Source organism: Lepisma saccharinum, chromosome 20 (genome assembly GCF_977018435.1).
Source record: "Lepisma saccharinum chromosome 20, izLepSacc3.1, whole genome shotgun sequence".
Lineage (NCBI taxonomy): Eukaryota > Metazoa > Arthropoda > Insecta > Zygentoma > Lepismatidae > Lepisma > Lepisma saccharinum.
Genome location: NC_139248.1, coordinates 28,243,152 through 28,779,478, shown reverse-complemented (window position 1 = coordinate 28,779,478; position 536,327 = coordinate 28,243,152). Strand labels below are relative to the sequence as shown.

Here is a 536,327-nt window from a genome sequence, read left to right as displayed (position 1 = left end):
TGACAAATTTTAAAAATCTGAGAATTAAGAATTGTGTTTAAAACCTTTCTGCCTGCTGTAGTACAGTTTCATCACAATCGGACGACAACACGTTTTTGATTTATAGAATTTCAAAGAGAGCGATCGTTTTCAAAACTTTAAAAAAAACGGCCCTTTTTTTGTTCTAACGACAATAAAAAATGTAAGGATGCTTAAAAACATTTTTTTTTTTGGTTAGTGAAGATTAACGCAGGATTGAATGAACTAAATTTTGATGTAACTCGTTTTTATGTAGGTCTATTGGTTAATTTTTAATTGGAGTCTAAACTCGAGTATCTAAAATTTTTAATTTGATAAGAGAGAGTAATTTTCTTTTAGACAACCAGCGAATGTTGGTGTGAAGGAGGGGTGCCCACAGGAGGGGTTCATGACGAGCCTGCGTCATGGTAATTTTTTGGGGGGACAAAATTTTATACCAATTCTATATATATCTTCACACAAAAATGGGGAGGATCGTACCGTTTGATTGACTTGTTATTGATTTTTAGTTTTGATTATTATGTACAGTTTTTCTACCTACCTGTAGGTAATCGCGGCGATAGGATTAAAATGAAACACCACCACTTATGTCTTTAGAATCGGTTTCGATGGTTAGTTAGTCGAGCAGACAAACTGTGCAGAATAAGGTTGACTAACAATGGCAGTGAGCCTAAAGTATCTAAAGTAAACATTTATTGCTGAAATAAGTCTGTACTATACAGTGACGCAACCACACGGAGAAGGGAGTCATTGCCCCCCCTACCCAACATTCGGCGGAAGTCAATTCTAGGGTAGCAAGGGGGGACACACCTGCAGGGGGGGCACAGAGGAGCAATTACCCCTTCGATTTCAAATTTTATGCAAATATAAATTCATTTTGAAAAAAAATTTTTTTTTGCTTCGCTAGCATTGTCTGCTTTCCTCGTTTTCGTCAAGTTCAGAGCTGTAGCTAGGGGCGGCGGGAGTTGGCCATGGGCGCCGAATGATCTAAATGAAAAAAAGTTGTGAGAGAGAGAATGCCTTGGCGCCGTGTGATATTATTTGCGTAGGGGCAAATAGGGGGCAAACATTGACGGCCTAGAGCACCTGCAGGGGGTTACAGAGGAGCAATTACCCCCTTCGATTTCAAATTTTATGCAAATAAAAATACATTTTGTAAAATTTTCTTGCTTGCTTCGCTCGCATTATCTGCTTTTTTCGTTAAGTTCAGAGCTGTAGCTAAGGTCCGCGAGAGTCGGCTATGGGCGCCGAATGATCTAAAAAAAGTTGTAAAAGAGAGAATGCCATTGCGTCCAGCGAAATTATTTACGCCGTATTATATCAATATTGTTTTCAATTGCAAAAATTGGATGTAAAAAATTTATTGATCGCTTCGCTCGCATTTTACTTCTTTTCTGTAATGTAATGTATTTAAATAATATGTGTTGTATGTTTGTATTGAATAAGCTTTCAATACATATTCAATTTAGTGTTGGCTTGTTGCATATGCATTTTCGATTTTATGTTGCTCCATGTTGCATATGTGTAAAACATATGTTGTACATGGAAGTTACACATGTATCTTCGGATTGCACTTATCATTCATTTTCGGCCATTCCAAAATACAGTTTGTGTGCTTGATTTCCATCATTAGCTAATGTGAAATTCACGGTGTTGAAAAAATATTTCAAATCGTTTGTTACAAACAAATGCTTTAGCCCAGACTTCAACCCCTCCCCCCTTTTGCGTAATTTACGAGGATAATAACGTATTTGATACTACTACTGCTACTACTGGTAGCAGTAGTAATAGTAATAATAATAATAATAATAATAAAGCTATTATTAATGTTATTATTATTAATGTTATTGGTACGTTTTTCCTGGTACTTGCCCCCCCCCCAGCCAAAAATTTTTGGTTGCACCTCTGGTATTATATTTTTCCGCAAATTTAGGTGACAAAATAATTTGAGTAATTAATTCGGCATAAACGGAGGGTGGGGGGATATTCTACCTTTTGGGGGGGAGTGCGTCATGGGCCTTGGGGCGATGGGCACCCATGGTGTGAAGGAACAGAGTTTCATGAAGAACACCTGCTTCGTGACACGACTTTAAGACGTCTACAATAGTTTTTACTGCTTTACTTTTAGTGTACAGGGTGGTCCAAAAGTCGCAGTACAGCCTAATTCAGAAGTTGTAAGGAAAGTGAAACATTTGAATACACCAATGTAATTTGGATATGAGGGCTCACCTTACCAGCACCCAAGCGTCGTTGAAAGAGTTTTGTGACACCCTGTATATGGGTAGATAGCTGACTCTCCGCGGACGAGGCAGGAGGGCTCCGTGTACGGCAGGAACCCGTTGGCTGTATGCGCGGTAGCAGTAATAATGGTTATTTCTTGAAGTGCATATCACTGCAAAAGCCTGGAAAAGCCAGGGTCAGATGTTTCCTTTCATAGATATGTATTTATTAATTGTGTACCTACATTTCTACTGTAAAATACGTAACTATTCTATGTATATGTTACTACAAATGTGATAATGCGTGAAAGGAAACCAGTTCGTCTTTCGCTCTAGATAGTATTTGTATACTTTTATATTGTGGAACAAGAATAGGCGCTAACTTTCTGCCCCCTCAATTCCTCAAGAAGAATATACATTATGCGTAAAGAAATATTGTCAGTAGTATAATCAGATACGTTCAAAGTAACACTTGGTAAGAGGCCTATTATTTTTATTAATTTAAGCACAGTGGAAAACCTATTTTGACGATGTTTTTGTTGATTTTATACTATTGCAAATCTGTGTTTTTTCACCTCACACTTCGTACGAGTGTCATAATTGAACAACTGCTGCATTGGGTGGAGAGATACTTATTTGAATCTTCCCTGTCACAGGGATTTTATATGATGGATGGTTGATCTTAAAAACATATAGTTGCTTTCAGGTATTCTCATCAAACTTCGTACCATATACTATTAAGTTGAATAATGACCAACCCTCTCAATTTACGATGAAGATCGGAAATCACTTGCATGCTGCTGTCTGAACTTCTCGCTATTTGGGGAATATGTTGCTTCTTATAGCCATTGGCATTTTTTCCTTTTGGGATATTTTTATCATTTTAATATATTATATTTTTTACAAATTCTTAAAATATAAAATATTTTTTATGATAAGCTATGTCGACTTTGGTCTCATTTTAAAGAGTACGTTGAGACGAAGCGAATAAAAAAACCGCACCATTCTACGTTGTAGTGTTTTCGAGATATGAGTATTTTAATAATTTGCAAGTGAAGACTAGGTCAATAAAACTATAAGACAAAATCTATTACTTATTGTCTTTCTTTATTACACGCAAAGAAACAGATACCAATCTTTATTCCAAGTTGAATCTGTTTAGCGTGTCATGTCACGAACTGTCATCGATCCCCTCTTCGCACGCCACATATGTCAGTGTTACACGCTAATATTGATTTCTCTTCGCACAATGTGACCTCGCCATTTATGCAAAGTTTTTTGTATCTGATTTTTTAAGAGAAGAAAAGCGAGGGAGAGGAAGGGTTTAACATTCCCCCCAAGACAATATTTATTAACATAACTTTCCCTAACTAGCCAATATCTTCGCCTTGCAATAAATCATGTAACCTTAAGCAACCTGTACAAACAAAAACATGTTTCCCAAGGTACCTTTAGCTTTTCGGAACAACACTGTTTTGCAAATCAATAATATTTCTAACAAAACATTGCCTGTTCCTGCATATTACAGAGCCTCCGAAGAGAAAAAGGTTATTTTTTACACAGTATTGCCATCTAGTAGCAAATAATTGTACTTGGAGAAACATGAAAATAAAATAGAAGCATGCGTGTGTGTATATATGTAAGCGCTCGCCATCCAGTTGCAATAGCTTTCATAACTGAGCATGCGTAACTTTCTCCGAGCTAGTAACATTTAGCAATGCCTCAATGTTTGTACATACACTTGCATATTACACTTTTGGAGAAGAGGGAGAGAAGAAAAGAAGGGGGGTTACTAACAAATAGAAGTATGTATGTGTAAGTGCTCGCCATCTAGTTGCAAAAAAAGTACTTGTCAGATACAAGTTTCATTACCTAATGTTTTATAACATGATCAAGCAGTAACGGAATTTAGCTGAAGACCATAACAGAGCGCTCTTAAGTTGACGTAGCTAAGTGTGTACCCCCCACCCAATACTAGAATATCTTAAACTTGTATATTTCTTGTACCGCCATGATGTTACTGATTAGTTATAAGCACAGTGTGAATAACAATGCCATAACACTTGGAGGATATGAGAATATGCAAGTACGGTATCTTCGGTTCAGATATAAATGGACCGAATGTATACTGGGGTATTTTGCAAAAAAAGTTAAAATTGACTCATGGGAGTCAATTATTTTTTACAGTTAAAAAGTAATAGATTTCGCTTTAGTTATTTGAAAAAAAGTGAAAGTTTAAAAAATTGGATGTCATAGGGGAAATTATCTAAATCTTAGAATTTTTATACAATAAAATAGAAATTTAAGCTCTTGCGTAAAACAAATTTTCAGTTTTTTACACTTGGAAAATCAGCTAGAATCATGATTTTCAGTTAAATTACACTAAGAGAGATCACTACAAAATTGTTAGATTTTTTTGCGGGGGGGTGGCCGCTCGTGCCCCCTCTATAACTACTATCTGAAATTCTTTGAAATCGCAGGCCTCTCCGATGGCGCAGTTGTAGCGTTGTTGCCTTGTATTCAAGGGGTTCCGGGTTCGATACCCGGTGGAGGCACATGGCACAGTGGTTCGGATCCCACTTTAAACTGTAGGTCCAGTCCCGATTAGCCTTACTGTGCATAAAGTGGACTTAAAACAACAATAATTCAACAACAGTTCTTTGAAATCGCACAAAACCCATGTTAATTGGACATGTTCCAAAGAAAATAACCTCCCTTGCCTTTTCTAAAGAAGTTTTAACTGCGCAGCAGCTTTGAAAAATGTTGCCACATTTATTCCTCTTAAAAAATAAATAATTACCTAAGTTGCATTTATTTTACAAGTTAACCGACTAATCCAGGAGCTATTAAACTGCGTAGCAGTTAGTTACAAAAAAAATGTCGCCATTAAAAATGCCATGCCACGAATTAAAAAGAAATACTTGTCTTCCTTGCTTTTTTTCTATAAGAAGTTTTCAAACAGTGATCATTCAGTCTACACGCAAAAAAAAAAAAAAAAAAAAACATTCGATCTCAAGTGTAGTGTGTTGGGAAATATTAATACCTCCATAACATAAAGATATATTATTATTATATACGTGGTTTGTCCCCAGAAGCCGTAACTTCATATAAATATTTGCTGGGGGGAGGTCAAGATTGACAATAGTAGTATAATCAGTTACGTTCAAAGTAACACTTGGTACGAGGCCTATTATTTTTATTAATTTAAGTACAGTGGAAAACCTATTTTGACGATGTTTTTCTTGATTTTATACTATTGCAAATCTGTGATTTTTTCACCTCACACTTCGTACGAGTGTCATAATTTCTTACGAGTTAAAGTACGTAACACCTACACCCACCTACACCTACGCACACCTACGCACACCCACGCACACCCACGCACACCCATGCACACCTACGCACACCTACACCTACACCCACGCACACCCACGCACACCTATTGCAACTTTGTGATTTTTACCTCATACATGGTACGAGGCCTATTGTTTTTATTAATTTAAGTAGTAGTATAATTGGGTTTCTTCAAAATAACACTTGGTACGAGGCCTATTATTTTTATTAATTTAAGCACAATGGTAAACCCTATTTTGATGATGTTTTTGTCGATTTTATACTATTGCAAATCTGTGATTTTTTCACCTCGTACTTGATACGAGTGTCATAATTTCTTACGAGTTAAATTACGTAACATTACATAATATTGTGATGCTCTCATATTAAGCTTCCTTTTATTGTATTTTTATAAGGGTAAACTATTGCTTGCATCATGCTTATGCAACAGGTTATTACATAACATTACGCAACATTAAAATGGTACAGATGGTAACTTTTTGCATCATGTTTATGCAAACAGGTTATTGTAATGTTGACTTGTATCTGACGTGGTGTTTTCTGTTTTTCAACATGGTTTTGCTCTTAGGCTACTTAAAGAGTTTTCGCATTACAGATTAGTCAGTATCGTGAGAGTGTTTGAAGAGTACGGAGGTGTTGTTGCAGTGCTCCTCATTTTTTGATAAAAGCTAAGTTTTTAAACTTATTTTAAAACAACATACCATTTATTATTTCAAGTTTAAAGGTGTTTCAAGTGGGTTTTTTATAGTAATTTTGATCAGATTTAGTTTTGATGTGATTGGATGTTATTTGTTGTCTTCGGAAAAATTCTATATAAATAACGTAGCTAAAAATTTTATCGTAATTATTAATTATTTTTTATATACTTGGTACAAATATTTATTTTTTTTGAACGTGATTTAAGTGGTTTTTTCACATAGATTGAATTTTGACTTAATTGTGCGTTTTTTTTATTTTCCCGAGAAAATTTATATATAAATACCTGAGCTGAAAAATTCTATTATAGATATAATTATTGTTTTTTTAAAGTTACATTCTATCAATTATTGTAATTATCTCATTGAATTTTGAGTCGATTGTGCGTCTTATTTTTATTTACTTAAAGCATATTTAAAAAAATGCCATCTACCAATTTCATCGAATGTGCTATTTGTGGGAGATCAATCTCCAAAACTAATATTAGCAAGCATAGGGCCAGATGTAGCGAAACAGGTTCGAAAATAAATTGTTTGTAACCTACTAAGCCTTGTCCTCAATGCGAAAAAATAATTAGCATTGCACATTTAAGTAAACACCTGAAAATTTGCAAGGCATCAACCGGGCATGGAACGTTGAAAAGAAAAATTGATCATCCTGAAACTGAAGCTTTACTTCCAAACAAATTAAGATGTCTAATGACCAAAATCCGATTAGATCTGCATTCAACAACCAACTTCTGGATTTTCTTTTTACTTCGAAACCAGGCTGTGATATTTCTAGTTTCTTGAATGAAATTAAAACATCTATCATAAATATTTTGAAAAATAAACTGGAAAACAACTCCATAAAAGTATATGTTGATCTAATCTGAAAATATGAGAAAACCAATGGTACAAGAAATATTTTTTTCCCACAAAACGAAAAACCAAGTTCTTTATTTGGCAGACATTGATAATTTGAACGTTTTTTATTCTAATCTTACTAGTGAATTGATTAGAAAACGCGACGAGTTCAAGGGTGAGGGTTCGGGTTGGTCTTTATGCGGAATTCCTCACAGATTAATCGCTTATGTAAACAAATTTACACCTTTTTCTGCTTCCAGCTACGTTCCACTTCCAGTAGAAATTCAGCATAAGAGAGCCGTGCTGAATATTCATAACACTGACAATAAGTGTTTTATGTGGTGCATTTTAGCGGCGCTTCACCCGGTTCATTGTTAAAATAATTCGGAACAGGTTAGTCGCTATAAGAAATATATCGATGAGATTGAATATGCTATGACAGGCATCGAATACCCTGTTACTATTTCTGACATAACAAAGTTTGAAAACAGGGCACGAAATGGAGAAGGAAAACGATTAGCTATAAATGTATATTCGTATACTTCAGTTAAGCATTTTGTGCATCCCGTTAGGATAACTAATATTGTTGATGACGAAGCCGTGGAAATCAATCTGCTTCTTATTGCTGACGATGATGTCCATCATTACACGCTAATTCGTTCACTCTCCAGCTTGGTCAGAAGCCAAACAACCAACTTTCATGCACACATCGAAGTTTGTCCAAGGTGTTTAACCGTATTCGACGATCGTGACCAACGTAATTACCAAGATTTTAAAAATCAAGAAATTGCCAAACAAAAACTTGCTGAACATAAAATCCACTGTGGAGTCAACAGACCGGCTCGTATGTTGATGCCCAAAGCAAATGCATTCGAAGAATTTAAAATGCACAAGGCATTGTTGGAACATCCGGCCATTATCATTGCAGACTTTGAGGCTTTTCTCAAACCATTGTCTTATTGCGATCCGGATCCCGAATTTTCTTCTACAACAGCGTACCAGCTTCATGATCCAAATAGTTTTGGATATGTTGTTGTTTGGCAGGATAGGATAGATAAACCATATATATATCGCGGACCGAATGTTATTGAACTCTTTTTTAAAAAGATGGTGGAGGAGGTTGAGAACATTGGCAGCTTCTTATGCCAATCGAAATCAATGCTTCCATTATCTAGTGATGAACTTCAATCTTACAATAACATTGAAACGTGTCCGGTGTGTGATCAACATTTTACGGATGAAAATCGGAAAATATTTCACCATAATCATTTCACCGGAAACTACATTAGTGGAATCTGTAACACCTGCAACCTTCAGATCCAGAAACCTAAATTCGTACCAATATTTTTTCACAATGGATCCAATTACGACTTCCACTTTTCAATTAGGAATCTTGGATACGATACGCAAAAAATAGATATTCTTGCTCAAAACGAAGAACGTTATATTTCTATAAGTAAGAAAGTTAAAATTCCAGGAACGAATGAAATCATAGAGATGAGTTTTCTAGATTATTTTAGATTCCTATCGGCAGGTCGCGATGCTTTAGCGAGTAAACTTACTGACGAACAATTTAAAATTACAAAAGCTAGTTTTCCCAACATACACATAGAACTGATTAAACGTAAAGGTATTTATCCTTATGAATATGTAACCGATTAATCTAAATTTGATGATGACACTCTCCCACCTCAAAAAGACCCACCAAAATTACGAATGAAGAATACGAACATGCGAAATTAATATGGAAGGAATTTAGATGCAATACTCTCGGAGATTATCACGATGCATATCTCAAATTAGACATAACAATACTTGCAGATGTCTTTTAGGTATTCAGAAAAACAGCAATAAATATTTATAAATTAGATTTAGCATACTTCTACAGTCTTCCTGGTTTGGCGTGGTCTGCTATGTTGCTCCAGACCAGGATCAAGTTGGAATTGATATCGGATGTGGACATGTTACTTTTTATAGAAAGAGGGATACATGGGGGATGGTGCAATGCTCGCAGAGACATGCAAAAGCAAACAAGATTCACATGTCTGGGAATCAATACGATGCAAATCGACGATCGAATTACATATTTTACGCTGACGTAAATAATCTCTACGGGTTCGCAATGATACAAAAACTTCCATACGGAGGATTCGAGTGAATAGATCCTATTTCAATTGATATGAATCATTTCGACGATCGTGAATTTGGTTTGTTCATTGAGGTAGACATTGAATTCCCAAATAATTTGCATGATATTTTTTTCCGATTTACCTCCGGCTCCCGAAATTAAATGTCCACCTGATTTTAATCAAAGCAAGCTTATGTTAACTCTGGAGAGAAAAGAGAGATATGTCGTCCACTACAAGAATCTCCAGTTTTTGATTGGGAAGGGTTTTCAGGTAGTAAATGTGAGAAGAATTCTCAAGTTCAAACACTCTCCATGGTTAAGAGGGAGGTGGAGTTTGGCGAAGGTCGCCGTGAAAAGTGCTTAAATTTAACATGGGCTTTTTTGCATTTTGTTGAATATAACGTTTTAGGACAAAAATTTGCCGGAAAACACACAGTAGATGTGAACTTACTTTATGAAACTTTGAGTACATGACACATTTATGCAATTTCAGTTCGATAAATGTGCACAAATTCCATTATTTTTTTTTCAATTTCCCATAAGGAAATACGTAAATAAGCACAGAATGGTTATACGATTTGTGGGTAGCACCAACGAAAATGGCCATTATGATGCGTACTAACGTAATGCTCAATCCTTTTATGACTAAGCTAGGGAGGGCTTTTCTTTCAACAGTCACTTGCACAGCCCAAAATGATTGTTTAAAAATGTCATGTATTATCGACGGCGAAAGATACGGCCGCTTCAGCCGAATTTCATTCATGATAGTTCGCCACTTGGCCACTAGATGTATCTGTTCGAAAATTGCCCCAGGCTGACGGGAGGGCTAGTTCGCGCGGGTGTTTGAATCCTCTGCACAGCTGGGTTCCGTCCCCTCGTCAGAAGGTGCCGTAGCTGTCACAGCTTGATTTATTGCCTCTTTCCCAGGCAAGAAACCAAGAAAGCAGAAAGGCCATGAGTTTGTGTATGTTTGAGTGTAGAGAAGCAGAGCATATTTACCGTGAATTGCAACCAGTGACACAGTAACTTTATCTCGACCCCTACCGCAAAGGACGTATTTAGGGGGTCCAGGTGTCCCAACCTCCCCCCGAAAGACTTACCAAGTACAAAAATTAAATAATGAAAATAATGAGATTATAAAATAACTTCAATTAAGTAATGAAAATAAGGTTGTTGTTTAATCGCAAATTGTTTATTTCCGCAAGAATATTGGAAAGCAATACGATTTTGAATGACAGTACCAAAGAAGATTTATGCAAGAATTATTACTACTTATAATAATATGCAAACAAAATATTACCAGGAATTTTACTTTCGTCAACTGGATCTAACATCATTTTTTCATACTCAATAAATATTATATTCTTTATCTATTTGACATTAATTTCCTTGCCAGGGCAGTTTCTATTTTTTACAAATTTTGCCGACCTTAACTACACGTAAGCTAGATAATGAATACGTGATGTTATACTGCACTGTTGTTATACCGCCTTCTTACCTATTCATGTAATAAAAATATATTAATTAATTTAATATAATTATACTTATTTTAATTTAACATTATTAATATTATTATTTTGAGACATTACGTTAGGACACCCCTCCGAAATATATATATCTAGATACGTGCCTCGTGTTCGATTTGAATAAAATGTAGAAAAGGCGGGGAGGGTGGTAGCGCTTCCTCTTTTTACATTTCGATAGTTTTACCTCACATGTAGTACTTTGTGCAGATAGGAAATACGTGAACACACACACACACAATTGATGATTCGGAACTTCGTTAAATTCCCATGCTTGTTCCGCTCACAAATCACATCCTCTCCAAATTACAATAACCTACTATTGTTGTTGCTTACATATATGTGTGTGTGTGTGTGTGGTTCCTAGAACTTCACTACTTCCAATCATAAACTTGATGTGACTCTTACAAAATATTTGTTTTTGGAGTGGAAAGATCATGAAAAGGTCTACTGTTTCTTTGCAAATCTTCAATTAATGTAAAATTTAGTATAAAAAGATAATTTTGGCTGACTTTCTAACTTGAGATTTAAAGAAATTATTAATTTGAATTCTTCATTAACAATAACAAAAGCGACATAAAATGTAGAAGGACAAGATTCTTGGCTTGGTTGAGAATTACATTAGAGATGTACAGGTTAGGAAAGGGGAGGGAGAATTCCCTGTCTTCTTCCTCTTCAGCGCGAACCCTGCCTCCTACATTCTACATGTCCATTCAAAATGTCTTCTTAGTTTCGGATATATTTTGCCTCCCCTATAGCGTAATGGTAAAGATGAACCTCATAATGTCAAAAGGTCCCGAGTTTGGTACCTGGGACTCCAGCTACGGGACGCGCGCAGGTTTGAGTCTCGTGGATGAAGCGTAACAACTTTTCTCCTGATATTTCGGCCAGCCAAACTCGCGGCCCGCGGGCCGCATGTAGGCCCCAGCATACGTTAATGCGGCCCGCCTTGGCCCCACTTAACACTTCATGCTTGAAATTATCTATACATTTGTAGTTATCCCGTTTTCTCTTTTCTCGTGATACAAGACCAGACTCATCCAAACTTCAACACATTGACCAATTTTCCCTACACAGGTATACATTCCATTATAGAGTAGGTGTTGTGTCAACTAAGCAAGGTGATTGACAGGTTACTTCTGAAGTACGAAAATATCTTGCCAGCTGGGGGAGGGCAGCGTGCATACTTTCTGTCGCCTATGAGTCTGTTTCTTGATTTTCAAGGATTTACCTGGAAGAAAAGCCAGTTTCTGTAAAAGTTTCAGAGAACCATATCGCTGCCCAAACTTCGTTGGAGTAAGAAAAGGACTATAGAAGAGGAATGTAGATTTTTCAAGTGAAATGCTTACTTTTGTTGCGAAGTGAATACTGAAAAGCGTAGAACTTTTGTACGCTGATAAAATAAATCCATTCAGAAGTATTTCTTTATCACGAAATAAATTTGCCATAATCTGTGGCGGAGTGGTTATCACAACCCGTTGCGACACCAGAGGTTGCGGGTTCGAATCCTGGCCTGAGCATGGGTTTTCTTTGTATGTGTCCCTTCATCAATTTCATCGTATCATTACTCATCCTCATCGTCGCCATTAGGCAAACGTGGCAGAAAAGCAACGCTAATAAAAACATCAGAAATACAGCTGAGGAGAGGATTTATGACTTAGTCAATGAACAATTGAAAGCGAAAATTGTTCGTGTTGTTGCCTTTTCCCTCACAATATGCGAAATTACGCACGTCTGTGAGCTAGCTCGGTTAGCTCCCTTCATTCGTGGATGCGATTCTTATCTCGATATGACAGTAAAACTACTTGAATGATTCCTCCCCGTGACACAAGAGTTGATATTTTGAAGGAAGTGGAGGTCATTTTGCAAAGTTACAGTCTTCCGTTATATGAAAACTTTTTAATAAAGTTATAATTTGTCCTTCCCAACTTCTCAGGAATACTAGGAATGACAGGAATATTTGTTCACAGTAAAAATACTACGTGATGAAGTTGGAAACAGGTTTCGAGACTTCAGAGTGTGCGAAGGACAATAATCTTATTCTGCTCTGCTCCCTTTTCTTTTGATGATGCGTGTGCAAGTCCTGACTTCGAATGGAACTTATTTAATTGCAGTGCAACTCGTATAGGTGGGCTATCCTTGATTTTTCTTATATCTCCCATAGCAGTATCCTCGAATAAGCTATTTTGCTGTAGAAATTTTTTTTAATTTTGGTTGCACTTGCCTTGGTGAAAAGTTGTTTTCCATAATGAACATTAATGAAACAGCCGAATGATCAAGAATGACTGACAAAACATTTGTTGTCTGCATTAAGAGTTTCATGCTAACAAAAAACTTATTGCACACTTTTGAGAAGCTTGTTAAAAAAAACAGTGAAATCTGTGCGAAACGAAACTATAATTGCAAACAAACAGTTACAATTGTAACCAATTTATACTCGAAAGTAACATGTAAAATACTATAACCATGAAAAAATATGGGGGGAGGTCTATATAATTTACATATCGATGCTGCAATAATAATCACTGGAATCCCCCCCCCCCCTCGGCCCCATTGGGTCGAACCACTTAGTTCTGGATTTTAAGGTGTTGGGGTTCTACGGTAGATGCGTGGCCCGGATAGTTTTGACATTATCGTTATGCGGCCCTACTCACGAATTGAGTTTGACATTGCTGGTCTATAGGACCTGTTGAGGATATGTATGTGTGTGTGTGTGTGTGTGTGTGTGTGTGTGTGTCATAGAACATCACTACTTCCAAACAAACATGATGTGGCTCTTACAGAAACATCTGTTTTTGGAGTGGAACGATTACGAAAAGGTTTACACTGGCCTCCCCGATGGCGCAGTGGTAGCGTCATCGCCTTGTAATCAAGGGGTTCAAGGTTCGATACGCGGTGGAGGCACATAGTGGTTCGGATTCAACTTTAAACTGTAGGTCCAGTCCCTCTTAGCCTTACTGTGCATAAAGTGGACTTAAAACATTAAATCAATCAACCAACAAATAGGTTTACTGTTTCTTTGCAAATCTTCAATTAATGTAAAATTTAAAAACATAATTTTTGCTGACTTTCTAACTTGACAAATTATTACTTCGAATTCTTCATAACACGTATAGTGCTGACCTTGAAGATCATACTATAATTAGTTGGACTGAAATTTCACTTGGGAAGCAATCAATTAACATTGGGAAAAATCACAATAGGAGAAAGCAACTAATGTGATGCAGGAACTGGTCATATGTTTCCACAGGGGATTCCCATCACCACTGAGAGTTTGTCCCCACCCTTGGCCGATTAGCCGGCCCCGTGGCGGAGTATTTATCTCATTTCGCTACGACGCCAGTGGTCCCGGGTTCGAATCCAGTCTGGGCATACGTGTCCTTCGTGAGCGTCTCTTCATCGATTACATCATATCATCATTAGCCAAGAGTGGCAGAAAGGCGAAGTAAAATAAACAAAATCAATCAATCTTGGCCGATTAAAGCTGCTGTGAACTCCAACGATGAGAACTGTGCAAAGGGACTTAATTCAGATCATAACAAAGAAAACTACTTCATCAAAGTGTATGTTCAATATTATACTATTGTTTCCTGACATCTTTGTTACTACTGTACATTTTGTTACATTGTTTTGTCCGTCTTTCTCCTTTAATTGTTACTAATTCTTGCCTTATTATTATCATTATTATTATATATCGATTTTGTATAAAAGAACACCCCCTTAAAAAAATACTTTCTTTCAACTGATATTCTCTACCTCCTTCTTTCCTTCTTTACTCTCAATTGATAACTCTAACCTCAACAAGAAAATTGAACATAATTAAAGTAGCCACTGTAATCAACCAAATTTATTCAATCAAAACTTCAGCGATGAAGGTTCTGTCTCAGGAGCCTGCCACTCTTCTCGTTCCATGCAAGAGTCAGCCAGCAAGCAGTGAAATGCGAATTGCTTTGCCAGTGGAGAAATTTTAGCCTCCGAAACCAGAATGAAAAGAAACAGGTGGGTGTCCTTTTCCTGGAAACCTCACTGCGGGAGTCACGCGGAGGGGAGGGGGTGGTGAAGGGAGGAAGGTTCTCTTCCTAATCCTCTGATATGTCGCTAGGTGTCTCTGTATCGCATCGGGCCAGGAAACTACTTTCATGCCAACCTCCAGGCCACTCTTAAAATCTTATATTGAGACCAACACCAGATACAGAACAGCTGCCATTTCAGAATTAGATAAAGATTTTTATAAACTAATGAATAATGCCGTTTATGGAAAAACGATGGAGAACGTCAGAAAGCATGTAGACATAAAATTGGTTTCAGATAACAATAAATGTAGAAAATTGGTATCTAATTTTAGATTCAAATCGCGAAAAATTTACGAGAATTTAACAATTTTTAATCTAGATATAAAATTAATAAAATTCAGAAAACCTATTTACGTTGGTGCAACAGTTCTCGATTTGTCAAAACTGTACATGTTCGAATTTCACTATAATATTATGAAACCTTTCTATAATGATAAGCTGTCAATTTTGTACATAGACACTGATAGTTTTATTTATGACATACAAACACCCAACCTCTACGAAGATCTTAAACATCCTTCCATATTTTTGGGTCTTTCGACACATCTTCCTATCCTCAACCTAACAGATTTGGAATTTCTTCCCGCAACAAGAAGGTTCTCGGTAAATTGAAACATGAGTGTAACGGTGATATTATTGTTGAGTTTGCTGGTTTGCCTTCGAAGATGTATACATTCAGAACAGAAAGCAGCGTCACGAAGAAAGCAAAAGGAACGTGCAAAGATACCGTGGAAAACAAACTAATATTCCAGGATTATATTGATTGCCTTTCTTCACAGTCGAGAATACTTCAAGAGGATAATAGAATGCAAAGCTCAAACCATGAGATTACAACAAATAAAATAAAAAAAGTAGCCCTGATCCACACGACGACAAGAGGTGTATTCTCGAGTGTGGAATCCATACTTTGCCTTGGGGGCACTTTAGTTTAGAAGTTAATAATAATTGCACTCAACACATGTGAAAAAGAAATAAACCTAACATCAAACCAAAATTTTGAAAATAACAAAAAAAATCCACACGTAGTCTAATTTTTTATATATTATTCTCTCCTATTAAAATTGTTCTATCACTCTCTCATTCTTTACATCATATACATATGACTTATGAAAAAATATAAATATGCTGACCAAGGCAGTAATTTATTTTATTAAAAACATAAACTAAACGTAACGTTTCAACCTTCTAGCAAGGTCTTCATCAGACTCTGTATCAAGTACAAAAGTAACAAGATACCAAAAACAGGGCATTATATACACAAAACATTACTCCCTCCAGACTAATAGAAAGTTGTTTTGGAACTTTCTCGCAGGTGGCTTCCACTATACTTTCACCTAAAAGGCTAAAAATATATACTTTCATATCGAATGTGAATTGGGCTTTATATATCACGCTCTTTTTCCTTCATTTTCTTCCTTCTCCTCTCCTCTTTCTCTCTTGCACTCTCTGATTTGGACAGTTTCAATGTCCCCACCGTAGTGGATGTAATTCCAGGACAATCAATCCTGTCAATTACTGTACCATGCTTCCTGACTCCAATTTGAGAAAATAAGAATGGAACAAAATTATCTATAAGTTTTAAATTAGCAGTAGCTGGATATTCTTCACCATTACTTTGTTTTACAATATCAAATTTTATATACAGATCAGATCTATGTGGATGAATGAACCCGTCCCCCACCGTGATGTCATACTGTATCTCTTTATTGGGCTGATTCAAATTTGCAAATGTCCTCCTGTTTGGAGGGAAAGACTGTAATTCATAACTCTCGATATTTTCCATCTTGGTATTTATTTATATATTTTAAATATTAATTTCTATTATCGCAGTTCTATTAGCACCGGCAAAATCGATGATCTTATTTTTCTCATTCGTAATTGTTATCTCAATGTAATTAATTTTATCAATAGAAACAGGGAAATAGACTGGTGGGATTGGGGAATAGAAGATAGGTTCCATAAATTCGGAATTCGGTTTAAAAGTAGCAATAATACCTGTCTCCTTGTGACTGCAAATCGAATTTTCTTCTGCTTTGATAATCATACCTTTGGCAATGTTGCAGTGAATATTCAATGTCTCAATAGCTAATAATTTTGGTATAAATTTACCTATGTGCCTAACACCTGGTTCTAATTTGCTATTGTTCTCGAATCCTAAAAGTTCTCCCATGGTAGATAAGTCCACTGTTTCATTGGTAGTTACAATCTCTACTCCGTGTGGTACAGAATTTTGAGAAAGCAAGACAGTGGTTGGAAGTTCAAATTGTAAAGTAGATAAGTTATACTGTCCAGGAGGAATAATTATTTTTTCATTACCTACTAATATAGTATTGTTGTAGGTAGTTACATTCGGAATCAGATACGTACTGTAGAATGATCTCAGAGCTATGGATTTTGGATAGATAATATCATCATTAAGATGTAGTTTCAAAACCGAAGTCTCGCTGGAGAGATGAAAAATTCCCATATTTAATCATAATACAGCTTTTTGAAAAAATTTAATTTGATGTTTGGTATTTTATTTATAATTCTGAGCATCGTAATGCAAACATGACGACACATAATTTGATCGAAATCTTGAATACGATAGTCGTTGTAATAAATTTTAACATGTTTCAAGTAACGAATTAATTCTGTAGGGGGTATCCCTCCGAAAGAATCGAAAAAAAAGCATTGTCATTTTGTTTATAATAGCATATCCAGTGAGTACCAACGTTTTCGGACTTGTCCATCTTCACCACGCCACATTCTCGAGAGTGAGGACTACCTTTAGGGAGAGAATCAGACATGAAAACCCCCCTGAGTGTTTAATTTTAAATATTTTATTAAAGATTCAATATCTTGGTTGGAAAGAGCTTCTTCTCTTTTTTTTAATTTTCTGAGTGCTCTCGACTTCACAACTTTGCCTATTTTTTTTTCCATGGCAAGATTATGACGCTTTTGCTCTTCTAGTCCTGCCTTATTTTTTTTCGAATCAATTACAGATTTGGCAATAGCAGCACTACCCCCAGCCAAGCTCCCAACTGCCCCCAATGCAGCCAAGATAGCTGGAATGCTGAATATAAATCCTCCACTTTGTGTTTTTTCTTGTATTTTGCAATCGTTTTAATTGTGGTGTACTGAGTAATAGTTTCATTCCGTTTCCTTTGGCTATACATTGCCTCTTCTTTTCTTGTAGTTTTTTAGTTAAAATCGAATTAAGTTTAAATTTTTAAGAAGGTGATATGGTATTTGGTATACAACTCCTTTTGGTTTCATGTTGTTGTTGTTGTTATTATTATTTTTCAGGGTATTTATATTACAAACCCCACCCTAATTTTTGTTTTGTATTCATAGCAATAGTTGTACCCAACGCTGTTATTTTTTCACCCAATGATGCATCTCTGCTTGTTAATCTTCCAAAAGCTGCCTCTCCAGTTTTTGATCAGCCACATGACGATCATTCAGATCTTTCTGTGTGTTGTATGCAATATCATGTCCTTTGCAAGCTGCATCCAGAGGATTAATACCCCTATCCCCTCTTTCTATTTGTTTCTCAAGTTTTGTACCAGGACCACAATATTGGTAACCAGGTACGTGTAACTCGAATGGAAGTTTATTAATAATATCATTCACCAAACCTCGACCCTCTGATATATTCCAGAATTTAGGAGGTAAAGTATTGATAATTTTAATTAAGTATCCTATACCTTTGGGATCGTTTACAATGAAATTAGCTAGTTTGTCACTGATCATGTTTACAATACCAATTTTCTCATTATGGAAGTTGTTGTTCCCAGCATTCTCTTCCCATGCTATAACCAGCAACCTATCTATAAGTTATCTCACATCGTTTACCTATACAAACTCTTTACGTAGAGTATTGTATTGTTTTATACCACTACCAGTTTTTAGTTGATTCCAGATAGGTTTAATCAGATTTTTGTATTTATCCCCGCTGCTCGATTTTATACGCTTTTGACTGGCATCGTTATTTTGGTACAAAGCATTAGAGAGTGTCAAAATTTCAGAGTAACTTTGATAATCATCTTCTGTAAATTTTTTTGGTAATGAGCTCCCATAGCCCTACTGTACCCGGATATCTGGACCAGCTGTTTCTCCCACCCAAATTAATTTTTATGTTGTGCCCTTCGAATGTAACTTTAGATTTGCCAATTTTCCATACTACACCTTCTATTTCCCTCCATAGTTGGATACAAACCAAATACTTCATCTTTTTCGAATTTTCCAGTACTCAAATAATCCCTTGCCAGGGGACCCAACTCGATTTTCTCTGATTCTTCTATAGCTGCTTTAGCAGGTGGTTCTTTAAGTACCAGGGGTGTAGATCATCTAGATAATGGCGTAGGAGGGAAATCTGCATAATTTTTAGCAATAAGAGGTACCAATTCATTGCTGAGATCTTTATTTTATTCTGTAGCACTTTTAATCTCTTTACAGAGACCACTGATTGCATCGATAATAGGTTGGTCTTGACGCTTGTGTTGTTCGTAAAAACCTCGATTCTCTGATTTCGAACCTTTGAAACGTTTGAACAAGTACTCTCGTAATTTCGAATTATCTTCTATTTTATGTTTCGTCATATTTCTTTTTTGATTAATGGTTATTTTATATCGTTTCAACGTTTAAAAAGTCGTTGATTTTCTTTCAACAGAATTTTTCAAACATTGGTCGAGAGGTTTTATTGTTGATGCAAATGTAGCTATGCCCAGTCCCTCGTACAGCTTCATGAGTTGTTGGTATTTCGGTTGTTCTAAACTTTTAGAGAATACATACAAGTGTATATTTTTCCAATCTAGCCCATTGAAAGCAAGCAAAAAATTATGAACCAGCAAAGTGGTTTTTCCACAACCTGATGGGCCTGCAATGAGGCATCTTATGTTATTAGGTAACAACTCTCCTTTTTTTTTATTAGTTTCCACTACATCTGGTAAACGCTATACCACATTCCATGTTGGTGTCAAAGAATCACCTGGTTTGCTTCTATCCAACTTTTGTCTGCCAGACCTAACCATTTCACATACAATTTATTATCTTTCTTCTATATTTTTCTCCATTAGATATGTATCTCGATATTTTGTTTTACTAAGTTCCTCTTCATAGAATCTCCCTTTCAATATTTTGTTATGATTATCTTTTATTATATATGTATTTATATTCCCTGGTAAAACTTGAACCACTGAGAATAACTCCGTACTCCAATTTTTAATAAAACCTTTTTCGAATAATTGTTTATATTTACTGACCCTTACCTGATCCTCTATTTTAAACTTTGGCTTTTTGGAAGTATATTTATACTTTTTACAATAAGCAGTAGAAATCAATCGTTGCTTATCGGATTTGGTTACCTCAGCAGGTTTCATGTGAATAGTACTGTGTACTGTATTGTTGTAATCATGAACTAGCTCGGGTAAAATTTGCACCCACTTATAATTGCCTTGTAGAGTGAATTGACTCCACATGCGATTTTTTAATGTTCTGTTGAATCGTTCCACTATACTAGCTTTCAGATCACTGTATGTAGAATAATGTTTAATATTATGTTGTTGCATTAACTTAGCAAATGTAGAATTGTAAAATTCTTTCCCTCTATCTGTCTGTAAATATATTGGTATCCTTCCCTCACTAAATATCAACTTAAAAGCCTCGGTAACGCAAGTACCAGTCTTGGATTTTAAGGGAACAGCCCATGCATATTTGCTGTAAGCATATATTTGTAACCATGATTTACCTTATCCAAATTTTTTAAAGTCCCCCTTGAGGGGGCCATCTCAATCAGATCAGCCTGGAAGATTTCATTTATACCTTTTGTTACTACACTTAATCGCTTGTAATTGTGACGGGCTGGTTTGTGTAATTCATGAACTATATCTTGTCTTGACATCGAGTTCGAAGTGAGAGTATCGCATAAAATGGATTGTCCTCAGGGTATAACCGCTTTATGTCAAATACTAGCTTGTCACCAATTTCAATATCAAAAACTGATAATTGTTCGTCGTCATGTACTTTATATTTAATGGTAGACTCATCCCAGTAATCAATAGGTATTTGAACTGCCTTGAGTATACCATCTTTTCGCACTATAATAAACTGAGGAACTTCAATATGTTTTCCATGTTTTAGAAAACTAAACTTCAGAAATCGTAAACTACAATCAACCCAAAATTCATGTATCTGAGTGTACAGATATAATTTGTAAACATTGCCAGCATTGACGTACGTCCAGTGTCCTCGAGCATTTGGAACACTTTGTAACCTAACAATTTCCATAGAATAAAATTGACGAGTATCTACGTCATCAAGTCTGCTTAATACCGGTTCCAAGTGTTCGTTGATAGTACGAACCAACTCGTCGTAGCTAGGTTTAATTTTTACATCAACATACAGTTGTTTATATTCCTTTTTGAGATCGTGAAGTGTAGTAGCAACAACTGATAAAGCAGATTCTTGACTTGCTTCAAGAGTGGTAATTTATAACATAATATTTAAAATAATCTCCTGTAAATTTTCTACAAGTTTCAATTTAGAACTCTGGGTACCAAGATCGTGTACTTGACTTCTGATTTCTGTAAATAATGCATGTAATTCGTTAATTATTTGATTGTTGGGGAGACTAGCAATAGTTTCTCTGATTTCCGCAATTTCTGCTTGAATGTTTTTGATATCCTCAGATTTTAAAATTCGATGTACTGCTCTTCTCATAGCTCTGATTTCCTGAGAAGTAGGCAAAGCAGCTACAGTATTCTGAAGTGTGGTAAGAGTTAATTTTATAGCATCGAGTTCTGTTGCATCAGCTGCATTTTTCAAAATTTCTTGCAGTTGCGTTATGTCATCCTGCGTAGGTGTAGACTGTTGCAGTGTCTCTAATTTACTCTGAATGTCGTCAATAAGATGATGGAAATGCGATAATTCTGATTCAGTATTCAAGCTTTCAAGCTTAGTAACTTGCTGTTGAACTCTAGCTAGAAAATCAGTAATGCCAGGCAGTTTCGATTCCTTGTTTCCTGTACACTTGTTACCTCATTTCTCATAGTTGCCATAGTATTTTCTATGTGAGCTATGGTACCTTGTATCTTCCAAAAATCTTCATAAGTCTCCAACTGTAATTTTATGTCAGCAACGCTCCGAGAAATAGCATTTAATTCAAAAGATGAAGGTAAATTATTGATAAAATCTTCCAATGTCTGTAGTTTCGATTGAAGTTCTGTTATAGCTGTATGCAGTTCATCTGTCTGTAATTCAGATTTGATACTTTGCAATGTAGGAACTTCAAACGATTGAAACTGTTCTTGCAATTTAGCAATACTATCATTTACCTGCTCATATTCTTCTTGAGTTTTGATATTTTGGATGATGGTTTGTAGTTCGGTACCAATACTATTTGCCTTGGTCATTTAATTGCTGTATCAGCTGTTCGGTATTCGTTCTCTGGATTTGTCTAAATTTATCAAGTTCGTTTTTCAAGTTGGCAATATTCTCTTCTAAGTTCTGAAGACTTTAAGCTAAATTAGTATATTTCTCAAGCAAAGATTTCAGTTCTCCATCAATTTTTAATATAGGATCAATCAGTTGAGTTTGAAGATTTGTAATCTCTGCTTGAATATTTAGATTTAGCGAATTCTGTAATATGAGTAAATCTGATTTCAGTTTCTTTAGACGTACATCTAAACTAGCAATCTCGCTGGAATTATCTGGAATCTCCTGTCGCCTTCTATTACCAAATATATCCATGTTTTTTTGTTTTTTTTTTGTTTTTTTTTGTTTTAGGTATGTTATATATTAATAAGAGGATAGATTATTCTTATTTCGATAAACAAAGGAATCAATTTATCATACTCTCCAATTATCTCAGCATACAAAAATTCACCAGCTTCCACATCATAAGACGTATCAGGAAGTAATGTACTATATTTAATTCTATACAAATTTCGACCTATGTACAAAACTGCCGCATTGGGTGGAGAAATGTTTATTTGAATTTTCCCACTAACAGGTAACTTATATGATGATAAGTTATTATTAAATACAAATAAGAGCTTTCCAGTATCCTCGTCAACATGAGACCAAATACTATTCAAGTGAACAAGAAGTAACCCTTTCAATTGATGATAAATTTCTCTAAATACATCCATGTTTACTGGAATTCTCTATACAGGCTGATTATGTTGTTGCTTTTTAAACCCAAAATATTCATGACATTTTAATTTATATTAGCTATTTTTATTATATATAACGTATATATTTGTACTAAGTATAAAAAAAATTAATAATCACATATAGTAAAAAAATCCCCCTGTGCTTAGCACATGAAAAAATGTATAGAGGAGCACTGCAACAACACGTCCGTACTCTTCAACTGATCTCGCAAAACTGACAAATCTGTCACGTCACATCTTATGACAGATTACTATTTTATTGAATTTCAGTTTTTTTTTGTAAGACTATTCCTCGGTATGTTTGGTCTTTAGTGTTATTTCTCATGTTGGTATATATTGTAAAATATCAAGAAAATGTCAGACTCTGCAACTATCGCAGAGTATTTTGGTGTGGTATTTAGATAGGTTGCATAAATTCAAATCATGTAATGCATAAAAACTTTTTAAGTAGCCTAAAAACATCTGAGACAAAAAGCTAATCAGAAAACACCACGTCAGATACAAGTCATCATGACATTACGTAATAATCTGTTTGCATAAACATGATGCAAAAAGTTACCATCTGTACGATTGTAATGTTGCGTAATGTTATGTAATAGCCTGTTGCATAAGCATGATGCAAGCAATAGTTTACCCTTATAAAAATACAATAAAAGGAAGCTTAATATGAGAGCATCACAATATTATGTAATGTTACGTAATTTAACTCGTAAAAAATGATGACACTCGTATCAAGTACGAGGTGAAAAAATCACAGATTTGCAATAGTATAAAATCGACAAAAACATCGTAAAAATACGTTTTCCACTGTGGTTAAATTAATAAAAAGCAATAGACCTCGACACTCGTACCAAGTGTGAGGTAAAAAATCACAGATTTGCAATAGTATAAAATCGACAAAAACATCATCAAAATAGGGTTTACCATTGTGCTTAAATTAATAAAAATAATAGGCCTCGTACCAAGTGTTATTATGAAGAAACCCAATTATACTACTACTTAAATTAATAAAAACAATAGGCCTCGTACCATGTATGAGGTAAAAATCACAAAGTTGCAACAGGTGTGCGTGGGTGTAGGTGTAGGTGTAGGTGTGCGTAGGTGTGCATGGGTGTGCGTGGGTGTGCGTGGGTGTGCGTAGGTGTGCGTAGGTGTAGGTGGGTGTAGGTGTTACGTAATTTAACTCGTAAGAAATTATGACACTCGTACGATGTGTAAGGTAAAAAAACACAGATTTGCAATAGTATAAAATCAACAAAAACATCGTCAAAATAGGTTTTCCACTGTACTTAAATTAATAAAAATAATAGGCCTCGTACCAAGTGTTACTTTGAACGTAACTGATTATACTACTATTGTCAATCTTGACCTCCCCCCAGCAAATATTTATATGAAGTTACGGCTTCTGGGGACAAACCACGTATATAATAATAATATATCTTTATGTTATAGAGGTATTAATATTTCCCAACACACTACACTTGAGATCGAATGTTTTTTGTTTTTTTTTGCGTGTAGACTGAATGAACACTGTTTGAAAACTTCTTATAGAAAAAAAGCAAGGAAGACAAGTATTTCTTTTTAATTCGTGGCATGGCATTTTTAATGGCGACATTTTTTTTGTAACTAACTGCTACGCAGTTTAATAGCTCCTGGATTAGTCGGTTAACTTGTAAAATAAATGCAACTTAGGTAATTATTTATTTTTTAAGAGGAATAAATGTGGCAACATTTTTCAAAGCTGCTGCGCAGTTAAAACTTCTTTAGAAAAGGCAAGGGAGGTTATTTTCTTTGGAACATGTCCAATTAACATGGGTTTTGTGCGATTTCAAAGAATTGTTGTTGAATTGTTGTTTTAAGTCCACTGTATGCACAGTAAGGCTAATCGGGACTGGACCTACAGTTTAAAGTGGGATCCGAACCACTGTGCCATGTGCCTCCACCGGGTATCGAACCCGGAACCCCTTGAATACAAGGCAACAACGCTACAACTGCGCCATCGGAGAGGCCTGCGATTTCAAAGAATTTCAGATAGTAGTTATAGAGGGGGCACGAGCGGCCACCCCCCCCAAAAAAAATCTAACAATTTTGTAGTGATCTCTCTTAGTGTAATTTAACTGAAAATCATGATTCTAGCTGATTTTCCAAGTGTAAAAAACTGAAAATTTGTTTTACGCAAGAGCTTAAATTTCTATTTTATTGTATAAAAATTCTAAGATTTAGATAATTTCCCCTATGACATCCAATAATAGCCCTCGTACCAAGTGTTATTTTGAAGAAACTTTCACTTTTTTCAAATATCTAAAGCGAAATCTATTACTTTTTAACTGTAAAAAATAATTGACTATCATGAGTCAATTTTAACTTTTTTTGCAAAATAACCCAGTATACTTCGGTCCATTTATATCTGAACCGAAGATACCGTACTTGCACATTCTCATATCCTCCAAGTGTTATGACATTGTTATTCACACTGTTTGTGCTTATAACTAATCAGTAACATCCCCGGCCGATTCAAATCCGGGAACTTTTCTAACGTTGGAAGCGGCCCCGGCGCCCACCCAGCGTCGAATAACATGGGTACCTGGGGGAAACCCTGCGGGGTAAAGACGGTCAGGGGCGTGGTGCTGATCACATCACCCCCACTCACGACCGGATCAAGAAAATGTGGGGCGTTACCCCCACACCCCCTATACGCCTTCATGGCGTGGTGCTAAGCACAGGGGAACACTTTACTACTTTTTTTTTACTCTTACAGTCATTCTCATGAATTTTTCCTTGATGGCGAAATTACATTTTTAAAATTTGGCTATGTGAAGAAGGGAAAGCATGTGGAAGTTCCAAATTTCACCATACAGAGAAAAGATGGCATCTACAGAGCACTACAGATACCTGTTGCACATTGGGACGAATCTGGAAAGAAATATCAAATAAATATGGATCAAGAATTATCTGTTTTCCCTGTGCAAGCTAATGACAAATTATTATTTTGAGGGAAACAATTATACCCCGAGGATAATCCATTTTATGTCATATTTTCTTATAGAATCCGATGTCAAGACAAGATAGAGTTAATGAATTACACAAACCAGCTCGTCGTAACTACAAACGACTGAGCGTGGTAACGAAAGGTGTGAATGATTTGTTTCAGGCTGATCTGATTGAGATGGCCCACCCAAGGGGGACTTTAAAAAATTTGGATAAGATAAATCATGGTTACAAATATATGCTTACAGTTATTGATACCTTTAGGAAATATGCATGGGCTGTTCCCTTAAAATCCAAGACTGGTACTTGCGTTACCGAGGCTTTTAAGTTGATATTTAGTAAGGAAGGATACCAAAATATTTACAGACAGACAGAGGGAAAGAATTTTACAATTCTACATTTGCTAAGTTAATACAACAACATAATATTAAACATTATTCTACATACAGTGATCTGAAAGCTAGTATAGTGGAACGATTCAACAGAACATTAAAAAATCGCATGTGGAGACAATTTACTCTACAAGGCAATTATAAGTGGGTGCAAATTTTACCCGAGCTAGTTCATGATTACAACAATACAGTACACAGTACTATTCACATGAAACCTGCTGAGGTAACCAAATCTGATGAGCAACGATTGATTTCTACTGTTTATTGTCAAAAACATACATACACTACCAAGAAGCCAAAGTTTAAAATAGGGGATCAGGTAAGGGTCAGTAAATATAAACAGTTATTCGAGAAGGGTTTTACTAAAAATTGGAGTACGGAGTTATTCTCAGTGGTTCAAGTTCTACCAGGGAATATAAATACATATATAATAAAAGATAATCATAACAAAATATTGAAAGGGAGATTCTATGAAGAGGAACTTAGTAAAACAAAATATCGAGATACATATCTAATGGAGAAAATATAGAAGAAAGATAATAAATTGTATGTGAAATGGTTAGGTCTGGCAGACAAAAGTTGGATAGAAGCAAACCAGGTGATTCTTTGACACCAACATGGAATGTGGTACAGCGTTTACCAGATGTAGTGGAAACTAATAAAAAAAGGAGAGTTGTTACCTAATAACATAAGATGCCTCATTGCAGGCCCTTCCGGTTGTGGAAAAACCACTTTGCTGGTTGATAATTTCTTGCTTGCCCCCCAATTGGCTAGATTGGAAAAATAGACACTTGTATGTATTCTCAAAGAGTTTAGAACAACCGAAATACCAACAACTCATGAAGCTGTACGAGAGACTGGGCATATCTACATTTGCATCAACAATAAAACCTCTCGACCAATGTTTGAAAAATTCTGTTGTGGTGTTCGATGATGTTATTCTGGAAAACCAGAATGAAATTAGAATTTTTTTTACACAGGGTCGTCACAAAGAAATAGACTGCTTTTATTTAGCTCAAATTTATTCAAAAATTCCCAAACAATTACTACGAGATAATACAAACCTAATCTGTTTGTTTCGTCAAGATCATACTAATTTGAAACATATATACGATGATTATGTGGGAGGAGACTTAAATTACAACCAATTTTCAAAATTTTGTTCATCTTGTTGGAGCAGCGACGATTTTGGATTTGTTACTATAGACATGACTCGTAAACCTAACAATGTTAAATTCAGAAATAAAATCAACGATTTTTTTAAACGTTGAAATGATATAAAATAACCATTATTCAAAATATAAATATCACAAAACACAAAATAGAATGATAATTCGAAATTACGAGAGTACTTGTCCAAACGTTTCAAAGGTTGGAAATCAGAGAATCGAGGACTTGGTAAAGAGATTAAGGGTGTGACAGAACAAAATAAAAACCTCAACAATGAATTGGTACCTCTTACTGCTAAAAATTATGCAGATTTCCCTCCTACGCCATTATCCAGCATCCACACTCCTCTGGTACTTAAGGAACCACCTGCTAAAGCAGCTATAGAAGAATCAGAAAAAATCGAGTTGGGTCCCCTGGCAAGGGATTATTTGAGTACTGGAAAACTCAAAAAAGATGAAGTATTTGGATTGTATGAAGGCGTAGTATGGAAAATTTTCAAATCTAAAGTTACATTTGAAGGGGACAACATAAAAATTCATTTGGGTGGGAGAAACAGCTGGTCCAGATATCCTGGTACTGTTGCGCTATGGGAGCTCATCACTAAGAAACAACCAAAAAATTTTACAGAAGATGATTATCAAAGTTACTCTGAAATTTTGACACTCTCTGATGCTCTGTACCAAAATAATGATGCCAGTCAAAAGCGAGTGAAATCGAGCAGTGGTGATAAATACAAAAATCTGATCAAACCCATCTGGAACCAACTCAAAACCGGTAGTGGTATCAAGCAATACAATACTCTACCTAAAGAATTTGTGTGGGTAAACGATGTTAGAAAACTCATAGATAGATTGCTGGTTATAGCAGGGGAAGAAAATGCTGGGAACAACAACTTCCATAATGAGAAAATGGGTATTGTAAACATGATTAGTGACAAACTAGCTTATTTTATTGTAAACGATCCCAAAGGTATAGGATACTTAATTAAAATTATCAATAATTTACCTCCTAAATTCTGGAATATATCAGAGGGTCGAGGTTTAGTGAATGATATTATTAATAAACTTCCATTCGAATTACACGTACATGGTTACCAATACTGTGGTCCGGGGACAAAACTTGAAAAAGGTTAGAAAGAGGAGACAGGGGTATTAATCCTCTGGATGCAGCTTGTAAAGAACATGACATTGCATACAACACACACAAAGATCTGGATGATCGTCATGTGGCTGATCAAAAATTAGAAGAGACTGCATTTGGAAGATTAACCAGCAAGGATGCAACATTAGGTGAACGAATAACAGCATTGGGTACAACTATTGCTATGAATACAAAACAAAAATTAGGGTGGGGTTTGTAATATAAATAAATATATAATATAAATACACTGGAAAATAAAAATAATAAATAATAACAACAACATGAAACCAAAAGGAGTTGTGTACCAAATACCATATCACGATTTTAAAAAAAATTAAAACTTAATTCAATTTTAACTAAAAAACAACAAGAAACGAAGAGACAATGTATAGCTAAAGGAAATGGAATGAAATTATTACTCAGTACACCACAATTGAAAAGATTGCAAAATACAAGAAATAAAACACATAGTGGTGGATTCATATTCAGCATTCCAGCTATCCTGGCTGCATTGAGGACAGTTGGGAGCTTAGCTGGGGGTAGTGCTGCTATTGCCAAAACTGTAATTAATTCGAAAAAAATAAGGCAGAACTAGAAGAGCAAATGCGTCATAATCTTACTATGGAGAAAAAAATAGTCAGTGGTGTGAGGTCTAGAGCACTCAGAAAATTAAAAGAAAAGAAGCTCTTACGAACAAAGACATTGAAACTTTAATGAAAATATTTAAAATTAAACACTTCAGGGGGTTTTCATGTCTGATTCTCTCCCTAAAGGTAGTCCTCACTCTCGAGAATGTTGCATGGTGAATTTGGACAAGTCCGAAAACGTTGGTACTCACTGGATATGCTATTACAAACAAAATGACAATCCTTTTATTTTCGATTCTTTCGGAGGGGAACCCTCTACAGAATTAATTCGTTACTTGAAACATGTTAAAATTTATTACAACGATGATCGTATTCAAGATTTCGATCAATTTATATGTGGCCATGTTTGCATTAGGATGCTCAGAATTTTAAATAAAATACCAAACATCAAATTAAAAGATTTTCAAAATGCTGTATTATATATTAAATATGGGAATTTTTCATCTCTCCAGCGAGACTTCGGTTTTTAAACTACATCTTAATGATGATATTATCTATCCAAAATCCATAGCTCTGAGAGCATTATACAGTATGTATCTGATTCCGAATGTAACTACCTACAACAATACTATATTAGTAGGTAATGAAAAATTAATTATTCCTCCTGGACAGTATAACTTATCTACTTTACAATTTGAACTTCCAACCACTGTCTTGCTTTCTCAAAATTCTGTTACACACAGAGTGGAGATTGTAACTACCAATGAAACAGTGGACTTATCTACCATGGGAGAATTTTTAGGATTCGAGAACAATAGCAAATTAGAACCAGGTGTTAGGCACATAGGTAAATTTATACCAAAATTATTAGCTATTGAGACATTGAATATTCACTGCAATAATGCCAAAGGTATGATTATCAAAACAGAAGAAAATTCGATTTGTAGTCACAAGGAGACAGGTATCATTGCTACTTTTAAACCGAATTCCGAATTTATGGAACCTATCTTCTATTCCCCAATCCCACCAGTCTATTTTCCTTGTTTCTATTGATAAAATTAATTACATAGAGATAACAATTACGAATGAGAAAAATAAGATCATCGATTTTGCCGGTGCTAATAGCACTGCGATAATAGTAATTAATATTTAAAATATATAAATAAATACCAAGGTGGAAAATATCGTGAGTTATGAATTACAGTCTTTCCCTCCAAACAGGAGGACATTTGCAAATTTGAATCAGCCCAATAAAGAGATACAGTATGACATCACGGTGGGGGACGGGTTCATTCATCCACATAGATCTGATCTGTATATAAAATTTGATATTGTAAAACAAAGTAATGGTGAAGAATATCCAGCTACTGCTAATTTAAAACTTATAGATAATTTTGTTCCATTCTTATTTTCTCAAATTGGAGTCAGGAAGCATGGTACAGTAATTGACAGGATTGATTGTCCTGGAATTACATCCACTACGGTGGGGACATTGAAACTGTCCAAATCAGAGAGTGCATATTATAAAGTTGGTGGATTCGAAGCTGGAACAAAAATTCAAGCAACAAGTCACACAGTACTGTTCCCTATGAGATTGCTATTTGGATTTTTCTCTGATTATAAAGAAATTATGTGGAAAGGTGGTTTGAGTGTCATATTTCGCAGAGCACCCAATGATCATAATGCCATCATGAGATACAAAACCTTGAATGCAGGTGGAACAGCTAATGGGGCTAGTTCACCCGAAGCTGCGAAATGTGTGATCCAGTCTATGGAGTTACGAATGCCTATAGTTGAATATGAGTCCAATTATGCTCTCAAATACAAAGCCAACATTTTGAAAAATCCTCAAATTCCGATTCAATTGTATACTGATCAATGCATTCAGAAGCCTGTGGAGGGTAATTTTTTTTAATTTGAAATTACTAATGAGTTCCAATCTCTACAATACGACATGCCAGAGTTTGTAGCTGTGTTGTTTCAAACAGGGAGGGATGACAATCAGGAAAAAGATAGCAGCCAGTTTGATAATTGTAAAGTTAAAAATGTGTATCTGAAGAATGGCAGAAATGAGGTGTTCCCTCGTGAAAATTATAATTTAAACATTGCAGAACAAGATTATTTGAAGTTATATGAAGCTTATAGTGCTTTTAAACGAGTAACTGAAGGAAACATAGGCATGTATTATAATCCAGATGAGTTCATAATTCAGTGACCTATGTTTTTAATAGATGCGTCAAAAATAAAATTGGTAGTTATAAATGATCGACCTAATATAAAATTGATATGTGAATTTCATGAAACTCTACCAGAAAAGGTAAATTTCTCGTAAGGGACAAACGGATTTCATCAAATTTACAGGAGAAATTACTTACCGAATGCAGTTTCTTTATACTTCTGGAAGTTCGGGGAAGTGTTTTCTCGCATCGTTCATTGAATTTTGACAGTAAATCATCTATTTTTCGATATAAATGTGTGACCGATGCATGGAAGTACTTGCATCCATTTACTTCCAGGTGGATGTAGCCTGTGTGTGATGACGTAATCCTGGTCAGTGTTTCCAAACACGTGTGTTTGTAACTGAAGAAGATACGTTTCCACAAATGGTTTGTGGGGCTGTGTGTCAATGGTTCGTGGGGCTATGCGTCAATGGTTCGTGGGGCTATGCGTCAATGGTTCGTGGGGCTATGCGAGAATGGTGTGTGGGGCTACGCATATTTTTTTCGAAATCAATTTTTAACTATTGTAACCTATAGTGACCCTACCTAACCTAACCTTACCGGAAATGGTTCGTGGGGCTATGTATGAATGGTTTGTGGGGCTATGCGTCAATGGTTTGTGGGCTACGTAGGTATTTTTGGGTGCGGTGGGGTGGAAACACTGCATGCTGAGTACGGTAGTGAAACTGTGATCGCCATTTTGCGTGTTACCGAAGGCAAAAAGAAATGAAGAAAACTTACTCAATATGTCGCAAATAGAGCTTATTTCCGTGAAATAAGCGAAATGCCACCTTCAGCAATGTTTCTCAATGCAGAATACGTAAGTATGAATATTCAAATTAAATAAACTAGCAAATTTCAGCTGTTTGTCCCATACGAGAAATTTACCCCAGAAAATACTACATGTAGTGCTATATTAATAGTAGACAAGTCATATGTATATGATGTAAAGAATGAGAGAGTGATAAAACAATTTTAAATAGAATAGAATAGAATTTAGAATTTTATTATTTTATTATTTACTTCAGAGCCTTAGGCTCGATAAAAATATATGAATAATTATATATAACATTAAAAAATTAAATATAAATATTTTTTATCAACTTTTAATTTACATTTATTACAATGTTTTGTCTTAACATTTTCATAGTGTCCATATTCTCTAGTATGGATGTTACAATCTAATATTTCTAATTTATTGTCATGGCCATCGAGGGCTATTTTTTTTATTGTAGTATAAATAGTATAACTTTTGTTGGTAAGATAATATGCAGACATTATTTTTTCATTTTTATTTTCAATTAAACAATGTTTAAAATCATCCATTGTTCGTTTTATACCCTTAGCTTTTTTAATTTATTCTTCTTTTTCATCTATTTTGATACAATACATTTTTGCTCCGAGTCCAGCAAATTCTGATATTATAGATCCTGTTACTTCATCTTTCATTTTCCCAGGGATCATCTTGTTATCAACACTGTATAATAAATTATATAATGAACAATCTTTTGGATAGTTATTAAAATCAAAATGTTCTTTCATATCTAGTAAATCTTTGTACAAATCCTCTGTTTCTATTCATATATAAAACTATCAGTATCCATGTATGCTACTTTTATGTTTTCGTATCTAGCTTGCATCACATCATAATGAAATTTATACATTTCTAATTTAGATAATTCAAGAATTGTAACACCCACAGCTATTGGCACATCACACACTACATCGGTGTTACTTCTTTCAATAAGAGTCATATTTTCAGTAATTTCTCTAAAACTTTTATATGTAGGATCAGCAATAAGTTTCAAAAGGTTTTTTTTCCAATTGGTCGCCAAACTACACCTTAATCGATTTTTTTTTGTTCTATAAAAATTTGCCATATATAGCATTAATTATTAATTTATAAAGATCTTTCAAAACTTTAGAATTTGTTTGTATTCGATTGTTTGTATTTTTCCAATATATTGAGCTAACCATTTTGTTTGATCAAATTATAAACCCCTATGGATTTTTGTTATTAACATACCTTGCTTTTCGTAATATTGTAACATTCGATAATGAAGTACATAATTATTTTTGTTTTCGAATGTTAACATTAATTTTGTTTCTTCTGTACCTGGAACCTTTTGAGATACTGGTGCCATAGCTAATCCGTGGTGTTTCTCATGACACCATGGTGGGTATAGCATATCAACTTCCAATCGACAACCTTTAGAATAATCTTCAGACCAATTTAAGAAATACTTCTTATCAAGTTCTTCCTGGGTCATCCATTCGTAATTACCAATTGGGAGTGATTGAGTCATAACATACCCATATAGATTGTTCATATTAATATAGTGAATATATTTAGATTTTATTAGCATCATAATCAGATAAATATTTATTGTTTGCTTTTATATATCTCAAAGGACACTGTAATATACCACCACGTATAGCAGATTCAACAAATGTAAACTGTTTACTATCTTCGAGAAGACCAAATTCAAATCCAGTATTTAAAAGCATATCTTGCCAAGATAAACCAGGTGTTGTATACATAAAAACAGGATCCAAATTATATTTTTCAAAACATTTTTTTCGAAAAGTGTCGAACACATCAGCCAACAAGAGAACATCTAATTTCAAATAATAATCATGATAATCTTCCATTGTTTCGCAACCTAGCATGTCCCAAATTTTGTGTGCAAGTTGATAATCCTCCTCGCTATATTCTTTATCTTGAAGATGGTTATAAAATGATTCTCTCGGTAGTAACTGTCTCTCTTTAAATTTTTCAAAATCATCCATGTATTGATAGGGGTAGACTCCTTTTCTCATTAGCAAATTTATATCATATTGCCCAAATTCTTTTTTTGTATAAATAAATTTGTCTTTGGTTAATTGTTTGACCAGAGTAGCTAAACTACTGGAAAGAAACATATATGAATCCAAAAATTTAAGAACAACTGTTCTTTTATTTTCTAATCTGATAGTTTTCTCTACAATAATATATTTTTCTTTAGTCTGTGATATAATATTAATATTCTCTGCATCACAATCTAATTCTTTAATCAATAAATGTGTATCAAAATTTTTTGAATTGTGAATAATTACTGGAATAAAAAATGTTTTTTGTATTTTCAAGTTACATGAATTACAAATCGTATGGATATATTCTGCATTAAAATGGTTGTGATAGAATTTTTCGATTATCTAAATCAAAATTACTTTTACAGTATTTACAACGTATAGCATTATTATATTCCTGTTCTTGTTCTGGTGTAAGTTTCTTCATTGTTTTTTCTGTATGTAAGAATGAAGCATGAATTTTTACCCACTCTCGAAGTGTTTCAATAAATTTTTTGGCTGCATCTTCACCTCGATATATAAACGGTTCTCTTATCTGCTATCTGTATCCCATAAGTATTTATTAATTTTAGTCCAGAACTACAAGCTTCATACTTAGCTATATATCTTGTATATGATGTACTTGAATCTTGGTTAAAGTTGTTTGCTATTAGCTTTTGTATTGTTTCCAAATCAGCAGAGATTATAAATGGATGTTTTAGCAGTGCCCTAAACTTAGAAAATTTTATACTTTTCTTTGGAAATTTGTAAGTTACATGAGGATGAGTATTACAATTTCTAATATGTTGCTCTAATTGTTGTTCGCTTGATATTTTACCCCTTCTACAAAATGTTTTTAGACATCTATCACATATAGTAATTTTACCATGATGTAGTGTTACTTGACTTTTTGTCAATTTTTGGAGATCCTGTATGAGACAGAAGTGTTTTTTGTTATTTTTTAACATATAATAAATTTATAGTGTGTATATCATGTGGTGATGAATAATTCTGTTTGAGTACATAAATGTCATAATTTTTTCATTATAACCATAAACATGAACAGCTATCGGTCCATTATTGTGTTCTTTGTATTGTTTTTCAAATTGGTCGATAGCTAAGATGTCTACTGGATATTTTATTCCTTTCATAGCTTTTTCAAATTCTATTTCATATTTTTTATATTGGGAAACACGATATTTATGATCTTTAGCTGGATGAAAATGTGCTATGATGCACCAAAGAAAACATTTATTGTCGTCATTTTGAATATTCAATACACCTTTTTTGTTTCTGATCTGTTCTGTTAAACTAAAATAACTAGATCCACTTCCCCCTCCAAGAGGGTGATATTTTGCTATTTTCAATTCAAGTTTATGGTCTGTATCACAAAGTGACCATCCTGAATTTCTTTTTCCAAAATTTTCATGTTTTAACTTAAGTTCTTCACAAAAGCTATCATAAATATCATCTAATTGATGTTTGTGACTATAGTGTAGAATTTTTGTAAGAGTATAATGATAAAAAATGTCTTCTTGATTATTAGAAGAATTTCTATAGTTTGATGATAAAATAAAATTTATTTTGAGAGAACATATTGTAAGTTGACTATTTTATTTATAATTTGGGTTTTAAGTTTAGTTAGGAAATGGGGAATATCTAATGCTTCATTATTTATATCAGTTGTATCATATATAATATGATCTAAAAAATGTTGATTATTCATTTTTTTATAATTAAGTTTTGGAATTAGTTTTAAATATACATTTTTTCTTTTGGTTTCTTAAATTAATTTTAAAAATTTATAAAATTTGAGATTGGTTTTATATATACAAAAACATTTTTTAAGATTACATAATTTTAATTAAAATAATTTAAAAATATATGTTATTTATAAAACAAAAAATATAAAAATATACTATATACTGTAATAAATATTTGTTTTTATATGTTAGTATACAAAACTATATATTGTTTGGTAAATAAACAAACCTCTTCTCTGTTTACTTTGATCAAAGATCTGTTTTTAAAGTTTTAACACTTGGAGGATATGAGAATATGCAAGTACGGTATCTTCGGTTCAGATATAAATGGACCGAAGTATACTGGGGTATTTTGCAAAAAAAAATTAAAATTGACTCATAAGAGTCAATTTTTTTTACAGTTAAAAAGTAATAGATTTCGCTTTAGTTATTTGAAAAAAAGTGAAATTTTAAAAAATTGGATGTCATAGGGGAAATGGACATTTACACTTTGACATGAAAAACGTAATGACACAAACATGAGATGTGCAAAATATCTCGGCGATATTTGTTTCGGTTCTCGAGAAACACGCCTTCAAACACCTCTGAAATTCACCTACTACGTCGCGGATTTGAAAACATCCTCTCCACAGACAGGAGGTTCTCGGACGTCATCACTTAGAAATGCGTGCAGGCGGGGCTCCTGCTCGTCCCGTAAACTTAGCATGAGCCGCGGAAGCGACAGAAAATTCACTTGTTATTGTGTAACATATAACTTCCAACTTACAACTTCCAGTGCAAAAATCTGTGCTCCATTTCTTGGAGATGAATTATGCCCTAGCAGTATAGTAGTATTTACTATAATTCAGCCAGTCGGTAGAGGGTTTTCCAATTAGGGTGACAAAGCAAACCTTGTAACAGTCAATGCCTGAACACGTGAACAGCCTTGCTGATTGCGAATACATAGGTTAGTTCTCACTGGCAAGAACTTAATATTATAGGAAGGCCTTTTCTGGAATTACAGTTATTTTCGTCATAATATTTTCTTCACAAATTTTAAGATAATACTTTTAGAACACACTGGTTTACACGCCAATTTCTGCAATATAAGAGGTGATACGGTATAAAAAGGTACGGTGAGTTTTTCAATTTCCTGCAGTAAATGACAGTTTTCTTCAGTTAATATATATATTGCAAATTTTTGTATTTATCCTACTTTTACGTCGCTTTTCCGTTCACTTTGTTTAACCGCAACGATGAGAACGCATGGTTAATTTATTATAATTTATTTATTAATTATCATCTCTAACATCACATTTTGGCTAATCGCTACAATGATGATGATTAACTACAAGCTGTATTCGAAGTCGGGGTGCAGGAGTACACCCCCCCACACACACTACCACCAACTGCACAATCTATGTATCACCCAACCTGCCATGATAAGAGACGAACTTTTTCTTCTGTCCCATCTCATTTCGAAAACATTCACTTGTCCCATCTCCTTTTATGAGACAAGACGGAACATACCTCGTCTGGTGAGCAACACTAACATTAACAATAGAAGCATCCCCCTGGCTGTCCCCAAAGTCTCGAGCAAACATCCTCCCATGTAACAATTTCCAGTTCAATGAAATGTCACTCACAAGGAAAGAGTCATGCCCACGTAGAGAGTCAAACCTGGAACATGCGACTTCCTCCAACGCCAGTTCATTCCTGGTAATTCTGAATCTGCAGTTTGGTTTGCATATATAAGCAGGATAATATTTAGTTTTCGAGGGCTGTACCGTCGAAACGAGGAGTCAAAAAAATAATAATAATTAATAATAAAAAAATATTAAGAAAGGTTTTCTTTGTATTTATAATGATAAGCCTCTGCATACGTTGTTAATTCTATATTTTTCTAGACTTGAGACGAGAACGAGAATTGTCCTCTCAAACCGAGACGGATGTTTATAAATTGAGACGAGACTGTCAATGAGACATTTACAAATAAACACGAGACAGACATTTACAACTCTAAACGAGAACGAGACCAAGGCTGCCATGTCTCGTCTCGATAGGATCCTTCAAGGGTCCCGGGTTCGAATCCCGGTCGGGCTTGGTTGTTTGTGAATGTCCATTCAGCCATTTCATCATTTCATCACTCATCCCCATCTTCGCAAATTAGCCAAGAGGCACAAAACGCGAAGTAAAATAAACTAAATCAATCAATCAATCATTCAATCGATAGGATGCTTAGTGGTGAAGTTGTGAACCAACCAATTAATGCGTTCGGGGTAACGAGATGAGGCGGCTTTTTTCGCAGTACAAAATTCAAAATAATTATATCGTACCATTTCAGTATGGGATATTGTTATACACATGGGCGTATATATAGTTCACGGGGGGGGGGGAGGGATGGATCAACTTTTGGTATGATTAGGGTTGCTTTATTTCGTAAGTGAAAATCCAGGACACTGCTGGCAGGAAACTTGTTGGGAAGCAGGGGCTGCTGGACCCGACAAAGTTGTGTGTTTGTAGTCACCAAGTCTTGCTACTTAGTATTGATACTTTTCTGTTCATCTTGTGTCACTACGTTTTTAAGAACCAATTTTCTTTAATATGATTCGAGGGGGGTGGGGGGGAATAACTGATTTGATAGTCTCAATGCAGTTTCTTATCGCAGAAATTCCGAAACTATCAGGAAATTGCAGATATTGGTCTGCAGTCCCATCTGGTGAGTGGAATTACGAAATTTCCTTCCCATCCGTATCCCGTCCTATACGTCTCTAATTTAAGAGAATGAAATAAGTCCGAAGGAATTTTTTATGATCAAGCGGATAGAACAAGGAAACTGGTAATTTTAGTGAACCAAAAAGGAGAGGGGTTGGACCCGTTGAATCCCCCTTAAATACGTCCATGGTTATACACATTATTTCCTTGTAATAATTATACATAAACTAAGTATAGATATGTACTGTGCAACTAATGTAATCTTCTCAGTGTATTTTCTCTTACCTGCACAAAAACGTTTGATCATAATTTGCGCAAATGAAATGGAACACAAACTGAAATTGCTTTAGGGAAAAGAAAGTTAAATAGGCTTTATAAATAAAGTGAAGAATGTGAAAATTCCTATTTTGCACTACATAGGTTACGGTAAATATCGATAAATATAAGTTTAAAAAATATTTTTGAGTGTCTGGTCAGCAACCAATTTTATAAGCAATATTTTTCGCATGGCCTGAGAACACACACGCAGCTGAACCTTTTCATTCATCTTGCACGTGAGCAGCACGGACATTTTATACAAGAATGATCATTACAAAGCAGAGCTTTCCTTTCTGCTATCGCTCCTTCTTCCATTATTTAAATCGGTACAGATTTGTAAAACTGCTGCACGTGTTCGCTCACCGTGGGCTACCCATCCGGAACTGGACGCTCAAAGCAGACGACATACGAGCTCTCCCTAAGGAGTGACGTAGTAACATGGCGGCGGCGTGTTTTCAGCGCAACGCTAGCTTTCCAACTTTGGAAGTCTCGTTTCTGCCTTAAACTGGACGCAGAGAAACGCGAGAACTTGCAGGGGTCATTTTTCCAGGGTGTAGTTTTTAAAATTGTTGTAAAAAAATTGAGTGGAAATGTCCATTATGTAAATCTTAGAATTTTTATACAATAAAATTGAAATTTAAGCTCTTGCGTAAAACAAATTTTCAGTTTTTTACACTTGGAAAATCAGCTAAAATCATGATTTTCAGTTAAATTACACTAAGAGAGCTCACTATAAAATTGTTAGATTTTGGGGGGGTGGCCGCTCGTGCCCCCTCTATAACTACTTCAGATGTACAAAACCTGTTAACGTTTCTATAATTATTTAATAATAATAAATTAAGCGAACTGAATGGAATATTTTATGTTCAGGCACGTATCCACAAATATATTTCAGAGGCTGAGGAACCAAATAATAACAATAATGTTTAAAATTATACATTAATATAATTTATAGGTTTATTCATACCAGGAGCGGCTCGTGCATTATTTTCCTGGGGGTTCACCGAAGTCATATGACACATATTCAGTTTCCGCAAATAGACTTTCTTCGGGAAACAAAGGGATGGGGGGGGGGTAAAAGATTGGTACATATTTTTTTTCATAGAATGAGGGTTCATAGTAGAGGTGTACGTATAAATTTAGGGCTAAAACTAAGTACAATAAATTGTGCATCTATGAAAGAAAAACGAGGCACATTTTTCCTTCTAATAGTGCTGTTCTCTCAAAAACACTCCTTCAGTCCCTGCAACGTCTTTAATAATCACCATAAATTACTGTGACTGAAATGAAATTATATGTGTGTAATACATAGTTTTAGGTTGACATTAATTTTCCAGGCGGGTGTGGCCCCTTTTCCCCTTCCGGAATTCCATAAATTATAAAACTACTAATCACAATGGTCCTACAATTATTAAAAGGAAATGGCAACCAATGGCATGTACGTACTAGAAACCCGAGACCATTTCATTGGAACGCTACAGCTTTTTTTTCTATCTTCAAATTTGGAGTTGGTCGACCAGCACACGCTTTATCTCTAATTTTCTTTCAACAGACGAGAAGGTATGTTTCCGTTAATTGTATTCATTTTAGCTAGCGGTCATTTCTTACCTGCGCAGACGGCAACACCTACACTGCATCAAATGACGTAACATAGTCCATCCTTCGGAGCATCAATACTTTGCAACAACTATGAAAGCACTTCGAAAACTTACAAACTTGAAATATTGACACCGACAGGGTTTGTCACGTCTTCCTTTCTTGTCTAAGATCGCGGCATTCTTTTACTTTCACATATCCGAAGTGTTTCCATCTTTAAGGAAAAAGTCTGAATGCATGCACGAGTTATTTTAGTAATGCATTTCTTTTATTTTAATTCATCGTGTCTAATTCCAGCTTTCATTCATTTCTACTCATCCTTCTCTGCCACAATTTTGCATTTATGCCAAGAAGTTCGGCACAAAAATTATTCAACAGAGAATATAGAATATGTAACGAATGCGCTTCAAACTTGAACCTCACAGGGCAACACTGGAAGGGAGGAACCAGCTGGGTCTCGCTTGCAGCGAGGACGGTGCCTTCTGGCTTCTGCTGTGGCTTCTGAGAGAGCACGAACTGCGCATGACCGTTGGTTGGAGATCGAGGTTGCTCAGTATCCCTTGCCATATATTTTGCCCATATAGCTACCCCGAGCTTCTGCCCGCTGCCCAAACCTTCACTATGACAGGAGCTCTCCTGTGGGGGTTCAGCTGAGAGTCTGCACGAGGGCGGCCGATTCGCGGTTTCTCTTTCTCAGCAAAAGAATTTGCCGTGTTACGGACACAAATACATAACTTCTTGTGCAGAAATTTTACCAAAAAATTGTCAAAAGGTAAAGACATTGTTTATTGTCCATTCTCGAGGTAAATGCCGTATATTACTGGGGGTTCACTGATCCTGTGCGCTATAAGGCCAGCCGCGCCTGATTCATACTTATGTGTAAATAAATTAATATTGTATTGTTACTATTACATGAATAGATAAAAATAATAGATTTAAAAGTACAGATATAATAGTTTGTATTCATTATCTAGCTTGTGCATAGTTAAGATCGACAAAATTTATGCCAATTTTTCTGGTAAGGAACAAAAGAATAAAGAATGGAATATTTGTAAAAAAGATGCAGAATGGAATATTTGTTGAAAAGCAAAAAACTATGTTACATACAATTAACGAAAAGTAAAGTTCGTGAATAATATCTTATGCACATTATTATTATAAATAGTAGTGTGCATAAATCTTCTTCGGCACTGCCATACAAAGCCGTATGTTCGCAACGCAATATAAACCTTGCCTTCCAGTAAGTTCGGTGGAAATAAATAAACAAGTGGTAAACCAGCAGATTTTCATTATTTTTAGTACTTGCTAAGTCTTTCGCGGGGTCCGGACCCCCTGGATGACCTTAAATACGTCCTTGTTTATGTTGCATTAAGGCAGTGGTTCGTTTTGCCCGCTAATTATAATCTTTCCGATTACTTTCTGTAAAAAAAAAAATAGACACTTTACATGGTACGCGAATATTTTTGCCTGACTTTCCATTAATTTAGTAGCAGTGAATGAATTTTATTGCATAGAAGTAACTCACAAAGTGTTACGAATTCATTTTCCATCGTTACAACATTGTTCCCAACACAAAATCTGTAGGAAAAAACTTGAAATTAACATTCGTAAGCATAGCTGCTAATGGAGAGTTCTGCCATTTCCTGATGTACGTACATGTCTGTGCGCATGAGTGGCTTCACCCGCGATCGTTGCGGAGAAGCGGAGTCAGCTATCTACCTTATATATATCATTGGGCATAACACAACAATGACTTCCATTTTGAAATTCACCATTTTGAATTCCCGTCCATTTTTTTTAAAATGGGAAGGGAGTCATGTGGGGTATCAAAACAAATTAAAATTTCGCCATGGCTTATGGGGGCTGGGTTATCCTCACATATCGTCGATGTTTTCACGAACTGGCGAATGTTTCAACTCTCCTGCATCACGAACCGGCGAATGTGCAAAATATTGATTTTGAGAAAAACGAAGTTGAAAGTAGCCAATTTTGCGTTACTTGCGAATCATTGAAAAACATATTCGAGCTAAACTATATTTTGAGATAATAATAAATGCTGTGTGAGAAGGTAGTTCACATGAGAAAGAACACCGTAGAAAGAATTTTAATGAACAATAAATGAACAAAGGATTTCATTGAATCTATTCGTCAGTTCGTGAAAACAAAAACAAAAAAAATGGAATATTTTTAGCTTGATTCGTCATTGTAATTTTCACTAAAACTGCGAATTTTACAGTTCAAGGCTAAAACTTTCAACTTATTTATTAGATATTTATACAGAGTTAAATATTAGGCCAATCCTTAATACACTAATCATAACATACGCCATAACAGTTTAATACGTAACAGTGAGAAACAGAGAAATTCACACAACACTAGACGTACCCGCAAATAAATTTCAAGAATAATAAAATTCAGGAAATAAAATGTAAGGAACAAAATGGTAATACATAGACCAACACTACTCTGTTATCAAATACAAAGTTAATAGACGCAAAATTGTTGTACAATTAGTGAGGTAATCTGACATAGAAGTCTTTATAATCAGGATGAGAAATTACTGGCATTACTCCTTGACATAATGACAGCAAGTCCTGGTATTTTTTCATAGGCAGTTTTGGCTTTGAAGTAAAAGCCCTTGGTGGTAAATTGTCCTCTTTAGCACTGCGTGAATTAGGAAGTGATATACTTGAGTGTGTGTTTAGGTTATGCGATGTTTTTATAAATATATTGGGACAACCCTTGCGCACTTGAATTTGCATGACTTTTGTCCAGTCCACGGGTTGACCCTAATTTGTTGTTCTAACTTTTAGGATACGCAGGTACTGGGAATATTGTTTCCAATCTAAGACGTCTTTAGTATGTAACTCATGAACAGCATATGGTTGTTTCTTTCTTGCCATCCTGATTACCGGGATGAGTTGGGCAGGGATGAAGATATCTTCACTCCGTCGAAGTGCGTTTTCTATTGTACTATGAATAGCATCACCTTCACTTTGTCCGTGACTCGTTTCGAAGAAGAAAACATGTATGGTGTTGATGTTTTGTGCTTCATTGTTTAAAAAATAAACGAACATAGAAGGCAGGATACTGTTTTTGTTCTGAGATGCACATCCATCGGCGAAGAACGCTACCTGTTTTACACCTTGTTCATCTTTCATCAGCAGAAACTTCCTTAAGTTTGTTGCAACTTCATTCGGACCTCTTTTCGCTAATCCTTCGTGCCAAACGTAGCAATGACCGTTTTTACTAGCTAATTCATAAATTGTAAAATTATAGGCTGATAATTTTCTTTTGTAATGCAGTTGAGTTCGTTTGCTCTGTGGTAGATTTATGACTTGCTCCATGTCAAAGCAAGCAGCCACGAACTCCTGTGGATTTTGTACAGCTGTATCTTTCATCGCACCTTTAATTTCCCTCACCTTCTGTTTTTCCTGTATGTGCCTGTTATATTTTTCAATCAAGTCAGAATGATTAGATAAACAATTAGCTGATTTCAATGAGTTGTACGTCTCACACAAACCACAAAGATCTTTTTTTGGAGAACGAAATTTTAACTTCATACATTTAAAAACTGATCTGTATAAGGAGTAACATGCCGACCTGTTTGGAAATTCTTTCTTGAATAGTTCATACATCTTTGCAATACTCAAGTTGGACGACAAGTACTGTTGGCTAGAACTTCTGCGGCAAAAATGAGATTCCATCCTAGGGAACATATTTATGTGCTTTTTAATATCTGTACGCATTTTTTCGTCTCTTTCTTTTAACGTTGTCTGACGTCCACCTCTATTTTCTTCTTCTACCATGCACTGGTTCTTTAACTTCATTAGCATTGTCCTTACTTGTCTCTCAGCAATTGCAATTGTGTTAAGAAACATTTTACGACATACTCTTTGTCTTACGTTATGGTCATCTGGTAAAAAATAATGAAGCGTTCTTTCCTTCCTCTTTTTGTCTTCTGACTTCGTTTACCTTACAAGAGCATTGGAAGCGATGAACTTACTCAACCATTCTCGTTGTCGGGAAACACTTCCTAAATTATAATACGCATTATTAACTTTCATTCTTGTGTTGTCATCAAAATCGTTGCACTTCAATCCTCTTGTTTGGCATGTTTGTGACTCACAACGTGGACGAAGCAATCTGCGAGAAGGAATAACTTGAAGACTTTTCACTTACTTACTCATAACCCAAAGAACGACAGGCTTTTACATTTTTTCTTACTTTTTCCTTTTCGGAAACCCTTCGCTTTACTGGAGTAACATCCTCCTTTTGAGAACCATCTACTTTAAAATCTGTGTGGCTTGATCCCGGAGGGTTGTTTTTCTCTTGTACACTAACACGTCTGTTGTGCTCGGCGCAATCCAATATGAAGTGATTGTAACAAACCAAATCCTTACACGTTACGCATGCAGCAAATATTTCTTCTTCACAATGCAAGGAACTACATACAGCGTGAACATTCCTCGGTGAGGAATGTACGGACGATTCATTATCACTGGAAGATATAAGAAAATCAGGATCCTTGTCCTCATCATCCGCTAACGTTTCTGAAGAACTGTCAACGTCACTAACTACTGCACTCGAGTCATTGATCACACCACCTGAGCTCTTCTTTGGCACTGACAGAGGAAGTTCATCACCTGTATCACCACTTTCAGAACCTTCTTCTATCCCGATCACAACACCTTCATAATAAATTTTCTCAGGATCCCACCACATTTTTACTTGCGGTCCATATTGCAACTTCTTCATTCCATGGGGGACTGTAAGTTCTTGTCTTCTGACGATATTAGTACTGCCATCAGTCCACTTCACAAGCACGTCCTTATTCATATCTTCTGAATAATTACACAACGAACCACACCACTAGAAGGCTATTCTTCAAAATAATATCAAAGAAATATGGCATTTCTTTTATAAACCATTCGAAATAATTTAGTTGCGAGAAGTAAACCAGATGATTGCCAATTTCATTGAAAGTCTCAAAATATAGAGTGTACATTGTTCCAATAGAAACACGAACAACTGTGCCCTACATGTTTTCTGATATCTTACAAATGGGTTATATTTCTTATGAAAAAATTTAAATATAAAACCTTTTATTACAGCGGCATCTGTTAGGCAAAAAGTAGTCGAACTGACACATCCTGAATGGATTGTAAAATTATATCATATTTTTCTCCACGAAGCGGCGAATTTCATATTCGCCGGTTCGAGAAATTATCACAATACTAGTTTTCATATTCGTCAAAACGTTGTCCATCTTTATCTCCTAAGCAATATTTAATAGAAACTTGAAACTTTGTGAGAACAAAGTACAAGTTGTTCCAACATATACAGCGTCAAAAACTCAAAATGTCAAATTTTGCACATTCGCCGGTTCGTGATGCAGGGGAGTTGACATATTCGCCAGTTCGTGAAAACATCGACGATATATAATCCTTGGTACTGCTATTCTATGGTACTGCTTTGTCAGTTTACTGAAAAAACACTCTCTGCAGAGTTGTACGTACAATAAATACTTCCATCTGCAAGAAATGGATCACACGTTTATGGTTTATGCACTGCAAGTAGGGGTGTGCGGGACAGATTTTTGCGTCGGGACGGGAAATTTTTAAAATCCCGACATTCGGGAAGGAAAATATTAGAAATTTCCAGAAGCTCTGAAAATCTCGAATTCTACACGTCATTTTCACTTTGAGTGATTGTTTTTTGCATTTCTGGAAAAAAAAACCTAACAATTTCCTATATTTTCCATACCTTACAATGCAGAAAACGTCGAGAATTGAGGACTAAAAGTGGTAAACGTTGTAAGTGCCAAAAGCGAAAGTGTTGGGAAATCGCATCGTTCCGCACATCAGCCCGTAAGAACGTGCACACTAGTGACCTCTTTACACGCCCTTTGACCTGCATAGAGGGCTACCAGCCACATTTCAAGTTTACCACATTATAAAGCATACACATTTCACAGTTTAACGTGGAAACGGTGTTTGAATTATTGTGGCACTTACAGCGTTTGCCAATTTTAGTCTTCAATTAACGACTTTTTAAAATGGCAAATTTGGTACTGCTCGGGATCCCAAAAAGTCGGGAAGTCATTTCTCGAAGTCGGGATCCCGCACACCGCACTACAAGTGATGATAGTTGTGTCTGGCCAGTGATGTGCCGTACACTATAAGTTTACGTCTACATGCGTTGTCTACACGTAATCTACGCGTAGATTACATTGGGTTGTAGTTTACATAGACTACGTAGACAATCTAAAGTGCATTAAAATTAATTTTCAAGGGTTTCATGAAAGTAAAGTGACATTTTCAACTATATTGGTTCCTAACGAAATCAAAAGAACCCTATTTACAACAAAATTTCTCGTCTCTTCTATTACCAACTATGGATGAAGATAAATAGTATGCAAAAAACAACAACAGATGGCAATCTTGAGGCAAAAGTTGTCTTTTCCTCATAAAACACTAGAATATTTTCTATATTAGGTTTCTCCTAGGTGAAGAATTGTTCGAATTTGGAAGAAAGAGTATGAAAAATTCTCCTCACACATCAGCAACTGATACGCAGTCCTAATTTTCTTTTAGTTCGCCCTTTGCTAAGTAATGACCTTTCGCCATGTTGTTTACATAGTTTACGTAATCTACGTGTATAAAATAGTCTACAGGCCGCATCCGAATCGGCAGCAGATGTCACCTAGAGCACCGTTCCATCCGGGGACTCAGCCAACCTCCGTTGTCCGAATTCGCGGCAGACGTGGAGTCGGAGGGGAGAGCAGAGAGGCGCGACAGATGCACGCTTGAACTCGCTGTGACGTTGCGCTTGGCAGCCATATTCTAACTTTCACTTTGTACAGACAACATTTACTGATTAGAGGATGTAAAACTAAGTTATACTTTAATATTTTGTCGATAATACTGAATGCAGAAAAATTGTAAATGATGAAATAGAGTGTTACATTTTTAATATGAGCAGTAAATAGGTGGAAATCATTGTCATGTTTGTTTGGCGCCTGCCTTCTGCTTCCGTGCGATGCGCCTGCGCCCCAGAGCGCGGTGGGTGAAGTTCGATCTGACACCTGGCGGGAAAAGTGACAACCGTACTACAAGGGGACATGCAGTGCAGATTCGGACGACTTGGACGGCCTTGAACTCGCAGTGACGCTGCGCTTGGCAGCCATATTCTAACTTTCACTTTGTACAGACAACATTTACTGATTAGAGGATGTAAAACTCAGTTATACTTTAACATTTTATCGATAATACTGAATGCAAAAAAAATTGTAAATGATGAAAGAGCGTGTTACATTTTTAATATGAGTAGTAAATAGGTGTAAATCATTGTCATGTTTGTTTGGCGTCTGCCTTCTGCTTCGGCGCGATACGCCTGCGCCCCAGAGCGCGGTGGGTGAAGTTCGAGCTGACACCTGGCGGGAAAAGTGACAACCGTACTACAAGGGGACATGCAGATTCGGACGACTTGGACGTGACTTCGACGGCACGCGAGAGCAACGGGAGAGAACTGGCTTGCCAATCCGGACACGGCCTAAGTGTAGAATGTAGACTATCGTTGTTTACGCGTAGACGCACATCACTGTGTCTGGCACAGGCCGTGTCCGGATTGGCAAGCGCTCCGTACCGTTCTCTCCCGTTGTTCTCGCGTGCCGTCGAAGTCACGTCCAAGTCGTCCGAATCTGCATGTCCCCTTGTAGTATGGTTGTCACTTTTCCCGCCAGGTGTCAGCCCGAACTTCACCCACCTCGCTCTGGGGCGCAGGCGCACCGCACGGAAGCAGAAGGCAGACGCCAAACAAACATCACAATGATTTCCACCTATTTACTACTCATATTAAAAATGTAATATGATATTTCAACATTTATAATTTTTCTACATCCAGTATTATCGATAAAATGTTAAAGTATCACTGAGTTTTACATCGTCTAATCAGTAAATGTTGTCTGTACAAAGTGAAAGTTAGAATATGGCTGCCAAGCGTAGGGTCACAGCGAGTTCAAGCGTGCATCTGTCGCGCCTCTCAGCTCTCCTCTCCGACTCCACGTCTGCCGCGAATTCGGACAACGGAGGTTGGCTGAGTCCCTGGATGGAACGGTGCTCTAGGTGACATCTACTGCCGATTCGGACGCGGCCACAGTAACTAATAACACTTAAATTTTACTGTCTCTTTTACAGCCCATGAAAAATTTACGTAGCTAGAAGAAGGCTCTGCCTGCACGCTTGCCTAATACATAATAACATAACCATAGAATACATAACGTTAGGCCAATCACAGTCAGTACGTTTTCACTTCAGTGATGTAGCCGTAGGACGTGAATTTCAGTAGTGTTTGAAACGTGTTTCTCCGAGATATTGTGCAAATCTTATTTTTGTGTAATTATCCGTAAAATGAATGGATTTAATCATTTAAACATATTTCATGCTATACTAGAAATGTCAATTTCCTCTATTTTCCAGCATTTCGGAATCTCGAAGAAGCAAAAGTCGAGGCGTCGATGCAGAAGAACGCTGTACAAAAAGTTCTGTACGATTGGTCGGAAATGGTCAATAGTCTGTGATCTCGTGGTTTGCACAAAAAAAGTGAGATAAAATTCATTGGATGAAAATGAGTTTCTACTCATGCAGTGTGAATTAACATATACATATAGTGCATACATATTGCATATACAATTATTAGTTATTTACTTAACAGTGCAAAATGCCTTTTATGAAAGGACCTGCACCTGTACGTAGGACTTTACAGTACCTGGAAGCTGGTAAATTGGTTTTCAAGGATCGAGTGCAGATATTTTCAGTAAATTATAACAACTCTGGAGATCATCATCAAGGGGCAAGGTAATGCACCATGAACTACAAAGTGTGTAAATATATTCTAAGTCAGTGTTTGATAACCGCCGGGCGGCAGCCCGGTACTGGGTTCTGGCATTAATTATACCGGGCTACGACACATGTTTGAAATTTGTCGTTTTAGTTTGTGCATTAATTTTCATTATATTTTGTAGTTGAAACAGACCTATCCATAGGCGCCGACTCCATGGGGCTTGGGGGCTCGAGCCCCCCCCCCCCCTCCAATGTTAACGATGTGGGTGCAGAGCCCCTCTTGTAAAGTTTACGCTGAAATGTGCCACATGAACTTAACTTTAAATACACATTTGAAATGTTCTAGACCATCAACTTTGGGGGCTGAGACCGCTAAACCATCAATTTTGTGGGGGGGGGCTATGACCAGAGACAGAAAACACATGACTTATTACTATATACTAACGTACATAGGCGCCGACTCCATGGAGCTTGGGGGGGGGGGGCAGCCCCTCAAATAATTTGGTACTATTATCGTATAAGGGAAACACCTACGAATCATATATTTCGGACTTCTTTACATTGCTAACGTGTTATTTTCGAATGCGGAACATTTCTTAAGGTGAAATAATGCATTTCTAACTAAGATAATGTCTATTTCTTCTATTTACGAGTACTTACTGTTACTTGTTGTTTCGAATCTGTAACACATTATGGCCGTGATAACGTACTGGTTTAGGGGGCGTTCTGAGAGTGTTTTGTCGATTTATGCAGTGTTGCAACCCCGTTCACCTGAAAATATCTACTTTCGTGCCCAGATTTGAAATTATGCTAATACATTGCAAACCATTGACGTTAACCTCACAAACCATTGGGAGCGATTTTACAATACAGGGAATTTCTCCATTTTGTTTGAAATTCGGCATACTCACTAATTTTGGCCCCCTAATCACGAATCTGCAGTCAAAATTTGGCGCTCACGCGTGGAAATAGCAAAATAATCGAAATTAAGTTCTTATTTCCACACCCTCGATTTCCGAATTTCCCGCCGGTTCCGGGCTCCGCCCCCAACCGCTATCGCGGCCCCGCCTCCGCTCCGCTCCGGCTTCCCGCCTATATCTATAGACTCCCTGTTAAGGGCATGTTAGAAAGTGGCCGGATTCACCTGCCCCAAATAAGCGCCAAATTTATACGTGAGCGCCAAATTTTAAGTGCAGATTCGTGATTAGGAGACCCAAATTAGTAAGTAACCGAAAATTCAAACAAATTGGAGAAATTCCCTGTATTGTTAAATTATACCCTTTTCTATACCAGAGACGGATTTCTTCAAATTTACAGGAGAAAGTACTTACGCAAATCATTTTCTGTAGCGTTGTGTTCGGGAATGTAGTTTTGATCCATTTTAATGCGAATGCATGTGGTTTTCTACGAAAATCTATTTCCGACATGCTATTGCCGCTGCCGCCATTTGCTTTCTGCACGAGAGCACAATACGTATTGTCCGTATATGCCAAATTGAACGAAAGGAGTGCTAATGGAACCTAACCTAACAGGCCTAACCTAACCTAGTAGGCATACCTCGTCCCTGTGATGGTTCGTGGGGCTATCGTGAATTTTTGGGCTAATGTCAATAGTTTTTGGGGCTACCCGTGGATGGTTTGTGGGAAATAAGGAACAACAGTAAGTACTCGTTAATGTAAGAAATATACATTATTTTCGTTAGAAAAATAATTATTTCATCTAAAGAAATGTTCCGCAATGCAGAATAGTACGTTACCAATGTAAAAAATTGTGAAATAAATCATTGATAGGTGTCTCCGGTATAGTAAAGTAGTACCACCATTTTCCGTAAGGTTAGGTTAGGTTAAGTTAGGTTAGGCAAGCATAGTTAAAAAAAAATTAAAAATACTCCACACATCATGTTCTAGTGAAAACACGGCGAGGCTGAAGCACTGGCTACGGGGTTGCATCATCTTAACACACGGAACATTGCACTCTCGTGCAAAAAGCAAATGGCAGGAGCAGAAACAGCATGTCGGACAGAGATTTTCGCAGAAAACAACACGCATTCACATTAAAATGGATCAAATCTACATTCAGGAACTTCCACAACGCTAAAGAAAATGATTTCCGTAAGTTCTTTCTCCTTTAAATTTGAAGGAATCCGTTTCCCTCATACGATCATATGATAATGTTACCATAATTTTGCTTAAGAGGATCTAATGTATTATTTTGCTTCTCTTGTAAAGTTTACTCTGAATTGTGCAAAATGAACTTAACTTTAAATGCACATTTGAAATGTTCTAGACCATCAAATTTGGGGGCTGAGACCGCTAAACCGTCAACTTTGGAGGGGGGGGGGGGTTGCTATGAACCGAGACAGCAAAACACATGACTTATTAGTATATACTAAGTATATAATTATGAGTATTGTTAACATTTTTACTAAAAAGAGTTTAAAAATAACGAGGTGATGACAATTATACCAGTATGTTGTTTAGTGAATTCTGAACAATTTGAGGTCGTAAACACGACTTTCAGACAATATTGATATGTACGATATTTACTTATCCTCGAAATCTCTTCCTCTAGTCCAAACAATAAGGGGAAGCTAATTCTAAAGTCTTTGAGTTTATTTAACACTGGCTTGCAGTAAAGTACGCAAGGAAAGCTTATGAAAAGTGTATTGCGAAAGCGGGAACGGCTATGATCAAAGGCATTATTGCAAAGGCACGGCGTGCTATGTGTTTATTTATTATTGCAAAATTAAATTTAAAAAGTAAAATACTGTAGCAAGAACAAGAAAGTAAATCTATTTTCCTGCGATTTGTGTTAGCATTCATGTAAATAATTAAATAAAACTGTTATAATTGTAAATATTCGCTATTGTTATGGGTACGTCAACACTAATGTTCTTTGCACCCGTCACATGTCCTTTCTTTACAAGTCTGTTGCGGACATTAAAACACACCCATGACCTCCCCAGGACTCGAACCCGAGACCTCTGGATCAAAGCGCTCGGCTACAGAGGCCGGCAAAAAAATGTTATGTTGGCCTCTTAATGTAAATACATAGCCTACTTTTAAATAAAAATGTTAATTGTTATCTAAAAAACAAATGAGCAGACACACATTTTTCATGTTACATTTCATTTGCATGAGGAATATAATAGCTCCTTAAAAACTGCTATACAAAGACGTAAGTTTTATTTTTTAAAAATGGAGGGAGTGAGTCATTCATTCATTTATTTCAGTGATCAGAGGCCCCTCCAATAATTTTGACAAGTCGGCGCCCCTGGACCTATCCAAGGGGGTGGGGGCATAGTCATGAAATGTAATGTAAACCTAAAAAAACTAGCAAAAACTTTTGACAATTTCTCAAGATTTTGTAAAAAAATCGATTTTGTTCTTGTATAAATGATTGACCATTTACACGAGGTCAATTGTGAAGACATTTCACTAAGCCAGTCCAACTGGTTATTGGCGCCGAAAACTTTGAAACCATTCTAATTGAGTGGAGAGGCTTGAGACAATGACTGTGGAGACATTCCATTCACATGGATTCCCTCTATACACACGATGCCAATGTTGGATTGGCTTAGTGCAATGTCTTGGCCTCGTGTAAATGATCCATGAATGTGTTGTATGTGAGGAGAGGCCAGCTCCAAAGGCTGGAGTCTGCAATATTTCATAATTTTATATTTATGACCATTGAGGAAGGCGACCAGACAATCCACTCTGTCTCCGGTACCCCTTTCTACACCCTCGATTTCAGGCACATTTCAAATATTTAGTTCCTCATAACAAACAGTGTTTGCAAATAGCGCGGAAGTTAATTTTTTAGATCTATGTGCTACAAATCTTACGTTTATTATAAAATTAAAATTCCTTGCGTAACGTCTAAAATGTTTTTCAGAACTTCTATGATGGCGGATGATGGATTCATGTCACAGGCGCAAGTCTGAAGATTTCAGATCATGTATTCATGTCACAGGCGCACATCTGATTTTTTATTTTTCTTCTTATGATTGACTTGTGCAATGGGAACATTTGTGATTGCAATATGTTGTTTGTGTGATATATTGGCGGATTGGACATTTCATTGATGCAACTTCAGAAATTGGAATTATTTCTTTTTGGCAACTGCAGGCTGTAAAGGGGAGGTTGTTTTTTCTAAATGACTTGTGGTGTGGGATAATTTGAGACTTCTTATTTTTATGATGGGAATTTATTCTGTGGAAAAGGACAACAAGGACTTTCAACGTAGGATTGACTTCATTTTTGGACCTGAAATTCAGTGCTTGGCCTTGGTTAAAAGAGGTAAGTTACCTTCTTAGGTTTAATTTTAGCCTTCATTTTTGGTATCTTCATGTGTCAATGCTGAAAACAGTGAGACATAGTGTTGGGGCAGGTGACTCCGGCCAATTTCTAACATGCCTTTAAAAGGGACTCTTTAGATAAAGGCGGGTAGCCATAGTGGAGGCGGGCCTGGTAGGGCGCGGTAAGTCAATTACCCCAGGGGCAGAGCCTGTAATCGGTGGGAAATTTGGACTCAACAATTTCAAAGGACAAAATGTCAACTTTAAACGGCTGTACAATCTTAAATACTTCTTTCCGCACTCCATTTTTTTTTTTATTCACAATTAGGATCACATATTCTTCATAAAGAAAATTTGAAAAGTCGAGGGTGTAGAATATGTTACCCTACCCTCCACTCTTTTTAATCCGTATCCCAATTTTTTTTTTAATTACAGTCTCGATGCAAAATATCCTGGTTATTTATTTATTATTAGTTTAATTCACATTCAAACATGTTTTTCATTCTAAGAATTATTGCTAATACATATAATTTAATTTATAAATATATTATTGGCCCAAGTTCCTTTTGTTTTATTGCAATTTCATCATGCTACAAATGCAATTTTTACATGGTTCGATTTCGATGTACATCTGTTAACACATACTGCAGAGTTTTAGCGCTTACTTAACCTTTAGTACGCCGCGCCGTCTAACGAAAGTAAGCCCAGTGTTGCCGAGGCTTTGTGCCCGAATTTGAATTCGTATACATAATGGAGAAAAATCGTAATAACTCTGGCACTATGGGACCAATCTACTTCGGATAACTTTTGTTTTGCAGGTAATACATCGGTGCATGCAACCATGTAAAATTTGGATGCCCCAACCGTGGGGGGTTACGGGCGGGGGCTGCATCCCCCGAATTTGAATGAAAAAAACATAAAAATGAGGAGTTTGCCCCCTCTTCTCCTACTACTGTGTGGAGAAAACCGGAACTTTTGCTTTTTTTTTCAAAGAATTGACCTTCCGCAACAGAATGAAACTTGATTTCATGTTCGTGGGTGCAATACAATTTGAATAATAAGGCAAAAGGTAAAACTCTAGCGAATTTTAGCCAATTTGCATTAGGAAACGATTGTGCGTTAGGGAAATTGATGAGCTGTTATATGATATGAACTGTTTTTCCTAACAGAGGAGTGAAGGGAGCCTTTGCAATCGTTTGTTTTGTCTCTACTTCTGTCTACTTTGTCTCTTAGACTCACGCTTCTGGTGCCTCTGGCATTCGTCAAGCTTCATTGCATTCATAACATAGAGGCGACAGAAAACTGACACTGCCAAACCTCTTCCAATACACCTTCTCCTTGACCCCCCCCCCCCCCTTGCCACTACTTTCGGCTGGATCACCAGGTCTAAACACAAAGAAGAATGTGTGTCTTATCAGTACTAAATCACAGCATTGGAAGCTTGAAGGAAAACAGCATCGTATATACCAAGCATTCATTGTGTCTGTCAAGAGCCAACACGTGTTTGGGCAAACACGTGACATATTCCGAGAAAGGAGGGGGAGGATTTGGAATTTTCGTAAACACATGTTCCCGAACCGAACTGTCAGTGTTTCAACCTCAATATTCAAATATAAGTGTGGCAAACCCTCGATTATTGTATCTAAAGCTGTTTGTTGCACCTATGCAACCGCAGCTGACAGGGACATACTTTTTTTGTTGCACAGGTACCCCGGCGGCGGACTAAAGGTTAAGGTTTTGTTCAATATATGCTTTCGTGGTTAGGTTCCCTTAGCATTAAAATAAAGTCCCTAAATGCATTCTACTAAGGTTCCGATTCACTTCTACATTCATTCCCGCGCTTCTACGATATTTACTGTCGCTTGTGGACGGAGAATATCTTGTCCATGAGAAGTGAATAAGGTAATTTTCAAGTTGTTTTGTTTCAACATAAATAACTTTTTTCAAGTCCAAACAGTGCTCATTACTTTAAGAAAGGTTCAAATTTCGTGTGACAATGATTTCCAAAATTCTACGATAATTAGTCTTTGTGCTAGGAGAAATCATAAAACAATCGGAACCTTTACCTTTTGCCTGGTCAGGGGTCTGTGGGTGAGTTGAATTGTTTCGTCACGTTGATCATTAATACTGCTACTGTATGATTGTATGTCGAGCTCTAGCTACAATACTACCATAACTTTTGTGGTCACATCTAATACTCCAACAGCATTTACCTCCCGATGGGATAGTGGCAACATCGTCACCTTGTAATCAAGGAGTTCATGGTTCGATACCCAGTGGAGGCACATAGTGGTTCGGATCCCACTTTGAACTGTAGGTACAGTCCTGATTAGCCTACCTGTGCATAAAGTGGACTTAAAGATTGGATTCCAAGTATTTAGGATCATCTCTTTGCTTTATGCTGACATCCGTAGCAGAGCACGATATACGGTGTGTTCTTTTTTATAAGAGCAAACATAAGCAGTTAGTTTTGAATTCAAATATACCCCAATTTTTTTCAAATTTTTCTTTCATTAACGAAAAAATAAAAAAAAACAGCTAGTTTGAGTAACCTGAATGTGCCCATGGCTGTCCGGAAGGTGGGGCCATGCCCTAGAAAATGAAAGTCAACCAAAAAATATATGTTTCACACATATAATTTCATTTTAGCCACAATAATATGTGTTAATTATTGCATGAACACCATAAATTCAAATTTAAGCAATGTTTTTTAGGGAACAACACTATTTTGGGGGAAAATTTGCCTTCGTTTGCCCCCCACCAGAAAAAAAATACCTTCCTTGCCCCTCCCTGGAAAAAATCCTGTGGATGTCCATGAATGTGCCTCTTGTAAATGTTATGTTAATAACTGAAAAAGGGAATGAGCAAAAGCACCTATGAAAGTTTAAAGGTCATTTCCCATGATTTTTCACTTTGTAATATAATGTTCTGCGACACCAAGAAAAGCAGTCCATTCTAGTGGAATTCGAGCATGCACCTCCCGTCACATGGGTTGCATATGAGCGGTATTTGTTGGGTGAGAAATAATAGAAAATAACTTCCTGAGCACTTTAAATCCATAATATAATTTTGACCTCGCTTTTGACTATTATAGAATAATTACGGTGGTTAAAGAGTGAAAGCTTTGGGATGCTAAACATTGGAGGTAGGGGGGAAGGAGGTGGCATTGGTTGGTGACTTATTGTTTACACAAGAGGATATTCTCCTCTTGACCCAATAGCATTCAATAGGTTGATGTCATTCACTTTTGACTGGCATAGCAAAAGCTTTACAACCTACAACTAAGAAAGCCAATTTTGAACCTGGACTATTCTGCGCATTATATAGGAGATGTAATTTTTTGTCACCTTTGCCCATTAAAAGCCAGGGTGTGCATTATACAAAGGCTGTCGCAGAGAAGGTGAGACAGATTTTTTCCTGGCTTGGCAACACTGCCTTTGGTTTCGGCACTAGTTGTGTCGTGTAGGATGACTCATTCTGTTTCCGTAGCAAGTTGTCACATGTTGCGAAACCACGTTAATGAGCAGCTGTGTTGATTTACGTGGAACATGTTTTGTTTACCCCTCCAGGTTTTTCTGTATAACATTGCTTTTTGCGATGAGTATTCAAGATGAACAGCGACATGCAATTAAATTTTGTTGGCGTTTAGGGAAAAGTGCTGCGGAAACATATGCAATGTTTCAACATGCATATGCTGATCACGACAGACTGAGTAGAGCCACAGTATTACCAAGGAGTCATTGAGACTCTACGCCAGCACGTAGCAAAAAGGAGGCCGCATTTGAAGAACCCCTTCAAATTGCACCACGATAACGCATGCCCACATACCGCGCGGGCTTTTCAGGATTACGTAACGAAGAAAAAAATAGAAATTTTCCAGCATACAACCCGGACCCGGCTATTTTCACTTTTAAAGGCCGCTTTGCGTAGTCATCATTTCATGACGAACGAAGAAGTGATCACCCCAGCGCAAGTATTCTTCAGTTTGCTACCTGATGAATTTTCAAAGACATTCACAAAGTGACATGAGTGTATGGATGCTTGCTTAGCTGTCAATGGTGCCTATTTTGAAAAAGATGTACGTCTACTCGATATGGCTGATTCTGAATAAAAAATTTGTGGTTTGTAATTTTTTTTTTTGTTTAATTTTCATGATTCTTGGAGTGGTCCATGTACTGTGTTTCAACCTTCTTGACAGAAAAATTCCCACATAGCCCCAAAAACCATTTGGGATAGTATGACCATCCACGAATAGCCCCAAAAACCGTTCTGGATCGTATAACCATCCACGAATAGCCCTAAAAACAATTCACGATAGCCCTATGCACCATCACGGTAAGGTTAGGTTAGGTTGCTTTAGGTTGGGCAATATAGTGAAAAACTGTGCGTTTGGAACACTTACCGGGGATTACGTCATCAGATGCTCCCAACATCCAGTTCATGTACATGGATGGAAATGCAAGCAACAGCTTTCGTGCATCGGACGGACATTATTATAGAAAAATACATGAATTAGCGGCCAAATACATTGAAAAATGTGAGAAAACACTTCTACGACCTTCCGAAATTACACAGAAACTCAATTCCGTAAGTACATTCTCCTGTAAATTTTAAAAAAAACGATTCCCGGCTTTGGCAGTTTTACCAAAAAAAATCAACCATTTGCAGCCTATTTATATCAGTTGATGCTGAGTTTTTTTGAAAATATACAGTGCAACTTATATTCAAGTAAGATTTTTTTTATCTTGCAATATGAAGAATCGGGTTATTAGTTTTTACTTCACACTCTTTGCACACCCACCTGACAGTTTGACTTTCACACGTGTATTAACTTTTTAATTTTCCGTAACTCTGTTGTCTCTGCTTATAACAGATTTATTGATGAGTTGTTTTCATCTGCTGTATTTTGTCTTTTACAGAGATTTTGTCTTCTGGTATTTGCCTCAAGTCCAGTATAAAAATCCAAGTGTCCAGGTTGTCACATTCAAGAATATGACTCCATCACCTTTCATCAGATGCTATTTTGGTAAGCTTTGAACGTTTCAAGTGACATTATGAAAATGATTGTTATATTCAGGGTGACTACTCTAGGATAATATTCAGTTATTTTTCCCGGTTTTGAAGGCAAACTTTCCAAAAATTCAAGGGTGTTTTCTCTATTTCAACCTTATGTATTACCGTCTCTCACCGCCCACACACACACATACTCACACAAATATATGAACAACATAAAAGGTCTGTGCGATTCCAATGTTTACAAAAATTCGGTATGACTTGAGATGACCGGACCCCTCTCCGATTTTCTTCATATTTGACATAGTCACTAATTGAGGCCTCCTAATCACGAATCTGAAGTTAAAATTTGTCGGAAACTTCTAGAAATTTCGAACAATTGGCATGTGGTTAGGTTAGGCAAACATAGTTAAAATTTCGTGTAGTGGTAGTATCAGGATCTAGAAATTGCAAATAATTGCGAACCATTGACACTAGCCCCACGATCCATTGGCGAATGGTTAGGTTAGTTTCGGTTAGGTTAGGCAAACGTACACTGCTGTTTGTCAAAATTGCAACACCAAGAAGGATACGTATGATTGAAATGAACTTTATACCACAGATTAGGCACATGCCAATACACAAATGATTAGGGTTACAGACCTGTATATGATCTCTGACCTTGAGAATTCAGTATGGTGTGAAGCCCCCATGTGCTGCAAACAGAGCCTCTACACGTCATGGCATGGAATCAAGGAGCGCCTGGATATGTTCCTGGGAAATCTCCCTCCACGCGGTTTGTATGCGAGTCCACAAAGCATCAACAGTGGTTTCTGGAGGACCATGACGAACAAGTTGCCGACCAACCATATCCAGGACATGTTCGATGGGCGACATGTCAGGCGAACGTGCAGGCCAGTGAAGCAGTGGTAACTGTCGTTCTTCGAAGACGGCTTACACATTCCTTGCTACATGTGGCAGGCCATTGACCTGCTGAAATATGGCATGTGGAGTTGCCTGAATGAGGGGCAGTGCCTCGGGCTCTTAAAACCTCCCTGATGTAGCGGTTGCTATTCAGATTGCCTTCAATACGTAGGAGGGGAGATGGCATGTTGTGTCCAATGGTGCCCCAAACCATCACACTTGGTGTTTGCCCGCTATGCCGCTCAACAATGCAGATTGCCGGATTGCGTTCACCACGGTAGCGTCTTATGCGGCTATCACTGTAGGACAAGTTTAAGCGGGACTCGTCCGAAAACACTACATTTTGCTACTTAGCATGCCAGCGACGGCATTCACGTGCCCATTGCAGTCTGAGGCATTTGTGGTTTCTGGACAATGGAAGCCGGCGCAATGGCGTGCGTGCCACCAGCCCAACCCACAGCAGACATCGTCGTACCGTCGACGCAGGCAGGTCCACAACCGTTGTAGTGCTCCAGCGTCGAGCCAACACTGTGGACGAAGCTGTACGGTCCGTTACAGCCAATCGGACAAGATGGCGGTCATTCCGTGCTGTGGTCACATTCCGTGGTCCAATACCTGCTCGTCGCTGTGTACGACCCTCTTCTATGCACTGGCTCCACACACGCATAACTGTCGTAGCAACATGCCCTGTACGAGCCGAAATGTCACGGTATGACAAACCCGCTTCCCGGAGACCGCTCATTCTGCCCCGTTCGAACATACTCACATGCTGATATTGCACCCTTTGACGTCGACAAGGGATACCAGCACTTGCTTTCACGTTTCCACTTCGTTTGACGGGTCTACTGAGCTTGGCGTAACACTGACCTTTCCGGTCACACAAGAGAGGGTGCTGCTGGGCCTACATGCACGCCATCTCTGTGCAATCCTAATCACTTATTGCTGGTACACTGTTCTACACATCCTCAGAGTTTGGATTCATTTGGGCCATTATTTCTGGGTGTTGCAATTTTCACAAACAGCAGTGTAGTTAAAATTTGGTGTCATGGTAGTATCAGGAATTTATATATCTGCTTGTGAAACAAAAAATTTCGCGAAAATCGACGGTTTCCATTCCAAAAACTTATGCCTTATTTTTGCTTATTTTGCAATTTTAGACGTTTCCGACAAATTTTAACTTCAGATTTGTGATTAGGAGGCCTCAATTAGTGAGTATGCCAAATATGAAGAAAATTGGAGAGGGGCCCGGTCATCTCAAGTCGTTCCAAAAATTCTAATTCAATTCAATTATACGGTATATGTATATTTAAAATATTTAATTTAAGGTGCTGAGTTCGCATTGCCATACTCAGAGTAGAAATAAATCTACAAAAACAAGCCACAAATGTTATGCGATGAAAAGAAAGGTAATTGTGGAAGAATTTCAAATTTGTTTATGGAGAAAAATTCACGCGTAACTCTCGGAACCAATAATTCACGCATAATTCCCAGAATTCAAGGAATTCCCAGTGAGTAGCCACCCTGTGCAGCAAATGATACATACATAATTCATTCTTCATATCAACAAAGTTACTTTTGCTAACAGCACAAGTATAGTATTACAAAAATGTGTGAATAACTTGGAAAATGATGCATGCAAATGAAAATTTGATTAGAAAATTAATACTTGGTTGTTATACGAGGGTTGCTGGAAAAGTTTCTGCAAACTACCACCAACAGTGGCGCTAGTGTTCCGCTATTATACAAATTGGAAGAATAGACCTTTTTTATGTCTAAATTATCTTTTATTGTTTGTTTAAGCCTATTCGTTTATTTTTCACAGCAGTTTGAAGTAGTAGTTTCGTGTGAGAAATGGGAATTTCTCTTTAAAACTTTCGGGCAATGATTTTTTATGATTTCAAATGTCGTTTAACACCGAAACAATGCATCGAGCAACTTCATTTGGCTTTTGGAGATGAAGCACAATCTAATAGGACTGTGTACAATTGGTTTTCCGAATTCCAGCGTGGTTGCACATTTCTCAGTGCTGAATTTCGTGAAGGTCGTCCATCCACGTCTGTTGCCAGAAATGTTAATGCTGTGCGTGAAATGATTGAGAGAGATCGACATATGACATACCGTGAGGTTCAGGCATCCTTGAACATTGACATGAAAGCAATACATACAATTTGCCATGGTCATCTGAACGCACGGAAACTTTCAAGCCGTTGGATCCCACACAACTTGACTGAAGCTCAAGAACAGGCTCGTGTAAATTGGTGAAAAGAAATGCTAAAAAAATTCAACAGAGGCAAGTCAAATTTGGTGTACTACGTCGTTACCAGGTACGAAACTTGGATCTATTCATACGAACACGAAACTAAACTGCAATCCACTCTTTGGGTGTTTCAAAGTGAGCCGATACCAACAAAAGTTGTTCGTTCAAGGAGTGCTGCCAAGCATATGATTGCCTGTTTCTTCGGTTATACCGGACATGTGGCAACAATAGGTTTAGAAGATCGAAGGACTGTAAATGCTGAGTCGTATACAACAATTTTTTTGCCAGATGTCATCAATGAATTGCATAAAACAAAGCCAAATCGTCGTCGCATTATTCTTCACCACGACAACGCCCATCACACCAAACTGTTGATTTTTTGTCCAGTAAAAATGTCGCATTAATGACTCATTGTCCTTGCCCACCTGATTTATCACCTAACGACTTCTTTTTGTTCCCACACATGAAAAATAAGGTGCGTGGTGAACTATTTGTGTCGCCTGAAGCAGCTGTCCGAACAGCAGTTTCTGAGGTATCAGCTTCAGAGTGGAAAAAATGCTTTCAAAATTGGTTTGAGCGTATGTAAAAGTGTATTGATCTTAAGGGTGAATACTTTGAAAAACAAGAAAGCCATTCCCAGAATTTCATGTCTTTTTTCATATTGATTGCAGAAACTTTTCCAGCAGCCCTCGTATGTACCTTCCTTACAGTTCTGTCGAACAGTTTTAGAATTTTTTTGGAACCTACTGCAGGATTTGTCGGGCCTAATTTAAGATTTTTAAAACCTATTTTAGGATTTTCATAACCTACTGAAAGTTTTTAGAACCTATTTTTTTTATTTTTAGAGCCTATTTTAGGAACCGAAAAGCACACTATTTAGAATCTAAAAATCCGAGGTCTAGTTATAACGGTTTTTCTTGTATGTACGCATTGCTTGCATTGTAGAATTATTTTCTTGTAGTTTACGGTAATTATTGATGGGAAACCTAGAGTTGAATGTCTGGGAAGCTTCGTTCATTGCAGAAGAACACTGGAATAAATTAAATAATGAAAATGGTAACATAAATCCAGTATAGAGTTTTCTTTTTCTTTTTCACCATCTTTAAAATTTAATGTATTGGAAAACATCAAGAAACTTTGTGAAATTAATGATGACTTTGAATTACCTGATGATATTTGGTATTCATAACTTTAATAAGAAATAATGTGATCAAAAATTGTTATCTGAAATAAAAATAACACAGACTGCTTCTTTTCACAGTTAGGTTGCTATATATCAACAACGTAACATTGACAACATCCATTATATAAGGGATTCTTTTTGTTTAAAAAATTGCTAACTATTGTTATAACTGTATCTTTAGTTAAGATATAAATAAATGTCTGATGAAGGGAGCGTGTGTTCTCCTGAAACTTCACAATGAAAACTGTTTTCTTATGCTTGTAATAACCGTAAACTACAAAAAAATAATTCTAGTTATGACGGTTGTCACCAACTTCTGTTTATATTTGTTTTCATTTCAGTGCTTCAGATTCTAGCCTCACAACGTTTTGTAAAGTTAGATCTTAGAGCTTGGAAGTGGTCGGAAAAAACTGCTTTTTTTGAAGAAGAAAGAAACGAGTTTTTTTCCCCGTGGCTTTTTTGGTTGGGCTTTTTTCGCTTTTTTTCACAAAAGCATATCGTTCCCTCAGGAACCTGGGATCGATCTGGGTTTATGTAGCTCGCCGAGTCATTCATCCACAAGGGTAGAGCAACTCTCTGCTCTAGGCGAGCTTGGTGGTAAGGTGCGAGAGGTACTAAACTAAACACACTTGAATGGCAAACATGACACTTGAGTATAAACCCCTACAGATTGGATCAGCTTGGCTATTGGCAGTAAACTACCACTAAATGTTTGCCACACTGCACTTGTGTAGAATGTACTAATGAAATTCAGCCTATCAGGATTGTGCATTTCCTTCTGACTGTCTCTGTATGCACACAGAATGTAAATTTTCCCTGTTGAGTTTTGCTTTTTGCGGTTCTCGTACTTTCACTTTGGGGAAGGGATAATTTGTTGAAGTTCAAACTTAAGTTCTTGCAATGAGAACTGTTCTGCACTGGAACATTGATAAATGCACTTTTGCTGCTGAGTGTATCACCTAACGACCAATGGTCGTATGTGTCCTCGGAATGGGAAAACTATGTTCCTGGAGGGATAATCACTATATGTACTGCTTGTTTAAGTGACGAACTTCGTGGGGTGGAACGATAATTTTACCCCTTTCGTGAAGAACTGGAACATTTTGGTGAAGGAAACTTCTTGGACTTGTAGCCATTCCTTAGATGATTCTTCTCTTGAGGCTTTGTAAAGATGAATAGATGTAAGTTTGTAGAGTTGTACGTAACATGGAAGAGTGTCATGTAATATGTTTATTAGAAATGTAGCATGACACTTTACTTGACAATCCGTATTAACAAGGGAGGGAAGATTTCCTTGATGCCTTGTAGAGGAAAACTTAAACATGTTGCAGCATTCTGGCTACAAGCTGGCACATGCTGTCAGGATACTGGGTACTCTGCTCGTGGTTCCTGGTTCGATGTCCTCCCTTCGGGTTTGGGAATGCTGAATTGTTTCCCTTGCAGCTGACTCGCTGGTTCTCTCCTGTCGATGGCTGACGAACTTCGAATTTCAGACAGGTGTAAGGTAATAGGAATGTTAACATAGTTTTGAGATAGGGAGCATTATAGGAAAGGATTATTTTGATCCAACCATTTTGGTACAACACTCAAGAATAATATGCCATTATAAAATGCCATTATGAATTGAAAATATACAGCGGAGGTGTAGCTCAGATGGTAGAGCAACTCTCTGCTCTATGCAAGCTTGGTGGTAAGGTGCGAGAGGTACTAAACTAAACACACTTGAATGGCAAACATGGCACATGAGTATAAAACCCTACAGATTGAATCAGAATGGCTATTGGAATAGGTATACCTGTCTCTGTGCTACGGCTGTAGATCTGCAATGAGTGCTTACGCTCGCGACTGTACGGAGAGTCTGCCTTGTGACTTGCGACAACAGTCTTGCCCAAAGCATTTCCTCTCTCTCTCTCTCTGTAACTCGCTCCTTCAATGACTGAATTAGACTGCCCTGACCTCCCTGCTCTCAGGACATTTATCCCAATCGAATTTACTAAGCGAATGCTGAGTCAGGCCTGTAGCCTCTTCCTGGATTTTGCCTGTTTACATGTTTATGCTGCTGATGACCAGGAAGAGCTTCAGTACTGCCTGACACTGAATTCCTCTGATGTTACTGAATATTTCCTGATTGGAAAACGATGGTTGAATGACTGGGAGTTGGAGTTCATTGTACATTATAATTAAAAGATACTGCAGAATGTTAACAAAGTGTCTCAAATCAATGAAAATACAGGAGTTGGCAGTATTTTACCTGTTCCATGTTTTTCGTTTATCTCCCTGCTGTAAAATAGACACTCATTTCTTCAGCCTCAACTTTGAGACCCCTTTTATGCACAACACAACCACGGCACCAGAAACCAGTGATGGCAGGAGGAGAGAGAGAAATTTCTGGAGGATCAGAAAAATGTGTTCAGCCTCTAAATATTACGTGGAAAATGCATTGAATTATCATTTTTTCTTGTCCGTATGGGAGTAGTAAGGGGACAGAACTGTCGATAGTTGTCGGACGTCGTAGTAAGGAATTTTGTTGGACAAACTGAAGGAACATAGAAACAAATAGGCTCCATTAATACATACGATTTTTGTCGAATATCGCCACCCGACAAAGTGTCTCACTACAACATGCAACATAAATTACATGCATGGCACTCGTATGGAATTGATTTTTGTTGAATGTCTTCGAGCTGCAACATCCAACAAAAGTCGCATGCATAAACAAGAAGAGCTTTAGACTACAAATATGCTGCTGGAGTTTGTCTCACTTCACCTTATTTAATGTAGCAGTGCTTCTGAAGGTTTTCTTTCATCATCCTGACGTATTACTGGTTTCACACAAGTTAACATACATTTACAATGACATTGCACTATTCTTAGATATCAAGAAGAATCCAACAAAACAAGATATATATTGAATACTATCACAAAAAAGTGAAACATAAATCTGCATTGGTGAACGTTAGGGGTGTGCGGGATCCCGAGCAGTAAGGAAATACCGAATGGTCATTTTAAAAAGTCGTTAATTCTCTACGTTTTCTGCATTGTATAAATCTGGAAAATGGTTAGTTTTTGTACCAGAAATGCAAAAACAATCTCTTAAAGTGAAAATTTACGTGTAGAATTCGAGATTTCCAGAGCTTGAGAAATTTTGAACATTTCCCATCAGTCCCGAATGTCGGGATTTTAAAAAATTCCCATCCCAACCTCAAATTTACTGCAACACTAGTATTGCAATGAAATTAACGCAACTCTCTGTCCTGTCTGTTTAAACTCGTGAGAGATGGTCATTAATCTCTCACTGAGTGAAGTTAATGTCCAATATTATGAAATAAAATACTAATAATAAATACGTAAATATTTTAATATCATATTTACTTGAATCATTCAATCATAAAAGCAAATCACTTTCTTCAAGAATTGACTTTTCTCAGCCAGCCCTGCTAAATTTTCACTTTCCATCTACTGATTTATACGAGGGGTGGCCAGAAAGTAATTTCCAATTAGTAGGGACATTGATGTTTCGCAAACGCGAAAACCATGAAAAATGGTAATTGCTGAGAAGTTGTGTTTATGAATGTATGTCTGGACACATTTTTCGCCCGTTCGAAATATCGAAGTAATACGAATTTGGCATAAAATGCAAATTGTCATTTTTAGCGATTTTTTTTAAAAAAAAATCCTAGAACAACGAAAAATTCAATGAAACGCAACATTCTTGTATTTTCTAGGCCATGTTTGTGTACATAGAATGTGCAAGTTTTCCAACATTTTATTCAAGAGTAAACTATAATGCTTGTTATACATGGAATAATTCCGACAGCCACATTAAATCATGTATTTCCCACGATTTTTTCAACTTCTATCAAAACCATTTGCATCACAGAGCAAAGTGGCAGGGTTCTAACAGGAGATCGAGTGTGTATCTACCGTCATATGGGAGCCGCATCTTCAGTATTTGTCGCGCGAGATGTGTTTTGAATTACCAAGCTAAGTGCACACCATTGGCATTTGTCAAGCGAGAAATAATGGACCTCAGTCATTAGGGCATCTGACTCCATGCGAGAGACCCGGGGTCGATCCCCTGTGGGGGAGAACCGGGATCTTTTCCACCTATTCAAACTGCTCCGGCGCCCACCCAGCGTGGGTACCTGGAGGAAACTTTAAGGGATAAAGGTAGCCAGGAGCATGGTGCTGATCACATCACCCACACCTTCAGCCGTGATCAAGAAAGTGTGGGGCTGCACAACCTTATACACATTCATGGCAAAGTGCAGGGAAGCACTTTACTTTTACTTCCTCAAAAATCTGTTCCAACATATCAAACTGTCATGAAAAGACATAGACCATGTGACCTAGAAGTTAAAATAATAATTTAAAAAGCACAATGAAAGTATTAAGTTTTGGTATATTTGGCAGAAAAATGTTCTAAAAGAAAAACGCAGATTTTGGGTAACATAACACTAACAATTCAAAAAAGGATAATGCCAATTTTTGGTGCCATAATATATCGGTATCTGTCACGTGAGATTGATTGATTTCAAATTTTTGGGTGCATCACCACTTATGGTCATTATGCACCCTTCAGTATATATGGGGAAAATTCCGTTATCTAAAACCCTTACCTTAAAATTAGAAAGGGGTATGAAAAATAACTTTCCCAAAGTAACTTTCAAGATATCAAACTCTCATGAAGAGGCGTAGGCCATGTGACTTACAATTTGAAACTAGTTTAAAAACACCATGAAGGTATAATTTCAGATATTTGCCAGAAAATGTGCTAAAATGAGAATGTGAATTTTGGGAAAAATATCACCGAATAGCTAGTAAAAAATAAAAAATACACTAATTTGAAAAAAATAACAAAAAAAAAGGTCCCTACCGATTAGGCATAAATATAGAACAAGGATATCAGTTGTAATTTGTTGCATTATTAACCACTTGCCTGATTAATCCGAGTTAACTCTGAATTTGTTTTTGCTTTACATATTATTTACCTGAGTTATCTCGTTAAAATTGTACAACTGCAGTGCACTTTTCTGCCTACCCGGACAGTCTCGTTTGAGCTTTAAAAGGTGTTAATTCCCATTTTGGCCACTAGATGGAAGGTGTAGATAGATTGTTAAGGTACTCCTGTCATCTACAGGATTCCCTTGACACTATGTAGTTGTCGCCTTTCCAGTGGTACTTGTGGTCGTTGTGTGAGTGTAGTGCCAAAACTTATTGACCGTTTTTGTGTTGCAAATACATTCCGTTCATGTTTTAGTGTTTTCCATCATGTGAAGAATGACAAGATGAGTGACGATGAGCCTACAGACAACAGCATAGAGGAGGAGGAGAAAATTAATGAGTGGAAGTGATACAACAGTGGACAGTGTGTGTACTGACGAGACAGATACAGATAGTTGTGCTGGTGTACAATCGCCTTCCAAAATCTTTGCTTTGGTATATGATTTGTTGGGGACAAATTGACAATGGACAATTATTATAACGCACTACAACTTGCAGATCTGTTCATTTCGAAAAAGACTGATGTATTTGGAACACTGAAGCGCAGTACAAAAGATCTACCATAGGCTCTAAGAACAGCCAAATTGAAGAAAGGTGAAGTAGTAGGGTTGCAATGCTTGACAGTCATGAAATGGAGAGATAAGAAGGATGTGACATTGTTGTCAACCATCCATTCTGTTGAAATGATGACTGTAACACAACGCTACAAAGAAAAAATTAAACCACGAGTGGTAGTCGATTACAACGACAAAATGGGTGGTGTTGATCAGCATCTTGCTTCGTATGCCACACCAAGGAAGCTTGGCAAAAAGTATCATAAGAAGATTTTCTTTCATCTGTTGGGTCTGTCTCTTTGGAATTCATACGTGGTTTACACCAAGACAGGTGGAACAAAATCGCATCTTCAGTTCCAAATGGGAATTGTGAGTGACATTATCAAGCAGTACCATTCAGATGGTATGCTTCCATCAAGTGGCAGACCTCCCAACACGCCACCGCCTGTCTGGACGACACTTCCCTGAATACCTTCCCCCGATCAATAAGAAGCAAAACCCAATGAAACAGTGCACCGTGTGTTGCAGAGTTCGGGATGCGACAGGAAAAAAGATTCATCGTGAGTCAAGATGCTATTGCCCAGATTGCACTCTGTGTTAGCCCATGCTTTCGGGTTTATCACACTGTGGCTAGCATTTGATGTGAGACAGTATGTGTGATAGTCTGTAAACTGGGACAACCTTAAAATGAGAAGACATCTTTATTTTCCACAGTTTATAAACTCAGGTTAATAATTATGGATGTTTTTTGAATAGTTTTGTAACCTTATTTGACCCCAAAAATAGAATTTTGTTACTGTTATTTAATTGCCAATATTGGTACATTACAAACACACAATAAAAAAAATGTGTAAAATATGGACCATTTTTGGGAAAATAATGTGTCAGGCAAGTGGTTAACAGTGAGTCCTAACCTAATTTTCGACATAATCACCACTGTTGTTCTGGCATTTGTCGTAACATGGCAATAAATTTTGTATGCCCATGGCATATGAGTCTGACAGTAAAGACTGGAACTATCTCTACCATAGTGTAGCTGTCAAATCCTTGTCCTGCCAGAAACCTCTTCAGTTAAACAAAGAAACATGCAAGACCAGGGCTGTACAGGGAGTGGTGATCTAAGATATCTCACCTGAAGTGATGCAAAGGGCCCACGTGTATGGGGTTGTGCACATTCAATTGGCCTTCTGTGAATTGTCTGCACCATTGTTTGACCATACTATCACTCACGACGTCCGGTCTGCACACCTCACACGATTGCTAGTGGCTCTGTACCAAATGCTGAGCATGCAAAAATCTGATTACTACACGTAGGCTCTGATTACTACATGTAGGCTACATCAGTCGGTGGGAGACTGTATGAGAGCTGCAATCTTTAACCTAGAACTGTCATAAAACGGCTGCATTGCAACTGTACCAGATTACAGCTACATGCCACTTCTTCCTGCCTGCATGTGTGTGTGTTGCTCTCCGACCACTAGTGCTGCGTATAGGCACCATTGGAGTTTTTTTTTTTTCATGAAGCCCCTTGTACATGAACTTTCAGAAGCTGTGTTCCTGTTTTAATGTGTGGTTAGCTAAATCAGGTACCTATACAATGCAATTCTATAAATTCCTTGCGTTAAATTTCTAATACCTACATGCCCTTATCATCAGCAATAATGGTATAACTGCATGTTGTCAGTTTCAGAGTACTACACTTGAATATACACCGTCTCCATAAATATACTGTCATACTTTAAAGTGGTATTACGTCGCTTTGGATAATCGTATTTAAATGAAATTGGTGACATTTGAAAGAAAAACTCAAATATTTTTGTGCATGTCAACAATGGACACCAATATCAGCAATGGACAACAATGAACGAGATCAAACATAGAAACTGAAATAAATTCACTCCTGACAACAATGGGCGATGCAGGTTCATTGTTGGATATTTAGCAGGCAGGCAGGTTGGATATTTAGCAGGCAGGCAGGTTACATGTGAATGTTTTCCTTTAAAATTGTGTTGTTATTACAGAAGATTTAAGAACGTAGTTGGTGTGTTTTAGAATATAATTACATGCAGAGTTTGGTGAACGTGTTGGTGTTTTATCATTCCACGCAGATAATGATGATAATGTCTTCTACAATTGGCCGCCGAGGTCATCTGACTTGACGGTCTGTGACTTTTTTTATGGAGTTACATAAAAGATTGTGTCTATGTACCCCCATTGCCTCAAAACCTGCAAGAACAGCAAATTCGCATCACTTCTGCAATCCAGTCCATCCCTGTGGATATGTTGGAGCGTGTGTGGCATGAATGGGAATATCGCCTTGATGTCTGCAGGGCCACTCGTGGGGGCCACATTCAATGTCTATGAGTTGTAAAATAAAATATTTGAGTTTTTCTTTCAAATGTCACCAATTTCCTTTAAATACGATTATCCAAAGCGACATAGTACCACTTTAAAGTATGACAGTATATTTATGGACACGCTGTACTGTACTGAAGCAGAAATCCCATTGATAATGTAAGGAAATATGACACTTCCTTTGTACAATTCAATTGTTTCACTTATATGCAAGAGTTAAGTTGTTTGCTTTACAGAGAAGAGAGAATTAGCTTTATGCATCGAAAAATGAGTCCGCACTCATGGTTCTTGCAAGCAGAGGGTTCCAAACCTGAGTGGAAATGGCAACATACAATACCGAGAATGTATAAGGAGACTGCTAAATTACAAGTTGTATTTGTTAATCAATCACTCTTATCTCATCAAGTATTTTATTTTAAACTTACTGCCTATAATAAAATTCCGTAATCCTTCCCTAGCTTGTGAATTGTAATAATTTTCCAAATTCACTATTTTGCTGTTTGAATTCAAATCATAGAGAATAGAGAAATTAAGTCAATTTCATAGAAAATAGTATCGGTATTTAACAAATCGATACCTGGATCTGTAAGAGTTTATTATTTCCATTTGCAACCACTAAAATCACAATGCATGTCTTTATTTATTGTGTATATGTGGTCACTTAAATATAACTGTAATTGGAATAAAATGCAAATAGAAATGATATTGAGCTCATAAGTGCATCATTGTGATGTTTCCTTTTTTTTTATCCATATTTAGATAATGGTGACCAGATGCTTGTGGATATTGACAGCAAAGCTAAGGAGGAGATTCATGACCATCTGAAGAGGGTGATTTGCAAAACAGAGTAAGTGAGCTAGACTATGTTTAAGTACATATGAGCTATCAAACTGGTGCAAAATAATTGCAGTTTTAACCATAAATTGTAAACCATATGTTGTAGCTGGGTCATTCCACGCGAAATCACCCAGAGCAGGTTGCTTCATAGTCATGGATTTGTTTCATATTTTTTTTACTGATAGATACTTGCCCTAATATGACAAATATGTAATATTAAACTTGTCCAATAAATATTTTGAAAGTTACGAATTTTTGAAAATTTCAAGATTTTTAGAAATTGGGTAGACGAACGAATGCACCATGTGACACAAAACTTGTCGTATCTCAGAAACTATGTGTATTTTAATGATTTCAGTATTGTTGGAGAGGAGAAGGACATTCCTAACAGAAAATTACTATATTACCACTCTTATCTACTTGGAAAATAGAAAAATCTTTAAATAAAATATTATATTGTGATGAAAAAAACACTCCACTTCAGATAATTGTTTGATACGGAGTCCCAGGTTTTACCACAATGAAAATTGTTACACAGCATAATCAATACATGTCAAACATAATATTAAAAAATCAGAAAGGTAATATTTTTCATAGTAAAAATACCACAGGTTTCAGTACAGAGTGTATGAACCAATTTTCCACTGGCATACAGCAATATTTTTGACAAATGGCCCTAAAACACTCACAAATTACTACTAATATGAGTACATATAATATTGTTAGAAATGTTGAATAAGTGGGAGAAGCATTACTATAATGTTCATCCACTTTTAGTTCATAGAAATTGTACTAAGACCAGAATTTTTGTCCAGAATTCATATGGGTCAGACCATACCGAATGTTCCAGCACTGGTTGCTTGACCACTTTTAAAATTGTACATAACGACTTCGGGTATTTTTGGCCTTTGCAGACAGTTGCGATAATTATGATAGCTCAGCTAAGAAAAATGATAGAAAGCTATGGTAAACAACATTGTTTTCAGTACATTTCAAGCATTATTTTATGTTCTGTGCATTTTTACACCATCTCTAATGAAAATTGCTGAAATTTAAGTCCAAAATTAATATTCAGTTTTGAACAAAAGTCGAAGTTTAGGAATTTTTTTTAGTAGGGAAGTAACATAATATAAGAGCTATATATATTTTTTTTTAGATAAAACATATGCATCCAAAGTTTTGGCAGAAAATATTTGAGCTCTGCTACTGGTTCCTTCTTCTAGTTACAGCTCTCTGAAAATACTCGATTTTCATTTATTTTTTTTTAAATTTCAGCCCCTGTATCTCTGGTGGAGAAACTAAAAGAAATTATATTTGCAGCATAAAGTGTACTCTGAGAAGTACCTGTAAAAAAATCGAGATTGATATTAATTGGGTAACAAAATTACAACAGGGGGAAAATTCATCAAACTCCTTCAAATTTATGTTATTAGTAACATAGAAATATTTACTTTTTAATAAACTAGCATATAATTATAATTATTGTATTTATTAATTACGTAATGTGAATGGCATAGTAAGTCTGTTAGTAGCTATTATAAATGAAAAGATGTGTAAGGCAGAGGTTTGTCTGAGGAGACCATTAGTGGAAAGCTGCAACTACTACAGTAGCCAATCTTGATCCCTTGATTGATCTGAATTGTTCTAAGTGCAGTGAATTTCCGAATTAATGTGTTTGGCAGGACTAAAGTTGGAATCATAGAACTTAAGACCTTCTGTAAACAGAAGCACGTGTACCTTAACATTGTTGCCAACTTATGAAAATAAAATGCTCCACATGGTCACAAGACTTTCGGACTCACCACCGAAGTTCCCTGGTTTGAATTCTGGCATGGGTGTTATTTGTGAGTGTCCCTTAATCAATTTCATCTGACGATCACTCATCCTCATCGTCGGGATTAGCCAGAATTGGAAGAAAAGCGACGCTTAATAACAAAAATCAAATACAAAATACAAATGATGACAAATATGCATGCCACAACGTGGTCGATCTACATCTCAATGCCACCTGTTCACATGGTTTGATTGTAAAGTGTTTCTGAAGCTTTGCAATGGAAAACATTATTAATATTGAGTTATTTAACGTTGCTTTTTTACCTTGTGGTTAATTGCGATGTGGAAGATGAGATTGAAAGTTCAGGTACACACGACATGACAGGTTCTGAATAAGTTATGGATCTACAGAAATGGGTTAAGAATGGATTTCTTAAACCATACTATGTTGTTGTCCAGTTTTCGACTTTTCCAAATTGCAGGTATTATACAATAAAATAAGTTGACAAATTGCTTTGCAGAATGTACAATGAGTGTAATTAGAGCCATTAAAACCGACTACGCTCATGTATGGCTGGTAAGTGGTTAATGTCTACTACCTTAATTCCATCCTGTGAGTCCAATATTTTAAAAGTGCAGCCAATTGAGCAAATTATCAATAAGCTTGCTGCAACAACGTCAGAAATTATTACTATTTGTGTAAAATGTTATTTCAATCAATGTCAAATAATATACAATATACATACATGCAATTGTCTACATTGTAAACAATACCTAAAGTAAACACATATTGCTTAAATATGTCTGTGTTACACTGTTCCGCAAATTTTGTCTGAAGAAAATTATTTGAGCAAATAATTTGGCATAAAAGGTGATATGTTCTACCCATTTTGGGGGGTAGTGCATCATAGGCCTTGAGGGGGGGGGGATGGACACCTCTGCTGACCCATATGCATTCTGAACATAAATTCTGGTCTTAGTACAATTTCTATGAACTAAAAGTGGATGAACATCATAGTAATGCTTCTCCCACTTATTCAACATTTCTAACAATATTATATGTACTCATATTAGTAGTAATTTGTGAGTGTTTTAGGGCCATTTGTCAAAAATATTGCTGTATGCCAGTGGAAAATTGGTTCATACACCCTGTACTGAAACCTGTGATATTTTTACTATGAAAAATATTACCTTTCTGATTTTTTAATATTATGTTTGACATGTGTAAGAATTTTCATTGTGGTAAATCCTGAAACAAACTACCCGAAGTGGAGTGTTTTTTTCATCACAATATATTATTTTATTTAATGATTTTTCTACTTTCTGAGTAGGTAAAAGTGGTAATATAGTCTTTTTCTGTTAGGACTGTCCTTCTCCTCCCCAACAATACCTAAATCATCAAAATACCCCACATAGTTTCCGAGATATGACATGTTTTTGTGTCACATGGTGCATTCGTGTCCACTCAATTTCTAAAAATCTTGAAATTTTCAAAAAATTCGTAACTTTCAAAATATTTGTTGGACAAGTTTAATATTACAAATTTTCGTCCCTACCGATACAAAGAGGCGTATCTCAGTTTTCTTGATTTTTCAGGAGAGCATTGTAAAGTTTGTGATCATGCATTATGATTGATTGTACTTTTGTTTTCAGGGGTATTGAAATGTGTCAAAGCATACAGTAGCTAAAGGGCCGTGCTTTTTGATGAGTGTGTTTGCATTATTGCAAATCAGTAATAATGGCTTTGTTGGCTGTTGGAAACTTTTTTTGAGATACACCCCTTTGTCTCGGTAGGGACGAATTGTAAGACAGTAATTGTACTGTATTCTTACAAAATAGAGAACATAAAACATTTTCTTTAAAAAGTGCATTAAACTTTTCAAAACTCTCAACAGTTTTATTTATTATATTAAAAATAAAAAAATATATACAAAAGAAAGAAGGAAACAATAAAATACAAGAACTAATTTTGAAATATGATGGAACAAACCCAACAGACCTAAATATTCAAGCACGGTCATTTCTATTATCTTAAATATAAGTTTCAGTTTTAGTGTAATAATTAAAAGTTTAAAATATTGATAATTATACCGCGTTTGTTAGAAGCTGTCCCGTTTCCCACGTTAGCGATCGCTCGACAGTTTCGGTGCCAATAAGAAACAAGGAAAAAGTCGTCTGCTAGGCAGCGAAGAGCGAATGGAAACCAGAAGAGAGGTGCTTACGTAGACACTGTTGAGACGTTGCGTATTTTAATTGGCTGCCTGGCTTTGACTTTCCCCAGCACGGAGAAAGTTAGCGCGGGAACCGGGACAGGTTGTAACAAACGCGGTATACAGTGGAACCGCGATTTTACATTTTTCCGCATTATACATTCAATATTGGACCTCTTCTTTTCTCCATTTACGTAATTTACTTGCATAAAAGTCTCTCACATGCTCAGTATCACCAATATGCTGATGACACTCAGATTTACATACACACAGGGGTAAGAGAATACACAAGTATGATATATCAGCTACAAAAAGACCTTGACGCCATGAGTAACTGGGCACCATATCTAATAAACTACAAAAACTACAGAATGCATGCATGAGATTCATTTAGAAGCTCAAGAAAAGGGACCACATTTCAAAATACTTACACCGTTTGAATTGGCTTAACACAAATAATTTCGCTAAATATCAGTTACTAACTTTAAGACATAAAGTACTAAGCAGCAAACAACCTGGATATCTTTTTGAGAAACTGAATATAAATTCGAACAGGCATCAACATGTAACACGACGGAAAAATTTATTGTCAGTACCAGTTCATAATACAACCACCTACGGAAGATCGTACACCATATCTGCCACCAAAGAATGGAATTCCCTTCCAACCTCTCCGACATCCATCCAGTGTCATAAGCATTTTAAAAAAAACAACTAAAAAATCATCTACTAGCAAGGCAGCTAAGCACATAATCACAAGCAACTTTTCTGTTATAAATATATATATCCATTGTAATAATTGGCAACTCTGTTCATATAACTTGTTATATTTATTTTAAATTTCATAATTTTTGTTTTGTCTTTTCAATTTTTTATTATTACTATTATTATCAGTGCTCGAAAAATTTTCTTCAAAGCTAGGTGCCAGCTCTGAAAATCTGGCACCAGGAAACTACCTACTAGCAATTGTGCATACTACAGAGTGTTTCAAAAGTCGCACAACCCAAACTTTTAAAATGTATATCATGAAAACCGTAAGAGGTATTTACACCAGGTTTTCTGCACTAAACTAATCATGTACACTATCACTGGGTTAATAAATTTATGTTAGCATGTATCCAAATAAAAGCAATTACATTATTTTAAAAAATATTGTTAATTTGCTGAAAACATCAGAATTGATTTTCAACAATATATACCAACGTAGAAATTTTCAGCGAAAAATGCAGGTTCGACCAGGACTCAAACATGGGGGTCTGATATACCGTGCCATTGCTCTAACCACTGAGCTACTGAGCCGGCCTGGCCTAGCCTGATTTTTCGCTGTCGCTGTTTTACCTGCGTGGAATCTTCTATGCCAGTGCTCCCGCAACGGGATCTGTTGCCTTGAAACTTTGAAATACAGTAGACTTCGACGTTGCCTGGTTCCTCCCAGCATAGAAATGTTAATTATTGAAGATCAGGCACACACAGGAAATGTACTGCGTAGAAATTTTCAGTGATAATATCAACTCTTAACAATTTGAGGGATCATTTGTTGGTGTTTGACTAGTCGTAAAACAGTTGCTTTGCGAGGTACAGCAGAAGCAGGGGATTTTTCTTGGAAAACCTCTTGCGGATGAGTGTAAGAATGAGTAGTAAAATACTCTTCAGCAATGCACACGCACTGCTCCAAAGAATACGCCATGCTGAATCAATTGAAGAAACAGGCATAGTAGCGTCGAAAGTGAGCGAAGAGAATTCAGTGTAACCAGAGGCAGACTAGGATTCTCTCAAGAGTCCAATTTCGGCACAAAATCTTTGTTTATGATTTTTCACGTAAATGTATAGCCAATACTTAGGAACATGTGGCATGCGTCTGTTGACAGTATTTCGACCTGCTAGCATTGCCATATATGTCCCAAAAATGGCACTTTTTCACTCAACCCATAAAATCGCCAATAAAAAATCCATCAAATGTTGCACGTGAGCAATATTGGTCGCAAATGACAAATTGACATGGCATCAGTAGACGTCGGATTTTAGGTTTTTAACCTATTTTATCCTTTGCAGGTAAATAAAAAATAACAAGTTATGTCAGCATTTCATTAAAAAACAAAACAACTGACTAAGTTTTATAGTGCCTAAAATAACCTATTTTGCTTGTTAGAACCTATTTTAAGTTTATGTGCCTAAATTAAACCTTTTTTTAGGTTTTACAGGATTTGTATATCTGACAGAGGTATTTACTAGGTTTGGTGGCGATATAATTCAATGACTGGCGTGTTTGAAACATGTTTTCTGTCGATTTCCCTCCCTCCAAGTATAAAAAGCGTTAAACAAAACAAAAAATGTCGTGACGTCACTGTTACCTGCTGACAGTGGCGGCGAAAGGGGACAGTTCCCCCGACTTTTTACCCCTGCACTATAGACTTTTAATGCTAAGCCTTGCCTACTAAGATAAAGTAAAGTAATTTGTATGATTCCAATGTACCAAAAAATATACCTAATCAACTTCAAGATATATTATTTTATAATAATCTACCATCTGTCAGATAGATTGTTCTGCAAAAGACACTAACAAAGTTAACGGTAGAGATAATTTTGTCTTATTTTCCATTTTATTCCTAAAAAAAAAAATAAAAAAATAAAAGCTAAACTGAGAGAAACTTGCCTCAGAGCATTTATAAACCTGTATAAATTTAATGGGATTTGTATTAATAAAAGTTGCAATTTTTCACGTCTACGGAGAAACAATTGTAATAAAGAAAATATCCAGTTGTACCTTTTTTTCATGTTTTGCTAAAATTCATGAATAATTCATGCCAGTAATTCACGCATAATTTCCGGAGTCAATAATTCACGTGTAATTCCTGGAATTCGAGGAATTCCAAGTGAGTAGGCACCCTGATATTGTGCAGCAAATTATACATACGTAATTCATTTTTCATATCTACAAGTAACTTTTTCTAACAGCACAAGTGCAGTATTATAATCGTAATTTGTAATTTGCCTCCTGTACTGCGCGTCAAGCAAATTAGAAAAAGTAATTGCAAATATTGAGGAAAATATGCCCGAAGTTCTTGAGTGTTATCAATCTAACATGTTGAAAGTGAACGAGTCTAAGACGCAAGTATTAATACTATCCAGTGAAAATAATAACAATACGCTAATTGACAACATTAAAATAGGAAATTTCAATATAAAACCATGTGAATCTCTAAAATATCTCGGTATGCACCTAGATAAAAGTTTATCCTTTTCACAACATGTAAAAAGAATGTGTCCACGCGCAGCACCTAAAATCAAGCAGTTTCAATTTGTCTGCAAATATGTACACCTTGCCCACAAATTAGCGTTCTACAAAGCATTTATTAGGCCGTTACTTGAATACTGTTCCTCTGTACTTTATGGGATTAATAGAAATAACACCACGAAACTAGAGAAAATGCAAATTTGGGCTATTCGTAGCATAAGAAATACAGCGCACACGACCTCACGTGCAAGCAGAGAAGAACTCCAATTACCCACGCTGGAATCCAGACGAAAATATGCATTTCTACTAAAAATTCACCAGGCAATTAACAAGCACCACCAGTTATTAAAGGACAAAGTAATGATATCTAGTAATAGAAATTATCCCAATCTGCGATCCAACAACACCAACAGTATCCGAGTACCAAAATGTAACAAGGCAAGATACGGATCAAAATCCCTGTCATCACTGGCAAGTAAAGCGTGGAATCAACTGCCTGTAAATTGCAGAAAGGAGAGAAATTTGGCCACATTTAAACAACAGATTAGGACATTAATTTATGAATACTGACACTGTGCCTATTCTACCTCATTTCTTCCTTCATAAAACGTAGCTGCAAAAAATGTTTATTTTAGTCTATTTCTTATATTTTTCAATTATATAAATTTATAATATTCCATTGTATGTATACTTATAAACAAATAGCATAACTGTATATTAATTCATGTAGGGCAAAAAGCTGTTTTTGTTGTTCGGAATCAATGTAAAAAAATGTAAGCTTAATTGTAACCCTACTTTAATAATAATAAATAATAATTTTGAAAATGATATAAAGAAATGAAAATTTGTTTAGAAAATTAATATTTGGTTATTACGGTTCTTGTGAAATTTTGTTTTTAACAATTGTATTTAATCAGTATTTTTCAGGAATTTTGTACCAAATTAAGTCTTTTTGCAACGTATTTCAGGATTTTTCGAGCCTAATTTAAGGTTTTTGGAACCTATTTTAGGATTTTTAGAACCTATTTTAGGAACCTAAAAGCACATTTTTTTAGAACCTAAAAATCCGAGGTCTATAGTGGAACCACGAGCAAAACAACCTGCACAGACCCGTGACTCCTGTGCACCGTACCCCCACGAGTAGGGGGGGGAGAGTGGACTATGCTTCCTTATGGCCCGAGGTGGAGGGAAGAAGGGAAAGCTGCGCGGGGACTTTTCTTCCCAAAGTTTTTTTTCCTTGTGGTCGATCTATAGCCATCAGACATCTAATTATGACCCTTCAATAATTTCTTACATATTTTTCTTTCAAAAGTGCATTTCTGGAAAAATTTTAACGCTGCCTTCCGCCAGTTATTAATTTATCTAAATTTTCTGTGTGGAGAAAACTGATAATTTTAAGCATTGAAAAATATCTCAATGGATGAGACTTTATAAAGCAGAAAACCCGGTATAAATATCTCTTAACGGTTTTCATGATATACATTTTCAAAATTTGGGTTGTGCAACTTTTGAAAGAAGAAGCTGATCATCACGGTATTCAAGACATCGCTAAATCATTCGAGAAAACAGGAAATGGGGTGTTGGGGGACAAAGAGTAAGAAATTATTACTGACACTCTGGAATGTTCACAACGTTAATTTTTTTAAAAAATCATTTGCTAACTTACGCTGTACTGCAATTTGAACTTAGTATCATCAAAATTTCGTGCATATTACAGCATAAGATCGCAGTCGCCAGGCTGAAATTTTTAGTCGACCTGGTGACTGGGATTTTTCGAGCCCTGATTATTATTATTGCTATTGCTATTTCATTCATTGTTCCAGCTGACTTTATACATGTATATGTAAAGATGAAAGTGACAAACATTAGTTTATACATATAATCCTTTTTTCTTTCTTATTTTTATTCAATTTTGGTATTCAATGTTCATCCATCATACATGTAATCAGGATATGCTCATGTATTCCATTTTATTCCATTTGTACTTTACTTTTACTTTACTTTGTATTAATCACCCAGACAAGGCCGAAACACGCCCGCTATAATAAAGACGATTTTATTATTATTATTATTATTTGTGGTCTCAATAGAGCAAAATGCTATAAAATTTCCCCCGATTTTACATTTTCCTGTATTTTAATCTTTTTCAGCTAAAAAACGTAAAATCGAGGTTCCACTGTATTAGCATGTAAGCATTCCACTATTAATTATATGCATCAATTTACAAAGATTTTTGCTTCAAAATATTCAATAATTACATGTTACACTATCACAAAACTCAGTTATGACACAAATCTGTTGCAAAATACCAGGGAGATTCAAATGAAAACCTTCTTTTGTTTTTTATCTAGTAGATTTCTGTATGCAGGGTTGCACAAGTTTGCTTCATTTCAGCAGACACCTATTGCTGATTTACATATATTTTCAACATTGAGTTAGTGCCTGAAGAAGAATAAGTCTTTGGGGTCCACGTGCAGTCATTATGAGCCTTTCCATCCATCTGCCTGCAAACTGAGGGCATTGTCGAACTTTCTCTTTCATTAGTAAACTTGCTGGTGTGGTAAGCATGCACAGATATATTGAATTTCCATTTGCTGAGAAATTTCTGTAAGTTTTAGGCTGACAGAGGGCAAGAAACCACTTCTCTTTACTGGTGCGAGTGTGTACAGGAGGTGCTTTCTTTAAAATAACAAAAACGACATTATTTTGAAGCTTACTTGATTATTGTTGCAGCCTTGAGGTCGTGTTGTAACAGTTGATACCTCCTGTAAATTTGAGCTGTATGCCTTACATTTTTGATTAGACTTTTAAGGGCTTTTGTGACTCTTGACCATATCTATAAAGCCCCAATCCCATCACTCACTCACTCACATAAATGTTCTCCATGAAGGAAGCCCCAGAGCCAAAAAAAATACCTGATTACGACCCCCCATAAAATTGTCCCAAAAGGCCAAGAAAATTAAGAAATCACTCACTTTACCCTTTTTTAAGGGTGAAAATGCCCTTTTTTTTTCATGTCCTTAGCAACAGTTTCCACGGGCATTTTTTGCAGCACACGTTGTTTCCTTCAATTCTTAATTGTCTAGCTACATTATATTTCTCACACATGAATTAACTCCTGCTTTTGAAAATGTGCCTCAAACAAGGGTGACATCTACATAAAAAGAAGATTCAGTCCAGATACAATTACGTATATATTGGTAAACTCAATGCAAAAATATTTACATCGTAGTTGTTTTAATTGAATGTTTAGAGGTATAATAACGAACAATTATTTTGAGAGTTTGCCATGCTTGTTGTTCACCATGGAAACGGACGTTGCTAGGGAACTTAAAGAAAGTTTATTTTCACCCCGAAAAGTACTGTAAGTATATTATACTAGACATTTCGTATTTCAAAATATAAACGTCAGAATTTATTACAGAGGCAAGATAGGAATTTGAGGGGAATGACGGAAAGCAATTATTTTCCAATTACGTTAAAAAATGTGAAAATGACAAAAGATGTAAATATTGCATTTCCAATTTAGTGTCGCTATTGAATTCATTTATGCAAACTATCCAACTAATTATCATGAAACGGTTATTACTTACTCAGTTTATTATTAAGAAATTAGACAATACTATTTTGAGTATTTGTACCTTATTAGAGCCCATACACACACAAAGTTACGTTCTAACCTTTTCAAATTAGGGAACTTGTACACTTGTTCCCCTTCATCCAAAACAACATGCAGACATTTTACCCCATCTATAATATGATTATGCCCACAACTTGGCCGAAGGTCACGTCGAAAGTACGCAAATAATAAAAATAAACTTCAAGTTTTGCATAACTTCCAGGATAATTAGAGAGAGAAAAGAGGGAGAGAAAGGTATTGGTCTTTCTTTCTTTTGGTTTTTCATCTGTCTTTTTATTTCTTTCTCTTTGTCTCTCAGGAAAGAGAGAGGAAGAAAAGGAGAGAGAGAAAGAAAGAGAGAGACAGACAGACTCGACGAAAGTGTCGTGGGTGATTTTTGTGGAACCCATGAAAGGCTAAAATGCTGGAATAGTATTATTGGTCAACAAAATCCTACCCCTAATAATGACTCCTATTAGGTAACAGGTGCAGGCAAAATTGTTGCAACTAAACAAAATATACAAAGAATCACACACTGTTTGCACCATATCTGAATATTAACAGTACAGGATAATATAATGGTGCGAACAGAAGAATTTATAAATATATGTATATATATATATATTTTCTTTACAGTGAATCTTTGACGGCAGAGGCAGTTGCTAGGGAGAAGAAAGATAACCCAGCGAACTTCGGATATGGCTGTGACCGATTCTGTATGTGTGAAATCCCTGGACAGGTTCCTTGCCCGTCACTTGTTAAGTTACCAGATAACATGCGAGGGAAATTTAGATTCAAAAAGGCAGATTAGAAGGGTCATCGTTGAAGTGTGTGTGGCAGTGCTTCATATCATGTGTGTATGCTAACGTATCAGAACTTTTGACTGATATGAGTGGCTCTGTCTTTGGCAAGTACAGTTTGTTGTTTATGTGAAGAGGTATAGGTGCTGTTCTCTGCATTTCTATCCTGCAGTATACTTAAAAGCCAAAGAAATACAACATTGTCGAATGCTAGGTGAAAATATGAACTTTTGAAATTGTGTAGCATGCCATCTTCTTGTTAGAATCATGTGTAGTTATATTGTATGAGAGCTAGCAAATGAGTAAATTAAAATGTTAACATGAGATGTAATTTTTTGTATTTTTTCAATACAGAAGATTTAGGTACATATTTCAGCGAAAAATGTATGCTTGACCAGGCCTAGAGCCCAGGCTTCTGGCATACAATGTGGCCAATTCAATTCCTTTAAGAAGGTCATCAGAGATCACAGACGGGCCTGCTGCACCTGTGCTCATCATAAATATCTGTCCTGTCTCCCATGAAGGCAAGTTTTTGATCATTCATAATGTTCCCATAAACTACCACAATTTGACGAATGTCCGTTAGCCTGTAGAAAACGCATCACAGCTCACACGTCGCAGGATTCTTTATGACCGCATCAATTTCTAACAGTTGAGACTCAGACAAGACTCAGCGCAGCACTGCGAATGAATGCTACTGGAAAGACTAAAGATCACAGTTACTGTCCATCTTGTCAACTCGTGCCTTACATATTTTCCCTAAGATATGTATCAGTCGTATCTTCCCGACATGCCTTATATATGTTTAACTCGTTTTTTTGTTTTTTTTAATTATATCAAGGAAAAAATACAAAATATCGTATGCTAAATCATGAAGCCTCCTTGCAACATGAAAGAATCCTGGCTGCACTATGGTATTGAAGTAAAGATAATATTTACCATTTCCTCTTCCAGTTATTTATAAATCCTGATATAGTTTCCAGAAACTGCTTCCTTGATATGGGAGAGAGAGTCAGATGAAAACTTAATTTGTTTTCTTTTTTATTTAGTATATTTCTGCTCACGTTCGTTACATTTTAGCATAGACCCATTGCTAATATACATAAATTTTCAAGTCTGAGTTAGTGCCACTTCAAGAAGAGTAATATTTGTGATGCACGTGAAGATATTTCCACTCGTAAACTTGCTGGTGTGGTGAGCATGCATAAAGATCATGAATTTTCATATTCCCGAGAGTTTCTGTAAGTTTTAGGCTTCCAGAGGTAAGAAACTACAGAAAACTGCCAATGGGTTATTCAAATAGAAATTGACACTTTGAAATGATTGCATCTTGTATTGTTTTTGAGATGTGATAATATGTACTGGAAGAGTAACGCAAATATTTTTATTCAGCGACAGCCTGCAACCGCAGTACCTGCCAGTAATGCCATGTGACCACTTTTTCCAAAATGGCTGCTACCCCTGATGGAGAAGGCCTTTTGTGTAATGGAGTTTTGCAAGTCTGAGTCTGCTACTGCAGGATGTCACATAAAAAGGCTGGAATGAGATGCTTGCTGGATCTCTTCCACTCATTCCCCCGATGTTGATGGCCTCCCACTGCTTCTTTTGCCTTTTCAAATTTCCTTTACCAATCATAGATGGATTGCCTGCTAGGTGGAGCATTTTTAAGTTCAGTCCTGAATTTTGCGATGCAAGAGCAGACAAAAACTCCTCTGTCAGGGGTAGCAGCCATTTTGGGAAAAGTGGTCACAGACAGGTGCTATGGTTGCAGGCAGTTAATGAAATAAAAAATTTTGAGTTACTCTTTCCATACATACATAACATATTAGCACATCTCAATAACAATACGCGATACAATCATTTCAAAGTGTCAATTTCAATTTAGTAACCCTGTAGAAGTATACTTTTTGACTTCATGTTAGAAGTCAGAATGGTGTTCGAAAGCTATGTTGCCACATTAATGTTTTCTGGACTCAGTAAATTTCAGGGTAATCAGAAAACATAATAAATTGCTACTTCTAATACACAAAGTTGAGGAGATTATGTCCAATCACAGTGAAATGAGTTTGAAAACAATCTAGTTATTGATTTAGCTACAGTTAGTTCCAATAAACCACAATTTCATGGATGACATACTGCCAGTGGTGTGCAGTCATGAAAAAAACTTCCTCCCCATAAAGCCTTAATACCAGTAGACTTTTGGGGGAAGTATTTGTTTCCATGACTGTACAATAGGTATTCAAAATGAGAACATCAGGCATTCTTAGGTTTAACTATTTATGGGAATGAGGTTAAGAACAAACTGGAGATAAAGTTAAAACACTTGATACGAACAGCGATAAAATATTAATGTACAAACTATTAATACATACATACAAAACTTGGCCTTATTTTCTCTTATCAGAAATGACAACTTCATTCTATATGCCCAGAAATATGAAGATTTCATAAAAATCCATTAACATTTTGATATGAACAACATGATTACTTTTTACAACAGATTAATGCACACATTATCTTTAACAATTGGTCTATTTTATCTAGACAATATTTTAGAGCATAGAGATCTCTTGTAATTATTATTTAAACAATCAAAAATTAACCATTATATACAAAAATTATTTTAAAAATTATTCACATTCTATATCACAGAATACATTAACATAAATATTCACACTTCCACGCACACACACTCATTTAACTACGTATGTTGATTGTTTATCTTTAAGAGCCCTTGCTTGCCTTTCTTGGAACAGTTTGGCACAAGAAAATAACATCACTTTGCACATGCCACTTACAACTGCACACCCTAAGTAGTCATGCCTGTTCTATGACACATCCATGCTGGCAAGATAGTGAAAATCCAAAACAACACTTAAGGAGCTGAACGTTATTTCTCATGTATTCACTAATTAACCTTTTCTTCATAACCAATTATAGCATTCTCCAAGGAATTCTTCTAAGGAGTGATACAGGTGTGGTCTTACACCAGCCAGGCCATGTTCTTCATCAGGATAACTCTGAAAATGATAAAAGAAAAGTTACATTATGCAAGAAAAATTTCTGCACACTGTGACATATCTTTTTAGACTTTACCACTCTTACGGCAGCCAGTCCTAGTTCTGGCAAGGAAGTGGGGAGCGGGGATTATGCCGCAGACCAACCAGGCAACAGCAGTGGTGCCGAGAGACACGACGTGGCAGAAAAAGAGTAGTACGTGAACATAGTTCTACTGGCTGCTGCTTTTCTTATCACACTGGATTGGTCGCTTCCCTGCTCCCCTTGCCAGCTTATAGGGTGCCCGCCGTAAAACTGAGAAAGAGCTATAATATTACAGAAACTATATCTTGGAGAAGGAGAGTTTTTTTTTCATACCAAAGTGATATTCTGCACATGACATGTTTCTTGAATATGGACCTATCAAATGCAGCATTTGTTACACAATTCTAGTGTGATATGTTACATTTATTTCTTAAGGTTTGTTTTTCAAGAGACTATTGTGTGCCAAATATCTTTTTTGTGTGAAAATCTCATAAAATAAACACTACCTACACAATGTAAATTGTAACCTGATATACACACACTGTTCCCTATTCTCTCACTATTAGTCTGATGATATCCAGGGGGTGTTTGTGAAGTACTTCCAGTTTTTGGTGCATCCTATTTGTGCTTCAATTAATAATAATAATGTATTTTGTAGAAGTTACGATCGCAAACTTCATTGCAACGATGAAGGAAAAAGAACAGTGAAGCATCCAATTTTTACCCAGGATTCAAAATTAGGACCCCTTGCTTATACCATAAGTATTTAAAAAAAAAAAAATGCTGATAATCACATTGTCATGGAGGTTGGGATATATGTTTCATACATAAACATTAGTTCCACTATCAATTAGAGAAACATTCTGTGGTGTACAGTCATGTTTGGTTACTGCGTGCTAGAATTTACATCTGAACGGTTAAAAAGGAAATTACTAGCAACACCAAATGAATGATTTAACAAACTGTGGGGCATTAGTGTAAAACAATTGAAACTGAGGTCACCCGTATCCATTAATATGTTTTTTTTGTGCTATTTAGTTTAGATTATTATATGATGAGTATCAGTGAGGTGTTTTGTTTTGTGCCTTTCCCCACACACCTCAATGAATGATCATTCAGGCAGTGACTTTGTGGCACATTTCAGCTATTGGAAGGTTGTCTTGTTCACAGATGAGTCAACTGCCTGACGTGTTGTGATACAAGCCTAGTGAATGTTTCTTGCAATGGTGTTGGGTGGTATTCATGTTGACAACTGAATGCACCTCATTGTGCCAGTCCACCATGCAATGTCTTTGCCACATTGGAGGAGCATGTGGTGTCTGCTGCATTCAGTGTAGGACCATAATACCAACAATGAGAAGCCAGATCAGCATCAGGGACATTCTGCGTAAGCATCAAATTGAACTTTTCCGGATGCAACTTAGAATATCAAGTTTTCCCCAGGAGATTGGGGGATTTGCTCTTATTCAAAAAAATCATTGTAAATATGTTGTGGTGTTATTATTTAACATTTTTAAAAAAATCTACAACACTTCCTCTTTCCACAGATATATAATATGCTACATATTACATAAATTTTCTCACGTTCATGAATTCTTTTCTCTAACGATTTTTTGAAAGTACTGGGTCGGTGCATAAGTTCGTAGCATTTTGTTATGGGTTGGCAGGTTGTCTGTTATTCCATTGCTATTGCTTAGTTTGTAGTTTTGTGTTCGTGAAAACACAGTGTATTCTAATTCTGAGCATATTTTGTCTATTTTGCAAACGAAACAAGGTGGAGTGTCAAGCGGAAAAAGTTAAACATTTCCGGTACATTCTGTTAGAGTTGAACCGAGGATCAAGTGCAGCAGTAGGAAGTCTTTCCTAATGAAGCTGCTCTTGAAACTTGGCTGATTCCTTCAACTCAAAAACAATGTGTGCTGTGTATGGGCCTAATGCCATATACTGAAAAAACAGTAGTTCCACAGGCGAGGCATCGAACTCCTCCCCAAAGTTGGCAGATGGTTATTGACAATGGAGGTGACTACATTACTGACTGAGTGAGTGTTGTTGTGGCTGGCTGTGTATTTGTGTTAATTAATTACATATTATATTCCTGTTAACGCATGTTATAAAACGCTACGAACTTATGCAGCGAACAAAAAAAAATAAAAAAATATAGCATTGCAAAAAAAAAAAGGTAAAGTGTTCCCCTGTGCTTAGCACCACGCCATGAAGGCGTATAGGGGGTGTGGGGGTAACGCCCCACACTTTCTTGATCCGGTCGTGAGTGGGGGTGATATGATCAGCATCACGCCCCTGACCACCTTTACCCCCCAGGGTTTCCCCCAGGTACCCATGTTATCCGACGCTGGGTGGGTGCCGGGGCCGCTTTCACCGTTAGAAAAGTTCCCGGATTTGAACCGGCCGGGGATCGAACCCGGGACCTTTAGCATGGTAGTCAGACGCGTTACCGACTGAGCCACCGCTGCATAAACAGTTACTGAAAACATATTTGGAAGGTAATATAAAGTTAATTAATTGAAAATAACGTAAATAAAACTTTCTATTAGGTTGAAAATCATCACTAACTGCGAAATCTATAGCAGAATCACCATAAGTAGGGTTAGGATTTTCATGACTTAGCATATTTTTTTTGGTAAGGGTGATTTGTTCCCCAAACATATAGAAATTCATATTATGAAGAAACTAATTAAGTTAAGGGCATATTTTGGCATATTTGGCCATTTTTGCATGATATACAAGGGTCGTTCAAGGTTGACCGGGATTTTCGTACGTAAAAAATCGATGAATAGCCGGACCATGATGAAACGTGCGGGTGACATAATGTATTCCTTCGTGAGTAACTAGCGCCCGGCATGACGTATTTCGTGCATGCGCAGCAGTTGCAGCGAACATGGCGGCAAGCAGTGTGTCTGTGGAGCAGCGGTGTGTAATCAAATTTCTCGTGAAGGAGAAAGTGAAACCAGCTGAGATTTTCAGACGATTGCAAGCACAGTATGGTGAACAAACGATGTCGCGGACAAGAGTGTACGAATGGTGTGAGCAGTTTCGCGAAGGACGGGAGTTGGTGACAAATGAAGCGCATGGACACATTCGCCCGACTGCAGTCACACCAGTGAATATCGCACGTGTTGAGCAAATGATTCTTGAGAACCGGCGAGTAACAGTGCGGGATATTGCTGCCGAGGTGAATATCAGTGTCAGGAGTGTTGAGACAATCATTCACGACCACTTACGCTTCCGCAAAATCTGTGCAAGGTGGGTTCCCCGCCAGCTGACATTCGATCAGAAGTGGACACGCAGGACAGTCTGTGAACAGCTTCTGAATCGGTTTCGAGCAGAAGGTGATGGATTGTTGCAATCCATCATCATGTGTGATGAAACATGGTTGCACAATTCAACCCCAGAGACCAAAAGACGCAGCATGGAGTGGCGGCATAAAGGTTCCCCGCCCCCCAAGAAAAGCAAAACGCAGCCATCCGCTGGAAAGATCATGGCAAGTGTCTTCTGGGACATGAAGGGCGTTATCCATGTGGATTTTTTAGACAAAGGGAGCACGATTAATGCCCAGTATTACTCCACATTGTTGAGTGGTGCTGTACGAAAGTCCATTTGCAAGAAAAGACCTGGGATGTTGTCTGGAAATGTGATTCTTCTCTATGACAATGCCCACCCTCACACGGCCAATGTGACAACAACAACTCTGGCCGACATGCGCTGGGAAGTTCTGCCCCATCCCCCCTACAGTCCAGATTTAGCCCCCAGTGATTATCATTTGTTTGCACCCCTTAAAGACCATCTGGAAGGGAAGAAATTCACGACAGACGAAGCACTGCGGACCGATGTCCTCCAGAGGCTACGACAACAACCAAGTTTTTTCTACGCCAAAGGAATTCGGGAGCTGCCAGAACGATGGCAACGGTGCCTTGGCGCGCACGGAGAATACTTTGTAAAACTGACATAGTTTGGTGTTTCTTCTGCTACCTATTTCCTCTGCAGAAATAAAAGTCCCGGTCAACCTTGAACGACCCTTGTAGCATATTTTGATGGATTTTCAGTCATATTCAGCATATTTTTGAATTTCCTAGAAATATACAGTCATTTTTGAAGTGGATTTGTTCTTACTCCCATGTTTAGTAGAGTTTTTTTTTTTTTTTTTGGACTGTAGCAAAATGTTTTTCATTTTTATTTGAAAATTTAGAGGAAGTATTCATTGTGGATTGCAACTCAGGGCCCATAAAGTGAACTAAAAATAGTACGAATTTGAAAATATCTCGGCATTTAGATATTGATGTTTGAACAGTCCAGTTATAAGGGCATGTTTTTCAAATTATAGTGCATATTTTTTTACAATTTTAGGTCATAAGAGCATATTTTATTTTGCATATTTTTGTGATTTTTAGGTCATAAAAATCCTAGCCCTAACCATAAGAAATATCCACAATATGGATATAAATTATTAAATGCTATTCTCAAGTGCAACTTAATTGAACACAAGCAACGGAGAAATGGGACATGTAGCATTTGGAATTTGAAACAGATTGTTACAACACACGTGCACAAGAGACGCGGTGAGATTATAGCCCATCATTCATTCACAAATAAATTTTATGGTGAACAATGGGCTATGTCCAGTGCTCGCTCGGAAAGGGTTTAGTCACAGAATGCTGTGGCAATTGTCCTACTGACAGATGGGTTCTCAGTTATTCAGACAAGAGACTTGTGTGGAGCATGCCACTTTGGTGCCAGGTGTCATTGATGCTCACAGAGAGAATGTTCACTAGTAGAGCCCTCTTGATCAACATGACGACCAACATTTCTCATATTCTTTTCTGTGGTTCTGTTATGTTTGATGCTTTGTAGGAAAAATATCATGATTCTCTTCTATCTGTATTCTGTGGACAAACAATTTTGCAGTTATATTTCTGTCATTTTACATATCTAATTATTGCGTATAATAGATATTTTTCTTCTTCTCAGAATTGAAATAAGTGATTTGATTTTTGTAGTTTAGCATCGCTTTCTGCTACTTTTGGCTTATCACAATAATGAAGATGAGTGATGATATATTATAAAATTGATGAAGGTACACTCGCAAACACCCATGCTGGGATTTGAATCTGAGACCCCTGGTGTTGCAGCCCTCTGTCATAGAGGTTGGCAGAATTGAAATAAGATATCGTAAAACATGTAAAAGTCTAAGCTATACACACGCACACATTTTCTCTTCCTCACACATAAAATGATCAGCGCAAAAACTTAATGGTGTTACCTTCATCCTCTATCTTTCTGTGACTTCCTGATTCAGTGCTCAGTGATAATGTTGGGTTGATGCAATAGTTCCTAGCGTTTGTGTTTGGTATGGCAACACTGCGGTGTTAAGAGTTTATTTATCATTTGACGTTCGTCAATTGGAGTGGCATTGATGTGCTTATGAATGCTCATTGAATTTTGCTGATTTAAAGGAAGACAGTGTTATTTGTAGGCTAAAGAACAACAAGTGCGAAGTGGAAAAAACTAACACTTCTGAAATATCCTTCTGCCTGAGTTTAACAGAGGAACAAAGGCAGCAGAGGTGGGTCGAAACATTTGTCCCGTGTACGGGGAGAATGCCAACAGGGAAAGCAGGGCAAGGAAATGGTTTTGTCATTTCAAAGAGGGCAATTTTGTCTTGAGCAATTTCCCACATTCAGGAAGACCATCAGGATTTAATGAAGACTGTTTAAATGGTTTAATCTATGGTGATCCATGTCAGTTGATCCTAGAATTAGCAAATGTGACAATTAAACCATAGTCCGACATTTCCATTCCATGGGTAAGGTTCAGGATACAGCATGCTTTAAGTGAAAACAACACAAATCAGTGAGTAGGCCAGGAAGGCTGCAGCAAGTGTTGCTGCAACATGATAATGCACTCCCACACTGCTAACATGACAAAAGCTGCTATCAAGGCAGGCCCATGGGTAGAGGGGGGCAGGGGGACAATCCCCCCCCTGAGAGCCTGCTTCCCCCCCTGTGAAAAATACAGAACACATTCCTACCTGGTATTCTCACTAATCTATACAATACTAGGATTGGGGGGGGGGATCCCTTTCAGATTCAGTCTTCCGGAAATGATTTCGTAATTTTCAGTATCTAGAACAGTTGTGACATTTTGAGAAGTCTTGTATTTAGGGTGCCTAATGTGTTTGGATGTTTTTCTTGGATGTGTTGCTATGAAGTTTGAACTACTTAATTTTTTGTTTCCCAAGTCTACCATTTGGTAATAGTGTTTCATGCAGTAGAGAGAGGGAATGGATATTTAATTTTTGTTACTTAGCTTTGCTTTTCTGCCACTTCTAGCTAATCGTGACAATGAGTGATGACGTGAAATTGATGAAGAGGCACTCACAAACAGTGCCGCAACCACAGGGGGCAGGGTGCATTGTACCCCCAATCTTGAACGGAAGTCCATTCTAGGAGGGGAGCAAACATTTAAGTAAAAAACAAGACTAGCAGAATCTAAGAATAGCAGGACAAATGGATACTCAAGATGGAATTAGTTTTTTCTTCCAGACAGTCAAGGGAACTTGCAAAAGGGGGGGGGGGGGGCACAGAGGGTCAATTTCCCCACATTGATTTAAAATTTTCGTAACTTTTCTTGCTCGCTTCGCTCGCAATGTCTGCTGTTCTTATAGTCCAAGTTCAGAAGGGCCAAAATGGTCTAAATGAAATATAAAATGTATTAAAGAAAATGCCATGGCACCCTATGAAATTATTTTCACCCTATTAAGTCAATATGTGTTCAGTTTGCAAAATTTGGATCTAAAAATTTTCTTGCTCGCATTGATCCCAATATGATTGTTTTGTGTAATGCATTCTAAATTACCCGAGAGAGAAGTAAGACCAAATATGTAGCTACTTCAGACTGTTGCTGCTAAAAAGTTTTGTCTCAAAAGCACGAACAATTCTTTTGAGGAAAAGGAGACAAAATTTGTATTAATTTTACTGTTGATTTGTTATGAGGCAGATGAATTGATTATGTAATGTATTCTCATAAATAATATATATATATTAAAGAAACTTTGAATGCATACACAATTTAGCGTTAACATGTTGCATATGTATTTTCTTATTTTACTTCGCTCCATGTTGCATAAATAAAATATATGTTGTACATGAAAGTAATACATGTCATATGTACAAATAGAATTATGTTCGTCATGCATTGTGTGTCTTTCAAAAATACAGTTTGTGTGCTTGTTTTCCAGTATTAGCTAATGTGAAATTGAAATTGTTGGAAAAATATTTTCAAATCATTTGTTCCAACACAAATGCTTTAGCACCGACTTTTAACACCTTCTTGTGTGATTTTTAATAACGTCTTTGATGCTACTATTATTACTACTACCACTATATTACAATTATTATTATTCGTATGTTTGTCCTGGTACTGCCCCCCTCCAGACAGGTTGCGTCCACTGGCATATGCAGGATTTTTTTTCTGAAGGGGCTGGAATTGTATAGGTGGATGCTTTCAGTGGCCAAACCTATAAGGCCCCATGGAAACATAGTGCACCTAAGAATTTGTTGTGTTATTATTATTATTATATTTGTTATTGTAATATATTTTCGTATTAAAATCAATAAATAATATTTTTAAAATAGCGAGTATGGTGCGTATTAATATCATAATACATGGAAGGGAGAATTATTTTCCTGTAGTTTACGGTTATTACAAGCATAAGAAAACAGTTTTTTCTTTGTGACGTTTCAGGAGAACACACGCTCCTTTCATCAGACATTTATTTTCATTTTGACTAAAGATACAGTTATAACAATGGTTAGTAATTTTTAAACAAAAAGAATCTGTTATATAATGGATGTTGTCAATGTTACATTGTTGTAATATAGCAACTTAACTGTGAAAAAAAGCAGTCTATTTAATTTTTTTTTTTTTTTTTTTTTTTTTTTAATTATGAATCCCAAATATCATCAGGTAATTCAAATTCATCATTGTTTTCACAAAGTCTCTTGATGTTTTCTGTTACATTAAATTTTAAAGATGGTGGCTTACTCCATTTGTGAAAAAGAAAACTCCACACTGGATCTATGTTACCATTTTCATTATTTAATTTATTCCAGTGTTCTTCTGCAATGAACGAGGCTTCCCAGACATTCAACTCTGTGTTTCCCGTTAATCTTTTTAAAACCCTTCTCTTTTTAATCAAATGCTTCTCTTCGATGATATGAGTTGACAAACCTGTTCTTGGGTTTAGATTTATAATGTCCAAATCATGTTCGTGCCATCTTATTGCCATTTTCCTTGCTGTTTGTCCCACATAATCTTTTGAACATGAACAACTTATATTATATATTCCTGTGGTTTCCACATCTGGTAGCGAGTTTCTCATTTTGAATTCATTAAATGTACATTCCAAATTTCTTGGTGATAATAATAACCGTAAACTACAGGAAAATAATTCTATCATGCAAGCAATGCGTACATACAAGAAAAACTATGGAAGGGAGAATTTGAGATTTTTTAAACTTATAAGAACCCAATGCTTTTCAAAATTTGGCATCCCTGACTGCTTTCTAGTGGGTGGCATAAACAAGGATATATCGTATATTTAGAACTTTCCACTCTCAAAAATGTCAACTGGGGATAATTTTATAGGGCTTGAATTTACCACTCTGGTTTTTCCCGAGTTTATGGTGCTTTTACTTGAAAATGTCGATTTTTCCAAATTTATGAGGGGGCTGTAGCGTGCACCAGTGGTTGCGCCCATAGGCGTAGCTACGGGGTGTACCGGGTGTGCCTAGGCACACCCTAATGGGCTGCTTTATCAAAGAGAATTAAAGACAGATATTTCAATAAGAGAGAAAATAAGCGGCAGTTTGTAAGAAGTTGAAAATGTCATTACTTGGTACAAACATGTGCATTATCGCTGATGAAACGGGTGTCTATAGGTTTTCGATTTTTTGATGTCATTGGAGAAAGAAGATATTTACTGCATTGTACTCTGTACTGCAGTGCTTTTCTTCTATACCTGTCACAAGCTGCATGTGTGAGAGAGCTTTCTCCAAGCTTACCCAAGTTAAAACTAAATTAAGAGCAATTCGGAAGCAGGATAGATTGGAAGCCCTGCTCTTGCTATTTGTGGAACAGGAAAAAGCTGAGTCTATTGATGTAAATGAAGTTATTGATGAGTTTAAGAACATTATACCTTTTGACAGACGTCTCTTGTTATAGATGACGTGTATTTTGATGTATTTGTTTGTAACATTTATGAACATTTTGTGTGTCTGTAATTTCTATGCAATTTGATTTTTTCTACTACATATATTCAGAAATTTTCAACACTGTCAATTAGTGAATTTATATTCCTTTACAAACATCAATGCAGTTAAAGAGCCAAGTCATTGTGTTGCAAAATATGCTATTAAAAAGGTACAAGACCATTTTTTTCTTTGTGCACACCCAAATATAAAGTTCTAGCTACGCCTATGGTTGCGCCTCTGCTCACAAAGAACACTCATGCCCAGGCTCGAAACTGGGACCCTTGGCTTTGTAGTGTGTTGTGTAACCATCCCACCCTAGAGATCAGCTGGTGAAAGATGTAGGACAGCTTAGTGGGTCAACTTGTTATCAAACATGATGAAAATGTGATAGTGTTTCACATTTATTATTTTGGTTAAAAAGCGACAAAATTTGTAGCTGAATTCTCATTAGATTCCTTTGTGTGTAAAAATCTTGCATACTAGAAACTAGAGGGAAACATTATGAAGCACGATTTATAAAGGGCTCCCTTAATCAGCTCTGTAGAGAGGCTCAAAGCTGTTGGTACATATTAATAGTCTATTAACATTATCGACCTGTAAATATCAAGTAGATACAGTCCCAATTAGACTTTGTCTTTATATTCTTTGGCAGTCCGGAAAGGTCATTATCGAAATATTGTTATTTGATGTTGCTTGAACTTTTTTTGTTCGTTGGAGTTTCAAGATATCATCCCTTTCCTGTTACTTATAGCTTTTGGGAGAGGGGGGCAAGTGCACCCTGCTATATCTGCCAATGCGACACAATATATTAAAAACTTGCCCCCTCTGGGATTGACTTTGCCCCCTACTAAGAATTCCTGGCTACAGGCCTGTATCAAGGAGCTTGGTTGGGAGGTTACTCCACATCCTCCTTACTGTCCCGATCTTGCACCCACGGATTCCCACCTTTTCAGCTCTCAATCCAAACTTCAATAAAACTTCTTTGGTAATGAATATGCTCTTCAAAATTGGCTTGACGACTTCTTTAACTCTAAAGCAGCTTATTTCTTCAGGCATGGAATCGAAAAACTACCCCAGCGTTGGTAAACGTTCATAGACAATGAAGGAAAATATATTACTGACTAATTTATGTCTTTTGTTCATCTCAAATAAGTATCAAATTTTAAAAAAAATGCTACGAACTTATGCATCAACTTAATAGTTGCATAATAGTTTTTCTTGTATGTACGCATTGCTTGCATTATAGAATTATTTTCCTGTAGTTTACGGTTATTACAATCATAAGAAAACATTTTTTCTTTGTGACGTTTCATTGACATTGGCAAAGTTGCTATATTACAACAATTTAACATTGACAACATCTATTATATAACGGATTCTTTTTGTTTAAAAAATTACTAACCATTGTTATAACTGTATCTTGAGTCAAAATGAAAATAAATGTCTGACGAAAGGAGCGTGTGTTCTCCTGAAACGTCACAAAGAAGAACTGTTTTCTTATGCTTGTAATAACCGTAAACTACAGGAAAATAATTGATAGTTGCACTACATCCAAAAATAATTCATATCTCTCTGCATATGTGTAATGGAAGTGTATTATGTTTTCCCATCAGTGCAAAATTTTTACATTATTTATTGTTAATGTAAAGAGTACAAAGGTATAGGTTTCGAATGGTATATACTGTCTGACTTTATGCCATTTGAATGTTGTAATCTTCACTATTTAAAAAGCATTGAATGTTATTTTTGCTAATATTAACCAATTTTAATGAAAGTGTCTTTAAAGCAAATCTTTTTTCTTAACCCTTTCAGACCAAATGCCCATAATTTTGGACACTATTTTCTTTGGTCTGAAAAATTACATAGCAATACAACTCTTTGATCCTTTTCTCTTATTTTTCTTCTTCTTCTGGTGCTGCATATGTGCACTGCACCTATTGTCCATCTAAGTTATTACTGTCATCTGGTGTTAATCTGTTTATCACTGAGCAATTTTCAAAAATTGGTCTGAAAGGATTGTTTTAAAAAATGTTAAATTTTTAGTTATTTGCATAACTGCATTAGACTAAAGCAAACCTTCATGAATAATTTTTAATAAAAGCTTAGTGTAATTTAACTTATTTGTTAGCAATGAAATCTGATGGTGACATTCTGTGAACCCTATGTCCAAACCTTTTTGTGTGTGAGTATCTGTTTGTGTGCGTGAATGCACAAATCATCCATATCACACCACTTCCATCAATGCTCAAAATTATATTCACTAGGTTGTAGAACTTAGCCTAATCAAGTTCTTACATTAGTAATATAGAAAGATAATGGTTAAAAAATATGTATATTAGTTACCTGCTGTCTAAAGAGGATATCTTTCACTTCCAAAACTCGCGACAGCATCATTGACTGTTGATAATGAACATTATCATCCTCTGTTCCATGGATCAGAAGGAACATCTTATTCCTGAGATTTTCCACTTTGGTATTTACTTCGGCTGTTTTGTAACCTTCCATGTTATCAATTTTTGTTGGAAGACCCATATATCGTTCTGTATATATTGTGTCTGAAAAAGAGAATAATGAAGAGATTCAAATCAAAACTAAATAAAACAATAATACACTCTTTGCATTATTTAGCATGTAAAGTTGCTTTATGCTAAAGTTGATTTGATATTAATATCATGGTATTAGCTGGTAACAGTGATATCAGGCCATCCAGGGTGTTTTTTTTTTTTTTAATTTCTTTTCTTTTTGAAAAACTGGTATGATATTCCAAATTCTGAAAATTTACTTCGGCTTATAATTCTTTCTACAGCATTCATGTGAATCTTCATGTGGGTTGCTTTTGCAATAGTATAGTAGGGTTACGAAGCCACAAAGCTATTCTGAAAATTTGGACAACAGCAAAGCAAGCCACACAAAGATTCATGTGAATGCTCTAGAATGGATGTAATTTTTTTCAGAATTTGAACCGACCTCCATGACAGAGTGCCTAGCACAGCATGCTACAATGCCAGGGGTCCTGGGCATGGGTTTTCTTTTTGAGTGTTCCTTCATCAATTTCATTATATCATCACTCATCCTCATCTTTGCGATTAGCCAAAAGTGGCAAAAGAGCGAAATAAAATAAAGCAAATTAATCAGTCATTTTGAGAGCTTGGAATACCATAGCTGTTTTTCCAAAAGAGAGTCAATCATATATTTCAATCCTGATACTTTTCCCAAAGTCTGAGTATTTGATGAGATCTGCAAAATGCCTTTCAGAGTCTAAATAACATGGAAATTATGTGCATGTGCCATCTTCCTTCATTTTACACCAACATTGTGTGCGAAAAGTGGATTTCTTGATTAACCCTTTCGAGGTGGAGCCTCCAGATGACAAAAGTAACTGAAGGACGGTTGACGAATATTTCGGCAAACACATATCTTCATAATAAATGTTCAATAAACAGGAAACCGAATAAAAAAAAACCACTGAATCTTTTTGGCTTTAATCTCCAAGCATCCACGTCACATCTGCCGTCATCGCCAGGTAGACTCTGACGTCATGGTCGTGTCACCAGGCAGATTGTTAAAAAAGACGTGAGTGCTTTCGAAACCTTGTCGTGAGAAGAAAGAGTCTTTTGTGATGGCATCTCTTCAGTCAGGAGAAATTCGTGACTTGTTGGAGGAGGGGGGGATGAAACAGAAGTTGAAGATATACAGGGTGGTTCAGAAGATGATATACAGGGTGTGCCAGATGATCGAGAAGAACCAGAAGAGGGAGGGGGAAGATGAAGAATTAGAGGAGAATGAAGGCAGTGGTGATGCGAGTGCAGTGCAGTGGGAAGAAGTGAAGAGGGGGGGCTTGAGGGGGGGGGCAAATGTTCTTCCTTTCTCTGGACAGTGTAAGAGTTCGTGCCCTTGCGAACAATCCTACTCCTATTCAAGCTTTCAGTTCGGATCGATGGGCAAATTTCTGATGGAGTTTCCAGTCAGTTGTGATAAACATTCTCCTTGACCTTGAGTTTTCTTCTTTTTTTTAAAAAAAAAAAATTACTAATTGAAATTCCTCTGTCTGTTGCTTCCAAATATGAGTACACATCAACATGTTTACTTTACCGAATGAAAGCCTTGGAAATTCTGAATAAAACGAGCCCTCATTGGAATTTATCGCGTTATTACAATTTTTTTTTATTATTATTATTATTATTATTATTATTAAATAAAAACATTTTCCAACATGCTACATTTTGCTTAAAATGAGCCCCGTCCTTGGGGAATTTCCATGCTTGACGAATATTTAGTCATCCGCCTTGAAAGGGTTAAAGGAATTAATATTCTGATTATCTCGCGTAAACTTGTGAATATGTTTTAGAGGAAAATTCTGGTAGATCAACATGGTATATGTTCAGCCACAGGCTGAACCTCGCCCTTCAACAAAGGAAAATTGAATTGAATATGTGCAATGGATACTCATTAGGTCTGTCAGATGAGAGAGGAGGAAAGGTGCAGGTGGACACAATCTCCTAGTTAGGAAAATTTACGTAAAACATCCTCCACCCTAACAATTTCCATGTCAAGCTCTGGGAATTATCAATGTTCTGTTCTGTTCTGTTCAGAAAACTTATAGCTGCAATGGAATAGTCACATATTAACATTTATATCATATTGATGTATCACATAAAATATTATTAACATTAATTTATTTAATTAAAAATCCACTTTTATTGCACAATCTTGTTACAAAATCTTCATTCCATTAAATTAGGCACACACAGGAGATGTACTATGTAGATTTTCAGCGAAAAGTGCAGGCTCGACCAGGACTCGAACCCGGGTCTCTGGCAATCCGTGCCATTGTTCATTGTTGGTGAAAGCATTGGCTGCTATCAGGGGGTCCTTATTTGCATATCAACATGTGTAAATATTCTAACACTTTTAAACTCTTAGTGTTCAGATATCACCACCTCAAATCACGGAAACACAGGATAAATCCATAACCCATGGGAACTCTATGTATTTAGTTTAATACAGGGTAATTCAAAATGAATGGAACAACTTTACACAGTTATTATGACGTTACTATTTATGATAGAAAATCAGACAAGGCATCAATATAAAGAAAAACTCTCGAAGTTTTATTCCCACTTAGCGGGCTTATTCTGCTAAGCCGATGCTCCACCAGGATCGCCAGTGTCGCAAAATGGCTAATGGCCAGTAGAAGGCGTATTGTGTGTTGGAGCTATCGAGAACTGATTCAATCACAATGGTGCAAAAACATTTCCGCATGCTTTTCGGTAATAATGCATATGTTTCACCATTCCAAAAGATTTGCCAAAGTTACAACTGCAAATTGTTAGTGCCTTTGAAACCGTTGACAACGACTTGCTGTCTCGTGCATAGCAAGTACTTGATTATAGTTTTGACCTTTTCCGTGTTACACGTGGTTCCCATGTTGAATCTTTACAATGTGAGTCATGTGAGTAAAACTTCCAGAGTTCTTCTTTATATTGATGCCTTGTCTGATTTTCTTTCATAAATTGTAACGTCATAATAACTGTGTAAAGTTGTAACATTCATTTTGAATTACCCTGTATATCTATTTTAGCAATACTCCTAACTGAAGTTGGACTGAAATGACAAAGTTTTTAACTCCGGTTGAGCTGATACGACTTTGAACTGATACCAATGCATGAAAATTGTAACTATTAAAAGTTGTTCAAAATATTGATTAATATTAGTGGGTGAGTACTCCAATCTAATTATAAGCATCAATTAACCTGAGTTTTGCTTCAAAATATTGAAAAATTACATCAGGATATTAAAATACCTATTATGGAATCACTAAATACAGTTAAGTTCATGTAATATTAGTGGAAAATCAATTGAAAGTTCGAATTTTGCATAACTTCCAGGACAATTAGATTTTATAGCACAGCATTTTTTTGGATCCAGTGAATGATCAAAACACCAGAAAAATATTGTCCGGTATCAGTAAATAAAATCCAACTGATACAGGTATATGGACATCAATATCAGCTCAGCCCTAGTTTTAACTAAAACCAATTAAGTAGAGATACACAATCTGCCAATACTCATAACTGATATCATACTGATCTGATATTATTAATGGTTCACACATATCTTTCACTTGCATGTAATGAGGTTGCTGCAAGTTTCCATGTTGTCAAATGGATAGCACTCTCGCCTTTGGTGTTTGATTCACGATGAAAGCTTCCAAAAGTTTAGTTTTGACCCAGCATTTTGAGGGCAACTAGGTCTAGATAATGCACTATTCCAGTTTTTATTTTCAACTCAACATCAAGGTAAAATATTTAAAAAATATGTTATTTTACACAACATGTCATCAACACATTAAAAATAAGATAAAATCACATGTACCTTCATGGTGGATGCAGTAAATGCAGTTTTAGTATTTCATACATGAAGACTGGTGTTTCCTTGCTGCAAATTTATATGATTTCAGATTAATTTCGAAGGCCCACTACCTTCATTAATTGTACCTTGTTTTGCCCTCAGAATTTTCAGACTGTTGTTGGACCTTCTTCAGGGATGGAAGAAAAGAATGAGTTGTGAAAGCCATACAGAAATGTCGGCTAAGCTTTCAAAAATTCGTCTTCAACATGAAAGCAAACATTTCTCAACACATGGCAGGAAGAGTGGGAACAAGCTTTGTGCTGTCAAGTCCACCATTTGTGCATGGCGTTATTCGTACTGTCCCTCCCATCAAGAAAAGGTAATTTTAACTGCTCTTCGGATTGGACATAGCCATCTTTAACCAATGTTTAACTCCTCTTTGGATTGGACATAGCCGTCTTTAACCAATGTTTAACTCCTCTTTGGATTGGACATATCCATCTTTAACCAATGTTTAACTCCTCTTCTGATTGGACATATCCATCTTTAACCAATGTTTAACTCCTCTTTGGATTGGACATAGCCATATCTAACCAATGTTTAACTCCTCTTTGGATTGAACATAGCCATATCTAACCAATGTTTAACTCCTCTTCGGATTGGACATAGCCATCTTTAACCAATGTTTAACTCCTCTTCGGATTGGACATAGCCATATCTAGCCAATGTTTAACTCCTCTTCGGATTGGACATAGCCATATCTAGCCAATGTTTAACTCCTCTTCGGATTGGACATAGCCATATCTAGCCAATGTTTAACTCCTCTTCGGATTGGACATAGCCGTCTTTAACCAATGTTTAACTCCTCTTTGGATTGAACATAGCCATCTTTAACCAATATCCATTTGCTGCAAGTGATGGACCTTCCAATGTGTCATGTATATATTTAAAGTGTTCGGCATATTTTCATCGATTGTTGGGAGGAGACAACAGTGTTTTAAGAAATGTTTTGATCTTTTTGTGAAAAGCAGGCCTGTTACACTGCATCCAAGGAAGTTTCTGTACCTTTTTAACATGTTGCGTATGTCCTGTGCAGCTACCTTTACAACCTTGTATTTTAAATTTTTCTCAAGGGTTAAACCCCTTTTTAAACTTCAAATTAAAGGTTTTTAGATATACTTTGAAGGGTGAAAATGGGCATGTGTGCCATTCAAAAAAATATAAAAAGATGATACCACCTGATGGGTGAAGCTGATGTCTTTCTGAAATATATACCTGCAAAGAATGCATGTTGTTTCAATGACGATGATTAGGATCAAGCTCTTGTACATTTTAATCCCTGATAATTATCTTAACCATGTTTTAACCCTTCCATGACATTCTTTTCTCCCATCTCTGAAGAAGGTCCAAAAATTGGGAGACAAAACAAGGTATGTGTTGTGATTTTATTTTGTTTTTAATGTCGATGTAAAATGTCTAACCATAAAATCAACAAAAAACTTACCATAATAAATCCAATCTGTGACAGGTGCTACTGAAATTCCACATTTGAAAACACCATCTGTGTCTTTAGCTAATGCCATTGCTGTGCTGTACCCTCCATAACTCCAGCCCCATATAGCAGATCTCTTCTTGTCAATGAATTTAAATTTGTTTTGCAAATACCTATAAGAAAATCACTGCATCAAGTTCTTTTACAATTTCTGCAGTCAAATCAATGAGTAAACATTTACAATCTGATTATTTACATTTGGTACTTTTTAAAAATTCTCACCATTTCAATATACACAAGCTGGTGTGGCATGCAAACACAACAGTGATGAAAACAGGTATGTGAAACCTCTTTTTTAATGCACAGAATGTTTTTAGCCTTGAACTTCTAGACTTCTGAAGAATGCCTGCACCTGAAGTTTTGAAATTATGAGAACATTCTTATAGATTCTTAATATGAAAAATACCCTACCATTATGTAAAAATCTATGCAAGTAAATGAGGTACAGTATATGTTTTCACATGATTGGGGAATAAAATACACGTAAACAAGTTACTATGTTTTTCTGCGAGACTCACTTTTAAAGGTTCTGCATGAACTAAACATTGACAGCTGTCAGGTGCATAATATTTGGCTCCCACTTCTTCAACAACTGAAACCAAGTGTGCACATCAAATGTAAAATCGTAGCAGATGAACTGGCTACACCAGCATTCCTAGCGGCATGCAGGGAAATGACAACCGGAAGCTAGCTCAGCAGTGAAGCAACAATTCCCAAGTGGATGGTCACGGGCCACCAAAATTAAGACAACCTTTAAAAGTAAGTCTCTCGTGGGAAAGTGGTAACATGTTTACGTGTATTTATGTGTGTGTTTTTAATGAGAAATTGCAAGTGTGCATGCATGTGTATGTGCTTGTGTGTGTGTGTGTGTGTGTGTGTACGTGCATTTGTTACACATGTATGTGTAACAGACGTAATGTATATTTTTTATGTTTAATAAGCATGTTACATGACCCATGGTTACATAACATCTTTAAAGTTACTAAACCTGATATAATGGATCCAAATCCATGCAGGCACACCGATGTACATATTTTCTTTGCCACTGATAGACGCATGATAAGAGGAAGAAGAATAATTTGTATTCTATAGCATGTTATTGATTGGTTGTTAGAGTAACCGTGTGTAAGATGTACGTGAATGGCTTCTATGTATTAAAGTTATATTGTTTAATTTGAACCTACGTGTTTGTATGTCTTGTAAATGTATAGATAAGAAAATCACACACAACAAACAACAAGGCTTACATCTATGGCGCAGTCGTACAGGATGTTCTTGGTGATTCTTCGTAAGAAGAAGTATGGATGAAGACGTCACGAAGAGTACGCGACGATCATCATTCCAGCATAGGTTTATGCAAGGAGAAATTGTGTCGGCTTGATCAATTTCTACGGTAAGAACCAAGATTACACGGTTTGTGTACTATTTACAATAATTGCACAACGGTAAGGTTCAATCAATGCGATACAAATTGTGTCTACGGCGTAGATTACAATAATTGTACAAGAACAAAGTTTAAATCAGTGTGATACGGATTGTGTTTAAGATATTGTGATATTTAATTGACCACAATTATGAATATGTTCGGTTTGAATTTATTCTCTGAGTTCCGGTCAGATTCAGAAGAAATAGAAGATTATTTAACGAGGTTCGAACAGTCTTGCTTGGCTCATGATGTTAATGAAGCCAGGAAGGTACCCATACTGATTGCAGTTATAGGGTCTGAAGCTTTCAAAGTGCTGAAGAACATCCTTGCACCTGAACCAGTCGATCGTCAAACGTATTCGATCCTCAAGGACAATCTGCTCAAACATTATGGCCAGAGAACAAACAAATATGTGGAACGTTTTAAGTTCAGGCAATGCATTCAGGAAAGCGGCGAGGATGCAACACGATTTATGGTACGTGTTAAACAACAAGCACTAAAATGTAGTTTTGGCCAGTACTTACAGGAAGCCATTGTAGAGCAAATAATTGTAGGCGTTCGGTCTGACGCCATTAGAAAGAAATTACTTTCTGAACCTACATTGACTACAGCAAAATGTCAAGATATTGTGCTTCAAATGGAATTAATTGAGCGGGAAACACAAATGTTCACACATCGTGAAAAGAAATATAGTTCTAATGTAGTTGCATTTGCTGGGACACAGAAATTTAAACCATGTTTCCAGTCCTCGCAAGCGCACAAAAATAACTTTGTCAATCCTCAGAATAGAAGTTATAAAAGCACCGAAGAATGTGATAGATGTTCCAGAAGACATGATCTTGGACATTGTCCAGCAAAATATTCGATATGTTCATTTTGCAAAAAGAAAGGTCATTGGCATGTAAAATGCAAGTTTAGGAAAAATAATGGTGGAGTTGCGACTAAGACAATTACAAGTGATCAAATGCCCACGTCTAATATTAAATCTTTAGACGCTATTGTTGAACAAAACATACATAACGAATTTCATGGTTTGTCTTTATTGCACGTCGAAGTTAGTGATTCTCATCCGCCAGAAGATAATACTTGCACTATTTCATCAAACACAGAAAATATACAAGTGGAAGATGCAACACTCACTCGTTCAAAAGCAAGGAGTGTTAGTTTCAAGCCAAGAGCACAAGCTATAGATGGCACTAATGTTCTTGTGTCGGCAGGACCGTGCGTAGTTGATTTGTGTATTGATAAGCGAATTGTACAATGTGAACTAGATACTGGATCTACAGTTACTTTGTTTAATAACAAGTATTTCAAACAATTGTTTCCACATAGGCGAACACAATTTACTTCACTAACGTTACGAGATGTGAATAATAATACTTTGAAGTTGAAAGGTCAAGCTTTCATTGATTTATCATTGAATGATGTACTGTATAAATTACCGGTTATATTGTGTGAAGAAGAACTGCGTTATCCGTTGATTGGACGTTCATGGCTCGACAGTATTCATCCAGGTTGGAGGAACTTGTTAGCACAACGTAACACAATGTTCACAAATACGGGGTCCGGACGAAATTACAACGCAGATATTAATACAAAAATACCGGAAAGTGAAGGTTTGAGAGCGCAGCTGGAGAAGAAACTTACCCAGAAAGATAAGGAATCAAGGGAACGTGACCAACTGCGATATGACGGACATAAAAGACCGAAGCTCCGGAGAGACAGGGAGAGGGACATTAGTAAACAGATTGCCATTGGAATGCCAGCTAAGAGCATGGCCAGTGACGACACTCAGTTTGACCAGAAGCTGTTCAACCAATCAAAGAGGATGGCCAGTGGGTACGGAGATGACGAAGCGTACAACGTGTATGATAAACCTTGGTGGCATGCACGAACTCTGGGCCAACATATTTACAGACCATCAAGATATCTGGACAACGCTGTGTATGGAGAAGATTTCGAGAAAATAATGAAAACAAACAGATTTGTCCCAGACAAGGAATTTGGTGGCACGGACCGTGGAGCACCACGCAGCACACCTGTTCAGTTTGAGAAAGATGAAGATGATCCTTTCGGTCTGGACCAGTTTTTGACTCTAGATAGAAGAGCTAGCAAGAGACCTAAGGATGCAGAGGGAAGAGATAACGAAAACCAACCAAACACAGACGCTAGGCATGCACCACTCAGAAGATCGAATAGACTTAGGAGACTTCCTGATAGATATGGTGAGACCAGCACTAAAAAAAAAAAAAAGAGACTCCAGGAGGAGATGATAGACGCATGATAAGAGGAAGAAGAATAATTTGTATTCTATAGCATGTTATTGATTGGTTGTTAGAGTAACCGTGTGTAAGATGTACGTGAATGGCTTCTATGTATTAAAGTTATATTGTTTAATTTGAACCTACGTGTTTGTATGTCTTGTAAATGTATAGATAAGAAAATCACACACAAAAACAAGGCTTACAGCCACAATATTGTGCTAAGCCTGTTTATATAATTAATTTCATTTTGGACAAGTTTTCTTAGTGCACTTGAGAAAAAAAAACACAATCTGCTTTGAAAATGGTAAAATAAAGGTGCCAAACATGGCTTTTTATGGATGCAGGTGACAACAATATGTTTCTTTTAGCTACTTTCACAGCTTTTCGAGGGATTCAACTAATTATGCAAAATGGTAGGATAGGAGAAAATGCAGGTGTAGCATCAGAAATGCATGTAAAAAGATAGAAAGAGATCTGATGCCCTCTTGAAATTGCAAAATCACCACAGTGTTGTGTGATGGATTTTGGCTCTCACCAAAATTTAAGCTTGCTTACTTATTTACTTTTGTGTACTTATTGATATACTTAATGCAGTTTTAATGGGCGTATAACACGGTCTGGTTTTGATAAGGACAATTGTCACAATAATATCTCGTATATAACCTGCAATACAATTTATGTTTAAAAAATTATGCTTTACTTATTCTTTGGTAGCTGTTGTTATGCGGACAAAGATGGAATATCGCTGTGCATTATTTTCCATTAAATCTCACGAGACAAATAGCGTTTGTTCGACTCCCATGTTACCTCAGATTCATAGTGCAGAAGGTTTACTGCCAGAGTTAAATATCTGTCTATAATGCATTTGTCTCTGTGCGAACTCTATCGCCACCAGAACTGCACGTTAAATGTAGCAATGCAGCATTGCTTCCTTTGAATTGACGGTTAAGGTGATGAATTCATAGTGTTTGCAGGTTGAATCACCGCACTAGACCATCCAGACCATTGTGGTATGTCTGTAGTTGTACCATGTGCAATTTAGGATTGTGTTGTTAATTTGAATCAAAATGCAGTTAATCAGAATCTTAAATGAAGTATTAAAAATATGGTAAAATTTCGTTGATAGTTTTGAACGTACAAAGATGTTTTTCTTCCTTTGTCCATTCAATCTCTTTCCGATATTGCTAAAAAAAAACAGTACCAGGAGAAGTTGAGAAAGTTGAATTGGAGAAGCAATAGCTTCCAGAAACCCAGGTTTGCAGTTCCTGCGATGGGTGAATTCGGTGTTGCAGGGGAACCTGTACAGGATTTGCCTGGGTATTCCACAACTGAAATTTATTTTTTTGAAAATGCTGAATACAGAAAAATCTATTTTACATCAGGATATCAACACAAGAAATGAAATGAACAAATACTGTCCAGTAGCATTTTGTGAAATGGAAAGAACATTTTCAAAATGCAAAGACTGACTTTCTGACAATCACAAGAGTCTGCTACCTGAAAGATCGATAAATAACGTCTAGTGTATTGAAATGCTAATGTAAAAGAATAAGATATTGATTAGTGCAATGAAAAGAGCATATATAGTGTTTGCAACTAGATACGTATATTATTATAATTGCAATATTGCAGTTCTTAGAGCAAGCCTTCAAAGGAATGCCTGTAATACGTGAAACTAAAAATATTTGTAAATTAGTATTTTTTTATGATCCTAAAAAGCACAATTTTATCTCACTTTGATTTCTATAATTGCGTTCAGAGAGTTACTGATACATTTACTTTGTATGTAAGAAGTTCAGAACCTTAAATTAGGTTGTTTTTAAAATTTTAACTTCATATTTTGGCTTTTTTTTTAATGCATATAAATCCGCCCCCTAGTAATTACACATAAATTCCCTACACATTTTTAAAAAGTTAATCAAGAGAATGGTGACAGATGATGATTAGGCAAAACAAAGCATGGTAGAACATGCATATCCTGCATGCCAAATCTGCAAAATCACAGAACCTGGAGTATTCTCAAGTCAGACGCCATTATAGCAGACTGCAATCACCCACAATTCCTAATATCCATCACCATCTGTGTGCGATGAAAGCGGTGAACTGTGATCAATCCATCACTGATTCATTGGTGAAATAATGAATGGAGTTGCACTTGCAGTGAAGTCATCAGCGAAATAACAAATGTGCAGAATGCCATCATATTCATCTTATAATAATATCAAAATTATTCATCATACATCATCGTACATACATTATCATACAGACAGACAGTCATCTCTGGAGATTCTGAAGTATAGTAATGCCCGGAGTTAAATCATGGAAAATATGTGAACTATAGGCTTCTCCATGACAAACTAGCATCACTGCTCTCATGCGAGGGTTCAATACCGGGTGTCATAATGAATGAGGGGTTACAAAAAATATATTTCAAGTCAAGTATTGAACTTATGTTAATGAAACCAGTCCAGAACAAACGAGGAAATCAAACAGTTTATTTGTACACATAGAAATGTTCAATGTGTGCACCACAGGTGACACGGCACACATTGACACGATGGTCTATTTCTTGCCACACTCGCATCAACACGGGCCTGTCGATAGTGTCCATCGCTGTGATGATACACTCCCTTAGGGCTGCGACATCAGTGAGACTCCACAAGAAGAAATCACACGGTGCAAGGTCCGGTGATCTTGGGGACCATAACATTGCACAAAACTCTGCGAGTGTTGTGGGTGATTTGAGTGCCACCTAGTGGCAGGGATATGAACTCTCAGCTTAACGAAACATACATGCACAAACTATTTGCATTCCTCGATCGTTCTGGACTGGTTTCATCAGTGTACGTTTACTCGCAATAACCCCTCAATTATTTATGAAACACCCGGTAGATGATGATTTCTGGCCTGGGCGTTCCATCCATCTAATCACAATTATCCTAAAGAAGCAGAAAGTCATGTAAAACAAAACAAAAACAAAAAATACAAAAGTGGATGTGAATCAATTTGTAATTTCATGTAACATGAAAGAAAAAATGCTCACCTTGTAACATTGATCTGATCTTCTATTTCAACCGTTCCAAGCCTTCTGTACCCTGCATACAGCATTTTGTTCCCCTTCAAACCAGAACCTCTTCCATCAATGGAGGCATAAATCACACTTTTGTTTGTTGTGAGGTAAATGCTCCAATCGCCTACAAACTTGTCTGTTACCTGGAAGGAATCAGGTCCACCATACCTGGAAATATGACACTCAAAATGAGGCAAGCAATGTGAAGAGAAAGAAACAATCGTACCATAAATACGAGGGTCATCCAGAAAAGAAAGACCGTTTGGTTATACAAAATGAAAAACACAATATTTATTGGAAAAAACAATTCTGTTACATACCTGAAGCTTCCTTCACTTCTCTACATAATCACCTCCTACATTCAAACATTTGTCGTATCTGGGCACGAGCTTCAGAATTCCCGCCAGTTCATTAAGCTAGGTGGTCACTGCGTTCTCCAACTCTTCATCACTTCCAAAACGTTTACTGCCCAGAAACTCTTTCAGCTTAGGGGAAAGGTGGAAATCGCTAGGAGCAAGGTCCAGACTAAATTTCCCATCCACATTGATCCAGCAATTCTTGAGTTGCACCAGCAGTGTGAGGGCAGGCATTGTCGTGCAGAAGCACAATTCCTCCAGAAAGCATTCCTCGCCTCCTGTTTTGGATGGCTTGCCGTAGTTTTCTTAAAGTCTCACAATAACGATTTGCATTGATCATAGTGCCTTTTGGCATGAAATCCACCAAAAGAACACCTTTACGATCCCAAAAGACGGTTGCCATGACCTTAATGAACCGGTGGCAGAAGAGTATAACATGAGAATTCTGAAGCTCGTGCCCAGATACGACAAATGTTTAAATGTAGGAGTGATTATGTAGAGAAGTGAAGGAAGCTTCAGGTATGTAACAGAATTGTTTTCTTCCAATAAATATTGTGTTTTTCATTTTGTATAACCAAACTGTCTTTATTTTCTGGATGACCCTCGTATATCACAGCATTATAAAAATAATGTATATACAGGGTGATTATAAAGTCTATACATTTAAGTGATATTGTGACAAAATATATTTCTTTTTCCATGTTATGTGAAGCAATGTTAACAGTAGAAGAAAGAACAGCCGTTCTTTGTGCTCATCTGGGTGGAATGACGTATGAACAGGAGCAGACAGACTTTGCCTGGAAATTCAGAAAACCAGGCCCCACCAGCCTGGCTATCAGTAACATGGTCAACAAATTTAAGCGAACTGGTAGTATTGTGGATGAAAAACATCCTGGTAGGCCAGCCATAACACCACAAATTGTGCAAAGTGTACAGGACGCGATCACACGTAGCCCCACTGCATCGACCAGGAGAGACTGTATCCATTATCCCATCAGCTACCAACTGTGGCTCATAGCACGGTGGATTGGGGAACATCAAGCTCCTTACTGTGCACCAACAGGATGGGACATCATCCCCTTTTGCCATCATCGTTCGTGATCACCTAAACGATCACCTCGGTAGATGGATTGGTTGTGCCTCACAATGAGAAGTTGCCTCCCCCTCGACCTAACCCCCTTAGACTTTTTTTCATTTGGGGGTTTATTAAGTCTAAGGTGTATGAGGTGAAGATCCACAGCATTGCCCAGTTGAAACAACGCATTATGGCCGCAGTTGCCGAGATTACAATGTGGGAGAAGGTGTTTCGGGCTGTGGTGGATCCTTGGCATCAGTGCCTAGACTTGAGGGGTGGTCACATTGAGTTGTACTGATTTTGTGCCCTATTGTGATATATGTTTCAGTGCATATTGTATTTTGTGCAATAAATCCTATTTATGCAGAAATGTATAGTGACTTTATAATCACTCTGTATTTTTTTATCTTGACATGCAAATCAATTAAAATGCAAACATGATATTAGGGAAACAAAGAGGAGAGCAAAATGATTAAGCCCATGTTCAATTGTTCACTCAAAGCTGAGATGGCCACTGCCCCCTTCAGAAGTGTTGGCAGTCTATAGGGGCTATCCATGAGTTAACAAAAGTAAATCTAGTGGCACAACGAATTGTGGAACTTTAGCACAGCAACTTCCGGTCTAAATGCTACAGTGGGTGTGCAATTCAAGCACATACTTAAAGGTTTTTTCAAAATCTTTTTGTGTTCAGATAAAATGTATCACATAAAAGCACCTAATGCTGAAAAAAGAAGAGATATCTACAGAAAGTAGAGGATTTTCCAGATCTATTGGATGAGCAACTACGAAGTAATGCAGGATTATTTCAGAATGACACCAGTTTACTGCCCGTTGTTGCATTTGGCCACATTTATACATATTTAATTGAAAGTATTGGCATCTACACAATACAGGTGCTTACAAGATATAAATCTTTGGATGCCTAAAATTTTGTTTCAGATCAGAATGAGAATTTTTTGAAGCGGAAAAAGAAATGTCATTTCCTGACACACTAAGAATCTCAAATTCTACACACTGTTCCCCACCGAAGTGATTGTTTTTGCATTTCTGGAATAAAAGCTGATAATTTCAAGAACTTTCAGACACTTTTAGTGGAGAAAACATTGAGAATGGCCATTTTTTAACACTATCATTTGGAATTTCTCAACTGTTCGGGTCCCCAAAATGAAAAATCATTTTCTGAAGTCAGGATCAGTATGACATTCTGCTACCATTCCAAACTTTCTGAGATTCCACACATCTGTAGTGATTACTGCAGATTCTACTGCTGTTTGTTGGCTTCCAATTCCCATGCATGGCAACTTGAAACCAATAATTTCAGTACCCTAAAGGAAATTAATTAAGGAATAACTCTGAAACATTATTTAGCCCTACCGTCCTACTGCAACACACCTTTCTTTCCTATATGACACTGTGAACTCCGTTTAGCTACATGTTGTTGGCCTACAGACCAGAAGTTGTCATGCTAAAACTATGGCATCTACACAGACACTTCCTTCCGGTGGATAGCCCCTATAGCACAAAATTGGTCACGCGTTATAATCCATGTGCAGTTAGGACATTCAAAATCATACAGCTCTTGCAGTTTGACTCTTACCATTACTGTACCTGATTTTTCTGTCTGCCAAAAGAATGTACAGTGGTGCCTCTCATAACAAATGCAATCAATTCCAGGATGACATTCATTATGTAAATTGTTGGTTATGCAGGATGATGTTTCCCATAGATTACTACAGGAATAATTTTAATTCGTGCCTGAGCCTAGTCCAACGTTGTGAAACCATAAAATAATCCACCTTTACAGGTCACTCGTTAGTTCCATGTGTAAGAGTTCTGACTGTGATAACAACGGCATACATCAAACTAATTTCATGCACCAGTTATTAGTTTATTGTTATTTTGGTTTTTGACACTTTGGTCAGTCATTCTTTTAGTACATTTATAAAATCGTTTTTTACATAAATTGTAGCCAGGTGTATAAGAACAGTATTCCACATGCCTGCTCATGTAAGATAATGAAGCATTCCTGCTAAGGGGTTAATCGTGAGTGGCTATATTCGCTTCCAGGGGACTGAGTTCGTTATATGTGGCATTTTCTGGCCCATGTGAACATATGTTACGTGAGGCACCAATCTAATTGTAGAATTTTAGGGCATGATTAAGAATTGCATTCCGTGAAAGATTATCTCGCATTGCACTTGTTTAGTTTAGTTTAGTTTATTTGCGTCCAAGGACTACCGGTGTGTACAAATTACAGTACATGGTAATATAGGACATGTCAATACTTACATTACAATACAGGTACATTAATAGATTTTACAAATACAAAATATATAGCCAAAAATTGTAAAAAATTGGGTCTTACTCTGCTATTATATCAAAATCACAAAAAAGTATAACATGAGAAGATATACTAATTACCCACTTTCATTTGACATTTAATTTTACAAGAATAATATGTGATTATACTACATTATGTACATTTGTCTTATGTAAAAGTCGCTTCCATGTATTCAGCTATAGAATAAAAAACATGCTTCAGAAGCATTGATTTTATCTTGTGCTTGAATATCATCAATTTTGGTTCTTTCCTCACATCTTGTGGTAGTTTATTGTAGAGATCTATGGAAGACTTTAAAGGACCTTTCTTACATAAGTTAAGGCGGCACTGTTTTATGTGAAGTTTGTCTTTATTTCTTGTGTTTAGGCCATGTATTTCCTCATTTGTGGCAAAGTTGGAAATATTTTGCTTAACATAAATTAAGCATTCATAAATGTATATGCAGGGGAGAGTTAACACATTAAGTTTACGGAAAAGAGTTCTACATGAATAAGTTTTCTTTACTCCAGCTATGATTCTTATAGCTCTTTTTTGAAGCATAAAAAGGACATTGGAGTGGCCCTTGTTACCCCAAACCATAATACCGTATCTTAGTAAAGCATCAAAGTTTGCCATATAAAGGCACTTTACAGTTTGGGTGCTTGAGATGTCTACCATTTCTCGAAGGGCATAGCACACACTACTTAATTTTGATTGTAGCGTGTTTATGTGTTCTGTATAGCTAAGGTGTTCATCCAGAATGATACCCAGAAATTTTGAAATTTTTAGGCTCTAGTTGTGTATTCCCAGATATTAGATTGAGGTTTATTTGGTTTCTGGTTTGGATTGTAGAAAATGTAATGTAATTTGTTTTTTTTTTTTTGCTGTTGAGGAGTAGATTATTATTTAAAAACCAGTCATCTAATTTGTTTAATACGTTATTAGCCTTAGATTGTAGAGCATCTTTGGAAGTGTCTGTTACTATAATATTTGTATCATCAGCATATAATATTGCATTTGCCTCAGGTATAACATTTGGTAAATCATTTATGTACATAAGAAACAAAAGAGGGCCAAGAATACTTCCCTGAGGCACCCCACATGTTACACTTTTCATGGTGGAGTGATACGAGTGATAATTTGTTCTGCTTTTGAAGCATCCGTGATAGAATATAAATATTCAAACTTATGGCATGATTAAACACATTCTCACATTCACATTGTAGCTTTGTAGCAACACCTACATTTTCCTTACACAAAAAATGTTCTTTAGTTTAGAAAAGACACTGTTCCATAATATTAATTACAATTATACATTTTAGTTTGAATTCATAGCCCAAAAATCAATGTCAGCAACTCACTGTCACCATTCACAGAATTAGATATGCAAATGATGTGATTATTCACAGAAGACGTATATTTGCGTAGCCAGTATGCATTTTAGTTTTCCCTGGTTGTTATAAGTTTCCAATTAGTTTTATAAATTGCCACGTGCTTTGCAGTTTTGTGAACCCCAGTCTTCTATTAAATGACTAGCAAGAAACAGAACCAGAGCGCTGCATGCGAACTAGTTTCGCTTACTAAGCCTGCTTAGTCACCGGTCCGAGTTTTCCTCCTTCTTCCACCTGGCGAGTCAGCGAGTAAGAATTGCCCACCTGGATTTTGAAGCTTCAAGCATCAAAAGCCCACGGGTAACTGGCAAGCCTTCCATGTTTCCAAAGACCCACCTTGCTGAAGTCTCATTCCGGCTCCAGATACACGAGTCATGCAGTCACTGTTGCCAACTTTAAGATTGTAAATTGCTCAAGGAGCACGTGAAATGTTTGTCACGTGTAATCAATTTGAAATTGCAGATATTTATTCTGTGGTGGAAAACATTTGTGTTACTCACACCAGTATAATTGAGTACGAAGCAAGTTACACAAAATGAGCCATGGTAAATACATTCTTGGAACATTGTGTGGCTAGTGGTAGTTCTACATTAAACTATTTTACGAAAAACTTTTTAAAACTTTTGCTACAGGTTTTCTCTCTGGTGCAATTTTGCTAATATCCGAATTATTGCTTAAGCTATACCAGAGTTCTTTACTGCTTTCATTTGAAAGTTTAGATTTAGAGAGCAGGTGTAGCCCCATCAGTAGGGTTACCAGATCGCTATGAGAGAAATGTAGGACATCCTGTCCCAAAATGTAGGACTCAGTCAAAATATAGGACACGAAGGATTCGCAATAAAAAATACATATTTCGATAGAAAACTTTAGAAAGTAATTTAAAAATGACACTTTTCAGTTAAAAAATAATAATTCTTAAATGGAAAATTTCAAAACTTGTAATCATATTAAACAATGCACCTCTTACTATATGTTTTAACTGGTAGTTCTCAGAAGAGCCAATTTTTCTTAAAATTTCAGGTTTAGTCAAAATATATTTAAGGGAGATGCAGTCAAATTCTTTGAAATTATAGGAACCAGTACCAGACTTCTACTGAATTTATATAAAAAATATATTTCTCTCGTGAGTCTGTTGTACTTGTGGTAATGAAAGTAGTCTATCAACATGTGCATTATGATCTGTAATGGCAAACAAATAGTCAGCAATTACCACAATTTGAAATGGTTCCAGTCACGGACGTCTGCAGGATTTTTCCAGGGAGGGGCAAGCAAGGTAATTTTTCCAGGGGGGGCAGAGGATATATTTTTCCCCACAATAGTGATGTCCCCTAAAAAAACACTATTTCAGTCTGAAATTATTATGTTCCTTCAACTTGTGTGTAATAATTAACATAAATTACTGTGACTGAAATGAAATTATGTTTGAAATACGTATATAATTTGTAGGTGGACAATCATTTCCAGGGGACGGCCTCCTTGCCCCCCCCCCCCCCTTTCCGGACGTCCATGGTTTCCAGAAGTTTCACCGTGGGTCATTTTTAGTTCAATAACAGGGTTTCTACCAAAACAACAAATCCAAAATGATTGACTTTTTCAGCACTTTTCTTGTCCTTTTTTAAAATTTTGCTTAACCTTTACTTATCTGACCCTGGAAATTAACAATTAAGAAAAGAAATATCAATATAATGAAAATCCCTTACCAAAAGGCCAGTTAAGGTGAAAACTGAAGCTGTATTTAATAAGAAAATTAAACCTGCTTTATCTATTATAATCTCATGTTGGACTTGTGTTGGAGGGGGAGGGGTTGTCCATATGTTTGTGATTGTTCCTTCATCCATCTCATCCCACAACCATTCATCCTCATCTTCACGATTTGCCAATGGGCAGAAAAGTGAAGTAAAGAAAACAAACTAAATAAACCAATCAGTCATTGTGATAGCAAAAATTCGTGGCCACAAGTATAATTTCTTGACTTTTACTAGCTTCTTCACCTACTTGTTGATATCTTTATTTTTTTGACTGGTAGACACCCTGAATAACTGTATTCTCTATACCCCTGCTTTACAATCAAAATTTTTAATAATAATGGGAAACACCTTGTTCCATCAGTATATGAAACTCCAAAGCAAGAAATTCCGCTCATGCATTGAACAGTAACATCATCAGAATGTGGCTCCAAAACTTCGTTCATTTATTGCTTCTGTTTTCCCGTTTGTTCTCTAGTAGGAAAAACTTTTTATTTTCTTTTTGGTCAATAACTGAATCAAAATAAATTCACTATTGAGTTTGGGAGCTCAGTCCATATACTTGTAACTTGCATGATTCCTCTTTGTTCAACTGAAACATGAATTTTCCTAATTAATGTAGGACATCTATGATATTTGTAAAAATTCCCCCCGGATGCCGGACATAAGGCTAAAATGTAGGACATGTCCGGGAAAAACCGGACGTCTGGTAACCCTACCCATCAGCTCCCCCCATCCCTGTTCCAGTGCATGGAACAGTAAAGTGCAAGTGATCCTTCACAATGACTGCATTTTTCAGTTAAAAATCTAAAGCCAGTTGGAACAACACACGTTTGTAAAGCTATCCATGCTTACGTCAGAAGATGATGGGCAGGGAAACAAAAAAATGTGTTTGGGAATTGTGCGATAAGTGAGACCTCACCTTTTGTTTTGTCCTAGCGACTGAAGCACTATTAGGGAATAGATTTCTAGCATTTAAAAATGATGAATTAGATCAAATATCAATATTTGGAGAATATGTGGTCATCGATTTGACATCATAATGAAACATTCTTTTTGCGAAGTTATAAAATCTAATAAGGTCCCTGCGACTAACATAAATTCAAATGTCTCCATAAAAAAAAAAGGTAAAGTGTTCCCCTGTGCATAGCACCACGCCATGAAGGCGTATAGGGGGTGTGGGGGTAACGCCCCACACTTTCTTGATCCGGTCGTGAGTGGGGGTGATGTGATCAGCATCACGCCCCTGACCGCCTTTACCCCCCAGGGTTTCCCCCAGGTACCCATGTTATTCGACGCTGGGTAGGCGCCGGGGCCGCTTCCACCGTTAGAAAAGTTCCCAGATTTGAACCGGCCGGGGATCGAACCCGGGACCTTGAGCATGGTAGTCAGACGCGTTACCGACTGAGCCACCGCGGTAAATTAAATTTCACTATGTCTCCATGCATAGTGAAATTTAATTGCAGTTGGCATCACTGACAGTAGTGCTCGCATCGGACCTGAAGCAACTACATTGGGTATCAAGTATCTCCTAGGTCCCGGGTAAAGAGAAAAACCTGGCAGGTCTAGAGGTCTGTGAATTCTTGCTCAGGCAAGCTCGCTTATGCAATCATCCAACACCTGGCTTAACGTACGTGATGCATATTATTTTTGGTGTGCCTCTTTGTGGACAGATTTTTTCCGGGTCTCATGCAGTCCTCTGAACAGAACACATACATTTCATTTGTTTGCAAAATATGAAATGTTATACTTACACATTAACAAGCAATGGGTATTTGGTCTTGCCTGAATCGTCAAACTCTGAGGGCAGCCATATTTTGACTAGCGCTTTGAAACCACCTGGAACATCAACCTCCAGCATTTTAGACGTTGGCTTTGCCTTTCCATGGAGATAATCTCTAACATTTTCATTATTTTCCCATACTATTAGCTCTTTTCCATCCTGAAGTAAAAAGAAGAGATAAATTACATTCCAATTTAAATACTTCTGGCAAATTTGAAAAAGTTACATGAAAGTTAAAAACTAAAAATATGAAAAAGCAGGAAATTTACCAAATTTGATGTACTACTCAATGATAACTCTGATTCAATTTTGCCATAGTGCATAATATTGGAATATTTGAAAGCATTACAAAAAGAAAAAACCTTTGAAATTTCATGTTAGGATTTTCTTTACAGAACAATAAAACATTCGACACTGGAGTACTGCAATGAGCATTTTTTGCTAGAGCGGAAAATAGTTCGCATGGGCAGAGCTTGATGGCATACAGAATTGATAGGTCTCGAACTCTCGAACCCTATTAGTACACGTATTTCCGTCATTTGTCTACGACAGTGCACCCTCAAATATGGATCATGAAGTAAAAGACAAAGTAAAATTGAAATAAAAGTGAAAATAGTCATCATTTCCATGTTAAAATGCAGTTTTGTATATCTTACCGAGATATGAGGAAATGAAATAGAAGATTATGGGCTGAAACTGCCTAGGCTGACATTTTATGTTTCTACGATTATTGTCACATTAAAATGATGTTTGATTGAATGTAATAACGGCATTTTATTATTTCGCAGAATATGATTATCCTTTTTGGTAAGTGAACAATGTTCTACACATACTTGTTGCACTGTGATATGATATTTGTAATTACTTAGGCAGCTGTCAGCATGTATATCCATTTTACGTTTCGGTCTGTAGATATGGCATACTTTCATATGTGCTGTATTTGAGTCTTACGTAATAATATATGGAATTATGATTTAGAATTGTAATTGCATAGAGTGGTTTCCTTCCATGTATGGGTTTTGGGTTGACTGCTGCTTATTAGGCTCTGAAATACAGGATGTTGTCAATCATTCCACTACAAGTGCAGTATGCTCGAGCATGGAAGACTTAAACAAGTTTGAGCATGCAAAAGTGGTCCCATGCACCCTATTCAACACATAAAACTACTTTTAATGAAAATGTATGAAATAATCCAATATCAAGGGAATTCAATATTGATATACTCTACTTACTCAATAGTATAAGTAGGTATAAATTTTGAATGCATGTAGCAATACACCCCCACCCCAATGGAGTAGTGAAAAGAACGCAGTTGCTTAGTAATCAAGGGGTCCAAGGTTCAGTATGCAGTGGAGACACGTAGCAGTTCGGATCCCACTTTAAGTTGTAGGTCCAGTCCCGATTAGCATATCTGTGCATAAACTTGACTTCAAACCAGTAACGACTGCTGCCTATTTGCACACTCGCACGTACACACCCAAAGAAATGTGCAATGTAATTGATTTTTATTATATTTATTCATTAAAATCCATATCTTCAAAGCAGCAAATGTTTCCGGGCCACATCACCTTCCATTTACTTCCTTACGTCAGCTTTTCTATCAGAGTAACTCTCATCGAATGGGCATGAACACAATTGGGAAGTGCACACAGCTGCACACCGAAGTGGAGCTGTGTTCAACGGTGGGTAGAGGAAGCAAAAAGGCTCTTATGGCTTGGATCAAGGGCTTTCGGGCTCACTTCGCACAAATAATTGTGACACAGTAGCTACGGACATGTGCTGTTCCCTCTTCGTCATGTAGTGTTGCAATCTTTCCACACTCCTTGCTGTGTGACGGAGTCGAGAACAACCCATGCATCATTGCAAATTGAGGGAATCTTTTCTCAGCAAGGGAAATGATGTTCTCTCTTTTCTCACAAGGTTCTGAGCAAAGAATTGAAATCAAAATGAGGGGAGAGGGCATGGTGTGTAGTGACGAGGGTATTCAACCATGCAAGGCCAGATGTGATGAGTGGAATGCGTTGATACAGGTGCTGGAAAAAATAGTTTTATAAAATGTCAGCGGTTTGAATTAAAAACATTCACAATGTTGTAGGAATTGGTGCATTTAGATGCTCTGACTTGTATTTGGAAGTTCAACGAAAATTTCAAATAATCAGAGTTTAATCTTGTATTTTTGTCACTGACCAGTCAATCAAATTCTTCATTCAGTGCATAAGAGAATATGTAACTTGTACTATTATGTCACTGATTTGAGATAATTTTTGTAATGGTGCTGGAAAGAACTAGTTGCATTTGATTAGGGTTTCGAGGATCCTCATTACAATGACTAAAGTGAATGTGTAATTACATTAAAAATAGTAATTAACTTAAGTGTACGATGAAATGTTTATGTGGCATTAAATTTCGGTTTCTGATTTGACATATTTACATTGAAGAAAGATAATATACATTATTAAAATACGACAATTACACTTATTATCCTTTACAAACCATAGCAGTTTATCGGTATAGGGTTGCAAGTGATTTTGTCAGGTTGTCGAATGCTGAATTTTCTACAGGCCATGAAAGAGAGACATCTTCTCTCGTAATCCATTAAAAAAATCACTAGGGTATTTCAATTTTGTAACAAACCTTATTTTTTAAAAAAAAATCATAAAATATAACTCTGCTATCGTCTCATTATCAGGAAAAGGTGCGTCATAACTTGGATTGCAAATGCGATTAGCAGAAACGGGCAGAAATATTTGTGTGGGAATAACAACACTTCTTCTCGATGCGAGTCCAAGGTGCACACCCATAGACCCAGACCACGAGCCGCCACTGCTTCAAACATACTTTGAAGGTTTATGTATATTGACAGTAGGATTATTACAGACTCTAGTATCACTTCAAATACATATCAATATATAATTGTGGTTCCACTGTAACTACGTATTAGGTATTCCCAATTGTCAATGACAAATTACCAAAAAAAAGTATTAACATGTACATGGTTCATATTATAGAACATCGGCCCTGTATATATATATTTTTATAGGAAGGCTTTTTTCTGGTAAATAGCCATGTAAAATATTTGATCAGTTTGATTAAAGCAAATAACAAATTATTTATAAATACTGAGTAAATATGCATTTTTCTGTTTCTGAGACTGTGTATGAGATATGAGCCTACTATGGAAAAGTTTGTTGAGTGTGTTAGTGAAACTATAGTAAACTATAGTAATTTCAGTAACTTTTTTTCCAATGAAAATAAAACATTCAGGATGGACTGTATAATTGTAACTTAAAATATCTGTATGGTCTTTAATAACCCATGGCGCAACAACCCTCGAAGGGCCTTGGTGTATCTCGCAACTGCTGCCAGTCTCCCTCCCACAATCCTACCTAGAGGTGTGGAGATCTTCAACCAGTAATGGGGTGATGTGTGGTCAGCACGTCGAGCCCCCAGCCATTATAGGAGATATCCGTGACCAGGTTACGCTACTTACTCATAGTTCCCCAATTTCCTCACAGTGGTGGGTTTCCACCGGTCCTATACACAGTTCAAGAACCCAGAGGCTGAACTCAGGTGGACTCGAACTTTTATAGTCTTTGTAGTTGAATTTTGGCGATTTTTAATGATAGTTTGCAAAATATCAGCTGCCATGTTTATTTACAGCTTAATGATAATGACACTATTTTAGGTTTAACATGATTAGTATTTTGCATATTTGATTTGTTGTTGTTGTTTTAAGTCCACTTTATGCACAGGAAGGCTAATTGGGACTGGACCTACAGTTTAAAGTGGGATCCGAACCACTTGTGCCTCCACCGGGTATCGAACCCGGGACCCCTTGATTACAAGGCATATTTTGCATATTATTCTACACATTTATTATTTTTGCCTATAAAAATTATTGAATTTCAAATCAAGAGAAATTTAAATGCGTTTACAATTTATATACAGTAGAACATTGTTTATCCGCATTAATTGGGACCGAAGGTTATGTGAATAACGATTTTTGCAAATAATCAAATATTATTTATGCAGAAAAATAATCAGATTTTTTTTTTGGAACAGATTTGATCGTCTTTTTTTTTTTTTTTTTTTTTTTGCTGCTAAAACACATCTAGATCCAATGTTCAATTGAAGAAATTGCTTAAATTTGTCCAAAACTGAATTTTGCTTTTTTGAGTGTGCGAATAACTGACACTGCGGATAATTGATGTGCGTATTACATTTCATTTCATATGACCTTCACCATATCAGTATATATATTTTGTTCCCTTTATTTTTGTTAAAGTATCTTAGAACCTAATAAACACCATTAAATGATTATGAGATTAATGTACTTTCACCAAAAGTGATTCAGATATCTACAAATTCCTTATGTCGATTGTTCTATAAATTATTTCACTAAAGTGATTAAATTCTGTGATTTTTTTTTTAAATCACCCAATTTAAATGAAACCACCTTGTCTGAAAATCACATGATTTACTCTGAAATTACTCCCAATTCCTTTCACTTGTTTGCAGTTTTAAGTACCTGGTTATGGATGGAAACTTGTGGCACGTCTGGTCCATTGCACAAAAGAATGAAGTTAGAACTGTCATTGCTGAACTCAGCCCTGTTGTAAGTACAGTTTTTGTGGCCTCCAGCTGTTTTCACTGCACAGGACAAGCATTCCGGCTTGTGGGGCGCTCCCTCAACACTTGAGCTGATGCGGTAGATGTGCTGCTTGTTGGGAGCATTTTCCTCCGTTGCACTGAAGTAGCTGCATGGAAAATAAACAACTATATTAACAGCTATATTTCAGGGCCCAATGCAAAATATGAAAACAGCTAAACAATCCTGACAACAGGAATTGTAGCTTTCCTGGTGACATATTTTGAACAAGTGTTTTTGTTCTTTGAACAAGTAGCCATAGCAGGGTGCTACTCAGAGGGAATTCTTTGAAGTCTGCGTGAATTTTTCTCAGACATGAATTTCTTAAAGTCTGCATGAATTTTTCTCAGATGTGAATTCCTTGAAGTCTGCGTGAATTTTTCTCAGACGTGAATTCCTTGAAGTCTGAGTGAATTTTTCTCAGACGTGAATTCCTTGATGTCTGCGTGAATTTTTCTCAGACGTGAATTCCTTGAAGTCCGCATGAATTTTTCTCAGACGTGAATTCCTTGAAATCTGCATGAATATTTCACAGACGTGAAAAATTTCAACTTTTATTTATCTAAATCTCAATGAAAAACAATTAAATTTATGCATATTGATAAATGTCCTAGAGTTAGTGTCTTTTGCAGAACAATCTATCTGCCAGACGGAAGATTATTCCAAGATAAGATATCTTGAAGTTGATTATGTAAATTTGAGTTAAATTCTTATACTAGTATGTCCCGTAAAATTTGTGACTTGTGTTTGTAAATGTATTTCGAGTCTGAATATGTGGAATGGCAAATGTAAACTCCGCACCTTAAATTAAATGTTTCAAATATGCATACTGTTTAATTGAATTGAGTTAGAATTTTTGGGTTCATTGGAATCACATAGACCCTTTGTGTTTGTGTATGTATGTATGAGTGTGGGTGGTGAGAGGCTATAATATGTAAGGTTGAAATAAAGAAAAAGGTGCTTGTAGTGTACCCTTGAATTTTAGGAAAGTTCACCTTGAAAACTGGGAATTATACTTGAATTATAGCATGGCCCTAGAGTGGCCACCCTGTATAACCATTTCACAGGAAAGCAAGGATCTCAACAGAGAAATTGGACTCCAGCTTAGTCACTTCTCCGCAAAAGCGCGACATCATAAAACACCAGGATTCAGAACAAGCCAATCACAAGACAGAACCTAAGCTCTGCCCCCTCCACACTCACATGTATAACTTTGCACTGGTCTCCAAATCAACATACCCTGATGATGAGAGCAATGTATGCGCTTGAAACATTAGACTCTAACATCGAGTTAACCTGGCTGATAAACCAAGAACACTTGTTTGAATATTGACAACATTTAAAAATTATGTCTGGCATTTATAAATTTTAATTATACGTAATACATAATATGCGACTTATGTAAGACTTTTTTTTATTTGAAAAGTGTGATTTCAGTTTGTTTCATATATTTTTCATACTTTTATAGTTTATATCAGAGTAAATACTGCTGCATGATGTTTCATTCATAAAATAATACTGTGTAAATAATATACATATATACATACATGTAATAAATAATAAATATTGCAGTTTCTTGCTAAGTTACACTTAAGCAATTAAAAATTTGACTTACATAAAGGTTTACGGAACACATTACTTACATAACTTGGGGGGGAAGGGTTACTGTACTCTAATAGGCTTCTACAAACTATGAAATAACAGTAAAAGTTCCATTGCATTAAACAGGAATTGCCAATACATTTTAAACAGCATAACGCAAGTGCACAAATGTGATTGTTTTGAGTCCTCTAGCATCGTAGTATGCTGTGCTAACCACTCTGCCATGGAGGCTGGTATAATCATCTCAATTTTTATGTATTACACCTGCATTAAATGGAAACCTGGCTTTTAATGGAAAAATATCCTGGTCCCTTGCAATTGTGTTTAAGGTATGTTTTACTGTAAATAAAAATAATTGAGAGAGAGAGAACAAAATGGAGGGAAAGGAATAACGAAAGAGAAACATGGAAAAGAATAAGGGAGGAAAAAGATGAAGAGCAGTGGTAAAAGAAAAGAGAAACAAGAAGAAATATATTCTAAACATAGGAAGGAAAGCAAAAATGTAGAAAGACACACAAAAAAATAACAGAAAGAAAAACAGAAAGATTGAAAGGTAATACAAATTTGATATATTTTTTTTCCATATTACAGAAGGGCAACTGAACCCGTAACCCTCCCTGGAGGTGCCTATGCTGGGTAAATATAGAACTGTAGGCTAATAGATAGTGCTGTTGCCTGTAGTTCATGTAGTGTTTGGTTCAATTCCTGCAGGTTATTAACTGTGACGACAGTCTGGGGAACATACTTGACATGCAGGCATCAATTTCTTTGCTCTAACACAACCATACACTTCAGAGTACTTCTACTAATACTACCAATACCACTATTAATAAAACAACATCCCTTACATTTTATTATTGGTTGTATCCCATGTGAGAAGTTCCGTTACCACAAACTTTCCAGACGTCAGAGCTGTTGGAGTACTCCCCATGTTGTCAGCTAGAGTAACATGTCGATAGTCTCCATCCTCTCCTTGTCTGTGTGGCAAGATAAGTGCCATTTTCGACCCATCTGAAGAAAAGAGTGGCGGAACAAATAGATCAACCCATCCATATTCTTCTTTGATTTCCAGAACCTGTGACAAAAGATAAAAAGGAAAATTAGCATGTTTTTTTTTGTTTAATTTGTGAGACCTGTGAGTGGCCATCTTCATTGGAATACGATAGATGCAAAATGGAGAGTAACATACACACACTACAAAACTCCCCAACCTTTTTAGAATTATAGTTTTTCTTGTATGTACGGATTGCTTGCATTGTAGAATTATTTTTGTGTAGTTTACGGTTATTACAAGCAAGAAAACAATTTTTCATTGTGACGTTTCAGGAGAACACACGCTCCCTTCATCAGACATTTATTTTCATTTTGACTAAATATACAGTTATAACAATGGTTAGCAATTTTTTAAACAAAAACAATCCCTTATATAATGGATGTTGTCAATGTTAGATTGTTGTAATATACCAACCTAACTGTGGAAAGAACCAGTCTGCTTTATTTTTATTTCAGATAAAAATTTTTGATCACATTATTTCATATTTAAAATTATGAATCCGAAATATCATCAGGTAATTCAAAGTCATCATTGTTTTCACAAAGTTTCTTGATGTTTTCTGTTACATTAAATTTTAAAGATGGTGGCTTACTCCTTTTGTGAAAAAGAAAACTCCATACTGGATCTATGTTACCATTTTCATTATTTAATTTATTCCAGTATTCTTCTGCAATGAACGAAGCTTCCCAGACATTCAACTCTATGTTTCCCGTCAATCTCTTTAAAACCCTTCTCTTTTTAATCAAATGTTTCTCTTCGATGATGTGAGCTGACATCCATTATATAACGGGTTCTTTTTATTTAAAAAATTGCCAACCATTGTTATAACTGTATCTTTAATCAAAATATAAATAAATGTCTGATGAAGTGAGCTTGTGTTCTCCTGAAATGTCACAACGAAAAACTGTTTTCTTATGCTTGTAATAACCTTAAACTACAAGAAAATAATTAACCTAGAAAAACTAAGCTTGTCTTAACTTCCAGTTCAGTAAACTACTCTTCCTGTGAAGCGGAGAAGTGAATCCCTTAAGTGTGGTAATTACATATGAAAAACCTAAACCATCCCGCAATATTTTTACATGGCCTGTATAAAAGTATCAGACTTTACTCTGGGAAAAGAAAGTCACTTGTCTGGCATGTTCACATCCTAATGCCCTTCAAAGTAACCCCGTGGGATTCCACATGCTTAGTCCAGCGAGCTGCCATTGCTGAAAGCAACTCTGCCATCGTGTTGCGCATAATGTCCTCTCGGCTATCAAAACGAGAGCCTTTCAGTGGAGATTTTAGCTTCGGGAACAACAAGAAGTCACATGGAGCCATGTCCATCATGATTGTCTCCAGTTATCTGGGTGATGAGAAACTCTGCAACCCTGTTGACAGTCTCCAGCATGTCTTGTGCGACGTTACATCGAAGTTCTTGCTATTCCTGCAAAACCAGCTTGGGCACAAGTCTTGCTTGTGCATACCTAAATCCTCCTGTGAAATTGAATGCATGGAATCTTTTCTAATGCCAGTGTCATCAGTGACTGTCAAACGATGATATTCCATTATCAAGGACCTCACTTTCGCAATGTTTTCTGCACTCCAACTTGTTGATGACCTCCCAGAATGTTGATCACTCTCCACCGATGTGCGGCCATTTCTGATGCGGTTGTACCAGTCCTTTATTTGAGTAACTCTCATGGTATCATCTCCAAACGCATGTTGAATCTTGCGAATTGTTCCAGTTTTTGTGTCTCCAAGCTTCTAGCAAAACTTGATGCACTGCTTCATGCATTGTCATCCTAGCGAACAAGGAAATGCAACGTTACACAGAAACACTACACTACTGAAGGCTGCCTCTCATCAACTGACAGGTCTGACACCCCCAGCAACATGTGTGCACGTGCATGAAAGTTACCTTCACCTCTGCACAGAGTGTAGCCAACACACCATAGAGATTTCCCATGGGGAAAATGAAGGTCAGATACTTTTTAGACAGGCCACGTGTACATACAGTGTGTTTCAAAAGTAATGCAACCCTAATTTTGATTTCTCATAACATGAAAACTAGGAAATATATTCACACCAGGTTTTCTGCATTATGAAGCCTCATATATGGAGATATTTTTAAATACTTTTAATTGCGGGCTCATTTCAAACAGGACATTTGCAACGAAACAGCAAAAAGGCAATCTTTTGCCAGTCGTCAAGCACACGACACACCGGCTCGGTCCTATCGAAAGACCAAGACTGGGCGTCACTGCCTACCATTTCTCTTTTTGTTATATGCCTCGACTATGCTCAGTACCTGAGAGTCTGCATCCCAGAGTTCGGGTAAGGGTCTGCCTTTGAATAATAAAATAAAAAAGATTTTAAGCTTACTTACAAGGTAACCATTCTTATGCTTGAATTCTCATCGTGACCGCACCCGCATCCCACTGACCAGTGAGGATACGCATGCAAGTCGCGAGCGAAATCAACATAATTGAAACTGACATCTTGTGGGTCGATAAAGCCTCTGCCCCACTGACCAGTGACGGCGGGACACCTCATCGAACCAAAAGGATGCCAGTTAATATGTACTTATAATCCTAATTTACCCTCAAAGAAATACCCATTAACAATTACAGAATTTATTTACTCCTCAGATCTCAAATAAGCATTCCAAGATTGACATAAGAGAAAGTTCTCTTCTTTAAATCTTAATCAAAATTTTCAGTTCTCAACATTGTTAGCATAAAAGAAAATATACAAACTTCTGATCAAACAAACAAAAAAAAAAACTACGGCAATGTCCAAAATAAATTTATAACATAACGACTTCGGTAATATAGTCAGAAAACTAGCTATTGAACAAACATAAAACCAAGAGCGCACTCTTCTATTACATATCCAAATCCCATCAAAGATCTAATTCAGCTGTAACTTTATTTCAATAAACGGGTGACAATTTATTCACTGACTAATAGTCGACAAAAGTACTTATAACCAAATCCAAAGAAAAATTTGCATAACATCCATCGCAAATTCCTATTTATGCTTTCGTCATCTTTTCACATCTACATTATGTTCTATAGAATTCATGAGGTATACTACCATCTTCAGGTCAACCTCTAAGCACATTCATAATAAAATATATGGGGAGCCTTTCTCTACCCTTTATCAAAGCCATATTTCGGCCACAAATGTCCACGTGGAATTCCATAACAAAATTATGTCTACCCTTTATCAACGCCGCTGGCTACTCACATCACAAAAGCAATACAATAGAACCTTACGTAAATAATTTCTAGAAAAACCTATATTCGACCTGTCACCTATTATGGCTGTTTCAATATTACATCTAACATAAACCCAAATAAAAGAAACCATAAACTTTCCTCAACGTTCCGGATACTCAGACTTTGAATGGATATGTAAACTATATATATATGCTATGAGATTAAAATGCACCCTCTGACCAGAGGTATGCTCTCGGATTAATGTCATAAAGAAACAAATTTGATTTAATTGAACCTCCTGACCAGGAGAATTCAGAATGATTTAGAATAAAAAAAAACCACGACGAGAAGGTTGTATATCTTTGATGAGACTAATTATTTATCTTGAATTTACATCGGAGTCACACTGACCAGTGCTAACTCCAACAGAATTTACAATTTATGAATCAATTTTTTTAAATTATTAAGATTAAATATTTATATAAGAATAATTTCTTTGTAAGCCCGCTAAATCCCCTTTAAGGACCATGCTGACCAGCGCTAATCCTCAAAGGTGGCTTTCGGAAAACATCGGACATTGTGGAAGGGAGAGCTGACCAGCCACTTCACACACAAAGCCCGTATTCTCCCAGCCCTGGGCCTCGACACCTAAAAATTCCAGAATATACTGTACTTCTGCCAGCGAAACGGCTGGTATTTATAGTCGCGGGATTACGCGATTTGGACAACGGAAAGTTATTTTTAGCCTACAACAATTACTCCTTCCAAAAGGGCATAGCAAGAAACACAATGCAGCAAAATTTACTGATAAACCCGCGAGCAGTGCTGACTGAAAAATAATGCATTGTTGATGAGAAAGAAAAGAATGCAAGCTTCAACTTGCTCTGCGTTCTTTTTCGCCTGGCAGAAACTGCATTACAATTTAACTAAGAAAGAAATATACGTACATTCAAGAAAATTAGAACTCTTAAAAGTACTTACACGAGGCCTGTCGAAAAGTAAATAGAAAACCATGAAAATTTACCAAAATTTCTCAATCGTAACACATTCTAGAAATGAATTAATGGCTCAAGTTGAAGTAAATGTTTTTCCAGAATGCTAGATCTGGGAGAGAATAATTATAAGAAATTAGCAGTCTTATGATTCAATCTGTACTTTGCCACTAATATAGGTTATTATGCTTTGAGGAAAGAGAGAAACAGTTGCAAAGTATTAAATGAGGTACTCTTTTATCCCTGAAACTGGTTTTAAGTTGGTTACTTCCTCTTGGAAACTTGTAAGTGTTGCTTGGTAATCTTCTGTTGTTTTTAGAATAAAGGGAGTGCATCTGAAATATTGTCTCAGATTGAAGGAAATGCAATAATTTTATTAGATTACTTTTTTATTACCTAATTACGTACCTTCTCTGAAAGTAAAATCACAATTTTGTAACAGAAAACTATGAAACACAAATATTTTAGAAATAGACTTATTTTTTGTACTTCACAGATCAAATGAAACATTATGGTCAAAATGGCAGCTGTTTGTAATTCTGGGTGCTATCAAGTGTTTGTAATCTGAGTGTTAAGAACATATATTGCAAAGACTATGTAACTGCCAGTTTTACTTACAGTTCCACAGTTTCCATTATTTGCATTACAACGGGCCACAACAGCAACATTTTGTACACGATTCATCCAAATTGCAACCAGTTCTACATCATTTGCCCAGGCAACAGATGTTAGGATATGATCCCTACAAGAAATTTAAACCCATGTAAATAATGCATGTATTAAAAAAATTCTATACACAGTTTTTTAACCCTATACATGAAATCACCACACACTATTTCAGTAAACCATGGTTTTAAAAAAAATAGAAATTTACAAATTTGCACGAGTGGCATCACGAAACATTTCTCAGGTCGGTCATTTTCTCGTCTTGTATTCACAGTCAGTCATATGGTTGCTGTCACATGTGTGCATGTGTGTAAGTTTAAAACATATTATATATTGACTTATATTATCAATAATTTCATGCCTATGCCTCCAGGCTTTTAACCAAATGATTATGGGTGGACTGCTGTATGTACATAAAAGTACCATTGACAAAATTACTTTTATTTTCTTGTTCGAGTTTATTTAGAGTCCAAGCAGGACTGAACCTACAGTTTAAAATGAAATCCGTACATTTTGCATCGTGTCTCTACTGGGTATCAAACCCAGAAGCCTTGATTACAGGGTGACTGTCGATATTGGGTATTGACATTGGGTATTGACACAGCTTGTAGAGACAATACTGGAAAGCTATGCATGAATTTTGAGTATTAGTGCTTTGTTGATCTTTATCTTGTTGTTATTATTAGATCCGATTTGATTTGATTTTAAAATTATTATGAGTACCTCACTGAGGCCATTTAATACCTGAAAATTTAAAAGAATGTAGCAAATCTTATCTTATCTAAAATCACTATGCCAGGGCTTTGCTGAGGCTTTGTTGGGGTTATTAACATGCATAAGAATAAGACACACGAACACACACAAACACAAAGTAGTGGACTATGCGAGTTTTTCGTATACGTTTTCCATTAAACGTGTGAAATTTAAAAGAAGTTTTCACTAGTTTTTTGTGGCGATATGGATGAGGAATGTAAATATCTAATATTTCCTTGAGAAATTATTAAATTTTAATCAAATAAATTAAGAAAGGGATACTCGAACAAATTTTGGTATTTTCTACATGTACACTAATAAATTACAAAGTGATTTATTCTTAAAACCATAATACAAACCTTGTAACAACTTGAATTGGGGCAGGAATTGTAATTGTAAGTTTGTGTTCCTTTGTGAGGTTCTTCAGATCAACTATATGCAGAGAAACCAGAGGGTTAGGAGTTCCTGGCTAAAATTAGAGAAAAAAAAGTTAATATTAGAAACTGATTTAATTTGCTAAGATAAACTCAACCATACATAACCGAGACAATACTGTCAGTATAACAGAAGGTATTAAGGACCGAGGCCACATAAGGAAACAGGATAATGAGAGTGGATTGCATAAGTATTACCAAGCAAATTGTCCATCACCATGTTTATTCTCTTTGCATACACAATGAGAGCTTCAAGAATTGAAACAAAATGACAAACAAGCTGCTGACAAATGTAACAGTTCATTCCTTAAAAACACACAGGATTGAGGGAAAATTTAATGAAAATAGTTGTGGACAATTTGCATCTCAGTGTAGTTACTGTGCAAAAATGTTTGTATGAATGTCAATATATAATGCCATTAGGAAGCTGGGATTGGTTATAACCCACCAAAGTATTAGTTTTTATCATCTCGTGATACTGAGTGTACAACTTAAGGTCACACTGACTTTGAAAAGCAAACTTGTTTCACAAATTCCTCTCTCTCCATCACCATGTTTATTCTCTTTGCATACACAATGAGAGCTTCAAGAATTGAAACAAAATGACAAACAAGCTGCTGACAAATGTAACAGTTCATTCCTTAAAAACACACAGGATTGAGGGAAAATTTAATGAAAATAGTTGTGGACAATTTGCATCTCAGTGTAGTTACTGTGCAAAAATGTTTGTATGAATGTCAATATATAATGCCATTAGGAAGCTGGGATTGGTTATAACCCACCACAGTATTAGTTTTTATCATCTCGTGATACTGAGTGTACAACTTAAGGTCACACTGACTTTGAAAAGCAAACTTGTTTCACAAATTCCTCTCTCTCCTTTTGAAAAACCAACATGTTATTCCATCTGTTTAGATTTCCTTCTACAGTATTCAAGTGAATCTTCATGTGGTTTGTTTCACTGTTCTCTAGTTATTGATAACAGAAAATAGTTACACTGTCATGAAACTATCACAAATACTGTGCAAAATGTATATCCCAACTGTCCCAGGTTTGATAAAAGGTAGAGGTATATAGTGGTTCTAATTCCACTCTGAACTGTAGATTGAATTTAAAATAAACCAAATCAGAATCGTGAATGAATGGCTTTATGTAATTGAATTTCATTGGCATCTGTGGCAGAGTAATCAGCATAATTTACTACAAAGAAAGAGGCACCAGCTCAAACCCATCAACTTCAGTAATATCCACCACTCAAATGTGCTAAGCCACTGAGGTGGTACCAAACATTCGAAGCCCCCTTACTGCACCTTGGGGTCTGCTGAGCCCTTATCAGTCACACATTGCATGGAAATCATATCCTCTCAACTTATCTAACAGTCATTTTCTGAGTACAATATTCTGAAATTTGTATAATTGTTACTAAAAACCTGAGATTAGCATTTTTATGGCCACTGTTAGTTCAGAATTAAATTGTGTTACTTCCCATTACTGTTGAAACTATTTAATGTTATGGAAATGTCAGCCTTCGTAGTGATATTCAGGACGATATGTGACACCTCCTTATCACACGAATGTGGAAAAGGATTGTTGTACACGGTGGTCCAATGTCTTGTTACCCCCTACAGAACGGTTAACAAATTACCAATGCAGAAGGTCAGTACATACGACTTCCACCATTTTCTTGACACTAATAATTTGTCTGCATGTACTATGTGAGATTATTTATTGCCTGTTCTGGTTGGGTCTCTGTGTTAAATCTTATAGTGAAGTCATATTCCACATCCCATATTATTTTACTGGTCTGTGGACATCCATGTGCCCAAACACCTGCTGCTCAACACTCATCCACACTATAGTTACTTGTGTCCAGGGTTGTTAAAGGTTTCGCAACAGGATCGGAACCTTTTTTGTAGCACAAATTAAATTCGGTCCAAGTTGTGCATTGTTTCATTTCACTACAGACCGTATTTAATTTTATCCAGAAAAAAGGTTCCTGGACCGTAATTAAATTCATCTGGAAAAAAGGTTTCTGGACCGAATTGAAATACTTTATAAACATAAAAAGGTTCTTTTTGGTCTAGAACTCATTTACACTTGTTGATTTTCTCTCCTGGACGGGAATTGAATTTATTTACAATTCCTGGACCTATAACAACCATGCTTGTGTTAGCCACCTGAAGGCAGAGAACAAATTTAATTAGATCCACTGTGATAACAGGCCATTCAGACCGCCCTGTATGTATAAATTCGTTCTAGTGGTCTAGTGTAAATTAAATTTATAATTCAATTGAAAATTAGCATGTCGACAAATCCAGTGTTACCTTATATACATGAGTAAGAGCCCTGTCTTTCATCCAAGTAATTCAACTTCACAATAAATTAAGCATTAGATATATTTACGAACACTTACTTTGAGAAACACAAAAGTTTACCAATTTCATGTAAGCTTTTCCTCTATAATCCATACCTTTGGATAACGAATATTTATTGATTTTGAGTACTGATATTCCAAGCTTCCAGGAACGCCATAAATCGGAACTGCAACTTGTTTAACTTCCGTATCATTAAAAGTTGCATAAGCCAATTTCCTCCCATCTGGAGAGAACCACATTGCCTGGTTTGAGCTAAGAACTTCCTCTGAAAAGGAAATGGAGATGGAAATGTCAGATATAAAGCTTAGTCATGGTTGTTTAAAGCACTTAAATGTAGGCATATCTGAATTCAGATAATTATAAGTTAAATACGGTCTAAAGCTCTCTAGGCTATCACTGTGCGATCTTCAATTTGAATTTTAAAAATATCGGTGAATATCAACCCTAATCTACAGATAACGACATAATTGATGTAGATTTGTCAATATCAATATTGTGGGTATAGGTATTTAACTCTTTCGCTGCGGAATTCTCTGGCACAACACAATATCCCTTGGCTGCGTAATTAAATTTGAAAAAAAAATTTTTTTTATAAACAAATAATTTCCACAATTACATTGCGTTATATATGAGAGAGAACTTACAAAATTCATTCCTTGCACTGGAAAACCATTCTGTAGTCCCTGGTGCTATGATATTTTGAAAAATTTTGAAAAAAAAAAAAAAATTTAGAAAGAATAATTTTAAAAAATTACATTGCAAAATATGTTATAGAGAAATTACAAAAGTCATTCCTTGCACTGGCAAACCATTCTGTAGTCCCTGATGGTATGGTATTTCTCAAAACACGGGATGACGCAGAGTGGTGGAGCGGCATGGAAATTCGTAAGTAGTATCAAGATACTGGGTGGCAAAAACTTCAGTTTGTTCTGCTGTGTGTTCAAATACTGAGCGAGGGAAATATTTGATAAAACAAGAAAATGGTGTGCTAAATACTGTACTGTCACCAAGTAACTTAGCACTTGCCTGTGTCAAACTTCCCGCACCTAGATCAATGCTGCTTTGCACTCTGCTCCATGATGTTACGGACGGCGGTACAAATTCTTCATCAGACACTACACAATCACTGTCACCACTTGAAGTCTCATAAAAACTGTCGCTATTATCGTCACAACTTAATTCACCTTCTGATTCAACAGTTGAGTAACATCATTATCAGACAAGTGTTGACGACTTGACGAAGCCATGTTGTTTACATTCGAACATGCATTTGAAACTGACATGTCAGAGCACTCAACGCTCATATTTTAAACAATTAGCGACATCATACGGATATAAACAAAACTACAAGTTCAAATAGTTCCAAATAGTATCAACAGATGTCTGAAGGCTACTAAAAGCGACGTACTGCGGAAATGCGACACCCGCAGCGAGTGGAAGTATGAACTCGCAATAATACGACTTCCGCAGAGCAAGGCACCTGGCGTGGTGTGCATAAATGTGACGAGCGCAGCGAAAGAGTTAACATAACAAATATCTTTCTCACAGATGTTGTCTCTGTAGGGACTAAACATTCTATTACTTTCATTTATCCCATCAAAATTAATGTTTCCCACTTGAATAAGCAAGTAAGCATTCTAATACGTGCTACTGAGTGCATACAGGTTTAAATAGCAGTGAGTTGTAATTTCTCCTTTATTTTGTGTTGCTTTCTATCCAACTAGGTTAAACCCAATGATGAAAATAAAGTGATGAAATAGACAAGGGAACAAGAGCAATGGATTATCCATATCTTATCTAGAATTCAAACCTAGGACCCCTGAATCAGTGGATTTAGCTAACCACACTGTCACAAAGGTTGACCATCAATGTATGCAATGATTTTAGTTTAAAAATCTGTTAAGGGGTGCAACAGAGTGCAGCAATGTGGATTGATTTAAATCAGATTGATTTAAATCACGATTTAAATCAGGTGATTTAAAAAAAAAATCACTGATTTAAACCATTGTAAATAAATAATTTACAGAATAATGTACATAAGAGATTTGTAGATATCAGAATCACTTTTGGTGAAAGTAGATTAATCTCATAATCATTTAATGGTGTTTATTAGGCTCTAAGAAAGAAAAAGAAAGGAAACAAAATATATGTACTGATGAGGTGAAGTTCATGTAAAAGGAAATTTAAACTGTAAACACACATAAATTTCTCTTGAAATAAATTTCAATAATTTTTACGAGCAAAAAGAGCAAACATTTTGTGTAGAAAAATATACAAAATACTAATCATGTTAAACCGTAAATAATGTCATTATCATTAAACTATAAACAAAGCAGCTGATATTTTGCAAACTATCATTAAAGAAATTGCCAAAATTCAGCTACAAAGACACTAAAAATATTTTAAATTACAATTGTAGAGTACATCCAGAATGCTTTATTTTCATTAGAAGAAAAGTTACTGAAATTATTATAATTTCACTAACACACTCAACGAACATTTCCAAAGTAGGTTCATATATACAGTATGAGAAACAGAAAAATGTATGTTTACATATATTTTTTATTTACTTTAATCAAACTGTTCAAATATTTTACGGGGTCTTTCTATTAAAAAACATATATCCATAAATATGGTGCCAAAAACCATGCAAGCAATTTTAAGCGTGGTTTTAAAAAAATTAAAAAATAGATTTAAATTAAAAGAAATCATCAAAAATGATTTTTTTAAAATAAAAATCATGATTTTTATTCACCCTGCTCTGCAGTAATACTGATTTCAGGAAAGAATTGCTACATGACTCTTGTGACAGTGTTGGATATCCAAAGATTATGGATGGGGAATTAAGAAAAAGATAAATGTATCAATGAAAACACTAAAATACAGATGCAGAAGAAGACTTCATTTTGAAGGAATCAGAAAGAAGGTTGATTCATTGATTTAATGCCACCCATTTGATTGCATACAGGGCCTCCCTGATGGCATAGTAGTAATGCTGTCTTGTAATCAAAGACCCCTGTGCATAGTGGAGGCATATAGTGGTTCGGATCCCACTAAAAGTGCATAAAGTGGACTTAAGAAGTAACTCAAGACTTAAACATTATATATATGCACGTTGCATCATGATATGAGCTTGAGTATAAATATACATGTGTACAATTTATGACATTATTTCACTGGAAAAAATGGAAAACAGAAATAAGAATTTTTAGGAAACTATATGTGGTTTAAAGATGTGTATGGCTAAATTTTCATTAGCCTTGCTGCAGTTCTAAATTTAGTTTTATTACGGTTTCTGTTGAACCGTGATTTTAAGTTTTACAGGTTCCTGATATGAGAAAACTAACATTGCAGGAAAATGTAAAACATGGGGGGAAAATTATAGGCTATATTGGAACCCTGTAGATTGAGTGTATAAAGGGGAGAATTGCAAAATCTAGGAACGTAAATGGAGAAAAATATGTTACCATGCCATTTCATCCAAGGGTTCTCTATACAGGGTTGATGACCACAGTTAGTCTAGAAGGGAACACGTACTTAGACAAACTGTTGTAATTGGTACAAAATGGGGGTGGCACAATATGTTTCTTTTCAGACGAGGCTGGAATTGTAAAACTCAATATTGCATATCTGCGTTCTAGGGAGGAGGATGGGATACACAAATATTTCATAATTACCCATTTAAACTGTTGTTTTAAAAGTTGTTCGAAGATAAAAATGGTAATCTGGGTTCATTTTAAGGGGAGGGGGGATTGCATTTACCACTTTGGTTTCTCCAAATATTTTTACTGCTTTCATTAGAAAATTTTAATTTTCAAAAAAATTTCAAGAGGAGCTGTAGCCCCATCAGATCTCCCCCGCATACGCCAGTGGTGGCACATAATGTAAAGTGCTTACAGAATTAATGTCATCTACAATAAAGGCTATACACAAGTTAAACATTAAGGAAAATGGATACATGATGTAATGAGCATTATAAAAGCATGTTTGAATCTGATCTCCCCCATCTATGGCAGGGAGAGGATTAAGAAAATCAACGAAATGGTAATTTTTGGAAATATTTAAAATGTTTATTGTCCACTGTGTAACATTTGAAAGCTGTGTTGCTTTTAGAGTTAAATGCATGCACTAACCTTCATACACCCAATCTGGAACTCCGTTGTATATGGCACTTACTACTCCTGTGTCAGTGACTGCATATTGTGAACTTCCATCAGCAGAAGGCTTGTAGTAGATGTTATTCTTGTAAACATATGCAAGACCATTGTCTGTTGGTGACCAGACAACCAATTGCATGTTTCTTCCACTATCTTCAGCCATCAATGGAGTTAGCAATCTAAAAGCAAACAAATTATAAACTGCAATTACAATTTCGATATCATAAAAAAAATGCTCTTTTGTGACACGTTTCTCTAAACCTTAGTTAACTGGAAATTTCAGAAGTGCTTTAAAAAGTTGTCTGCTAAGTTGCGCATTTAAAGACTGGCTTTTCAAATAAAAATGGTGGAATTACTGACTGCAGATTATGATTTTCATACTTTCATTTTAACAGAAAGATGGTGTCTGGTTTTGCTTACTTGATTGGATTCTGACTACAGATTACAATTTTACATTTGTTGCATTTCCGAAGGAATGCAGAAACCCATGGATCTCCACATGACTGTTTCGAAAGAGATGTAAGCAAGCAAGGACGTATTTAGGGGGGGGGGGGGCTAAAGATATTTTATTTCAGGGGGAGGGGCAAACTAGGCATATTTTCCCTCACATATAAGCATTAACCACTCAAAAACATGGTGACATTAATTTTCGAGAGGGGGGCGAGGTCCCCTTCTTGCCCCCTCCAAGTCTTCAATGCATAAACCTTGCTTAAATTTCCATGCATGTTCATTTAAGTACCTTTATTTTTATACAATGGTAATAATTTTTATTTTCAGTTTGTATTTTACTCATTATTTTTTTAATGAAAAACGATAACTTGGTACCATTAGCCAGGGTGAAATTCAAAAGATAACATTAATTATAAAATACTTGATATTGAGACATTTACATTCTCATCACCTCATTTTCACTCCTTTTATCTTGTAATATTGTTTTAAAATGTGGGCGTCTTTGTATTATTTCATTCAAGACATTGGTGTAGCCAAATACGGGCTCCCTTGACTTGACCCCTTCGAAAATTTTACCAAATTAACTACAAATATTAATAAATAAACTGAGCGAATTTGCTGGTGACACATACAGTGTTGATTTTCAAAAATCAAGCTACCATTATTTAGGTTGAAATTTCAGTAGAAAAAATCCAGTGAAATAATTTTTGACCAAATGTCTACACACTTCTGCAACTCTTTCTATCACCACTCAGAGAAATCACACTCTACTCTACTGATTGAAGCTGTGCAAAGAATGCCTTAAGTGGGTTAACGATTATGACTGTCCAGCCATATACAGACCACACCAGAGAAAGTGTTAAATATATTTTTCACAAAGCCAAGGTACAAACCGTTCCCAAGGGACTGAAAATATCCAATTGTATTAAATATGCTTGAGGACTATATTCCCATACAGCATAAATCTCCAAGGGATATCCAGAATGTCCAGACTGGGTCCATAAATATTATGGATATCCAATATATATAATTGGGACATTGAGTTCTGGATATCCATTGGGGGTCCACAGGATATCCAGTCCTGGATATCTGTGGAATCTCCAATCCTGAATATCTTTGGGTTTTCTCCAATTCTGGATATATTTGAGATCCAAATATTGAATATCTGTGGGATGTCCTTTTGTGGATATCCATGGGATCCAAAATATATATCAAAAAATGATCCACAGAATGTCCAAAACATATACAGAAAATGATCAGAGAATATTCATGAAGCATCCTTCCAGGATATCGTATGGATATCCCCTGGATGGATATATGGAAGTCTCAAGTAAATACATTGAGCTTGCATTTATTTTATTTTATCTCTTGTATTTTATATTATATTATAATGTCTGTAGTTTTATAGATGTATACTATTTGTACATGTACAACATAACAATTCCAAACTTTTGTAGAAGTTGAACTGATGCTAATCAATCAATCAATGGATGTCTACTGGATATCTACCAGATATCCACAACTTTAGCATGAACATCCAAAATATATCCATTTGTTATTGTCACTTGATGTACATGGTGACAGGAGCACTGAAAGTTATTTTAGTACTATGTTCCCTAAAAAATTTCCAACGCACTTCTTTCTATTGACCGTTGGGCCCCAGATAAAAAGTCCTGGCTACACTCCTGATTCAAGGTGACATGCTTCTTTGCAATAAATAAGAATATGTAAAATTGGCGTGTTTATTAAAATGAGCCTCTTAACACTGAATATGTGCATTAAGTGTCCATCCTTCACGATCATTAAACAACAGAAATTCCTTCTTATTAACTACATAAGGCAATACAAACAGCATCACGTAACATAAAATATAGATATAGCCAGTGCTCAGTCCTCCAGCTAGCAAAGCATCCTCCCAGCTGTCTCATTGTTACCATGTTAAACCACAGGAGCATCCCCCAGCTAAACCCAAGGCTCAACTAAACATTCCCCAGCTAATACACTATATTGTCAAAAGTCACCGAACACCCAGTGCTGTTAATTCCAGAGACATCAGCCAGGTAACTAATAAGATGTCGGACCTCCCTTCGCTATTATTACAGCATTTACTCTTTGCGGCAGGCTTTCCACTAAGTTCTGGTACAATTGCTGGTGATTTTTTCCCCATTTGTCTCGTGAATAGTTCATGGGTCTGGTTCACGACTGACGCTCCAGTTCATCCCAATGGTGTTCTATGCAGTTCAAGTCGGGGCTTTGAGCGGGTCAGCTAAGCACACCCACCTTAATTGTCCTTAAACCACAATACAATGGACCCTGCTTTATGGGCAGGGGCATTATCATGCTGATGCAGAAAAGGGCCCATTCCAAACTGTTGCCACAGTGTGGGTGGCATTCTATTGTCTAAAATGTCCTCATAAACACCACTGTTCATGTTGCCATTGAACAAAACTAATGGCCCGATCCCAAACCAGGTAAAACAGCCCCAGACCATGACACTGCTGCCACGTTTACTTGGGTGTCCGCTGTCCGGTGACTTTTGGCTATATGTGTATTTTCCACTTCAAGCGTTGGATATAGCTACACAAAATAGTTTTTCAATCTTAACAAGATGAAGCAATTTGGAGATAGTTACAGGAGAAATGCAAACCAAAATATAAGAAACGTGAAACATTACATACTTAAAGAGTTAAATCTTAAAATACATATAAACATTAACAAAACAACTTACTCCATGTTTAAGTCATAAATATCATATTCTGCCAGGAAGCTGTGCCTGAAGAGCTGAAATTCAAAAATACAGAAAACATTAATATCTGTCTAATAAAGTGAAAAGGGAAATAAAATAAATCTTTAGAAACAAGTAAAATGATAATTTGTAACACGGTTGCAAGTGATGTGATATTTTGAATAATTCATTACCAGAGCTAGGAATTTTAGGTGCTGCACCTTAAAATTTTTTGTGTGAAAATGGGTAAAAAAGTGATTCATCCCTAAAATAAGCACTTATTGAACTCTACTCATGGTGTTTCGGTTGCACCTTTTTGCACCTTTTTCACAATCTCAGAACCTTTTCCACCTTTTTCACAATCTCAGAACCTTTTGCACCTTTTCGCCCTTTTTGCATCTTTATCATTTTTTTAATACAACTTGCGCACTGTTTAACCCCACCCACATTCGAGACACCGCTTCTTGTTTACCGCACAACAATGAATCGGCTTTCTTCAGTTCTTGGACGTTAATGTAGTAAGCGCTCGGACTTTAAACAGTGCCAACAATGATGCGTTACAATTGCTAGAAGTTGTGCTCTTTTTGACCTATACTGTATTGTTTACGGATTGTTGTAGGAAAGCTGTTTTGCTTTTGTTTCCTTCTCCCGTCTCAGCGAGCAAGGTAACTGCAGTCTGTGATCGACGCATCAGATTGGCTTGTTCACCATGCCAAAACATAAAGTAAATGTTGGGAAACTGCAGGACATTGTTAAACAGTTTAGCGGTGACAGCATCCTGTGTGATGGATCTGTTCTGAGGTGTGATGTGTGTGATATTTCTATTGCTGTTGATGGCAAACACCAACGCACTCGGGTTGTGCAGCATCTACAAAGTGGGAAGCACGTCTGGAATAAAGAACTACGAGATGGTAAAGGTGGGAAGCGACAGTAATTCATTGGTGAGGCGCTTGCATCTTCGAGTTCCAGAAATACAAGGACATTTATAGCGTGTAGAATACCTCTTTCGAAAGTTAACAATCCTGTCATGAAATCATATTTGCAAAAATATACTGGGAAGTCTGTTCCAGATGATAGCACTCCTTAAGGAAATCTTTACCTTCAACCTCTTTATGAAGCTAAAATCTCGCAGATCAGGCAAGTAGTAGCTGACCATCCAGTCTATTTCATACTAGATGAAACCACAGATAGGTAAAACAGGTACGTTTCGAACATCTTAGTAGCACCTCTCAATGGGCATCAAGTGAAACCCATGCTTTTAAAAACTTATTTTCTTTGCAAAACAGATAATGCAAGTGTAATGCAAAGTTTCAATGATGTATGTTTTGTATTGTGGCCGGAGGGCGTAAAATATGATAGTGTGTGGTTAGTTCTTACAGACCAAGCATCTTACATGTTAGCTGCATTTTCTAATCTGAAGAATATGTATCCTAACTTAAAACATGTGGCCTGCATTGTTCATGCTTTGCATCGAGTTTGTGAAGCTCTTAAAGATGAATATACATATGTGAACGAATTTGTTTCTGGCATTAAGAAAAAAGTGAAAAAGGCTCCTAGAATACAGAAGTATGTAGAAATTACGAAACTTTCATTACCACCCTCTCCCATCCTCACTAAATGGGGTACATGGTTAAAAGCTGCAGTGTTTATTTGCAATCATTTCCATACAATATCGAAATTTTTAGATGCTTTGCCTAGTGATTCCTAAGCTTTAGAAAAAGCCAAAAAACTTGCACTTAAACAGGAATTTCAAGATGAACTCTATATTGTACATGGCTTCTCTTTCCTTACTACTGCAATCACAAAACTGGAGGAGCAGTGTTCTGAAAAGGAAGCACAGTGGGCTGTTTTGATGGATGTGCAACGAGAGCTGCAAGGGGTCGGGAAAGAGAAGTTAGAACAAAGTTTAGCCAAGAACCCTGATGTTCAAAAAGTCACAACCAACAAGGATGTGGATTACTGGTTGAAAACAAAATACGCATCACTTGTGTCTGTTGACGTTGAACGTTCTTTTTCAACTTACAAGTATCTGCTTGGTGACCGCAGATGTAGCCTCACTCAGAAGAACATAGAAATTTTGAATGTAATCTATTTTAACAGTTTTCTAGATGACTAATTCTAAGCAAGTAAGAAGAAGCATGTTTTCCTTTATGTCCCTTTCTAATGTATCAGAGAATTTTCTTTCCTTAGTTATATTAAACGATTTAAAACCAGTGAATACTCTGTGTTTATCCAGACAAATTGAATCATATATGTATGCACTGCTCACAATAAATTTTACATCTGAAAATTAGCACCTATTTTAGCACCTTTTTTGTACAAAAATTGGCATCTTTTTTGCACCTTTATTGGCAAATTTTTGCACCTAAAATTCCTAGCTCTGTATTACCGTGCAATTACTTTTGGAGGAAAACTCTAATGTTGTTACTTTTTGGAACAGCTGATAATGAAATTTATGATATTATTTTACTGTTTTTAATACATATACACTTTACGTTAGAAATAATTAAATAACATCTATCATGGAACCCCGATTTTATGTTCCCCAGTTTTACATTTTCCCACATTATACATTAAATCTTCATAGTCCCAATAAAGCAAAATTTTACAAAATTTTCTCTGATTTTACACCTTGGTCCCTTGAAAAACATAAAATCGATGTTCCACTGTATTTATGGCACAGTAAGTTAGGGGGTTGAATGACTGTTTTGACCCCTTTGGAAAGCTTGTTAATTTCAAATTAGAAAAAAAAATAAAAATCAGAAAAAAATTCAAATTAGATTTTCTCTGAATATCAGATAATTTTTACGATTTCTCAATAACAGATGCAGAAAATTAAAACTGACAAAACTATATTACTAGTTCTATTGTTATTTATTACAACAAAACATGTTTCCAACAAACTTGGAATAAAAAAAGAAAGACTTACCTTCTGATAGTCATGAGCAAGAAGCAAAAATTTCCTGTCTGCTGATATGTCATGCTTAAATGCTGCTGTCATTGCCTGGAAAATTGAAAAGGGTAAGAATCACATATTGCTCAAATGCAAATATATTTCTTTTCTGATTTCGAACGAAGGAAACCCTTATAAAATAACAATGTCAATTGTCCTGTTGCGGAAAATCTTTATATTTATATTTTATATTTATAATTGCGTGTGTTGCAAATCAAACTTATGTCCATATTGAAATTATTTTGATTTATTTTATTTTCTTGTTGATATTGCAGCAGACATAAACAAAGCCACAAAATATTGCTTTCTTGAAAACAAATTATAGACAGTGTCAAGTACCGAATAGGCTTCTGAGATTTCAAGATTTAGTGTCACTCTTATCTTCAGAGACTGGCATATGGAGGAATGAATGCACTTATATGTATATTGTCAATTGTGTGTGAGGATTCTTTTGTGGGTGTCTGTTCAATCAGGTGTCATGTATTCTATGTTCATCCTCATGGTTGACCATCACCACCCAGTCCAGGTAGAGTTTAAGCCACATGTGCCCATTGAGGTTCTGCTTTTCCGTGTGGGTAGCTATTGCCTCCTTGATGATGTGGTCCTAGTAACATGATCCTTCGCTGGAACTCTACCACACAAAATATAGAAACTGGGTTGATTCATGCCACTTTACTTAAATTACTCAGGATGAGAGTGACCTTTGCTCTCAACAATTCAGAAGTCTATCCAGTTCTGACCTGATTGATATTCTAATATAATCTCCAAGGTGTATTGTAAAAATACTGAAAACAAAAAATACAATAATGTTTCTGCAATAGCAGTTTTCACACACCTTAAGTTCAAATTTGAACTGAAACAGCAGCGTAACTTGAGGCCTAACCTTGGAGGGACAGAACATGAACCTCAGGTTCCAGAATGTAAAACCTCCAACATGCAAATTTTGAGAGGGCTAGAACCCCCTTTGTCCCTGCCAAGTTATGTCTATCGGCTGAAATATGTAGTAAAATTTTGTAGGGTTGAGCCGAAACCTATGCATCGGAAAGTATCGATTGGAATTCATCTACCGATACCAGCCGATACTTTCCCGGTATATTGGTCTTTCACGGGGTCTGCAAGAATGCCACGCGCGACACTTTCGCAGAGTGTAACTATCCTGGAAATTATGAAAAATTAAAACTTTCTTTTTATTTTGCGCCAATTTTGCACGAAAAGTTGCAATTTTTGATTACATAAAATCTATTTTGATATTCTGATGTAATTCTTGAATATTCTAAATCACATTTCTTGGTAAATTGATGCATATAATAGGAGAAGAATATTTAAACACCAATAGAGATCAATATTTTGAACAAATTTTAATTATTGCAATTTTCAAGTATCGGTATAGGTGGGAATCTGTAAGAGTACTGGTATCAGCTCAGCTCTAAAATTTTGACATTTCTATTTCTTACCATTTAATATTTTTTGTTATTCTGCTTCACTTTTCCATCAGATTTTGGATTACCAGTGATGATGAAAATGAATGATCGATTAATGAATTGGAAGCAGCAACAGTGAAACAGAAACAACACTGCTGTATGTGGATTTTGAGATTCAGGACCTCTGGCACTCATGTTACACAAACACTAACCACTACAATGTAGAGGCTGTTCCTGTTGTAACCCTCTACATCTTTCCCATATAAATTCTTCACTTAAGTAATTATTCTAGATTCCTGTTCAATGCTCACAGTGCTTAGATCTGCAAAACAATAAATAATTGATTGCATAATTATTACAAACTTACCATTATGTGGCTCTCCGCAACGACTTCGTGGGATTTTGTATCAACATTATACACCAGTACATTGCCGCTTTCACCTCTGAAAGTTATTTCATTACCTAAAAATAGAATATAAAAATGTGATACCAAAATATAAATATACTCAATAAAATGTATGGAATATTGATGAGATATTCCAGAGTATAAGTGGGCATAATTTTCAATCAAGAATATATTCTATAGTTTTCACTAATTTTAAGAAATATGAAGTAACATTTTTGAACTGCTTTTGATGCTATTTTTACCATACTGAGACTTATCACATTAGCCGTGGCTGAGTGGTTAGCACAGCATGCTATGACGTCAGGGATCCCAGGTTCGAATCACAGCATGATTTGTGAGTGTCCCTTCATAACTTTCATCATATCACTCATACTGGCAGGAAAGTGAAGTAAAATAAACCATATCAATCAACGTCAGCATAGTTGCCATTTCCACCTATGTCCATGCTGCCATCACCAAGGTATAAAGACAGTATATGCATGAGTGCAGCAGGAACTCAGTTCAGTTGACCCTACTATGTCGATCAGTGCATATTCATGGTGAACAGCCTGGATGCCTAAAGCCAACCCTAGAAGAGGAGGAAGACTACTGCCTACCTACCTGGATTGCCTGTAACAGCTGGGAGATTTCCCTCAGGAGATTTCCCTTCCTATCTGCTTAGTCTCATCCCACGCTATGTCATGCCCTGTTTCTCTCGTGTGTTTAAATATCGCATTTCTCTCTCTCTTAACCTTTTGGAACCCAAGGCCATTTTCACATGTAACCCCCTTGGTGCCCAAGCCGATTTTGAGCAAAATGCAGAGTTTCAATTAAATGAGTGTAGATCGGAGACTAATTGCCCTAGAGAGATGAGTGATATACCGTTGTACGCGGAATGAACCAGAGATTCAGACTATATGAAATTTATGCAAATTCAGCGTATATGTGGCGGTAGGGAGGGGGGATAACTCTCAAAATTCCAAAATTTCTGGAAAAAAATTTGGTTCCCCACCCTCCCCTCAAGAAAAAAGTACATGACAGTGTCGACATGCACATGGAAATGATCGCTGACATGTAAGGAACACAAAAATATTTGCATTATTATCATATGACCAATGTAACTTGAGTTGTACCCGCAAAAGGAATGGTCGGCACGCCACTGATTCAAGCTTCAAAATGCAGCGGTACCTTGAAATGACTTTAGCTCAGAGACTATTTGACCTGGAGATATGAACGATATACCGTTGTACGCAGAATGAATCACAGATTCAGAAGATATATAATTTATGCACATTCGGCGTACATATGGAGGGGGAAAGGGGGAAATCCCCTGAAAATACTTTTTTTTAAAAATTGGGTTTCTCCCTCCCGCCCCCCCCCCCCGAAAAAAAGGATATGAAAAGTTCAAAATGCACATAGAAATTATCGTTGACATGTAAGGAACACAAAAATATTTGCATTATTATCATATGACCAATGTAACTTGAGTTGTACCCCAAAAAGGAATGGTCGGCACGCCACTGATTCAAGCTTCAAAATGCAGAGTTACATTGAAATGACTATAGCTCAGAAACTAAATGCCCTAGAGATATGAAAGATATACCGTTGTACGCAGAATGAATCACAGATTCAGACGATATATAATTTATGCACATTCGGCGTACATATGGAGGGGGGAAAGGGGGGAAATCCCCTCAAAAATACTTTTCTTAAAAAAATGGTGTTCCCCCCCCCCCGAAAAAATGTCAAAATGCAAAATTTATGCAAATTTGGCCTATATATGGAGGGGGAAGGGAGAAAACCCCCAAAAATTATTTTAAAAAATTGTCACTTCACCCAAAAAATGTCCTCGCACTTGGGCACAAAACGACACCTACGCACAACATTCACGGACGAAAAGCTAGAACGCAGTGAAAAATGATCGCCAATTCTTGCAGCTGCTTGAAATTCTATTTTTAGACAATGCAGGGTAACCTCTGTTGCAACTTGTGGACACTTGTGCTAAAAAAACAAAGGTTTCCTTCAGCGCGCTTCGAAATTCCATTCTCACAACGCAGATTCAACAACCAGTCTTCCCCCTCCCCCTCCCCCATCCCCTGCTTGCGCCCTCACGGAAAACTTTCATTTTGACATCGGATACTGATAAACAAGCTTCCTTCGAATGCAGTTCACAGGAGGGAGTGAAAAGCATTGCTTTAGAACAACAAAGCCGGTCTTCCTTTGTCGGCAAAACTTTGACCTTGAAAAGAGACGCAAAAGAGAAGGCCCTTTTCCCGCCTTTCCCCACTCCATTTTCATGAAAACAAAAAAAATGAAAATACATTTCTATTAAATACATGTGTTAGGAACAATATTAAAAAAAAATCGAAATTCTAGCCAAAAATAGAAAAGTTATAACGTAAAAACTACGACCTTGACACAGCGTCTCGATCGAGACGCTTGGGACCGTGAGGGTTACATTTGGGTATCTCGATCGAGACGCTTGGGACACAAGAGGAAGACTTACATCATCCCTATGTTGTTTCAACCTGTCTTTCAGCCTCTTTTTCGTTTCTCCTATGTACACACTGACATTCTTTACATTTCACTTCGTAGATAATCCCTTCCTCTTCTCTGTTTTCCTTTTTCTTGTTTGCATTCTACGCTATTCCTAAGATGCTTCTCCCTCCCTTCCTGTAAGTTTTAATGCCCGCTTTCCTAAGCACTTTGCATATCTTTTCTGTGGTCTTCCCCATACTCCATATTCCAAAACTCCTCTCTTTTTCTTTCTCTTCCAATTCTCCCCTGCCACTTTTCTTCCTTCTTCTATTTATGTCAAGTCTATCCTCCTTCTCATAGCCATTCTTTTCCAGCCGTTTCCATAGGCTATTTATTTTGCCTTCTTTTTCACATTCTTTCTTGCATATTTTCTTCATTCTGTCCTCCATATTCTTTATAAAATTTCTTTTTGTCATCTCACTTACATCACTTCTTTTGTGGCAGAATATCCCTGCTGCACACTTCTTCTGATGCCAAGCGGTTTCAATTTCTTGTCCTCTCTTCCTTTTCATCAATATATCTAGGTAGCTTATCTTGTCTTCTTCTTCTATTTCGAGTTCCAATAATATCCCTCTTTCTTAACTGCAGATTCTTGATTACGAGGCCGAAATTAGTGAGTATGCGTAATTTCAAAACAATCGGAGATACTTCCGGTATTGTAAATTTATACCCAAAAACTGGAATATTATATTACCTTCTTTTACTTGAACTTCCTCTGTAATTACAAGCCATTCATCATAAATATTTCCTCATTGGCCGCCAGCCCGCCATCCTCACGCTCACACAGTTTCTCTCTTCTTACTCTTTGCCTCACGAGATCGAAACACAAATGGCTATATTCTGTGGCTCAAACCTATGGTGAGCAAGGTTCAAATTCGATCAGCGATCAAATGAGCAACGATCGCCAAGCAACGCTTATTTGGCCCTCAAGTAGCTGAGCGATCACGTTTGTGCGCTGAGCGCTCAGATACTGGCCGCGCCCCGGGAGCCCCTGTCCAGAAATGCCTCGTTCAGAAGTTATAAGACAAAACCATAGAGATAAGAAGGTATGCCAGCACGTTCGCCTGATCTGTTCTCACATGGATTTTTTTTGGGGGGGTCACGTAAAAAGTATGTGTACTGTAGGGGTGTGCGGGACAGAATTTTTTGGGTCGGGATGAGATCGCGACGGGACATTTTTTAAATCTCGACATTCGGAACGGGAAAAATTCGCAACTTCCCGACAAAGTCGGAAAATTTTCGGGACGGCAAACGTTCAAAATTTCCCGAAGCTCTGGAAATCTCGAATTCTACACGTCATTTTCACTTTAAGTTATTGTTCTTGCATTTCTGGTACAAAAACTAACAATTTTCGATAAGTTCCAGACATTTACAATGCAGAAAACGTCGAGAATTAACGACTTTTTAAAATGACCATTCGGTATTTCCCACTGCTCGGGATCCCGAAAAGTCGGGAATTCATTTCCCAAAGTCGGGGTCGGGACAGGAGTTTATTTTTCCCGATCCCGGTACCGACGTCTCGGGATCCCGTACACCCCTAGTGTACGGACACTTGTGGATAATGAAGCATCCCTGGCAAGAAAATTTGCTGCCTGTGATATCGTCAGAATAACTCCAGAGATGTTAAGAGCATGTGAGACAGAGATTATTTCGATGATGTCATGCCTGCATCAAAGCTGGAGGATGCAATTTTGAACAACTGCTACAAATGCATTAATCTTGGCTAGGTATGGATGATGTAGTGATGGTAGAAAATAGTAATTGACATAATAAAGCTACAAACGGAGATCATTCATTTTTCCCACTTTCACAACCATCAACAATTTTGGTTAAACTTTGGTTTTGTTGGGACTATTTTACGCTCAGATAGGGGCTCATCGGCAATAGGCGTACGGCAGAGGCGGCGAATTGACATTTTGTGTGTGTGTGTATAATGTACGCAGGGTCGGCGCCAGGGATCGCGAAAGGGTGCGCCCCTTATGCAAATCAAAACCAGCGCCCGAAAGTAAATTTCCAGAGAGAGAAGTAAGACCATCTATGCATTTCAGACTGTTACTACCAAGGAGTTTGGCCTTAAATGCATGAACAATTGTTTGGATGAATAGGAGCGCGAAAATTTGAGAGATTTATATCATTTTTGCTGTACAATACAATACAATACAATATATTTATTCATCGTTAGACATTGTACAATGCAATAGATGTCGTCAGTATTTGGTTACATATTTGTTATTGTATATATGTAAATATATAATTATATATAGAGAGAGGGATTACATGGAACTCCAATATGTTATAGATACTAATATGAGAGTATATGCATATATAAAGTAAGAGTACATAGACATAAGACAATTATAATATTAGTGACGATGAAATAATATAAATATGGCAGTGGCAATATACATAACAATAATTCATAAAACAGGAAATAAACAATACAATACATTCTAGAATATTAAATCATTTTTGGGATGGATTTCGAATTCTTCTAGATTGTAGAAGACCTTTTCTTTTAACCAGGATTGAAGTACACTTTTAAATTTTTTAAGAGAGACACTGTGAGCAGCTTCTGGTAACATGTTGTATAACTTAATTCCTAAATACTTGTAACTATTTTGTGTTTTACTTAATCTGATTGATGGTGTGTCGAGCTTGTAACAGAATCTTGTATTGTGTCTGTGCACAGTGTGTCTTGCGTTATAATTATGTACATTTTCTTTTGTATACACTAGACAGGTAAATATATATGAGCTTGGCACAGTCATTATCTTTAGTTCTTTAAAGAGATTTTTACAGGAAACAGACTGATCAAAGACTCCTGCCATGCTTCGTAAAGCTTTTTTCTGCCAGATAAATACATCCCCAGCACCAGATGAGTTTCCCCACAAGAGAATTCCATAAGTCAGAAGGCTATGAAAATATGCATAATGCATATGCATATGTTATGAGGCGGATGAGAAACTAAATGCGTACACAAATTAGTGTTAACATGTTGCATATGTATTTTCTACATTATCTTACGTCGCTCCATGTTGCATATGTAAAACATATGTTATACGTACAAAATAATTATATTCGTCATGTATTTTCTGTCTTTCAAAAATACAGTTTGTGTGCTTGTTTTCAATTATTAGCTAATGTGAAATTCAACGTCTTGATAAAATATTTAAAATAGTTTGTTCAAAGCAAGTGCTTTAGCACCGACTTCTTCCCTTTTTCTGTGATTTACGACGATAATAACGTCTTTGATACTACTACTACTACTACTACTGACAATAATAAATGTCATTATTATTATTGGCACGTTTATCATGGTACTTGCCCCCCCCCCCCCACCCAGACAAAAATGTCGTGGTTGCGCCTCTGCTAAAACATGCATTCATATTTTATGCTTTTTTTTCAACATCGCACCCCCTAAATTTTATTCCACACCCCCTCAGTACCCCCAGATGATTAATCCTGGCGCCGCCACTGAATATATGCACATCTTGAGAAATTTTGGGGACGCAGGTAGTCCCTTGCTCCCCACCCTACAAGTTGGCGCCTATGCCTACAGAAAAAGAAGGTTCAGCGCCACTGTGCTAGTTTCGCATCCCAGAAGAAGGGATTGCCTAGAACCTTCTACCAACCAACAACGGTTTTGATTTATAACTCCTGACTTGGGTGCCTTCGGACTGAGGTTCCTTATCTCATATTGATGCTTTTGTCCCTCTCCATCAGCCTTGAAAGTTTGTGACATGGTCACGGAAACACCCTATATATTTAATAACAATTTTTTAAAAAAATATTAATTTACTTTTTATATAACGTAGTAAATATATAATAATAATAATAATAATTCATATATATGTTTGGGGATTATGTAAATTTAGGAACTCCTCCCGCATCAGTCTTACCCTATTTATAACTATGGAGCCATTATTTCCAATCCACCCACACTTTATACCTGCAGTACATGTTATGACATCACAGCATTGTCAAAAAATTAACTAAGGGGTGTCTCAGAAATATTTTCGTTTTTAAAAGTATTAAAATAAATACTTAAATTTTTTGTATAAAGATAAATTTATTACCAAAAGAAAGCTTAAACATTAAATTTTTATTTGTGGAAATGCGTATTGGACAAATGGTGACCGTTCATGTTTTCACATTCAATTATTCTTGAACTAAAGTCTTCGATCACTCGCCGAAGCGAGGATCCTCACTGACAGACTGGCGCACACGGTCAAGTCAACGTTTCTGTTCAATCTTGATGATCGAAACCTGGCGGTTTACTCGTCATAGGGCTACCAGTGTTTTCAAACTTCTCACCCAATATTTAATTAAATTTGCGCTTATGACGTCTCTCATTCCTGCCAGGTTATAATGATGCCGGTACAAACGACGCACAACAACATAATCATTATTTTTATAAAACGCACGAACACAAAAAGCACGCTGCTGCCTCGTAAAGCGCTCCATGGCAACTAAATATTAACAATGTTGCCAAGCGTTAGCGATCTATCTCATTTCTCCGTAATGTGCGAATTGGCCCAGAGGGCTGATTCAAAAACGAAAATGTTTCTGAGACACCCATTATATATTTTTCCACATCAAATTCTGAAACAAACTGAAACTACATAGTTGGTCACATAACTAGTTACAGAAGGACCTACCCGATATCCAAGATCCATTAAACTTCGTTGCGGACATCTTGCCAGCTACAAAATCTTCTAGAGTTACTGTCGGTATAGTGCTAGGCCTCGGCGTACTCTTCAATGCATCGTATTCACCATCTTCAGCACCTTTTTCAGGGCCAGAGCTCAACATAACTGATCCAACCACAATCAGTGCAATTACTAATATAACAACTCCAGCTGTAACTAGCACTGATTTCCATGTCCAACGTTTGTTATGTTTTGCAATCAGGTCCTGTAAATAAAGAAAGGGGATAATTATTTTCTGCTGGTTTTCTCATAACATTAAATAATGTTGTAATATACGTAAGTAGAATTCTAGCATAATGCCAAATGATATTGGGTGGCCAAAATTAAAGTTACCAAACTCAGAGCCCTCTGTAGCCTGTTTGAGGCATCGTAGAAGTCTGAAATTTGGTGAATCCAGTATGCAGACCATGGGAAAGAGGATGGCGATAAAAAATAGTTCAATTTTCCGCCACCAGGTTGAAATGTGGCGCTGTATTAATGAAGTCCTTTCGCATGACAATAACCTCGCAGTGCAGCTGCACTATTACTACCGTTCTGATAAAAAAAAAAAAAAACTTCACCAGCAATACACGTTCATTCTTATTTAATGGCATGGTGATCACTTCCGAACTTTTGTTCAGCACTCACGTTAAGTGATTTAGCCAAGTTATTAATTAGAAAGACATTTGTTAGTGGCTGGAAGTTGCGAGAAAATAATCTCTCGTTTATTGCAAGATTGCAAGGTCAAGGCACATCCATAACCAATTGGAGCAGTTCACGTCATTATTACAACCCATCATGGAAGTACAGCGCCACATTTCAACCTGGTGGCGGAAATTGAACATTTTTTTATCGCCATCCTGTTCCCCATGGTCTGCATAATGGATTCACCAAATTTCAGAGTTCTACGATGCCTCAAACAGGCTCTGAGTTGGGTAACTTTAATTCTGACCACCCGGTACATAGAAATTGAAAACAATGTTGACACTGTTACAAATATTAGTTTCTGCATACATGAGCAACAAATAAGAATCTGCAATTGCTGTAGTTACTAGAACTGAGACAAGTTTTGGTCTCCCTCAAATATATTAATGTTCCTTCAAGACAATTCAACTGAATAAGAAATCGTAGTCTATCTTTTCTCTATCATTGGCTTGATCATAGAAAAGATAACCATTATAATTAAACATGTATAAATAAATAAATTTGGTACATTTATAAACTAGCAAATTAATGCCTTTAACAACTGGTTCAAAATGTCGAGAAATTAGACAATAGGTGAAATGTTTCTAATACGTGTTAGATTTTATTTAATTATTGCTTTCTATAAATAATGGTCAATAAAATTTCATACTTTTATTGTGGTATGTTTCTATAAAGGCGTAAATCTGTTAATGGTCTCTCGAAAGGAAGAATTTCCATATCAGAGCTGTAGCTAGAGATTTCAGCGCCCAGGACGAGAATAGATTTTCACACTCCCTGAACCGAATTTGCAACCCCCCCCCTGCCTAGATAAGGCTCACATACTTAGACAATGAAGAAAGTTTATGTACCTAATCTTTTCAGTTGAATCCGACGAAAATAAAACTTAGCATTCAAGAAATGTGACTAATAAAAGGACAGTCGGTTGTGCATCCCACCTCATCTTCATTCAAGCAGTGTGAAGTATTGTTCACCTCTGCAAATTCGATTGCAAATTAAAGATCTGATATACGTAACTAGGCGGAGGGGCTAAAAATAAGAGACTTTGAGAACACATTAGTTTCCTATTAAATTAACATGTAAGTGCTAGGTTTAATTCCGACAAGAGGAGGTGAGAAATGGAAGAGAAATAGCAGGTCGGTCTAATGTCTGTGTTCCGGGGGGCTAGGGTAACTATAATGACAACCCCCTTCGCAGCTACGGCTCCGTTCCTCACTAGTCCATTTTGATATAATTATAAAATCTTATCTATGACAAGTGGCGGCGATTGGGTTCCAAAAATAGGGGGGCATGGTGCGAGAACTGGGGGAGGGGGTCATGGACAGTTATCAGTTCAGTTTATCTTGGTAACGGGAAAAGATCAACTCAGTGATAACCCACCCCCCCTCTCTCTCCCTGTCCCGACAATCAAAAATACAGTTGCTTACAGAGAAAGACTGTCACCTGGCGTACAGCATAGCCCCCTTGGCCCCCCATTTGGGTACGGGCCTGGTGAGCGCGGATCACTACGACGCCAGGGGTTCCAGGTTCGAATCCCGGTTAAGATATGGTTCTTTGTGTTTGTCTGTCCCGATTGAAAAAGTAGAGAGTTGATGTGTGGGGAAAACTGGCGCTTAGGAGTTTTCTGTTAAAAGAAAGAGAAAAAAGTACGTTGAGTGGTCGGACTTGCCACCGACGTTCCCGGGTTCAAATCTCAGCCTGGGCATACTGCCTCTTCATCAATTTCATCTAATCACCAGAAATCATCCTCATCATCGCGATTGGCCAAAAGAGACAGGAATGCGGCGTAAATTAGAAAAATTATAAATGCAAAAATCCCTAAAATTTTGCCGAACGAAACTTCCACGGCACCACTTTCCAATTAATGCGCAGTTACTTCTTAACTTTCTGAACACTTCTGACACCAATAGTACTAACAATTAAGCCCCAAGGGAACCCCCAAACCCACTACTGCAATGTATTAAATGTCATTTGTTTGTGAGTTATGAGGGAACGCGTTCTTATCTCTCCTTTGCTTACACATTTGGAAGAAAATTATTCAGTTCGGTAGGAAGGTCAGAGTCCACAATATAAACAAACAAATGACTGTCAGAGGTTACCCAATAAATTGAAAGATACGATTGAGTAAGTACTTAACTACGACACTGATAAGGCAACATCTGACCTTACATTCCCAGTGCCAAAAGAGGCGGGAAAATACGTGTCTTCAGGATAAGACGGTTTTAAGAAGAGGAAAAAATGGAGTGCGTGTAGAAAAGATATGCAAAACAATGTAAAGATGAAATTTTTGCTAAGTCACTTTTAAGAGCTGTTTAAGAGACAACAATTCAGCTGGGAATAGCGGACCAATATCTGTTTCATAATATTTCTGTAATTGCTCTGCTTTTGCTATCAGCAATGGAGGTTAGGTAAGGAAATCAGGTTGGAAGGCCCCCAAAGTTAATAGTAAATTTGTTCTATCTACAGGATTTTCATCCCTGAACTTCTAGTAAGACCGGCTTATCTCATATGCACCTACAGTACGATATCAACTAGTAGTCCCACACGCCACACCACAGAGCTATGGAAGAAAATCTCACGGTTAGAATGAAATTAATGATTAGTTTGTGGTATAGAGCATTAAACACAAGTTTTTTTAACCGAAAACCACCTCATGCAAGCCAATAACAAATCCTTTCATCTTTGGTGGTCTTTTCTCCGATGCGGTTCTAGGCAAATTACTGCGTTTATTGTTTTACACACACATATTTCAGCATGTAAAGGACATAGCAAGGGCCCCTAAAGTCTTGTTCAGCTCCCCCCCCCCCCTTCCCACACACACACTACGGGGTTTTGCGGTTTATATAGCAGATCCGATACTAGAAAAGTCATTGTTACTTGTAGGGCCTCCCCGATGGCGCAGTGGGGGAGGCACATTTTGGTTAGGATCCCACTTTAAACTGTAGGTCCAGTCCAGATTTGCCTTACTGTGCATAAAGTGGACTTAAAACACTAAATGAATCAATCAATCATTGTTACTTGTAACTGTTTTAAGTGTTACTTCAAAACAAAGAAATGCAGCGGTGGCGTTCTGGAAATTTTAATTTCTTTTTACTATTGAAAAGCTGATATTGAGGTTCGCTAATCGCAATAATGTTAGGCAACACACATAACGCATTACACGAAGTGAGCATTTCAGGATATAGGTGTCCCATTTTTATTGCGGGTGACTATACGTATCTTCATAAACTTTTATCTTCGCGTATAATGTTTAAGAAATTAAAGTTAAAATATACAAAACAGTAATTTTACTTGTAGTATGTGATGGATGAGAAACTTGGTCCATTACATTAAAAAGAGGAACATAAATTAACGGCAGTTGAAAATAAAATCATTAGGAAAATATTCAGACCTAAAAGGGATGAGGAGGTGAGCGGAGAATGTTACATTAATGTAGAACTGCACAATTTGTATTCCTGTCCAGATATTATTAGAATAATTAAATCAAGAAGGCTTAGGTGGGCAGGCCATGCGGCACGAATGGGAGAGGAAAGGAGAGTTTACAGGATTCTTGTTGGGAAACCTGATGGTAAGATACCAGTAGGAAGGCCAAGACGAAAATGGAGGGAAAAGTTGAGATGAACGTAAAGGAAATCGGTAAGGATGTAAAAGATTGGATTGATCTTACCCAGGATAGGAACAGATGGAAGACTTGTGTTGCTGCAGCCATAAACCTTCGGGTTTAAGAAGGCTAGAGAGTTACTTAGTTAGCTAGACTGTACGTATCTGTAGTTTCTTTTAGGAACCAGTTGCGAAAAGAGTTTTTTTTTTAAAAAAAAAAAAAAAGCTCAAACAGCATATAATCAGTCATCCTAATGGTTGCGATTAACCAAAAGTGGGGGAAAAGTAACGCTAAATGACAAAAATTCAAGTACCACAATAGCTTCATGGTGGTTTTTATAATGCAGGCAAAATAAACATTTTTACGTTAAGCTACCTTGTATCTATGGACGTCCGGAAAGGGGGCAAAGGCTTTTCCCTGGAAAATGAATGTCCACCTAAAAGGTATACATTTCACACAATTTCATTTCAGTTACAAATGTTAATTATTATAAGAGCGTCGAAGGAACGTGATAATTTCAGACTGAAGCAGTGTTTTTTTTTTTTTGAGGGGCTTCACTGGAAAAAATTACCTTGCTTGCCCCCTCCCTGGAAAAAAATCCTGCTGACATCCATGCTTGCAGCGCCGTCCCTGCGCAACTGACTGTACCAAATAGTAGTTGAAGGAAAAGTAAATTAACTCAGATACAACAGTAGAATTATTAAACATGAAGATATTTCTAAAGTTAAATATTTTGACATGGAAGCTTAAGGCGACATAATTTTTGTATTTTCCCGTCCGTCTAAACGAATAAGCTCATTACATCCTAAAGTTTTCATGAATCAAGTAATTATCATTAAAATTCAATCTACGCCCCTCCCCTTTTATTTGTGAACACGGCTCGTTTTAAGTTAGTACGTCATCCTACATGTCAAAAGTCCATGTTCATTTTGGCTTTAGTGAATAACACATTGCACTATCTTAAATGTTTAAAAGTAAATGACGAAACTGGCGCCTCCAAGCGATAATTTCAAAACCTTTACTACGATTTTTAATCAATTGTTCAGCACATTTAGGTGATGCAATTATTTTATGACCGTCCAGAGCAGACACCATCGTGACAAAAGTTTATCGCCGTCTAGCTAGTTTTATGGCGCTGTTTTCTTACTCGATACAGCCGGAGGAACAAACAAAAACGGAAGCTGGAGTGGGGTGATCTTGAACTGTGACGACATGAACGAATATTCATGTTTCAGTCCAATTTTTCTCTCTTTTGCTGGAGGCACATAGTGGCTCGATCCCACTTTAAATTGTAGGTCCAGTCCCATTTAGCCTTACTGTGAATAAAGTGGACATTCAACAAAACCCTCTCTCTCTCTTGCTTCACAGCTGTTTATGCACGCAGGTTGATACAGTGAAATCTCAGTTAAACGTTTTTTCCTGTCCACAACCATTCCCACATGAATTTGCCAAAAATTTGGACAACATTATTAACATTATGTTTCTAGAGCCACACCATAGTTCCAGTTAGTTATTCACTCAAATTATACATTGCTGTGAAACAACGTTTCTTTACTAATTAACCTATTATACACCTCAACTTCCAAATTGGTTCCGGAAGATCCCTTTAGCCGATCTTCCCGTGAGCTGACCCGAAAGCCAACTGAGTAAAATCTGATCTGCAATTTTTAATCTGTATAGATGCGCCTCTAGCGACGACTTACGCGTACTGCGTGGCGTCGAATGAAGCAGGTAACGGCATCTTTACGGAATTCAGAGTAACCAAGTGCAGCAGGTACATGTAACGTTCACGACGGACTCAAAATAGTGCTCCATATTACGAGTATGTGGTTATGCGCTAATCTTATTATGACGAATGATTAAGATTAGTAAAATAAATAATACAGGGTGTCCCAGAAGTCTTTCCCTGATTACAAACTTTATTCATATCCGCTATATGCAAGGTAGAGGTGTGAAAGTGGTGCCAAAATGTTGGAAAACTAACCAAGTTTTTTTGTTTTTTTTTTTGTTGCAGGTTTGAAGTAACGTGGCTGTAGTGTAGCAGTGTCAGTGCCCAGAAAGCCGGAAATGTTCACAAATCAGGAAAAAGCTCAGCATGTCCTCTGATATCACGAGACTCGCAATAAAAGTGCAGAGGAACTTTCAAATATACAGAATTCTTTCGTCTAGAATATCTGCCATCAATAAGTTGGTATTTTAAAAATGGAATTTATCTTCATTCCCAAATCCTGTCAAGTCCAAGAAACATTGTATGGAAAGATGCCACCCGATGTCAAGAGCATTAATTCCGGATTCCTTTGCACTGACACTGCTACACCACAGCCACATTACTGAAACCTGCAACAAATAAACTTGGTTAGTTTTCCCAACATTTTGGCACCACTTTCGCATCTCTACATTGCATATAGCGGATATGAATAAAGTTTGTAATCAGGGAAAGACTTCTGGGACACCCGGTACATTGAATATTGATCGCGTAAATCGGTAAGAGACGTAAATATTCAAGAACAGAATTAAGAAACATGCTACACAGTATATTTTGGCAATTTGAGAAACAGAAATAACCTGCTTACCATGCAGGATTGCTGGATGTGTTTTTATTCTATTGAGATATCACTGGTCACACATGGCTAAACAACACACTCACATATCACATATTCATTGTATCATGAAGGATCAAGGCCCGGAATAGGAATAGAAATCCTTCTGTAATATTCTTAATTTGAATCTTTGATTGCAAAAATGACTTCAATTCTTTCTGCACTCATCAATACAAATACATTGTTTTAAACTCTAATAAAATTGTAAAACATATTAGGATTTTTAATTCTTCGTGTGTTTATTTAATTTACGCCCTGCATAGCCATTGATATGCTGGGATGTGTCTGAATAGAGATTGATATCTACAGTGCCACAGAAGGTATACAAGACGAATATTTATAAAGTGGGTTTAGAAAATTCATCTTTCGCTCCTGAATAGACCGTAGCCATGGAATGACTTAAGTTCGTTTTTTACAAGATTCACTGTGAACAACCCTGTACATAGCACTCATGCTAAAGAATGCATTTGCATAGGTTTTTCTGCTGGCTATTTAAATATCAATTACCAAGTTTCGTAGATAAACAGTAATTTATATGATCGAGATCCGCAGCTTACCTCGCCTAATTCTGCATTCATAGTGACTGAAAGTTTGCAAAAGAAACTATCCGAGGTACGGTCTCCTCGGGTTTTCCGGATCAAAGTTTCCGAAAGTTAATAAAACAACTCTTTCGACTAAAGACAGGCATCAGCGTGGCAGAAGGGCGATCGATCCTACAGGGCGGCCGTTGGAAATCCTCTTCACTTTTTTTCTTTCCTTTTGTTTTCCCAATAGTCTCGAAGTTTTCGGGGAAAAAAGACTCGTTTGGTTGGAGAACAGCGACCCGTGGTTATAAGCGGGTTCTTAGTTGCGAACGTGGAATAGAGAAGGGATTTACCAACTTTAAAAGTGGTCAAAAAAGTATTTCGGGAAAGTTGACAGCACTGGAGGATGAGGCTTGGTTCAAAACATGGCTTACAAAGATTCCTGAATGTAATGTTGAGGGACACTCACAAAGAACACCCACGTCCAGGCAGCAGAGATTCGAACACGGGACACCTGGCGTCGTAGTGCGTTGTGCTAACCACTCCGCCACAGAGGTCGGCATGTGTTCTTCCATCTAAAGCTTTACGCCCACTGAGACGCAGCAAGAGATCCGTTTACGGCGTCTCAGTGGATGATAATCGTTAAGATAACCTGCAGACTTCTGGCACGGAAATTCCTGCTTCGGTCCCGCGCGTTTTCCTGTAGCGGGCGTTACACTATTTGATTTAAATAGAAGCACAGAGTCGCCAGAACTACCGCGAAAGGGATTAAGCGCGAAAGTGAAAGTTTCGCGCTTGTTCCTTTCGCGCATAATCCGTTTCGCGGTTGTTCCTTTCGCGCATAATCCATTTCGCGGTTGTTCCTTTCGCGCATAATCCGTTTCGCGGTTGTTCCTTTCGCGCATAATCCGTTTCGCGGTTGTTCCTTTCGCGAATAATCCGTTTCGCGGTTGTTCCTTTCGCGCATAATCCGTTTCGCGGTTGTTCCTTTCGTGAATAATCCGTTTCGCGGTTGTTCCTTTCGCGAATAATCCGTTTTGCGGTTGTTCCTCTTGCGCTTAATCCAGTTTTCAATTTTGGTTTCGCGATTAATCCATTTCGCGGTTGTTCCTTTCTCGCTGATTCCGGTGTTACATTTTTGTTTCGCGATTAATCCCTTTTTGCGGCTGTTCCTTTCGCGGTTATTCCGGTGTTCAATTTTGGTTTCGCGCTTAATCAGTTTCGCGGTTGTTCCTTTCGGGTTTATTAAAGTTTTCAATTTTGGTTTCGCGATTAATCCATTTCGCGGTTGTTCCTTTCGCGCTGATTCCGGTGTTACATTTTTGTTTCGCGATTAATCCCTTTTTGCGACTGTTCCTTTCGCGGTTATTCCGGTGTTCAATTTTGGTTTCGCGCTTAATCAGTTTCGCGGTTGTTCCTTTCGGGTTTATTAAAGTTTTCAATTTTGGTTTCGCGATTAATCCATTTCGCGGTTGTTCCTTTCGCGCTGATTCCGGTGTTACATTTTTGTTTCGCGATTAATCCCTTTTTGCGACTGTTCCTTTCGCGGTTATTCCGGTGTTCAATTTTGGTTTCGCGCTTAATCAGTTTCGCGGTTGTTCCTTTCGGGTTTATTCCAGTGTTCAATTTTTGTTTCGCTCTTAATCCATTTCGCGGTTGTTCCTTTCGCGCTTATTCTGGTTTTGAATTTTGGTTTCGCGGTTGTTCCTTTCGCTCTTATTCCATTTCGCGCTTGTTCCGTTTCGCTCATATTCCTCTCGCGTTTAATCATGTGTTACGTTTCACGGTTGTGCTCTTTCTCGCTTAATCCCTTTCGCGGTTATTCCACCGCCCCGTTCTGTTGCTTTCCGGTGACGCGTTTCTCCGCTTCTCAGTGGGCTTAAGCTGCTCGCATTTCCAACTGGCGGCTGGGAAACAACGAATCAGCGACCAGTTGAATTCTCTTCGACTGACATCGGGCATTTTCGTGTCACAAGGCACCGAATGTCTCTGGCGGGACGAAACGAATGAGCGTCGGGTACACAGCATGTTGCCAAACGTACTGTAAAACGGGGGAGGGAGAGAGTTGGTCAGCTCCGTTACTAAATAAAAGTTACACAATAGTACACAAAGCACGGAAAATTAGCACACACAATACCAAAACATGTACAAACAAGCTAATAAAAACAACCGACAAAAGCAGACGTAAGCTTGGCAACGTTGTGACGGGAGAGCAATGTTACCCCTGCAGCTTTTACTTCGCAACTGAGGTTGTTGTCACTCATCGAGGCAGACACCCCATAAGACGATTGGTGGAGAGATCTAAATAGCAAAAAACAGATCAGCCGCCAGTTGGGTCCACGATCAGTTTAGTACCACAATAGAAAACTTCTTCAAGGTTCCTTCATCAATTTGATCCTCTCACCAATTAAAGTTTGTGAAAATGAGTGCAAGACGACGAAAAAGATAATTTAAAGAGGCGGCAAGTTTATATCAGACATCCAGTAATTCTTCCATTTTCAAAATATGGTTGTGAATTATGCTCTCTATCACTGGCGTAATTTTATTTCTGAGAGGGGCTGAAATTGTAAAGGTGGATATTACATAGCTGCATTCTGGAGGGGGGAGGAGGGATAGACAATAAAATATTTCATAATTACTAGGGTTGAGTCGAGATTCTTGCAGCTCCTCACCAACAGTGTTGCCACAATCTGAGGGCACAATTTCCCTTTCCAAAGAGGAAAAGTTCCCGATTGGCACTCAGTTTTCCCCTTCACTAAAAATCGCATAATAATAATAGTAATAATAAATCGTACATAATCTGTACTTATATTGAGTTTGATGTATTAAAATTCCCATGGAATTTTGGTGTTTTTAATTCAATTTCGCTTAAAGACTGAATTCTTTCTGCCACACTCTCCGAGCATATCATTTGTTAACTTATCTATTACATTGTTAGAATCCTTCTACACAGCCACGTCTGAAAACACCAGGAATGTCATGTATCCCTAATTGTTGCAGGGAATACTTTGTTCTCGGCTCCCAATATAATTAGGGTGAATCAAATGTCCGGATTCGCAAAGGCAACTGAGAAACTACAAGTAAAGCATGGATAATTTAAAAATAAAGAGTAAATTAAGGAAAGGTTGATAAATTCTAAAATTGTCCGAGCGGAATTTAAGATAACTTGAGACTGACGAAGACAGATGAGTCCAGACTCTCAAATATTTTCTTGAGCTAGAAACAGATTATTATTTCATTCTTCCATCCTGGGACAAAACGCATCACGTTAATGTCCCCCCCCCCTGTTCGCGAGCTCATTACGATTGCAAAGAAGGAAAGCAGGGGCTTACCAGGAATTATACACCGCCACTCCCTCTTGTTACAGCTTAAGAAGAAATTCTAAGCTAAGAAGAATTACCCTTTCCGATACAACATCCAATGCTATTGAATACGAAAAAAGCACGTGACAACATTGTTTGGTCTCAATCTTACTCAGTGACGTCACACTAATATTAGTAGAGGAAACAAACGGGAAAAAAGGCCTAACCCAGAAATAATTCCAACGCAAATGTTTTTATGCCAGATTGTGCGGAATGGTATAGTGAATAATATATAAAAATCCGCCATCCAAATGTTCGGAGAAAATCCGCCATCTTGGAAAATGGCGGCAAAAATTCAACTTAAAAATTTAAAAAAAAAATATCTCAAAAACGGTTCATTGCACACAAAAAGTGAAGATAAGCAAAATGAAAGAACTGAAAATTTGCTAAATGATGGTCTTTGTTTGATAGAGCTGCCATAAATCTTAATTGAATTAGAAAGATTCAAATATTTTCTATAATTTTTAGAATTAGCGCAAAAGACAGCAAATATATAAGAAACTATGTAATTTATGCCCTAAAGTCACTGAACCAAATTCATAGCCTATGATTTTCCTCTAGAGATTGAAACGTTCTTTAGTCAAAAGAACATGATTTAACTAAAAGAACAAATAATAAGTTCACATGAAAGACTCGAAAGCATACACGTGATGCCTCTCAGGGTATGGGGTAATATCTCTCTTCGTTCGTTGGTCAAAACAAATCAAAGTCAAGTTTTCGCTAAGAGAAAAGAATTATATTTTACGTCTTAGCAAAATAAATACTTATGTGCATAAAATCCACTTCAGTCAAAGAAATAACAACTTCTTACAATTCAACTTAACCACTCTTTAAAACTCGAAGCCCGAACTCCCAAGTCAAGACAAAAGACACTCGTAATTCCCATGGCAACAGCTCTTAACAAGATAATTAGGCTATATACAGGTTAGTTACTATCCTGACATTATCAGTGATAGGTAAATTACAGTAATTGATATTACAAAAACAATAAACATTTGTACAAGAAAAGATAATTAATAACAATAGATATTAACAATAAATATTTGTGCAATGGGAAAGGACGTGTCAATTGCCCCCTCCGAAGAAAAATCAAAATCGACGACGAACTGGAAAACTTTCAACAGTCTAGGAGATTTTGGTTTCAATCTCTGGAAAACAGTTTACAATTCTTCATGTATTTAGTTCACAAGTTCTGAGTTAAAACTGGACTTTGAATAAAGATTCATTTTTTTTGTACAGCATGGGACTTCTGATACATTTTATATAGACGATGACACTCCATACAAATAAGAAGACCAGATCATGTAAACATTCAGCAGCCTATTCAAATATGCTCTCGTTCTACAACATGTCGTAACCACAAACTCATAGAAAACGTTTCCAGTGCCAGGCCTTTCCAAAGACACCTTCCTATGGACAGTCAAGATTTCAACTTAAATCGGTTCTTCGTTCCATTTTCAGTAATTTTACTAGAATCAATCTTCTTTTTCATATGTTCTGGTGAAGGAATCCATTTCTAATGGCTAGCTTTAAATTTCCGGATGCTTAACTGCTTGTCTACGGAAATATCCTCGTCTAGCTTCTTTTAAATCGACACTCCGTCCACCATTAAATATAATATTCTATGTATAAGACTGATTTCAGTTTTATACTTTCGCAGAAACGATTAACCAACAGCTGATCTTATGTTAAATCTTAACAATTAATTAAGATTTCCATTAGAATGGTGCTTTCAGTAGTTTCGAACACTGAGTTACGCTTGCCTACAAATTCAAGTTCTGAGTTCTAGTTCTAGCTCACTGAATTTTTATACTGAACGATCTGCCTTAAAGTACAGGTAAATTCTGATTTGTTATGAATATCAGCATAATATCATTGTCAGCAGACTGTAAAATCTCTCTTCTTGCCACCAGTTTCCTCCGAGACTGCCTAACATAAAGAATAGTTCTATGCTAGGCGAGGGGTAAAATCCCGCACCTGGTCAAGATTAGATCCGGTATCCCAACAGAAGTTCCTCGTTACTGCCACACTTCGCTGTTGCTCAACGCTGGGATATGGTTCAACAATGTATGTCTGCACGCCACTGCTCGTCATTTGAGTTCCGGGAGCATTATTGCTATCTCTCGGTGGAGATAAACGTTGTTGACTTGGCGAAGAAAACCCGCTGTTAGGATACGGTCTATCGTAAGGATTACCTCTGGAAGCTGGATATTCTCGTCGTGATCTAAACTGACGCTGTTGACGGTAATTATTTCCATTTCTAGGGTATGGACTCTCAGCTGGGTTACTCCTATTTTGTTGCTGAACTAAGCGAATTCTAGACGTTCTTTGAACATCTCTGCTGTTTTGTTGAGAGCCAGTTTCTCGTCTCCATGTAGACCGCCAAGCATCTTGTTCCTCTGCTTGCTCATATCTCTTAACAAAATCCGCTAAGAGATCCACGGTGTTCGGAGCATGAGCTAAGCACAATTGCTTTACTCTAAAAGGTAGCTGTCCGATGATTAGGTTAACTACTTCCTGCTCGGTGTAATGATTACTCAGATTCCTATAGGCAGAGTACACAGACCAAACATATTCCTCCACATTGTTATCACTCTGCTTATTGTACCGCCTAGTCCTCACAGACGCCAATTCTCTCTCTTTCGCTTCTGTTGAAGCGAAACGCTTCTTGAACTCTCTGCAGAAATCAGAGTAAGTGCGGAAATCGTTCTTATGCGAATAAAACCAGTGATAGGCCTTTCCAGTTAACAAACGTGGAATGATTTCAAGCCTATAATGTTGAGGAATCTGTAGAATTTCCAGGTTTGTATTCAATTCCTTTAAATATATTTCAGCTGAAGTAGCGATAATATTGCCGTCGAACTTTCTCATAGAATTTATGTCTGCCATTCTAGGAGTTACCCCAGTGTGTAACATGCGTGAAGCAGGCTCTCTTCTGTTTCTTCTGCTGCGAGCAGTTGATTCACTGTCTGAGGAGCTGGATTCGTTCATCTTCTTGTACCTCTTTTTCCGTGAGGTTTTTCCTTGTAGGTTTGAAGCTTCATCTGAACAGATGGGATAAAATGTCGATCTTCCAGAACCTTCATCAGCACGGTGGATTTTAGGATGATCAGAGTTCGTCTGGATCTGTAACCTATTCAGCTGATCAGAAATATGAACAATTTCACTACAGATATGACCAACATCTGAGGAAAATTTGTCTTGTTTAGTTTCAACTGTTTTCCTCCATTCTACGTCAGCTTTTCGGTATCCCTCGGTTTCATTTATATTCTCAGCAAGTTTCTCTGCCACTTTGTGATTAATGGTATCTTCTAACTTATCTGTGATAACAGTTACCTCGTGATTCACATTTTCAAACACTTCCTTTCTGAAACTGCTCTGTTCTTCAGCGATTTCCTTACGAAAGTTACCCTGAGATTGTTCAACCTCTTCTCTCAACAGGGCAATTTCTTTTTGCACATTTGATTCCACTTGTAGAGAGTTTGCTTCACATGTCTGACGTAAGTTAACGATCTCTATTTGAATGCTTTCTTTTATCGTGTGTTGATTTTCTTCCATTTTTACAGTCAAATTGTCCAGTCTCTGTCCCATCTCCAAAGCAGATTCTGTGAGTTTCGAATAACCCTGTGAAAACTTCTCTTCTAAGCGCCTTTCTGACTCCACCAGATTTCTACCACTTTCCTCTAACTTTAAGTTCAAACTGCATTCCAACATGGCTACATTCTCCTGAAACTTAGCTTCCAAATTGCTGGAACTTTCTCTAATCTTTTCCTTAATTTTTGATTCCAGAGAATCCAAAGCAATGGCGTTTTCTTGGATCTTTGCTTCCAGATTGCTGGAACTTTCTCTAATCTTTTCCTTAATTTTTGATTCCAGAGAATCCAAAGCAATGGCGTTTTCTTGGATCTTTGCTTCCAGATTGCTGGAACTTTCTCTAATCTTTTCCTTAATTTTTGATTCCAGAGAATCCAAAGCAATGGCGTTTTCTTGGATCTTTGCTTCCAGATTGCTGGAACTTTCTCTAATGTTTCCCTGAATTTTAGTTTCCATAGCCCTTGTACTTTCCTCCAACATAATCCGTATTGAAGAAAGCAGGTCTGCTGTAACTGGAACTGACTGCACTGGAGATTCATTTTCCTCAGCCGACGATTTACTTGCACTTCTCAACATCTTCTTATCCATATTCTTCTAGCACAGAATTTCCATCACAATCACAAATCAATTACTCTTCACGAACACACAAAAATGAACACCACTAACGAAACAACAGATTTCGGGCCCCGCGTTGTTGCGCCAAAATATTGACACGTTCTTTAGTCAAAAGAACATGATTTAACTAAAAGAACAAATAATAAGTTCACATGAAAGACTCGAAAGCATACACGTGATGCCTCTCAGGGTATGGGGTAATATCTCTCTTCGTTCGTTGGTCAAAACAAATCAAAGTCAAGTTTTCGCTAAGAGAAAAGAATTATATTTTACGTCTTAGCAAAATAAATACTTATGTGCATAAAATCCACTTCAGTCAAAGAAATAACAACTTCTTACAATTCAACTTAACCACTCTTTAAAACTCGAAGCCCGAACTCCCAAGTCAAGACAAAAGACACTCGTAATTCCCATGGCAACAGCTCTTAACAAGATAATTAGGCTATATACAGGTTAGTTACTATCCTGACATTATCAGTGATAGGTAAATTACAGTAATTGATATTACAAAAACAATAAACATTTGTACAAGAAAAGATAATTAATAACAATAGATATTAACAATAAATATTTGTGCAATGGGAAAGGACGTGTCAAGATTGATTTTTGTTTCGTGCCTTTAGAGTCAGAGGTTGAGGAGATATGGAGTTTAATGCAGAGTCATGTGTTCCCCTAAATTTACATGTTCCATAATGTTTTCTGCAGTGTTTCGTTCACGTGGCGTTTCTTACTTACATGTTGTTTTTGTTGTTTAAAAACGTATGAATACAGTAGCGGCGATTAGGTGTCTTAACTGAGCAGGGGGTGGGGTGAGGATAGCTTACTTTCTACTGACAAAGAATCGTATTGAAATTGGAATTCGGGCAGATGATTTTGGGTCAAATCCACTGATAGACAAGGCTTAAAATTAAGAGACCATAGTGCGGGTACAAAAAGTGTGTTTAGGGGGGAGGGGGAACTGCTCCCCATGCCCCCATCCCTAATCGCCTCCACTGTCAATACATTGAACTAGTATGATACAGTAAAATAAGGTTCTAAATCGGTCACATTGCCTTCAGTCCATTGCAGAATTTTTCGTAGATACCTGAGTCTAATGGCATGAAACAAAAACCAATCTCTAGAGGAAATCATAGGCTATGAATTTGGTTCAGTGACTTTAGGGCATAAATCACATAGTTTCTTATATATTTGCTGTTCTTTGTGTCAGAAACCACCTTTTGCGCTAATTCTAAAAACTAAAGCAAATATTTGAATCCTTCTAATTCAATTAAGATTTATGGCAGCTCTATCAAACAAAAACCATGATTTAGCAAATTTTCTGTTCTTTCATTTTGGTTATCTTCACTTTTTGTATACAATGCACCGTTTTCGAGATATTATTTCTTTTTAAATTTTTAAGTTGAATTTTCCAAGAGGCGGATTTTCCCCAAACATTTGGATGGCGGATTTTTAATATATTATTCACTATATATTATTATATACAATCTGGCAGAAAAAAGATTTGTGTTGAAATTATTTCCGGGTGAAATTGTTGGGAATATGTGGAAACGGTAGAGAAGGGGAGAAAGCGAGTGGGCGGAGCAAAGGTGCGCGCTGTTGCGAACTGCTGGCAGCTGCAGCCGTGTTTTCCCCTCCATGCACTCACTTTCCCTCCCACGCGTTTATTATTCGAGCAGTATCGAATGACTACTTGCGCAGAGGACTCGTTCACTTGCTCCAGTGCTTCCCGGGACGAAGTGTAGTGTGCGAAATTAAGAAACCAGGATCTTTTTCTGCTGAGAAAGGAACTGTCACTAACGTTTTCAAAAGAATAATTATACAGATATGCATATTATTTAGAACGATTTTTAACCAATAATTACACGGGAACAAATTTTTTAACAATATCGGTGTTGAACTGAAAGCACGAATATGGTTAGATGGTCACTTTTCTTAAACAAACCTTTGTTGAATTTTCAATTTTAATTTAGAGTACTCTTAGAACAACAGTAACCTACCTTCCTTAAGCCTCGTGTAGTTCGAAAAATACATACAATGTATGTACCGTGGCTTAAAATTCTATGTATACAAAAGTTGTTTACATGTAATCAATATGTTGTTTACATTTGCATATGGCTTTCATAAACAACATGCAGAATACACATATTTTAAATTAAATTCTGAGTTACGTGTGCTCAATTATAAATATTTGTAGCATGTGGATGCTTCCAGAATATTTTCTCCCATTTCTACGATGGATCATTTGTAAACAAGAGCGAAATCATTGCGGTAGATGATTCCGAACTGAAATTAATTGATTTTAATGTTGGGCGAAATTCAGTTAGCACTGGTTCAACACCAAGAAGCAGTGTTGCCTACCGTATGAGCATGTACCTGAACGTAGGGATTTTTTCAGTGTTTTATTAATGCTAAGAAACGTTCGTTGCAAGTTAAGTTCATTGCCACACATAAAAAAATTAAATGTATCAAATCTATTGGATGCGGTTGGGGAACGCATCGATTGATGTAATAAAGTTTGTTGTTTAGCCTTTGACAAGAACCAGCTTTACAGTTTGATACATTTTTGTATATACTTTGTAAAGGTAACGTCAAAAATGAAAATGCGTCATATTAATATCAATATAATACAAGTCAGTATTTCTTTCTATGCCGAGCTGTACCTTAACGCAACAATGAGTTTTTCTATGCACCTCCCTGAATCTTTTTCGATGATGCACTTAAATATTTGATCTGAGATGCAGACTGTATGCCCTTTTTCTTGTTTTAGCTGATGCATTTATTTTCTGTGTGTAGGCAAATCGGGACTGGACCTACATATTAAACTGGGACCTGTTAAAAAGAGGGTAAAATTTGTTCTTAATTAAAAATGGAAAATAAAAAGATTAAGAAAAATTTAGTGAGCATAAACGGCTTTACCAGCTAAGCGCTGTCGTATGATTTCGGAAATTTTCGTGAAGTTCCGGCACGTCCTATAATTTCACAACACACGGCTGTTCGGAGCGGCGCGGCTGGCTGTATGGGCTCCGAAAAACGCATGATATGTTTCACACGGCTGTTCGTATACAAATTCCCTTGGCGTAGGCCAATTTTGTTGGACCAGCATTACTAAACCTTTTTACACCTCTGTGTATGGTTGGGTTATTCTTATTACTTATCAACCAATGCTGTGTTCTTGTGGCGTTGCCTTGTCCTGCGTTTGTCCTTACATGTGATGAGTGCTCCTGTACAACTCCACCTTTAAACTAATGGCGTAGGGACTTTATCCTCGAGGAGAATATATTGATGGATTGATTTAATTTATTTTACTTCGCTTTTCTGTCACTTATGGCTAATCTCGAAGTCGAAGATGAGAAAGAATGGTAACGAGATTATATGGATGAAGGGACAATCGCAAACATATATGGATAACATAATACAAGCCCCACACAAACGCCAGAGCCTCGTTAGTGTGCACAATGCACTTCAAGGTGTGCTAACGTGGAGGTTGACATTTGGGTGTACGCACAAAAGGTCACCCCTTACACTCCTCGGGGACAGTAGAAGTTTAAGTTGATGGTAAAGAGTCTATGACAGTCTATTAGTATTAGAAACTTGAGAAAGTTGTCAACAAACGTATTTCATTTTCTTCTTAGGATCCTGTCCTCAATTTTATTTTAGTTAAGCGGCTTATCGTCGTACTGTTTCATTTTGTTATTAAATTTTAGCGTCGCTTTTCCGCCACTTTTTCTGTGAAGGGCTTTTTCGGCTGACGTGCCCGTAAATTAAAAACCAATGTATACTAAATGCATATTAGTTATTTGGCGCTAAAAGCAGAGAAATAAAATGGAAAAAAGTTTGTTTATTATTTATTACGACATTGTTTATATGGCGAAGGTAAGGCATTTATGCCTTCTCTTCCACTTAACCATGAATTACAGTGGTCATTGTTTTTCTTTACAATTAATTATATACAATTAAAAATGGAAAAGATAAATGAAAAATAAAGTAATAAAAATAAAATAAAAATAGAATGGAAGTAATACAGTTTGTATACGAGGAGTCATACCACTAATTACAGTGATCATTATTTTTTACTTATGAAAGGGTCCCGGGTTCGATACCCGGTGGAGGCACACATAGTGGTTCGGATCCCACTTTAAACTGTAGGTCCAGTCCCGATTAGCCTTACTGTGCATAAAGTGGACTTAAAACACTAAATCAATCAATCAATTTTTTACTTATACAATGAAAAAGATAACTGAAGAGTCAAATTAAGAACAGAAACAATGCAGTTTCTATATGGAGACACACACGTATACAGGGTGGTGCAAAATTCCGTTTACAACGCGGAGGAGGTGAATCGCCAAGTCAAATGAAGACCAAAATGTAAATGGTAGTTTGTCGAATGACGCACCGTGTCAGAGCTAGAGGATGCCGAAATCGTGTGAAAATGGACGTCACACCTCCATATGCCGACAAATAGTACTCATAAAGAAGATGCGGCACGATATCCCCAAAGAACACACACCTGGTCTAGCGAATGATGCACAAATCGCGTGTCGAAAATGAATGCGGCAGGGATTCCCCACAAGAAGTGAGGGATTCCCGGGAATACGTATGTCCGACATGGAACGCAGGTATCGAATGGGGGTACAAAGGGAAATGACGGAGGTCACAGCACATGAAGAACATTTCGCCAGGAAGTGTCCGAAAAGCAGGCTGCAGAAGGGGATTCCCCAGAGAAGAGGGGACACAGACAACATGTGCAAGAGATGTATGATGACACACACGTACACAAGTAGTATGCTTTATTGGCTGTGGAAATGACATACGATACATATCACAGACGTTGTTGAAAATGTCCGCCAGCCACATCTACACACAGACGGCATTGGTGCAGCAGGGACGCTCTGATATGTTCAAATACGTTGGGCATGTCAGTGATCATCCCAGCAGCGATGGTAACTCGAGCAACGAGGTCCTCCACACTTTCCACCTGGGTTTCGTAGACCAGCCTCTTCATTTCGCCCCACAAGAAGAAATCTAGCATTGTGAGGTCGGGTGACCGAGGTGGCCACAGAACAGGTCCACGCCTACCAATCCATCTATCACCGTATGTATTGATGAGTACAGCTCTGGCTCGGCGGTCAAAATGTGCAGGGGCACCGTCATGTTGATACCATACATATTGCCTAATTGCAAGGGGTACATTTTCCAACAGTTCAGGTAGAACATCCCGTAGGAACATACAATAGTTCCCACCGGACAAAGTAGTGGGCAACACGTACGGAACTATCAGGTTGTCCCCGACAATGCCACACCACACATTCACTGCGAACCGTCGCTGAAAATGACGCTCAATGATTGCATGCGGGTTTTGCACATCCCACACGTGACTATTATGGGTATTGAAGACGCCTTCTCTGGTGAATAGTGCCTCGTCGGTCCACAACACTGCATTTGGAAAATTGGGGTTTGCAAGGGTTTGTTGCAAATACCACTGGCAAAAATCAAGGCGTAGGGGAAAGTCCGTCGGCTGCAGGTGTTGCACCCTCAGCACTTTGTATGGGTGCATACCCTCATCGTGCAGCACGAATAACACATTGGTATGGTGCGTGTGTCGCACATGGGCAATGGCACGGGTGCTGGTGTCTGACGTCTCCCGTATCCTGTCCAACACTTCCTCCTCAAATTAGACACTGCGCACACTGCGCACACTGCGCGGTCTGCCACGATCCCGCACCCTAGGTCGTACAGATCCAGTTTCACGTAAACGAGCATCCATCTGTTGAAACAGGACATGTGATGCTAGGCGCCGATTTGGAAATCGTTCGCGATACACACGCCTTGCCTGATGGCTGTTTTGGTGTGTCTCGCCGTAAACGAGATGCATATCGGCAAGCTCGTTGGTGGTGTATGTCGCCATAGGTTCACAAAGGAGCACACGAATACGTACGAAACTCACTTGTGATGTACAGTTCACGACTACAGCACTGAACACTCCACACAGCTGTCCACCCCGTACAGACAACACAGATGGTACGCACTACGTACTTCCTAACGGTCACTCTAGCAATGTGCTCAATTTCACCACACGCCTCAGGATGAACACCTTGCGACAACACGCGTCACTGATAGGCAGATCGCTAGTCGCGTACACTGACGCGTTGTTTGTACGTACGTATACCAGCGATAGCGGGCCATGACAGGTAGCATCCCGCTGAGCGCCTCCAGCGGAGCTTTATGTACTACTACGTTTTCAGTACACCTCTTGCACATGTTGTCAGTGTCCCCTCTTCTCTGGGGAATCCCCTTCTGCAGCCTGCTTTTCGGACACTTCCTGGCGAAATGTTCTTCATGTGCTGTGACCTCCGTCATTTCCCTTTGTACCCCCATTCGATACCTGCGTTCCATGTCGGACATACGTATTCCCGGGAATCCCTCACTTCTTGTGGGGAATCCCTGCCGCATTCATTTTCGACACGCGATTTGTGCATCATTCGCTAGACCAGGTGTGTTTTCTTTGGGGATATCGTGCCGCATCTTCTTTATGAGTACTATTTGTCGGCATATGGAGGTGTGAAGTCCATTTTCACACGATTTCGGCATCCTCTAGCTCTGACACGGTGCGTCATTCGACAAACTACCATTTACATTTTGGTCTTCATTTGACTTGGCGATTCACCTCCTCTGCGTTGTAAACGGAATTTTGCACCACCCTGTATACACATACACAAACAAATGTCTACAGATAAAGCAAATTTTGTGAGTTAAAAATCTTATGCATTGTTTTCTGGGAATTCAATCTAGGTCCAATTTTTTAACATGTGTGATTTTAATTGTCTTTCGAATGTTACAATTGAGGAGGAGGCTTGGATTTCGGGGGGCAGTCTGTTCCAGTGTCCTGCGGAGTTATTTGCCAACTGTGAAAGTCCGCCCTGTCACAACCAAAGAACGATTGTGCAAGATAGAACCTCATTTGTACGACGTTGTACAAGAGAAACATGGTGATTAGAAGATGGATTTATAAGCACTACAGTTTTGCCGGCCGATTACCGACGAAAGGGGAGGAAAAACGTTGATGTATGTGAGAAAGGAGATTACAGTGTTGTCTGCGACTTGAGGGGAAGGGAAGGGGGGCAGACCCAAGTTGCAGTCGCGCAGTAAAACGTCCAGAGCAGAAAGGAGAAGCTGAAATAACGCAGGGAATTGGTGACATAAATCTCTTTACGGGAAATGATATCGGAAGCAATAAATAAACCTCCGGAAAAGACCAAAATGGACGAAAGAAAAGGAAGGGGTTAGACGCTATGAAATAGCAACCTGCCAGCACTAAAATCTCGAGAAACAGAAGGCAATAAAAATGAAGGAACACGATATTTATTCGAATTGGGTAACGTCAAAGCAGAACGGCCGATGCATGGGCGAAGCTATTCTAGATGCACGTTTCTTTACGATTGCACGCTTCTTTCTCTCAGCCTTTCTGCCACGTAGTAGAAATTGTGCTCTTGCAAGCTAACGTGTCTCTGGCGCCAGGGGCGGCAAAGGCAAAAATCTTATATTTGTTGGTCTGGGTTTATTTTTAACTCCACTTTATGCAGAGAGGCTAATTTGGACTGTTTAAAGTGGGATCGAAACCACTATGCCTCCACCGGTGCGTAGCTGTTTGTTTAGATAAGCGTTGGATCTATTGTTGACAAGAATTAATTGAAGTTGCTGCTGCATCACATAATAAACAAAATCAGGTATCAGTTTAAGCTAAGAGATTACTGATATTTTGATGTCATTATGTACGTACTGTACATACTTACAACAAACATGCTCTCTAAGGGTAACACCTGAAGTATTTTAAATATAAGGGTATTATATTTCGTCATTAAAACCGTAACTGTATGATATGTAGACCTCGGATTTATAGGTTCTAAAAAGTGTGCTTTTAAGTTACTAAAATAGGCTCTAAAAATTAAAAAATAGGTTCGAAAAACCTTAAAATAGGTTCTAAAAATCCTAAAATAGTTCCTAAAAATCTGAAGTTAGGCTCGAAAAATCTTGAAGTAGGTTCAAGAAACTTAAAATAGTTCAAAATTCCTGCAAAATGCTGATTGGGTATAATCACCGGCAATGAAAATGGGACACCTATATCCCGAAATATACACTATCTTCCATAACGTTATGTGTGTTGCCTAACCCTACGGCGATGGCAGAACTTACCATTCTTCGCCGTATAGTTAGGCAAAAATACATTTTCGTGTTTACCCACAGCCAAACTCCGCAATTTTGTCTATGAGGATCATCTTATATGCTGAAAATAATCTTTCAACAAAAACAGTCAGTGGTACAAACTTCAATGCTGAAATGTTAGTTTGCAAGGCGTGAATGCTACAAAGCACCGAAGTGACTCGAAAGTAAGCAAGACCACACGGATCAGACACTTTGGATTGTACAGGTAACATTGACATCAGACATTTTGCTTTGTTTAGAGCTTTGAAACGTCACAAAGGACTTGGAGGAAGGGAAATCGACACGTTTCAAACTCCTTCGTCAATGAATTTTTTCGTGACCAAACAAAGAAAATGCCTCTGTGTAATATAAAAATCCTGTAAAACCTTTAAAAATATATAAGTACCTAAAGAAAGGCTTGATTTAGGCGCATAAACCTAAAATAGGTTCTAACAAGCAAAAAGCAAAATAGGTATTTTAAGGCACTATAAAACTTCATCAGTTGTTGCGTTTTTTAACGAAACGCTGACGTAACTTATTGTTTCTTACATACCTGTAAAGGAACAAAATAGGTTAAAAACTTAAAATCCGAGGTCTACTGATATGGTCCTCTTTTGTTTTTATTAGAGGAAGGTGAAAAGTTGTAGGGTAGAAAGACAGGGGACAGTGTGGAGAAGTAGAGAGGCGCCAATCCACCTCGCTCGGGTGAACATTTTGTATTAAGCCGCCCCTGTCTGGCGCCTGGCCTCACAACCACTATGTATAATCCTCTGTAGTGTTTGTGCTGTGCCTTTTCTGTGCGCCAAATAATATTTCATCCTAATCGTCACGATTGCCCGAAAGTGACAGAAAAGCGACCAAATTTCTACACCGTACATCTGTGTGTGTCAAACAGGTGAACAGAAGTTTCTTTTCGAGTGTAGTCTTATCAATTTCATATCACCATTCCTCATCATCGTTGCGATTAGCCTAAATACACACGAAAGCGACGTCAATACTACGATTCTTCTCTTACTCTCCCTCTCTCTTCTCCTTCTGTTCTCTATCCCTTTACGATAGAGTAGTGACTACCTCTGTTGCCTTTTAATGAAATGTCCCAGGTTCAGGGGCGCCGACTTGTCAAAATTATTGGGGGGGTCTCTGATCACTGAAATAAATGAATGAATGACTCACTCCCTCCCTTTTTAAAAAATAAAAATTATGTCTTCGTATAGCAGTTTTTAAGCAGCTATTATATTCCTCATGCAAATGAAATGTAACATGAAAGACGTGTGTGTGCTCATTTGTTTTTTAGTTAACAATTAACATTTTTATTTAAAAGTAGGCTATGCACATTAAGAGGCCAACATAACAGTTTTATGCCGGCCTCGGTAGCCGAGCGTGTTGGGTGGTCGGCTCAACTAGCTTTGATCCGGAGGTCTCGGGTTCGAGTCCCGGCGAGGGCATGGGTGTGTTTTAATGTCGGCAACAGACTTGTAAAGATAGGACATGTGACGGGTGCAAAGAACCTTAGTGTTGACGTACCCATAAAAATAGCGAATATTTACAATATTTAACAGTTTTATTTAATTATTTACATAAATGCTAACACAAATCGCAAGCAAATAGTTTTACTTTTTTGTTCTTGCTACAATATTTTACTTTTTAAATTTAATTTTGCAATAATAAATAAACACATAGCACGCCGTGCTTTAGCAATAATGCCTTTGATCATAGCCGTTCCCGCTTTCGAAATACAGACTTTTCATAAGCTTTCCTTGAGTATTTTACTGCAAGCCAGTGTTAAATAAACTCAAAGACTTTAGAATTATTTTCCCCTTATTCTTTGGACTAGAGGAAGAGATTTCGAGGATAACTAATTATCGTACATATCAATATTGCCTGCAAGTCGTGTTTACGACCTCAAATTGTTCAGAATTCACTAAAACAACATACTGGTATAATTGTCATATCACCTCGTTATTTTGAAACACTTTTTAGTAAAAATGTTAACAATACTCATCATTATATACTTAGTATATAGTAATAAGTCATGTGTTTTGCTGTCTCCGTTCATAGCCCCCCCCCCCCAAAGTTGATGGTTTAGCGGTCTCAGCCCTCCAAATTTAATGGTCTAGAACATTTCAAATGTGTATTTAAAGTTAAGTTCATGTTGCACAATTCAGAGTAAACTTTACAAGAGAAGCAAAATAATACATTAGATCCTCTTAAGCAAAATTATTTGAGGGGCTCTGCCCCCACATCATTAACATTGGAGGGGCTTGAGCTCCCCCAAGCCCCATGGAGTCGGCGCCTATGCCGGGTTGGATTTCAGATGGGAACCCAGCGCACCGGGTCGGATTCATTTGAGTTTCAAATCCAATCCAGATTAGCCTATCCGTGGACAAAAATGAAGTTAAACTTGTGAAACAAATTTATCTCGCTGTGGCAACCAGTAGCCTCAGTTTCAATGACCAGTTACAAATATAAGCGTATATATTCGAATGCTAACTAAATTGTTAAGAAATAATGTAATATCTAGAAACCAGGGTTGTTAAAGGTCGAGGAATTTTAAATAAATTCAATTCCGGTCCAGGAGAGAAAATCGTGGACCGTAAATAACGCTTTCATCTCTAAAGTATTTCAATTCGGTCCAGGAACCTTTTTTCTATAAAACAATACGCAACGTGGACCGAATTTAAATTGTGCGAGAAAGAAGATTCCGGTCCTGCAACGGAACCCATTAGAATTTATAGGTCCCTGGACCTTTAACAACCCTGCTCGAAACACTTCTAGAACGCAATTAAAATATTTTATCAATTTAGCATGCAAATGCACGTCTGTTCATTTGGTGTTTACATCATCTTTAGGAAAGCCTGGTGTGCACGTTGCAGGTGGCAGGCTAGTCGTGTGCAATGTCCTCTGTGCAGTCCGCGTTCTTCAATACACTTTAGTCCCTGAAATCGTCATGACAACACATCTCATCTGTTTGTGTTGTGGATTACCTCTCGCAGCGAGATTGAACTCGCCATATGACGTCCTGATATATTTCCTGAGTTTGAAGAAGCCTTTGATAAAGTACACTGATAAAGTGTGGATGTGGACCTAAGTTCCGGAAGAATTGATGAGACGTCTGGAATCTTACCTGCACGGCAGCACATTCTGTGTGAATCACCATTGGTGTTAACATGGTTAATACTACCGGTATTTTTAGATAAAAGTCTCTCTTGTTTCCTAATATGAAAATCTCAAGGTTCATAGTATTTAGCACAATCCTATATCCACTGTATACAACTGCTGTATAGCATTCGCAAATAGTTGTCTACGGGCACTATACGCCGACGACCGGTATCTTTTTTGTCGCAGAAAAGCGTCTCAAAACGTGCTGCCTCTGTGTTCAAAGGCAGCTGTTGCATATCAAGAATTGGTGCCGGAGATTGAGCATAAAAGTCAATGTGGTAAAAACTATTGCAGTCATTTGCTCTAGAAGACCCAGAAAGAACTAAAACATGGATAATAAATATTTTACGTCGCTTTTCTTCTCTTTTGGCTAATCGCGACGATGAAGAGGAGTGATGACATGATGCAATTGATAAAGGGACACTCATAAAGAATGCCCAGGCCAGGATTCGAACCCGGGATCCCGGCGCGTAGAGCGCTGTTGTATCCACTCAGCCACGGAGGTCGATAATGGATCTTCGACTCTTCAATCACAAGACGAGATACCTAGGAGCAGTTCTTTCTTTCCTCTGGTGGTACGCAACGGTACACTGTACGTTCACCTTTTTTTTTTAGGTGAGATTAAAACTAATGATAATTTTATTGTTACGTAAGAAATGTGCTTGTAAACTACATTGATGCACGATGATCATTTACGAACTTACGGGGGCAAATCGAAAAGTCTTTGGCCCTATTTTTTCCAGCCGAATATTGAGAAACCGAGATATACATTCAATGCAATAGGTTATTCTTGGAACGGCCCAGATATAACTCTCGGCTGCTCCGCGGCATGGCTCTGTTGTCAGTTTGCAAAGATGGCTGCAGTACTCAACACGTCCACGTTGTATGAGCAGTGAAGTGTTATTCGTTTTCTATAGAACAAGCACTGGCGTACGTGGGATTTTTCTTCTGGAGGGGCTGGAATTGTAAAGGTGAATTGTCCATAGCTGCTTTCTAGCGGCGCAGCAAACACAATAAGATATTTCGTATAGGTCGACACACATATCTCTGCCGCGATCGGCGCAGCAAAACGCGAGAACCAGTGTTGCTAATCTGTTCGATAGAAAAATCGCTACAGTGCGCCGAGGCACAGCTGTTCGTAGAACAAGGAAACTAGAGAACTCAGCTCTATCTAAACGTTGAGTTTTAAACGCCATGCATTATAACGAGCGCTGGGATTAATATGTGCTAACAAGTGGTTTTATATGTACATATGTATGTACTAAAACTTCGCTAAATATGGACTAACACATGCGTAAAATTACCCAAAATGATGCAAAGAAGACTTCTTTATAGTGATTAATTATTTGTGTGATTTCAAATAATGTAAATAATGTATTATTTTTCCATTGCATTAAAGGACCTGGTGCCATTTTAACTGTTCACTCCCAATAAGGCCGTCCACACTGATACTGGAACTGCAACGACATGTGATACACGACTGACACTACCACTTGTTTGAGAACTAATAACCTGCGCTGCGAACGTGTTAAACCTCGAGAACTGGACCACAAAACTCCTCCTTAAGCAGTATTATTGCCTCTCTGTGATGGGCGATCATCGGCTGCCTTTGTTGTACATTTACAAACCATGCCAGCTTCCGCGACAATAACAAGAATAACAAGTACATATATTGCCACCAGGCGATAAGCCGAGCGGATTTTTTCTTTTGTTATGAACTTGACACCCATCAAAGTATGCCAACTTGAACACAAAACAATATGCATCGCATTAAGCAGCAAAAATAACAGCTACATTCCTTCCTACAATTCCTACAAGAACACGTGACGCAGCCGAGAGTTGAAATGCTCATGAATCCACATAATTTATTTATTTTGAGCAATTCTAAAGTGATGAAATATGAACAATAGTACCGGAGACATTATGGAATTTAACGTTCACTAACGAAATACATGCACTTTAACATACACACACGCAATACACACACACAACGTCAAACCGGTCAAGTATTAAAATAATATTATGGTGCTTCCGATCCAGCAAAACTCACAGTCACTTTGTCTTTGTCCTTCCGTGATATAAATAGTGCTTCATTAAGACAGTTGGCCACACTAGTTACAAACTAGCCAATGAAAATGCACTGCATAAAAGAAGCAACCATTACGTCATTCTATATTGCCGCATAACGTCCCTGTCGAAAGGTGTGAGCCGTGAGCTGGAGCGCTATTCAATTATTTTCAATTATGTTTGCGCGAGTGTGTGCAGGAATGGAATGACAATTGGCAACAATGGCGAAGGTTGGCGAGCAGGGTAGATCATGTGATACTAAGAGGCAGGGAGATGAAACGAAAATTGGGATCTGCGCAGCGGCAGAGATTAGTGTGTTGGCCTTTATGTTAAAAGCTTTCCACTCTCAAAAATGGCAATCGGCGGTTATTGTAAGGCGATTTTGCATTTAGCACTCTGGCTTTTCCCAAGTTCTTCACTGCTTTTATTTGAAAATGTTGATTTTCTCAACATTTCGGAGTACGCCAGTGGGAGCAAGGGACGAACGCCCATCGAGATTCATAGGGAAATGCAGCCGACGTACGGGGACAAGTGTCTCGCTTTGAGAAGTGTGCGGTGGTGGTGTTGTGAGTTAGAAAATGGCCGAGAAGACCTTCATGACAATGTGCGGTCCGGGTGTCCTCGCTCACAACTGAAAACGTTGCCACGGCGATGCTCACTGTCTTCTGGGATCGCCGAGGACCACTCCTGCTGGATTTCATGCCACGAGGTGACACCATCAATGCCGACAGCTATTGTGGCACACGCTCACGTCTGCGAGCTGCCATCAGGAAAAAGCGCCAAGGGATTCTCGATGTGGACAATGTTGTTATCCTCCACGATAACGCCAGGCCTCATGTGGCAAACAGAACCATCGACATACTTCAGTCATTCGAATGGGAGATTCTGGAGCACCGTATACTCCAGACATCTCCTCCAGTGATTTCCACGTGTTCGGTGCACTGAAGAAGTTACTGGCAGGACAGATATCCATTTGACGAAGCGAAGACCGCTGTCCCGCAGTCCTTCCATGATCATCCGGTCGAAGTCTAAAGTAGTGGTGCGACGGGACAAGTGCCTGAACCGTGGTGGTGACTATGTGGAAATATAGTGGAAAGTACATAGAACAATTGAAGACAAAAATTGGTAAACGCTGTGTGCCATGCTTTATAATGTGGTAAACGTGAAATGTGGCTGGTAGTCGTCTAAGTAGTTCAATGTGCGTGTAAAGAGATCACTAGTGTGCACGTTCTTACGGGCTGAAGTGCGGAACGATGCGATTTCCCAACACTTTCGCTTTTGGCACTTACAACGTTTACCACTTTTAGTCCTAAATTCCCATATTTTGATTTCCCTGCATGTTTAATATTTCGTCTGAAAAAAAATGGGGCAAAGACTTTTCGATTTGTCCTCGTATAACACAATATTTTGAGCAATTTTTATAATTAACGGACTAACAATAATATACCAAATTGAAGACTGCCGGAAACTTTCTTCCCAGAAGAAATAAAAACTGCCTAGGAGTGTTTCTACATACTGAAGCCTTTACTTTTATCCATAAGTACCAGAAACAGTACCCGCTTCTTTCCAAGTAGCTCCTCAATTGTCCTCGCTTCTTTCCAAGTAGCTCCCCAATTGTCCTCGCTTCTTTCCAAGTAGCTCCCCGATTGTCCTCACTTGTCTTCAAGCATAGCTCCCCGATTGTCCTCGCTTGTCTTCAAGCATAGCTCCCCGATTGTCCTCACTTGTCTTCAAGCATAGCTCCCCGATTGTCTTCACTTGTCTTCAAGCATAGCTCCCCAATTGTCCTCGCTTGTCTTCAAGCATAGCTCCCCGATTGTCCTCACTTGTCTTCAAGCATAGCTCCCCGATTGTCCTCACTTGTCTTCAAGCATAGCTCCCCGATTGTCTTCACTTGTCTTCAAGCATAGCTCCCCGATTGTCCTCGCTTGTCTTCAAGCATAGCTCCCCGATTGTCCTCACTTGTCTTCAAGCATAGCTCCCCAATTGTCTTCACTTGTCTTCAAGCATAGCTCCCCGATTGTCCTCGCTTGTCTTCAAGCATAGCTCCCCGATTGTCCTCACTTGTCTTCAAGCATAGCTCCCCGATTGTCTTCACTTGTCTTCAAGCATAGCTCCCCAATTGTCTTCACTTGTCTTCAAGCATAGCTCCCCGATTGTCCTCGCTTGTCTTCAAGCATAGCTCCCCGATTGTCCTCACTTGTCTTCAAGCATAGCTCCCCGATTGTCTTCACTTGTCTTCAAGCATAGCTCCCCAATTGTCTTCACTTGTCTTCAAGCATAGCTCCCCAATTGTCCTCGCTTGTCTTCAAGCATAGCTCCCCAATTGTCCTCGCTTGTCTTCAAGCATAGCTCCCCAATTGTCCTCGCTTGTCTTCAAGCATAGCTCCCCAATTGTCCTCGCTTGTCTTCAAGCATAGCTCCCCAATTGTCTTCACTTGTCTTCAAGCATAGCTCCCCGATTGTCCTCGCTTGTCTTCAAGCATAGCTCCCCGATTGTCCTCACTTGTCTTCAAGCATAGCTCCCCGATTGTCTTCACTTGTCTTCAAGCATAGCTCCCCAATTGTCTTCACTTGTCTTCAAGCATAGCTCCCCAATTGTCCTCGCTTGTCTTCAAGCATAGCTCCCCAATTGTCCTCGCTTGTCTTCAAGCATAGCTCCCCAATTGTCCTCGCTTGTCTTCAAGCATAGCTCCCCAATTGTTCTCGCTTGTCTTCAAGCAGCTCCCCGATTGTCCTCACTTCTCTTCAAGTAGCTCCCCAATTGTCCTCACTTCTCTTCAAGTAGCTCCCCAATTGTCCTCACTTCTCTTCAAGTAGCTCCCCAATTGTCCTCACTTCTCTTCAAGTAGCTCCCCAATTGTTATTACGGTGGTAGACCGAGATTTGGCTTCAGAAAAGTTTCAAGCAGTCATTTCTTTGCCCGTTCTTTCTTCTGACACGTTTCCTTTACTCCGCTTAGGAAATTGCAAACGTTCTTCTCGTGTTCAAAAAAATTGTCGTGTGTAAATCATAAATTGAGGAGGAACTAAAACAATTCGAGGCAGGGGAACACGTGAGCGCACGGCGGTTTTTCAAGGCCTGCTTCATTTTACGACTCGTGTCGGAGCTGAACGGAGACGCAATTAAGCCGGAATTGAAAACGACGAGACGGATTCACGTTTTTGCAAAAACGACACGCGTAACAATTCCAACCTGTCACGAAGTGGAGAACAAAATGATGTATGGCTCCCGAAGTGGATTTTGCTAATGGATTGGATACTCCCCCTCTCCCCCACCTTCCAGTCTTGGACTGCCAAAAACTGTTGCATGGCCGGAAATAAGGTGTTGCTCAAGGTTTACGATTTAGCCATGGCAGCACGTTCAGTCTTTTTATTTTTAGGGAGACGAATGTGCTGAAAGACCTTTAGAAGTATGACCAATCCTGCAAATTGCAAACTTCCCCGTTTAACGAGTGTGGGTTAAACGATAAACTTAACTTATTTTAATTTTTTTCTCGTAGATTTCTGTATATAGGGTTGCTGTATTTTATCATAGCATTACTATGTCCGTACAGTTGTGATTGGGTTTAAGTGTCCTACAGTATCCGAAAAAAAACGCAACAAATCAATGAGATTTACCCTGCACTGTAGAACATCAATAGTTTCTGAAGTGTGGAGAAGACTGGGGATGCACGCTCAGGTAGCCACATGACGTGACGGTAACGAGAACATCATGTCTGGCCACCACGATCGTCAGACCTCACGCCTTTACAATTTTACGTGTAATTAAAGCAAAATGAGCATTTGAAGGCGAGAATGATAAAAGCTGTTTAATCCATCGCTTCTGATGTGCTTAGTCGTGTGTGGCAACAAGTGAAGTGTAGGTCAACAAACGCAAGCCACATTGACTTGCATTAAATATGTAAGATCATATGAGTTGGTGTTTCATTTCGCATGTATTTGGAATGTTTTCTGTTTATGGCTTTTCAAAAAATAGTTTGAAATTCCTCCATGATATTACGGACACGCTGTATTTCAAAGTTTGTGTTGGTTCCTGTACATCTCAAGAACAATAATATTTGGTTGATTTATTGATTTAAAATTGTTGGCCCGCATCAGCACGTGTGGCCATTTTGCGCCCTTCAATACATACGGGGTAGAACCCCTTATCTAAAACCCTTACCTCAAAATTTTAAAAAAGGTTGTAAAATACTCCTTGAGAAAGTTTAAAAATGCAAGTTGTAAATGGACTTGCATAGGAAAAACACAACACATTAGGAAGGTAAGGATAGTTTAAAAACTACCTCAGAAATAGTGGAAGAGGCCCGCTCTTCTAAAAAACCTAAAAACGTTGGTTAAAACACTGACATTGTCACCCAACATGGATGACAAGTCCTTGGAAAGGTTAAAACTGTGTCTGAGGTGCTTAATGTGCCAAAAACTTAAAACAACGTCACAACTGCTGCACAACGGAGGGTCCAGTCCTTGCAGCAAATGCGATGCGTTAGACGGCTATGTCCGATTCGGAGCAGCCTTAACATACTTCTTCTCGGCGGAAGGGACGGGACGAAGAACGCCAAGCACCAGGTTGGTAGCTCGAAGCTTGTTCCCCCTTATCTCATCCCTCTCTGCCTGCCACGTGTTAAGAATGGAACAACGAAAAACATTCTGGAGGTCCTTAGATGGCAGAAGGTGGACAAGAACGTCGCCGTCTTCATCAGCAGACTTGGCGGCAGCATCGGCTGCTTCGCTTCCTTGTATGCCCACGTGACAAGGGATCCAACAGAAGCGAACTTCGGCGCTCTCGCACAAGAATACTAGCCGTCCGTCGACAGATGTGCTGCAATACAAGTTGTCTGGAATTCGGCAGTGGGGTGGTTTATTGCCAAACTCTTCCGCTAGACGCGCCACCCCTGTTGTGTCCCTAAAGAATTTCGTTCGTCATCTGGTTGTCCTAAGCTTTACATTGGAGCGCGATAGGATGGCTATTCAAACGTCATTTCCACCAAAGGTAAGAATTTCTCGTGTAAATCGATAACAAAAATGTGTTATGGAGCAAGTCATAAGTTTCCGAAAATTACATTCTCCTGAACCTAAGAATTAATATCTTAAAGCGTAACGGCAGGGCAGCTCGAACGGGCTAACTATAGTATGTTTATGCACAAAGAGCACTAAACTTGACGTAATTTTGGTCGTCCCTAGCTGCCATGGGTCTATAATACAATAAAATAGATTTTTACAGTACGCTTTTATGTTTCCTCTTGTTGCCACTTGCGATAATGTGTAATTCAAGGGCGGGAGTAGGAATCGTACAAACTTCCTAAATTACAAAGTAAAATGTATTAAGTGAGTAAGCGCATGATATTAATTATTATACACTATGCCGTATCCAATAACTTAATATTAACATATGTTTTCTTTGTATTAAGCACACCCCCCCCCCCATATTTTCGTCCATTTTGTTTTGGGTTACAACAATTTTGGAATTATAATACCTGTAAATAAGAAAGCCCTAGAGGTTGCGAGACATGAAACAGAATATTTTTTTTTTGCTATAACTATTCTTCTGGATAAATGTGTAGGGGAGACCGGGGCACATTGTCACAAGGGGCACGTTGTCACAGTAGCAATTCTGAGAAAAGTCTAAACGTCAGCGAGCTGGTGCTGCTTTCTCTTTTACCTACTAGATATCACTTCCAACTGTACTCGTTTAGAGGTGTGCGGGAAACACGTGGCTGAGTCAGTTGAGCTTTGTCTGTTTTCAGTGCTTCAGTGTAAATTTTTTGAGTCCTGGAATTTTCCTACTGCGTGTTCGTGAAAGCGTGAGCGGTAAGTATTTTCTTATGTGTTATGTAGGTTAGAAATAGAGCTTCATAATGTGGTACTCTGAATGCGCTTAATCTTATTGTTTGGTACAGTTATTTTTAAAAAAGAGGAACTACGAAGAGTGGGGCAAGTTGTCACAAATAAGACGGGGCATGTTGTCACTGTATCAATACGTAAAGCTGCCAAAGAATTTCATGTCCACTACAGAACATCGGCGAGATTTTGTGCACGTGTTACAGATAGTGAACTACAGTCCGGGCAATGCTCATTCACATTGGGTTACTCAACATGTAACAGAGTATTTGCGGAACATGAGGAAGACTTACTAGTATCATACCTAAAACAAGCTTCGGACATATATATATATATAGTAATATTTTTGCAATTTATTAACTCTAAAATCACAAGAAAGTTGAATGCCACTGGCAAATTTCGTGTGTTGGAAGTGTAGGCCCTATTTTTTGCAAATGTTCTTACTGAAACAGTTTTCTGTAACCTTTAAGTTTGTAGTTTTGATTCATTAGCTACTCTGTAAGCTAGTGTTCTTTTCATGAAAGTTCTGGTTTACCTACAAAGATTGATGTGACAATATATGTATCTTTTGGGATGAAGAAAATATACAGGCCCCACCGACTTTATTTCCTGTTTAACTAACATAATTTACCTTACCTATTTAATGAAACTGCCACTAGAATAGCATGTGACAACTTGCCCCAGATATTGTGACGACTTGCCCCGCATATGGGGTAAATTGTCACAACTGTATTGATCATAAAGAAGAGTTAATAAGTCCAGTTCAGGATGAGTTACATTATACAGAGGAACATATGTTGTGCACAAGATAACTAAGTATTTGCATGTAAAAAATTATAATTTTCGGCCTTACGTGAGAGCCACAAAAAAATAAAATGTGAAAATTGTGACAAAGTGCCCCGGTCTCCCCTATGTATAAAATGAAGAACCATATTTACTAGCCATGAGGAGAAGTATGAATTCAAGTAAAAAAGGAGGCAGTTATTAATAACAACTATAAAAATAAAAGTACAGTCGCGTCGAATTATTATGTATTATTCTTTACCAGATTCACAAGAATAAAGCACTTAAATTGTGAAAATTTCAAGTGACGTAAACAAGTGCAGTACAAATTTTAAGGCTTTCTTGAGTTCGGATATCTTTTCTGTTGTTGACGATCGTCTTATTAAAATTTTTAGTTTCACAGCATTGATTATTTATCTATCATGTTCCGACATAATTTCTGAAGTTAAGATGGAATTAAACTTGCAATTTAATGTAATAGCAGCACGTTCGGCATCAAATTCCCCATGTATTTAAATGGGAGAACAACTGCCCATCAAAAGAGTGGGGACACAACAGGGGTGCTGCCACCTAGAATAGTTTGCTTTGACCAGGCCCATTCCAGACATTGGAACACACTGGTGTAATATGTGCAGACAAGGATTTTCTTCATGGCGTGACTGACTATCAGCAAAATCATATGCCTTGAAAACTGCATACAGTTCTGCCGTGTAGTTAAAACAGGCAGGGTGTAGAGTAGGATGGAACGGTAAAAAAAATCAAATAGTATGGAAAAGTTGCCTTTTGATGTAAAAACGACAAAAATAAAATTTGATGGTAATCGGAGCATGTCTTGAGGTGCCGCAAGTACGATGAAGTTTCAAAAAATTGAATATTTTTTTTTGCTCTATTTCAACCTTTTAATCTAGTTTCTTATTTGCGCCATAAAATCCCAAATCAAAAAGTTCGTAGTTTTTATACATTTTTATTAATAGAACAAACGTTTTTTGGGGGAGTTAAATTTATAGTGAGGATAAAAAAATATTAAATTTAACCCCTCCTTAAACGTTTGTTCTATTAATAAAAAGACATAAAAAGTACGAACTTTTTGATTTGGGCTTTAGTAACGCAAATAAGAAACTAGAGAAAAAGGTTGAAATAGAGCAAAATTCAAATTTATGAAACTTCATCGTACGAGGGTGGTTTGAAAAGTTCTCGGAATCACCAACAGATGTCAGTGCTAGGACAACGAGGTTCCCGCATAGTAATAGGCCATCCTTTATTAATAAACACGTGGCGCGTCAGTGTTCTGGGTAGAGATCTGTGGTGCGGACGTCACTTTGTAGTTGTTCCCGTGCAGTGCTTTGTGAAGATGGAAAAAAATCGAGATTCGAGCGGTGATTAAGTACTTCGTAAAGAAAGGTATGAAAGCAAAGGAAATTCATGCCGATTTTCTGAACACACTGGGGGACTCTGCTCCTTCATATTCAACTGTTGCAAAGTGGACAAACGAGTTTAAATTTGGTCGGGACAGCTTAGATGATGATCCACGTAGTGGTCGCCCAAAATGTGCTACTACCCCAGAAATTATTGAAAAAGTGCATAAATTGGTCATGGAGGATCGCCGACTGAAAGTGCGTGAAATTGCTGAAGCTATAGGAATGTCATCCAAACGGGCGTATCACATTTTAACAGTTGAATTGGATATGAGAAAATTATCTGCAAGATGGGTGCCGCGACTTTTAACACAGGACCATAAACGCATCAGAGTGGACATTTCCGAACAATGTTTGACTCGTTTTAAGAGAAACCAAACAGATTTTTTGCGCTGGTTTGTGACGACAGATGAAACGTGGGTCTACTACTATACCCCAGAGACAAAACAACAGTCAAAACAGTGGAAACATGTTGATTCACCACCACCAAAGAAAGCAAAGGCAATACGGTCGGCCGGAAAGGTAATGGCGTCAGTGTTTTGGGATGCGAAAGGGATTCTGTTGATCGATTATCTTCCCACTGGTGAAACAATTACGGGACAATACTACGCTAATCTCCTCGACCAACTAAAGCATAAGATACGGGAAAAGAAGCCAGGCTTGGCAAGAAAGAAAATCATCTTGCGTCAGGACAATGCGCACCCTCACACAAGTGTCGTTGCCATGGCAAAAATTCATGAACTTGGTTACGAATTGTTGCCACATCCGCCTTATTCGCCTGATTTGGCTCCCTCAGACTTTCATCTTTTCCCCAAACTCAAAAGTTTCCTCGGTGGACGGAGATTCTCTTCAAAGGAAGAACTAATAGCCGAAGTTGACACGTATTTCACAGGCCTGGAGGAATCTAATTTTCGAGATGGGATCAAGGCATTGGAACATCGCTGGACCAAGTGCATTAGTGTACAGGGAGACTACATTGAAAAATCAAAAGAAATCACTGTTGTAAGTCGTTTCTTTCTATTCCATTCCGAGAACTTTTCAAACCACCCTCAAGACATGCTCCGATTATCATCAAATTTTATTTTTGTTGTTTTTACATCTAAAGGCAACTTTTCCGCACTATTAGATTTTTTTTAAAAAATTTCGTTTCACCCTAGTAGATCCAGTGTGCGAATTAACGAGGGGATGCCGGGGATCCCGCCCCCACAAGAATTTTTATCCCTGGCAGGAAAAAAATGTAATCTCTGTCAGGGATGTTTTTATCCCCGCCAAGGAAAATAGAATTGAAAACATATTAAACCCTTTTTATTAACTATAGAACAAACATAACTGAAAAATCAATCGGGGAAAAAGTTAATTAACTTTTAAAACAATTGCTTCGCGTCTGAAGTTCTATTTTTAAATAGCTCCTTGATTATTTGTCTATTGTCGTCGGGTGCAGAGGATTCACAAAAAGCTTCAAGAGTTAAGCCGTTGCTCTGTCCATTTTCAAATAAACTACGAAAGCCTACCGGCATGGCAAGAGCTGGTTTCAAGTATCCTCGGTGTTACTACTTCAATAGCTCTTTTTGTGTGGGGGTTTGGTTTGGTTTATTTTAATACTCTTTTTGTCACTTTTGGCAAATTTGCGAAAATGGGGATGAGTGATGAATGATGAATAGACATCGGATTTTAGGTTTATAACCTATTTTTTTCCTTTACAGGTATGTAAGAAATAATAAGTTATGTCAGCGTTTGATTAAAAAACGTAACAACTGATGAAGTTTTATAGTGACTAAAAAACCCTATTTCGTTTCTTATAACCTATTTTAGGTTTTTGCGCCTAAATCAAGCCTTTCTTCAGGTTTTTATAAACTTCTAAAGGCTTTACAGACTTTTTATGTCACACAGAGGCATTTCCTTTGTTTAGTCACGAAAAAATTCAATGACGAACGTGTTTGAACGTACTCTCTGTCGATTTCCCTTCCTCCAAGTCCTTGGTGAGTTTTCAAAGTTCTGAACAAAGCAAAATGTCTGGTGCCACTGTTATCTGTACAATCCAAAGTGGTCTGATCTGTGTGGTCTTGCTCACTTTCGCGTCACTTCGATGCTTTGTGGCAAACTAATATTTCAGCATTCAAGTTTACACCACTGACTATGTTTTTGTTTAAATATTATTTTCAGCATGTAAGATGATTCTCACAGACAAAATTGCGGAGTTTGACTGTGGAAATCATGAAAAAAGATTCTTGCCTAACTATACGGCGAACAGTGGATTTTAATAACAACATTTCCAATGGTAAGTTCTGCCATCGCCGTAGGGTTAGGCAACACACATAACGTTATGCAAGATTGTGCGTACTTCAGGATTTTTCGGGCCTAACGTATTATTATTAGGACCTATTTTAGGATTTTTAGAACTTATTTTAAGGTTTTTCGAACCTGTTTTAGGATTTTTAGAGCCTATTTTAGGAACCTAAAAGCACACTTTTTAGAACCTAAAAATCCGAAGTCTAATGATGATATATGTGTGTGGGTTTGGGTTTTCTTAGAATGTGAAAATACTGTTTATACAGTGGCGGCGATTAGGTTCCAAAACTAGGAGGATGTAAGGTCAGTGTGCGAATTAACTGGGGGATGCCGGGGATTTCCTCCCTCAAATAATTTTATCCTCTGCAAAAGATCGGGGAGAGTTGCCGAAATTAGACCGTTGCCTAAGTTGGACCGCCTTTGTTTTTGCCTATAGACGAGTATTTGAAACAGGTGAGTTGGCACTACTGGTTGGCGTCAGTGCCATGTACAAATGACTGAATGGCCAGTCAACTAGAGACGTTCGACGAAGTAGAAGTGCTGTTATTGTGTTTCCATTGTTCGTGTTGCAATTATTGTGCTTCGGATCTTAAGCTCTTGTGTAAATTAGGGGTAACTAATCAAATGTCCTGTAGTATATTATAAAAGTGCCATTCAATAACCACTAACAACATGTGGTAAAACTATTGTTTAGTTGCGTACGTTCGTGTAGCGGCATATTTTTATTAACGGGGTATAATTGCCTAAGTTGGACCACCACGTTTTCCCCAATTTGGACCGGGGAAAGTACGAGTTGTGGATAGAGATGGAATTGCAATTGGCTATAGCAATATACAATAATGGGGACTATGGCTTGAACGAGTGTAGTAGAAGGTATGGTTTGTTTGGTTTTACAGCTGACCGAATATTCAACGTGGATGAGTCAGGTTTGACCACAGTCCAGAAACGTTCACAGAAAATGGTAGTAAAGAAATGAAAATCACAGGTAGGTGCTGTTACAAGCGGCGAACGTGGAGTAAATACCACAATGGTGTGTGCAGTGAGTGCTGCAGGCGTCTAGATACCGTAGACATACATACGTACATGCCTTTTGTGAAGGTCCAACCTAAGCAACCTGTGGTCCAAGTTAGGAAACCAGTTGTCTATAATGGACCGATGTCACTACTTTCGTTTATGCACCCTATTATATTTGTTCCTGCATTTTTATGAAGTGAAAGCTAATAGTTTGTTCTTCTCATACCTACAATTTCGTTCTTTTTCTGTGTCTTGTTTTTGATGCAGAAGCAAAATAGTACCAACTGGTCCAATTTCGGCAACTCTCCCCTACTTATCTTTATCCCTGCCAGGGATGTTTTTATCCCACCAAGTGCTGATAGGATCTCGTCTGCACTAACACCAAACGGACTAGTAACACGAGGGTGTAGCCGGTCTCTCGTCGGAGACGGTGTGAAATGACGGATGAGCGGGCATCGAGCGAAGATGGAGGAAGTAGTTCAGTATAAGCCGCTGTCATCGCAGAGACAGCGACGGTTCAGATGCCTCGACCCACAAAGTGGTTACTGGACTGGTACGGAAAGAACCGGAACACACACGAATACCAGGGTGATGGACGGTGTCTATGGTTCGAAGGGTTGGGCGGACGAATACACAACGCAGCCATAATCGAGCTTCGACCTGATGAGTGAATAAAACATTAAGATGCTAACCAAGGCAAAATTTATTGTGAATCTTCGTCTGAAGAAGACACTGTTAGAGGGTGGAAACGTTACGTTTTTAGTGTATAATTTGTATACAATAAATTCTGCCTTGGTCAGCATTTTAAAGTTTTATTAGCATGGAAACAAGGCTTAACAGTGTTATTGATGAGTGAACGGTACAGGCGGAACAATACCGTCCTATCAGCACCCCAAGACGTATCATCTAAAATGCGTAGAAGAAGACAAGAGAACTTTAACTGGCGAAGGTGATTGATTGATTTGCTTTAATTTACTTCGCGTCTTGTGCTAATTTTGGCTAATTTGCGAAGATGTGATGAAATTGATGAATGGACACTCACAAACATCCAATCCCGGGATTCGAACCCGGAACTCCTGATGCCGTAGCGCGCTCTGCTAACCAGTCCGCCACGGAGGCCGGATGGTGAAGGTGAGATTGCCAGAAATCGAACCTATTGGAATGCAGGAGCAATCACTTATGAGCCACTGCGACGGCCTTTCCACCCATCTGCCTGTGAACTGAGGCCATTGTCGAACTTCCTCCACCATTTGTGAACTTGCTCGTGTGTTAAGCATTTGAATTTCCATTCGCCGTATCAGTTATGTAAGTTTTAGATTTCCAGAGGGCAAGATACCACTGCTCTTCACTGATGCAAGTGTGTGGAGGAGGCGCCATCTTTGAAAAGGACGAAAATTGCTTCTTTGGAGCTGCAGCCTCGAAGTGGTTTTGCAATTGACCGTTGATACCTCATGTAAATTTCAGCTGTATACAGTTCGTCCTATGGTTTCTCAGGTTTTAACTCTCCTTGTATAAGAAGAAGAGTTACCATTGAACAGGCCTGAATCAGCTCTGATTTTATCCCGACATTATATTCACAATTAGTCATAATGCACTGTTATTTAAAGGAAACACTTCCTCAACTACATCAGTTTGAAAATAAAAGAAAAGCTGAAAGGAACACAGACGTTTACTAGTACAAGAGCGTGACGTCCCCCAAATCACTCAACTTCTTCATCGGTAGTGTCCGTTAGGCCTTAAAGCAGAGTTGTTAAAGGTTCAGGAATTTTAAATAAATTCAATTCCGGTCCAGGAACCTTTTCTCCGAATGAATTTAAATACGGTTCAGGAACATTTTTTCAATGAAACAATACGCAACTTGGACCGAATTTAAATTATTCGAGAAAAAAATTCCGGTCCTATTGCGGAACTCAATAGAATTTATGGGTTTCTGGATCTTTAAGAACCCTGCCTTAAAGTGGAATTCTGCACTTTGTTGGGAATCGAATCAGAGACCTCTTGATTAAAAGGCAACAGCTTTAATACTCGCAGCGGAGAGGTTGCCGAATGATTTCCGTTTCGAGGCCCGTTGACGAAGGGTGGTGAAAATTGCCCACGGACGAGGGCCCACAGTTCCAAACCAATAACAACAAGTGTCTTGCCTTTCAATTTCGCAGTGCTGTCTCCGTGCCAACCCACCCTACTCGCTCGATCTGTTTTCATTTCGCTGAGAGCCAGTTTCGTAAAGTCTTTAATTAACTTAAAATGAAGTACGTCGCTGCGACACAAAGGGAAAACAATGCACCTCGGGAGACGCTCTCGATCAATGACACAGCATCCTTCCGGCGAAAAGACGTGGAGCTGGAAAAACACCGCTGGTCTCATCCGGCAGTCCGTTTGTAAATGCATTAAGGGTTAGCTGACGGGAGAGATGAAAAGGCAGGGACGATAAATGGGAAAAAAAGACATCCCGGAAATTCTTGTCCTTTCTCTGTCGTGCTTCCAGCAGGAAATGTACAGGAAATCAAGATTAGAGGAAGAAGGAAATTGGAGAAGGAAGCACAGGAACATGGATGAAAGATGAGAGACTGATGATTGGTTTACAATGTGTTTACTTTTGCTACCGGGAAAAAGCTGGGCGGGATGGACAACTGGCCTTACAGAGACGTTCAAAACTAATATCATATCGTCAAATAATACAGGGTGATTCTTACAGAACCGGCCCGACAAAAAAATGAGCTGTATTATAAAATATACCACATAGATATTAACGTAATTTATACATGACGTACCTTGGATAGTGTGCCGTTGATTGTGATCAGAGCATGTGTTGAAAGTGTCCGCAGTTTTCAAGAAGGCACGCCTCCACCTGCGTTTGCATATTCGCCTTGACTCGCCTCAGCGTTTCTCAGGTGATGTTCCTGATTCAGCCGAAATGTTGTCCTTTAAAGCTTGCAACGTACGCGGTTTGTTTGCATACACCCTGTCCTTCATTAAACCAGACACGAAAAATTCCAGGCTGGTAAGGTCGGGGGATCTTGGAGGCCTGGCGCATGGGCACTGCAAACACGTTCGTAGCTGTACCGCTGCGTGTCCCTGAATCTTGCAGCATAAGTGCTGCGACCTGTCGGACAATCCGCACACCATTCGACTCATCACGGCCCACGAATTATTATATGGTAATTGTGAGCGGTTGTATGCATCATCTGCAGCATTATTAGCAAAATTCATCAGGCCGATTCTATAAGAATCACCCTCTATAAGAGTGATTGGTTATTAAAAATTATGATGAGTGCGTCATCTGTGCGGCTATTTCCACCATTCTAGGAGCTCAAGTCCCTTAAAAACAGGAGCCGTGGTAGGGTGTCTGACTCCCGGGCTGGGTGACCTAAGGTCGGAATTTTTCCGGCCTTGTCCCCGCATAAAGAAGCTCTGGGGCTCACCCAGAATCAAAACCAATGGGTACTTGGGGGCAACCCTGGCTGGTAAAGGCACCCAAAGAGTGGTACTGATCACATCACCTTCAAGTGACCTAGATCGAGAATATGTGGGGCCCTACCCCCCACATCCCCTAAATGTGCCTTTATGGCACAGCGTTATATGCACGGGAAACTTTACCTTACCTTTACCAAGACCCTTAAATACACGAACAAAAAGAATAGTAACGAAATATGAAAAAAAAACAATGTGGACGACGTGTTGGAATATGGAGGAATTTTACCAATACAATAACAATTTTTATACCAAGTTCCATGCTTGTCCGTTTATTTTACATATTTTAAAATTTTGCGCTGCAGTAGCTGGAGCGCAGTTTACTTTCTGTTGGTAGACAGTGCAAGGGAAAAAGATGGAGGGGGCGACTCCCCCCCCACTGCCGAGTTGTATGCCTTGAACAGCCCTTGTTTAATAAAGCGCGGTAATGCAGGGGCCTACCGCGGCTGCAGATGGCCCTTCTGGAAAATATAATGAGTTGAATCTGGGCGTGGTGGTCAGAACATAGTTATCAACAATAGTTGGCTTGAGGTAAGTGAATGTTTTTGCTGGGAGGGCCATAGAATATGATGCTAAGATGTAACACTGGAAATAATCACTCGTCATCATCGTCGCGATTAGACAAACGTTGCAGCAAAGTGAATTAAAATAAATTAAACAGTTTCCGGGTTCGAGTCCCGGCCTGGTCATGGGTGTCCGTTTGCGATAGTCCCTTCATCACCTTCATCTAATCATTACTCATCCTCACGCACACTAACCAGTAACCCTACGCACACGTAATAAGCTGTGGAGTTACCCGTGCTAAAACTTGCAGCAATTTCTATCCGGACCAACTAATGGCGTCCTGATAGTAATGTGGAGTGACGTCGAGCAGCGAACTCTGCCAGACGTCTTGTGCAGTTAAAGTCCCAGCCCTCGTCCCAACGCCACTTTACTTCAAAGAAAGTTCCGAAAGATCAGTTTCCACCTGACAACCACATGTCAAGTCCACATGGAGCCCAGTAAATCCTCCCCTTAAACCTTTCCCACCAATAGCGTCCGTTTTAGAAACTGACAGCACTTGTCACGCCCACGTGGAGTAAGTGAGATGTTGCCAAGTCAGTTTCTTTAGAGATTTCTTAACATGAGGTTGCGGTTACCATTGCTCCTTATGTTACTGTGTTGTGCTATTTTTTTATATATACAGGGTGTGGCACGAACAGTTGACACATTTAATCTTTGAACAGCACCTTTATTGTAGAAGGGAAATCAATAAGACCTGATGCACAGGTAACTTTAGCCTTGCAAAATGCACTGCACTTCATCACATGTTCAATGTGTCCTTCATGGCGGCGTACAACCTCTTCCAGGCGAGTAAACATGTTCCTGACAACTTTCCTGCACAAATCTTCATGAATTTCATCACACAAGTGCACAATCCGGGCACGCATGTCAATAAGAGTTTGAGGCCGTAAAGGGAACAGTCTCTCTTTCAAATAGCTCCACAGAAAAAATCGCAAGGATTTAAATCTGGGCTTAAGTGTGGCCAAAGGAATCCATCATGATGGCGCTATGGGTACCTATGGGACATCACGCGACCATCGAATATTCCCCGCAGATAATCCAGTACATTGTTCACGGTATGAGGTGTGGCTCCGTCTTGCATAAACCACTGGGTGTTCATTGACAGATTAGTGGCAACAAGATGAAGCACAATCATTCTCAAACATACCCATCGCGCCATCATGATGTATTCCTTTGGCCACCCTTAAGCCCAGATTTAAATCCTTTCCATTTTTTTTCTGTGGGGCTATTTGAGAGATCTGTTCCCTTTAGGGAGAATTCACACCGAAGAAACACGCGACACGCAACACGGACATGCAACACGAAACACGTGTCGCTTGGAAGCCAACACTCAGTAATCAATGCAACCTTTCGAACCGAAGAGACACGGCAAGATGCACGTGTCGCGTGTCGCTTACGTGCCTCTCGGACTGTGCCGTTTTCTCAATACCGTGCATCGTGTTGCTTCAGTTTCTTGTTCGCGCATGCGCAGCGAATGCTTCATTCTAACGAGCTGTATTTAGACTCTAGAAGAGAGCCCAACCTGCATTATGTTTGATCCTCTAATTTGTTGATATAATAAAGTATCGATATGTACAATGTTTTAACAATGTTTTAAGATTTAAACACAACGTTTATTTCGCTTTATCAAGTTTTTTGATGCAGTTATCTATCGGCTGTAATTTGCCTTCAACATAGTGAAAGGAGGCCGTGTTTTGGCTATTTACCTGACTGCTTTTATTTGAAAAAGTCAGCTTATGGAGGCACTTTAGTCCAAACTATATTAGTCAATATGGTAAAGTACTCTAGTGCATTGTTTTTCAACCACGGGCCGCGACCCGATACCGTGCCCTCGTATCAACTATACTGAGCTGTGAAATGTCCTGCTGAAACTGGTTGACAACTATCACAATCCCAATATCATATTTGAGTTGTGAGTTTTCGTTTTTTAAGTCCATTTTATGCACAAATAGACTAATCAGAACTAGATCTGCCCGGTGCCTCCCCGGTTATCGAACCCGGGATCACTTAATTACAAGGACACGACGTTACCACTTTGTCTTCCATATTTTTATATTTGTCAACAATCCTACACACGTAATCAAACTATTATGACTCTTATGATTATGCTAGAATTTATTTATCAATATTTAATTTCATAGGTACATGTTAATTCATGCATAAAATCTTCAATGCTGTAAAGATTTACGAGGAAAATTCTTCGGCTAAGGGCATTGACTTAAAAAAAATACCGTGGCATGGTTTCACGAAGGTTGAGAACCATTTCTCTAGTGTTTAGGCATTCGCTTTATTCAGGCTGAAAAGTTTAGCGTATACAGTTTGATTTCAGTGCATATTATTTCTCAGTTTTCTCGTGCACAACATGCCTCTCCCAAGTTTCAATAACTTGCACAAATTTTACAACGCAGTTTACATGTAACAATGTCTCGTTACATTATTTTCGGGTGACTAATAAACTGATTAATGCAATTATATCGGTACCATCATAAAAACTGAGCAAAAAAAAACAAGTGTCGCTTGCCGCGTGCATCTTGTCTCTTCGGTGTGAAATACTCGTTTCGCGTGTTGCATGTTGCGTGTCGCGTGTTTCTTCGGTGTGAATTCTCCCTTACGGCCTCAAACTACTATGGACATGCATGCCCGGATTGTGCACTTGTGTGGTGAAATTCATGAAGATCTGTGCAGGAAAGATGTCAGGAACATGTTTACTCGCCTGAAAAAGGTTGTACGTCGAACATGTAGCACATTGAACATGTGATGTAGTGCAGTGTATTTTGCGAGGACCAAGTTACCTGTGTATCAGTTCTTATTCATTTCCTTTCTACAATAAAGGTGCTGTTCAAAGATTAAATGTGTCAACTGTTCGTGTCTCACCCTGTACAATGTGGAGACCTTGGGAGTGTAACGTTGTCGCAGTTCGTGTTGGATGTCTAAACACTGCAGGTAAAAGTTACAACAGCGCTTCTCAGAGAAACATGTACCGGCTGGAAACCAGATACGCGTCCGGTCGGCTTCTTCTCGAGTTACGTCAGAGAAACCGAACTGGCGTTGCAGTGAGGACTTAAACCATACATGGAGAGGTGGTGTGGTCGGGTTACGATCAAGCAGCTCGGCAAATGGGTAGCAATACGGTTGTCACGTAGTGGCGAAAAGGTATCAACGTGTATGGGCGTGCCGATGGACACAAACTGAATGAAGTGGTCCAATTTGTAGGCGTGTCACGACGGGACCATCCATGAGTACAGAGGAACTTGCTAACAACGTTGCCTCGCAGTCCTAACAGTGTGCGAAAGGAGAATGCTCGCCGACATGGACCCACCACGGTTTCGCACGCCTAGTCGGTGCAAATCGGTTTCAAATCCGGCAGAAATTACTCCAGACAGTCAACGAACGTCCTTCCCAACCGATTTCGTACATTGAGAAGGTAACAATATGCGATGGACATCTGCAGCAGAGTACTGCGGAACAGACCCCCTGTGTGTCTTTAGGGGCGATTTCCAGTCTACAGATATACAGAGGGCTGGAATGGAACCACGCCCCAATTTCTTTCTCCTATTATTCTCAAAATACTGGGCAAGAAGAGCATGAAAGCCACTGAATTTTAATGTTCGTGTAAAATATATTCCAAAATATGCAAATTGTGTGCGTGAAAACAGCATATATACATTCGATAGTGCTTTGTTAATGTAATCTAGATATACTGAAGTGGACTTACATTCTTCAAGTATATGGAAAACATTAAGTTAAAGAAACGTACATTTACGCAATAGCCTATTCCGTCCCTTTAGTTATCAGTAGGAACGGATTTTAAGGTGCAGCACGTTTTAAAAATATAGCTGTTTTCATAGCGATTGTTTGAGATATGTATTTTAGGATAGCAAAATGAAGTAAGATGAACTCACTTTGTTGGACCTTTTCATGAGATTCGTATCATTCTACAGAATGATGGGGATCAGAACCAGTCACTCCCACAATTAATTAATGGGTGATGTAACTTATTCTTCCTTCATGCGGACACCCTTGGATCCGAACCACTGTGTATGTGTATCCACCGGTTATCGAACCCGGGACCCCTTGCTTACAAGGCGATATCACGTAACCACTACGCCACCAGGGAGGCACGAAACAATACCGAAACCTGGCTCGGTGACACGAAAACTTCGCTCTGGAGAACTGGAAACGTGTAATATGATCCGATTAATGTTATTTTGTTTCTATTTCAATGATGCGAGGCGAAGAGTGCACCCGTAGCTTTTCATGCAGACTGTGTTGTAGATGTCGTACAAGTCACAGGATTCTGTAATATTCCGGGCTGATTTTCCACCCTCAACGGGAACCTCTCTTACAAGTGACTGAGGTCGTGTCCGAAATGTGCAAGACCGTACTTGAAGCGAGCATCCTCCGAGAACAGTCTAGCAGTGAAGTCTTCAAGTCGTAAGTCGTGAACTGGAAGTGAAAGTATTTCGAACTGCACTTCGACTGCAGCGCCAAATACGATCAGTAGATAAAACTGATGACACGTTGTTTTCACCGCGTTTTAAACACTTGTTTCTCACCACAGAAATCACATAGGATTTTCAAATGTTCTTACACATAAATTCCCACGCGTTAGTAAAATTTCAACCAGCAACTTGGTGGCCTATAATGTATATCTAACCTGTGTTGCTGGCTTTCTACCTCCTTGATTTCAAACAAATTAACAACGAATGTAGAAATCACGTGATCAAGTCTGCAATGTCCCGTGCTCCGAGCTGTGGTCTCGATTGCTTGTGTACTTGGCGCTACTAAGTGACGTCACTTCCGTGAAGACCATACTTCAAGTATGTATTTTGTACCTTTCGGACATAGCCTGAGATCTTGAACCAGAACGCCCGCCAGTCTGATTGAGCAAGTGCTGTCTTTTAGCTAATATGGTGATGTACACTACACGGATGCTCCTGTCTTCCAGGACGACAACTGCCGCGTGCACCGGGCTCGCAATGTGCCAGAGTGCCAAGAAAGGATTCCGCAACACTCGTCTCGACTGACCTGCTAATTCTCCAGATTTCAACCCCATGTAAAATGTGTAGGGCTATTTGGAACAGTGGTTGAAACGTCACGAACAGTCATATACGTACTATGACGGAACTTCGGGACCTCCTGAAGCGTAAGTGGCTGATGTGGCATAGCGCACAACCTCCTAGTGGGCCTATCATACAGGATTCCTGCCGTTCTCGGGACATGCTGCATCACACGTTTTTTTTTAATAAGTTCTCTTTGGAATGACTTTTTTTGTCCAGGAAGCTTATACACTCCTCACAAAAAGTTTGGAATATTGTAATACTAGGCACAACAGGCTTGGAATGATGTTATATTGGGCAATAGGTGATGAAAACACAAGAACGTCTAGCAGACAGATACCATGCGTTGTTGGAGGAGTATATATACACACAGAGTGATTCAAAATTTCGGTCCCATTAGACAACTCCGTTATTAGTACACATAGCGAAAAATGGCGAAAAAGAGGGATTGCGTGTTGGAAATATGTGGGTTTCAATCTAAAGTGTTCGAATTTTCAACGTAGAATTCACCGTTGAGGCTGTACACTGGTACGAGCCTCGTGTGTGTGTGTGTGTGTTGACGCTGTCGAAACATTTTATTACAACCGTTCACTAAAATCACCCAACACTCCCCCAGGACCCACAAATACACTCATTCTACAAGAGAGAAATTAGAACCAGAAACGACAATATTTATTCTGATGTATGCAATCGAAATACGCATACGCCGCCGGCAAACAGATATTACATAAATTCCAAAATAGAATGACAACATTCAGCGTGTTTGCTGAAAACACGAATCCTGTTAATGTATTCCGAGAGTCGAGAACTTAAAAACCACTGTATATGGGTCTTCTCTCCAAGCACACATTATCTCGAACAGCATTAAACAAGATTTTTTTATGTTTTAATTTCTTGTTGGATTCACAGGAAAGCTACAGTATCCGTACTTGACTTCTTCCTCCTCTTGAGGTAACCAAATCCTTTTCTGCGACTACAAAAATTTATCATTCCATCGCCGATATGGTTTTCCTAATTTTTTTTTTTCCTTTCGGCCCGATAAATTTAATAATTTTCGAGGCAAACGGCTTCCTCATCATGTTGATTCCACTTTTACTGATATTTTTGAATCTCTTGCACCACTGTTTCGACCTTCCATTTATTTCAGATTTCTTCACTTCTAATTTTGTCTCGCAAGGTTAAAGGCCGCAAATATCGCACTTGTGAATAATGTATTTTTCTTTTATGTTGTAGAAGAGTTAAACATTCGCTTATTACGAGGCGTATTCGGAAAGTAAGTACCGAAATGGTGTAAAAAATAAAGTAAAATAGTTTCGTACCTTTTTTTATTTGCATTGCATTCTACAGACCATAAACTACTTTTCTACGTAGTTTCCACCATTGTTCAAGCATTTGTCGTAGCGTGGCACTAGTTTTTGTATCCCATCATCATAGAATGTTCCCGCCTGTGACGAAAGCCATCCATGCACTGCTGCTTCGTCGTCGTCATTCTCGTCGAAACGCTGACCAGCAAGAAACTTCTTCTTCAGATGAAGAAAGAGATGGTAGTCACTTGGTGCCAAGTCAGGTCTGTTTGCGGATGAACAAATTATTCCCAGCCGAATGGCGTGATTAAATTTTGAGTTTCTTGGGCCGTATGCGGACGAACATTGTCGTGAAGCAACACAATGTCTTCGCTAAGCATTCCGCGTCTTTTGTTTTGAATTGCACGACGCAGCCGTATTAATGTGTCACCGCAGGCATCTTTGTTGGGGGTCTGTCCTCTAGGCAACAATTCAACCATTCTTGCCTTGAGGAAACAAATCACAGACCGGACTTCACAGTCGGCGGGCCGATTGATTTTCTTGAACATTTCAAACCTTCAGAAAACTAGGAAGAAAAAGCATGACCTGCTCCCACGCGTGCCTGAGGCGAACTAACGGATGAAGGACGTCAGCGAGAACTCACACGGTCGCGGCTGCATCGCTACAGAGGCAATACTTGCAAACGGTACTTACTTTACGAATACGCCGATATTTTACTTTCTGCTAAAAATAAAAACACACATTCCTCCCCTTGCTGCCAGATAACCCAAAGAAATTCCTGGGGCCTGTTATTGTGAAAAATCTCTTTTCAGACTAGAAGACATTTATACAAAAACATTGTGCAAGAATATTTCTCATTGCAAATTAAGTAAGTGCTCAGAATACATTGTGTTACAAAACGTCCCTGCTACTGAGGCACTACCAATGCGCAATTTCGTTGCGTTTCTCGGGTTGCCTACCTATTAGGATCCTGTAAATCAGTCCATTCCAATGAGTTGTGTATTGTCTTCCATTTAAATTCCAATGCACTTTTACTCCTGACTGTACAACGTGAGAACGCAAAATGCAATAGCAATTCTTTATAAATGAAAATTCACTATGGTCGGGATAACACTTATGAGCATATAGTGTAGTATGGCTCATGTAATGACGTTAAGTAGACTTGTATTCACGTGACTAAAGCAAGCTCTGCCATTGGCTAGACCACGAAGCTGAATGAGCTAAGAGTTTGGCGTGGCAGAACCTTGCCGACTTGGAGACTGCGAATAGCCCCCTACATCAGCTGACTATATTGTAATTCCGTGTATTTCTTTTTCGGCCAGCAAGGCCTGGTGGTGATTGGCCTTAAATTTACTCAGAGTTCTTTAATAGATATTTCACTTGTTCGAATTGTTGAAATTCATTTGTTTAGTAAGGGTAGATTACACCAGGTCATGTTGGTCGTATGCTGGGTTGCAGTAGATGTTGTACTTTTGTTACATAAATTTGCGATGGGTCTTGTTGTTAAAGAATTTTGGTATTTATTGTTAAACAAAAGACTTGTTAATAAAGTTTGGCAGTGAAATTATGATTTTACTATTACCATCTAAAGGCTTAGTCTTAAAGTTGAATAACTTTCACTGCGAGGATAATTTAATCCCCTTCTCTCCCTTGTTTTAAAATTGTGAGAGGAAATAAGAGGTGTGAAGCATTATACACTGAACGCTCGAAACAACAGGGTGGACATAAAATCTGGAAGCAATGGAAGAACTATGAAAGCAGCATATTTCCTCGTAGCAAAACGTTTTAGAATTGTCCGCCATCAGTCTCATTCTCGAACGTTTCTACATGCCTCCTGGAATTCTCTTCAAATTACGAAGATCCAGAGTGATCGTTGCAGCGGTTATACTTTCCCAGATATGATTCAGATCTCGGATTTTCAACTCACATTTCGAAACTCCCCATATGGCAAAGTTCGTGGGGTTGAGATCAGGTGACCGTGGTGTCCGTTGCAATCTCCAGATCCAGCATCCGGAAAACATATCGCCCAGCCATTGGTTCCGAACTTTTAGACCACCCTGTAGTTTTGGAGAAACTAATAATGTTGTTAATAATAAAAACAACATACGTTTATCTCGTACCAAATAGGATTCATTTTGGGTTAACCTTGAATAGAACATCGGATATAAGTCCCCAAAAAGACAAGATTTATTAATTAACTAGCTGATAACCCGGCGTTTTCCAGGTATTCATTTATCCCAATCTTCTATTAGACATGAAAATAATGTGTAAAATGAACTTGGAGTTGAACGGCATTGGGAGTGTCGCTATTCATCTTAGCGACCCCGAAAACTATGGATTCCACACTAATATCGGTCGATTTCGATTATTTTTACATGTCACCTCCTCCCCCCCGCCCTAGGTGTGCCAGGGGTTTCTTGGAGTTAAATGACATTGGGAGTGACACTATTCATCTTAGCGACTCCGAAAACAGTGGATTCCACACTAATATCAGTCGTTTTCGATTATTTTTACATGTTACCCCTTTCCCACCCCTAGGTGTGTGCCAGGGGTGTCTTACCTCCACAGTATTTCTTTCCAGATAGCAAATGATATGTGTACCAACAGTCGAAAACGTCGGTGACCTTCGATAATTGCACGATTGTAGCACTCTCTATAGTCGTAACTGACTAAAATATGGGGAAATGTCATTCAGAAAGGTTGATTGAAGGATATGAATCTTCGACCTCCAGAAGAATACGAGTACCTTACTTTAACCACTCATGCAAACATTTCCGTTAAGATATATTTGTTACATATGATATTGCACTACACCCTGTACATTGAAATATACCTTAAAGGAATATGGAGGGATGCGGAGGTAATATTCAAAATATCGGCCATTTATAAAGGTGATGTGCTCAGCACCACGCTGTGGCAGCCTGTATCCCCAAAGGTTGATTTAGGCGCCATTTATTAGACTGGGTGAACCCCAGGGCCTCTCCATGCAGGGAAATTGCTTGAAAACTTTCCCATCTGAAATCAGCCACGCCGAGAATCGAACCCGGGTCTCTCGCGTGGCAGTCAGACACCTTGCATACTTCACCACCTCCAATATAGATGCTTACGTGGAGACGTGCAGTGATTTATCTATCCACACCCCTCAACACCCACCTCCAAATCTCGTCAACGCCCCGACAAACATTTCACAAAAGCCAATTCATGGTCATTTTTTAAATCTAAATTTACATTTACACTCCCCCTAAATACTAACTTTGCACATCCCAAGATGAAAGATTCTCGATAAACCCCTGGATTGATTTTACATAGCTTTTGTGCAACCTTTGGCTAGTCGCGAAGATGAGGATGAGCGATGATGAATTTGATGAACGGGTAGTCACAATGAACACCCATGTCTAGGCCGGGATTCGAACCCGGAACCCCTGGCGTCGTAGCGCACAGAGGTTGGTGATGAATAGGGAGCGGAAGTTGATGACCTAAAAAATATAGGTATATGACCTATAGAATGTCCTAAAAAATGGAAAAAAATGAGGTAAAAAATGCAAAAAATGACCATTAAATTTTAAGTTTCGGGTTAAAAATTTAAATGAAAAGAAAATTAAACAAAATGCAATCTCCTTATCTGATCTTAAATTTGAGTTTGCCCCAGACGGACACCTGGTGGTTTCACCCGACACAACAAAGACTGTCACCAGTTCAGCATTTCTTTTGCACTTAAATTGCAATCCTGCGAGATATATATTTCACCTTGGTGAATAGAGTCAAGAATATCACCAAAATGAAAGAAGTGACAAAAGATGACGAACAATACACCAAATATTGCGAAAAATGACAGAAAAATGCCGAAAATCGGGGGAAATGACCTAAAACCTGAAAATTGGCAAAAAAAAATGCACTTTAAAATTACCTTTTTTGGGTTCTAGACGAAGTGTAATATTGTGTATATTTAATGTTCATCGTGTCCGAGATGTCAGAAAAAAAGATGACATTTCATCAACTTCCGCTTTATGAACCTTTGGAACCGTGTATTTTCTGGCATATAGTGTATGCCTGGCCCAAAGTATTTACGAGTGTGAAGCTAAAACTCTTCTTTTGGGAGGGGGAGCCCTTGTTTCATGGATGCGACTTTCGAATATTTTTGCTCGCCATGCATTGACGGAGAGAATAGAAGCGAAACGAAGCGTTAAAAAAAAAAAAAGTGAATGAAGTTTGCAAACGTGGACTCAATGGACAGAGACGGCAAAAAAATTGGCAAAGCGCAACATTAATGCAAAATAAATGGCAATCGCTCCACTGAAACACAAGTGAAAAGAAGAAAAAAAAACTGTATTGAAGTTTAGTCGGCCGAATTTATTACCGCTCTCTCCCTTTCACGAATGAGTTGCGTCTGTGGAAATGCACTTCCGTATTCAAGCATTGGCAGAAAGCACTCCGGCCCTCCTGCGCACGCCAAGTGTTGCCAACCACGAAGAACGAAATGTATCTAGGTGTTGCTAGAGATTCCACTACACTGCTAAACTCTATTGTGGTGGTTCCTATTGTTCATTCAGTTTGAAACAATAACAAAGACGTCACTGTGTGTGAGAAGATGCCGCAGTTGTCCAAGCGGCAGGAAAACCGAGTGCCATTCGATTCCCATGATCCCGAGTGGGAATTCTTCCCGTCTTCTGTGGATGAGTCAAGGTTGCCATGCATCCCGGATTATAAGGGACAGTCCCATATTTAATAAAGATGTCCTTACAATCTTTCCCAGCTGTGTACATCATTCTGAAAGCTTATATTAGCTTTTCTTTCACCGATGTTGGTGCATTATGGGACAAATATTAATTCCAGTCGCGCTTTTCCACCTCTTCAATTTGGTTCCTTTTTTTCAACTGCCATTGAGATTTTACCCCTTTTCATCTTGACCATCTGTCAATCCTGGGTGGAGTGGTCAGCGTAACGCGTTGCGAAGCCAGAGGTTCTGGGCTCGAACCCGGGTCAGCCATGCATGTAAAATGTGCGTTTCGAAGTGTGCAGCAATTCGTAGGAATTGCATTTAGAAAAGCGGCTGGGATACTGGCGAACAGAAGACGTAGGAAATGAAATCATTCATGAAGCTTTTATGTCGACGAATGATGGTGATTTTTCTCATCTTCAGTGAGAGCTAACGTCGTTCTCATCTTCAGGGAGGGCCTCCCGATGGCGCAGTGGTAGCGTCTTTGTCTTGTAATCAAGGGCTCCCGGGTTCGATACCCGGAGGAGGCACATTGTGGTTCGGACCCCACTTTAAACTGTAGGTCCAGTCCCGATTAGCCTTACTGTGCATAAAGTGGACTTAAAACACCAAATTAATCAATAAATCATCTTCAGGGAGGGCTAACGTCGTTCTCATCTTAAGGGAGATGAATCACAAATCTCCAAAGAATAGTCATAGGATATTCACAATTTTTAGATCAGATTAATGGATATCCGTAAGACATCCATTGGATATCACGTCCTGTCCTGTTTGCAGATGACCTGAAATTTTACAGGAAAATAAGCAAACAAGATGACAGTGTGCAACTTCAAAATGATGTTACAAAGTTAGAAACGTGGACAAAAATCAATGATTTAACACTCAATATCAGCAAATGTCATTATGTAATATACTCGAAAGAAAAACCCAGTTGAATTTCAGTATCAAATATACAACAATACTCTAGCAAGAAATTTTACAGTCAAGGATTTAGGGGTTATTTTTTATTCAAATCTTACTTTTAATAAACACGTAGAACAAATAATTAGTCAAGCGTTCAAGAACCTTGGGTTTATTCTTAGAATGGGGAGGGATTTCAAGAGTATAGAGACACTGAAAGTTTTGTATTATTCATATGTAAGACCAAAAGTCATATATGCATCTGTTATATGGAATACAGACACAGCAAAGTACAGTGTAGCAATTGAAAGAGTCCAATCGAGATTCCTTAGATTTTTAAAATACAAATTTCAGAAAGGTTAGCCCACATTTGAACACTACGACAACCTAATATATGAATGTCGGTTTACAAAGCTGTGTCACAGAAGAACGTTACATGAAATAGTATTCTTGTGGAAATTGTTAAATCACGAAATAGATGCTGAATATCTACTCTGCCAGATTAATTTTCGAATCCCGTCGTCGGAAACTAGACTAAAGAATGAAGTTTTTCTTATAAAGAAGGGTAGATCCGAAATTAAAAAGAAATCTCCATTGTGGAGAATGTGCACCAGTTACAATAAATTGTTAATCAAGAATAACACCATTGACATCTTTTCTATGAACCTAAGGGACTTCAGTAAAGCCACTATTAACACAATGGCCTAAGCTTAAACACATAAGTTCGTACTGAAATTGTGTGATAAAGTGTATATATATATATAAAATAAATATTTTTAATATATTTTTATATATATATAATTTATATCTCTATATTACAGAAATATATGACTATGTATCATTCATATGGGCTCTGTAATTAGGTATGTACCTGTTGAGTTCAATAAATAAATAAATAAATAAATATCCCAAGGATCTCCTCTGCTGAATATCCAGCTATGGATATCCCGTTATGAATATTCAGATAATCTTCTAGGACGGGTTATCTGTCATATCGAGAGATGGTTACATGGCCAGAACATGTTTGGTTCTACAGTACCACATTCTTGAATATTGAATTATTCTCTTCTGTAGTTCCTTTCTCCATTAAATGTGTTCTATACTCAACATTATGTCCCCTCGCAATAAAAATACATTTTTTCTATCTAATTCTGTGTGAAATGTTCCCGCGTAAATTAGTGTTTGGTATAGAAATTGTTCGACATTTCTGTTAATATGCTAAGGAAGTGTTTCCATCTAGAACCAACCTTCGCTTTGGGTGAGCGCAACGCTTCCTCAACAGATTCTCAAATCCTGCCGAGATTGGCAACACTACCTTGCACAGCTCCCAAACAAATCACGCTCGCAGCGACTGAATAGCCCCCTGCAGGCGAGAGGTCGAAACAAACGGGAGGACGCGTGAGTGACGTTTCCTTCCTGCCGAGTGACCAACTGCGGGGTGTGACGTGCTTCTCTCGCCTCCTTCGCAAGAAAAATCGTCCACGAAAATGGTCTCGTTAATAGTATCCTCGACACTTTTAAAACCCTTCGCTTCCCCTTTACTGAACTCCCCCACACTCCAAATGCTAGATCTGTGTTTCTCCACTTTTAGGTAGTTCACCAGATCCTTCCAATCGGGCGATTGAACAGAGCTCAACCGTTTAATTAATTGAAGGGCTCAGGCAGGGTTGGAATATTTAAAACAAAAGTGTTTTAAACAACTTGTTTTAAACTTTAAAACACATGGCTTTGTTTTTTCACAAATGTTTAAAACGTTTAAAACAAAGTGTTTAAACATTTTTTAAAGATTTGTTTAAAACACATTTTAATACTTGATGTTTGATAATTTGTGGTTATTTGCGTGTTTTGTAACTATGCCTTTCATTCAATGAGTGTTATTCTGTTTATTGTGCATAGAAATCTGTTCAGTGACTCAAAATGTATATTGAATTAACAAAAAAACATATAGTGATGAATACCCGTGGGTCACGTTTAAAACACCTGGCTGATTTTTTTTACAGGTGTTTAAAATATTTTAAAAATTGAATACTACAGGTACATGAATGAAACAGTTTTGTTCCTTCACACACTACAAAATGTGCACATTGTTGTTAATGTCAATATCTAACTACATTCACGATAAAATGTATTAAAACAAAACAAAAAAAAAAACAGAGTAGATACCATGTGGACTCAGTGGGGTCTGGCAACTATGGATTAGCTGAATTTCTCGAACAGCCTACATGCGAGATTTAAGTAGGGGTGTGCGGGATCCCGAGCAGTAGGAAATGATCATTTTAAAATGTCGTCAATTCTCGACGTTTTCTGCATTGTAAGTATCTGAAACTTATCGAAAATGTTAGTTTCTATTCCAGGAATGCAAGAACAACCACTTAAAGATGAAAATGACGTGTAGAATTCGAGATTTCCAGAGCTTCGGGAAATTTCGATCAAATCGCGTCCTCAAAATTTCCCGATTTAGTCGGGAAATTGCGAACTTTTCCCGTCCCAAATGTCGGAATTTCAAAAATTTCTCTTCTCGATCAAAAAAATTCTGTCCCCCTAGATTTAAGACTAAAATAAATGTGTATTTTAGGAAGTTACTCAAGCATTTACTTTATAATAGGAACACAGTCCATCCTTGGATGATTAACAAATTCCTTATTAATCATTAGTCTATTCTTAGAAAATGTCTTCTTGGCATTATGTTTTAAACATTTTATTTGTTTAAAACATGTTTTTTTCTGTCCTTGTTTAAAACACTGTTTAAAACCAAAAAAAACTGTTTTTGTTTCTTTAAAAAAAAAAAATTGCCAAACCTGGGCTCAGGTGTAAAACTACGGTGACATTTTGGTCATTTCTGAGGTCATTAAGAAAAAGGTTATCAGAAGCTATACTGTAGGTAAATTGTTTTCGTGTTGTGTTTATCAATTTCAGAAGGGTTCACTGAGTATAATGCAAATTTTATGACATAACAAATGCACTCGAAAATTGAAGGATGGCACATTTTACTTTGTAATTTAAAAATGACCAAAATGACACTTACCATGTTTTTACGCCTGAACCCTTAAATGTATTTTTACAGCCATAATTATACACAAGCAGTGGCTAAAGAAAGGGGGAGGGGGAAGCGTATGAAATCATTGAAAACTGGTTGGGGAGGCAGATCTTAATTTACACACACACAATCATATACGTATGTATGTATATAATATATATATATATATATATAAAATGTGCATATTTATAGTGTTATTAATATGAAAGTAATTTACTAAATATTTAAACAGGTATTATTGTTAAATACATATAAAGGGATTACTAATTTGTTACTTTTATATACAGAAATATAAAAAGTAGCAAACCAATTCTTTTACTAATTGGTTGAAGATGTCAATAAATTACAAAATAGTTGGAATAGCTTTATTATGTATACATTATTGTTTACTTTTGGCTTTCTATTAATATAAATCAATTACATTTATAGTTATATTCGTCTGTAAAATATCTCTTCAAAGACAGGGAGGGCGAGAGAAAAATCATGCAATACTCACAACCACACTGCTATGTCTGTGTTTTCGATAGTAATATTTGAAGTCAAACTTCATTGCTTAACTTTTGTTGTTATAACACGAACTCTCTTCCATGAAATTGTATGGGGAGAGGCGGATTTTTAGGACAAGATTGTTCGTGGGGGAAATTCGCCTCTGGATGGAGGTGCTGTAGAATGGTTTCTGCACTGACATGGAATTCTCGGAAGTTGCTACATGTTAAGACCATTATTCGCCCCAATAGCCATCATCGTCTACCTACGGCTATTGGTCTTCCAGCATGTGGTGCATCTTCCCACGGATTCATCACCGTCATGACTAGAGGTCATGTTCTCTATTCATTTGTCTTTTCCAGTTCTTTGGCTTTCAAAAGAGCTTAGAAGTGTTCTCTAGCTTCAAGTTTTTTCGGAAATTAAGATCAATTAAAAAATCTTACACAAATATCACTATATTGAAAATATATATCAGTTTTTTTTAAAAGCTAGAAACATGTCCGGAAGGGAATAGTTTGCTTTTGAAGATGGTCTAAGTGAAAAGAAAAGAACAAACTTGTTTTCATAACTAATAAAAACTAACATATACATTTATCAAATTTCCAAAGGCTACAATGTTGATTGAATACTTTGGAGATACTGTACCCTGCTACTAAAAATCTGAGGGGCAATAATGTTCCAGTGGCGTGCCCAAGCGGGGATTGGTGTGTACAGCCCCCCCTTAGCCCAGTATTCCTAAAAAAAAAAAAAAACTCCAAAGGCGGGAAAAGATTCAAAATGAGGGCTGACTACTAAATTAAAGTATACGTAATTCCCCCGCCCCCGTTTCGAAAATCCTGTGACGCCACTGCAATGTTCCCCTGTAAACCTACCCTCCCCGCTGTTCCTGCGCCACTGTAAACCATTATACTATACAACCCAGTAAAACATTATGAAAGAGACAAATAAAGCAGAACACTCACTTCGAACAACCCTTTGTCACAGTACTATTTTTTTCTTATTATGTGAACTCTGCCAGCAGTTACCATACAAGAGTTTTGTTTTAGAGGAACGCGTACGTTGAAGACAAAACTGACACAATTCAGGGGTATCTATTTGCGAGCGAATATTAAAAAGGAAAGCGTGTTGTATTTGATTTGATATAGCTTTTTCTTTTTTATTTAGCGTCGCTTTTCTACCACTTTTTGGTAATCGTGACGACGAGGATGAGTGATGATGTGATTGAAGAGACACTCATAAAGAAGACCCATGACCAGGTCTGGACTCTTGGCGTCGCAGTGTGCTGTGCTATAATGCAGAAGGTCTTAGAAAGATCGCTTCGCGGGCTTACAGCAGACAACAATATGGGGGTGTGTCTGCGAGAACCAATCAGGTCCGCGAATGAGCGAGCCCGGTTGCCACAGCTAACTCGCTGCACCCTTCTGGAAGGGTGAATGACCTCTACCTCTTGCTACCTCGGCCTGTTTGTTCGGCTGAGGAGCAGACGACACGAGAGTATCGGCAATAGTGTGCGAGCGACGTCTGCTGTTAGCCCGCGAAACGCTCTTTCTAAGGCCTTCTGCACTATAACAACTCCGCCACGAAGGTCGGCTTTATCAAGAACAGAGTAACTATAAAAGGAACAGATCAAGTTTAAAGTAGAGGTAAGGCAGATTATTTTCGGAACATCTCCAGCTGGCTGCGCGAAAACAGTTAGCGAGCCTACTAACAGAACAAGAGGCTTAGGGATTGGTGCTCGGTTGAGATGACGTCAGCCGCTCACTTGCTGCTTGGATGACTCGGGAGTTGTGACTCGCTTCCAAGCTACAAATGTACATGTTACGGAAATAATCTCGCTCGAATGTCAGCCACCAACTGCAAACATTTTTGTCCTTTTACTTACACCTGCAAGGACAAGGTCACTCGTCTCTCCTCTTCCTACATGAAATGTGTAGTCATTGAAGCCACAAGATCATAAAGTTTCGGTAACTGATAAGGCTTTATTGGAGGTAATATAGTAGAGCGCAAGGTCTTAAACAGTGTACAATGAGCAAGTTGGGAATTCACACTGGATCCGGTTTCTAGAAAACATTGTTTTCCAACTTTGCTACTCGTTTGTGAAAGACTCGTTATCACTGACGTGCCACATTGTTCATTTAGAACAAGGCTGCGGGTTGTTTGACACACAAACGTCACTCGAAAGCAGTCTACATGGAAAAACACGCTTTAATAAACTAACAAAAGAAATTTTAGTTGTTTAAAATGAACTTCTGGTGTGTTCAGCTGAAACAGCATGGAATCAACTTCCTCCTCTAAATCATACCTTTAAAAACAAGCCCAAAATTTCTATGTTCATGCACTCGCGAAGAGCAGCTATCGTAATTTTCTCACCTCAGGTCTAACTTAATAATAATAACTATTCTTATTCCACCGAGGGATGTTAAAGGTCCAGGAATTGTAAATAAATTTAAATCCGGTCCTAGAGATAATTGAAAGCGTAAATGGCTTCTGAACCGTAAAGAAGATTTTTATCATTAAAGTACAGCGCGTCCACATACACATTCCGTGATTATAAACGACCACAAAATTTTAATTATGTATATTACGAAATTTATACCGATACCATACTAAAGAACAGCACAAAGAATTTTAGCGGATGTGTAATTGTTGGCGTTAACTACAACAATAGATGGCATAACAATAAAAGAATGAAAAACAGGAAAAAAATAGCCAAGAGTAGTAGAAAAACACATTTTAGGATGTAAGAGAAAATTAATGAAATAGTCATGGTACTAGTCATGGATCCCACTGTACAAACCTAAAGATCCAGTAAACATCAACAGTAACACAATTTGCTTCTGACAACAATGTCATTTACAATAACACATTAACAATCGAAAGATCATGTTGTGTGTGCTCTCTTGTCCACCATTACGTTTCTGTGTATTATTATTATTTGAACTTTCTTTGCAACACTCATTCATACAGCATTATACAGTGGGATTCATGAGTATTACCGTGCAAATTGTCCATGACTATTTTCATTAGTTTTCCTCTTACATCCTAAAATGTGTTTTTCTGCTACTTTTGGCTAATTTTCCCCCTTTTTTTCATTCTTTTATTGTTATGCCATCTATGGTTGTAGTTAACGCCAACAATTACACATCCGCTAAAATTCTTTGAGCTGTTCTTTCGAATGGTATCGGTATAAATTTCGTAATATAAATAATTAAAATTTTGAGGTCGTTTAAAATCACGGAAGGTTTTTGTGGACACGTGGTATTACAATTCGGTCCGGAAACTTATTTTCCGGATCATTTTAAATAGGGTCCAAGTTCCATATTGAAATGAAACAATACGCAACTTGGACAGAATTTGAATTGTGCGAGAAAAGGGTTCTGATCCTGTTACACAACCCAAAAGAACCTATTTATGTTTTCCTGGAGCTTTAACAACCCTGATTCAAACCAGGGAGTCGTAACGTAACGAAATGGAACGGTATTTTCAATTACGGTTTCCGTTACGTTACAACCAGAAACTGAATAACTTTTTTCGTGAACAGAAACGTTACCTCAGGTATATGAACATTACGTTACAGGTGTGCATAACGGTACCGAACCATAACTGATCTGTAAATCAGTAGGTCGTTAGGTGACGCTTTAACGTTCCATCCATTGCCGGCAACCAGTAACGTTACAGGGTAAGAAACAAGTTCGTCACGATTGACTAGTAACTTTAGTGTGTGTGGAAAGTGATAGTAACGTTACAATTAACCAGTAACTTAATTGAGGTCACGACTGTAAAAACGTTACACTCTTTGCTTCAAAGCAACAACGTTATTTATAGCTGGTATCATACAGACGTTCCGATGTGCAATAACGTGTCCGATGCCGTGTTCCGGAGAGAATAACATAGGTCTCTCGTATAATTGTGCTCGTTACTTTTGTAACGTTACAGTTCTTTCCCTTCACAAAAGTCTGTTTCAAAAAAGTGATACACATATCCGTTACGAATAGTAAATACCGTTATCGAAGGCGTTTTCGAAGAAGCCTCACAATTATGATCGGCAGCATACTAACATTACAGCATTTGACATTTTGAAAGTCATTAAATTATAATACGTATTTTCGTTTTGGATGTCAGTGAAAAAATGAAATTGTAAAACAAAACGTTTGAAAACATCCGTAAACAAGATTCAGCGTGACAGAAGTTCTGGTTATTGGAATTTACTGATTAACTATGTATTTATCACAAATATATTTATTTTCTGCATACTAAATCACTTTACGTGGATTTGTTCTAATTTGATTATGTATGCAAGATGAATTTTAACATGTGCGTTCACTTTATACGATAGAAAACAAACGTTTGTTGTAAGAAAACGTTTATGTATATCTTTCTCTCTCTCTCTCTCTCTCTCTCTCTCTCTCTCTCTCTGTCTCTCTCTTTCAGTTTACATGTGTTACATCAATTAAAAAATACAGTATGTTTGGCGATGAGAATGATTCATGCTTAGATTAAATTGCTGAAGGACGAAACATAAAGGACCAACCAAGGAATCATCTGTGCTACGCGTTCATCCACGTAAGCGAGAGGCAAGCTTTTTCCTATCGGAAGACGAAAAATAATTATTTGCTGCACGACCTTGATAAGACGAACTGAACCACAAGGAAAGAAACCTGTGCAGACCCGCAACTCCTGTGCACTGTACTACCACGTGGAGGGGAGGGGGAGAGTTGACCGTTCTTCCTTATGGGCCGAGCTGAAGAGTAGTAGAGCTGTGCGCGGACTTTTCGTCCAAGGTTTTTTCACTTGTGTTCGCTCGTAGCAGCAGCAGCACCACGCAAAATCGGAAAATGTGAATCCTCAAACTTTGTACACGTGACCTTCGGTCACGAAGCAGCCGAGTAGACAACGCCCTGGGGCGATATGAAAGGCACTTTTAGCAAGTAGAAACTACGTAGAAACGAAACGTTAGATGGAATTGTTGTACGAAACAAACGAAACCGCGTTTGTGCAACTGGTTTGTGGCTAGACAGGGCCATTGGACTCTCAAGAAGGCAAGAATTGTATGGGAAGTGATTCTCAAAACTAAGCGAATAAAAGGACAGTATATTTTATCATTTACAAGGGCCCTCATCCGCTTACAATTTTGAAAATTACTTTCAGTAATTCTTGTCTTCTTGGACAGGAGGTTCATTAAACTTTTTTGGTGTAGAAACAGACAGAGCGCCCACCTACCACGTTTGAAAGAAGAGCATAGGCAGACATGAAAGTAATTTTCAAGTACGTAAGGACGACAGTCGACGTGAACATTGAGCAACGTGTGACTGAGAAATACAATCGTAACAAAGGACAGGATTCTTCAAGAAACAGTAATTTCATAAAACTTCCTATCATTAACTCAGTTCATCCTTTTATCCTCTTTTGTTTGTTATACTTTTGTATTATTCTTGTTTTATATCGCTTTTCTGCCACTTGTAGATAATCGCGACGATGAAGATGAATGATGATCATATTAAATCTATGAAGGGATGCTTACAAAAAAAAAAACAGCCATGCCCAGGTGTCTACTCGAACTTGGAATGTTTGGTACCGAGTGTATGAGTGGACCACTCAACGACTTCGGTCTTCGAGGCTACGGTTTCAGTTGCAACATGCAGTATAATTAAGTTTCTACTACTACTACTTATAAAGCCCCCTTGACACATGAGATACTACAAATAATTTCAGGCATACCCTCGAATTTTGATTGCCTGGCACTTTTTTAAACTAAGTAATGAAGTCACGTTTATATTCATATTAGGCCTACGACTAGCTCGAACTAAAAACGCTTGTGAAATACTGTGTATATGTTATCCATCTGAAGTGAGAAACTTCATATTCTGCTAAGAAAATATGCATGAAAAATTATATTTGTAGCTACTACTTGAAGAATTCAAATTATTATGATGGAATTTCAACTTACGTATACTCTGCATATAATGTGTTATCGGAGAGGAGTTTTTGTCTCGCAGTCAATTTATTTTTAGTTGAGGAACTCGAGAGTAAGTTGGAAATATTTAATGACCCACGTTGTGGTGTGCTGTTCGATTAATCAGAATTGGAGTGAGAGAAATCTGTAGTTAAGGTCATTCAACACGTCAATTTGTAACTGTGAATGCAAGTTTTCTTTGATTTAGCGGGAAATCAGTTTGCTATTGTTGTAAGTAATAAATTGAAACATATATATTTTCTGCTCGAGTAGGAATCCACAGCCCTTATCCAATCAATCACTTTCTGTGTTTGAAACTTCTGTCTAGGAAAGCTACACACAATTTGCTTTTAATAACAGAAGCTTCAAAATAACCTATCCATTCTTGTCTTGCAAGTAATGTTTGATTTGATTTGTTATATTTAACTTTGGTTTTCTGCCACTTTTGGCTAATCGCGAAGACGAGGATGGGTGATGAAATTACAAAATTGACGAAAGGACATCACAAAGAAAAATGAAAATGATGCATAGGCTGGGATACGAACTCGGGACCTGTGGCGTCGTATTGCGATGTGCTAACCGCTCCGCCACGGAGGTCTGCAAAGTTGTATTTGACCATTGTACATTGTTAATGAAATAAAAACATTACATATACAGTGGCTCACATTAGTAACCGAAACGTAGCATTTTGTTTCATTTCTTCACAATATTTCACAATTAACAACATGTACATAAATATAATCCATTGTGAAATATTTATACGCATTTATTAAAGCTATATTCCCTGTTACGTTTTTCTTTTTTTTTTTAATTTTGGGTGTTTCAGCACTTAGGCTATTTTGCACCCGCCACGTTATACTGGGTCCAGCCCCTTACCACAACAAATAACATAACTGTAAGGTCGCATAACTGAAATATGAAAATATTCTGACTTAGGTTAAAAGCTGAGGCTGTAAAGGGGCACTCAGCACACATGACAAAAAGCAGGAGAACATACAGAATTATACTGGCCAGTCGCCAGAGACTTGTTAGTCAGCAAAAGGCAGCCCAGGGTGTACTACGTGGAACTGATTTTGACGATTGGGTGTATGTACTGCGTGGAAGGTCACCCCTTACACCCCTGTTACGTTTTCAAATCTGAAATTAGTTATTTATATTTGGGTGTGAAAAAAAAGATCACTTTAATATTCAGACAAATCTTGAAAGCCTTCTGTTACTGTTACATAGTTTTTTACCGGTCAACTACAATGCGGGGAAAGAACAATTCATGCTACTTCCTGACTACATCTGTTATGAGTAACTGCATTGATCCCTGACTGAAGTACGAGAAAAATGGGTAACAAAACAAAAAAACAACATTTGACGAACGACAGCTATTTATATTTGCCGTATCTAACCAAAGGGTGTCGGTACGTGCAAGGAAATTGAAAATGTTAAGTACATGTAAGCGTACCGTGGGTAACGCAATAAAACGTAATGAAAAGCAAAATGAGGTAAATTCCGTATCTCAGAAAATTCAACCAAGATAAATGGGAGAAAGAAATGAAGGAGCTTCGGTATGAAAAATCAAGACCCTTTCCTCACCCCCACCCCCTTCTCAAACCAAGGGCTCTGAAAGCAGCTGTGCAACTTGGAGCAGACATTGGGACTGCTTTACAGACGGGATAAAATGAAATGTACTTCCGTTTTCCTACCAACTCAGAAGCGAGTTGGAAACTCTTCATTGCTCCTGTATAGATAAGAAAGTGGGGGAGGGCAGTAGCAGACAAGGCCACCACGGAAACTTGTTTCCAGCAAGCTTTATGTTGGAGTCTTGGCAGTTTGTGGAAGGATTTTGTGTTCTGCCTTCCCCCCCTCCTCTCTCTCTTTGGATTGAAAAACAGGGTGCGACGATTATGCGATGAAATACGGTAATATATAACGATAAAGCTTTATTTGATTGAAGATGATGATAATAATAATAATAATAATAATAATAATAATAATAATAATAACCCGTGACGCAACGGTCCGTGAGGGCCACGTCCTACCTACCGACTGCCGAGGTTGGAATTATGGGGTGACGCGTGGTTAACAAGACAAGTCTTCAGCTAATCTGTGGTCTTCAGTCTTTGCAGGTTTCCATGGCCGCGTCACGCTACTAATTTGTAGCTCCTCAATTTCCTCACGACGGTGGATGGCCACCAACCCCATACACAGGCCGAAATCTCAGAACCAGGGGTTCCGGGTTCGAATCCTGGCCTGGCCATGAATGTTTGATCTTTGCAAATTAGCCAAAAGTGGCACAAAAAGCGAAGTATAATAAAAGAAAATCAATCAATAAATTGTTTATTGTTGGTTGACGTGAATTGTTAATATGCCTAAACTATTAAAATACTCTAATATCAGGTTTTCTGTTGCAAATTATTATTTGAATTTTGAGGGCATCCATGACGAAGTGCTTTGCATACTGCTCTATGAAACCGGAGACCCTATGATCGATTGATTGATTGATTTGCTTTATTTTAATTCGCTTCTTGTGCCACTTTTGGCTAAACGCGACGATGAGGATGGTCGATGAAATGATGAAATTAATGAAGGGACACTCACAATGAACACCGAATGAACACAATGCCAAAGCCGGTGTTTAAGCAAGCTGTGCTAACCACTCTACCACGGAGGCCGGAATCCTTCTTAATGTATAGGAGAAATCGTTCTTTGACATCGAACTAAGAACAGTTAATATGCGTCACCTCGGAGTTATTATATTTTAAATTTCGAACAATCAATTGAGATTTATTCTTCACCATTATTTTGTCCACATCAAAACTTCCACACAATAAGATCAATTACACTAAGGACAACAGCATTAGAGTCTATGCTTTAAGGAATGATTAAGCACACAACGATGACGGAAAATAATTCACATGATTAAAGTGATGCATTACATCAGTGAAACATAAATTTTCGGTCATGAAGAAAGATTGAAAAACGCAGGGACACAATAATCGATGTGTTTATTTATTTTATTTCCCTTTTCTTCCACTTTTGGGTAATCACAAAGATAAGTATGAAAGGTGTGTTAAGATGAAATTTGTGAAAGGACAACTACAAACGTAAATGGATAGGACACAGTCCAAACCCCACAGACCATTATACTGACCTTATGTCATGACGCCAGATCCTCGTTAGTGTGCAAAATGCACTCCATGGTCACAATGACGTAAGCATTCGTAGAATTGATTTGTATATCATTCTTTCTTTTTTTCAGAAAAACGCGAGCTAAACTATTGCGCGTTCTGTGATATGTTCATTACTTCTCAGGAACACTCGCGGCCTTCAACCAGTTTTATCCTTAAACAAAATTGCGGGTTAGGATGTTAACAGATACTTCAAAGACAATATCCAAAAAATTACTTGTCACATACGCAGAATGTAAAACATTTTTATTTTCTCGTTTCTTCTACATCCTTGGGGAGTAAAGACGGCTGGAGCGTGGTGCTGGTCATATGACCTCCAAAATGTCCGAACTCGAGAATATGCGACACCCTACTGCCACAAACCCTTAAATGTGCCTTCATGGCACGGTTCTATACGCACGACGAACTTTACCTTACCTTTACTACTACTAAGTACTCATGCCCGGAATTTTTGTATTTTTGATCCCTCATTATGTCTCCATTGCTAACCTGTTTCATTTCCAGTCATGACAGCAATTAGTCGATGCAATAAAAATACGTCAAACTTAAAATGAAACAGGTGTCGGCGCGCGCACACACACACACACACACACAAACACAAACTCAAGGAGAGAGAGAAAGGCGGGGTTGGGGTGGGGGAGGAACACAAAATCCTTCCACAAACTGCCAAGACTCCAACAAGACGCTTTGCCGGAAACAAGTTTGCGTGCTGGCCTTGTCTGCTATTGCCCTCCCCCACTTTCTTATCTATACAGGAGCAATGAAGAGTTTCCAACTCGCTTCTGAGTTGGTAGGAAAACGGAAGTACATTTCATTTGATCCCGTCTGTACATCCGAAATGGTAATCTGGCGGTTAAGAAAGCAACGATGAGTATGAGCGACGAAATGGTGAAACTGATGAAGGGACAATCACAAAGAACACTCCTGCACAGGTCGGGATTCGAAACCGGAACCCCTGGCGTCGTAGCGTGCTGTGCCACTCTACCACGTAATATTTTTTATGTACTCATTTTTAGCTACTTCCTTTGTTCCTTATTTTATTAAGTGTATCCGAATATTAATGTTGCTGCTATGTAAAGTCCAACGTTCATAATTTAATATCTGACTAAATTGTATTTTTTCAAAATTGTTCCACTTTGTATCACACATCTACGATACCGAAGATATTTTTTTAAAAAAAATTCTAACGTTCCTTCATTTAAAATGTGTCTGACATGCCTTAAAATGAAAATGAAAACTTATTTAAATACCTTAAACATAAAAAGGCTCTTTACGGTCCAGATCCATTTATGCTTGCTAATATTCCCTGCTGAACCTGAATTGAATTGATTTAAAATTCCTGATCCTTTAACAACCCTGGTGGAAATTCATTAATTTACAAACAACCATATTTTTAACGAAACATTAATCCCACACAATATACTGAGTTATTTTTCGCAATGTTCCAATGAATGGCAAGAGATTTGGGCTATTCCTTTTTCTTCCTTGATGTTTAATAGATTATATTTGTCACGCACCTATAACGTTACTAGCAAACATTTGTGAATTGTTCTTTCCTTGTAACGTTAACATCTACCATACTGAATTTATTTACGTTCCTTATGCAGATGGTATGTACCCAACTGCATTTTGTTCCGTTCCGCTACAGTGGTTTACATTTTGTTACATTCCTATGTAACGTTAATTAACCATATTGCCTTTCACTTCGTTCCGTTACGGAGGATTGCATTCATTACGTTCCTATGTACCGTTATTTACTACCATGTTGCATTTCGTTACGTTTTTTTGTAACGCTAGTATATACCACAATGCATTTCGTTACTACGTTCCTTGTATCCTTGTAACGGTAGTATATACCATATTGCATATTACGTTATGTTCCAATGTGCTCATTTCGTTCCGTTCCTTTATAACGTTAATATCTACCATAATACATTTTGTTACGTTCCTTGTAACGTCACTCTATAAGATATTGCATTTCGTTACGTTACATGGGTACCAGCAGTTGAACCATACTCTTCCTCCTACAAAATGGAACGTACCGTGTAACGCAAATTGGGTACGTTACGACTCCCTGATTCAAACCCCAACTCACTGACTTTTTTTTTTCCTCAATAATGTTCGATTTAGTTTTTATTTACTTCTGCCACATTTGGCTAATCGCAAAGATAAGGATGAGTGATGAAATTGAAAAAGGGACACTCATGCACAGGGGCGGGATTCGAACCGGGAGCCCTGGAGTCGTAGCGCGCTGTGCCAACCACTCCGACTAATGTATTAATACATATTTAAATACTATCATCATAATTTGCATTAATCTTATCTAAATGCCACAATCGCATCTACGCCTTGTAATCGAGGAGTCCCAAATTCGATACCCGGTGAAGCATATTACACAATGGTTCAGATTCCAGAGTCTAAAAAAAAAATTTCGCAATGTATATATTTTTCCACAACTGAGTTTGTTGTAGTCTGTTTACGTAATTTTATTTTAGGAAAAAACACGAAGCTATTCCTTTTATGTTTACATTTCTTTCCAATCATAACTGCAATTATCCAAAATAAAAAAAATAGGCTTGTTTCAATTAACAAAACACGTTTGATTAGCTTTTCGGTAACTATAAACAAATGAGAACAATTTGGTTGTGGTGAAGAATGATTTTTTTTGTCGCTTATTTAAATATATTTGATACGAGAAACAATTTTTTGGTTATTCCAAATACGATGAATAATAATTCATAAATCAAATTATAAAAACACTCCAGATTGGTTGGTTTGTGCAAAAACATATGACGTCCAATCAGGTTACATGAAAATTCCCGAAGATAGAAACATATCTAATGCGCCTACATGTATATTTCAACCTTGTAATCGGGCAAGCGTGGAATTTGTAAGTGTTATGTTCATGTAATTACCAGTAATATTTGTGCGCACGTTTTAGAGATCTGTAATTGGTCTACATTCTATAGACAAACCCTTTGGTATATCATGCAAGAATTCCTTTTACATTTGAATATGTAGACCTACAACGTTTAAATATGGAACAATCCCTTTCATCAAACATATCTAAACGAACTAGAGGTGATATTGCCTCTACATATTCGCTAATTAATGGCTTATATTTCAACAGAACCAGAAGTCGAAATCAAGCTATTTATCCAAAGCTAATCGCACATGACGCATCGACCAAGCGTCCTTTCGTCGCCGATAATCAAGTGCTTTGTAACCGCGATGCATGGCTTTTCAGAGTTACGAGCTGCTAATTATTTACTTTGATCCAAACGTAAATGTGGAATTAATAGCCAAATTAGTGTAGGGTTTCAATAACTGATGCATAGTCATTTTAATAATGGCACCAAATGAGACAACGCCCTGTCATTCCATGATTTCTGTTAATGGGGCAAAATGTCCACTAGAATTTTCTTTTTTGGGACAATTTTCCTTTGTCAATATAACTCTAGTTGCATAGTACAAAAAGTTCCGTAGTTATTAACATGAAAACCGACTCCCGTAACACTTCATGGTTTGTAAGCACGATGGTACCGATTATTAGGAATAATTTAAATGCAGTGAGAGGAAAAAAAGCATAAAAGTCTTTAATATACAAGTTACTTTTATAAAAATATAGAAAGTATTACTTTGTCTATTTGGAAATGGAATGGAACAGTTTGAATTCAATTTCAATTTCATTACACAATATTTTATCTCTGTTTCTCAGTCAAATCGAAATATTTGTTTCATCGAATTGTAGTTACCAATTTACTTCATTTTTTTATTATTATTATCTCTTGTGTGTAGGTCGCTGAAATTCTAATGGTTACTGTCATTGTGTTTACTTCAATTTGCAGATAAACAGATTGATCGAGATATTAAATAACCTATTATACTACGACTTGATATTGTAAAGGGTGTCTCAGAAATATTGCTTCAATTCTCTCAAATTTTGTGGCATTGGGATGTATACCTTACTCTTAAGGTAACCCCATCAAAAACAAAATCTGCTGGTGGCAAATCAGGACTTCCCGGTGGCCAGTTAATGTCTCCTCTGCGACTGATGACCCTTTCTGTCATCTGTCATCTGATGAAGAGCATTCAGTAAATCATTGGTGACGTGAGAAGTGGAAAAACGTGTTTCTGTTGTAGCCATCATGGTTCTGAATTGCAGGAGTTCAAAAAAGTCCTAGTCATTTGGCAGTAGCGCTCAGTAGTTACAGTTTGAGCATTACCATGATCATCTTCAACAAAATAAGGGTCAACGGCGCACACGGTCAACGTTTCTGTTCGATCTTCATGACCTTGGACGTCCCGGTAGTTTACTCGTCATAGTGCTTCCAGTGTTTTCAAACTTTCTCACCCAATATTTAATGAAATTTGCGCTTGGGACGTCTCTCATTCCTGCCAGGTTATAATGATGCCGGTACAAACGACGCATAACAACATAAGAATCATTACTTTTATAAAACCCACGAACACAAAAAGCACGTTGCTGCCCCGTGAAGCGCTCCATGGCAAGTAAATATTAACAATGTTGCCAAGCGTTTGCGATCTATCTCATTTCTCCGTAATGTGCGAATTGCCCCAGAGGGCGTATTCAAAAACTAAAACATTTCTGAGACACCCTTTATTTCTTACTAATCAATGTCGGCTTGAACGCACAAATGGATATTTTGTCAAATAAAATTGGCGTGTTAGTAAATTGGTACACAAAATTACATGTTTGTATTTCTAGTTGGTACTGAGAAATGGAACGTTACATAGTTTATCGACTGTTGACGGCTTGGTGGAAGATTTTCGATCTTGCCAGCTAAGTACTCGGGTTCGAATCCCCACCTGGGCATAGGTGTTCTTTGTGAGTGGTAATTCTCTCGCATTCATCTAGTCATCACATCACTCATCCTCCTCGTCGCGATCGCCAAAAGTGACTGAAATACTCTGTGAAACGTTTTGGTACTACAACAATGGTGGATGGAGAATAATTGTCCTCACGATGCTTGATCAGCACCGAAATTTTGTAGTTACCGCCGCAATCCAAATCACCACCGCTCTCATCAATAGCAAGACAAGCGCTTTGACCAGAAGAAATGGTTGACCGATTTATTTAGTTTATTTTACTTCTCTTTTCTTCCACTTTAGGCTAATCGAGACGATGAGGATGAGTGGTGAAATTAATGAACAAGCCCTCACAAATAACACCCGTGCACAGATAGCGATTCTAATCTTAGAACCCCTGACACCGTAGCGCGCTGTGCTAACCACTCCGCCCCGGAGGCCGGTTTAACAAGTACAAAGCACGGTACTCAATTCGACTTTAAAATTCTTGCAACGACCTAGAAAATGCGTCAGCCACCTCACGATAACTTCTTATAATAGTGCCAAAGCACGTTTTGTGCATTTTTTGCATGACTCACAGTTGTTTGCACGCCGAAATACAACGCACATTCAAGCCACCGGATTCTTAACGAACATTTGTTCCTTTCCTGCCACGTAATTGACGATTCGGTTAACGAGCAACTAAAGAAGGCTAATCATAAAACGCCTTTCCGTGCGAACCAGACTGCCGAAACTACGCATGAAGGCTTGCAACATGTACGATGCAGAATGTGCGGTATTTATAGTAAATGTTATATGCACCGTGTTTTTAGTAAATATTAAAAATATATACTAACATCAGGCATCATTCAGTTGGTGCATAAATAAAAATACAGGCTGGCTGGAAAGTAACTCTCTACTGAAAATACATAACTTTTGTAAATAACACCGCATATGCGAAACAAAATGTGTTTTGGTCCTTGAAATGGTAGCATTTAATTGCTAACTTGTGCCTTCTCCTCACGGTAACAAGAGCAGCCAGGGTCGGATTATCCTATGGGCAACTGAGGCAATTGGACCGGGGTCCCCACCAAAAGGAAGCTGTGAAGGGCCTCCACCAAAAAAATATTTTAACCAGCTGGCTATGCTTGTGAAAAATTACATAAGAAATTGTATTTGAAAAATAAAAAAAACTTCAATATTGTCGTATGTCTACACTCTTCTGGATCCAATTGTTGCACAGCTCTCGGTCGATCTGTTTGTAGATATCTGAAGCTCAGTATACTTTATACCATGGATTGATTTGGCTGTGGTGTGGAAATAAGGCACACTTATTCAAACAATCAATTCTCAGATACGATTAAGATAATAAATAATCCTACGAAGTACATAACTTTCTTTCGTTAATAACATCGTATTAGAACTGTGAGTTTTTCTAGGGAAAAAATTGTGGAGATACTAGCGCTCTCTCTCAGTGCATCAGTGAACTGCGGGACACCTAACTTTAAACAACTCTTTTGTGAACCGCACTAACGGACGGCGGAATGAGTTGATTGTTTCCTTTCGGCTTTCGGCCATTGAGTACTTTTCTTAACAGTGTGTCACTTATGTGTTATTGTTGAGTACTGACGTGTTCGTAAATCAGGTCTACCATTTCAACTGATGAAAATTGGTGGTTAACATATTGAGTTAATAAAGTTCCTAGTAAGAAATAATAAGAAAAAAGGGGGGGGCACAAAACATTTTGCCCAGAGGCCTCCACAAACCTTGATACGGCCCTGAGATCAGCCCATAATTAAATAAGGGATCTGTTGTAGAATGTAGATACTTGCAGAAGAGGTCGTCTCCCAACATCCAGATTGGAGGAATTGTACTGCAGAATACCAGTATGTTCGTTCGAAGTCCCATAGCCATCAGCTTGGAATGGCAGTTTCTCATGGTCTTTGCATCCACTGAAGCACGAGATCCGTTAACAGGCCGTCATCATCTCTGTACCTGTAGCACGGACTACCACACTTCATATCGGGATTGAATCCTCCCCGATGGTGCAGTGGTAGCGTCGTCGCCTTGTAATAAAGGGATCCCGGGTTCCATACCCGGTGGAGGCACATAGTGGTTCGGATCCTACTTTAAACTGTAGGTCCAGTGCCGATTAGCCTTACTGTGCATAAAGTGGACTTTAAAAACCAAATCAATTCGTATCGGGATACCACAGCTGGGAATGCTCACGCAGTGTCAGGCGTCAGCAATTAAATTTTATCATTTCAAAGATCACAATACATTTTGTTTCATGCAAATGCGGTGTTATTTACAAAAGTTATAAGTAGGGAAATGATTTTTAGGTGCAAAATTATGGTCGGAAAAGGGAAAAAAAGGTTCTGAAAATGTTTTAAAAAAGGTGTAAGAAAAAGTACTAATGAAATGACTTGATTCAATGCTCTCTTTTTCTGCGCCTTCCGTATATAATGCGCGCGGACCGCGTAGAGAACTGTGGTTTTGCCGAATTGAAGTTTGTGATCTCTGTCGCGGGTTTTGCTACATTATCTTGGGAACTATTGGGGGCTGCAATGATTATATTACACCATTTTATAGCTCTCGTTCTGCTCTACAAAATGAGACTATAGGATATTATGTAGCTGCTCAAGAAGAGTGAGAGTAATTTATTTTTCTGTCCAATTCTTTGACAAAACATGAAAGAAATGGAAGGGAAAGGGTGCTGAAGCATCAAAGAAGTGGTAAAAAGGGGATAAATGTGATATTCTATTTTTAAAAAAAAGTGCAACAAAGTGTGTTCATTTTACTTGATTTCATGTCCTAAAATACATATCTCAAACGATCGTTATGAAAACAGCTATATTTTTCGAAATGTTCCCTAGTTATATGTATTTTTCAATACAGAGTTATTTCCACTTTACCTGTATACTTGGAAAATACATATTGTAGGAGAAGTATTGTGGTGTGTATGGCCTACCAAGGTTCCGTCGAGTCGTTTCCTGCCTAGGGACAACTCAGCCTGTCCCCCGACTTCCACGAACAGGATATTGGTAAGAAATATATAGTGCGGTCGGGGGAGAGAAAAGGCAGTTTTGCGGAACAGTTATGATTAGAGCTCAGAAGTTGAGGAAAAATCCTTTCTTTCCCTAGTGTCCGAAGACGAGGCCCAACATAATATATGTTCATTTTGGGTCATTGTAGGCCAGAAAAGGGTGGGTTTTATTTGTCATTTTTTGCCTTTTTCGGCGTTTTTTAGGCTTATTGGTCCTTTTTTTTAGCCTTTTTAGGTCTTAACTGTTTTTTTTGCAACTTCACCTTCTTTCGACTACGTTTTAACTGCCCATTCTCAATTCGAATCATCATCAGTTCATCAACTCTTGAACATCCTTTCTATAGTAAAGAAATAAAAGAAAAAGATATAAATATATTTGAACCATCCCTGAAACGAGAGAAAAACATTTTTGGACGACTGAAGCAGGTACGGTACAAGGTTCTTTAACCGTAACTTGTCTGGAAGGTTGCGCTGTAAGTGGCAACTTTCTCTTGTTTTGAAGCTTTCAGCACGGTGTATACGACCAGGCAGCACGCACCTGCAAAGATCTGAAGTCAGGTAAGAAGGTGTCGCGCATATTCATTAAATATGTAATTAAAACTGAAGTTATTAATTAATTTGGATCACATTTATACTTCCGTTTTTAGGTCCTTTTTTTGTTATTTTTAGGTCTTTTTATAGGCCTTTTTTGGCAATTTATAGGTCTTCAACGTCCGAGCTCTAGTTATGATAGACGGTTGATAGAGAGTTCCGAGAGGTTTTGCGATAGTTGCGACGAACAGTTTTGTGCTTGCGATAGACAGCTTAGTGGATGAACAAGGCAGACATTGAAGTTCAGTAAACACGTGTGTGTGTGTGTGTGTGAGTGCCAACAGCCCTAGGCAGGACACCATCACAGGCCATTACACCAGCCAGGTAGGTGTTTCCAGGGATTACATAACATAGTCCAATAAATAAATTAAAAGGGTTTCGGCGTAGTGTTCTTTGGCGGTGCTAATTAAGATGGTCATTCAACAAGGGTTGTCCTAAGTAGCGTCGTACATGGTGGAGGCGCCGGGCATATTTTCTATGGGTATGCAAGCTTTATACAAGGCAACAACATTATCTCCATAAGCTAATGAATGGGTCTCCCCGATAGCGTATTGCTTACGCCGTCGCCTTTCAATCAAGGGATCGACAAGTTCGATACTCGGTCGAGGTACATAGTGATTGATTGTTGTTTTAAGTCCACTTTATGTACAGATAGGCTTATCGGGACTGGACCTACATCTATAACACCATTAAGCCTTGTTTGCATGATATGAAAAACTCAATACGCTGACCAAGGCAGAAATTTATTTTATTATAAAACATAAACGTAACGTTTCAACCGTCTAGCAAGGTCTTCTTCAGACTCTGTACCAAGTACAAATGTAACAAGGTACAAAACAGGACGATATATATACACAAAAATACTCCCCTTCAGACTATTAGAAAGTAGTTCTGGAACAATCTAGCAGGTGGCTTTCCCTTGTCAACTGTACTTTCACCTGAAAGAGAATGTGGTTGGACTGACTCTTTATCTCACGCTCCTTTTCCTTCATTCTTTTTCCTTCTTCTCTCCTCTTTCTCTCTTGTTCTTTCCACTCTTTCTAACACCTTCTTCCATTCTTTGTTTAACTTCAGTCCCCCACTCCAGTTCATTGTGTCTTCTTTACCTTTCAATCTATTTTCTTGGACTCCTTCCATTTTCTCACTAGTATTCTCTTCTCCTATCCTATCTGCTTAGCCTCATTCCACTCTATGTCATGTCCTGTTTCTCTCGTGTGTTTAAATATCGCATTTCTCTCTCTCTTAAGTCGTACATCATCCCTATGTTGTTTCAACCTGCGTTTCAGCCTCTTTTTCGTTTCTCCTTAGTGTTGCCCACGAGACGAGACTTTGGCCTGTCTCGTCTCGTGGAAATGCTGTGAAATGCTGTCTCGTCTCGAAAATATTCGTTTGTCTCGGGACACATGATCAATCTCGTCTCGTCTCGAATTTTTAAAAGCCTGCCCCGTCTCGTCCCGTGGGCAACACTATTTCTCCTATGTACACACTCTGACATTCTTTACATTTCACTTCGTAGATAATTCCTTCCTCTTCCTCTTCTCTGTTTTCCTTCTTCTTGTTTGCATTCTTCACTATTCTTAAGACGTTTCTCCCTCCCTTCCTGTAAGTTTTAATTCCCGCTTTTCTAAGCACTTTGCATATCTTTTCTGTGGTCTTCCCAATACTCCTTATTCCAAACCTCCTCTCTTTTTCTTTCTCTTCCAATTCTCCCCTGCCACTTTTCTTGGACCTACAGTTTAAAGTGGGATCCGAACCACTGTGCAATGTGACTCCACCGGGTGACGAATCCGGGATCCCTTGATTACACTACGCCATCGGACAGGCCTCACATAGTGATTGACTGAGTGATTCATTTAGTTTAGTTTACTTAGCATATCTGCCACTTTGGGCTAATCGCGAAATTGAGGATGAATGGTGAAGATGAGATGGATGAAGGGACGATCACAAGCATATATGGACGACACAAGACAAGTCCCATACTGGCTGTGAGTCCAGACGTCCGACCCTCGCTTGTCTGCAAAATGCAGTCGAGGGTGTACTACGTGAAAGGAAGGTTGGCCTTTGGATGCTTAAGGCTCTATTGGACCTTTGGTAGCCGAATGGGCGAATTTTTAAAAATTTTCCTCTGCAATCGAAAAACCTCTTGGATATTTCAAAATATGAAAAATTACATACGCTTAGAACAGTGGCGTATTCTTAGTCCAAGATCTGGGCTATCTTACTGCCACGTGGTCCTAAGCTATGAATAAAAATAAGTTTTACCAACTCATAGGAAATCAGGTTGCCAACTCATAGGAAATCAGATTGCCAACTCATAGGAAATCAGGTTGCCAGCTCATAGGAAATCAGGTTGCCAGCTCATAGGAAATCAGGTTGCCAACTCATAGGAAATCAGGTTGCCAACTCATAGGAAATCAGGTTGCCAACTCATAGGAAATCAGGTTGCCAACTCATAGGAAATCAGGTTGCTAACTCCAGAATCATCTTCATCTCACTGATATGAATAATTTTGTTTACAATTTCTGATCAATTCTTCTCCTGTATTTTATTCTCTAGACTCCAGGCTTCGCAGATAGCCTAGCTGGCCTAGAATATAAGCTCCTGGCTTAGAATTCCTTCTAGGGCATCGACGTGAAGTTTTCTTTCACTGTTGTCTAGATATTATTTATTTATTTATTTATTGCAATTTCCAGTACAGCAGAAGCCATTTTAAACCGGAAAGACACAACAGTAAAAACAGTACCCTAGTGTTAAAAAGAACACACGAAACAAGATAAAATAAAATAAACAAAATATAAACATAAGCAAGCCAAGACAGTACCAAGGTAAACAGATTACTTTCACAATGCATTACTTATGTACATTTTTTTTCTATATAAGTTGGTGATAAAAGACTAATATGAACTGAAAATATCTACTTGGTTTGAGATGATATTGAATTGGTTCGGTAGCCTATGGAATAATGAACGTTGTATGAGTGATAGACTGGGAGTTGCAGTGTGGAAAGTTTCCTTGCTTCGTGTTTTATGTCTGGGCACTCTGAGGGAGAGTTCGTGGAGTGGGATGCTATATCTTAAGTTTCCATGAATGATCTTGTGTAGTAATTTCATATCTGCAACGTATCTACGTGATTCTGGAGTATTTATGTTTAAGTTTAGAAGCAGATCTTTCTTAGGTAGGTGTCTCAGGGCCGGCACTCTATATCGAAAGATGGAGAGGAAAAAGCTGAGAACACTGTCGATCTTGGAGGTATGAGAAGGGGCAGCCATGTTCCAGATGGGTGAACAGTATTCTAGAATGGGGGACACAAAAGTAAATGGAAAGTGCTTTCGGGTTATGGATTTCGGTGAATCTGTAAAGTAAGCCTAGCATACTCATTGCCTTTTTTGTGATGGTTGATATGTGATTATCACTTCGTGATTACGTAAGTCTATTAAACTTTTGATAATATCTAGATAACAGTGAAAGAAAACTACGAAAATTCACGTCAATGCTCTAGAAGAAATTCTAAGCGTATGCAATTTTTCATATTTTGAAATATCACAGCGGTTTTTCGAATAGAGAGGAAAATTTGACAAAATTCTCCCATTCGTCTGCCAAAGGACCAGCCGAGCCTTAAGGAAAGGTCACCCCTTATCATGCACATGGTGGTTTGGATTCCACTTTAAACTATAGGTCCAGTCCCGGTTAGACCATATGAGTATAAAGTGGACTAAAAACAAAGTCTGGCATCCCATAATACAAGCAATATTTTCACTAAAGCACTACAATAAGTGGAAGCTAAAGAATAAAGTTCTCAGTGAACAATGATCTAGATTTTTCTTTGTTATCTCACTGCTCTGAAATGTTTTAAATCTCCAAGGTATTTCAATATTCTGTTACTTAATCATTTCTAAATATCTCGATGGTTTTTAATTTATCGTAACAACGAATGTAGAAGGGATAGAGCGGCGGAAATATTGAAACCGACAGTCTTTTGTTGATGCAAACCGGACGCTAAATCTAGTCCTACTATTTCATCCAGTGTGAAAGGCAACTTCCAACTTGTAGCCGGGAAAACAGATCACGTGATTCCTTCCCCGCCAATAGCACCGTCGAAATAACAATTAACAATTTGTCATTCAAATGGCTTCAGACACGAAAGCGCTTTGCATAATATTATTGTGATCTGATGTGGGTGTCATCATCATATGTGCATATATTTCGATATTTCAGTACACAGATATTTTCCCATCTTGTATGAAAAAAAAGCAGGAAGAGAAAATACCAGACAGCCCTGCGAACAGCTTGGCAATTGCAATTTGTATCATTCATATTCTTTACGAAAACGCACGTTTTTAAACATCGGGATATTACTATAGTGCACATTACTCTCAGAAAGGGGTTAGCGTGAATAGCCGCCTCGATTTTTAGTGACAAAAAGTATTTTTCTATGGATATATTGTAAGTGGGGATCACCCTTCAGGCTGACCCCTCCCACTGTTCTAGGGGTATACCATGAAATTTCACATAAATAAATTATATTTTGTAGATTTCAATATACAGTAAAACCTCGTTCATCCGGACTAATGGGGGGAGGATATGTTGACCGGTTTAACGAAAGTCCGGATTAACTGAAATAACCTAAAAGAACAGTAGAAAGTGCATTAAAGCTCCATTTATAGCAAAAAAACACGTTTATTATGGTGTATTAAAGGGCATAGGCCTAACACTATATACAGTACAGTACAAAGTCTGCGGGAAACAGAATTTCATCAGTGGTTGACTGCCTTTTCCTTGGGAAGTTCTCTTGTTGACTTCTAGCCATAAATAAAACCTTGCATTCTGCTTTGGGGGGGGGGGTCTTTTGCCTGTCCGGATTAACGAGGTTTTACTGTACCATCTTAAAAACGACAAAGAATTATGAAACGTCGCAAACATTTCGATGAGGAAATAAGAAATAACGGGATAGTTATTAAAAAAAACAGTGAAGGTAGGGGGTCATTTTGACCCCTCCCGCCATTCTAGTGTTAAAAAGGAAAATAAATGATCTGCCAATAATATTCAATGATCACCTAAACGCACGTCAATGAAAATAGGCGGCTGGGCAGAATTGCGCTGGTGCCACATGTGGGAAAAGCAAAGCGAGAGCGGGACAAAAGTCGCTGGTTCCCGCGCACTGTGTGGCACCGGGCTGCGTTGCCTAGTTCGAGCGTCAGACCTAACTCTCTCCGGAGTATTTCGAGCAAATACTGTCAGTTTGTATCACATGGATTACAGAGACCAACTCTACAACGAGATCTAACACACAGGGTTGTACTCCGACGTGGCAACAGCGCAAACTTCTGTCACCCGCCTGATTTCATGGCCGTGCGTTTAGTCTTGAATGAGAATCACCCGATCTTTTCGTGACGTGGCAGGCCAGCCATCATCTGTGAAGTGGGGCTCTGGAGTCCTGACCACCGGGCCCGGTGTGGAATTTCCCAGGAATTCAATGGTGGTCGACACGCACCTGGGAGGGCCAACAGACGGTTCTTTGGGTCGTTAGCTGTTTCGTAACAGTCATTAGCAGGCTCATTCTTCTCCAGATGTGCCCGTCTCTCTCGCTCTTTCACTGTTCCTCTCCTTCCGTTTTAATTTAGGACTTTCGTGGGGAAGATCTCTGCCAGGCTGTGTCCGTTAGGGGAGATTCATTTGCTGTTGTTTCCTTTTTACTGTTGTTTCTCTCTCTCTCTCCTTTCTATCTAATGCAAGAATTATAGCTGCTTTCCATTTTGATATTTTTGACAGTGAATCTTGGCCAAGTCAGTCTCACAAGCAGTGCGCAGTGTTGCCACATTGAGAAATTTCCCTTAGTGAAGGGAAATTCATGTAAAATTTCAAGTCAAAATTGTACGGATATTTCAAGATATCAATGAATTAATGGTCCTGCACCGTGCATGCATTCTAGCTTTTTGGCTCCGCTGGTTCGAGTCTTCTGGGGGAAGCGTAACAACTATCCTCCTGAGATTTCGGCCAGTGTATAGGACCGGTGGCCACCCACCATGGTGAGGGACCCGGTCATGGGAACCAACAATAACGACTGGGGATTCGTCGTGCTGACCACACCTCACCCCGATCACCACCTCTGTTGAGGCATGTGGTAGTGAGGCCGGCAGTCGTGTGATAGGCCCTGGTACTCACGAGCTGTTGCACCACGGTTAAAGTACAATGAATGAATGAATGAGTTAATGTTTTTGGTGCGTCGCCATTTTGCACCCTTCAAAGTAGGTGAAGAACCTTAAAGTTACAAAAGGGGTGTAACGAGCCCCTTGAGGAAGGTACAAAAGGACATACACAACACATTAAAAGTTAAGAAGACTAAACACTTCCTCAGAAACAGTAAGAGACCTGCTCTCATGGACGTCCGAAAGGGAGGGGGCAATGGGGGCGACGCCCCCCTGGAAAATGAATATCCACCTAAAAGATATATTTCAGACATAATTTCATTTCAGTCACAGTAATTTATGTTAATTATTATAAGGGCGTTGAAGGAACACGATAATTTCAGACTTTTGTTTTAGAGGGGCACCACTATGAGGAAAAATATGCCTCCTTTGCCCCCCCTGGAAAAAAATATTGTGTGCCCCTCCTTGGAAAAAAATCCTGCAGACGTCCATACCTGCTCTTCTCATAAAGCTAAAAACATTTGTTAAAACACTGTCATCATTACACAACATGAATGATAGACAGTTGGGCAGATTAAAAGTTTGTCTGTGGAAATAAAATCGGCACATTCAATAAGAGTATGCCAAGCCAAACACATAAAATAACAGCTTCATATATTAGATGCAAGCTTTTACAAGCATGGAATATATTTTCCTCTTCATGCTCCTTTGTCCATGCATTTTCGATGCAGTTGACTTCCGGTGAATAGCCGGACATGGAATGCAATGGATTCTACAGGACAGGAGCACAGAATCGTTATCAGGAATACGTACTACATGTATCATGTTTTCAAAATATGCTACAATTGTTTTGAGTACTGTATTTCTTACGGCTGAGCCGATGCCGATGTATCGATATCGGCCGATACCAGTGGTTTTCATTTTGCACGAAAAACTGTATTTTGTTATTACATAACATCTATTTTGATATTCTGATGTAATTCTTGAATATTCTGAAGCAAATTTCTTGGTAAATTGATGCATATAATTGGAGATGATTTTTTACAATATGTGATCAATATTTTTGAACAAATTTTAATTATTGCAATTTTCAAGTATCGGTGGGTATCGGTAAGAGTATCGGTTCAAAGCGGTATCGGCTCAGAACTAGTATTTTTACATTCCCACCCAATGAGTGCTACACTATATCCCATAACATAATTTATTAATTAGAAATTTATATCTTCAGCGCAAATTTATTCAAATTTTAGGTTATAAGTGTACTTTCATGTTGCATATTTGGTGATTTTAGGTCATGAACCCCCTTATCTATTAACCAGGGTTGTTAAAGGTTCAGGAATTTGCGTTTGCACTTTTGCATTTGCTTATACTCTTCCTCCTTAAGTAAGTAAGAATTTTAAATAAATTCAATTCCGGTCCAGGAGAGAAAATCAGCAAGCGTAAATGTGTTCTGGACCGTAAAGAACCTTTTTATCTGTAAAATATTTCAATTAGATCCAGGAACCTTTTCTATGGATGAATTTAAATTCGGTCCAGGAACCTTTTTTCCAGGATCTATCTAAATTCGATCCAGGAACCTTTCTTTCTCTCTAAGAATTTAAATTCGTTATATGTGTTATTAAATAAATTCTTACAAAAGATGTTTCCATGGTACCCTCATCGAAAATATCCGGGTGGCACTGCTAAACAAAACTTAATTAACAACGAAGCCGTTAATAGGTCATCAGTGGCGGCGATTGGGTTCCAAAACTAGAGGGGCAAGGCGCCAAAATTGGGGGTGGGGGGTCAAGGACAGTTCACTTTCCCTTGGTAGATAAAGTTTAGCATAGTGCCCCCTAATCGTCGCCGCTGTACGTCATCTAGAAAATGATACCAAACTGTGAAATGTGCTTCAGCCGTCATATACGAAGAGAAAGTTACGTTACAAAGCTCTTCCAGAATTGTTGGAATGTGTTACACGACGGGTTGACATGGCCTTCGTTGTAATCTCTCTCTCTCTCCAAAGGGTTATGAAATACGACGCATTTGGCACAAGGGATGCGTGGAGGTTTCCCGTGGTGAGGAAAGAAAAAGAGAAATTTCACGTCAACCGCGATTAGGCAAGCCAAACACAAGACAGAACTGTGAGACAATATTCCATTTGTTTCCATTTGGAAAGACTTTTTTTCACACAGCTGCAACGTGTCCTGGTCTTGCTGCACAGTATTGGCTTTTGGATTAAAAGGTTAGGCATACTGGTAAAGAAATACCAAAGGCAGCGTCATGTAATAGTCTACTTTTAAATTACCAGCTGAAGATCGCGTGCCTCAGTTCCCCATTACGACACCGTCTCCTATAGTTACTTTACTAACAACCTAGTCAAAATGGAACATATTTGTACAGTAATTTCATGCAGAGTTGAATTCAGGGAGTGGGCCTGGGGGAAATCGCCCCCGAAATTTTTTTTAAAAAAAGTCCCTCTCGAAATAGACTTACCATATGTCCAACCAAGGTGGCCGCGGTGGCTCAGTCGGTAACGCGTCTGACTACCATGCTCAAGGTCCCGGGTTCGATCCCCGGCCGGTTCAAATCCGGGAACTTTTCTAACGGTGGAAGCGGCCCCGGCGCCTACCCAGCGTCGAATAACATGGGTACCTGGGGGAAACCCTGGGGGGTAAAGGCGGTCAGGGGCGTGATGCTGATCACATCACCCCCATTCACGACCGGATCAAGAAAGTGTGGGGCGTTACCCCCACACCCCCTATACGCCTTCATGGCGTGGTGCTATGCACAGGGGAATACTTTACCTTTACCTTTTTTTACCAACCTAGGACATATTCGCGATCAACTTGTTACTGCTGAATTTCAGATTTTTTTACAAACCAAAATTGAAATTAATTAAAAGCATTAACATTTTATTGGAACATTAAACTTTAAATTGTACAAGAAAAAATATTAACATTATTTTCTAATATCAATAAATTAATTTTCAAATGTTTAATTGAATAATACATTTTCTGATGTTTAGGAAACCTCTCTGTTCTAGGTAGCATTATCTGTTAGTTGACTCAGTTGAACTTTTCACTAGACATGACTTTATTTTTTCGAAATGGCTTGTTTGTTTTAATAAGATCATAAAATTCACAACATCAAAGTTTTGAATTAATTTTAACATTCAGCAGATGTTTAATAGTGGATACTCGAAGTCTATCTCTTTCTACAGACCAAACATTCCCCATAATTGAAAATACTCTCTCAACTGGAGCAGATGTTCCAGGCAAAGACATAGCAAACTCAACCATTTTAGAAATGTTGGTACGTACATGAAATATCAGTCTTTTGAAACACCTTAAAAATTGGTCGTGAATATTCAATACCTGTAGCTATTTTCATGTTCAGATTCCCAAATCCCCGGACATTTTGCAATCCCGGACATCACCCCGGACAGCACTAAAAAACCAGGGCTGTCCTGGCTAATCCCGGACGTATGGTAATCCTATCTCGAAAATTTCAGGAACCTGGCCGAGCATTCGGACAATAAGTAAGAAATATGAACCGTGTTCACTTTGTCTATCTTTCATTCACCTTAGTTTAATGTAGAACGTACTTTTTCTTATTTCTTCCTTTGTTGTAGTAATAAACGCTGATTCAGTCCTCTTTATAATTAAAATTGGAAATAATGAAGGAATTTAAATTATCGTCCGTTTTGATAACTGCTAAATTAATAAACAGGATGGACCAGGATACGCTTGAAATCTTGTGAGAAGGGGTCAACTGAAGGGGGCGAGGAACCCACAGAACGTTCCTTTGATGATGTCATCCACAGATATACTGTAGAAAGCCTAAATCATAAGCGCCGACTTGGGAGGGGGCAAGAAACATTCTGCCCCCAATTCACGTAGAGGGACAAATTTTAAATATTTTAACACACATAAAATATTGTTAATGACAACTTTGCCCCCCCCCAAATCATCTTAAGTTGGTGCCTGTGGCCTAAACTCTTTAGTTTGATGTAGATGTAAATTATTGCATGCTATGATGTTATTTTATTCTCATAATCTCATTCTTAAAGTGATAGTTAATTAAATCTAATTACACTTAATTTAATTACATATCAGAATTAAGTAACAATATAAAAATATTAGTATTGTTTTATTAATATAACAAGTTGATGCCTAAAATATAATTGAGGTGGCCGCTCAATGTATCAGTTTTGAACTATTCAAACATAGTTTCATTATCCGGGACAGTCTCTTTTGCAGCTTTGCCTATGCTATTCAAGAATTATTAAGTCTTTATGGAATTTCAAATTCTGAAGATGCACCAACATATGATGTGTGGTGTGAGTTTCCTGATAATATTAAGCACATAATGGTCCCATTTTTAACTTCAAGATACCGAGCACACCCGACAGAAGAAAAAGTATTGAATGTACATCCTGTGTTCAGGTTTGTTCAAGTGTTACTTGTGTTTAAGAACCATCTTTATATATTTGTTGGTAATTACTCTTGTATTGAAGTAGGTTGGATATCTGTAAAGAGTGATCTGATATAAAGTGATAAATGTTTTATGCAGAATATGAATGATATATTTATCCCTTATGGACCAGGACGAATGTGTCTTGCTTTTACTTATATAAGGAACACGAATACAACAACAAAAATTACACAAGATTATTTCACTTTCTAATTGAGTGTGTACTGTGCTTTCTTCTGTTGCCTTCCCTCCCTTTGACGTCAAACTTTACAACTCCATCCATTTCCAAAAAGGGGCTTCAGAAACGGGTGCTAAAACTGGGGGTGGGGGTCAAGGACTGTTTATTTCCCTTTGCCGATAAGGTATAGTGCGGGAGCAAAAGTGGGGCAGATGAAATGGAAGTAAAGATCTGGAGATATGAGTACTTTATTTTTATCGCCTCTCAAACCCTGCCAGAGAAGGAACGTTTCCAGATTTTGCCTGAATTTACAACCATGCCGAAGTGTCAACAAATTTCAAGTCATTCATGTTTGACACTTTATTCATGTTGACATTCATGTTTTAAAATCTCCACTAAGGAGCACATGCTGAGGACCACAGAATATAGGGTAGACGTGACGGCAGTTGGGTATAACGGCCAATACATAAAAGACCTACTGGTGTACAAATTAACAAATAAAATTACCCTAGTGTATATCTGCTGGTAGTTGTGCGTTTATGTTTTTTCTTGTGTAGAGATTGTTATGTGTTTGGGTGTATTGTGCAGTAGTTGTGCTGTGTAGTGTGTTTGGGTTTGTCTTGTGTAGTAGTTGTGGTGTCTAGTGTGTTTGTGTTTATCTTGTGTAGTAGTTGTGATGTGCTTGTATGTGGGTTTGTCTTGTGTAGTAGTTATGCTGTCTAATGTGTTTCTATTTGTCTTGTGTAGTATCGGTGGTGTGTATGTATGTGTCTTGTGTTGTAGTTGTGCTGTATAGTATGTTTGTGTAGTAGTTGTGCTGTCTAGTATGTTCGTTTTGCATACTAGTTGTGCTGTCTAATTTGTTTGTTTGTGTTTGTCTTGTGTAGTAGTTGTGGTGTGTTTGTGTTTATATTGTGTTATAGTTGTGATGTGTTTGTGTGTGTCTTGTGTAGTAGTTGTGCTGTCTAATGTGTTTGTGTTCGTCTTCTGTAGTAGTTCCTCCATTCATATTGGGGGTTAGGCGTAGAGCTGACAACTCTGCACTGTAAAAAATAATGTCAAGAAACAGCAATATAAGGCCATGGATGTTCCCAAGGTAAAATATTCCGGAGGTAAAATAGTCCCCCGTTCGGATCTCCGGGTGGGGACTACTTTGGGAGGTCCCTGGACTAAGGATAAAATCTACATTAGGAATAAGGATATTAAATTAGGCACCTGGAATGTTCTAAGCCTTTACCGGCCTGGGGCATTTCAGTGTACAGTTAATGAGATAGTTAAATATAAATTAGATGTAGTAGCTGTCCAGGAAGTTAGGTGGACAGGAGAAGGGAATTGTAAAACTAAAAATTATACTTTTTTCTATGGTGGTACTGAAAATGATAATTTTGGAACAGGCTTTTTCATAAATAATAGAATTATTTCGGCTCTTAAAACGGTAGAATTTATTAATGATAGGATATCATATGCAGTTTTACAGGGTAGGTGGTGTAAAATTATTTTAATAAACATACATGCACCAACGGAAGATAAAGATGATAATACTAAAGATGATTTTTATACAGAGTTAGAACAGGTCTTTGATAAATTTTCTCAGTATGATATGAAAATTCTGTTAGGTGACTGTAATGCACAGATTGGCAAAGAAGAGACATTTAAACCCACGATTGGTAAAGAAAGTCTTCATGAATTAAGTAATGATAATGGTATAAGATTGATTACTTTTGCAACCTCAAAGAATTTAGTTGTGAAAAGTACCACTTTTAAACATAAAGATATCCATAAATATACCTGGTCTTCTCCAGATGGTAAAACTCATAATCAGATAGATCATATTCTCATTGATAAGAGAAGGCATACTAGTATAATTGACGTTCGTACACATAGAGGTGCTGACTGTGCCAGTGACCATTATTTAGTAATTGCTAAATTAAGAGAAAGACTCTCAGTGATAAATCATAAGCAACAAAATCTAAAAGTTCTAAAATTTGATACAGGAAAGTTTGCTGATGAAAGAATTAACAAAGATTAACAAATTAAACTGTCAAATAGATTTGATGTTTTGCAGGATTTAAATGATGATGAAAATATAAATGAAACAGACGTAAATAAGAATTGGGAGCACATACGTAATGCAATAGAATCAGCAGCTAAAGAAAGTATAGGATACCATAAACCGAGAAAAAGTAAGCCATGGTTTGATAATGAATGTCATAATCTAATAGAAATAAGAAATCAGGCTAGACTTAGGTGGTTAAATAACTCTGATGATACAAATCTAAACAATTATAATAGAATAAAGCGAGAAGTTAACCGCACGTTTACAAGTAAAAAAAGAGATTACTTGAAAAGCAAAATTAACGAAATTGAAACAAACTGCAAAAATAAAAATATCAGAGATTTATATAAAGGTGTAAATGAGTTTAGAAAGGGGTGGCAACCTAAAGTAAACTTGATAAAAGATAAAGACGGTGATTTCTAGCTGACCCAAACGATATTCTAAATAGATGGAAGAACTACTTTAATGACCTTTTAAATGTCCATGTAGGAGATAAATCAGAAGTGAATGAAGTACACACAGCAGAACCTTTAGTTCCAGAACCTAACTTGACTGAAGTTAAAGATGCTATTAAAAGGCTAAAGAATAACAAAGCACCTGGCATTGATTTAATACCAGCTGAGTTAATTAAATATGGTGGAAAATCATTAATATGTCAAATTCATATTTTTTTTAATATGGAATAAAGAAGAAATCCCTCAACAGTGGAAAGAATCCATAATTGTTCCTGTGTTTAAAAAAGGTGATAAAATGAACTGCAATAATTACCGTGGAATTTCTCTACTCTCAACAACATATAAAATATTATCTAACATTCTTTTAACAAGACTAACCCCATATGCTAATGAAATTATAGGTGATTATCAATGTGGATTTAAACGCAACAGATCAACTACAGATCAAATTTTTCACATCAGACAGACACTTGAAAAAAAGTGGGAATATAATCAAAATGTCCATCAGCTATTCATTGATTTCAAAAAATCATATGATTCGGTCAAAAGAGATAAATTACATAATATATTAGTAGAGTTTGGAATACCTAAGAAGCTTGTTAGTATGATAAAAGTATGCACCAGTGAAACAGAAAGTAAAATTCGTGTGGGTATTAATGTGTCTGACAAATTTACAATTCATGATGGGTTAAAACAAGGAGATGCATTATCTCCATTGCTCTTTAATTTTGCCTTAGAATATGCTGTTAGGAAGGTAAAAGAAACTAAAGAAGGACTAAAATTAAATGGTGTGACTCAGTTGTTAGCATATGCAGATGATGTAGACTTACTGGGGGATGATGTGAATACAATTAAGAATAATGCTAAAATATTTTTCAAAACTGCTAAAGAGATAGGTTTGGAAGTTAACAAAGAGAAAACTAAATATATGCTTACAGGCCGAAACCAAGTGTTAGGTAATAATCAAAATCTAATTATTGAAACAACTCGTTTGAACCAGTTTCCAAATTCAAATACTTAGGAGTAATATTAATAAATGAAAATTATATTAAAGAGGAAATCAAAAGTAGGCTTAATTCAGGAAATGCATGTTACTTCTCTCTTCATAAACTTTTGTCATCTCGTTTAATATCTAAGAAACTAAAAGTTAAAATATACAAAACCGTAATTTTGCCTGTAGTATTATATGGGTGTGAAACTTGGTCCCTTACATTGAAAGAGGAACATAAATTGAGAGTATTTGAAAATAGGATCCTTAGGAAAATATTTGGACCTAAAAGGGATGAGGAGACAGGTGAGTGGAGAAGGTTACATAATTTAGAACTACATAATTTGTATTCATGTCCAGACATTATTAGAATAATTAAATCACGTAGACTTAGGTGGGCAGGCCATGTGGCACGAATGGGAGAGGAAAGAGGAGTTTACAGGATTCTTGTTGGGAAACCTGATGGTAAGAGACCAGTAGGAAGGCCAAGACGAAGATGGAGGGACAACGTCGAGATGGACCTAAGGGAAATCGGTAGGGATGGAAAAGAGTATATAGATCTTGCTCAAGATAGGGAAAGATGGAAGGCCTGTGTTGCTGCAGCCATGAACCTTCGGGTTTAAGAAGGCTAGAGAGTTAGTTAGGGACAGTCTCTTTTTTTAAAATCTCTGTCCCGAATTTTTTTAAACGGAATGCCAGCAAACAATTACTGCAATAATACACCTTATCTACTATTACGATGTAATTGTTGGGTAGAAACTATTTCACATTTCAATGTCAACAATGTGGCATGTTTCAATTTTCTTGAAGTATTGGAGTTTCCTATCTGTTTACCTGGAACTAATGTCCCCACTGAACGAGTATTTTCGTACATGAATGGTTTGCGGACATGTGACAAAAACGCCCTTTCAGTACAAACTATGAAAGTTATGTTCACTAATAAGGTGAATCACACGTGTGAAAACTTTTACAAGTTCTTATTTGAAAAGAGGAATGTACTGAAAAAGATCAATTCAACGGCAAAATATGAATGCATGATTTCTAATTCTAAATGACTGCTCGATTGGAGTACTGTGCATATCACCATTATTAGCCTAAGTAAGTTATTTATTCAGTATTTTGTTACGTTCCCCGGAATATTCTCAAAGGATCAACTTACGTTTATTCCTCCACGGCGATCATGAGACTTATCAGCCTACTTTGAAGCCCTCAGCTTGTGGGAAATCAGATAAGGATATGTTAACGTAAACCTTGCTAACTCTCGCACACCAAAAATATATTTAGATGTCAGATAATGTTAATATATAACACTTTCACTCACAATTAAACTTCTTATTACAAACAAAATTGTATTAAGATCATAATACTTCTTCACTACACAAATTAACGTATTCACATTTCCAAAATCGCTTCCATTATCCAGCAACATTCATAATAATATATCTCACCTCACAACCCACAATCACATGTTTTAAGGTTAGTCCATAACCATAACAGACTACCCAATTGAACAAAACAAATTACGTCATAATAGACTATTAACATAATAAACATATCAAACAATTAAAATGATACAATAAGTGGGTGCGTATCAATTTATTTCATTAGTTTTCAAGCAGTTTTTATATTAAAATGGGTATTCCTACCGGCAATAAAAATGGCACACCTAGATCCTGAAATACTCGCTTCCCTGCAAAGCGTTGTGCTGTGTGTGTTGCCTAACTCTACAGGGATAAGGGGATTATAATAGCAAATTCTCAATGGAAACTCTTGTCACCAGCACCTTAGCCTGCTGTGTTCAGAAAAATGCCCTCTGGGGCAGATACTGGTAGCAGTAGTCATTTACGTGGTCCCCTCCACGTTTCATGATGGATTCCTTTGGCCACACTTAAGCCCAGATTTAAATCCTTGCGATTTTTTTTCTGTGGGGCTATTTGAAAGAGAGACTGCTCCCTTTACGGCCTCAAACTCTTATGGACATGCGTGCCAGGATTGTGCAGTTGTGCGGTGAAATTCATGAAGATCTCTGCAGGAAATATGTCAGGAACATACTCGCCTGAAAGAGGTTGTATGCCTCCATGGAGGACACATTGAACATGTGATGTAGTGCAGTGTATTTTGCAAGGACCAAGTTACCTGTGTATCAGGCCTTATTCATTTCCCTTCTACAATAAAGGTGCTGTTCAAAGATTAAATGTGCCAATTGTTCTTGCTCCACCCTGCATAAGAATTAATGAAAGTCGTTTCGGAGACCTTGGCCCAACAAAGGATGTTGCTCCAACTTTTAAAAGTACTTGTCCCCACACACACACATAAAACCGGAGGTAGCAGAGGAGAGCAGGAACTGGGCAGAACTTTTCACGGAGGAGACAAACGAGGTTGTTTTCCCGTGTCTATTTCGCACTACAACAACCAGAGCTCAACCATGCGTAAGCACGGAAGAGTCTGTCCAGCGGAAGAACTAACAGGATCGCATGAACAATTGTCTCCCATTTGCGCCGCAGATAGTGTTGCCAAATCCGGGGATAAAATTTCCCTAGCCAAGTAGCAAAAATTTTCCCTTCACCGAAAAAATCAAATAATAATACTAATGACAATAGATCTAATAGGTATGTCGTCTGACTGCCACGCAGGAGACCCGGGTTCGATTGCCGAGATGGATGATCTGAGTTCGGAATTTTTCCGGCCCTGTCCCCGCATAAAGCGACTCTGGAGCTCACCCAGCCTCAAATCAATGAGTGTCTGGATGCAAATCTGGGAGGGGGGAAGGCGGCCGGAGCGTGTTCCAAAATAGCAGAGATCGAGAATGTGTGGTGCCCTACCGCCAGATCCCCTAAATATGCATTCATAGCACGGTGATATATATATACACGGGGAACTTTACCTTTAGCTTACCAGTAGTAGTAGTAATAATAATTCTGTTGGTCCATGTTCGTATGAATGAAAATATGTTCAACTAATTAATCACGTATAATGTCAGCCTCGTCGCTTCCTGGCCAGATGCCTCAGGTTTGGACCCTGGTCAGGTATCCACTCAAGGCCGCCCGCAGGAGTTTTTCTCGGCGGGCAGGGGGGGTTAGTGGGCAAAGTGGGAGAAGGGTGATGATATCCGCCCGTTAAAAAAATCTCATAAAACATACCTCGCTAGGATAAATTGCACAGCAATTTTCTACACGTTAATACATACAAAACGATCTTCCCAGAAGCTGTTTTTTCCAGATATTCAGGAGTGACAAGTGCCCCCGGCCCTCTCTGTGGAAGCCTTTGCATACACTAATCGTTTATCCTCATCGCTGCTATTGTACGGAAATGCGGAAAAGTGGCGTAAAATAAACAAAACGTAAGTGTAAATATATATGTATGTCCAAAGGAGTAGAAATAATAAAGTAACAAAAAAAAAATGTCGATATGAAACTGGAACTTATATCTGTACTAATATTGAGTCTGATCTCCTCAAATTTGCCCGAAATTTTGATATTTTTCATTAAATTTCACTTTTCCCATTTGCCTTAAAATTGTCAAAATTTCCCTGCAAATAGGGACATTTCCCCTCATGTGGCAACACTGCTACATAATGCTGGACCGTGCCTTCCGCACATGAATTCTAGCTCTGATTTAGGAGCCGGTGGTTAATTTTCAGCGGTATCCGCGAGATGCCACCAGCGTCGCTCCCCTGCCTGCCCGTGTGTCTGTCACACCTTGCACTGCGGCCAAGATTAAACATTACAAGACCTCCGACACAGAAACACGTCATGGCCATTTGTGCGCCCCACACCGATGCTGTTGTCAGCATATATCCTCTGCAGAAGTGGGAAACATCCTCAAAACATGGAAATACTCTCCATCCACGTTGAAATGAAGTGAGTGTGTAAAGGTAGTTTGTTTCACATGGACGTCTGCAGGATTCTTCTTTTCAGGGTAGGGCAAGCAAGGTATTTTTTCACAAAGTTGCGTATCCATAAAAAATACCCAAATTTGAATAGCTTTTCTGCGAGGAACTGACCTCCGTGGCTAAGTGGTTAGCACATAACTACGTCGCCAGGGATCCGGGGTTGGAATTCCGGCCTGGGCATGGATGTTCTTTGCGAGTGTCCCTTCATCAATTGGGTACCAATTTACTATTCCCCGAACAGATTTCTTCATTTTTACAGAAGAAACTACTTACGGTAATAAGTTCCTGTAGCATTGTCTAACATTTGGAAGGTGTTTTCTGTGATGTGGGAATGTATCATAGCGGAAATTCATGTTTTTTGTTGAAAATTAATTCTCCAACGGACAATAGCCTTTGGCGCGTATACCTTGGTAGATCATCATGCGTCGTGCTTGTGTTTTGTTGATGTTCACTGGGATGCAGTGTTGAAATCTTCTGTGTTTCCAACCAAAAATACAAACATGACGTGTCGTGGATGCGTGGTGCCACAAACCATTGACGCATAGCTCCAAAAACCATTCACGGATAGCCCCACGAACCATTTCCGGCAAGGTTAGGTTAGGTTAGGTTAGGCAAGCATAGTAAAAATTTTGTTCGTAAAACAATGCGAAAAAGTTTTTTAAAAAAATCAACTTAGTATTTTTTCGGTTACGAAGTTTGAAACACTGCATAGCGGATGAAAATCGACAAAACACAAGCACGACGCGCGATGAGGCACGAAGGTGTACGCGCGATAATGTGTTTTAAGCAAGCGAAAACTAAAAGAAAGAAGTACTCGTAATGTGAAAAATTGTAATTACTTTCATCAAAAAAACGTGAATACACCTTAAACAATGTTCCGCGAAGCAGATAGGTAAGTACGAATGTGAAAAATGACGAAACGAAGAAGTTACAGGTGTTCGGGGAATAGTAAATTTTTACCATAAATTGCATCGTGCCACTCATCTTCATCTTCGCGATTGGCCAGAAGTGGCAGAAAAGCGAAGTAAAATAAACCAAATGAACGATCAATTTTCTGCGGGGAATCTAGTCCTCAACTGTTCTCACGAAACTCTGTTAACCATGGAGGAGGGGCTGTCGGGTCCACCACTTGTTATTCAATTTCTCAACTGTGAACGTGATAATAAAAAAATGAAAATAAATTACATTGTTCTCTATGGTGTTCTCAAAGTTGCTGTATAACTTTTGTGCATAAAATCGTAAAGGTAACATACATAGGGCCAAAATCCATGTGGTGGGTTCTGATGCCAGAGCCTCATTAGTGCGCAAAATGCGAGTAGCCAATCGAGAATATACGTTTCGTCGTAGATGCGTATGGAGAGACGGAGGGGTGGCGGGCAAATTTTCATGGTATCTTGCAGACGAACTTCTTAAAGGTATTCTGAAGGTAATTTTCGATTTCAATCTTTTCAGAAATATAATAATAGAATCCTGATTGATTGATTTGGCTTATTTTACTTCGCTTTTCTGCCACTTTTTGGCTAATCGCGAAGGATGACTGATGATATGATGAAATTGATGAAGGGACTCGCAAAACAGGACTGATAAAGTTCCAGGAATTTTTAATAAATTCAATTCCGGTCAAGGAGAGAAAATCAGCAATCGTAAATAGGTTCTGGACCGTAAATAACCTTTTGTATCTGTAAAGTATTTCAATTCGGTCCAGGAACCTTTTTCCGGACCTATTTAAATACGGTCCAGGAATTTTTTTTCCATGAAACAATACGCAACTTGGACCGAATTTAAATTGTGCGAGAGAAAAATGGTTCCGGTCCTGTTGCAGAACCCAATAGAACCAATTAGAATTTATGGATTCCTGGACCATTAACAATCTGTCGAACACTGGACCCCGCAATTATCAAATCCTAAATTACCACTTATTGTAATTTATTTCATTCTCATAACTTGGATGGGAGCATTTGCCCTCATTTGCCACTCTCAAATTCCGCCTATGAGTGTAAATTAACCCTTTCTTTCTTTTCAAGTTTGCATACTCATGTAAACAACAGGATAGAGCTTGTCTATTATACTGCTGGTCCTGAACGTATCACCAGTTCGGCATCTTTGACCCAACCCCAGAGGAAGCCGACCGGACCCGTATCTGGTTTCGAGCCACCACCTGTTTTCCGGCAAAGCGCTGTTGTCACTTTTGCCTGCTGTGTTTAGACATCCATGCATTCACTGGGACGTTTTACTCCCAAGGTCTTTACATTGCATAAAAAAATAGCAAAACACAAGAACACAACCTAGCAAAGATAGAGAACCGCAAGCTCGCGTTTAGGAATCTCTAAAGAAACTGAATTAGCAACATCTCATTTAGTCCACGTGAAGTTGACGAGAGCTGTCATTTCTTGGACAGACGCTATTGGTGGGAAAGGTTTCAGGGGACGATTTATTGCATTGCACGTGGACCTGGCATGTGGTTGTAAGGAGGAAAACTGATCTTTCGGAACTTTCTTTGAAGTAAAGTGAGGTTTCTCTGGGGACGACAACTATGCATGTTAGTTCGTGTCTTAGCATTGATATTATCGCTATCAGTGAACACGTTCGAGTACCTAATTAAGATAAACAGCAGGATAGTGATAAACAAATGAGTCAATGCCACATACAGTCATCCACAACATTCCCGAACTACATAGTAAATAATGGACGTGAATTCCAACATATTTCCAAAATGTAGACTAGTTTACCAAGAGTGAAACTTTCCTTAACAAAACAACAATAGTTGGCAACACATAAAAATATTGCAACACTGACAGGGCAGATATTTAAAGGAGACTAAATCAGGACATCTGCACCTTACACGAACAACGTAAGAAAAATGGTACTACTACCATTCGATAAGGAAAGAGCTGTCAAGGTCAGAGCCGGACCCTGGAAGGAGCAAATCAGACATTATCCCGAAGCCCCGCTTTTTAGGAGGGCCTCCCAGATAAAAGTAATCGCTTGTGTACTATTTATTACAAGTTTATAGGACGCTGGTGCTTCCAAGTAAGCAAATAAACGAGTTTTCCCGACGTCATGGATTGTTTTAACATACTTAAAATTCTTCAAAATTACTGAAAAAATATTCTAAACAAAGTACCGTGTTGAAATATTTCATTCATATACAGTAAAACCTCGTTAATCCAGACCCCGATAATCCGGACAGGCAAAAGGAAAAAAAACAGAATACAAGGTTTTAATTGTGGCTAGAAGTCAACAAGAGAACTTCCCAAAGAAAAGGCAGTCAACCACTGATGAAATTCTATTTCCCGCAGACTTTATAGCTAGTGTACTGTATAGTGTATTTAGGCCTACGTCCTTTAAATACACCATAATAAACGTGTTTTGTTGCTATAGGCGGAGCTTTAATGCACTTTCTACTGTTCTTTTAGGTTATTTAAGTTAATCCGGACTTTCGTTAAACCGGTCAACTTATCCCTCCCAATAGTCCGGATTAACGAGGTTTTACTGTAGTTAATATGCACTATGCGTTAAATTATAGAATGATATAAAAATATTATTTTATATAAATCAGCGTCAAAATTATGAGAACAATAAACAAAAGAGAATGGTGATGGAGAATGATGTTGGGCATGATTAAAAATGGAAACTTTGATAGGTAAAAATAATAGTTTGATATTGAACACGGTTTGTACGTCGTACCAGTGGCACATCGGAAATGAAAAGAAATACAAACTGAGAAACTTTTATTAGCCTCTTGAGACCGCCGACCTCGGTGGCGGAGTGGTTATAACAGCGCGGTACGACACCAGGGGTCTCGGGTTCGAATTCCCGCCTTGGCGTGGGTGTTCTTTGTGAGTGTCCCTCAACCTTCGCGATATCCAAAATGGCAAAAAAATGAAGAAAAATAACAAAAATTAAATCAAATTATTGTTTTAAACTTCATAATGTTCTGTTTACTGCTCTTAGCTAATACGAAATATATATTAATTGATTGTATATTAAGTGCAATAATGTTTGGCCTACGGTATAGTTTTATTGTATAGATTTGTTTCACCTACGTCACAAACTGTTGAATTGTGGCTTCGAGCAGCCATGATTGAGGCCAGTTCTTGTAAGCATACGAATTCAAGGGGGTGGGCGGGAGATACAAACACACATATTTGTGATTTATAAGAAACGTGCAGTTGGTGCAGATGTAACGAACGCTATGTGGTGGATATTACCTTGCAAATGGCAAATAAAATTGGCCGCAAACAAGGCGGCTGTGTGCATCCTGACGTCACATGTACAACTTCTTCGAGTAAAAATGAAAATACATCAAGAATGGGACGAATGGTGTGCACACGAAGTCCAAAACACAAGCACCTACAAGGGGAACGCACAAATCGGCAAAAAACAACCTTGGTATCAATCTATGAAACTACCTCACGCAGTGATTGTGTTCGCCTTGAGACTGCGTACGGGTCACGTTCCCGTGAATCAACATTTGGCAAGAATACACTCGGTAACTACAAGTTCCTGTCAATGCGGAGAACCCAGGAAAAACAACAACGCATCCGTTTCTCCAATGCCCCTTACGACAAGTTCATCGGGAAACATTATATAACACCCTATTGCGACTAGATGTTCCATTTCCGGTGTTGATCCCAACCCTGATAAGTCAGCCTCGAACACCCATCATGTGGACGCTATATAGCTTCGCACGAAAACACAACATCCGCATGTAAACAAAAACAACAAGGAAATCCAAAGAGTAACATACCCACCAGGATATCCTCCCATAGTGCAAATCACGAGTGAAAGTGTATCGTGGAAGTGTCATAACGAACAACGAGAAAGAAGACACGGAGAAGTAGGATCAAATAAAGCAGTACCGATGGCTAGAAGCCGCAAAGGATAGGCGGTGTGAGCCACTATAAAGCAACAACAAACACATGCACACCCACCTGCGAAAGAAATAGTAAGCAAATTGTACATCGCCATTTTCATTCAGTCCGTTTTCCACAATGTGATGATCAGGAATTGAAGTAAGCACGACAATAGACAGAGGACAACATCTATTATGTATCAACAGAAATGCATTCCTTAAAACAACACAGGGTGTGGAATGAAGAGTAATGAAAATAGTGATCGACAATTTGCCTACTATTATCTTTGCCGTTGACTGTACAATGAACAAAATTGATTTTTTTAGACTTCCGAAAAAAGTATTTCGTTATAGGCCCCGTATATTGTATGCCCCAGGACCCACACCCAAATGTAGACAGATGAAGTTATCAATCCGAAATGCACATGATTGAAGTACCAGTGTTTACAGATACACTTGAAAGAATTTATGTTCATATAATGCGGAAATAATTTTATTGTTGCGCACTTTAAGATAACAATGTCATGAACACAATAGCAATAAAGACGAAAACAAAGCTATCATAAAACTTTATACTGCGTAAGTAACTCATTAATGTACGGTTTAAGAAATATCTTATTAAACCTAATATATTACACCAACGACAAAGACAGTATTACTTTATGAGCTATTTATGTTGTTTTCAATGATTTCCACAGAATTTCAAGGTTTGGCTGGATCAACACTGTTATTACATTGGCCGAAACTAACTATTACGAGCGATTATATGCCATAAATTGAACAATGCAATAAAATTCAAACGACAGGAAGTACATAGGTCTATGCGACGGCGGCTTCCTTAAAAAATTATCAACCAATTTAGTAGCAGTGACTCTTTTCGTGCCATAAAGTTAGCTTTTATTGCAACAAACTACAGTCGGGAAGTCAGATATGAGCACGATTCATTCTGCGAAGCATAGCGCACTTTGTATTTTCTGTTAATGAAACTAATTATTTTGTTGAAGCTCGTACAGTGGGATCGATGAGTATTACCCTGCAAATTGTCCATGTCTATTTTCATTAATTTTTAACTTACATCCTGTGTGTTTTTAAGCGATGGATTTTTATGTATGCTAGTGCATAAATTGTCAAGAGCTTGTTTTGAGTTTTCTTTTAATTCTTGAAGATGGGTCAAATAAAGTGTACGAACATGATGATGGACAATTTGCACGGTAATACTCATGGGTCCCACTGTACATGATCAGCAAATCCCGTTGTGACGTTTAAGAATCTGAGAGATGGACATTTTCAAAGAATATTAATAAAACTTTGTGCTTATTCTGATTGAAGCAAAATAAGAGATAGGTTTGGACGTTAGCAAACAAAGAAAAAACTAAATGTATGCTTAGAAGCCGAAACCAGTGTTAAGTAATAATCAAAACGTAATTATTGATAACAACTCGTTTGTATTAGTTTTCAAATTCAAGCATATTAAAGAGGAAATAAAGACTTAATTCAGGAAATGCATGTTACTTTTCTCTTCATAAACTTTTATCCTCGCGTATAATATCTAAGAAACTAAAAGTTAAAATATACAAAACAGTAATTTTGCCTGTAGACTATATGTGTGTGAAACTTGGTTCCTTACATTCAAAGAGGAACATAAATTAAGAGTATCTGAAAATAAAATCCTTAGGATAATATTTGGACCTAAAAGAGATGAGGAGACAGGTGCATAGAGAAAGTTACATAATTTAGAACTGCAAAATTTTTATCCATGTCCAGATATTATTAGAATAATTAAATCAAGAAGACTTAGGTGGACAGGTCATGTGGCACTAATGGGAGAGGAAAGAAGAGCTTACAGAATTCTTGTTGGGAAACCTAATGGTAAGAGACCTGTAGGAATGCAAAGATTGGATTGATCTTGCCCAGGTTTTGGACAGATGGAGAACTTGTGTCGCTGCAGCTTCGGGTTTAAGAAGGCTAGAGAGTTAGTTAGTTATTCTGCTTGGCCTATATCCGTTTTGATCTTCTTTCTAAATTGGATTTTGGTGACTTCGTGAAGTTTCATCTTCACAATTCGTGCTTGTTACTGCGTAGTGCTTTGTTTTCTTTGTATTCTGTTGCGATAGTGTTCTTCTTGTGATTATCCTGGTGACAAGAAATGGCCACCGTTTAAAATGCAATGCCAGACACTTAGGCAGAGTGCACAATGCTCCCAGCGCGGCTCAAAGTGGCGGACGCGGGGAATTAAGTACATGCAATCACTCACTAAGGCCAAAGCAGGGTGAAGTCTACATAGTACTACATAGTGCTTTACAAACACTAAAAAATAACAGTTTTCCGAATTGTTAATGATCTATAAGCATTAAGCTAGAAATTATATTTTAATCGTGAATCAAACATTACAGACGCTTGCTGTGCTACAGATAACGAGTTATCCATATGCTTCTCCACGGTTTCGCCATGGGGAAGCAGCGTGTATAACGACAAAACTGACGTGGGGAAGTCTTTGTCAGTTTTCAGAAAGATATCAACTCTGATATGATATGATCGGGAAGATCACGTGGAAGAAGAACGCCTCTAGCCCAACTGGCGGCTGATCTCTATCTGTCCACCTATCTTCTTCGGGGGGGGGGGGGCTCGATGAGTGTCAACAACCTCAGTTACGAAGTAAGAGCTGTGGGGGTAACATCGTTCACCCGTTACAATGTAGCCAAGAGTAGTTCTGTTGTTGTTAGCTTCTTTGTACAGTGTTTAAGTGTTTTGTGCACTAATTTTCCGTTCTTTGTGTACTAATGTACAACTATTATCCAGTAACGGCGCTGAACAACACACTTCCCCCTTCCCTCCCCCCGTTTTAGAGTACGTTTGACAACATCCGGTGCATCGGACGCTCATTTGTCTCGTCCCGCCAGAAGAGAATTCAACTGATCGCTGATTCTTTGTTTCCCATTCGCCAGTTGGAAATGCGAACAGTATAATAATTCTGACGTTTTCCCGCACTGCGCATGCGCGAACTGTAAACCCAACCTGAATACAGGACTCCTGCTCTCCCAACCAGAGGGCAATGATGGATAAAGTGATTCGTGTGACAAATTACATGGGGAAGAAGTCATGTGTAATACCCTCTTAACTCGTGTTGTGAACATTGTTGCGTTGTTTACTCGACTAGTCTTTATTGCGCAGTAATATTTTTAAAAAAAATAATGGAAAAAACAGGAAGATGGTGAAGGACAAACGTATCACCATAAGTCTTTTTTTTTTTAGAAAAAAGAAGAAAAAGAAATTACCTCTACTGCAATACCACTCTACCCAAGTTTGTTCGTAGAATGGGTAATGAGCTTTAAATTAATTTTGTGCTTAGAAGAGCACACTGTATCAAGATACATGATAATTTTTTCAGGAGCGCGTATGCAATTCTTCCTTTCTTTGTTCGTGGCTAAATGATTTTCTCTCTTCAACATTTAATAACATCCACATTTGTGAAGTGATATGATATACTATCTTATGCACTCGTCATATAATTTAGGCTCGCGAGAAATAGCAAAACGAACCGGGGGTGAAAATAATACCCCTGACGACCGTACGTTACGCTAACCATTCCACTACTTAAGCGAAACTTCGAATTATGCGTCACTGCCACATTTGCATTTTTGTTGGAAATAGCATTACATGCCTCCCCCTTCTCTGCGTCACACACACAGGGTGTTCAAAATTTCAGTTATTTGGGGAAAGTTAAGGATTTCATTTACCGGACCTCTGTCAAAATGTTTAACGAATGTCTTTTCATATACTTTACTACCCCAAAGCTGTTTAAAACAACTTCTAGTAGCTAATAGTGACTTTGGGCATTTCTTGATGCCACGAGTTGGCGGGACCCGGTGAAACATCTGCCTCATGCATTTCAACTATATCCTGTACCAGCTAACTGTAGACCAGGCGAACGAGAACAAGTCTCTGCGCAAGTAGTGACGCGAGACGGCTCCACCAATTAACAGTGAGAGATACTAGCTTGCGTAATGGACGACTGGAGTTACCCGCTTTCCCTTCTTCGCTCTGGAAGCGTTGCAAACTTTTGAAAGTGACAGTACCGTACGCACATGGCAAACAGACCAGACCATATTTTTGTCTCCAGGTCCGTACTCTTGGTTTAAGAATTTCTTAGGGAAATATTAGGGATAAAAAAGCAAGTCTAAATTTTGATAGGCCGTACATTTAGCGTACGGACTAAGGTCTGGACCGTACGTACGTACATGCCATGAAATTTCTGTACATTTACAGTCAAAACCGTAGGGTTGGCAACGCTGCACTTTCACCACTCGATTTCCCCCCCTCCTCCTCCGCCGCTATGCGTGGCCCTGCTCCACAGTTAGCTGGAACAGGGTTTAGAGTGATGCAGGGAGAGGATTTCGTTCGTGCGCCAAATAGTTCGCACGGCCGACGCTAGATAGCGTATGTAATTGAGAGTTTCTTCGCTCGAGCGAATAACGCTCGGACCTGCAAAACGAGCGGTATACGCTCGAAGCCCAGTAGTACACGTATAACCGTAACTTGTCTGTGGTAGTGGGGCCTCATATATAAATCGTGAAATGAAAGACGGAGTGAAATTGAAACATAAGTGAACATAGTTATCATCTCCATGTTAAAATGTAGTTTAGTCTAACTCACCAATACACAGTGATAAGTTTCTTATGAAAATGAAATAGATGTTTGTGAGCTGAAACTACGAAGGTGGATATTTTGCATATAGCCTATGTGTCCGATTATTGTCACATTAAAATTATATGCCACTAGCTGATTACCCGGCGTTGCCCGGATATTTATTTATCCCAATCTTGTATTAGATAGGAAAATAATGAATTCTAACTATAGTGTAAAATGAAACTAATTTTAAATGTGATCGTGAATGTCACCAATTAGCTTAGCGACTCCAAAAACTATGGATTCGACACTAATCTAGGTCATTTGTGGCATTTTATTTTTCACCCCCTCTGACCCTCAACTTGGAGTTGAACCGCATTGGGAGTGTCACGAAAACTATGGATTCCATTCGCAACACAGCCTGAATGTTAGACAACCCGAGAAACACTATCGTTGTGTGAATTGCATAGAGTCACGGATGTCTGTTTGTGCGGAATTTAATATCTGTGGATCTCGATTATTTTTGCATGTCACCCCTAGCGGTGCCAGGGGTGTCTTACCCCCACAGTACTTATTTCCAGATATAAAGTGATACGTGTACAAAGTTTGGTTGAAACCACTCCAGGCGTTCGAGAGTTATGCCGGAACAAACAAATATACACACCCACATCCAGACTCGAACGAGATGAGCGAGCGAAAGTGGTCCCATGAAGTACTCTTAATTTGAACAATAGATTCGAACTCGATGGCGTAGTCAGGGACAGCCAATAAAAAATCATGACCATGTTGTATATTTATTGTTTTAATGACGAAAAATAATACACTTATTTTTAAAAAAATACTTTAAGCGTTACTGTTAAAAGAACCCGTTTATTTGAAAGTATGTATTTTTTTATACCTACAAAATGACATCAAAAGAACAGTAATCTGTTGGTTTAAATTGCTACAGATCTTGCAATGACTTATTATGTTATGCAGTAGTAACTGTCAACAATAAATCCAACTCTTTTTAACACAAATAGCCACGCGCCTGGTAGACGCACATAGTGATTCAATCCAACATTAAACTGTAGATCCAGTCCCGATCAGAATTTCTGTGCATTTATGTGGACTTAAAAATAAATTCAAACAAATAGCCACGCTTATGTAATCAGAAATAAGGTTTTAGGCCTAATCAAGAGGGACGCACAGGTTTAGCGCCCCGGACAATTTGTCCGGCCCTCAAGCCTCCCGGGTATCGTGGTAAGGCCCTGTGTTCGATGCCAGGTGCAGGCACATAGTAGTTCGGATCCCACTTTAAAATATTGAGCCAGTCCCGATTATCATATTTGTGCATAATGTGGATTTAAAACAAACAAACATCAGGGTACTTTTCAGTGATTGGTGCTCGAAGTGGAGGCCCGCATTAGATACGTCGTGCTGTTAACAGTCTTTGGAGCATTTTCATTCAACCTTCCTGGCTGTACAGAAGTTTTAAATAGGACCAAATTTGAAAGATTTACCGTGTACATTAGATGCAGAGATACGGGTCTGACCTAATTTCTTACGTAAAACTAAATGATATACGGGTACTTAATCATTTCGCAAAATATCGAATGTGACAGTTTCGGAACTTTTAGTTAAGTAACTCGATTTGTGACACAAATCAACTGGCTTGTTAAGCATTATTGTCTACAGCAATTTAAGTAAGAAACTAACTCATCAGAGACTGTAATACACAATGTAAACAGGTTTTATATATTCCACCTTGAAGATAAACACTCAAAAATTGACCAGTGACACATATATATATAACATACTACATACCTATATCAACAGATACACAAAGGAGTGCCTATATATTTCTCGGTAATTAATTTAATTTGACAAAATGTTTTGTTTCTCTTCGAGAAGTTATTAGATTGCGAACCACGCGACAGGAAATGAGAATGGAGCACGTGCTCATGAGCACCTACTTATTTTTATTAATGTGGCCCGTTGTCTTATTTGGGAACCTCTCTTCTGCACAGTACAGCCTGCAAGAATTATTACAGGGGTTTCTTCCATCTCAGCTTTTCTACAATCTCAGATATTACCACAGGTGTGGAGCAGTAGTGTATGAGTCATTCCATGCCAAATCAACACAGATATGTGCAATTTCTAACCTGACCATCTCCGATTTTCATGAAATTTGGGGAGTTGAAACTATGCATGGAACTTAGTAACTATGGAAATTTTGAATTATCGTTTGTCTTGTAATTGTTAAATTATTCAAGGTCAAAGTTCGCATACATTGCTTTTTTGAGCCAGCTTAGCTGTACTAAATGTGCTGTAACTCCGCCCCTATTTTGCCTAGAAAAATCAAATAAAGCTTATTGTACAGGGAATAAAACAAGCTTTCCAGTGATATATAACAAGCCTACCTTTGGATAAAAATATAATTGTCACGTGACCTTGGCCTTTGACGTTAAATATCTCAAAACATGTTATCACCAAAAATCGTGAAAAAAATATATTTGGTCCCTCATGCCATACTCTAAAACATATCAAAATATGATTCTGGGACTGCAATGGGATCAGAAGATACAAAATAATATGTGTAACTATGTGACTGATAAAAGCCTCATTACATGAACTATGACGAGTCAAATTTCCCTTAACACCTCCCTACAAAATGTAAAGCAGTTATCCTGGGTATAATTGATCATGAAAGAAATAGGTTAGGCAAAGGGAGATCCCTAGCCATGTGTGTCAAGCGCAGGTCCGGCATATTGTTGACCGCCATATTGAATTCAACGAAAAATTTCTAAGGAAAGGAGGTAATGTGATATATCAAATCAGGCTAGAATTTCACGAGAAATGAAGCGTCGAAGATTTTTCCAACGTATCTTTAGCCAGCAAAAAAGTTATACGCATATCTTTGACTTACGATATATGCACATTATAATGTTGTCAATATTCCTGTGAGCACACTCGTTGACACGTCTCACACTCACATAGAACATTTGGCAATGTAGCAGGTGCAACATCATCGCAAGCAGCAACTATGCCTTCTCCCAGATGGTCAACATCACGGACTTTTAGTGCATGCACCATTCTCTTCAAATGTTTCTGAACGTAAATGTCCTCCTAAGATGTTAGATCTGGGGAATATGCAGGCCTTTTAATATACCTATCAATCTACCTAGAAATTTACAATGAAGGAATTACCACAATGTCGACATAGTGTGGTCACACTCTGTCCTGTTTCAAAACTCTGGAAAAGTGCCATATCCCGTAAGCAAGGATGAAAAACCTGTTCACTTAACAAATCCAAGAAGCCCTCACCATTTAAGGTTCCGATGTTGAATATGGACCAACCATTCCCGTTCTCCATACACTATACCACATCATTAGCTTACCAGCAAAAACCATTCGACTGGGATCTGTCTACTGTAGATTATCAAATCACAGGTATTGCGTATAATTTTTATTAACTTTGCCGTGAACATAAAAATTTGCCTCGTCACTGAAGATTTTTCATTCCAAAGGAAGTGTTTATTTGAGATACTTTTCCCAATATTCTTCACTATTCAACTATTTGGTGAATGTCGCTGATTAAAATCATATGCAATGGTGCGTACCTAGGTATACTTCTTTCTCTCCTGAGATGTCAGCGTGATCTCGATGAGTTCCTAACACGTTAGGAGCATTTTAATGCTTTGTTTTTAACATCTGGAAAAGGAGAAAATGGTTACAAGCATGCAGTAATAACTTCTTGCTGGTTAAATATATGTTGGAAAAATCTTCGTCACTTCATTTCTCGTGAAATTCTAGCCTGATTTGATATTTCACATCATTCCTTCCCTTTGAAATTTTTCGTTGAATTCAATATGGCGGTCAACAATATGCCGGACCTGCGCTTGACACACATTTCTAGGGATCTCCCTGTGCCTAACCTATTTCTTTCATGACCAATTATACCCAGGATAACTCCTTTACATTTTATAGGGGGGGTGTTAAGGGACATTTGATTCGTCATAGTTCATGTAATGAGGCTTTTATCAGTCACATAGTTACACATATTATTTTGTATCTTCTGATCCCATTGCAGTCCCAGAATCATATTTTGATATGTTTTAGAGTATGGCATGAGGGACCAAATATATTTTTTTCACGATTTTTGGTGATAACATGTCTTGAGATATTTAACGTCAAAGGCCAAGGTCACGTGACAAAATTATATTTTTATCCAAAGGTAGGCTTGTTATATATCACTGGAAAGCTTGTTTCATTCCCTGTACAATACGCTTTATTTGATTTTTCTAGGCAAAATAGGGGCGGAGTTACAGAACATTTAGTACAGCTAAGCAGGCTCAAAAAGAGCAATATATGCGATCTTTGACCTTGAATAATTTAACAATTACAAGACAAACGAAACTCAAAATTTTCATAGTTACTAAGTTCCATGCATAGTTTCAACTCCCCAAATTTCATGAAAATCGGAGATGGTCAGGTTGGGGGCTGTGTTGATTTCGCATGGAATGACTCGTATGCTGATTACAAGATTTGGTCTATCTCTCTATGACACGTGGTCCTAGGCTACGGTTCGCATCAACTCCGTGTATGAGTGGTTAGACACATCAATTTTGATCGTTCTCTGCTTCTTCAAGGAAGACACGTTGCCATGCCAACGACAGGCAGGTTGCAAACTCCTAAGAAATCAGGTTGCCAACTCAATAATCACCATCATCACCCCAATTGAATTGAACAATTTAAATCGTAATTACAAAACTATTATTACTTTTTGTTGTAGTCTGTGGGCTTTAGGCTTCCAGATAGCGTAGAGTATACGCTCCTGGTGTGCAGATTTTAACTAATTTACGTCATGAGAGGAATTTGAATCAAAATAATCCTTCTTTTAATTTGAAAGATATGACATATATTTTGTACTTGAAGTACTGCCTTTGCACCACATTGAAAGGAGCAAGTAGCATAAGCGTTGACGTAACAATACTTTTTGTTCCAATCAATCAGTCTAATTTGAAGACTTAATGCAATATTGCAATTACGTAACTTGACCCCAAAAAAGAGACAGAAATGTATGTAAATAGTGTAAACAGTGCCTATAGATGGATGCATACCTTTCGAAATGTTGAACATTTGATTATTTCTCTCTCTCTATGAACATTATGGTTCTGGCATTCTTAACAACATACCTGTAAGAGAAAGAATTTGTTTGAATTTCTATTTGAATGTGTTTAACCTATTTACATACAGAAATCAAAACTTGTTAAATTGTGTAATATAAATGGCAAGTAATTAATTTTGCAAATATACACACTGACTATTAGAATTCATAAGATATGATTCAACTAATTCAAGTAATAGGATAAGTTTGTTGAGTCACTAATAAGACACGAAATCTTTGTTTTGAGGAAATTCAAATTCACGTGCAAGTTTCCCTTATATGTACACAAATATAGAGTGCTAAGCAAAGTATAGAACAGAATACTTCACTTACAATCACAACATACTGAGATGTACAGTCACCAACAATAAAAATGGTCACCTAGTACCTGAAATACTCGCTTCCCTGCAAGGCGTTGTGTGTTGCCTAGCTATAGGGCGATAAGTGAATTTTAATAGCAAATTTTCAATGGCAACTTCCACCACTGCCGTAGAGTTAGGCAACACACATAACACCTCGCAGGGAAGCGATTTATTTCAGGTACTAGGTGACCCATTTTTATTGCCGGTGACTGTACAATAGAAAATTGTACAAGAATATCTATGAATAGAAAAGATAAGATTACATCACTTTGTATATTAGATATAATACGTACCGGGTGGCCAGAATTAAAGTTACTCAACTCAGAGCCATCTGTAGCCTGTTTGAGGCATCGTAGAACTCTGAAATTTGGTGAATCCACTATGCAGACCATGGGGAAGAGGATTACGATAATGTTACTAGCCCCCCCCCCGACACACACACACTTTACCTCCGCACTCAAGGTTCTGTGCACTTCGTACTCGGCTCTGATTTGTCTAGGGGTATCTTTCTTTGTACGACAATGCACGTGGGTTGCTACAAGTCAACATAATTATCTAATTAACTACAAGAGACAACGGATAACCTTTGCGAAACCTTATTGCTATAGGGGATAAATTACCTTGTCCAGCATTTGTGAAATTATAAACGGAAATTTTGGTTATTTTCTATAAGTTTAATTAACGTAAAATTTGAAGTATATACATGTCGTATCCGAACGTTCATTTCTCTAATTATCGGGCCAAAACTCTAATTTTGATGTTGGAATCTCTATTGTTTGTACCTGGATGCTTTACATTTCATGAATTACATCTGAAGTACGCTTGTCACAAGGTAGACTCGCGTTACTCCAAGAAACGTCTTAACAGGCGCGAGGTCGCCGGACGTGTACATTTCTCAACCTCCACGGTGACAAGGCACTAGGCTGCCCGGCGCACCGTAATTACTTCAAAATAACATCCAGTACAAACTACCTTTTTACCTGTAAACTGGATACCAAGGCACTAGCTTGCCCGGCAATCCAATCTCTTACAACATCCGTTTTGGGAGACCTGTCCTCCGGTCCTAGCTGACCGAAGCAAAAACAGCCTCTCCCTTCCAAGTCTCAGTTCCAACAGCCGACCTCCCCCACTTTCATCTGGAAGTTTATATACGTTTTGTTGGCTTCTGTTGCCAACGGCCCTTCTTTCAAAATTTTTAAGCCCGCCTTTCTTTTGAACGTTCGAAACACGAAGAAAGAACAGAGAGCTACGTGGTATTAATACATGAAATAATATTCGAACCTAAAAATGCATAATAAATTGAGATACACTTATCACATATATATGTTTATACACTTGATTACCCAATTAATTAACATATTAATAAAATATTTAAATAAGGAAAAAAACACTGTTGCCCTGACACGGGGGCAGGGTAACAATATATAAAAAAAAGTTTAATTTTCCGCCACCAGGTTGAAATGTAGCGCTGTACTTCCATCATGGTGTTGTAATGATGACGTAAACTGCTTCAATTGGTTATGGATCTGCCTTTACCTTGCAATCTTGTCATAAACGAGAGATTATTTTCTCGCAACTTCCAGCCACTAACAAATGTCTTTCTAATTAAAAACTCAGTTAAATCACTTAACGTGATTATTTGTACAACCCATCATGGAAGTACAGGGACACATTTCAACCTGGTGGCGCAAAATGGAACTATTTTTTATCGCCATCCTCTTCCCCATGGTCTGCATAGTAGCTTCACCAAATTTCAGAGTTCTGCAATGCCTCAAACAGGCTACAGAGGGCTCTGAGGTGGGTAACTTTAATTCTGGCCACCCGGTATAATAGATTAATTTTCTCATTATATCTATCAAATTCTTTGCAATAATGTATTTATGAGACAGTCCTGATAGAATACAGTTTCAAATGTATGTACTTTTGTTATTTTACGTCTCATTTCTTTCACCTTTGGTTAATTGCGACGATGAGGATGAATGGTTTAGTTGAATTGATGAAGCATTCACAAAGAACACCCATACCAAGGTTAGGTTATAACAGGGATCTCAAAGTGGACGATATCGCATTCATTACTACATGCTTGAATTTCGCTTTTGTCAATTCCCAGGAAAACAAACTCCAATTAATATTTTTCAACGTAGAAGAAAGGATCCTGCAAGATTCTCCTTTTTAGCTATTGTTCAAAATTTATGACCTTTCACGTGTGTGTGTGTGTTGACCGACAGAGAAAATATTGTTGTTCTGAGCAGACCACTATTGATTTCCCCCTTAGGGAGAAAGGATTGACTTCGACACGGCCTTCAATCTATATCACATTGATGGTACAATGATAAATATTTATAAACAGAAACATTTAGAAAAATATATATGTACATGTATAAATGGCAATATGCCACTCTTCTAATATTTGAAATTGCTCACTATCACTACCTTCACAACTATGCACTTCACTCTCAGCCTATGCCTGACCATACCCTTCACTTCACTTACACCTTGCAGAATTTTTCTGCGCTCCCCATACTGCATGTGTAAATAGAAACCCAGGGCTTTGATGTTCTCATCCGTTCTATCTCCCCTCTCTCGTTGCGTAGGGAACAGAAGGAAATCCATCACTATACTTCAACATAATCATGAATGCTGTAAAATTATATAAACTTTAGGAAAATTCTACTTTCGGGTCATTTTGTCACATCCTTCTTTGAATACAAATATATAAATTATAATATTCCCCTACCGATTGAAAGCGACTCAATTTCTATTTTTTTTTAAAAAAGAATGATGATTGGATTAAAATTTTTAGATGCTTCGGCACGGTATCCTTTAAAGAATACGAGGAAAAATCTAAAACCCCTACCTTAAAATTTAAAAAGGTAGTGTAAAGTTCAAGTTGTAAAGGGTCGTGCACAGGACAACCACAACACATTAAAAAAAGGTAAGAACAGTCTAAAAGGAACTACCTCACAAATAGTATAAAAGGCCTGCTCTTCTCAAAACTCTAAATACATTTGCTAAAACAGTCATCTCCTAACATGGATGACAAATCGTCGGGAAGGTTAAAACTCTGCCTAAATCAAACATTTCCAAATTTTTAAACTTTAAGCTACCCTTTTCCTCTTCTGTTGCAGCTGTGAGATGACTATCATCATTTTTCTATTTCTACTCAACATAACGAATAGATTTAACCAAATCCTATACTCGATAACAAATCTGCACACCACCACACATAAGAAAACGTCCTTGGAGAACTCGCTAATAGACTATTCTGTGAATCGCAAATTGAAATACAGTAAGAGTACCTGATCGACCAAAAATCAGGCATTTCTACATATCGGACTACAGGACAGTTACTCACAATGTTGTTCGTACAGGGCAAACGTATCGACAGAGTTTGCCAAAGAGCATTTACATAAGGATCAGGGGTTTTGGGACAACGTGATCTTGTCCGATTAAACCAAACTAAACCTGCACGGATCAGATGGTGTGACCAGAGTGTGGAGGAAGGCAAGTACGCAGGACAACGCTGGCAATACAACGCCTACGGTAAAAAACATGGTGGAGGATCCATTATGATCTGGGCCTGTATGTCGACTAAAGGAGTTGGAAAAATGCAAGTCATTGGTTGAATCATGGACAAACATGTCTGTAATAATATCCTGAAAAAATAACGTGAAAAAAGTCCCCAGCAAATGGGGTTGCCACGTGTGTTCACGTTCCAGTAGGATAACGAGAGCAAACAACTGCTCAACTCAACAGGGACTGGTTGATTTCGAATGTACCAAAGCAGTTGAAAACATTAGTTCAAAGTTCAGATCTGAATCCGATTGAGCATTTATGGACATTTTTGAGGAAATGTGTTCATAAACATGAGTGCAAGTCAAGAGAAGATCTGAAGAAGGCCGTTGCTTTAGAGTTCGAGGGAAATCAGCATTGGTCGCTTCTATGCACAGTAGATGCAAGCAGTTTTAAGGGTTATGCATATGACTACTAAACTGTCTCATTTTGTAACATTTTTATGTTTATTTTTCGGTTTTCATTGCAACTGTACGAGCAGAAATGTGACATCAAAGTAGCGTTTGTGTTAAAATGTATGATTTTTCGTTATTAATAAAGTTTATGGGGGAACATACTGCTGTAAATAAATCACCATGTGTGTTATAACTACATGTAGGGGGAATATATAATGTACTAAGGCTTATTCTAACTTTTGCTTTCGTTTACTTCTCACACCTCACCTGCACGAACAATATTGTGAGTAACTGTATTTGTTTTTCCTCTTGGTTTCTAAATCATTAGAATATATGCTCTTGTACCTGCACAAAAATCAAGAAGCATGACAACGTAAAAAAAAAAAACCTCGCGGAAATATAATTCATATCCAAAGTTTCTCATCATAAATTCGTGGGCAGGCGCGCGTACACATAACAAAAGACATCATCCATTGTTGTTAAAGAGTTTCCTCGACACCACCTCTGTTTTCTAATTCCCCCACAAACCTCCACGAGTGGAAACGCGCCTGTTCCTTCCCCAGGTTGAAATGACATAACACAAGGTCAGACAGTCAGGAAGAAGACCGGTTTTGGAAGAAGAATTAACCTGTTAAACTCGCCTCATGCCGACCTACTTTTGATCATGAAAAGCTCTCTGTACGACATACAAAGAAAGCAACCGTTAAAAATGCGATCGAAATGTGGCACAAATCATTCTAAATAGATATCTCTCATAACTCGTTGTGTTTGGACTACTAACGTCCTTTTAAAGTCAAGTGGATTGCTATTGGTGTATTACAGGGGCGTACTACCCCTTAGGGAAAGGGGTCTGAACTTGCTATAATAGTGTGGGCTTCCTTGAATTTGGATTTGGAATTTAAAATTTTGGGTGCGTCACCACTTAGGCTATTTTGCACCCGTCAAATTATTCGGGGTCCAGCCCCTTATCTGAACTAAAATGTGACTAAATAACAGAACCGTAATGTCGGACGACTAAAATATTCTGCCTTTTTTTTTTAAATTAAAACTTTTTGGGTGCTCCAGCGTTGAGGCTATTTTGCATCCGTCACACTATACGGGGTCCAGCCCCTTATCATAACAAAAATAAAAGCATGTCTGAAAACTAAAACCTCCTTACCTTGGTTAAAAGCTGAGGCTAAAATGGGCGCTCAGCACAAATAAGGACAAACACAGGACAACACAGAATTATACTGGCCATGGGGCCAGTCGCCAGAGCCTCGTTAGTCTGCAGTCCAGGGTGTACTACGTGGAAGTGAGGTTGACATTTGGGTGTACTACGTGGAAGGAGCACCCCTTACAACCCTGCCTTGGGTTAAAATGTGAGCTTGAAAAGGGGCACTAAGGATACAACACAGGACAATACACACACAGCACTACAGAGCATTATACTGGCCGAAGGTCCAGAAGCATAGCCTCAAATGCAGTCCAGGGTATACTACGTGGAAGTGAGGTTGACAATTGAGTGTACTACGTAGAAGGATCACCCCTTATAATACACCCCGGGTTTCCTTGAAGTTGATACTATTCAAAATATACATGCATTTTAAATACCATTGCGAAATTTTCTTGCAAGTACAAAATGCAAAAAATGTTGACCAAAAATTCGTAATGAAGCTGTAAAGATACATTGTCATCGTAGCAAAGCATGGTTTAATCAAAATAATTTCTAATAAGAACGGATAGGAAGAAAAGTGCTTGTAATATGAATTAAAATACTCAAAAATGTAGAATTAGAAATCTTTGAAGAGTAACATTTTTCCATGAAAGTAATGAAAAATACAACACTGACGACCTAAGAAATCAAAAACCTGTCCCTAAATGATGGTTTCCTGGCGTGTAGTTAAATATATGTCAGCTAGGTGGCAGACTTCCGGTCTCGCCACTGAAATTCCCGGGTTCGAGTCCAAAATGGGGATTTATTGGCCGACCTCCGTGGCGGAATGGCTAGCACAGCACGATACGATGCCGGGGGTACTGGATCCGATTCTCGATCTTGGCATGGGTGTTCTTTGTGAGTGTCGCTTCATCGATTTCATCATATCATCACTCATCCTCATCTTGGTGATTAACCAAAAGTGTCAGAAAAACGAAGTAAAATAAACCAAATCAATCTATCATCATCGACCTCGTCGTAGCAATTAGCCAAATGTGGCAGAAATGTGACGCTAAGTAACAAAATACAAGAAGTATGCATTTAGAGTGCCGCCTCCTTGTCGTTGTTGATCCTATGTTTTGCCAATAGGAAACTTCATTTTTATTGGCTAACTAATCGATTTCAAGACTTCCTCCCTGGAATATCTGTTTACTTCTTTCTTTGTTGCGAACATTTATATTCTTTAATATTTTATAAATTATACTAGCTGATTAGCCGGCGTTGCCCGGGTATTTATTTATCCCAATCTTCTATTAGGAAAATAATGAATTCTAACTATAGTGTAAAATGTAACTAATTTTATTTACAGGTATTTAAAAGTATAAGTATCTGTAAAAGAATAAAGATATTTGGGATTAAATTTCATCGTGAATGTCACCAATTAGCTTAGCGACTCCGAAAACTATGGATTCGATACTGATGAACTTGGAGTTGAACGGCATTCGGAGTGTCACTATTCATCTTAGCGACCCAGAAAACTATGGATTCCACACTAATATCGGTCGTTTTCGATTATTTTTACATGTCAGCCCCTACCCAGCCCCTCCTAGGTGTGCCAGGCGTGCCTTACCCTCACAATATTTCTTTCCAGATTGTAAGTCATATGTGTACCAAGTTTGGTTGAAATTTTTCCAGGCGTTCGATAGTTATGCCGGAACAAACATATATACATACATTCATTTATATATATATATATAATATATAGATAGATTATCTGTTGCTTTAAAGTTGGTGGTAAAAGGACGACGAAACAGCCTCTCGCGGCATGACAACGTAGCATCTTGCCAAGTGAACCGGGTTTTCTTTACCCCTTGCATTCTAAAGAGTTGCTGATACGTACAGTCACCGGTAATACAATTGGGACACCTAGATTCTGAAATACTCATTTCCCTGCATGTCTCTTGCCTAGTTGTGTGAGCTCTTGCCTAGCCATGAGTTGATTTTAGTAGGAAATATTCAATGGCAAGATCTGCCACCGCCGTTGAGTTAGACAACACACATAACGACATGCAGGGAAGCCAGGATTTCAGGCTCTAGGTGTCCCATTTTTATTGCCGGTGAGTGTACAAAGAGATAAACAAAAATAATTTGCTTCGAAGTGACAGTTCCAAAACCTTAATCCAATTTTTGATTTATTCAGCTCTTTTGGTAATGTTAGAACAAAACTAAAAAAAACATTAATTTAATAATTTTAACATATTTGCTGGTCTAGCAAACAAATGGATGATATTCAGTTTAGAATTTCCCCCCACAATTCATTGCGCGAAATCAAGCCTGCTGTCATGTTTCCGGCAAACATTTCGGAACGTACTCTAAACATTTGATCAGCACTGCGCTTATAGCCTTTGTGGCAAGGTACAAATATAACGATTATTTGCTTAGTCCTTCTGAATTTTGCTTAGTCTCTTAACAATGATCAGAGTATCTAAACATATATATTATTTGCCATAAAAAACGTTGTGTATATATTGAACTGAAATTGAAATGTATTTATTTAAGTGTTGTTAACAGATTAACCTTTATAAAACACTGTGTGTTTAACATATATGCATAAAACTATTTTACAAAATAAGGTTAACGTACATAGAAGAGGGTTGCAATAATATACGTTCAATATACACATCAGAAATTAAAAAAGAAGATGTATAAAAGTTAAAACATAATTGTTCTTAAAATAGCTTACATTTTTGTCGAATTTAATTTCCACAGATTGGGACATTCACCTGTACTAATGATAATGATATATATATATATATATATATATATATATATATATATATATATATATATAATCCGTCGCGCAACAGCCCATGAAGGGCCTAGGCATACCTACCGACTGCCGGTCTCCCTCCCACGCTTTCCTTCGTCACCTCTAAGCGTGGAGATCTTCAACCAGTAGTGGAATAGTCGGGGGGTCAGCCCGACGTATCCCCAGCCGTTATAGTAGGTCTCCGTGACCGGATTACGCTCACTCACTCGGAGCTCCCCAATTTCCTCACGATGGTGGGTTGCCACCGGCCCTATACGTAGGCCGAATAAATTCCCACCAGAGCCGGATTCGAACCTACGCCGTCCCGTAGCAAACGATCTCAAGACGAGTGAACGCCTTAACACGCGCAACAGCCCATGAAGGGCCTAGGCATACCTACCGACTGCCGGTCTCCCTCCCACGCTTTCCTTCGTCACCTCTAAGCGTGGAGATCTTCAACCAGTAGTGGAATAGTCGGGGGGTCAGCCCGACGTATCCCCAGCCGTTATAGTAGGTCTCCGTGACCGGATTACGCTCACTCACTCGGAGCTCCCCAATTTCCTCACGATGGTGGGTTGCCACCGGCCCTATACGTAGGCCGAATAAATTCCCACCAGAGCCGGATTCGAACCTACGCCGTCCCGTAGCAAACGATCTCAAGACGAGTGAACGCCTTAACACGCTCGGCTACGGAGGAGGACATATATATATATATATATATATATATATATATATATATATATATATATATATATATATATATATATATATATAAAAGGTAGGTAATATCCGAAAGAAATACTAGGGAGCCTCTTAGTTTCTCGTGGGAATGGGGGCTCCCGGTAGCGTAGTGGCAAATGCTACCGCCTTGTAATCGAGGGGTCCTGAATGCGATTCCCGGTGGAGGCATATTTTTAACTGTAGTCCTGGTACCAATTTGTCCATTTGAACACGAAGTAAATTAAAAACAAAGTTTGTCTCGTGAAAATGACAAGCCAGAAATGTGTGTGTGTACTTTTTTAATGCAGTAACATAACATGGTCACTTTTTATATGTGCATTGTGATAGTCTATAGATGCTGAAAACTGTATACGAATATATGCATAAAGCGAACTCATGCGCTGATTGATAAGCATAAAACTTTAACTTTTTTTGTGAACATTATTTGAGATCGTACAGCAACCACTCGCGTTACAAAGTATCAGAATGTAAAGAGAAGGATTAAATTCATATAACGCTAGTCACAAAAACAGTATACCTATGCTTCAAAATACGATTTATATTTCACCCGGATTGGGGAAAATCACACACTCCTAACCACGGAACTGTATGAGGGTATATGATCTCTCACAATGCTTGAACAATGGCAAACCTACACCACACGCACACATACACAACGCATTAACTGACCAAAAGGACGCTTCATTTTATAATCTCCGCTTCAATAAAGTCACCTGAAGTGTTAAACAATGGGTCTATTTTCATGCACTCGGCGTTTGTTTTGCTATACGCTTGCTGTCGCTTGTCGGGCATAGTGTTGTTTCGGCCAGATTTCCCTACGCCTCTGAAGTCAAATTGAATATCATAAAATTCAAGCATAAATTCTGAAATATCAGGTGAAACTCCTACGTTTTATTCTCGTATAAACCTAGTATGTTTCCTTGCGTTTGTTCCTTGAATGTTTCAACCTTATACTTCGCTTATTATAGCGATTAAGCTATAGAAATAGAAAAATCATTACTAAAGTGCGGATCAATATGCACTAAAAAAGTGAAAAATATGCATGCATCTATGCACTTAAAACAAGTAAAATATGCACTCAAATATGCAAATTATGCATTAAAGGAAAAATATAGGCACAAAAAAATTCCTCGAAATACATTTATTTTTTAAAGTACTACACACACATAGTGACCATTGAAGGTAAAGACGAAGTAACAACAGCTTCCATGTCAAGTAAGGTTGCAAAATCTTGTATTAAATTGACTTTACTATTTCCAGTTCTTAAACACAATATAACGAAAACCGTTAAGTAGTATTCAATTTACGTAAATTGCAGTGCACTACAACATATCTCTCTAAATTGGTTAGAATGAATTTTTTCCGTTTATCAGTTAGTACATCCTTGTATGAAGAAAAGGTGCGCTCCACACTACAATTTGTCACTGGACAATATTTCAATGCAGCTATGCATGTGTTCTCTGTGTCATTGCCAGGTATGCGCGAGGGAGGGGGGACCGTCTGCCATGCAGTGCATAAACAGAGGTTTTCGAACACCTGTGCTTGAGAACTTTACTCTCAGAAACACTCCACAGACGAAACATTAACCAAGTAAACAAATATATTTTAAAAAAAACTATCAATTTAATGATTTTTTCACGTAATATGCATTTATATGCGCTTACGCAGTAAATATGCACGAACACCTTAAATATGCATTTATATGCACTTTAAAACCCCCCTACTTCGGTTCGGAATGTTCTGAAATAACTTTAGAACCCGGTTGCATATTAATTAGAGGACCGGAATAAAATATGCAAATATGCAAAATCCGCACTCTAATCATTACAATGCAAAAAAATCTATATTAAAGGCATTCCATGTCAAAATGTCCCTGAATCTAAATTTTTAAAATTAAATACAATGCAGTAACTTGATCCTATATTGTGAGTGAACAACCTAAAATTGCCACCCGCATAAGAATTCAAGCATTAGGCCTACATGTAATTCAGTTAGAAGGTAAAAGGTATATTATATATTGTTTGTTTATTCTAACTTTTCGATTAACTTTTGTTTTCTTTTGTGTCCCACCCGTGACACCAAAAAAACAATTAATTTCTCATTAAGTGTTACATTTCCTCCTCAACTCCACTAGAATACTGCAGGGTCAATTACGTTCTCTGTTTGTCTTAAACAATTTATTTTTCCTTCTTTGATAATTTACAGAAATTAAGTGCAGAGGCAGTGTTTCGTCTGTCCCTTCTTCTTCTTCTTCTTCTTCTTTTTTGTCCCTGTCAGCATTATCTTGTCGACTTTGGACATCGTTATTGTTTTTTTTTTTCTTTTAATGTTTTCTTCTAAAGTTGGCAGTTAGTCTCACAAATTAATCGGAATCACAAATATATAACAATTATTATAAATAATTCACTTTTTTTGTCCATTTTGCTGTTTCTTAAAAATCACTTTATATTTCAAGTCTACATTTTCGAGAATATGCATACAGCATCCATATTAATGAAGGGGATAAATCTGTTAAAATGGATGATAGTGATATTGGAAATGGAATTTTTAAACGTTGAAAACCTTTGTAGAGTATGATTTGTTGATCTGAATAGATTGGACATTCTAGAATTAAATGTTGAGCATCAGGATTATTATTGCCACATTTACAATTTTCTTGAGTTTTAATTTTTATTTTTGCTAAATGTGCTGGTGTACGTACGTGTCCTGTTCTTAATCTATTAATAAAAACTATGACTTGCCGTGGGAGTGTGTATGAATTGAACCAAGGGACTTTAGATTTAAATTCTGCAATCCATCTATATGTGTTGCCCACAAACTTAAATTGATCCTTGCACCATTCATTCCATTGTTCCATAAGTTTGATTTTTACTCGTGGTAATAAATCAGTATACATTAACCTATTGAAACTTATGAGTTGTAAATCTCTGGCCTGTTTAGCATATATGTCCACTCTATCATTTCCTACATTAATATTATGTGCTTTGACATAACTGAATTGTATGTCAATGTTTCTTTTGCAAGCAAATTGAATTTGTTGAATAATTAAAATAATAAGATATGATTGGTGACATAATTTGGGATAGGATGTAGATAATGCTTGAAGAACTCTCAGAGAATCTGTAAGGAGAAGAATTTTTTTAAAGTCTTCCGCTATTCCATATTGTAAGGCTTTGTATAGGGCGTAACTTTCCGCAGTAAAAATAGATGAATCTATAGGTAATCTAAATTGTTGATAAATGTTTTTCTCTGGGATGTAATAGGCACATCCTACACTATTGTTATTCTTAGAACCATCGGTGTAAATCATTACATGCATTGGCCATTTTTCTCTGTACACCCGTGATACAAAATTGTTCACTTGTAGCTACAAATCTGGGAAATTATTTTAAGGACAGTTATGTTTAATAAACAGTGTTAAGTTTCATATTTCGTTACACAGAAACTGTAAGAAAAATGTTGTTTAACTATCAGTGAAATAGTTACCTAAATATAAAGAATGTAATTCGCGTGTCCCACATTCCGTGATAATGGAATGCATAATGTAACTTTTAAGTGCATTCTAACCGTTGATTTTTGGCATCCAGTACTTACTTGCATGTAGTTATCGCACTCCAGTTTCGACCCGTGTACATAAGATACTTCATTATAATACATTCAAAACTTTAAGCTCAACGCAACTGAAAAAAAAAAACTGTCTAAACCTCTATACTTTTCACGTCCATGCTTTCAGCACATTTGACTCTTGGCAACAGTGTCGCATCGCATCGCATCTCATCGCATTGCAACGCAAGAACATTGCTGGGAGATACTACAGCTACAAAATGGACATGAAAGCGTCGGAAACTACCTCAGCCCTTGCACATAAACAACATATTTCCACCCCGTATCCTTTCATGTGAAGTTGGGGAAAAATGTCGATTTATCACGGGCCAAGATACATTTGCTCTTTCCGTGTTCATAACAATAAAAAAGAATCTGCGCCGTGCAATGTACATCCACAGGAAGAAATGGGGTATCTTTTTTAAAATCATTGTACAGTACGGAATTTTTGTTGGCACGTGTAAAAGAGAAGCGAAATAGTTTGCTTCGAAGTTTCAATTCCAAACTTTCAAGTACAGTATAGGTGTGTTTCACCTACGTCACAAACTATTGCATTGTGGGATCGAGCAGCAATGATTGAGGCCAGTTCTTGTAAACATACGGAATTCAAGCGGGCGGCCAGGAGATTTGAACCTCGTTTACGATCGTACATTGTGCATTATTCGGTTGCTCAAACAGAAAATCACGTTTTCCGAGAAAGAAAAGAAGGTGCGCTTCACGGCACGGGATGTGCAAGGACTCCATACTTTTTTTTTTTTTTTTAATCAGAACACGCAGTCTCTGGTTGGCAAGAATAAATCGTGTCAATATTAATGGACAACTTCAGACAGAGTGTGGAGTGTCCACTTCCTATTAGGTAAGTTCATATATCACCTTTCTCTGTGACTTTTAGTACAAATAGATCGGACTGGTGTGTTTAATCATACTTGCAAGTAGTGTTTCCTTGTTTTTTTGTGTAGAAAGGTGCTGATACTTCCGATACGTTTGGCAACAAAAATCATAACATGCAAAGTTAAATTCATCTCGATAATTGTGCGTCAGTACTTGATTATCGTTAACACAAACTCTTTGTCATCCGATCCATGAGAAAAGGTGCCGGTAGTAGGCTATGTTGCACCGTTGCGTACTGTCAGGAATAAAAAGCACTGTTTGGTTAAAACACATTAATCACATATCAAAGTATCTTAAATTGATAGATTGATTTGGATAATTTTACTTCGCTTTTCTGCCACTTTTGGTCAACCGCGTAGATGAGGATAAAATTGATGAATGGACACTCATAAACATCCATCCCCAGGCCGGCACTCCGCCACGGACGCCGGCACATCCAAAGTTGTTAAAGCAAAGAGTGAAATTACTGTTCTCGAGCAAATCAACATTTTAAATTACAGCACTTCAACAAACGTTAAAAGGAAACAGTGACGATAATGGCAGACCCTTGGTATTTACAGTTACAACAAATACGAAAACAAATTGATTCCAGGTAGCTGGATCAAGTAAATAAACACACGTAAACTACAGTTGGTCAAAAGTTTACGCCCCTTGCCAAATTGTCATTGTTACCTCACAACTAATGCGCTGCAGGTTAAATCACACTATCGCCGCAGCTCACCTTTACAAGAAGAATTTAGTGACTTCACCAGTTTGTTTGTGCAATGAATATACTGCAACTCCGAACCACATTATATTTCAATGCAAACTTTATGAAACTTACAGAGAACCATTTTTACAGGAATTGTACAGGAGTGGACATCAAGCGCCACTGACACTGCCTTGTTTACTGACTTCACCTTCATTCTCGGTAATCTAAATTCTTACAAAATATCTTAATAAGTCGAATATAATTCTGTAAAAGTGTAATGAAATTTGGAAACTATTTATTATGAAAGGAATAATTGTGAGTAAATATTATGTGCATACATGTATATAATACCAATTGATAAATTGTTAACTGGTGCATGGATTTTGTCCACAACCAATAAATATTTTATATATAAAAAAAATTGTCATTTTATTAGCGTCCATTTCATATGGATCTACACCGCAAAAGAACTTAATCTTTATTCATATATTTAATGCTAGTCCATTATGGTGTACATAATTTCTGTGATTTCTTGTAAAAATATTACAACCCTAATCTTTGTTATATCCTATTCAATAAAAGTAAATTGTACCACATTTCTTATACTTTATTCGGACAATAGTGACCCAGGAATTTACAATCTAGCTGGCAAGAAATACCATTGGCGTTGCTTGCATTTAAGCATTGTAAGCAATGGTTACAAGCCTACAGGGCAAAATTTAACGTATTGAAATATCTATCACCGTCGTTGCTATAGCTTGTTGTGAGTCTACCTGTAGTATTCAACAAAGCCAACACATGTCGTGGTAAGACAGGTATAACCTATAAAGTAAGACAGTTTTCTGCTACACCAGAGGATCCCAAACTATTTCTTTTCATGACGCCCTTAGTATTTCAAAATCTTTCCGCGGTGCCCAAGTCAGAATGTAGGCATATCTAACACTTTGGACGCTCAGTTAGTGTGGTTAGGTTGCTTGCCTTAAGTAAAAAAAATAAACAGATATTTCAATTTTAGAAACATGTTACATATAAAAAGTACTAAATAAGCACATATTTGCACTTGACTAACAAGTAAGTGTCATTTCAGGAAAATATTGGAATATTTCGTGACGCCCCTTTTTGGGAACCTCTGTGATACACCACGCCGCAGTATGTGGCTGTAACTGCCGTGCAAGCAACTGGAATAATGATCACGCTCTGATCCTTGCTGCTATGTTCAATATTTCGGCGCTGTCTTCATTCACGGGAACGTGATTTTCGACTGAAAATGTCTGTAATTGTGTTATTGAAGACTTGTTCATGGTAAAATAGCTTAGTGCAAGATATGGATAGGGTTATTAACTAGCATTGCTTACAGTTTCTAGAACAAGATACTGAGAAATTAATTTTTGGACGTGAGAAAATATATCTCAGAACAGCCAAATTACTGTTCACCACCAAAATCACAAATCAAGCCATTTTTAAAAATCTGCTTTGAAATGGAAGCGATCATTCATTACTGGATGCGTAAACTCCAGGAAAAACACTCCATTTCAGGGGACTTAAATGTTCATGATTTTTATTATTATTTTTATTATTATTATTAACAATTTTAAAATATGAAACGAATGTAAACACGCCATTAAGACTCATCATCCAAATATGTATATTGCCAAAAAATCCACCTTTCCGCAGTTGGATATACTGGATTTTAAATTTTCATTTACATTAATATTTTTCTCGTTGTGCAACAAATGCAGAAAATGTTTAGACTAAATTAATATTGTTCGTGTTGAACTTGCGGAAACAGTTCAACTCTCTTCTTGTGCAAACAAGCCTGAGGTGGCTTACTTGTAGCTTGTCAAAGCCAGTTGGATGCGGCAAGCTTGATATAAGCATGATGCAAGCTTCTTTCAAGAGTGCAATTTTGATACGTGGTAACTAATTGGCTTGATTCAAGCCTGATGCAAGCTTACAGCTTTCATACTTTCAGCAAGCTTGTTCACTTTAGAAGGCAAGCTTGCGGTAAGTTTTCTGTGCTATCTGGGTTGTTCTGCAGCAGACCTTATTGACCTTTGAAATCGTTGCCAGCAATGGTGCCAGAAAATTAACTGCGGAGTCACATTTAGTATACATCTAAATACAGTTCTACCAAGATGAGAAAACCCTCCGAAAACTCGCAAAATAAAGTTGACAGTCGTTTGTTTTCTCCCTTCGCTTGTGCCTCGCGTTACCATATTTACCTCCCTTGCTCCATGTGAACGTATCCGTTTTCGCTCTGGACGGGCGGTTCATGATCTGCAAACACTTGGCATTGAATGAAAGCGACGACAATGTGTTTAAAAACGTCACATTTTGGTAACGCAGGGACAATAGTGCATGGGAAGCAGATGATTGCATCACCAACGGTTCTTCAAATCGCTTACGGTTGTAAATTCGACGGCAGCACCACAGGGTAGGGTAGAGCTGTGACATACAAAAATGATGCAGATTTGAACTAAAAGCGACTTTATTTAATAGAAGGTGTTTACCCCTTCCTAGCGTCATCGTTATGCCAACACTTCTCAACCATTTATTTCGATTCTCTTACGATCCGTTGCCTACTACATTTGGATATTCAAATAATAATAATATTAAGCTTGGGGAACAGAACGACGTTCTATAATTTTTTGTTCTGATACAAGCTGTTAATAATAAAGCATTAATATGCGTATAAAGATAATATTGGGTCACGAACATAAACATAATCTCTATCTGTGAAAAATGAATTTTCTTATCTCCACCATAAAATTTATCATAAACCTCAATAACCTCTGGTTCTTAACCGCAGCCCGACAAGATTTGCTAAAAAAATATGTACTTTTCGATTCACAGTCTCATTCTGGAGTCTCGTACAATTTTTTGTAACCTTGAGTAAAATTTTAAATTGTTAAAGTCCCCTTACAATCCTCGCTACCTAGTGTTGGTTGGTTCTGGATCCATAATTCATCATCTGTGAAATTTGAACAGGGAAATGGAACCTGGATTCGTTTCGTAACTTCTAAATTAATCATTAGAAAAGGTCGCCGAATCTGAAAAGGAAGGTTACACCTATAGGTGAACGGCTTATGTCGTTCGAAAATTATTCAGTGACACAACGTGTCTGATCTACCAACTGTAGTTCCTTTGGGGTGGTTTTCCTGAATAAAAGAAAAAAATCTTCAATTTATTTAACACAGCTACAGGCCAGTTGTAGCGAGAGTCGTGTTCGATACATTTCCTGCCTAAAGCGATATATTCAAACCAGTATTTCATGTGAATTTTTAGGGTGTATACCAGTGATGTGCCGTACACTATAAGTTTACGTCTACATGCGTTGTCTACACGTAATCTACGCGTAGATTACATTGGGTTGTAGTTTACGTAGACAATCTAAAGTGCATTAAAATTAAATTTCAAGGCTTTCATGAAAGGAAGGTGATATGTTCAACTATATTGGTTCCTAACAAACTGAAAATAATCCTATATACAACAAAATTTCTCTTCTCTTCTATCATCAACTATGGAAGAAGATAAATAGTATGGAAAGAAAACAACATATGGCAGTCGTGAGGCAAAATTAGTCTTTTCTCATAAAGCACTACAATATTTCATGTTAGGTTTCTTTCCTAGGCGAAAAGTTGTTCGAATTTGGAAGGGAGCGTATGAAAACTTCTTCTCACACATCAGCAATTAATACGCAGTCTAATTTTGTTTTACTACCACGGCGCCCTTTGCTAAGTTATCACCTTTCGCCATGTTGTTTACATAGATTGTATATAATAGTCTACGTGTAGAATGTAGACTATCGTTGTTTACGCGTAAACGCACATCAGTCGTGTGTACTGAGGAATTTTGAGTGACAAAATGACCATCTCACCTGGCTGCAATGTGCGAATTAAGCTTTTTGCTTGGGGACGGGGAGATGCCAACTCAGTGGCGTACTTGTGAATTCATTTTGGGAGCGAGATTTTTTTTGGGGTATACACATTTGTATATACAATATATTACCAGTCAATAAAATAAACTATTGCCTTGCAGTTCTAAGTACCTTAGTTCTAACCTAGATCATTAAATCTTATGATAACATTTACACGTAATTTAGAAACACTTAGTACAATTACATTCTAAAAGAACCCAAACTCGCACTAATAACTCCGAAAACTTGACCAACTTTTTATTGCCAAGTTCAAACTTAACGTCCATCAAATATATCTACAAGTGGGGCCGTTTACCCACTGTACCGCATCGAAAATTACGTCGATTTTTTTAATCGACAGGTTACAATGTTTTGCATAATGTAAAAGTGGTTCCAGCGTTAGGAAAGCACGAATAACGGAGATATTTCATCCCAAAGATATTTGGTCCACGTAAGTTTAAAGCTGCAATTTCGGAGTATTTTCGAAGGTTTTTGGTACTAAAAACTGTTTCTACGTACATTAAAATAGCGAAATAACATGCTGAAAATAACTATCAGTACCAAACCTAACAATCCTAAGCCTAATCTAAGTACGTAAAATCATAGCTGCTGTTGTGGAAAGTCGTTTGGGTGCTATATTCACTTGCGTGAAGCCTTCGGGCTGTTCTGCTTCACAGTAAAGTAACATGCTAAGGAAACAGACGTACTTTACTTCACAATAACACACTTCCTAGAGCTAAAATCAACTGCAAACGTTCATAAACAACAAAATCTTCATAAACCATGCAAGATATTTCACTCTCTTTAGAGGGTACAGAGGGTCAAGGGTACCCTACAAGTTTCTTGTGAACGCTTTGACGTATTTAAAATATCAGAACTATGCCATGAAAACTTAAGTGTGAAACAGCCTGCTGTAGTTTCAGGCAGGTGAGGTTTGTCAGGTAGTGACCTACTTTAATACCCAAGGTTGCATACTTTACGCCAGGGAATTATTGATGGCTTGACCAATATTGGACACGAATGATTTTTCAATTGTGTTTGTTACAAGTTAAGAAATGGTATGATACATACTTTAGATTTAATTTTCTTTGATAGGGATAAAAACACTTTTTTACCTTGTCGTGTGACTTTGGTACGAAATTATCATTTATTTCTGAAGGCCAGTTTCCAAGTGGTATGTCTCGCTTTCTATCTCTAGGTTCCCTAAAGCATATCGCCTAACTAAGGCGCTCTGAACAACAGCCGAAAAGAACATTTTCTACTTCGTACGAAATGAAGCGATGCAACTCCCACTACAGTGCGCCACGGCGAAACGCGCGGGGGTTTCCAAACAGTAATTTTCCTCTTTAGCCGGGCCTCAAATTGCATATTTCCCTTCTGCAGTGGTATCTTTTCTGTAGGCTCCCTAACTTATATTAATATCCTGCATCCAAATAATGACATTTTCTTGCCAGAACGCAGTTTTCGAAAATCGTTAAGAACGTATGTGTAACTTCAATTTTTTATTCTCCGTCATCTTGCATTGTTTTGCTTTGTTGTTGCTTTCCTGATATTACAGTTTCTGTATAAAATGGTCATTCGGTACTGACTTTGAAACTTTCAAGTTGGACAGCGTCGGTCTCTATGGAGTAGTGGTTCTTCCGCAAGCTGCGAGTCTCGGGTGCGACATGGATGTTTCTGTCAGGTTAGAGAAGAGTTTGCATTCTGTGGTTACTGGGCAAATGTTTGTAGATAACCATGCATTTCAATCAACCCAGGAGGGGTTGTGGTTGCCATGCCCCCGCCCTTTGAACTAAAATCCTTATAAAAAAAATCAAATGTAGGAAGAAATGACCAAATACAGCACTGTCAGCTAACAAAGAGATGTAACCAGCCCTTATAATTTGTTTGGCACATCTCTTTATATTGCTGTGCAATTGTGAAGCTCTTTATGCACCCCTTGCAAAAGGATATGCAGTGTTTATTGAATAGACCATGTTTCACCTACGTCACAAACTATTGCATTGTGGGATCGAGCAGCCATGATTGAGCCCGGTTCTTGTAAACATACAGACTTAAAGCGGACGGCGGGAAATTTCAACCTTGTTTACGATGGTACAGTCTAGTATTCGGTTGTTTAACAGAAACTCACGTTCATCCTCGAATTTTCCGAGAAACAGAAGGTGAGCTTCAGGGCACGGGACTCCATAATTGTTGACCAGACCAGAAGATACCGCGTCGTCTAGTTGGCGAAAGTAAATCGTGCCAACATTAATGTACAAAGTATTAATGTACAGAGTATGCGTGAACATTTCCTCTCAGGTAAGTTCATACGCCACCTTTGTCTGTGACTTTTAGTACAAATGGATCGAACTGTGTGCTTAATCATACTTGCAATAATGTTTCCTTGTTTTTTTGGTAGAAAGGTGCTGATACTTCCGACAAGTTTGACGATAAAAATTATAATCTTCAAAGTTTAATTCATCTTGATAATTGTACGTTTGTACTTCGTTATGTATTATATTTCGTTCGTTAACACGAACTGTTATTGTTATTCGATCCACGAGAAAAGGTGCCGCTAGTAGGCTTTGCGTACTGTCAGAAAAAAGAAACACTGTTATCAATATATCCCAAATAGATTGGTTTGGTTTATTTTACTTCGCTTTTATGCCAGTTTTGGCTAATTGTGAAGATGAGGCTGAGTGGTGATATGTAGAAACTGATAAAGCGAAACTCACAAAGAACACCCATGCTCAGGCTGGGATTCGAACCCGGGATCCCTGGCATCCTAGCGCCCTGTGTTAACCACTCTGCCACGGAAGCCGGTATATCCGAAATTTTTAAAGCAAGGAGTGAAATTACTGTTTTCGAGCACCTCAACATTTTACATTACAGCGCTTCAACAAACCTTAAAAGGAAACAGAGACGATAATGACAAAGCCTTGGAATTTACAGTTAATCTTTACTAGATATTAATGTTTCAAGCAGAATCATAACCAGAAATAAATACCAAAACAAGTTGATTCCAGGTAGCTGGGTCAAGTAAATAAACACACGTGAACTACAGTTTGGCAAAGGTTTAGGCCCATTTTCCTTTCGTTATTGTCCAGTTCATATAGATCTACACCGCAAAACTTCGCTTTTGAGTTTGAACATTTGAAAAATTACCGCTATTCCCAGATGACATGACATTGTCATTAATTTTATGCAATGTTGCTGACATTTTACACAGTACTAACAAACGTACAGTTGGCGGAGGTGGGTATTTCCTTGCAGACAAGCAACTTCGCCGCAAACATGGCGGCGCTGGGAATCCTGACGACACATTAAACCCACCTATAAGTTGAATGAGACTGGATAAAAATGATTATTTTTATTTAAAAAATCATTCTTGTTGATTTTTTAAATTTTAATCGAATTTTTGGATTTTTTTTTTAAAAAAAAAAAAACATGCATAAAATTGCTTGCATGGTTTTTGGCACCATGCACATGGATATATGTTTTTATAGAAAGGCTCTTTTTAGTAAACAGCCCTGTAAAATTTTTGAACAGTTTGATTAAAGCAAATAACAAATATACGTAAATATAATTTTTTCTGTTTCTGATACTGTAACTACTATGGAAATGTTTGTTGAGTTTGTTAATGAAACTAATAATAAATTCAGTAACTTTTCGTCCAGTGAAACTAAAACATTCTATATGTACTCTATAATTGTTACTTAAAATGTTAACAAATATTTTTATAGTCTTTGTAGCTGAAATTTGGAGATTTTTTTAATGATAGTTTGAAAAATATCAGCTGCCATGTTTATTTACAGTTTAATGATATTAACACTATTTGTGGTTTAATATGATTAGTGTTTTGAATATTTTTCTACACAAAATGTTTGCTATTTTTGCCCATAAAATTATTGAATTTTTACTCAAGAGGAATCCTGCGTTTACATTTCCTTTGGTATGAGCTTCACACCAGTGATGTGCAGTAGACTATAAGTTTACGTCTACATGCGTTGTCTACACGTAATCTACGCGTAGATTACATTGGGTTGTAGTTTACATAGACTACTTAGACAATCTAAAGTGCATTAAAATTAATTTTCAAGGGTTTCATGAAGGGAAAGTGACATATTCAACTATATTGGTTCCTAAAGAAATGAAAAGAATCCTATTTACAACAAAATGTATCTTCTCTTGTATTATCAACTATGGAAGAAGATAATTAGTATGCAAAAAACAACAACAGATGGCAGTCGTGAGGCAAGAGTGGTCTTCTTCCCATAAAACACTATAAATATGTTATTTCATGCTAAACTCTCGAGCCTGGGAGACCGGAACGAGTTCGAGCAAGCGAAAGTGCTTTCATGCAGTACTCTAATGAATAGTGATGAGATGAAATTGACGAAAGGACTACCACATACGCACATGGACAGGTCACGGCAGTAGATGGGGACCGCGCCAACGTCAATCGCTATTTAATATTCGCAATTCATTTGCACGTACTTAGAACTAATTTGCACGTACTAAGAATTTATTTGCACGTACTTAGAATACTTTACATTTATGTATTTGCATGTTTATAACTTTTATGAATATATAATTATTTATTTTATGAAAAATATGTATATAGAAGGTAATTAGAGGTACTAAACGCTATGCATATGGTTTTATATTCATTACTGCAAAGTATGTAATGTATAAATCGATAATATTAATGTTTATAGTATTGAAAATAAGAGTTTATGGTTTATGAACCGCTATGAACGGTGTTAATGGCTGTAGGTACAGCTTCAATTACGATTGGGGACGGTCCCGGTACTCGAACCCGCGATATGTAATATTATTAATTAGTACTATGTAATAATGTATGTTATTATGGTATGAAACACGATGGTACGAGACGCTAGACAGAATACTGTCTCCGAATCTCGACTCGGCTGTGAAGGTAGACAGAGAGAATGAATTAATATTCCGCGCAGGTAGAGGAAGAAGGAATTTGGGGAGTATGCGTTCAAGGTCAAATGACGTCAGAACGTCAGAACAAAGGAAGAACCTGATTGACCAATCAGAGAACGCGTCGGTAGGTTTTCAGAACCGGTTTTTTCAAGGTTAACCAGTACGCAAGAACAGGGGAAAGCTATGCAATACTGTAGGGCAGGGGAGGGATTCAATCAGACAACAAAGGATGTCTGAGAATGCGCAGCAAGGGTCAAATGTCTGAAGCTATGCGGTTTCCGCCGCCAATTAATATTCCGCTCAGGTTTGCCTCCAAGGCACAGGACGCTTTAGCGCAGGTTTTTTTTATCTGTACTATGAAGAAGGGAGAGCTATTAGGGACGGGGCCTACAGTTTTCACCATTTGCTTTTATCACGGGGTAACGAACCTAGGACCCTTTGATTATTGATTTAGGTAGTAAATGTATGTTACTGTGTGCTATTTAACTTAATTTTGAGTTTATTTTTTACCAAACTTTGACTTTATGTCAAACATTTTCACAGCTTATCCTTATTTTTACAAAAATAACACTATTTGTACTATTCAGGCAACATTTTTTATTAAATTTTGGACTCGCAAAGATATTTTTACAACTTTTTAACTTATTATTTTACAATTTTATGTTAATTTTTTACCAAAATAACACTATTTGTACTATTCAGGCAACACTTTTATTAAATTTTGGACTCACAAAGACATTTTTTTCAACGTTTAACTTATTATTTTACAACTTTATATTAATTTTTTACCAAAATAACACTATTTGTACTAATCAGCAACATTTTTTATTAAATTTTGGACTCACAAAGACATTTTTTCTACGTTTAACTTATTATTTTACAACTTTATATTAATTTTTTACCAAAATAACACTATTTGTACTAATCAGGCAACATTTTTTATTAAATTTTGGACTCACAAAGACATTTTTTCAACTTCTATCTGTTTATTTCACAAGTTTAGGCTTATTATTACCAAAATAATACAATTCAATCTGTTCAGGAAAGACTTTTAGTCGCATTTTCGACACACAAAGTGTGTGTTCTCAACTTCTATCTGTTTATTTCACAAGTTTAGGCTTATTATTACTCAAATAACACAATTCTATCTGTTCAGGAAAGATTTTTAGTTACATTTTCGACACACAAAGTGTGTGTTCTCAACTTTTATTTGTTTATTTTACAAGTTTAGCCTAATATTTACTCAAATGACACTATTTATATTATTCAGGCACCATTTTTATTACATTTTGGACTCTCAAAGACACACACACACACACACACACACACACACAGAGAGAGAGAGAGAGAGATTTTTTCCAAGTTTACAGGATTATTCTCTAGTTTACTCAAATAACACAATTTAGATGTGTTTTGATTTATATTTTGGATGCAAAAGTATGTTTTGACAAGTTCTACCCTTTTATTTTACAAGTTTAGGCTTATTATTACTCAAATAACACAATTTAATCCAGTCAGGAAGGATTTGTTATTATATTTTGGATGCACAAAGAGAGGTTTTCAACTTTTTTATTGATTTTTTGCAGGTTATGTATTAATTTATATTTATTTTGTTTTGTATCATATATACATTTACAAATTTTTAACTTAGAGTTTAGTATTTATTTAATTTTTTCAAAAACACTAAAAAAAAGTACTTTTAGCTAAAATGTAAGCCACAGAATATATTATTATTATTATTATTATTATTATTATTAGGGTTTACTGATTTCCACTATGCTATTTTTGGTTCTGTATTTCTATATGTATTTATTTAGGGCAGGTTACGCCTGCTACGTGGGAAAGTTTGTTTATTTTAGAGTTTGCTGAGTATTTTGTTACTGCTATACTAGGTAAAAGTTTTCTAAATATACCAGATAGAGCTCTATATACTTTTGTTTTTGCTATTTTGGAGATGATGCGATCAGCACCACTCTCCATCTGCTTTTTATTTTATGTACCCAATATTATTTTGAGGCTTAGTGAATTCTAGAGCCTATTTATGCAGGAGAGATGACTTGAAAATTTTGATCTCAGACAACCCACAACTATTTGTCAGAGTATTTTAAAGGATATTTTATACTTATTATGTGCCACTAGAATATCAAAGCTTGCTTAATTTTTATGTCTGTAACGCATTTATTGTATTTCTAGCTAAGGCTTACTGGATAAAGTACACGAAATGTTTAACATTTCAACTATTTGCTTTTATACGAGGGCAATTTTTTAGTGTAACGAAAATTATGATGTGTCTATGAGGTCTGAAACCCCTTTACCGAGGGTCCATATTTGGACGCTTACTAATATTGTTTTTTACCCTTACATATAACAATTTAACAATATAATTACAATACGAAGTTAACAGATGGCTTAGGGGCCTAGGTCCACTTTCCAAACTTTTTTACTATTCTAGAATAATTATTTAGCTTTATAGCCTTTTTAAAGGTATTTTTGAAGTATTACTGGCTTCTTTGGGTGCATCAACACTTGGGTTATTTCTATTTGGTTTATTATACGAGGCTACAATCACTATCTGAACACTGAAATCCTCAGATTGAAACTTAAAGCTTAGGCTGTAACTAGGGACTTAGTATGTATATCGACAATTTATAGGACAACACGAACCTTACAAAGGATTATAGGTGACGTAGGACCACACGCCAGAGCTTTGTTAATCTGCAAGAAGCAGTTGCAACTAATGCTATGAGGATATAATGTTAATTTTTCATTGTTTCACAAGGAGGCTATTTTTTACACAACCAATATTTGCTTTTTCAAGTAACTACATGAACCAGAAGCACACATGCCAACACTAACTAGATTTTGATTTATACTATCTCAGGTGCTAAATGTATCAAGAACACTGATTGTACATATTTTTGAGAATCCAACTATATCAGGATTTTTCTATGTAAGTATATTTTTATTGACTGGCTTATTTAACAGATCAAACAGAAAGACGGCAAAATTCACTAAATGTAGGTGATTGCATGAAAATAACTAGATCAAGGGGTGACCAACAGTGAGCTGAATGTATATATAGAGGGTTGGGCTCTATTATTCTCACCTTCGCTGGATTGGCGAAGGAACGCACTTGTGGGCGGTAGAACCTGAACGGGCTCCACCATGGCATCGGAGACTCGAAGCAGATGTTTTGGAGGATGAACCCAAGTAGGGTCATAGGCGCTACGACCAATTTGGTCATTGCTTTTTATATGAGGAACCAATTTGGCCCACTCCCAAAATTAACTTAGATTGCTTATAACTTATGAAATTTGAAGTCTGCACAAGATCCGATGACAAAATCTAAAATTGTAACAACCCTGCCAGGGACTTGAACCCTGGACAGATAGGTTAAAAGCCTAGCGCTATACAAACTAAGCTACCTGCATTTTTTAAAAGTTAGTTATGTTAAGAAATATATTGAAACACCTGAGAACACTCTTGGTCTGGTTCGACAGAGAAGGAGACAACATTTCCAAATTTTTACAGACTGGGTGTATTTTTCCACTATAGAGGCCTTCACTATATGTAATTCGAAACGCTAAAGTTCAGCTAGCTTCCAAAATTGAGGTAAAAATTGTGTTTGGCGAGATTAACAAGTTACAATTATATCCAGTTACGGACAAATAAAGCTAAAAGTCTAAGATTTGCTGTACTAGCCAAGTTTTAGTAACATTTTCTTCACTTTAGTACAAATATCAAAGAAATAGGTATATTTTATTTATAATTTGACAAAATGTACTAGTATTTAATTCACAAAGTTAGGTAAAAAACAGTATTTTTTTAAAATATTGTTACTGCCTTCAAATTTTATGTTATTTAGCCACTAACAACTGGTTTACACTGCTTGGCATTCTTTAAATAGGAAAAGAAGAAATTATTTGTTTAGTATTTTTACTACTTTATATTTATTTAAGAAAACAATTCTACACTTTAACTTAATTTTAACAAATTGTTACTAATTTATATATCAAAGTTATGTTATTTAGAGTGCATAAAGGCGTATAAAGTTAATATTTGTACTTATCAGTTCAACTAACAATTATATTTTACACACAAAAGATACAGTTAAATTACTTGAATCAGAGAATAATATTTTACAGTAATTGATTCATTCAGCACTAGTCAGTACTTTTATGCATCAGAAAGTTTTCTTAATTTTCTATTACGCATGCTATTTTGGGCTATTCTTAAAATGTATTTCTAGGGCAAACTGATTTAATTTTCTGCTTATAATGCAAAGTTGACAGTTTTCGCACAATGCATTGTACATTTGTTATATTCTCTACTTACAATCCAAATATTATGCTTATTTAATGTATAACTAACTAACTCTCTATCCTTCTTAAACCCGAAGTTTCATGGCTGCAGCAACACATGCCTTTCATCTGTCCCTGTCCTGAGCAAGATCTATATACTCCTTTCTTTCCCCACCAATTTCCTTTAGGTCCATCTCTACATTATCCCTCCATCTTTGTTTTGGTCTTCCTATTGATCTTTTACCATCAGGTTTCCCAACAAGAATCCTGTATACTCTTCTTTCCTCTCCCATTCGTACCACATGATCTACACACCTAAGTCTTCTTGATTTAATCATTCTAATAATATCTGGACATGAATACAAATTATGTACTTCTAATTTATGTAACCTTCTCCACTCATTTGTCTCCTCATCTGTTTTAGGCCCAAATATTTTCCTAAGGATCTTATTTTCAAATAGTCTCAATTTATGTTCCTTTTTTCAATCTAAGGGACCAGGTTTATTTACTGTATTTAACTTTCATTTTTTTTGTAATTAACAAAAATTAAAAGCTTATACTGTAGTTATTATATCATTTTCTATCAGCTTATTTTGAAATTAATATTATTAGTTATAGTCTTTGATTTATAACTATATTGCTTTTTTATCAATTTATCTAAGAGTACACGCAGACAAACACATGTGTACACACGTTTATGTAAATAGATATGCCTTTTTTCAATATTTTAGTATGAAGATTGCACTTTAGCTATTTAAGCAAGGGTAGGAAAGGTAGGATTTCTGAGAATTTGTTGCAGGATTTTGTTGTCCAACTATAGATGAGAACTGAGCTGGGAGACTGTTTTGAACATTTTCATGAGAGTTTGCATGTGAACTGTATGCAAATTGAGCACTATTGACTGTGCATGCTTCTAAGTTTTGCTGTTATTTCACATCAACTTTGTGAGACTGTAGACAGTTTTCCTATTTCAAGTAGTTTTTATTGATTGTATTTGTATATGTTTTGGGGACTTAGCAGTTTTATGTTATGAGGCAGTTTGTTGTAGAATATTTTTACCGGATTGTTTTGAGATATTGAGTGTCTGCTGTTTTACTTGTAATTATTTTCCTTCTTGTGTTGTGTATTTGACTATATTTTGTCCAAGTTCGTAGTATTTAGAATAATTGTTATTGACTTGTAGATGTAGGGAGTAATAATCCTTTGCAAGATGCTCTATACTTTAGTCTGAACATTATTCTTAGTGTTCACTTTTGAAGCCTTAGTATTCTGGTAGTATTATTAATGTAGAGGTAAATTAGGCTGAAATGTAGGCATTTTTCTGATAAATTATACTCACTTAGTTGTTTCAGCAGGTAGAAGTTGCATGATGGTTTACTGCTGATGATCTTAATTTGCTCTTCTTATGTACTACGTATGATGTAGCTTACTTGAGTAATTGGAAATATACTACTGAAAAAAGGATTGCTTGTCTATTTTATTCCTATGTTGTTGAGTTTGTCCATAAGCAAGCCATGTTTTTACTCTATCCTATGTCTTGGAAGAATCTAGATATATTGTGTTGGCAGTTTTATGTTTCTCTAAGGTTTCAGCTATGTAGTTTTTTAAACTGTGCTATGGGTGTGACTATTGATTTCTCTTTCTGGATGCCATGTTGGTTTCTGTGTATTCCTCTTGCTGGTTGAATTTGACTTAGGTTGTTTGCTTTTTTTCTTAGATCTTTATATGTTTATTTGTTCAGTATTTTTTATTTTTTTGAATTTTAATTATTTTAATTTTACATTAACTAACATATTTTACTTTAACAGCAAAATAATTTACTCTAGTAAAAAAACTTCTACTAACAAAAATGTACTATTATAACTTTTAATTTTAGAAAATTGTATTTTCAAAACTTTAACTTTGAAAAATTGATGTTTAATTACTTTAATTTTACATTAACTAACAAATTTTACATTAACAACAAAATAATTTGCCCTAGTATAAAAACTTCTACTAACAAAAATATACTATTATAACTTTATATTTTAGAAAATTGTATTTTTAAAATTTTAACTTTGAAAAATTGAATTTTAACACACTTTGACTTTAACAATGTACTTTGATTTTTTTATGTAAAAGAATATTAAAAAAATAAAAAAATACTGAACAAATAAACATATAAAGATCTAAGAAAAAAAGCAAACAACCTAAGTCAAATTCAACCAGCAAGAGGAATACACAGAAACCAACATGGCATCCAGAAAAAGAAATCAATAGTTAAGCCATAGCACAGTTTAAAAAACTACATAGCTGAAACCTTAGAGAAACATAAAACTGCAAACACAATATATCTAGATTCTTCCAAGGCATAGAATAGAGTAAAAACATGGCTTGCTTATGGACAAACTCAACAACATAGGAATAAAATAGACAAGCAATCCTTTTTTCAGTAGAAAATTCCAATTACTCAAGTAAGTTACATCATACGTAGTACATAAGAAGAGCAAATTGACATCATCAGCAGTAAACCATCATGCAACTTCTATCTGCTGAAACAACTAAGTGAGTATAATTTATCAGAAAAATGCCTACATTTCAGCCTAATTTACCTCTACATTAATAATACTACCAGAATACTAAGGCTTCAAAAGTGAACACTAAGAATAATGTTCAGACTAAAGTATAGAGCATCTTGCAAAGGATTATTACTCCCTACATCTACAAGTCAATAACAATTATTCTAAATACTACGAACTTGGACAAAATATAGTCAAATACACAACACAAGAAGGAAAATAATTACAAGTAAAACAGCAGACACTCAATATCTCAAAACAATCCGGTAAAAATATTCTACAACAAACTGCCTCATAACATAAAACTGCTAAGTCCCCAAAATATATACAAATACAATCAATAAAAACTACTTGAAATAGGAAAACTGTCTACAGTCTCACAAAGTTGATGTGAAATAACAGCAAAACTTAGAAGCATGCACAGTCAATAGTGCTCAATTTGCATACAGTTCACATGCAAACTCTCATGAAAATGTTCAAAACAGTCTCCCAGCTCAGTTCTCATCTATAGTTGGACAACAAAATCCTGCAACAAATTCTCAGAAATCCTACCTTTCCTACCCTTGCTTAAATAGCTAAAGTGCAATCTTCATACTAAAATATTGAAAAAAGGCATATCTATTTACATAAACGTGTGTACACATGTGTTTGTCTGCGTGTACTCTTAGATAAATTGATAAAAAAGCAATATAGTTATAAATCAAAGACTATAACTAATAATATTAATTTCAAAATAAGCTGATAGAAAATGATATAATAACTACAGTATAAGCTTTTAATTTTTGTTAATTACAAAAAAAATGAAAGTTAAATACAGTAAATAAACCTGGTCCCTTAGATTGAAAAAAGGAACATAAATTGAGACTATTTGAAAATAAGATCCTTAGGAAAATATTTGGGCCTAAAACAGATGAGGAGACAAATGAGTGGAGAAGGTTACATAAATTAGAAGTACATAATTTGTATTCATGTCCAGATATTATTAGAATGATTAAATCAAGAAGACTTAGGTGTGTAGATCATGTGGTACGAATGGGAGAGGAAAGAAGAGTATACAGGATTCTTGTTGGGAAACCTGATGGTAAAAGATCAATAGGAAGACCAAAACAAAGATGGAGGGATAATGTAGAGATGGACCTAAAGGAAATTGGTGGGGAAAGAAAGGAGTATATAGATCTTGCTCAGGACAGGGACAGATGAAAGGCATGTGTTGCTGCAGCCATGAAACTTCGGGTTTAAGAAGGATAGAGAGTTAGTTAGTTATACATTAAATAAGCATAATATTTGGATTGTAAGTAGAGAATATAACAAATGTACAATGCATTGTGCGAAAACTGTCAACTTTGCATTATAAGCAGAAAATTAAATCAGTTTGCCCTAGAAATACATTTTAAGAATAGCCCAAAATAGCATGCGTAATAGAAAATTAAGAAAACTTTCTGATGCATAAAAGTACTGACTAGTGCTGAATGAATCAATTACTGTAAAATATTATTCTCTGATTCAAGTAATTTAACTGTATCTTTTGTGTGTAAAATATAATTGTTAGTTGAACTGATAAGTACAAATATTAACTTTATACGCCTTTATGCACTCTAAATAACATAACTTTGATATATAAATTAGTAACAATTTGTTAAAATTAAGTTAAAGTGTAGAATTGTTTTCTTAAATAAATATAAAGTAGTAAAAATACTAAACAAATAATTTCTTCTTTTCCTATTTAAAGAATGCCAAGCAGTGTAAACCAGTTGTTAGTGGCTAAATAACATAAAATTTGAAGGCAGTAACAATATTTTAAAAAAATACTGTTTTTTACCTAACTTTGTGAATTAAATACTAGTACATTTTGTCAAATTATAAATAAAATATACCTATTTCTTTGATATTTGTACTAAAGTGAAGAAAATGTTACTAAAACTTGGCTAGTACAGCAAATCTTAGACTTTTAGCTTTATTTGTCCGTAACTGGATATAATTGTAACTTGTTAATCTCGCCAAACACAATTTTTACCTCAATTTTGGAAGCTAGCTGAACTTTAGCGTTTCGAATTACATATAGTGAAGGCCTCTATAGTGGAAAAATACACCCAGTCTGTAAAAATTTGGAAATGTTGTCTCCTTCTCTGTCGAACCAGACCAAGAGTGTTCTCAGGTGTTTCAATATATTTCTTAACATAACTAACTTTTAAAAAATGCAGGTAGCTTAGTTTGTATAGCGCTAGGCTTTTAACCTATCTGTCCAGGGTTCAAGTCCCTGGCAGGGTTGTTACAATTTTAGATTTTGTCATCGGATCTTGTGCAGACTTCAAATTTCATAAGTTATAAGCAATCTAAGTTAATTTTGGGAGTGGGCCAAATTGGTTCCTCATATAAAAAGCAATGACCAAATTGGTCGTAGCGCCTATGACCCTACTTGGGTTCATCCTCCAAAACATCTGCTTCGAGTCTCCGATGCCATGGTGGAGCCCGTTCAGGTTCTACCGCCCACAAGTGCGTTCCTTCGCCAATCCAGCGAAGGTGAGAATAATAGAGCCCAACCCTCTATATATACATTCAGCTCACTGTTGGTCACCCCTTGATCTAGTTATTTTCATGCAATCACCTACATTTAGTGAATTTTGCCGTCTTTCTGTTTGATCTGTTAAATAAGCCAGTCAATAAAAATATACTTACATAGAAAAATCCTGATATAGTTGGATTCTCAAAAATATGTACAATCAGTGTTCTTGATACATTTAGCACCTGAGATAGTATAAATCAAAATCTAGTTAGTGTTGGCATGTGTGCTTCTGGTTCATGTAGTTACTTGAAAAAGCAAATATTGGTTGTGTAAAAAATAGCCTCCTTGTGAAACAATGAAAAATTAACATTATATCCTCATAGCATTAGTTGCAACTGCTTCTTGCAGATTAACAAAGCTCTGGCGTGTGGTCCTACGTCACCTATAATCCTTTGTAAGGTTCGTGTTGTCCTATAAATTGTCGATATACATACTAAGTCCCTAGTTACAGCCTAAGCTTTAAGTTTCAATCTGAGGATTTCAGTGTTCAGATAGTGATTGTAGCCTCGTATAATAAACCAAATAGAAATAACCCAAGTGTTGATGCACCCAAAGAAGCCAGTAATACTTCAAAAATACCTTTAAAAAGGCTATAAAGCTAAATAATTATTCTAGAATAGTAAAAAAGTTTGGAAAGTGGACCTAGGCCCCTAAGCCATCTGTTAACTTCGTATTGTAATTATATTGTTAAATTGTTATATGTAAGGGTAAAAAACAATATTAGTAAGCGTCCAAATATGGACCCTCGGTAAAGGGGTTTCAGACCTCATAGACACATCATAATTTTCGTTACACTAAAAAATTGCCCTCGTATAAAAGCAAATAGTTGAAATGTTAAACATTTCGTGTACTTTATCCAGTAAGCCTTAGCTAGAAATACAATAAATGCGTTACAGACATAAAAATTAAGCAAGCTTTGATATTCTAGTGGCACATAATAAGTATAAAATATCCTTTAAAATACTCTGACAAATAGTTGTGGGTTGTCTGAGATCAAAATTTTCAAGTCATCTCTCCTGCATAAATAGGCTCTAGAATTCACTAAGCCTCAAAATAATATTGGGTACATAAAATAAAAAGCAGATGGAGAGTGGTGCTGATCGCATCATCTCCAAAATAGCAAAAACAAAAGTATATAGAGCTCTATCTGGTATATTTAGAAAACTTTTACCTAGTATAGCAGTAACAAAATACTCAGCAAACTCTAAAATAAACAAACTTTCCCACGTAGCAGGCGTAACCTGCCCTAAATAAATACATATAGAAATACAGAACCAAAAATAGCATAGTGGAAATCAGTAAACCCTAATAATAATAATAATAATAATAATAATATATTCTGTGGCTTACATTTTAGCTAAAAGTACTTTTTTTTAGTGTTTTTGAAAAAATTAAATAAATACTAAACTCTAAGTTAAAAATTTGTAAATGTATATATGATACAAAACAAAATAAATATAAATTAATACATAACCTGCAAAAAATCAATAAAAAAGTTGAAAACCTCTCTTTGTGCATCCAAAATATAATAACAAATCCTTCCTGACTGGATTAAATTGTGTTATTTGAGTAACAATAAGCCTAAACTTGTAAAATAAAAGGGTAGAACTTGTCAAAACATACTTTTGCATCCAAAATATAAATCAAAACACATCTAAATTGTGTTATTTGAGTAAACTAGAGAATAATCCTGTAAACTTGGAAAAAATCTCTCTCTCTCTCTCTCTCTGTGTGTGTGTGTGTGTGTGTGTCTTTGAGAGTCCAAAATGTAATAAAAATGGTGCCTGAATAATATAAATAGTGTCATTTGAGTAAATATTAGGCTAAACTTGTAAAATAAACAAATAAAAGTTGAGAACACACACTTTGTGTGTCGAAAATGTAACTAAAAATCTTTCCTGAACAGATAGAATTGTGTTATTTGAGTAATAATAAGCCTAAACTTGTAAAATAAAAGGGTAGAACTTGTCAAAACATACTTTTGCATCCAAAATATAAATCAAAACACATCTAAATTGTGTTATTTGAGTAAACTAGAGAATAATCCTGTAAACTTGGAAAAAATCTCTCTCTCTCTCTCTCTCTCTCTCTCTCTGTGTGTGTGTGTGTGTGTGTGTGTGTGTGTGTGTCTTTGAGAGTCCAAAATGTAATAAAAATGGTGCCTGAATAATATAAATAGTGTCATTTGAGTAAATATTAGGCTAAACTTGTAAAATAAACAAATAAAAGTTGAGAACACACACTTTGTGTGTCGAAAATGTAACTAAAAATCTTTCCTGAACAGATAGAATTGTGTTATTTGAGTAATAATAAGCCTAAACTTGTGAAATAAACAGATAGAAGTTGAGAACACACACTTTGTGTGTCGAAAATGCGACTAAAAGTCTTTCCTGAACAGATTGAATTGTATTATTTTGGTAATAATAAGCCTAAACTTGTGAAATAAACAGATAGAAGTTGAAAAAATGTCTTTGTGAGTCCAAAATTTAATAAAAAATGTTGCCTGATTAGTACAAATAGTGTTATTTTGGTAAAAAATTAATATAAAGTTGTAAAATAATAAGTTAAACGTAGAAAAAATGTCTTTGTGAGTCCAAAATTTAATAAAAAATGTTGCTGATTAGTACAAATAGTGTTATTTTGGTAAAAAATTAATATAAAGTTGTAAAATAATAAGTTAAACGTTGAAAAAAATGTCTTTGTGAGTCCAAAATTTAATAAAAGTGTTGCCTGAATAGTACAAATAGTGTTATTTTGGTAAAAAATTAACATAAAATTGTAAAATAATAAGTTAAAAAGTTGTAAAAATATCTTTGCGAGTCCAAAATTTAATAAAAAATGTTGCCTGAATAGTACAAATAGTGTTATTTTTGTAAAAATAAGGATAAGCTGTGAAAATGTTTGACATAAAGTCAAAGTTTGGTAAAAAATAAACTCAAAATTAAGTTAAATAGCACACAGTAACATACATTTACTACCTAAATCAATAATCAAGGGGTCCTAGGTTCGTTACCCCGTGATAAAAGCAAATGGTGAAAACTGTAGGCCCCGTCCCTAATAGCTCTCCCTTCTTCATAGTACAGATAAAAAAAACCTGCGCTAAAGCGTCCTGTGCCTTGGAGGCAAACCTGAGCGGAATATTAATTGGCGGCGGAAACCGCATAGCTTCAGACATTTGACCCTTGCTGCGCATTCTCAGACATCCTTTGTTGTCTGATTGAATCCCTCCCCTGCCCTACAGTATTGCATAGCTTTCCCCTGTTCTTGCGTACTGGTTAACCTTGAAAAAACCGGTTCTGAAAACCTACCGACGCGTTCTCTGATTGGTCAATCAGGTTCTTCCTTTGTTCTGACGTTCTGACGTCATTTGACCTTGAACGCATACTCCCCAAATTCCTTCTTCCTCTACCTGCGCGGAATATTAATTCATTCTCTCTGTCTACCTTCACAGCCGAGTCGAGATTCGGAGACAGTATTCTGTCTAGCGTCTCGTACCATCGTGTTTCATACCATAATAACATACATTATTACATAGTACTAATTAATAATATTACATATCGCGGGTTCGAGTACCGGGACCGTCCCCAATCGTAATTGAAGCTGTACCTACAGCCATTAACACCGTTCATAGCGGTTCATAAACCATAAACTCTTATTTTCAATACTATAAACATTAATATTATCGATTTATACATTACATACTTTGCAGTAATGAATATAAAACCATATGCATAGCGTTTAGTACCTCTAATTACCTTCTATATACATATTTTTCATAAAATAAATAATTATATATTCATAAAAGTTATAAACATGCAAATACATAAATGTAAAGTATTCTAAGTACGTGCAAATAAATTCTTAGTACGTGCAAATTAGTTCTAAGTACGTGCAAATGAATTGCGAATATTAAATAGCGATTGACGTTGGCGCGGTCCCCATCTACTGCCGTGACCTGTCCATGTGCGTATGTGGTAGTCCTTTCGTCAATTTCATCTCATCACTATTCATTAGAGTACTGCATGAAAGCACTTTCGCTTGCTCGAACTCGTTCCGGTCTCCCAGGCTCGAGAGTTTAGCATGAAATAACATTTTATGTGACAAGAATCGTACACACATGTAAAATATCAGTCCTGGCAGTTTCAGCTCACAATCATCGGCTTGATCTTCATATACATCACTGTATTGGTAACATATACTAAACTACATTTAACATAGAGATAACACGTATGTTTACTTAAGTTTAAATTTCACTGCGTCTTTCACCTCACGATTCATATTACGGTTATACGTGTACTACTGGGCTCCGAGCGTATATCGCTCGCTTTGCCTGTTCGAGCGTTATTCGCTGGAGCGAAGCAGCTCTCAATTCCGTACGCTATCTAGCGTCGTCCGTGCGAACTATTTGGCGCTCGAGCGAAATGCTCTTCCTGCAGCATTTTACCATTCATCATCATCTTAGTGATTAGCCGAAAATGGCAGAGTAGCGAAGTAAAACGAAGCAAATGAATCGATCATAAAAATACTGGAGGTATTCTTCGTGAGTATTCCTTCATCAATTTACCCTCATCATCATGCATACTTGTCTTTTCGATAAAATGTAATAGAAAATGATGTGATGAGTATTTGCTTTTCAACTTCGCTTTTCTGCCAATTTTGTCAAGCCACGGCGACGAGGATGAGTAATGATTAGAGCGAAATTGATGAAGGGACGCTCTCAAAGAACACCTGTACTCGATCTCGGTAATCTCTGGAGCAAGGTCGCGAATAAAGGTAGAGAAGAGGGGAAAGCGAGCGGGCGGAGCGAAGCAGTACACGCAATCCCGTTTCCTCCCACTTGTTCATTGGTCCATCTCTCGAGTCACTACTTGCGTAGAGACTTGCTTTTGTTCGCTCCCTCCAAAGATTCCCGGAATAGAGTATAGGTTAAGACGGGACTCTAACCCGAGGACTTTGCGGGGTGGCCTGACTGTGTGTGTGAAAAGAAAGAAGGTACGAATAACAAAAAAATGGATCAAATTTCAGGAGTTATTCTCAACGTCGCAACTAATCGTCACCAGGAAAAATGTTATGTAAAAGTAACAATAATACCGTTTCCTCAAATGCAGCCACGCCACTTATTCCAAGGAAGTTTTCAGCTACGAAATTCCCTGGCGTTACTAATTCCTTACTCACGTAGCATTCGGCGAACTGGCAATTGACTCTTTTCAGAAAAAAGAAATGGATGGCAATGAACGTGATAATTTTGCGTTTAAGAGGAAGTTCGACGAAACGTGAAAGACGCGTGCGTCTTTTTTTTAGAAAAAGGAGAAGATCCGCCGTATAACCTTCGTGGAATCGTTCCTTAACTCTTACGCAACAACTCACTTAGTTTAATTGGCAGCGGAAGTTTTTCTACCAGTCCCGACTCACTCGGCGTCCAAATTGAAGAGGGAAATCTGGTTCGTAGCGAGTACTGAATCCTAGTGGCAAACAATGGAAACACTTCATACAAGATTGCCAACTGAATGAAATGGAACCGCGGCTTTACTCGCGTGGGGACCATGAACCGTCTAGAGTTACTATAGATTGACTTTGGAAAACACGATCGATTTAATCGCTACTTGTCTGCTTTCAGTGGCGCAGGAACTTTTTTGATTTGGGGGATACAACGTTCAACCTTCATATACATGCATGCATGTATGAACACACACTCTCTCTCCCCCCCTCTGTGTGTGTGTGTGTTTGTATGTATGCATATATATATATATATATATATATATATATATATATATACATACCAGGTTAGTCAAAATTATGTTAACATTAATGAATTGGTTTGTCCCATTTAATGTTAACATAACTTTGACTAACTCTGTATATATATTTATGGATTTTGTGTTTTGAGTCCATTTTATGCACAGTAAGGCTAATCGGGACTGGACCTACAGTTTAACGTGGGATCCGAACCACTATGTGCCATCACCGGGTATCGAACCCAGGACCCCTTGATTACAACAGTCTCCAATTTTTAAGTAAAGTTTGCATAACATCATAACAGTGTGCTACCAATGAAACAAGCAAATCACAACTTTTTTTTTAAAAAAAAATTAAGCTATTTTCAATATATTTTCATTGCTTTTAAAGCATGTGCAATTCAAAAACATACTCGCTTAAAGATCTAGACCTCATTCGATCAGTTTGCAAGGATTTTAAATAGTCTTTAATTCCTGAAAGTTTCCCTAGAGTACAGATCAGTATAAAAGGTAACTAGTATAATAGGTTCACTCCTAAGGTATAGGATTACAATGACAGCGGGACAGGTAAACATACGTACACGTGCTATACATAACACTGTGTAACACGCTGTACCGGGAACCTCTGGAACAAAGGAACGAAAACAAGTCCTCTGGGCAAGTAGTGGCTCGAGGGGAAATGAGTGCATGAAGGCGAAACGCGGCTGCGGTTACCAGCCGTTTGCAGCAGCGCGCACTGCTTTAATCAGTAATTTGAAAACACCCGAGGTTCACCAGTCACTGCACGTGAGTCCTTTCAACAGTTGGTAACATTTCGCGGGCCTGAACATTAGGGTTTCCGTTGGCCCGTTACAGCGGGAAGTCCCCCGCTCTAGCCAATTCGAGCGCGGTTGCATCACTCACAGAGCGGCCATTTCTCTCAAGTTAATTCTGCCGGATTGTAGGTTAGATTGCCTTAATGTTTTCGCTCTCCTTGTTTTGATTCTGTATTTTTGTTATTAAGCGTCGCTTTTTTTTGCCATTTGTGGTAAATCGCGACGAAGAAGATGAGTGATAATTAGATGAAGTTGATGAAAGGACACCAGCAAATAACACCCATGCCCTGGTCGGGACTCGGTCCGTCTTGCTCGCTTTCTGGAGAGGAGGAGGGGATGGGGATGTTCTACACTTGAGAGTGAAAAGTTAAACTCTGCGGAAATGCTTGGGAAGTTGATGACCTAAAATATCTTTAAAAATGACCCACAGAATGGCCTTAAAATTATTGAAAAATGACCGAATAATAATTTTGGCATTTAAAATGAAAGCTTGTTTTTTTTCATAAATTACAAGAGAATAGTCGAATAATTCGATGAAATGTGTTGTTTGGTAATTTAAACTACCCAAGCAAACGAAAAAATAGCAATTAAGTGCTAATGTGGTTTTCTACATTCTTGCTTTAAGGTTACATAAACCACTCTAGTTATATGATAAAATTCAAGTATAATTCCCGCTTTTCAAGGCGAAATTTCCAAACATTCAAGGCTACAAGCAGATGTTTTCTCTATTTCAACCTTAACTATTATTACCGCCTCTCACCATCCACCCACCCACACACACACACACAAATACTGAAACATTTGAAACATCCTCCGCTTAGGATGGCCTCCACTCCACCGTCGTCGACGTAGACACGCATCAGCACGGCGAGCGCGTTGCGGAGAACGACAACATTTCGTAATGTGCATAAATTTACCCATAATGTTAACTGTCTCTTCAGCGGAGAGATGAGACTCCATAGTTCTCAGGGATCGGGTGATAAAAGAGCTTCTCCCAAGATTTCAGATGAAATGGGACCAATAGCTTTTACCTCAACAGAACAACAGGTGATGAAAGTTTATATGTCAGTTTATTTCCTTAACAAAATAATAATATATATACACGTTTTAAAAACAAAACTACCAGGGTTAACAATAATAAGTACCTTGAGAAGCTTACTCATTAATCTTACTAAAATTATCCTATACATGTATACAAGTAGGGAAACGGAAAAACACATTTCTTACTTCAACCTGTTTCTTACAAAGCAACTAAGATACATTCCCATTATTAGGTGGGATTAAGCCGAAACTAAATATTTTAAGGGCCTTTTATCTCTTTCACCAGAAGGTGGAGTTTAACTTCTCTATGGTGCTTGGACTCTCGCCTCAGCGGAGAGCACCTTCTCTCGCCCGAAGACGGAGCAGAACTTCTCCTCGGTGCTCGGACTCAATCATAAGCGGAGGGCACCTTCTCTCCTTTAGGTGTTTGGTCTCTCGCAGTAGCGGAGCACACCTTTTCTCGCCCGCAGGCGGAGTGTAACTAACTTGCCAGCCAGGCATTCGCCTTTATATACGGTCGGCGATGCTAGCGTAAGCGAGAGGGAAAATCTTGAACTACCAATATTAACATTAAACAGTTACAAAAGTTGATTATACATTTATCATAGAAGCTAATAAACTTAGAGGTGGATCCGTTTTTACTTGTGACGATCCGGGTTCGTTACACATTATAAAGGGTCTGTGATATTCCAGTGTATCCAAAATTTATAATTCAATCAATTAAACGGTGTACATATTTAAGATATTTCATTTAAGGTCCGTTGTTTACATTTGCCATTTCACATACTCCAGACTCGAAATACATCTACAAACATAAGTCACAAACGTTTCGGGATATACCAATCTACGAAAAATTGTTAATTGTACAAGAATTTCAAACTCAAATCTACCTTATCTTGTAATAATCATTCGTTTGTTAGATAGATTGTTCTGCAAAGGACACTAAAAAAGTAAACGGACTGTTTTATTTTCCACGCAGCTTTCTTTTCCTTCATCGACAAGAATAAAACCTAAACTGTGAAACCTCAGGACATTTATATAAATTCAAAGATTTGGATTAATGAAGTTGTAATTTTTCACGGAGGAATATTCACGTAGAATTCATGCATAATTTCAGGAATTCAAAGAATTTCCGTTGAGAAGCCACCCTGATAAAGTACACCTCAAGGTTTTTCTCTATAGGCCATCCATTCACCTCCTTTCAGAGTGGTACAGTGGTCGGTCAGCATCTGAAAACACAGTTGCGTATCTCGTGCATTAGATTATAATTTTATATGTTGAGAATAATTTTATTTAATACCACAGATTAAAGGGATAATAGTGGCCAGGAAGGGAACCTCAAATTAGGTTTCACCCAAAGTATTTTAAATTTTCTGATGGAGAAATAAATTACCACAATTAATTATTTAATCCATTTCAAAATATTTCGGTGACAAGTAATGTTGTGTTGTGTGACCATATTTACAATAAATGGCGTACTTGCTAAAAATATAATTTTATGGAATTTAAATATATAAGTTATGCTAGCAAATGCATTTAAAAAAATTCACGAAACAACAGAGAAGGAGCAAAAATAAACTTAAAAAGATTGAAAGTGCAAAAAAACTGCCAAAAATACTGAAAAAATGACGTAAAGGCCAAAAAAGACCGGAAATGCAAGATAAAAACAATGTTTTTTGGTTCTAACTGAAGTAAAACTGGCTACTGTCATGTTTAGCATTGTCTTAAAAAAAATCCGGGCACTGCTTGTGAAAAATGCGAGAAAGCACAGAATCCTAGCGATGTGAGGGCTATGGTACTGGTTCGTACTGCACTGACAAGCAAATGAAATTAGATCTCAATTTTAGTCGCGTGGGGACTCGTAGGGTCCCAAAAGTTTTTAAAGCATCATTTATGCATGTGCAGTTGGTATGGGAGTTGGCTCCACTAGCAACATCCTGTGGAGAATCTCAAATCAGCGGCGAGTTGAATCCTCTAAAGAACGACTGCATATACAGAGAGAGAGAGAGAGAGAGAGAGAGAGAGAGAGAGAGAGAGAGAGAGAGAGAGAGAGAGAGAGAGAGAGAGACAGGCTGTGGATGACCAAGAAATCTGGATGGTGAATGTCAGGTTGGACAGTGTTAGGTAGGTGTTCCTTCAAACAATAGATGAACGGAATGCTCAAACAATGTGAGCATTCGGTTGATGGATATTCGATCTCGGTGCAACTCCGGATGGAGAACCTGGACCAGTAGCGCCAACTTTTGAGAACTGAACTTTTGGCTGAACTCTAAGATTTGTTTCTTAGTTTTATACAATAAGACATGCCATAAGTATAGGCTGAAGTTTTGTCCTAAAATGCCTACTTTTGTTCCTTAACCAGCAAATGTAAGCGTTCACATTAAAAACCCTTTCAGGCAAAGACGTATTTAGAGGGGAGGCGGGTTCTAGGGGAACGGACCCCTCGCCGAAAGACTAGTATTAAAATTAAATAATGGAAATATAATTGTTTACGCATTTCTTGCACAATCAATCTGGCAAGGATTAGATTTGGGTCACAGAACTTTGATGGACAGCTTTGAAGGGCAGTATCAAAGAAGATTAAGGCACATTACAACTTACATTAATGTGCATAAAATATTAATCAGGAACTGCACTTCCGTCAGTTGGATCTAACATCCTTTCAATTCATTCAATAAATATTCAATTCGATATGTATTTTATATTAATTTCGTTGCCAGGACAGTTGATTTATTCAAATTTTGGCGACCTACACGTAAGCTAGATACAGTCTTTTTACCTATTCATGTGATGATAACAATACAATATTAATAATTGATATATTTTAATTGATAATGTTTTAATTTAATTTAATATAATTATTTTTATGTAATCATGTAGATTATTATTATAAATATTATTATTTCTGAGACACTTGGTTTGGACCCCTCCCCTACCGAAATATATTTTTAGATACGTTTCAGACATTTTGATATTTTTAGTGCTTATAATCGATCGACATCCTGTTTTAAGCTCCCTTACTGACAAGTATCAGACTGGAGATGTAAGAAATTAGTATGGAATATTTTGGTAAACCTCAGTAAGTCATGAAACTGTCAGAATTTGTATAACTATGAAACCTTTTGTTTTCTTAAGCGCGGGGATTTTATATTTAAAATAAAATAAATTAACATGCAAATTATTGGGTAAGCTCGAGCCCCACAGGCCCAGGATCAAGTCCGGCTTGCGCCTGCAAAAGCATTCAATCTACATCTGTCACGTTTTTCAGAAAGCAAGGGTTACGAGCATCGCTGTTTAAATATGCCCGGTGTAACCTCAGATTGGTGGCCCCTTGTTTTATCTTCCTTCGGTTGCTTGGGATCGAATTTCTTGCCGTCACAGCGACTGTAAAATCCACCGAGAGCAGGTTGCACTACCAATTCGAGGGCCGGTGTAATCCGAGTCGGTCTACACCGTGCTGGAAAAATCATCCCACATGTGCAGTATAGCGCAATGGCACATCTCACTACGAAGTTATTTTAGCTGACATTCTTCTTTTTTTATACTGCAAGCTCACTGTTACACAGTTTGCAACTTCTCCTTTGGTCTAGATATTCATATCTTCTCTTCGAATGGAGCTAATTGAACAGTTCTTCCCCGAGTAACCTTTTTTTATGGTTTCACTGAATGAACTTTCGAAAACTGTACATAAACACCATTTCCACGTGAAAGCGTTTCATAATAAATTATTGACGAAGTGTAATGCGATGTATGCTTGTGTAATGTGCTAGATAATTCGCCTTCTACGAGTCGTATCAGCAAAAAACGAGGATATTATTGCTTAATAAATAGTAATGTCGTCGTCAGCAAAAGTGAGCACGGCGAATATATTGTGTGGAAGGCGGGTGTATGCATTGTGTATACACACACATACCACACGTGTTTTGGTAAACAAACACTTCTTTAATTAACAAATCTTTTCTTGTTTGTGGACGGCGGTAAAGGTCCTCCTGCACCTCCCAAAAGATAGAACTGTTTAAATGGGTTGAGTTCATTTCATACTATAAGTTTTATAATATAAGAATCAATAGTATATGTACTGTTTGCATAGAAGCGTGATCTCCCCGTTAGTCCAGCTTGCTTGAAATAAAAGATCATCAGGCGTTCGAGTTTGTTTTTAAGCCACTTTATGCACAGAAGGATTAATCGGGACTGGACTTACAGTTTAAAGTGGGTTCCGAACAGGGTGGATAAAAATCATGATTTTTATTTTAAAAAATATATTTGATTTAAATCGAATTTTTAAAATTAAATCGATTTTTAATTATTTTTTTAAAAAAACATGGTTTTTGGCACCATACATATAGATATGTTTTTTTTAAATAGAAAGACCTTTTCTAGTAAACGGCCCTGTAAAATATTTGAAAATTTTGATTAAAGCAAATAAAAAATAAATTATATGTAAATGTACATTTTTCTGTTTCTGATGCTGTACATATAAACCTATTATGAAAATGTTTGTTGAGTGTGTTAATGAAACTATAATACATTTCAGTAATTTTTCTTCCAGTAAAATAAACAATTCTGGATGTACTCTACAATTGTAACTTAAAATATTTTTTAAAGTCTTTGTAGCTGAATTTTTGTATTTTTTAAATGATAGTTTGCAAGATATAAGCTGTCATATTTAATTACAGTTTAATGGTAATGCTCATGACACTATTCACAGTTTAACATGATTAGTATTTCGTAATTTTTTCTGCAGAAAATGTTTGCTATTTTTGTCTATAAAAATTATTGAATCGTAAATCAAGATAAATTTAAGTGTGTTTACAATTTACACATTACATTTCCTTTTGTATGAGCTTCATACATATATTTTGTTTCCTTTATTTTCATTTCTTATAACCTAATAAACACTATTAAACGATTACGAGATTATTGTATTTTCACTAAAAGTGATTCGATATTACAACATTCTTATGTACGTTATTCTATAAATTATTTATTTTAAGTGATTTAATTCGCGATTTAGATCAACTTGATTTACTTCAATCCACCTTGAATCCGAATCATTGAACAATGTGTCTCGACCGGGATAAGATGATTTTGGCATGGCTTCAAATGTCGCAAGAATTGAACGTTTTCTAGCATTATATTTAAAATGAACTAATTCGAAAGTTTAGTTTATCGAAAGGTCTGTTAAGTTTAAAAGTAATGTGGACTTATGTAGTTGCAGCAAACTTTTGGTAAGTCTTTAAATTTTGTTGCACATCGATCATTATTATATATTACAAGTGAAAGCAATATATTTCTTGTAGAATGACATTTAATGTAGACGAAAAAAACTCCGTAGTATAAATGAGAAATGGGTTTTGCTGTCTTGCCTACAGAGGTGAATAGCTATTGTATTATGTTCAAGGAAAACTTGTGAATATTTACACAATCTTGGAATACACAATACAATGTTTAATGTAAATAGCATCCTATGCTGAATCACCTCCCAAAAAGAGCCTCACAAGTATATGGGGGAAAATATTGTCTAGTTCTTGCAAGACGTACACTCAGGGGCATCTTACAAGAATTCCATTAGACGCCTTGCGTTTCAACGAAAAGCTCTGAACACGCAGTAAGAGACTCATCCAGGAGCATAGTCCAACGTTGTTTTTGCCGCAATGGCACGTAACCTACTTCCGCTCACTGCACGAATTAAATTGGCGGCCATTTCAAGAATTGCAAAAGCTCTCGGCTTTATTTTGTTTGCTGGAATAAATTGTCTCGTGGGGGTCTCCGACACGGCATTTCGGTACGCGAGACCATGGGCCGTTTCCATGAGATATTCGGCCCTCCCCTACCCTAAGCATTGAGTCGGTTGTTAGCTATCAATTGCCTGCGAGTTGTTAACACGGAGCACAGTTTCGCGTTCGTTGTTTCGCACCGGCCGCAGCGCGGCGCTGCATGTACTGATGTTACGTAGAGGGGACACTTTCCTGTCTTACTCAAGAAATATTATGAGCTTTGAGACAAAGGAGAAAATATTAACAATCCTGGCTCATGACTTTATTTAAGGGGGAGATTTAACTGAGCCCTTCAATAGGTTCTGTGAATATCTGTTGCGTTAATTATGCATTCAAAAGTGAAAAGAGAAAACTAAGTACAAAACCGAGTGTTAATAAACAAAGTTATTGATAATTTATGTAAATCGATCCAAATATATGAACTTAGAAGTGTGATATTTCAGAGTTTAAGCAAAGAAATTCAAACTAATGCATGCTACCTTTCTATTGACTGTCGAACATTAAAAAAGCTAAAGGTTAAAATATAGCTACAAACTGTAATTTTGCCTTCGTATTATAAGGATATGAAAACCGCATCTTACACTAAAAGAGGGACAAAAAGTAAAACATTTTGCAAATAAAATCCTTATAAAACTTATTGGACGTGTAAAACAGTGCACGTGGAAGTTTCGTAATGAAGAATTGTATAATTTGGACTGTAGACGGATGATTTCTAAGCAAATCATGCTTTTTATTGGAAATGCATATTTTTAAAAAAAAGAATGCGTTATTTTACATGTTTGCCCAAATCAAACAACAGAGCAACAATATGTTATCTAGAAAAGTAGAGATGACGACTTACTGTATTCAGTAATGTGAGAGCTGATATTATCCGTATTCCAAAATTTTACCACGACTACCGGTTAGGACTATTCAAATCTGCACATTATATAAGAATTTCTCTCTGCCCGAAAACTAATGGATTTTTTTTTTATGAAAGGCAAATTATTGCTCGTTGCAAGGGTATTTTATAAAACGAATCTGCCACCACTTAACTGCATGGAATCGTGGCTTCTGATGCAGGTCGTGTCGGCAGGCAAGCGCGAGAAGTAGTTTCCGTGGAAACTGCGAAGGAGAAGAGGGGGGGAAACATCAACGAGCCATGGAGGTCTTGTTACCTCAATTTTCACTTTTCTTAAAACATTTTCCGGCCACGTGAAGACGGAAAGAATAGCCCAGTACCTACTAGAGTTTTGCATTTACCAAGCCAGTGTTGCCAGATCCAAGAAATAAACAGCTCATACTCTGAGAAAACAACAATAGCACAGATTTTGACCTTTGGTGCTTTGTATAAAGCATAACCAGCCGAACCAACATATAACCAGTGCTCTTAACACTAAAGTAACAACAAATGTGTTTAATTCGCTACGTCTTTCTAAATACAGTTAACGTAGAAATTCTGAATGATGGGGTCATGGGTTATTTACTTATTTTCTTTATATTTTACCATCTTTTCATTTAACTGGTGATTATTTCTTTGGGACTCGCAAGAAATGCCTTCGAGGTATAATCATTTCTGAGGCCGAGAACGTTAGTATATGCACTGAATTTCTACTAAAGTAATTTCATCGCACGTTTCAACTATAACACTCAAATCTGTTTCCACAATGTTCTATGCAATTGAGTAGTTTCGACATTTCTTCCCAATTCTGACCTGAAAAATATGGTGATTATGCATACTAATACCTTACGAATTAACACATTTACTATTACTTTCCCTAAGTTTAATATACAGGGTGATTCAAAAGTCTCTTGACATTTCAATCAAAAGCATTTTGTTGACAAAACTGACAGTACGGCTGAAAAGTACTCTAGAACAAGACAAACTCAGTATATTTCAATGTGGTGGGATTGTTAAGTCTATGCATGGCACCCACCTCTCTTGCGTAGACCGGAACACATGTTCCAACATAGCTGACGTGATCTCGCTGTAGCTGCAGCTATTCGCTGTGTCAGTTTCTGTATGGCGTTGATTGTTACTTGGTACACCATAGACTTAATGAAACCCCAGACAAAAGAGTCCAGGGGAGTCAGGTCCGAGAGCAAGCTTCCGAAAGTTTTGATAAGCCACGGCCGATCCACCTATCTGAGAATGTGTCAGCGAAGTAGTCACGAAAGATTTTGGAGAAATGGGGTAATGCACCATCTTGCTGGAAAACAAAAGTGTCCTTTATCCCATCCTGAAAACCATTTATATTCAAGAGACTTCGAATATCCCAGTATAATAATTCACTGAGTAGTTCTTATTCCCAGCTATCTGACTTAGCTTTGTCCCAGTCAGATGCCAACATAATTTCATCGATTTAAGAATATCTTCCACTAATTTCGGTTTCGTCGTGTACTTCAGGCTCCTTTTTACGCAAACAAGAGTTCAGTCCATATCTCTACCAAAAATGCGTCGTTTTCAACCTTGCCATGATTTGTTGCTATATTCCCGAAGGTGTAGGGAAATTCAAAGAATATTTGACCTTGTCTGGCATTCCGAAAACCCATTGAGAAAGTTGATGGTCGTTGTTATCCCATAACGTTAGCTTTCCAATTGTCATAACTTGCAATCCAGACGGTTCTTCCAACTTTGAAAGCTCTAACTGTGAAATTATGGCTTTAGCACTCCCCCTCCCGCCGTCTTCATGGCAAGGAGCGACAGTAACTGTCTCGTGAAAAGTTTCTGTGCAAGCACAGTTTAAAACTTCTCCAATTTGATTAACTTTCCTCGTAATCTATCCGTTTCAACGCGTTGCATCAGTTTGTCTTCTTTGCATTGTTCCATCAGATCAATCTTGCTTATGACAACGGCTTAATCCGACAACAGCAATCGGTAATTTGGTGACATAATTTCCTTGGCAAAACCGTCCTTCTCTCTATAAATTTTTCCCTTCACCTAAATAAATGGCATAATAATTAGTAGTATTAAGTACCGCCACAATGGCGCGGAGAACGCCTTTATGGTTGTTGCCGCCTTTACCTACGAATAAACTTGCGGTCAAACAGCCAATTAGACCTACCGCTGCCATATGTTTCAGCAACAAGCGGCAACCTTAGAATCCCTCCTCTCCGAAACAACCAGCAGGGAAACAGGATTTTGTCAAAAATAACCGTTCTGCACTGTGAATGGGGGCCGGCTCTTAGAGTTACCATGGTATAGTAGTACTTTCGTTGGCCCATGTTCGTAGATACAGGGTGAGCAAAGGAAAATAATGCAAAAGAAAACTTTATTGATTTAGTGTTTTAAGTCCACTTTATGCACAGTAAGGCTAATCGGGACTGGACCTACAGTTTAAAGTGGGATCCGAACCACTGCGTGCCTCCACCGGGTATCGAACCCGGAACCCCTTGATTACAAGGCGACGACGATACCATTGCGGCATCGGGGAGACCACCCACAAACGGTGATGATACAAAATGTAGGGTAGGTACACAAAATATATTGATGGCTGTGCACACACTGACATTATGTATACAGGGTGATTCAAAAAGGACTTTACAACTTTGAAAGCATATATAAATTTATTCAGCAAAGCACATCAAGTTTTGACTCACGTAGTCCATTAGTACCGAACTCACCCACTAGTAGCGCTGTCAGCATTGTTCTTGAAAATGGCTACTTTTACTGGTGCGGAAAGTAAGTTTCGTACGGAGTATCGTAAGGCGTGTCGTAGTAGGCCTACAATTTACTCTCGGGACGAAACTTTCGTTGCACTGCAGTTGCTGATTGCGTCTCGTGAAACCAAAACGCACACCTAAGCGTCCTACAGAGACAGGTTTACAAATCTGGAACAACGATCATGGAATTGAAGTTGCACGAAGTCGTGATGCATAAGACTGTTGTCGAGGCCTGAGTGAAGCACATGGCGACGTACAGTGGCAAGATGGATCAAACTGTTGCGTGAATACAGGGATACCGTTCAGGACAACCCCCTGTTGACAACCACACCATTTTTGCTATCTTGCTGAACGTTGATCGACGATGGACTGCACGTAACGTAACCACGGTGGTACGCACATGCCATAAAAAACTCTGCTCCACTTTCTGCACATCCATGGGGCCATACTGCACCATGCTGTACCTCAACGACTGACAGTAAATGCTTAATGCTACTAAAATTTCCTGTAACGCTACCTTCACCAAGCACTCAGTAGATTGATTGATTGATTGAGTTGGAATTTTAAGTCCACTTTGTGCTCAGTAAGGCTAATTGGGACTGGACCTACAGTTTAAAGTGGGATCCGAACCACTGTGAGCCTCCACCGGGTATCGAACCCGGGACCCCTTGATTACAAGGCGACGACGCTAAGCACTCAGTAGAAAGCGACGATATTTGTAGGGAACGAATCGCCTCATGCTCCACGACAATGCGAGGACTCACACTGCTGTGACGCATCTCCTTCTGGAACGGGAGGTACTGGAGTATCCGCCATACTCGCCGATATGCATTTACAATCTTCGCCGAAATTAAAGAACCACTTCCAGGGCAGCATTACAACACAAGAGATACAATTATCCACAACATAGGGGATTACTTTGGGACGTCAACAGGGACGGATGAGCTGACAGTGTACGACGCATTTAGCAAGTGTGACAGAACGTGGTAGATATAGGGGAGAAAACAAGTGGTTTTGACTTTTCACAATTATAGAAGAGATGCCACTACATTTTATCCAACCCTCGTATCCAACGCTTTCATGTTATGTATATTTTTTCAATCATAAAATTTGCCTATTACATTTTGGCAGTTGGGCCGTGGATCACTATGGAACACCCTTAGTGCCAAGCGTACCCGCACAGGGGGCCAGAGGGCGCTCAGAGATGTCAGGAAAAATTTATGCATTTCGAATTGTGCAATTATAGCGTTAAAACATGGACGAGGGGTGCCATGAGAGACAGCAGAATTAAGTGATGCTTGTTAATTGTGAACAAATACAAAAAGACAAAGAACTGTTCAACAAAGTGACAGATGTTTATGGAAAGGAAGCAAATCGAATCAAGTTTCTATTTAAATAAGCGGACTCAAGACAACATATAACCGACATATCACGCTCAAGACGTTGTATGTGTTTTCAAAATTGATTTCAACATTTTATTACAAACTTTCTCGCTGAAAGTCGTACGTGATCAAATAGAACGCAAGTTAGCCAGTGATGATATTTTACATTACATAACCGGATTCTTTTGCAATTCTCGGAAAATTTTACTTTCTTACTTCAAATTCTTATACATTTTGTGTACTGTACCAATCTATGAGTCTTAAGAATGTTTCATTATTTTTTCAACCCTCTTGTATCACTGCTTCTATAATTCTTTTTATATTTTGAAGTAATAATAATTTCCCTTGTGAATGTGTTTTCATTTTTTTTCTGGAATGAGACTCCAACATTTTAAACAAATATAGCGGAAAGGAAAATTGGTGTATTATAATTACTATACATAAAAATGATAATGTAACTCATCAAGTTTCCAGTGTAACTCACAAAATTCAGTTCAGTGCACTTGTACATGGGCGCCTCGGGTGGCGCCAAGAATGTCAAACCTACAGTCGATTTCACGCCATGTTTTGCGGAGCATGTCTTATGTGACAGAGTTTATGACATCTCTTATGCGATGTTTCAAGTCTAGTATGTCGTTCACTCTTGCAGCGTATACTTTGTCTATGACGTACCCCCACAAGAAGAAATCTAGTGGGGTAATATCGGGGGAACGTGGAGGCCAAGGAATTAGACCGCCACGGCCAATCCAACAACATGGGAATGTGTCATTTAAAAACTGTCGGACTGCAAGGCTCCAATGGAGTGGGGCACCGTCCTGTTGAAAGATTATTGTTGGCTGCATGGCTGCTATCTGTGGCACGGCAAAGATCCTCTTGAAAGAAAAACGGCCCAACAATTTGATTTTCCAGAAGACCACACCAAACATTTACTTTTGGACTGTCACGCACGTGTTCGATGAATGCATGGGGATTTTCTGTACCCCAAATAAGGACATTGTGGCGATTCACTTTCACTGTAACGTGAAAGGTAGCCTCATCTGAAAACATCACGCGCGATGAAATGGTTTCGTCCTGAGCAATGGGATCGAGCATAGTGATTGCAAAATTTTCTCGCTTTGGTCGGTCATCAGGCTTGATTTCTTGTACAATTTGTACCTTGTATGCGTACAAGCGCAGTCGACGGTGAAGAACTTTGTGAACTGTCGACCGTTTCATAGCAAGTTCTCTCGCTGCTTCTCTTACTGACATCTGTGGACTCCTTTTGAATGACCTCCGCACATTTTCTACAACCTGCTCCTGGATTCTGGGTTTACCAACACCGTGTCCTTTCAAAACTGATCACACCACTTCTTGATAGTCTTGAATGTCGGAGGATCCTTATTGTACACACGACGAAAGTTTCGTTGCACTTGAATAACTGATTTTGTTTCTGCATACCACGTCACAACCTGTGCACGCTCGTTTGGAATCTCCATTTTCAAACAATCGATTGTTGCAGCGCCACTACGGCTATTGCGCGCACTAAAACGTTACCACATAAACTTTTTTGAGTTTCCGCTTCTGCTTCTTTCGGAATTACAGCTGTACAATCTGAAATGAAAAAGTTATAGACTTTGAAAATGTTGGAGTCTCATTGTGGACACGCTGTATTTAAATTTAAGAATTACCTCGTAATGTTCTTTACGTTAAGTGCTATTTTCTGAACGTATTATTGAAAGTTGCTTATTGGCAACACTGTAGGTAGGTAGCGTGACCTTCACTGAACTACTTTGGTGCCGTTTACTATGATTACAGCCCGTTTCGCCTTATTACGTTTTCACCTTTCACAATTTCGCGTGATTTATGTGACACTAACTTTCTAAGGCGAAACGGGACATTCCATTTCGCATCATCCTGTTTCGCCTTGCACACACAAAATTTCCCACCAGGAAACCTAACCTAACGCTGACAAGAACAATAACTTGATATTAACAAAATGTTTTTGCATACGTTCTGTTATATACGATTGATTACAGTGAATATTCGTCGTCATTGGTCATGGATTACCCTTCATGTCGATAATATTCCCAGGTGGGAAATTTTTTGTGTGTAAGGCGAAACAGGATAAGGCGAAATGGGATGTCCCGTTTCGCCTTAGACAGTTCGTGTCACATAAATAATTTGAAATTGCATTGGGGGAAGTGAAAACGCAATAAGGCGAAACGGGAGGACATGTTTACTACACATCTAGATCCAAGTTGTAAGAGGAGTGAAACCTTGCACACACCCTGTACCGTTGCTAATGTCATACGGAGAATCGCATCCCCTTCCTCGCTTAGCACGAATTTGATTACCGACGAGAATACACACGCTTTTGTATGCCCGAAACAACTGCGAATCCGTCAGGGACGCCCTCTACCACGTATGCAACAAACGCAAGCAAACAAGATTAATATGTGCAACACCCTCGCCCGCCGCCGTATCCTAGATTACAAAGCATTACGAAAGGCGCTGAGTCGTGTAATATGTCTTCCATTACGATGAAGTTCAATTCACCGGGGAAATAAAACGTTTTTCATTTATTGATATTTCCTGTGCGTTAGTAGAGCGTAAGCATTCAGAACGGCGTAATGAAATCCATTCCCGATCCTCTCCCCCCCCCCCACCACCATTGTCCCAGAGCTTATTTAACAGTCCGGCCGCGCTTTGACGAACGCAATTATCCGCTGAATAAACATCGGGAGGAACATTCCCTCAAGCCTTAAGTACAAAGAGCTTGTTCACGAGATAGAAACGAGTATATTAGGCAAAAAGTAAAAAAAGGTAAAGTGCTCCCCTGTGCATAGCACCACGCCATGAAGGCGTATAGGGGGTGTGGGGGTAACGCCACAAAAAGTAAAAAAAAATATATTTACAAATCTACGAAAAAGAGGTTTGAAAGCGTGATATATCCAGTGATGTTCCTGGTCCAGATGGAAATTTCTCTGTTATATTCCCGAAATTTCCCTTTTCGACCTTAAAATTCCCTCTTTCACAAACAGTAAATACAAAATAAAAACCTACTTCTTAAGGGTTTTGTTCCGGTGCGGGGCACATCCAGCTGCTAACAGTCACTAAAACTAATTACTAAGAGCTCTAAACCTGGCCCTCCTAACCTAACTGTACATTATTAGAATTAAGCGGACAGGTTTAGCTATAACTAGTTGACATTAGAGTCGAATTACTTTCGGAACATCTCCAGCGGACAGCGCGAGTCTGTCTAGCGAGCCTAGTGGGCGTGTAGAACCTGAGCAAGGGGCTTAGCGATAGGTTCTGGGTTGAGATGACGTCAGCGGCTCGCTTGGTTAATTGGCTACTTCGAGAGTTGTGACTCGTTCCGATGCTTCAAATGCTTAACAGCCAAAGATGTTACGGAAATAATCTTCCTACTTATGCCCCAACCCTCGTATAAATCGAGACTAGATCGAAAATGAGACAGGAATTTATAACTCCAGACAAAACATAGACTTTGTCATGTCTCGTCTCGATATCATTGCCACAAAAGAGGCATTTGTGTTTTTGTCATTTACGTCGATTTTATGCCACTTTTGGCAATGATGAGGATGAGGAATGCAGCGGGGGAGCCAGGATTAATCTTCTAGGGGTGCTGAGGGGGTGCGGAATAAAATATAGGGGGCGCGATGTTGGAAGTATAGAAAACATCAAACCTGCATGTAAGGGCGTTCATAGGATTTTTCTACGAGGGGAGTAGGATTTCATATCTTTCTAGGAACTTATATTTTACCTTTATTATTGTTGCTATTGTTAGTACAAATTATAAAATTAAAATTGAATTGAAAGTACTTTCACGTTGGAGCCAAGTTCAGGTTTGACTCCACTATTTAAATAGAAACTGGATTCGCCTTATAACCAGGAGGATCGGAAATTATAAATCATATTATTCATATCAGTGAGATGATGATGCTGATTCTGAAGTTGGCAACCTGATTTCTCATGAGTTGGCAACCTGATTTCTTATGAGTTAGTAAATTTATTTCTATTCATAGCCTCGGACCACGTGACATAGACCAGATCTTGGACTCAATATACGCCACTGCTTATAACATTTCCTTAAACATGTAACATTTTATTGTTAAACAGTTCTTTGTACTTTTTCACGATGCATATATTAGAAACCAGTGGTGCTAATTGTTCAATTTGAGTGCGTTGGGTAAAATAAAATCATTTTGTAACCTGAAGTTCTACTATTTGCAAGTAAGACAATGTGACTGTTTTCAAATTGTAAAATATATAATCACTTCTTGTGTAAAAGAAAAAGAAAGAAATGTCATAGCATACTGTTTTGTTGCGTAGCAACCAGTTGTTGAAAAACAATTGAAGGAGATAACAAGAACGTTTTGCATATAGTTCGAATCATAGTAATTGGTGCATAATTTAATGTATTTATTCAGTGAAAATAATAGGTATACTCATCAGAGAACAGTGTTGTGATTTTGAACTATATTCATTATTGTTATTTCATAATTTGCTGTGAAGTAGAACAGTGATTTACTGACTATAATGTAAAATGCTCAAACCTCTACGACACTAGCAAAAAGTGGCGACCGTGTGACAGGACTCTGAAGTTAAGTAGTTCTTCGGATAAATGATGTGAACTATAATCTCCTGAGGTCTGGGATTGAAGCGAATTCTAACTGCATTTGATTGATATTCAAGTATTTAAGTGTGTGTGTGTAAGTTTATTTTCGTTGATGAAAAATGTCTTCCAGAGATTCATCTAAATCTCGTAGCAGAAAGAAAACTGCTATGCAATACGAGGGCACATATCTAGCAACGTTTACAAACGTTCAAGGTCAAGAAGTTAATTGTGATGATAAGACTGATACCAGTATTCGCAAGGTGGAATGTTGTGGTGATACGAAAGCTGACATCAGATTTGTTCAGTGCTATAAATGTCTTTCATGGTTTCACTTTTCTTGTCTTAAGTTGTCAGTTGTTCATTGGTCTATTTATTCTACTACGGTAGAGAATTACTTTTGTAAATCTTGTGAACCTAGTTATAATCCATATGAATTGTCAGCTTACAAAGAGAGTATTAGTCCTAATTTTAACGATCTGCTAGAAACAATCAAGAGCATTCAGTTTGTTGTAGTTAATTCTAGTAAAGAATTAAAATCTCAGCTTAAGGATTCAAACAAAGAATTAAAATCTCAGCTTGAAGCTTCCAATAGAGAACTGAAATCTTCCAGCGAGGAATTAAAATCTCAGCTTGAAGATTCCAACAAAGAATTAAAATCTCATATTGAAGATTCTAACAAAGAATTAAAATCTCAGCTTGAAGATTCCAACAAAGAATTAAAATCTCAGCTTGAAGCTTCCAATAGAGAATTGAAATCTTCCAGCGAGGAATTAAAATCTCAGCTTGAAGCTTCCAACGAAGAGTTGAAATCCAAAATTGAAGCTTCCAATGTTGAATTACAGTCTAAAATTGAATCTATGAATTTTGATTTTAAGCAGGTTAATAACCGTATAGACGTGTTGGCTTCTGATGTAGCAATAAGAATCGAATCTTTAGCAGAAACGTGTGTAAGTTCAAATGCAGAATTAAACCAGAAGTTGCAAGAAAGCATGCGAAATTATGACTGTAAAATATCAGACATTCTTAGTATACAAGATCTTCGTGAGAAACAAATAAATGAAATTGAAGGTTCTTTGCAAGGTGCAAAAGACGATATAGGTAAACTCAAATGTGGATTTGATGATTGTTGTTCGCAAGTTGAAACATTCGATTCCAAGGTTTCACAGTGTTTCGAAATTGTTAATCAGTACGATAATAATTTGAAACAGCTTGCATTGCGTGTAGATGTCATTGAGAATAATATGCAGAAACCAGTTAATGTAAATTATGGTGGTGCTGATTGTACTGTTACAGGTACTTCTCATAACAAATATTCTAATAATACGAACACTCAAGTTCATGGTATTGATAATGTTGGAAATCGCCAATCGAGAAGATTAAATGTAAGGCATCATTCTGGAACTGGTCATAATCATGATTCTGGTTTGAGTGATTCAGATGGAAGTTCTATTAACTCTACGGATACTACTAAAGTAAAGACGTTTTATGTAAGGGAACCACATCTTAAGCATGTAAGTTGGAAGCAAAATCGCAAACAATCTAGTTTACATAATGCTACAAAGACGCAAGAAAATCCTAATTGCTCTTGTATGAATAGATCTAGCTGTATTTTAAACAAGCACAGAGTAGAAACTGAGAATAACATTGATGTTTCCTCGAATAACGCATTTCCTGAAACAACATCAAATATGTTAGGTAGGCCAGAGGACTTCCGCAGTAATGGAGGATATTGTAATTTGAATTACACAAACTATCCTTGCACTTGGTGTTCCGGTTCTACTAATTATACTCAAATTCATCCAGACAGGTCTGATAACACATCTTCAATAATGAATAATACACAGAGAGCATTTAATTCTCATAATGATAACGATGAGTCTAGAAGGAAAAGGTTTAATCGTTCTTACCCTTGCACATATTTTGCTGGTAATCAACCGTCACCAAACATTCATGATAGTGCATTTGTGAATGGAATAGAAAATTGTAATGATGCACATAATTTTCAAGAAGATTGTAATACAAGACCGAACTCTGATTCTTTGCCCTTGTACATGAGGAAAGATAGACATTTGAAGTTAAATGAATTGTCTTTATTACCAAAGTTCTCAGGTCGAGTTGAAAAGCAATCTGCAAGAGAATACTTGGAACAATTAAACTCAACGTTAGATCTGATAGGAGTGCCTGCTGATAAACGATTGCAGAGCATTCAGAATTGTTTTACAAATCGAGCAGCTTATTGGTTTAGAACACACAAAAGATATTTCTGTTCTTACACTGATTTCGAAAGTAAGTTTATTCAACAGTTTGCTTCGCCTGAAATGTTACAGTCACAGTTAGCTGTTTTAAGGAATCAAAAATACGACCAAAATGCACATGGTAGTTTAGAAACCTTTGCACTAAAAACACATTCCACATATTGTAATTTAGTGAACAATCCGAATGATGTTGATGTTATACAATTGATAATGAGCCAGTTGCCTGATAATGTTGCTAACAATATCGCGTGTCATAGTGTTCAGACGATGGATCAGCTTACAAATATGCTTTGTAAATTAGATGTTATTAGAACTAGTAGGAAAGGACTTATGCATTTACCTGAAGATTTAGATTGCGACAAGTCTAACAAAGGTCTTAAGAAGAATGAACATCAAAGATTAAATTTACGACAAGTAAATATTCGACAAGCAAGAAGTACTAGTTCTTCTTCTACTCAAACTCTGCCTTCTGATAATTTGGGTGCCTCTGTTGGAAATAGTTCAGACAATGTAAACCAATCTATGAGTTCAAGATATAATGAAAGTAATGCTACTAATTTTGGAAATAGAAATCAGATGTTTCCTAGGAATTTTTACAATACTGGCAGGTTTTACCGTAATAATAATAGAAATATCTCGAATGAGAATTCTAGACAAGATAATGGTCTTAATTTTAGGCAGCCGAACTACAGATTTTCTAGGAATGGTTACTATAATAGTAACAGATCTTTGTTTCCCTCTGTTTACGAAAACTGTCCACCACAAAATCGAGATGTGCCAGTGGTGAGTGATACAATGAGGAATCAGCCCAGCAATATGCAAAGTAATATAATGGCGAGTACATCCAATACTGGTGTAAATCCTAATTTGACTCAAAATCCAACTTCTGGTGTTCAGTCTTTACAATTTAATGATGCTAGGCAACAGCAGTTGGAAAGGTAGTCTACTTTAAATTAAAGTGGCAGTCGGAAGAGCCTCTTTCCCTCTGCACTAGCTACAAGAGGCACAAGGAAGAGTCAAATGATTTATTTAATGTTTGTGATGCTATGCAATTTTCGAATGAAAATGCATTAAGTAACTTGCAAATTAATTTTTTGTTAGAATGGTTTGAGGAAGAACCTGACTGGGTTATTAACGATGAAGATATCCCTGTACCTTTAACAGAAGTTCCAATTGTACATGGAATTATATGTCAATTGCCTATTATTTGTATAATAGATTGTGGTAGCCAAGCAAATGTTATGAATTATGAGGTTTGGTGTAAGATATCATCATGTATTGGTAATCTTACGTTGGACAAGGTGGATGACATTAGATTATGTGGATTTGCTGGAAATAAAAAGTGCAAAATTGTCGGTTGTAAGACGATAAATATTCAGATTGACAGCGAATACTTTCCAATGGAATTTTTCATTTTAAAAGAACTTAATGCAGGCATTATTTTAGGGGTTCCTTTCTTACGAAGGTACAAAGCAATTGTGGATTTTAGAAATCAAAATATAAGATTAATAACTTCATCAGGAAAGCAAGTGTGTACAACATTAGATAATAAGAATTCTAGTACGATAAGTGTTGAATCTGACAAGCTTGTATCTGATGTGAAGCATGATACTGACATAACGGAGAATGAATTCCAGTCATGTAGGATGTTAAAATATGTAGACTACATATGTTAGATATTGAAACAAATTATATACCTTCTCAGAAGAATATTTAAGTAGAGTATTTGAAGATGAAGATGATCATGAATTTAGTTTGGACGAGGAAGATAATAGTGAAATGGAAGATGTTAGTGATAACAATGATGAATCTGATGTTAGTGATAGTTCAATATTATATGAAGATAGTTCAGCATTACATGGAGATAGTTCAGCATTACATGATGATTCCTTTATAGAGAGAAGAGAAAAGTAAATAAATGGAGGTAAAGGGATTTTATTCTTCTATTTGAGATCATTTATGAGCTAGACAAGTTAGATGAATATGAGGAAAATGAAGATGATGGTAAGGGTGATTCACAAAAACGTGATTAATTTTCACTCTTATGTAATGAGTGACAGATATTCAAAGATAGAGAGAAATGATATATTGGTTTAATAGAGAAACATGGAGTGCTGAGTGTAAATGAATACATAAATTTATGGACTTGTGGCTTGGTCCATATTTAGTTAAAGAAGCCAATGGTAACTGTTGTGAACTGTTATCGTTGGATGGAAAGGGAACTGTACAAACACATAATGTATCCAATTTAAAGAAATTCAATTGTAGTCAGGAAAGAAGGGACGAATTATGTAAACTTAAGTAATTTCGAAAGATTTCAACAGCCTTTTAATAAGAAATGTTAATATGTTTTAAATAATTATGATATGTTTTAAATATTTTCTGTGTTAATTAATGAGAATATATATGTCATGAGAAAGTCTGTTTTCTTTGTAGTTTTCATGTTATCTAAAAAAATTTTAAAACCGATGTTCTAAAATTTTTCTCCGAAGGAGGGAGAATGTTGTGACTGTTTTCAAATTGTAAAATATATAATCACTTCTTGTGTAAAAGAAAAAGAAAGAAATGTCATAGCATACTGTTTTGTTGCGTAGCAACCAGTTGTTGAAAAACAATTGAAGGAGATAACAAGAACGTTTTGCATATAGTTCGAATCATAGTAATTGGTGCATAATTTAATGTATTTATTCAGTGAAAATAATAGGTATACTCATCAGAGAACAGTGTTGTGATTTTGAACTATATTCATTATTGTTATTTCATAATTTGCTGTGAAGTAGAACAGTGATTTACTGACTATATGTAAAATGCTCAAACCTCTACGACACTAGCAACAACACGTACAAAAATACGAAATCATGTAGTCAGTTTCTTGTAATTATCATACTGCTTCCATTACATGATAGAAGTGTGCATAAACAACAACGAAAAAGAAACAAGAAGCTCGATACAACTTTCATTAAATAATTTCTCTGGCACAAACGATGATCTGCTGAAAGTAACTAAAGTGTTTGTTGTAGTGCGATTTTGAGAATAGAGGAAGAACATGTAGGCGAAAAATAAAACTGTTTTCATGAACAATACGAAAACGAATTAAAAGACATGGAACAACGAACACTGAGCTGTAGGCAATTATCGAAAACGCCACCGGAGTAAACAAAAGTACGTACAAACAATTCTTAACAACAATGGTGATGATTTTGACCCGGGACTTTATGTTATAACATATTTTTCAATTGGCTTCGGATCTATTATTGGGGTGAGATCTTTACATATCTGATGAAAATCAGCCGAAATAGACAAACGTGACAAAGCATATTTTGACACATTTCACCAATTTCGCGTTTTTACAACATATTTCTTCAATTATGTTGTAATAAGACATATTTCTGTATAATTTCGTAATTCTCTCGCACATAATCGGTTATTTCATAATTTTTTTCTTCGTAGCTTTAGCACAACGGATAATTCATATTGTCGATGGCAGAATATGGAAATTACGGAGGAAGAAAGGTGCCGTCTTTTCTTAGTACAGAACAATATAATACCCCACTTTTTTATCCAGCCGACAACTGATAGCCATGCAAACATTATTGAGGCAAATTTTTTTCTCATTGTTGCACGGGAAGTAAAGAAGTTTCGTTCTCATTTCTTTGCCTTTTTCGCTTTTCACAAAAATCAGTCAAAACTAAAAATAACATTAGGTACATTACAGCCAGAGGCCTGCACAAGACCCGGAGAAAACCCGTCTGCGAGGAGGCGCGCCTACAATGATATGCAACACGCACATCAAGCCCAGGTGTTCGACATCGCGCAAGCGAGCTTCACGTCACAGTGTTGCACAGGCTTCGTTGCCTGCCAGGTTTTTCTATTACCCGGGTCTTAAGAAGACCCGTGAGACTCGATGTACTTCTTGCAGGTAGACGGCGAGCACTACTGTCAGTGTTGCCAACGGCCATTATATTTCACTACGCATGGAAATATTTGAATTTCTGCTAGGCGCAGGTGCCTTGAGGTTGTAGAATCATTGGCGTAGCAAGGGGTGAGCGAAGTGGGCGACCACCCTGGGCCTCGCGTCCTATGAGGTTGATACGAAAAACGTAATAAATGGAAGTGAGAAAGATAGAAAGGGCTAATTTTTGTGGGCAATAAAATTAAGACATTTTTAACTGGCTTTATATTCTAGTTTAACGTTATAATTTGAATGAATACGTCAAATCAGAGGCGGGCGGGAGCTCTAAGCCTAAGGGGCCCCGAAAAAGTCAAAATAATTCTAATTTCTCATGTGAAACATCAACGCAAAAATTGCTTGGACAATTTTATCCATTTTTCTTCTGTGTCGTGACCTTGCATAGCCTACCCGATTTTAATATGTTAATGGTAAAGTACCTCAAACTGCCACGGAGCAAAGTATGGGGCATTTAAATGCTTCTGGTATTTTAAACTCAAGAAAGGTATGGATAATATTAGCAGTTCTTCCTTCGTTCCTACAACTTCAGACGCAGCTATTGCCCTCTGTAACGGGCACGAAGATGATTTATCTTCCGAATTTCCTGATCAAGTTCTATGTTTCAGGAATGTGCTTAAATCTGAAATCAAGTGCTTTAGGAAAGTTTCTTCTCCTTGATAGCTCTACACTAACTTCCAGTGTTCTCTGTATCCTGTACCGCCTTCTGTTTGGGGGAAGGGATAAGTAAGTATTTGTATTTTCTTCTTTTGAATACATAAATGTCAAAGAAAGATATGTTGTAATATGTGAAAATTCAGAGTTAGAGCATCGATTTGTATAGTTATTAATGTAAGTGCAGCCACAACCAGCCATTCTAAGTAATTACGTAAATTTCCTGGAAGAAGCTGACTGTACTTGAGGGACCCAAGTTTATTTCTTGCGGACGCGTACTTTACGATTTTATTACGCCACTGCGTCAAATATTTAATATTACAAGAACATTAAGACGTAACAACAAAATGAGATTCACAGTTATTATTATCATCTAAGTCCTAAAATTCAAAGTTAACTGGTACAATTTATGTACAACAAAGTCAAAATTGCTAATTAAAAAAAGTCAAAATTGCTAATTTTAAAAAAAGGTCAAATTAGCTGTATCAGTTGATTACACCAAACATTTCACATTTATTGTGCAAATGACTATCGTTTTAAGATTTGCTGATGTTGACACCGATTGTGTAGAAGAGCTTGTAGGTAGATACATTGGGCCCCTAGACAGGATTGTGATTTAGCGCACTCCCTTCCCCCCGCTCTATCAAGCACTGACATTTTATGTGCGTCCTTCCATATTTTCTACTTAAGCCATGGTTTGTGACATTTACATCCTACAAACTTCGAAATGAGGAAACAAAGAACGACTCATTAAATAATATATAGGTTATATTTCAAGATTCTTACTTTGTATTTCTGATTTTTTAAAAAAAAAAGTTTAGCACACTTAAGGATATTTCAGTTATCTTACTGCCTAAAGAACATCTTAAAAAACGTACTATTACTACTACTTTGGTTAATGAAAATTCCAGCAGCGTGTTACTGTAGCTCTGCCAAGTGTAAATTTCTCTGTCGCGTACTATCAAATATAATTTTCGTCAGAAATTAATTATTATTGTAGGCTATCATATAAATATGATAATTTGCTGACGTTTCCTTGATGACTGTGCATCGATTTACATTGATATTTCAAACTTAAAGAACGATGGGGCCTTGCATTCAAATCTCGCCCAGGACCTCGCGATATGTTGCTAAGCCACTGCACCTAAGATTTTGTAACTTCTCAAATTAGTGTCATTATTATGTCAAACCAACTACCACATATTTTCTAAATTTGTTTCGATGGTCTTGAAATAGGTTTGTGTGTCTTGTTCATTTTATGTCACCTTTCTGGTCTTGAAATCGTAAATCTTCTGTCGGTTTCATTTTTACGTTGTTTGTTTGTTGAAATGTGTAAATAGCATTGCCTGTTATTTGCACCCGTGTGAAAATACAAGCTAACAATTATATTTTGTATCGTATTACTATCAATGCGGTCTGAGAACAAGATAACTAGCAACAACACTAGCGAACGACGATTTGTTGAAAGAGATGACAATATTCAAAAACCTTTTATAATGCAAATTCTGATTTCATGTTCCATTTTATGGACCATCGTGCCTTAGTGTTCAGGGGGGGGGGATCTTGAGCAACTAATTCGGATATTGAATTGGCAAAATTACACCAGAGAGAAAATCTGTTTGATTGATTGATTCATTTATTTGGTCAATTTATGCACAATAAGGCTAATCGGGACTGGACCTATAGTTTAAAGTGGGATCTGAACCATCATGTGCTTCCACCGGGTATCGAACCTGATACCCTTTGATTACAAGGCGACGACACTACCACTGCGCCATAGGGGAGCACCCCGAAAAAAGTATAATGTAGAACAACCACCAGTCACACAAAGTTCCAAAGTATTTACGATGGCACTTTTTGCGAAACTTGGTTCGTACTCCTGTACAGGTGTCAGCAGTGGCAGCAATTAGGGGCGGGGCCGAGAGAGTGCAGTTTCCCCCCCCTCCCCACTTTTTGCTACTTTTGCACCACGCTAACCTCATGTACCAAGGGAAATTAATTATCCTTGCCCCCCCCCCGTACATTTGCACTTTGGCCCTCTAGTTTTGGAACCCAATCGCCGCCACTGGGTGTGAGCGATACAAATGTTTTCTAGCAAGGAATAAATGTCTGCAATTTCAAATTGATAAAAGTGATGAACATTTTAAGTGCTCCTAGAACAGTTTAGAATCTAAAAGTTGGCAACGGTGACTGCGTGACTCATGTATCTGGAGACGGTGCAAAACCGGAATCAGCGTTCGCTGAAGATAAGCGAGCTTCGTTTTGCAAGGCCTTCTAGTTACCCGTGGGCTTTCGATGCTTGACGGGTCAAAACCCAGGTATATAGTTTTACTCGCCCGCCCGACCAACCAGGCGGGCCTAGTAAGCGATTCTGGCTGTTGTGCAGCCCTCTGATTACAGCCCCTACTCTATACTCTATCGGGTATGGGAGAAATTCGAGAGTACTGTTGTGCATATTTTTGGCTTTACTGGGAATATTTCTGCATTTTTCTGACATATTTATAATTTTTCATGACATATTTTCCAATTTATATGACATAATTACATACATATTTTACAGTTTTATAGGACATAAAGTCCCGGGCCCTACGTGATGACAGATAGACAACAGACGCTGATATTTGTATATATCGCCGCCACTATAGTAAAGTAAAATTAGATTTCTCTTTCAGGACCAATGGATAGCCTGTTGAATAAAATAATAGCGGTATCGCTTCAATACCTAACATTCTACGCTCGAAGTGACGACATTGTCTTAATAGCATAACGTAATATAACATTTCATTAGGTTGAATATAAGTTTTGAACAAGGGGTGCTGAAGGGGGCGCGGAAGAAAATAAGGGGCGCGGAAGAAAATAAGGGGCGCGGAAGAAAATAAGGGGTGCGCAAGCAAAATATCTACCACCATTGCGCAGCCAGTGTCCAACTCGACGCTGCATATTTGCAATGAACACACGCTCGTCTATTGTGTAGTTTGTGTCTTAATTGCGAACAATGCCTAAATCGACCTAATTGCGAACACACAAAAGTGAGAAATAATTCCATGTCCAAATTGCCAGAAACTGGAAAACCTGGTTTCAAAAACAAGGGCAGTAACGTAGACAGTTGGCTTGACTAGCAACAATAGCCAGCCTCATTGACATATCATGTTCTTCCGGTTTGTAAATCCCTCCAAGATCATTTCACCCTTTCAGTCTGTCGACCTAATCTGACTTTTATTCGTGTGTTAATGACTCGAAACCCCCTTCCTGCCTTAAGTGATGTGAAACTCCTTCAACAGTGAGCTATTTGGTAGTCCACATCCGAGAGTGGAATACCTTATATACAGCTTAAAGGCTGAGGCAGAAAAGTCTAATGGTCTGGCCTAAATTAGCCAGGAAATGTAAAACGGAACAAAAAAATGTGTTCTTGTTTTTTCGGCGAGGAGCACTACGAAGTAAGATATAAGGAGATTGGCGGTATTCCTAATTTTTTAAGAACAGTGTCATATATTTTGAAATTTGAATTTGAATTTTACATAAAGTTAATAATTAGACGAAGCTCTTTTCAGTTACGTAGTCGTATAAAAAACAGGCCACAGTTTTATTATTAATTTATATATAAGCGTACTTTGGCCACGACTTTAATCATGTCGAATTTTCTGATCCAACAAAACGCTGACATAGTCGGAAAGCGAGTTCCTTTTAAAAAAAATATTGTTAAAACGACTCGGGAAGTGTGAGAAAGTTGTAGATGGCAAGGCAGAAAAATGTGTTCGCGATTAGGACACACACAGCCCTTCGAGGATTTTCCTGTTCAGGCAGCAAGTGTTCGCAATTAGGACGACACCACTGCGTAACCTATTCCTCTGCATTAACCGCACACGTATAAAACCTTTCTCAAGGACCCACAGACATTGTTGTCTTCGATCAACAATAAGGGCTGGCAAGAAATAATTTACACTTCCAGTATTATTCTTCCATTATTAAGTTTTCATGAATGTTTGCATATTATTTTTGTTTTTGAGGGTCTCGCCCGCGCTGGGTCCATGTTTTTGATTTCAAATGGGGGGGGGGGGAGTGTATGGACCGTATTGCGCGCGGAACCGTCATTTCTTTATCACTCTTTCATTTGTGTCAGTTTGATGGAATCATGTTTATTATTGCCACCAGAGGTCAATAAAATCAGTTACGTAATGACTTAGAAAGGAAGCCTCTGTGCGACCTCGAAGCCCTTCAGGCAGCGCATTTTGGATTCTGACACAGGGAGAGGAAGTGGTATTTCCCCCGGGTAGGGTTTGGCAGTTGCACGTAAGCGGCACTGAAGGAGAATATTGCATTTTTGGGGTTCATTTCTGCAGTATCAATCCTTTGACAAGGTGGAGCCTGGGCCACCCCTGGCAGCTTTTATATAAAAACAGGTCTTGACGGTGACCATGAGACGAGGTGGAGCCTTGGCCACTGAGAATACTACTCCAACCATGGCAACCGTTTTTTCCCCCACTCTCCATATAGACACCGTCCACAAACACATCTTGTGTCCAGGGACTGAACTATGATTTAGTAGATTAAAACACTACCCTGAAGACGGAGGCAGAATCAGTCTTCGAAACGTTGGCATTTTTAAGATTAACACAGTGGTTGAAAGTCCAAAACTAAAAATGAATGAATCACCACTGATCAGCTAGAAAGAAGAAAAAGTTAGGTACGTCCAAAGCCTTGTTTGCGCTACTTTCCGGACACCCTGTATATTTGTACATTTTCAATGAACTGAGATTTTCGCATTTCCAAGGGTATTGCAGCGAAATAATCACCCTGTATAATAATAAGCATAACAACAATCCAGGATTTCCTGGTATTTTCCAGCCAGCATCATGAAAACTATGCAAGGCTGACATCAAGGGATTTGGTCTACTAAAATTCGCACGAGTGTTTCTGATGGTTCCCAAAAGCCTGGTAACGATCGTTAAGCGCCCGTCTCCTCCTTTTGTAACGGAACGTTAAGAGAGTGCAAGAGAAAGCCAGCAGCGGAGAGGTACAAAAATTCCAATTCTGTTCCCCAGGTGAGGCCATTACAAAAGCATGCAAACGACCCCAATCCCCCACTTCTTATTACTAATATTAAAAGACTTTCGTTATTAAAAAGGGCCGGCACGGTACGTTTGCCAAGCCGCGATAGGGTCCTTACCTGCCAACTCCGAAACTAATTATGAACGAAAGGATCGGGAAAGCTAACAAGTCTTCACTCACTGAAAGAGATAGCAAATTCCTAACCAGAAAGTGAATTTAAGCCATGTGCGGTTATAAGACCTACATTTGTTTAAAAATGTTGCATGGATGTCTGTGAGGAACATAACTGCACACTTTCGCCTCAAAGATATACAGTCACCGACAATAAAAGTGGGGCATCTAGATCCTGAAACACTCACTTCCCTGCAAGGCGTAATGTGTGTTGCTTAACTGTACGGCGGAGGCAGAAGATACAATTGAAAACTTGCTGTTAACACCCTCTCATAGAGTATTGCATGGAATAACTTTCACTAAGGTCTAAATCACCTTCCCTGAGACCTTCTGTAAACAAACTGTCTCACCGACTCGATGTATCACTCCGCGTCAGCTGATCCATGACCGCAATCACCTGTTGTTACACTCATAGTTCGCCGCACCTATTCATTTTATATAAGAGCCTCTGAATGTGAGAACCCGTTCTCAAAACATCAGACGAATATGCAGCCGCATACATTGTTACTCTCCCGGTCATTCTCTCTTTCATAACCCTTAAAACTGCAGACACTGACACACCACTGCACTGGGATACCAACTTAACCACTTCATTTACTGATTTCTCAGGATACTACTGACAGAACGTTACATAAATATTGAGTAGGATCTGTTCCTCACCCCTTTTCAAAGGCTGTCCTTGCTGGTGTTTTGAAAACAAGCTCGGAGTAAACGGAGACTTTCCCTCGCGCATAGAACTCGGCATGTTATTTTTCTAAGGCTAAGTCAGGCAATATTACTAAGTTGCACTACTTCCTTGCTGTTCACATGATTATTTTTAGAAAATAACCAATGTTATAAAATATCATTATGTACACAAATCTCTAAGCTCATTGAAAGTTATATTACTACAAAATGTTAACACTTATCTTGCCTTGCCATGTCACCAAGTTATTTTACGAAGTGCACTATATTTGGCGGAACAAAAATCGTTATTAGGATGCTTGTCAAAGTTTCCAACCGCAATAAATTTACGAACTTTTTGTCTTGTTTTGATCATCATCAATATATTTATTGAACTTACAGCAATGCATATGGCTGCTTATGCCCATTATATATTTTATTTACATAAGATACAATTTACATAAAATGTACAAACAAATTTTAAATACACTCCTATCTATATCAAACCTTAGAAATATACATTACCATGTTATATCATTTTGTCTAAAAAATGCAAGTAAAATATATTCAAAGCAAGAAGCCAAATTTATGGGAAATGATTACTGGTGCAAAGAGTTAACCATAAAGGTGAAGCAATAAGTAAAAAAAGAAAGAGCATTGGGTTTAAAGTGAGACGTCATTTGCGGTAGCGTATCCCATACTACAAATTTGCCATTGTTTTACCTTACGTAATGAATCCTGTAACAAGGCTGGATTTTCGTGTGGATTATTTTACTTCTATGAGTTTGCAATGCTTTCTGCATGCAGGTGGTTTTGTTTACAGAAGGTGTCAGGGTTTGTGATTTGAACTATAGCTCGTACTGGTTCGAGTTTCCCACGCTCGAGTACAATACAATGTCATTGTAATGTGACATTAATCGTACAAATATATGTAAAATATCCGTCCTGGCAATTTCAGCCCATAATCATCTGGTTCAATTTCACATACTACTGTATTGGCAAGATAGACTAAACTACATCTGAACATGGAGATAATGGCGATGTTTACTTAAGTTTCAATTTCACTGCATCTTTCACCTTCACGATCCATATTTGAGGGCGCACCACCACAGACAAATTACGGTTGTACGTATACTACTGGGCTTCGAGCGTGTACCGCTCGTTCATGTTCGAGCGCTATTCGCTCGATCCAACAAGTTCCGTACGCTAACTAGCGTCGTCTGTGCGAACTATTTGGCGCTCGAGCGAAATGCTCTTCCTGCTCTAAGCATATACTCAGCGTGGGACTGACGGGTTTTAAAAGTGTGTGGTTTTAATATGGGCAGAGATAGGGAAGAAAGAAAAACATATATTTTGAAGGAAAACTCAAAAAGTTTTGTTCAGCAAATTTTCATAGTTGTACGACTACCGGTGACGGCGCTAGTATCGCCAAAACATAAAAATGGCGTCGGTACTCGAAAAGGCGCAATGCGTGTGGTGGTTTGCAGAGACAAAAAGTGTTGTTCAAGTGCAACGAAACTTCTGACTAGTGTTGCCCACGAGACGAGACTTTGGCCTGTCTCGTCTCGTGGAAGTCTCGTGGAAATGCTGTCTCGTCTCGAAAATATTTGTTTGTCTCATGACACTTGGTCAATCTCGTCTCGAATTTTTAAAAGCCTGTCCCGTCTCGTCCCGTGGACAACACTACTTCTGACGTGTTTACCACAAGGATCCTACATCACGCAACAGTATCCAGGCATGGAAGGAACAATTTTTATCGACAGGGAGTGTAGTGAAACCTCACAGTGGTGGTAAATCGCGTGTGTCAGAAGAACGGGTGGAGTCAATAAGAGTGTGTTTCACACGTAGCCCTAGGAAGTCAATTCGCGGAGCGAGCACGCAGCTGGGTCAATCCATATGAAGTCATACAACATGGTTGCTTGACCATTTTTTAAAAAAGTTTATTTTTTGTGTGGTGTTGACAGTTCAGAACCACTGTTATTTTATTTTTACTATCACCGATTTGAAGATGGAGGGCATTTTTTTTTATCATGGCGAGCGTCATTTTCTCCATTCATAGCATCAGCGGAAACTACATTGGTGTACACAAACACCACACGATCGTACGTAGTGCTCCCCGTCGGCTCGAGCAAGACGGACGAAGTACGTGTTGTGGGTGAATGGGGCAAGAATGAAGGACGCTACATGTGTTCCACGATGACAAGGCCCCAGAGTACATGGCCCCACCTGACGGCAGTGGTCAGGTAGTGAAGAGCACAGGCACGGGTGGCTCAGGAACGTCAGCTGATTGTACCACAGCGCCGTGCGGACGTGTGCGCTGATTGGTTGTGCAGCGTCAGGGAGCGTGTCAGTGAAAGAGCCGGTGCGGTGGTGATGTGCTTGACGTACGACAATTGAGTACGTTGTTTCGAAGCCGTTGTGACCAGTGTGTGTGTGTGCCACCTGTGCACTGCAGTACAGTATTCCATAATTGGCACTATCCTCACCGTACCATGGAACGCTACACATTTGTAGAACTGAGGGACATGCATTTTGTCTACGGCCTTGCAGATGGCAATGGCCGAGCAGCTGCACGCCTTTATCGCGGACGGTATCCGGAGAGGCGACAACCCGACAGCAGGTTGTTTTAGAACGTGCACCGTACCCTTGGTGAATCGGGTGTGTTACGTGCAGGCCATCATGTCGATCACCCAAGACATGTGCGCACCGCGGCGGTCGAGGAGGACGTACTTGCTCGCGTGGACGGCACACCGTCCAGTAGCACCCGTAGCATTGCACGTGCAGTGGGAGTATCACAGTCGACAGTGTGGCGTGTCCTTCATGATGATCTGCCGTATCCCTATCATCCACAGCGAGTCCACGCGTTGCAGGCTGTGGATTACCCACGACGTGTGGAATTCTGTCAACGACTGTTGCAGTTTTGTACCGACGATTCCCGTTTTTTGCGCCATGTGCTTTTTACGGACGAGGCAACATTCACCCGTGAGGGCATCTTCAATTGCCGAAACAGCCATGTGTGGGATTATGAAAATCCACATGCAGCAGTCGAGGTGCACCATCAGACCCAGTTTGCAGTGAATATCTGGGCAGGTATCATCGATGAGCAGGTTATCGGTCCATACCTGCTGCCACCACGTTTAAATGGCCGCCTCTATCGCACCTTTCTTGCATCAGTCCTTCCAGAGCTGCTAGAAGATGTACCCCACAACGTGCGACATCGTATGTGGTTTGAATTGGATGGAGCGCCTGCACATTTTGATGGCACAGTGCGAACCCTTTTGCACCGTACCTACCCACAGCGCTGGATCGGTAGAGAGGGCCCCGTCCCCTGGCCCGCCCGTTCGCCTGACCTCACACCAAAGGATTTATTCTTGTTGGCCATGTGAAAACACTCGTCTACGAGACCCCGGTGCCTGACAAGGAAACATTGGTAGCGCGGATACTTGCAGCATCGGCCGAGGTGTGTACCATGCCAGGGATTTTTGATAGGGTTCGCCAGAATTTCCTGCGACGCTGCAATGCCTGCATTGAATGTGGTGGTCGTCAATTTGAGCAACTTTTGTAACAACGTCAGTCCGGAGTACGACTACGTACTATTCCTATCTGTAAGTGCACCATTGCGTGGCAATAAACCTCCTGTGCCCGTAGTTGCTGTGTTTGTCCTGCTGGCGCACGACCTCTGTGTGACATTCCCTCGGTGCTGCTACGGGGAATCCCTCGTCCCGCATTTGTTGTCTCCTTGGCAGGTACCATTCCCCGTCCGGTCCTCTTTCTCTTTTGTTGCACCGTGCTTTGTTCTTGCTGCGGTGTCTCCCCACTGTGTTTTGGGGACTCCCCTTGCGCTGTACCGCCAGCGCCGCCATTTCTGCCCCGAACCATGTACGCGTCTGTTGCCTGTCGAGTGTCACGGACCACTTTGCTTGCATTCTCGGTATGTTTTTACATCCTACGTCGTCCTCCCGTGGTTCTGCAACCCAGCACTACTTTTCTCGACTGCACTGCTTCAGTCATGGTGTTTGTTTCCCGCTGTGCAATTGTTACTTCATGCTTCATAGCTTCTTTTCTCCCTACCGTTGTCGATCGCTACCCTTTCCCTTCACTTGTCTTGCGGGACACTCCTATTTCCTTTGTGGAATCCCATACGCATGCGTTGCGCAGCTGCCGCCTAGTGTTTTTCGGATGGGCGACTTTGGTGTTCCTTTTGACTTCGTTTGTTCCGCCTTTCTATCTTCACTAGTACTGGCTGTACAGAGGTGTGAAGTTCATTTTCACACGTTTTCGGCGTTGTCTAGCTCCTCACGGAGGCATCTATCGGCAAAGTGGAAGGGGAACTTTCGTCTCTATTTCATGGGATGTATCTGTGGTTTTCGTTTGTACTATACCTTTAGAATCACCCTATATATACGAGTTCGTCCTGAAATGTAAAGCTTCCTATGTTTTTATTTTCTTTGTTACCTTTTAAACGCATTTTTTTATTTTGAGTAACCATACATTGCACTTATAAGACTTTCCCGCTTCTCCGTTAAAGGTTTTAAACTTCTATCGCCAGGGGGTGCTGAACTATAGCGAGTAAAATGGCAGAATGTAACCATGCAATGTCGGTGGAGCGCCTGAAGTAACGTGCCGTGATCGAGTTTCTAACAGCAGAAAATGTGTTACAAATTGACATTCATCTGAGACTGAGGGCATTTTATGGGGATGAATGCGTAGACATCAGAACTGTGCGATCTTGAGTTTTTCATGCTCTTAAAGAAAACCCCAGCTGAAGAAATCTCAGCCATGTGAGAGAATGGAGTGAAAGGCCGCGAACTGCAACTGATGGAGGTCATTGGAATCGTGTTCAGCTTGTGTTTTCTTTATAAGCATGAACAGCCCAAGCTCGCACAGTACTGATGTCTGCACATTCATCCCCATAAAATGCCTTCAGTCTCAGATGAATGTCAATTTGTAGCACATTTTCTGCGGTTAGAAACTCGATCACTGCACGCTACTTCAGGTGCTTCACCAACATTGCATGGTTACATGCTGCCATTTTCCTTGCAATAGATCAGCACCCCCTGGCGATAGAAGTTTGACCCAGCTGGAAATTCTAAGGTCAACTGTGCACGATGTGGTACATAAACGATTATGTTTCCGCGCGTATAAGTTGCAATTGTTGCAAGAAATTAAGCCTAACGACAAGCCAAAAATATTAGAATTTGCCAATGAAATTCTACACAAGATTGATAATTACCATAATTTTATATCGAACATTGTTTTCTCAGATGAAGCAACTTTTCACTTGTCTGGCTGTGTTAACAGACACAATGTTAGGATATGGGGATCTGCGAATCCGCATGCGTATGTGGAACATTCCCGAGACAGTCCAAAATTGAATGTTTGGTGCGCTTTAACACTTAATGAAGTTATAGGACCCTTCTTTTTCATTGAGCAAACCATAACAGGAAATGTGTACCTAGACATGCTTCAAAACTTTGCAGTTCCCCAATTACAACATTTGCAACCTCAAGTGATTTTCCAATTGGATGGTGCCCCGCCACATTGGAACCTACAAGTGAAGGAGTATCTTGATACGGAATTTCCGGAATGTTGGATAGGCCACCACGCTCCCCTGATGTAACCCCTCTGGACTTTTTCCTGTGGGGGTATGTGAAAGACATTGTGTATTCCGGTGAAAAGGTTCGTAACCTTGATGAACTGATGACCCGTATTCGGAATGCGATTGCTTCTGTGACACCTCAGATGTTACAGAATACATGGAGAGAGATTGAATTCAGGCTGGATATTCTCCGAGTCACAAATGGAGCTCACGTGGACTTATACTGAGTTACAATGACTTGTAAGTAATACCAATAAAACGTTTTGAGTTTTCCTTCAAAATGCATGTTTTCTTTCTTCCCTATCTCTAACCATATTAAAACCACACACTTTTAAAAACAGTCAGTCCCATTCCGGACACCCTTATATTCCCTTCAGTGTTCCTAATTCTGGAAAACTTACTACTCGTCGCTAAACATGAATAGCCTAATTTCTCTCATAAATTAGTACTTTCTGTCCCTTGTTGTTTGGTATAGATATGACATCAAATTAGCCACTTACATATTCAGTCATATTCGTAAGCTCTCCCATGCGAGTACACATGTCTCGAAATAATGACACACTAAAAGCGTGCGCGGTGCATATATGGAGACTATATGCACCCATGTGTGTGTGTGTATATATACATATGTCTATATACAATTGGTAGCTAATACAAATATTATTAACAATTTCTTCGAGACAACTTTTACGAACTCCTATATTCGACGATCCCACTCTCTCCAGATATTTTATAAAAACTATTCTCACGTTGCTACTCATACAACCTCTAAACTTAACTCAACTTGATTTGCATCTCAAATACCTAACAGAAAAAAAATAAGAGAAATGAGTATTTTGTTTAGTCCAATTTATGCACAGAAAGACTAATCGGGACTGGGCGCCCAGTTTAAAGATGGGCCCGAACCACTATGTGCCTCCACCCACCGGGGTATCGAACCGACCCCTTGATTGCTATGCGAATACGATGAGTTAATTTTCAAGAATATAAGGAATAAAGGCTATATCAACTAACATCACGTTGTTATGTTTATTGTAAAACTTACGGCCATAAATAAGTACTCACTGTTGGTACTGATATATAAAAATATCTCCAACAAAACAAAGGAATCTTGAAGACAAGTCTTCCACTTCTGGTACTTGTAGATTTTCTCTTCTAATTTTGCAAAAATGAGAGTAACAGTTTTGCAAATTGCCTTAACCACGGTAAAACCCGAAGCAGGACTATAATTAAGTAACTTATGCACAATTTTGTGATATTCTGCTAAAAAGGAGTTTCCTTTCAAACAAATATGAAGTACTCACGGCCTGGCCTTTGAAAAGATCTCGTGATGAGGATAGAACCTCCTCCTGCGTTGACTCGGTGTAGCCCCAAGGCCAACATGAAAGCTCTGATGCCACTAATGATTCTTCCGAAGACTCGGTTCAAAGTTAACAGATCCTCACAGAAGGAAGGAAGAAAAGAAATATTTATACATCATTCTTTCATGCTCTTGTTCCCCGTAGAACTTCTCTTTCCTTTCTCTTCGTAACTTAGTTGTTCCTTTGATAATAGCGTTCAGAATACAAAACAGTCTGTTCCTCGCAATTTTCACAACCAACAATTTCTGTGTTTCACTTTCCTAAAAGACTTGGTTATTGAAACGTTATGAAAGAATGTTGCAGGAAACACGGAAAAAATATGATTTAAATGTCAAAACATCACAGAGAGAATCAACAGGAAAAAAAAGATCAATATCGGCAAATTTTAACTATTTTCCCCAACCTGCGAATAAGACTCAAGTAAGAGATGTAGAAATATTGGAACTGGTAATTACTAGACCAGGGACTTTATGTTAAAACATATCTTTTTTTATTTGGCATCGGATACTGGGGTAAGATCGTTACGTATCTGATAAAAATCTGCCAAAATAGACAAACTTGATAAGGTATATTTTGACATATTTTACCAATTTTGTGTTTTTACAACATATTTCTTTAATTTTCTCGCAATAAGACATATTTCTGTATAATTTCGTAATTGTTTTGCATATAATCGGTGATTTTATAATTTATCCTTCGTACCTTTAGCGCAACGGATAGTTTATATTAAAGATAGCAGGATAAGGAAATTACGGACGAAGAAATTAAAAGCAGATGCAGTCCTTTTTACCAACTAGTACAGAACAATACTGTAATATCCCCTTTTTATCCTGCCGACAATTGATAGTATTTAATATCCCACTCCTATCGTCCTATCGTCCCTGGAAGATACTGAGTTTCTGTATAATGAGAAATTCGAAAGTACTGTTGTGCTTATTTTTGGTCTTTACTGGGAATATTTCTGCATTTGAATTAAATTTGAAATTTATTATGACATATTTGTAATTTTTATGACATAATTACATACATATTTTACAGTTTTATAGAGTATAAAGTCCCGAGCCCTAGTAAATTCTATAATCTCAATGTGTTCTGTGTCTCAATACTTAGCATCAACGAGTTAGAATATTGATAGAATGGCGCAAAGACTGACAACAGCGCCACTTGCGGAGGAAATTGTTGGTAAGCTAAATAATTATGGCGGCTAGATGAGAACGACAGCTGTCCTACGGTTAGTATTCCAGACGTCGCTTCTGACTCGAAACAAGCCCAACCTTACTGCAGAACAAGAGCAATTCTGCAACAAGTTTGCATCTGTTTCGACCATTTACGTTTCAGATACTGGGTAGCTACAATTAAAGTTGCCCTGCTCAGAGCTTTCTGGAGCCCGTTAGAAGCAACGGATTTCAGTGAAATTTGGTATAAAACCTATGGAGATCAGGGGGAAGCGAAAGCTGATGATTGAACACTTCAAATTTTCACCACCAGGTCGAAATGTGGCGCTGAACTATGGTGTACAGTGAACAATATTCCGGTAAACGATTCGTCTGACCATTGATCACACTGCCTTACACTTCCAAAGGGAATTCACATTGAGAGCCTCCAGGATCACTCAGCAACCCAACATTGTTGAGTAGCAAGAACCCTGGAGGCGCTTGATACCTGGTTGTTGAGAAGGAGCGCCCGCGGCTACACTCAACATAAAATTCTCTCGCTTACCCTTACTGTGCATAAAGTGAACTTAAAAAACACCAACCCAGCCAATCAAACATTATTACGTGAAAACAAGATGATAAACGCAACACCGTTATACAATTTTGCACACATTTTGCAACCCATACTCACTGATTAACATTTCTGTTCTTAAGCAAACCTCCGTGGTGGAGTGGCTAGCACAGCGCGGTACGACGCTAGGGTTTCGGGTTCGGATACCAGCCTGGGAATGGGTGTTCTTTATGAGTGTCCCTTCATAAATTTCATCATGTCTTCGCTTATCCTCATCGTCGCGATTAGCCTAGCGACAAAAAAATTAAAAAAATAAACAAAAAAACTTTCTGTTCGTAATTTTTATTTATTATTGTCCTATTAACAATGACAGGTCATAACGATCCCACTACAAAGGACATTTTCGAAATTAATATTTCTTTCACTTTTAGTGTAGCGTATGTTATAACAAATGTTTACAACCAATAAGGTCAGAGACACAAAGAAGAAGTTGAGTCTTTTGTGGAACTTTCACTTCTACAAGAAAATAATTTTTAATTTAATAATAATAACTTATAATTTAAACATAGATCCTTAAATTCAATTGACCACCCACAACCTCTCTACACTCAATGCCACTCCTCCGTGGTTATTATTATTGTGGAGAGAAGAAATTGTAAACACAGAGAATTTGTTGTAACTAAAGCTCTCAAAATAGGAATATAACATTTTCCCCCCAATCGTATCGCTAGATCTACGCATATTTATATCGAACTTTATCACACACTTATATTTGGAAAATGGCATACCTATTATCATTATCAATTCATAATCCATGAATAGTGGCACCGTAATTTCAAAATCACATCACGCTCTACCATTTTCACTGCAGACGCGCCTTGTGATTTTCAATTGTTATCAGCTGTATGGTCGCTCCTTCTCAACTCTGCATCCAGCAAAAGCCATAAAACAGTGTGATGTAGCAGGTCAACATTTGCTACTATGTTGAGCGATCCTGGAGGCGCCCCATTGATATGAACACTGCTATAAAGACATCAACTCAAAACACTAATTATTGTTACAGTTACCCCTCTCAAAAGTCGCCCTTGGTGGTAGCAAATTAACTGAAGCAAGCCTTGAGTAATCACAGTTAGCAAACCAGGAAAACAAGTTGAAGACAGAATAACGTCTTGCCAAGAGAGAGAAACGATTTGCTGTGGTAAGCAAAAACAGGAAGAACGTAATTTCAAGACTGTAACGGTTGATCAATTATCATTTAGCAAACTATGCTTATTGGTTCGTAATAGAGGTGTATTGTTCCTTTTCAATATGACGCATAGACAGTGGCGTCAACTTGTATGGGACTGTGGGCAATGCTTAAAGTGGTAACAGTAAAGCCGGAACGACAACAACAAATAAATAGACACAAAAACTAATAACAATAATAAATGTATATTAAAACAACAATGGCACTTATTATTTATCAGTGTCCTTTTTCTGGGAAGAAAGGTTTCGATTGATTGTTGATTGTTGTTATTATTAGTTATTTTGTTCATTATAAGAACTACTATGTTCATAAATGATTGTGCATCTGTGTAGTTACGCACACACATTTATTTCGTTAAAATGTTTTTAACTTTTATTCTAAGCTACAAAAATATACCAGTGTGACGTATCATTGCGTACCGCCATAAAAAACACCGATTATTATTATTATATTATTATTGCGTCCAAAGTAAATAGATATAAGCACAAGATCTATCACGTCTGTCATTTCAGGAAATTTGGTTGTCATAAACGAATAGTACTAACCGAACTAAATTTCCGACAGGAGACAAATTTAGTACACGAACTTTCTCTTTTCCTCTTCATCTATTGTTTACAAGAATTAATGTAACAAAAGAAGCACTTTTGTATAGTGTATTAAATAAGTAAAATGGCGTCCAACTTTTCAGCAGGAAACTGAGGTCAGGCTCACTTTAAGCCCTGTCTATGGGGGTCGAGCCCACCCAATAATTTGCCTCGTATTATTATACAAGGGTTGGATAAAAAGTAGTGGCAACTCTGCTATAATTCGTATCAGGCTCTATTGACAGAGCAAACACCAGTTACCTTGCTTCAATGCAATCGCCACCCATGTCGACCACCGTCTGTCATTCTTGTGGAAGGCGTTGAACACCGTCCATGGCTGTTGATGTCCCGCACTGACCGCCCTATGGCACGGATGATGGCTTCTATTGTGTGGTAATGCTTCCCGCAAACTGGTTCTTTCATTTTCGCGAAGAGATCATAATCGCATTGTATTTTAGAAATGCAGCGGCGCTTTTAAGAAAATACACGGTTTCATAATTATACACATATAGAATTATCATAACTTAATAACTGTTTATAATAATTGCCAATCTGATATTTGTCAGTGTTCTATACTATTTACACTGCCAGTGGTCATATTGTTATTGTGAAAGTAAGGTAAAGGTAAAAAGGTAAAGTGTTCCCCTGTGCATAGCACCACGCCATGAAGGCGTATAGGGGGAGTGGGGGTACCCATGTTATTCGACGCTGGGTAGGCGCCGGGGCCGCTTCCACCGTTAGAAAAGTTCCCGGATTTGAACCGGCCGGGGATCGAACCCGGGACCTTGAGCATGGTAGTCAGACGCGTTACCGACTGAGCCACCGCGGCCACTTTGTGAAAGTAAGGGAGGATTTAAATTTTCGCGTTTAATTTATGCAAAAATCGGTGTTCCTTTTGCAACTTTAAGTTACTTTCCTCAAAATTCGCGTTTTCAACAACCAAGCTCGGCATTAAAAGAAAAATTAAGTGTGAAACATCCACTTGTACGTGGCTTCATGTCACTATCTGAATTGATCCATGTATACCACGCAGAATACCTTTTAGCGAGGAAAAAAAATTGGAAAACGTGCACGTTATACGCCCATATATGCGGCACATTTTATTTTTTAAAAGTCTAAAGCACACACAAAACCATGTTGTATTTTCGGAATATTTCTCGTTATTTAAGTGTACAATATGTTAAACTTTGCGAGAAGCGCCCCAATTAGCATTTTATGCCAAATTCGTGTTGTTTCGCGATTTCGAAAGTATGAAAATGTGTTTAGAACATGTCACTGTACATTCACGAACACTTTTTTTTTTTTTTTGCAACAATTAATATTTTTCGGTGTTATCGCGTTTGTGAAAAATCAATGTCCCTACTTTATGACATGTGTTGTATGAATTTATACAATACCGGGTGTCCGAGAAGTCTTTGTAGGAAAACAAAAAATAACTGTATCCGCTATATGCAACATAGACATGAAAAAATAGTACGAAAATGTTCGGAAACTATTCAAGTTTTTTTTTGTTTCAGATTTCTGTACCGTTGCAGTAGTATAGCAGTGCCAGTGTCCAGCAAACCGGAAATGTACTCAAATCAGAAAAAGGCTGAGTGTGTCCTGTGGTTTCACGAGAGCAGGTCACAAAAAACAGTGCAGAGACAGTTTCAAACATCGTGCGTATCTGGGGTAAAGAGCCCCCTCATGAGGTGAGGAAGTCGACCATGGGCAACCCGAAGGTGAACGTTTGGTGCGCGCTGCTGCATGACAGAATAATCGAACTATTCTTTTTCTGTGAGGACACCGTAACATCTGGAGTGTATCTCGACATGTTGCAATTGTTTTCTGTTCCTCAATTGCTAGAATACCCCCAGATGTTATCTTTCAACAAGACGGTGCACCGCCACATTGGAGTCTGGAGGTTCGTTCCTACCTTGAACAGACATTTCCTGGAAAATGGATTGGTCGAGATGGACCGACGGCGTGGCCTGAACGATCTCCAGACATAACCCCTTTAGATTTTTTCTATGGAGTTATGTAAAAGACAATGTCTACAGAACTCCTGCATCCGATCTTGCAACTCTGCAACAACGGATAACCCAAGTCATCACACCAATCCCTCCTTTGATTTTGGCTAATGCATGGCGAAAAGTTGAATTTCGACTAAATGTACTCCGTGCTACCAAGGGTGCTCACGTGGAGATTTATTGATTTCTTTCCTATTGCCAATAAAACTTGAATAGTTTCCGAACATTTTGGTACCATTTTTTCATGTCTATGTTGCATATAGCGGATACAGTTAATTTTTGTTTTCATACAAAGACTTCTCGGACACCCGGTAGATCTCCGAGTCCAGCCCACGCATGTCTTTCAAATGTTTGCACCACTGCGCGTAGGCTCCCATGTTACGTCCGTGCAGTGTAGCTTTTATAGAAGATCTATGACAATAAAAAGCTGACAGAATATGGTTTTGTTATGGAGATTAAGTTTGACTTCTACAATGTAAGATTATGGCCCGCTAAAGCATTTCCCTTAGCATTTATGTCATGACCAAAATGCTACCGCGTAGAGTGAAAAATCTTATGGCTTTTTAGATGCCATGGTATATATTTATATATCATTACATTTCTCAAGGATAGAATCGGTCCTTATTTCCGTAGCATTTTTCGTAGCATAACCAATCAGAAGCGAGCTCTAAGTCAAGAGTACAGTTGTAATGGCGGCCGCGTGAGATTTACACAACGTATCACTTCACATTTTTAAAAGCCGATAACTATTCAACCGATGGGGATAACGTCTCCCACGAAACGGTATTAGGTACAAATCAATGGCGCTGCTTAAATACATATTCTATAGTTGAGTTGAGTTGGTGTCTTAAGTCCACTTTATGCACAATAAGGCTAATCGGGACTGGACCTACAGTTTAAAGTGGGATCCGAACCACTATGTGCCTCCACCGGGTATCGAACCCGGGACCCCTTGATTACAAGGCAACGACGCTAGCACAGCGCCATCGCGGAGGTCACATACTCTATAGGATATACAGTATACATATGGAGAATAAATTAGTTGTTACAATTGTAAACAACGGCCAATGGCTAATCTCGTATGCCTTCCGTGCTGTATATACAGTAGTGGTATTAATTCTGGACACTTTTAGTATAGATCGACCACAAGGAAAAAAACCTTGGGACGAAAAGTCCCCGCGCAGTTTTCCCTTCTTCCCTCCACCTCGGGCCATAAGGAAGCATGGTCCACTCTCCCCCTCCCCTACTCGCGGGGGTACGGTACACAGGAGTCGCGGGTCTGCGCAGGTTGTTTTGCTCGTGGTTCCACTACAAAATGTTATTTTTTAAAAAATCTCGAATGTAAAACTATATTCTGTATAGAAATATTAAACAAGTTTAAATGACATCGTTCAGTAACTTCAATAATTGCATCTGAGTGCAGCATTGTAGTCTATTATTGTTATTGTTATTTTCAACCAACAGAACGCTTGTGTGCGATTGTTGTATAATAGGTCAACTGGGAGCATCATTGTTGTACTTCAAGAATTGCATCTTACTGCAGTATTGTTGTCAGATTATTGGTATTTTCTGTACTGTACTGTGGGTCAAGTGTGAACTTCATTGCTTACAGTAGTTGGCAGCTGACTTTTGTGAAGTGAACATCTTTTAGGTACTGTAAAATGCAAATAAAGGTTCCTAACACAATAAAACGCGCTGATTGGTCACCAAGTAAAAGGAGTAAGGCAGTAACACTTCGTGAAGAAGGTTATTCCTACTTATGAAGAAATAGCGAAAAGGTTGGGTGGTGGCGCTACAAAGTCAGGCGTTAGAAAAGTTTGAAAGCGGTATAAAGCAACTGGGAGCACAAAAACTGCTCCAAGAAGTGGCGGGAAACCAAAACTAACTTCTCAAGACTGTCGTAGAATCTGCCGCCTTTCTCTACAAGATCGCCGGCGTACGGCAAAAGATGTTAATGCCATCTTGAGAACTTCCGGGGTAGAAGTTTCTGACCGAACAGTCAGACAAAAACTTTGCGAGCGACCGATCTCAACCAAAAGCAGATAAATAAGCGTGTGGAGTAAGAAGATTGGGATAAAGTCATTTGGAGAGATGAAAGCAAGATCAGCATCTTTGGAAGTGATGGTATCAGGTTTGTGCTTCGCCGAACAGGTGAAGACATGCTACCTGAATGCACCACCGCCACTATGAAGAATCCTGTCAAAGTCATGGTGTGGGGAAGCATGGCAAGGCATAGTGTCGGCGGCTAGCAGTGTTAGAGGGAAACATTAATGCCAAAAAATAATAATAACAAAAACAATTCTCAGAAGTAAAACTGCTGCCCACTATTCGTGATTTGTTTGGGGGTGACGTTCAGCGGTGCATCTTTCAGCAGGGCGGCGCGAAGTGTCACACCGCTGGAATCAATCAGCGATGGTTCAGGGACCATGGTGTTACTGTTCTGCCTTGGCCTGGGAACAGTCCCGACCTCAACCCGATTGAGAACTTCTGGTAAAGGTGAAAGTTTTCGTGTCGCTTCGGAATCCCAGCAACAAGAGGGAGCTATTCGAGGCCATCTTCCAATCGTGGTTTCGAGTGATTGATAACACCGGAAGATCTCCGATGTTTGGTGGACTCGATGCCACGAAGAATCGAGGCAGGCAGTCATCAAATCGAAAGGATATCCTACAAAACATTAACACGACGCTGTTACAATAACCCATATGAATGTGTGCCAAAATTTACGTTATGCTAAGTACTGTAGTATATTATTATTATTTTATTATTAATTATAATTTAGTTTGCTCACTTTTTGAAACAGTAAACATTAAGACATGTTTGTCTATTTCCTGAAAAATTGACTTCAATAAAAAGGTAAAATCAAAACTTGAATGTGATTTTCAACATAATTCTCAAAAGTGTCCAGAATGAATACCACTACTGTATTATCTAACGTTCTCTACACGCTTCGTATCGCAACCGAAAAATGCTGACCGGAATGCTATTAAAGTGTATTCAAAATCCACATACGTGAAACTTCAATCAGCTGTCCTGAAAAGTTAGCGCAGACGCACTTACGACAACATAGTATTTAGTCATGATATATAAGGCATATGTTGAGTGTTACTCAGGTTCATCAACCGCGCTGATTGTCAACACACATTGGTGCATCTACAGAGCATTCCCTGACATTCGCTAGGAGACTCGGCGGCAAGCGGCACGGCATCAGCGCTTGTCTTTCCCGGTGAACGGGTCAGCGACTATCGCTACAGTCGGCTATTAAAATTACAGTTTTCATATTGTGTACTAACATTGACTACAGAAGGTGTTGAAAATGATGTACCTCTGCTGCAACACATTCCTGGCATCTCCGAAGGAAATTGACATTCACACGTGGAAGTTCGTCTACTGTAATTCTCCCGAATTCTCGTACAATACTCTCTTTTAACTCACGGATCGTGTGCGGATTATCTTTGTATACTTTATTTTTTAGATTTCCCCATATCTCTTTCCACTTTTATTCAGAACTGACCCTGTTACTCTCAACTTTTTTACGAGGTTTAATATAGTGGTCCTATGTGGAACGGGAACACTAGGAAATTTCGTTGCAAAACGTCGTCGCACTTCTCCAAAATTCCTCTTTCCGAAGTAACACTCGACAAGATCAATCAATCCTTTGTTGCAATGTAAACTTTTGTGCTGCAATATTAAGCCACAATCTTCAACACAGGGACACGACACATCACAACACAACTTCCGAGGGAAGATTATACTGGCGTCAGTCTGCAACGTCAACAGAAAGGGAAAGTGAGCGAAGGCAGGGAGAGCGGAAAAAACAGACTGTAGCGTGCGACTGTCGCGGAACCGTTCACCGGGAAAGACAAGCGCTGATGCCGGGCCGCTTGCCGCTGAGTCTCTTAGCGAATGTCATGGAATGCTCTGTACTAATATCGTGCCACCAAGGTATCTGTATTCTAGAAAAATCAGAACTACAGGAATCCTCCCTCTCTTAGCGGATTCTCCCTTGCAACTGATTTCAGTGTTTCCTTTCCATGCTCTGCCAATAAAATTCTACGACATTGAAATCACCGAGATATAATACCTGACCCCAGGGCCGGCCCTAGGTGTGTGCGGGGCTCGGGGCATAAAATATTCGCGGTGACTACAACCATTTTCTCTTTTGAGAAGTCTGAACAAATCAGATTTTAGTTCCTTAGTCTGAAGTGCAGGTGTCCTATTAATAAAAATAAAACATTATTACATTAAATTTATATATTCCCCTATTATTATCTAAGAGTAATAATTAGAACATGTTGAAGGTTAAAACTGAGAATTATAGGAGACTGATAAAAGTTTCTAATTATTGTTTCTTTTCATTTCTGACGAGCCACAGGTGTGACGTTCATAATATTAAATGGGTATGTTAACTATGACACTATTATTTTCCTATCAAAGTGGCAATTTTTAATTATGTGCAATAACAGAGTTTTGTTTACGTTTCATTGAATTTTGACGATGTAGTGAATTTACATTCTTTCACACAAAATAATATTTCTACATCTTGATTTCTATGTCAAGGAAGAGTGCATATTAACAATTATTAATTTAAATATTTTTTTATGTAGATAATACTTTCTCCTAGAATATGATTTCAATAAATTGGATTTTCAAGTATGTCAAAACAATACTAGTTGCTTAATTTGAAGCACCAACGTTCTATACACTCGTAATAAACCTCGAGTCGAGTGCCTCTCCGTTGGGCAACCGCGAAAATTGGTTAATTTGGGAGAACAGAACATCATGGGTGTAATTTGGGGTCTACCTTGGGGGTGGGGGGTCAAAATCGAACTTGGGGCTCAACTTTGGGGGAAGGCCAGAATAGAAAAGCTTTCCATATGCACCAACTCACGCCTATGTCCTCATACGTATTCATTTGCAATGACCGCAACGCCGCCAGGGGTCCCGGGTTGGAATTCCGGCCTCGGCACGCGTGTTCTTCGTGCGTGACCCTTCATCAATTTCATCTTATCATCACTCTTCCCTATCGTCGCGATTAGGCAAACGTGGCATAAAAGCGACGCTAAATAACAAAAAATTTTAAAAAATCTATCATTCCCAATTACGGTATCTGTTGTGTTAACGCTTCCTGACACTCACTCCTCTAGATTGGGCAAAGAAAAAATGCCAGACACGTATCTAGAATTAAATTTCGGAGAGAGGTACGAACCAAGTGTTTCACATGTAATACTAATAATAATAATAATAATTAATATGAATAAGATAAAAATAATAATAATGATACTTAATAAGTACATTAATATTATCAATATTGTTATTACTTCATGAAAAGATAAAGACATGTATTCTTATCTGGCTTATGTGTAGTCAGTGGCGGCGATTAGGGGGAGTGAGGGGGGCAGCTGTCCCCCACTTTTAGCCGCTTTGGCCCCGGCACTATGCTAAACCTTATCTACAAAGTGAAATATACTGTATTTGCTCCCACCCCGAAGTTTTGGCACTTTGCCCCCCCTGGTTATGGAACCCAATCGCCGCCACTGTGTGTAGTTAAGGTAACATTTGTATAAAAACAGCAGTCCTATCAAATAAAATAAATAATTTTCTTATTTAATTTTGTACTTGGTCAGTCTTTTGGAGAGGGGGAGTCCGGACTCCATAACCATGCCTTAAAACAGCACCACCAATGAGGCGGGTAACACTAACGCCACGGTTTCAGAGTCATAGCCGAACATGCACATTTGGAAGAAGAGTCATCAACAAAATATCGCTATTTAGAATGCAAATGACGAAAAGCACTACAAAATGTGGAAAGTAGCAAGGGCCTGAATCATATCCGCCACGGCATATTTAAACGATTAAAGGTTGTCTTCTAATGCTGATTCAACCATGTACATTTGCCGTGTCCGTATGAATGCGCACGAAACAAGGCCAACGTCAACGCCCTCTGCTCAAAACATTGCTGAATAGTATGCATGTGGAAATCACATTTTTTCCATTACCTCTGAAATCACCAGACCATGACGTATCTTTACCACTTCGCACATGAGGTGCAAAGAAGGCGTAACCGGTATCTCTTGCACAGCTTTTCACTACTGACCTGCGATTTCAAATCAAAAAGTAAGTTTCGACCAGTGAAATCTAATACAAGTTATCAATGCTGTTAAAAAAAGGACAACGAAATTGAAATATAAACTTGAAGTTCTGACACGGAACGTAACATATTCTGTGCATTGTGTATACTGCGTTCAGTATGATAAAACTGGTTTTAATGGAATACATGAATATTAACAGGCAAATTGTCCATCACCATGTGCATCCGCATAACTAAGCGACAACTTCCACACCAGGACAATTGTATTCCTTAAAAAATAACGTGGATATAAGAGAAAAATGAATTAAAATAGGGAAGGACAATTTGCATGGTAATATTTATGCATTATATGTCAGTTGCAACGTTACGGTGGGGCCAGGGGCTGCGGTACACCAGAAATTTGACAGCCCATTGTTTTAGAAACAAAATGATTTTGCTATCAATATGTTGTGATATCATTTGAGAAATATTACCATAGCTATAGGATACATGTTCGGCGTCAACTTTTAAATGTCTGAAGTAATTGTGCAAGTAAACTTCGAGATAAGGAGGTGAAGTTTGACAAGATTTACAAGGATATTATCAACTTTTTTTTTAGTGAATATAGGCACTAAATTAATTAATTTTCTTCTTGGGCATTCCTGTTTGTTTCTTCCAATGATAGGCTAAGGTATGTTTTATACATAAAGTTGTTGCAAACTGTAGCGATCACAGAGTTACTTCAAGTTTACTTATTTTTATCGTAGCCACTCCAATCTCTGCTCCAAGGAGCGCCACTGCATATGAATATCCAAGTGGTAATGATATTTTGAAATTGAATTAAAATTGTGCAAAGCAGTGTGATAGAACTGCAATTGTTCTCGATATAAGTCCATAAATGTTAAAATTCTTCTTAGAAGATGATGTTAGGTACCAACACCCCATATGAATTATTCTGTCGTTCTACTGCCCCACGCAGGGTTTTTATCTAGAATTTGCAATTTCGGGGGGGGGGGTAATTTAACACTAAATGGACCATAAATCAAAACACGAATGGAAAACATTGGGGAGATGTCGCGAAATTTTTGGAAATAGTTTTAGGGGGTGCGGGCTCCTGCGTAGACAAATGGTTAGCACTTTCGCCTTTGGCGCGAACGGTCTCGGCTTCAATATCAGCGGAACCTAGAAACTTTCTATGCTGATCTAGCATCGTGAGGACAGTTGGACGGAGAGTCACTTGAAAAGAAGAAAAACAGCGAGCTCGGGTTTCCAAAGCCAGAAAACAACGGCGATGGGAGTCGATGCACCCAAAGAGCAGGTTGTCAGACCCTGAACCTCAAAGGGTGTTGCGCCACGGAGTTTAGGGGGTGAATAAATCCCACGTAAGTAACAACGAAGGAAACTTCTCGAGGTGTGGGGCAGACGCCGTCATTCTTTTTTTGTACAGCTCTTCACTGCCAGTCCTCGATTTCAAACCAAAAGTAGGTTTCAGCGCTTTATCAAAGACAAGTTGTTAAAAGAGGGCAAAGATATTGTAATACGAACTCGAAGTTTTGCCACGATACACTGTATTACGAAGAAGAAACTTGCAGCTAAATTAACCGTTGTTACACAGCACTGTCTTAGAACACATTAGCAAGAAAACTGTTATCTACCTGGTTACTGTAGCCCATTTCCAGTCCTGTGGCGGCAGATCCGGATGATTCTTGAGAGGCCATTCTGTTTTGCGGTGAAGTTCAACTCCGGTCAACGAAAAATCATCGGCAAACGGAAGCGAAAAAGAGAATCACAGAACAATGCAGACTTTCACACAAAACGTAGCACTCAACATGCGACCGAAAGCACTCGCAGCTTTTCACCGTTCGTCACCACGACGCGAAATGTGGGTTATTCCACAGCCAATTGCCGCAACCAACCTTAGCCTCCCGCTTCGAGCGTGCATCTAAAACATTGGAGCGGCAACAGTGCCACCTTGCAGCGGAATCCGAAACTATTTTCTCTCCCACCTGTAAACAGCAACAAGACGGCGAAGGGAAAGATGACTTCTCGATTCGGTGTTGGCGAAGCGAAAATTCCCGTCCCTCTCGCTCAAACATTCGACAACCCTTCTTCCACTTCCCACTTTGCGCCGCTCACACAGGTCCAGTGACCCTGAAGAGTACCTAACGTAGTCAGTGTTGCCAAGTGTACTCGGACATTTTCGTCGGACGATTTAAACATCTTTCTGAATACCTTTCTCTGCAAAACCTCAACACAGCTTTAGACATATGGGCTTTAGACATGGATTATTTTAAAATACAATAACAGAAGTCAGTTTATTGTTGTGCAGTAACAACGACAGAGAAACTTTAAATGGATAGCGGGGGGAAGGGGAGGAAGATTATAATAATAACAATAATTTAACTTTCCCGGTGCCGTAGTGGTATTAAAGTTTTCCTGTAATAAAGGGGTTCCGGGATCGACATCTGGCGGAAGAACATTGAATAGTGGTTCGGATCACACTTTAAACTGTAGCTCGAGTCCTGATTAGCCTATCTGAGCATAAAGATGACTTCGAACAAACTTTGTATTTGTATTTGTATTTCTGTTATTTAGTAGCTATTCTGCCACTTTCGGCTAATCGCGACGGCAATTGGATTTTATTTTTAAAAATTATCGTCGCTTTTCAGACACTTTTGGCTAATCACGAATAATTATAATAATATGAATTATATTTATATAAGTGATGAGCACAAAATTACAAAACTCAATAATTATCAAAAATAATACAATGGATCCTACAATCTTATGCATTATCATAAGTTCATATTGTAACTTTCCACAAGTTCAGCTATTAAACCTCTTGCCTTTTTGAGATGTGTTAGAATTGAGATATTCCTCAGGGGATGATATGTTATTCAGAAAGTATTCACTACCTACTTGGAAAGTTAAGATCTTCTGTACAAAATTTATCCTTTTAATTGTTCTTCTTTCTTCTAAGGTAAGCATATTCAACTGTGCTAACCACTCAGAATAATGTTGCTCATAGCATTTTTTTTAAAAAAACGTTGTGCATAAAAAGTTTTTGACTGATTCAACTTTTCGCAGGTGATTCGTGGCTGTCAGAAACCATAATTCATTAGCGTATTCAAGAATAGGACGAACTATTGTTATACATTTATAACAAGGTATCTTCTTTTTTATTTAAAGCTGATTTCGAGCAGTCGGTCTCACGACAGATGTTTGAAAAATGTTCGTTTATTTTATCTACGTCTCGTATATCAGGGGGTATTTCATTATTAGTAGTTTTACTATATACTCCCCACGCCTTGAGTTTGCTCCACAGGTCTTTGTTGTTTTTATTAGATCGTAGGTGATGGTTAAAGAATGCTTTCTTCTCTTGTCGTTGCACCGTAGTTGTAAAGTTTCTTAGTTCCTTATAGTGTTCCCAGTTGTAGTTTGTCTTTTCGCGTTTATATTTTAATAAAGCTCTGTCGCGGAGTTTCATGAGTAATTTCGTGTTTTCGGATATCCATGGAACACTTTTATGCTTCACCGGTTTAGCATGGAGAGGTGCATGTTTGTCAAAAAGGTGGATAATATTGGTAGAGGTATACTGTACCTTATCTTCGATGTTGTCGTAGCTGTTAATTTGTGCCCAATCAATTTTTGCAGCATCATCATCAAATTTCTCCTTATTGAAATTTGAGAAATTACGGTATGTGACATATTGTTTTTCTTTTTTCGGTTTTTCAATGGCAAGGGTGACACTAACCATGCAGTGATCTGAGTTTCCGATAGGTACGGTTACATTTGATGAACGTACAATGGCAGGGTCATCTGTTATCACGACATCCAGGAGTGATTCGCTATTTTCTGTTATTCTAGTTGGTTTATTGATGATTTGCGTAAGACCGACAGAATTAAGAATTGATCGAAAGTATTTTGTCTCCGGTTTGTGTGGCGATAGAAAGTCTACGTTTGTATCTCCTAAGATAATCAATTTGTCAACACGCGGGAAAACTTCAGAGATTGCGGTTTCAAGCCCAAGCCAGGACATGGGTGTTTCTTTGTCAGTGTCCCTTCATCAATTTTATCCATTCATCATTCATCTTCATCATTAAAATTAGCCAAAACTATCAGAAAAGCGATGTAATGGGTTGTAATCATGTTTGTTTGTTTTTTCAAATTTATTTGAGGCGAAACAAAACTACAACAAATTAATCAATAATATATTCTCCATTGTTGTTTACAACTTCCTCCCATTGGTCAATAAGTTTTTCGATGCCTTGGCGATAGAAACCTCCTGGTGTTGACGCAAAGAATTTGTCCAACCAAGCCCTCAATTCCACATCATTATTGAACAATACACCGTGCAAAGCAAATTATTAATCATAACACTATTCATTACATAGTACTTCATTGAGTACTTTTTTCCTTTGTTGCGCATCAACAATTTTGTTTTTAATGTTTTGTTTACATTATATCATATTTGCTTTAACATTGGTAAACCTTTATATATATATATTTATTTTGACCCAGGTTCCGATTGTGTAATTTTTATATCAACTTGATGCACACTTGTATTTTGTATGAATTGAATTTTTTTCACATCTATAAGTACATATAGAACAATTTTTTCTGCTTACCTACTGCTTTTGTCGGGCAGAATTATTTTTTCCATCTCATTCCTGTTAATAATGGGGTGTGTGTGTGTGTGTTTGTGATTGTTTGTTTATTTGTTTGTGTTTGTTTGTGTTTGTTTGTTTGTTTGTGTTTGTTTATATTGCGTAGTAGTTGTGGTGTGTGTATGTTTATATTGTGTTATAGTTGTGATGTGTTTGTGTGTGTCTTGTGTAGTAGTTATGCTGTCTGATGTGTTTGTGTTCGTCTTGTGTAGTAATTGTACTGTCTAATATGTTTGTGTTTGTCTTGTGTAGTAGTTCCTCCATTCATATTGGGGGTTAGGCGTAGAGCTGACAACTCTGCACTGTAAAAAGACATGTCAAGAAACAGAAATATAAGGCCATGGATGTTCCCAAGGTAAAATATTCCGGAGGTAAAATAGTCCCCCGTTCGGATCTCCGGGTGGGGACTACTTTGGGAGGTCCCTGGACTAAGGATAAGATCTTCATTAGGAATAAGGATATTAAATTAGGCACCTGGAATGTTCTGAGCCTTTACCGGCCTGGGGCATTTCAGTGTACAGTTAATGAGATAGTGAAGTATAAATTAGATGTAGTAGCTGTCCAGGAAGTTAGGTGGCCAGGAGAAGGGAATTGTAAAACTAAAAATTATACTTTTTTCTATGGTGGTACTGAAAATCATAATTTTGGAACAGGCTTTTTCATAAATAATAGAATTATCTCGGCTCTTAAAACAGTAGAATTTATTAATGATAGGATATCATATGCAGTTTTACAGGGTAGGTGGTGTAAAATTATTTTAATAAACATACATGCACCAACGGAAGATAAAGATGATAATAATAAAGATGATTTTTATACAGAGTTAGAACAGGTCTTTGATAAATTTTCTCAGTATGATATGAAAATTCTGTTAGGTGACTGTAATGCACAGATTGGCAAAGAAGAGACATTTAAACCCACGATTGGTAAAGAAAGTCTTCATGAATTAAGTAATGATAATGGTATAAGATTGATTACTTTTGCAACCTCAAAGAATTTAATTGTGAAAAGTACCACTTTTAAACATAAAGATATCCATAAATATACCTGGTCTTCTCCAGATGGTAAAACTCATAATCAGATAGATCATATTCTCATTGATAAGAGAAGGCATACTAGTATAATTGACGTTCGTACACATAGAGGTGCTGACTGTGCCAGTGACCATTATTTAGTAATTGCTAAATTAAGAGAAAGACTCTCAGTGATAAATCATAAGCAACAAAATCTAAAAGTTATAAAATTTGATACAGGAAAGTTTGTTGATGAAAGAATTAAGAAAGATTACCAAATTAAACTGTCAAATAGATTTGATGTTTTGCAGGATTTAAATGATGATGAAAATATAAATGAAACAGACGTAAATAAGAATTGGGAGCACATACGTAATGCAATAGAATCAGCAGCTAAAGAAAGTATAGGATACCATAAACCAAGAAAAAGTAAGCCGTGGTTTGATAATGAATGTCATAATCTAATAGAAATAAGAAATCAGGCTAGACTTAGATGGTTAAATAACTCGGATGATACAAATGTAAGCAATTATAATAGAATAAAGCGAGAAGTTAACCGCACGTTTAGAAGTAAAAAAAGAGATTACTTGAAAAGCAAAATTGATGAAATTGAAACAAACAGCAAAAATAAAAATATCAGAGATTTATATAAAGGTGTAAATGAATTTAGAAAGGGGTGGCAACCTAAAGTAAACTTGATAAAAGATAAAGACGGTGATTTTCTAGCTGACCCATGCGATATTCTAAATAGATGAAGAACTACTTTAATGACCTTTTAAATGTCCATGTAGGAGATAAATCAGAAGTAAATGAAGTCCACACAGCAGAACCTTTAGTGCCAGAACCTAACTTGACTGAAGTTAAAGATGCTATTAAAAGGCTAAAGAATAACAAAGCACCTGGCATTGATTTAATACCAGCTGAGTTAATTAAATATGGTGGAAATTCATTAATATGTCAAATTCATAAATTAATTTGTTTAATATGGAATAAAGAACAAATCCCTCAACAGTGGAAAGAATCCATAATTGTTCCTGTGTTTAAAAAAGGTGATAAAATGAACTGCAATAATTACCGTGGAATTTCTCTACTCTCAACAACATACAAAATCTTGTCTAACATTATTTTAACAAGACTAACCCCATATGCTAATGAAATTATAGGTGATTATCAATGTGGATTTAAACGTAACAGATCAACTACAGATCAAATTTTTCACATCAGACAGACACTTGAAAAAAAGTGGGAATATAATCAAAATGTCCATCAGCTATTCATTGATTTCAAAAAAGCATATGATTCGGTCAAAAGAGATAAATTATATAATATATTAGTAGAGTTTGGAATACCTAAGAAGCTTGTTAGTATGATAAAAATATGCACCAGTGAAACAGAAAGTAAAATTCGTGTGGGTATTAATATGTCTGACAAATTTACAATTCATGATGGGTTAAAACAAGGATATGCATTATCTCCATTGCTCTTTAATTTTGCCTTAGAATATGCTGTTAGGAAGGTAAACGAAACTAAAGAAGGACTAAAATTAAATGGTGTGACTCAGTTGTTAGCATATGCAGATGATGTAGACTTACTGGGGGATGATATGAATACAATTAAGAATAATGCTAAAATATTTTTCAAAACTGCTAAAGAGATAGGTTTGGAAGTTAACAAAGAGAAAACTAAATATATGCTTACAGGCCGAAACCAAGTGTTAGGTAATAATCAAAATCTAATTATTGATAACAACTCGTTTGAACCAGTTTCCAAATTCAAATACTTAGGAGTAATATTAACAAATGAAAATTATATTAAAGAGGAAATAAAAAGTAGGCTTAATTCAGGAAATGCATGTTACTTCTCTCTTCATAAACTTTTGTCTTCTCGTTTAATATCTAAGAAACTAAAAGTTAAAATATACAAAACAGTAATTTTGCCTGTAGTATTATATGGGTGTGAAACTTGGTCCCTTACATTGAAAGAGGAACATAAATTGAGAGTATTTGAAAATAAAATCCTTAGGAAAATCTTTGGACCTAAAAGGGATGAGGAGACAGGTGAGTGGAGAAGGTTACATAATTTAGAACTACATAATTTGTACTCATGTCCAGATATTATTAGAATAATTAAATCAAGAAGACTTAGGTGGGCAGGACATGTGGCACGAATGGGAGAGGAAAGAGGAGTTTACAGGATTCTTGTTGGGAAACCAGATGGTAAGAGACCTGTAGGAAGGCCAAGACGAAGATGGAGGGACAACGTTGAGATGGACCTAAAGGAAATCGGTAGGGATGGAAAAGAGTATATAGAACTTGCTCAAGATAGGAACAGATGGAAGGCCTGTGTTGCTGCAGCCATGAACCTTCGGGTTTAAGAAGGCTAGAGAGTTAGTTAGTTATCTTGTTTTTGAAAAACTTTCCATGAGAAAAATATATAACCAAGCATCTTCTTTGCTATTTTACAAATTTCTAAAATGTGCTCATCAAATATGAAAGACGAGTGTATCCCCAAATCTTTATCGCCATTACACACTTGGATTTTATTTTGATAAATGTAATAGAAACTATATAATGAACTTAATAATAATAATACCTTTATTTTGCGAGTGAGTTTGAGTCATAGGGAACAAACATGTACTCAAGAAATATAATCTAACAATTTTGATCTCATCGTCTCGTGCTGAGTTCTGGGTTATTGAGCCTGTTTTCAGCGAGAGCTGCACATATTTTGGACTTTTAAAATTCAAAATGATTAAAGTTAGGTATGTGTGTGTACTACTGGCATGTATCTTTAGAAAATCTAACCAAAAACTGACCAGTCAAATGAGTTTAAAGTACTTGTATTAATGGAACTGTGCTGCTTTTTCATCCGCCTTTAATGATAAAACTGTAGGACCGATGCGGCAACCTAAGGAATTGTCCGAAAAGTCCCAAATTTCTTTTTCTGAAAAGTCTCTTCCACGCATGGCATCTTTCTCGCACTAGGCTCTATAGATTAAAAAAAATCGCATCATCCTGTTGGGTATATAACATTCTTGCTACTTGAGATAGGTGTACACTCGCCTCAATTAGTACTCAGTCAGTTTGCTTCTTTATACAGCATATTTGCAAAAGATACAATTCAACATACAAGTGTATCAGTATACGCTGTATAAAACACAACTTACTATTAACTTCGCTGACCCTGTAGGAAGTAAGTACTGGGAACTAATGTTGTTGAAGACGTGAATCGGGATATGGTATTATTTTCACTATCAATGTACGGATTTCTTTTCATTACAGTTTATAAAGTGCGGAAGGATCTGCGAAGCTTTATTTGTCGATTATGCTCTGCGATGACGGTAACCTATCTAGAACAGAGAGATATTCATTGTTGAATTGACATCCTAAAACATTAGCTGTGTCACGAAAATTACTCCTATCGCACTGCCTGCCACCTAGAAGTGCAAAACGTCACTAATTCTCCCCGCGGGAAGGCAATAAAAGAGAAAGCCATTAATGGCATTATCTGGAAGCTGTAAGTTCAAAAGGTGTAAAATGTCAACATCACGAAAATTCCACATATCCTCGGTAGATAAATTTACTCTGCGCTATTACTGCTATTTATCGTGCGTACATAATCTTCTCTCTATATATAAAAATGTATGTATGTGTGTATGTTTGTTCAGCAATAACTCTCGAACGCCTGGAGCAATTTCAACCAAACTTGGTACACGTATCACTTGCAATCTGGAAATAAATACTGTGGGGGTAAGACATCCCTGTCACCCCTAGTTGTGGGGTGGGAAGGGGAGACATGTAAAAATAATCGAGAACCACCGATATTAAATTCCGCACAGACAGACATCCGTGACTTTATGCAGTTCGCACAACGATAGTGTTTCTCGGGTTGTCTAACATTCAGGCTGTGTTGCGAATGGAATCCGTAGTTTTCGTGACACTCCCAATGCGGTTCAACTCCAAGTTCATAACCTATCGGCATGAGGGGTGAGAGGGGGTGAAAAATAAAATGCCACAAATGACCTAGATTGGTGTCGAATCCATAGTTTTCGGAGTCGGTAAGCTAATTGGTGACATTCACGATCACATTTAAAATTAGTTACATTTTACACTATAGTTAGAATTCATTATTTTCCTGACTAACACAAGATTGGGATAAATAAATGCCCGGGCAACGGCGGGTGATCAGCTAGTATTATGATGTAGTAAACAATCTGATTTCAATTATACTCAGAAGGCCGAGTGTGCTGCTAATACTGCCTTTTAATTGAAAGAAATGTTTGTAATGGATAATATGCTGACATGTCCGCAAGACCAATGCTAGAAACAGGAAAATTAAGAGATCTCGACTTATCGAGATATTCAACTGGGAGTTTTTCAACAGGAATGGTACCAACCAGTGCGTTGTCGAGTTCGGGGATAAGTGGGCGGATGCTTGTGTGGATCAACATGGTGATAATGAAGTTCGTGGGACTATGCCTATGCAAATTATCCTGCCTGGAAGATGCTGCCGAGTTCCCGGTTTTAACTGGTGCAACAGGAAGCTTATTTAGCACTAGGTCTTATCTCCTGAAAGAGAAATCCCGTCTAGTTCTCGGCCTTAGCTCCGGAAAGAGGACGCTAGTCCAGTTTTGGGTCTTTTCTCCAGAAAGAGGAAGCTTGTCTAAGTTCTCGGTCTTATCTCGGAAAATAGAAAACCTGTCTAAGCTGCTCGTCAAGTCAACCTTGCAGCAGGTTTTATGTATCAATCCGCGCGAGAACTGAGCTCAGAATCTTCCGTGCCAGTCTTTCCTCAACCGCCGAACTGCTTACATCGCAGACACTGAGAAAATCCACAGTATTGCCAACCGCACAACACATCAAAACCCGCATGCATGTCAAGTGGAATGTATTTTTGCTTCTCTTTGTCTCCTGAAACATAAAATTTTAAAAGTACTTTCTGCGCATAGATTATTTAATAAATGTGTCATTACTTAATATAAATGCGAAATATCTTCGAAACATGAGAGCGTGTGTGTATATTTCGAGCACGCAAAAATAAAAATGAACAAAGATAAAAGTAAACAACGATAGGCCCTCTTGAATTTAATGACAATTTTTTTTTTTTTTGGTTTAGAAAGAAATACATTTATGAAAAACGTGGTTGCTTCGTCCGCAATACATCCGTTCCTGTAAGACACACGCAATTCAAGTTATACCACCAAAAAAGCATGATTTGTTATTGGTGATATATACAATCAGGTGCATTGTCTGTCGCTATTACTCTGGTTTCAATTTATGAATCACTTCACTAAACCAGGATTCAAATCTTGGTCTGTCCATTTCTTGCGGATAATCACCCTTCCCTTTCTTTGCGCGGAACAGTAAATATGCACCTTCAACAAAGCTTTAATTGCCGCCAGTGGGTGAAACAATAAGCCTCCCCCTTCCCCTCATCGTTGGTTTCTTCAGCCCTGGCGTGGTTTTGCATGCTGGTATCCTTCCATGTTTTATTCCCCCTTCCCCCACCCACCGAGTTGAAGGACGTCTCGTCCAAATAATAAACATGTTTCTTCTCACTGCGATATCTTTTAATACCGCGGAGATTCTTTTGTCGTCAAAAAACAAACAATCGTTTCCTCTTGCTAAACTCAAACAGCAAATCATTCAACACCCGTGATACAATTCGTGCGCACATTGACGGCAAATCACCTCACGCCCTGTTTTACTTTGATCTTGTTGCCGCAAGGAGGATTATGCATTCAAAACAACTTGCTTGTCTTTGAAGAAAATTTCCCTTCGGACGAAGTCCAAAATAACATTCGGGTAAAACCGCGCGCTGAACAGTAGATTCAGCCATTCTCGCCGCTCTACAATAAACATAGGGTTAAAATAGTGGGATGTGCAACACTGGTATCGCCGATTCCACGCGTTTTGCAACGCATTCAGTCTCGCTCGACTCGCTCTAAAGTTTCAATGTCTCTTCAACGCACTACACATTGCAGTTGGCGAATCTACGGTTCTAAGTTCGTCTGCACAGTGATTGCAACCAATTAAGTCCATACCTGCTAATGGATGTACTATTTTGTCTGTATATTACAAATTAAATAACTGTTTTCTTGCAAGTATGCAGTTGTGTCGGAATAGAACCCGTCTCAGTGGAACTATGTTCTTGCGCGCACGTTTGGAACTACATATGCGAAAACCTGCTGCAAGGTTGACTTGACGAGCAGCTTAGCACTCTGTCTTAATTCGGAAAATAGAAAACCTGTCTAGCTCTCGGTCTTATCTCGGAAAATAGAAAACCTGTCTAGCTCTCGGTCTTATCTCGGAAAATAGAAAACCTGTCTAGCTCTCGGTCTTATCTTGGAAAATACGGCCTCCCAGATGGCGCAGTGGTAGCGTTGTCGCCTTGTAATCAAGGGGTCCCGGGTTCGATACCCGGTGGAGGCACAAGTGGTTCGGATCCCACTTTAAACTGTAGGTCCAGTCCCGATTAGCCATACTGTGCATGAAGTGGACTTAAAACACTAAATCAATCAATTATCTCGGAAAATAGAAAACCTGTCTAAGCCCTGCGTCAGGTCAACCTTGCAGCAGGTTTTAGCATATGTAGATCCAAACGTGCGCGCAAGAATATAGTTCCACTGAGACGGGTTCTATTCCGACACAACTGCATACTTGAAAGAAAACAGTTATTTAATTTGTAATATACAGACAAAATAATACATTGATTAGCAGGTATGGACTTAATTGGTTGCAATCACTGTGCAGACGAACTTAGAACCGCAGATTCGCCAACTCGAATCTGTATTGCGTTGAAGAGACATTGAAACTTTAGAGCGAGTCGAGCGAGACTGAATGCGTTGCAGAGCGCGTGAAATCGCTGATACCAGTGTTGCACCTCCCACTATTTTAACCCTATGTTTATTGTAGAGCGGCGAGAATGGCTGAATCTCCTGTTCAGCGCGCGGTTTTACCCGAATGTTATTTTGGGCTTCATCCGAAAGGAAATGTTCTTCAAAGTCAAGCAAGTTGTTTTAAATGCATAATCCTCCTTGCGGCAACAAGATCAAAGTAAAACAGGGCGTGAGGTGATTTGCCGTCAATGTGCACACGAATTGTATCACGGGTGTTGAATGATTTGCGGTTTGAGTTTAGCAAGAGGAAACGATTGTTTGTTGTTTGACGACAAAAGAATCTCCGCGGTATTAAAATATATCGCAGTGAGAAGAAACATGTTTATTATTTGGACGAGACGTCCTTCAACTCGGTGAGTGGGGGAAGGGGGAATAAACCATGGAAGGATACCACCATGCAAAACCACCGCCAGGGCTGAAGAAACCGACGATGAGGGGAAGGGGGAGGCTTATTGTTTCACCCACTGGCGGCAATGAAAGCTTTGTTGAAGGCGCATATTTACTGTTCCGCGCAAAGAAAGGGAAGGGTGATTATCAGCAACAAATAGACAGACCAAGATTTGAATCCTGGTTTAGTGAAGTGATTCATAAATTGAAACCAGAGTAATAGCGACAGACAATGCACCTGATTGTATATATCACCAATAACAAATCATGCTTTTTTGGTGGTACAACTTGAAGTGCGTGTGTCTTACAGTAACGGATGTATTGCGAACGAAGCAACCAAGTTTTTCATAAATCTATTTCTTTCTAAACCAAAAACAATAATTTGTCATTAAATTCAAGAGGGGCCTATCGTTGTTTACTTTTATCTTTGTTTATTTTTATTTTTGCGTGCTCGAAATATACACACATGCTCTCATGTTTAGAAGTTGTTTCGCTCTTATATTAATGACACATTTATTAAATAATATATGCGCAGAAAGTACTTTTAAAATGTTATGTTTCAGGAGACAAAGAGAAGCAAAAATACAATCCACTTGACATGCATGCGGGTTTTGATGTGTTGTGCGGTTGGCAATACTGTAGATTTTCTCAGTGTCTCCGATGTAAGCAGCTCGGCGGTTGAGGAAAGACTGGCACGGAAGATTCTGAGCTCAGTTCTCGCGCGGATTGATACATAAAACCTGCTGCAAGGTTAACCTGACGCTTGGCTTAGCTCTGCCTTATCTCCGGAAAGAGGAAGCCTCTTTAATTGTCGATTTCATCTCGGGAAAGAAGAAACCTGTCTTATTTTCGGTCACGTATAGAGTTTTAAGAAACCGTCTCGTTCTCCTCTTGAAATTAAAATTTAATTTTTCTTGTCTCGGTTTTAAAGCGAGGTGTCCGTCTTATCTTGAATTTCAAATTAACAAATGTAGAACTTCTTTTAAAACAAAAAAAAACAACTTAATTCTAAAACATATTTTTTGCACTCAGCGAACCACTTTGTATGTACGAGAAAACCGCAAAGATCTTTTTTATTTTGGAGAAATTTTCATGTAAAGTCCATTTGTGTATTCTATTGTAAGGGAGTGGTGACGCTTGCTTGAAAAACGCGTGATTATCTTTTACCCGAAGATTCCATAAATGATTAGTGAGTCAAGAGAGACATCCCAAAGTATGTATGCTACAGTGCACCGTGCCAGGATGATCGACATCGGCCAAGTGGAGATGGAGATTTCCATGGGATATAGATCCCGAAAATATTCCTTTCAGAGATTCGAACCTGGATCTTGCGTGTTGCGATCAACCGCTCAACCACCAATCTGTACATCGCTCTAAAAATTTAGTAGGTCTGCATGTCCGTTCCCCCTCACTGAGCGTTTTATACACTTGGATTAGTATCTACAATCTCCAAGTAACGGAACAACGAGCAGAAACATGTTTGGACTATCGCACATTGTATTGAACACGTTAGTATTGACAGAAAATAGATCGGTTGTTGATTATTCAACAAGCCTTGTGCTCAATTCAATATTTTACTGAGGGCAAGAACGGGACATTTAGAAATTTACACTGATGAAATTACCGAGTCGTGTAATTAAAGATTGATATTGACATTATTGACCATTGTTTGAACATGGTTAGAGATATGACCACAAAAGCGGGATCGTACGATTTTTTAATCTCCCTGAGAATATACCAGCTATTGATTTTTGTCCGAGTGAATACATTTTGAAGTTGAATATTTGGCTGAGAACTACAAGGAAAGGAGAGTACTATATTCAGGGTAACGTAAAAACTGAGTTTAATATCATTTTATGATCAGTTATTGTAAATATGAAGTTAAGCTCTGGTTATAAACTTGAAATTCTTTTGTGGGTGGAACACATTTTAATTAATGGAGAATTTTTTTTTTCTGCTTTGGGTATAGCCCTATAAAATATCAATACAGTCAACCCCTTTGGATTCAGATAGTTGCTTCACTATATTCGATGTTCACTAAAGAGAAAAGCCTTCCCTTAAGCTGAATGGAGGTTAGTAGTGATAGAGAAAATACAAATCTAAGGCAGAAGTAGTTTGACAGACACAGAATCTGTCAATGAAAGAAAATATCGAATAAGGTACAGCATTAAACACAAAACCACAGGATAACCTTCACCTCGAACATGTGTTTCATCATCACCATGCTTCACAACCCCAAGCTCTCAGCCCTTCCCCCACCCCCCTTTGTTTCCTTTCAGTCAGTCTCCTTTCTATCAAAGTAAAACAGGCACAACAAGTCACAGGACAGCTTCTACAAAGTAAAACAGGCACAACAAGTCACAGGACAGTATCTACAAAGTAAAACACGCACAACAAGTCACAGGACAGTTTCTACAAAATAAACCAGGCACAACAAATCACAGGACAGTTTCTACAAAGTAAGACAGGCACAACAAGTCACAGGACAGTTTCTACAAAGTAAAACAGGCACAACAAGTCACAGGACAGTTTCTACAAAGTAAATCAGGCACAACAAGTCACAGGACAGTTTCTACAAAGTAAAACAGGCACAACAAGTCACAGGACAGTATCTACAAAGTAAAACAGGCACAACAAGTCACAGGACAGTTTCTACAAAGTAAATCAGGCACAACAAGTCACAGGACAGTTTCTACAAAGTAAAACAGGCACAACAAGTCACAGGACAGTATCTACAAAGTAAAACAGGCACAACAAGTCACAGGACAGTTTCTACAAAGTAAAACAGGCAGGAAAAATTTCAAGTTAAGAAGGTTTGTTTTTAAACACTGTACTGTATCTGTAATGTTAACAATAATACTTTTTCATGGACCGAAGTCGACGGTTGACTATGAACGGAATTGGGTCGATACTAGGTTCAATGCAAGTCATGACATTAGATTGTATTGTATTCGTTGAAGAAATGGCACAATTGTTTTGTCTGTGCATGTGTGAATAGACTTCTATTGTGTAGATCATTACACTTAAAAATATCTAAGTTTTGAAAATGAAATTGAATTTGAAATTGTGGGTGCGTTAGCACTTAGGCTATCTTGCACATTATATGGGGTCCAGCCCCTTACCATAACTAAAATACAACTAATATAGCATAACTGTAATGTCGGAGAACTAAAATATTCTTACTTGGGTTATAAGGTGAGGCTGTAAAGGGGAACTCAGCACACATTCTAATGGGTTCTATTGGGTTGCGCTGCAGGACCGGAACAGTTCTTTCTCACACAATTTGAATTCGGTCAAAGTTGCGTATTGTGTCATTGAAAAAAGTTTCCTGTACCGTATTTAAATTGATGCGGGAAAAAGGTTCCTGGACCGAATTTAAATTCTTCCGGATAAAAGGTTCCTGGACCGAAATTAAATTGATCCTGGGGAGAAAGCTCCTGGACCGAATTTAAATTCATCCGGTAAAAATGTTCCTGGACCGTATTTAAATTCATCTGGGAAAAAGGTTCCTGGACCGAAGATACTTGACAGATAAAAAGCTTATTTACGGTCCAGAACCCATTTACGCTTGCTGATTTTTTCCTCCTGGACCGGAATTGAATTTATTTAAAATTCCTGGACCTTTAACAATCCTGGGCAAAACGCAGGACAACACAAACACAGCCCTACAGTGAATTATACTGGTCGTAGGTTCAGACGCCAGAGCCTCGTTAGTCTGCAAAATGCAGTCCAGTTGAACTACAGGTGCACCCCCAAATGAAATATTATGAACTTATCCCTCTCCCTGTACGTTTTGTTGAAACCGAGCACTACGTATAGACACAGATCTCTTCGAAATAAAATATTTGCTCATAAAATACGAGAATCTGTAAAGGAAAAGGGATTCTTGTTTCGCTACGAGTGAAGGCGCTTCGGTGTTTGAACATGAAAACAAGAGAACGCGAAAATGTTGATTCAGTCCAGGAACTCTTGGATCTGGAAGGAGAAGGGGGCGGATTGCGTGTTCTTAACTGGGGAAAATACTCAAAGCGTTAAAATATTTCACATATAACGCTCCAGAGAAAAACACTTGACTCTCACTTATCCTGAAACCAACAGCTCGTGAAAAAAGAAGAAAGAAAATTCGTGTGTACGTACTTATTATGAAAGCATGCAAGCAGACTTCAATATTATTTTATCGTTGTAAAACTCGCAGGCGTCGAAAACGGAAGAACAAGAGGAACATACCCCTTCTAATCAGAATCGTGACACACTAGAAAAGCCAATTTTTACTTCAATAATATTGTTTTAATTTTAATTCCACTTCATTACGTAAATTCTGCGAAAATATTGTTCGGTGTGTTCGTTCATCAAATACTAATACTCTGGTACAGTATTTAGAGGGGGCTAGAGGTGCTTCAGCCCGAGAGAGTTGGGACCAATTTTCCAGTTGAAGTGGGTTCAGTGTGCACGACGCTTGAACACTAGATTTGTTCTTCCAATCTTTTGTAAATCATAGTTAACCTTTTGGGACTATGATATGAAAGTGTTTGATTGATTGGATTGGTTTATTTTACTTGCCTTTCTGTCGAGGGACCCGAACGCGTCCACACAGTTCAATCATCCCCATTGCCGATCGTTATCCAATATTATTGATAGTGTCAACATTTTCGGGTCGTTAATCTCTTCCGGTCTGCTGTACATTTTATACAGGGTGTCCCAAATAAAAGTAACCCAACCCGATTGATCTGGGTATACTTTTATTGGGACACCCTGAAGCATTTAAATACAAAAATTGTTTGAATTTTATGAACTGATGGGCTAATTGGAACTGAACCTACAATTTAAAGTGTGCTTCGAACCACTGTAAAAAAAATGCCACTACTTGCGCAGACGCAGATACTTGTTTTCGTTCGCTCTGCTCCAGAGAGTTGGTAAAGGAACTAGTTTGCTACTTTATAAAGAGTGCCAAATCCAGCCACTTTCCTCCGGGGGGTGGGGGATATCAGACTTCACGGAGTGGTGTAATAGCAAGAATCATATTATAATACTATTAAAAACAATACCAATATTTTAAAATTGGCCCCTGCCTCTAATAAGTAATTACATCAAATTAAATTAAGTGTAAATTTCAATAAATAAAACTCTACAAGCACGCCACTATCATTCCACAGCAAACTATTGACCGACTAACCGTTAAAATAGCTGCAAGAAGTTGTTACAACAATAGAAGCTTACATTACACCAGCCCAGTCGTGTCCATTGTTGAGTTTCAGTAAAATTGAATTTTATTATATATTATTAGTTAGTAGTTACCGAAACAGACTATAATTTAAATTCGTTCATTATTTTGACTTTAATTGTTAATAAAGAGGACTGAATGAGTGCTTGTCATTTCGAAAAATACAGAAAAAGTACGTTCTACACAGGGTTTCAGAGCGGAGTGCGGAGCGTACTAAAGTAGCGCTCCGGAGCGACTCGGAAGCGTCGCTTCTACTCCGCTCCTCGCCCCGGAGCGGAGCGTGGTACGACAGCACTCCGATCCGGAGCGGAGTGGTTCGATTTCTTGAGACTCACGCTCCGCTCCGGAGCAGAGTGGTTCGACTTTTTGAGACGTACGCTCAGATCCGGAGCAGAGTGTGATACAACAGCACTCCGCTCCGGAGCGGAGTGGTTCAGCTTTTTGAGACGCACGCTCCGATCCGGAGCGGAGCGTGATGCAGCAATACTCCGCTCCGAAGCGTGATGCTTTTTACACCACGTTCCGATCCGGTTAGGAGTTATCTTGACACGAATGCTGTAATGCAACTATGAATAATGGGAATGTGCAGTACTTTAAAGCCGACTACCGTGACGGAGTGGTTATAGTGGAACCACATGCAAAAGAGCCTGCACTCCTGTGCATCGTATTCGAGTGGTTTGTCTGGATGATCGTATTCCCGTTTGGAGGGGAAGGACAGAGTGTAGCATGCTTCTTTATGACCCGAGTGGAACGGGTGAAGGGGGAGGTGTAGGGATTTTTAGCCGAAGCTGTTTTGTTTGTGGTCGCTCTACAGCACAGCACCCTACGACGTCAGGGATCCGTGGGGTGGTTCAAATCCCGGCATAGGCTTGTACAGGGTCAACGCAGTTAATAATAAGTTGTGTTTTCTAGAGCTTACATTGATACAATTGTATGTTGAATTCTATCTTCTGCAAATATGCTGTATAAAGAAACAAACTGCCGGAGTACTAATTGAGGCGAGTGTACAGTCTTTGTGTGTATCCCTTCATCAATTTAATCATAACACCGCTCATTCCCATCTTCGCGATTAGCCAAAAGCGACAAAGAAGAGAAGTAAAATGAACCAAATCAATCAATCGATCATGCACATTAAACATTGGTAAAACAATACAAGCATGCTGTTTTGGCTCAATGGTTTGGATTGGATTGATTTGTTGTTTTAAGTCCACTTTATGCACAGTAAGGTTAATCGGGACTGGACCTACAGTTTAAAGTGGGATCCGAACCACTATGTGCTCCACCGGGAATCGAACCCGCGACCCCTTGATTGCAAGGCAACGACTCTACCACTCGCGAATTTTATATAGGTATATAGCTCCAATTCTCGCCACCAGGTTAAAATATGGCGCTGTAAGCAGTATTTTGAGACACTCCGCTCCGGAGCGGAGTGAACCGTTCCCTGAAATTTCGCTCCTCGCTCTGCAGCGGAGTGAGAAATTTCCGAAGCGGAGCGGGCTAAGACATGCGGAGTGATTAAAATTTTCTGGGGGACTTATCTATTTTGGGGGTAGGATTTCTCTCTCGGGCCACCCCCTGACCCCCTGAATTCATCTAACTAACTAACTAACTCTCTAGCCTTCTTAAACCCGAAGGTTCATGGCTGCAGCAACACAGGCCTTCCATCTGTTCCTATCTTGAGCAAGATCTATATACTCTTTTCCATCCCTACCGATTTCCCTTAGGTCCATCTCGACGTTGTCCCTCCATCTTCGTCTTGGCCTTCCTACTGGTCTCTTACCATCAGGTTTCCCAACAAGAATCCTGAAAACTCCTCTTTCCTCTCCCATTCGTGCCACATGGCCTGCCCACCTAAGTCTTCTTGATTTAATTATTCTAATAATGTCTGGACATGAATACAAATTATGTAGTTCTAAATTATGTAACCTTCTCCACTCACCTGTCTCCTCATCCCTTTTAGGTCCAAAGATTTTCCTAAGGATCCTATTTTCAAATACTCTCAATTTATGTTCCTCTTTCAATGTAAGGGACCAAGTTTCGCACCCATATAATACTACAGGCAAAATTACGGTTTTGTATATTTTAACTTTTAGATTCTTAGATATTAAACGAGAAGACAAAAGTTTATGAAGAGAGAAGTAACATGCATTTCCTGAATTAAGCCTACTTTTTATTTCCTCTTTAATATAATTTTCATTTGTTAATATTACTCCTAAGTATTTGAATTTGGAAACTGTTTCAAACGAGTTGTTATCAATAATTAGATTTTGATTATTACCTAACACTTGGTTTCGGCCTGTAAGCATATATTTAGTTTTCTCTTTGTTAACTTCCAAACCTATCTCTTTAGCAGTTTTGAAAAATATTTTAGCATTATTCTTAATTGTATTCACATCATCCCCCAGTAAGTCTACATCATCTGCATATGCTAACAACTGAGTCACACCATTTAATTTTAGTCCTTCTTTAGTTTCGTTTACCTTCCTAACAGCATATTCTAAGGCAAAATTAAAGAGCAATGGAGATAATGCATATCCTTGTTTTAACCCATCATGAATTGTAAATTTGTCAGACATATTAATACCCACACGAATTTTACTTTCTGTTTCACTGGTGCATATTTTTATCATACTAACAAGCTTCTTAGGTATTCCAAACTCTACTAATATATTATATAATTTATCTCTTTTGACCGAATCATATGCTTTTTTGAAATCAATGAATAGCTGATGGACATTTTGATTATATTCCCACTTTTTTTCAAGTGTCTGTCTGATGTGAAAACCCTGAATTCATCATTGTTTATAAATATCTGATATATATACAAGTAACAAATGAATTCCTTATATTATAGATAGTAACCCATTTGGCAAATTGTTGCTATACTTATATTCAATATACAATATTATTCAATTATCCACATATATAAAATATTAGTAATTAATTTTTATGAAACAAATATATATAGCTATCATAATAATTCAATATACTATGTATATCTATAAATATATGTGTATATATTTCTGCTTGTGTAAATTAAGATCTCTTTCCTACCACCAGACTTCACACCCTGCCACTAGTGTACTAAATTATTGTTTGAGCAACTTGCCCAGAAAATTTACTGCGTATATGAATGATTCAGGAATTACGAATTGTCTCATTTTTACTTTTGCCACGTCCGTTACGTACTTTTCGTGTGGCGTTACACGAAGACAATGACTTGCTCGATTTGACGCTTTTTTCACTTCACTCCAACTTCTATTTCCTCACGAACGCAGCGCCACGTATTTTCTTTGATTCGAACACAGTTATGTCAAGAATGACATTTCTCCGTTTGCTTTCCAAACTTTTCTAGTTACTTGCTTTCAGGACGAACCACCCCCTTAAACTTCTTCTTCATAAATCTCTCAGATTGTTACCTCACTGTCCCATTCAACCGCGTCAACTTCCTGGAACGAACTCGCCAACTGTGACGGGGGGGGGGGGGTAGGGAGAGGGTAACAGAAGCTTTGTTCAACGTTGATTGCCAAGCTCAGCGCAGTTATCAAGTGTGGTGGTGCTCACATTGTTCCCGCTAGAGAAGTTATTAGGTTTTCCACTTGCAGGACTCCTTGTGCAAGATTGTTAGGAAAACTTGTCTGATGATTAGAAGTTTCGTGTGCAAGGGCAAAGGAACGAGTCGAGTTGGAACAAATTGGCCGTGACCAGGTTCATTCAGTTGTTTCACGCAGGACCGAATTTCAAGTGGTGGCATCCCTAGGCCGTCCCTCTCACACTATTTATATGGATTTATGCAGTGCTGTAGTAGCTCAAAATTTCCACAGCGTATACGCTAGTTCAGTGAAACTAAATTAAAGCCATCTTTAAATTAACTTTTGAACATGTTTCCATTGAATATGGACGAAATCATCTAACTTCTACAGAAAAATGTCATTGATGGTGGACTACTGATGATGATGATGAAGAATATACCCATAATCGGCAAACAATAGCAAATACACTATTAAAACAAAACAAAATTAAACGGGTATATTAATATAAAAGCTACAGTTGTATTTTATAGGCTACAGTACACTGCGATCCATGAGTATTACCGTGTAAATTGTCCCCATGTTCGTGGACTTTATTTCACCCAATAAGAGCTTCAATAATTAATAGAAAACTGAAAACAAGCTGTTGATAACTTCTGCACCAGCATACTTAAATATACATCGCTTAAAATCACATAGGATGTGAGAGAAAAATTAATGAAAATAGTAGTGGACAATTTGCACGGTACTAATCATGGATCCCACTGTATATGTTATTATATTCTATTTTCTTGTTGATATTATTATTGTTGTTGTGAATTAACAATTTGTATACTATTATTATATTGAGTAATTACACAAAAAATGAAAAAAATGAAAAATACATACACAAGGCAAAAAAATGAACAGAAAAGTAAAAAAAATATATATTAGTTCTCTTAGAGTTTAAAACTGAAATACAGCAGACGTCCTTCGTGTCATTGTACAAAAATAATACATACCAAAACAATTTCCCTTCTTATATGGCTTTCTATATTAAACTTTTATAATATCGATATGAGCCTACTGAAATATCAAATCTGAGAACCAGCACAATGATTTTGATACGCTGTTTTGAAAAATATAATACAACTCTGGTTCACCACTACTGCAAAAGTCTTCTCCTGTTAGGGTGTTCTCGAACCCCACAGGCCCATATGGTTGGCGCCACTGGATATGACCATGACATACATGTGAACTGCAACATTTTTATTGTTTTGGCATTACATCAGAGTATGAAGAAACAGTCTGTCTATTCTGTTCGTCTACATGTTGCCAGAGAATGGAAGAAATTTTCCCACCAGACAACAAAGATTGAAGAAAATTCACATTATGTTCCAGTTGTTCGTTATCGTGCACACTCAACGCCCTTCTGCAGAAGGATATGAGAGTGTTTGACTTAACCGATAGCAGGAATTGCTCGTGATGATGTCGACTTCTACGATACAGTCACGGAAACTTCTATCTAATTGGAAGTAATTGGGAGTTACAACGCAGAAGTGTACGTGACTGTACATTCAGAAGTGTTACCATGTTGCGAACCGCAGCGAATGTAACTGTTAACTCGCTTGCAACTCACTCAACTGAAGATAGGGTTTTTCCAAATTAATTTTTCATGAAGCTTCATAGTTATCGTGTCTAAAAAGTAACGCATGAAATGAATATAAAAAGAAACTTTACATTACAATCCGTTTCACAGTCTCACCAATCGTGATAATCGATATAAGTATAACAGCTTATTAATTAAGCAATTCAAATTTTTACAAGGATTTTAAATTAAGTCGGACACCATCTTCGTCATGAGTCTCGCTTGAAAAGCTTCGAAAATGGCGCGCGCTAGCACCTTCGTGTATCAATACCTGCAGGGTACCCTACCACTACATAAAGTCTCGTCTCAAAATCAATTTGCCAAACCGTATAGCCTCTTCAGGGTTCCTACAATATTTTGATTATTAAATTCCCTGACATTTCCAGGTCTCCCAGTTCAAAAATTAAATTTTTCTAGACATGTTAATCATCATGATTTTTGCTTTTGAGCCTTGTGTTTTTCAATTAAATTTACAGGTCCGCTAATTTTTACGAACATTAACTTTCACCACTTTGTTTTAAAGCAAATTCCATTCTACACGCACAAGAACATATGAAAATTCGAAGAATAACGTATAGTTATAATCGGCATGAAACGTGGCATGTGCTATAATCACTTGCGTCTAGCCTTCAGGCTAAGGTAACAGAGATAGTACATTATTTCACAATAAGACATCTCTGCAATCTAAAAGCAACAGAAAATATTCATAAATAATATACCCTTCATAAACATGCAAAGATTTCCACTTTCTAGCAGATTTGCTAAATGCAACAAAAATTTCTTCACATGCTCTGCGCTTACAAACTTAAACAAAAAAGCTGCATTCTCTATATTCACTTTCTGCACTATTCAGATAACTAGACGATAATTTCTTCTTCACCAACCTTTCTGATAATTATGATCATGTTGTTAACCTACTTTAATTATCAATCAGAATAGCTGGACTACAACTTTTACTTTGATATTTATTCTAAAACAGTTTAATGAAAAGTAAAAATTAAATATATTACTTACGAGTCTATGTAGAACCGAAATTCAAAGGAACCATAATTGTGTACAGTCAACGGCAAAGATAATGGTAGGCAAATTGTCCACCGCTATTTTCATTACTTTTTTGTTCTACATCTTGTGTTGTTTTAAGGAATGGAGCTATGTTGGTTCGAAGCAGGCATTGCTCTCTGCTTATATTGACGTCATCATTGTCATCATATTGTGTAATTGTGTAATTCAGACCGAATGAAAATGATGGTGGAAAATTCGCCTACTGTTTCTTTTGCCGTTAGGTGTACCAGACAGAATCAGAAGGACGAGAGGAACAAGTTTCTGAACTGAATCTTTTTGGAGAATGGACTCGCAAGAACCGAATCCAGAAGCGTAAATGAACCACTTGTTCATTTTACAACTATTCTTCTTGCAGATTCCAAAATACGCATAAATTCCAGATGATCTGCAAAATTCCCTGACATTTCCCTGTTTTCAAGATGTTTAGCAACCTTGTATGTGAGCTATGAAACGCAACCTTCAACACGAGAATAATGATAGTAATAATAGGCCTATACTTTATGTAAAACATAGAAAATTTTTGTACTAATAACGAAATCTTCTCGATCAATACTAATATTACAAAACCTGGACCAAGGTGGTGAGAGCAGAATAGAATTAACGATAATATTACTTCTTGTCAGATTTTTCTTGCACATTAACTGTGTTATGATCGTTAAATTCTCGTTAGATTTTTTTACGTTTAAACCCAAATAGCGTGGTGCCTTATGTACTGGAAAATACAGAGGAAACTATGTAATTCTAATCATCGTATAGTGAACCCTTTCTCAGGCTCTACTGTCTACAGGTGATCGAAGTTGAACCAGGTTCAAGGCTCGCGTGTTTAAAGCAGAAGGGTTTTAAAAACTTGTTTCAAATGTTTAAAGAAAACAAGACTTCGATTTTTTACAAATCTTTTAAACATTTCAAACAATGCTTCAAATATGTTTTACTAGACTCGTTTAAAAAACATTTTGATACTTGATATTTGAGAGTCATTATTGGTGTGTTTGGTAACTTTCTTTTCATTAATCTGTGCCATTGCTTACTACTGTGCACAAAAATCGGTTCATGGGCTGAAAACGAAAACGTATATTCAGTTAGCAAAGAAACATGTAGCTATGATTAAAACACGTTTATAATTGAATAATACAGGTTAATTCAAAATTAATGGTGCAACTTTACACAGTTATTATGACGTTACTATTTATGATAGAAAATCAAACAAGGCATCAATATAAAGAAAAACTCTGGAAGTTTTATTCCCACTAAGCGGGCTTAGTCTGCTTAGCCGATGCTCCACCAGAATCGCCAGTGTCGTAAGATGGCTAATGACCAGTTGAAGGCGCATTGTGTGTTGGAGCTATCGAGAACTGATTCAATCAGAATGGTGCAAAGACATTTCCGCATGCGTTTTGGTAGTAATGCATATGTTTCCTTTCCGAAAGATTTGCCAAAGTTACAACTGCGAATTGTTAGTGCCTTCGAAACCGTTGACAACGACTTGCTGTCTCGTGCATAGCATGTACTTGATTATCGTTTAGATATTTTCCGCGTTACACGTGGTTCCTATGTTGAATCTTTATATTGTGAGTCATGTGAGTAAAACTTCCAGAGTTCTTCTTTATATTGATGCCTTGTCTGATTTTCTATCATAAACAGTACCGTCATAATAACTGGGTAAAGTTGCACCATTCATTTTGAATCACCCTGTATATGGATGAAACAGCTTTGTTCCGCAATTAGCGTACACTGTTGTTAATGTTCATGTATTTTATTGCACTCACAATAAAATGCAATATTTCGGCAAACAGTAGCTACCACGCGGATAGAGTAGGGCCTGGCAACCGTGAATTAGTTGCAACTTCTCGAACAGTCTACTTGCGAGATTTAAGAAGTTAATCAAGTGTTTACAACATAAACCTAGAAACACAGTCCTTCCTTGGACAATTAACAGAATCCTTATCCACCATTATTCTTAGAAAATAAGTCGTCTTGGCATTATCTTTTAAACTTTTACTTGTTTAAATCATGTTTTTGTTCTTGATTAAATCACTGTTAAAACATTTAAAACATGTGTAAAACAAAAAAAAGTTTTGTTTCCGTTAAAAAAAATGCCATTCCTCAGGGCTGTAGTCGATGGTACGTAAGTAGAGCGGTCTTCAAAGTTTTCTTTCTTTCGAGTTTTTCATTTTTGGAGTTAGTAGCAGTAGTATAGGAACTGACAATTCACAATCAACAAGAAAATAAAATATAATAACATGTTGTGCTGTACCCTATGAAATACTACTGTAGCCCTTACTTTTAAATGCAAACATTAAAATACGCATTTCAGATTTTTTTTTTTAAAAAATGCCTTCTGTTGAAATATGCCTTATTTATCCCAATTATCATTATCGTCAATGCCATTTTTTGTTCAAGTTAAATGATTCCAGTCAAATGTATAATGGAAACATGTTTCAAGGTTAGTGGAAAGATAGTCTTCACTTAACTTTTTACTAAACTTACTCCCTGAAAATTTTGGCACTATAGCATTGCCAATCCAGGCTAGGTCCATCAGCACAATTGATTTCCAAAAATGCGTCGGGGTTTCTCTTCTTTAAAAATTGCAACTTGAAATTAACTTGATTGATTGAAATTTGTTTATTTTACTTCGCCTTTCTGCCAATTTTTGCTTATCGCGAAGATGAAGATGAGTGGTGGTATGATGAAATTGACGGAGGGACTCTCACAAAGGACACCCAGGTCTGGATTCGAACCCGGAACTCCTGACGTCGTAGAACGCGGTCAAAAATGCCTCGAAAACGAGGTGGGGCAAGTGGATAATCTGAATGACCAATCAGCGGCTAGGTACGACGGAAACTTGAAACTACTTCGCATCTCGTGAAAGACTTCTTTCTTCGCCTCATGATACGGTATGCAGATATTCTCAACCTCAACCCACATATCTTCTCCAACTTCTACGCCACCAGTGTTCATGTACCGCGACATCTCACGTTTCTTCGACACGGAAGCGAGCGAGAGCTTACACCAAAGAACAAGCTTTCCCTAACGTTCGGAAAAACCGTGGTGCAGAAAAAAGGAGTCGAAATCAAGCCTTTCAAGGTTTAGTGGAACTGAAGCGCGATCGGAATTCATGGCTTTGCGACAGCGATTTCCAGAGTGATGGCGGAGTTAACTCAAAAGGGTAGAGTGGGGCGAACAGTAAATCTTTTTTGATAAACGTTACTAGACAAGCTCTCATGGGCAAATCCTTCTCTCAGAGGTAAATCTTTGGTCGGCCTCCGACGGAAATCCTGGTGGCCAAACAACCTGCGGAAATTCTAGTGATCGATCGTCGACGGAAATCCTAATGGTAGATCACGGACGGAAATACTCGCTGTCGAACACGGACTGGAATACTCGCTGTCGATCACGGACGGAAATACTCGCTGTCGATCACGGACGGAAATACTCGCTGTCGATCACGGACGGAAATACTCGCTGTCGATCACGGACTGGAATCCTCGCTGTCGATCACGGACGGAAATCCTCGCTGTCGATCACGGACGGAAATCCTCGCTGTCGATCACGGACGGAAATGCTCGCTGTCGACCACGGACGGAAATGCTCGCTGTCGACCACGGACGGAAATGCTCGTTGTCGATCACGGACTGGAATACTCGCTGTCGATCACGGACGGAAATGCTCGCTGTCGACCACGGACGGAAATACTCGCTGTCGATCAGGGACGGAGATACTCGCTGTCGATCAGGGACGGAGATACTCGCTGTCGATCACAGACGGAAATACTGGCTGTCAATCACAGACGGAAATACTGGCTGTCAATCACAGACGGAAATACTGGCTGTCTATTATAGTCTCGAACAAGTACATCCAAACATGTAATGAATATTTATATCTAAAAAAAAATATATATCACGAGTTCTTGTAGATGGATCAATACATACGTATAATCTAGCCTATTTGTAAATCATCAGATACCGTTGGTATGCGTGAATAAGTCAGAGTCAAGCAATTTCGATATACTTCGAATTCTTCATACGACCTCTGTCGCGGTAATCTCTGGAACAAGCGAATTAAAACAAGTCTCTCCATAAGTAGTGACTAGAGGGGGCTCAACCAATGAACAAGCGCGAGCGAGTGGGATTGCGTGGAGAGAGAAAAGCGACTGCAGTTACCAGTCTTTCCAGCAGCGTTTACTTCTTCGCTCCGCCCATTCGGTTTCTCGCTTTCTCTAGCATTATATGCGGCCTTGTTCCAGAGATTCCCGTGCTAGAGCATAGGTTACCAAAGTTTCTGATGACATGAGACTCTCGGATTGACACATATCCATACTATCCCGGGTTCCGGTCGATAAATGACGAAGAGATGCTCCTGGAATGATAACCAGGTGGCTTTCAAAAGGTTTCTATATCTAACGTTACTATTATCTTTAGCGGTTAAAGCTCAAATTCTGGCATTAGCTCTCCAGAGTTCGGAAAATTTTCCTAAATTTACGTCCAATAACCTTTACGACTAAAATGTTGTCCACTTATTAACTATGAAGCCTGGAAGGTAGCAAATTCCAATAAGGGTTTTCTGGAATAAATATCGGAAGGGATTTTCCACTACTATTTACAATTACAGGGCTCTCGCATTTGTACTGACAGTTATAACAAGGGCGTAACCAAGGAAGGGGCTGATTGGGAATTAAGCTCCCCCAAATTCATGAGCAAAAATATATAATTTTGAGGGGAAAAACTGGGGAAAGTTGCAAGAATATTAATTTCTCTCTACAAATTTGTTGCAGATATTACATTTCTTTTGACAAAATATAGTGGGGTTTAGTATAGTACATGGAAGTAACTTGGCACTACCTTATGGACTTATAATTCAGATTACTTTCCCTATACTGCAGTAAAATTCAGAAGTTTTACTTTTCATGTCTTCAATGAAAATCATTTATCAGTAGATCTTACATTTTTGCTAACCCCTCCTGACAATGAACTGGTAAAAAATATATTTGAAGTAAAACCTTTTACTTACCTACCGATGCATAAACTGTTATGTAAGGTTATGTCCATAGACATAGAGTAAAGGACCGGAAAAACCTATTCTAGAATCATAGGTTAACTGAAGCCTCTTACTCCAGTTGCTTTTCCTATTGTAGCACAAACCCGCTGGATTGGCACTCACCTATAAAATAGACATGAATGTGATATGTTAAAACATGCAAAACCATATTCGAAAAAGTAAAATGCTACACAAATTACTTTCTTTAGTTAAAACCTCACACTCTTAAGAGTTTACCGTAAAACTTACACTAATCTATCGTTAAAATTTTCTTAATTTACATAAAACTGGACGCAATCGTCTTTTATGTAAATCTAAATACTTTCATCATGCATAAAGGTAGGTATTGAATATAATTTGATTTGATTTGATTTATTTTACTTCGCTTTTGTGCCACCTTTGGCTAATTTGCGAAGATGGGGATGAGTGATGATATGATGAAATTGATGAATGGACACTTAGAAACATCCATGCCCAGGCCGGGATTCGAATCTGGGACCCCTGGCGACGTAGCAGTATTGAATATAAACAACAGTTAAAAAGAGTCATTAAATTTACATTAACTATGGTAAATTATGTAATGGCATTAAAAATTGAAAACTGGTCATGGTTATTTTTTTACGTTAATTGGTTGGCAGTGAAAATTCAAGTCCTTAGCCAGTCATTTCTTCAAAAATATTTTCTTTACGTAGATATTTTAAAAAATGTAAACTTGTTCATGACACAAGTATAGTGCTAGTCTGGGAAGCAATATCAGTTCGGTACCTTTGACACAACCCCACAGGAGACCGATCGGAGCCGTATCTGGTTTCGAGCCACCACCTGTTTTTCGGAAAAGGCTGTTGTCACTTTTCCCTGCAGTATTTAGACATCCATTTATTCACTGGGACGTTATACTCCCAAGGTATTTATATTGTATAAAAACAAATAGCACAACACAATAACACAACCCAGCAAAGATATCGCAACAGCAACCTCGCGTTCAAAAATCTCTAAGGATTTGATTGATTGATTTGGTGTTCTAAGTCCACTTTATGCACAGTAAGGCTAATCGGGACTGGACCTAGAGTTTAAAGTGGGATCCGAACCACTATGTGCCTCCACCGGCTATCGGACAAAAATCTCTAAAGAAACTGAATTAGCAACATCTGATATACTCCACGTGAACTAGACAAGTTGTGTCATTTCTTAGACGGACGCTATTGGTGGGAATGATTTCAGGGGACGATTTACTGGACTCCACGTGGACCTGACATGTGGTTGCTAAAGTGAAAACTGACCTCTCGGAACTTTCTTTAAGTAAAGTGAGGTTACAATCAGGACAACAACTATAGACTACCGTTTGATGCTTTCGAATGCAGTCGATGACAACTCACCTAACTTGTGAAACGAAGTGTGACCTAAAAAACGGTAATATGTAATGCATTTAATAGGAAAAAAAATTCATGGGACCGTAAAATGTACACCACTGTAAGGTTCGTCATCGTGATAAGTTCTCGCCACCAAAAGATCTGCCGTCAGCAGGATGCTGCTGCCAAACGTTTGCTGCAAACATGGCAATTGATTATGCTGTTGCACTAGTTCTTCTAAAGAGCACACAAATAGTATCAATGACTTATTCAAGATTTTATAGGGTAAAGTATTTGCCCATCGGAACTTGAAATGTTCAAAGTCCCCTCGCATAGGGAAAGGATAGCTCTGACCGGCAGAAAACAAAGAACGTGCTGTCTCCAGAGCTCCTTTTATTGGGTTGAAGCACTCACGTGATGGCTGCCAAGGCCATCCAGTAGACAACAGAGCACCGAGTGGTGGGAGCGGTACCAGAATAAATCTTCTGAGGTATACATCCTTCCACAGAAAAACGGAGCTGGTGAACTGCATTCGGAAATTCATGTACATCCTACATGTGGATGTTTTATACAAAAAGGAGTTTCATTTTCTTAAAAGCGGGAAAATAGTCAACATAATATATATATTTTTTATATTGTTATTTAGCGTTGCATTTCTGCCACTTTTGGCTAATCCCGACGTTTAGGATCAGTGAATGATAGGATGGAATTGATGAAGGGAGACTCACAAAGAACACGAATACCTAGGTCGGGATTCGAACGGCGTCGTAAAGTGATGTGTTACACACTCCAACACGGCATAATATAATATTCATATAAATAATAATATGTTCAAAAATGCAATAAAAGTTTTCGAAAAATGAAAATACAGTGCAGTAAGCCGTGAAATAGTGAATATTCTATATTATTTCCTACTGTGCGAGGAAAAAATGTGTAGTTTGTATGCTATTTTAAAATAAGTAACTGTTTACTATTATCATTTTGATTCATTAATTGGTTTATTTTGATTTTTTTCCTACTTTCCGCTGATCGCGAAGTTGAATGTGAATGATGATAAGATGAAATTATGAGAGGAAAATGACACATACACATGGACAGCACACAACACAAGTCCCGAAGAGCTTTGCAACCATATTGTCTGTGAGTCCTAACGCCATAGCCTCGTTAGTATGCTGTCCAGGGTGAAAGAGAGGTTAGCGTTTCGGTGCTTACTGGAAAGTCACCCTTATTATTATTATTATTGTTGTTGTTATTATTATTATTATTATTATTATTATTATTAACAAGAACACCTATACTCTGTCTCGGGAATGTGTGGGCCTCCCCGATGGCGCATTGGTAGCGTCGTCGCCTTGTAATCAAGGGGTCTCGAGTTCGATATCCGGTGGAGGCACAAGTGGTTCCGATCCCACTTTAAACCGTAGGTCCAGTCCCGATTAGCCTTACTGTGCATAAGTGGACTTAAAACACCAAATCAATCAATCAATCAATCGGGAATGTGTGGAGCAAGGCGATGCCTCATGGAAGGGAAGGGGAGAAAGCGAGTGGGCGAGACAAAGCAGTGTATGCTGGTGCAAATGGTTGGTAGTTGCAGTCACTTCTTCTTTCACGACGAGTTCATTGGTTGAACCCTCTCTAGTCCTAACTTGTGCAGAGATTTGCTTTCGTTTTCTCGCTCCGTAGATTCCCAGGACAGAGTATACGTAGATTAAGAATTGTATGGCCCCTCCTCCCCCACCCACAAATGAAATGTTTTATTGGAACGCTGACTGCACGCTAACCACTCCGTCATCGAGACAGGGCCGTGCTACCATTGCTAATAATATTGATTGATTTGATGTTTTAAGTCCACTTTATACACAGTAAGGCTAATCGGGACTAGACCTACAGTTTAATGTGGGATCCGAACTAGGGATGGCCAAACGGATCCGGATCCAAAACTTCCGGATCTGGATGCGGATCCGAAAGTTCCAGATCGGGATCCGGATCCGAAAATTTCGTATCTCAATCCCATTATAATATTACCACACTTTAAAAGGTATTATGATCTTCGATTACAAAGAAATTTTTCATTAGTTAGTCCTACAAGATTTTCTTTCAAGTGTTGTTCCTAAAATACTTTGCTACGCATCGGCTAACACACTCGTGCACAAAAATAATCTTACTTGTTTAACATAAAATGTCAGAGGTGATTTTGTAAATGCCATTGAAACAAATATGTATTTATTCGAATGTATAGGAAATGGAAACACACTGAGACATTCCATTCCAGGATGAAACCTTTAACACATTTAACAAGATAGAAATGTTATACAAAAATTATACAATTGTTCTACAGTTTTAAAAATTAAAATAAAACATTATAATATATGCAGTGTTAAGACGAACAAGGGAGGTTATCTAAGCGTCCCCCTCCGATTTCCATGAAACCTGGCAGGTGTATAGAGGGGCCCAAAGGAATAAATACGTGTTTTTTTTGTTTCAGCTAAAAAACTGTTTTAGGGGGCAAAACCCCCCTCAAATGTCAAGAGGAGGACAAATTGAAGTGAGGATCTGACCCCTGTGTCCCCCTCCGATTTCCATGAAACTTGGCAGGTGTATAAAGGGGCACAAAGGAAGAAATACGTGTTTATATATATATATATATATATATATATATATATATATATATATATATATATATATATATTAGCAGGTAACAATATGTTATAAACATATTCTAATTTTCCAAAGAACCGCTCATGTGGGATGGCCAAACGGATCCGGGTCCGAAAAATCCGGATCCGAAAGTTCTGGATCCGGATCCGGAACCAACCGGATCCGGATCTGGCCATCCCTAATCCGAACCACTATGTGCCTCTACCGGGTATCGAACCCGGGACCCCTTGATTGCAAGGCGACGACGCTATCACTACGCCATTGGGGAGGCCTTCATTGTCAATAATATGTTAAGAATGACGGGTAGCTGTCAGCGCGTCAGGAATGGAAATTAAGCTTAATCACGAATGCTTTGTTCAGTGGAGGTGAAATATTCCAGCACCATCCCCATTAACAGTAGCTCCCGCCGATGCGGTGATGGTTGGGGGGGGGGGAAAGAAGAAAAAAAACATGGCATAGGTAGCGAGCGATACCCATGCAGTAACGAGACCAAGTGAAGCGTATGGTGAGCGGGAGATCGTGTTAACATGCTGATCGCGCAGCGAAAAATCTGCATTTGTTACCTTCGGAGTGCGAAGGTCGCTTCTAATTGAGAGTAATCGGTGGCAGATAGATTAAAGAGGATATAACCCTTTCTGCATGCGTATCACAGACAAAACTAAACTGCTCGCTTCAATCGATAGGGCACTGCGTTGTGCTATTTCGGTTATATGGGGGCTATTCACCGGATGGTTACATTTTCGTTCGTGTTCGGTGAAGGCGGGGATGCTACTTCCGGTTTTGAAAAAAATAACATGGATTTCAAAGGTAATGGTAATGTCTCACAGAAAAGACGACAATCTTTGCATGGCTGTTGGTTGGAACATAGGTCGGGAAGAAATATATTTGCATCATTTTCTGACAGACCTGATACGGAAAAATCAGTGGATTCAGGCAGTAAAGCGAAAAGACTGTGAATCAACACGAGGGAGTCGACACTTCATCGCCGGTAAATAAACCCAATGAAATATTTTACGTGTTTTAAAATTAATGCGAATATGTTGATGTAGCAAATTTAAAAGAAGTAACTGTTATTACGTCAGGCAAGTTGTTAGCTCGTGGTAGAACCAGTGGTGGAACTAAGCCCTCTCCAAGACATAAAATTATGGGGGCTGTGTTTGAATACACAATTTCGAAAATTATCCATTTTCCTTGTAATCCAAGTATTTCAATGTTTTCAATTAAATACACACACAGACACATATATATACATATGTACATCTGTGCATACATACATAGTGTACATGGCACTTATCTAGAAATATATTTCGGGGGTCTGATGATGATAAATAATTATACGTTGTATTTATACGTATTATTTAAATTAATAGGTAAAGAGACCAGAGATATAACTGCAGGTATTCTTATAGCTTAAAAACATGTAGTTTATATCGTCAAAATTAGGGAAATTAATAAAGAATTGAATATTTATTGAATATCAAAAGAATAACTTTAGATCTAGTTGTCGAAAAGTAAAGTCTCTGATGAAACTGCTGGTAGATGATCAAAATTGTCTCGGAATACGTATTGTTCCATAAATAGGGTAACCAAACGTCCCGTTTCAGAGTCGTGTCCCGGTCGTCCCGTCGATATTATTTAAAACCACTATTTGTCCTGTTTTATAAAAAGTCTATGAGTTAGATGAAAACTAAGTATAAATTTGAGATATTGTTTTGTGTGTTCCGTTATTTGTAGAGCAGTGAGTAAGCATGGCCAAGAAACGTACATGAAGTTTTAACACTAGAAGCGCCAGGATTTTTTACTACCTAGAAGCGCCACCTCCGGTATTTAAAATTTGACCATTTCTCAAAATGGAAATTGCCAATAATAATGTAATTACTAATGAAACAAAATATTTTGTAAAGAAATACAAAAATATCATGAAACCTAGCGATTTTTATTTTTCATGCACTAATTACAACAATAAATATTCATTTTCTTCAAGGAAATAAGTTTCAGTCATGAAATTTCACATATCACATTTTTTGCATTTCAGTACCTTTTCTACACCAGAAACACATTTTCCATAAACATATTTGTTGCACATTGAACAAATGTCACTCACTTGTTTTGTTTTCATTGCACAATGCCACCTGGCACTGGCGCCTCTTTCTGGAAACAGAGCCACTTACATTCCGTGCATGTGATATTGATGTTGACAATATTTTATTGTGCTTTGCATTCAAATGTTCTTCTCTCAGTTCCTCAGCTAATTCTATCAAAAGTTATGTCTCGTAACGTTCCTCACCGTGACTGCCTTGTAAACTACCCATGCATTTATTGCTGCCAGATCTAAGATATTGTAAAAGACCTGTACCGGCCATCTACGTGATGAAGCACGGACTGAATATTTGCGTGCCATTTGATCAACAACATCAACACCGCATTTAGTTTTGTTGTAATACTTGATTGTTTCTAGTAGTTTCTTCTGGATTTGCAAATCTACTTCTACATCTGAATGCACGGAGCTTACGAGTAGAACATTTTTGTTTGGTTTAGCTTGGTATGCACACAATGTAATGTCCCCCTTTTTTAGCAAACATGTTTCATACACTTGTGTTCTAATGTTCACAATTTCATTACGAATCTCCTTTCTATTTTTCTTCATAGTGCTAATTAGGCTCGTCTTCTTCTCCTTTAGCTTCTCAGCGAGTTTTAGCGATGTGAAATAATTGTCAGTACTTACATTTCTACCCGCATTTAGATAAGGTGAAGTAATTCTCAATACAACATTTTCAGGTACAGTAACATTCCTTGATTCATCTTTCCTAAGGTATGGAAAGGCATTGCACATGTATTTGGAATGTACGTCCACTAGCATCCAAAATTTTATACCAAATTTGTCTGGTTTGTTTGGCATGTACTGTGTAAATCTACACCTCGGTTTCGAAGGAAACAATTGTTCGTCAACTGTCAGATTTTCCCCTGGGGTGTAGCAACTCCTACAATTAGCTATAAATTTGTCCCAAATTTCAGAGCACAGTGCAAATTTACCAGTTTGTAATCGTTCAGATCTAGATGATTTTGAATCGAATCTAAGATATTTCATTATCTCCCTGAATCTGTTTCTTGACATTGTTTGTTGAAAGAAAGGTGGCCCCCAAAGTAGTTTTCCATAAAAAATCGTACTCTATAGAACTGCACCCAAACACTCCTCTAGCATATAAAATAGACAGGAAAGCGTCAAGTTCTTGTAATGACAAACGCCAGTTGGGTTGCTGCTTTCAAGCTGCTTCTTCTTCCGTACACTTCTGTATGTGTCGAAGCATGGAATCGTCTACAGTAAGATCTGGGTCCTCAACATCGGATTCATTTTCACTAATCTCCTGTAATAATTTCAAATATTCCTCTGGGCTGAGGACACATTGTCTAGAAAACATGCTTACAAACTGCAGTGTTCAAACGAAACTGAGTCTTCACTTTCTCCTTCTTATCAGCTTTGACAGTACGCCAACATATATGGGCGAGTCTAAAAGAGGACGGAAAAATTGGAGTGGAAACTGTAAGTGCAACTTTCCAACCGAGAAGTGGTTTTCCATTGAAATACATTAGCGGTCAAAATGACCGGCAACGGCGCTTCTAGGTAGAAACACAAATATTTCCATTAGTATTATTTTTTTTGTAAATAACGCATAGCAGTAATAATGTACTGCAAATTTTAGGAAAAGTCACAAAATTTCAACGCACGAAGAAATTTTTTTCTGTACAAAGCAGAAATTGAAACTTGAAAAACGGTGAAAATGACCGGCTTGGCGCTTCTAGTGTTAATATTCACTTGCAACAAGAATGGAAATCCTGAAGCTTCACAGAAACTGTAAAGACTAATCCAGACATGTGGGGTTAATTTTTCGGGGAATTTTATAAACAGTTGGTGTAATATGAAGCTATTTTCATTCACTGCTCCACAAATAATAAATACTTCTGACATTCCTCAATTTCAGCATAGCACAAACATCAAAGGCAGTTCAGATGGGACCAGTTACACCGAGATTATAATGATTAATACCTTTTGACAACGGACGGGAGATCATATTTCATTTTAATCTATGTATCATTTATGAGATCCATACTTTAATAAATAATAATAATACGTTAGTGATAACAATCATTTTATAATTAGTTCTAACCAAATTTTCAGGATGGGGTAAACTAACTTCCTTGGGATGTCCCGTTTTGGGGTCAAAAAATTATGGTCACCCTATAAATAAATCTTCATTAAAAAGCTCCGGGAACTTGGCAATTTCTTCGAGATACCTTTGTTTCTCCATATTACTTAAACATTTCAAGTGATCCAGTTTGCATCCGATCTTTTGTAACAAAATAAGCCCGAAGGCAATCCGTATTCTATTTGTTTATATGGGAAACTTGATCAAACAGGAAGTTAGTTTTTCGCCTTCGATAATCGAATTGTCTGATCGATTATTTTTTGTTTATCCAGGAATAATCCCCATACGAGAGGCGTTTCACAAGTCTCCTGCCCTAATGTGAAAGAGGCTAGAAATTTATGCACCCACACTATATCAAATTTGTTAAGCCTAGACATTCATTTTGGTAAAAGAAGTCCCCTGAAATTTCCAGATTTTCCTGGCGATTTAAAGAAATCCAGATTTTTCAGTGATGCTTTTAGAAGATAATTTCCACATAACCAGGATTTTTTCGGAAGGGGCCCAATCTTTGATAAAAAAAAGAGCCTAACATGTTGGAACATTGTTTGATTTTGTTTATTTAATGTCGCATTTCTGTCATATTTGGATAATCGCGACGATAGGGTTGAATGGTGATAAGATAAAAGTGAGAATTATACTGGCCGTGTCCAGACGCCAGGGCCTCGTTGTCCTGGCACAATAACCAAATGAAGGCCCTGTGGATATATAAACATATTTTTCTTCTTGATATTAAAGCCGTAAAGTCTCTGGTTAATGTTTTAATTTGAATATGTTTCGTACGAGTTCAGTAATCTGTCTACTGTATAATACAGTGTGCGTCACGGGAAATGGACCCTTTTCAAATAGAGAATTCGAAGCAGGATAGGGGTAGAGATGGAAGTAGGGTGGCATTGAACTCTCTCGGCCATGCAATTTTTGGCTCGGTTCGGAGATTGGCTCGGCGTAACAGCAGTACATGAAATGTGAGTTGCAGTCATGGCGCCGAAGACAGAGCATCGTGTGTTCGTATACGACAGTTTCGTGAAGTTGTGAATGGTCCCATGACGCGCGATATTGAAGCGGCGTCGAAAGAGCCACTGTGTTTCAATGAGCGACTCGTAACACACGATGCTCTAACGTAGGTGTCATCAATGCATGTACTGCTGATACGTCGAGCCGAGCCGAAAATGGCAAGGCCGAGAGAGTTCAACGAAACCCTACTTTCCATCTCTACCCCCTCTCAACTCAGTCAGCTTGGAGTGCAACTTTAGAAGTTTGAATTTGTCTTGAAGCGAGGCCTATGACGCACTCTCCCCCAAAAGCTAGAACATTACTGCCGCCCCCCTTTTATGCAGAATTATTTACTCAAATTATTTTGGTCAGACCAAATTTGCGGAACAATATAATGCAGACATATATAAGCAATATACGTATCTTCGCTTTAGGTATTGTTTACAATATAGACATTAACCTGAATATTGTATAGTCTATTACTTTGACATTGATTAAAATAACATTTTACATAAACTATAATAAGTCCTGACGTTGCAAAGTTGTTGCAGTAAACTTACTGATAATTTCCTCGGGCTCATGTCATTGTTTTTCTGCTGATTGTTTGTCTGCTTGACTAACTTTGTATTAAGGCGAACAGCACGTCCCCCCTTTCCAAACCCATTATAAAGGCATAAAAGATGGTGTTTCATTTCAATCCCATCACCCACAGGTACGTAGGAAAACTGTACGTAATAACCATAACTAAAATTCAATAACAAGTCAATCAAACGAAACGATTCGCCCCCCCCCTCCAAATTCCCATGAAGCATGTGCGTCATGAATTCCCCCTGTGGGCACTCAGGCGTCAACTTGGGAGTGCAACTTCTGAAGTTTGAATTTCTTGTGAACCGAGGTGTTGCAAAACTATTTACAGGGTGTACAAAACTGCACAAAATTTCTACAAAATTTTGATATTGTGAACTTGAATTTTCGTTCTTGTTGCACTCCAAGTGGATGGAGCTCCACCTCTCCCTGCTTCGAATTCTCTATTTGAAAACCGTCCGTTTTCCGTGACTCACCCTTTTTTAGTTCAACGCGTAGGATTGTCATGCACGGATGATTTAGTATTGCGGTATGCTAATATGCACGTACAGTATTAATTACGATGCTGAGTTACTGTTGTCAGTCTGCTGAGGGACGTCAAATTCAAATATTTGCATGGCTGATTCTGAACGGGTATCAAGTGGTCACCTGCAGTAGGTTTCCATGGAAACCCAAGAACTAGCGGGGTGGTGGAATATCCGCGAAACGGACTAAGCGCGAAATGGACAAAGCGCGAAACGACCTAAGCGCGAAATGGACTAAGTGCGAAACCAAATTTTAACACCGCAATAGGCGCGAAAGCAACAACAGCAAAACAGATTAAGCGTGAAAGAAATTAGAGCGAAACTGACTAAGCGCGGAAGGAATAAGCGCGAAATGGATTGGACGCGAACGGAATAACAACGAAGGAATTAGCGCGAAAGAAACAACCGAGAAACGGATTAAGTCCGAAAATTTCACTTTTGCCCTTAATAGTCAATTTTGCTCTTGTTCTGACGACCCTAACCAACAACCGAACAAAATTTAAGCAGAGGGTTCAAGATGCAACATTTGGCGCGGAATGTCAATTTGCAATTCCTGTCCCAGATGAAGGTGTATGTACACTCCTGGTCAGATAAAGTTGCACATTCTTCAACTGTGCAACATAATAAAAATGTTCGTTTATGTGAACAGGAGTGCACCCTATTTTCGACTACGTGGCAGACATATACTTCATTTTAAAACACAAAATAAATTATAGACTTCAGTGCTTTATTTTGGATTACTGAGTTTAAGTTTTAAATCCAGTATGTATAAAGATAGGATAATCGGGACTGGACTCTGAACTTAAAGTGGGATCCGAACTTCTATGTGCCTCCAACGGGTATGGAACCCAGGGTCATCGGGGAGAATGGAATGTGTAGCATATCTATACCATACATTAGAGCAACATAAATGAAAGGTTTCTACTACTGCAGTAAAAGAAAGTAGGTGAAACCGTACGTTCTGGAAGGGCCCTTTGACCTACTTTTGAAATGACTTACGATATTTTCCTGTAAGGCTGTCTCCCCTTACGATGTTTTCCTGTAAGGCGGCGATTTTACGACTTACGACATTTTCCTGTAAGGCTGTCTCCTCACACTGTAAGGTGCCCCTCAGCGTAATCTACTACGACCTACTTTTGAAATGACTTACGACATTTTCCTGTAAGGCTGTCTCCCCTTACGATGTTTTCCTGTAAGGCGGCGATTTTACGACTTACGATATTTTCCTGTAAGGTTGCCTCCTCACACTGTAAGGTGCCCCTCAGTGTAATCTACTACAACCTACTTTTGAAATGACTTACGACATTTTCCTGTAAGGCTGTCTCCCCTTACAATGTTTTCCTGTAAGGCGGCGATTTTACAACTTACGATATTTTCCTGTAAGGCTGCCTCCTCACACTGTAAGGTGCCCCTCAGTGTAATCTACTACAACCTACTTTTGAAATGACTTACGACATTTTCCTATAAGGCTGCTGTAAGATCCCCCTCAGTGTAATCTACTACGACCTGCTAATAGGCTTCTGCTCTGCTGGACGCATCTTTTGACCTACTTTTGAAATAACTTACGACATTTTCCTATAAGGCTGTCTCTCCTTACGATGTTTTCCTGTAAGGCGGCGATTTTACGATTTACGATGTTTTACGCACTAAACTAACCTACAATGAGAGAAAAGTGGACAGAAAAAGCTCTGGCATTACTTTTTAAGCTATTTTTTTACCTTGTGCAAATCTTGCTTTTATGCTACCCCCCCCTTCGACCTACTTTTGAAATGACTTACGACATTTTCCTATAAGGCTGCTGTAAGGTCCCCCTCAGTGTAATCTACTACGACCTGCTAATAGGCTTCTGCTCTCAGCGTAATCCGTTTTTACGACGTTTTACGGATTAAAACTAACCTACAATGAGAGAAAGGTGGACAGAAAAAGCTCTGGCATCACTTTTTAAGCTATTTTTTTACCTTGTGCAAATCTTGCTTTTATGCTACCTCCCCCTTTGACCTACTTTTGAAATGACTTACGACATTTTCCTATAAGGCTGCTGTAAGGTCCCCCTCAGTGTAATCTACCACGACCTTGCTCTCAGCGTAATCTGCCACGATGTTTTTTGTTTTTTAAAACTCTCAGGTGTGATCTTCTACAATGTGTATGTGTGTGACAATCAAAAATTTATTTTTGTTAAGGAAATTCCTGGCCCCTGCTACAACCTAACAGGCGACCTCTCCTACGATGTTTAGGGCTCCTGTTACAATATTTTTCTGTAAATTGCTTCTCATGATGTAAAAAATTGGTATTGTAGCGGTATGTGAAATCGAGTGTGTTGCGTGAAGGGGGAAAAATCTCTTCATGTTCACCGAACAATAGGAGAGCGGAAGAGTAGTTCCGGGCTTTTCATCGAAAGCGTGGCGTGCTACTCTTCCGGGCTTTTCATCGAAAGCATATCACTCCTCGCATCCTCTTATAATCCGAAGCTGTGCCATGGAAACTTCCATATCATCTAGAGCGACTGTTCTTGCGAGTTGATTCTTGAAACTAAGCAAAACAGACGTTAAGGGATTGTGGATGGGATTCCCATGAAACAAGCCAAGCAGCCCTTAACGTATTGTTGAAGGAAAATATACTCGCAGAACACAAAGTATAGAAAGTTTTTTTGTTCCTGTTGAGTGTGTGTTCCAGAGAAAAGTAAGTACCTTGCATGATATGTTTTCTTATTGGCGTTCTGTTCTGCGAGTTGATTCTTGAAACTAACCAAAACAGACGTTAAGGGATTGTGGATGCGACTCGCATGAAAGAAACCAAACAGCCCTTAACGTATTGTGGGAGAAAATACACTCGCAGAACACAAAATATAAAAGTTTTTATTTCTTCTCTCTCTCTCTTTTTTTCTCTCCTCTCTCTCTTTGTTGCCAGATAAAAAGTTTGTACCTTGCATGTTCTTGCGAGTTGATTCTTGAAACTAACCAAAACAGACGTGAAAGGGATTGTGGATGCGACTCGCATGAAACAAGCCAAACAGCCCTTAACGTATTGTTGAAGAAAATACAGTCGCAGAACTACACATACATTTTAGCATGCATTTTTTTTTGTTTGTGCACCGTTTGTTGATAGGAAAAAATGTGTGTGCGGGACACATTATTAGGCTATTTTTTTATTGCGTTTGATATCAAGTGGAAAGTGTGGTTCGGATTTTAACTGTTTTAATTTTTTATGCTCAGAAAAAAAAATCAGCTCAAAGGCTATGACTATGATTGCAGGGGCTGTCTGCTGTGTTTTGAGTTGGTGTTTTAAGTCTATTTTATGCACAGTGAGGCTACCTACAGTTTAAAGTGGGATCCGAACCAATGTGTGCCTCCACCGGGTATCGAACCCGGGACTTTTTGATTACAAGGCAAATGACGCTACCACTGCGCCATGGGGGAGACCCTGTCTGCTGTGTCTTGAGTTGCTATTTTAAGTCCACTTTATGCACGGTGAGGCTACCTACAGTTTAAAGTGGGATCCGAACCAATGTGTGCCTCCACCGGGTATCGAACCCGGGGCCCACCGATTACAACAATGACGCTATTACTGCGCCATGGGGGAGGCCCTGTCTGCTGTGTTTTTTCTTGGCTAATGACTGGTTGCGTGGTGCTAACCACATCACATATGCGAGTTGTTCTGAATCCAAAAGGCGAGAGAGTTAGGGGAGATCCGTGAAGGCACTAGACCAAAAAGTTACATTGTTGTAGGTCCCATAGGAGCCGAGAAAATCAATGTCTTGGAAAACGTCTTAAGACAATTATCTTAATCTTTAAGAAAGTCGACTTCCGGTCTGTCAAGATGTTACTTCCGGTCTATCAAGAAAATTTTCTTAAGACAAATATCTTAAGACGTTTTCCAAGACATTGATTTTCTCGGCTCCTAATTGAGCTAGGATGATGATTGTGGGTTTGTTGGATAGGTTTTGATGATAACTACTCAACTACAAGCAAGCGCGCCCCCCCTCCTCAATTTTTTTTTAAGAAATTCGATTTGATCCTAAAAACTCTACATCCTATTGGAGTGCTTTGGGCGTTTTAGATTAAAAATTTTTGTAATGGGTGGTTGTAGAAAAAGTCATTCTTGTTCGACGAAAGCAATATATTTTAAAACTGCTCTGTGACCCTCTCGTTCTTCACGTCGTGGACGAAGGACTTCTCTGCGACCAGGATGACGCTGCATAGGGTATCGACAGGCAACGGACTGTTGACCTCGCAGACGACCTTGATATTGGTGCGATCGTTGACCACCACCTGCTTTCTTTTCGTGGTGTTGATGACGAACATCGGCCTGCGTGCTTTGAATTCGCTGGGCGTGTAGTACATGTCCACGCTTCCCTCGGTCACGCGTTTGTAAGCCGAGAACGCTTCGTAAAGTTTGAGGTAATCGTCTTTTGTCATGTCGAGGTTGTAATTCTCGCGCGGGAACACTTCGTTGCGTCCATTCTTGAGATAAACGTTCTTGATTTTGCAGTCGTCGAATTTGCTGGAATCTTTCTCCTGGTTGTTATCGCGCGCGGTCTGAAAGAGCACTACGACGAAATCTGGCATGTCGAACTGTATGTTGTTGAACTGCGTCGTCACGTCGAATTCCATGTGACTTCCCGATGCCACCTTCTGTACGCACTGGTAACTGTGAAAGTGAATCGGCACCTGCTGACTTTTCAAGATCTCCGCTTTGTACTTGAGGTCGTAGTTGGTTTCGTATTCCACGATCGGCATTCTCAATTCCATGCTCCGGATGACGCATTTCGCCGCTTCGGGTAAAGTGTTGGCTATCGGCGTGCCGTCGGCGTTCAAGTTGGTGTATCGCATCAGTGCGTCGTTGTCGTTGGCCGCTCTTCGAAAGGTGACGCGCAATCCTCCCTTCCACACGATCTCCTTGTAGTCGGAGAAGAATCCCGGCAGCAGACGCATGGGAAAGAGCACCGTGTGACTTGTCGTCGATATTTTGGTTCCCGCTTCGAACCCCCCGGCCTGATAGTATGCCGCGTCCGTTTTGGATAATTTCAATGTTCCCACTGCCGTCGACGTGATGCCAGGATAATCGATTCTGTCGATGACGGTACCGTGTTTCCTCACCTCCACCTGCGAGAAGAGGTGAGGCACGAAGTTGTCCACGAGTTTCAAATTGGCATTGGGCGGAAAGGCTTCTCCGCTTTCTTTCTTCACCACGTCGAATTGAAGGTAGAGGTCCGCTCTGTGAGGATGAACGAACCCGTCCCCTACGTCCACGTCGTAATCGATCTCCCGGTTCGCTTCGTTGAGATTGGCGAACGTGCGACGGTTGGGAGGGAAAGATTGCAATTCGTAACTTTCGATTTGCTCCATTTTCACTATGCGTGTTATTTATTATACGCTGATCTCCACGATGGCAGTGGTCGTTGCACCTGCGAAATCCACCACCTCTCCTTTCTCGTTCGTCACCACCAACTCTATGTCGTCTATGCGGTTGCGACATACTGGAAAATAGATCGGCGAAGAGGGCGTGTAGATGATCGGTTCCATGAACTCGGAACTTGGTTTGAACGTGGCTATGATTCCCGTCTGCTTGTGACTTCCTAACAATCCGTCCGAAGATTTCGTGATCATTCCTTCCGCCACGTTACAGTGTACGTTCAGAGTCTCTATGGCCAAGAATTTAGGAATGTTGGTTGCCACGTGCTTGATGCCAGCTTCGAGTTTGGTGTCGTTCTCGAAACCTAAAAGTTCTCCCATGGTGCCCAGGTCTACGGTCTCCGTCGCGGATAGGATTTCCACTCTGTGGGTGACCGAATTTTGAGAAAGGTACGTGCCTTTGGGTAACTGAGCTTGCAAAGTGGAAAGATTGTATTGGCCTGGCGTGACGACGATGTGTTTGTTTCCGACGCTAATTTTGTTGTTGTGATGCGTGACGTTAGGTATGAGGTACATGCTGTAGAATGCACGCAGAGCCACGGATTTAGGATAGACGATGTCGTCGTGCAGCGTGAGTTTCAAGATCGAAGATTCGCTCGTGAGATGGAACACGCCCATTGTCGTGATGCTGTTTCAGGTTCCACAGTGCTTTCTGGAAATCTTCGATCGTGGGGTTATTTATTTTAGAGAGAAACGCGAGCACGGAGAGGCAGAGATGACCGCAGTTCACGTCTCCGAAATCTTGAATGCGGTCGTCGTTGTAGTATATAGAGGTTTTGTTCGTTTTCAGATAATGGACTAAATTTGTAGGTGGAACACCTCCGAAAGAATCAAAAACGAATGCTTTGTTATTGTCGTTTTTGTGGTAACATATCCAATGCGTGCCTGGATTTTCTTGATTGTCCAAGTTGACTACTCCACATTCTCTTCTTTTGACGGTTGAAGGTAACGAGTCGGACATGAAAACTCCTCTGAAGTGTTTGATTCGTAACGGTTCGATCAGAGATTCAATGTCTCGGTTGGTGAGTGCTGCTGTTTCTTTTTTTTAAACTTTTTCATCACGCCCTTCCCCCCTTTCTTCTCCATGGCCAGGTTGTGACGTTTCTGTTCTTCCAACTCGGCCTTGTTCTTCTTCGAGTCGATGACGGTTTTCGCGATGGCGGCACTTCCGCCGGCCAAACTTCCCACGGCCCCCAATGCTGCCAGGATGGCCGGGATGCTGAATATGAAACCTCCGATCTTTTGCTGTTTCCGCGAACGCTGCAATCTTTTCAATTGAGGTGTGCTGAGCAGTAATTTTATTCCATGTCCTTTCGACAAGCAAGAACGTTTCTTCTCGCGCTGTTTCTTGGTGAGTAACCCATCGAGGGCACCTAGATTTTTTAGATTCGAATATGGTATCTGGTACACGACACCCTTGGGCTTCATGTTGATGCTCTATGTGTTATTTTTTCACGGTATGTTATTTATATATAAATGTTCTGAGATTTTTTTTTAGTGGATGTTATTTTATATATACTCCGCGTAGCCCCGGTTACACAAATTCTATTACATGCTTTGTTTTCTTACCAAGAAGTTCCTTTGTCCCCTTGTACACGATTCGAGTTTTGTTCTCGATTAAGATAGCTAGCTTCTCGTCGGATAACATGATAGCGTATCGATCTGGTAAAAATAGACTGTATTGTGCGTTGAGCAACAGACGCACCTTGGGACCATACTGGGTAGAAACGATTGAACCGGAAGTTATCGTGTAAGGTTTGTAAACTTCTAATTCCTGAATTTTTACATACTCGACTGACAAATTTAGCATTTGTTTTAATGCTTGGAGGTCACTCATTTTTTCAGTTGTCATATCGAAGGAGAGAAATTTTCAGTGTGTGTGTTAGAGAAATTTAATTTTTTATTCACAATGTGTGTTATTTATATATACCGAAGATTATTTTTTTTTCACGATGTGTGTTATTTATATATATTTTTTGTTCACGATTTGTATCGAAGATTTTTTTAACAGAGGAAGAAAGTTCGTGCTTCGGAGAACGCGATGATGTGCGTGATGATTTCTTCAGTTTCCTGTTTGGACTTACGCCAATCATCAGTATATCGTCTTCTTCCCTGCCTCGCCTCGTGCAGTTCGTCCAACCTCTCGTTCAATTTCTCCCCAGCGGCCGACAGAAGAGTGTCGAGATCACCGCACCTCATTCCACTGATCTCCCGAAGACGGTCCTTGAGAACTATTTCGCATCCCATGTGAAATGCCGGCGTCGTTTTAGCTATGATCACAAGTTTATTAACATCTCCGTTAACTATCTTTTTGAATATTTTAGATAGTAGTTCGTGCGGCAAATCAGTTATGCAAGCCATGTTGTTTTTTTACTGTATGTTATTTATATACCCCACCCCAATTTTTGTTTTGTGTTCATGGCGATGGTGGTACCCAGTGCGGCGACCCGTTTACCCAACGATGCGTCTCTGCTCACGAACCTTTCGAAAGCTGCATGTTCCAATTTCTTGTCTGCTTCGTGACGTGCGTCCAGATCCGTCTGCGTGGTGTTGTAGGCAATGTCGTGATCTTTGCACGCCGCGTCCAACGGATTCACACCCTTGTCTCCTCTCTCCAATCTTTTCTCGAGTTTGGTACCCGGTCCGCAGTACTGGTAGCCAGGTAAATGCATCTCGAAAGGTAACTTGTTGATAATGTCGTTCACGAGTCCCTTTCCTTCGGCCACGTTCCAGAATCTCGGAGGCAGCGTGTTGATGATTTTGATCAGGTAACCTATGCCCTTGTCATCGTTCACGATGAAGTTGGAAAGTTTCGTGCTGATCATGTCCACGATGCCAACCTTCTCGTTGCAGAAATTACGATTGCCTGCATTCTCTTCGCCGGCTATCACCAACAATCGGTCCACGAGTTTCCTAACGTCGTCCACCCAAACGAATTCTTTGGGTAACGTGTTGTAGCGTTTGATGCCGCTGCCTGTTTTGACCTGGTTCCAAATCGGTTTGATGAGATTCCTGTACTTCTCACCACTGCTCGATTTCACCCTATTCTGCGAGGCGTCGTTGTTCTGGTACAAGGCATCCGTCATGATCAGAATTTCCTTGTAACTTTGGTAATCTTCGTCGGTGTAATCTTTCGGCTGCTTTTTGGCGACGAGTTCCCACAGTCCCACCGTACCCGGATACCTGTTCCAACTATCCTTGTCGCCTAAATTGACTTTAATGTCGTTGCCTTCGAAGGTCACCTTCGATTTCCCAATCTTCCACACCACACCGCCGCCTTCGTTGCTTTCCATGCTCGGATACAATCCGAACACTTCATCCTTGTCGAACTTCCCCGTGCTCAGGTAGTCTCGTGCCAAAGGCCCCAACTCGATCTTATCCGAAGAAGACGTGCTGCCTATGGCTCGACGTCGTGCCGGTACGTCCTTCAGTTCGAACGGTGTCGAAGGAATGCTCGAAATGGGCGTGGGTACGGTGTAACTTTTAGCTGCGAGTGGTACGAGTTCGTTGATCAAATTTTTATTTTGTTCCGTGACACTTTTAATTTCTTTACCTAGACCGCTGATGGCATCGATCACGGGTTGATCCTGACGTTTCTTCTCTTCGTAGAATCCGCGATTCTCGGATTTCCAACCTTTGAAGCGTTTCGCGAGGTAATCGCGAAGCTTGAGATTTTCGTCTTCGATTTTTCGTTTCGTCATGACGTTATTTATACACGTCGTTTCTCCCAACGTTGCAACGTTTAGAAAATCGTTGATTTTGTTTCTGTATTTTCCGTCGATGGGTTTCCTCGTCATGTCGATCGTCGCGAATCCGAAATCGTCACTGTTCCAACAAGAAGAGCAGCGTTCCGAAAATTGATTGTAGTTCATGTCTCCGCCTACGTAGTCATCGTACGCGTGCTTGAGGTTGGTGTGATCTTGACGAAACAAACATATGAAATTAGCGTTGTCGCGTAGTAACTGTTTTGGAATTTTGGAAAACGTTTGAGCTAGGTAAAAGCAATCCATTTCTTTGTGACGACCTTGCTTAAAAAAGTTGCGAATTTCATTTTGATTTTCCAGGATGGCATCGTCGAACACAACGACTGAATTTTCACGACAATCGTCGAGTGGTTTTATTTCCGAAGCGAACGTTGCAATGTCCAGACCATCGTACACTTTCATCAGTTGCTGGTATTTGGATCGCTCCAAACTTTTCGAGAACACGTACAGGTGCCTGTTCTTCCAATCTAACCAATTCGGTGCGAGGAGAAAATTGTCCACGAGCAGTGTCGTTTTCCCACACCCCGAAGGACCTACGATCAGACAGCGGATGCTGTCGGGAAGCAACTCGCCGTTTTTTTTTTTCTCGTTTGACTTTCCGGATCCGGTAGACGCTTCACCACGTTCCACGTACTCACAAGATCACTTCGTTCGCGTCGATCCAACTCTTTTCCGGAAGTCCCAGCCATTTGACAAACAGTTTGTCACTTTTCCTACGCAATACTTTCTCGATGAGGTACGTGTCGGGGTGTTTTGTTTTAGAGAGTTCCTCTTCGTAAAATCTTCCTTTCAAAATCTCGCCGCTACTATCTTTTATTATATACGTGTGTCGGTTTCCGGCTAAAACTCGAACCACCGTAAAAAGTTCCGTGCTCCAATTTCGTGTGAAACCCCTGTCGAACGTTCGCTTCAATTTACTGACCCTCACCTGGTCTCCAATTTTGTATTTAGCTTTTTTTGTCGTGGGCGTGTACATTGGACAGTAAACGGTAGAAATTAAACGCTGCTCGTCAGATTTCGTAACGTCAGCTGGCTTCATGCCTATCGTTCTGTGCACCGTATCATTATAGGTGTCGACGAGTTCCGGCAGGATGTCGACCCATTTGTAATTTCCCCGAAGCGTGAATCGTTTCCACATGTGTGTTTTCAAGGTTCGATTAAATCTTTCCACGATGCTGGCTTTGATGTGACTGAAGGTCGAATAATGTCGAATGTCATGTTTTTGAATAAACTTTTGGAATACGGCGTTGTAAAATTCCTTCCCCTTGTCCGTGTGCAGAAACCGTGGTCGTCTGCCGCCGCTTTCGCGAAAAATTAATTTGAATGCTTCCGTGACGCATGTTCCCGTTTTCGCCTTCAAAGGTAGAGCCCATGCGAATTTCGAGAACGTGTCTATGACGGTGAGGAGGTACTTGTTGCCCTTGTTCAATTTATGTACGTTTTTTAACTTGCCGCTACTCATCTCGACGAGGTCGCTTTCCCAGAGGTCGTCGATGCCCTTGGTTACCACCGCCAAACGTTCGTAGTTGCGGCGTGCAGGTTTATGCAATTCTTGGACGATGGCTTGCCTGGACATTTTTTTAGAGATTACGTTTGAAGAGGAGCACCAGCGTGATGGGATTCAACGAAGGCGGTACCTCGCTCGTGTTTTGAATGATCAGCTTATCGCCGGCACTCACGTCGAAAACGGTGAGATCTTCGTCTTCGTGTATTTCATATATGTTGCGCGTTTCGTTCCAACGTGCTAGAGGAATGTTTCCTGCTTTCTGGACACCACGATTCGATATCAAGGTCATGGTGGGAACGCTAGCTTTTCTACCGTGAGACCAGTACGAAAATTCGTTTATCTGAATCGTGCCATCGAGGAGAAACTTGTAGTACGGATGATAAGGATGTAACATGTACAGTTTGTTACCTTCGACGAACGTGGAGATTCTCTGTTGATTGGGTACGCTGTTGATTTCGATGGCTTGCAGAGAATGCAGTTTAGCGAATTTAGTGTCGACGCCGAGCAGATTACTGTGAACGTGTCCGAGTTTATTTTCGATGGGCAGCAAATGCTCGACTATGGTATCCGTTACGGCAGACAACGACGGTTTGATTTTCACTTCCACGTTCAACTGCTTGTAGTTTTCGTTGAGTTCTTGCAACTTGGCACCGAAAGAAGCCAGCGTCGATTCCTGCGCGGATTCCAACACTCCGACTTGATCTCTGATGTTGACGACGATGTTCTGAAGGTTCTCGACTTGATTCAATTTCGAGCTCTTCTCGGTAAGATCGTTCACGATGCTTCGCATCTCTGTAAACTGCGTGTGAAGATCGGCGACGCTCTGCGAAGTGGGCAGCGTCGACACCAGCGAACTGATTTCGTCTCGAATCTGTTCCACGTTCGCCGTTTCCGTTTCCAGTCGTTTCAGCATACGTGATATGTTCCTTTTCAAAGCGTGCAATTCTTTGGAGGTGGGGAGATTGGCCACCCTACTCTCGAGATCGCTCAAAGAAATTTTGATGTCGCTCGATTCGGATAGTGCCGTCACCGCCATTTTCAATTTTTCCAAATCTTCGCTCGAAGGCACGCTCGTTCGTAACGATTCCAAGTCACCCTGTATGTTGTCCAGTACGTGATGAAAATGAGCGAGATTGGATTCGACGTTCAAATTTTCTAAATATTCGATCTTCTGCTGAACCGTGCTCAACGCGTCTTGAATGCTCGTCAACGTTCTCGCTTCAGCGTGAATATTTTTAATTTCTTCGTTGATCAATTCCAAGGATGCCTGAAGCGTAGCGATGGTGGTTTGAATGTGTTCGAAATCTTGATAGGCCTCCAATTGAATTTTTATGTTCGCAACGCTTTTACCGATAACCTGCAGTTCGTCCGACGATGGTAGGTTCGTCATGGTATCTTCCAAAGTCTGTAACTTGGATTTAATTTCTTCCAACGTGCCGGTGAATTCTTCTTGTAATTTGGAAACGACGACGTGCAAGCGTTCTACATCAATATCGTTCACCACGGTTTGAAGTTCGGAGAAATTCTTTTCGATTGCGGAAGTTCGTTCTTCGATTTCGAGTTTCAATTTTTCCAAATCTTCATTTTTCGATTGAAATTGCTGTAATTTGGCCAAATCATTTTGAAGCGAATCCACGCTCAACTGTATATTTTGAACGCTGTCGTAAGAAGGTACGTCGACATAATTTTTTATGAGCGTTTTCAGTTCGGAATCGATTTTCAGAATGGGGTCGAGACATTGCGTTTGGAGCGTAGCGATTTCCGACTCTAAACTTTTGTTTAAGGTCTCCTGCAAAGCGATCAAATCGGTCCTCAACTTCTTAACACGAACGTCCAACATGAGAATCTCTTCTGCGTGGTCCACACGCTTGGTGTTGCCGAAAATGTCGTTAGGCATTTTTGGTTAACGGTTATTTATAATAGGATAGACGATTCGTAATTCTACGAAAAGAGGAATAAGTTTGTCGTAATCTCCGAGGAGTTCCATGTAAAGGTAATCTCCTGCAGAAACATCGTATGCCATGTTAGAAAGCATTTTGTCGTGCTTGATTCGAAAAATGTTCTTGCCGCTAGATATTTTGATTTCGCCTACGTTCTCCGGATTCACGGTGATCCGAAGTTTCCCGTCGATCGGAATTTCGTAGAAATGTAAATTGTTGTTGAAGACGTAAAACATCTTGCCCACGTCCTCATCCAATTTCGTCCAAATGCTGTTGAGGTGAATGATCAACAGACCGTTGAGTTTAGTTAACACGGAAGGTAGAAATTCATGATCTGTCGTCGTGCGGTGTACAGTCTCCATTGTTTGCTTTCGGAAACCAAAGAGATTCAGGTTGGTTATTTAAGAAAAAATTGAGAACGTATCTAATATAAATAACACCACAAAAAAATGTGCAATTTTTAGTAACTTCATCTTTTTTTTCTTAGCAAAAAATGGAGAAGAAGGAAGCGAAACGTGCATGCAACCAATGTGGGAAATATATATCCATTTCTCACTTGAGAAGACATCGGAAGAATGTGCATGGCGAAGGATCAAGTAAGAGAAAGCTCGATGATGACGATCAAGCGCCACGAAAGAAGCAGAAGAGTGGCGGCGAAAGTATTCGAAATATTTTAACCGAGGAGACTTTCCGATCTGAAGAAACATCTGATCTAAACAACTTTTTTCGCTCGGTCAAAAGCAAGTTAATTTCGTCTATCACCGAAGCTTTGCTGCAATGCTCGTTGAAAATCCACCTCATCGTTTCCGTCATTTACGAAAACATGAAAAAAGAGCGAGAAACTTTCCATCATTACACTGGTGTAAAGAGCCTCCACACCGCCGACGTCGATGAGGTGGATGCCATTTGCAACCAGATGTTTGACGCTTTGTTGAACAAGCACGAGACTTTCCAAGAACGTGGATCGGGTTGGACACTTTGCGATTCGCCTCACACTTTAACTTTAAAGGTGGCACGATACAACCCGATGGGAGCATCCAGCTACATCAATTTGCCTCTGGAAATAGCCGCTAAGAAAGCCATAATCAACATACAAAATGAGGATTACAGATGCTTTTTGTGGTGCATCATTGCCGATCATCACCCAGCCAATAATAACAAACATTGTTTATACCACTACAACAAGCCAGAATATCTCTCAGAATTTGAAAAACCTATGGCTGGCATTAATTACCCCGTAAATCTACGAGACATTAGTAAATTTGAGACGCAGTACAAGACAGATAAAAACGAAAGTATAGCAGTACACATATTCGGATTAGACAAAAACAACGCCATCTACGTTCTCAGACATAGCAACATTAAAAGTAATCGTGTCATCAGATTACTCCTGATCGAAGATGATGATAATTATCATTATTGTCTAATTCAGAATCTTCCAAAATTAACAAGAAGTCAAATTACCACAAATCACCATAAAATTCGAGTATGCGATAGATGCCTGAGTATATTCTACGGTCAAGGAAAAAAGAATGCTGATGAAGAACTCAGAGATCATCATGAAATGTGTAGTAAACATCCGGCTACGGCTATCAAAATGCCTTCTCGAGACATGACATTTTCCAACTACAAGGCATTACTCTGGCATCCCGTGGTGATATGCGCCGACTTTGAAAGTTTCCAACTTCCACTCGCCATATGCGAACCGAATCCCAGCGTATCGAGCACCACCGAAATTCTACATCACGAAGCCTGCGCTTTTGGATTGATGGTCAACAACACAGGCAATGTTATTTTACATCGTGGCAATGATGCTCCACAAAAATTCGTTCAAACCTTGAAGCAGATGGCCATACAATTCGCTCCTCTACTAAGAGAAGACAAAGCAATGGAGCCTCTTACCCAGGAAGAGAAGAAAGCATACGACCTTGCCTCTCAGTGTGGTGTGTGCAAAAGTAACTTCACCCTCGAAAATGTCAAAGTTCGCCACCATAATCATCACACGCGAAAATATGTGGCCCCCGTGTGTAACAACTGTAATCTTCAAATCAAAAAACCGAAATTTATTCCTGTATTCATTCACAATTTGGAGGGCTACGACGCCAAAATCTTCATAAAGGAGATGGGATGCGACGCTCAACCCATTAGCGTCATAGCTCGCACCAACGAGAAATTCATTTCATTCAGCAAGAAGGTGGACGTTGGAAATGGCAATCACGTAGAAATTCGCTTCTTGGACTCCTACAACTTTCTGTCTTCGAGTTTGGCGACACTCGCGTCTCAACTCACCGACGATGATTTGGTCGCCACCAGGAAATGTTTCGGCGACCAACATTTAGCACTGTTGAGACGCAAGGGTGTTTACCCCTACGAATACATGACGGATGCTTCCAAATTCTCAGAAACATCGTTACCACCGAGAGAAGCATTCTACAGTCGTCTTAGTGACACCTGTTGCACCGAAGAGGACTACCATCATGCTCAGCTCGTCTGGTCTACATTATCTTGTCAAACCATGGCCGACTATCACGATCTGGATCTGAAACTGGATGTTACGCTATTGAGCGACCGTTTTCATCTCCATCGCTCGAGAGGAATGGCAGCATATGGTTTGGACCCCGCTTTCAGCTACACCACACCGGGTTATTCTTGGCAGGCGATGTTAAAATCCACGAAGGTGGAGATAGAACTCATCAAAGACATCAATCAATTTTTGTTTGTCGAAGAAGCAAAACGTGGTGGAATCGTCCAGTGTCCCCTTCGATACGTCAAGGCCAACAATCGATATGTCGGCGATTTCGATGCGGGGAAACCGACAAACTTCTTGGCATACTGGGACATGAACAACCTGTATGGTTATGCCATGTCCGAGACTCTGCCCATCGGAGAATACGAGTGGATGAGCGAGCAGGAACTTCAAGATTGTTTGGAATGGAGCGAAGATCATGAAAATGGATGTTTCCTGAAAGTAGATTTGGAATATCCTGCATCGCTTCATCGAGAACACCATGGATTTGCGATGGCACCTGTGATGGAATCGGCTCCGGAGAAGAAGCTGATGCTCACCTTCAAGAGCAAAGAGAATTACGTGGTGCATTATCGTCTCCTACAATTCTACCTCCAGCATGGATTGGTTTTGAAGCGCGTGCACTCGGGATTGAAGTTTAGACAGACCAGGTGGCTAGCACCCTATATCGAGGGCAACACTCAACGTCGAGCATCAGCTTCTTCTTCCGCAGACAAAGACCTATACAAATTAATGAACAACAGCATCTACGGCAAGAGCATGGAAGATGCGAGGAAAAGAAGAAATATCAACTTGGTCTCCGACCCGAAGAAAATAAACAAGCTCGTCGCTCAGCCCACGTACAAGAACTTCACGATACTGAGCGACACGTTGGTATTGATCGAACGTGCTCTCCGCCACATAACATTCGACAAACCAATCGCCGTGGGAGTCGCGATCCTCGAGTTGTCGAAGCTGGCCATGTACAAGTTTCACTACAACATCATGAAACCACGCTATGGAGAGGCGATCGAGGTGGCGTACACCGACACAGACAGCTTCGTGTACAACATCCACACCGATGATCTATACGAAGATCTGAAAAACATGAGCCAGCATTTCGACTTCTCTAATTATCCGAAAGATCACGCTCTCTTCGACGACAGTCAAAAAATGACGATCGGGAAGATGAAGGATGAAGTCAACGGCCGCATCATCACAGAGTTTGCTGGTCTTCGAGCGAAAATGTACGCCATCAAAGTTCAGGATGAGACCGAAATAAAGAAGGCAAAGGGGGTGGGGCGTTCGAGCACAAACAAACTGACCGTAGAACATTACAAGTCGTGCTTGTTCGACAAAAAAATCAAACGCATGACCGAACATCGGATCACGAGCACCATCGACCAGTTGCGTACATCCACGATCAACAAAGTGGCGCTTGATCCCCACGACACCAAATTGAGGCTACTGGACTGCAACATCCACACCCGAGAATGGGGATGCCATGACGAGGAAGAAATCTGCTCGCACCATTAGACTTTCGCATCAAAAAAGTACGTATTATTTCTTGCACCACTTTTTTTTTTAAAAAAAAAAAAAAATCATTCACACTAATTTTTGCATTCACACATTTTTTTTATATTTTTCTATCATATTATGTACACTATTTGAGTTTTTTTTTTATTTTTTTCAGATGGTGCACCCTCACGGAAACTTTTTTAGTTCTTACACATTCCATTCTTAACCAAAATTTTTTCTTCTCTTCAATCATAAAACACACACATTACACACGGAGGTTCTCTGTAGGGAGTCATGGGGGGGGGGTTAAAAAAAAAAAGAACCCATGAAACTCTACAGAGGCATGGTTTTGTTAGCCGTGGCCATTAGAACTGTGTTGGGCACCACGCACCCCTGGCGGGATATTTTCTTTTTTTGAGGGGCCAGGGATTTCCTTAACAAAAATAAATTTTGATTATCACACACACACACACACACACATTGTAGAAGATCGCACCTGAGAGTTTTAAAAAACAAGAAACATCATAGCAGATTACGCTGAGAGCAAGGTCGTGGTAGATTACACTGAGGGACCTTACAGTAAAAGGAGACGGCCTTATAGGAAAGTCATTTCAAAAGTAGGTGAAAGAGGTGAGAGCAAAATTTGCAGGAGGTAAAAAAATAGCCTAAAAAGTGATGCCAGAGCTTTTTCTGTCCATTTTTCTCTCATTGCAGGTTAGTTTTAATCCGTAAAACGTCGTAAAAATGGATTACGCTGAGAGCAGAAGCCCATTAGCAGATCGTAGTAGATTGCACTGTGGGAGCTTACACTAAAAGGAGACAGCCTTATAGGAAAATGTCGTAAGTCATTTCAAAAGTAGATCAAAAGGCGAGGTAGCATAAAAGCAAAATTTTGCAGGAGGTAAAAAAATAGCTTAAAAAGTGATGCCAGAGCTTTTTCTGTCCATTTTTCTCTTATTGTAGGTTAGTTTAGTCCGTAAAACGTCGTAAAAACGGATTACGCTGAGAGCAGAAGCCCATTAGCAGATCGTAGTAGATTACACTGAGGGGCCTTACACTAAAAGGAGACAGCCTTATAGGAAAATGTCGTAAGTCATTTCAAAAGTAGATCAAAAGGCGAGGTAGCATAAGAGCAAAATTTTGCAGGAGGTAAAAAAATAGCTTAAAAAGTGATGCCAGAGCTTTTTCTGTCCATTTTTTCTCTCATTGTAGGTTAGTTTAGTGTGTAAAACGTCGTAAAATAAAAAGTAGGTTAAAGGGGCCTTCCAGAACGTAGTAGATTACGCTGAGGGACCTTACAGGAAAACATCGTAAGGGGGGGCAGCCTTATAGGAAAATGTCGTAAGTCATTTCAAAAGTAGGTCAATAGGCATTGCTAGAACGTGCGCCTTACAGGAAAACATCGTAAGAGGAGACAGCCTTATAGGAAAATGTCGTAAGTCATTTCAAAAGTCGGTCAAAGGTACGCCTTACAGGAAAACATCGTAAGGGAGGACAGCCTTATAGGAAAATGTCGTAAGTCATTTCAAAAGTAGGTCAAAAGGCGAGGTAGCAAATCGCCGCCTTACAGGAAAACATCGTAAGGAGAGACAGCCTTATAGGAAAATGTCGTAAGTTATTTCAAAAGTAGGTCAAAAGATGCGTCCAGCAGAGCAGAAGCCTATTAGCAGGTCGTAGTAGATTACACTGAGGGGGATCTTACAGCAGCCTTATAGGAAAATGTCGTAAGTCATTTCAAAAGTAGGTTGTAGTAGATTACACTGAGGGGCACCTTACAGTGTGAGGAGGCAGCCTTACAGGAAAATATCGTAAGTTGTAAAATCGCCGCCTTACAGGAAAACATTGTAAGGGGAGACAGCCTTACAGGAAAATGTCGTAAGTCATTTCAAAAGTAGGTTGTAGTAGATTACACTGAGGGGCACCTTACAGTGTGAGGAGGCAACCTTACAGGAAAATATCGTAAGTCGTAAAATCGCCGCCTTACAGGAAAACATCGTAAGGGGAGACAGCCTTACAGGAAAATGTCGTAAGTCATTTCAAAAGTAGGTCGTAGTAGATTACGCTGAGGGGCACCTTACAGTGTGAGGAGACAGCCTTACAGGAAAATGTCGTAAGTCGTAAAATCGCCGCCTTACAGGAAAACATCGTAAGGGGAGACAGCCTTACAGGAAAATATCGTAAGTCATTTCAAAAGTAGGTCAAAGGGCCCTTCCAGAACGTACGGTTTCACCTACTAAAGAAGTACCCAGAATTTGGCTGGTAAAAGCCCTACATATGAGTTACCGAAAATTCGTTTTGTCCGTAGGATGGCAGCACTGTACTGAATGACCACACAGAGGGGAAGAGTAATCTATCCATCAGTTTGTGCACAACAGCTGTTTACGTTAGTTGTGTTGACGAGTGTCCTGCGACTTGCAGAATGGAGACAAATACCGAGCAAAGAATTTGTTTGAAATTTTGTGTTGCCAATGGACTGTCGTATGCTGAATCGTTGAAAATGCTACAAAAGGCATTCTTGTCCGTCGAAAACACAAGCGTATGCATGGTACAAGGCTTTCAAAGAAGGCAGAGAAGTTGTTGCTGATTTGCCCCGTTCTGGTCGACCTTCCACTTCGACGACTGACGAATCCGTCGGAAAAATTAGGACAATGGTGCTTGAAAACCGGTGTGCGAGTGTGAGAGAGGTAGCTCGTGAGCTTGGCATATCACACATATCCGTTCACAACATTTTGACTGATGTGTTAGGCATAAAACACGTCGCGGCACGGCTTGTTCCGAAGGAGCTGAATTTCCTGCAAAAAGCACATCGCAGGGATGTTGCTGAAGGCATGATTTCGCGAGCCTCTAGCGACTCAAACTTCATGAAACGCATCACAGCTGGTGATGAGACATGGGTGTATGAGTATGACATGCAAACAGGTCAACAAACTTCGGAATGGCGCTTCGAAAATGAACCAAAACCCAAAATATCACGCCAAAGTCGCTCAAAAATTAAGGTCATGTATATCATATTGCGAGATACTTTTTCCGGGTATGACCGACAACGATTTTATGCACATATAGGCTAATCGGGACTGGACCTGCCGTTTAAAGTGGAATCCGAACAACTATTTGACTCCACCAGGGTTTCGAACCCAGGATCCCTTGATCAAAATGTGATGACGTTACCATGACACGTTTCTATGCCATATTTTGGAATGAAAGGCATAAAGTATAACACAAATCTACACATCAATAATTATTTAGGTTTTATGTTTTCGAATTCAAAAGCACGACAGAATTTACTTGTATATCTACAGTTTAAAATTGTTCTCTAAATGTTATGTGCACTTTTAAGTTACTGCATGCGCAGGGATCGACAGGGAAAGCAAAGAAGGTTTGAATTCAAGTGAAGGGGTTTGGTTACAGAACTTCCACCCAGCTACCCATCTGTTCCGCACATGCCAAAACCTCTTCTGAATTCAGAACGTCATAATTTCAGTCGAAACGTTTCACTTCACCGTCTGAAAGAGCGCAATAGCTAATTCAGCCGGGCAGAAAAGAGGCAATCCGATATTCAGGGAACCACTCGGCATAAAATATTTTTTTAAAAGAAATCCAAAACCTGAAAGTACAATAACGAGCCCAACCGATCGCAAGCGAAATGCTCCCGGCTTTCATTTCCTGGGAAGCAAGCCGCTGCGAGGATTGGGGAATGGGGGGAGGGGCGGGGTGGAGAGGCAGGAGAACGTCTTTAGGTCAACCGCCTAAGAAGGTACTGGATGAAAGAAAATCGTTAAGTTACGGCTGGCTGCACTTCTTTCTTACCACTTCTTCCTCCTGTTTTCTGTGTTATTCTGTACTACCATAATTTAACGAAAAGTATACGGTGATTTCTGGATAGCGTATTTTCTATTTTCCTTCTCTTCAGCGTCACCAGTGGACCAGAAGTTACAGTTGAGAAGGACGATTTCATTCGGGTACCTCACCTCACCGAGAGTCAATTCTAACATGCACTAGTATGTTCTAGAGCGTGTTTTTTTCCTTCTTGTTTTGCAATTGGGGTCCAGGACTGGAATAAATTGTCATTATCGTATGTTGTTATTGTCATAATTCCTCCCACGGAAAAATGAACTATCAGATATGAGGAGTAAAATAAAGAAAGAGACAAAAAACTATTATCTCAAAGGGTCTAGGGGTTCGATTCCATTTTTGAGGATCCAAATTGAAACTTTAGGTCCAGTTCAGATTAGCCTATCATAAGCAAAAAGCTGGCTTAAATCAAACTTTTAAAAAATATTCTCGAGCCTGTTAAACTTAGTGATAAATGAACAGTCGAGTCTTGAAAAATGCGTGGCGTAATAATATATCCAAAGATCGACAGTTGGAAGGGGCAATCGACCCTGTCGCCTTCCCTGTGGATCCGCGGCTGATCGTCACGTAGCACAATCAAAGATATCTAAGATTCTATTTCTATGTTGGCTATTTACGTCGCTTTTCTTTCTCTTGGGCTTTATTTATGTACTTCCTATATAAATAAAATATAAACTAAGTATATATTTATATATACTTAGTTTTCATGTTAAACTTTTTATTTCTCTTAACCACGTTTACATTAACGTTTTGGGGTCCTATATATGACATTTGGAAAAACTCGGTCGGTAGAGTGCCTGACTGCTACACGGAAAGCCCGGGTTTGATTTCCAGTATGGGTTATTTCAGATGGGAATTTTTCCAGCAACGTCCATGGTATGGAGCGGCTTTGGAGTTCGCCCAGCCTCTAATAAATGCTTACCTCGGAACATCCCTGGTTGGAGAGGGGTAAAAGTGGCCGGAGCGTGGTACTGATCACATCATCTTCACGGCAGTGCAGGAAGTAGTTTTCTTTAATGTTAATAATATAAAGACGGGTAAATTGTCTAGGCTGGATATGGTATTAAGGATTAACATTAGTATCGAAACTTCCAGATCACAGTTCTTTGAACTGTTCAATTTGCCTCAGCAGCAGTTAAAGGATAAAAAGGTAAATGCAGATTTCAGTCAAAGTTAGAGAGATGCAGAAACCAGGAGAGAAAGTTTTTGATGAAAATTTTTCCCACTTTAAATCCTAAATTCCTAACAGCTACAATAGTGAAGCACATAGGAAAAATTATGTAAGTTACAGGATGGTGTTATTGCCAGGAAAGTACATTTACATCAGATAGGAAGCAGGAATCAAAATGACTCAGAAGGGCAGATACCACAACATAATTTTTAAGAGCGAAATGAATTCTGGATGTATACAAACCAGGAGCCAAATAGTGATGTTAGAGAAGGAGCAGTTGAACCAGAGGCAGGATCGTCCAGGAAAGATATTAGATGGGAAAGTTGTTAAAAATATAAAGATGGCTAAATGACCTAGACCGGATTTGACGTAACAGTTTATATTCTGTGACTTTGTGGTTATGGATTGTGATATGATGGTGTACATGTTCTACAGCTGAAAGATATTATTTTATTAATTAATTGTTTCATTAAAGAATATGTAGCAGTGATGTGCATCTACGCGTAAACAACGATAGTCTACATTCTACACGTAGACTATTTTATACACGTAGTTTACGTAATCTATGTAAACAACATGGCGAAAGGTGATAACTTAGCAAAGAGCGCCGTGGAATTAAAAATAAATTATACTTCGTATCAGTTGCTGATGTGTAAGGCTAACTATTCATACTCTTTCTTCCAAATTCGAACAATTTCTCACCTAGGAAGAAACCTAATATGGAAATATTCAAGCGTTTTATGGGGAAAAGACAACTCTTGGCTCACGACTGCCATCTGTTGTTGCTTTTTGCATACTATTTATCTTCATCCATAGTTGATAATAGAAGAGACGAGAAATTTTGTTGTAAATAGGGTTCTTTTGATTTCGTTAGGAACCAATATAGTTGAAAATGTCACTTTCCTTTCATGAAACCCTTGAAAATTAATTTTAATACACTTTACATTGTCTACGTAGTCTATGTAAACTACAAACCAATGTAATCTATGTGTAGATTACGTGTAGACAACGCATGTAAACGTAAACTTATAATCTACGTCACATCACTGACATGTAGTTTATATTTAACATTTACCTCATTACCTCACATCAAATTTAGAGGACTGAATGAAATAAGTTACATAAAGGCGATTTTTTAAAAATAATATAAACAATAAATAAGAGAAGATTGATTTGATTTATTTCGTAACATATCCCGTCGGTACGGGTAGAATCTTGTCTAAACGTGTCACATCCTGCTTCTAGATTTTGTTGAGGAAAGTGGTTTTTCAACACAGGAAGTTGCGTGGCTCTGCTTGAGCCAGGTAAGCCAAGGTCGCAGCGAGAGGTACAAAACATAGGAGCAAGGGGATATTTTGATTGCGGTTCATCGAGGAGGTGACACTGCTAAGACAGAGCTACTCGTACCGAACGGGGTAAGTTATCCCTTATCCGTAATGCTGCCATTCTCAGTCAGAAGTGTTGGGTTTTAAAACAGCAATCATGCCATTTAATTGCATGTTAGTTTAGTACTTCATATCTGGAATTTTAGGGCCATCATTAAGGGTAAATTACAACCCTAATGGTACGATCCCGCGTTCCAAAGGCTGGAACGCGATTTTACCTCACTTTCTGCTACTTTTGTCTAATCGCGAAGATGAGGATCAATGGGGGCTAAGATGAAATTGTTAAAAGAACAATGACAAACACACATGGGCTGGAACAACACAAACCCAACAGAGCATTATGGTGGCTGTGAATCCAAGCGCCACAGCCTCGTTGGCCTGCAAAATGCAATCCAGGGTATACTAAGTGGAAGGAGCTTGACATGTGGGTGTCTCCAGAAATGATCATCCCTTACACCCAATAAACAAGTTAAAAAAGTTACATGAACATTCTACCGGTTGGAATAACGTTAATCACTAGATTTCAGCGTTTCTCTACAATTTAGCACAGCTTGAGAGAATGAGTGCGAGTGGATGAAATTGATGACGCTCGCAAAGACCACTCTTGCCCAAGCCAGGATTCGAACCTGTAACGATCAGCGTGAGCCCAGATCTCATTGCTCTCGGCTGCCGATTTGGCTGCAAGATGAACCAATTAAATGGGATATAGGACAAACACAATTATACATCCATATCTGACTAGCCTCCCCGATAGGGTAATGGTAACATTGTCGCATTCTAATCGAGAAGTCGGGGGTTACGCATTTGCTCTACGATTTGGATCTCACTTTAAACTACGTTCCAATCCCGATTAGCCTATGAATAAATCAATGGGTTGAAATTTGTTGGGTGTGTCGGCACATGTGGACGTTTCGCAGCGCTTCATATGAACAGGGAAAATCCCCTTATCTAAAATCCTTACCCGATTGTTGAACAAGGAATGTAAAAAGCTCCTTAATAATACTTAAAAGTGCATGGTTGTAAAGGGACCTACACAATACATAAACGGTAAGGAGGCCTTCCCGATGGCGTAGTGGTAACGTCGCCGCCTTGTAATCAAGGGGTCTCGGGTTCGATACCCGGTGGAGACACATGGCACAGTGGTTCGGATCGCATTTTAATCTGCAGGTCCAGTCCCGATTAGCCTCTCTGTGCATAAAGTGGACTTAAAACAACAATTCAAGAGGGTAAGGAGACACTAAAAACTTTCTAAAATTCAGTGTAAAACTTTTCAATAAACTAAAACATTAGTCATCATCTCCCAACATGGATCAAAAACAGTTGGGAAGATTAAAAGTGTGTCCGAAGATATTAAAATTGTCGCATTCGACATGAACATAACGAACATTTAAAATAACCTTACATACACAACAGATTAGAGTGTCCAGATAAAGATATATAAGCAAATCTTCATCTAAGGCAGGAAAACCGGTGCACAGAATCCCCATTCACAAGACGTTTTGTAATAATCCGCTAAGAGGCGCTGAGAGGCACTACCTGTAATCTTACTTTCACTTATTCTAACAATCAGAACAATAGATGGCGCTGCTGAATTTCACAGCTGTCTAGGCCAAAAACTGACGTCAGCAAACTCCCCCCTCCCCGGAGGGATGGGGGTTCCCAAGAAAACGACCCCCTGCTATTCTGCGAAGCCTCAGTGTTTTCGTGGCTTCACTATCGAAAATCGGCGTGAAGGTTTGACTTGATAGCGGTTAGGAAACAACATATCTTTATCTGTGGTCCAACCTTTGCAGCAAATGACCATGGCCGATACGGCTGTGTCCAATTCGAAGTCGAGTTAAAGTGGCCTCTTCTTGACGGGAGGAACGGAACGAGGAACGCCATGCACAAATGGTGGGTTTCATAACGGAAAGTGAACAACTGTACTGAATTTCTAAAACTAATTCAGTCGACTCCTTACCAACATATGAAATTATACAGTTATCTTAGCTAAAACCTGCGGCTGTATAAGGGAACTCAGCACACGTAAGGACTAAAGGACAAACACAACACAATCCCATAGACCAGTGGCGCCATGTCTGGCTTATAGGGGCGCTGCGAAATGTTCCAATATTTTCACTGAGTTGACACTTACTTGATAGCAGTGGCGTGCCCAGGATTTTTGAAAGGGAGGGATTTACGTACACTTTTTCTGGTAGTCAGCCCTCATTTTGCCATCTTTTCCTACCTTTGACGTTCTTTTTTTTTTTTTTTTTAGAAATACTAGGTCAAAAGGGGAGGTTATAACACCCACAAACCCCCTCTTGGGCACGCCACTGCTTGATAGTCTACACAAGGTTTTAGAATTCGGACCATCCCATCAATACAAATATGTGCTTATTTAGTACTTTTTATATGTAAAATGTTTGTGAATTAGAAATATGCGTTTATGTTTTAATGGTAACAATATTTAGTCTTGTGTCCATGCTTAATAAAACAGTAAAATGCTGACCAAGGCAAAATTTATTGTAAAATATTTGTCGTTTATAGTGCCTTATTTTATATTAATTTTGCCTTGGTCAATTTAATGTTTTATTTTTTACTAACTTAGTGTTGCAAGTGTTAGGTAGGCCTACATTCTGACTTGGGCGCCGCGGGAAAATCTTAAAACACTAAGGGCGCCGTGAAACGAAAAAGGGTAAATTTCTCGTACCGGACAAACGGATTTCTTCAAATTTAGAGGAGAAATTACTTACCGAATGCAGTTTCTTTATACTTGTGAAAGTTCGGGGAAGTGTTTTCTCGCATCGTTCATTGAATTTTGCCGGTAAATCATCTATTTTTCGATATAAATGTGTGACCGATGCACGAAAGCTCTTGCATCCATTTACTTCCAGGTGGATGTTGTAGCCTGTGTGTGATGACGTAATCCCGGTAAGTGTTTCCAAACACGTTCTTTGAAACTGAAGAAGGTACGTTTCCGCAAATGGTTTGTGGGGCTATGTGTCAATGGTTCGTGGGGCTATGCGAGAATGGTGTGTGGGGCTACTCATATTTTTTCGAATCAAATTTTTAACTATTGTAACCTATACGTGACCCTACCTAACCTAACCTTACCGGAAATGGTTCGTGGGGCTATGTATGAATGGTTCGTGGGGCTATGCATCAATGGTTTGTGGGGCTCCGTAGGTATTTTTGGGTGTAGTGGGGTGGATGCCGAGTACGGTAGTGAAACTGTGACCGCCATTTTGCGTGTTACCGAAAGCAAAAAGAAACTAAGAAAACTTACTCGATATGTCGCAAACAGAGCTTATTTCCTTGAAATAAGCGAAATGCCACCTTCAGCAATGTTTCTCAATGCAGAATACGTAAGTACGAATATTCAAATTAAATGAACTAGCAAATTTCAGCCGTTTGTCCGATACGAGAAATTTACCCGAAAAAGTTTGGTAACTCCTGCCATAGACAATTATACTGGCTGTGGGTCCAGTCGCCACAACCCCGCATGCTTGCAAGATTGCGGTTCACATTTGAGTCACACTTTACACGCCGATTAGATGGCAAGTTTCGGAAATTGCTTGAAATGCAACAGAAATTTTGATGCTAATCTTTTTTCAATTGGACTTGCAATTTCATTCCAATCATTTACATTGTTACCCTATTTGCGTTCTACTAAAAGGTGAATTGATGTTCTTTCTAGGTTCTTACTCTTCGTTACGGTCTCGAGTGTGGGGCTGGGGTTGCTCCTTGAGACCAATGATAGATTCTCCCCAGAAAAGTGACATGCAGACACGTCGTGGTAAAATTTGTAGTTGTCTTGTGACCTCCATCACCCCCTCCTATCCAAAGATCAATTCCACGAGGCATTCCTCGTGCTTTCTCCCCAGACACCCTTTCTATAACAACAATTTCTTTCCGTTCGGTTCATAAACTGATCATCTGTATGGCGACAATCATCAAATTGTACAAAGCATTCTTTAGGGGAATATCACGAACCGGGCCATAGCTTTTACAAAATCATTCCAAGTCCTTCTCTTACTCCTAGGTGACCACTCGTCCCGTTTTGACCGGGACAGTCCCGTTTCGGAGGCGTGTCCAGGCCGTATGATTAAAAAACAATATTTGTCCCGTTTTATAAAAGTCTAAGGAGTTAGCTTGAAAACCAAATCTAAAATTGAGGGATATTTCATGCTTTTTTTAAAAAAAAAAACCTTCCTTCAAAATTAGTTTGGTATTGAGAGCTGAAGGAACACGCATGACAGTGTTTCCATATCGTGAGGTACGGTACGCAGTGCAGCCGTCTGACTCTGTGTCGAGGAAAACGTGTTATGACAAAGAACAACAATGATGAAATGTGTTCTTGTTTTTTTCGAGGAAAACGGGATATCAATGATGGCAACAATGATGAAATGTGTTATTGTTTTCTCTCTTCATTTCCATCTCCCTTACAACATGAACGAATTAACGAAACGAGCATTGTTTACAATGGCCGCGGTGGCTCAGTCGGTAACGCGTCTGACTACCATGCTAAAGGTCCCGGGTTCGATCCCCGGCCGGTTCAAATCCGGGAACTTTTCTAACGATGGAAGCGGCCCCGGCGACCACCCAGCGTCGAATAACATGGGTACCTGGGGGAAACCCTGGGGGGTAAAGGCGGTCAGGGGCGTGATGCTGATCACATCACCCCCACTCACGACCGGATCAAGAAAGTGTGGGGCGTTACCGCCACACCCCCTATACGCCTTCATGGCGTGGTGTTATGCACAGGGGAGCACTTTACCTTTTTTTTTACTTTTGCATTGTTTACAGGTTACCTTTTCAATCCATTCTGAAAATATTGAATATATCCGATTGCAATAACCATTTCTTTCCGAAGTCGCCCATCTTTCAATTATACCGCAACTGAAGTGCACAAAAGTCCAGTTTCACGGGTGAGATCCACGGTGGTTTGTGGAACTTTTTTCAAATATCCCGAGCGGCTCCGGGATCGACTCAGCCCAGGTGAGTACCTGGGGCAAACCTGGGGTAAAGGCGGTCGGTGAACTACATAACCTCCATAATATGGCCTAGGTCGAGCTCGAGAATATGTGGAGCCATACATCCACATCCCCATATGCCTCCATACTTTACTTTATATACATTTGTTTAAAATATGGATAAAAAAGATAAGTCAGGTACATCAGTTACAAGCAGTTTCCCAACAGTGGGATGATCTTTCCTCCTATAATAAGAGTAAATATGGCGACGAATAGCGTCTTGCTGAAAGGTATCTAAATTTGTCACGCGTTTACTGATATCCCTCTTCTTTCCTGGGGTTGAAGCCTCGCATTGATATATTTCCACCCCATTATATTTTACCTTCCCCATGGTAACAATAGTGTTCTTAGACACGCCGACAGCAGCAGCAGTCCTGTCTTTACAGAAATGATTGAACCCCCATTGTTTTTCTCTTGCTCAAAATATTTGCGCACAGAACAAACCATCTCCCGCGTTTGGCCTTGGAGAGGAATTTCTTTACCGAAGGCTTTCTTTCTTTTAGTGCATTGTCGTCTCGAGTATTGTCTCCTGTGTTTGACATTCTTCACACAAGCACACGACACACACAAGTAGAAAACAGAAAAATTATGTACAAAAAAATAACACAGTAAAACAACACACTATATACAACAAAGAATACGCTAAATTCAGTAAACACTAAACAAACTGACCGGTTAAAATATCACAGCAACGCAACAAACAAACAACACTTCCTCTCCCAACAACATGAAAACTGATCGTAGGAACAATCGCCCGATAAGCGGCAACAACGTGATAAATGTTTTCTGTTGCTAGGTAACCAGGGCTTGGGTGAAGCACTGGGAAGATTTTGATTGGCTCGCATGCCAGCAACCCACCCTCCCGCAGTGACGTAGACCCGATTTCTCCACGTGCTTCACAAGTGTCAATGCCAAACTAATTTCGCGGCAGAAAAAAAAATGTTGAAGGAATTGTTAAACTAGCGTCATGGCAACACCGTAGCAAAGCAACTAGACTGCGTTTCAAGCACTTTATAACAATCAAAATGTCCCATTGTCGTCGACAATGTTCGAGCAGACAGCAGTTCAAAGTTAGGTGCGTCGCGAGTTGTAATGCTTTGTGAATTAATAAAGCATGGCCAAGAAGCGTATACATGTAGTTTCAATACGGACATGCGACAACAGTTTCAATTCCTTCCTGCATATTGACACAAACTCAAAAGACAAAATTGTGTTTTGTGTCCGATATGTGATGAGTTTTATGAACGGTTAGCGAAAAATAAAGTTGTTCTTATGACAAATACTTCTGACATTCCTAAACTTCGGCGTAGGACTAACATCAAAGGTTGATCAGAAGCGACAAGAAACACTATACCGAGATTATAACAATAATTACCTTTTGACTGCGGGAGATCATATTTCATTTATTGTTTATGATGCATAATTTATGTGACCCATATTTTAATTAATAATAATAATAATTTTATAATTAGGTGTAACCGATTTTTCAGGAGGAGGTAAACTGACCTCCTTGGGATGTCCTGTTTTTGGGTCAAAATATTATGGTCACCCTACTTACTCCATAAGGAAGCTCTACGACGTACAGTCAGCGGCAATAAAAAATGGGACAGATCCTGAATACTCGCTTCCCTGCATAGCGTCATGTGTGTTACCTAACTATACGGCGGTGCTAAAACTTGCCATTGAAAAATTTGCTATTAAAAGCCTCTTATCACCGTCGAGTTAGGCAACACACACAGCACAACGCTTGCAGGGAAGCGAGTATTTCAGGATCTAGGTGTCTAATTTTTTTATTGCTGGTGACTGTACAAAACAGTTTGCTTTGGTTATAGATTTAAATAATGCTGTTATAGAAACAAACACTCGAGTAACAAAGAGTGCTCTATATTTTCAATAAAAATATCCGAATAATGTAAAAAAAAAAATATCTCTCTTACAGACTGGGATCCAACTCCTTGGGAACATTAACGGTATATTTTCCGATATGTATTTTTGTATGTACCTCTTTATGAAGTTGATAAAAGCATAATTAGAACATATTGTTATGTGAACATTACTACGGAGAGTATTAAAATTTTATTAAGCAGCTTCACTTTTGTATTACTTTCAATCAGGAGTCCACCCTGTCAAAATACAATGGGTAATGCTACCTTCATTTGGTGCAAAGGTACATAAACCTTAATCTTGAAACTCAGATAGCTTATCTACAGGGTAGGGTTCTTTGTAGACAACGAAACCAGACAGGATTCCTTCCAATGGAGACGTTTAAACGAATATATTATTTAAACACAGGATACATGGAGTAAGAATTTTCCATGATAAGCTACATTCTTCTATAATTTTCTCGTTTACAGTCAATTTTCATCTCAATATTCTTCCTTCGTACTGGGCAGATCTGGATCGGGACTTCCTTCTCAATGGACGGTCTGGATCTGGACTTCCCTCTTAATGGACGTTCTGGATCGGGACTTCCTTCTTGATGGACGGCCTGGATCGGAACTTCCTTCTCAATGGACGGTCTGGATCTGGACTTCCTTCTTAATATGGAGGATATGGACTTCCTTCTCAATGGACGTTCTGGATAGGGATTTCCTTCTTATCTTCTTTGTAAACTTCCCTCTGGATTTAAATTTATTTAGGTTTTGACTATTTAACGAATTCCTTTATCCTTTTGCAACTTTTTCCTCCAAGCTTTGGGAATAATACTAATATCTCCCTTGGGGCTGCAATTGGAACGCGCCACCACTAACTAGGTACAACAGTGTGTATACTAAGTGCAAACGATTTACACGCGCATCCAAGTAGGTGCTACGGTTAAACCGCGCAACCAAAAAGTGCTGTGGGGCGCCGATCAGAACGCGCTCGCCACTGATTTAAACAAAATTTCCCCTATGGGAATGGTAAATCAACCAAACAGATGCAATATCTGTTCAAAGACACAAACTTGTATCAGTGCTTTGACTTCCTTCATTTTCATATTAACTTACATGTGATCACTGATTTGATTTATAAAATATATATATTAATTTACTTCTTTCATATTTATTCTTTGTCTTCTTATAATATTTTCTATTTTTTTTCATCTTTCCAATTTGCTTTGTTCTTATTTATAAAGTTATCCACATATATTATGCCAATTCTTAACCTTGCACGCCTGGTGCTGCCATCTCTATTCTTCTTTGGCAAACTATTTACATTACTTAGTCCTATTGGGTACGTAACCCAATATTCCCCCCGTTGGCCATAAAAAATTTTCATCGTAAAAATATGAAGATAGAAAATTTTTTCTTCTTTTCTTCATCTATTCTTCAATCTTCATCAATTTTCATGTTGGATTCACAAAACTCGCTATGTATACACCGCTCTCCTTTTCACAAACTATATTTACCATTCGCAGCATCTTCGTTTGGCGTCTGTTTCATTGCTTTCTTTTCAGGAACTAGCATGTTTGTTTGTCCTAAAATGCTCTATTTTTACAATTTCTGTAACACTCAACTCTTTTCTTGTCGGAAGATTTCAGTCTTTTCCTGTACATGACAAACATATATTATGGATGGTCTAGGCTCTTCATAAATGAATTACTACGTTTCAAATAGCACAATTTTCGCTTCTTCTGTCTCTTTTTTCGGGACATTCTTGCGTGCATCATCTTTATCTCATGTATCATCGACATATGCATTATAATTATCTTTCATTTTCTGTATTCATTTCTATAACTCACATGTCTCATAACTTCTTCGTCTTATACACAAGATTCTCATTTTTAATGCACATTTTTCTGCTTCACAATTGCTTTCTCATAGGAACACATAGCATATTCATTTACATTAATTGTCTTCTCGCCTTCCATTCGTTAACGTAGATCATGTCCAGCCTACTTTTCTCAAACGTTGTTCAACCATTGGCGTTACATATCCAGCTCTTTGGTAAGGTTGAGTCGTCAATGAAACTTATTCCTTGGAGATTCATATCCCCATCAACAGTTCCTATTATATTAATTCCATTTTCTACTGCGATGACTAATTTTATTCTTATCCTTGTCCAATGTCTTCAAGTGAGCTTGTGAGTCTCTTATCTGAATAATCTTTTGGGCTCTATTTAACTTCTCAACATATACTTTCCTCTTCGAACAAAATTTCTGTTTTATCTATATAGATTATTTGATCAATTATAATTTCTTCTATTTACAAATATTTACATATAGTTTACTTCGATTTACAGTTTAACTATATTACTATATTTTCATCTGTTTGGCATTATATCTTGTGCAATTTGGCGATCTTCTTCCACCAATCTATCCGGAAACCTTCTCTCGTCGTTAAAGTCTACATTTCTTGGGCCATTGTCTTCCCGTAGTCTGTCTTGTAATCTTCTTCCGTTATTACAATAATTTCTGGTTAATTCTATGGCTTCGTCTTTTTCTACATCCGAAAGTGCATTTCTTCTTTCCATTTCTTCATTGGGCACACTTAATCGGTATTCTCTTTCGTTCTGTTCATATATGTTCCTCCATCGCTGATTTCCTCCTCTTCCGTATCTTCGGAAATTATTTCGGCCTCTCAAGTTTCTCCAATTTCCTCGATATCTATCATCGTTTCTCTCTCTTTCTTCCACAGAGTCTATGTTTCTTTCATATCTTCCATTATTTCTTTCTACATCTCTTCTTTCTGCACTTGGTCTCTGGTTTCTAACTTCTATTCTTCTTACATCAAATTCTTGTCTCCGGAACTTTGGTTTTGAGCGTCCTTCTTCTGAATGTTGCCTCTTTCCATAGAATCTTCCTTCCTTATCGTTCCAGGAATTCTGAGTTTTTCTTAGCACATCTTCGGTTCTTAGATATTCAATCAAATCATCAACTGCTTTTATCTTAACAGCTGCTATAGCTCTCTGTATTCTTAATGGCAATGTTTGGACAACTTGTTTAACCAGCTCCTCTTCACTGCATCCTTCCTTTAGGTTTTTGAAGCTTCTAAGAGTCTCCCATGTATGTTCTTCCAGGCTGTCGACTTTTGACCAATCTACATATCTTCTTTTTGATGCTTCCAGCTGCCTTTCCTTTATGTCTTCACTGCAGTAGTAATTCAGGAATTTCCGGCTGAACTCCTTAAAAATTCTAAATTTGTGCTCATTTAGTTGATACCATCCTGCTGCCGACTGTTCAAAACATGTCTCTATGACGTTCAAAATCATTCCTTCGGGGATCCTCATAAGTCTGACATTTGTTGTTAGTTCCCTTAAAAACTTTCTGGGACATTTATCAGATATATTCCCATTGAATTTTGGAAGATGCTGCAATTCTTGTGGCCTAGGTATCCTGGTCCTATAGTTCTCGTCTCTCGGGAATTCATTTTCCAATATGTCTAACAGCCTTTCATTATTACTTCCATCTTCGCTATTCTTCCACTTCCTTTTCTTGTGACCTCCCGCTATTCTCTTCTTCCTCCGTCGTCGATTCATCGCTTGAACTCTCTTCTCTCAGCTCTTTCTTAACCTTCGTTTCTTCACTTTCTCGAAACCTATGGTTTTATGTTTCCTTCTTTGATGAATAGCTTTCCTAACTTTCTTTCCACTTCTTCTACTTTCTTTTCTGTCTTCTCTATCTTTGACACTGCCCCATTTAATTTTCTGTCTAATTCCTTTCCTTCCTTATCTGCTGCATTAATTTTATTTTGATTTTCCGCAATGTCCTTCTCCATACTGCTAGTTTTTTCTTGTACTTCTTGCAGTTCCCGCGTACTTACTTCTCTCAGTTTTAGAACTTCCTTTTCCATTCTATTGCGTGTTTCCCAGCTTCTATCTTCCATTAGGACCTTTGCTTCTTCTATCTTGCTTTCATTTGCATCTACTCTAAAAGATACTGCTTCTATTTGCGATTTATTTTCAACAATTTTTCTTTCCATACTGTTGGTTCTGTGTATATTCTCCTCTCTAAGTTTTGAAACTTCTTCCTCGATCGTCCTATTTATATCCACGCTTTTGTTTTCAATTAGCAGTGTTGTTTCTTCTATCTTCTTTTCCAATGATCTTCAATTTTCTTCACATGTCTCGGTTATTTTCTCGTACATTTTCTTGCTTTCATTTCTTACTGCTTCTAATTTTCTACTATTTTCATCGAGCCTTTCTTTCACTTCCTTGTTATTTTCTTCTAACTTTTCTTTTACTTCTCTGTTGTTCTCTTCCGCCTTCCTATTACTGTCTTCAATCTTCTCCTTCAGATCTCTGTTATTTTCATTTATCTGCATTGACAGCTTGTGGAACATTTCCATCAAGTTTATTTCTTCTGGTTTTCTTTTGGCTTTTCCTTCTTGCATTCCTTACATGTATAGTATTCTTCCCTTTTACTTATTGATATGTATTTCTCCTTTCTTATTCCTTCGCACGTCCAATGTTTCATTTCCTTACATGTGACACAGAAAATAATTTCTTCCTTGTTTCCTTCCTCTCCGCAATAAATGAAAGTTTCCCTTTTTTCTCCGTCTTCCTTCATTGTAGCTTCTCCATTCTCATTTCCATCTTTATCCTTTTCCTCCATTTTCAATTATTCTTTCTCTCTTCGCTGTCTGGTTCCTAATTCTCTAGCCCCAAAAGTTGGTCGCCATTTATTTATGCTACCTTCATTTGGTGCAAAGGTACATAAACCTTAATCTTGAAACTCAGATAGCTTATCTACAGGGTAGGGTTCTTTGTAGACAACGAAACCAGACAGGATGCCTTCCAATGGAGACGTTTAAACGAATATATTATTTAAACACAGGATACATGGAGTAAGAATTTTCCATGATAAGCTACATTCAAGGTCCCGGGTTCGATCCCCGGCCGGTTCAAACCCGGGAACTTTTCTAACGGTGGAAGCGGCCCAGGCGCCTACCCAGCGTCGAATAACATGGGTACCTGGGGGAAACCCTGGGGGGTAAAGGCGGTCAGGGGCGTGATGCTGATCACATCACCCCCACTCACGACCGGATCAAGAAAGTGTGGGGCGTTACCCCCACACCCCCTATACGCCTTCATGGCGTGGTGCTATGCACAGGGGAACACTTTACCTTTTTACCTTTTTTAAGCTACATTCTTCTATAATTTTCTCGTTTACAGTCAATTTTCATCTCAATATTCTTCCTTCGTACTAGGCAGATCTGGATCGGGACTTCCTTCTCAATGGACGGTCTGGATCTGGACTTCCCTCTTATTGGACGTTCTGGATCGGGACTTCCTTCTTGATGGACGGCCTGGATCGGAACTTCCTTCTCAATGGACGGTCTGGATCTGGACTTCCTTCTTAATATGGAGGATATGGACTTCCTTCTCAATGGACGTTCTGGATAGGGATTTCCTTCTTATCTTCTTCGTAAACTTCCCTCTGGATTTAAATTTATTTAGGTTTTGACTATTTAACGAATTCCTTTATCCTTTTGCAACTTTTTCCTCCAAGCTTTGGGAATAATACTAATATCCTCCCTTGGGGCTGCAATTGGAACGCGCCACCACTAACTAGGTACAACAGTGTGTATACTTCGTCCAAACGATTTACACGCGCATCCAAGTAGGTGCAACGGTTAAACCGCGCAACCAAAAAGTGCTGTGGGGCGTCGATCAGAACGCGCTCGCCACTGATGTAAACAAAATTTCCGCTACGGGAATGGTAAATCAACCAAACAGATGCAATATCTGTTCAAAGACACAAACTTGTATCAGTGCTTTGACTTCCTTCATTTTCATATTAACTTACATGTGATCACTGATTTGATTTATAAAATATATATATTAATTTACTTCTTTCATATTTATTCTTTGTCTTCTTATAATATATTCTATTTTTTTTCATCTTTCCAATTTGCTTTGTTCTTATTTATAAAGTTATCCACATATATTATGCCAATTCTTAACCTTGCACGCCTGGTGCTGCCATCTCTATTCTTCTTTGGCAAACTATTTACATTACTTAGTCCTATTGGGTACGTAACAGCAAATTTCATAATAAAATAGAAAATGATTTATATAATGAGAAACTTTCGAGTATTCGAACCCAGGATCTCTGTTTTGGAGCGCCCTCTACTAACCCCTCCATCACGCAGGTCTGATCCTAATATTTAACACTTTCGCAATGCGACATTGAAATTTGTAGATTTCATTTGAGTCCATCCAATCCTTAAAATTTCAATCATTGCTTAGGTGACATCATCACAATGTAACAATCAAATATAGTTGTATTTGAACATGTCCCACTCACACCGAAAAGTCTGGAACCGCCAATGCTTTCTATGCCTGTATAAATATTGGGGTTAGCTGTCGGTCCTATAGTTTGCCTTATCCTACACTTTTTTTTAAAGTTGGTCCAATTCGGGAGGAGGGGTATGAACACTTTCAATTCCTTATGGTTATGGGTACGCCACTGTTGCATGTTTTGCTCTTTTACGGATTAATAATTAACGCTGAGGCGAAACAGATTCCCACAGATACCGATGGTTGGAAATTGACACAATTAAGATCTTCAAAATATTTGTTAATATTAGTAGATATAGTTAATATTAGTACATTAGTAGATTTCACTCCGATTACAAGCATAAATTTATCAGGGTTTTGCTTTTAAATATTAAAAAATTACATCAGATGATAAAAATGCCTGTTAAGCAATCAGAAAACACATTTTTTTCCCACATAATATTGGTACAAAGAAAGAGTGAATTTCGAATTTGGAATAACTTCCAGGACAATTAGACTCCGCGAATGTGTCGCGCGGAAAAAAAAAAGTATAGGCGGTTATTGTTAGTTTGGCATCGACTCAGTCCCAACATTTATCTTATTCCATTTCATACCACTTAAGCGTGAATTAACAATTCTACACTATTTGTAGCTAAGTACTATTCAAACAATCAAGGGAACGTTTATGTCTTGTGTAAACAAGACAAAACACTTAATCGAGATTTGTCGACGATAAGAGGCTTTCTCCATCAACAAACACTCTGGTAGGAAGGAAGTAACGAATGGCGTTGAAAGCTTGCTTCATTATCTCGGGGATAATCGGAAACGATGAGTAGAACTGCGATGGAAGACAAGTGCAGTGAGGAAGACTCGTAGTAGTTGGAGTGTTCGCCTTCAGATGTCACTACGCGCGCAATACCGGAGTAAGACAGGGGGCGCTGAGGAGCTATCGGAGTCTTGTTCGGATTCGACGAACATGACAGAGCGACAAGCCAACTAATTTACGAGTATACACAGTGGCGGCGATTAGGGGGGGAGGGGGCAGTTGCTCCCCACTTTTCGCCACTTTTGCCCCCGCACTATGCTAAACCTTATCTACAAAGGATAATATACTGTCTTTGCCCCCCCCCCCAGTTTTGGAACCCAATCGCCGCCACTGGGTATACGTACATTAACTTGTGTCGAATTGTCTAGGAAATTCTTTAATTAAAATAACAAAAAAAACTAGGATTGTGCAAGTTTGCAAACTATTCCTCCGTCTGACAAGAATTTCCAATCACTCATAGTGATTTACAAGTCGCAAGTCCCTAATACCTCCAATTCTTTTCCCAATACCACCAGGAAATTGGCCATTATGACCAGGGTGCGAAATCCGTTGAGGGAAAGAGTACATTTTCCTCCACCAACAATCTTCGCCTCAAAAATCCCCCCCACCAAAATTTTCCGAAGAGGGGATAGTTTTATGGTAACAACGAAAGGTAAGCAATTAGTTTTGATTTCAAATATAGTTTACTAACGATAATATCGAAATGCAGTGACGTGCACTGAGGAGTAGCTAGTCTAGCAGAGATAGATCAATCAATCTCACATCTCGAATTATATACAAATCACAATATTTATTGTCTTGTTAAAGCCACCACAGCTCATACGCAACACTTTCTTTTCCACGCGCTTCTCGTCCATCGGTGTTCTCCGCGGGCAAAGCTGGCTAGATACCCTAGCTCGCTCTTCTTCCGCCAGACCAGTTTCCAGGTAGAAACGGCCGGCCCAAGGAAAAGGAAGATTTCTCTCTACCTCCCTTGTCCCCTCGCCCCCCGCTGCAATGGTTGAAATCCCAGGCTTTCAGGTCCCCCAGTCTATTTCCTATAGGGCAGATAGGGGATTGGTTTCTCATATTTTTTTGTAAATCCTCTAAAGAACACAGGGTAAAATTTTCTGCAGTACTTATTCTCTGTATTTACACAACCTTTTACACGTTGTACAATATGTGTGTATGTATGTATGGGAACGTGTTATGTGAAGACAATAATGTTATGCTTTCTTTCTTTTTTTTTCTTTTTCAAATATGGAATATATAATGATTAAATTACAAATGTGCGCTCAGGCTCTCTCTCACTCTCGTTTTAGTAGTGTTTTATTTAAACACACTACTCTTGGCCTCTAACAGTCATAAATACGGATGTATTTATTTGAGCAAGAGAACGCGTGTTCATATTGTTGTTGGTTTGGTTTATTTTACTTCGCTTTTCTGCCACATTTGGTTATCGCGAAAATGAGGATTGAGTGATGATATGATGAAATTGGTGAAGGGACCTCATATGAACAATCCAGGCCAGGATTCGAACCCATGATGAGTGCGCATTCTTGTCCTATGTGTTGCAGTGAATAATGAAATAATTTGGAATGAAAAATGTATCTCAGAACTCAAAAAGTAAAATGAATATCATTGAAGAAACTACAAAAAAGTGGGTTGTGTTTTGTTACCTGTCACCAAATCAACCAAGTGTGGGGGAGTGGTTATCACAGCGCGCTACGACACCAGGAGTTCCGGGTTCGAACCCCGAATCGGGCATGGGCGTTCCCTGTGCTCGTCCCTTGATCAATTTCATCGTATCGTCTTCGCAATTAACCAAATGTGACAAAAAGCGACGCTAAGTAACAAAAATGAAATCAAATCATTGATTGATTGCTTAATTTGGTTTATTTTACTTCGCTTTTCCGCCACCTTTGGTACGACAAAATTGATGAAGGGACACACACAAAGAACACAAATGGCCAATCCGAGATTCGAACCCAGGATCTCTGACTTAGAGTCAAATCAAATAGTTTTTCATTTTCGAATGTGGGTGAGGATTACGTGTACTTTTTTCTAGTACTCATTCATAATTTTGCCATCTTTTCCTGTTATTGACATTCTTCTTTTTTGTAGGAATACTGGCCCTAAAGGGAGGAGGCGTGTGACCCACACCAACCCCCCCCTCTTGAGCACGCCACTGACTGCTACCCCAAGTGTCGACGTCACCGCACGTCACTGTCGAAATGTCCCGGTATAGCATACCGGTAGTAAATTAAAATGTCAAAAAGCATACAGGCAGTATTATTTTTAAATTCGCACTTATTTATTAGAGCTGATCGCACCCGCAGCTACGCAATGGCCAACAATGTACTCCCTCATTTCTCTCTCTCTCTTAGTGGTGATAAAAGAGAGAAAATGGGAATCGATGTATTATTTAAGAAATAACACACAAAAAAGGATTTTATCAAAAGACAGGCCTGTGCATACCGGCAGTAATTTATTTCCAATTCGGCCACTGAAATACACACAAAGTAGTGTGTTTGCGAGCTACATGCTTTCTCTCTCAGTCAATAGACCATTAGCAGATCTACACCAACAACAATATATGCATAATAAAGGTAAAATAAAATGCAAGACAAATATAACTAATTCAATATAACTAAATATAACAATTTAATTCACTTTTATTAATATGAAGCAAAAACTAAACCAAAACTTAAATGTAATAAAAATATTTCAACTATTTTGTAATTTATTCACATCTTTAACCAGTTAGTAAAGAAATTAGTTTGCTCCTTTATAAATATAAGTATATAATAATGATATATTTTTAAATATTTAGTAATTTACTTTTATATTTATTATAATAAATATGTATTATTTATTTATTTATTTATTTATTTATGTGGGTGTGTGTGTGTGTGTGTGTGTGTGTGTAGATTAAGATCTTCTATCACCCACAAGTTTTCATTGATTTCACACCCTGATTATGACCCAAATAAAAACTAACTTACACTCACCAACCCCAGATAAACCTCTGGGTTGGAGTATATTTTTTTTAGTGGTCGCTCCTATATTTTGTCATCTTTCCTTTCCGCTAATATTCTTTTCCATTTAGGGGATGTATATAAACTTCGTCATTGGACGAAGAGTATCCAAAGACTAGTAAGAATGGAGACATATTGTTGAGAAGGGCAGAACCATGGAGGAAGAAAGAGGGCCAGAACAGTCGATATATGAAGCTGGAGTATCTCAAGAAGAAGAAGTTCATCACCTAGGAATGGTACCGAGACGGCTATGCAAAATTCGAGACGAGACAGTGTCCCAAGACTTTGGAAAACTATAATTTCGAAACCAAACTTACTCAAACAGCTGATATCTATCTCTTCTAATTCGGTACTCATAGATGAAATGGATTGATTACGAATTCGGTTTTCGATTTTGCCATTGATGGTTTTAAGCAAAAATTTCATGTCTGCTAGATCGCGACGAGTGTGTGGTGACTGGATAATCAAAGCAGACATAATATCTGTTTTATGGAGGTGTTTTAGAGAAGAATTCTATGGTGAGCAATGGCGAGGAAAAAGCTGAGGACAGAATCAATCCAGGAAAGATTAGTTTTAGAGCAGTATTCAAGAATGGGAGAGATAAAGGATTTGAAAAATATGCTAATTTGCAGCTGTTTCCATCAGTCTTCTCAGAAACTCTCCACGTCACCACACTTGTCACTAGAACGTTTTGCACACATTCTTCCTCGAATTAATAACATTTGCAGAAGTTGGATTTGCAGCCACATCTTCACGTGAAACTGATCAACTGGTGGGCCTTCTCACCTTCTTACCGATCACGTGAAACCAGAAGTATTTGACAATAATAAGCTCACGCCAGTAATTGCCAATTTATATAAATACGTATAAACGAAACGAAAGCAAGCACTGTAGAAGCAGATATACCGCCGTATACCCTCAACTACAGCCCTGGATAAATCCAGTTACACCAAAATTGTTTAGACTCTTAAGAATCACTAAAAATGAACATACATTACACTAGTTCACCCATTATTAGAATACTGCAGTCCCATATGGAATCCCCGGTACAAAACATTGCAAGACGAAGTGGAGAACGCTCAAATGCAGTTTGTAAAATGGCTGTTTCTCAAAGTGAATATTGTTTACCACAGAACGGGCTACAAAACGTTATGTAAACATTTTGGTTCTGACCCTTTATTTAACAGAACAGTTGTCAGTGACGTCACTTTCCTACAGAGATTTATTGAACATAACTGTCAGTGTTCCGAGCTACTACAACCTATAACATTAATGTAGGCCACCACAGTGCAAGACAACAAAAACTATTCCACACACAGATCAAGAGTCAACGTGCATAGGTTTTCACCTTCAGAGCGAATGCAGGACACAGTAAAAGAACTATTAAAAACCGTAGAATTTGATATATTCACAGATTCATTTAGTGCACTGAAGAAAAAAAATACATCAAGAAGTGCATAAGTTAGTGTAAATATTGTGCATATAATTTTCATTTTCATTTTTTTTCTATGCATAGTATATTATGTTCAACATAATTGGGAGATATATATCCCGTGCTGAACTAATAAATAATAATAATATTATTAATTGAACAATAACTCATACGGTTAGAAATCACAGAGGTTCATTGCTATGTGGTCATACCTGCATTTCAGGTCACAGATCTTCCGGACACAGCAAACCTAGGTAGGAAAGAAAATTTTCAAATCACCGAGGAGGCAAACTCTTCTGTTGGAGCTGGTTTGCAGTGCAAACGCAGCATTCTACTTTCTTTACGAAGTCAAAGATTTTTCAGCACCTCCCATGGAATGCACAGACAATGCAGACTCTTTATCAGTACCCGGTAGTTCTTTTTTATGGAACTGTTCACTGGGTTGTCGTTCCTTGGAATCGTGTTTACAGAAGTTGCATAACACGAGGCACGCCAATTAATTTTTATCATGTTCATGTAGCAGAAAATGGCTGGCTACCCGTCGGCACCAACCAACTCTGATCTTTCATGTTCAAGGACATTAATGAAAGTCATGGAACCGTGGGTACGTGGCGGTACTGTACATAATGCCGGTGCTTCCGTGCGTTTTCTTACCAAAACAGGAAGTAAACCTCACTTTCAGGAACGCTTTGTAGGGAACAAGGTTTATTCTGGTACAGTTCTCATCACTAAGTGGTCTGTTGGCTGTTGTTGCCAATAATGTATGTCTGTTGAACACTTGGCGACTAACCATGCTGTTGCTAGTCCTTTGAAAGGCAAGCAAATTACATCAGTGAGTTGTTTAAGCCCTTGTAGGGCAAATTCTTTTCATCTAAAAATACCTGCTTCCTGTGTATCGGTTGTCTTCCCCTCTTCTTCGTTGTTAATATGGCAACCAAGTGTTCGATTCCCCTCAGAAAAGTAACGTCTAGCCCTGGCTGGCAGAAAACAAAGCCCGTGCTGTCTCTATACCCTGTTCCAGCTAACTGTAGAACAGGGCCGCGCATATCGGCAGAGGAGGAGGAGGAAAATCGAGTGGTGAAAGCGCAGTGTTGCCAACCGTACGGTCCAGACCTTAGTCCGTACGCTAAATGCACGGTTTGTAAAAATTGGCTCTTGCAGTTTTATCCCTAAGAAATTCTTAAACCGATTGTACGGACCTGGAGACAAAAATACGGTCCGTTTGCCATGTGCGTTCGGTATTATCCTTTTCAAAAGTTTGCAACGCTGAAGAAGAAATCGGGTAACTCCCGTCGCCCATTAAACAATCCCGTTTCTCTCACTGTTCATTGGTGGAGCCGTCTCGCGTCACTACTTGCGCAGAGACTTGTTCTCGTTCGCCTGGTCTACAGTTAGCTGGTACGGAGATTAGTGCTCATGTCAGTGGGGGAGAACTCACGTGATAACAACTCGTTTGAACCAGTTTCCAAATTCAAATACTTAGGAGTAATATTAACAAATGAAAATGATATTAAAGAGGAAATAAAAAGTAGGCTTAATTCAGGAAATGCATGTTACTTCTCTCTTCATAAACTTTTGTCTTCTCGTTTAATATCTAAGAAACTAAAAGTTAAAATATACAAAACAGTAATTTTGCCTGTAGTATTATATGGATGTGAAAGTTGGTCCCTTACATTGAAAGAGGAACATAAATTGAGGATATTTGAAAATAAGATCCTTAGGAAAATATTTGGACCTAAGAGGGATGAGGAGACAGGTGAGTGGAGAAGGTTACATAATTTAGAATTACATAATTTGTATTCATGTCCAGATATTATTAGAATAATTAAATCACGTAGACTTAGGTGGGCAGGCCATGTGGCACGAATGGGAGAGGAAAGAGGAGTTCACAGGATTCTTGTTGGGAAACCTGATGGTAAGAGACCTGTAGCAAGGCCAAGACGAAGATGGAGGGACAACGTTGAGATGGACCTGAAGGAAATCGGTAGGGATGGAAAGGAGTATATACATAGGGACAGATGGAAGGCCTGTGTTGCTGCAGCCATGAACCTTCGGGTTTAAGAAGGCTAGAGAGTTAGTTAGCAGTTGTTTTGAATCTGCTGTACGAAATCTTGTTTATATGCAAATTAGTCTGAACCAAAAAGAAGGAAAATAAAGGTGGAGGGGAACATATAGCTTTTGTGCCACGGAAGCTGGAATTCTTCTAAGAGTGATTTTCGATGGGTCCGGACACACACTATATACGCCCCTGTTTAGTACCGAATGAGGTTTTTCTTGCTCCGACTGAACTTTCATCAAGCCTTTTGCTCTCCTTAATCAAATGGTTGTAACGTACCCACCGTTACATGGTGGTTTGGTATGGTATAATTAGGCCTATGTATATATTTTTAAAAACATTCTGCCCGCACTCAGTCGATGGCTGACATGTTGGTAACCTTTCCAGTTCTGTAAGAAGACGCTATTGTTGTTACGTTATCTTTTTCTGTGTCAAGCTATTGTTTAAGATCTGTCAAAGAATGCATTCTTCCCATTGTTGTTAGATTTGAACTGATAAAGACTTGAATATTTATTTTGTATAGAAACAGTGTAATGTGCTTCTAGTGATTTTTACGTTTGGGAATTTTTACCAGTTAAGAATGAGAGAATTTCGTACATGCGGTTTGTACCTCTGCATAGAAGTGGGTTTGCTACTGTGAAATGTATGACGTCACAAGTTTTTGTTTCTCTTTCCTACCACGATCAGCGCCACTCTCAAATGGTTACAGGCCGCTAAAACAGAAATTGCAATATGTACAAAACAGAGCACTCATATACGTTGGCCATTACCCGTTAGCGACACGTATACAACTCCACGAAGACATGGACCAGCCCAGGATTGAAGATTTACTACAAATTGCCCGGGATAACCTGTAGAGACGGATTACGATGTATCCAAACCCATTAGTGCAAGCTATAGGTCAAATAAAACCCAGAGTAGAGAGGGTTTCACTTCCCCGTCCATGACTGTTTATATAAACCAAAGAAATGAAATGACAATCAAGTTAATGTAATGATTGTGATTGTGAATGTTCATATATATGTAGTAGTGAGTAGATTTTGGGGATTTTCTGGGAACATTGTATATTGTACTAATGCGACAGTTGCGTTAGTTTTTGTAAAATACTGATGTAAAGAAAAATAATTATTGTAGAGTGAGATTACTTTCGTAACATCTCTGGGTGTTCTGCATTTGCAGCTTGGGAGCGAGTCAAAAGGTTCGAAGCCTCCAATCAAGAAGCGAGCCGCTGACGTCATCTCAACCCAGCACCTTTCGCTAACTCTCCCGCTCACGCTCTACACTGTTGGTAGGCTCGCTTGCTGGACTCACACAGGAAGCTGGAGATGTTTTGAAAGTAATCGGACTATAACAGTATTGTAAATTATTGTCGATTCCAGTTAATGTTAAATGAACAATATGCTGGGATACACAAATCCTGACGTCAAAATCAGTTGACTGCCAGATGCCAACTGCGGAAGGATCGGAAGATCTGGTCCCCAATACCACGGTCTAGGAATAAGTCCCCGACCAGATCTTCCCCAAGTGATGTACCCCCTAGCTGGCCCGGTTCCAGGTTCAAACCTCGGAATAGCTCCCGACCGGGTCCCTTCTTCAACAGATCCTTGGTTCCCAGGCTCAAGCCCCGGGAAAGTCTCCGACCACTGAAATGGATGAGTCCCGTACGAACCGGTTCCTAGGTGCAAACCCGGGACAGCCCCCGACCGGTTCTCCCCGTCGAACCTGGATCCAGGTGCAAATCTCGGACAAGTCCCCCGACCAGGTTCCCGCGCACTGTCCGTCCCGATTCGTTGGGAGGTATCGATTGACGCTAGTCAGTTCCCTGCTCACGCCAAAAGAGGGTAGGTACTCTGTGCACTCTGTTTATCTCTATCTTCCATTCCCCCCTTTTTGTAATTTTGATAGAGGGCGCCGTCTAGTTGGTCACGTGGGTTTCTTATATTTAATCACTTGGGGCTCTTTTCACTGTTAATTAGTCACGTCACCAGGTTAATTACAAGTATATTATTGCACACGTGTTTTTGCAGTTGAATCAAGTGGGATAAAGTTGAGTAGCGCGCTGTTCTATATTATTGGAATTGGTTTCTAAGTTGTAGTCACGTGGCATGGGAACAAATGTCCCCATCTGAGATATAACTTTGGCTATTTGGATCAGACTGGTATGATAGATAACTGAGATAAAGATATACTTTTCGGCACGCCTAACCGGGATAAAATTATATGGAACCACTAAGATAAATGTAATGCAGATCAATTTGTTATGTAATAAGTTTGTTACCGAGTCAATGCTTTGCCCGGAAGTCGAACTGTTTACCATTTGCACTATATTTCTATAGATACCTTGTATTCACTGTTTGGGTAATAAATATATAAATGATTTTTAGTTCTCACTTTAAAAAGGATATTCATGCTTTTTATTTCGAACTTCACTGTTGTTCACGTTACACCCAGCAAGCACTGAGATATCTAGAGTCTGTGTTCCCCGATTGATTTAACGTAGCTAGCACTTATGGGTAAGACTTTTACCTCGCTTCCCTTGCTTGAAGAGCTTTGTGTAGCTAATTGTGTAGGGCTCTGCGTAGTCCCTGTGTGTTGTAGTTGTGTGTGTGGTTGGACGTTGCATGGTCTGCGCACGCCTATGCTCCTGTTCAGATAAATTTGCACATTCCCATCTGTTCATCCCTATAAAGTGTGCCACTTTATGTGAACAATAGTGTGCCTTCAGATTTAGAGTATTATAAGTATTATACTCTGGAAAAAGGCAGAGAGTATGCCCCTCTTGATCTCTTTATGTTAAGTTGGTCTAAAACTTCATCAGTGTTTCCTTATGGTTTAAAATGGTTGTTGATATCCTGGAGGAAGAATCATAAATAAATAAAATTACCAAAAATGAACTGGAATAGTGAAAACCACTACTCTGTCCATAGATAGCACAAGTGGCAATAATGTTCCTCCCACACAGAACAGCTTTATCTCCAGTTGATGTACTTGAACGCGTCTGAAAAAAAAAAATCAAATCTGTTTTCGTGTCCCATCTGAAAGATATAGTAAGCTCATATCGCAGAACAAACATGGTTGACGAAAAATAAGCAATATTCCACATCGACCGGAGACCTTCAAACGTTGTAAAAACATATGAGTTAAGTGGTTTTCATCGATGACTACTTCGGATAACAGGATGTAGAAGAAAGGGTATGACTGACGATAAAAAACAGCGAAATAAAAATGTATGAATCCATAAAACTGTCGTTTCGAAACAGGACACGATCGCAAAGTAATTCTAGGTGGCTATTTTTATCGCAAATCTATTCAGTGTTCCATTAAGAGCAGGATGCATGCACAGCATACAATTTCCGTTTGATTTAGTAAGTGGGAAGGAAACCACATAGTTATGCGTGAAGTACAAAGTAGGCACATTTAAAAATCTAATGATTAAAGCACATTTAAACATATCATTACCGTACCAACAATGATTTTCGCTCAACAATGAATGGAATTGTTCGAATCTGGGATCAATTTTAGCCAAAAGCGATAGCATTTAGTTCTTCTTGATTGATTTGGTTTATTTTACTTCGATTTCTGCCACTCTTGTCTAATCGCGAAGATGAGGATGAGTGATAATACGATGAACGGACAGTCACAAAGATTGCTCATGCCCAGGCCAGGATTCCAACCCGGGACCGCTAACCGATTCATCACGGAGGCCGACACTGTTATTTTTGACTTAATCGTCTGGTCAACTATTCGAAAAAAAGTCTCAACTTTGAATATATTTGAGAATAGTTCCCGCGCTATAAGTTTGAACACAGACCCTATATCTCGTAAACATTCAATCATACACTTATAAGATAATTCGGTTGTCCACCTTGATTTCATGTGCTATTTCAAATATTCAAGTGAGTCATAATCAAGCTCACCTTTCATAAGTATCGGAGTTTGCACGAAATATCAAAAAGTGAAGTTCAAGTACAGAAACAATCTCCAGCTAAAAATTGTTTACAGAATGAATTAATTCTAAACCAATCGACACAAAACTTATCAAAATTTCTGTTAAGAATTGTGCAAAAGCTTCACAAAATACAGAACATGAAAGGATAAAAATTCTTAAAAGGCAACATGTAGGGAAGGTAATATGCAAATATTTTCAAACTGAGTACAAGATTACAGATAATTCTGAATGTGACGTCGTCCTCAGGAAACAAAAGTTGTGTACATGTAAGGTTGCTACATGTTAAATTCTGAAAATAACTTCATCGTTAGTAATAAACCCAACATTATTATTATTATTACATAACGTCTCTAAAATTTATTAATTATTATGGCATTTTTATACTAACTTTGAGAGATAGACTTACAAACAGCCGTATGTAATAAGTTTATACAATAATTACAATATAATAATTATGACTGAATCAGAAATCAGAATATTAAGTCATATGCACTAATGTGTATAGCAATAAAGTCAACTACGACCACAGAATTTTTTATTTTTGCATATTAGACGTTGAGAAAATAAGCGAGTAAAAAGGCGTGAAGAGACGTCACTTTTATGGCAAGTAAAGTAAAAAACAAAACAGATTGAAATATTAATATCCTTAACTAGTAACAATATCATGGAAAGCCACATAAGAAGACTGAAAAGTTTTGGGGAAAGATTTTTTACATGAAGATTCGCATTCGAGACTCCATACGCTAATAGCAACGTCAGCCATACTACCTACGTCATTTTTAAAATTGGAAATTACCTGTCCTTCCATTATCAGTGCCTTGTGCATAACAATTTCATCCTAATCCCACTTTTCAAGCTCTTGTAAATATTACAGCCTAAATATATTGTGCCTCATACATTTTAAATGCTTGAAGCTTTAGGTCCACACGCAACAATCAAGATTTACATTTTAATTGTGGATTTAACGAGATTTTAATGCACTGAGTACGTTCAACGCCAAATTTACTTTAATGAGTTCCTAAACCTGATCGTTATGCTAAAAGCTCACACATAACCGAAGGTTAACATGCTTAACGAAGAGGGGAGGAGGTTGTGTGAACAATTCCAAGATTTGGAAATAAAAATATGACTGATTGACAGTGAATGTGTAGAAAACAGGCTATTTACAGACATGTGAAGCTTTGTTGTAAAATAATAATAATAAAAAAAAACAACTGAATGAATTAGGTTATTTACTTCACGTTTCTGCCACATTTAGAAAAACATAACTAACCAGGTTTGAACCATCTGAGCTACGTTACCATAAAATAGTGGAGACTGTCGGGATTTTTTTGTTTTTTGTTTTTTTCAGCAGAGGTTCGATTCCAGTACTCTGAGATATGTCACCCTAGGACAAAAGTACAGTGCGTTTTTCCGTCCCTTGTACGCCTGTCGGCGGCCCGCTTGGCTCCCGGCCAGACGGCAACTCCCATCAAATCGCGTGTGATATCTCCGCTATGGAAAACGTTGGCTTCGAAATGACTTCAAGTTCTCAGAATTACAGTTACAATTACATTCAAAATATGCACGTACCTTGTCACAGGGAATGTTGGAAATGTAATTGTTTGCGTTCTCTTAGTTACGTTACTGCAGGGACTGAAACCCCAGCTGATCGTTACATCATCTTTGCTATTAGCCCAAAGTGGCAGAAAAGCGAAGTAAAATAAAGCAAATCAATCAACAACTATTAATTATGCCTCAGGGTACAGATAGTTGTTATGGAGTACAGCTTGACCAATGTAAGAATGCTGTGGCGCTGTAGTCGAATTTTAAACCGTAAGCAAGCGGAGGGAGCGTGTGCGATGCAATCAGCTGCTTCCATTGTTGCCGTGTTCCTGTATTGACAAACTCAAAAGGCACGAGAGAAGCAGAGAAGCGAGATGACAAAACAAATGACTGTGCACTTTAGTTCGCGAGTTTTCCGAGGGCATTCTTATCTTGCTTAAGCTGTAAATGTGTTTGTCCGTTTATCCATTATTCAACCATTATCGTCGTTGCGGTTATCTGAGCTGTGAAAATGCTCGACAAAATAAATATAAAACTGCCAACCTTCACATTTTATGGCACTCTTTGTTAATTTTACGGTTCGAACAATGCACACACAGTTTCCAGGTTCAGCAAGATTACGAAGAGGCGAGCGTGCACCTGTGGATTGTGACGTCAGTGACAACGTCACGTGGGATCAAGCACAACACAATGTGAAGGAGAAAGCCACAACACGCTAATTGCGTACGTTTCCATTATTCAACTGCGGACCACTGTTGTTCCATTATTTACCTGTTTCCTAGCAACAAAAGGAACCTGACGTTTGTTTATAACTAAGGGCATGGTTCGTCTCTTCTCCAATGCCAAAAAATAAGGTGGGTGGTTTTCTTTACCACATACATTTGCAGCACGAATTTGTGGAGGAAAAATTGCCTTATCGTGCAACTTAATTTATTTTCGCTTCCGTTTCATTTCAATTTTATCGTTAACCGTTCCATATTTAGTTTAAAGATATTACCTGTGGCAAATGTCCAGTTATAGAGCCCTACAAATTACATTAAATTTAAATATGCAATATATGAGACGCCAGGGGTCCCGGGTTCGAATCTCGGCCTGGGCATGTGTGTTCTTTGCGAGTGTCCCTTCATCAATATCATCATTCATATTCAACTTCGCGATTAGCCAAAATCGGCAGAAAAGCAAAGTAAAATAAACCAAATCAATCAATATATGTGAGGGCCTCCCCGATGACGTACTGGAACGCAGTGGTTTTGTAATCAAGGGCTTGCGTGTTCGAACACGGATGGTGACACAGTGGTTCGGATCCCACTTTAAACTATAAGCACAGTCCTGATTAACTTTTCGGTGCATAAAGAGGACTTAAACCCAACAAATTCAAATATGAACTACAAATAGAGAGCATAATAATAAAAATACGCACAAATAATGCAAAAGTACAAAAAATAGGAAATGGCAACATTGACAAATAATATTAAATCTTACATAGGTTATGATTGGAACGAAGAATGGATAGAATGCCAAATATAAATAATGCGAAAGCACAACAATAGAAAAGAGCAAAATTGGCAAATGATATGAAATCTTACACAATAATATGAGAAGAATAAAAAATAGTGAAACTACCAATTAAAACAGAGTGCCATAAGTATCAAGGTTTGGAGCCTTTGAATTCGTTGTCAAATGTTTATGTGATCGTGTACGGCCAGCCGCACACTGGATTTGACACGACACGACGAGCCATTCTTGTGGCAAACAGTTTCAGGGAACGTTTTACCATAGTCCCTTATGGGAGGCCGCACACCGGACGAAACATTTTAACTCTCACCTTGCGACAATTTGCGGCGTTTTGAGACGAAACAAGGAAGGCTGCGCGTAGAGCAGCTTGCGACAAAACGATCTGCGCATGCGCCAATCCATTTACTTCAGGCACAGCGGAGCAACATTAAATGGTTAATATCGTATTTTGTAACCAATTATTTCGTATAAATCTATTCAATTCACAACATATGAGGGTTAAGTCATAAGTCATGGGAACTATTTTTTTTCTCGCAAACGGCGGTCAACACGAAAAATCTAAGATGTACGTTTGAAAGTGTATGAAATGTACCTTCGAATGAAGCCACCAGATGAAGTCTGGATCCAGGAGACTGTCGTAGGGAAGAGACAGAACACAGGATATTGGACAACGGTGTTTTATTATGAGGCAGATCTAGGGTGACCAGACATACTCTCGCTGCGACGCCAAGGGTCCCGGGTTCGAATCCCGGTCGGGCTTGGTTGTTTGTGAATGTCCATTCATCAATTTCATCATTTCATCACTCATCCCCATCTTCGCAAATTAGCCAAGAGGCACAAAACGCGAAGTAAAATAAACTAAATCAAATTAAAAAAAAATCAAACCAGACATACTCTCTTAGAGGTTCATATACTCTATACTCTTTTCAATTTGCAAAAATCCCCAAATATACTCTTTTACTTGCTATTTAGCTTCATTCATTATTTTACGCGTAAATATGCGTTAAAATCCACAGAACGGAAAACGTCAAGATGTCAACAAACTGAGGTACTTACTCCTTGACTCAAGAATTTCCTATGAACAATTTCAAGAGTCATTTTCATATTCCATCAACAAGCAAAACATATTTCAAATTCATTGGAATGTAATGATAATGATATTTTTGACACTTACTGTGCAATTTCACAAGCCATTGAAAAACATCTTGAAGATTGGGGGGAAAGAAAAGAAACAATGATGGGTAAGTGGAGGTCAGTACAGCCTGGTTCAAATTTAAAAGTGATTGTGTCTCTTATAAAATTCTTCTTTACTCTGCCTGGTACAAATGTTGAGTGTGAAAGACTCTTCAGTGTTATTAAAACTTATTGGCGAGAGGAAAAAGTACACTCCTGGTGTCAACACTCGAACAAGTAATGAAAGTGAAATTCAATGTGCGCATGACCTGTGAAGAGTTTAGACTGCCAATAAAGGACAAATTAAACATACTCGAGAAAACAAAATCATCCCAGAAGTACGAATGATGGTGCCCATTGGTGAGTAAGTATTTGTAATTAGCTAATTACATTAGACCCATAAGTAATTTGAATCTGTAGAGTGTAGGCCTATTTTATAGGGGCTATAATAGAAGCAATAACAAATAACCACCCGTATTTTCGTTTTCATTTCATGTTTTGTGCATGCGCACCTTCAACCTACAGTATAGACTATACTCTTTTTGGTCAACAAATATCTGGTCACCCTAGGCAGATCGGCAGTTGACACACTGGCCCGTTTGAAGGCCTCCACCCACCTCTCCACTGTTCGATAGGGCATGGCATGCACACCCAGAGCTTCCCGTAGCTCTGTATGGCATTCCCGTGCATTTCTGCCGCGGAGAACTGCTATTTTAACGTACGAACGTTGCTCCTGCTTCATGACCTCCATTCTCGAACGCTGTCACTCACCGACTGAATTTGGGTGCGTGCTTACTACCCCACCGTTGTTCACATACAAAAGTACATTCCATACACTTTCAAACGTATATCTTAGATTTTTCGTATTGTCCCCTGTTCGCGAGAAAAAAAAAAATAGTTGCCATGACTTATGACTTAACCCACGTATAAAGTCAGTGGCGGCGATTGGGTTCCAAAACGGGGGGGGGGGGCAAGAACAGTTTACTTTCCCTTGGTAGATAAGGTTTAGCATAGTGCCGGAGCAAAAGTTGCAAAAAGTGGGGGGGCAGCTGCCTCCCGCTAATCGTCGCCACTATATGAACTGACACTTCAATTCTACATGCACATTGATACATTAATTCTGCTGTAAACAGTTATACATATAATGTATCGTTACCCGCTTCCCTATTTATAAAAGACTGGCCTAGACCTACTGCCTAAATGGAGGATTTTGTTGTTCATTTGCTTAATTTTACTTCGCTTTCTCTGCCACTTTTGGCTGATTTGCGAAGATGGGGATGAGTGATGATATAATGAAATTGATGAATGGACACTCACAAACAGCCATGCCCAGCCCGGGATTCGAACCCGGGACCTCGTACATGGACGAAATCTATCAGATTTTAGGCAACAAATTGACTCGTCTTGCCACGACTTGTCGCGATGTGACTCGTGTCGGATCCGGTGTGCGATTGGCCTAGTAGTTTCAGACCTTTAGAGATTTACAATATGAACGTTATTCAACGCCTTTCAATTGTCGATTTTGTTTGGTCACGAATGCTCTCTGAATCGTGTACTTACGGCTTCTACATACCAAGAATTGCTGCGCAAAATGGAATGAGACTACAACCGTTTACCGACAAAAAGAAATCAAATTTATGCTTTCTTGCCGACCAAGAACTAAGAAAAAGCAGTGAAAACAGTAATGTTCTTTTGTTCTTTGTTCAGTAACAAATGCTGGAAAGAATGGGCTATTATTGCGAGTGAATCAACCCGGTTGTTTCGAACAATAATCTGCCTGTTATTCAATTGGTACTCGCTCATAAAGAAACATCTCTTTCGTGTACGACCTCACACACAAATACCATTGTATCGAAATATAGCACTGCATCACGGTATGTTTTATGAAGTTTTCATTTAATGCGCCTCTGCAGGTTCGGACATGTTCTGCATTGTAACACCAAACAATGCTCTTTCCACTACTTGGTTAAGAGCTGAGACTAAAAAGGGCGCTCAGCACAAATAAGGACAAAACACAGAACACGACAGAATTATACTGACCAGTCGCCAGAGCCTCTTAGCCCGGGAGAGGTCGCGCCCATTTCGCAACTTAATGCGGTCGCGGTGGGTCACTGTGACCCGCAATTATAAACTTTGCTATTTTTAACATGTAAATATTTTTTCTTTGCTTTGTTCTTCGGATATTATTTTTTTAACCTATTTGACAAATATATATATATATATATATATATATATATATATATATATATATATATGTGTGTGTGTGTGTGTGTGTGTGTGTTTCCTGATTTTTTTTTATTTATAATGTTATTTGGAATTACGTATTGAATAAATGCAACATTTCTGTGATTGTCTCAAGTAATCACTAGAGAGCTTTAGAAAAAACAAGGAATTACAATTTTTTGAATAGTAATACAATAAGTAAAGATGTACAGAACATTTCCATGTGAAACACCTTATACTTTGTTTCTTTCCAAACAGTCATCACAGGTGATTCTTCCATGTTTCCCGCAGATAGGCACCTGGCAAAGCGGCAGCATTGGGAAGTCTTAATGCCAGTTCTCGGACATTTTCCACATCTTTTTCTTTTACTTGAAGTTCCTTGTTCCTGGTCATCACTAGGAGATAGTTGAATATGGTCTTTCAAAAGTTCGAGGATGTCAATTCTCATTTTTCTGCTGAGATTTGGAATTTCCAGACGAGACATTATCTCTGTTTTCTTCTTCCCTGTCAACGTCACTTCCAATATCGCTCTCGTCACTAACTCTTGGCCTTCTTCGTCTTCTGACACCACTTCGTTCAGCATACAACGAATTCGATCTATAGCTTTTGGATCCATCACACCGAAATTCAAACAATGCACGATGCAACAATGCCACGCTACTGCAACAAACTGAGCGTTGACTATTTACGCAAACGTTAACGGTCACTGTGACCCGCACACACCCTTTCCTGCCGACACCTGAACGCAAACTAAAGATCGTCTGCAGGGGGGTAAAGGACAACAGAAGGTAGGAAGCTACTACAAGCACCAATCGCTTATTGCGGACCCTAACGGAATTGTAAAGAAATAAAACTTAGGTACGGGTCATGATGACCCGCGCGACCTCTCCCTGGTTAGTCTGCAGTCCATGGTGTACTACCTGAAAGTGAGGTTGACTATTGGGTGCACTCTGTGGAAGGAGCACCCCTTACACCCCAAAAATGAACTTGCTCACAAGTCGTAGCTATTGGTGATCCCCAGTTAAGAGTATATATTTTCTCAATGCCCGATATTTTTCTATACAAAGGCTCAAATATTACCCATACACAACTTACATACTTATATGAAGTGTGCGAATTGCCGAGGATTCTCCTTACAAAAATATTATTCCCGGCAAAATAACATCCCTTAAATGGAATTGAAAGTATATAACATACCATTTTTGAATTATGGAACAACCACACTGCTGGCCCTAGAGGCAGTGGTTAGCACATCGCGCTACGACGCCAGGTGTCCCCGGCCTGGGCATGAATGTTTGTGAGTGGTCAATCAAGAATTTCATCGTTACATCACTTATGCCCATCTTCGCGAATTAGCCAAAAGTGGCACAAAAAGCGAAGTAAAATAAAGCAAAGCAAATCAATTAATCAATCAACAACCACACTGAAAAATCATTGCTGTCCAATGGTCCAGTCCTCAGACATTTCCATACCGAAAAGTATGCACCCTTGTGCATTCGTGAATTAAAGAACAGTACGTTGTTTTCCACTTACGTTTTCATGGCATAGTGCTGATATTTTATTTGTATTCTTGTATTGTATCACAAGAAACTTGTAGACATTAAGTTTGAACTTGGCAATACAAATTTGGTAGTTTTTCGGTGTTGTTACTTAGATTGTTATCTTTGTGTATTAGTTTGGGCATACTTAGAATGTAAATATACTGTTTCTAAATTACGTTTAAATGTTATTCATAAGATATAGGGCCTTCCCGATGGCGCAGTGTTAGCGTCGTCGCCTTGTAATCAAAGGGTTCTGGGTTCGATATCCGGCGGAGGCACATAGTGGTTCGGATCCCACTTTAAACTGTAGGTCCAGACCAGATTACCCTTACTATGCATGAAGTGGACTTAATATCAAATTTTTATCATAAGATTTAATGACAAGGCTATAGCATAGTTTACATACTTGTAAAATGTACAAATTTGCCTACCCGAACAAAACAACCAAACTCCCAAAACTCCCAAAATGAAATCGCAAATACGCCACTAGTAGTCAACCCCCCCTCCCTCCAGTGGTTACATCTCCAGATCGAAAAAAATTATAAACTCCTGGTTTACACTGACTTATGCAGATAGAGAATTGTGAGGAGTATTGTTTACTGGTAGACTTACTGCATCTACCTGTTGCTGCACTTTCTGAAGAAACTTACGTAATCGTAATGAAACAAAAGTTAACAATTTACTGCAAGTGAATCTGTTTATAGCACTATGATTATTTGGCAACGCAGTGGTCATGGCTGCATGCTCGCTCAAGGACGTTCGGTCTGCGCTTCCGTCTCTGCTTCAGTGCGGTAAAAACACGCTTTCTCCACACGCAGGAGCTAACGAACCTTCTCCTTTCACCAGCGGCGTATTCTGGGTTCGAAAAAGGTCTATCTGACCATACCATGTTGTTCGAATGGACAAACATTTGCTGACGGGGGGCTATTTCTCGTTCACCTTTTGGGATTTTGAAGTGATGGGACCCTAATTGAAAATACAAACTTCAAAAATAATTATAAGACATGGGGAGGGCATGTGGCACGAATGGGAGAGAAAAGAAGAGTTTTCAGGATTGTTGTTTGGAAACCTGATGGTAAGAGACGAAGATGGAGGGATAATGTTGAGATGGACCTAAAGGAAATCGGTAAGGATTGAAAAGATTAGATTGATCTTGCCCAGGATAGGGACAGATGGAAAGCTTGTGTTAGTGCAGCAGCCATAAACCTTCGTGTTTAAGAAGGCTAGAGAGTGGGTGAGTTAGTCAAAAATAATAATGAAAATATATAATTAAAAGAACAACAGTAAGGAAAGAATTTCAAGTATTTCGTGCTTATATTGTCAATTTTTTATGTGGGCTTTCGTGGTAGTATAAAATATAATGTTTTATAAACTTCTTACTTTGAATAATTCATTTGAACTCCATTCTTATCGCTTTTTTGGTAAATTTTGTGATCATGCATTCATACAATGTTTCTTCGGACCACTTTCATTTTCAGAAGAATGCTTATCTCGATAGATAGAACAGCTACATGACTCAACCTGACTTGCCCTTGTGCTGAAATATATATATGCCGCGCTACGACACCAGTGATCCCGGGTTCGAATCCTGGCCCGGGCATGGCTGTTCTTTGCGAGTGTCCCTTCATCAATTTCAACACATCATGACTAATCCTCATGGTCGTGATTAGCAAAAAGTGGCAGAACAGCGACGCTAACAAAAATCAAATCCAATATATGCAATTGAAAAAAATCCAGTGGCGGGAAAGTCCGGTAACTGATCCCTAAGCACAGAGATACATTTTAAACACATAGCCTCAAGAATCAACAATACTGGTAAGCAGATGGAGATGTGCAGAAACCAGAGAGAGCAATTCGCAAATTTCCTTTCAAATCTCACCATGCATATCCATAGTATTGGCATGTATGTACAATGCGTATCCATATATTCACACACATATAAATGCTACTTTAAAACTGGTTCTAAAAAATCGATAAATTTTCTGTACATTAGAAAAATCAATAAATTTGATGCAAAATGTAATTAAAAATAATGAAATGTGAAAATCTAGTAGCGTGAAACATTGAATGATAGGGAACGATATTTCTGTGATGAACTATTTCAATGTTTTCCTCTACGTGTAGAACGTAAATAATATATATTTGCAGGTGGATGGATGGAACAAACAAAAAAGTATATGCAAACGGATGGATAGAACTGAAAATCGAAAATTATAACCACGGGGGGATGGAAATAAAGCAACATTTCGAACAATAAGTGACCGTTAGATAACGGGTCTTGGAGGAAAGAAGGTGAAGAATTGATTCCATCGTGTGCAACGTCCTTATCAATATTCCGTTCCATGTGGCCTACGGCTGTGTGTGTCCGCCAAAGCTTATTTGCTTCGCATAACTTCAAATCTAAATTATTCGGAAGATTCTAAAGCATACCAAAGACTGCCACGTTCCCAGCATGGAATTCCCTCACAGAAACGAAGGATGCTGCAGCCAAAATTCGAGGAAGAACGGAATAAACAAGGTGAAAGAAGCGTCCAATCAAAAAGTAAGTAAATTTACACTTACTCTGAAGTAAATTGTTGAGAAATACAACTCTCAACTCTATTATGGTAGTAGGGAAATGCAATGGCCAGTGTTGTTGTATCCAGTCATTTTCCTTCGAACTTAACTGTGGGCGGGGGGTTGGGTCATAGGCTTCAAATTATAATACATATAAAATAACACTATTTATTTATTTATTATTAAACACAACAGGCGAATACCCAATTACAGTGTTCTACATTTCTTGCTTTGAGTTTGTAAATTTACAGTTTGATAAGAAATATTATTGTGCAGAAATGTAAATAAACATAAAACATGTCAACGCTAAATTATATGTGTATACAACAGTTAACAAACCGAGTTATAATAATACATGTTAATTGAAGAGAGTGGAATAAAATATCTAACTATTATCTACAAAAATAGCCTACATGAATACAAGATTTCAATTATTAAGTACAATGCACAACGTATTTATCTTTACACTCAGTATTTCAGATCTTTACCACCATGTACAATATATATAAGATACTGATATAATATATTATAAATTACATAAAATATGGAAATAAAATAAACACAGTATAAATCAAGGATAGAAGTTATTTACATTAAAGAAATATATTAATTATGTGTGTAATAAATGACCTGTAAATAATTGATACACTAGAAAGTACGTTCGTATATGTAATTGAGTATAAACTACGAAAGAAATATATATTTACAAAAATTGCGTTTATGTTTACATTGTTGACATTTATTCTTCCATTCCATATTTAACTATCATCTTAAGAATGAGATTATGAGAATCAATAAAATAATAATATAGCATGCAGTAATTTACATTTACAGCAAACTAAGGAGCCTAGCCTTTCTACAGCATATATATCTTTCTCAGTAGCTGACATCTTCACACAAGCTTAATCGTATCCTGATCCATCATATTTCTTAATTTAGCAGTTATCAAAACGACCGATAATTTAAATGCGTTTATTATTTTGACTTAATTATAGACAGGACTGAATAAGTTCTTATTACAACGAAAGAAGACAACAGAAAATATAAATTCTACGCATGCGCGTGCACCATGGGCGGAGATTGATCTTTTGCTTTGGGAGGGAGGGGAAACTCTGGGAGAAGCATATGATGTACCTGAGGGTTACTGAATATCCCCTAGTTTATAAGGGATCTGGAGGCCTTCCCCCGGAAATAAAAAAACAAAAACAATTAAAACACTGAGTTTTAGGCCTTTTAGATTTGAAAATGTTAAATATCCTCGCTTAAGTAAACAAATATTTTATATTGGTTGTCAGTTTTAAAAGAAGCAAAACAGTACGATTATTGCATTTTGCATTTCATTATTTTTTTATTGATACAATACTTGTATTGCTTTAAAAAAGTTACGGTAAGCTTCAGAAATTTTAGAAAAATTAAATTGAAAAGTTCTTTTGATGCCCCAGCAGTAACTGTTGACTCAACACAAAGTTATTTTACGTTTTTCTTTCTTCAAACTGTAGCCTACACATCAATCAAATCGTCTAAGACCTGCTATTGCGGCGCAATTACCGCACTTGCCATCATGCCAAACGTCAAGATTTGCGGTATGGCTTCATAACAAAATTGTAGTAACTGAACTTAATCATGTGTTATTTTTTTAGTCTTCTTTAAATTGGGGGGCCAGGCCCCCTGGCCCCTCCAGATCTCCGCCTAAGGCGTGCACTCCGGTACAGCAAGGCCAGCAGTGGTCGCATACAGCATAACTGCTACAAATTAATTCTTAAACTTTTGGTTTCTCATTATTTCTTCCGGGTTGCCTCAACAGAATATCAACCTGCAAGCGTCCAAGGTTCGTCCTTTTCCGATATGGGGCCATCAACACCCTCTCGCGGCGTGTTGACAAAACATCTGCGTAGTATCACCACCCTGGCAATGCCATCAGAAACCCGTAAAATACCCCGGCGACCTTCAGGGATCCAATGGGAGGGGACGTTGTGTGGAGACAAAGCTTGTTTTCCAACCCGTAAGGGCTGGAAGAAAGCAGAGACTGCCATCGGTCAGCCTGCTGATGTCCTCAGTGTTGCGAACTGCACGATTAAGTGTCCAACTGTACTGTATACTGTCAGCGATGTAGCATATCCACCAAGCAATTAAAATTTATATTCATAAATAAACTATAAAGTTTCAAAACACAGGAGAAACACAAAAATGTGATTGCTGACATACGGATGTGAAGATAAACGTTTCCGAGCGTTCGGTCTATTAAGACAGCTAACATGTCCATGGACACATCCGCCAAATAGAGTTGGTAAAACTCGCTGGCCGCGGTCCCACTTTTTCAAGCGCTTTGCGAGGTGAAAACTTATGGCTTTTTAGGTGGGTGAATTTCTATTCGTTTGCTTCAAAAACTTTAGTGTTGGCATTGTTTACTATTTATTACGGAAAGAACTACGTGGTGCCAAAGTTGATTTGTGAATATTGCAATGTGTGAAAATCTTGAAAATTGTTTCAATCATCCGTTGCATTAAATACGTTTGACAACAGACCAACTGAAATTCGAAAAAATGAACAACTGCGCCAAGACATTCACCTTTCCCTTAGAGACATTATAGAAACAGTATCAGGTAGAGTGCTCTTTGTTTCAGTATAACGTACCATGTAGAAGCAATGAATTCTTGGTTTTCTTAATTTTTCGGGATCTGCTTCCCCAACAGAAAATGTCACCGTACGCCACTGGTTCTACGTTAAATTAAAGTGAATGAAAGGAAGCCAAAGGGAACATGTTTGCAAATTTCTTAGTTATTGTCCGAATGCTCTGCCAGGGTGCCGAAATTTTCGGGAGGGACTTCTTAATTTTTGGGGGGAGAGGAGGAGGACAAAGGTGTTTGCGAAAATTCCCCTCATTTCGAAGAACCATTGTGATATTTCAAATTCTGGAAAATTATATCTGCTTAGAATTTCTTCCGAAGCATCCAAGCGAATCTTTAAGTTGTTTTTCTATCGCTTTTGCCTAAATATCTGTGATAGAAAATAAGGCATATACCACGATACCATACCATCACAAATAAAGGACTCGGCTCCAAATTTGCCAAATTTCATGGAAATCGGAGGGGGACACAGAGGTCAGATCCCCACTTCAATTTGTCCTCATCTTGACATTTGAGGCGAGTTTTGCCCCCTAAAACAGTTTTTTTTTTTTTAGCTGGAACAAAAACCACGTATTTCTTCCTTTGGGCCCCTCTATACACCTGCCAAGTTTCATGGAAATCGGAGGGGGACAAAGAGGTCAGATCCCCACTTCAATTTGTCCTCATCTTGACATTGGAGGCGAGTTTTGCCCCCTAAAACAGTTTTTTATCTGAAACAAAAAAACACGTATTTCTTCCTTTGGGCCCCTCTATACACCTGCCAAGTTTCATGGATATTCGGAGTGTGAGTCCAATGCAAATTGCATGACATGGCAATTTCACTCGAAAATTGAAGGATGGCATATTTTACTTTATAACTCAACAATTACCAAAATGTCACCATGTTTTACACCTGAGCCCTTCAAATATCGAAGAACGGTGAAAGATAATCTCACGAATGCTCTAGAGATTGACCGGCATTGAGGCTGATTCTTGAACTTGTGTGTGTGTTGCTCGCGCGCTAGCAACGTTGCAGGACGTTGTGAGGACTCGCTAAGTACGGAACGAGCGTTATGTCATGTATCGGCGATAACAGAAGCTTCATTCATCTTGGTCCTCCCTTCTGCTTCCTGTCATAGTAGCGAACCCCCCCCCTCTTTCCCTCCCCATGTTCTCCCTCCCCCGTTCATCTTCTCAGCTCCATATGCTTCTAAAGGCGCTGATGATTCATGATAAGATGGCTGATAAACGAACAAAAATTACAAGGTTCAGACTGGTTTAAAATATTTATTGAGGGTCCTAGGCGGTTGTGGCGTAGCATACCCTCTCCCCGCCCCCTCCCCACTCTCGAAATGTTGGCAAATGACACTACATTGCATTGAATTCACTGTTCTCTAGAAATATTTCTGGCAGTGGCGTGCCCAAGGGCTATTATTGGGGGTCATAACCTTTTGGCCCAGTATTCCTAAATCATAGACGTGTGCAGGCCCTGTGATTAGAGGGGGGGGGGGGAGCAAAACCTCATTTCGTCTCGCTGTTCTATTGTATTGATGGGTATGGAACTGGGACGTATATAGTGTGTGTAGAGATTCGGCGAAAATCACTGTATTAGAAGAATTCAATACTTTTTCCCTCTTTTAGTTCCATTCTCTGTGGTTCAGAGATTATTTTACATGTAAACGTGGTTTCTTACAGCAGATTCAAAACAACTATACATAATTTATTCATTTCCAACGGTGACTTTTTGCTCCTACATTATGGCCTTTTCCCTTGTCTTGTGTCTATAAAGAAAAACTGTTCTCGCCCCTCCCCCCCTTTCCTATTTTTGTCACACAATCGCGACTATGTGTCTGAGAGAGGTATCCACTTGTCCATACTCTCCCCTAGAAAAATACCAGTTCTTTTCAAACTATATGAGAAAGCAGGGGGAGATCTTCAAACATCACAGACAAAAAATTATGCCAAGGATCTAAGACATTTGGTATTATTGAAAGGATACAGGTAAGCATCTTTTCAATTCTAGTATGTAGAGAGAGAGAGATTTGTTGCGAATGGAAATTCATTTCCAAACAAAAATGGACTGAATTCTGGATATATATGTATATATAGTATGTTTATGTAGTAATTGTGGTGTGTAGTTTGTTTATGTTTATATTGTGTTTTAGTTGTGATGTGTTTGTGTGTGTCTTGTGTAGTAATCTGTCTAATGTGTTTGTGTTTGTCTTGTGTAGTAATTGTGCTGTCTAATGTGTTTGTGTTTGTCTTGAGTAGTAGTTCCTCCATTCATAGTGGGGGTTAGGCGTAGAGCTGACAACTCTGCACTGTAAAAAATAATGTCAAGAAACAGCAATATAAGGCCATGGATGTTCCCAAGGTAAAATATTCCGGAGGTAAAATAGTCCCCCGTTCGGATCTCCGGGTGGGGACTACTTTGGGAGGTCCCTGGACTAAGGATAAGATCTACATTAGGAATAAGGATATTAAATTAGGCACCTGGAATGTTCTAAGCCTTTACCGGCCTGGGGCATTTCAGTGTACAGTTAATGAGATAGGTAAATATAAATTAGATGTAGTAGCTGTCCAGGAAGTTAGGTGGACAGGAGAAGGGAATTGTAAAACTAAAAATTATACTTTTTTCTATGGTGGTACTGAAAATCATAATTTTGGAACAGGTTTTTTCATAAATAATAGAATTATCTCGGCTCTTAAAACAGTAGAATTTATTAATGATAGGATATCATATGCAGTTTTACAGGGTAGGTGGTGTAAAATTATTTTAATAAACATACATGCACCAACGGAAGCTAAAGATGATAATACTAAAGATGATTTTTATACAGAGTTAGAACAGGTCTTTGATAAATTTTCTCAGTATGATATGAAAATTCTGTTAGGTGACTCTAATGCACAGATTGGCAAAGAAGAGACATTTAAACCCACGAATGGTAAAGAAAGTCTTCATGAATTAAGTAATGATAATGGTATAAGATTGATTACTTTTGCAACCTCAAAGAATTTAATTGTGAAAAGTACCACTTTTAAACATAAAGATATCCATAAATATACCTGTCTTCTCCAGATGGTAAAACTCATAATCAGATAGATCATATTCTCATTGATAAGAGAAGGCATACTAGTATAATTGACGTTCGTACACATAGAGGTGCTGACTGTGCCAGTGACCATTATTTAGTAATTGCTAAATTAAGAGAAAGACTCTCAGTGATAAATCATAAGCAACAAAATCTAAAAGTTCTAAAATTTGATACAGGAAAGTTTACTGATGAAAGAATTAAGAAAGATTACCAAATTAAACTGTCAAATAGATTTGATGTTTTGCAGGATTTAAATGATGATGAAAATATAAATGAAACAGACGTAAATAAGAATTGGGAACACATACGTAATGCAATAGAATCAGCAGATAAAGAAAGTATAGGATACCTTAAACCAAGAAAAAGTAAGCCATGGTTTGATAATGAATGTCATAATTTAATAGAAATAAGAAATAAGGCTAGACTTAGGTGGTTAAATAACTCTGATGATACATATCTAAACAACTATAATAGAATAAAGCTAGAAGTTAACCGCACGTTTAGAAGTAAAAAAAGAGATTACTTGAAAAGCAAAATTAACGAAATTGAAACAAACAGCAAAAATAAAAATATCAGAGATTTATACAGGGTGTTTCTAAAGGTCGTTTACAACGCTTGGGAGGTGATTCCTCACACGAAAACAAGCAAAAAGTCTAAGTTCCATTTTTACGACCGAGGCTTCGTTTCCGAGATAGGAGCCTCGCAAAAGGTGACAAAGTGAACGTCACATCTGACTGGGACGAATACTATAACAGATAGAGAGGCGGTTCCAAGGGAATCATAAAGGAATCATATGTGCTCAGTAAGGAAGTCACTATGAAAAGTTCACTGCACGCATGCGCAATGGAGTCCTCAAAGGAATTGGGGATTTCCAGCAAGAACAATACATGTAAAGGGTATGTAACGCAGCAAGAAGGACCGTGACAATGAGAAATGCGTTAAAGACAACACATCCCGACCTCAAACATCAAAACATGAGCACCGAACACAAAATCCGGAAAGTTGAGCACGGTTGCATACCCCAGTTACACGCGAGGAATGAACGAATCATGTCATGTGGCATACGAGAGACACATTACTCCACCAGGAGGAGGGAAAGAAAAACACAATATCAAATGATTGCGACAACGTGTATTTTTACAAGCGGCAACTACGTAATATCCCCCCCACACACACAACAAACAACAAATGCTACAATGTCTTACGCACAGACAGTGCGTGTCACTGTACACCAACTGAAGATGTCACTTTCAACACACAAAGGGGGTGGGGAGCAACACCAAGAGTGTTCGCACGCGATCATTATGACGTAAAAGAGACCAGTTTTGAAAGCGCTGCACAGGCAAGTCTGGCTCTCGTAGTCTACGTTTGACCTTCATGACTGCTGTTCCCGCGAGAGGAGCTCGAAGGGTTGGTTCTCTCCATCAGTCGTTCCAGTCGTGTTGCAGGTGCTGGGATATGATCAGCAGTTCGCTCTAGGTTGTCATACGCATTGAAGAGTACTAGTATGTTGTATTGAAAGAAGTTGACGTGGTGGAGTGGGCAAGTCAAGTATCGCAACAATTGGTCTGTGGTGTTCGTACGGTGATACGGCCAATTTGTGCAGTGTACCAGTGTTAAACAAAAACAATACTTTGCAGTTCCAGCTCCCTATTACACAGATGGCTGCGTATACGTCCCAGCAGCTAGCAGACATGCATCTCATGTATGGGGAGGCACGTGGTAATAGCCGTGAGGCAAGGCGTCTTTATGGAGAACGCTTCCCACATAGACGTTTACCGTCTCACACCTTCTTTCAGGTAGTGGACAGTCGACTGCGTGAAACAGGGTCAGTGTTACCACCGCGGCAAGAAGTTGGAAGACCCCGAAGTGTACGCACACATCAGTTTGCAGAAGATGTGTTAACAGCGGTCGCAGAATATCCTGGCACGAGTACGCGAGTGCTCGCTCGGGCACGAAACACGTCTCATGTGAATGTTTGGCGAGTGTTGTCAGAGGAAGGAATGCACCCTTTTAAACTGCAGAAAGTACAATAACTGTTACCTCGTGACTTTCGCCCTCGTATGGAGTTTTGCCAATGGTTGTTGCATCAGCTGGACACAAACCCTCACTTCGGGGCAAACGTATTGTGGACAGATGAAGCCATTTTCACCAGGATGGATGTCTTCAATAGTAGAAACAGTCATGTATGGGACTTTCACAACCCACATGCACGTTTTGTGGCCCATCACCAGCATAGTACATGATCATTTAATTGGAGCATACATTCTCCCTGTTCGCCTGAATGGTCGCACGTATCATGCATTTCCTAGTGAGTTTCTGCTTGAACTGTTGGAGACCGTACCTTTGGCACTGCGGCAAGAAATGTGGTACCAACACCATGGTGCACCAGCTCATTTCGATTGTAATGTACGACATTTCCTGCATGACGTGTTTCGCAATAGGTTCATTGGTAGGGATGAGCCTGTGCCTTGGCCACCGAGGTCGCCAGATCTCAACCCTCTCGATTTTTTCTTCTGCGGAGAAATGAAAACCCTCGTATACGACACACCTGTCACATCAGCTGAGGACCTCGTTGCTCGCATAAACGTCGCCGCCGCGACGGTAGCAGATACACCTGGCTTGTTTGCTCGTACTCGGCAATCATTGATTCGTCGCTGTCATCTCTGTGTAGAAGTAAACGGCAGACATTTTGAAAACCGTCTGTGATTATTGCCCTCGGCAAATCTCAGTGAGAACACTCTTGGTATTGCTCCCCACCCCCTTTGTGTGGTGAAAGTGACATCTTCAGTTGGTGTACAGTGACACGGACTGTCTGTGCGTAAGATATTGTAGCATTTGTTGTTTGTTGTGTGTGTGTGAGGGGGGGATATTACGTAGTTGTCGCGTGTAAAAATACACGTTCTCGCAATCATCTGATATTGTGTTTTTCTTTCCCTCCTCCTGGTGGAGTAATGTGTCTCTCGTATGCCACATGACATGATTTGTTCATTCCTCGCGTGTAACTGGGGTATGCAACCGTGCTCAACTTTTCGGATTTTGTGTTCGGTGCTCATGTTTTGATGTTTGAGGTCGGGATGTGTTGTCTTTAACGCATTTCTCATTGTCACGGTCCTTCTTGCTGCGTTACATACCCTTTACATGTATTGTTCTTGCTGGAAATCCCCAATTCCTTTGAGGACTCCATTGCGCATGCGTGCAGTGAACTTTTCATAGTGACTTCCGTACTGAGCACATACGATTCCTTTATGATTCCCTTGGAACCGCCTCTCTATCTGTTATAGCATTCGTCCCAGTCAGATGTGACGTTCACTTTGTCACCTTTTGCGAGGCTCCTATCTCGGAAACGAAGCCTCGGTCGTAAAAATGGAACTTAGACTTTTTGCTTGTTTTCGTGTGAGGAATCACCTCCCAAGCGTTGTAAACGACCTTTAGAAACACCCTGTATAAAGGTGTAAATGAGTTTAGAAAGGGGTGGCAACCTAAAGTAAACTTGATAAAAGATAAAGAATGTGATTTTCTAGCTGACCCAAGCGATATTCTAAATAGATGGAAGAACTACGTTAATGACCTTTTAAATGTCCATGTAGGAGATAAATCAGAAGTAAATGAAGTCCACACAGCAGAACCTTTAGTTCCAGAACCTAACTTGACTGAAGTTAAAGATGCTATTAAAAGGCTAAAGAATAACAAAGCACCTGGCATTGATTTAATACCAGCTGAGTTAATTAAATATGGTGGAAATTCATTAATATGTCAAATTCATAAATTAATTTGTTTAATATGGAATAAAGAAGAAATCCCTCAACAGTGGAAAGAATCCATAATTGTTCCTGTGTTTAAAAAAGGTGATAAAATGAACTGCAATAATTACCGTGGAATTTCTCTACTCTCAACAACATATAAAATATTATCTAACATTCTTTTAACAAGACTAACCCCATATGCTAATGAAATTATAGGTGATTATCAATGTGGATTTAAATGTAACAGATCAACTACAGATCAAATTTTTCACATCAGACAGACACTTGAAAAAAAGTGGGAATATAATCAAAATGTCCATCAGCTATTCATTGATTTCAAAAAAGCATATGATTCGGTCAAAAGAGATAAATTATATAATATATTAGTAGAGTTTGGAATACGTAAGAAGCTTGTTAGTATGATAAAAATATGCACCAGTGAAACAGAAAGTAAAATTCGTGTGGGTATTAATATGTCTGACAAATTTACAATTCATGATGGGTTAAAACAAGGAGATGCATTATCTCCATTGCTCCTTAATTTTGCCTTAGAATATGCTGTTAGGAAGGTAAAAGAAACTAAAGAAGGACTAAAATTAAATGGTGTGACTCAGTTGTTAGCATATGCAGATGATGTAGACTTACTGGGAGATGATGTGAATACAATTAAGAATAATGCTAAAATATTTTTCAAAACTGCTAAAGAGATAGGTTTGGAAGTTAACAAAGAGAAAACTAAATATATGCTTACAGGCCGAAACCAAGTGTTAGGTAATAATCAAAATCTAATTATTGATAACAACTCGTTTGAACCAGTTTCCAAATTCAAATACTTAGGAGTAATATTAACAAATGAAAATGATATTAAAGAGGAAATAAAAAGTAGGCTTAATTCAGGAAATGCATGTTACTTCTCTCTTCATAAACTTTTGTGTTCTCGTTTAATATCTAAGAAACTAAAAGTTAAAATATACAAAACAGTAATTTTGCCTGTAGTACTATATGGATGTGAAAGTTGGTCCCTTACATTGAAAGAGGAACATAAATTGAGAGTATTTGAAAATAAGATCCTTAGGAAAATCTTTGGACCTAAAAGGGATGAGGAGACAGGCGAGTGGAGAAGGTTACATAATTTAGAACTACATAATTTGTATTCATGTCCAGATATTATTAGAATAATTAAATCAAGAAGACTTAGGTGGGCAGGCCATGTGGCACGAATGGGAGAGGAAAGAGGAGTTTACAGGATTCTTGTTGGGAAACCTGATGGTAAGAGACCTGTAGGAAGACCAAGACGAAGATGGAGAGACAACGTTGAGATGGACCTAAGGGAAATCGGTAGAGATGGAAAAGAGTATATAGAACTTGCTCAAGATAGGGACAGATGGAAGGCCTGTGTTGCTGCAGCCATGAACCTTCGGGTTTAAGAAGGCTAGGGAGTTAGTTAGTTAGTTATGCTCTAGAGGGAAATTCTAGACAGATATCATTTTGCAGAACATGAAATATCATAACGGTTTCTCGAAAGGATAGAAATTTTCGAAAACGACTTTGGTTGGGATATTCTTCCCCTTTCTCTATTGTTGTGAAGTGTTTACAGTTGTTTTAGTCCGCACAATTTCAGAAAGACAGTCTTTACATAGAACGCAAACGGAACAACAAATAAGGCACCAGATATAATTAATACATGTTATCAACTTTTCGTTGGGTTTAGTTTGGACCATCCCCTTCATATACTGCATTTTCGTTATTTGGCGTCGCATTTTTACCCCACGAGTTAAACGTGACGATGAAGATAAATAGATTACATAGATGATGCGTGAAACAAACTGATTATCTTGTGTTTTATGGACGCGGATAAGTTGGGACACAGTATTATGTTGCCTGTATCCAAGACCAAGAAATAGTTCTCCATACGAATTTGAGACCGACATGTTGGAGGGGGTACACATCCTAGGAATGGACCAAGACATTTGCTGTGCATGACTCAATTTGATTTCAGTTCGATTTCGCACGAAATCCAAACTGCGAATTGTACATTTTGCTTGTTTTTGTTTTTATTGTTTGCCGCTGATGAAGCTAGATGCTGTACTATATGTAAGGCTCTAGCTGTCAAAAACGGTTTGTCTTTGTATATCACTTATTTTACATCACTTTGTTGATTATTTAGGTTAATCGCTACGACAAAGATGAATGATGATTAGATAAAGGACCAATCACAAAGAACACCATGCCCAGGCCAGGATTTGAAGCAGAATACTTCGATGGTGAGATAGTGAGTCGACCACTCAACACCCTAGACCACTGAGATAACCAAAATGTATCCAATGTTTACTTAACGTACTAAATTTATTCTGAAATCATCATTTCTAATATTATTGCCTATCATTTCGTTAGTCTTAGCATGATTATTGTTATTCAGCGTCTCTTTTCTTCCGATTTTGGGTGATCATGACGATGAGTGATGACATGATGAAATAGATAAAGGGACACTCACAAAGAAGACCCATGCCAAGCCAGACCGGGATTCGAACCAGGACTCCTGCCGTAGCGCGCTGTGCTAACCACTCCACCACAGAAGCCGGCTGTATTTAGTTCGACATTTTAACTGTTTTGATGTAAAAATAATGCACGATATTTTTTCCTAATTCATAATGTTCTGTGTCTTGTACAGCTACAGACAATAAAATGGACACATAGATCCTGAAATATCCGCTACCCTGCAAGGCGATGTGTGTTACCTGACTAGGGCGATAAGTCGATTTTAATAGTAAATCTTCAATGGCAACTTCTACCAGCGCTCGACACACATAACGCTTTGCAGGGAAGCGAGTACTTCAGGATTTAGGTGTCCCATCTTTATTGCCGGTGAGTGTACACTCTTAGAGGAGGCGCTCTTTGCACTGCGAACCTATTCTCTGTTCATGTCGACGAACATTGCATTACTTTTCGGTTAAAAAAGAACATACATATTTATTATTTCACATCTTGTAGTTTTATACCAAACAATTTAGCCAATTGTAGACAATATAACTGTTTGCATGTTGTGACTACCTTTCTCCATTGTAAGAAAGCATTTACGCTTACTAGAAGGACGAAACGAGACACGTAAAGAGTTGGTTGGCAAAAACAAAAGCTTATTTTAATTCTTTACAATTGTCCCAAGTTTCTTCACCAACAACAAACACAATTTCACGCTTCATGCGTGCATAAAAGTGCGAAACTACAAGAAAGAATTCACACTTCTTTATTCCCGACAAATCCAGTTTTATCTGTGGAACTCAGTCTGCTTCTTGTTAAGTAAAAGCATAAGTTTGCTTGCATTGGGGGGAGGGGGGGGAGATAATGCCATCCTCCAGATAAGAAATTTTTCATCAAGCATCAACCTGGGATAATTTGGATAGGCATCCCCACCCTCCTTCATTGTCTCCTTGTCATTTTAGGAGTTCCGACATTTCCGACACCGTCATTTGCCACAGTAAGGCGAAAACTGTTTTTTTTTCGTCATAAGCGACACTGCTTGGATTTTCCCCTACGACTTCTAATTTGTTTACCAGAATTAGCGACATTGCGTACGTGCAGAAGCAATAGCGTCTCTGAAGAAAGTATTTCCCGAGGCTCAGATCAGTGGTTGTAATTATCACTTTAACCAATGTTTGTGGCGAAAGGTGCAGGAATTGTTACTGACAAACGATTACAAAACAGATCCAGACGTGCGGCTGTGTATAAGAATGTGTTCATCTCTGGCTTACCTCCCTGTGGCTGACGTCGATGATGGACGGCTGTGTGTGATGGAAGATGCGCCAAACCACGACATATTGAGAAAACTTTTGGATTATTTCGTTGAACAGTGGATGAACAACACTGTTTTCGACATTTCCATGTGGAACTGCTCCCAACAGCGGCACAGGACTAACAATGCAGTCGAGGGATGGAACCATACAGTTAATGTATTGACGGAAAAGTCAAGTCCTAACGTGTACCAATTAGTGAAGACTTTAATATTAGAAGCTGTGTACGACGACTACTTATGTGAGATGAGTGCCTTGAATCTTAAAGGGAAACGTAGACGACGTCAGTACATTACATTAGATGAGAGAATACAAAGAGCGTTTGCAGACTATGAAATACATAGAGATCTTAAGCGCTTTTTGAGGAGAATGGCGTACGTTCAGAAATTAGAATGAAAATAGTAAGATGTTGGTTCAACTACAAGAGAAACGACGCATTCTATATTTCTACATTGACAAGGGATTGCAGTCTGCTCCTATACTGACAAGGGATCTAAACAATCCGTCATTGACAAAGGATAAATACATCCAGCTTTTAAACACCCAGCTTCCATAATGCCAGTGTGAAGGAAAACTAATAAAGGTTTTAAAAACACACAAGCTTCCATAATGCTGCCAGTCCTAATCCTGGATAAAGTGTGACGGGAAGCTATTTACACTTTGTGTCGCAGATGACGGTGTCGCAACTCTCATGGAATATATTTTCCATACAGTGTCGCATATGACGGCAGAAATGCTAGTGTCGCATACGACGGTGTCGCAAAAGTCGTGGATTCGTCATTTTAAGTGTTCGGCATATTCTTCTCCAATCTGCCAATTTTGCATCCCTCAGCCAGACTTTTAATCAGGATTGTTAAAAGTCCAGGAACCAATAAATTCTAATGAGTTCCGCTGCAGAACCGGAAACTTTTTCCTCGCACAATTTATATTCGGTCCAAGTTGCGTATTGCTTCATTGAAAAAAAGGTTCCTGGACCGTATTTAAATTCATCCAGAAAAAAGGTTTCTGGACCGTATTTAAATTCATCCAGAAAAAAGGTTTCTGGACCGTATTAGCCGGAGAAAAGGTTCCTGGGCTATTTAAATTGATCCTTAAAAAAGAAAATTCCTGGACCGAATTTAAATCCAGCAGGAAAAAAGGTTCTGGACCGAATTTAAATTCAGCCGGAAAAGATGTTCCTGGACCGAATTTAAATTCAACCGCAAAAAGGTTCCTAGACCAAATTTAAATTCAGCCGAGAAAAAGGTTCCTAGACCGTATTTAAATTGATCTAGAAAAAAGGTTCCTGGACCAATTTGAAATACTTTACAGATAAAAAGGTTCTTTACGGTCCAGAACCCATTTACGTCTGCTGATTTTCTCTCTTGGACCGGAATCGAATTTATTTAATATTCCTTTAACAAACCCTGCTTTTAATATTTCCAACTGTTTATCATCCCTGTTGGGAGATGACAAGAGTGTTTTATCCAATGTTTTTAGCTTTTTGAGAAGAGCTTGTCTCTGCCTGTGAAGAAGCTTTTAGTTAATTCTTATTTTGTAATGTTTTGTGTTTGTCCTGTGCAGCTCTTTTTACAACCTTGCACTTTTAACTTTTCCCAAGAGACTTTTAACACCCCTTTTTAACCCTTAGGTAAGAATTTTAGTTAATGGGCAATTTCCTCGCATAAATTGAAGGTACAATGTGGCCTTATACGTCGAAGCATTCAACAATTTTTAATTCATTCATTAATTCCATGTCATTCCATGCAAACATCCCCCCACTAATCACCAAACTCGACAAAGCATCACCCCACCAAGGAATTTCTACTTGAGCTATAGAGTGTATTATTTGTATCACAATCTGTGCTTATATTGTTAAATACTGAAAGAAATGAAATTTCATATTTCTCACTGTAAACATCGGGCAATAGTTTTCATTTCGTGTTATGTATAAGTACCTGTCAGTATTTTCAATTTAACTGAAAGGAGAAACTGTATTGCTTATGAAGAGAAAAGCAACTGTCATCAGGAAATGCGCAATTGTGCACTCGATTCCGTGCGTTCAGTTGTCAGACATTTTCCCTCTATCTACATAGTGCAACCCCGTCCCGCACCGTGGCGTTTCTGAAGACTTCAGGCTTTGGGCCTGGGCTCAGGAACGCTCGCTCGAGTCTTCTGGGGAAGTGTAATAATTTTTCTCCTGAGATTTCGGCCTGTGTATGGGACCGGTGGTCACCCACCATCGTGAGGAAATTGAGGAGCTATGAATGAGTAGCGTAGCCCGGCCATGGAAACTTACAACCAGGGGTCCGTCATGCTGACCACAAGTCAATTGGTTGGATGATCGCCCATCTCTGCTGAGGCTTGTGGAACTGAGGCCGGCGATCGGCAGGTAGGCCTTGGCCCTCAAGGGCAGTTGCGCCACGGGTTATTATTATTATATTTGAAATGCAACATTAACGTATGGATTTCATATTCGTTTCATGGATCAATTCTAGGCTGGTAGGGAAAAGTACTTGAATCAAGACATGCAACTGTACAGCAGACAGTTATGCTTATTATTTTAATAGCAAACATTACAGACATGATATACATGCTGGATCGTCACTATTTAGTATCTTTATAGGGTTTTCCAATAAGAACGATATGATTTTACAATTAAATAAAATAAAAACTTATTTCAGATACAACCAAACTTTTTTATACACTGCCCTGGACAAAATAAACCGCACACTTGCATTTTTAGTAAATTTAGTAGTGTTGCGTAATTTATACAATAATTTGTTTTCAGTTGAATATATTCAGGTTTTCTTATTTCCAATAATTTGTTAATAATTGTTGATAAGTTAAATTAGAATAAAATAATATGTAATTGCAATTCAGGTGTCAAATATTAAGGTGTCCGGTTTTTTTTTGTCCAGCAGTATATTATTTTGAAGCATAGTTTATTACATTATGTTTTTAATAACACATAATTTAAGTGTCCATCTCGACTTCCTACACACGAGTGGATTCCATGACTTTGTGCAATAACTCGGGCCTAATGTCACGAATGCAGCGTTCGATGTTCAATCTTAATGCATCAAGGATTCATGGTCTGTTTGCATAGACTATAGATTTCAAATAACCCCACAAAAAGCAATCTAAGGGAGTTAAATCACAACTTCTTGGAGGCCAACTAACAGTTGCATTTCTTGAAATTATCCTTTCACCAAATTGTTCTTGCAATACGTCGATAGTGGCATTAGCAGTGTGACATGTGGCACCGTCTTGTTGGAACCACATGTCCTCCAAATCAATTTCATCTCAATTTGGCCACAAAAATCTGTTAACATCAATCGGTACCGCTTACCAGTCACTGTAATTGCATCTCCTACCTTGTTTTGGAAAAAAAAATGGTCCGATCATGCCACCATGCCATAAACCACACCATACAGTAACCTTTTGCGGATGCAAGGGCTTCTCGTGAATCTGTTGTGGATTGTTTGCACACCAAAAATGACATTTTTTTTGTTAACATATCCACTTAACCAGAAATGAGCTTCATCTGAGAAGATAATTTTTTGCCCAAAATTATGATCCGTTTCAAGTTCAATAGACCGTCCATTTTCATGATTTTTTTGATAATAACCAAACGTTCTTGAAGCGTGTAGCTACAGTGTATTTAGCCATGATGAATTGTCACAGTATACTAAATGCAAATGACAATTAGTGACAGTTATAACATTTGAATCATAGTTGCCAGTTCATTTCAAAATCATATCATTCTTATTGGAAAACCCTTTACATGTCCGATATAAAATTATATTATAATATTTTCTTTTATTGATTCAGTACAACTTAAATTAAATCAACAGAAAATGGTAGTTTGTGACTTATGTGCCCAGTCTTAATCCAGCGACTTATCTCTGGGTGGGATATCAAACCTTCCGGGGAATGTCATAGTCACAAAGTTATAATACTAATGAAATCAAATCTAATATTTTTAAATTGCACCTAACCTTCGAAATGTAATTAAATTAAACTAAATAAAGTGTAAATATCGTTATAATTGCAGAAGCACTGGACCAGCATTCTACAGAAAACTGTTGACTGACCAACCGTTGTTATAATAACTGCAAGAAGTTCAATTTCGTTACAATAGAAACATTCTTTGTTCCACTAACTGAGTTAATTTAAATTTGTTCATTATTCTGACTTTTAATTATAGAAAGGACTGAATCAGTGCTTATTACTACGAAAAAGCCAGAAAAAAGTACGTTGTATACGTTAAATTAAATTAAAAAACAAAAACAAAGTGAACATGGTTGCCAAATTTCTTACCAGAATACCAGGGGGGTGACTTCTACGTATTTCGGAAGGGAATTAGCTACCCCGGGCCACCCCCTGAATTAATCACTCTGTGTGCCTTTTTCCGAACATCCTAGAATTCACCTTCTACCAATGGTACGTCATCATGAGGAAAACAATCTGCCCAACCTCTCACTCAGAGAACTAAATGCATCATATCGATTGATGCACCAGAATGCATCGATTGATGCACTAAAGTGTGTTTTATTGCTTCTTCAAAGGATCAGATTCACATTGAATGCATTTGGATGCATTTTTGTATGTCGTGAAAGAAACACCAAAGTGCATCATTTGATTCAAGTGAGGATACCTTTCAGTCGAGATGAACTTTAGTGCATCAGTTGATGCGTTTTGATGCACCTTGATGCACCTACATGCATCTTTTTGGATGATGCACTTAAACGTTTCGTCTGAGCTACATAAACTCTGCAGCTCAGACCAAACGTTTAAGTGCATCATCCAAAAAGATGCATGAAGGTGTATCGAGTAACATCAACTGATGCATTGAAGTGCATCTCGACTGAAAGGAATCCTCACTTGAATCAAAAGATGCACTTTGGTGTTTCTTTCACGACATACAAAAATGCACCCAAATGCATCAAATGTGAATCTGATCCTTTGAAGAAGCCACAAAACACACTTTAGTGCATCAATCGATGCATTCTGGTGCATCAATCGATATGATGCATTTAGTTCTCTGCGTGATATGTAGGTGGAGTTCATGTGACGTCAGGATTCGCACAGCCGCCATGTTTGCTGCCTATTTTGTTTGCTGTGTGCAGTGAAATAACGTGAGTTTCTGTTTGAAACACAGAATATTGCACAATGTACCATCGTAAACAAGGTTGAAATCTCCCGCCCACCCGCTTGAATTCTGTGTGTTTACAACAACTGGCCTCCATCATGGCTGCTCGAAGCCACAGTTCAGCAGTTTGAGACGTAGGTGAAACACGCCTATATTTCTAATAACCTTGGAACGTAGACTGGTAACTAGCAAGGATCAGAAACCTTCCTATTCTTACCTCTCTGTAGCTTGATATGCTACTTGGCTCGTCTCTGTACACGGAACCTTGGAATGTACACATGACCGTACACAAACTCGGGCAAAAACGTAGTGAAGCATGATAGAGTGAAATCATGTATATGGGAATCGTTTACACCTGTTACGATGATACATCAATCAAGCGATACAGAATATAATGCATCGTCAAACACTAATCATGAAATTATGCAGAAACAATAATTAGCGAGTGAAAACGAAACGCCGTAAAGCAATTGAGCTGTGAATTTGACTCATGTTGAAGTGTTGTTTTAACATTTTGATGAGAACGTATTTCCTCATTAACATCTATACAGAACAACAAACAGGTAGTATGTTAATTCATGGTAATTAATTTTCGCATTCATAGAACATGGCGCGTCAAACAATGAGAAATTTCCAGTGCAATATTCCGTCAGGATTGTTTACACACATGCACAAGGAGAGTTTGTAACTTCGTGTGATACGTTATGCGATGGATATATGGAATTTTTCAGATCGTTAAATGGGTCGAACTGATTACATAGTCGTGCCCATTTGTTTGATTTTATTTCAAAGTCTGCTTTATTCACAGAAAGGCTAATCGGGACTGGACATACATTTTAAAGTGGGATCCAAACGACTATACCCTGTTCCGGTTATCTCTGGAGCAAGGCCGCGCGTAGCGGCAGAAAGGGAGGAAAGTCGAGTGGGCAGTGCGAAGCAGTATACCTGCAAAGGCTGGTAACTGCAGTCTGTTTACCCCCTCCACGCAATCCAGTTCCTCTCACGTGTTCATTGGTCAAGCCGTCTCGTGTCACTACGAATCTAGGACAATTGCGATTATTTTGACGGTGAAGGTCATTTTACAAATTAATGGTAGGACAATTGCGACCATCAGGACCTAAACTAACCTAACCAAAGGCGCCACAGAACTAATAAAGCTGTAGAAGGTTGGAACAACAAAATAGATAGGTGTCTTGGAAGACCGCATCCAAAAATTCATGATGTTCTGGTCTGCCTCAAGGGCCAAGCAGAAGACGACAACACCAAGGACATGCGGATGGAACTTAATCTAGAAGGTCAGAAAAGGATGAAGCGTGACATTAAAATCGACGAGAGTTGGGAAGTGTATTCGCACATATGAGGAAACGGGACACTTCAAAAGGTGGGCTGTTGGCTCTAGCCCATATTCAAAAACTTGATTGAACCAAATTCCCAGCTGAAAATATCAATATTTACATCATTCCTTTGTTAAGTCACCCTTCAATTTGATAGAAGATTTAAAATGTCATCGCAATTGTCCAGCCGACCTTTCACTACTGTGTTCATCCCAATTGTCCGTCATCGCAATTGTTCGCCATCGCAATTGTCCTGCTACCGTCACTACTTGCTCAGAAACTTGCTTTCGTTCGCTTGCTCCAGGATATAATATATTCCTCCACCGGATGGCGTGGCTATTTGTTTTAAAAATAGATGGATATTTGACAGGAATTAATTAAAGTTACTGCTGCATAACATGATTGTAAGAGCAATGTAAGCAAGAGATTACTGTTATTTGTACGTAATTATGTTAGGCATTAAATAAACACATATCTGTATTAAATAAACACATACCTACACATGTTCATTAACAGTAATGGTTTTCTTCCAGGCAGATCTTGCCTAACAAATATTTACTTTCGCATGCTGCCAGAGCTATTGATAATAACTCCCAACTTGACACTATATATTTGGGCATTTCGAAAGCCTTTGACAAAATTAATCATAAATTTCTTCTTCATAAATTATCATCCAGATTTAACATCCATGGCAAATTTATCTCTTTACTGCAGGACTACCTCAATGAGCATGAACAACGTGTTGTTCTTTCAGGTACCTCTTCTAACTTTCTTCCCGTCTTGTCTGGAGTTCCCCAGGGAAGTGTCTTAGGGCCGCTTCTATTCCTTCTGTACATGGATGACCTCCCTGAAAAACTGTCCTCCCTCCCTATCAATAGACTTTTGTTTGCGGATGACTGTAAACTCTTTAAGGAGATATCATCGCATCATGACATGATGATTCTACAAAATGCTCTCACAGAACTTGTTAAGTGGTGTCGTCAGTAGAATTTAGAACTAAACCCTCAGAAATGCTCTGTCCTTACTTATTCCCTAAAAAAGAACAAAGTGGTGTCTACTTATTCTATTGAAGACATCTACAACAAACTTCCCCTGAATGTAGATATTTTCCTTCCAGAATGTAATTTTTGTATATTATTGACCAAGAACATGTAAATCTACCCAATCTTGTTATTGTTTTTATCTTTTGTTATTTTTTGTTTCTACTTTATGTTGTTTCAGTGTAAAATGGCCAAATAAGACTGTATCTGAAACTCGGAGTAAATAAGTAACACACAGTATTTTTAAAATAAGGCTAATATTTTTCGTCGTTAAATTCGTAAATATATAACATGTTCATGTTTGGAGGAGGATGGAAAGTAGGAGGACCAGGGTAGAAAGACAGGAAAGTAGGGGGTCGCCAAAAATCCACCTCGCGTGGGTGACAATTTTATCTTGACCCTCCCTGATGTGTGATAAGTTTCCTTAAGCCAATTTCAAGGGTATAGTCAGATTATTTTCGGAACAGCTCTGGCCGACTGCGCGAGTCTAGCTAGTGAGCCTACCGACAGCGAGGAGCGTGAGAAAGAGGGTCCGTGATTGGTGCCCGGTTGGAATGATTTCAGTAGCTCGCTTGTTGATTGGCTGCTTCGGAAGTTGTGACTCGCTCCCAAGCTGCAAATGCAGAACAGTCAGAGATGTTATGAAAATAATCTTACTCTAACATTGTATCGTTAGGCCAGCCTCACACTCGATCCGTGACAATCCGACACGACACGATAATACACGAAGCGACACGACGAGTCTTGTGTTCTTCATACAAGAACAAGAGGGCAAAAGAGGTGTTGATTACTTAATTCCAGTCATGGCAGTGTTCCATGATAACATATTTTTACAAATTGTTAACAAAACTTAAGTTGGGAAGGATGTAACACAACAGTGTGTGAGAGGTAACGAGGTAGGGAGATCAGGGATAACCTCAGAGGAGGCAATTATTTCTGGCAACAAAAATAAATTTTCTTAATCCCAGGGTTCTCTCTCTCCCGTTACCCTTCTCGTCACTTTATATGCAAATATGATAATTTAATGTTCATATTTTGTTTGTGCAAAAACTAAATATGTTGCATAACAAAAAGAAAAATCACAACATATACGTGAAAATATGAAATTTCAGTAAAGCCATTGAAGCTTTGGAAACACATAGTTTTGTGTGTGAAGAAATTAGTAATCTATTGCGTAGCTTTGTTTTATATATTGTATTTCTAGTTATTTTTCTTCATAAATAATTTATCTCTGGATCATCAAAGGCGAGAGCGATAACTATTTAGCTATTCGTGGGTCCACGTGTGACAATATAGTTATAGTGAAAAATTGTACTTCACCTTACTGAGAACTTTCAGATCGAAACGACTAGAAAGAAGCGACACGGCAAGTTCACTTCGCAAGCAGAAAAAAACACTGTTTGATGCATATAATGGTGTGATCAATTCAAGAAATCTGTAATAACCTCAGAAATCTATGATAAACCTAGTGTAATCAAGCACTGGAAAACACACTTGACGTGCGAAAAGAAATTTAACATGCAATTATATATAGGAAGTACTCTGATCTCATGGCTATAGTTTCGTACGGGAGTTTTCTTTACATATTTCTTGCTATGGAATGTTATAAGTTCTCTCTCAGCAATATTCACGATGCTCTTAAAACCTTCTTGCCTTCCGCGAGGAAATTCATCAAATGTTTCTCATGATAACATCTGGGTCTCATGAGAAAAAGAAAGATTTGCGACTTGGTAGAATATGTCCTCATATCCTTAGAAACATAATCACTTTTGCCTTGTAATGAGGGGGTCGTTGGTTCGATACCCGGTGGAGGCACATTGTACAGTGGTTCGGATCCCATTTTTTCTGTAGGTCGAGTCCCGATTAGCCTATCTGTGCATAAAGAGAACTTAAAACAACAAATTCAATCGATCAATCATAATTACTTCTTATCAGTGTGGATTAATAATATTATTTACTTTCTTTCCTACTCCCGCCCTTTTATGGCCATATGAATATTACATTCTACAATTAATTTCTAGTTGCAGGATGCCAGATGGTTTGTTATATTTTTATCGTATTTCAAGTAACTCACTTTTTCCCGTTTTGTAGCAGGTTTTCAAAGCGACTTTTCTTCATTGAATTCCCCTTTGTAGATGGGAGTGCAGCCCCAGCCCCCCCCCCCCTCCCGACTTAATTCCGGCCCGTCTACAGAGTAAATTATTCAGAAGAGATCCCTGAACATACGAGCGTACGAGATATCTTCCATTCGCGTCGATTACATTTTACAAAGTTCCTTGCAGTAAGTTTAAGTCTACAAAATTCAAAATCGAAATATTTTCACATATTTTATGCCAAATACAAGTCTGGATTAGTATTCCAAAGTAGCAACCAGCCAGAAATATTTTGGCTCTTTACTTGTCGATTTATGGAATCTGGACTATGCACCATAGGCGCCGACTCCATGGGGCTTGGGGGGGGGGGCTCGAGCCCCCCCCAATGTTTACGATGTGGGGGCAGAGCCCCCAAAATAATGTTGCTTAAGAGAATCTAATGTATTATTTTGCTTCTCTTGTAAAGTTTACTCTGAATTGCGCCACATGAACTTAACTTTTAATACACATTTAATATGTTATAGACCATCAACTTTGGGGGGCTGAGACCGCTAAACCGTCAACTTGGGGGGGGGGGCTATGACCAGAGACAGCAAAATACATGACTTATTACTATATACTAAGTATGTAGTTATGAGTATGTTAATTTTTTTAATAAAAAGAGTTTCAAAAGACGATGTGCATAAACTAGGGTAGTGGATGGGACGTTCGGGCTACAAATGGATCTCGCATGACATTCAGAACGAGATCATTGATATATTAGGGAAATCTGTTTTGCGCTCCGTGGTAGCAGATATTAAAAGTCGGGAATATTTTGCAATTATGGTTGACGAAACTTGTGATATATCCATCCATGGACAATTAATATTCTGCATTCGAACTGTGAATAAAACTTTTGATATTTTTGAGGAATTCATGAGCTTTTATGAGATTCCGAACACTGAGGGCAAAACTTAAAAAAGGGAGAGAGCGAGTCATTCATTACTTTATTTCAGTGATCAGAGCCCCCCCCCCTTCCAATAATTTTGACAAGTCGGCGCCTCTGCTATGCACAATAGGAGAAATCAGTTTTGCGTCCGCAATCTTGAAACAGGTTCAACTATTTCTCTCAAATGTTGACTTTCAGCTCTCTAGCTTTTGGGTAATTAGTGTGATCACAATAACATCATCTGCTTACCCACGTGACCGTCACTCCAAAACCACGCACTATATTTTAAAAATTTTGCTCCAAAATTGTAGACCAAGTGCTGCGATAAAACTCAAGTGCATTTCGTTCTCAAAGCTCCAAAAATGAGTTCTATGTAAATTTCGAAAATGTGAAGAAAAGGGTTTAAATTAAAAATATTTTATAATTTTGTTTTACTTTCATGACTTTTCAGGCTAGTCGTGACAATGAATATGAATGATGACGACATGCAATTGACATGGACATATTTTTCTCCAATAATAATGATGCCCCCTCAAAAAACACAGCTTCATTCCGAAATTATCATGTTTCTTCAACGCCCTTATAATAATTAACATAAATTATTGTGACAAATGAAATTATGTGTGAAATGTACGGACATTTTAGGTGGACATTCATTTGCGGGAGGAAGGGGGCGTGGCCGCCCCTTACCCCTCCGCCTTCCGGACGTCCATGGCAATTGATTAAGAGACTCACACATTTAGTTACTCAGGGCATTTATAACTGCTGTATATACATGGGTTATGCACTTCGAGATAAAGGTATATCAGATATTAGTTACACCAATAAACTTGCATTGATATTTCTACCACTTGTGATATTAATGATTAAAGTTAGTAATTCAATGATCGCGAAAATTCATACTTGTACAAATACGAACTCAGAAACGTCACATTTATCATTAATGTTCCAAAACGTTCCATTGTTCTAAAGATTCCATACATAATAACATTTCGAGATTCCCTTATGGGTTATTAGATTGTACATTTTTAATGCTACACAACCCTTTCCAGAAATACACACACACACACACACAATCTAATTAAGCTCTTCAACATTTTTATGGTGTGTGTTTGAATGCGATAAAACTACATGTTCATGCAACATTCACAATGCACACGAGAATACACATGTCAGGAATAGTATAAAGAAACAAACATTGTGATTCACATGAATTCACGACCATGAAAAAAATCATAGGCCATTCACAATGTATAATGTTATGGCAGTTACGGCTTCAGGCGAAGATAATGCGCGGTTTACTTTGCATAATAAATCAACAGGCTTGTTATTCTGTCAGACTGATACAAAAAAGGGTTGTCATTGCTAATAAAGAGGCCTTGATTGGCGTAGATGTGCCTAGTTGCGACATGTTAACAACGTACCTTACACGACTTTCAAAACAAATTATGAACATCAGTCTTTAAATGTCATGAACACCTTGGAGGTGGAGATATAGGAAGCCATTTATGTCACGACAAAAAAGTTTCACTTTCTGTCAGCGACGCCAATGATGTCACGTCAAGCCACAGAGAGAAAATGACGTGAAATGCAGTGGTAAATAAAATGTCATTGATATATGGCATCTAACTACTAATATCTTAATAATTTTCTTTCTTAGTTTTGTTCCTGTCACCATCAAGAACCTCTATTAAAATTTCGTGAAAATAGTCTATCAGAAACCCAGGCAATAACGTCACGCCTCGTCCGCCAATCCCATTTCACTTCTCTTTATTGATTTGCCTCTTATCCACCCAACTTGTAATACCTTCAGTTGATATAGTTACAGAGTCGCAGCTAGCTTGGGGCGAGATAGTTGCAGCCATAGCGCGCTGCAACACAAAGGGTCCCGGGTTCGAACCAGGTCCTGGGCGTAATTTGTGAGTGTCCCTTCATCAATTTTATCATAAAATCACTCATCCTCATCGTCGCGATTAGCTAAAAGTGGCACAAATTCGACGTTATATAACAAACAGGTATTTGAATGAATTCAACAGGATATAATATGGAAAGCGAGGTGTAAAGTCACATGTTAGTCTTTATGAAATGAAAAAATATATACGTTTATTTTCTTTATTATTATTTGCAAGATGCACATTATCACGTTTACATTCAACTAAAGCCCGACCGGCCAAAGAGTAAACTTCCGCCTCCAGTTTGGAGATTTTTTTTTGGGGGGGGGAGCGGTGTTGCTGTACATGCCTGACTTTTGTCCAGTCGTACACGACACCTTTGCTGTCAACATGCACCTTTCGCTTGCATTTCAGGTTTCAGGGAGAGGCAGGGGATCGGTTGAGTTTCGAAAACGACTCGCAACGAAAAATTTGGAAACGCAGAATACCACGAGGATTTTCCCTCACCACGGCAACTGGACCAAGACGATTTGTCCAGCGATTCATGTGACCCTCCCTGGCTTTCGACGGAAAAGACAAAAACAGAATTTTTCAAGTTCGTTCTTTCGCCGAACAAGCTTTAGGCCTTAGTCTTAACTCTACAAGTTCAAGATGCGAAGTTTTCTAAATAAATAATTTGGAATTTCTTAATGGTAAAGTAAAATTTCCTCGAAGCTATGGAAAATTTTCGGGATTGGCACGTGGAAGTTTGGGGGTCCGCGCCCTCCTTAACGACATCACAGAGTTTCTGCAACACACTTGACGACACATATACTTAAAAGAGTTCTCTGTGGCTGAAGTCGTGGTTCGTAGATTCGGCTTTAGTTCTGCCCAATGGCCGAGCTTCAAATTCCGCAATCAACAGAGGTGAACTTATGCAAACTGACGCAACATGAAACTCGTGCGATAGAAATTCAATCTGCGTTAAGGCAATCAACATGCTTTCCGCTTCCTGCATACGTAACCTTGGCAACCGCACTGCATAAACAAATGATGGTTGTAGTGCGAAAATCAACGGCGTTGGAGCAAACCGCAGTTGGCTTGTATTGGTCGGTATTAATTTCATTTCAAATTCGATTGAAGTAAATTTGGCATCAATCAACAAGAACGCTTTCATTATAAACAAACAAAAATCTGCTCATTCATTCGAGACTCGATTTCGAGTTCTAATTAGTAACAAATTAATGCCAATCACTTCAAATTACGAAATGATCAGAGACAAAATATATAAACACACACGCATGGGAGCCCTACGTACAATTTATACATAGTACATAATCTGCGTCATTTACCTTGAGTTACTCGGGGGAGGGTGTACGCTGAGTAAGTCATCAACATTTTACATACAAGTGACAATGATTGCCCCCCCCCCACTCTGTCCCGCCGTTAACTGCGCCCCCTGTGAATACACTGTCTGAAGTATGGCCCATGGGTGACAGAAAATATCGAAATGCTACAGTCAGGGGGGATTTGCCACTAGGCTATCCTAGGCTAGGGGCGGCACAAAAAGGAGACCATCGACTATTAAAATTCCTTAAATTTGTGATAATAGCAAAATAAAACAACATGTCAAGTCCTTTTACTTGATTTTTCACGGAAGAAGGTAGAAGGAACGAGTTTATAGCATTTAAATAACTTCTTACATCATAACACTATTATCAGTAGTGTATTTTAACCAGAGTAAAAGTCTAAAATAAAGTAAAATTTTTAATCAGATATGCATATATTTTAAAGTTTCCAAGTGTTATTAATACCGAGCATGCAATTAATGGAAGTATCATAATAACAAAATGTTTAATAATAATAATAATGTCGGCAGGGCCGAAACAAATGATAGCCTAGGGGCGCAAATTTTATAAATCACTTCCCAACCCCCGCCCTTGGCTACAGAATACAAAGCAATGGTTTATCTACTCTTAATATTCTTCGCAACATCCCCTCTCCTGTTCTAAAATTATTAGATAAAAATTGAAGTTCAGAATTAAAACTAGTATAATTGCCTTTAAACGAAAAACATCCATTACTCTTTGAATCTTAAGTAATTTTTATACGTAGATTCTTTCGGCAAATGAAAGGTGATAGATACACTTTACTCTCGTTAAACTATTCAACGCGCAGTACACATACGTACTTTTCATATCATCAAGACAGAACTAACAGAACAAAAGGAATAAAACACTAGAACTGAATCGAATGGGTGAAAAGTTGCATAACTGAACTGAAACTATTCAAAGTAGTCACTTTTTTTATGCGTTGATTTAAACATTCACGAAGGCCGTTCGGTGTGTACATATGCAGTACAAGGGCATTTGTGGACAGTCTGAAGTGAATGGTTGTTTAAGTATGTGAAGATTAATACGTAATATATACATAAATATCCTTTCATTTTTCTTTCTGCTGAATGTCAAAACGTCAAAGGTAAGTAAGTATACAGCTGTAACATTCAATTCAGTAAATAAATATTAATAAATTAGTAAACGTACCCGAAGTGAACGTTATTGGCCTGAAAAGTTACAAAGAACAAAAAAAAAAAAAATATCGTTACAGAGTTGCCAGTTCGTATTAAAGAAATTGACAATAACACGAAATGAATGATAACTAACTTACCTGTCGCGTTTGTTCCCATATTCCTTCTTCTGTTTGCTTCACTGGGATGTATTGGTTGTGCTTCCACACCATTATTCCAACACAGAATATCTTTTCGCTCTTCTCGTAGTTGCGTGTCACTTCGCTGCGAACAACGTCAGTTCGACGTGCACACTTTCACCAAACGAAAACAAAACTGAGAGAGTGGAGTGGCTTATTCACTTGGTGCTTCGGCTACGTAATGGCAAGGAGGGAAAAAGAGAGAGGCATACAGGTACAACGAGTCGACGTTGCCACATTTGTATTATTTGGTCACTGCAATAACGTCAGCCGATAACGGTAGGTGTCAGCTGTTCTGGTAGACTCGTGTGACTGCTGACCCACAAAATATCATGCTTCAATACGTTCTCCTAGCCATAGCGCGAGCAGTACCGTGAAGACTTGATAATGGCGATAAAGAAGACATTGCAAACTTTATCATTTTGGAGCAACAATCTAGCTCGTAAAATCTTGACTACATTTTTTAACTGCACGGGGGCAAATATAACTCGAAATCAGACTTTGCACGTCATATTAGTTGACTTAATCCGTCATTTTAACATCTTTTTAAAGACCACTTATGCTATCGGAACTGGATCTATTGTTCAACTGGGAACCTATCAACTGGACAACGTGCCTGCACTAAGAAAATGTACTCAGGCTTTTTGAATACATTGACTGATTGAATTAGATTATCTTGCGTCGTTTTCCTGCCACTATTCGCTAATCGTGACGATGAGGGTGAGTGATATTATTAATGAAAGGACACTCGCAAAGAACAGTCACGCCAAGGCCGGGATTCGAACCCAGGACCCCTGGCGTCGTAGTGTGCTGTTCTATCACTGCGCCAAGAAGATCGACCTTTTTTTTACTACAAGGCGACAACGTTTACTACTACACTATTTGATTTGATTCTACTTTTGTTATTTAGCGTCGTTTTCCTGCAAGTTTTGGCTAATCGCAACGATAAGGTCGAGTGATGATATAATGAAATTGATGAATGGACACTCACAAAGAACGCCCAGGCCAGGACTCAAACCCAGCATCGTACTGTAGTGTGCTAACTACTAACCACTCCGCCACTGGAGTCAGCTACAGGGAGAACTCAAAATACCGGGTGGCCAGAATTAAAGTTACCCAACTCAGAACCCTCTGGCATCGTAGAACTCTGAAATTTGGTAAATCCACTATGCAGACCTTGGGGAAGAGGATGGCGATAAAAAAGTTCAATTTTCCACCACCAGGTAGAAATGTGGCGCTGTACTTCCATGATGGGTTGTAATAATGACGTAAACTGCTCCAATTGGTTATGGATTTACCTTTACCTTGCAATCTTACAATAAACGAGAGATTATTTTCTTGCAACTTCCAGCCACTAACAAATGGGTCTCACTTATTGCATAACACTTGAGCAACCTTGTTTTCTGACGTTACGGGAGAAGGCTTTTTAATTTTAGGCTAAATGCCTACGTTGTTAAGTTAAGCTAGTTCTCTTAGCCTAAATAATAATTTTTTATTGTATTTATGCTAATGGAACCTAATATAACCTCGTAGGGATTCCTCGTCTGACGTCAGAACACAAGGTAACAAAACTGTTGTACGAAGAGGAAGACCTCTGACAAATGTCTCTCTAATTAATAACTCAGCTAAATCACTTAACGTGATTATTTGTACAACCCTTCATGGAAGTACAGCGCCACATTTAAACCTGGCGGCGAAAAAGTGAACTATTTATTTTACCGCCATCCCATTGTCTGCATAGTGGATTCACCAAATTTCAGAGTTCTACGATGCCTCAAACAGGCTACAGAAGGCTCTGAGTTGGGTAACTTTAATTCTGGCAACCCGGTAGATAGCAATGATGTAATTTGGTTTCATTTAACTCCATTGTTGTAACAGATAGGGAAACATGACTGCATGATGTGCCTCTACCGGATATCGAACCCAAGACCCTTGATTACATGCAGCAAGCTTAACTCCAACCCCACAGGGGATTGAATAGTCATTTCACTTACTACTGTATAATACGTTGCGTATTTCAACTACTGTGTTGACAGGGACAAAGTGTAAAAAAATCTGGAATACTTTCCGAAGGTGATCGAGACTGACTGTGATAACTTTTTTTTTTCACTCAAAAGTGCACGGAGAGAAATATTGATTGATTGATTTATTTGCTTTATTTTACTCAGCTTTTCTGCCACTTCTGGCTAATTGCGAAGATGAGGAGGAGTTGATGAAATTAATGAATTTGTTGTGTCGTGTTGTGGAAGGATTAACATGTCCTGTTACGAAGCCATGGGTCCTACGTCACTGGGCATTTTATTGCATTTGTTTCCTCAGGTATTTCATTCAATCACTCACCATTATCTTGGTCAGGGTTTATCGACATTTATCACAGTGGCAATTTAAAAATTATATTAATTCGATTGATTGGGTTCATTTTTACTTCGCATTTCTGCTAATTGTGAAGATGAAAATGAGTGATGAACTATGAAATTGATAAAGGAACATACAAAGAATATCCATGCCGGGATTCGAACCAGCGACCTCTGGCGTCTTAGCGGGGTGTGCAAAATTCTCTGCCACGGAGGCCAGCAAATTAATATTCACTAATCGCTTATATCATATTTCTCATGTGAAGCAGACTATTTATACATACGGACTTATATTTTCACATGTTATTGTGTAAATCAATGAAATGCCAACATGCGGCGTCTGTCTTGTTAATTTGGAATACGTTTTTAGGGTAGTAATTCCTAATAGTATGATTTTCGAATATGAACGGAAACATTGTTATTTTTGTTAATTCACTTAACTCAGATTTCTTCTGTGACTAGGGTCTTTTAGACAATTTAGAAATTACTGAAACTAAATAACCGTCTAAACGTCTTCTCCAACTATGCAATGCCGACATCCTTGACGGAATGGTTAGCACAATGCGCTACGGCGCTAGGGGTCTCTGCATGGGCGTTCTTTGTAAGTGCCATTTCATCATATCATCCCCATCGTTGCGATTAGCCAAAAGTGTCAGAAAGGCGACGCTAAATAATAAAAATCAAATCCAACCCATTCAATGTCGTCATTTTTATTTCTAACAAACATAAGAGTTTCACCACGAAATTATTAAGAGGAAGAGAAACATAAAAGGAGTTTTTGTTTTGCCCACCTTATGCGCAAATAGGTTAATCGAGACTGGATGTATACATTTTAAAGTGGGATCCGAACCGCTAATTGCCTATAAAGGGTATCGAACCCGGTACTAACGTCGATGTTAGCAATACTTCAAATTCTTCACTAATAATAAGAAAAATGTCATAAAATATTGAAGGGGAAGTTATTTTACTGGATGAGATCTTAAATTAAATACTGTATGTAGTGGTTGGGGAAGAAAATGTAGGTTACAGTTGGCGAAATTCCCTGACTTTTTACCTTAAGAGCCCGTATCAGTGTTACTCGAAAAAGGCACCGGACGGATGTCATTTATTCTTCCTAGTCTTACCAATATTGATTCCATTTCCCCCTTCGAACGCAAATCCATTGCATGGGAGACCTATTGAGACTTTGCTGGAGGGAAGGTTGCTGTGTCGAAAGAAGCAGAGGACAAGGTTCCCTGTCCGCTACTCTCCCCCCATTCATGCAGGTCAGAGTCTGACCATAACGGACCTTTCTTTTCAGCCCCCACGTTTATAACTTTGAGAGGGTTTCTGTGACAAGAAAAAACTTTTTCCGAGTGTCTGAAGAGAAACACACATTGACGAACATCGCAATACAACTTACATGTAATAGAGCCAAGGACTATTTAGGGGAGGCGGGGTGGGGTGTCCAGGGAGTCCGAATCTTCCACGAGAGACTTACGAAGTACTAAAATTAAATAATGTAAATATGCTTGTTTTGTTTAGCATCTGTCGTATAATCGAGAGAGGTGTATTTCCGTCAAAGGTATTGTAAGGGAAGGATTACATTGGGGTCATACAACTTTGGATGACTGTATCAAAGAAGATTTATGCACACCACTACCTAAGTAATATGCTTAAATATTAAATTAAGAGCTTTACTTTTCATCAAATGGATCTAACATCCTTTTTCGTTATTCAATAAATATTCAATTCTTTATCTGTTTCACAATCACCTTGCCAGGGCAGTTGTTTTTATACAAATTAAAGCGATCTTAACTATTCATTAGCTAGATAATGAATACGTACTGTTATATTCCTATTCTTATGCCGCCTTTTTCCCATTCATGTAATAACAATATTAATGAATATTATTAATTTAATATTACAGTTATTTAAAATTTGTTCTTATTATTAGAAGAAGGTACCAACATCATAGGCGTGCGCAGACCCTCTGATAAGGGGGGGGGGCAAAAGCCTTGAAAATTAAATCAGATCGGGAAAGAAAAACTCATTTTATCTCACTGTTTTAGTTTTTTGCATTGATGTGATATATATATATGTGTGTGTGTTCGCGCGCGCGCGCGCGTGTATATTATATATACAGTATATATATACCTAGGTATTAACATATTATTTAAATACATTACGTAATCTATTCATCCGCCCCTTAACAAACCAACAGCAAAAATTATATAAATTGTTTCTGAAATGTGAGCGCTCGTTTTCCTCCAAACCAAACTGTTATAGCAGCAACTGCGAAACTGCGAGCGAAGCGAGCAAGAAAATTTTTCGATCCAAATTTTTTAAAGTTGAAAACAGTATTGATTTAATAGGGCGCAAAACATTTCATGGGACGCCATGGCATTCTCTTTTACAATTTTTCTCATCAGATTGTTCGGCGCCCAGGGCCAACTCCTGCTACTTCCTAGCTACGGCTCGGAAGTTGACAACTGCAAGAAAAGCAGGTACCGCGAGCGAAGCGAGAAAGAAAATTTTACGAAATGTATCTTTATTTGTATAAAATTTAAAGTCGAGGTGACAATTGCCCCTCTGTGCCCCCCCCCCCAAGGCGATCCTGGCCGTCTGGAAGAAATAATGCAAGATGGACGTGAAAACTAATTCCGTCTTGAGTATCCTTTTGTCCTGCTATTAGTAGATTCTGCTAGTCTTGCTTTCTTTTACTTCAATGTATGCCCCCTCTATAATTGATTTTCGTCCAAGGTTGGAAAAAGGCAAAAGGCAAAAAGGCAATGTCCCCCTGTCCCCTCGTGGTTGCGCCATTTCCTTTTAGAGTATAATATTGTTTTATTGTACAGTAGATGCATTTCGACCGAAACAAGATAAAAAACTTTTTTTTCATTATAAAACTTTCATAAAAGGTCATTACAATGCTCAAGTACATTTTCTACTTCAGGAAGATGTTACCTTATTACGATGTGTTCTAAAATCGTGAAAGGGAAGGGCAACTGCTTATCTGCCTGGATCAACAATGGCCACTGATCATTTGATACTAAGAAATTGTTAAATCATCAGTCGCCAAACTTGTCACGAAATTGACATGATATTCTGCTGTCTACCTGGTAGGTGGATTTGTTCAGTGGCTGTGAGATTGTTATTTCGTTCTATAAGTTATACGTATATAGAGTTAAATGTGTACAATTATTATCCTCTACAAATAGTGTTTCCAATTTCCGGAATGGGTGTGAAAAATGAATTTTTGAAAGTTGGAGGACGTTCAACATCTCAAGAACCGTCAAGTTTATTTTCCGGTTTGTAGTGATTGATTGATTTAGTTTACTTTACATTGCTTTTCTGCTTTTCTGTCACTTTTGGCTAATTGCGAAGATGGGGGATGAGTGATGATATGATGAAATTGATGAATGGATACCCATACCCAAGCTGGGATTCGAACCCAGGACCTCTGGCGTCGTAGCGCGATGTGCTAACCACTCCGCCACGGGGGCAGCTTTTCTGATTGTAGTTTCTCATGCGAGTATTTGCAATGAACATAATTGTGAGTGATGTTTTCTCAATCCTTTCATCGTTACACCTATTTTTGTTATTGAAAACATACGAGAGGCAAAAATACGACATTAAGGAATTAAAAGACTACAGAAACTACCTAACTCTTAAATGTTAAGAATTGGAAAGATTATAAGTGAACCTCCCCGCCTCGGTTAGCAGTAATAATGATGCTTTGTAATCTAGCGGTCACGAGATCGATCCACGGTTAGGCACATTTGATTAAGTGGCTCGAATTCCACTATAGGCTGTAGGTTTTGTCCCGATTAGCCTTTATGCAACTAAACATTGCAATTCAGTGCAAAATCAGCAAGTTTGGGCAGTTTTATTCCTTGTAAGCCTAAGTCTAGATGTTAATAAATTCTTGTTTATGACGTTGGAAAATAATTTATGCCGAGCGGCCAATTACTATTTCATGGAGAAGAATCAGATGTGAAACACATATAAAACTATTGGTAGTTATTTTCACTACTAATCACTTCTGCCCAGTGCGAGAGCTGCAACTGTATCCATTGATTTATGTCAATGATATTGATAGTCAATGCTTTTGTCTCATAGTGTAGGTGAATTTGCACTGAAAATATGTTTGTTCTCTCAGTGTTACCTTGAATTGGTAACATCCTCCAACTTATAAAAAATAATTTTTCACACTCGTTCCAAAAATAGTGACATGATTTACATAGGATAATAATTGTTAACATTTAGCTTCGTAGGCATCGTATTATCATCATCGTTTGACCCTCCAGCAACCAAACATCAATCCCACAGCCACTGAACACATCCACCTACCAGATAGGCAGCAGAGTATCTGTAATTTTGTTTGGAAAGTTTGGAGACTTGTGATTTAACAATCACTTAGTACGTATTAAATAATCAATGTCCGTTGTTGATCCATGCAGATCTGCAGCTGCCACCTCCAACCACGATTTTTCGTACAACACGTTGTAATAATCTTGCGATCTTACAAAAGCAGGAAATGTACTTGAACATTGCAATGGCCTTGCCCTAAGGGAAGTTTTATAATGGAAAATATTACGTAAGATAGTTTCTAGTTCTTTTATTTTCGATCGAAAGGCGTCTACCGTACTATAAAAATCTGGGGGCCACAGGGAGCTTAGATCTGTTGTGGGGGTTTCACCCCCCCCCCTAACCTCTTTGTAGCGCCGTCCCTGGCTCTATGTATTTTGTCCAATGAGTACAAGCTAGCAAAATTGTGAATTTCAACAAGTTTGTAGATAATTCTGCAGCTGTTCATAAAAACAGACGTATTTCATTAGTTTCTTGCTGTGGTTCATTTTCCATTTTCAGCAAAAAAGTATTCACACTCTTTGCATACGCTGCGTAAATGAGGGGGAGGGGGAGGGAGAAGTTGCTTAATAGTCTCACTTAGAAATGTAGTGCAGATGAATCTTATAACCGTTCTTAAACATCATTATTTATAGAAATAAAAATAAATACTATTTTCAAACCGACGAAAGTTCCAAGTAACTACGTAGGGGAAGGGTAGTATATTACTTCCTATGTAATTGGACTCTCCCACTAGCAAATTTCTTATTAACACCTCCACATATTTTATTCTTTAGTTGTATTATCTGTATATGTGTGCAGAATAAATTGTCCATATATTGCACATGAATAAATTATGTGTAGTTCTTTTGAATTTGCGATACTAAACCACTTTTATACGTACATTAGTCTTTGAACGACAGAGATGGAAAATAAAGCGCCAGCAGAGAACAATGGTGTCACTGAAGTTGAAATTCATCTAATAAAGTGATTTTAGGTGCGTCGGGACACACACGACCCTGTTTTGTGCCCATCAATGTAATGAAACAGTGAGATGGAATGAGGGCTTTATTTCGTCAACTGAACTTTTATCAAGGCCCTTGCTCCCCATAATCGGAGGATCTGAGCACGCCTAAAATTTACAGAAATAGTGTTACATTACATAGTGTTATTTGTCGTATATCCTGAAAGTTGATTGATTCATTGATTTGCTTTATTTTACTTAGCTTTTTGTGCCACTTTAGGCCAATTTGCGAAGATGGGGATGAGTGATGAATTGACACTCACAGACATCCACGCCCAAGCCGGAATTCAAATCCAGAGCCCTGGCGTCGTAGCGCGATGAGCTAACCACTCCCCCACGGTGGCCGGCCCCAGAAAGTTGAAAGTGAATGAAATTTTTATGGTGTGTTTTGTAGGGTCATTATCAATAGTAAGTCTGTCATATTATTCCATTAAATAATGTCTTTGGAAAAGAAAAAAAACATATAATTAATGTATTTTATTTTACATAAGACCTATGCCTAAAAGTACTTTTGTATATGATGACACAGTGTTGTGATTTATCTTTGGGTCTGACTGTATGTAATTGGTAAAAAATTACGCAGTAAAGTATTAAGTAAATATATTTTATCCCCCTACTCACAAATCATGAAAGGAGTCAAATTCGAAATTAAATTGAACGGACGTTCAAAATGTTTAAAAATAGCACTTTTCTATAACAGATCATAAAGTATTTTTTACCATTGACCCTCAGAAATATCTCAAACTGACAATGAACGTTCATTGAACTTATTTATGATCGACAGCTAAAAAGTCATTCATTTGCGTGACTGATTGATAATCCACCACAAGATAGAATTTACACAATATTTACCTAAAAACTTTGGGTAAAGTCACCTTCACCCTAAAAAAAATCCCTTGGTAATGGACTTTCGTGTTCTCACAAAAAAAGTTATAATTTGGCACAATTTTTCTTTTGTAGGCACCGTGAGAACCTTCTCAGATATTTTAACCTAACAACTCTCAACAACAGACGCATCATGCATCAGCTCATTTACCTCCACAAAATTTTAAATAATCTCATTGAAGCTCCTTTCGCCCTGTCACAGCTCGACTTCTACGTCCCCTCAAGCAAATTACGACCAAGAAGGCAACTCTTCAGCGTCCGTCGTAATAGAACCAACGCTCTGACAATATCCCCAATTTGGAATATGTGCAAAACATTTAATGGTACCATCAAAAGTGAAAACAGTGTGGACTTATTTTGCCCGACCGCAATTTTGAAAAGAAATATACTCAAATTACATAAATTACGATAGAACCTAAGATTTATATGTTTGTTAAATGTTTTCTGTCTATATACTACATTCATCTGTGCAATATTTCAATAATGTTATCACAAAATTATTGTATAATGAACGCCATTAATGGGTAATATACCTGTTGCGTTCAATTTCTGAAATAAATAAATAAATAAATAAAAAGGTGTACTTCAGTCTGTGCAACCAGCCCTTCCCATTTGTGAACAATATACTGGGGAAATCCTCCGTCCTTCACTGTTGTCATTGCACTACAACCCCATCGTGATTTAGCATAGTGAAGAACTGTTTACAAGCATCGCCCAAACCATTGATTCTCCCCCAAAACCTTTCCCTGCCTTCTTCTTTCTTTTCCTAGCTCTCAGCATGCGGTTTTCTTGGAAGACTGGCCGATTGTGAAAGAAAAAAGGGACGGCGGAGGAGAGTGGGGGCGAGGGGGCGGGGTTGAGCGCGAGCGGTACAGAGGGGGAAACGGCTAGCGCGACCAGCTTAGAAAAGTCGAAGTTAAAATTTACATACATTGCTCTGTACGTCGAAAAACTACAGACATTCTAAAGAAAATTATGTAAGATCAGTTTCATTTCTTTGCTGTAGAAAAACAGTTGAAGCTTTCTTGTGCTTTAAAATGTTGATTTAAGTTATTACATACAATTGGCGAGCAAGTGAATTTTACGAAATTGAGATAAGGAAAACTACGTAATAAATAATGTATTTAAAAAAAGGCTTCGCGACATAACTAATTTCATATTTGATCTTTAACTCAGTAAAATTTAAATGCCACACACTTGACTGTTCGAGCACAGAAGGTCGACGCAAGAACCTATTTTTTAGGTATCGTCACCAGCGGTGATACGGGCTCTTAAATTCGAACACCAGGCCAGGTTCTGCTAAAAAAAAAAAGCGATTTTACACGCAATCATAGCTTTCTACAACAACGATATTTTATTATTGGGATTAAATTTTATTGTTTTCAACATAAAAGTGATATATAACGCAAAGACAGGTTGATACGTTTTCAATTTATTAAAGCATGTAACAGATACGATACTGAATCGAGTAAATTTTCTTTTTAAAAAGTGTCCAATGTTTTTGGCCAAACGCATCACAAATAATAACCCGAAAGGTTAGTGGAATATTTGCGTATAAACTAATATCTTCTATGAAAATGATAAAATATTGTGTAATCATTTAAATAGTATTTGGTTAGAATTTGTTTTTTAAGAATTTTTTGCTCACTTGTCATAGCTATCTGACCATCATTGATCCTCCTTGTCTCGATTATAGCAGTGTAGTTGATGCTCATCTTCCAGTTGCACAACAATGCAGAAGTAATAATTATATATTGTTGATAACTACAGCGATGTCTATGCAACAACAACAATCAAATGCCATCACTGAATGCATGGAGCTGTGAGTACCTGTACGAGTTTGTAGTTATATTTTTAAATTTAAGTTGTTTGTGATGTTCACTGAACAGTTTAGATGAACAGTCATCATGGTAACTTATCATAACTCCGAGACGAAAAGAAGGACCAAAATTTGAGTGACAAGGGTGACAATGTTCTCATGCAGCTCGGGGATGTAGAATCTGGGGGCGCATACATTATTTTAAGGCATGCGATGTTTATTTCGTCGAAAAAGAACATTTCCTTAGCTTTATAAATATTGACTCAGCCTACTGTTATTGTTTAGTGTCTGCAGAAAAGTTACACTTGTGCTTGTATTTTTGATTTTGCATATTTTATAACTATAAGGCTCAGGTTTTTGTCCTGCACACATTAAAAGTATAATATTAATACTTATCTAATATCTCTTCCCATTCAATGGGAAGAGTATGTGGAAAAGATAGGAAAGAAGAAAGGGAAAACAATGCCGGAAGTTCGAAAGCTAGGCTTGGACCGAAAAGTGTACAGGAAGTGGTTGATGGAACCCGACGCTTAATGGCAGAAGGGGATGGAAAAGAAGAATGGCCACATCTCCTCCTTATAAATCGAATGTCAACCTCAATCTAAAACAAATAAAATCAATCCGAAAAATCCATAGCCAGAGGCACAAGGGGTTATTTTATAGTTTATGCAGCACTCTTCACGCTACTTGAAGAAGCATAGTGCATTGCAAATGAGCATATTTCCCAGATACGTTCAATAAATCGTTGGCCAACTCAATTTAGAAGTAGACGCTAATGCAAGTTCAAGCTCTGAGGTGCTAAAAAATGTTTATCTGCATTTGGTTCAACTCTGAAAGATAACAGGATACTGCTGCTCTGTGGCTGCAATACATTAGGATGCTCGATATTCGTCGGAATTTCATTAAAGCCGAGCGTATTGGGAAGTGGGGTTTATATCTTAAATCAGCTACGCATATGTTTTCCTTTCGCTGCATCAGGGTCAACACCTGTGCTACAAGTGCATATCTGTATGTACCTAGGTAGAGGAAATGATGCAATTTAACATGTAAGCACCAGGTATCAACGAAAAATTCTGCATTATTCTAAGGCAAAGTGGCCAGTTTAGAACCGTATTTTACCATATCATATTAGTTCAATGTATTGACAGTGGCGGCGATTAGGGATGTGGAGCAGTCCCCCAGCCCACCTATAGACACTTTTTGTCCTCGTACTATGGTCTCTTAATGCTAAACCTTGTCTACCAGTGGATATGACCCAAAATCATCTGCCCGAATTCCATTTCAATACGCTTTTCTCTAATTGCAGTCAATAGAAAGTATACTATCCTTGCCCCCCTCCCTTCCTGCACAGTTAAGACACCTAATCACCGCCGCTGGTGTTCATACATTTTTAAACAACAAAAACCACATGTAAGTAATAAACGCTACGTGAACGAAACACTGCATAAAACAATGTATTACGTTCTCACCAATATCATAATCGCGCTACGATGCCAAGGGTCTCTGATTCGGATCCCGGTCTGGGCATGGATGTTTGTGAGTGTTCATTCATCAATTTCATCATATCATCACTCATTCCTATCTTCGCAAATTAGCGAAAAGTTGCACAAAAGTGAAGTAAAAAGAAAATCAAATCAATCAATCAACCAACCAATATCATAGGAAATGGGACACGTAAATATAGGGATACACATGACTTTGCACTAAACTACATATCTCCTCAACCTCTGAGTCTAGAGGCACGAAACGAAAACCGATCTCTAGAGGAAATCATAAGCTATGAATTTGGGTCAGTGACTTTAGGACGTAAATTACATAGTTTCTTACATATTTGCTGTTTTTTGTGTCAGAAACCAACTTTTACGCTAATTCTAAAAATGATGGAAAATATTTGAATCTTTCTAATTCCATTAAGATTTATGGTAGCTCTATCAAACAAAAACTATAATTTAGCAAATTTTCGCTTCTTTCATTTTGGTTATCTTCACTTTTTGTGTACAATGCACCGTTTTCGAGATTTTATTTTTTAAAATGTTTAAGTTGAATTTTTGCCACCATTTTCCAAGATGGCGGATTTCCCCCTAAAATTTTGATGGCGGATATTTAATATATTATTCGCTATATCATTTCGCACAATCTGGTGCAAAGAACATTTGTGTTGCAATTATTTCCGGGTTAGGCCCTTTTTTCCCGTTCGTTTTCTCTACTAATGCTCATCTTCGGCTCAATGGGTATCATTCATAGAAAATTTGTTTCCAATGGACAGACGGCCACATGGGGGTTCTCCCTTGAGGTTTTGGAGCGTTTGTTGGCACGAATTCGACGAGTACCTCAACAATACAGACAACAAGGCACATGGTCCCTTTTGATTGATAATGCACCAAGTCACCGTTGTGTGGTTGTCCATCAGTTTTTGACCTCCATGGGAATTGTTCAGCTTGATCATCCCCCCTATTCTCCTGATATGTCTTCTCCTGACTACTTCATTTTCCCAAAACTGAAATTGCGACTGAAAGAGACCCAGTTTGATGCTGTTTCAGACATTCAAAGAGCTTTGAATGATTATCTCAACACTATTCAAATACTACCATAAGTGTTTCGAGAAGCTGTATGAGCGTTGCATTCAGTGTATTGAAGCACAAGGAATGTGTTTTGAATACCATACACCCACGAGTGTTATTGCATTCCCGATTTCTCGTTCTAGTCCGGAAAATTACACACTGTGTATTAATGGAGTTTTTGTCAATGTAACTACTTCTGCCTCTGTTCATTTATTTCCTCTGACACTACTACTAACCTCCATGGACGTCTGAAAGGAGACAAGGTGAGGGACGCTCCCGCACCCCGCCCTACTAAAAAATGAAAAACAACAAAAAAGTATATATTTTACACATATAATTTCATTTCAGCCACAATAATATGTTTTAATTATTATTGCATGAACATCATAAATTCAAATTGAGGCAATGTTTTTGAGGGACAACACAATTCTGAAGGAAAATGTGCTTTGTTTGTCTGCAAAAAATCCTGCGGACGTCCATGCTAACCTCTATCAGGTTAAGGAAAAACATTTTGGTTTTAGTGACGATTGGATATAGTGAATCAATTACCAGAATCCGTACGTGTCCATTATAAACGGAATGGCCGTGTGTGTGCGTGTGCGTGTGTTCGTCAGTAGGTTATTCAGACGACATCGATGGAGGAGTCGTTAGCACAGCGCAATACTACGCTATGGGTCCCAGGTTTGAACATGGGAGTTCTTTGTGAGTATCCCTTCATCAGTTTCATCACATCGTTACTCATCCTCATCGTCGCGACTAGTCAAATGTGTCAAAAAAGAGATGCTAAATAACGAAAAACAAATCAAACCAAGAGGTTAAAAATAGAGGAAAAGGTCTAAATATGGGCCCCCTTTTTATGTTGTCATTTTCGGGGGGGGGAATTAAATATATCAAGCACCTGCCTTTAAAATGCATATCTATGAAATATATACTTAAATATAATAGCATGCTAAATTATAAAGTCTCCATTTTTTTTTAAAGAAAAGCAATTTCCAAAAAGTGGTAAAATGATGCATTTTAAAATTGTTGTTCTAAATATGGGCTACTAGTGGCAATATCACAAAAAGCAATTAAAATTTTGAAGAATAGTCATTTATCGCTAAAACATTATAAAATTCATATTTATGAATAATCTGTTGTTTTGAAAATCAGGGAGAATGGGAAAAATCGAAATTAAGAAAAACATTCAAATATTTGTTGAAAATGTGATCTCAACATTAGATCTCATGTCATAGCCCATATTTAGACCATTATTTTCTTCAATTTATTTTCGCTCTCTGTGGTACATATTTCACAAACAAATCATGGCATTATAAAAGCACACATTTGTTTTATGTACCGCTAATATCATAACCTATACAAAGCAGATGACAATTCAGAAAACGCTGAGTTAAAACAGACCTGCAAAAAGTTTTCGGCGGTCGCAATTCTATAACAGCATCCAAGGCCGAAACTAACCAACAATTTCTCTTGCGAATTGCGCAACAACCTTTGTCCTTGACATATAACCAGTTCCCTTAGCCTCTGCCAGGCTGCAGCACCCGGGAGAGCCCATATTTAAATCGTCGCCCATATTTAGACCTTCCCCTCTAACAGTTGGCCAATGTCATAATTTTCAATAATAATAATAAATGTCTGCATAAAGACAGCAAATTACCACACTGAACAGAGCATATATTTCAAACTAGAACTATGATTCAAAGTAGTTTGAAGTAGTTAAATTTCACAAAAATTTCACCACGAAATTATTAAGAGGAAGTCCACTTTAAGCAACCGAGATAATTTATCCATAGTTTAAAGTCGGATCCGATTCACGCTGTGCCGCCACCAGGTATCAATAGAGCTTGACAAAAAGAAGGTTTCAATATATTATACGTGTTTGCAACTGCTTTCAGGCCTTTTAAACGATTGGCCAGTTGTGAGAAAACTGTGTCTATCATCTGGTAAAATATTGATAATTTGAAGCAGATATCTCGGTTGGTAATTCCTTGGTCCTGAAAGAGTTTATCCAAGGGCTTTCTTTAATTATCTTGTCAGAGAACTCATTTAAAACCGTCCCCTTGGCTCATATTGTCGTCGCTTCTTCAACAAGTGATTCAAATGATCCCCGAAAACTCAGTTCTTTTTAAGAGAGCGTTCTCTAAGATATTATATGCTACCATAGTATCAGATTCTGCTTGCAATGACTTGGAAGCGATATTGTCTGCTTTGAACAGTCAGTAATGTTCATTTTATATAGGGTGAGGTAGTCAAACGGGAAGATTTAAAGAATTCACAAAAATAGAGAGAGCAAATATTAGTTATTTTTTAACATGTATGTAATGTACATGAGTTGAAATTACTAGTGTACCTGAAAAATGCTCATTTTTTTGAATATGGTGTCAGTAAGATGGCGTCCTTGGTCTTGCACACATTTTTCCTGCCTGCCGTCGATGACTATGACCCAGATGATCTTCCAGCAAGATGGTGCAACTAGCCATACTGCCACAGTGTCTATGCAATAGCGGCGATTAAGGGGGGCGAGAGGGGCAGTTGCTCTTCCACTTTTCGCCACTTTTGACTCAGCACTATGCTAAACCTTATCTGCAAAGGAAAATATACTGTCTTTGCCTCCCCCTCAATTAGTTTTGACACCTTGCCCCCCCGGATTTGGAACCCAATCGTCGCCACTGTGTCTATGGATGTGCTTAGACTCTCATTTTCTGGTCGTCTCATCAGCAGATTCGGCGATATTCCGTGGCCTGCCCGTTCACCCAACTTGGAAGCTCCTGACTTTTTTCTTGGGGGTTACCTCAAATTCAAGCATTCAAGGACAACCCTCCAAGAACCAGGGATGATTTGAAGGAGCGAATTCGGCAAGAGATCCACAACATTCCGTTGGAGATGCTACGCAATGTCATGGACGGATTTACTCTGAGACTCCCACAGTGTGTGCAAATCCGATGCCATCTTACTGACACCATATTCAAGAAATTAACATTTTTCAGGTACACTAGTAATTTAAACTCATGTACAGTACATTCATGTTAAAAAAATAACTAATATTTGCTCTCTCTATTTTTTGTGAATTTTTTAAATCTTCCCGTTTGACTGCCTCATCCTGTACATCAAAACTTCTCTTAGAAGCGCACATCGTGCTTGGTTAAGGTTTTGAAAGTCGGGTTTGTTCAATACTTTAACGCTTTCCACCGTAGAATAAATAATAAAAAAACCAGGGCTATTTTTCGATTACCTTCTACAGCATCTGTAAGAACCAAATTTAAAGTATGACTAGCGCAATGTACATAATAAGCTTAGGGCACTGGCGTACGCAGGGGAGCTGATAATGCTAAGTCCCTCCAGAAATTGAGAAAATCAAAATTTTTAAAGGAAAGCGGTAAAGAATTTGTGAAACCCCAAAGTGCTAAATGCAACCCACCTTTAAAATAACCCCAACTTTTGATACGAATATTTGAAGTAGTAATTATGAAATATTTTATTGCGTATCACGCTTTCTATACAACTCAGCTATTGAATATCCACCATTACAAATTCCAGCCCCCTCTAAATAAATCCTGTGTAAGCTGGGGGCAAATTGTTGGTTTCTTCTTTGTACGTTCACCGATTTCCCGGCCAACGTTACAATCCTAGCTTGTGTTAAACCTTGCATAATTTTACCCCATTAGCTTCTTCATTTAGAATAGTGCGAATCGTGGCATAATTACTGCAGACGTACACCTGTACAAAACCACCAGGCTTGGGCATCACACATCACTATATCTGCCTGCAGCGGGCCGATCTAACAAAAACATAAATCAGGGGAATCCGTTACAGTCTTCCGGCCTTCCAGGGCCCCTTTACCTAGAGGACACGGGGCACCGCCCCTGCTGCCCTTTACGCCGCTGACACTGCCCCCTTACATTTGTATATTTCGGATTTTTGTGCCGGCCCCACATTCTCGTGAAAAAGCAGGTAGCCATGAGCTATGGTCCAATCTTCGTATTTACGCATGCCTTAATAATTATCCAAAAATAGAGAATGCATGGTTTATTTATGGATAATTAGGTACATGCAGTGCCACCAACAAGAATTTCTCGCGTTTTTGGTGTTGTTGTTATTAGTATTATTAGGGATGTGTCGAAGCCGATTACAGATGTATGAAAATCGGCCGAAATTGACACATCGGCATCGGTATCGGAATCGGCAAAAATCCGATATTTAAACCGGTACAGATTATAGCCTACTAGAGTTATTGCAAACTCTCATTCAGAGGATCATCCTAACTATAAATCGGAAATAAAACAGTACGTTGCTGAACCAGGATCTGCTGTTGTATTGGAAATTCAAAAATGAATATTCAAACCTGAAGCAAGTCCTGAGAAAATACTTGGGCATACCTGCTGCATCAGTATTCAGTGATTGAGTGTTCAGTGTTGCTGAACAGATTTGCGATAAGAGAAGAAGTAGGTTACTTCCTGAAGTGCTTTCAAAACTCGTGTTTCTGAAGTTGAATCTGGCAGCAGTAAATTTCCAACATTAAGAACAGGAATTCATTTCGCATTTCAAAGAACTGCTTGTGTACTAACGCAAAATCTCTTGAGAATCCATGTTCTTCTTAAAGGTTCACATAACCACCTTTTGTAGATGCAAATGTACATTCGCATCTCTTGAGGATATATATGTATATACATATGATATGCAATACAAATGTACATAGCAAATTTATTTTTGTCATGCTGGAAATAACATCCCATTTCTGTTTAATAATCTTATGCATCGGAATCGGTTAAATATCGGCATCGGTATCGGTTCCAAAAATTATCGGTGAGTACATCGTCGTCGGTAAATTTTCAGCTTCGTCACATCCCTAAGTATTATTATATGTTATAGTGATTCGTTTTGAGTTTTTTAGTTGGTGTTTTAAGTCCACTTTATGCACAGTAAGGCTAATCGGGACTGGACCTACAGTTTAAAGTGGAATCCGAACAACTTGTGCCTCCACCGGGTATTGAACCCGGGACCCCTTGATTACAAGGTTATAGTGATTCGTAGTGGAGTGCTTATTGAAGCCAGAAAATAACATATTAAACAAATACGGTAGGATAATTTGTTGGTGGGCATTTATATCATAATGTATAGAAGAGAGTATTTATGATTTTTTTTGTAAACTTATAATTCAAGTGTTTGAGCTCACCAAATGTTTTTTTTTTTTTTTTTTTTTTTTTTTTTTGAAAAGTTGCTGCAACTGGAAGCGGCATGTATGTTTGAAAATGTTGCCTGGTAAATTAAAGATGCTTTCAAACATCTTACCAAAGACTCGACCGTGAGCGAGGCCTCTGACAGTACGTCTCGGTCTCTGTCTCGTCTCGGTGTCGTCTCGTTCTTGGTCTGGCCTTGCCTTGACAAATCTCGAAGCTTCCGATGTCAATTTTTCGATGCCAACCTCACGTTCGATAAGTAGTTTGCTCCATTACCAACAGATGGCAGCCCAGGATGCATGAAAATATCTGATCCAGTTTTGATCAATAGATGGCACTGTCTGTCTATAGAATGTCTTCACGAGATGGAAAAGTACAGGGGCGTAGTTAGGTTGATCTCAAGACTATTGGGCTTAGATTGATTTGTATTTCTATGCCAAAATCAATATTTATTTATTTATATATATATATATATATATATATATATATATATATATATATATATATATATATATAAATTTTTAATTGAATTAATAATTTAATTGTTCATTTTTAGCCCCGTTTTGAAAAAAATACTTTTCTACTCAGATCCACGTCAAAAAACTTGTTTCGTTTACTTTTAATTACATACATTTACCCTTTGCTTTGTATTGCAACTATAACTAAAAGAGCTCAGGATCACGTGCACCCCTCCCTCTCTCTTTGGCAAAGGAAAAGGCTTGCTGCTTACGTGTCTCCTGAAATATTACACAATTCTCTTCAATCTGTCTTCTTCATTATTTGATTTTTGTTATTTAACGTCACTTTTCTGTCACTTTTGGCTAATTGCAACAATGAATATAAGTGACGATATGATTAAATTCATGAATAGACATTCACAAAGAACATCCATACCCAGACCAGGATTCCACCCCAGGACCTCTGGCATCCTAACATTCAACCACTCCGCCACGGAAGTCTTCCCTTATTATATAATTTCCTTTTCATTTTTATTCTTTTCATTCCTCCTTTTGCTTATCTTTTTAATTTTACAAATTAACCTTCCTCGTTCTTACTGTTCTTTTTTGTGTTTCCTTACTTTATCATAAAACATCCATACATTGTGAGATAATATTAAAATATTAATCAATACTGAGACGAGGCGTATTTTTTAAGTAAGTACCGTTTTGATATGTACAAAAAACAAGTATTGTTACATGAAAGACCACACTTTTATCTACTTTTCCACATAATTGCCACCAATATTGAGGAACTTATCATATCGAAAAATAAGCTTTTGTATTCCGTCATCATAGAAGTTTGCCACTGCAACACGGCCGTTTTGAGGCTATCGTCGTCATCGTGGCGCTGACCTCCAAGATGCTTCTTCAGTTGCAGAAACACGTGGTAGTCACTGGGCGCTAGATCGGGGCTGTATGGAAGATGATCAAATTGTTCCCAGCCAAATGACGCGATGAGATCTTGAGTTCGATTGGCCGCATGTGGATGGGCATTGTCATGCAGCAAAACGATCCCTTTACTCAGCATGCCGCACCTTTTGTTTTGAATGGCAAGGCGCAGTTTTTTTAAAGTCTCACAATATTTTTCGGAATTTATTGTGTCACCACGAGGCAAAAAATCAACAAGCAACACCCCTTTCCTGTCCCAAAACATTGTACACATGATTTTTCGGACTGAAATTGTCTGCTTAAACTTCACTTTCGTGGGCGATGTTGAATGCCGCCATTCCATGGATTGTTGTTTTGTTTCGGGTGTAACGTAGGCCACCCATGTTTCATCAAGTACGCGTCACCTTCAGCTTCATAACGCTCAAGAAAAGTCAAGGCGCTACCTATACGTTTGCTTTTGTGCGCCTCAGTTAACATGTTTGGTACCCATCGTGAGCACAATTTTCGATAGTTTAAGCGTTCGGTAACAATTTCGTAGATAACACTTCTTGAAACTTCAGGGAACTCCTCTGATAACGAAGAAATCGTGAAGCGTCTTTTCTCTTTCACTTTTTCGTCGACTTTCTGCACCAAATCGACAGTGATCACTGAGGGTTGCCCACTCCGTTCCTCGTCATGAACGAACATCCTTTCGGCCATCTTTGAAAGCCCTTACCCATTTGCGTACCATTCAATCACTCACAATGTTTTGTCCGTACACTTCACAAATCTGACAGTGAATTTCAACTGCTTTCGCGCCTTTAGCACTAAGAAAACGAATAACAGCGCGTATTTCACAGTCGGCGGGATTCTCAATCGGCGGAGGCATTTAAATACGCAAAAGCAAATGTATACACGATCGATTGTTGCCAGAATGGCGTCTGTGGCTTGCCAACAGATGTAGGTACACAGTGCGCATGCATGGGACACCGACGCAGCGCTGCAGCGGCGGAATTTCAAAACGGTACTTACTTTAAAAATACGCCTATTATATAATACGTATATTTCGTAGAAATATTCAGCGAAAAATGCAGGCTCGACCAGGACTCGAATCCGGGTCTCTGGCATACCGTGCCATTGCCATGCCAGAGACCCGGGTTCGAGTCCTGGTCGAGCCTCCATTTTTCGCTGAAAAATTCTACCTAGTACATCTCCTGTGTTATGTGCGCCTAATCTACAATGAGAATATATTCATCTCATGAATGCATCAAACATCCCCAGAATCGGGTTATTTTCAATTTTAAAAGCGCCGCTGCATATGCTTTTAGTAACCTTGCATATCATATCATGAACAGACAACATGCAATATCTGCTTCTAAGCAATAAATATAAGCTTAACAGTAACACCAATGTTGCGAGCGAAGCAAGCGTAAATTTTTAAAGATCTACTGTATATTTTTGTAAACTAATAATAGTATTAATTTAAAAGGCACTAACAATTTCACACAGGTAAACAATTCTTTTGGATGTTTTGCAGGACATTTCGCAGGATGCTGTTGAAAAATTGGACATATTTTTGGAGTAGCATCGCGGACCGGATGACATGGCCCTAAAAAAGAATAAAACTGCCCTGTGAAAATCTGGACATCTGGTCACCCTAGATAAAGAGAAAGCGATATGGCACGCAAGCATAACTATCTCGAAGAAACATGCAATATAATAATATTTATATTGCAATTCAATTTTATCGTATAGGTTATATACATTTTAAATTTATTAAGCACGCGACAGATAGGATGATGTTGGTGTTCATCATGCAAGCGCACAACAATGCTGAAGTAATAATTAGGCATTGTTGATAAATACAACGGTATCTGTGCAACTACAATCAAATACCATCACTGAATGCATGGGGCGGTGAGTATTAGTAAAGTATATACATATTTTTCTTTAAAAATTAATCTGCTTATGATGTCCATTGAATAATTTAGGTGCGTAGTCATGTTAAGTAAGAGGCAAACCTCTTACTTGAAGCAATAACAAAATTTGAGTAACAAGGATGACAACATTCGGGGTATAGAATCTAGGGGGCGCGTAGGTGTGCAGATATTACTATAAGGGGTGCGATGTATAAAACACTTATTTAGCCTTGTACAGATTGATTCAGCTCATTGTTACTGTTTAGTGTTTGCAGCGAGGCTGCACTTGTGCTTTCATTTTTGATTTTTCATATTTTTAATGCCCGAGATTTTGTCATATAAAATAAAACTGTGAAATATGTATGTAAGTATGTGATAAAAATTGGGAAATGACCATAAAAATATGCCAGGAAATTAAGAATTTGTCATAAAAATGCAGAGATATTCCCACTACACAAAAAAAATATGCAGAACAGTACTTTTGAATTTCTCATTACATGGAAAGTTAATTTCTTCGAGGGAAGTTCCAATAAGTTGGGGGTGGGGTATTAAATGAAGTCAGAATTCCTTTAACCGAAGAATATAGTGGGAAAATATTGGAAATATTGTGAGGTTCACTGCAATTACCTATCGTAGGTTTCATTTACTTTTATGTCAGATTTACATCTTTGAGGAACTAAAGCATAGCACAGCTTTGGTAAATCTTGGCAATCAATACACAAACACAACTTTTTAAGGAAAATCTTAACTACGTATATAGGGTTGCAAGATTTCTAAAATAAAAAAGGGGACATATAGACATGGATAGGTATAGTTCAATTTATTTTTATAACATTTTTAAACATTACAAAATCAATTGCAGTTTAAAGCATTGTTAATGAAGAATTTATATATATATATATATATTAATATTTGAGTGAACACTTGGCGTCCTTTAAGAGGACCCTTGTTTAGAATAATCACTATTATAAGAACACTTTCTTTTTGGCATGACGAAATAAAAGAAAACTTTTTACATCACCTAAGCCCTGAATATTATCCACTACACTCTGATTCCATTGACCAAGGAAATAAACAAGTGATAGCTGTATTAGAACGAGAACTGCCTTTGCCAATCATGAGTCGCTTCTTATTCGACATATCGACAATCGACAATGAGCAGTTCTACGCCAATGTTAATATGAGGATTGAGTGGTAAATGGTAATTGGTATCCATTTAGGTTAGTTATAATTTGTTATTAATTTCTTGTTGTATAAAATGATTTTGAAATTTGAATTTGTTTTTTTATTTAACTAAATACGGGACAAATGGGCGTCCCGAGAGCATTCCCGTATATAACAGTTGGGCTGAAAAGTTCGTAGGCTGACTCATAGATGGCGTTACTAGAATTAAATCCATGTGATTTTTACTTAGTACTAACCTTCAAAAGATACGTGTATAAATTTCACAGCTGCCGGATAATTAGTTCGTGAGATATAGCATTGTGAGTGAAGCAGCTTTTGTTATTGTGAAAAAATGGATATAAAAGAATTTCGTGTGTTAATAAAGCATTGCTTTTTGGCGAAAAAAATACTGTTGAAGCCAAGGCTTGGCTTGATAAACATTATTCGGACTCTGCACCAGGAAAATCAACCGTTGAGAAGTGGTTTGCTAAATTTAAACGAGGCGAAATGAGCATCGAAGACGATGCACGCAGTGGATGCCCCAAAGAGGCTGTTACCGACGAAAACATCAAAAAAGTCCACAAAATAATTTTAAATGATCGTAAAGTGAAGTTGATCGAGATAGCTGAGATTATTACATAGCGTTGTTGGAGCGTTTAAAGGATGAAATCACGAAAAAACGGCCCCATTTGAAGAAGAAAAAAGTGCTGTTTCATCAAGACAATGCACCGTGTCACAAATCAATGAAAACGATGGCAAAATTATATGAATTAGACTACGAATTGCTTCCCCATCCACCATATTCTCCAGATCTGGCCCCCAGTGACTTTTTCCTGTTTGCAGACCTTAAAAGAATGCTCGCTGGAAAGAAATTTAGCACTGATGAAGAGGTAATCGCCGAAACTGAGGCCTATTTTGAGGCTAAAGAGAAATCGTACTATAAAAATGGCATCGAAAAATTGTATGACCGCTATAATCGTTGTATCGCCCTCAAAGGCAACTATATTGAATAATAAAATCGAATTTTGTCAAAAAAATATTTTTTACTATGTTAGCCTACGAACTTTTCAGCCCAACTGTAACGGGACGTGTGGAAACCGTATATCGAATCTAAAAAACAGCCTACATTTTTTTTGACAGAACAAGTTACACTGAATACGTTTCCGTTCCACAAAGCACTTAACAATCTTGCCGCAGAAGTTCCTGTACTATACTCGATTACCGATAGAGATGGGGTTGTAACGTACCGAATGTTATTTTTACTTTTGACTGATTGTTGTGAGATGCAAAAAAGGCAAAGAAATCAATTAGAACAATTCAAAATTGTTTACTTCCTGTCTGGTAGCTCTTGTGCTCGCACGACAATGACTGAGAGAACGTTTTTCGTCAATAATGTCCACACAACTATCAATTGTCGGCGGCATAATAAAGGAAGGTATTATTGTTCTGTACTAGTTGGTAAGAAAGGACTGTGATTTCTTTCTCCGTAATTTCCTTATCCTGCTATCGATAATATAAACTATCCGTTGCGCTAAAGCTAGGAAGAATAAATTATAGAATAACCGATTATATGCAAGACAATTGCAAAATTATGAAGAAATATGTCTTGTTACGAGAAAATTGAAAAAATATGTTGCAAAAACGCGAGATTGATAAAATATGTCTTATCAAGATTGTCTATTTCGGCTGATTTACCCCAGTATTCGATCCGATGCCAAATAAAAAACATGTTATTATATAAGATATATATATATATATATATATATATATATATATATATATATATATAATTATAGAGTTGCAATATTATGGTCCAAAGCAGCAGGGGAAAAATTCAACTCAGCGACAGTCCACCTCTCTCTCCCTGACAAGACAATCTACAGTATAGTCTCTTACGGGAAAAGGATGTGTCACACGTCGTACAGCTTTGTGCCTATTGCTTGCATTCAGTTCTCAAAAATACTCCAATATTCCAGTATTCCCAAATTAACAATGTTTTCAATTTTTCTTTGTCTTATTCCAGCACCACTGAACAGTCATGATTTAATTTGATTTGATTTGATTTGTAATAATGATGTTCAAAATTTAGAAAATAATATATTTATAAGTTATATGATAAGTATTATGCCTGATTCTTATAATGAATAGGATGTTTGAATGTGAATTTACCAAATAAGGACATTTTCTCATGAAGACTGCAGTTCGAAAAAGAATCAGGACAGGGATTATATATTGTGAACTGTTCTGACCAAACTGCGACGTGTGGTAGACTTGCATCAACGCTTGCATGATGGAAATTCAAAGAGTGCGTTGTATTTATCATTTTCCTTCAGGTGCTTTCCAAAACACAGATTGTTACGGTCCTCGTAGCGCTGCATTTGTCACCAACGACGTGGGAACTGGTGCAACTTAACTTAGTAGCTCAGTAGAATATGATGGTAATGTCTCAAGGTTCGGGCAGAGATACTTGGTTCCTTCCCCTTTTGTCCATCTGTGAAGTCCTTTGAGGTCCTCGTGTTTGTTCACCTGCGGTTCTGGTAGTCCAACTCGTTTTTCAGTTTTAAATGAAAAACCGGGATATATTCTGATTATAATTTATTAGAATAAAGCACACGCATATATAGCTTAAGACAAAATAGAAATAAAACAAAGTTTAGATCGGTTACACCGAGAGATGCGTAAGCCTAACTTTCTGCTACGCGAAACACATCTTTCTCCCGAACGTCTTACCGAAAGAACTCTCAACAGCTCTCAGGAAAACAGTTACTTCTAATCACTCACTCAGTGGTACCAGCTACTATAATTTTTAAATACCAGAAAGTTGATGCTCTCAGGAAAACAGTTACTTCTAATCACTCACTCAGTGGTACCAGCTACTATAATTTTTAAATACCAGAAAGTTGATACAAATAATGTACAGCATATATCCGAACAGTAACATAATGAAAAGTATACTCATGTGGTACAGTGAATTTTGATAAGCGATGATAACAATGGAAACGGCAATGCGTAGTCTTCTCACTGCACAAACGTTTAAACAAATAAACAATGGCTTCGAAATAACGATAGGAAAGAATGCCGTCTGCCAAAAACATGAAACTAAGAATAAATATAAGAAATTTAAATTAGAAATTAATAACTTCAGCTTTACTAAACTGATTGAAATGAAACTTACGCCAATCTTCACACCACTTAAAGGCGAATCAAACTATTGCTGTTGTATATATAAAAATTGCTTAAAATTGCCGCTATTTATACTTCTAGAAATATCGGTATATAAAGTTAACGATGATAAAGGCGGCCAATTGGGAAATTTCGCTGAAGACAATAATATAATATTTTTGAACATATACATGAATTATTAACTGTAAAATAAGTAAGTAAACTACAATAATAAAATTATATATATAATAAACGTAAGAGCATATACTAGTTATTATATACTAATATTCGTTAAATAAATATAACACAACGAAGTAATGGCCAACTTGGGATCATTACAAGGTGCAAGGCTTCCAATTTTCAATATGCCGACCTGCGTATCGGAGTGGTTAGCACATCGCGCATATCGTCACTCATCCCCATCTTCGCAAATTAGCCAAAAGTGGCACAAAAGGCGAAGTAAAATAAAGCAAATCAATCAATCAAATCCCACTTTTCAATATATAGAAAACCAATAGATCATATACAAATGTAAAAAAAAGTTTGCTTCAAGTTCACTTGTGCTCAAACAGGTTAATAACCGAAAGTACAGTTTAAGGTGAGATACGAACCATTGGATCAAATGTCCCCAGAAGTGATCTTGAAGCACTTATGGCGTCGTGAAACGAAAATGTTTTGGAACCCTTGCCTTACCCGAATTAAGGTTAGGAGTGATAGAGAAAATAAAATACTTGAGCCAGAAGTTGTCATTGACAGAGAGTCTATTAATGAAGCATATTGTCCAAAACAGTACAGTATAAATCAAACATAAAATAGGTGATCCATCAAAATGGAAATAACCCCACCCCCTCGGCCTGGCTCCTAGCCTCCCCCGACTTTCTGCATGCTACCAAAACAAAAACAAGCAGGGAATCCATTACTTCAAGTATATACGTATTAGAAGGTTTGTTTCCAAGTATGGTGCTGTTCTTATGATACTGACAATGATAATTTTTCACGCCGATTTAATTATTTTGATTTACTTAAACCGAAGTAAAGGGTTCACTTAACTTTGATGTATTTGGTTCGGGAATTGTGCATTTTGGTTACCTCCAGCCGAATGTTCACAACAGCCGAGATCACTACATCCAGAATTGACTGTGTGTGTGTTTGTTGCATGAAGAGAAGCAAAATGTACGTAAAGAGGTTGGAAATAAAGAAATGTTGTTGTTTGTTGTTTGATTCTTTGCTACTTGTGGCTCTTCGCTGAGTATGAACGGTGATAAGATGAAATTGTTGAAAGGACAGTCACAAACACAGAACACATACTTCAGAAAGAATTATGCTGGATGTCGACCCAGGCTCCCAAGCCTCGTTAGCCTCCAAGAATGCTCCAGGCGTGGAAGAGAGGTTGACATTTCAGAGAGTCTCCCCTTTGGTCCCCGAAAAGCAGAGTTATTTCCCTTTTATAACCACTTCGGAGGACTTCTTCCATTTCTTCATCTTCACTTAGGAGCGCTATCATCTGCAAATAGGAGAACTACCAAAGGTGGTGCAGGTAGATGTTGGTGGAAAGCCCCACAACGCCGTCAACGTCTCTACCATCTGTGGGGGCCCCTTTTATTTACAGTTGGAGAGGGACACAAGGTTGTTAGCACCGTACGGCCTTGCGACGAAGAACCAACCCTGTGCTCAGTTGAAAAGCTTGGGTTTGAATCCCGGAAGAAATATTTGTGTTTCTTCTGTCGATAATCTTTTCACCACCCATCCTTGTTGTCGTCACAGGCTGATATTCATGGTAAAAGAAATAAAATGAGAAATAAAAAAAATACAGTATGTTCCAAATTTAACTACACAACTTTGACCCTTTGTAGCATCTAACTGAAATCAGGATGCCAATTCTGCTTTTGTACATGTAAGAGCAAATTATGGAGTTTTATTTGTACTCGAAAGGACGGTGCATTTCGTCACTTTGGAACTTTGAGTTCGCAAATTTCTTAAACCTTTTCTGATGGATTGGATTGGATGGTTAATTTCCTTGGCCTCCGCCTTCACCGGAGCTTAAGCCATAGACATTTATTACCCTTAACTAGCGGAATTGTTTTTTCATTTTAATAGTACTTTTTATTTTTAATTAGCTGCAGCCGCAATACATCACTTTCAATATCCTCGCTACTACGCAAACAATAGCGTCCGCACCAAATAGCACTCATGGTATCGCGATGAAATTAAATTGAAATTAAATTCCCGCTAATATTTTCCGCCTCATTAACAATGGTACTGCCGCAAGCGCGTCCACATGGACAAGCTAAGCAGTTAAGCGTTAAGGATATTATGTACTGCACAAAGGTTAGGCATTTGAATGAACTGAAGCAAGGGATTACAAGTGCCACCATAAATATTCCTAAAGAAGTGTTTATGCAAACATGGCTGAACATCGAATACCGTCTTCACCTTATTCATACATTGTGTGGAGCTTCTACTAGCATCACATCAAAATTTAGAACTTGTTGCTCAATACGAAGAGGAAAAAGAAGAAATATGTCTTCGTTTCCGAAGAAAATAACTTTAACTCTATTTCCTTTCGTTGAATTGAATGACTTTTATGTAAGTCTAGGTTGAAATTGTGTTTCTCGCATTCTAATATGATTATGACGTCATTTGTTCTCATAACCATTCATTACTGAAACTAATAAACCAACCAACCTTAATATATTCAGCCAAGGTTCCGGCGAAGAAAATTACAAGGCCTCCAATAGATGACACTAATTCTATGAACATTATATATTTATTAAAAAAGTTATGTTTGATTAATTATGTACAATAATATAGGAAACTATGTTTTTTTTAAAAAATGTATGCGCTATCAAAAATTTATTTCCTAAATAATAATTTAGCGATTAATGGAATGGCCTGCATAAAGTTTTGCGAAAATTTTTAAGTGGGTTGGTTGGCTCTTTGCTGTTTTGCATTCTGAATGAACTTGGAGTTATCACAAACTCCTTGGAAAAACTCTTTGGAGGAGTAAGGGTCCATTGCGACCCTTGCTTTAAACTGGAAAATTAATATTAATCCCAAAATTGATATCACTTCAAATCCTTCAGTTTGTATTTTCTCTTATTTACCATCTTTGTCTTGTCCTCCTCTCAAATGAAGTATAGTAGCTACTTTATAAACGTCGTTTTCCTAATTATTGATTGAGTTGTTTTTTAAGTCTGCTTTATGCACAGAAAGGCTAATCGGGACTGGATCTACAGTTTAAAGTGTGATGTGAACCACAATGTGCCGTTTTCCTTGTCATTATTTTAATATCACCACTATTATCAAATGGAAAACCATATTGAATTGTTTGCTTTCATAGATTCTGTACAAGAAGCTGCCTGGTTCTCAAGAATATAATTCCATGGAACTTATCATAAGATTTTTCTTTACTTTTAATAGGCAAATGTTGAAAGGAAGTAAGTTCAGAGAAATGTTAGGCAGAAATTCTATTCGAATCATAATAAAAAGAGAATCAACAGTGTCCATTACCTACTCAGTGATGACTAGCAGCCAATTATGTAGCAGCATTGAGGGAGAGCCTCGTACCATTGGCTGTTGCAATTGCTCGCTCTCACTTGAACAAACCAGGAATGTAAATGCATTAATGTTGTAACAGCTCAGCAACGTAACAAAAGAAAGGAATCTATGAGATTGGTGTCAATAGAATCAACATCCTACTACTTCAGAAATGACAAAACGGTCTGGACGCTCGTTCAAGACCTGATTCAGCCATATTGCACCACTTTACATCACTCTCAAAATAGTCGCGATTACTCTCTGTGCATAAAATGGCAATTTCTTGAATTACTATACTCCATAAACTGCATCATTTCAGTCTAACACGACTGTTTTTTACTGATGGCCTACCTTATTGTTCTTAATAATAATATTTTGCATGTACAGCATGCAAATTCTCATTGGAATAGTATTTAATTTGCCAATTTAAAGCAATGGCCGCAATGGATCCTTACTATAATATATTAGATAAATATTTAGAGTAACATTATATTATTAATGTGTGTGTGTGTGTGTGTGTGTGTAAGGCAGGCGCGGCTCGTGCATTATTTTCCTGGGGGTTCACCTAAGTCATATGACACATATTCAGTTTCCGCAAATAGATTTTCTTCGCGAAACAAAGGTATCGAGGGGGCTTAAAAGATTGGTACATAATTTTTTCATAGAATAAAGTTTCATAGCAGAGGTGTGCGAATAAATTTAAGGCTAAAACTAAGTACAATAATTTTGCCTCTATGAAAGAAATTTCGGGTTTTATTAGAAAATCATGGACGTCCTCAGGATTTGTTCCAGGGATGGGAAGCAAGATCATTTTTTTTTTCAAGAGGGGACAAACGAAGCACATTTTCCCATTTAATAGTGTTGATCTCTCAAAAACACTCCTTCAGTCCCTGAAATGAAATTATATGTGGATAATAAATAGTTTTAGGTTGACATTAATTTTCCAGGCAGGTGTGGCCCCTTTTCCCCTTCGGACGTCCATGCCTGCAATTATAAAACTACTAATCACAATGGTCCTACAATTATTAAAGGGAAATGGCAACCAATGGCATGTGCGTACTAGAAACCTGAGACCCTTTCATTGAAACGCTATAGCTTTTTTTTTTCTATCTTCAAATTTGGAGTTGGTCGACCAGCACACGCATTATCTCTAATTTTATTTCATCATACGAGAGAGTTTGTTTCCTTTAATTGTATGCATTTTAGCAGTAATTTCTTACCTGCGCAGACAGCAACACCTACACTGCATCAAATGACGTAACATAGTCCATCCTTTAGAGCATCAATACTTTGCAACAACTATCCAAGCACTTCGAAAACTTACAAACTTGAAACATTGACACAGGTTTGCCAGTGTTTGTCACGTCTTCCTTTCTTGTCTAAGATCGCACCATTCTTTTACTTTCACATATCCGAAGTGTTTCCATCTTTAATGAAAAAGTCTGAATGCATGCACGAGTTATTTTAGTAATGTATTTCATTTATTTTAATTCATCGTGCCTAATTCCAGCTTTCATTCATTTCTACTCATCCATCTCTGCCATAATTTTGCATTTATTTCAAGAGGTTTGGCACAAAAATTATTCAACAGGAGATTGAATATGTAACGAATGCGCTTCAAACTTGAACCTCACAAGGCAACACTGGAAGGGAGGAACCAGATGGGTCTCACTCGCAGCGAGGTGAGGACGGTGCCTTCTGGCTTCTGCTGCGGCTTCTGAGAGAGCACGAACTGCGCATGACCATTGGTTGGAGATCGAGGTTCCTCAGTATCCTCTTCCATGTATTTTGTCCATATAGCTACCCCGAGCTTCTGCCTGCCTCCCGAACCTTCGCTATGGCAAGAGCTCTCCTGTGGGGGGTTCAGCTGAGGTTGTGCACGAGGGCGGTCGACTCGCGGTTTCTCTTTCTCAGCAAAAGAATTTGCCGTGTTACGGACACAAATACATTACTTCTTGTGTAGAAATTTTAGTGAGAAATTGTCAAAAGGAAAGGACATTGTTTATTGTGCATTCTCGAGGTAAATGCCGTATATTACTGGGGGTTCACTGATCCTGTGCGCTACAGGGCCAACCGCGCCTGGTGTAAGGCAAAATCAGCACTTTAATGTTATAAATACAATACAACCATAGGGTTGGTGATCACAACCAGGGTACGAAGGGGATCTCGCACCAACGACCTTGTTCTAAAATTTCCCCTCACCAAAATTATCCGAGGTGAAGAGTTTGTGTTATAACAACAAAGATAAGCAATTGGTTTTGATTGATTGATTGATATGCTTTATTTTACTTCGCTTCTGTGCCACGTTTGGTTATTGCGAAGATGGGGATGAGTGATATGATGAAACTGATGAATGGACACTCACAAACATCCATGCCCAGGTCGTGATTCGAATCCGGTACCCCTGGCATCGTAGCGCGATGTGCAATTGGTTTTGACTTCAAACATACTTTACTAAGAATAATATCAGAAATACATGCAAAGAAGAATGAACAAAGAATGATGTCTGTCTGTGTAAATGTTGCATATATATATATATATACAAATAATGAAGGAGACAGTAAACACTTACCACACGAATAGAAATAATTCAATATTTCGCGATCTGAGTCGCATTTTCAAGAAGGTAGATAAAAGATCGACGACACTTTGAGTAGAGGCACAGAATACTGACCGTAGCGTCTCTACGGTCAGTGTTGCCAGAAACAGTTGAAAGGAAACACGAAATACTTTAGCCAGTGTTTACTGTCAGGTGGGTGGGTAGTTTCGGGGAGGAGAGGAAAGAGTTACTGGTTGGCTAGGTTGAGTCCGGGGGGTATAGTGGCGTGCATGCCTGCTATATAGGCCCTTTCCCATCGCCTGCGGAAAGATGTGTCAGAGCGGGGGGGTAAAAGGTGGATGATGGCAACACGGAAGCAGTTATTGAAGGTGGTGTTATGGCTGTTGGTGTGGATGGCAACTGTGAAATCGGAGTTTTGGGTGGAGGAACGGTGATTATTTATCCTTAGATTCAAGGGGGTGGAGGTTTCGCCTAGGTAGAAGTTGCCGCAGATTTGACAGATGAGGGTGTAAATTAGGTTGGATGAGTGGCAGGTACCCTTAGGGTGAAGGGTGAACTCACCTGCCGCTGTAGGGATCAGGAGGGTGGGGGAGGTGATGAGTATGGGGCAGGTCTTGCATCTGGGTTTATTGCACCTGTGGGCTGGGGAAGGGGTGCGGAAGGGGTGGGGGTGTTTCGGACCAAGATGTTTTGGAGGTTGGGGGGCGACGGAAGACGACCCTGGGTTTTTCCCGAAAGATGTCTCTGGTCTCGGGATCACTGTGCAGGATGGGGAGGAGGGAGTGGAGGGTATGTCTGATTTTCGTAATGTGAGGGTGGTATTGGGTGATCAGAGTTGGAGGGTTGGTTTTGGGTTGTTTGGTGCGGTTGTGGGAGTTAGCTCTAGTGATTTGTTTGTTGATGAGGGTGGAGGGGTAGCCACGGTTGGTTAGGGCTTGGTGCAGGCGTAGGTTGTAGTTTTGGCGGGATGAGGGGGATGAGTTGAGGCGCTGGCCTCTGAGGGCTAGGGAAAATGGGAAGGCTTTTTTGGTGTGGTAGGGGTGTGAGCTGCAGTAGTGGAGATACTGGAGGTGGTTGGTTGGTTTGATATGTATGGATGTTTCCAAGTGGTCTCCCACAATGTGGATGTCCACATCGAGGAAGGTCACTTGGTCTTTGGAGTGGAACCAGGTGAATTTGAGGGTGGTGAACTCATTTAGTCGGTTTAGGAATGTTGTGAGGGGGTTCGCCATGTGTCCAGAGGAGAAAAATGTCATCAATGAATCTTAGCCAGAGGAGTGGTTTCAGTTGCTGGGAGTCAAGGAATTCCTGTTCCAGCCTGCCCATGAACAGGTTGGCATAAGAGGGGGCCATGCGGGTACCCATAGCTGTGCCACGTATCTGCAGGTAATGTTGGTCACCGAAGCAGAAGTTGTTGCAGGTAAGTACAAGGTTGGCTAGTTGTATCAGGAAGTGAGTGCTGGGATTGTGGGGTTTGGGTCGGCTGTTAAGGAATGATTCCGTGGCACGGAGGCCATGGGCATGGGGAATATTGGTGTAAAGGGATGTGACATCAACTGTTGTGAGGATGGTGTTGGGTGGTAGGGATGGTAAGTTTTGGATGATGTTGAGGAAGTGGTTGGTGTCACGGAGGTAGGAGGGCAGGGCTTGGACGAGGGGTTGGAGGTGAGAGTCTAGAAAGGCTGAAATGCGTTCAGTGGGTGAATTGTAGCTGGACACAATGGTCTCCCGGGGTTGTTAGGTTTGTGAATTTTCGGGAGGAGGTAGAAAGTGGGGGTGCGGGGGTTGTCAGGTATGAGTGAGGAGATGGTGGAATTGGATAGGCCTTCAGGGGGTCCTCGGGAGAGGACAAAATCCCGAATTTTGTCTAGGTGTGTGGTAGATGAATCAACCGTGGTGGGCTTGTAGGTCGATGAATCAGAGAGTTGACGGGTGGCTTCCGCCACGTAGTCAGAGGAGTTCATGACTACTGTGGTGGACCCTTTATCAGCGGGGAGGATTTTGATGTCTGGGTTGTTGCGGAGGGACCGGAGGGCTTGGTGCTGGTCTGGGGTTAGATTGTGGTGGGAAGAGGGGTTTTGGAGGTATGTACTGTCGGAAACATTGTTGACAACAGAGGTGATGTATCTTTCGAGGGGGTGGTTGTTGGGAAGGGAGGGGGGATCATGGGGCCATCCCATTTTCCCTAGCCCTCAGAGGCCAGCGCCTCAACGCACCCCCATCATCCCGCCAAAACTACAACCTACGCCTGCACCAAGCCCTAACCAACCGTGGCTACCCCTCCACCCTCATCAACAAACAAATCACTAGAGCTAACTCCCACAACCGCACCAAACAACCCAAAACCAACCCTCCAACTCTGATCACCCAATACCACCCTCACATTACGAAAATCAGACATACCCTCCACTCCCTCCTCCCCATCCTGCACAGTGATCCCGAGACCAGAGACATCTTTCGGGAAAAACCCAGGGTCGTCTTCCGTCGCCCCCCAACCTCCAAAACATCTTGGTCCGAAACACCCCCACCCCTTCCGCACCCCTTCCCCAGCCCACAGGTGAAATAAACCCAGATGCAAGACCTGCCCCATACTCATCACCTCCCCCACCCTCCTGATCCCTACAGCGGCAGGTGAGTTCACCCTTCACCCTAAGGGTACCTGCCACTCATCCAACCTAATTTACACCCTCATCTGTCAAATCTGCGGCAACTTCTACCTAGGCGAAACCTCCACCCCCTTGAATCTAAGGATAAATAATCACCGTTCCTCCACCCAAAACTCCGATTTCACAGTTGCCATCCACACCAACAGCCATAACACCACCTTCAATAACTGCTTCCGTGTTGCCATCATCCACCTTTTACCCCCCCGCTCTGACACATCTTTCCGCAGGCGATGGGAAAGGGCCTATATAGCAGGCATGCACGCCACTATACCCCCCGGACTCAACCTAGCCAACCAGTAACTCTTTCCTCTCCTCCCCGAAACTACCCACCCACCTGACAGTAAACACTGGCTAAAGTATTTCGTGTTTCCTTTCAACTGTTTCTGGCAACACTGACCGTAGAGACGCTACGGTCAGTATTCTGTGCCTCTACTCAAAGTGTCGTCGATCTTTTATCTACCTTCTTGAAAATGCGACTCAGATCGCGAAATATTGAATTATTTCTATTCGTGTGGTAAGTGTTTACTGTCTCCTTCATTATTTGTATTTTACCGCCCTTCTGGCACCATTTCTAACCCTATTCCTGTGTATATATATATATATATATATATTGATCTTGTTCATTCTCCCTCTTTCTTTAGAGTTGGTAACAGCATGTTGTTGAAACGTACTACTATAGTCATAGGTAAGATTTTAAAATTATATCAAATTGGACTAGTAAGGAACAGAGCCCTAGATGCGAAGGGGATTGTCACCCCAAGCGTTCAGACAAAGACGCCAATATACAGTTGCTCTCAATGTAGTTCGTACAGGGTAAACGTATCAACAGAGTCGGATTTCCCAAAGAGCCTTTGTATAAGGATCAGGAGTTTTGTGTTAAGTGATATTGTCCGATGAAACCAAAATAAATCTGCACGGATCAGATGGTGTGACCAGAGTGTGGAGGAAGGCAAGTACGCAGGAAAATGTTGCCAATACAACGCCTACGGTAAGTAATGCGGTTGGGGATCCATTATGATCTGGGTCTGTATGTTGACTAAAGGAATTGGGAAAACGCAAGTCATTGGTGAAATCATGGACAAACATGTCTGTAATAATATTCTGAAGAATAACGTTAAAAAAATGCTCAGCAAATGGGGTTGCCCCGTGTGTTCACATTCTAGCAGGATAACGACAGCATACATACTGCTCAACTCAACAGAGACTGGTTGAGTTTGAATGTACCAAAGCAGCTGAAAACACTAGTTCAAAGTTCAGATCTGAATCCGATTGAGCATTTAGGGGCTCATAAACATGAGTGCAAGTCAAAAGAAGATCAGAAGAGGACCGTCGCTTTAGAGTGGGAGGAAATCAGCCCAGACATCTGAAATACCTTGGTCGCTTCTATGCACAGTAGATGAAAAGCAGTTATTAGGGCCAAGGGTTATGATTCTGGCTATTAAATTGTCTCATTTTGTAACATTTTTATGTTTATTTTTCTGTGTTCTGTTTTTCTGTTTTCATTGCGACTGTGCGAACATAAATGTGACATCAAAGTAGCATGTATATGCAAAAATATATGTTTTTTCGATATTAATAAAGTTTATGGGGGAACAAACGATTGTAAATAAATCACTATGTGTGTTAAAACTACATGTAGGGAGAATACTTAATGTACTAAGGCTTATTGTAATTCTTGCATTCGTTTAGTTCTCACACTTCATCTGTACGAACAACATTATGAGTAACATAGTATATAAGGAAACTGAACCCAAGTATTCCTGGAACACAGAAATTAGACCGACCTGTTATTTCTGGTTCGTTTCTCACCTCCTTTCGTCGACTTCCGCAAAGTATATAAATATATAAATAAAACATGACACTTACACGTTTATTTAATAGGAAACTAATGTCCTCTTAACACCTCTTATTTTTTGCTCCTTCACCTAGTTACGTAAAATATTGTTCATGATATTAGTGCATCAGATCTTCAATTTGCAATCGAATTTGCAGATGTGAACAATACCACCGCACACTGCTTGAATGAAGATGAGGTGGGATGCTCAACCGACTGTCTTTTATTAGCTACATTTCTTAAATACTATGTTTCCATTTCGTCGGATTCAACTTCAACGGAAAAGATAAGGTACTGTACATTCGTAACGTACAGCAAATCTTGTGACGCAACGAAGTCGTATCAAAATGCCAAGCAATTACGTCTAATTCAAATCAATTTACTATCACTGTGATAGTAAAGGAATGTTGTACATGCAAGTAAAACAATCTTCGCGTAACTGATGTTTGTTCAGTTTGGGAATAAATGATTTTTCTATACGAGTCATTTCATCTCAAATCATACAGGTAAATAATAAATCTGTCACCTTAGAATTACAAAATCTAGATCAAATTTTTCTCGCGTCCAATCTTTGAGAACTTGTAACACTGTAACAAATCAACAGAAAATAAAATAATCTATTTTTGGACATGTGCCATGTGGCCTACTAACATATATTTTTTCAGCAAAATCCACGATGGTGAGCGGACATGACCTGCATGATCTGAGATGAAATCACTTGCATGATTATACGTATATTCATTCCAGTTTTCAAAAAACACAACAAAAATATAATATCTGAAAAAAATACTTCACTACTTGGTTTATTTCCTTAAGTACAATTATTCTTCTTTCTTTAAAAAAAATCTATGTCATTCGTGAAATTCTACATTTCCTTCCACTGGAGAGATCTCCAAATATTTCTAATATTCTTCGTTATCCTCCAACAAAATCATGATCGTGTTATGATATCATAGCCGTACAATTACTTCATTACACAAGATATTACAAACTATAGAAATAAAGTAAATTGCATGGATTTGGAAATATTTTCCACAGCATCTACAACAATACTATCAATTCAGTACATATGCATTTTAACAGACGATTTTAAATTCATCATCTTCGTTAACTACGTATATTCGGTACCGTATAATACATTGACTATTCTTCGATTAAAACAATAATCAGTGTATTTTTATGGAAGGTGTACTTTATAATACGTACATTCTTACTAAAACATAACGGGCATTGATATGAATCAAATTTATTTTCAAATAGAGAAAGTTATGAATAAAATACACTTTGGTAGAATTGTGAAACATTGAATTAGTGGTACTCTATTTCAATTTGTTGCGTAACATTTCAAAAGTAAATAATATTATGCTCAGTAGAATGCCTGTTATCAGTAATGCAAAAGCACCCATTGTACTCTCCAGCTGAATAACAATGGTAACTGGCGGCTCTTGGAAAGTTTTGTATCTTAACGCACTGTGCACCAGCACTGTCTTCGCTTCACTCTTCCACTTCAAGGGAAGGCCAGCTTCCACACTGAGTGCAATCAGACGGGAAAAGGAGAATGTGTATGGAGAACTTCTTCGCAAAAGGAAGACAAAGGGATAGGTGAAGAACTTGTCTGAAGTCATGTGGAATAGTGTGTTACCATAAGAATCAAATAGCATGTGTCTATAAGCTATTATTTCTGGGAACATATCTCCTGACAAGAAAGCATAATCACCTTGTTCAACTACTCTTCTGTAATTAATTTCAGGGTTTTCTTCCAATATCCATTTGTCGTAAACTTCCTTAAAAACAGGATCATTGAAAGTTTGTACCTGTTTTCGACTCGTAATGTCGCCTCCAAAATGCAATCCTTGATCTAGTATGTCTTGCAGAGAATCAATGAAGGGATACTTCTTGGGTCTGGTTACGAATCCGAAAAGAGAAGACTGGTACAGGGAATTGATTATGAGGCAACCGAAGACCCAAATGACAAACACCACCCTGAAGAAAAATACTGGTGTAGGAGAAGGGATGGAGATTCCCAATAAAAGAGATAAATTGGAGAAGAGAGGATAACGAAAAACGTAACTCTGATAATCGTGTAGAATATGACTTGCTGCTTTGGTAAATGCGATTATAGCAAAGAATGATATCACATTGATCAACCATAAATTCGGACGAAAAGGAAAGTATATATTCATCCATTGGGGATAGATTTTGGGTTTTGGAACAACCCAAACGCAACTCGTGAAGTAGTTAGACATCAGCATGTCGAAGAAGTAGTTCCCACGTGTACTTGGTTTTGCTAACTTGAAAATGCCATCAATTCTTCCCAGTGTTAGTTCTTCTAAATCACCTGTGAAAGATCCATTCGGTAATACATCTCCTATATCAAGATTGTTGTAATATGTATCGTCGGTTTCTAAGGTAAAATTCATACTTTCTGCCAGAACTGCAATGAAACCACCGAAGTAACCAGTTAGGGTAAAACCATCTTCGCCAGCTGGTACAAAAACTGCAAACATTTCCATCACGTGGGTCTTCAGAGGAACTGCGCAGTCATACAAATTAGTCAACTTGTTGATGTAAAGATTAGAATTAAACATGAATTGTTTTCCATCCCAAACATCTAACAGGGTTACTCTACCAACTGATCTGCAATGGAATTCTGAGAATGGAAAATAGGTAAATAGAAAGACTGCTGCACTGGGTGATTCCTTAACATAGGTAGGGATTTGAAATGGCAGTGCCATGACTACTACATTAATTATGCTGTTTCTACCTAAAGATGCAAAGAGTGAAGTAAGATCGTGTTGAGCGTAGTCAGTAGTAATGGCAATTAAATATTTAGAGTCAGAATTAAAATATGAAAACTGGTAATATTTCTGTATTGTGTCTTTGATCACATCAATGTTACTAGCTAGTATGATGTAGCAACTTTCTTTCCTTTCTAGCATCCAATTTGTCCAAGTGTTTTCCACTGTAGCCAGATAATCAATGTGAATACAAATCATCACATATTTATCGCTAGAAATTCTATTGGCCAGAAGCCTTGTATCATCGTCATGTATCACAATTACTGTCCTGAGAGATCCAAACTCCTTGTTCATGATGTCATTGATACATCCAATATATGTATTATCCAGTGGGCTTTGATTTATAGTAATGCTCCTTCCCATGACAAAAATTGAAATGGTGAGATATAACAATATCCGGGTGTGCTGTTTAAACATAGTTTCAATCAGTTTCATCTGAAAAATCACAAGAATATTGACACAATATAGCAATCTGCATATTGAAATAACATCTAGAATGAATTAAACGAAAGATTAATTTTAGAATTTCTGTATGTGCTACAATTCAAACAGAATGAACAACTTCATCACGAATATTAACGGCTTAACTAGCAGCCACTACATATAGTTCTGCTTGCAGACATTCTGACAGGTGACCTGACATGTCACCAAAATGTCACTTTCTTCTAATACATCATTACACTTCTTCTGCAATTATTAGCGGTTTAGTTAAGAGAGTGTAACACCAGCAATCGCGATTAACCTAAACAATTCAGCAAACCTGTTAATACATAAGATATTAAGGCAATAATGGACGGGAAAGAGAATAATCAATCAACTTTTTGTATTGCGTTTTACATTTACTACTGATTTGTATTCAGGAAATGGATTGCAAGTTAAATTGAGTTAGTGGTACAAACATTCATTTTAAACATTATAAACTGTATATATTTCAATGCGGCTTGTTCTGATGTTGAGCCCACAATAGTTTTGTCATTCAGTTTAAAAGGCTACAGAAGGACAAAAAAAGTGTTTATCAGAGGCGAATAAATTAGAAACAAATTTCCAGTTATTTCGGACACCAACAAAATAAACGAAAAAAGTAAGTAACATGTAAAATAATATGATTACAATATTTGCTCACACACACAAATATATATATATATCCCCAAGGTTTATCCGAGTCACACTTCAAAATATATATATATACTTACATATACTTATATATACTTATATATACACGCACACACACACGGACACAGGGTGTCATTTTAATGGCACCCACGGACGACAGAAACGTATAGGGAACATCAAAACAAACAACTTTTCTCTAACATTTTTCTCGTTGGTGCATCATTTCGGCGCTACAGTCGTTCAAACAAGGCCGTTTTGCCGCCTGATTGCTGACAACCACACAAAACATTTGATTGCATTAAATACCTCATTTCCTGTGGTGAAGCGATGTGTTCCAGGATTACACATTTTCTGTGAAAAATGATGTCGCTACAATCACCCATATTATGTACAGTAAAACAAAGCGAGTCAACAAGTTCTGTAACCCAACAGGAAGTGAACAAACGATATGAAAAATTGTAGAAAAAAAAGGAATTCAAATGGATGTAGTAACAACGAATTTTGTCTCAGCTTGCATGCCAAATATTTGCAAATCTCGTTGCCAAGTTGGCATTTACAATTTAGTCTATCTACTTCGTCCTTCTGATACTCGATGTCTGTGACACACTGAACAGTTGACAAAAATTAAAGAACTCAAAATTCCAAAGGTAAGTAACATGCAATGTAATGTATATTCACGGCTTTATGCGACAAGGAGCAAAAATAGTTGAAAATAAAGGGATGTAAGTAGTAGTAAAACAAGTTCTCCGACGACTGTGTTTATCTAAGGACCTGATACACATGTAGTACAGTAGTTTGCAACTGTGAATATGACAGTATATTCGCTGCTGATTCGTTATAAGGTTGTTACTGTGGTTGTACAATCACGGACACTGCCGGCTTGTAATGAATACATTGACTTTCAAAGGAATCGTTACAAGCCGGCAGGGGCTGTGACTGTACGTATTTTAGCCATAATGTAACAACGTGAACCTCGGATACTTCCGTTATCACCACTACAATACCACAACGTATGTATCAGTACACAAACATGTAGATATCAACGTTGCAAGGAGATTTGCAAATATTTGATATGTAGATAGCTGGGCGTAAACACCCAGATGTAAACTGTAATTCCAATAAAATTTATTGTTGATGATGATTATATTTGACATGATGGCTAAGAGACAGAATCCGTTATTACCACTTCATTTTGAATACGTCGTTTTCTACCATTTATCGTACCGTTGGTTCACTTCCCCCTTTCTCTGGAATAACTGCTGATCTTCTGGCTGGTAGGCTGTTTCCATAGATGTTCGGTCTACTGGAAGCGATCGTATCTTCGTTTTACAGATCATAATATGGTTGGTAGTCTGTCATTTTCCCCAAACTTTGTGTGTTCCTTGCAACAATGCAGTGCACTGTTTCGCAGCACAAAATGACGTCACAGATGCGATCAAATGATGTGTATGGTTGCCAGCATTCAGGCGGCAAAATGGTCTTTTCTGAACGACTGTAGCGCCAAAACTACGCACCTACGAGAAAAATGTTACTGAGAAAAGTTGTTTGTTTTGACGTCCTCTGTACGTTTCCGTGGTCCTTGGTGTGTGTGTGTGTGTGTGGGGGTGTGTGTGTGTGTGTGTGTATGTGTGTGAACATGTGTATGTGATTGCTTATCTTCAGTCATAAACAGTTTTTGCGTACGTGTGACACAATGACAAGTAAAATTTCCTGTTATTATATTTACTTCTTTTTAAATACGCGCTACGTTTCTTTATACAATCTAACAAACTACCTACTTTTTCGTTAATTTTCGCAACAGTTTCACTATACAGGAATTATCCTGCCACGTAACTTCTGAGCTTCCTTCACTCTGAGTTGAATTTCGTGCCCCCAATTTCAACAGCCAAAGGATGACCTTTCTATCAACTTCAGAATAGAGTCCAGTACCTCACACATCATTTCTGGCACATTGCAACATGTTAAGGAGAGCTCCTTTTAGTCTACATAACTAAAAAAAAAGTTTTTGCACAACATCAAGTAATACGCAATCTTTCAGAATTCCATCAGACAAATCGAAACATAGTTGTTATTGAACTAGAAAGGTTCTATCTATAACTTAAGCTTTCTCAATTCAGAATGTAATCTATTCACAATGTCAAATCGAATGTAGGTAATGGTGTAAAACTAACTTTTGTAATATAGAACCTTTTACTTATCACTACTATTTCTCATAATGTCCAAACAATCATAAAAATAATCTGGTTTTATTCAATCGCGTCCATCGTTACTTTAATGCATAGTATTGCTGTATATTTTGTTTTATGAAAGATTTGTGAATGCTTCTGAACTCTAGAATTATAATTTGACAGAATGAGAAACGAGCCTCATATATTCTTCCTATTGCTTTCGAGCTGTGTGAACCATGACTAAACATTATGTGTCTTTACTTGTGGAGTGAAAAGTAAGAAATATTCTAGTTGAACGTTACTTGAAATTAATTATTTTTAATTTTGATTTCGTCTTTCTTGAATTACGAGCAATCTTTTTGTGTGTGGAATGTGGTGAGGAAATACATAGGGGTGTGCTCGATGAACCACGGGATTTTACAATGATATAAAATAAAAACGAACACACAAACGCAGTGGTTACTTACTTTAGAATTGCGTTACAAGTAACTAGTTACTTCCAAACACTGATCATAATCAAGGGGCCCCGGGTTCGATAAGCGGTGAAGGCACATAGTCGTTCGGATTTCACTTAAAACTGTAGGTCCAGTCCCGATTAGCCTTACAGTGCATAAAGTGGACTTGAAACAGCAAATCAATCAATAATCATAATAAAAATATTCAAGTAACCAATCACAATTCGTTATTGGTTAACTATATCTTCGTGTAAATACTGTGGAAATAACATTATAAAAACAAACTACACAATGAATTTTTTGTTTATTAATCTTGATGATTGGTAACTCTTTCGGGGGATCCCTTGGACTCCCCAAAATTCGTCATTGACAGAAAGCGCACATTCTCTCTCACACACATAATATATTCTATGTTCATAAGTCAAATTCCGATAGCCTATCCATATTTAACCTGGGCTAGAAACAATTTCCCTTCTTCCAGTTACAGCGTTATATGTATATCCTAATCTTCGACTTTGTATGGATGTGGTTAGTTGAGAGATTAAAACTAGTAATTGAATTAGAACTAACTATTCGTTATCCTAGGCTTCACTAATAACCTGCTTTTTCATAATTCTGATACCATTCGTTGAAATGTCAACCTTATCTAATTAATCGTAATCAATATCAGTGATAGACTTATTTACTAATAATTGTAATTCGTCATGATCATACGTACACGTGTGGAAATCATGTTTTATATCAGATTTCATATTGCAATTCTTCAAACTGCGTACTAAATGTTCTATCTTATAATCTGCTATTTTACTATTTTTATCTACTAATAATGTTATCAAGTGGTTGCAAGATTGTGGAATCATTGCTCAGTGGGACAGGGAAACTTTTCGCAAGAACATCGACAGGAAGTTTTCCCTTCCGTTCAATGGCGACAGAGAGCCTAGACCAATATGCCTGGAACACATTCAGCGGAGCATTTGTCCTTTTGCTCGTAGCCAAAGTACTAGCAATTTGTGCATTGATTTGCGAACATCTTGTCTACATATTCGTCAAAAAGGTTTGCAGGAGCAAAAATACTTGAAACTTTCAAGACTGGTTTCATAACGACCAGACATCAATATAAGATGATTTTCATATTCTATTCAATAAGGTAGGCTATATGATATGTTGGTGTACAAGTAAGAACTTCATTAAAGATAATATGAAAATGATACCAACACTACAGCTAATTTACCGGTTTCATTTGATAAATAATTTTTCAACTACTAGAATGATTAGTAAATATTTTTTTCACATTCTCTTTATAATCTCAGTAAGGAAGAAAAATAGTTGCATTCTCTTGGTGTGTCGAGTTGAAATATCTCCCCAATCAAGGGTGCCCGCAGAATGGGCCCAGGGAGCACTTGCCGCCACTGAGATAATATCTGTAAAAACTTCAAGTAATTCGTATGATGTAATTGTTGCGTGAAAACATTGACGAGAGACGCCATAAATATCGTGAAAAGTTTATTGAAAGGAATCAAAGCGAATCCAGTTTCTATTAAAACAATAGACTCAATTCTTAACTTCACAACAGTGCACGGTATTTTCAATTCAATTTTAATTATAGATTTCGTGAAACAATAATAATAAAAAAAGGTAAGATATGAGTTTTTATGACTGAATGGCAAAATATCAAATCTTACTCTACCCCCCAGTGCTCGAAGTGGAAATTCTAAGAATGCGACATTGCTTTGCCCAGTTTGGGAAAGAGCAAAATTATCCTAGTGAGTGGATCCTTTATGAGAATTTTCTCAACTGGATCACCACACCATCCCCCACCACTTTGAGTACTGCTGCCCCCCCTGAGAAAAATCCTTCAGGCGGTCTTGTCCCAAAGCTTCCAATAATAATACACACAAAATCTTATTGCGATATCTAGGTCATAACTGACAAAACAACAACACACAAAGTGCTGATATCATCTACGTGGACAAGCTTCAAGAACATGTCTTCCATTTGTCGATATAGAAAGTCACTCATAAACTAGCACCTCTAGGAACAGTCAACGGCGACAATAATGGGACACCTAGATCCTGCACTTGTCACAGTATCCAGTGGCATGTAAATCACTGTTCAATATTTTTAATTATGTGTATCAATCAATATTACTGTTGTAAGGCGTGAGGTTTGAGATTTCAGTTCTTAGATTTAAAAGTTCAAGTCGGAATAGTGAAATTCTGCGAGACAACGGGGGTTAGGAGAAAAAGGTCTTGAGTCACGCCAACGATCGTCAATTAGGTTCATTCTTTACGGCCCACCTGTGCAAATATAGGCCTTATCGTATATCTTCGTTTCCAGTCGGCGGATATACTTGAAACTTTTACCACTGAAGCGGCATGTTATAGAAAGCACCTGGATTCAATTTCAAGATGATCGAATTAATTTCATGGACGCAAGACCGAATTTGTTATAATAGGACAATTCACGGACAACCTTCGAATTTACTACTCTGACGGGAAGATAATCCTGCTGTACCTGGCTATGGACACACGCTGGGCTGGGCCAGAATACAATGGACTCGAGTTGAACCTCCTTTGCGGCAGAAAGGAAGCGACGCGTCTTTAACGTTTTCCCAAGTGACATTTTCATACTAGGTATATAACCATCGGAAACCAAAACCTCGACATAGTTTACCGCGATTCTTGTAGTGGAAGCATCTCCGCGATACACCTCCGCATACCGTGGACTTTGATTTTGTGAACGTCAGTGTGTGACTGCAAGTGAGGTGACAGTGCCTACATCAATCACTGAAGAACGTAAAGGGAGACCGTGGTTGTGTTATAACCTTACGCTGTTATTAGTTTTGTGACACAACGAACATCAAAAGCCATGGCCGGCTAGGAGGATAAGAGGAGAGGGGAACGTCGGGTTCCCAACCGTCAAACCAGCCGACGTCGCCAACACCAACCGTCGCGATCGCCAACCGACCAACGCCCAGCAGTATCGACGTAGAGCTGTCCGTCGCTTGAGAGTAAGGAGCCCAAGCTGACGCCGGAGATGAACCAATGCCCAGCAGTAACAATGAAGAAAAGATGTCGGTCGCTTGAGAGCAACGAGCGCAAGGCAACGCTGGAGAAAGAGGGAGCCGCCAGATGATAGCGACGAGCCCGGGAACGCTAACCGTCGGAAGCCGGCGTCCGAGCGAGGGAGAGACACACGACGCCCGACATGTGAAATTGCCCGGCCAGGAGCGTTACCCCATGAGCGAAAGTGCCAAGTATGATCGACGAACGCCTATCGCCGCGGTTGCTAACCGAACGAACATTTTTCGCCACAAGGAAACCAAGTGTGATTAATCGTACCGAGGAAAGATGCACAACCCCGACGACGTAACAGAGTCTGGTACAGTATTTTTCTGTCGATACATCTACGTGCGAATGTATTGTTTTTGTCAACGCCCTACAACCAAAGCCAGGATCATTTTGATTCGCGATTCTCTACGTGACTCAGGATTCTGAACCTAGTCTCCGTGTCTCGTATTTATGTAAATGTTATAAAATAGGTCGTTTCATGTTTTAATCATAATCTTTTAATTGTCTGCATTTAATGATAAAGCTCCTGATTCAGTTAAAACTTCATTGTAATTTGGCGAAGTGTGCTCCATTGTAGTGTAACCAATCGCCCAGTTGTTAGTATAACTTATCGAAGTTTGAGTGTTCAGTCGATTATTTGTGAGTATTATATGTTAAATTGCCAGGTCGTGCAAGTATTAGTAGTGTAATTGATGATACTATAAACTCAACAAATGATGAACCCCCCTCAGGCAGATTTGGCTACACTTAAACCTTGCTCAAGATGAGCATATGAGCTTTTTGCTCAAGTGTAGCACCCTGTCTAATCCAAGATTTTTGTAAAAATGCCCTCGGGAATTTCCCGAAACTACAGTGTACAAATGATGAGCCCCCTCAGATTGATTTGCCCATACTTACAAAAGTTGCATCAGCCAGATTGTTGTCCATAAGCTTGTTAAAAATATGCCCCTTCTTGATATTGTTTTGGATACACTTGAAATTAAGCCAAAATCCTCATAAAACACACACCCACACACACATACATACACACACACACCCACCCACACACACACATGCTTACTTCTGGTTTATTTCTATTGCATCATGCTGTGCAACAAATTATTATCCAATATTATGCATGTGTTGTTTTCTGATTGGTTAATTATGACATAATGTGATGATGTGTTATATTCTGATTGCTTTGTTGTTTCAGATGTTTTAATCCATGCTTAGGGTATATAAAGAGATTTTGCATTACATATCAGCCAGTATTGTGAGAGTGGCTGAGGAGTACAGATGTGTTGTTACAGTGCTTCTCATACTTACAGGCCTGTTTGGTTTAATATATAATATTTCTTATTATTCATATTAAATATATTTCTGGTATATTGAACAAAAAGTGCTTATATTTTGTATAAAAAATCTGATATTTGTTGCATCCAGCTTGTTTGTTGTAATCCACTCTTATTTAGAGTCAGGCTTATATCTGTCCCAGCCTGTTATACAAAAATCAATACATAACACAGTGCTAGGTCATTGCCTTTCTAGGACATGCATGTCTGTGCAGGCATTTGCGGAAGGTCAGTGTAGATCAATATTTATTCTCTTTTTCCACTTGTAGGCTATTAGCTTTACAACCTGTCATAATAAGCATAGAGTTTTGATTTAAAACCCAAAAAAATATGTATAATAAACCGAGAATAAAAATTAATAATATTAACATATTAAATATACACAAGAAATATACAAAGCACACAGCTGAACAAAATATATATATATATTAAGTACAAAATTTTGAATTGAACCCCAGGAAATCTTATATAATAAACCAACAACAAAAAATGCCAAATCAAAAATATTGCAATCAGTGTAATAAAAATATATCCAGCCCCAATTTTGCTAGGCACCAAAAAAATTGTGACCCAGGCAAATATAGAACTCCCACAAAAATATGCCCCAAATGCCATAAAATATTTAGAAAGGCATATTTCAATAGACATGTAGGCTCTTGTTCTGCACAGTCATCAACATTGCCCCCACAACCATCTACATCTGGTCTGAAAAGGAAGCATGAAACACCTGTTAATGCTGGACCGGCAAAGCAGCCACGCTATGCACCACCTATCCATAGCAGTTTTAATGGCCAACTTAGGGATTACCGGTTTGTATCAGAGCCAAAATGTGATATTAAGAATTTTTTGAACAGTATAAATTCTGATGTGCAGGCAATTCTAAATGCACAAAATGGCTCTTATAAGCTGTCCCTCAAATTGTTTACACAATATAAGAAGCCAAATGGCACAAAATTTACACAGCCCCACATAACAGAAACTGTACCGGTATATTCAAATGCAAATTCAGACAAAATAATAAGCAGTTTGATAGATCAATTGAATATTAAACACTCTGAATTTGCTGGAAAAGAGTCTGGATGGAGCCTATGCGGATCTCCACACAAGCTCTATGTTAATATTTCTGAATTCAGCCCATTACAAGGTTCCACATATGTGCCTTTACCTGCCAATATTAAAAACAAAAGAGCCGTGGTTAACATAGAAAATAATGATGAGAAATGCTTTCTGTGGTGTATTTTAGCTGCTTTGTATCCAGTTTTAAGGAATCCTCAGAGAATAACTTATTATAAACAACATGAAAATGATTTTGATGATGCAATGAAGGGCTTAGAATATCCAATGTCTGTTCAGAATATTGATAAATTTGAAAAAAAGGCCAGGGATATCAATGGTAAACAATTATCTATTAACGTATTTACTTGTTCTACTGGCCGTGGCAATTGCTTGATAGCACCTCTCAGAATCAGTACATTTGATGATGATTCTGCTGTTCCGATTGATCTGCTCTTAATTGAAGGGGATGATACACGCCATTATACTCTGATACATAATCTTGAAGCTTTAGTCAGAACACAACTAGACAAAACTCATAGAATATTCAAGTTGTGCAGAAGATGATTGTCTGTATTTGATGGTAAAAAAATAATAAATGGGGTTCGGGAAGTGAATGCAGAAATTGCTAAAAACAAGTTAATTGAGCATCTGAAATACTGTGGCAACCATAAACCTGTTCATATGGTGATGCCTAATCCAAGTGAAAATGCCAAATTCAAAAAAAAGTTGAAGCCCTGTTGGAACACCCAGCATATATAGTCTGTGATTTTGAATCAAATCTCAAACCTCTTGCATTCTGTAGCCCAGATCCTGATGAATCTTCAATTACATCATACCAGTTACATGAACCTTCTAGTTTTTGTTATATAATTATACAGAATGGTGTTGCTAGTGAACCACACTTATACATGGGAGCAGATGCCATCAAAGAATTTGCACAAAGAATAGAAAATGAGTGCCATAACATAGCATCTAATGTCTTATTAAAATCAAAACCTATGTTGCCTTTAACAGAGAAACAGATTGAAGATTTCAACAATGCAGAAAAATGCCCGGTATGTGATTCTAAATTTTCAGATACAAATATCAAGGTTCATCACCATTCTCATACAGATGGTAAATTCTTAATGGCCCTGTGTAATAGCTGTAATATTAAGATCCAGAGACCAAAATTTGTCCCCATATTTTGCCATGGTGCATCCAATTATGATTTTCATTATTTGATCAGGTACGAGGGGTTTGACAAGCAGAATTTAAATATTTTAGCTGAAAATAATGAGAAATATATTGCCATTAGCAAAATAATTAAAGTTAATGTTGTTCCTATTCACTTAAGATTTCTTGATTCATACAGAATTCTGTCTGCTAGCCTGGCTACACTGGCCAGTCAATTATCTGATGATCAATTCAAAATCACATATGCTTTGTTTCCAAATCAGGACCTGAAATTAATTAGGCGGAAGGGTGTATATCCATATGATTATGTTACAGATTTTTCTAAATTTGATGAGTGTTCTCTGCCACCACAACAAGAGTTTTACAGCAAAATAAGAGGATCTGGAATCACTGATGATGATTATCACCATGCCCAGTTGATGTGGAACAATTTAAAATGCCAGACATTTGGTGATTATCACAAGGCTTATTTAAAACTTGATGTGACCCTCTTAGCTGATATACTTCAGGCATTTAGAAAATCTTCCATGGAAAATTATAAGCTGGATCCAATGTATTTTTACAGTGCTCCGGACCTAGCATGGTCTGCAATGTTTTTAAACACTAAAATGCAATTGGATCTGATCCAGGATCAAGATATGTATCTGTTTATGGAACAATGTATAAGAGGAGGCATGGTGCAATGTTCTCAGAGATATGCCAGAGCAAATAACAAATATATTCCTGATTATGATCCAGCACTGCCATCAAATTATATACTGTATGTGGATGCAAACAGCCTGTATGGTTATGCTATGATGGATAAATTGCCATATGCAGGGCTTGATTGGGTTGAAGATTTCAATATTGAAGATCTTCAGGATTTTGATGACAGTAACTATGGCCTGTTCTTAGAGGTTGATCTGACAATTCCAGATAATTTACACAACACATTTTCTGATCTGCCCCCAATTCCTGAGGTTGAGTGCTCACCTGGCTCTAAACAGAAGAAATTGATGATGACTCTAGAGCCAAAACAGGATTATGTCATATATTACAAAAACCTCCAGTTCCTGATGAATCATGGTGTTCAAGTGACCAAAGTTGGAAAAGTTTTGAGGTTCAGGCACTCAAGATGGTTTAAACCATATATTGATACAAACACAGAGCTTCGAACATCTGCAATGAGCCAATTTGATAAGACCTTGTTTAAATTGATGGTCAATTCAGTGTATGGCAAAACAATTGAAAATGTCAGAAAACATATTGATGTTAAAATAATTACTGACCCCAGCCGGAGCAAAAAATTGATAGCAAAGCCCAACTTCAATTACAGAAGAATTTATGATGAAAATATGGCACTTTTCAACATGAAAAAAACAAAGATTAAGTTTGATCAGCCTATTTATGTAGGGGCTGTGATATTGGAATTGGCCAAATTACACATGTTAAAATTGTATTATGATGTGTTGAAGCCTTTTTATAAGGATCGTGTAAAACTGATGTACATGGACACAGATAGTTTTGTTCTTGATATTCAAACAGAAGATGTTTATCAAGATATAGCACAGCCTGAATTGTTTAAATATTTTGATACCACTGAACATTCAAAAATTAAACACCACAACAAAAAGGTGCCTGGCAAGTTAAAAGATGAGACACTTGGTGATGTTATTGTGGCATTTGCTGGGTTAAGGGCCAAGATGTACAGTTTTGAAACATGTAGTGGCGCTGTTGCAAAAAAAGCCAAGGGCATTGGCAGAGTGATTGTAGACAAAGAGCTTGAATTTGAAGATTACAAAAATTGCCTCAAATCATGTAGCACAATCAGAACATCAGAAAATAGAATTCAGAGTGTGGATCACTTGTTGACTACAAATATTGTAAGAAAAGTGGCTCTGGACCCACATGATGATAAGAGATGCATTTTATCATGTGGCATACATACTCTACCATGGGGTCATTGTGATTTGAAAGGTGGTAATCAATGCCCAATTACAGAGCATGATTTGAAATAAATAAACATGCCTATGAACTTATTTGGGTTCAAAAAACAGGCTATTATGGACCTGCCAACACCACAACCCTCTTCTGATATAATATCTAAACTAAGTGCTTTGTTAATTATTCATCTGAACAGCATACTTACAGATGTTGATGATGAAACAGGTAAAACATTGTACATATTTAACAATAATTTAAATCATTACCAATTACCTGTAGGTGGTCAATTGCAATTTATTACAACCCCTGAGGGTAATGTCAAGATTTCAGTAGGGAGAAATATTTATAGAATTAAGCACTCAAACATGATTTCTGGCACTGTATATACTGTTTCTGCTGGTGACTGCTTATATATTGAGGTCCCTGGATCCTATGACAAGCTTATACCTTTTTTTATAGAATTAAGAATCAGATATTCAATAATAAATAACCACTAAAACAAAAATGCCCAATGATATATTTGGCCATACGAGGCATGAAGATCACAGTGATGAGATTCTTATGCTTGATGTCAGAGTCAAGAAATTAAGAAGTGATTTGCAAGCTTTACAAACCACACTGAATGCCAGTCTTCAACTAGAAATTACAAATTTACAAACACAATGCATGGACCCTCTTCTTAAAATTGACTCAGAACTCAAATTGCTGCTTCAGAAATATACTGATTTGGCCACATTGGATAATTTTCAAAGTTTAGAAGAGGCTGTAGCAGCTCTTCAAGCCAAATTTAAGACCCAGGCCACCAACTCTGAGCAATTGAAACAGCAATTGGAAGAGCAGATAAATAATGTCCAGACACAGCTCCAAACAATTGTCAAAAGCATAAAATCACAAGAAGATTTTGATCTAGTGATTTCCACTCTAAAAGAACAGATTCAATCACTCCAGATACCTAATCTGGACCCTCTGAACAATGCCATAGCCGAGGTTAAAGAAAAAATTGAGACACTTGAAAATTTTATGAACAACTTGCCATCTTCTGATGCTTTGAGTGCAATAACTCGGAGTGTTGCAAACATCAAGCTGCAACTTGAAACATATGAAGATTTTGGAAAAATTCAAAGTACCATAACCCATCTTGAGGGTACAATAGCAGCAGTGCAAAGTGATTTGACAAATGTACAAGAATCCCGCCTGCCTGGCATTGTAGACACACTTGTCAGTGTCCAGCAACAGATCACAAAGCTTGAAAACCTCAACACTGAATCTGAGCTATCTCATTTTCATCACTTGATCGATGATATCCAAACAAAACTTGAAATTTTACAACAATCAACACCCACTCAGGCAGCTATAGCCCTGCTCCAAAATGCTATACAAAATGTGGCTGATGCATCTGAATTAAATGATGTGAAATTGGCACTTGAATCTTTGCAGAATACTGTATCAAATCTGCCTACATCACAGGAACTTAAAAATATTAAGAGAGCTGTGAATCGCATATTGAAATCAGAAGATATCAAGAATATCCAGACAGAGATCAAACATCTCACTCAGACAGTGGCCATTCTACCAACTAATCAACATATTAATGAACTGCATGCCCTGTTTGAGGATATCAGAAGACAAGTCCATGATCTTACTGCTCAAAATTCAAAATTGGCAGTTATTGAAAATTTGCAACAAATTGTAGCTAATATCAAGCAACAGCTAGGGACCATGGAATCCAATCAAGCAAATGCTCTGACTGTTTTTGCCACCCAGCTACAAGAGATTGTGCAACAATACAAGAAACTTGTTGTGGACATAAAGATTAAGCCAGGCCATGATGATGTTGTTAGCACTATCAATGAGCACCTTGAATCTGTAACAAGCAGATTGCTTACAGCAGAAAAAGAAATAACCGGCATAATTGAGAATCCAAAACATACAGTAATTCTTGAATTGTACAGCATCCCCAACAAAGAATATGATTCACCATTTACACCAGGTGGCAAAATATATATGCTGTCCCCTGCACAATTTTATTACCAGTTTTTTGTTGGGGGCTCACTGAGACCAATCAAGATCAAATATTGGCTTCAACCACAGGCACACCACTACCCCACCTTATCAATAACAAATGCTGAAAACAAACCAAAAATCACCAGTGTAGAGTTAGAGGATTTTACAGATCCCAATACATTAGAAACATCTCTTGCTGAAGATGATGGCTCTCTGGAATTTCATATACAAATAGGAGACAAATTATATTTAGAAAATCCTGTAGTATCAGCTGCTGAACACCCCATAGTTGCAATATTCTTGTTTTCATATTATGTCTAGACAAATTATTGTTGATGCATTACACAGACAAGCCAGACATAATTATAAGAGACTGCCAGTAGTCACAAAAGGCATAGATGATTTATGGCAGAGCGACTTGATTGAGATGGCAAGTGGACAGCTGAAAAACTTAGAAAAAATCAACAAGGGCTACAAGTATCTACTCACTGTAATAGACACATTTTCAAAATTTGCCTGGGCTGTGCCACTCAAATCCAAGACTGGAAAATATGTTACAGAAGCCTTCAGGACAATCATCAATCAGAGTGGAAGATCACCGCGCTATTTGCAAACAGATAATGGCAAAGAATTTTATAATTCTGTGTTCCAACAATTTATTAAAAGCCAGTCAATACAACATTATTCGAGTTACAGTGATCTCAAGGCCTCAATTGTAGAGAGATTCAACAAAACTCTAAAAAACCTTATGTATAAACAATTTACACTTCAAGGTAATTATAAATGGCTTAATATTCTTCCAGAACTTCTACATAAATATAACAACTCGGTTCATTCCACAATCAACATGAAACCCTCTGAAGTAACTTCATCTGATGAGCAAAAATTGATCAGGACTGTTTATTATCCTAGATACTGTTAAGTGTGTATAATATCTGAATCGATATTCAATTGTTTGTAAAGTTGTTATTGATAAAATTGTGAGTTCAGCCATCTTAGAAATGGTTATTGTAAGTTCAGTATTAAATCGTTATTTTGTATCCTCGTTTCTATCTTTATACTGGGAAGTACCTACGTGTGCGAATCAATTAACCTCTGCGTGTGAATACACGACAGAGATTTATACATGGCGACGAGGACTTAGTTAGAAATCGAGGATAAGTATATTTCACTTCTAAGCCTTGTGTTATAGCGTAAATGTATAATGGCTTTAGTAGCTGGTTTTGATAAATATGATCCCCAAGATGGATCGATAGTAGCGTATTTGGAGCGCTTTGATAATTATTGTCAAACACAAGCTATTCCAGAGGACAAGAAAGTTCCTAGATTAATATCTGTCATTGGAAACAAGCCATATGAAGTTCTGCGTGAATTATTTGCACCTACATTGCCTCATGATAAATCCTATCAGGAAATTGCACAAAGATTAAAATCTTATTATAGTCCATCAAGCAACTATATTGTACAAAGGTTAAAGCTTAGAAAATGTGTACAAGAAGAAGACGAACAAATAGAAGATTTTGTAAGGAGATTACGAAAGATCGGAGAGCAGTGTGGTTATGGTGAGTTTCTTTCCATTGCTTTATTTGATTCACTAATTAGCGGAATCAGATCTAACACTATTCGTAAGAAACTCATTAGTGACAATGTAATGGAATTTCACAAAGCTTTTGAGGTAGCTAAGCAGATGGAAAAATTAGAAGCAGATATGAAGGAGTATTACGTCCAGTCTAATGTAAATTTTGTTAACACTAACCGCGCAAAGGTAAATAAGTGCAAGGGCGATACGCGTTTGAACTCCGGTGCCAATTCTAATCCAAAACAGGATAGCTGGAAATTCCAAAATACTGTGTCAAGTGGATCCAATCTTAGGTTCAGACAAAATCAATCGGATAATGAGGGAAGTAAAAATGAACGGGAAAGAAAGCAACAATATTTCAGGCATTGCAGATACTGTAAGAAATTCGGTCACGATGTTTCCCAGTGTTTCAAGTTACAGCGCAATAAAGAAACTAATAGTACTAAACCTTATAGCAAGTACAAGGCGAACGCTGTACAGGCTGTTGAACCTGTTTCTTCGGATGATATGGACAGTGAAGTGTTAGATGTAAATGAATTAAGGGTTGGAATGATTACTATGGAAGTAAATGGAGAAAGTAAATTTATGCAAGAAAGATCGATTGAGTATAGTTTGTCTCACTGTAATGAAAGTTCAGTTTCGTCGCAACCATATCTTAAATCTGACCATTCTTCATTGCCTATGAAAATAGCTCATTGCGATAAAGCTACTAGTAAGTTTGTTTCTTCGTCTGAATATGTAATTGCTCTCAATATTAATGATTCTATGTTGAACTTTGAAATAGATACAGGTTCACAAGTTTCGATTGCAAGTAAAACATTTTGTGATATTCAACTGCATGGTTTGCAATATCTGGAAGCTGACTGTGTTTTACGATGTGCTAGCAATATGACTTTGCCGTTAGTAGGAAAGGTTGCTGTAAGAGTTCGTTATGAACATGTAGATAAACTACTAGACTTGTATGTAGTCGCATGTGATTTAAAATATCCACTCATGGGAAGACAATGGATTAAGCATTTATTACCTGATTGTCACATTAATTTATCTCAACTGAGGCCATCGTTGGAAGTGTATGAAGACAAAACTCGTGTTTCGTCTATGTTAACATCTGACAAGTTGAAATTTGTTCAAGGGCAAACTTTGCTTAAGTCGAAGGATACGACTAATGCTTCGCCTATGTTAACAGCTGACAAGTTGAAAATTGTGCTCGGGCAAACCTTGATTAAATCACAGATGGTTAAGTGTGAAAATCTGATTGCATCTTGTGATGTGCAAGGATTAATAAAATTTATTAGGCACGAATATAAAGAGTTATTCGATAATGATTTGTCGCAGCCAATTAAACATTTTACCGCCACGATTCCAATGAAACAAGGCATTACACCAATTTTTAAGAAATTTTATAATGTTCCGTATGGTTTACGTGAGAAAGTTAAGTCTGAATTAGACAAATTGATTGAGCAATACATTCTAGAAAAGATTGACTCAAGTGATTGGGCGAGTCCAATGGTCGTTGTGTGTAAGAATGATGGTAATTTGAGGCTCTGCTGCGATTTCAAGAACACTGTGAATAAATATGTTGAAAATGTAACTTATCCATTGCCCAGGATAGACGAAGTGTTTCCAAAAGTTAATGGATGTGATGTATTTGTGACCTTGGATCTCAGAAGTGCTTACCTTCAAATAAAACTTGATGATCAAGCCAAACAGTTACTAGTAATGAATACCCCATGGGGATTGGTACAACATACTAGATTGCCATTTGGTGTACGGATCGCATCACAAATATTTCAAAGAACTATTGAAGGCATACTACAGGGAATAAATTTTGTCACACCAAACAATTAAAGGCTTTCCTTGGAGGTATTAATTTTTACAGAAGATGTGTGCTTAATCTCTCAGTTATCTTTTCGGATCTTTACAATTTATTGAAGAAAAATGTGCGGTGGCAATGGACAAATAATTGTCAGCGGCAATTTGAGGCAGCTAAACTGGCTTTGCAAAATACCAAGGTCCTTGTTCCATACGACCAGAATAAAGAAGTTATTATACAGTGTGATGCATCTCAAAATGGATTAGGTTCGCAATTATGCCATAAAGTACAAGGGGAATTGCGTACGATTGAATGTATTTCATGTACGTTAAATAAGCATGAGGTTAAGTATCCTATGCATGAAAAGGAAGCTTTATGTATCGTATATGCAGTGAGGAAATTCCAAAAATACGTACAAGGTAGATCGTTTGAAATATGGACAGATTCAATGCCAGCTAAGCAATTGTTAGCTATGGAAAAACCAATTCCTATTATGGCGTCGCCACGCATTCAAAGGTGGTGCTTATTTTTGGCTTCTTTCACATATAAACTAATATGTACTAAAAAGGTTGAACTTGCAGACATGTTATCAAGGTTGCCACTTCCTGACGTACATGATGATGATCCTAGGCAAGAAGAATTTGTGTACCAGGTTACGCTTACGCCGAATGCAAAGCAGGCGATTTTGACGTATTTGAAACGAGATGAAATTCTTAAGTTAACGAAATCTTATTGCAAGAATGGATGGCCACAAGATGTGAAAGGGTTCAAAGGAGATGAATTGAAGGAACTGTTGGCGTACAAGAGAAGACAGGCAGAATTAAGCATTACGGATGAGTTACTGTATTGGGGTCGGAGACTGGTTGTTCCCAAAGGAGTGCGAAATTACATTATTCAGAGAGCCCACGAAGATCATTGTGGTATTGTAAAAATGAAAGTAATGCTCAGAGAGAGATATTGGTGGCCAGGAATAGATAAGGCTATTGAAGAGTATGTAAACAAATGTGAAGTTTGTGCAGCAGTCAAGCCAAATACAAGTGCTAAGAACTATAGTGCATGGACTGAATGCAGACATCCGTGGGAAAGGATGCATATGGATTTTTTAGTGTATAGAAGTATTACTTATATTATAATAGTAGATGCCTATAGCAAATGGGTAGATTGTGATAGAGTTTCGTCTACTTCATTTAAAGAAGTAAAGCGTTATCTAATTAAACATTTTGCTATTTTTGGGCTACCAAAGTGTATTGTGGTAGATAATGGTCCCCCATTCTCGTCTTCAGAATTTAAAACATTCTGTGATGAACGTCACGTCAATTTGTACCATTCTCCTGCGTACCATCCTGAAAGCAATGGTCAGGTCGAGCGCTACGTGCAGACAGTGAAGACAAAGCTAGACTGTGCTGTACGGGAGCAATTGAACAAGAATATTCATGTCAACGTTGAAGAATTGTTGCAGAGAGTATTAGTAGCTTTGAGAAGCGAATATAACGCATCAGGTGACAAAACGCCACAGCAAATGATATTTTCCTACATTCTCAGGAATAAATTTGATGCCCAAATGAAAGAAATAATAGATCAAAACTGCGAAAGGGATAAAGCAGAAGCAGATGAAAAGGTGAACCAAAGAGGCGATTTTGTATGGGTTATGCTACCATTTAAGGACAAAAGGAATGCTATGAGGCATGTCAAGGGAAAAATTATAGCACGGAAAAGCAAAGTTACATGGCTGGTGAATGTTGAAGGTAGAAACCGGGTCGTGCATGAAGATCAGTTAAAATGGATGCAAGACAAGAAAAATAGGTATCATTTTGGAAGTCAGAAGAAGGAGGAGGATAATGATGAACGAATTCATGGACCAGATACAGGTCAAGACGGCGGATCAGTTTTCTGCGATGAAAACTTATTCGTTACAGGAAAACGTGGAAGTAATGACAGTGGTTCTGTGGCGCCAGAAGCTTCTACGCCAAATGACAAACCATCTACATCGTACTTGGATGATTCCTGCAGCCAACATCAGCAACAACAGCAGAATCAGTGTAGGAGGTCCTCTCGACAGAGAAAACCGCCTGATAGACTGAAATATAACTAAGTCAAATAAGGAAGAGGGGGAATGTTAAGTGTGTATAATATCTGAATCGATATTCAATTGTTTGTAAAGTTGTTATTGATAAAATTGGGATTCAGCCATCTTAGAAATGGTTATTGTAAGTTCAGTATTAAATCGTTATTTTGTATCCTCGTTTCTATCTTTATACTGTGAAGTACCTACGTGTGCGAATCAATTAACCTCTGCGTGTGAATACACGACAGATACCAGCCAACAACAAGAAAGGCCAAATACAAGGTGGGTGATCAAGTAAGAATCAGCAAATATAAGCACTTATTCAAAAGAGGCTTTACAAGAAACTGGAGCACTGAATTATTTACAGTGGTTCAAGTTAAACCTGGGACCCTTAACACATATATAATAAAAGATCACCGAGAAGAAATTCTCAAAGGC

General features: G+C 38.2%; 2 protein-coding genes across 3 annotated transcripts; one reads left to right on the top strand and one right to left on the bottom strand.

Moving 5' to 3' along the window:
* The first annotated feature begins 49,287 nt into the window (after nt 1-49,287).
* mRpS25 (mitochondrial ribosomal protein S25) lies at nt 49,288-83,929 on the top strand. Its single transcript, XM_083141863.1, has 4 exons — nt 49,288-49,566; nt 58,768-58,874; nt 71,877-71,964; nt 83,428-83,929. The coding sequence occupies exons 1-4, from the start codon at nt 49,430-49,432 to the stop codon at nt 83,600-83,602; spliced, it is 507 nt and encodes a 168-aa protein (XP_082997989.1). The 5' UTR covers nt 49,288-49,429; the 3' UTR covers nt 83,603-83,929.
* A 1,989-nt stretch (nt 83,930-85,918) lies between these two features.
* Nucleotides 85,919-477,179, bottom strand: ome (dipeptidyl peptidase 4 omega). Of its 2 annotated transcripts, none has more exons than XM_083142288.1 (16): nt 476,941-477,179; nt 154,247-154,502; nt 147,033-147,127; nt 145,221-145,295; nt 142,295-142,347; nt 139,093-139,295; nt 135,055-135,224; nt 132,510-132,619; nt 131,350-131,473; nt 126,331-126,557; nt 123,761-123,989; nt 119,204-119,391; nt 110,536-110,730; nt 103,755-103,915; nt 98,243-98,454; nt 85,919-86,611 (listed from the first exon to the last, which is right to left on the bottom strand). In XM_083142288.1, exons 1-16 carry the CDS (start codon nt 477,010-477,012, stop codon nt 86,516-86,518), a joined length of 2,466 nt encoding a protein of 821 aa, XP_082998414.1. In that variant the 5' UTR covers nt 477,013-477,179; the 3' UTR covers nt 85,919-86,515. The 2 variants fall into 2 exon arrangements, with proteins under 2 accessions (XP_082998414.1, XP_082998415.1); XM_083142289.1 differs by lacking the exon at nt 476,941-477,179 and adding an exon at nt 352,443-352,840.
* Between the last annotated feature and the right edge of the window lie 59,148 nt (nt 477,180-536,327).

Excerpts from the sequence above, each read along its gene's own strand:
- mRpS25 (XM_083141863.1), top strand. The coding sequence starts at position 49,430 with ATGCCTTTTATGAAAGGACCTGCACCTGTACGTAGGACTTTACAGTAC. Across the intron at positions 58,875-71,876 it reads TTTCATCAGATGCTATTTTG|ATAATGGTGACCAGATGCTT; the intron begins GTAAGCTTTGAA and ends ATCCATATTTAG. Across the intron at positions 71,965-83,427 it reads AGGGTGATTTGCAAAACAGA|TGAATCTTTGACGGCAGAGG; the intron begins GTAAGTGAGCTA and ends TTTTCTTTACAG.
- ome (XM_083142288.1), bottom strand. The coding sequence starts at position 477,012 with ATGGTGTGGAAGCACAACCAATACATCCCAGTGAAGCAAACAGAAGAA. Across the intron at positions 131,474-132,509 it reads CCAATTCAAGTTGTTACAAG|GGATCATATCCTAACATCTG; the intron begins GTTTGTATTATG and ends AATTTCTTGTAG. Across the intron at positions 98,455-103,754 it reads CACAGATTGGATTTATTATG|ACACAATATATACAGAACGA; the intron begins GTAAGTTTTTTG and ends TCTCTTTTTCAG.